The 551,534-nt window shown below is 49.6% G+C and overlaps 14 protein-coding genes, 5 long non-coding RNA genes and 1 other non-coding gene across 60 annotated transcripts; 10 read left to right on the top strand and 10 right to left on the bottom strand.

Annotated features, from left to right (window-relative positions):
* Positions 1–31,281: 31,281 nt before the first annotated feature.
* LOC132648494 (uncharacterized) lies at positions 31,282–47,819 on the bottom strand. Of its 3 annotated transcripts, XR_009586875.1 has the most exons (4): positions 47,625–47,819; positions 44,893–45,138; positions 37,119–39,106; positions 31,282–32,323 (listed from the first exon to the last, which is right to left on the bottom strand). It is a non-coding gene; the product is annotated as an uncharacterized LOC132648494 (long non-coding RNA). The 3 variants fall into 3 exon arrangements; XR_009586874.1 differs by lacking the exon at positions 31,282–32,323 and having other exon boundaries at positions 34,207–39,106; XR_009586876.1 differs by lacking the exon at positions 31,282–32,323 and having other exon boundaries at positions 34,207–39,106; positions 44,893–44,982.
* Positions 47,820–94,144: 46,325 nt separating this feature from the next.
* On the bottom strand, positions 94,145–102,344 carry LOC132648644 (uncharacterized). The gene is made up of 3 exons (XR_009587076.1): positions 102,237–102,344; positions 98,188–98,278; positions 94,145–94,404 (listed from the first exon to the last, which is right to left on the bottom strand). It is a non-coding gene; the product is annotated as an uncharacterized LOC132648644 (long non-coding RNA).
* A 33,657-nt stretch (positions 102,345–136,001) lies between these two features.
* On the top strand, positions 136,002–143,957 carry Septin5 (septin 5). 5 transcript variants are annotated; one of them, XM_021645201.2, is made up of 12 exons: positions 136,002–136,144; positions 136,293–136,303; positions 140,384–140,480; positions 140,563–140,649; positions 140,863–140,986; positions 141,071–141,205; positions 141,294–141,411; positions 141,502–141,603; positions 142,288–142,384; positions 142,481–142,616; positions 142,810–142,912; positions 143,030–143,957. In XM_021645201.2, exons 1-12 carry the CDS (start codon positions 136,102–136,104, stop codon positions 143,084–143,086), a joined length of 1,110 nt encoding a protein of 369 aa, XP_021500876.1. In that variant the 5' UTR covers positions 136,002–136,101; the 3' UTR covers positions 143,087–143,957. The 5 variants fall into 5 exon arrangements, with proteins under 5 accessions (XP_021500876.1, XP_060226029.1, XP_060226026.1 ...); XM_060370046.1 differs by having other exon boundaries at positions 136,067–136,144; positions 136,293–136,331; XM_060370043.1 differs by lacking the exon at positions 136,002–136,144 and having other exon boundaries at positions 136,272–136,331.
* A 91-nt stretch (positions 143,958–144,048) lies between these two features.
* Positions 144,049–145,325, top strand: Gp1bb (glycoprotein Ib platelet subunit beta). The gene is made up of 2 exons (XM_060370047.1): positions 144,049–144,183; positions 144,427–145,325. Exons 1-2 carry the CDS (start codon positions 144,174–144,176, stop codon positions 145,035–145,037), a joined length of 621 nt encoding a protein of 206 aa, XP_060226030.1. The 5' UTR covers positions 144,049–144,173; the 3' UTR covers positions 145,038–145,325.
* Positions 145,326–177,600: 32,275 nt separating this feature from the next.
* On the top strand, positions 177,601–186,592 carry Tbx1 (T-box transcription factor 1). Of its 2 annotated transcripts, XM_060370042.1 has the most exons (9): positions 177,616–177,838; positions 178,398–178,517; positions 179,628–179,976; positions 181,354–181,455; positions 182,249–182,420; positions 182,980–183,135; positions 183,591–183,658; positions 183,747–183,847; positions 184,110–186,592. In XM_060370042.1, the coding sequence occupies exons 2-9, from the start codon at positions 178,484–178,486 to the stop codon at positions 184,583–184,585; spliced, it is 1,458 nt and encodes a 485-aa protein (XP_060226025.1). In that variant the 5' UTR covers positions 177,616–177,838; positions 178,398–178,483; the 3' UTR covers positions 184,586–186,592. The 2 variants fall into 2 exon arrangements, with proteins under 2 accessions (XP_021500900.2, XP_060226025.1); XM_021645225.2 differs by having other exon boundaries at positions 177,601–178,517.
* LOC132648492 (uncharacterized) lies at positions 180,842–182,454 on the bottom strand. Its single transcript, XR_009586872.1, has 3 exons — positions 182,335–182,454; positions 181,369–181,433; positions 180,842–181,094 (listed from the first exon to the last, which is right to left on the bottom strand). It is a non-coding gene; the product is annotated as an uncharacterized LOC132648492 (long non-coding RNA).
* An 11,203-nt stretch (positions 186,593–197,795) lies between the features above and the next one.
* Gnb1l (G protein subunit beta 1 like) lies at positions 197,796–262,446 on the bottom strand. Of its 4 annotated transcripts, XM_060370038.1 has the most exons (9): positions 262,403–262,446; positions 262,203–262,297; positions 227,996–228,136; positions 227,512–227,637; positions 223,304–223,466; positions 222,338–222,457; positions 219,122–219,220; positions 214,762–214,977; positions 197,796–201,264 (listed from the first exon to the last, which is right to left on the bottom strand). In XM_060370038.1, the coding sequence occupies exons 3-9, from the start codon at positions 228,118–228,120 to the stop codon at positions 201,013–201,015; spliced, it is 1,101 nt and encodes a 366-aa protein (XP_060226021.1). In that variant the 5' UTR covers positions 228,121–228,136; positions 262,203–262,297; positions 262,403–262,446; the 3' UTR covers positions 197,796–201,012. The 4 variants fall into 4 exon arrangements, with proteins under 4 accessions (XP_060226021.1, XP_021500856.1, XP_060226022.1 ...); XM_021645181.2 differs by lacking the exon at positions 222,338–222,457; XM_060370039.1 differs by lacking the exons at positions 262,203–262,297; positions 262,403–262,446 and adding an exon at positions 243,885–244,162.
* Positions 254,963–262,447, bottom strand: Rtl10 (retrotransposon Gag like 10). Its single transcript, XM_021645182.2, is given in 5 exon segments — positions 254,963–259,908; positions 259,911–260,053; positions 260,055–260,367; positions 262,203–262,297; positions 262,403–262,447. Coding segments are annotated over 3 exon segments (876 nt in total). The 5' UTR covers positions 260,177–260,367; positions 262,203–262,297; positions 262,403–262,447; the 3' UTR covers positions 254,963–259,297.
* A 603-nt stretch (positions 262,448–263,050) lies between these two features.
* On the top strand, positions 263,051–263,567 carry LOC110553348 (uncharacterized). Its single transcript, XR_002476703.2, has 2 exons — positions 263,051–263,186; positions 263,291–263,567. It is a non-coding gene; the product is annotated as an uncharacterized LOC110553348 (long non-coding RNA).
* A 15,946-nt stretch (positions 263,568–279,513) lies between these two features.
* Txnrd2 (thioredoxin reductase 2) lies at positions 279,514–326,213 on the bottom strand. Of its 7 annotated transcripts, none has more exons than XM_060370033.1 (19): positions 326,085–326,193; positions 323,855–324,015; positions 322,659–322,727; positions 319,598–319,654; positions 318,801–318,945; positions 318,230–318,304; positions 316,480–316,558; positions 315,713–315,775; positions 314,162–314,232; positions 305,304–305,323; positions 304,452–304,543; positions 302,812–302,986; positions 288,930–289,066; positions 285,899–285,994; positions 285,241–285,333; positions 283,447–283,518; positions 282,987–283,084; positions 280,785–280,991; positions 279,514–279,744 (listed from the first exon to the last, which is right to left on the bottom strand). In XM_060370033.1, exons 5-18 carry the CDS (start codon positions 318,884–318,886, stop codon positions 280,868–280,870), a joined length of 1,281 nt encoding a protein of 426 aa, XP_060226016.1. In that variant the 5' UTR covers positions 318,887–318,945; positions 319,598–319,654; positions 322,659–322,727; positions 323,855–324,015; positions 326,085–326,193; the 3' UTR covers positions 279,514–279,744; positions 280,785–280,867. The 7 variants fall into 7 exon arrangements, with proteins under 7 accessions (XP_060226016.1, XP_021500892.1, XP_060226015.1 ...); XM_021645217.2 differs by lacking the exon at positions 326,085–326,193 and adding an exon at positions 325,769–325,942; XM_060370032.1 differs by lacking the exon at positions 326,085–326,193 and adding an exon at positions 325,769–325,942 and having other exon boundaries at positions 322,659–322,724.
* Positions 326,214–326,232: 19 nt separating this feature from the next.
* Comt (catechol-O-methyltransferase) lies at positions 326,233–347,095 on the top strand. Of its 3 annotated transcripts, XM_060370037.1 has the most exons (6): positions 326,234–326,372; positions 340,322–340,401; positions 341,521–341,785; positions 342,197–342,390; positions 342,708–342,839; positions 346,030–347,095. In XM_060370037.1, the coding sequence occupies exons 3-6, from the start codon at positions 341,521–341,523 to the stop codon at positions 346,228–346,230; spliced, it is 792 nt and encodes a 263-aa protein (XP_060226020.1). In that variant the 5' UTR covers positions 326,234–326,372; positions 340,322–340,401; the 3' UTR covers positions 346,231–347,095. The 3 variants fall into 3 exon arrangements, with proteins under 3 accessions (XP_021500896.1, XP_060226020.1, XP_021500894.1); XM_021645221.2 differs by lacking the exon at positions 340,322–340,401 and having other exon boundaries at positions 326,233–326,372; XM_021645219.2 differs by lacking the exons at positions 326,234–326,372; positions 340,322–340,401 and having other exon boundaries at positions 341,421–341,785.
* Positions 347,096–347,716: 621 nt separating this feature from the next.
* On the bottom strand, positions 347,717–402,089 carry Arvcf (ARVCF delta catenin family member). Of its 9 annotated transcripts, XM_021645184.2 has the most exons (20): positions 401,828–402,088; positions 397,237–397,288; positions 366,085–366,315; positions 358,312–358,470; positions 357,612–358,138; positions 356,200–356,699; positions 355,371–355,554; positions 354,758–354,875; positions 354,301–354,472; positions 353,736–353,753; positions 352,798–352,869; positions 351,476–351,603; positions 351,081–351,231; positions 350,627–350,825; positions 350,413–350,524; positions 350,206–350,293; positions 349,947–350,000; positions 349,615–349,700; positions 348,925–349,044; positions 347,717–348,511 (listed from the first exon to the last, which is right to left on the bottom strand). In XM_021645184.2, exons 3-19 carry the CDS (start codon positions 366,295–366,297, stop codon positions 348,937–348,939), a joined length of 2,889 nt encoding a protein of 962 aa, XP_021500859.1. In that variant the 5' UTR covers positions 366,298–366,315; positions 397,237–397,288; positions 401,828–402,088; the 3' UTR covers positions 347,717–348,511; positions 348,925–348,936. The 9 variants fall into 9 exon arrangements, with proteins under 9 accessions (XP_021500859.1, XP_021500861.1, XP_021500860.1 ...); XM_021645186.2 differs by lacking the exon at positions 348,925–349,044 and having other exon boundaries at positions 401,828–402,089; XM_021645185.2 differs by lacking the exon at positions 353,736–353,753 and having other exon boundaries at positions 401,828–402,087.
* A 114-nt stretch (positions 402,090–402,203) lies between these two features.
* Positions 402,204–443,918, top strand: Tango2 (transport and golgi organization 2 homolog). 8 transcript variants are annotated; one of them, XM_060370034.1, is made up of 10 exons: positions 405,860–405,952; positions 419,522–419,681; positions 422,998–423,091; positions 429,519–429,607; positions 433,066–433,185; positions 434,166–434,280; positions 436,550–436,620; positions 440,283–440,436; positions 441,659–441,763; positions 443,020–443,918. In XM_060370034.1, exons 3-10 carry the CDS (start codon positions 423,036–423,038, stop codon positions 443,138–443,140), a joined length of 831 nt encoding a protein of 276 aa, XP_060226017.1. In that variant the 5' UTR covers positions 405,860–405,952; positions 419,522–419,681; positions 422,998–423,035; the 3' UTR covers positions 443,141–443,918. The 8 variants fall into 8 exon arrangements, 7 of the variants coding, with proteins under 7 accessions (XP_021500882.1, XP_021500881.1, XP_021500880.1 ...); XM_021645207.2 differs by lacking the exons at positions 405,860–405,952; positions 419,522–419,681 and adding an exon at positions 402,204–402,423; XM_021645206.2 differs by lacking the exons at positions 405,860–405,952; positions 419,522–419,681 and adding an exon at positions 405,737–405,855.
* A 2,288-nt stretch (positions 443,919–446,206) lies between these two features.
* LOC132648491 (uncharacterized) lies at positions 446,207–451,219 on the bottom strand. The gene is made up of 3 exons (XR_009586870.1): positions 450,927–451,219; positions 448,628–448,724; positions 446,207–446,761 (listed from the first exon to the last, which is right to left on the bottom strand). It is a non-coding gene; the product is annotated as an uncharacterized LOC132648491 (long non-coding RNA).
* A 133-nt stretch (positions 451,220–451,352) lies between these two features.
* On the top strand, positions 451,353–487,405 carry Dgcr8 (DGCR8 microprocessor complex subunit). 3 transcript variants are annotated; one of them, XM_021645192.2, is made up of 15 exons: positions 451,353–451,440; positions 455,895–456,894; positions 457,319–457,478; positions 465,452–465,594; positions 465,902–466,184; positions 469,088–469,285; positions 469,504–469,605; positions 470,370–470,468; positions 473,825–473,907; positions 482,239–482,339; positions 482,873–482,979; positions 483,961–484,088; positions 485,533–485,646; positions 486,358–486,463; positions 486,572–486,704. In XM_021645192.2, exons 2-14 carry the CDS (start codon positions 456,175–456,177, stop codon positions 486,457–486,459), a joined length of 2,340 nt encoding a protein of 779 aa, XP_021500867.1. In that variant the 5' UTR covers positions 451,353–451,440; positions 455,895–456,174; the 3' UTR covers positions 486,460–486,463; positions 486,572–486,704. The 3 variants fall into 3 exon arrangements, with proteins under 3 accessions (XP_021500867.1, XP_021500870.1, XP_021500869.1); XM_021645195.2 differs by having other exon boundaries at positions 451,360–451,501; XM_021645194.2 differs by lacking the exon at positions 486,358–486,463 and having other exon boundaries at positions 451,372–451,501; positions 486,572–487,405.
* A 1,298-nt stretch (positions 487,406–488,703) lies between these two features.
* On the bottom strand, positions 488,704–493,324 carry Trmt2a (tRNA methyltransferase 2 homolog A). Of its 3 annotated transcripts, XM_021645198.2 has the most exons (12): positions 492,982–493,320; positions 492,202–492,746; positions 491,666–491,774; positions 491,200–491,381; positions 490,933–491,047; positions 490,733–490,848; positions 490,545–490,656; positions 489,940–490,062; positions 489,710–489,785; positions 489,413–489,529; positions 489,220–489,316; positions 488,704–489,117 (listed from the first exon to the last, which is right to left on the bottom strand). In XM_021645198.2, the coding sequence occupies exons 1-12, from the start codon at positions 493,003–493,005 to the stop codon at positions 488,892–488,894; spliced, it is 1,842 nt and encodes a 613-aa protein (XP_021500873.1). In that variant the 5' UTR covers positions 493,006–493,320; the 3' UTR covers positions 488,704–488,891. The 3 variants fall into 3 exon arrangements, with proteins under 3 accessions (XP_021500873.1, XP_021500872.1, XP_021500871.1); XM_021645197.2 differs by having other exon boundaries at positions 490,733–491,047; positions 492,972–493,324; XM_021645196.2 differs by having other exon boundaries at positions 490,733–491,047; positions 492,982–493,323.
* A 211-nt stretch (positions 493,325–493,535) lies between these two features.
* Positions 493,536–502,433, top strand: Ranbp1 (RAN binding protein 1). Its single transcript, XM_021645228.2, has 6 exons — positions 493,536–493,706; positions 494,850–494,986; positions 498,031–498,188; positions 500,491–500,619; positions 501,445–501,510; positions 502,011–502,433. The coding sequence occupies exons 1-6, from the start codon at positions 493,692–493,694 to the stop codon at positions 502,115–502,117; spliced, it is 612 nt and encodes a 203-aa protein (XP_021500903.2). The 5' UTR covers positions 493,536–493,691; the 3' UTR covers positions 502,118–502,433.
* On the top strand, positions 501,559–501,684 carry LOC132648868 (small nucleolar RNA SNORA77). Its single transcript, XR_009587254.1, has one exon. It is a non-coding gene; the product is annotated as a small nucleolar RNA SNORA77 (small nucleolar RNA).
* Positions 502,434–506,367: 3,934 nt separating the features above from the next.
* Zdhhc8 (zinc finger DHHC-type palmitoyltransferase 8) lies at positions 506,368–521,263 on the top strand. Of its 4 annotated transcripts, none has more exons than XM_060370026.1 (11): positions 506,368–506,500; positions 513,085–513,206; positions 513,369–513,526; positions 513,611–513,783; positions 513,976–514,078; positions 514,406–514,497; positions 514,661–514,796; positions 515,127–515,247; positions 515,330–515,439; positions 516,685–517,682; positions 520,311–521,263. In XM_060370026.1, the coding sequence occupies exons 2-11, from the start codon at positions 513,170–513,172 to the stop codon at positions 520,519–520,521; spliced, it is 2,139 nt and encodes a 712-aa protein (XP_060226009.1). In that variant the 5' UTR covers positions 506,368–506,500; positions 513,085–513,169; the 3' UTR covers positions 520,522–521,263. The 4 variants fall into 4 exon arrangements, with proteins under 4 accessions (XP_060226009.1, XP_021500885.1, XP_021500886.1 ...); XM_021645210.2 differs by lacking the exon at positions 506,368–506,500 and adding an exon at positions 506,841–507,090; XM_021645211.2 differs by lacking the exon at positions 506,368–506,500 and adding an exon at positions 506,844–507,090 and having other exon boundaries at positions 518,611–521,263.
* Positions 521,264–521,856: 593 nt separating this feature from the next.
* Ccdc188 (coiled-coil domain containing 188) lies at positions 521,857–523,948 on the bottom strand. The gene is made up of 9 exons (XM_021645191.2): positions 523,436–523,948; positions 523,215–523,322; positions 523,038–523,127; positions 522,904–522,960; positions 522,759–522,818; positions 522,593–522,657; positions 522,426–522,480; positions 522,132–522,181; positions 521,857–522,043 (listed from the first exon to the last, which is right to left on the bottom strand). The coding sequence occupies exons 1-9, from the start codon at positions 523,946–523,948 to the stop codon at positions 521,857–521,859; spliced, it is 1,185 nt and encodes a 394-aa protein (XP_021500866.2).
* Positions 523,949–551,534: the final 27,586 nt, after the last annotated feature.

Here is a 551,534-nt window from a genome sequence, read left to right as displayed (position 1 = left end):
TGAAGTCTCTTTCTTTATCTCTCCTGATTACTTTCAGTTTAAAGTCTAGCTTGTCAGATAATTAGGATAATGACACCTGCTTGTTTCCTGGTTCTGTCTGGTTGGGGTACTTTTGTCTATCTTTTTACTCTAAGGAGATGTCTATCTTTAAAATGAAAATGTGTTTCTTTATCCAGTTTCTTTTTATTGGGGATTGAAGTGTATGTGTTAATTGTGGTTATCATGTTGATTTTGGTGTTCTTAGCTGTGTTCTCTGGTAGTATTTTGTGTTTTAATAATTATGGCTTTGTGTTTCCAGTCTCTCACCTACTTCATTCCTCTCTTCACCCAGAAGTATTGCTTCCTGTGTTTTCCTTAGCTTTAGTTTGTTGGATATACATTTTTTCTATTTTTTAAACTTTATTGATTCTTTGTGAATTTCACATCATACACCCCAACCCCACTCATCTCCCTGTCACTTCATATCCGCCCTCCACCCTTACAACTTTCCCAGAAAAGAAAAAGAACACAAACAAACAAATACAAACAAAAAACATCTCATCACGGAAGCTGTGATGTGTCATGGTCTGTCACACGGTGAACCCTTTTGCCCAGGTTTACTTGCAAATGCTCATTGCAATGAGTAATTGGTCTGATTCCTCTGGCTTCTGCTACACTATCAATACTGGGTCCTCACCAGGACTTCTCTCAGATATCCTGTTGTTGCCCTTTGTCATAGAGATTCTACAGCTTTGAATCTGTAGGGCCAGCCCATTCAAGAACCCCAGCAGTTTATAAATGGGGTGGATGTTGTGGTGGGCCAACTCAGAGCCCTGGACCTGGATGGAGACTGAGTTGGTTAGCCCACCAGCTCTCCTGCACCCATGCCACCAGGGCCAGCTCTCCCACTTTGCCCTGGAAAGTGGCAGGCCAGTTCAGCACAGTGTTTGGACATCAACATAGCCTCAAGCTGCAGCCCAGACCAGGGACATCTGCATGGCCTTTGGTGGTAACATGGGCCTCAGACATCAACACAGACCCTGGCTGCAATAGGACCGCTGACACAGATAAAGCATCTGGCAGCAGCATGGACCTGGATGTCACCATGGCCATAGATGCAGCACAGGCCACTCAAGTCAGTATGTTCCCTACTGGCAGCACGGCCCTCAGACATTCACATGGTTTCAGGTAGTAGCCCATATTATAGACATCGCCTGGCCTTTGGTGGTAACTTGGACCAGAGACATTGACACAGATACCAGCTGCAGCAGGTCCACAAACCCAGACATGATCCTCATCGGTAGCCTGGGCCAGAATGTCACCATGGCCTCAGGTGGCAGCATAGACCACCTAGATCAGTTTGGCCCTCTGGTGTCTAGCCATCAGCATGGTCTCAGGCAACAGCCGAGACCACCAACATCCAGAAAGTTTTCCACGGCAACACCAGCCCCAGACATCAGAACATGGCCCCTGGTGACAGCCTGGGCCTAGACATCACCATGGCCTCAGGTGCCTGCTCAGGCTCCTCATAGCCACCTGTTCCTCACTGCTGTTGGGTCTCTAGTCTCCAGTTCTACCTCTCTCCATAGAGGATGAATAAATTGCTCGGCTTCACTTTCTCTGCAATCTCTCCATCACATATTCATTCATGGTAGTGGTGCCCCGCCCCCATAGAGTCTTAGGGAAGGGCCAAATAGACTTTGTTTTGTTTTGGCTTTTGGTTTTTCAAGACAGGGTTTCTCTGTATATAGCCCTGGCTGTCCTGAAACTCAATTTGTAGACCAGGCTGGCCTTGAACTCACAGTGATTCACCTGCCTCTGCTTCCCAAGTGCTGGGATTAAAGTCATGCACCACCACACCCAGCCAGATATATATATATATTTTTAAGGCTGTTTAAATCATGGAAAGTTTTTCTTTCTCCTTCAATCATGGCAGATAGTTTTGTTGGGTATATTACTTTAGGTTGACTGTCCTCATCTTTTAGGACTCAGAATGTATTGCTCCGGGGTCTTCTGGATTTCAAAGTTTTTATTGAGAAATCAGTTGTTATTCTGACAGGTTTTCCTTTATATTTGTCTTGGACTTGTTTTTCTTGCAGTCGTCAATACATTCTTTGTTGTGTACATGTAGTGTTTGCTGTGATGGGGATTTTCTCTTTTAGCCTTGTCTACTTACTTTTCTTGTATATATATGGGTGTCTTTCTTTAATTTGGGGAAGTTTCTTCTATGATATTGTTGAAGATCTGGTCTATGTCATTGATCTGGACTTCTCCCTCATCTATACCTATAATTTGAAAGTTTTGTTTTTTTCATGATGTTCCACTTTTCTTCCGTGTACTTTTACTGTGTTTTTCTTTCTTTCTTTCATGTTTATCTATTTATTTTGCTTATTTGGTCTAGATCTTCTGTTTTATCTTCAAGACCCAATATTCTATCTTCTACTTGATAAAGTCTACTTTCAGGATTTCCTTTGAATTTTCTAGTTGTGATATTAGGTTTTCAATTCTATCTTCATTTCAGCTTGAGTTTTTTGTTTGTTTGTTTGTTTTGTTTTTTACGCTTCTGTCTTCTGACTGAATTCCATTCTCACATCCTGGATTATCCTCATCATTTCTATCATTTTGTTTTCTTGGGTACCACTCAGGCATTCCTCCTTAAGTTCTTTCTTCTTGACTTCATTGAGCTGTTTCTTTGTGGCTTATTAAACACTTCAAAATCTTTGAGTGGGTTCTTTTAACCTCTGTGTCCTAGAGTTCATCTAGGTAATTCCCTTTGGCAATCTTTTCTTTTTTTTTTTTTTTAGTGACTGTATAGATCAATTTTATTTGACCAATTTATCTTGTTTTATGTATGGCAATCTTTTCTATAGGTTTTGAATGGGGTTTGAGGTACTGACTTGATCTTTCATGAAGTTGTCATTTCTATGATGGGATTTGGGCATGTGGACTTCCTTTGTTAGTTTGAAGTTTTTTTTTTTCTTATGGATAGAGCAGGGTGGGGGAGAAAAAGAGGATGTGGATGCCGGTTAGGCCTGGAAGTTAGAAGCAGCTTGGGTAGAATGCAGGCAAAGTGAGCAGAGGTGACTGAGCTGGTCTACAGGATGTGCTTCCTGTCCAAGCTGCATGTGTGGGATATACAGATCTGAGCAGAAAGATTGGGGTCCTGCAGTATGGCAAAAAGGTGTGGGGGGGGTCGTGGCCCAAACCTAGCGTTCCTCTGCTTTGAAGGTAGGGAAGATCAGAGTAGGCTAGACCATGGAGGACACGGAATTCTGGGTGCTAAGTGGCGTGGTGGAAGCAACAGCTCTACCTTGTTTTGAATCCGGTCTTTGCTGTTTTCTGATGTTTACGCCAGTATCACCAGCCCCTGAGATTCCAGGAGTCCTCCTGCCTCTACATCTCCCTCATTTTCTTGTAGTAACCCTGGGATCACAGATGTTCATACTGTGTGTCTGGTTTGTTTGTTTATTGTTTTTCAAGACAGGATTTCTCTGTGTAGCCCTAGCCCTCCTGGAACTCATTCTGTAGACTAGCCTGGTCTCGAACTTAGAGAGCCTTCTGCCTCTGCCTCTAGAATGTTGGGACTAAAGGCTTGCACCACCATGCGTGGCATGTCTGGCTTTTTAAAAACCATATACATCACTCTTCATGATAGCTTTGGTTTTCAATTTTTAAAACTCTTCCCTTAGGATGCATGCATGTGTGTGCACACATCTATGCACCTATGCATGCATGTGTATCTGGAGAGCAATGGCTAATAGTGGTTTTCATTCTCTCTTACTCTTCATCATACTAGCTAGGGGTCCCTCACTGAATCTCATCATTTTAGCTAGACTGCCTGGCCAGTGAGCCAGAGAGACACCCTGCTCCCCAGAGCTGGGGTTAGGGACGCATGCTGTCGTGCTCAGATTTTATGTGGGTTCTTGGACTCTGAGTTGGTCCTCATGCTTAGGCAGCAAGCACGTTAACAGCACCGAGTCTTCCCCACAGCTCACATAGTGCATGCGATATTTGTAATAGGCCCAAATTGGAAATGCCATAACTGTCCCTAAGGAGTTCGTGATTAAGTGCCATCTATACTCACACACAAAATACAACTCAGTACTAAAAGTGACCAGATGGAGCACAAGCCGTCAATCCCAGCCCTCAGAAGGCAGAGGCAGGCAGATCTCTGTGCGTTTCAGGCCAGCCAGAGATCTATAGTGAGACTATACCTTAAAAACAAACAAAAAACTGACCAATCTGTCTATGCAATGCAGATAGATTCCAAAGACACTCCAGTGAGATAAGCCAGTCTCCTCTGCTTGACGCTTTGCAGTTCCATTTCTGAAATATCGATTGAAACCTTTAAATGCACAAGCTGCAATAAACCCAGCCTTTTTTACACTGCTTCTGAGGTGAGTTTTTGGGGTGTGCATTTTGGTGATGGCATTTACACTGGATTTCTGATCTCCTGAGTACTGTTCGTTCTTTCTTAGTAGATTCCTCTTCTCATTGTTCATTTACTCAGTATGAATGACTATTGGATATCCCTGGGTGGTTTTCAGCATCTACTGAAATATTCGTGTAGTTTTCTCTTTTGTTCTGTTGATGCAGAAATTCAAACACACATAAAAACATACATAACATACACACATACATACATGACACAGACACACACATATACTTTCTTATTCATTTTAATTTATATGCAGTGGTTTGCATGCATGTATGTATGTATGTATATATGTATATGTATCATGCATGCACTTGGTGTCAGACATCAGAAGAGGGAGTTAGAGCCTCTGGAAGTAGAGGTATGGTTGTAAACCAGTGTGTGGCTGCTGGGAATCAAACCCAGGTTCTCTGCAAGAGCAATAGGTGCTCTTAATTCCCGAGCCATTTCTCCCGCTACCCTGAACCATTCCCCCAGCTATCTAGACATGATAGTCCTATGTAGCCCTGGCTGTCCTGGAACTCACTATGTAGACCAGGCTGGTCTCTAACTCAGAGATCTGTCTCCCAAGGGTCAAGATCAAAGGTGTGCACCACCATGCCTGGACCAGTCTCACATTTTTAATAAACTCTGACTGACTGTGAAGGTTTGCCTTTACACAGATTGGATTCATCTTGCATCTTTGTGAGCTGAATTTAGCATCTTTTTGTCTTTTGTCTTATTCTATAGTTGCATACTAAGCCTGCATTAGCTTTTCAAAAACAAAACAAAACAAAACTGTTTCTTACTTTCTAGTCTCTGAAATAAATTTGTGCATAGTGGAATTACTAGTTTCTTGAAAGTCAGAATTTGCTTGTGAAGCTATTTAAACAGATTGAAGAGCTGTAATATAAGGATTTTAAATCGTTTGTGATTACAGATGATTTTGAATTTATTTACAATATCCTGTGCTCCAGCTGACGTGCTATTTTCCATCTCCTTTTTTTGAGATAGGATCTCACTATGTAATCCTGGCTGGCCTAGGACTCCTTATATAGACCAGGCTAGCCTCAGACTCACAAAGATTACCTGACTTTCTTTCCTGAGTGCTGGGATTAAAGATAGGCCAACTCCATCTTTTTTTAGTTAATTGGTGTGTTTGTGTGTAGTGTTGTGTTTCTCATTCCCCATTGTCCTGCCTGTCTTCTTGTCTGTCACACATCCTGTATCTGTCTCAGCTGTCACTCTAAGCACATTGTCCCCTTCCTAGCCAGCACCAGAAACTTAGGGTTTTTTTTTTAAACCCCTCTACACACTGCTCTGTGCCTGATGTGAAGGGTCCGTGAGGGCAGCTGAGAGAGGATGCCCCTCCCCAACCTCCCTACCCCCAGATGGTGGCCGCACCCAGCTTGCCAGACAGAGATCCCAGGAGCAGGAAGCCAGTGTAAGCACAGGGCGGGCACCCGCACAGTTCCCAGGAATTGGGCCTCAGATCCTATCTGCCCTCCCTGCCTTTGTCCAGCTTTCAGGACTTGGCACCCAGGCTTGGCCTGGGTCAGCATTGCCCAAACAAAGCAGAAGCTGGGCATCCAGGGCCAGGCCATACTGTGCCAGGAACATAAGGACATTCTCTCATGCTTGCAGCCCTCCCCAGGATCTGATCTTGGAAGCCAAGGGGCCCTGAAAGGATGTGGTGTGCCTCTCTTTCACCTTCAGCAAGGCCTAAATGTGCACACCTACATGTTCCTCCATTCCATTGCTCTTCATATTTCACCAAGATACCCAAGATGGAGACTCTGTAGCTGGCCTGGCCAGGCTGACCTGCAGCACGTTCTGTGGAACAAACCTCATGTTGCCCAGCAGGCTGCAACTGCTCCCATGCTTGGCTCACTTGTCCTCATTCCAGTTTCAGGTACACCACACCAGGGATAAAGAAAACCATAGATCCTAAAATGATAGGGAACAGGGCCATACACCTAGAAAGTGGGGGAATCACCAAGAGGAATGAGTAGGAGTTTACCACAGATGTGAAGACAGGCATCCAGGACAGGAAGAGCCTTTGGGCGTGAACAGCATCGAAAACGGCATGGGAGCAAATGTAGTAGAGAAAAAAAAAAAAAAAAAAGCCATGTGGAAGCCTAGAAGGCAGTTCACAGGGCCAAAACCAGAGACCACCACAGTTATGTGGCCACACAGGGTTGTAAGGAAAGGTGAAATGAAGTCACTTGGAAGCTTGTGTACTATGAGATGCTGGAACTCTGTCCCCAGTGGCAATGGGCAGAATTAAGACATAGTGGGACCATTAAAACTCTGGGCCTGCTGGCAAGGTAGAACACGCCTGTAATCCCAGCATCTTGGAGGCAGAGGCAGGCGGATCTCTGTGAGTTTGAGGCCAGCCTGGTCTACAAAGCAAGCCCAGAACAGCCAAGGCTACACAGAGAAACCCTGTCTCAAAAAACAAAAAACAAAAAACAAAAACACTCTGTGCCTGGCGAGAGTTGGTCAGAACACTGAGGACTCTTGCCTTTGGGAGGATTAAGGTGGTTACTATGAGAACCTGAGAGCAATAGAAATGAGAGCCTAACTCCTAAATTTCTTTGTGGCATATAGATTCATCTATATCCTCTCATTTCTTCTTCACTATAGGATCTGCATGTGCTCTCACCCTGATCTATCTACAATCATGTGATTCCAAAGGTGCCCTACGAAGAGGCTCTGCCAAATTTTCAGCCTTTTTGATTATGAAAAAAAAAAATGAAGCTTTGTTTTTAAGTGCCCCACCTTAAGTATGCTGTTACAGCATTAGAAAATAGACTAATATAGAACAGGGTAAGCAAAGGAAAAAAAGAGGCGTCTAAGCTGAGCGTGGTGTTACACGCCTTTAGTTTCAGTACTCTGGAGGGAGGGGCAGGCAGATCTCTGAGTTTCAGGCCAGCCTGGTGGTCTACGAGCAAGCTCCAGGACAGCAGCGCTACACAAAGAAATCGTCTCTCAAAAAACCAAAAGAAGGAAGAAGAAGAAGGAGGTAAAGGAGGAGGAGGAAGGGAAGGAAGAAGAGAAGGAGGGAAGACCAACCATGGATACAGGGATATGGGTGGTACTCATGGTACCAACCCATGGACTGGGGTCCCAGATAGAATGAAAAAGGAAACAGGGTCTGGAAAAATGGGTCCTGTTTCCAGAACACGGTTCCATTGTGACCAGCTCTCAAACATTCCTGCTACTTTGCCTTTCCACCGTGATGTAGTTCCTTAGACTATGACAGGAAATGCATGCTCCTTTCTTAGGTTGCCTTTGTCACAGAGAGGAGGGTAAATACAGTTACAAATCGAGGCATAAGGATGAACAAGCTGGAACTTCAGGGTGTGTGAGAATCAGCTAGAGACTAGGCCAGCAAACAGCTCAGCGGTACGCATGTTCAATCCACAGGGCTGACAAGAAAATGAGCTAGAGTAACGGTCACAAATGCTACTTGTAGGTCCCACCACAAAGGCAGTCTGCACCTCAGGAAGGTGGTTAGTAGACCCTCCTTGTAAAACACTGGGTAACAGTAAATTAAATCAGTTGTTTGGGACATTGAAGCAAGATGGCATTAAAGTGCTCATTTTATATTTTCCCAGTTCTGTACTGTTGGCAAAAGTCAAGAGGCAAGACGTACTCTTTACAGTTACAGAATGAACCACAGTATCAATCAGAAACAAAAATAATTTAACGAGACCATTGTCAGGGAGCAGGGCTGCATGGGTACAAGGTATCTTTTATTCTTTATTAATTAAAAATGTTTATTTATTATTTTATTTATTATTTATTTTATTTAATTAATTAACTTATTTATTTATAACAAAATCTCATGACCAGGTTGGTCTTTACTTGTTCCTCTCCTGCCTCTGCCTTTTTTTTTTTTTTTTCAATTTTCTGAAATGGTTTCTCTGTGTAGCCCTGGCTGTCCTAGAACTCACTCTGTAAACCAGGCTGGCCTCAAACTCACAGAGATCCACCTGCCTCTGCATTCTCAGTGCTAGGATTAAAGGCATGTGCCACCATGCCCAGTCACTATTATCTTTACAACAAAACAAATATAAACAGTTTTGTTTTGTTTTGTTTTGTTCCAAGACAGGGTTTGGTTTTTTGTTTGTTTTTTTGTTTGTTTGTTTGTTTGTTTGTGTGTGTGTGTGTGTGTGTGTAGCCTTGGCTGTCCTGGGCTTGCTTTGTAGGCCAGGCTGGCCTCAAACTCACAGTGGTCTGCCTGCCTCTGTCTCCCTGAGTGCTGGGATTAAAGGCCTGTGCCACCATGCCTGGCAGCAAATATAAATGTAAGTGATGGAGAAGTCACTAAATAGTGCATATAGCAGATATCTCTGCTCTCCTTCTCATGTCTCAGCCAGCTCTGCTACCAATGATCCTATAGCACATGAAACCTAGAAATTGAGGGCTACTGTGCAGACAACATGATGTAAGAGCTGTTAGCTGTCACCTACAGTGATAGAATCCTGAAAGTCAGGGCTGAGAATGACCTTCCCAAGGTCAAACAGTAGCACTATGTTTCTAGAACCAACATCCCGGGGGGGGGGGGGGGCTGAAAAACAGCAACAGGGCCAGGTATGGTGGCCCACACCTTTAATTCCAGCACTCAGGAGCTACTCTGTGAGTTCAAGGGCAGCCTGGTCTATATAGAAAGTTCCAGGACAGCCAGAACTATACAAAGAGACTCTATTTCAAACTAACAAACACCTGTTCCCCAATATGGCAACAAGATCAAAGCCAAACTTTACTTGGAAGATGGTCACGGTGGTTGGGTGAAGTTCATACTGTAGATTCACTAGCTAGTTTTCTTGGAGGTCTAGGCGGAGGAGCTGCCCAGGAGGACATGCTAGAGGCACAAGGATTTGGAACACACAGGGAGCCGCTGCTTTGAGGGATGGGGAGGGGAGTTTGCAGCTGTGCTCTCTGAGCTGCTTCCCTGCTCAGCAAGACTGTTCTCTCTCATGTCTAGACCATGTGGCTGAAAACGCCCCTATTCCAGGCCAGGCCAGAGACTCTGCATCCTTTCCATTACAGAGGTGTTTTTCCTTCTAGAACATCCTGTGCTTTCCTCAAAGAACCTCAGAACAAAAGGAACTGAAAAATCTCTTTCTCCATGGTTCCAGGGTGAAAAGAAGCAGCCATTGGCAGAAGGCACAGCTGTGTGGGGAGCTGAGTGAAAAGGCTGGGGAGTGTAGGGAGGTGGGGGTTCCTCCCAGTATTGTTAACATGAAAGCACACTTGGGCTTGAGCATGGCAGGAGCCACAGACTTCAACCTTTGAATAACACAAGGAGAGAGGGGAAAATGAACAACAATATCAATGCTTCTAATATTGGAATCACCAGGGAGTGTCACAGTGTGAAAGATGCTTGTCATAGGAACCATGGGCCTACCTGAAGGGGATGGGGTACAGGGACACCATTAAAAAAAGAAGAAGCTGAACATGGTGGCTTACATCTGTAATGCCAACATCTGAGGCTGGAGGATTGTCATGAGTTCAAGGGCAGACTAGAGCACCTTGTGAGCTCCAGGATAGACTGCGCTACAGAGTGAAACTCTGTCTCCAGGAAAAGAGTAAAATAAAAATGAAAATTACATAAGATATTTCAAAACCCATGGCTACAAGGGTCACTCACAGGTGACAGCAGCAGGTGCAGGGAAGACAGGTAGTTCTGGGGTCCCCTTCGGAGACCGTGGGCTTTCTGGCCCAGTATCTTGAACAGCTTTGTATTTTAAAGCAAGTGCACGTAAGATCCCCTCCTGGAAGCTGAGCACACCTGTGATCCCAGCACTCAGGGAGGCAGAGGGAGGCAGATTTCTGTGAGTTCGAGGACAGCCTGGTCTACAAAGTGAGTCCAGGACAGCCAGGGCCACACAGGGAAATCCTGTCTCAAAAAACCCAAAAGACCCCCCCCACACACACACACACTTCCTGGTTTGATTTGTCTTTTGTCATTGTTGTTAGGCTTTGGCAAAGTGATTTTGTTTCTTCCAGTTTCAGGGTCAACTTCTTCCCTGAGTGCTGGAATTGGAAGAGTGCACTGCCATGCCCCTCAGGACCACAGGATTTGAGGTCCGTAAGAAAAACTGAAGGTAGAAAAGCATTTTCTTTCATCAGATGCATGTTGGTCTCCTCTTTCTCCTTCTCTCTCTCCTCCTCCTCTTCTTGTTCCTCCATTTATTTTCCTCCTGCTGTTACTGCTCTTCCTGTTCTTTCCCTCCCTCCTGCCGCAGCTTCCTTTATTCTGGGATTACGGGTAAGTGCACTGCATCCTGCATAAAGAGGGCTTTGCTGGAGAAAAAGAAAAATTAGAGCTCTTCTGTGGTAACTGGCAAAGAGAGAAGATAGGGTGGTTTCATGCCATAGACTTGACATCTGCTAACCGTGTGACATCAGAGGCCTGTGTTCTCTGCCTGCTGATGCTCTGATAGTTGGGGACTTGGAAAGCCCAAGGAAAGCACCATTCTGAATCAGTTCCAAAGAGAAAACAACATGCCTGCTCTCACCTTGGAATGAAAACCAACAGATCTATGCTCACCCCACAGCCGCCTCCTTCACTCGGCTCCTTCGCTAGCTTTTCTGTCCAGAGCCAGCACAGGCTCAGCTACAGAGAGCTAGAGTTCAGCCTGTGCCTCAAAGCCCTGTGGCATTGTCCAACCAGCTGGTCAGATCTTATTTGCCCAGGCCAGCTCTACCTGGTGCCTAGCTCCTGTTTCTCATCCTCATCCTGGACTTTCTGTACCCCACCCTCCGTGGCCCCAGGTAGCCAGGCATGTCTTCCTCTCTTTCGTGACGTCAAATAAACTTTTCTTTCAGTGGCATTGGCCTTGTTATATCACCTCTCAGCCACATCTCCAACAATTAAATCCTGAGGAAAAGACCTTCCAGTTAAGGATTGAGATGCAAGGTTGGGGGCAAAGTTGAGGTGCAAAAGGTGTTGCCTTTCTGAGGAAGGTTCGGGACACCTCTAAAAGGCCATTTCCCCAGGGAGGAGTAGGACTCTGGGGAAATGACAGCAAATAAAGCGATTAACCACCATGGCCTCTCCAGCTCAGGGTCGTGTGAGGGTGTTTGTTTCCAATGACGCCCCCTTCACACCCTCTGCTTCCTCTGTGAACTGAAAGATGGGCAAGACTCACATCTGGGCAAGGAGGGGTTCCCAATTTCAGGGCTAGTGAAGTGCTTGCACCTCTCACATGAAGGTCTGGACCACTGCCCACACAGCAGCTGGGCCTAAAGCGGGAGTGATTCTCACCACGCTGACCAGGCCGTGCCTCAGTGAAACCTGTGTAGGCTGCAGAAGGCTAGAAGCAGAGTCTTTCTTGACTCACACACTTCCCTTAATGCTGCAGGTAGAAGGGATTTGGTCCAGCACTCCACGCACCTGCACTGCCCCACTGATCCTGAGTCCAGGCTCTGCCATATTTCCTCCTTTGACTGAGCCACAGGCAGCCCATGCTGCCTCACACTCATGGTCAGTTTCTGGGAATACAGGTACGTACCACCATGCCCACATTCTGAGGGCTGTGACCCCTTGTCTTAGTGTTTCTATTGCTGTGAAGAGACATTATGACCATGGCAACTCTTTTTTTTTTTTTTCTTTTTTTTTTTTTTTAATGCAGTTTATTCAGGAACCTTGAACAATCCTCGGACCCTGGGGAAAGCCAGCCCACAGCTTAAATAGCCTCTGGGTAGCCAACCCAGGCGTGCCACATGGGCAATGCAGATAGGTCCACATACATGGAAGCAAGCCAGATCCTCGGCCTTAGCCAAATGTGGAGTTGTTCGTGACAGAGAGCACTCACCATCGGGAAGGTGGAAGGCGGAAACCAGCTCCATCTTTAAGGCATAGCATTCCGCAGCTCTCTACAGTTCCCCCTTTTTGTTTTAGACGCATCAGGCAAGAGTAGAGGTCTGATCTCTGATATTAGAAATAAATTGGGACTTTGTACCGATGTTCATTTAGGTGTCATCCACCCAAAGAGCATCAGACCCGACCGATACCTTTTTCTCAGAGGCAGGACCTGGGGCATCAACCCGCATGCAATCAGACATGCTCTTCTCTGGGTCGAAAGCGGCTGACCCTGAGTGCAGTGCTTAGCCATGGCAACTCTTATAAAGAAAAACATTTCATTGAGGGCTGGCTTACGGTTCAGAAGTTTAGTTTATTGTCATCATGGCCCACCCCAGTGACACACTTCGTCCAACAAAGCTACACCTCTAATAATGCACTCCCTATGAGGACCATTTTCTTTCAAACCACGACACACCCAGCCCCAGAAACTCCAACATCTTCCATCTCATACTGTATGACAAAGCGGCAGGTGACTGACTACCTGAGTCCTCACACCTGTGGCTTTAAGTTACCAAGCGGTTTGGGAGGGAACACAAGATGTTCATACCTGCAGGGTCACCTGGAAGTCTGCAGCCTTAGGCATGGTCCAGCACGTTCAGCTACTCACAGTGTAGACACTCAGAGCGGAGCCAGCTGAGGACGGCTGGCTGAAACTGACCCCACCATTCTGGTTCTGGCTGCCCAACTGTCTGCCCAGCGACAAGCTGCTCAACCCATTGGAGGCTCATAATAGGATAGCAGATTGGGCTGTGCTTGGAATGGGAGCGAGACTTCCCAGTTTGTTATTTCTGAAGACCAGTCCCTCTCCTGGTTCTTCTACCCTGCTTGATGGTTCCCAGTCTCCAGTGGTGCTCGTGAACTCTGTTTCTTTCATTTGGTTTGTTTCCTTTTGGAACATGTGGGCCTCCAATTCACAACCCTCCTGCCTCCATCTCCCAAGTGCTGAGATTACAGGTACACACACCAAGTCTGTCTTCTATTACCATTCTTATTTCTAACACTGTAGTACTTCCTGTTATAGAAGGAGCACACTCTCAAACTCCAACAACTCATTTTAATAGGTTAAAAACCTGGCAGAGGCTGGACACAGTGGCTCATGACTGTAATCCCAGCACTCAGGGAGGCAGTGGCAGGCAGATCTGTTAGTTCAAGGCCAGCCAGGTGTACAAAGCAAGTCCAGGAGAGCCAAGGCTACATGGAAAAAACCCTGTCTCTGAAAAAAAAAAAAAAAAAAAACTGACAGAGTATAGGACTGACAAGATGGCTCAGTGGGTACTTATCACCAAGTCTGAGGACCTAAGTTCAGTCCCTAGGAGAAAACTGACTTTTGAAAGTTGCCCACTGACTTACACATATGCACCATGGCAAACACACACACACAAAGTATGTACGTGTAATAAAAATTAAAAAGTTGGTGGGCTTCCACAGTTACGCTAATCAAGACAATACAAAACAGAAGTATATTATAATTCTGGAATGTTCTAAGTATTCCTGTATCTATTAACTGTGATGACTTCCATATACCCTTGAAAACTGTAATGTCACTTGAGAGTGACGCACGACAGTTAGATTTCTGCACGAGTCACCTCAGAATACGTGAAGAGCCGGGGTATAGACAGCTCAGTGGTAGCGTTTGCCCAGCATATCTGAGACTCTGGCTCCTAGGTGACATGGTGGGCTCTGCTGTGACTACTCGCATCGATGGCGGTGCGAGTTCCATGGAACGTTACAGGACTTTAATGAGGAACATCACTGAGTTCACAAGCGGGCTTCCGAGCATGCATGCCAGCATGAGTGTGTACGGATGTACTAGGGAAGAGGCCTTGAGGAGTTCAACAATGGCTGCTCAACACCAGAGAGGCTGAGAACCCAAAAGCTGCACACCTCAGCAGTCCCAGTCTGGTGCTGAAGGCCTAAGGATTCCAAAAGGGTCTCTGGTCTTCAGTTCACACTGGATAGCCAAAGAAGGTGAAATCTGATGTCAGCACCATTTGGCAACAGCGGCCGCTGCCTCAGGAATAGGCACACTTACCAGCAAGAAGTGCAGCCCTGATATTTCCTCAGATCTTTGTTTAATTACATGTATGTATGTATATATGTATGTGTGCATGTGCCACAGCACCCATGTTGAAGCCAGAGGACAACTTGCAAGAGCTGGTTTTCTCCTTCCACCACGTGTGTGTGTGTGTGTGTGTGTGTGTGTGTGTGTGTGTGTGTGTATGTATGTGTGTATGTATGTGTGTGTGTGGTGTGTGGTGTCTGTGTGTCTGTGTATGTGTATGAGGTATGGTTTGTGCTGGTTAGGTGTTTTTCATAGTTATTAGGGTTTTTATTGTTTCTGTTTTGTTTTTGTCAACTTGACACAAACTAAGATCATCTAAGAAGAAGGGAACTACAATTGAGAAAATGCCACCATTAGACTGGCCTGTAGGCAAGCCTATGGGATATCTTTTTGATTAATAATTGATGTGGGAGAACCCAGCTCACTTTGGCCGTGCCACTCCTGAGCAGGTGGTTCTGAGCTGTAGAAAAAGGCAGGCTGATAGCTGGGCGGTAGTGCTGCCTGCATTCTGGGAGGCAGAGGCAGGTAAATCTCTGAGTTTCAAGGCCAGCCTGGTCTACAGAGCTGGTTTCAGGACAGCCAGGGCTACACAGAGAAACTCTGTCTCAAAAAAAAAAAAAACCACAATGAAAAAAAGAAAGAAAGAAAAAGAGAGAAAAAAAGAAAAAAGAAAGAAAGGGAAAGAAAGAACAACAACAACAACAACAACAACAACACACACACACACACACACACACACAAAGCAAGCAGGGTGAGCAAGACTTGGAGCAAGCCAGGAAATCTCAAGCATCTTTCCTCTGTGGTCTCTGCTTCAGCTCCTGCCTCCAGTTTCCTCCCTTGGCTGCCCTCATTGATGGCTGTAATGTGTAAACCAAGTAAGCCCTTTCCTCTCGAAGTTGTCTTTGGACACAGTGTTTATCATAGCAATAGAAAGCAAACCAGGACAGGCTCACAGCTGCTAGGCACACATGTGTAGGTCAGAGGACAACGCTGTGAAATCCATGCTTTCCTTCTACCATCCTGTGGGTACTAGGTATCAAACATAGATCTTTACACTTGTGTGGCAAAGCACCTTTTATCCCCCAAGGTATTTTTAGTAATGCTTATGTCCATGATCTATTTCACCTTAGTTTTTCAATGTAGTCTACAGTAAAATTTGAGCCTTATTTTTATTGCTGTGGTTGTTTGAATAGGAATACTCCCTGCCCCAGGCTCATATATTTGAGTGCCTGGTCTTTAGGGAATGGAACTAGTTGAGAAGGATTAGGAAGTATGGCCTTGTTAGAGGAACTGTGTTATGGCAGGCCAGCTTTGAGGTTTCAAGGAGCCAAGCCAGGTTCAGTGTCTCTCTCTTCTTGCTCTCACCTCCCATATCTGCCTGCTTGCTGCCTTGCTTCCTGCCATGATAACAATGGACTAAACCTCTGAAACTGTTAGCAAGCCCTAACTAAATGCTTTCCTTTATAAGGGTTTCTGTGGCCATGGTGTGTCTTCACAGCAATAGAACACTGACTAGGATAATTGCATGTGAATTTCTGTGATTGTTTCAACCCCATTCATTTAAAAGACTTTCCTTGGCATCATTATCATCAGTGGGCCATATAAGTATGGCTGCATTTCTGAACATTATTCTTTCCCACTGATCTGTGTCTATATTGCTGCAACTTTATACTAAGTCACAAAGCCAGTGTAAGTCTTCTTAAGGATTCCAAGCACCAACTTTTGGTCTCTGTGAAATGAGTCCGATGCTGGCCTTTCTTTCTTTCTTTCTTTCTTTCTTTCTTTCTTTCTTTCTTTCTTTCTTTCTTTCTTTCTTTCTTTCTTTCTCTCTTTCTTTCCTGGGGAAGAGGTAGTTAAGTTCTTCCATAGGCCCTCAGCCTGTTGCCAGTGCATAAAACTACTGATGTGGGGAACTGGGCTCTAGCTCAACCACTTACTCCTAATACCAACTAGCTTCAGCCATCATCAGTAGCACCTTTCATGTGCCCTTTCTCCTGAACCCCTGGCCTATCAGGTGGGTCTTGGAGTTGGAGAGCATAAGCAGCAAAAGGATGTTGACCTAGTTTTTCAAGTCTCAGTCAGTCATAGGATGCCTGCCTTCCCGGTCTCTCAAGTTTCCTAGCTTCCTTCCAAACCAAGATTAGTAGCATGCTAGCAAATTCACATAGTGAAAGCACAGGCATCTACCAAGTAATAAGATGCCAGCACATTCTTTATGCATCTAAGATCACACCCTAATGGAGACTATGTCTTGCTGACCTTTCCGGCCAAAAACCCTCTTCCCAGCCCTGTTCCCACAGGCTGCTGAGAGAAACCTGTACAGCTCCTCTTGCCACATCTGTCCTAGGAGTCCCGCTTGCGAGAGTCTGAAGTCAGTGCAGTGCTGGCTGGGAACACAGGGCTGACTTTGAAAAGCAATACTAGCTGTTACTACATTAGGGTTCTCTTTACAGAATGGGATACAAAAGACCTCTGGGTCTTTACCCTTGTGCCCTGAGTACGTTCCCAGGGTAACAGGAAAAGGCCCATTAAACACTCCAGTGACACAAAATTCTTTTCTTGTTTGTTTTGTAAGACAAGGCCATGCTTTAATACATAGCCCAGGATGGCCTTCAAGCTGGTCTTCCTGCCTCAGGTTCTGAGTGCTGGGATCATAGGTGTGAGTTATCACCCAGCTTGTGACATGCTGTTCCAGCGAACAGTAATAACCACACAAAACCACTCACGGCACTCTCCAGGCACTACACTGTCTCCTTTTCATCCTGGCATGCACAGTGGTACTCTGACTTTCCATCCACAGGAACCACTAAAGAAAAAGCAGCTGCTTATGCTCTCAGGCTAAGAAGCCAGGAGACTTTCGTTTGATTCTGCAAACCCAGGCTGGAGCCCACGCTGCTGGACACATGGTGGGTCTTCCAGCAGGAGAGGCAGCGGAAGACTGCACCACAGCCATGGTCTTGCTGCGTGTTTGAAACCAAACAGGAACAAGTCAAACATCAAGAGTAAAAAGCTACAAATGTCAGCTCATCCCTGTGCCTCTCAGTGTGACAATCCAGCACACTGACACACATACCCCCATCTTACCCTCAGTGGGCACATCTCCTCTATCTGGCCCCCCACCCCTGACCTACCTAGCACTGCCTTCCGTGGGCTAAGGTGGGCGACACAGACAGTGGAAGGGGGCTCAGCCTCACATCTTCCACCTCAGATCCTGCATGGGACCCCTATCCCACCCCACCCCCACTCCACATAGAACAAGTTCTCCTGAGGCCGAATGGCTAAACCAAAACCTAAGGCTTTGATGTAGCAAGGTTGTCAGGGAGTCAGGCTGTGGGCTAGAGCTGAGGCTATGGCTATAGTGAAGCTGGTGCCTGCATTCCACCACTACTCAGCCAGCCATACGGCTGCCATCAAGATAGCAACCAGGCTTGCCTCAGCTGTAGAAAGAGAATGGTTGCAGTCCACCGAGTATGGAGGGGACCAAACACTCCGGAGCTGGACGGACTGAGGTCCACTTGGGAAACCACTCCCTGCCTTTAAGCCCCGCTTTCCCCTGCCAAGTGCTAAGTGCCACGAAGAAATAAGACTTCTAATTGGCAAGTCGAGAACCAGAGTGGCGTGGAGCCAGGCACAGCATATCCCTAGAGTTCTCTATTTCCATTGTTAAGATGAGGAGGGCGCACAGCGAGCGTGTTGAACTCTGGAAATTAAATTGAAGGAAACGGATGGCCACTCGAGTGACCGGTTGCACACACTTGCCTTAGGTGCTGCAGTGAGGATCCAGGAGGGCCAGGGTAGAGGTGTGGCAGACAACAGTGCTTAAAGAACCGAGGGGGACAGCGTGGAGGTGAGGGGCAGAGCTGTGTGGGAGAAGGAGCAGTGACCCGAACTTCCTCAAGAAGAGATTTCTCATCTTAATCTGTGTGGTGTGGGAGGGACTCTGAGGTGTGTGTTGTGTGTGTAATATGTGTGTGATGCGTGTGCCGTGTATATGATGTGTGTATAATGCTTGTGATACATATGATGTGTGTATAATATGTATATAGTGTGTGTAATGTGTGTGGTGTGTACTGTGTATGATATGTGTGAGGTGTGTTATGTATGCATAATCTGTGTGTTGTGTACATATGTGTGAAATGTGTGTGTTGTGCATGTAATGTGGGTATGTGAGAGAGAGAGATAAGTGGGTGCCGAAATGAACATTCCACGGCACGTGTGGTGGTCAGAAGACAATTGTTGGAGTCTGTCTTTTTTTTCCCCCTTCCTGATGGATTCTGGGTCTTAAACGTGGGCTACAGGCTTGTCTGGCAAGACAAGTGATTTCGTCAGTGAACCATCTCCCTGGCATTGGACTTGAGCTTGAAGGATGAGATGGCCGTGGGGTGCTCCTTGGTTCGTGTGTGTGCCGGAAGAGTGTGGGAGCAGCTGCTGGGACAGTTCAGGGGCTGTGAGAAGGCAAGTGGTGGGCAAGACAAGAAAAGTGCGTGAGCAGATGGTGTGCAGGCACGGAACTAATGGGAGATGTGTGCGTCAGTGAAGTCACTGGGTCAGGAGCCGGACAGGAACTGGAATGTGCTCAGTGAATGGAAGGAGGTCAAAGTCAGACTTCCAGGAATAATCAGGGCCCGCACGAACCTGGAGTGTATCGGGGACAGAGAAGGAAGCAGAGTTTCAGAGAGGTTTCAGAGACCGTCATTTCCAGGCTGGTGGCTCCAGGTGAAAGTGGAGTCTGGATGAACACCTGCTGCGATCATCAAGGGAGCTGGGAGCCTATCCGGAGCAGACCTGGCACCAGGCGCACGCATCAAAGATACAGAAACGAAGGTCCAGCCTCTGCCCGTAAGGCGTTCGTAGTTGAGTAGGACAGGCAGGTACACACCTGGATAACTTCATCTTTAGTGCATAGAATTCTAGATCTCTTCTGTCTTTGCTTAAGACAGAGTAGAGTTGAGGGTAGAGAGACTTCCTGAAGGAGGGAGCCCTGAGCATCAGGGAAATGGGAGCCCCAGGCACAGAAGGTACATGAACTGGACACCGAAAGGTGGTGAATGGCTCCAGGGACAACACCCCCCTTCCTCCCTCTCTCTCTTCCTCCCTCTCTCTCTTTCTCCATCCCTCTCTCTCCCATCCTCTTCCCCCTCCTCTCTCCTGAGACAGGCTCCCACTGTGTAGCTCTGAGGTTGGTCTAGAGATCTTCCTGACTTTGCCTCCTGATTACTGGGATCAAAGGTGAGTACCACCACAACAGCACACCTGGAGCACGCCCCCTCTCTCCCTGTGTGTGTGTGTGTGTGTGTGTGTGTGTGTGTGTGTGTGTGTTTTGTCTGCATATATGTCTGTACCATGTGTATGCAATGCCCCTGAAAGCCAGAAAAGGGCATAAGATCTCCAGGCACTGGAGTTGCAGACTGTTGTAACCCACCTCGTTGGAGAATTGAACCTGGGTCCTCGGGAAGAGCAGCCAGTGCTCCTACCCACTGAGCCATCTCTCCAGCCCTCACAAGTTAAGTTTTTAAAGGAACAACGAAGTAACGATGAAGGTTCATCCTGATTTAATTTATAAATTATGCTGAAGCTTTTGATGAAATTTTTAAATTTTTCAGTCAAAATGTTTAAAAAGTTACTATTTATCAAGTACTTTATATGCATTTAGGTTTAGTTTTTAGTTTAGTTTAGTTTTTTGAGGCAGGTTTTTTTCTGCGTAGCCCTGGCTGTCGGAGAACTTGCTCTGTAGACCAGGCTGGCCTCAAACTCAGAGTTCTGTCTTCCTCTGCTTCCTCAGCGCTGAGCTCAAAGGTGTGTGCCACCTCCACCCAGCTCCACATAACTTCCTGTCAGGAAACCCTGCGGCTAAGGTTGAAGTTTGGCAATACCAGGAAGCTCTGAGTCCAGTGCAAAATGACAGATTCCCTTTGTTACTGGGACAACCTCTTCTCTGCCTGACCTGGGGAACCCAAATCCCCACACCCTCTACCTGAGTAATATCCCACTCCCTTTCTCCTGGTAGAACCCATTCAGCAAGCACCTGAGATTCCTGAAATGCCTTCCCATGTAAATAAGGCATCTCAGTACCTTAGACTCCCAGCCAATGACATTTGCCCACCCTGGATTTCCCCACCCCCTCCTCAAAGTTCTATTTAACCCTCCTGCATCCCTCCCCCAATAAAATGAATCTGCCTCCCAGAAGCTGATCTAGGGAGTTAACTCATTTCCATTGTGCTCAGCCCCTTTCATCCCCGTCTTTGGAGAATGATGGCCATGGTGGAGGGTGGGAGGACAGGGAGAGCCATAACTTCCCATGTATTCAGTGTGAGCATTACAAATTTTCACAAATAATCAGAGTGAATCTGAAGCAAGGTATATAGAGCAGGAGCAAGGTGGACTGGGTAGATGGAGGTGGAGTAGGCTGGTGACAGTTTAGACAAGATTTTTCACTGTGACACAGTCTTCAACATAACTAATTTCAGTTGATGCAGTACGGTGGAAAGGTGGAACATTGTGGTGAAGGTAGGAAAAGCCGCTCTCCTCGAGGCAGCCTGGAAACGGAGGAAGATGTGTCTGAATGAAAATGGCCCCACAGGCTCATGTTTGAATGCTTGCTCCCCAGTTGGTGGAACTACTTGAGAAGGATGAGGAAGTGTGGACCGACTAGGGGATGTCTGTCACTGGAAGTGGACTGTGAGGTTTCAAAGACTCACGCCATTTCCAGGCTCTGCCTCAGGGCTGTGTCTCAAGATATACGCCTTCAGCTACTGCTACAGGGCCCGGATCCCCACCATGGTGGCCATGGATGCTAACACCCAGAACCTGGGGTCCCAAATTAAACACTTTCTTTTGTAAGTTGCCTTGGTCATTGTGTCTTATCGAAGCAATGGAAAAGTCACTAAGACAGATAGGAAACAGTCAAAGAATTCTTAAAGGCAAGTTCCCACCACCTTCTTCCAACCAAGAAAGACTCAGACCACCATAATAATTAAGCCAACTGAGGATTAAGAATATAAGAGCCAGCCAGATGTTGTGGTACCCACCTTTAATCCCAGCACTCTGGAGGTAGAGCAGGCAGATCACTGAATATGAGGCCAGCCTCGTCTACAGAGTGCGTTCCCACAAACCCCCACATTACATCAGTGTTATGTGAGGTTCAAAACAGCCTTGCAACATTTGGGTTTTGTTTGTTTGTTTCTTTTTGTTTGTTTTTGAGACTGGGTTTCTTTGTGCAGCCTCGGTGGTCCTCGACTTTGTAGAACAGGCGGGGCTTGAACTCACAGTGATACACCTGCCTCCGCCTCTGCCTCCCTAAGTGCTGGGATTGCAGGCATGTGCCACCGCACCCATTCGGGCAACATTCGCTTTTGTCAGAGCATAGTACAGATACAATATGACAATTAATTTTGATTTAAACCTCTCTCAGTTACTTTATACTTGGCTTGCACAAACGTTAATTAGTCTGATTAATATATCTAGACCAGGGTCAGGGTCACGGAAATCACAAATGTTCCCAGACAGACATGACCACTGAGGGAGTAGAGGGCTGCGAAGTATCTAAGCAGACACAAAATGGAGTCAGGGCAAGATGGTGTTAGCTTTGCCATTTCAAGAGTAAGGGAAAGCTTCCAGTCAAGAGAAGAGAATCTCTGCCTTGAGGCGGGTCAAGTGGTAGGGCTGAAGGACCCCTCCTAGGAAGGCAGACTTGCCTTAAACGGTGCTAAGAAGATGGTGGGATAATTAGTCCTTTAACGAAATATGGTAATTTTCCTTCCCAGAACTCTCACCCCTACTGCAGTAGCTTAGCCAGCTGCAGCATACAGCTCCACACTCATCCAGCTCTTCTAAGTTATCCAGAAAACTGTATCTTTTCCTCCCCACCCCCCGACATCTGCATTCTAAGGGTGTTTTCCATAACCCTTTGGCCCTCCTTACTATCTCCAGAGCAACCCCCCTCCCACCCCAGCAGACTTGCAGCTGCCCGCTGCCATGTGTCCGACGTGTGGCATTCCTTCTCTCCTCCAGACGCTGCTGAGACTTACAGCTGGCGTCACTTGAGGGCTCTTCTCTTAAACGATAATGAAATTGTCCTTGAGTTCTCGTTAACCTCGAGAGGGAACCCCAGATTTCCCCAGTATCTCCTGGCACTCAGAAGAAAGTCTTCCAAAATGCAGCAACGTGTCTTCACACACCTTCTCATTCACTTCTTGCTCGTGTGCAGGTAGGAGTTCCTTTTCTCCTCCACTTAACCGAAGCGCTGTTTGCGCGGGGACGTGACGGAACACACACACTGTGCTACCTGGAGCCGCTCATGCTGACAGAGGTTTGGCTGGCCTCTGCCCTCAGGAGGACAGCACACATGCCTAGAGGAGGCGGCATTGCAACACGGGCTACAGAGGCTTGTGCAGAGGGTGGCAGCTGGAGCCCCCGGCACTGCTGGAGGTCAGCCCAGGATGTGCAAAAGTGATGATGACTCTACACTTGATCTTAGCCAAAAGTCCAAGAAGTGACGGTTTTTCTAAGTTAACATCTCCTTTATTTGTTAAAAAGGAAAAAACGTTTCTGTAGCATTTGGGCTTTCAGATTTCGAAGCCTCCCGTCCCCTACCTCCCCCAGCTTCCTCTCCGCACAACTGTCGCTTGGTTCTCCAGCCTCTAGGACTCTTGGATCCCACATGGTTTAGCCACAACACAGGTGACCGGTGTGGGGGAATCTGTGGCGCCTGTTGCAGGAGAGAGACAAACACGAGGGCCTCAGAGGTAACTGGTTTGGTGTGGGTGGAGGAGCCTAGGGCCACAGAGGCAGGCTTCAGTCTTCTCTGTAGTGTATTTCGTAAGATTCCTGATAGGTTCATCCGGCTTTTGTGCAGTGTTTTTGGTTTTATTGAGACAAAGTCTTGCTATGTAGCCCCGACCGGCCTGGAAGTGACTGGTAGCCCAGGCTGGACTCAGACTTGCAGCAGTCCTCTGGCTTCTGGGATCACAGTGTGCACTTCCATGCTCAGCTTGACCAGTTAATTTGGCTGGACGAAACCATTCGTGATGTTGTGTGACTGGACTGACAAACGGACAAGACGCTGACTGTAAGAAACACCTGGCTTCATCGTTCTGTTTGTTTCCTTGGGGTGCTGGGACTCAAAAGCCAGGGTGTCGCACAACCAGTCAAGTGTTCTGTGTTGGCTCTGCCCGAGTGTCTGGATATATTACTATGCTTTTTGTAAACCTTACAGACACTTAAAACGTTCATGTATTTGTTTAGCGTGTCTGTGTATGTATACCACAGCGCTCATGTGGAGGCCAGAAGATAACTTATGGAAATCCATCTTTTCCTGCCATCCCTGGCTCCCAGTGACAAACTCAGGTCCCCAGGCCTAGCAGCAAGCACCCCTACCCACTAAGCCATCACACCAGCCCTCGAATGCTCTTAAGTATTGACTATTAAGAAGTTCTGCTCCCAGCCCCAGACAGAGCTCAGCTATTACATGCTTGCTTAGCATGTGCAAGGCCCTGGGCTCAACCCCAGAACTAATAAACGGTGTGCTGGCACACATCTGTAATCCCAGCACTTAGAAGTCAAAGGTAGGACAATCAGAAGTTCCAGGTCACCCTCAGCCTCATAATGACTTAAGGTTAGCCTTGGCTACACGGGGCTTGGTCTCAAAAAAATAAAAACCTTCTCCCTTAAATCTATCTTCCCTGAGATGACAATGAACTTTGGCCTGTGGTCGTGTTGCTTGAGGTGACGATAATGTACCACAAAGCCCTCCGTAACAGCGACTGCCAAAAATAACAGCTGTAAAACGATTTACAACAGCAATCAGGATAAACACCTTTGTCCCCTCTCATTTTATGACCAGCAAGTGTAGAAGTTGTTGGCGTAAGTGTGCTTTTTCTCCTCACTACCCTTCTCAGCACGGGGTGGACGGAGTGACGTCCTTCGCCTAAGATCTGGGTCGCGCCAGCCTTTACTGTTAGCTCTCATAAGAAGGGACTTTCCTGTTTTTGTCATTCTCCAGTGATGGCGTAGGCACTTTGTATAGGAGGGAAAAATACCTCAGAAGGAAGCTCCCAAGGAGGTTACCAGTTGGTTGCATAGTTCAGCCAAGTAGGTGACTCGGTGGGACGCATCTCTTTGTGTTTGTTTGGCTGGGAAGGGGGGACTGGGATCAAGGCCAAATCACTTTAGCACCTGAACCTGAGGCAGTCCCTTCACTGTGGCCTGCTGCATCCAGGACAACCAGACAGATGAAGTGTGGGGAAGTGAACGGCTCTGCAAAGGCCACGCATACCCTGCGGGGCGACTTTGATTTGATTTGTGATTCAGGGGGCCAGTTGGCCTCTGATACACACAGAGTTTCTCCTATAAGTAGCATTCAAAGCCTTATATACTGAGGGTCTATGGGTGAAAGAAGAGAAAGAAAGAAGAGGATAAAGGTTATGTAGTCATTGCTTTGCACATTGCTGGTACAAAATACCTCATGGAGCCACTTAAACAGGAAGGGTTTGGCCATCATGGCAGAGAGGCCGCGGTGGAGCAGATGGAGGTGGCAGTCTGGTCACATCCTTAGTCAGGAGCAGAGCACTTTCTCATTTCTCCTTTCTATTTAGGCTGGGACCCCAGGCCGTGAATGGTGCTGTCCACACTGAAGGTGGGTCTCCCACTTCCTTCACTCACAGGCCAGAAGCCAACTAACTTAACTGATGGACCTGGTGGTTCTAGATCTTGTCAAGTTGACAATCTGTATTAACCACGACATGGGAGCCTATTACAATGTCTGCTTTTCTGGGCTTTAGAATATTTCTAAAATAAAACATTTTTTAAAAACATGTATAGTGGTTGCCTTATTGCCTTTGTGTTACTATAATAAAATACCTGAGTCTTGGCAGTTATGATAGATATCACAAACACTTCAGCTGAAGCCAAGCATGGCAGCATGTACCTGTGGCTCCAGCGTTTGGGAATCAGGAGTTGATGACACAATGAATTTGAAGTCTGATTGAGCTACATTCAACCATGTCACAACAGCTCACAGCTGTCTGGACCTGATGCTTTTTTCCTGACCTCCTCAGGCACCACACACACATGTGACTTACACACATGCAGGCAAAACACATAAAGTAAAAAAATACTAAATCTTTAAAAAATACTCATAAAGAGAAGAGGTCTCCTCTGGCCCACAGTTTGAGAGGTTGTAGTTTGCAGTCTGTACCCACACTTTGAAGCCTATGATGAGGCACAACAAAGCTGACCACCGTGTGACTGAGAGGTGAAGAGAGGAAGGACTTGGACTCTCTTGTTTCCTCTCAAGATCCTACCTCCAATGACCTCAGACCCCCTAGGCTCTGTCTCCCCAAACCTCTGCCTCCCCCCAATATCACTGCCCCTTGAAGCAAACTGTTACCACATGTACCTTGGGGGACACTTCAAATCCAAATGATGGGAGTCATTTATACACAGCAGACATGAACCTCCACTCTTCTAGAGGCTGAGAAGTTCAGATGCAAGCACCAACATTTGGGGTCTGGTGTGGACCCTCTGGCTCCTTCTTCAGCTGCCGTAAGGGGGAGTGTGTCCGCAAGTGGCAGAAGGAAGAGGGGCTGGGTGACCCTGGAGAGACAGAGAACCGGGTTCCCAGTTGAGGAGTGGAACACCCTAGCATTTAACCCAGCACTAGAAGCCAAGAAGACCTCTGGAGAGTTGCTGCTGTTGAGTCCACAATGAGAGGCTGAAGAAACTGGAGTCTTTGTCAGCAAATGGCAGTAGGGACAGATACACTTACTCAGGAAAGGGGGGGCAGTGACACATGCTGCCTTCAGCCAATTTCTCTTAATATCCGGGGTATCAGCCTGCTGAAAGGTGCCACTCACATCTAAAATGTGTCTCTCCTCCCAGTCACTGTCACACATGCCAATCTTCCTGGAAATGCCCCAACAGACACAGATGAATCTCATCTGTCTGAGGCAACTCTTACTCCAGTCAAGTTACAGTCAAGGCCACTGGTCATGGACCGTGAGGACAGTAGGCAGAGGAAGCCTGTGGGGGAGGGGCGAGCTGAGATCTGAAGAATGACTAAGATTAACTGGGCACTATGGGATGTCAGGAGATGGAGTCCCAGGCAATGAGATTTGCCTGCACAGTGGTCCTTTAGTCTGGGAGATACCAAAGTGATGGGGCCCAGAGGGAAGAAAGAGTGGCTGAGGAGGGGGTGTTTGTGACAAACGTTTGAGAAAATAAACTGGAGGGAGGCCATGTTTCTTTTAGATCGTGGTTTCAGGAGTCTTGTGGGTGCTCGGTTGGCTCCATCACTTTTAGGTTAGCATAGGCACCGAATCGTTGTGGTGGGAAGGTGTACCAGATGAAAGCTGAGGGCAGCCAGGAAGCAGAGAGGCGGAGGGTGGAAAACCCCAGTGGTGATGCACTCTTCAAGGATGCTCCTCTAGCAACCAGCTTCCTCTAACCTTCGACAGTGCTGGGGGAACAGAGCCTGGCAGAACCAATTAGCAGCCAGTCTAGCCAAACCTGGGAGCTCCAGGTTCAGTGAAATCCATCTCAAAAATAAGATGGAGTTAAGGAAGACAACTTTTATTGACCTCTGACCTCCAAATGCTTGCACTTGACCTCTGACCTCCACATGGCTGTGTGTGCACACAAACATGCACACGGCCCATATGCACAAAAGCAGACATGAACAGGTCATGTACATACAGCACACACACACAGAGAGAGACACACACACACATCAAGAGAGGCTGGAGAGATGACTCACAGCCCAGATACATACTCAGAAACACATACACATAATTAAAAATGAAAGAAATTGGCCAGGTATGGTAGCAACACACTCACAAACACACACAGGGTGGGGGTCGGGGGCAGAGCTGTGAGGCTAGCTCAGTCAATAAAGCACTTCCCTTGCAAGTGAGGACCTGACTGATCCCCACTCACGTGTAAAAGTTCTGGGTGTGGCTGCACATCCTTGTAAGTCCAGTACTGGGGAGGTGGAGACAAGAGGATGGGGATCTCTGGACAGCTGGTCCAGCCAGCCTAAGTAATGAGTTCCAGACCAGCGAGGGACCCCCGACCCCACCTCTAAGGAGGTGGACAGCATTCCTGAGGGAGAACTATGCAGCCACACCATACACGTGCATAAAAGAAAAGGGACAATTTGGGAAGAAGTGAGGCAGCATAAAGGGGGAGGGGCCAAGAGTGGATAATACAGGTGGAATGTAAAGCAAGTATAAGATTCACAGGTATAAAGATGTCTCAGGGGCTGGAGAGATGGCTCGGAGGTTAAGAACACTGGCTGTTCTTCCAAAGGTACTGAGATCAGTTCCCAGCAACCACACGTTGGCTCACAACCATCTATAATGAGATCTGGCGCCCTCTTCTGGCCTGCAGGCACATGTGCAGGCAGTATAGTGTATAAATAATACATCTAAAACAAAACAAAACAGAAACATGTCTCAGGAAGCCCATCTTACCGTTTATACGTGAAATGTTCCCCACAGGCTTGACCGCTTGAGTGGTACTTGACCTCACCAATTCAGGAGGTTAGGGAACCTCTGACAGGTGAGGCACTGAAGGAGGAAGTGGGTTGTTGGTTTGGAGGTGTCCACCGGGGCTTCTGGAGCTCTCTCAGCTGCCTAACCTGCTTGCCATGTAAGGAAGCAGGCGGGGCTCCCGCTGCCACAGACAGGAGCCAAACCACCACACCTTCCCACGGGGAGCCAGGTAAAACCTCCTTCTCTTAAGCTGTTTCTGCAGGGTGTGACAGCAGTCAGAGTAGCTAACGTCACTTTGTACAAATTTACGCTAACAAGACAAATGAGTGGACTGTTAAACAAATAGAAGAGCACTGTAAATCTGTGGCAGGAGAACTGTGACGTGTCCAAGGCTAGCCTAGGCCACACAGTGAGACTCTGTCTCAAAAGATGTAGCGCTTTAATGAGCGTCTTTGAGAGTGTTCAGTTCTGTGAATTTTTGTGGCCTGGGTTTCTCCAGGCCAGTTGCTGGGTCAAAGGAAACACATCTTTACAGTTTTCACAGATAGCCTGCCCTACTGAGAACAGCCATTTCCCCACACGCTAGCATAGCCTTAGAGTGCACTCTTAGTGAAAAGGCTTTAATTTAGATTCCATCGATAACTTGTGGTTTTTGGCATCTTGATGAGCTATAGGCAATCTTTGAGAAGAAATTCAATCTTGGCTTATCTTTCTTTTGAGTACCGTCTCTTGATTGAGTTATCATCCTTCGAGATACGTGTATGTTAGCATTCTATTGCCATGGTAAAGAGCCATGAGCAAGGCAACATGAAGAAGGGAGTGTTTATTTTGTCTTACAGTTCCAGGGGATGAGGGTCCATTTCCACCCTGACTTAGAAGTGTGGCGGCAGGTAGGCGTGGCGACTGGAGCGGCAACTGAGAGCGCACACCCAGATCCATAACCAGGAAGCAGAGGAAGCTAAATCGAAACACTGGAGTCTTTTGAAACCTCAAAGTCAGTGGCACACTTTCTCCAGCAAGGTCATACCTCCTAACACTCCTCAAATAGCCCTCAACTGGGAACCAAGTATTCAAATACCCAGAACTTAGGGGTACATGTCATTCAACCTACCACAATGTGGCTGTTAAGTACTAACACCTGGGAGCTGGAGAGATGGCTCAGGGGTTAAGAGTGCCATCTGTTCTTCCACTAAACCCGGGTTCAACTCCCAGCAACCACATGGCAGCTCACAATTGTCCATAAGCAGTCCAGGTGGTCTGATACCCTAACACCAAAGCACATAAAATTAAATAATTTTTTTTTTTAAAAAAGTACTAACACCTGTTTGATTAATGTGTTTCAAGTTAGGAATCAACTAAATTGGCTGGGGCCTTTAATCCCAGGACCCAGGAGGCAGAGGCAGGCAGATCTCTGTGAGTTTGAGGCCAGCCTGATCTACAGAGCTGTTTCAGAAACCTTGTCTTGAAAACACAAAAAAGAAGGGGGTTGGAGGGGATTAAATTATAAAGGCACTTTCCTTCAAGCCTGATGACCTGAGTTCAGTCCTGGAACCTACATGACAGAGGGAGAGAGATGAATCTCATAGGTTGTCTGCTGACTTCCATAGGGTAATGAACATTTGCAAAGTATGCACACACACACACACACACACACACACAGTAAAACAAGTTTTACAAAGAATCAACTAAATTGATTCCTTTTATTCTAACGTGTGTGAGATGCCTTGAATTGACTCTTTGTCTAAAACTCCCCCAAGTTTCAGGAGCATCATGACAAAGTGACCTGCTTGGGGTCTCCAACCCAGCCAGAGCCACACTTACCTCTGGTTCTAAGGCAGTGCAGTGTCTGGGCTCCCCAAGCCATCACCAGGAACATCTCAGGACAAGGCCATATTAATATCAAAAGACTTGCCTCTGTTCAGCTTTCCAGATGACCAGTCCTCCTTTCCAGAGAGGACAGAGGGTCTGTCAATGTCAGGAAGATGCTGTCTGAATATGCAGAGTACAAAGTGCTGTGCCTGCAACCTAGCTTTGGATCCCCAAACCTCCCATTTTTGGTAGCTTGTATGAAATTCAAAATGGAGTCACTTCTGTCAAACTTGGCAAAATGGAGTTGAGGAAGCCATGAATGTGGAGGTGAGGCTCTTGTGGACACTTTACTTGATATCAAGGGCCTTCCAGTCCTCCAGGCATTGAAACCCCCAGGGAAGTCATTTTTGTCGGAAGAAGGCCGTGAGACCTGGTATTTCAGGGAGTAGTGAGACACTGTGAGAAGGCTCTTAGTTTGAGCTGTGGTTCCACAGTGGGGTGAGGCAGGAGAGTGGACTACCTGATGGGATCTTATCTCCCATTCTCATCTGCCTGGTTTTATTAGATGACCCCTCTTGGGTCTCTGCCCAACGCCTCTACCAAACACCCTAGAATCTTCCACAGGGCTCTGACCACAAAGATGTCCACTGTATTAGTCACTTTGGTTGCTGTGATACAACACTGTGACCAAAAGTAACTTATGAAGTAAAGATATTTTGGTTTATAGTTCTGGAGGGAGAGTCTGTGATGGAGGGAGGTATGGCAGAAGGAGGGTGGCATCTTCAGCCACAATTATGCAGCACAGAGTGAACTTGAAGTGGGGCCAAGCTACAAACTTTCAAAGCCCACCCCAAAAGATGTACTTAGGAAGCAGGGCTCCACCTCCTAAGGGTTCTGTAACACCCCAAACAGTGCCACCAACTGAGCATCAAGGTGTTCAAATACCTGAGCCTATGGGGGACACTTCCCACTGAAGCCACCACATCCCCTGTGCCCCTCGGTCTTGCTTTGGTCCCCTGCAGCAAAAGCCAGGCAGCCGCTACTTGGCTTTATGGTTTTCAGGGCTATGTTTGTGTCCTCCCTCACCTGGGCTTCATTTAAAACGTGGACTGAGAAGCGGGGACTATATTCATGACTGTGAGACTAGCATGCACACCAGCACATACAGTTCACTGTCACTTCCCCGAGGTGGCTTAGTCAGAGCCTGGGTGGGGTTCCTTGCATTCTTGCCTGGGTGGTGCACAGGAGTTGGAATTTCCCAGGATTATGTCCCCGAGCCAAGCAGCTGGAGCAGGTCAGGGACCCTCCTGGACCCCGATGAGTCACAGCTAGCCCTGGAGCTCTGAGGTCTGAGCACCGTGGCTTTGAGTGGATGGGGACGAGGGCATCAGTAGTGATCAGGGCAACAGCCTCTCTACCCTGAAGTCTGGGGTGACCTCCAAGTGACTTGGACCCACAAATGAACAGTGTAAGAACCCCCAACTTCTAGCCCTCATCATGTTGCAGTCTGACTAGGGAAGCCACATGGAACACTGAAGTAAGGTCACACAGCTGTCATTCGGGTTTTTTCTCACTGGTGACTTCTAAGGTAAGGCATGACTGAAATGATGATGCGCACAACAGATCTTATATGAAAGAGGTTTATTGGATGGAGATGGAGAGAGAGGGAGAGAGACATGATGGGGGAGGGGAGGGGACACCTGAGAGAGAAAGGTGAGAGAGAAAAAGAGGAAGAACAAGTGCGTGAGAGAAAGAGAGTGAGAGGAAAGAGGCAGGGGTCAGTTTATAGCTTCTGCGCAGCTGAACCACGCCTGCCAGGTGCGGCTACCTGGCAGGTGACACATGATGACATCACAGGTTACTAGGCAACCCAGAAGCAGGCTGCCAAAATACTAACAGTGACCCCTGTGGATTGCACCCCTCTCATCTCCACACCGGCTGTGGCTCCCACTTACTCAGAGCAACGGTAAACGACCCCGTGTGGCTGTGCCTGTACTACCTCTCCTGCTCCTCCCCACTGACACTGGCCTCACCACATAGCCCCCACCCTCTGTAGAACAGGCACACCTGACCTAGTCTGGGAAATCTTGAGCTGGCTAATCCCCTGGAATGGGTTTTTTGGCTCATTCATTCTCCAAGTCCACTGAGATGCCACTTCCATGGGAGTGGACATCCATGGACATACCTCCCAGAAGAAGCACGAGTGACTCTGGCATGAATTCAGACAGTCACGCCCATGAAAGACTTGATGCTCCTACCCCACCTCCACTCTCTTGTTTCCAGGACGGCTGTAGGCCCTGTTATGCCCACAACAGTTCAGACCCACTAGGGTTTGGATGACAGGGGACCTGGGAAAGGATCTCTACTCTAGGGCTAGAGGCTGAATCCAGCCTTCAGGCTAGATACCTACAAGCTTGTAAAAAGGGCACACCAAACACACACACACACACACACACACACACACACACACACACACACCTGATAGTGGTCTCTCTAACCCTGTAAAGGAGTTGGGACACAATGAGCAAGCCCTGAGTGAGGGCAAAGCTCAGGTTCCCTAAATACAGTTCTTACAGCAGTGTCCCGTCCCCAGCCTGGGTCACACTCTGCTGTGGTCTGCTTCCTTCCGCCACTGCCAGTCTTTCCCTCCCTGGGATGAGCGCTTCTTAGCTCCTGGGAAGTGGAGAGTTGGGCTGGAGAACAGGAAACAGTGGAAAGTTCCAGAGATTAGCACAGGAAAAGTGGCGGAGGAGGTAAGCCCTTCCTTACCGGGGTTTCACTCAACCCAAAGCCTGCTCAGAAAAGTCTTCCTCACCTCCCTCACCCTGTTATAGGAACGGAGTGAGGTACACGCTATGTTAATGACTCACAGAAGGTCTTTTTGGACCTTGGCTCATCCTTTCCCCATTTTTGTCCTCTAAAAGCCAGGCCCCAGGTGGGGCAGGCTCACCCCAAGCTCTTCTGCATCTCTCCCTTAATAAGCTAGCTCCTCTCCCATAACTATCCACGCCTCTCTGTAGAGACAGGAACCTGGAAGCTCCGGCAGCCACTCAGGGGGGCACCTGTAACAACGATACCCCTTGACTCCGACCACATGGGTGCAGTTTGCCAAGCGGAAGGAGAGAACTAACTCTGGCAAGTTGTCTTCTGACCTCCACACATGTGTTGTGACATACATACACAATAAATAAATGTAAAATGTTTTTTTTTTTTAAAGTTCACCCGTGTTAGAAACAGTCTCAGTATTTCAGTGTTGCACCAAGAAACATATGAACAAAGTAAGAGTTACTCACCAAGGCAATTCTGTTTGTATAAAGGCGTACACTGTTATGAAATACAAAGCAGTGAAGGTGAGTATCTTTGGGGCCCAAGCCAAAATGTACCCCGAGAAATTAGGCCATGCAACAGATCTGGTGCTTGCAACAGATGTGACAGCAGGTGGTAGGGTAAGCAGTGGCTAGGTCCCTGAAAGCAGGCCACTGGAATTGCCTGTACACCAAGAGCCGAACATGGCTGGCAAGAGCACCAGGACAGGAAGTTCATTTGGTTTTCATTCTAACCCAGGTGATAATTGTGCTTTTTCCCCATTGGCTAGGGTCCGACCAGTCCTGATTGGCAAACTTTAAATGAAATGAAGGAAAACAGGGAAGAAGTTCGCCATTATGAGCTACCAAGTTCCAGTAATACAACAGAGATTTTTGTTGCGCACTATGTTTTACCATTTAGGGAGTGAGTAAAGCTCTGAGTGAATGTATGTCATTCACCTGGGCACACCCATGTCAAGTAATCGTCTTAGTTACTTTTCTATTGATGTGATAAAACACTGACCAAGGCAACTTATGATGCCAAAGTGTTTATTTGGGGCTTATAGTTTCAGAGGGTTAAAGTCCATGATTGTCATGGTAGGGATCATTGCAGCAGGTAGGCATGGCCCTGGAGCAGCAACTGGGAACTCACATCTTGAGATATAACCTCAAGGGGGAGAGAGGGAGAGACTAGGAATAGTGTGACTCTTTTGAAACCTTAAAGCCTATCCCCAGTGACACTTCTCCAAGGCCACATCTCTCCAAATAATTCTACTGACTGGGGACCAAGCATTTAAATACTTAAGCCTTAGGGGGTGGAGGGAGGTCATTTTCATCAAAACTACCACATACCCTAATGCCTTTGTCCCATGGGAATGGCAAAGCCTTCCCCAGGTAAGGCTCACAGGGATAGAAAGTCTTCCTCAGGTTTGAGAGTGGATGTTGTGCCGAAAATGTCCCCATCATAGCTCTCTCCCTTGGATAGTTACATCCCAAAGAGTGCTTCCCTACAGAGACTGCTCCTATGAGGATTAGGTACTCCTGCCTCCTTGTTCATCTGTATAAAATAAACAGGCTGAGCTTCCCAGGTGCTCCAGCTCCTGCATCCCGGAGCCCACCCACCCGATCCCACTGGAGTCCATGATTTTGTTTCTTCTTCACCCTTTTGCTACCCAGTCAGGTCAGTCCCTGGAGCTGGGCAAAGACACAGCACTACCAGGCGGGGCATTATTAAACTATTTAAATTTCTTGGCATGAAAAAGCGGGGGGGGGGGGGGGGGCGGAGAGTAGGTGATTTATGGAATATTTGCCTTTGGCAGGCAACATACTTTTAATAGTAAAATAGCAAAAACCAGTTCTCACACCCAAAGTAGGGAGAGACAGAGAATGGTCTGTTGATGTATTCTGTGAAGAGGCAGCAGTGCTCCGGAGGGGCTTGTGCTTTGAGGCAGTGGGACACTCCAAAAGAGCTCAGGCTGTTCAGAGGGAGGGGACTCCCAGAGATTTTATTTTATTTTTTTTAAGTGGCTGAGGCGCCTATTTAACATTCCAAAGCCAACCTGGCCTCCAGGTTTTCCCAGCCATACAGGGCATGGCTGGCATACCTTGCCCTCTATGCTGAACTTTCCAGCCCAGGGGTGGGGCTTCCTCTCCCCCAGAGGCTCAAACAAACAAACAGACTTGGGGGTCACTTGTCCCCTTTCTTTGTTCTTCCCCAGGAGCAGTGATTAGTCCTTCCCTCTACCTTTTGCCATCCCATGTCTCTCTAATCACCATCCTGGAATGGCAGCCACGCCTATTCTGGTGAGGCTTCAGGAGCTTCCTTAGTCGAAAATGTTTTGTTTTTTCAAGGGTAGCTTGTACCCAAAGGGTACAATATTCTCCAGAAAGTTCTAGAAATGAAGTCTGGGCTTTGCATAAGTCAAAGTTTTCTGGGTTGGAGAGATTACAGGTTTGGGAGATTTATATCCTAGAACTTTCTGGCCTGGGGCAGCCCAGTCCTCCCCTTTGCTTCACCTTTGTGAAGGGGTTTAAAAAAGAAAAAGAAAAAGAAAAGCATGACTGCTCCTAGGCATGGTGGAGGAGAAGCTTATTATAGACTTAGGGAGAGCTCAGCCAGAGGCAGGGTCACCTGGGAGAGCCCAGAGTGGACACGGCCAGACTGAGCTGTGCCATGTGAGGACAGGGGAAGGGGAAGGTGAGAGGGGACCAGGTGCAGCAGCCAGGAGGCCAAAAGTACAAAGAGAGCAGGTAACCAAAGTGGTTGGATTAAATAGGAGAGAGCGGCCCAGGCCCCTAGGCTAGAGTTTAGAGTAGGCACTGGGGTACGCCAGCCAGGAGGGCCCTTGCAGCAGATAGAGACTGGAGGATGCTTCACACACAGATGCATGGACTTGGTGCACACATGCACGAACGTGACGTGCAGACAGTCATGCAGGCAAAATACCCACACACATAAAGTGAAAGCAATAAATAGAAAGAAAACAAAAGAGAGAGAGAGAGATACGAGCCTTCTTTTTTATTTTACTTTTTTGGTGAGTGTGTATAAGTGTTCATGTGTTTACGTGTGTGCATGTCTGAGTGTGAGAGAGCACAAGTATGCATGTGTGGAGGCCAGACAGCAGGATTGGGTTTCTTCCTCTGGCAAGCTCCACTTTCTTTTTCCAATCTTAAAAAAGACTTATTAATTTCATTTTATGTTGTATTTTGTACCATGTGTGTGTTATGGTGCCAAGGCGGTCAGAACAGAGCATCAGACCCGGAACTGTGGATGACCCTGGACTGCCAAATGAGCGCTGGGAATCAAACTCAGGTCCACCTCCCCTACCCGCACCCCCAAGAGCAACAAGAGCTCTTAACCACTGAGCATTCTCTGCAGCCCTTCACCTTAGTATTTGAGACGGCCTCTCCCTGAACCCAGAGTGAGCCTCAGGGATCCTCCTGTCTCTACCTCCACATTGCTCGGGCTTCAGGTTCTCACCTCTAAAATGGGCACAGTAAGGAAACCAAAATAGCTTCCCTGTGTCTTCAAAAGGAAAAGTTTATTCCAAACTGCCAAGGCTGTCTCTCAGTAAAGTGTGTGTGTGTGTGTGTGTGTGTATTTCCAGGGGAAGGATTTTCAGGGTTTTAAGGGAACAGGTCCCTGGGAGGAGGGGAACCAGAAAGGAGGGCTTTGAAGTGTGTAAAATGTAGTGTGACCGGGGACTGACGGAGCCTGGAAGCTAGGCCTTGTTACGCTAACAGACACCACAGACGTTTGTTACTGGAAGAGCCAGAAGTAAGAAGAATGATTCAGCAGGTAGAAATTATTTTCTCAAGTCCCTGAGGGGATGCTGGCTTTTGTCTAAATGCCAGACTTTGGGAAAAGGGATTTTGGGGACCAGAGAACCACTGAACCAGATTTTCTTATTGTTATTTTCTTGTTGTTGTTACATTTACTTCATTTTTATGTGTATAAATGTTTTGCTTGTATGTTTGTCTGGTGCCCTGGTGTCCACCAAGGCCATAATCGGACACTGAATGCCCTGCTGCTGGAGTTACCCTCCAGTGAGTGCTGGGAATTGAACCCTGGCCCCCTAAAAGAACGAGTGCCTTTAACTATTGAGCATCTCTCTAGTTTCAAATCTCATTTTTTTTTCAAGTTTTAATTACTGTGCCTAAGAGATCCATAAAACAAAAAAAACGCTTCTAACCTGTAAGCCGAATGCTCAAGGACAGATACTTCCTGAGATGCTGGAGGCTATTGTTTATGTAAGATAACAAGCCACGAGTTTTCTCTCCCCCGAACAAGCTTGTTTGACCCGATTGCACCAGATGTGCTTGATCACAGATGTAGGCAGGAAGTACGTCAGGATGTTTGCTTGCCCCTGACTGCACCTAGCAGGAAATACATAGCCTTATGGGTTTGCCTTCATAAGCCTCTGCAGAATGTGACTTGTCACCATTTTCTGGAAACCCAGAAATGGGCCTGGCCAGAAACCATCATCCTGGCAAGTGTTTAATTAAAGCTTGCTTCAGATTTGTCTCAAAAGTGTGTGATTAACAGGTGCTAGAGATTGGAAATATGCATATCCTAGTGCATGCGCTTTACTGAGACACACCCACCTTTGTGTGTGTGTGTGTGTGTGTGTGTGTGTGTGCGTGTGTGTGTGAGTGTGACTATTCTGCATGCATATATGCATACCTAGTGTCTTTGGAGGCCAGCAGAGGCCGTTAGATTCCCTGGAACTGGAGTTGCCTTTGGTTTCAAGTTACCACGTGGGTACTGGGAGCTGAACCTCAGTCCTCCGGAAGAGTGGTAACAAGTGGTCTTCACCGCTGGGCAATCTCTCCAGGCCTCTAGTCTTCCTTTAAAAACAAAACAAGTTTATTATTTGGGCATGGTGGTACACACCTTAAATCCCAGCACTTGGGAGAAAAAGGCCTATCAGGAGCTACTTCCAGATTATCCTTGTCTACATACTAAGCTTGAGGCTACAAGAGACCTTGTCTCAAACCCCCAAAACCAGGGCTGAAGATGTGGCTCATGGGTTAAGAGCACTTGTTGCACTTGCAGAGGACCTGGGTTTGACCCCCAGCACCCACATGATGGCTCACACACATCTGTAACTCCAGTTCCAGGAGAACAAATGCCCTCTCTTGGTCTCTGCGGGTACTGTATGTGCACACTGCACAGACATACATGCAAGCAAAACACTCATACACAAGAAATAAATCTCAAAAAAAAATTTTGAGAACTCAGCTGGGCAGTGGTTGTGAATCCCAGCACTAGGGAGGCAGGTGGATCTCAAGTTCGAGGCCAGCCTGGTCTACAGAGTGAGTTTCAGGAGAGCCAGGGCTACACAGGGAAACCCTATCTTGAAAAAGTAATTTAAGAACTCAAAACTAAAATAAAAACAAGATTAAAAACAAATTTGTTATAGAAAAACACAAGTGCAGTCACAAGCAGACTCAGTTCTCCTTGGCCATGATCTAGCCGGAAAAGATCCCAAATAATTTAACAGCATCTTGTTTTGATTTGTCCATGATTTGACCACTGGCTTAATTAATTAGAAGCAAACCCTGAGCATCAGTCTCTGATTTAGTGTTTCAGCTTCTGTAGGGTGAAGGAATTTCCTCCAGGTGTGACATGACCATCAGCCATCATGGCGTAAAGGTTACTCTTGTCGCCCCACAAATGCATGGCCCACAGCCATACAATGAAATTAAGCAGAAAATCACAGAGACTGCAAGGGCTCAGGCAATGGTACTGACAGCACTTCCTAATAGGAGAAGGGGCGGCTCAGTATATCTCATCCGGGATCCCAACCATTACTCCTTCCTGCCTCCCAGCTGCTCATGGTTTGATAGTGCTGGATTCTATGGGAGATGGAGAGTTAGGGAATCAGAGCTCCCGGGAGGTAGCTCTCATGAGTCCTAACCCATGTCGGGATGGGACTTCCCAGTGATGTGGCTGCCTTTGAATAACTCCCACCCAAGCTGTTGTAAGTCCAGCAAACTCACTGCTTCACAGGCTGGACAAGGGTGGAACTATTCCCTGGTCTGTCGCTGATGTCCCATTTGTTCATGACTCCCAGGGATAAGGCAAGCACTTGTGTCCTAAGAGAATCTTCTGGAAGGAGGAGAGGGTGTGCGGATGGGAACTTCTAGGAGCCACGTTACTAGCCTGAGTGGGTGGGGACATTGCTCAGTCTGAGATCACAGTGCAGCCCCTGTTTACATGACATCCGAGTGGGGCCAGCCTGGCTCCTGCTGCTGCACAGGTGTCCTGTGTCATTTCCTTCCTGTGCGGCTAGAGGCTTAGCGGCTGGCTTCAGGCTCCCACGTGTTTTCCCCTTTTCCATTTCCTGTCACTGTTTTGAAGCTGAGAGGAAGAGAGGGTCTTCGATCTGATAACAGGGTTTATGATGAGGTTGATGTCACTGCTTAAGAGGAAGCACAACCTGCCATCGTGATCGTCAGTGGCTGAGGTCAGCTGGTGTCCTGGCAGGATAGAAGGGATTGGGAAGTTTCATTCCGAGGCTGTGCATACACGGCATTCTGAGCATTGTTCAGGGCTGGGAGGGTTCCTGTGGTGCATTAGATACGGTGACAAGTGTGTACCTCGTCCCTTTCTGTACTGGATCCCTCATATAGAATCCAAGTCTTGCTTGTTAGAAATGACGGCGCCAGCTTGAAAAACAGAACACCATTAAATATGACTTATTAATTCCCTTTTTCCTACTTCTGAAGTTCAAAATAAAACAGGTCTCAGTCATTAAAACAAAACAACCAAACATGAAACACGTTTTTTTAAAACTCAGAAACAGGTTGGCAAAATGACTCGGCAGGTAAGTACTTATCACCAAGTCTGCTGACCTGAGCTTAGTCCCCACGACCCACATGGTGAAAAGAGGACACTGACTTCAACAAGCTGTCCTTTAGAGTCCGACAAGTTGTTCATCCTTTTCAACATCCAAGTCATGTCACAGCCATGCCTCAACACACACATACAGAAAGAGAGAGAATCAAATAAATGTAGTTTTTAAAAAAAGATCTATAAGGGGGACATTGCGATACATATCTGTATTCTGAGCACACGATAGAATGCTAGGGAATAGAAAAACAAAAAAACAAAAAAACCTGAGTTCAAGGTCACTTTCAGCTCCATAATGTATTCAAGGAAGGCCTAGGCTATGTAAGACTCTATCAAAGGGAGAAAAAGAGAAAGAAAGGAAAGAAAGAAAGAGAAAGAGAGAGAGAAAGAAAGAGGGCAAAAGGGACTGGGAAGAGAGGAGGAAGGGGGCTAGATTGGGATGTAAAGTAAATATACAAATTAAAAATTAGAAAAAATAAAATCTCTTTCAATTAAAAAATAAGCAGGTTAAAAAGGAAAAAAGAAAGAAAAGAGGGAAGGAAGGAGAAAGGGAAGGAAGGGACTGAACACCCCCCACACACACACACTCTCCCCTTCCCCCCCCCCCTTTGTATTTCAGACAGGGTTTCTCTGTGTAGCAGAGAATCTGACTGTCCTGGAATTCAATTTGTAGACCAGGCTGGCCTTGAATCACAGAAAGCCACGTGCCTCTGCCTCCCAAGTGCTGGGCTTAAAGACATACACCACTATGGCCATATTAAAAACATTTTTTCAGGGGCTGGAGAGAAGGCTTAAACAGTGGCTGTTCTTCCAAAGAACTGGGGTTCAGTTCCCAGCACCCACATGGCAGCTCACAACTGTCTACAATTCCAGTTCCAGGCGATCTGACACCTCACAGAGACATACATGCAGGCAGAACACCAATGTATGTAAAATAAAAATAAATTAATTATTAAAAAATTTTTTTCCGATCAGAACTTGGAGCCAGACTATATTGAAACACCAGGAGTTGGGAAGGGAAGAGGGAGAAGGAGTGAGACTATGTGACGTGTCCCCACAAACTAGGTGTTCCTTGCACCCTGGATTTTCAAGTTCACTCAAATTTAGATTTTCATTTTAAAATCTGCACAAACTGGACTCTTGGAAGAGCATGGGCTTGAGGCCTTACGCAAGCCTTTTTCCTCAGCCAGCCCTGGGCTGCCTGAGCTTTGCTGCCCACTGGTAGGGCTTCAGAAAACTTGCCAAGTAGACTTTGCTTTTATGGAAACTGGTAGGCTACTTCCTAATCCGTGTTATTGGTGTGTGTTGATTTTGAAGCTTGCAATCTGATGGTGTGACTCAGTTTCTCTTAAACTTGACTGTTAGTTGTAAAAGGTTTCCAGTGGCCACTTACAGGCATAAGGGCCTGAGTAGAGAACCCTGACTCTCCTTTTCCCTCTGTCCTACGCCATTGCTTTTGCTTTTCAATTTCTTCACACCGCTTATGTTCTGTTCGGTGTGTTTGGATGAGTTAGGATCCTTGTGCTCCTGTCCTCTTTGTGTTACTGATAGAAACATCTACAAGCTCCCCACAGGTAGCACTGTGCTCACCGCTGACACACTGCTTTTCCTCTGAGGTTGGGAAGAAGCGGGGATGTCTGCCTTCTGCTTACCATTGTACTGGAGCATTAGCCAGGTCACAAGGAAGGCACACCAACCCAAGCATACACATGGATGAAAGGAAATCTAGCCATATTTTTTATTGTTGTTGTGTTTTGCCTACATATATGTTTATGCACCATGGACATGCCTGGTGCTAGTGGAGGTTAGAAATGGGCATTGGATCCCCTGGAAATGGAGTTACGAATGGTTGTGGGCCACCATGTGAGTACTGGAAATTGAACCCAGATCCTCTGCATGAGCAACAAGTGCCCAACGGCTGTGCTGTCTCTCCAACCCCAAAATCTAACCATCTTTAATTTGCAGGTAATAGATGTTTTTAAGTAGAAAAATCAATGAATTCTTAACAACAGCTAATAAAATGCACAGGCAAATTCAACTATTGGCTAGCAAGAAACAGATGTTAAAGTAAAAATACTTCCAAGCTGGGTGTGGTGATGCACACCTTTGATGCCAGCACTTGGGAGGCAGAAGTAGATGGATCTGTGATTTAAGAAGAGGAAAAAAAAAAAAGATTCCCCCAAAATGAAGACAGGACCAAGTGTGGTAGCGCCATCTGAAAGCTTTACACCATAGGGGCTAAGGCAAGTTCCAGGCCAGCCGGGGGTCTACAGTGAGACTGGCTCAGGCAGAACAAAGGTCCCACACAAACTCACGTTTTGAACACCCGATCCCACCTGCTGGATGTTGGGGGTTAGGCTGGTGCTCTGTGTATTCAAATGCTGAACTCTGGGCCCTGAGATCTGGTTGCAGTCTCGATGAGGGCATTGTCACCTGCACTATTCAGTGTTGTATAAACTTTGCTCCCCAATTAACTCTGATTGCTTAATTAAAAAAAAAAAAAAGGTGGACAGCCTATAGCTGGGCAGAAGAGAGGTAGGTGGAGTTTCTGTTCCAGGGCTTGAGGTCTCAGGTAGGGATAGAAAAAGAGAGAGAGAGAGAGAAAGAGATGGGGGGGAGGAGGAAGAACAAGAGCAAAAACAAAAAGGAGGAAGAGGAAGAGGAGGAGGAAGAAGAGGAGAAGAGAGAAAAGGTACTTGGCCTGATGGAACAGAAAGAGCCCAGATAGGACAAATATGGCAAGTAAATCAGGGCATGTGCCTGGGAAGTAGCCAGATTAGTTTAGAGGATTAGTATAAATGGAGATCTACCCAGTTATTGAGCCTAAAGTTTATTAATAAATCTAATAAGTCTCTGTGCCTTTTATTTGAAAGCAGGAGTGAGTGATTAGAAAAGCATCCCCTCTCAAAAATATATAAGATATCTTCTTCAGCAGGTGCTGTTTCTGGGGGCTGTGGAGTCATTAGGATGTGAGGCCAGGTTGGAGAAAGCAGGTCACTGGGAACAGGCCCTTGGGCCACTTCCTGTCTTGCTCTCTGCTTCCTGATCCGACAAGATAGGAACTGAGATGTTGTACCAAATCTTCCTTCTGTGACGGATGATCTCTCAGAAACTATGAGGTGAAATAAATCTTTCTTCCTGTAAGTTGCCTGCTTCAAGTAAGTTGGTCTTGGAAATGAGGAAAGTAACATATTTTCTACTGGGACAACAATGCTTGAGGTAAGCAGCCTACAAAACAGAAAAGGGTTGTCTCTGCTCATAAGAGTTGCAGCCCTTGATCAGTGGTCCCATTGCTTCTGGACGTGGGATTAGGTGATACTCCTCAGCAGGTGCATGTGGCTAAGAAGCAAGGGAGAGAGAGGAAGGAGGTGGTCTTGGAATTCTTGCAAAGCTCCCAGTGACCTGAACTCCACCAATTGGCCACACCTCCTCTGAGCATCATGGTGGAGATCAAGCCCTTACCATTTAGAGCTTTACCAGTGCTCAGAATCTAAATTATAGTAGACTGGCTGTGCCCAGAGATTAAACCTGGTGCAGCAAAATCCCAGCAGCCTTTACTATAGAAATTAACAAGCAATGCTAAAATATACAAGGAAAGATAAGACAGTCCACAGACAGTACAGCTTTGAGGGAGAATGATTGCAAGACTTTACTTCAGCTAAACATGGTGGCCCGACTGTAATCCCAGCACTTAGGCTCTAGAGTCAGGAGGCTTGGGAGTTCAAGGCTAGCCTCAGATACACAGAGGATTCAAGACCAGTCTGGGCTATAGGAGATCTTTCTTCAGTACAACAAAACAACAACAAAACTACTACAAAGTTAGTCATTAAGAGAGGGTGGAGGATACTAATATCTGTGTGGAGATCTTTATCTATCTAAAGAGATTCCTAAGTGACCCTGTGTAAATGTGGTCAATTGTTTAGTGGGGGGGAGGTAGATTTGATTTGGAATTTGATTCTTGCAAGATATTTCTAGGTAGTTGGGATAATGGAGGGTTGGAGACTCAAGGAAGGAATCTGGACCCCCAAGGTGAAGTTCCCAGAGTTACTGGCTTGAAGGTGAAAATCTCAAGAGGTGGGAATGAATGTTGTGGGAAGGCATAGGCCTCTCTGGGGAGATAAAGACGAGGAGAATGCCGAGGGGTAAGTTCTGAGGCCAACTGGAGAGAGACCAGAACAAGGTGAGATGCTGGTGTTTCTTCACTGGTGAATAGGCCTGTGGCTAGAGCTAGCTGAAGTACCAAGTGGTTGTTTCCCTACACGAGGAGAGCCAGGCTGGGGAAGAGCTCAGTGGTTATGGAGAGAGAGGAACTGGAAGAGAATGGGTCAGTGTATCAGTTTTGCAGTGTGTCTTAGTTATTGCTGTGAAGAGTCACCCTAGGAAACTCTTAAAAATAGTTTAATTTGGGGCTTGCTTATGGTTTCAGAGGGTTTGTCAGTTATCATCATGGTGGCTGCTACACAGGCAAGCATGCGCTAGAGCAGTAGCTAAGAACTTTACATCCTGGTTTATGAGGGGTGGGGAGAGAGAGACACTGAGCCTGGCATGTGCTTTTGACACGTCAAAGCCCATCCTCAAAACACCTCCTCCACTGGGGACTAAGCATGTACATATATGAGCCTATAGGGGCGTTTGCATTCAAACCACTACACATGTCCACAATACTCCACAAAGAGCTCATGAGACGTTGGCTCCTGGTTTCAGATCACTGTTGTGGGGTATGAGGCTGAGCAGCTCCACCCATGGCAGGAGGCTCCTGGAGAGGCTGTTTACACAATGGTGAGCCAGGGAGCAGATAGCGCAGCAGGAAGCAGTGTCTGCTTCATAATCATAAAGGCTCCACGTGTTCCCCAAACAGTGCCTCCGGCTGGATGACCAGCAATCAAAATGTCAGCCTGTGCCACCAGGGGCCAGGGCTGTAGCCACACGTTGTCCCTTCCAAGAGGTCACTTGTCACACACCACCACCCTGGCTTTCCAATATCTGGAAGCAACTTAACCTGAGTATGTTCAGATTTGTTTGTTTGTTGTTAAGGGATCTTTAGCCCAGACTAGCCTCGAATTCTCAAAGTCTCTGTATAGCTAAGGATAACTTTGAACTCCTGAGCCTCCTGCTTCTACTTGCCACATGCTGGAACTACCATCATCCCTGGTCAAGGTAGTTCTAGTCAGTTCTAGTCTAGTTCTAGGTTGACATGGCAGACAGCTGGGAAGGAAACAGATAATGCTCAAAATCAGGGCAAGCTGCAGTGTCAAGCCAAGGGCATCCCTGAGGGGCTCAGCCAAACGGTGGGCATGAGATCCTGTATGGCAGGAGGTGGACTCCATCCTTACTGTGCTGCCATACAGGGTCCCATGCATGCTAAGCAAGCATCCTACCAACTGATCTACAGCTCATCCCCTACGTGTGCTCTCTGATCCAATGACAAGCCAAGGGAGGCAAACAGTCGCTGAAGAGACAGTTGGTTGCAATGAGCACAGAAGCGGAGTCAACAGAAATAGGCGGAGGTATTATGAAAAATAGGCTTCAGAGAGCTAAGATAATCCAAATACCGTAGACTCTTAGAAGAAATCGCACAAGTGGTCTTAAAGGAGGCACTCACCTGGTCTGGAATGCCAGCGATATCTCAGCAGGGCTCAAAGGGCGATTGGAATGGCTAGAGTCCCAACAGGTGTGCTGCCTCAGATGCCAGCTTGGGAGGAAAGAGTCTCTCATTTGCTGCCCCAGACTTTCAAGTGCTCAGACACAAGGACTCAAGGATGCCAGAAGCATCGATCCCTTGGAGCTGGCATTATAGGTGATGTGAGGAGTCCATAGTGGGTTCTGGACTGGGAACCGAACTCAGATCCTATGTGAGGACAGCAAGTGCTTTCAACCACTGAGTCGTCTCTCCAGCCCACTGTTTTTATTTTACTCTGTCCAGAATCCCTCCTCAGTTACACTTCTTTACCGATGCCTAGAGCATTCTTTCCATGGTAATTTTGAATCTACTCAGGTTGAGTGGTTATTGTTAGATCTCCTGTCCCTGGTTTCCCCTCTGTGAGAGGCCAACACTATTGAAGACCTGAAATCTTCAGTATTAGTACATCTTTCTACCAAGCCCAGCAAGAATCTTTAGTCTTTAAAACACAGGTGCTAAGCCTTGGAACTTGAGAGGAATGTTGACATGAATTTCTCTGGGGGGCCACTCAGCAGCCTTCATGCTCCTTGCTGGGCCTTTGGCCTACTGTGGGGCTCTGGTGCCCCCTCCTCACTGAGCCCTTTTACCTACTCCTGGGTTCTAGCTGCTTTTTCCTGGGCTCTTGCCTCAATAGCAGTTTGGAAACCAATGACCAAAAGCTGAGGGCTGGTGAAGGAAATCCAGGGTACATCTTTGTATTCCTAATTACAGCTATGTTGGTATAATATTCTTGTGGAATGTATACAATTGCCCTTGTTCATTCAAATGCTGATTTCTCTACTCCACTATCTGGTTTCAACCCACACATTGCACTGTGATGTTTATTTTAAGCATCACCTGTCTCAAGTTTGTGTAAGCATGCTACCATTTGTTCTCTGTATTATCAATAAGACAACCAGTCAATGCTGATCAATGGAGAGAATAGGGTGGGACATCCTGTTCCAGAGGGGAGTAGAGGAGAGAGTGGCAGGCAGGACAGGACTTGGAAGTATGAGGAGAGATGAACCTAAGATATGACTAAAAGCAAGTATAATATGGGAAATCTGAATTGGAGGAAGCTATGTGGCCTTGGAGATTTAGAATGAAGTAATCATTGCCCAGCATTATGCTCTAGGTTAACTAAAAACATCCTAGTCTCTGTGTGGTGATTTAGGTATACAGCTGGTTTAGGAATAACCACTGTTTAACTAAAAGATAAACCAGTAATAAATACTAATCATCAACAACACAGCTGGAGTCCTTTCATCTCATTCTATTTACCAGAAGACTGTGTTAATTTAAAAACCCTAAACCTTAAACCCCTTCAAATTATGTAATCTGGACCCCACCCCTAACCCTACCTCAGCCTCCTCACCACTCCTACTTCTGCTTCAGGCTTCAGTTCGTTGTTTTTTTTTTTCCCCCAGGATAAAACTGGCTATCAGAGTGTAAGGATAGCACACCCCACACTTAAATCAGACATGAGTTGATTCCCTTCTCCCCCAACAAAGTTGTACTATGTAGCCCTGGCTGGCTGGCTGGCCTAGAGCTCACTGTGTAGACCAGGATGGCCTTGAATGCCCAGAGATCTGCCTGGCTCTGCCTCCCAAGTGCTGGGATTACAGGGTACGGGAGTGTAAGGCCCAGGGAAGTTCAACTCCTGATTCCATTCTAAAGGAGCACCCTTGGGGCCACCCTTTGGCTGACTGCACCTGTTCCTGTGGCTGTCTGGGGGCCTCAAACCCCTATTCAAAACCAATCAGCGCCTGTCTAGTCTATTAACTCATTTACCCACAGAGCTATTCACCATGCCGCACAGACCCACATGAGTAACATTCTCGCGGTGTACAAATACAGATAGCATCGCCAAGTGGCATGGAATGAAGGGGAGGGGGTTCACTGATGCTCCAAAGACCCACGGGCCTCACCTCCCTTTAATCCCTGCTCCATGCAGACATTTCTCCTTCTACATTAAAGGTATCAGCCACACCCTAGATCCTATCTAGAGCCTCCCTAAACTGCTAAATTCTCAAGGTAGGGTGGAAATGGCAGTCACACCCTAAATGGCTAGTTATTGTCCTATCTAAACCTTCACCAGCCTGCTAAGATCAGAGCTCCCCACCCTCTGGAGTCTATAGATGTTGGCGCTCCTTCCTTCTGCAGTAGCTATCGGTCTCCTGTGCCAGCTTCCCCGGCTGTGGGATGCCAGAGTTAAAGGACCTAGGGGAAAACTGGTCAAGCTGACAGCTGGAACTAACTATCATACCTAGAAAGTGGTTAGGCGAAGAGCTCATGCCCAGAAAACTACAACAGAACCCTCACCGGTTTCCCCCCACACCTTCATACTAGGTGGTCCCAAAGTGTGGTTTTACTGCCTGAAATTCTTCCCAAGCCTCTTCCGCATTTCCCAGACAGGAGAACTGAGGCACTGTTCCCAGATTCAAGCCCCACGCTCCACCACTCTGTGATTCTAGGCTCAAGTGTGCTGCTGAGGTGGCAACCGAGTCCCAACTGACTTGAGGACGTGCACCCGTTCCTGAGCCCCTGTGGCCTGGGCAGGGAAGCTGGGTGTTTTAGGCTCAGCACCCGACACCGGCAGCGTGCAAGCTGCTCCACTGTCTACCTGAACCCCATGTGGACTGACCGGGGAGATAGGTTTAGGAAAGTCAACGTACCTAGGTCTTAGGTTTGTGCCCCTCATTTCAAGTCTGTGTCTCTCGACCGATCAGAAACAAACAGCGCGTGGCATTCCCTGCAAAATGGGCCTTGGAGCCCCCTGGCCCTGTGAGCTGTCAAGGTATCCCTTGAGAAGGTTTGAAAGGAGCCAAATACAGTGCTGAGCTTGCAGCTGGGTAAGTTAAGTAGAGATGTAGATTTGAAAGAGGAAAAAAAGTTCGATTCTACATTCATTTGAACAACTTGCCCTCTGACTTAAAGGAAGCACATATTTCCGAATGATTTTGAACAGGGCTGTGCTCTCCGAGGCTCACTCACAGGAGACCTTCAAGTGGGTGGGGAGGCCAGTATTTGTTTGCTTTGGGCTTGTAAAAAGACAGTCTCATCACTTCCAAGTCACCTGGTATTTTTGGTCCTCTGTTCCTTTTGTAATGTTCCCTGAATAAGAGGAAACATGGCCTCCAGTTATGTTTAATTTCATTTAAACAAATCAAAGCAGAGCCTTCTACTTCCGGCCCTGCAATGGGGGACGGCAGGCAGCTTCAAAGGGTTGAACTGTTGTGTTCGTGAGCGATCTGGCCTCTGTTGTATTAGATTATAAACAGTTCAAAGTGGTGCATTGTGCGGAAGAAAATGGAATGTTCGAGATCTTTCTCTGGAGAAGCGGCAGCGAGGTTTGCATTTGCTCTCTGCCAATTTGTCAAGTTTTAATGTGCACAGAGCTTATGTTTCATGTTCTCTATAGCATGTTGAATTGCTCTCGGACATGTTTATCACGGATGTCGGGTGGTGCTTAGAGGAGGGTTCCAACTTTGTTCTTTGGCCTGAACTGACAGGTATTTTTATACTGGGTTTTGTTTTGTGTTTTGACACAGAGTTTCACATAACCAGGGCTGGCCTCAAAGTCACTACAAATCCAAGTCTGACTTTGAATTCTTAATGATCTTGCCCCCACCTCCTAAATCATGACTGGCTAGCAAGATTGTTGTGTAAGACAGGGAAAAGAAAAAAAAACGTCAGTCAAGCTGTTTCCTCTTTTACTGACAACAGCCAACATGGGCCACGTTGGCACCAAGACTGAAGAAGGCAGGCTGGCTCATCATGGAGAAGTTCCACACAAGCCTGGGCAATGACTTGCACGCCAGTAAGTGTGTGTATGAGGAGATCACCACTATCCCCAGCAAGAAACTCCGCAACAAGATTACTGGACAAGATCATGGATCTGATGAATATGAAAAAGGAATAGCTACTCATAATGACGTACATCTTTAATCCCAGCCCTTTGGACACAGAGGCAGGGGGGGTTTCTGGGAGTTTAAGCCAATCTGGACTACATAGTGAGTTCTAGGAGAGAAAGAGCTACACAGGGAGACACTGTCTGAAAAAAAAAACGGCAATAAATAAAAAAAGAATAAATGAAAATCAACTACAGTCTAATACCGAAAGTTTTTAGCACTTTGGAGTGAGTACTTTTTAGCATCATTTCTTCATGTATGGATATATGTCCATAGCCACATATCTACATACAATTAAAAAAAAATGTTCACACCTTTCAGATCCTACCTCCCTACACATCCAACTCTCTATCTTCTCTTTCAAGAAACACAAAAACAAAAATCAAAGTGAATAAGTAAGAAACAAGACAAAAAAATGGCAAAACAAAATAAAAAGTTCACACACACACACACACACACACACACACACCATAAAGTTTACAGTGTGTTGGCCAACTACTCCTGGGCATGAAGCTTATACTCAATTTAGAAAACAGATTTTCCCTTTTTCAGCAGGTATCAACTACAAATAGCTTCTTGGTTAGGGGTGGGACCCTATGTCTACTTCCCCCAAGCCTGGGCTCTTTTCAGAGACCTACATTCAACTGAAGCCAGGAATCTTGATTTTGACAAAGAAAAGAATCTCAGGACATGTCGGTATGAGAGTGAGTTGGAATTTTTTGAGAAGAGACCTTAACATAGATTTCAGCACAGAGGTTGATAGAGACACTCCGGGCAAGGTTCAAACACTCCAGGAGTGAGAATGTGGGCTTCTCAGAGAGTCATGTTTCAGTGTCTTTGCAGTAGGCATATATATATGGATCTGCCTTCTGAAGAAGCCAAAAAACGTGGATGATAAAAGGTAGTCTGTACATTAGCTAGGATCACAGCTGGAGTAAGCCCGAGGTCACAGGCTTCAGGGGAAGCTAAGGTGCTCTTTTTCTGAAAATGAAGAGATCAGAGTATTCATAAAGTTCAGAAAAATTCAGGTCCATATCTGGGAGAAGAGTAAGGCTACATGCAAGGTCCTTTATGTTTAGCGCTGAAGCATGTTCATTATCATAACATTCTTATTTGAAGTTTCTCTGTATGAATGAGTCCAGCGGGGTAGCAATTTGGCATAAGGGTGGGTGTCCGGTGTCATGGTGCTATAAGCTCAGACTCAACTGAGCTCTTCCAGGAGCACAGTTTGGGAGGACTCACGGGGTGCTCTCTGACCTGACATGAGAGAAAGAGGGACCATAGTCACCTGGGGCTTCGACTTCCATACATTATTGGGTCACTTCTCTGGCCCAAGCCAGGACGGCCTGTGTCCTGCCTCATGATGGCAAAGCAGGAGCCTCCCTGTTTGCCCTGCTCCACACCCCTGCTGACAGGAACTGCGCTGGAGGCCAACCTCCAGCCCTTATCGTCTGTCCATCTTTGCCTGGTTGCTGTGAGAGTTACAATCGCCTGTTTTTGCTTCTTTGGAAGTGCTGATAAGATGGAACAAAATAAATCAAATGCAAAATTGCATATTTCCTGGCTTGGAAAGCAAAAACCAAGTATGACCTTGGAAGTGCTCCCAGATTTTTATTTTTCTTTTTCTCCAGATTTTTTTTTCCCCTAGGTAATTTTTCCTTTGTTAAAAAAAAAAAATATGGTAAAATATCTGCAGTATCAACTTTTATATTGTTACTAAGGTGTTAGAAATGGAAGCTAGGGTCCCATAGACGCTAGGCAAAAGCTCTTTGACCTATGCTTCTGCCCCACCATTTTTAAGCAGACCTTTCTATGGCATGGCTGAGCTACCATAAGTCTGTCGCCTTTCCACTGAAACACCACACTATTAAATGCTAAAGCTCTTGGTGACAAGGCTTGCTCTCTCTTTACTTTCCTTCCTTCCTTCTTTCCTTCCTCCCTCCCTTCTTCTTTCCTTCCCTCCCTCCCTCCTTCCTTCCTTCCCTCCCTGCCTTCTTCCTTCCTTTCTTCCTTCTCTTTGGTTTTCTGAGACAGAGTCCAGGTTGGCGGCAAACTCACTAGTAACTGTGGATAGCCTTGAACTTCCAATCTTCTTGCCTTCACTTCCTGGCTGCTGGTGTCCCATGTGCAGACCACAAAGTGTTGTCCATGCACTCACTCAGTTCTGTACACACTAGGCAAGCGATCGATCAGTGAGCTACCTCCATGACTGCTTACCTTGATGGTCCTACCTGAGCAACTGCATCTCAGGAACCACCCACTGATCTCACTTGCTGAGATGGGGTGGGGTCGCAGTGCTCGTCCGGTAAAAGTACCTGCCATTGAGCCTGGAGACTAGAGTTCAGTCTCCACATGGAAGATGGATAAAACCAACTGCTGCAAGTTGACCTTTGACCTCCGAAGACCTGTGATGTAAGAGGGCCACCAAAAATATAATTATATAATTACATATATAATTATATATGTAATTACACATATATTTTACATGCATACACATATAATTACATATATAAATACATATGTTGTAATTATATATAAATAATTATATATGTAATATATAATATATAAATAAATATATACATATAATTGTAAAAAAACATTTAAACCTCTCTTTCACCTTTAAGTCTGCACTTTAATCTATGTCTTCTTGTGAGGCTGTATATGCATGGTGTGTGTTTGTGTATGTGTGTGTATCTGTGTGTCTGTGTGCAGGCCAGAGAAGGTCTTCCAACATGTCTCATGCTCCACCTCACTCTCTTGAGACAGTCTCTCTCATTGAACCTGTTGCTAGGCTGGGCAGCCAGCAAGCCCCAGCCATCCTCCTGTCTCCACACCCAACAGCCAGGTTACCCCTACGAAACCATGTGCTTTTTATACCTGTGCTGGAGATTCACACTCGGGTCCTCACGCACGTGCAACAGGCACTCTGTCCACTCAGCCGTCTCCCCAGCCCCTGAAACGTTTTCTTGATGTACCCTCTCTTACTGTCCCATCCTGACATCTTTTCTGCTGCAAAATAGAGAACCCTGCCTAAGTGTCTCTGAAAAAACCTTGGACTGCTGCAAATGGCAGTGTGGACTAGTGTCTCCACCCAGTGTCCCACAGCTGCCAACACCAGAGCCCACCACTGCGGTGTTCCATCCCCTTTGTCTGGGGCTTACAGTGCAGAACCCATAGATCCAGTAGGAAACTGGTTTAGTTGACCCCTGACCTAGGTGGGGTCAGACCTGGAGCCAGACTCAGCCTCTGTTCTATTCTATGTTGTCTCCCATCCCCACAAGCATCACAAGATGCATAGATACTTCATCCCGACCTGGAAGCAAGAAAACAGGGACAGAAACCAATTCAACAGCATGGGTCTCAGACCCTGATTCCCTGGAAAGTGAGACTAGAGACGCTATCACGTTGGCTACACCTGGCACTATCGACAGACTGAAGCAGTGAGGGGTAGAGCAAGAGGATGGAGCTGTGATCGGAGAAGCTGCTAAAACCCATGCTGGCACCCATCAGCCAGAGGCTCTCAGGCTAGGGATTCAGGCTGTCCTGATGGGTGGGTAACAATATAGCACAGCTGAAATTCTGAATGTAAGTGTACCTTATTTCATCGAAGCCCAGTGTAGGCCTGGGTGTGTCGTCCCTCTGCTGGGGGGGGGGGGGGAGGCAGCTGCCTTCTATACTTTTGGGTTCATTTTCTGGTGAACTGGATCCACTATGTTTTGAGAGTTTGAGCTGTGTGAGTGACCTCAGAGGTAGACACAGGGCTGGGAAGGGTGTCGAGGTCAGAGCTGTTCTGAGGAGCATGTCAGCCAGGCACAAGGCAGCCTGGGACACTCACCCTCACAGCCCATTTATGCACTCTCCTCCCTCTACAGTTTATGCCAGCATGGCTCCTTGGGATGATCCTCATGGAAGGGGCAGTGAAGAACAAGTAGGGGGAAGGGAGGAGTGCATAAATGCCACCATCACCTGACCCTGGAGCTTAGTTCAGTGGGAGCAGGGAGGGGCAGAGCAAGAGTGGATGCCACCAAAAGCCCATGGTTCAGTTCAAAGTGGCCATTGTCTAGTGAAAACTAATCAAACGCTTTCAAAGCATGTGAAAAGGCTCTGGAACTCCAACTTCAGGGTTGTAATAAAGCTTTGTCGGGAAACAAGTCACCCTCCTTGTTTCCCCACTGCACTTGTTGCTCTTTCCACTGCTGTGAAGTTGAACTGTGAGACCACAGAACCAGCAAGGCTGAAAGTACTTATCAAGCAGCAAGCAGACATGGTGCTGGAGGAGCTGAGAGTTTTACATGCGGATTTGCACACGCTAGGCTTGGAATAGGCTTTGTGAAACTTCAAAGCCCACCAGCACTAACACCCTTTCTCCAAAAGCCCACACCTCTTAATCCTTTCAAATAGTGTCCCTCCCTGGTGACTAAGTATTCAAATTTATGAGCCTATGGGGGCCATTCTTATTCAAACCACTACACTGCGAAACAATGGTGTCTGAGGTTTGCACAGTGCTGTCTTCTTGATGTGGCTGTCTGCATTTCTCTGAGAAGCGAGCCCTCCAACCAAGACTAGAAGAGAAACATGAGCTCCTCCAGACAACTCCAAAACAGTTGAATAAAAAGCATGCTTGGTATTAACCCCGGGCTTCTCATTAGTCTACCCTGACTGTCTGTCTGGCTACTTTTGTCAACTTCACACAAAGTAGAGCCATCTGATAGGAGGGAGCCTCCACTGAAAAAAGTGCCTCCGTAGGCTGGAGAGATAGCTCAGTGGTTAAGAGCACTGTGTGCTCTTCCAGAGGTCCTGAGTTCAATTGCCAGCACCCACATGGTGGCTCACAACCATCTATAATGTGATCTGATGCCCTCTGGTGGCATGTAGATGTACGTTCAGAAAGAGCACTCATTCGCAAAATAAATAAATCTTTAAAAAAAGAATAAAAAAAATGTCTCCGTAAGGTTGGGCTGCCGGCAAGCCTGTATTTTCTTAATTAGTGATTGATGGGGGAGGGCCCAGCCCATTGTGAGTGGGGACACTCCTGAGCTGGCAGTTTCTGGGTTCTAGAAGAGAGAAGGCTGAGCAAGCCGTGAGAGCAAGACAGTAAGCAGCACTCCTCCATGGCCTCTGTATCAGCTCCTGCCTCCAGGTTCCTGCCCTGCTTGTGTTCCTGTCCTGACTTCCTTCAATGATGAATAGTGATGCAGAAGTGTAAGCCTAATGAACCTTTTCCTCCCACATGGCTTTGGTCATGGTGTTCCACCAAAACAACAGTAACCCTAAGACACTAACTCTTCCCAAAGAAGCCAGGTTGCAGGGGAGGGTACAGCTCATTACTGCCAGACCTTGGCTGCCTTGAAAAGCAAGAGTCAGAACACTAAGAGGAGTAGAAGGACTTGTAAAGATCATTAGTACTTTACATTTGACTCTAGCCAAATGCTGAGCTACAGTGATGATTACATTTTTATTTAGTTATAGGAAGATATGCAGATTGTCAATTTTAGCCCTGATTAAGTCTAAGTGCACGGCTCACAGGCACTGAGACTGTCCACACAGTGCCATTAATGCCACATCCATCTCAGAATGCCTCACCAAACTATATCCAATAAGTAATGTCTCCTGTCCACACTCAGCCCAGCCATGGCAACACTGTTCTTTCAGCTTCTCTGATGTGAGCCCTATAGGTGGGTCCCAAAATGAACTCAGGGCATTTGGTCTTAGCCAGTCACTCATTTTCCTTCCCAGGATGTCCTCTAAGCTCATCCATGTTGTAACAGGTGTCAGAACGTTTGTTTTGTTTGTTTGTTTGTTTGTTTTGAAATACTATCTCATTTCGTAGCTCTGGCTAGCCTGGAACTTGCTTTGTAGACCAGACTGGCTTCAAACTCAGAATGATCTGCCTAGTTCCCAAGTTTTTGGATTTAAAGCATATACCACCTGCCTTGGACTAGAAATTTACTCTTTTTCAAGACCGAATGATATTTCCATAAAAGCACAGTGCCCTTTCTTATCCAATTACCCATTATAAAACACTGGTTGGCCCCCACCTTTGGGTGCTGTAAATAATTCGCTGTGCATTTATATCTTTATGCCCCTGCTTTTAGTTTATTTGTCTTTCTATTTACAGTTGGGGACATGGAACAGGTGTCCTTACGCACTTTACCACTGAACAACATCCCTAGCACCCGCTTTTAATTCTTTTGAATATATGCCCAAAAGTGGGGTTTGGGTCATAGTCATTCTATTTCTAAAAAAAAAAAAAAAGAAAAGAAAAGAAAAAGAAAAGACAGGTCCTCTAGCCCAAGCTAACCCCCAACTCAATACATAGCTGAGAATAACCTTGAACTTTTGATCCTTCTGTCTCTACCCCCAAGTGCTGAGTTACAGACAAGGACCAACCTGGCTTATGTGGTGCTGGGATGGAATCCAGGGCCGCGTGCGTTGCCAGGCAAGCCCAGCCTGCTTTGCTTTTTGGAGAGCCACCAACAGCGGTGGTACCAGTTTCCAACTCCAGTGCGCAAGGTCCCAACCCCTCTGCACGTCCTGGCCTGGCCTGGCACTTGCCGTTTTCTGTTTTGCTGACCCTGCCCTCGCCAGTGGGTGAGAGGTGGTTTTGTTCCGTTTTTCTTTTCCATTCAAACACACAGCTGCCTCCGCCTTGAAGGGCGCCTGACAGATGAGCACACTCAGGTTTTGGTGCCCTGGAAAAATTTTTTCTCACCCTTTCCCATCAGCCTAGCCCCACCCACCTTCAGATTTCTGTCATGTCAAACGGAGATGCCTGTCCTTGCCTTCAATGCTCCACAAAATGAGGACAGAAAGGGGTTTGGTGAACTAGCACCCTCCTCCCCCAACACTGGCTTCCAAAAAGTGCCTGGGGTCCAGATCTGCGAACATGTTTCTAACATGGCGTTTCTCTGTACTGCATCTCCCTCTCCACACGCCCAGGCCTGCTGTGTTGCTTTTGGGAGACCTAGCACAGGATGCAGTATCCTCTGCTCCATGACAGTTGGATGGTATCAGACCAGGTGCTTCCGGGAGGTTGATCCAGCCATGCTGGGGGAGGGTTCCCAAACCCAGGCCTGGGCCACAGCAGCTGGAGCCTTAATTGCTATGCTGGCCTGTTCCCAGACTCCTGCCCCAACCCCCAGCTGCTACAGGGTGGTCTAACTTCAGAATCCACTTCAGAAACATGTCACCCACTATTGAAGAACTTAAAAAGAAAGCCGTGTCCCCCACACCCGGGCTGGGGCCATTTGGTGAGAGAAGGGCAGTACCCCGAATTGATTCCCACCTCCCTTGGGCTGGATACTGAGTAGCAACAATCTGTGCCAGCAACAAAGTTTTGTGTTTTCATGTAACTCCCAGCAGTGCTTTCTGGCTGTCACGTGACACTGAGTGCTGAGCAGACCAGACAGTGGGGAAAGACTCAAGCGATGACAACACAGTGCACAAGCATTTGCAGAAAGGCAAGGGCAGAGAAAGCCCTCTCTAGGGTGTGTGTGGGCTTCTCTCTTAGGAAAGCACACCCAAGAGTGAGTGGGATCTAATCAGCGGCCTGGGTCAGCGAGGAGGCTGCCAGGGCAGAGCGTCCAGCAGCCAGCTGCAGGAGGCTGCTCCAGCCCAGCCGCCATCCTCCTCTGGGTCAGAAGAGAGCGCTGGAGACAGTGGCCCCTGTCACAGCCTCAGGACAAGAGTGTCCACTGCAGGCAGCCACCTCCTTAAACCTCTGGCTTCAATGTCTTAGGGAAGCAAAAACTGGTTTCTATTTCACTTCTTCTCTGCACTGGGGTGGCTGCTTCACTTGATTCCTTTTCTCCCGAGACTTGGAATCAGATTGAGTCTGACCCTGAGGGGACACGGACACCCATCTTGTTACCGGGCTGCAAGGTTTCCACAGGTCTTGCTGCTGAACTTGGTCCCCACTCTGTGGGCTGAGTTTTCGAACCTGCTCCACCCTGCTCCACAGTGTCAATTAGGAGCCCAGCAGCTCCATCAGGGCCCTGGGTCTGCAGAGGACTGCTCATGACCTCCTTGGAGATGGGGTTTTCAGACCCAGGGATAGTTCATGTAAGAGGGCCACCAAGAGAAAATGGGTTGTACTGCTAGGGCAGTGAGCTCATAGGGCTCTGCTTTGACCTTGGTGGTGGTGGTGGCATTGTTGTTGCATGCCTGAGTATTTACACATGAGAGCACAGTGATCACAGATGCCAGGAGAGGCATCCACTTCCCTGGAGCTGGAGTTACATGCAGTTGTGAGCCACCCAGTGGGAGCTTTGGTCCTCTGTAAGAGCAGGAAGTACTCTTAATGCTGAGCATTCTGTCCAACTCCAGAGGTGGAGGCAGAAGGGTCAGGAGTTCAAGACCCAACTGGGCCTTGTAGATAAGACCTCATTTCAAAAGAATGAAGAAGAACAACAGAAACCAATGCAACAAACTTTTTGATGTGGTTGTTTTGGTTTTTGTTTTCCAAAACAGAGTTTCTCAGTATAGCCTTGGATGTCCTGGACTCGCTTTGTAGACCAGGCTGGCCTCGAACTCAGAGATCCACCTGCCTCTGCCTGCCTGAGTGCTGGGATTACAGGCATGCACTGCCATACCTGGCTCAAAGAACTTTTTTTTTTAATTGTGGTAAAATAATCGTAAACAGAAAGGTCTTAACTAGCTCCATCCCTTCCTCCTCTCTCTCACTTCCTTCCTTTTGACAGGTCTTATTCTGTAGCCCAAGCTGGCCTTAAACTTGAACTCATGATTTTCCTGCTGGCATGTAGGTTTTGGGTACTGAGCCAGCACTCTTAATTTTGTTTTTTTGTTTGTTTGGTTGGTTTTAGTTTGGTTGTGTGTGTGTGTGTGTGTGTGCGTGTGTGTTTGTTTTTGTTTTGATAATATAGAGCCATGGCTAACCTCAAACTCAAATATAGACCAGGCTGGCCTGGAACTCACAGAGATCTGGCTGCCTCTGCCTCCTGAATTCTGGGGTTACAGGTGTGCAACATTGCGCCTGGCAAGTCTGAAGCATTCTGAAGTGAGTATGTTTATCAGTAAGGCAGCAGTCCCCAGAGCTCTCCCTCATGCTGACAGTAGTCATCTCTCAGAGAATGGGACAGACAACCCAACGGTGCTCCCTTTAAAAGCCAGTTGTTGGAAGTTTTGTCCTGGTCACTTGTGTCATTTCTCTCAGCAGTCACCACCAGCCTCCACACAAGTACCATAGCAGCTTCCCTGAGCCAGGGAGAATGGGCAATGGCCATCCAGGCATAGACTGTTCCAGAGCTGGTTCCTCTGCTGTGAGCAGAGTCAGGACATAGGCGCCCCTAGAATAGTGCTCAGGCCCTGCTTCAGAACAGCAGCCACGCTGAGGGCTGCCCTCTTCCCACCTTTGTCAGCTGTGACCCCCTCCCCCACTGCCTGCTCCAGAGCATGCCCTTCGCACTCTCACTTCTGATCCTTACCATGTGTGAGCTCTTACTTCTGCATCACTGTGGGCCATATGCTCTGTTTAGATTCCTGGGTGTGAAGGATTTCGAGACCTGTATTAAAAGGTTGTATCAAGCCAGACAATGTGGCACACACTTTTAATCACAGCACTTGGGAAGCAGAGACTCTGAGTTTGAGGCCAGCCTGGGTTACATAGTGAGATCCTGTCTCAAAAGGGGGTAAGGGGAGAAGCCTGGAGCCTGAGAGATTGCTCAGAGGTTGCAGAGGACCTGGGTTTGAGTCTTAGCACCCACATCTGACAGATCACAACTCTAGCTCCAGGGGTTCTGACACCTCTGGCCTCCATAGGTACCATATTCATCTGCACACACTCACATTCAAACACCTACATATAATTTAAAATGCTACACAGACAGATGATAGATACGTAGATACACAGATAGAGATAGATACATAAAGATAGCTAAATACATAGATGAATAGATACAGAGATACAGAGATAGACACAGACCGACAGATAGACAGACAGATTAAGCTAGTATTAACACTTTCATTCTGCAGTTTTCCACTAATTTCCAGGAAACAGGAAGGAACACTGCAACACAACAGCGGTTTCTGGGTTTCTGTCTGTCTTGGTATCATAGCAGCAATGCTCTTCCTTAACTGAGATCTTTTCCACAGGGGAAGCAAGCAAATGTTCCCTGGTGGCTTCCAGGCAGGAGGACAGCCCTCACAGCCCTCACAGCCCTCATAGCCCTCACAGCCCTGAACCCAGAGTTCACCCCCAACCCAGGAGACCCAAAATACAAACCCTAACCTCAGGTGCTCTCTACATCATGACTCTGAGACATGATTCTGAGACTTCTAGGTGTGGCCACTCCCAGAGGCCCACGTGTCGTCCCCAGCACCTCATAAACCTGGAGTGGTAATCCCAGAACGCAGGGAGCAGGAGCACAGAGATCAGGAATTCAAGGTCTTTTTTGACAGCACAGCAAGTTCCAGACAGGCCAGGCCTCAGGAGTGAGGATGTAACATCTAGTGGGTCTTTTTTTAATTTTTAATTTGTTTGTATATTTTATGTATATGTGTATGTACATGTTTTGTATATGCATATGTGTGTGCATGAATTTGTGTGCACATGTAGGCAGCTGAGGAAGCCAGAAGAGAGTGTCAGATTCCCTGGAACTGGTGTTACAGGCGGTGGTGAACCTCCGAATGTGGGTGCTGGGAACCAAGCCTGGGTCCTCTGAAAGAACAGTAAGTGCTCATAACCATTGAGTCATCTCTCAAGCTCTGAATCTGTGCAGTCATTTGAGATCTACAATTGCTGAGCTGCAGAGGAACGGGCTTGAGGCAGTCCTGGGGAATGTTGGCGGGAGGCATCTTGGCTAGGAGAGCTAATGGGACCTCTGAGCCTGCTCTGAATGCCCCTCTTCATGCTTCCCTTTGCCACTGTCACCCATTCCACGCATCCATTCACTTATCTGTTCATCCTTTCGCCAACACATCTACTCAGCCCACTCACCCATCCACACATACAGGCATCCTTCTGCCTACATGGCTGCATGTATGTCTACTTGTCCGCCTCCCTATCTCTCCGTGTACAAACGTATATCTAAGATGCTCTGCTCTTCTACGTACCTCCCACCTCTGTGTGCGTGTCCATATCTATTTGCTTCTCTCTGTAGTGCCTGCTCATCCATGAGACTGCACATTCACCGTCTACGCAGGTTGCTCTAGTTCATGTGCATGTGGTGTTCATTGCCAGCTGCACTGCCCCCAGGGTGGGGAGAACTTGGGGAAAGGTCAGCCCTGGCCTGGGCCACTGTCCAACCTGTTGATGGACAGAGAAGAGGTACTTGGGAGAGAAGCACAGAACACTACCCAACACTCCAAAGGAGTCTACAGTTGTCCCTTGGTGTGACTGTGTTCAATAGTCATCTTGCTTTCATTCAGGCTGTGCCAGGTCACCTCCCACCAGCAGACAGAGAGCTGCTTTCACATCCATTGTCCATTCTGCTTCCAATCTGCAATCTACCAATTCCTTTAAATGGGGTGTTGGTCTTCTTCTTGTTGTCTTGCAAAAATCCCTTGAATATTCTAGGTTCCAAGGCTCTGTTTGCTCCACCCCTGGAAGTGTTTTCAGGCTGTGGCTCCTCTTTGCTCTAACTTAGAGTGTGATTTTCTTTCTTTTTCCATCCTAGGGAGTGAAGCCTTGAAATTGGAGGCAGGTGTCTAGCATGAGCTGTCTTGGTCACTAGTGCCGGACTAAAGTGATTACTGTGTCTTCCTCTTTCTAATGCCACTGGGGTCTTTATGTCCTGGTATGGGTTTTTTGTTTTGTTTTGTTTTGCTTTGCTTTGCTTTGCTTTTTGTTTGGCTTAGTTTTTTTTGTTGTTGTTGTTGTTGTTTTTTGAGACAGGGTTTCTTTGTGTAACCTTGGCTGTCCTGGACTTTATAGACAAGGTTGGTCTTGAACTCACAGTGAGCTGCTTCCCTCTGCCTCCCTGAGTGCCTGGCTCCTGATAGTTTGCTTTGCTTTGTTTTACTTTCACGAGAAAGGCCTTACATACCAGTTGTGGTTTTGTGGTTTTCTTATGTTTTGTTTTGATTTGATTTGGTTTGGTTTGGTTGGTTGTAGTATTTTGGTTTTGTTTGTTTGTTTAGCTGTTTTTTTTTCTTATGTACTTTGATTTCCATTTTGTTTTTGCAGAGTTTTTTGTGTTTCTTATTTGGTTTTGGTTTTGCTCGTTTTTTAAAGAGAAAGATAAAGGGTATGGAATTGGGTGGGTGGGGAGGTAGGGAGGAAGTGGGTAGGAGAAAAAGAAGCATGATCAGAATATGTTGTATAAAAATAATTTTTCAAATAAAAAATAATTAAAATAAAAAAGGTCCTGACAGCCCTCAACGTGTATAGTTTCTGTGTCTGTAGGTTCAGCTCAGGGTGGAATCCAAGACTGAAAAGCACTTGGATCAGTGTCGAGCTAGCTCAGCCTCTTCCACAACGCCAGAGCCTCAGCCACACAAGCTGGCATCACTCCTTAGTTTTCAAAGCTTTGTCCTCTTCCCCTTGGGAGGTGCCATTTAGAAGGTCTGAGCACATGGGAGAAAGTCAGATCCCTGAGGCCTGCCTCTGTCGAGGCATTGCCTCTCCTTCCCTGATACCATGAGCAGTTTCCTCACCACCAGCCCCAGCAACGACATCTGTGCCACGCCAAGTTCAAAGCAACATAGCCATGTGACCACTGTCTGACACTGTGAGCCCAAACAAACCTTCCTTCTTCGTGCATTGTTTATCGAAGGTGTTTTCTTAACAGTAACAGAAAGCCGACCAGCCCAGATGTAATTCCTCGTCACACTGTGTCTTCTTGTTCCATATACGTAAAGAAAGGCAGGTGCTTAGTGCGCTTGTCCCCAGGACCATTCTTCCATGTGATGACACCAGCAGCATCTTCATAGTGGCTGGCATGTGTCTGGACAAAGAGCCCAGGGTGGTCATTGAGTGTCTGGTGTGGGCACTTCCCAGTCTCAGCATGAGCAGCCATTAGAAGGAAATGGCTTCCAGCTGCTGGCAGCTGTGGCTTGGTTTCTCTGCATTGCTGCAGGGGTGTGATAGTATTTCCAAGAAGCTGCTAACGTTGTTTCGCCTGAAAGCCGGAAGACAGGGGGACACACACTTGTTACCCTAGATACTGCTCAAATGTGTTGTGTCCTTCTGGGATAGGCGCAGCCCCTAACAGGGTCTGGTTTTTCTTATTGTGCTTAAAAAGTAGGATATCATACAAATGACCATCCTGAGCATTTTGGGCACAGGTTCTGCGGAGCTGAGCATATTTGCACCCTGTGAGCTAGGGCCATGGGGCCTCTCCATCTCTTTGGGTTTGGCACGCATGCCCTTCTACCAGCACCCTTGGCAGCCTGAGACCCTTGCCTGAACATACTGCACACACATATCCTATTCCCAACAATGCATCTAGCGATCTGCTAGCAAGCTGGGCCCCTCACCTGCCCTGAGCTGCGTGCACACCAGACTCCAAAAATGGAATGTCTAACCCAGGCAGTGTGACCCGAGGCCCTTATTTGTTCAGCGTGCTACCAGTCTCAATCGTGTCCCTCATCTGTGCTATTGCTCTGCCTTGGATAAAGTTTTCTTGCTACTTTGCAACCTGCATGCATCTTAATTTTTTTTCTTAACTAAGAGGCCAAGATCCTGGGAACACCAGGCCCAGGGAAGTCTGTTTTGCTCTTCTCCTTTCCACCCAGATCCACACAAACCTCCACTCTGTGCCAAGAAGACCTATTGCTGGGCTGTCCCTGAAGATGGCACTGCAATGAGCTAAGCACCCAGGGACACCGAGGATTCAAGCATTGGTACATGGGAGGAAGAGAGTAAGGCCCTGAACCAAAGCCCTGCTTAGCTGCAGGGGAACAGCTGTGTTGTTTACCCAGCATTCCACTGTCCCCCTACCCCAGACCTCTTCTCCGCCAGAAGGAAGTTTCCTACCTCAAATACAGTCCTCCACCAGCTCAACCTCATGCCACTCACCACTCGAATTTATAGGCTAAAGTGCCAGATTCCCAAGAGTTCAGCTTTTACCCAAGAGACCCAGCTAAAACGAATCATTTGTTAGCCAAGGATGGTGGCTCATGCCTGTCACCCCAGAACTCAGGGGGTTGAGGCAAAAAAGATTTACTTGCATCCAAAGCCAGCAGGGCTACACAGTGAGACTCATTCCATAAGAGGATACAAAGAAAAGAGAAACAGAAATAAAGGCTTTTAAGGCCAGCCTAGAGAGTTAGAGCCTGTCTCAACACAATAAAATAAAGCCATCCACGGTGGCATGTGCCTATGTTCCCGGAACTCAGGAAGCTGAGGCATGAGGATCAAGGCCAGCCTGAGCTACAAGACAGACCCTGTCTCAACTAAGTCCTGAGGGTAGGCCCTCAGCTGGTTGTAACAATGTGAGTAATTCAACCGATGTGATTATAAGAGAGGAAGATAGGCTCATACAGAGGGAAGACCCATGAACACAGAATGATGGCCATCAGCTGGCCTCAGGGGCAGCCAGTCTTGCCCACACCTGACCTCATGCTTCCAGCCTGCAGAACTGGAAGAAAATAAATGTGCGCCACTCACAGCAGCATCCTGCCACACTTGCGCTTCGGTTGTCGTGATCCTAGAAGCTTACACCGGCCCCAGCCTGCCTTCCTTCTCCAGATATGAGCAATGAGTCACTTACTAACCCCATTAGCACTATGTCACTGTCATGTGAATGTGAAACTCTGTTGGCAAGTGAAGTGGTCCCGACAACCGAGCCCTGCATCCGGTAGTAAATGGGTGCGTTCCTTGTTGGAATGGCACTTGTAGCCCTCTGTTTCCCAGAGTCCTTGGCAACAGCCCAAATTGTATTCACAATAGGAAAAGGCAGCTTGGTTTAAAGACTCAGTCTTTTCAGGCGTCACCTTGATTTATGAGAAACTGGCATTAAACAGTTGAATAACAGGGGCCTGCCATTCACCTGTGTGTGGCTGGGAGGCTAATAAACTACACATTCATCTCTATTGTGATGACATGAGTCGGCCCCACCCTTCTTCGAAGCAAAGACGTGTCATGTTGTTCCAAATGTCCTTTTGCTAAGTGTGTTAAGTGGGTCCAAAAAGTGAGCGTGTGTGTTTTCTTTTCTAAGGAAATTCTTGTATATTATTTTAACTCAAAACATTTTTTATACACAATGACTGATTAGAGATTTAAAGAATCAAGGCTCTGTCCTGCCGGCACAGCTGGCAGATTGCTGCCTTCAGATGTGGCCCCTCCCTAGCTGCCAGTCGGAGCAGGTGGGGTACACTGTTCCCCTGAATTCAGGCCAGGCAGAAGTAGCTCTTCCCCAGGCTTCAGAAGGAATCCCTGCTTGAGGCCATTCCTGTTCTGTCTCCCCAGGATTCAAAGGTAATTTCTGAGCCTTTTCCCGACTTCATTTTGAGAAGGTCTGCATAAGCCAAGCAGTGCAAAACCCATGAGGAAGCCTCCTGCAAGGAATGAGCTCATGAGAGGAGAACTAATATTTGCTTCCTAATTTCCCAGGGGAACGCTAATCTTTGGAAGCACAGAGCCTCTGGAGGCCAATAAACTTGAGAGCAGAAGAAGCAAGATTGGTCTATTGTTGCCCCTGTGAAATGGAGTTTGTTTTTCTTGCTATTCTTTTTCCCTTCAGGAAAGCTCTGCCTTGGGAGTGCTTACAGATTATCCTCGCACCCCTGGTTCTGGCTTTCCCCCCATTGTTCCCACTGCCTTCTTAATCGCCGCCATCTCTGTCAAGTTCAATGCCAGCCTTGTTTCATGTGCTCCTTCCTGCTCTACTCTGCAGTGGCTTGCCGCACTTGCCACGGCCCCAAGTTCCCATAGAATTTATCACCGGCCACACTGGTGAGACGGACACCAGCGTCGGGGTGCTAGTGGGACAGCAGGCAGCTGGCATCCTAGGAATTGCACTTGCCACCTGTCTGACTGCAAGCGAAATGCTTGCTACAGGGCCTGACCTAATAACAATCACAGAAACTGGAGGCAGGAATGACAGAGAGGGCAACTCAGCTGTAAGCTACTGTTGAGTCGGGGATGCAAAGAGCACCCCACTAGATCAGAAGTGCTAAACCTGTAGGAAAGGTCTGACAAATTTCCAGCAGAGAGGGTGTTTAGGCTCCATAAGATGAAGGGATAGCTCCTGTGGTGTCTGTTCTCGTGGCAGAAAGCCAGCCCTGCAGCAGGTAGAGGCTGCAAGTTCCTGGAGGAGGTGAGACCAGCCTTCCCTAAGCTCCCCCCTCCCCCCGGCCTGTCCCTGCAAGATTCACAGAGGTAACCTCCCTTCCTGCTCACCAAGGCCAGAGAGAATTTACTTTTGAAGCAGAGGATAATGGCTGAGATTGTGCCCAGTTCCAAAGCTTAATCCCAGAAACAGGGTAGAGCAGGTGGCCAGGCCCTCCAAGGACAGGAAACCCAGACCCACACTAAGCCTTCAACCTGTCTCTGTCCAAGCTCAGTGTGCCTCTGACCGGCAGACACCCCTCTCCCACACACACAGAGCTGAGGAAAGCGAATTCTCAGTCACATTTTCACACAGAAACTTTTCCTTGTTTCTAGCAATTATGGCTGTAAACCATCTTCCTTCCTTCCTTTTTGTTGTTGACAAAAGAAAAAAAAGTCATCTCTTGAAATAAAATATATACCCCAGAGAGCTAAGGGTCTGGAGCAGTAGGGAAATGTAGAAGTGCCAAGCGATGGGGAAAACTTCCTCTGATCCATTCCCTGTCCGTTGGCAAAGGAGGGAAGGTCCCATAAGCCTGGATCAGCCCTCTTTCTCTCTTTCTTTCCTTTTGTGTGTGTGTTTTTTGTGTTTTTTTTTTTTTTTTTTTTTTTTTTTTTTTTTTTTTTTGAGGCAGACTCTCATGTGGAGCTCCCTGACTATCATAGACCAGGCTGGCCTGAAACTCACAGAGCTCCACCTGCCTCTGCCTGTGTGCTGGGACTAAAGGCGTGCGCCACCACACCCGGCTTGACTCACCACAGAGTTCCACCCGAGGACCTTTGTGAAATGTGGGTGTGTGCTTCTGATACATCTAGGAGCTCTGAAGATCCAGAAGGTGGGAAAAGTTGGAAAGTCAAGCAAAGTCTATTCAAGGAGGACAATTTTATTAGAATTAAAAAAAAAAAATCCCTATGCAGAAAAGCTGTGCCAGCTGTGGCTCCCAGGAGGGGAATGGAGGTGAGGAGAAAATCCATGCCATTTGAGATAAGCTGGCATGGCGCTCAGCCACACGTCAACTGGTAGGGAAGAGAGCTTTAGAAAAAGAAAGGCAGCTGCAGAGAGGCAGGCTTAGGCTTCAAAGAGACAAAAAAGGAAAAAGGAAGAGTTGTACCCTTGACTCAGAAATGTGGACAAACTCAACAGGAGGTCAAGGTGGTTTAAAAAGACTGAACCAGTCAGGCAGCGATGTCATACTCTAATCCTAGCACTCAGGAGGCAGAGGCAGGCGAATCTCTGTGAGTTCAAGGCCAGCCTGGTCGACAGTTAGTTCCAGGATAGCCAGAGCTAAAACAGAAAAATTTTCTAAAAAAAAAAGACTAAGCTGGAGATAGGGGTGGGGGATAGAAAACAGTACAATACTATTTTATATAAAGAAATAATTATCTTGCTCAGCTTTTTAAACATCTCTTAAGTAAACCCACCTTCCTAGGTGTAGTCTCTGAACCAGGTGCCTGACAGCCTGACAGTCTTTTCAGCTTTGTTGGTGGCTCTTCTATTTGTTTTGTTATTTTGGTTTGATTTTTTTGAGACAGGGTTTTTCTGTTTTAAAGAGCCCTGTGTGTGTGGAACTAGCTTTGTAGACCAGGCTGGCCTAGAACAAAGAGATCTGCCTGCCTCTGTCTCCCAAGTGCTGGGATTAAAGGGGTGTACCACCACGCCTGGCTCTGTTGTTTGTGTTTTGATTTTAATATCTTGGAACATTAGGGTCCCACCCTGACCTTCACTGAGGCCACATCCCTGTTCCCACACCTTGACACAGGGCTGTCCCTTATCAGCATCATCCTGCTTATTAGGGTCTCAGTTCCAGGCAGACTGAAAATATGAAGTGGAAACTTCCAGAAACAGTCATCTGTTTTGTTGATGCTGTTCTGAACATGGTGAGGAACTCTCAAATGGTCCTCTCCGGTCAGCCTACACTGTGCAGCCACAAGTTAACCAAGCTGCTGTTGGTTAGGCCCAAAGTGGGCTCCCCAAAAGGGTGGTGCTGGTGACAATGCCCTAAAGAGAAGGACTTTGAGTGGGTAAACAGGAGCCTAAACTCAGCATTCCCCAGTAGTCATATAAGGTGAGTTTCTGTTTGCCAGGAAAACCACTGCTTCCTTTATGCACAAAAAAATGGTAAACTACTACAGGCAAGGGTATCCAGTTGCCAATTACTCCAAACAGCCTTCATCTCTCAGATATCCTTGCTCTGCTGTCTATCATATGAAATCTGTGTAATGGTCCAAGAATCGCTAAAGGAAGAGCCCAGACCCAAACAGTATGTAAAAGCAAAGAGCATTTACTCTGCAGAGACAACCAGCGTGCGGGGGTCCACCATTCATAGAAAATGGCAACCCTGAAGTGAGCTCACAGGCTCTTTTAAAGGCTTTAGAGGAATTTCTACTGTGGCTACAAGACTTCAGTTGAAATTGGCTGGAGCCCACGGAAGCTGTATGACTTCAACTGGGATTGGCTCTCACTTTGGAGAGAGAGGATTACCTCATAGTAGGTTTGGTCCTCTCATTTTCCCCTGTCTTTATGAACCTGAATCAAATCTTTGATGTTGTTTTTTGTCTATTCTATTTTGGTATATCAGTTGGCATTATAGAAACCCATTTGTCTCTTATGCCAGGGAGCCCCTAATGATTTAGCATTTTAGCTTGTTAGGTGGAATAATGGATGGATGTATTGTCTTCTGTAACTTTTCTGTCTGGCATTAAGGTGTTATCAGGGCACAGGAAGGCACAAAGGCTAGTCAAAAGCTAAGCAATGGGCCATTTATCAGAAGCATCTGATTAGCATTCAGTTGATGAGACAAGGAGCCATCACATAGGCTGGACTGGTTTACATCAGCTTTCAGCAAGTCCACATCTCAGCAGCTTGCAATCCGCAGGTGATCCCTGAATGGAGTCTGTCAGCCAGGTGAAAAATCTGCTGAGACAAATATAGACTAGGGACAGAAGTTAATGTGGGGCTCTGCTGGATAACATTGAAGTCAGTCGTCTCTGGATAGCCAGTTATTTGTGCTCAGACTATTATGATAGACTCCCTTTTCTCAGTGGAGTTTTAAAAGTCTCCCCTGATCTGGGTGACCCCAGGTCTTGTAAGGTGAGTCACATATCTCTCAGGGAAGATAATAGGCCAGCCCCTTCCCTGATAAGGAAGCTGCTCTAGCAAGCAAGCATCTTGGAATTCCTAGACACTCAAACCCTGCTAAGGATCTTAGTCCAGCAGTGACCTTCAACTGTTCTTGGAGATTGCCCCACACATAGGATAATCAAGTACTGTATGTTCCTTCTTGTGATAGGACCATTAAGTGTGCCTGACGCCCTGACTCCAGCAAAGCAAACACATTCACCCTTGAAACACCTCCCTCTGCCCAGGGTTCATATTGCCCTTGATTTCACGTGAATAAAGGTACAGGTTTTCTCACTTCAAGACTGTGTGAGATTCGTCATTTATCCTCTGCCGGGCCTGGGACACACCAGGTCTGTGTATTGGCTGCAAGCCGACCAGGCAGCGGCTTTGGCCCACACCTTCTCCATGCTTAGCACAGCAGCTTGACCAAGAGCTGCAACACTTTCGTATTGCCGTAACGCTTAGGAACACTCAAGCTTCCACTGCCACTGGCAATCTCACGCTAAAAGACCTAAACTGTAACATTCTATGGAAAACCTTTTCCGTACTCTTAGCTTTGCCCACTCAGGCCTTACCCTAAAGTGCTCTGGCTGCCCCTGAGAGAAACGGGATTCCTGTTCTCTGTCTGGAAGCTGCGCTTCAGGACCCCAGCTGAAATCCAGGCTCCTGCTGACCTGAGAATGGTAGTTAAAATTTATCTAGTAATTGGAGGAAGGTGAGGAATCCCATGGTCAAAGGAAAAATCACATTTTCAAGAACAGGTGGGTATACGCATCTGGGTTTGAGCTGTGGCAGACAGATCCAGGTCTTCTGACTTTTTGATTTCCTAAAGCACATATGAATTTTAGCTTATAAAAGAAAGTATATTAGTATAACCATTGTACTGAGATTCATATCTTGGTGTTTATAAGACTGTAGGAGTAGACTCATGCTTTTGAGAACTAGTAAAAGCTATAGCTTTGAGTTAAAAAGCATGAATATTTTCTTCTCCAGAGGGATGGATACATATACATTTTTTATTCATATATATATATATGAAAAAGATGTTTTAGCATAATGAGATGCACAAGTCTAGAGAAGACAAAGAGAAATTAAAGTCTTGGCCTTGTAAGAACAGTAAGCAGCTAGTGCACCACGAGCTTATCAGATTTTCATTGGTCAATGTTAAAATTCTGAATTTCTGAGATCTTATAACATAACTTATAATAACTTATAAGTATAATAATAGTGTAGAGGGGGAGAGAAAGCTGAAACACTTCCCGTTTTTAATATGCCTTAAATCATCTTCTTATAGCTCTACAACTAGCATTTATATACCTTTAAACATTTTCTTACACCCTCCAATTTTTATAACTTGTATTTACCAACCTAAAAACACCTTTTTAGACCTTCAAACACTTTCTTAGATCCTCATAGCTAAAACTTCTGTATCCTTAGGCCTTTTCCTAATTATCATGGGGCACAGGTGAGAGTGCTGTGAGCATTCCCCATCCTTTAGCTAAAGAATGGTAAAAGTTATATCTGAGACCTATTTACATTTTTAAATGAAGTCTGTGGGTAAGGCAAATCTGTTCACCTTCTTAAGTAAGATATCTAGTATCTAATAGTTTTAATTAGCTAAGGAATTGTCTAAGAGATTAACATGGTGGATTACCTTAGAGTAAGGAGCTAATTACCTGTTCTCTAGCTGTCAAGCTAACATTAGCTTAGCCGTCAATGTAATCAGAGACCTGAGAAGGATAAAGTGTAACCTAAATGAATCTATGTATTAATCAAAATGACAGAGATGACTAGTCAGTCATAGTCCTAGACAGTCGTCACAGACTCCTGTGGTTCTCATGGCAATGTGGACAGAGACAGTCTAGCCTTCAGGCACAGAAGAAAGAGGCTCTTCCTGTGGAAGAAGATCAAGGGAGATTTTGACCTCACCTCGTTTTCAGTAACACTTCAGGTGTGCAGTTGGTACACAGTTCAGGCTGGGCCCCAGTGAGAGCAAAATACTGGGAAGTCTTGCCCAGTGGTTAGCATGCCACAATCCAGAGTTGAAGTTGTCTGTCATTGTGCTCATATCTTCTCGGAAAACTTGGGGAGCAACTATTAGGATTTGGGAGTCTCTGTCGATTATAATAAGCTTACACATGCTAAATGCCATAATCAGAAGATCTCTGACAAGCTTGAGGGCCAGTATATCTGAGTTAATCTTTGTCTGTCTTTAGTTATCTGCTCTAAACTACATCTTGTCAACATAAAACAATGTTATAATCTACAATTATGGCATATTCTGCAGATAAGTATTTGGGGACCACTTCTCATGTAGATCTAAATAGGCAAACTTTGTAGTTATCCAACCTATCCAACCTTGAAAACATAAAATAAGAAACTAGGTAAATCTCAATCTTGTAATCAACTGCATCGGTTATTAGCATAACTTTAAATATATTTCTGAACTAGTATCAAAGCAAAATTTTCAATCACAGATACAGTTCACAGAGGGACTGGCAAATCTTGCTGACCCTACCACATTGCATTATTATGACTGAACAAGCAAAAAGCTTAAAAGACAGATGCTTCACTTGGTGCTAAGCAGTGTCCTGAACACAGGAGGCAGCCCTCAACACAGATGGCAGCAAACCATGACTCTCCCACAACCAAGAGAGCTGCCAGTCACGTCATCTGACTGCCCTTAGTTAAGATGGCGTTGAAGCCATGGCTCCACCTTCACTATCCCAGAATCAACATTGTGGCCAGCCAACATGTTGTTAGAGGCCATGGCAGGCAATTTAAAAGCATACCCATAGGGCTGAAGAGATGGCTCAGAGGTTAAGAGCACTGGCTGCCCTTCCAAAGCTCCTGAGCTCAATTCCCAGCAACCACATGGTGGCTCACAACCATCTATAGTGAGATCTGGTACCCTCTTCTGGGGCAGGCACACATGTGGGCAGAAGACTGCATAAAAGCATACCCATTAGGTGTCCTTTCTGGTGCTGCTGCCTTTAACGGTATAGCATCATTTCTACTGTGGCTATGTGACTTTGACTGGGATTGGCTGTAGCCCACGGAGGCTATGTGACTTCAACTGGGAGCAGCCCTCACTTTGGAGAGAAAGTAGGAGTAGGTTTGGTCCTCTCATCTGCTTGCCTTTCTCTACCTCAGAGACAGTCTTGGCAGCTTGATCCTCAATAAACCTGCCTTTCTACCCATAAAGTGGTCTAGTTCAGTGGTTTCACTGTGCCTTTACTTACACTGTTGTGTTAAAGGACTGAAATTTAACTTTATTTTGCTTGACAATGACCCCCAAAGCGCAAAAGTCAGGACCCTGCACTGCAATGGCCAGTGATGCCTCAGAGGGTTTCACTTAAATGAAAAGGAGAAGGCTCCCAATGAAGCCTGGCATGGGGCTAATATAGTACAGTTGCTAAGATCTATGGAAAGAATTGATCTCTCAGGTCTGGGGAGATGGCTCAGTGAGCTCAGTCAAACACAGGAGCCTTAATTAAGATCCCCAGGTCCCTCTCAAAGGGCAAACACATTGCCACATATCTATAATCACAGCACTGGGGAAACAGCAACAAAGGGATCCCTGGTGATCAATGGGCAGCCAATCTAGTGTTGAGGGCTAAAGGAATGTTTTTAAGTTTAAGTTAGTCACTGTGCTTAGATCTATAAAAAAAAAAAAAAAAAAAAATATATATATATATATATATATATATATATATATATATATATATAACCTGTAAGCCACACTTGCCCAAAGACAGATAAGTTCCTGGAATGCTGGGGCTGTTGTTCATGTAAGATAACAAGCCATGTGTTCTCACTTCTGTAAACAAGGTTGGTTGCCCCAACTATGCAGGATGCACTTAATCACACATAGCCGGGAGGTATGTAGGCAGAAAGCATTCAGGATGTATTGCCACCAATTGGATGAAGGCAGGTAGTACATATGAGTTATGCCTTTAAAGCACCTGATTAATGTAGTTTGTGGCCATCCTCTGGGAATCCCGGGTATGGACCTGGCCAGTGTCCATCATCCTGGCTAGTGTTTAATAAAGCTTGCTTCAAATTTGGCTCAAAAATTGTGGCAGTGGAATTAACACCAGCCATCTGATTGTTAAGTCTCAGAACCTCAAGACTGTTGGAGGAAAGTCCTAACTGTCCTTTTCAAACGCGGATTCCAATGCCTTAAGATCTAGTTACTGCCCTGCCATGGGCATTGTTCTTAATGTTGAACTTCGGCCTATACCCATGTGAAGAGAAGGAAAGCTTTCCCGGTTATCCCTGATTGGCTGATTCCCTGTACCTGGGAAGAGCAGAAGGAGGTGGGCGTGGCTAAGGTTTGAGGGCTTTGGGGACAGAAGAATCTTGGGTAGGAGGAGGTGGGTTCAGGAGAGGAAGGAAGCAGAAAGCTGGCCCTGTGCTTCTCTCCCCACTAAGCCATGGTAGCTCTCTGCTTCTTTCCTTCCCTGGTACCTCCTCCTTGTAGGCAGTTAAAGAGGAGGAAGGAGCGAGAGGCTGCTATGTGTGGAGAGAGAAGCACACGACCCACAGGCATGGAGGAAGTGGCCCCAGATGAGAGGGTTTATGGTATTATGGATGGGAGGTAGCCCAGATAGAGATTATTAGTACAATTGGCCTGGGATGGGGGATGGGAGGTAAAGGTAGCTTAGAGGGTTAATACCTGCTTTGCACCAGGTAAGATAAGACTATTCTAAAATCTATCAGGTGTCTTTTATTGGTTGTGATAGCAGGTTAGATATGTCACCATTAAAATTATAGGGCTAATAATAAACATTAATAGACCATACTATTAAATCAACAACAACACAAGACAAATGGTTGCGGTGCCAATTAACATATCAAAGCAGATGCTGGTCAGCTCTCCCAGCATCCCTCAGTCCCTGTGGCTCCTCCCAGCTCCTCCTCGCCTACTTCCCTTCCCCCAGCCTGGTCCCGGCACAAGTCAGCCATTTTGGCTATGATGGTCAGCAGCTCCTCTTATTCTCCCTCCCACTCTCCTCTGGTGGTCTGGTTTAGCCTGCCAGCCATGTTCAGCCTGGACTCTTCCCACTGCCTGCTTTCTCCCTTATAATCTACTGTAAAAAAATCTCCCTACTTTAGAATTAGTCATGTCCTCCTTTTGTTTATTTATTTTGTTCATTCAATGATGAGCTCCAGTTTCTGTGAAAAAGTGACAGAAGATACTGGACGTCAACTCCGGCCTCCATGCATGCATGCATGGGAGTGTGTACACACACACACATGTGTACACACATACACACGTATACACATGGGTATACCACACACCAAAAAATGATAAAATAAATATAACCTTAAAAATAAAAATGAGGGTCTTATGGACTTTGAAGGAAAACAAGTTCATCTTACTGGCACACCACGAGTGAAAGTGAGGGCCATGTGTAAGGTAAATGCCCAGCTGTTGTGGATATAAACACGTTTTTGTTTTGGCCCCCAGTAGGATGTGAGACTGATTCAGATGGTCCACAGCAGCAGACTATTTGCTTTGTGCAGGCTCTGAGAGGAGCTCTTTGACAGCTGCAGATAGTTTAAATCTGAGGGGCTGGAGAGATGGCTCAGCCATTAAAGGCTAGGCTCACAACCATAAATATAAGAGTTCAGTTCCCAGCACCCACAACTGTCTCTCCAGCCACCAAAATTTGTTGGTGTTAGTTTTTAAAAATTCTTTTATTTATGTTTCTTATATATTTTCTCCCTTCTCCACCCCAATCTCTTCCAACACCCCAACACCTGGTAGGAGAGAGAAAGGGTTAGTGGGAGAGGGGGCGTAGTTCTTCCTTAGCTGCTTCCTGCTGATTAGGGTCGTTGGGTTCCTTGGAGCCAGTCCAGTCCTTGTTTCAGGAGATCTCCAACTTCTTGTCTCACAACAGCAACCAGGAGCAACAAGGCAGAAGCAGGAGCAGCTTTATTCTTTCTCTGAGCTCCACACTCTCTAGGCTCTGGCATTTATTCTCTCTCCAGAGTCCTCAGATTTAAACTATCTGCAGCTGGCAAAGAGCTCCTCTCAGAGCCACACAAGGCAAATAGTTGCTGCTATGGACCATCTGAATCAGTCCCACATCCCACACCTGGGACCAAAACAAAAAGATGTTTATATCCATAACACCAAGCTTAGCCAGAAAAGACACCAGATGATGTGTCAGAACAGACCACCAGTACACAGCAGTCACAATGCCACAGTTTCGGGCATCCTCTGGAGGTCTTAGGATAAATCCTCTGCAGATAAGGGAGCTACTGTGGACACTGGTACCTGACGTTAAACTCACAGCCAACTGTACTGTGCACAAAGCTCACCCTAGACACATTCTGTGTGTGTGTGTTTCTTTTCCACTTGTTTTAATAGCAAAAAGGGTTCAAAAAAGTGAACCCTTGGAAGTTCTTGGAAAGAACTTCCAAGAGTTGGGAAGACACTCCCCCCCACCCCCTTTTGAGACAAGGTTTTATGTAGCTCAGGCTGGCCTCAAACTCCTCGAGTAGCCAAGGATGACATTGAACTCCTGGTCTTCCCGTGTCTGGCTCCTGAGTGTTAAGAATGCAGGCATGTGCCACCTCCCTGGTATCAAGTTTCAACATACAGCACCCACCACAAGGGAGCAGCACACAGTGCTGGTGTTCTGCCTCCGCCTCTCCTTTTAGTCAGGCCCCAGGGCCCAGCCTATGGATCCCAGGTGCGGCTTAAGTTCAGGGTGGATCTTCCCTCCTCAGGTAAACCTTTCTTGAAATGCCCTCCTGGACATACTAGGCATGTTTCCATGGCGATTCTAAACACAGTCAAGTAGACATGGAAGAGCCTGACGGTGGAGACAATGACTCAACTGTAGTTTTGTCCCTTCCAAAATTCACATTGAAATTTGATAACTGACTTCCTCAACACCCAGGAGATTGAGGCAGGAGGATCACAAGGAATTTGAGGCCAGCCTGGATTATAGTCAGGCTCTTTAAAAAGGGTAAATGGGGTCTGGGTTGGTGAGCAGGTGCTCTCACTGGGAGCTTGCTCTGCCAGCTTGGATGCCTCTCTGCTTCTGTAGCGATGAAGGCAGAGGTCTCCCTGCTCACCCTCTGAGCTGAAGCTCCTGAGGCCCTCACAAGCATCCACACAGATGTGGGAATCACAGGCTTAGACTCAAGCCTAGAATTTTTTGTTTGTTTGTTTTATTGGTGGTAGTTGGTAGGGTGTTGTTTTGCTTTATTTTCATTTGTTTGTTTTTAGTTTTGTTTGGTTTGAGTTTGTTTGTTTGTTTGTTTTGAGACAGTCTCTCTCTCTCTCTCTCTCTCTCTCTCTCTCTCTCTCTATCCTTGGCTGTCACGGAACTTGCTCTGTAGACCAGGCTGGCCTCGAACTCAGAGATCAATCTGCCTCTGCCCGCCAAGTGTTGGGATTAATGGCGTGCTCCACCACCACCTGGTGGTGTTTTGTTTTGTTTTTTAAATTTTTTAAAATACTGTATTTTCCATGTATGGGCATTTTTGCCTGCGTGAATGTCTGTCTGTGTACCTCATGTGTTTCTGGTGCCCACGGAAGCCAGAGGAGGACATCAGATTTCTTGAGACTGGAGTTACAGACAGCTGTAAGCCCAAAACATATTCTTTAAAATAATAATCCATTCTCAGCCATTCTGTTGTGTAAATAGAAAGTGGACTAGTGACTGGGCCTTCTCTTCTGGCCAGGAACAGAGCTGAGAGCAGCTGTAAGACTTTGACCAGGGAAGCCAGGGAGTGCGGACCAGGAAGGAGGCAGATAGCTGCAAAGCAAACACTGTGAGTGGGAAGGCAGCATAAAGGACGCAGGCAAAGCCCACTCCTCTGCGGGAGGAAGGAGTCTGGGGGCTTCCTAGACAAGCAGAAGTTCTCTGAGGTCAGGTCTCTATGCCATATATAATGTCACATCTGGGTCCCTAAAGCAGCAGAGGCTAGATTAGTCCCTTCCACGTGTACTGCCTAACTAAGGAGGCTCCTCTGTGTTTTCAAACATGAAAGTGATAATGCATGTGAAGTAAAATATGCAGAGCCCAGAAGTCATCATTTTTCCTATTTAAGTGCACAGTTCAGTGATACTGAGAGCACCCACTGTGTGCAGCAGTCTCGGCCAGCCATCTTCAGAGCTCATCCCAAACCGCTCTGTTCGCACGGAGCCCCGACTCTCCACCCACCCGCTCCCTGTGACCCTCCATCCACGTCTGTCTATTCTGACTACTAATTCAACTACGGATTCCAAGCTTGCCTATTCCCATCAAAGCGATCATATAATTCTTGTATCCTGGGGCGGCAATACGGTGTGCTCACGAGTACGGGTGCCCTCAGACACCAAAGGTGATGGGTCCCTGGAAGCTGGAATTACGGGTTAACCACGTAGCATGGGTGTCAGGAAGCAAACTTGGGATCCCTGCAGGAACAGGCTTAGCTCTTAACTGCTAAGCCATCTCTCCAGCTGAGTAATATTACATTGGAAATTTACACATTATATTTCAGAGAGGGTCTCGCTATGGGATTAATCTGAAACTTGCTTTTTAGACCAGGCTGGCCCAGAGATCTGCCTGCATCTGCCCCTGGAGGCTGAGGTCGAAGGTGAGTGCCACCACACCTGGCTCTGTGGCACATTTGTTTGACCCACTCACCAGGCAGCTTCTGCCTTTGGCTGTTGTGAGGAATGAAAATGGGGGAAAATGGGCACCTGAGCAGTGCCTCTCACATCAGCTTTGTGCATTCAAGATCACAGTCTTCTTCGGGGAGCTACAAGTTGCCTGTGGAGACTACTTGGCCACCGACTGTGAAGCCCCCCGGGGCTCCTTCCTTGGCGCCATCTACGGCATACAGTTCTGCACACCCAGAAGACCCGGGGCTTTTGGATCGTTATCCCACAGAGGCCCCTAATGTTCAGGATTCTAAAACTGCAAAACTCTCTTGTGTTTGCAGTTGTGAGCGCCCCTCCATGCAGGCACATGGTCTTTTCCTTTGAGGGCCAGTGAGTACCACTGCCCTAGCCTGATGCCCTTGGGCTCCTAGTACCTGGAGTCCCTTGGCTTAGAAATAGATGAAAGGCACTGCAGAGCCTGCCCCGCCCCTGCCGCCTGGCCGGTCCTAGCCCTATGGTGAGCGGGCGCCGCCCTCTAGTGGACGGGAGAGGAGCTGCAGGGGCTGCCGGCCTCTCCTGAAACCGCGGCGCCTCTACCCAGGGGCTGAGCCTGGGAAATGATTTTCAAAAAAAAAAAAAAAGAGAGTTGAACCGTGTCGCTTTCAAAAGTCGTAAACTTTGGTAGCACTAAATGTGATAGTATCCTTTAGGAGGTAGTCTATTCAAACGATGCCTTAAAAGTAGGCACTCAATATGACTGGGGAGAAGAAGATAAAGAAGACGGCCTCCGGCCTGTGACCTATGGAGGAGCCAGCCAGAGGTCTGTCCCTGCTTCCAAGCACAGGACCGGCGCGGGTCTTATCTGCGCAGCTTCTTTCATTGTGTGTAGCAGCTCCAAATGAGTGTCACACAAATAAAATTAAAAAAAAAAAAAAAATGGCATCACACAACCAGAATTTAATTATAAGTACTTTACCAAGTGTTTCCGGCACGCTCATCCGTGTGGCCTGGTGAGACTTCGCTGCAGACTTGGTTCTGGGCGCACAGCTCCGCTTGTGGCGGTCCATGCGTCCACTCACACCAGAAGCGGTGCCCCAGTGCTTGGGGGTTTGAGGCAGCACCCTCGCGGCTGTTTGCACTCACAGAAACATAACGGTTTTATTAAGGAAGACAAGACTAAATATTTCTCTGTCGTCACCCCTCATGTATCTTTGGATTGTATTGTGTTCAGCCCGGTGTGCTAATGGCACAGGACTGGAGCTCAACGTGTAGAACAGGCTGGCCGTTTGGGGATAAAGGCTTGGGCCACCATACCCTACCTGCTGCAGGACAAGGCTGGCATACCCTGCTGTCTGCCTTGGGGCGGGGCTTCCCCTCTTCCCGAGGCCCTTCTCTATATAATTCAGACATTTTAGTTCCTCCCTGCCTTTTCCCACTTCCTGATCTCTCCCCTTCCCTTTTGCCCTTCCTCTCCCCTCCTCTGCTCTCCTCTCTCTCTATTTCTGTATCTCTACTCCTCTTGTCTCTCCTCTCTCTGCAGCACATCTTTCTCTCTTTCCCTCCCTCTACTGCTCTGCTCCCAATAAACCTGCATTTATATAATTTAACCTCATCTTGCTGTTAGCTCATTCCAGTAATCAATAAATATGCACTTCACCTTCTATTAAAATGAATTTCTTTACTAGTAACTGATCCGTTACTATAGTTTAACTAATTGTAACTATACTATATAAAATACTAACTGTTACATTAAAAAGCCACTCAACAGATCTGGCATGAACAATTTATTGTGAAAAAGGTTCAATATAAAGAAAAGAGACTAGGGCAGATATTATAGGCACACTTCAAGTGCTGGCCTGAGATCATCCTTACCACTGACAAAAGACCTAATAAAAAGTGTGGCCAAAACACGTCCAGACAAACAGAAAGAGGCTGGCAGACTGACAGATGTAAATAAGACTGAAATAACTGCCGGGCCTGGTGGTGCATCCTGTAATCTCAGCACTCAGGGAGGGAAAGGCAGGTGGATTGCTGGGAGTTTGAGGCCAGCCTGGTCTACAAAGTGAGTACAGGACAGCCAAGGCTACACAAAGAAACCCTGTCTCAAAAAAAAAAGAAAAGGAAAGAAAGGAAAGAAAGGAAGGAAGGAAGGAAGGAAGGAAGGAAGGAAGGAAGGAAAGAAAGAAAGAAAGAAAGAAAGAAAGAAAGAAAGAAAGAAAGAAAGGAAGGAAGGAAGGAAGGAAGGAAGGAAGGAAGTTTTAACACTCTAGTCGGCAGTGTGAACCTGGGAGAGGGGTCTTGGGGAGCTCTTTTTGTGCACTGTGTAATGGTTGTCTTTGTATTATTCCAATGTTGATTTCTGTACCAGCAGAGAACTGAGTACTGTTTAGACTTTGGTATTGTTAGGTTGATGGATCACCACCTGTGGAATTCTGCTAAAGGCTATGATGACACCTCTCCTTTGTAAAATAAAACAGTGGTTCTGCTGGATAAGACTGAAGTCTGACATTTCCAAATAGCCTTGAGCGCCATCTAAGGTGCTAGACTCCCTTTTCTTAGTGGGGTTCTCCCTTCACCCGATCTGGTAACCCCAGATCTTGTAAGGAGTGTCACATGATCCTCAGTAAAGATTACCACCCAGACCCTTTACTGATAAGAAAAGGTGTTTGGCAGGCACCTGGGGATTCCTGGAGATGCCCACGCTAAGCTAGTAGGGATGTCTTGGTATCTTGACCTTCCAAGTGACCTTTGGCTTTATCTGGAGCTCTTCCCCCACCCCTAGAATAATTAAGTTCTGTGCCTCCTTCTTGTGATAGGCCCATGCTACTGCATCTAAATGAGACACTGTACTGCTACAAGTAAATCAACTATCCCTAACACCCCTGACCCCAGCAAATCAAACACCTTCACCCTGAAATCCCCTCCCATTGCCCAAGGTTTATAAATCCCTGATTTCAAATAAAGGTGCTGGACGCATGCTGCATGGTGTGTGCTGGGTGCTTCGTGATACCATCAGCCTTCCACAATGGCTGCCTGAGATCCCTCATTTATTCTGGGGGAGGGAGGGCTCCCCTCCTCCCCAGAAATTTGCCAACGAACTCCCAGCAGCAGCACCAGGAAGCCCCGACAGGCCTGTGCCTCACCTGACCTGACTTCCACACCTTGGGCCTGGGCCTCACCGGGCCTGTGTTTCAGCTGCAAGCCAACCAGGCATGGGTTTTTGCCCACATCCTCTGCCATGCTTAATACAGCAGCTTAACCAAGAACTAACGCTTTGGAACCATCACAGGCTTCGGGAACTCCCAGTTTCCCACTGCCTCCAATACCAGCAATCCCATTTAAAAGAGCTAAATCGTGACACTCTGTGGAAAACTCTTTCCACATCCCGGCCCAGCGTATGGGCCTCGCCGTAAAGTGCTCTAGCTGTTCCTGAGATCAAGGACCTTTGATTTTGTTCTCCCTCCAGAAGTCGCATTCCAGGCCCCTGATGAATCATCTGCCTCAGCATTTTAAAGCGGGACTTCCAGGCAGTGAGAGGGTCTCTGGGGAAGAATCAGGCATTCACACAGAATTAATAGAAACTTAAATAAATTTTTTTAAAAGGCTATGCTGGGTAGTGGTGGTGCACGCCTTTAATCCCAGCACTCCGGAGGCAGAGGCAGGCAGATCTCTGAGTTCGTAGGCCAACCTGGTCCACAAAGTGAGTTCCAGGGCAGCCTGGGCTACATAGAGAAAATAAAACAAAACAAAAAAGCCAAAACATGGAAACTGGGCCAGGCAGAGCACACTGCAAGCCTAGCACTCAGGAGGCAGAGGCAAGACCAGCAGTCCAAGACCCACCTGGGCTATATAACAAATGCCAGGCCAGCCAGCCCGTGGGTAAAGTGCATTTACTGCATGAGCATGAGGATCTGGGCTTGAACCCCCAGCTCTCACTCAGAACCAGATGTGGCAGCACGCGTCAAAGCCAGTGCTGGGAGAAGGACAACGCTAGGATCCCAGGCCTCATGGCAGGCCAAAACAAGGACCTCAGGATGAAAGACCCTGCCTCAAAAAGTAAGAGAGAGAGAGAGAGAGAGGAAGAAGGAGGAAGAGAGGGGAAGGAGGAGGAGGAGGGGGAGAGGAGGAGAAGGACAATGAGGAGGAGAAGGAGGAGGGCGAGGGGGAGGAAAGGAATTGGGACACCTGCTGTAGCACAGATGTATCTTGAGGACACTGTGTGTAATGAAATGATCCAGCACAGGTGATAAGCACTGTGTGATGCCACTTGTCTGAGCTCTCTGAAGTGGGCGAATGGCAAGCATGGAGGGGAGAGTGGGCAAAGTCTGCGCTTCCCACAGGACAAAGGCCTAGAGGTTGATGAGTCACCACTTACACTGGGGTAAAGACTACAGACATGTTGCTTATTTTGCACAGGGTGGCTCACAACCATCTACAGTGAGATCTGGTGCCCTCATTCTCCTGCAGGCACACATGGAGGCAGAACACTGTATACATAATAAAGAAATAGTTTTTTTAAAAGAAGAAATTAATTGAGTTGGGCATGGCAGTGCACATCTTTAATCCTCCCACTTGGGAGACAGAGGCAGTTGGATCTCTGTGAGTTCGAGGCCACCCTGGTCTACAACGTGAGTTCCAGGACAGCCAGGACTACACAGAGAACCTCTGTCTCAAAAACAAACAAAAACCAATTGAAGACAATTCTGTTCTGTAGGTATGCTGGTACCAGCGTTCTGGATCACAAGTTCAAGGCCAGCCTGGGCTACATAGCAAGACCCCCGTCTGCAAGCAAGCCTTGTGAGAACTGGCTTTTCATCTTGTCATCTATGCAGTTACCCGGGCCCTTCATGAGCCTTCCTGCGGTCTAAGAACTTCCCGTCCAGCCCACAGAGAAAATGGCCCCAAACCTTCAGAAGTGGGCGCTTCGAGCGCACAGTGGCTCGGTGTCTCTAACCCCTGAGCCATCTCTCCATGGCGCTTTATATATACTCATTACTGTGTGTGGCTGTGCTCGTATCCACATCATGACAGGCATATGGGGTTAGAAGGTAAGCTCTGGGAGCCCGTACTCTCCTTCCACTGTGGGTTCATGTCCAGCTCACGTGGTCAGGCTCGGCAGTGAGCCCACTTGCTGCCCCCAAGCTCGGCCCCTTACACTGTGGGTTGCAACTACCCATGGGGGCCCATCGCTGAATGTGGAGAGTCATGAAGGAGTTGGCACCAGCAAAAAGACTGATGCTAGACCTACAAAACTCACCTCAAGATCAAGCCCATAATGGATCCAAGGTGGCTCTACCAGCGCGCACCCTGACCGCTGCGGCGCGCATGCTCCAAGCCTCCCAGCGCCTCACGGCAGGCTGGGCTCTCAGCGCTGCAGTGCGCATGTGCCAAACCTCACCGGGCTTCACCGAACACCTCAACCGGCTCAGCTCAGATTGAACGTGACTGCAGGTTGGGAACTGCCCTGGTTTGGTTGCATACACGCAGCCCTCTTCTCTCACACGGGGTTAATTACACACACGAAGAAAGACTTTCAGTATCTCCTCAGGATGCAGCAAATTATTCACCCTATAGGATTGAACTATACTAGAATATTTTGTTTTAGAAATATGCCACTGGACTCAGGGAGGCAGAGGCAGGTAAATCGCTATGAGTTCGAGGCCAGCCTGTTCCACAAAGCAAATCCAGGGCAGCTAAGGCTACCCAGAGAAATACTGTCTTGAAAAACCAAAAAAGAAAAAAAAAATCGCCACTTGAGTTGCTGACTGGGTTTCATTTTTAAAAGAAAATTCAATGGATTTGGGGAAGAGATTAGGACAGAATTTCCAGCAGCTTCTGAAATGGCCAGAGACATCTTTCTGCCAGTTTTCACTACTGTGTTTATATGAAGTGACGTTTTCAGTGTGAGCAATTAGTAAATCAAAATATCAGCCAAGTGGCTGGAGAGGCGCCTGGTGTTAAGGGAGCCTGTTGCTTTGCCACAGGATCTTGTTCTAGTCCCAGCACCCACATGGGCACGCGCATACTCCAGTTCCTGAGAATCTGATGCCCTCTTCTGGCCTCTACAGGTATTCACATACAGTGCAAGACACACACAGGGACACAGATACGCACATCACATACCCACACCCACATACACACACACACACACACCAAGATACTTCTAAAAAAAAGTCAGTTCACCCTGTAAAAAGATATGTTTTGTTTTGTTTTTGAGACAGGGTCTCACTATGTAGTCCTGGCTGCCCCGGAACTTGCTATATAGACCAGGCTATCCTCAAATCCACAGAGGTCCACCTGCCTCTGCCTCCCCAGTGCTGAGGTAAGAGTGTGAGGCATAAGCCCAGCTCAAATTTTAATTCTACTTGTTTATTGTTTGTTTCTATTTCATGCACATTGGTGTTTTGCCTGCATGCATGTCTGTGTGAGGGTATCAGGTCCCCTGGACCTGGAGTTACAGACGTTTCTGAGCCACCATGTGGGTGCTGGGGATTGAACCTGGGTCCTCTAGAAGAGCAACCAGTGCTCTTAACCAGTGAGCCATCTCTCCAGCTCCCAAATCTTAATTTAAAAAAAAATATGTTTATTTATAAATACATAAATGTTTATTTATGTGTATATAAATGTACAATAAATATTTATTGATTATAAATATTTATCTATTTGCCTGCATGTACACCTGCACGCCAGAAGAGGGCACCAGATCTCATTATAGATGGTTGTGAGCCAGCATGTAGTTTCTGGGAATTGAACTCAGGACCTTTGGAAGAACAGCCAGTCCTCTTAACCACGGAGCCATCTATTTCTCCAACTCCCAAATCTTAATTCTTAATGTAAAAATAATTAAGTACATTTACCTCATTAGCATGCAAATTTGGGGGTGTTTTTTAATAAATGGTAAAATTACAGGTACACCAAGCACATTTTAATATATATATATATATATATATATATATATTTTTTTTTTTTTTTGCCACACAAACACTTGATTTTATAGGTCTAGCTCATATGCCTGTGTACCCAGGATTGTGCAAAAACTCCTTAGGGGGGAAGGATTATGAGTGGACGTTTGAGGAGTTTTGGTTTTAAGCACCAGGGAACCCCCGGTCAGTCGCTGAAGACACCTGGTTGCTTAGGTCAGAGCTTAATGCCTATGGATGCTCTGTAAGCAAGCCCACTGGGGCACTCATAACCGTGTGTGTGTGTCTGTGTGTCTGTGTGTATGTGTTTGTGTGTATCTGTGTGTATGTGTCTGTGTGTGTCTCTGTGTGTGTGTATGTGTGTCTCTGTGTGTGTCTGTGTCTGTGTGTATGTGTCTGTGTGGGTCTGTGTCCGCGTGTCTGTGTTTGTGTGTGTCTGTAAGTCTGTGTGTCTGTGTGTGTCTGTGTCCGTGTGTCTGTGTTTGTGTGTGTCTGTGTGTCTTTGTGAATGCGTCTGTCAGTGTTTGAGTGTTCGTGTATTTACGTGCATGTCCGTGTGTCCATGTCTGTGTGTCTAGGAGTGTTTCTCTGTGTGTGTTTATATGTGTGTCTGTGTGTCTGTCTGCGGTGTGTGTTTCCTTTGTCCTTGTTGGTGGAAGAACACGATCACAGAGGTTTTTCTCCAGCTTCCTCATTCCCTTCTCTACATGCACACTCTTTGCTAGAAAGAGTCAAGAGTCAGAGCCGTGAGACAACCCCCGCTCCCCCGCCTTCTGAGTGACTAGGATCAGCTGCAGCTAAGAGCACACCAAAACAAAAAACCACAAGCAGTTTCTGTCCCGCAGATGCCCACAGAGGCACAGCGATGGCGGTCACTGCCCATCTGCCCGAGAGCTGGACTCTGAGGCCACCTGCCGGTGAGAACTGACTAAATCACTCCGTTTGTCCTGCCACAGCTTAAGGTCCCCTGACTGCGGGGGGGGTGGGAGGGGAGCTCAGACGGTTGGGCCGACTAGGAGCTCTGGAGTGAAGTCTGTACGTGGGTGTAAGCACACCCTTTTCTCCCTGCGTGCTTCCTTCTCTCTCGGTCTCGCTCTCTGTGTTTCTCTCTCCCGCTCTCCCTCCCATCCTTCTTCCCACCCCTCCTTTCTTCTTTCCCACTCTCTATTCTTGTCCATCCTCCAGCCTTCTTTCAGTCTTGTTAAGACATTCTCCAGGCCCAGATCGCAGGGTTCTTGTTCTTCGGGGGCGGGTTCAGGGCAGCGCCGGGAAGCGTGAGGTCCCCGCGGTTGACCCCAGCATTGTGGACTGAGGCCTGGGGCCCAGCCATCAGCCGACCTCGCTGCAAACCGCACTGCCCGGGAGACTGGAGTGCTTGCGGTAGCCTGGTCCTGCCCTCCCCCGCCCCTCCTGGCGCCGCCCGCCCGGGTCCCACGCTCCGCCCAGGCTGAAGCAATGACTTATTTGCGTATTGAGGTCAGGCTGGGCCCTGGGGACTAGGTTGTCAGCCAGTGCAGCGGCCACAGGGTAGTCACTGGCAAAGTCAATAATGGGTCTGTGGACTAGCGGCTGGCCTTTTTTATTCCTTAGGTCTTACTTGGAGTTTTAAATCTTTCCATAAAGAAGGCAGTTCATGCTAAAATTATAATAATAAACGTTTCTTTGAAATGAGAATATGCCTCAGGATTTGAGAGGCCAAGGAATGGGGAATGGGGAATGGGGAGTGGGGAATCGGGAATGAGGAATGGGGAATGGGGAGAGCCAAAGCAAGCTCCACTGGAGGCAGGAGAATCAAGAATTCAAGTCCAGCCTCAGCTACATAGCCCATTTGAGGCCAACCTGGGAAACAAAAAAACCCTGTCCCCAAAACTAATGAACCCTATCTGACTGAATGAACGAATGCATGAAATAGAAAATCCCAGGCTCAGAGGGACAAGCCTGGTCTGTCAAGCTGGGGAGGGCACCCAGCAGAGGAAAGTCACAGCTTGGTCTCCTCTGCCTGTGGCCATGGAGTGTGAGTGAGCAATCCTGATCATCCAAGGCATGAGGAAGTACTGAGGTCTCTGAGCACGGTGGACACACCCTGAGGGCACCCAGCCTGCCACGGGGATCAGTTCCTGCTCCCCCATGGGAGCTGAACACCTGACCAGTTGACAAGGATGGGTTCCCTGAGCGTCCACATTGCTATACGGAGGATGTGCTCACGGGCCTCCTCAGAGACCTGACAGTCTCTATGGAAGAGAAAAAAGCAAGCTACATATATTATTCTCGTCAGCCTGACTTTTTTTATTTGACATGGTGCTCTCCAGTTGATTCTTTTTTTTTTTTTTCTGCAAACGATGTCATTTCATTCTTTGTAGATGGATAAAACTCCATCGAAGATATCCCACGGGTCTTCTTTACCCATTGATCTGGTGCTTAGCCACCAAAGCTGATTCACTACCTTGGCTGTAATGAATGGTGCCACAGAGTTGCATCTATAGGACGGGAAGGTGAAAGTGCTACTGGGGGCAGGAGAGGGGGAGGGTCGAGAAGTTGGTAGAAGCCAAGTACAGTGGCGTAAGAATGCAGGGTTCCACAAGCGGCAACACAGGCCCACACTTCCGGGGCCTCCCCTTCCCCTCTGTGCTGACTAGCCAGTTGCATCAGATAAGTTGCCAGAGCCTGAGATGCAGGCAACACCTGTGTTAGGATAAAAGACAGATGCCATTTCTGCCACGCGTGCTTGCTGCTCACTAACCTGGCTTTCATTTGACACAGCCCTTTTTGAAACAAAACAAAACAAAACAAAACAAAACAAAAGACCACAACTTTCCATTTGTTCATGTGTTCCTTTGCTCAACACCAAAATTATTTTTCAACATGAGACTCATTATTTTGTACTTAGCCAAAAAATTAACTTGTTCTTATTTATATATTTTATCTTATGTGTATGGATGTTTTGTCTGCGTGTATTCATGTGCACCACATGTGTGCCTGGTGCCTGAGAGGCCAGAAGAAGGCATCAAACCCCCTGGAACTGGAGTTACAGATGTTTATGAACTGCCGTGTGGGTGCTGGGAACTGAACTCAGGTCCTCTGCAAGAGCAGCAAGTGCTCTTAACCACTGAGCCATCTCTTTACCTCCCATTCATTTATTTTTTTAAATTGTTTCATGTCTTATTTGTCCATTAGCAACCTTTCTGGATTTGTTGAGATGTCACTCTGTAGCCCAGGCTAGCCTGGAAGCTGGGGAAACTTGCTCTGTTCTCTCTGCTACTCCTTCCAAGGCTGGAAGTAGAGACCTGCCCTGCCACACGGGGCCATCATTAGCACGCTGAATGACTTAGTGTTAACTAAAAAACAAGGAGAAGGCTCACCCAGCTGGCGGGTGCCCTTGCCTGCTGGCACCCTAGGCTTCCCTGTCTGTGGCAGAGAGCACCGGGCCTCTCCCCAGAGAAGCTGGGTATTCCTGAATATATTTGCCTTTTTCCCTGGGTACAGGCTCAAGAGGCATAAGCCTGGGTGTTGGTGGCCATTCCAGCCGCAGCCAGGGTTCAGATAAGAATAGAAACAAGCAGTATGAATTTGAGTTCAGGAGCTGCTGGGGTTGGAGCAACCCAAACCGAGGAGGTGGTGAGGATGGGACAGCCAGGCATGGGGCAGCTCAGCCTGCTTTCCACAAAAGAAGAGAGGAACAGGCCAGCTGCCTGGTGCAGGGCAGAGCCTGACAGAGGGCACCGGGCCTGACTGGGGCCATGTCTCCCCTTCCCTGGGACTCCCTCGCTGGTGGCCATACATCGTTTGACTGGAGTTTGTTTTTCTTGGCTCTAGGTGGCAAGATTAGTTACACACTTTGTAATTTTTGGTATTGACGGTATTTTTAACCAGTACAGTTAGCATCGTGGGAACATCCTGGAGTTCCCGGCATGTCTGTAAGTCTAAGAACCAAGCCTGTCCCCACCCCCAAGCCTTCCTCTCTCCCCACAGAATGGCTCAGCGGGATGTCTAACTTGTTCACTTAGCATTTCAGTCTAAACATGGGTAGACGTGAGGAATTCAGAACCCCCACATCGTGGCGGTTCTTCACTGTCAGCTCAACCGAACAGTTACCATGGGAACACTTCTCTGGGAATGTCTGTGACTGTGTTTCCAGAAAGGTGAAGACTCACCTTGCCCATGGGCAGCACAGCCCCTTGAGCAGGAGCCCTGGGGTGAATAAGGAGAAAGTGAGTACCAGCATCGCCTCTCTCTGCCTCCTCATGGTAGGTGGCCTGACCAGCTGCCTGGCACTCTGCTACCATGCCTTCCATGCGGTGATGGACTGAGCCCTCGCACTGTGACTGAAACCAAACCCTTCCTCCCTAAAGTTGCTCTTGCTGGGCATTTTTGTCATAGCAACAGGGAAATTAGCTGATACAGCTCTCACCTACGACTGATTGATTCTTCGTTCTCCAGGCCCTGATAGAGGATGACAGAAGGAGCATAAAATAATGAGGATGAAGCTGGGCACAGTGACACACACCTGTAATCCTAGCACTCAGGGAGGCAGGGGGAGGCAGTTGTCCATGAGTTCAAGGCCAGCCTGTGCTACAAAGTGAGTCCAGGAGAGCCAAGGCTACACAGAGAAATCTTGTCTTGAAAAAAACAACAAAACAAACAAACAGACAGACATTTAAAAAGGATTAGGATGCATAGTGTGCTCCAGGCAGGAAGAACCAGGGGCCAGAGACCTTGCCCCTCCCAACGAGAGGAAGAACCCTGTCTGTTGACCAAATTCTCCAGCGGATGCCAAGAAAAGCAAAAGTGAAAGGCATCTGTGATCACTCATTTAGAGCGTCTTGGTTATCCACCCCTGCGTAACAAATAGCTTGAGGCTTAGGACACCTGCACTACAGCCTGAATGCAGAGTGTTCTTCAGAGGCCTGCTGCTGAGGACAAGGAGATGGTGGGACCTTTTGGAGGTAGGGCCTAGCTGGAGGAACTTAGAGCCCTGGGGCACGCCCTTCCAGGGGATGTCAACTGGGAGGCTGGCCTCTCTGTCTTTGCTTCTGGACCATAAGGTGAACGGCTCCCTTCTCCACACATCGACTATCTGCTCTGACACAGGCACAGAGCAACAGGACCAAACGAACATGGCGAGGACCTCAGAAACTATGACTCAAAATAAACCTTTAAACTGGTCATCTCAAGTCTTTTGTCAAAGCAATTTAAAAAAAAAAAAAAAGCTAACTCATCATAATGATCTCATGGTTTCAATAGCTCAAGAGTTCATGAATAAATAACTTCTGTGGTTCTATATGGCACAGAAGGGAAACTAGGGTTGACAACAATAAATCATTTGACTAGTACAGTAGAAAGGATTCTTGAGTGTTCCCCACTCTAAGAGATGATAAACGTTTGAAGTGATGGATGTGCTGGTTACTCTTGTGGGGTAATTGTCCTGCGTGTGGAAGTATCACCCTGTATCCCAAACACATACAGTTGTTAAATATTTATTAAAGCAGGGCTGGAGAGGTGACTCCATGGGTTTCCCAGGGCTTGCTGTAAAAGCAAGAGAACTTGAGTTCAGATCCTCGATACCCATATGAAAGCAGGGCATGACCCCATGAGATTTTCTTGGATCTCGGGAGCTCCGTGATCAGCCAGCCTAGTCGAAACTGCAAGCTTCAGGCTCAGTGAGAGACATCTCAAAAAGCAAAGTGAGCGTGCGTACCCCACACAAATGCAGGCACACAAGCACGCATACCCCACACAAATGCAGGTGCATGAGCATGCTTAACCCACACAAATGCAGGCACACGGGCATGCATACCCCCCTCCACAAAACACTTCTGAGCCAGGCATGTTAGTACACATGTGTCATCTCAACACGTGGAAGGCCAAAGAAGGATGATTGTCATGAATTTAAGGTATGCTTGGACCACATGATGACACTTGTCTAAAAACAGAGCAAAAACAAAATTATAAAAAACAAATTTTAATTGGATGACGGCTGAGTTGGATCCCATAGGCAAGTGCTCTCTACCCCCCAGCCATCCCTTGTAACCCAAAAATCTACAAAATATGGCCAGGCCTGTGATCTCATCAGCAGGCTCATCCGGCTGAGAATACACCCTCAAGCTCTCTTTTCGGCTCCTGGCAGGGTGCACTTCCATGGGAAGTGGTTTGAGGCCCCCTGTCCCAGCTGCGTGGGCCACATAAGACCTTGTCTAAACAAACAAACAAACAAACAACAGAGAAGAAGGAAAGGAAGAAAGAGTTCTCAGCCATCTGGAATCCTACTGAGGGGCTTGGAGCTGGAAAGCTCCCTGACAGGCTGACAGACAGCTAGATAACAAACACAGCAAGCTTCTGGCATCTCCCTCACCCGCCTGACCTGGTAGAAAGGTCACGGTGTTTGAGATTTTCCTCCTGCCTTTTAGTGCTTTAATCAGTGGAGAAAACTAACCTACTCGAGACCCCAACAGCGACACTGCCACCTGGACAGACATCTCTATGACTGAGTGAGGGTCCCCGGCACGTCCTCCTCAGGGAGATTTGATAGGAAATACAGGCACCTGGCCCTCAACTACACAGGACATGCTCCAAGGCTTTCTGTGGTGTCTGAAACTGGCTCCAAGTTATCCGCTTACCATTATTCTTAAGTGTTTATATCTGTGACAGAACTGAGGTTTAAAAAAATAATTTACTTCTGGACATGGTGGCGCACAGCTTTAATCCCAGCGCTCTGTGAGGTCAAAGCCAGCCTGGTTTACATAGAGAATTTCAGGACATCCAGACCTCCATAGTGAAACCCTGTGTCAAAAGTCAAAAGAATAAATAAATAAATAGGGAGACAAATCAATATTTTCTTATTTTATATCATGTATATGAGTATTTACCTGCATATATGTACTTATGTGTGCCACATACATGCAGTGCCAGCAGAGTCCAAAAGAGGGCTTTAGATCTCCCAGAATGCGAAGGTTGTCAGCTGCCTGATGTGGGTGCTGGGAACTGAACTCAGGTCCTTTGAACGGCCGATCGTGCTCTTGCCCAGGGGGCCACCCCTCCAGCCCCACGACGCAGTGCAATTTTTGAAAACTTACAAATTGTTAATAATAGGATTTTTCAGGCCATGGGTGCCTGAAACTGCAGATCTTGCTCTGCACCCTTCTCCACCCTTCTCTCAAATTAGCCCCAGGGGCTGCTCCACAAGACTGCACCCAAGCCTGTCTTGCAACTGGGCTCTGCCACCAGGGGGCACTGTGGCTTGCAAGAGCTTGCTACAGACCACAGGCAAAAAATAGCCAAGAAACACCTATTATGTCAAACCAAAGGACCACAAGGACTTAACACAGAAGACTGCTGAACAATACCCCTCTGTTTCAGGTAACACCATGAACCCCCCTCCATTTGTCTGACGAACACCCCGGGGCCCTTGTGGAGATGCTGCTGGCGTCTCTCACTCAAGCATGGCCTGGTGATATGAAGTCCTGGAAAGCTCATGGGGAGAATGGACTCACGCTCTTCTGTGGCTTGGGTGAATCCGTCCTCTAAGGAGGCACATGTTGACAACTTGGTTCCCAATGACAAAATGTAACCTCTGAGTGCAGAAAAGAAACCCCCAGAAACAATTAATGCAGTTCTAGAGAGATGCAGTCAGCTTTCATGAGAGAAGGCTTCCTGTCTTGTCATGTGGCTTCTCCTTACATGCGATGGCACTGGGATGTCACGAGGAGGCCAAGGAGGTTTTTACCAGAGCCAGGGTCCTGGTGTTCGGACTTTCGGTTTCCAATGGTCAGCTGAAATAACCTCTTTTAAATTTTTTATCTTATTTATAATAACTGTGTTTGTGTGATGTGAATATGAGAACGGGCATGAGTGTGCTACGAAGTAGAAGCCAACTTTTTTTTTTCTAAGACAGGGTTTCTCTGTGTAGCCTTGGCTGTCCTGGACTCCCTATGTAGACCAGGCTGACCTTGAACTCACAGCGATCCATCTGCCTCTGTCTCCCTGAGTGCTGGGGTTAAAGGTGTGTGCCAACTTTTAAGAGCTGGTTTTCTCTTTACACTGTGGGTTACAGGTTACACTGTGGGTTACCTCAAACTCAGGTCTCCAGGCTTGCACAGAAAGTGCTTTTACCCACGGAGCGAGCCATCTTACCAACCCTTGGGTTTCTTCTCTTTATAAAGTTAACCTGCTTTGGGTGTTTCATTAGGCTGGGAAAGCAGATTGGTACATAATGTGTTTGCCTAATGAGCATGACAACTGGAGTTTGAATGCCCAGAACCTGTAAAGAGCCCGGGGTGGGCACACCCATCTGGAACCTAGCATCAGGGTAGGGACAGAAATAGAATCGCTGAAACTTACTGGCCAGGCAGTCTAGCCTGATAGGTGAGCTCTAGACTGCCTAAGGATAACACCCAGAGTTGATCCCCGAGGCCCCCACTTGCACTTGCATGTACACAGGCATGTGGACTCACACACGTACTCACATACAGGCACACACACACACATGTTATCTTTGTAGCTGGAATTATACCCCCCAGTAATGATGCCCTCCCTGTTTGGAGGAGTCCAAGTGAGACCTGTAGGGAGAGGCCACTCCCCTGTGGAAGGAGTCATCAGAAACCACGGGGGCGTGAACCCTGCCCCAGGAAAGTGGGAGCGGGATCTCCCACGGGATACAAATGGAGACTGTGAGGGAACCTGGGCTTTACTTCCAAGTTGCAGTACCCAAAACACAGACACATACACACACTCTGTCACACACACACATACTCTTTCTCTCACACCCACATCAGGTCCCTCACACTCATACTCACACATACACTCACACGCTCTCACACACACAATTCTTTAATGGAGCAGGAAGAAGCTTTCTGAAGTGGAAAATGTGTTTTTGACCTTGCCTGTGATACTAGCTCATGGGTACATACAGTCACTCCTCAGAGGATTGGTGTGAGAAAGGATTTTTTTTCCTATCAAAGTTAGTTAGCCCAACAAGGGCCCCTATTTCCTGACTCTGTGCTCCTTTTCCTTTGTGCCAAGTATCCAATCTTACTAGAGTAGGTAGACAAGCTCCCAGGAATAGAATGAGAGACAGTCACCATATGTCAGGGATAAAAGACAGAGGTTATTTGACAAGTATGTTCACTAACCTGGTTTGGACCTCGGGACACCTTTCTGTAAAAGAGAAATTGCCTTCCCAAATTACTTTTGCTTGGTTTGTGTGTTCCTTTGTGTCATCAAGATTATTCTCTTCCCGACGGTTGAGTCAGGACCTCTTGAGAATACGCAACCCCACAGAGGCTGCACTTTCTTTGAAATGTCAGTGTTTGCAGGGAAACCACCACGCTCTCCCTCTGGTGTCTTCGGAGCCTCTTCCCACTACTTAGGACAGCTGACACTGTGTGTCTACCGAGGCTGGACTGTTGATGGAGCAGCAGAAAGAGTCTGCAAGGTTCGGCATAAAAGCAACCTTTAAATCTGATACAGAACTGTGCATGTGAGGGCCGACTACACTTACACAGGTTGAAACTCATGCAAGCCTGGGAACACAAGTTCGATTCCCAGGAGGGAAGAGAACAAACTTCCGAAAGTTGTCCTCTGACCGCTGTACATGCACGTAGAGAGTGCACACCTTTCTCTCTCTCTCTCTCTCTCTCTCTCTCTCTCTCTCTCAATAATTCAACAAGCAAACAAACAAACAAGAAGTTGAGATAAGAACCAGAGTTTCAGGACATTACATTTTCTGAGTGTTGCCCAGTGAAGTGACACATGCTTGTAATCCCGGAATTTAGGATGAGAGCCAGAGGCAGGGTTACATGGGAGTTACACAGTGAGACCCTGTCTCAACAGTAAGTAAGTAAAGAATAAATAAATAAATAGATAGATAGATAGATAGATAGATAGATAAATAAATAAGATTTCTAGGACTCAGTGGAAATCATCACCAGGAAGATGGTTCTTGCTATGATGAAACTCGAGTTTCTGTTGAGTGAAGCTAAGAGGAAGAGGGCTGTCACCAAGCCAGCAGTGAGGAGTGGAGTTTGTGGCATGGTCCCACAAAGATTAAAGCAGACATCATTAAAATGCTGCAGCCAGTGACTGCAAGCATGTTTGCAGGAGATGAAAAGGCAGCACCACAGAGAGAGCACGCAACAGCAGAGTGGCGGGATGAAGGACTTCCAGGAGGAAGATCTAGAGGAGAAATAGAAACCCACTGGGTAGGCTCAAGAACAGAAGGAAGTGGGGAGGAGCTAGGCAATCAATGAACACTAGAGCAAGAGAAGTTAGCCAGCGAGGCGGCGTGAGAAAGAGAGAGAGAAGGAAGCAGAAGAGGGAGATGAAGTAGAGGAGCAAGAACAGGGGCAGGCTCAGGATGTTTGTGTTCTTAGTCACTTGGAAGGGAAGACCTGGCTTAGAAAGTCCAAACAGAAATGATGATTTCGAAGCTCTTTAATGTGACAACAGGCACAAGTCTATGGAAGAAACCCACAGACCGAAAGGACCTCAAACAAAATGAAGAGAAATCTGCTCAGTGGTTAGGAGCACTTGATGCTCCTGCAGAGGACCACTGTTCCACTTCCACACGGAGGCTCACATCCACTTCTGACTCCAGTTCCAGGGACTCCAATGACCTCTTCTGATCTTCAGAGATACCAGGCACACACATGGTGTACAGACAAGCAGGCAAAATACTCATATCCATAAAATTAAAAAAAAATAATTAAAGTAAAATAACTAAAGACAAAGAAAAAATCCTTTAAAACACACAGAGAGGACAACCAATTTTCATCACAGTGGCTTCCAGGGGAAGGAAGGTCACAACAACTTTCAAGGAGAGAACCATCAAAACCCGAGACCCGGGTTTCATACCCAGGGGAAACATCCTTCAGGAATAGGGCATCCAGGACATTCTCAAAGGAAAGAACTAAGATAATATGTTACCAGAAGATGATGTCAAAGAAGGCTGAAAGAAGGAAACAGTAAAATAAGGAGAACAAGAAGACATCATACCCTCTTAGTCTGCAGTGTCTAATGACATCATACCCTCCTCCAGTGGTTTGAATAGGTTTGGCCCCCTATAGGCTCATGTGTTTCAATGCTTGTCCATAAGGAGTGGCACTATTAGGAAGTGTGGCCTTGTTGGAGTAGGTGTGACCTTGTTGGAGGAACCGTGTCACTGCGGGGCAGGCTTTGAGGTCTCCTATGCTGTGGGCAGTGTGACACACACTCTCCTTCTGCCGGCTGCTGCAGATCAAGCGTAAAACCCACCTCCTTCTCCAGCACCATGCCTGCCTGCACGCTGCATGCTTCCCACGGACTAAACCTCTGAACTGTAAGCCAGCCCCAGTTAAATGCTCTCTTTATAAAAGGTGCCTGGTGACATCTGACCTCCCAATGCTGCAGTGTCTCATGGCATCACACCTCTCCTAAGGCTATGGGAAAAGTCATTCTACTGTCATTTGGGTCTTTGTCCCCTACGATGGCATTACTGAAAGCTGGCAGAAACTTTGAGAAGTGTGATTTAGTCAGAGGTGGTTAGGCCACTAGAGGTGTGTCCTTGAAGGGGAAATTGAGACCCCTACTCCTTCCTGGCTTTTTTCACTTCCCAGATACCAGCCATAAGGTAAGTGGTTTTGGTTTATCATACACTTTGACCATGATGTGTGGTCACCATGGATTCAAAGCAATGGGACAACCAACTATGGACTGAAAGCTATGAAACCAGGAGCCAAAACAAACCTCTACTTCTGAGAAGTTGACTGTCTTGTATTTTGTCATGGTAACAGAGAGCCATCTAACACAATTCTTTACGTATTTGTGATGATGCTGGTGAAAATAAACCTAGCACACCATCAATAAGCCTGCAGCCCGTAAAATCATGTGTGACACACAGTACTGATCTGATAAGAACAACTGTCACTGCTTTATGTTGTTACTGGGCTGTGTGTTTTGTCATTTGAAAATACATTTCTTTTATTCATTAAAAAAGAAAAGCCTGTTGTAGCAGGACACGGTGGCACATGCCTTAAATCTCAAAGGTAAATAGATCTCTGTAAGTTCCAGGACAGCTGTGTTCCATACCGACCAGGGCTACACAGTGATCACCTATCTCAATAAACAAAACAAAACAACCAAAGCTGAGCGTACAGTGGTGTGTCCTGCTGTATTAGCAGCAGACAATTCTCGTATTTTCCAAGTCTCGAGATACAAGTGACACAGGCATGTAATCCCCACACTGGAAGACAGACAGGCATGACACAGGTGACACAAGCCTGTGATCCGCACACCCTCAAAGCAGGGGCAGAATGCAAGTGATAGAGGCCTGTAATCCACATGCCTGAAATTCCCTCATCAGGAGGCAGAGGCAAGAGGGGAGCAAATTCAAAACCAGCCTGAGACTTGCAGTTAAAAAAAAAAAAAAAAAGCAGCAACTTCAAAGTGTTTAGTCTTGACTGTCTAGGTTTATTTAAGTGTACTCTGTAATGTTAACACAACAACAAAACCATTCAGCAAAACATTCTCAAAATTGCCTGTGTTGTTGAGTGATCTATGAATACACAGCTGTATTGTAGGAAGAGTAATGGTATGTACAAAAAGCAAGACTTTACACATCACTCAAATTGACAAAGTAATAAACCAACAGCTTGTGGTAACTTGTGCTAAAAAAATAGTATAAGGTTCTACACTTAAAAGCACCATTGGTAAATCAAAAGGGAATAGTTTTTTTTGTTTTGTTTTATTTTGTTTTTTTGACAGGGGAAAGAATGCATAACGAAAAAGAAAACAAACAGAAGACCAAACAACAAAGTAGCAGGGTTCTATCATAACATATCAACACTTTACAATAAATGTAAACTGTCCAGATTAATTAATTTAAAAAACAGAGATCGTCAGAATGGATTTTAAAAGATGACTCAACTATACAATGTTTATAAGAAATTTACTTAAGATGTTTTATGCAAATACTCAGAAGGCAGGGTATCTATAGCCTCAAGTAGAGCCGTCAGAAGGTTAACTTACTAAGGGTACACAAGAACCCTAATTGGTGCACACAAAACAACCAAGCTACAAAATATGGAAAGCAGAGAAGTGGTGGAGCTGCCACCTATGGTGTCACATGCGTGGAATATAAGCACTTAAGAGTTCAAGGCAGTAGGACCATGAGTTCAGCCTGAGCCACCCAGTGAGGCTCTGTCTCAAAAAAGGAACATCTGGGCTGTGTCTCATCCAAAGAATATTTGCTTTGGATGCATATGAACGTGCATTTGATTTCTAGCACTACCAAAAAAAAAAAAAAAAAAAAAAAGAAAAGAAAAGGTAGGGGTGGTGCAGCAAAATCTAATTGGCATTTCTGGAACCCTTCTCCCCAGTAACAGCAGAGCACACATTCTTTTCAAGCACCTACAACATCTACCAATATAGACACATTCTGGGCCATGAAACGAACCTCAACAAACCTCTTCCAAAAATTGAAATCACAGTGTTTCCTCTAACCACAATGGATTCAAAAGTTGAAATCAGCAATGGAGATGAGAGACACCTCCTGGAGAACTTTTTAAAGGCTCTGAATGGAATGAAAACAGCACAACAACAACAACAAAAAGAAGTTCTAAGAGAATATATATATATATATATATATATATATATATTTAAACAATACATCACAAAAGAGAAAATTTATTTTTAAAGGTGGGTGTTGTGGTGAGTGTCTGCAATCCCACCATTCAAGAGGTAAAAGCAGGAAGATCAGGAATTCAAGGTCAAACTGAACTACACGAGACCCTCTAGCAAAAGGAAGGAAGAAAGGGAGATATAGAGTAAGAGGGAGGAGGGAGAGAGGAAGAAGGGGGTGAGAAAAGAGAGAGGGTGAGAGGGAGAGAGGAAGGGAAATCTGTAATCTAAACGAGAGTCTCAAGATGCTTGAAAAAATATGACAAACTTGATGCAATGGAAGGGAGAAAATCATTTTAAAAAGACCAAATATCAATGAAATTGACACGAAAAAAAATCAATAAAAAGTAAAAGCTTGCTCTTTTAAAAGATAAACTGTATGGACAACATTTAATATCCTGGTAGGAAGAGAAGAAGGAGACAATTTGCTGTTATCAAGAATAAAATGGGATATTACTCTGACCTTACACTATACCAATAGTATGTGTGTGTGTGTGTGTGTGTACACACATGCACGTACTCAGCCACATGTGTGCTAATGCATGCAGAAGCCAGATATTGATTTTATATATCTTCCTTTACTGTTCTTTACCTTACTTTTTTTTTAAGATTTTATTTATTATTTATACAATATTCTGCCTGCACACCAGATCTTACTATAAATGGTTATGAGCCACCATGTGGTTGCTGGGAATTGAACTCAGGACCTTTGGAAGAACAGAGAGTGTTCCTAACCTCTGAGCCATCTCTCCAGCCCTTTACCTTACGTTTTTAAGCATAATTTTAATTTTCTTCTATATTACCCAGAAGGTGCTTTTTCTTCTGTTCTGGCAAACCAGCTTGTTCACAGGCTTTGATGGGTACCATGGGTGTTGGAAAAGAACATTCTGGGTGCTGTACAAAGAAACACACAGGCAAGGGGAAAGTGACTTGGAATGGCAATTTAAGGGTATACCATGACCCAAACGCAGCTAATGGGAACACACGGGGGCAGACCGCTCAGTCCTAATTCTAATGCGGTGACTGTGTTGGTTGAAACTAGACCTCATAGTCTTAGAACTATTGGCTAATTCATAATCTGAATGGGGGCACATGTGTGATAGAGTCAGGTCTCAGAAATGCCCAGGGATTGGGCAAACAGGCAGAGACAGTAGAGCTTCAAGTTGGGAGGGGTTTATGGAATATTAGCTGTTAGTGAGCTAGCCATCTTTGATAGAAAAAAAAAATTCTCACAATTCCTGCCTCCTCTTCTTCCTCTTTTCTCCTCCCCTCCCCTTCCACGTCTCTCACCTTTTCCTCTTCTTCCTCCTCTTCTTCTTTATTCTTATTATTTGTTCTTATTCTTCAAACTTGTCCATGTATGCTGACTTTTGTCTCTAGCAGCAGTAAATTGTGACTGGGATTGTTTGGCAAGAGCAGAGGAATGGGTTTTCTATCAATCTCTGTAGCATAGCTCAAGGTGGCCTCTTTTCCTAGGGTGCTGTGTTGGCCAGGAGAATGACCTCCACCCAGTCAGAGATTCTGTTCTCTCTCCTATCAGACCTTTACAGGTTCTCTAATACCCCTCCTTTACAGAGGCAACCCACCTCAGGAACCATATCAAAGATGAGAGCCCCCAAAATACTTCTGACATTTCTGGCCTCTGGAGAGATGGGGCTACCAAGAGGCCTGACTTACATTTCTGGCTCTTGACTAAGAAATAAACTGTTTGCTTTTCTTTGGTGTCTTTTTTAGACTACCTTGGCAATTTTTACTTCCTGTTGTCATCAGCCCTTCTTCCTTTGAAGAGGTATCTGGAGAGGAATTTTAATTCAGAACATGGCTGTTCTGGCAAGAGATCACATTCAAAGACCTTCTAGGTCTGTGTGATTCAGCTGGGATAGAGATATGCCTTTAATTTTAGGATGTAGAGGCAGGCAGATCTAAGTTCAAAGCCTGCCTAGTATGGAGCAAGTTTCAGATAAAGATAATTTTCAGGTAAAGGTACATACCTTTAATCCTAGCACTCAGGAGACAGAGACATGCAGATCACTGAGTTCTAGATGTGCTGTTCAGGCAGAACTCCCTCCCCTCCCTTGGGAGGGTCCCCTACTCTCTGCCTGACTTCTTCTGGAGAGTGCCTTTAGATAGAGATTCTCCTAGCCACACTTGCTGTGTGGCCTCTGACAGAGCTCCCTGCTAGCTCTCCCCTACCTGCGCTTATCTATATGCTAATCAAGCACTGACACTCTGCCCTTATGATTGGAGCGTGCTGTATAATGCAAATCAAGCATCCTGGACATGCCCAGTTTCAACCAATTATGTACACCTATTCTTAGAGACCCCCCCCCAACACACACTCCCCTAGGAGTATATATTCTTTGTTCTCTGGAAGTAAAGTTGAACTAGCCATCAGCTGTTTCCCGGATGTGTGATCCCTGTATGGCCATTCCAAGCAAGCTTCTCATCTCCTGCTCCTTCTGACTTCATGGGCTGCTGGGAGGCAGGCCCCAGGCAGGAGAGCAGCAATCTTTGATTGCAGGCACTCCTCTTTCTCCCCCTCTCTGCCCCCTCTCTGCCTTTACAGCTCTCTCTCTCTCTCTCTCTCTCTCTCTCTCTCTCTCTCTCTCCTTCCTGTCTATCTGCCTGTCTACATACATGCCCAGTTGTCTGCCTCTATCCCTTCCCCAGGTCGTCACTCCTCTCCCCTCCCCAAATAAACCTCTTTTACACCAGGTCTTTTGCATGGCATAATTTTCACCTTGGCTTGGGCTCACCAAAGATTTACCCTCACTGCTTTATATTTCTTAACCCTAACCCTCTGAAACGGTAAGCAAGTCCTCATTTAAATGCTTTCTTCTATAAACTGCCTTTGTCCTTAATAAGTATTCTTCCGCCAACGAAATGAGCCAATGTGAGCCAAATTAGAGTATACAAATACAGGTTTATTGGGGGCAGCTCTCAGGCAGGTTCACTGGTCTCACAGGAGGAGATCAGGGAAGTCTACATGGGCTAAGAGAGAAAGTGCCCACAGAGAGAGAGAGAGGAGAGAGGAATAACAGAGAGAGGTGGGGAGGGGAGGAGGAAAGGGAAGGGAGAAAAAGGAGGTAACCAAAATGTCTAGATTATATAGTGAAGGGCCTGTGGGGGAGAGGAAGCCCAGCCCCTGGGCTGGAAAGTTTAGTGTAGATGGCGGGGTATGCCAGCCATGCCCTGTAACAGGTAGAGACTGGGAGATGCTGGAAGCACTTGGAGGCCAGCTCTGCTTTAGTTACACCTCAGCCCCTTGTCCTGGGTTTGAACCCCAGCATGATTTCTCTTCACAGCACTAGAACAGTAACTAAGATAGAAGTTGGTTCCATGGACTAGGGTATTGCTGTTACAGGCTGGACCATGCTGGGTTTGAAGAAATGTGGAACACTTTAGACTAAGAAAATGGTTGAGTGGGGCTTAATGGACCATCCCAGCGGGAGCATGGAAGACAGTGGTTCTGAGAGCAACATGAACTATGGAAGTCCAGAGGTTTTGGATTCAGAGGGGACTAACAAACGCTGGTATAGGATACCTGCCAAGGAGAGCTGCAGGCAGGGAGTGGAGCCAGTCCAGAAGAGAGCCATGAGTTGCAGTCAGCAAAGCTGGAAGGAGATGGAGATCTGAAAAGCTACCTAAGCCCTCTGACGTCAGACATGGACCTTCAGAATTTGGAGTTTGCCCTGCTGGGTTTCAGGTCTTGTCTTGGTCCAGTATTTCTTCACTATACCCTATTCCTCCCTTTTGGAATGGTAAGGTATATTCTGCCCCACTGTATGTAGAAAGTATGTAATTTGCTTTCTATTTTCCAGTGGGATATAGTTAAAAGATTGCCTTGAGTCTCCAAAGAGACTTTGGACTTCTAAACAGTGATGAGATTGTGATAGACTGTAGGGAGTTTTGAAGTTGGACTGAATACATTTTGCATTATGATATGGCTACAAGCCTGTGGGGGCCAGGGAGGGTAATTTGTTGTATTCAATGTTTGGTTCCCAGTTAGTGAACTGTTTGGGAAGGATTGGGAGGTGTGGCCTTGTTGGAGATGCACCCCTGAGGATAGGCTTTGAGGATTCAAAAGCCTAGGACAGACCCAGTCTTGCTCTCGTCCTCTCTGCTTGCTGCCTGCAGATCAGGATGCAGCTCTCAGCTCCCTCTCCAGCACCATCTCTGCTTGTGTGCCGCCATGCTTTCTGCCATGATGATAATGCACTAGTCCTCTGAAACTATAAGCAAGGCCCTAATTAAATGCCTTGATTCATAAACTGCCTTGGTCATGGTGTCTCTTTACAGAAACAGAGCAATAGCTAAGACAGTTGCCTGAACAGCATTCATATGGATTTAAGCCTAATGTCTGGGGAGTATGATTCCTTGGACTATCAAGGAAGCATGTCAGTCGTTTTAGTTTTCAGTGGTTATCTCTTCCTGTTTAAGACCATAAGGACGCTAAAAGTAATCATGATCTTTTTGTACTGTCAAGGCCAGTTGAGGGTCTGGTCCTCGGGAGCCACATGGCTGTGGAAAAAATTTGGCTCCTCTGGCCTTCCGTTTACCAGTTGTTCCCTCTGTATGACTACACAGGCCTTGTTTGACCATGGTGCTGCTTGGATAGTCAATGAGGGAGTGTCTACTGATACTTCTTACCTTCTCTTCCATGAGGAAACATCAATAACCCATGGGGGCTTAGATTTTTCACTAAACCTACTTTATTTGGGGTTCTAAAGCACCTTTATCTTTCTTCCAACCTCCTGAACTCTTAGGTAGGAGATTAATAGGGAAAAGGACTGTAGACCTTTTTTTTACCTACTTCCTGCTGATTAGGGTCGAGGGGTTGTTAGGGGATTACCAGACTCAGTCTTCAGGATACCAGCAGTCCAGTCCAAATGCAGAAGCTGAAAGACTCAGTGGGATTGTCTGGAGAAGCCCTCTGGAATGTTTCTCTCTGTCAAAAATCAGCACAACGATGTCAATCCAAAAAAGTGACATCTCACTCTGCCTGGGCCTCAATATGTGTCCTCTCCTCAAAGTCCACCCACAGATGTTCTCAGCTGGCTAAGACACACCCCTCAAATGAGGGAGTAAAACATCACATGCCCTCTCACAAGCCAACCTGGGCAAATTATCACATGCCCAGCTTGCAGCAAAACATCACATGACCAAACTGAGTCCAGAAACTTCCACTTCAAACCAACAAGCCCAGCTGCCACGGTCTTTCTTAAGCAGCTACAGTTGGTCTTACAAAGATGGTAGTTGTGTAGCTTAGAGGATAGTGTCATGTAATGCCACCTTAAAGAAACACTAAGTTCCCAGACAAACCTTACAGAAAACACGAGAGAGTCTGTTATAATATATAAAGATATGTTACCATGAAACATGTATAACATAGGGAGATTTATTTGAGGGAAGGGAAGGAGAGGGGATTTAGAGCTTGAGTGAGCCATGAGGGCAGACAGACAGAGAGACAGTAAGAAAGAAGTAAGAGGAGTGTAAGGATGAAGTAAGAAAGAGGTAAAAGAAAGAAGTAAGAGGGGTGTAAGGATGAAGTAAGAGATAGGTAACAGGGCTCTGGAGGGTCTTTTATCCTGGGCCCCTGGTGGCGGCAGGCGATAACATCAGAGGTTGCTAAGCAACCTAGAGGCAACTAATGGGGCTGCCTGTATGCTAATATAGTAAAATCCTTTTTTGTGTTTTGTACAATCCACAGAATGTGCCATAGCCATGGTTTGGTTGATTGAATGTAAGTAGCAGACAAAGAGAAGCAGAAACACACAGTAAAGCACCACAAGATTGATGTTACAAGATGCAGCAGTGCTCAGCAAAGGACACCCAGGTAAAACCATGTCACAGATAAAATTAGACAGTCATGCCTCACTGATGGGTGGGAAATAGACTTCACAATCTGACCAGTACTGGCTAATCCAAAATCTGCACAGAAACGTACATGATAGAATCAGGTCGCAGGAATGCCCAGTGGTTAGGCAAGCAGGCACAAAGATTGGAAGACAGAGGCTATGTAGCTTAACAACAATTGAGTTAGAGTACAATGGATAGAATAGAATAAATTACCCTGAGGAAATAGAAGCCCAAAGCAGCAGACTTTGGTCTCAGTGCAAGAAAGATAGCACAGTCAGGTGTGGTGGTGCGCACCTTTAATTCCAGCATTCAGGAAGCAGAAACAGGGGAAACTCTGGGAGTTCAAGACCAGCCTGGTCTACTATCATAGTCACTGTTCTATTGCTGTAAAGAGACACCATGACCAGGGAAACTCCTACGAAAGAAAGCATTTAACATGAGTCTGGCTTACAGTTTCAGAGGCTTAGTCTATTATCATCATAGCAGGGAGCATGGGGCATGCAAAGTGCTTGAACAGTAGCTGAGAGCTGCATCCTGGTCCACAGCCAAGACAGAGCATGTCCCTGGGCCAGGCACCTCCAGTGAAACCCTTACTCTAATAAAGCCACACCTTCTAATCCTTTTAATCCTCTCAAACAGTGCCACTCCTTGGTGACTAAGCATTCAAATATATGGGCCTATTGGAGCCATTCTCATTCAAACCACTCTATCTACACAGTCCCAGAAAAGCCAGGGCTTTGCGGAGAGACTCTATATAGTCTTCCAGGTTCTCTGAGGGAACTGGGTAGAAAGGGAGAACCCCACCCACTGAGAAAGAAAAGAAGATAGGGAGCTAAAAAAAAAAAAAGAAAAAGAAAAAAAAGAAAGCAAGAAAAAAATATCTATGTATGTATGTATATATAACTGAAGCTTGGAACTTGATATGTAGACCAGACCAGACTGGACTAAAACTCTCAGAAAATCTTCCTGCTTCTGAATTCCACGTGCTATGATTAAAGGCATGGGCTGCGACACCTGTTGTGAGAGGGTTGTCTTGAGCAAGATACCTCTTTGAACTGGCCTTTCAGCCAGCCGTAGGAGTTGATTTCCTCATGTCTGGAGGAATCCATTTCCTTATTTTTCTTGGAGCTTGGTTTGGTCAGACTGAATCACTTGGATCTCAAGTCCACATCCCTCAGAAGGTTTCCTGTACACCAAGTTGTTCACTCTCAAACAACTTACAGAATATCCTGACCGCCAAGCGCTACTTTTTAGAGTTTCTTACCCTGTTCTGTGCAGTTTTCTGGTTGCCATGGTATTTTCCTGGGCTCTTTTCCTACATTACCAAAAAAACTTTCTGTCTTGGGATTCTTACCAATTCAAAGCAGTATTATTTGCCTGAGACCCTGGAGGCCACCACAGTGGGACCACAGGATGTATCTCCTCAAAGGGAGGGGATTCTAACATTCTTCTGAATGAATTTGAAATTCTGACGAGCCCCCAAAATAATGGAAAATAATTTTCTCAGTGCTTCACGAAGAAACACATGAACAAAATGAAAAATTCCTGGAAAGGCAGTTCCTTTTTGCAAAGGAATATGCCGTGACCTAAACCAAACTGGCCAGCATAGGCCACCTGGTGAACTTTGCAGTATCTATATGGCTGATGCCACGCGAAGTCCTCCCCCAGACCCTTAGTGAACTCATTAATGTATAGAACTCATCTTTATCGAAGATGTCATATGGTCTTCACACAGAGTTTGGAGGTAGTCACGTCTTAAGCTTTGCTGTATACATGGGATTGACTTAATCATCACCAGGAAATTTTTCATCGAATTTTGGTGTGCTTAAATATGCCTAAAGTAAACTACTCGGGGCCAGACTCGCAAAGTTTGGACAAACACTGGCTGCTGAGCTGTGCTGAACGGGGTGACCTTCTTGCCTCCTGCAGATCATCACTCCCCTGCCACAGTGGTTGCAGACTCCCACATCCTTCTACCATGTGGAGCTTGGGGGATTGAAGTCGAGTTTGGCAGCCAGTACTTTTAACTTCTGAACCATCTTACTAACAAAGAATTTCTTCATGGCTCTGTCCCTTGGACCAGAGTCAGGTACAGTTTGTGTAGTAAATTGGCTATGCATAGTTGTAGCCTTTGTTATAACTGTTGAGTGTTTTTCTTTTCTATTTTTTTTGTTTGTTTTAAAGATGTATTTATTATGTATACATGCCAGAAGAGGAAATCAGATTCCATTACAGATGGTCATGAGCCACCATGCGGTTGTTGGGAATTGAACTCAGGACCTCTGGAAGAGCAGCCAGTGCTCTTAACCTCTGAGTCATCTCTCCAGCCCCGAGTGCTTTTCTTTTCGTGGTTTTGGTTGGGTTTGGTTGATGTGTGTGTGTGTGTGTGTGTGAGAGAGAGAGAGAGAGAGAGAGAGATCTTGGAAGATAGAACCTGAAAGACTCCACCTTATTTGCTTATTCATTTATTTTATTGCATGAGTGCAGATGTACTCATACCATGGCCCGCATGAGGAGGTCAGAAGACAACTCTTGGTTTTCTCCTGCCACTTTGTGGGTCTGTGAGAAAAATAAAAAATAAAACCAAAGCCCAGCAAGAACACTTCTTGAAACTTCCCTTTCCCCTCTGTGCCTAATAACCATTCACATCAAATTGTGAGATTCAGATTCCACCAATGGGATAAAAAGTAATCACCAGTGATAAAAGATAGGTGCTATCTTGACTCTATATGCTTAGCAGCCCAGTCTGGGTCTTGTGCGTTTTTTATTACAGACAGAATCGCCTTGCTTGGCTACTTTCACCTTGTTCACGTTGGGTTGACATTGAGATTATTCTTTGTTTTTAACAAATTGTTAAATCCCTCTGGGATTTGTGCCCCAGTGGGGGATGGTTTCATTTTATCTTGGAGCCGAGCTCACCATAAGCAAAAAATGACCACGTTACTTTGCCATCATCTTGGCTAGTGACATCACCTGGCTTCTGTCTCATGTTCCATCCAGACCAATCTATACAGGGTTATAAGAAAGACAGGGACTTTGGCTCTAGTCAAGTGGCTGGACTCGACAGCAAGTCTCCTGTCCTCTGTAAATCAATGGGCTCAGTTTTATAGAGGAACAATAACTTTTCTGTGTACTGTTACTTGTCTCACGAGGAGATAAAGATGTCCATGGTTAAACAGCTAACGGGTGCTCATCCTTGGAGAGGATAGAGAGGACTCTGTCTAAAACTCTCTCAATGGTAAATCCAGCATCATAGTTTTGACAGGGATTTTTTAGTTGAGTTTTGCTGGAGGCCATCAACATCCAATTGCTAATGCTTTGCTATGTGTCTGCTCCCTCTCTGTATTTGCTACACATTCAAGAGCGCAGCTACAGCAGTGACTGACTCCATGTGCTGTATAAAGACTGCCTTGTGCTTCCCATGATGTTAATCTGGGAACTTACAAGGCCTCATAGTTCAATAGTCCGTACACAGGCAATGTTAATTGATTGCATTAATCTATGTTCAGCTTTCTTTCCATTTATTTGTTTGTTCATTCGTTCATTTGTTTGTTTGTTTTGAGGCAACGTTTCTCTGTGTAGCCCTGGCTGTCCTGGAGCTTACTCTGTAAACCAGGCTGGCCTCAAACTCAGAGGGCCACCTGCACCTGCCTCCCAAGTGCTGATTAAAGGTGTGTGCCCAGATTCAGCATTGAGCATTAAGGTGAATTAAGGTGCTCAGTGGGTACCCAGCCTCTCCTCTCAGCCTGCTGTATGGAATTCTGCCCTAGTTGTACATGGCCTTATGGGAAGGACTAGAGAGTACAGGCCGGGGGAAGACTAAACGAAGAATGCACCTATTTGGGTGTGGGGGGATCCCTCAGAGCTACTGGATGAAGCCTTTGTCTTGAGGCTTCATGAATGCCACCCCCCACTCCTGTCAGGAACCCCTGCTCCGGATAAGTAAGCCCAATTTGATGCCCTTCTCTAGCCTCCATGGGTATCAGGCACATACGAAGTGCATATGCATACTCACAGGCAAACACTCATATGTAGAAAAGAAACTACATTTTTTGTTCCATGAAGTTCTGAAGGGGAAGTCCCAGACTGGTATAACCTATGGGTGTACAGAGACTACACTTGGGGGCTGTCTTAGCCACGGTTTCTATCACCGTGAAGAGACAGGACCAGAGCAACCCTTACAAAGGAGAACATTTCTTTGGGGCTGGCTTACAGTGTCAGAGGTTTAGTCCATTAGCATGGCAGGAAGCATGGCAGTGTGCAGGCAGACGTGGTGCTGGAGAAGTTGCTGAGAGTTCTACATCTTGATCCGCAGGCAGCAGAAGGACTCTATAAGCCGCCACGCTGGGTGTAGCTTGAGCATAAGACCTCAAAGCCCACCCCATAATGACACGCTTCCTCCAAAAAGGCCACACCTATGGCCAGCACCCTACTCCATGTGGCTTGGGTCCTGGAAACCTGACTGGGGTGGTGAGAGAATGAAGACAGACACACAGACACATGTACAGAAAAGCTGGCATCAAGTGGGCTGTGCGGGCTCTGATGAAGCCACACCAACCACCCAATGATCCAGAAGCTAGGCTCATTTACTATGTGCAGTACAGAATTAGAAGTTGGCTAGTCCGGGTAGGAGTCTCTGTAGGTGGGCAGTTTCCAGCTGTAAACATCCAGGAGGAGGTAGCTACAGTTGCCGATTTTTGCACACACCAGTTAATAAACACTCATATTTCAGACTCTCAACATTGCACCCAGACCAAAGGAAGTCTTTGCTACCCCTCTGAGCTCACTTGGCATGCCCATGCGAAGAACCAGCTTCTTCCACTTAAAGCTAACGCCATCTAATAGTAAAGACAAAGTAGGTCCATTCCTGTCTATGATTAAACCTCTGTTTCCCAAGGCTTGGACTATGCCTCACCTGTGAATTTAACTACAAATGGTCCTCCACTGCCTGTTCCAGGAATGGCAACCACATCTTTGTTTCAAAAAGTTATTTAAAACCACCTTGAAACTCTACCTTTGTTTCAAAAGGTTATAGAACTGCCTTATTATCACTGTGACAACCTTTATTGTGCTGCCTTGCAACCATGTCTTTATTTCAAGAAGTCGTTAGAACTAACTTGTTTGTCCTGCTCCTATAACCCTGTTTATTTTGCCCACTGAATCCCCCTACCCCTGAGCTATAAAAGCCTCGTCTTCCTCACATCCAATGCTGACTTCCTAAACCCTGCCTTAGCCAGAGGCATCCCATGTACACAAATAAATAGCTTTAATTAATTTGGCTATGGCTATTTGGGTCAGTGGTCATTCTCCTCCCATCTTCGGGGTTAGGGTGTACCCCTATCGACACTACACATTCACTCAGACCTTCTTTGGCTCTCCACAGTTCAATGTACACAGAGAAGGAATGACACAGAGGGAAGTTCTCAGTGCTTCCAAGCAGAGCCACAGTTAAGCAAGACCTATGACTAATCCTCACACACATGGAACAGTTGGTAAAAGGAAGGCCAGAGGACAGATAGGGAGGGGGACAATGGCTATAATGAAGATGGTGAACCTCCAAGATGACCAGCTTTTCCTCACCCTAATGACAAAAGCCAGCAGCTTAAAACAAAGGCTTTGTAGACTTTATCTCCCCCTGGGAGGTCTCCTGCTCACAGACTGGCTCAAGAAGTTCAAAGCGAGATCAGGACATGTCACCCAACAGTTCTGGGCAAATCAACCATCCTAGCTTTCTTTAAACTGACCAATCCTAAATTAGCCGAGGAAAACTCTTCAGAGACTTTAAAACCTCAGCCTCCAAAAGAAAAGCCTGGATCTTCTGCTTTCTGAGTCCCCCTCCCCTTCTGCTTTGCAGAGGGTCTTTTTCCTCTGACTGACTGATTCACATGTTTCTTCTCCAATAAAAGTCTTTCTTCAACTGCTGATTCCGTCTGCCTTGATCAACTTTTAAAATAACTCATCATTTCTCTTCTAGAAATAGTTTTGTTTGATGTAGCTAAAATGACTCTGGTATAAAACCCAGGGAGGGGAAAAGACAGTAAAAAAAAAAAAAAAAGTCAAAAGTCTAAACCGCTCATTAATATACATACAAAAATCTTTAGCCAGATACTAGCAAGCAGAATTCAATATCACATAAAAACAATTCTATATCTGATCAGGAAGTGCTCATTTCCAGTGAGACATTCTGAAAGCCATCAGTGTGACCACCACACTGTTATAAATAAGTTACAGGTCAAAAAGATAAAGACTAGTACCCTAACTGAAGTGTTAGACTGGTACCGGGCAAGGTAAAACTTCACTCTTTCAAGAGGATGTGCTTGGAAGCCGGGCGTGGTGACACACGTCTTTATTCCCAGCACTCAGGAGGCAGAGGCAAGTGGAGCTCTCTCTGTGAGTTCGAGGCCAGCCTGGTCTACAAAGCAAGTCCAGGACAGCAAAAACCACACAGAGAATCCCTGTCTTGAAAAACAAAACAAAACAAACAAACAAACAAAAAAAAAAGAAGCTGTGAGCTTGACTTTTATTCTAGCTAAAGTGGTGACTGTCTTTTCCACATTGGCTGGGGTCCAAAGTCAAAACAGGTCAGCCACACTTAAAAGTCTTACAAGAGGAGGAGATTAAAAAATGTAAATTCAACTGGTCGTGGTGACACAAGCCTTTAATCCAGCACTCCAGAGGCAGAGGTGGGTGGATCTCTATAAGTTTGAGGTCAATCTGGTCTACAGAGCAAGTTCCAGGACAACCATAGCTACATAGGGAGACTCTGTCCAAAAGAAAACTATATGGATTCCTTATAGCAAACACAGGTTTTAGTATTTGGTAGAAAAGACTAATATTTAATGTTTCTTACAACATTAACCGGTGAAAGAAGAAAACTTACATCACCAACTGAGGTGAATTTTTTTTCCATAAAATTCAGTACCCAATCATGATAGAAAGATTTGTAAACTTAATAGAAAGCATTTACAAAGCACCTCTATCCAAGACAACACTACATCAAAGATGAGATACTTTTTCCTCTATTGCCGAGACAAGACAAAGGTCTTGCTGTTACCATTCTTATTCAACCTAGTGCTAGACATCCCCACCTTTGCAATATGACAAGAAAAGGAAATAAAAGGCACAGTGACAGAAAAGGGAAAGAAACAAGCCCCTGTGAGTGAAACACAATCAGCGCAGCTTAGACTCAGTTTCCCAGCTACACACTCAGGACACAGGCATTCTGAACTCCCAAGGCTTTATTCCCACCAGCACACATGCCACCAACTCAGCAGCAGACACAGGTTGAGTGTCCTCTTATCCAGTTCAAGGCTGACGCCATCTGCCTGGAGATAGCATCAGATCCCACAGGCTGAAGTCTCAGTCCCACACATGCATACTTCAGATGCCACTCACCAGCCTGGGGTTGACGTCTCTCTGCCTGTGCTGATCGGCTGAGTGGGCTTCTGACAAGCTGTACTTTGGGGTCAGTTTGTTTGCTGACAAAACTCACAGATTACTATTTTTGTTTCCTTGTTTGCAGTTGTTCGTTCGGCTTGGTTTGGAGGGGTTTGACACAGGATCTCAAACACCCAAAGCCAGCCTCAAACTCTGCAGCCCAGGAGCCTTCTGCATGCTGGGATCGCAGGCGTGTGCCTCCACATATGGCTCGCCTGTAGGAGATTACAAGGAACTCAAATGAAGACGTGCTGGGGAGAAAGAGGGAGCTTCTACTCCTTCTGCACACCACCTTCCAGGTCCTACCAGAGTTAGCTAGCTACCTGGAAGCTCTCTGAACCTTGACCTCTAAGATTTTCCCGGAACTGTAGTATTAACAGACTGGGTGGGGAAAGCCAGCAAGGCCTGTCCGTCCAGATTCTTCTTGCCTTCTTTGTGCAACATTTCTTCCTCCCAAGCTGGAACGGGGACTCCTTCCGAAATGAGGTCTTACATAACATCCAGAAGCACTCTGTGACTATGGAGGGAAGAAGCTCAAACACTTAGGTTTTAAAGGGCTTGATTCTGACCCCTAAGTCACCTCAACACCATTCTAGTCACTTAGGACATAAGAACAGCTGTGGAAACCTTGGGCCTGATGAGTGGATGAAACCTAAACATCTATCGTAGCGTCACACCCTGTTTGTCGGTGACATGACAAATACATTGTATGCATCTACAAAAACTCCGAGGACTAATTGAATTTGGCAGAGTTATAGGATACAAAGTCAACACTTAATAAACAATTGTAAGCCAGCTCTGGTGACCCAGTCCTGGAACCCTAGTTGAGTTGAGTTGAGGCGAAAGGATTGCAAGTTCAAGGCCAGTCTATACAACTTAATGAAACCCTGAAAAATCTCGTCCCCAAATGTAATCACAAAAAATTGCCCAGAATACAGTCAGCGACAGACTGCTTGCCTAACATGTATGAGATCCTGGCTTTGATCTCTGAAAAAAAAAAAAAAAATTGGATTTCTTCCAGGCACAGTGGGGCATACCTTAAATCGCAGCAGGTAGGTCTCTGTGAGCTCCAGGCCAGACAGAGCTACACAGTGAGAACCTATCTCAAAAAGAAAATAAGATGTATTTCTATATGCCAGCAACACACCAAGGACACTGTCAATTTTTCTACAGATTATTTCTTTTTACTTTATGTGTATGGGTGTTTTGATGGTTCGCCTGCATATGTGTGTAGTGCCCTTAAAGGCTAGCAGAGGGCATTGGGTCCCCTGGAACTGTAGTTACAGACAGTCATGAGCCACCAGTGGGTGCTGGGAACAGAACCTAGGTCCTTTGGAAGAGCAGCAAATACAAGTGCTCTTAGCAGTGAGCCAGTTCTCCAGCCCAGGACACTGAAATTTAAAGTGTAATACCACTTAAAATTATTTGAAAAATGAAATACTTAAGTATGAATCATTTTCAAGAATTTGTGGGGGGGGGGGTTGTGTGACTGTGTGTATGTGTGTGTTTCTGTATGAGTATGAGTGTGTGTGAATTTTTGTGTGAGTGAATGTATGCTCGTGTGTGTGTGTGTGTGTCTGTATGAGTGTGTGTGTGTGTCTGTATGTATGCGTGAGTGTGTGTATATATATATATGTGTGTGTATGTGTTTGTGTGAGTGTGTAGGTATGTATGTATGTGTATGTATGTGTGTGAGTGTGTATATGTGTGTATCTGTGTGTGAGTGTGTATGTGTATGTGTGTGAGTGTTTATGTGTGTGTTTGAGGTGGGTGTATCAGTGGAGCTCAGAGGACAACTTTAAGGACTCAGTTCTCTCCTTCTACCTTGTGTGTTCAGGGGTAGAACCCAAGTCCTCAGGCTTGGTGGCTGTCACCTTTACCCACTGAGCCATCTGGACAGCCCTAGCCTCAATCTCTCATGTTTGTATCTCATGTTTGTAGCCAAGGACAAACATGAGCTCCTGATTCCCCTGTTTTCATTTCCTGAGGGCTGGAATTACAGGTGTGTGCTGTCTTGCCCGGCTTATACACATAGAAATTTTAAATGTTGAAAACTGTGAAGAGCAGGAAGACTGGATGAGTGTTTTGATGACATATCAACCTGGACAGACATCCAGAAAAATCTACTCCCAAAGATTCCGTGTGGTCACCATGTCTATTCATATAATTGTTGAAATGACAAAATTAAGGACCTAGACCTTATTGCTAGAGGCTAGAGAGAACGGCAGGAGGGGGTGGATACGACCATCAAAGTGGAACAGAGGGGCTGTGGTGAAGCCGCCCTGGGCCTTGATGGCACGAAGGCGAGGGTGAGGAAATGCAGTTGTGCAGGACTTTAGGAGGAACTGGGCACAGGGCACAGGGGCCTCTCTGTTACTTCCCACAACTGCGTGTGAATCTACCATTATCCCAAAGTAAAAAGTGGAATTTAAAATCTTTCAAGTGCACAACAGGCAGCAATGTGTAATTCGGTCCTGCAGAGCAAATCTGAGTCACGCAGCTGTCCCTTCGCTGGGAGACTGTCTAGCAATAAATCAGCATCTGTATTTTTTTTTTCCTTTTAATTACAAAGCGCAGGGCCACCCTCAGAGAGGAGGGCATTCAGGAGCAGAGCACAGTGCTGTGTTTTCAAAGCCTTTAAGCTTGGAAACCATACTGGGGAACAAGCTTCGGGTTGTAGTCTTTTGTGCTCAGTCTTGCTCGCCTAGCTCATCTTGAGGCCAAAGCCACCACAGCATCCTCGGGCTCTTCAAGGGGCCCCAGAGGCCCAAACCCCACAGCCTGGCTGAACTCACCTCCCTTTCCCATCCCCCTCCTGGGGCCTGCCTGTGCTCTCAGCGTGTGCCTGATGAATTCTCCCCCACAGGTACCTTGTCCCTCATAAGGGGCTACTGACAGGGCCACCTGCTGCCACTGCCCTTCCTCGTGACAAGGGCAAGTCATTCTTCTTCTGCCCTCCATCCTTGATATGCTCTGTCTGGTTGTTGTTGCCAAAGAAATGACTTGCAATAGGGTTCTGAGTGTTTGCCACACCTGGGGCGTGGACTGGCCCTCAGCCTGCAGGAGCCTGTTGGGGAAGCTTGGTGGCCTTCTGCATAAAAGGCTGAATGCCGGCAACCTGTCTTTCCTGCTCAGAGTCAGCCCTGACAGCTCCACCTAGAGCTGCAAGGATGAGGTGTGCATGGACAGGGCCCCATAGCTAGGCAGGGGCAGTGTGCAGCCTTGGTGCCAATGACCTGCTCTTTCATTTGTGGTCACGACCAGTGAGTGTGAAAACAGCAGTTTAAAGGGAGCCAGTGGCTAGCGTTGCTTCATGGCTGACCCTTCAGTTCTGAACCTCTTGCCCTTCCTGCTTGCTCCTCTTCCTCCCTCCTTTCCTTCCTCTTTTTTGGGTTCACTAGCACCTCAAAATCTCTTTGATCAGACCGTAAGATCTTCAGCCTCTTGGGTGATGGACACCCCTGCCCTTCTGGGGATCTGCTGTCCCAGAATCTCTTCCCTAAATTACAGAGGCAATCACAGCCCTTCAAAATTGCCTGGGGCCTCTCTCTGCATGGAGAGAGGTACACATGGATGGGGGGGGGAGGGGGAAGGGGGGAGAGGTTGGCAAAGGCCTGTAATCCCAGAACTTGAGGTGATAAGAGGATTGCTAATACATAGAGGCTAGTCTGGGTTACATAGCGACACCCTGCCTCAATAAACAACAAAGAGACTACAGCTCAGTGGTTAAAAGCATATACTGCTCCTACCATCTACATCAGCTCACAGCCACCCATAGCTCTAGCTTTGGGGGCTCTGACACCTTCTTCTGGCCTTCTGGGGCACCCACACAAATGTGCACTACAGACAACTAGGCACACACACATACATACCAATGAACCCCTCAGCAAGATGAAACCAACGGAGGACGTTGCTTACAAGGCATGGAGAAAAAGTGCTCTGGCAGGCTGAGCTAAGTCCTGGGGAACCCTGGATGATCTGTTTTCAGGTTCGGAGGTGAAGCCCAGGACTTCACACATGCCAGGTACATGCTCTAACACTGAGCGGCACCCCAGCCCTCCTCCTGTGTGTGTGTTTTCTGACCACATCTGTATGCAGAGAGCTGGTGTCTGAAGGTGTCAGGCATGCTTTGTCTGCTCCCCACAGGCCCACAGTCTCCCTTCCTGGAAGCCAGAAACCTTTGGTGCCATGGATCCACTGGTCGGACATCCAGCACATCCCCTCCCCACTCCCACCCCTGGCAAGTCAGGTCACTCCTTAAACTTTGCTCCATTTCTTTCCTCAGGTGCTCAGTTCACACACTGCTCTGCTGAGATCCTTGACAGGCAGCAGCATGCTCCGGCAGCGTTGACCCTATCAGGGCGCCTGAAGCGGCACTGGCTGCTCAAGAATGAAAGTCAGGATGCTGTTGCTGACACAACATTGTTTTGTTTTGTTTGTGTGTGTGCGCTGAGTAGACGGGGCTCAGGCCAGAAGAGGGAGGTGATCCCCTGGAGCTGGAGTTCCAGGCAGATGTGAGCCACCTGACTTAGGTTCTGGGAACTGAACTGAGTGTTCTAGAAAAACAGCAAGCACTCTTAACTGTTGACCCATCTCTCCAGTCCCTTATCAAACCCATAGTTCAGTCAGTACTGCCCCCTTCCCTCTAGGGCATTCTAAGACACACCCCTTTGGATGCTGAAACTTCAGTCTTCCCACGTATACTGTTTTTTTTTCCATATACACATTCCTGCAAAAATATATTAATTCATAAGTTTGGAGCAGGAGATAAACAATAATGACCAAAAAATTGGAAGTTATAAAAATATGCTACAATGTAAATAAATTAATTAAAAATTTTAATGCTGCGATAAGTTATTAAAATATATGGATGATTTATTTCTGAATGTTTCCATTTCATATCTTCAGACCACATTGTCAAAAAATCTTAAAAAAGTAGAGGCCTTAGGCTAGAGAGATGGCTCAGTGGTTATGAACACTGGCTGTCCTTCCAGAGGACCTGGGTTCAATTCCCAGCACCCACACGGCAGCTCACAATTGTCTGTAACTCCAGCTCTAGGGAATCCCACACCCTCACACAGACACACATGCAGATAAAACAACAATAAAAACAAAATTTTTTAAAGAAAGAAAGAAAATCAGAGGACTACCCTATCACCCTGTGCAAATTTCAACAACTGTGTCAGAACTCATGCTTCCCCAGACCAGGACCATAGTCACAATCTGTCTCCAGGTGTACAAATACTGCCCTGAGCTCTTCCTGTCTCTTCTCATTCTGGCACCTGGACGCAGAGGCCATCTGTTCTGCACTTGTCCCCCACCTAACACACCTGGCCGTTTATCCCCATGTGACACAGCATGACTGCGCGTTAGGACGGACACTAAGTCCCTCTCAAGGTTAACAACACTCCTGGGCTCAAACAGTACCTGCCAGGTGCGTACACGTACGCTAATCAATATCACCTCCGCACACGTCACCCACAGACTTCGTGGCACTTGGGTCTTGCTGAAGGGATTCTGACGACGGAGGTTGCAAGGCAAAGGTTTCCCAGCTCTGTCCTCCCATAGTCCCACAGCTCACAGGCTCCTTGTCCTGCTGCTTTACTGAAGAGTGGGCTCACAGGTCGAGTTTGGACCCACCGTCTGTTGGGATCGTGGCTCCTCATGCAGCAGGCGGCTCTTACGTCCTTGGCTTGAGTCTTTGTTGGGCTTGAGCACTTCCTGGCTTCCTGGTGCTACAGGGATGCTTTCAGCTTAGCCTGCGCTTTTCAGTCCTTGGCTCTGGACTAGGAAAAAAAGACTTTTATATTCTCTCTATATATTATTTTACAATGCTGCATACAAATAAAATTATGCATTAATAATTATATATTGAATATTGAGCTATATTAGCATATAATATAATATATAAATAACATATAATTATGAATTATTTGCAATCCTATGGACTGGCGTATTATTAATGATGTCACCGTTACAGGGTCTGCTCCCTCACAGGAGTCCTCTTTACTGTGCTGTCCACACTTACACCTGCTTCTTCCACAACGAGGCTGAATCTTTTATTTATTTATTTTTTTTCCTAGCCAGAGTCTCCCTGTCTCCCTTTGTAGCCCAGGCTGGCCTCAGCAACTACCCACCTACCTCAGACCACCCTCCTACCTCAGCTTCCCAAGTGAAGGGATTACAGACATGCACCACCTCACTGTCTGTGTAAGCTTATCTGTTCTCAATGCCCTCCCCGAGTCATTCACTCTCACATAGCCCATCTTTCCCCCAGTGATCTGACCTCACACTTTTGTCATATAGCAAGTCTCCAGATAAACTTGGACCCATTTCCAAATTGTCTGTGCTTCTCAGATGACCATCAATGGCACTGTGAGAAAGGAGTGGGCTGGAGAGATGGCTCTGTGGCTAAGAGCACTGACTGCTCTTGCGAGGACCTGGGTTTGGTTTCCATCACCCACTTTGTGGCTCACAGCTCGGGGGATCTAATGCCTTCTTCTGGCCCCTGTGAACACTGCATGAATATGGTGTACATATGTGCAGGCAAAATGCCTGCACACATAAATATATATAAATATATATAAATATATAAATATATAAATATATATATGAGTTAACAGGGTGGTAGCCCACTCCTTTAATCCCAGCACTCAGGAAGCAAAGGCAGGCAGATCTCTGTGAGTTCAAAGCCAGACTGGCTTACATAGTCAGGGTTACACAGTGAAACCCTGCATTTAAAAAGGAGGAGGAGGACGAGGAGGAAAAAGAGGAAGAAGAAAAGAAAAAAGAGATGAAGCAAGACTTGCAGCGCCATACTGCTCTGCCTCACCACCAAATGTATTCCGCCATGTCAGCATGCAGAAAAGACCCTTGTCTGGGCCAGCAACACATTCTTGGAATCATGTCGTGTGAGTTTTCCCAAGGGAACATCTATTCACAGATGACACAGATGATAGACCAAGAAATGATTCCACCCAAGTCTAGCTTTGTGGACTAGTGAGTTTGTTGGGGTTATTTCCAGGAGTATGGATCTTGGGGTGACTTATAGGAGCATGGGTGACCCCGAGGCAGCTGTCTCAAGGAAAACTCACCCCAGCATGGGGACAGCATAAAAACTCATGCCTATGGCTCCTGGTGGGAGTTCATTCAGGCAGCTCCAGGAAGAGTTTTTTCTCCCCCAGCAATGTTCTTTGCTCACTAGACCGTGGGAAGGGGCTGTGAGGATCTTAAACTGGGTCTTTTGAGCTTCCAGCATCCTGTATTCCTTATTGTCTGAAGTCTCGTTAGTCTCCATCTTCCGCTAGGACAGGCTGCTTCAGAGTGAATAGCCACAGGCTCCCCAGAGCCACAAGGTAAATGAACCTTCATGGTTTACAAGTTGTATATTAATCACCTCAGTCATTTTGTGATAGCCTCCAAGGAGGGAGGTCCAAGGAGGAGAAGTCTTCTCTCTTTAGGGCTGCCTTGAGTTAATCTATTTCAGCAAGACAAAGACAGAGATTAAGCATGATTATTTTGGCTCATAGTTTCAAGGATTCCACAGGCTGTGGATATGGGACTGAAGCAAGGCCACACCACGGAAGGAAGCATGGTGAGGTAAAACTGTTTCTTGGCCAAGAGCAAAAGAGAGAGAAGTGGGCTTCAGTGTGGCTCAGTTGGTAAGGACAGTGTTTGCTGAGCATGCGTGAAACCGGAGTTCCTCCCCAGCCCCGCCTCACAACTGGTCATGGTGGCACATGCCTGTAATCCTAACACTTAGGAGACACTAGCAGGAAGACCAGATATTCAAGGTCTCCTCGGATATTCAGGTGATTTCAACCTTGTCTCAGAGTGTTGTGGCATGGAGGAAAGGAGAGGAAGGGCCAGGGCCTACTATCCCTTTGAAAGACACCCCTCTTGACTTAAGATCCTCCCACTAGGCCCCATATCTTAAAGGTTTTCCTACCTCTTGACAGCACCTCACAGGGAGAGACCAAACCTTTAACACATGAGCATTGAAGATCCAAACCACTGTAAAAAAAGGTAGATAATTCTCATACTTAATATTCAATATGATCACCTAAGCATATAATCAGTGAACACAGGTGAGCAACAAAGCAGGACACACACTTGTTCCCAGTTGAACATGTGTTATACACATGGGCCAGTGACTTCCAGGCGCCCGGCAGGTACTGATTCTCCACAGACAAAATGAGCCAGTTCAAGCCAAACTAAAGTATAAAGGCAGGATTATAGACAGAAAAGGAGAGAGAGAGAGAGAGAGAGAGAGAGAGAGAGAGAGAGAGAGAGAGAGAATGCACAGAGAGAGAAGAGACCGAGGGAGAGAACCACAATGTTTGAATTATACAGTTAAAGAGCCTCTAGGGGAGAGGAAGTCCAGCCCCTAGGCTGGAAGGTTCAGGTAGGGACTGAGGGATCCTGGGAGAACCTGGAGGCCAGGTATGTTAAATAGGCACCTCCGTGGCTTGTCCTGGATCTAAATCCCAAAAACACGATTTGTGGCCACCATGTTAGATGTAGGCTGAGCCTTCCTTCCGTCATTCTGGCGCAGTATTTGGGCTCCCTCACCTCGAGGCCCGCAGAAGGTGATCATGTATCCAAAGGGGCCTTGTGCTTCCTGTTGAAGGCCAGCACCTCCCTCCCCAGAGAAGTCTTGTTCTGCAGAAGAAAGCCTTCGCGGTGAGGCACTGGCAGTGGCTGGCGCCCTTTGGAGAAAGCACAGGAAGTTTCCATGGCTTTGGCAATCTGATCTAGGAAAATTGGTCTCTCCCATTTGGCTGACAGGAATCTGTTTATTCTTCAGACAGTAAAATGCCTTTTTCTTTTCAATGGTGAACTTCCCTCTGCTTCTCAAACCTCCAGCTTAGAAATGTTCCTAGGGGACACACATTGCATTTAATAAGGGCAGAGGAAGCAAGTGGGGCCTGGATGCTAATCAAAGGCCCTCTTGTCCTGAAGTTCTCCCATAGGTTAGCATTCCGGGCTCAAGCTGACTTTAATGGCCCCGACATGGACCCTTGCCTGTCTCTTTCCTCATCCCTCTTCATCTTTTGCACAGAGGGTTCCTGGCTGGGTGAAGTATGTCCACGAGGGATGCCACTGTTCCTGAGGAATCCTACTTGACACAGCACTGCAGTCCTGAACATAGCCGTGACAGCACAGGGGAAACTGGCAGAGTCATGGCTACCTGTTGGCAGTAAGTCTGCACTCACAGAACAGGAGAGTCAAGTGTGCAGGGGGAGGCTCCTGCATCTATGGACAGCTTGGGTTGCTTGGCTGTCTCCTGCTGAGCCCCTGCCCCAAGGCAAGGTAACCTCTTCCCCAGAGCTTTGGCTCCTTTTCCTGGCTTGGCCTACTCTGGCAATTTTCTTTTCTTTTTTTTTTTTTTTTTTTTTTAACTTTCCCCTCTATGTAATAGAATCCCTGTTTTCAAAATTCCAGAAACATAGTTTGTGCATGGAGAAATCTGCCTGTCCCACTTGCCCACCCACTTTCCACAGGGTAACCCTGTGGACAGTTCCCTTGTGTGCTTTGTACGGTGTAAGTAGATTTGTGTGCATGCAGAGGGCCGAACCTTTGTCTCCTTCTTAATCCATACAGCGGCATTCATTGTTTGCAGCCTTCTTCCTGGCTTTCCGTACTCTAGAAAACTGCATTCAGACATGCTTTTCTAACTTTAAGCACTGTGCAGCACCCTGCTCTGTGGCGTTGAGCACATTTATACCGTGGTGAAATCATCACCACCTTCCCTCTCCAGGGCTCTTTCTGATTATCTTCAAACAGAAATTCAGCCCCTGCCAGGTGGGGTTGACTCACGCCTTTAATCCCAGCGTTTGGGAGGCAGAGAGGCAGGCAGATTTCTGAGTTTGAGGCCAGCAAGGTCTGCAAAGTGAATCTGGGACAACTGGGGATACCCTGTCTCAAAAAACAAAAACAAACAAACAAAAAAAAAAGACAGAGAGAGAGAGAGAATTTGCTGTCCTCCTCATCTGTGCAGGCAGTTCCAGGCCAGGCTGGATCACATGAGATCCTACCTCAAAAAAAAAAAAAAAAAAAAAAAGACAAATATTGGTCTTGCTGGTGCCTACCTGCAACTCCAGCAAGAGCTTGGGTGCTCTCAAAAAGTTGAAGGCCAACCTGGTTTGGGGGAATCTAGGCAAGGCATGGTACTTGCCTAGAATGTGCAAGACTCTAAAGCTCCATCCCCAGCATGAAAACAAAAACCTACCAGTGCGCAGCCTGTGCTGTAAAAGGAAAGGGCTGGTGTGTTGTAGGTGTATGCATTTGAAGGCAGATGAAGCGGCCTGAGCTCAGCGATGAAGGTAGCAGCTGAGGCAGGGGACAGAGAGTGGGGGCTCTCACTTGGGCCTTGCACATAATGCCATGATAAAACACCACAGGCCAGACAGCTCAGCCACTGCCAGACAGGTCGTCAAACAGGTAAAAGGAGATGGCCTGCCCAAAGGGACCAGGGTCCTTGTGAGAAGAGGATGCTTGAAGCAGGCCTGGAGGGAAGCGCCTGCAGACACAGCAGAGCACCATCTCCCAGCCAGGCAGAGAGCCTACAGGGCTCTGCCTGTGGCGCTTCGTCACGGTAGGCCCAGGACACTAGTGCAGATGGTGCCTCCCAGGAGTGAGGTGAGAAAAAATTTCATTTTTGAAGACTGAAATCAGCAGACCTCACTGATGTGCCAACACAGAGGGTGACCGGGCAGTAGACCTCAAGACATTCTATAAGCCAATGGTGAGTAAGCTTCCTCTAGGGGACAGGAAGACCTGAGGCAGGCCTGTCCCTGAGGGTGCTGGGTTTTCTGGACGTTCACAACTTGCTATCAGATGGGCAGCTTACAGAGGTGTCCGGTGTTTGGGGATGAGGGCTCAGCCCTCAGGGCCTGCAGCTGCTTTTGCAAGTTTTCCCAGATGTTGGTGCTTGTTGGATTCTGCAGTACTGGGAATGGAACCCTGGGCCTGGAGCCACTAAGGAAGTATTCTACCACTCGGCCATGCCTCAGCAGGGCTGCAGACTCCTCAGTCCATAGTACTTCACAGACAGGTTCTAACATACCCCCTATACTCAAGCAAATGAAAAACAGAAATCAGGAGATAGTCTCGCACCTGCTTCTGTAGAGAGGCTGCATCACTGCCCCGTGCCTGGCACACACAGGAAGCAGAGTGAAGCAGACAGCTGAGGGTCCTGCTCTCCAAGATGCGATTCACTTCCAAAGCAAGACAGGCACACAGGTGGGAATACGAGATATGCAGAAGATATGGGGTGGGAGAACACCAGCCACGCTAGGCCAGCTACAGGACGAGCCAGCATCTACAAGTCAAGAACAAGCTTAAACAAATACCATGGGGACAGAGCTTGGTCCTTCTAGACCAAGCCACGCAAAGGCTTGTGACTGAGAGGAAGGAAAGGGTCCCGGTAAGAGAGCCCCAGGCTGAGTTCAGACTATTCCTTACGAGAGGGTCGTCCCTCCTCTAGGCCGGACCAGGCTACTGTGCCATTGGTCAAAGGCAAGGCAGTGCTGTGGTTGAGGATCCAGCAGCTTGTCCCCATACCCACTGACATCTTAGGGATTTCATCAGCTACTGTGTTGTGGAGAGGAGGATCAGTCTGTACAGGAAAAGTGCTAATGTCATTAAAAACTCTGAGAGCTTCTGGAGTGCTGATGACTTGGAGACAACTGGCCAAACACAGCATAGGGGCCTCATTCTTTGGCTGGGCAGAAGGACAGGATCAGGCCTCACTGCCACCCACGGCAGTGCCTTTTTCTGGAGCCTCAGACAGCTCCATCCAGCTTGGAATCATGTCCTGGAGCCCCAGCCAACCCAAACACCCTTGTTTGTGTGGGTGGGCCTTTCTCATCCAGGAGCAGAGCTGCAGCAAGCTGGTAGGGATTCAGCAGCCCCTTGACGGAAAACCCACGTGCCAAGCTTTTCTCCTCTGTCTCCTCACCACCTGTCCTGTGAGTACTGGTGCCATGGACCCCAGACTCCTCAGTACTCCCAGACCTGTGTGTACACACACACACACACACACACTCTCTCTCTCTCTCTCTCTCTCTCTCTCTCTCACCACATACCAAGGGATAAGTGATTGCCCTCCTCATCCACCAGGTGGCCTGTCACCTCAGACACCACACACACACTTTTGATGGTTACTGCCCTGACCCTGGCCTGGATCTGGGAGTCCAGACACACACCTACCACAATTTATGACCTACTGCCACTAGAGAGAGACTGAACAAGATCAACATCTGGGCTGCAGAAACAGACATTAAAGGTCAGCCCTCCTCTTTTCAAGGACAGCCATGATACCCTCTTCCAGAACATGGTTGTCCTCTGGAAGATGGGTGGTCGTAATCGACTCCCTGAGGAACGCTTGGGAATCAGTGCTGCTGTTGAGGCCGGGTCAGACAGTACAGTGCTTCCTTGTGCACTGAGTCCAGAAGCCATCAGGATTTCAGGAGGCCAGGCTAGGCTACCTCCAGATAGGAGATGAAGAAGGCCTGAGACCTTGGAAGGATGGCCAGCTGGCTACTCCAGCAGTGGGAGTCAAACACCTTTAAATTTCTGACCCACACAAAAGATGACGTATCGAAATGTGGGGGAGTGGGAGATACAGTTTGTCATTTGAAAGCACGTGCTGCTCTTGCCTCAGAGGGCTAAAATCCTGTTCCCAACACCCATGTCTGATGACTCACAGCCCCTATAACTCCAGGTCCAAGGGTTCTTCTGGCCTATAGGGGTACTCTAACACACACATCACATACGCACACAGAAAGAGACACATGCATAAATTAAAAACTAAAAAGTGAGTATTTTTAAATACATGATGTATAATACCATATGTTTTTGTTTGTGTGTTCTTTGTTTATTTTAGGTGAGAGATTACTACATAGCCCAGCTTTGCATGGAATTCACAATTCCCCTGCTTCCTCCTCCAAGAGCTGGGATCATAGGAACACATCATTAGTCTCAGATTACAGTGTCCAATTGATGTTTGAAGTCACTGTATTTGAGTTAGTATGCAGCCATAGGTAACCATTTCACAGCAGAGTAGAGTGTCAGGAATACACAGCCATGAAGATGCTCAGTAGAGACAGCCAAGTTCACTTAACAAATAATGCTAAAGCTGCTAGATAAACTGAAGGAGGAGGAGGAGGACCCTGGCTCTCCGCATAGCATTGCACACACACAGTCATTCAGAGCTGGGCACAGCAGTATACATGTAAACCCAGCACTGGGCAATCAGAGACCGGAGAACTTGGCTTGAGACCAGCCTGGGCCGCATGGCTAGATTCATGGGAGCTGGGGTAGAGTACCCATTTAGCCCGTGTGGGACCACAAGCTCTAGGCTCAGGCTTATCTCCAGAACATTACAATAAATCCTAATCCTAAAAATACCAAAACTATAAAGCTTCTTGAAGACACAGAAAATATATTCATGACTTTGGCATACAAGTAGTCAAAGGACACAAAAAGCATAAAATTTAGAAATTGAGCCTGGTGGTGGTGCACGCCTTTAATCCTAGCACTTGGAGGGCAGAGGCAGTTGGATCTCTATGACTTCTGGGCCAGCCTGCTCTACAGAGTGAGTTCTAGGACAGCCAAGGCTACACAGAGAAACTTTGTCTAAAAAATATATAGTTTACCAAAATTTTGAGTATCTATTTCTCAAAAGACATCATTTTTAGATTGAAAACCAACACCCTGGAAATAAATCTGACACTGAACTTCTTTTTTTTTTTTTTAAGTTACTTGTTTTTATTTTATGTGCATGTGTTGTCTGCATACATGTTTGTATATCATGTGTGTACCTGGTGCCTGCAGAGGCGAGAAGAGGGTGCCGCGTCCTCTGGAACCAGAGCTACAAGTGGTGGTAAGCCACAATGTAAGTGCCGGGAATGGAATGCAGGTACTCTGCCAGAGCAGCCAGTGCTCTTAAACACTGAACCGTCTCTCTCTAATTTGGGGGGTTTTGTTGTTTGTTTGTTTGTTCGTTGAGACAGGATTTCTCTGTGTGGTCTTGGCTATCCTAGACTCGCTTTGTAGACCTGGCTGGCCTCGAACTCACAGAGATCCACCTGCCTCTGCCTCCCGGATTGCAGGCGTGTGCCACCACGCCCAACTCTCTTTAATTTATAAATTACATTTATTTCTTCATTGTGCGTGTGCACGTGCACATGAGTGCCACGGGACATGTGGACATAAGCAGCTTTCAAGCCTGGGTCCCCTCCTTCCATCGTGTGAATCCCAGGGGTCAAACTCGAGTCATCTGACTTGGTATCTAGCAGGTTTACCCAATGATCCATCATGAGATGGATGATGCCCATTCCTGAATGGGCAGGTTTGAACAGACATTTCACAGAAGAAGACTCACAAATGAGAATGCGTCCTTCACAAGGAGTGGAGAGGGATCCAGCATCTTGGTCGTCAGGCAAACACAAATGAAGACTGTGACAATATACCTCTATATGTGTTAGAGTGGCTAACGCTGACCCTAACAAGGGTTGGTGAGAACACAGAACAGGTTGGACTCTCATGACTGCTGGTGTGAATGCCACACATTAAAACCGCTTTGGAAGCAACTTTCCAGTTTCTTTTTTTAATTTTAATTTTTATTAATTACACTTTATTCACTTTGTATCCCCCCTTTAGCTCCTTCCTTCCTCCCCTCCCAATCCCAGCCTCTCTCCCTTTTCTCCACACATGTCCCTCCCCAAGTCCACTGATAGGGGAGGTCTTCCTCTCCTTCCTTCTGATCCTAGTCTATCAGGTCTCATCAGGAGTGGTTGCATTGTCTTCCTCTGTGGCCTGGTAAGGCTGCTCCCCACTCCGGGGGAGGTGATCAGAGAGCAGACCAATCAACTTTCCAGTTTCTTATAAAGTTTTATATATATATATATATATATATATATATATATATATATATATACCATTGAGATAGCTGAGCCATTTTACTCGCAACTGTATGCCAGAGAAAAGAAATACAGGTCCTCATAGAGATCCATCTGTACTCGTATACGTATAGCAGTTGTATTTGTCGTAGCTAAAGCCAGGAAATGATTTACCAGTTAGGCCCTAGCTGCTAGGGCAATTGGATATCCATATCATATTTGTTGAAAGAGTTCAGATGAGACACAGAGAGTGAAGTGTAAGTGATATGTGGAGTTTAGTGCAGAGCAGGCCAGCATACACATTCAAGGCGTGAGAGTTGAAAATGGCCAGAGACACCTATGCCTCCTCTACATTATAAGTAGAATTTAAACTAAGTTCTCTGAATCAAGCAGATCTCCTGAGGGCTTTCCTTTTTTCCTGTCAAGGTGACTGATAGCCTGTTGTATATGACCCTTATAGAAGGAAACAATAGCATGCCTTTGTTCTTTATCAGAAAGCTTCCTCTAGACAGTAACATTTTATGAGGTTCAGGGAACCTGGAACCAGGTGTAGATAGTTACGCATTAACGACCTTCTAAGCAGTTCAGGATGTCGCATCTCCTCCCAGAGCCAGCGATATGACTCAGGTCCCGTCCCTCTGAGCAGTAATTAGAGTCCTGCAGTCTTGGTTTCACAAGCTGGTGATTATAAGAGAGGGGTCCAGTTCCAATGTCCTCTAATCTCAGTAATAGCTAACCAGCCACCTAAAATATAAGCAAACAAAACCTCAGCTTCAATCTTGTTCCTTCTACAAAAGCTAAATCAAAATGGAATTGTGTGTGTAGTGTGTGTGTTTGTGTGTGTGTGTGTTGTGTCAGGTGCATAAAGAAATTATGGGTATAGTTCTTATGTGTGTATTCACAGAGGCCCTTTGTGGGGGTACTTTTTTGCTTTTGTATTTTGTTTGTTTCGTTTTTGAGACAGGGTATTACTATATAGCCTTGACTGTCCCAGAACCCTTTATGTAGAACATATTGGACTCAAACTCAAAGAGCTCTGACTACCTCTGCCTCTGCAGTACTGGCATTCGGTTTTAGATACAGGATAAAATTGGCTGGCTCAGCCTCCTGGTTCAGGGAGAGCAGATACCAGACCTTGCCTGGCTAAAGCCTTGATTTTTAAATTATACAGCCTATGATGACTGGCTTCACAAAGAATCATACAGCCATGCCGGGAGACAGATAAGACCAGAAGTCAGAGCTCAGATGCCGGAGTACTGTGGGATGACGGGATAATACGTGATGGTAAAACCATTTGCCACCAAACGGCCAGCCCCCTGAGAGTACGCCCGCCCCTCTTGATGTCACAGGCCACAGCACAGCTTTGAGCAGTTGGCTGACAAACAACAACATGCATCTAACTGTAGACAGAAAACAGGAACATCAATAGGCTAAAACCCCAGCGATGGCTGATGCTGGCAGTGCTCTTTCCGTGTGACACCAGGCTAAGCTTGTTAGCTGTTATCCCTTACCGGCCTTGCTGCCTCCAGAGAGCCAGGTCAGCTGCTGTCCCACATCACAGTTGAAGAGCCTGTGTTCAGGGCGTGTGATGCAAGAAGGTTGGACCATTTCCTCACACTTACATGAGCCTTGGCAGATGAGAGTTGTCGGATAGCATCAGACCTGGTGATTATCACCAGGGGATGGGATGAGAGGACGGTGAAGGGAGTCATTAAAGAGGTCTAGTGTCTAGTGCATGGCCTGCACCGCCTCTAGCATAGACTGGCACTTTCCTTGGCTGCTAACACTCTTGGGAGCTTCTTAGGGGTGGGCTAAGAAATTTGTAAAGTGGTTTGGTTGTTTTGTTTGGTTTTTTATTGTACATATATGATACTTTGCCTATATGTATGTCTGGAGCCTGAGGAGGGCATAAGAGTATGTCCTAGAACCAGTAGTAAGCCAGCATGGAGGTGCTAGGAACTAAACTCGGGTCCTCTGGAAGAGCAGCCGGTGCTCTTAGACCCTGAGCCACTTCTCCCGTCCCTGTACTTCAGGTTTTATTCAGAGCATTTGAACCAAAATGTCATAGCAATGAAGTTCCAGCGGAAGCTGTTGTAGGGAGAGAAACATGGCAGAGAACATGGCAGGTTGTCCTTCTGGCTTCACACAGCTGCCAGGTTTAGGTCCGGTAGGGACCTTAAGTCTCCTCACTGAGCACAGTTGTCTGGCTGTGTCTTTAGACTTCTGGAGAGCATCTGGGATGCCACCACGCACCTCCTTGAGACTGGAACTTCAGTGTACCTCTGAAGAGTTTAGACTCTACTTGCCCAGACCAAAGATGCTGATACACAGTAGATTTTTAAGTTGCCTCCCTCTAAGTTGTCAAGAATGAGTTTCTGTCCTGTTCCTGCTATGGTAATCAAGACGTGTCCCCATCCAGGGAGCTGTGTGTTCTGCTGGGGAACACTTAAAGAAATGACTTGGTTGGTCCCTGTCACCCACCTACCTGGTAGGTATGGGGCTACCCTGGTAGCCCTTGGGAAACAACTGTGACTCAGTAGAGGTGTTCTGGAGGATAAGGAAGATGTCACTACCCCAATCCCTGTCTGAAAAGATAGACTCTGAGCTCAGTTGAGGCTCATCTTGCAGCAGCTCCATGCATGGATTTTTCTATCCTCCATCTTGAGGTCCCTGGTCTCTCTCTCAGAGTGCTTGTATGGAGGCTCTTTGCAATCTGTTGCCTCAGAAGCATAGTAGCCATGAAAGCTGAAGAGTCCTAGGGTAATTCCAGCACTGGACAAACAAGATGCAGCCAGGCCCTACACTGGTCAGCCCTGGAGAGTGCACACTTTTCTTGGTCACTGCTTCCCTTCCATGGGCAGACTGGCTCTGCATGGTAGACAGCCTGTCTCCATTGCCTGGGGACTTCCTTTCTCCCTTAAGAATCCTCAGCCTAATCCCCCCCCTATACAGCTCTCCCAGAATACTCCCAGTAACCATTTTGAGGTTCAGGGTTGAGTTTCCCAAGACACCAAGTTCAAGGGATCCCACGGGTACGTGCGGAGCCAGTCTTTCACCCTGAAAGAAACGTGGGATCCACACAGGCTTGTTTGTCCTTTCTGAGATGGACTCCCCTGTGTGAGAGCTGAGGATGGTGAAGAGTCTTGTGATGGTGGACAAAGGACAGAGGAGAGTAGGAGTGTCTAGGAACAGCTCTCACATCCTGCATCTTCACGGTCTAGTCTGAATGTCTCTCAAATGCACATGTGGGAGGCAAGCAAAGTGGCTTGCTCCTTTAATCCCAACGCTTGACAAACATAGGCAGGTGGATCTCAGTGAGTTCAAGGCCAGTGTGGTCTACAAAGAGATTCCAGACCGGCCAGGGCTACTCAGTGAGACCCTGTCTCAAAAAACAAATGGAAGGAAGGAAGGAAGGAAGGAAGGAAGGAAGGAAGGAAGGAAGGAAGGAAGGAAGGAAGGAAGGAAAGAAGAGAGGGAGGGAGGGAAGGAGGGAGGAAAGGAAGGAAGAAAGGATGGATGGATGGATGGATGGATGGATGGATGGATGGATGGAAGAAAGGACAAACAGCACACAGGTTGGGACCCTCCCCGTAAGGTGACAGCGTTGTGAAGTGGGTCAGTGTCTCTGTCACTGTACTGAAGATTCTGTGACAAAAACACTGTCTGTGACTTGCATGTCAATGTTCTTGCTCCTAACTGCCTCCCCACAGCAAGCCATGGGATCTGGAATTTCCTCCCTGAGGGAGTTCTTAGCAAGTCTCCTCACCCAAGAGGGTCTTGCCCCATACCCTGGAGGAAGGAGGTTCAACAGAGGCCTCAAAGAATGCCCAGTAGACTGGCCCTGCTGAGTTTCCCCGCCCAGGCTATTTTAGCATTAGACAGGCAATGAGCTCCTTACAAAACAACAAAAGGACAGGCTTTGGGGAGCATCCAAATCACTGTGCACATGGGGTGCCTGAGGGTGGTGCCCGGAAAAGGCACAGAGCAGCACTCCCTCCTCCCATGCCTCCTCGCATCCCTGTAATCTTTGCCGTGTTCTTTAAAAGAAATAGTAAACATAATAGTTTCCTGGGTCTTGTGTTCCCTCAAACAAATTAACCAATCCTAAGGAGGGGGCTGCAGAATTCTCAGTTGTGGAGAGTAGGTCTAACACTGCCCAGAAATCAGAGCCTGTAGGATCTGAGACTCCTTCCCAAGTTGAAACTGAAGTTGAGGACACTCAATTGAATTTGTGGGTCCCTGCAGAACCGCCTGCCTGCTTGTTGGTGGAGAAAATACCTCTTAGGGCCTTAACCCCCGTGTGGATTGTGGTATGGGGCACAGGGAAAGCAGGCAGCTTGTCTTCCCAACACAACGCCTGTGTCAGTGAGCTTTCATTCCTATAGCAAAATAACTGGGGCAGGCCACCAAAGAAAAACAACTAGGTTTAGGCTGGTGAGATGGCTCATGGCGGGGGGTGGGGGGTGGGGGGGAATGCACTTGTCACACAAACCTGACAACCTGAGTTCAGTTCCCAGAACCTGCCTGAGTGTGGAAGGAAATGACTCCACAAGGTTGTCCTCTGACCACCACCCATCTCCCCTCCACTGATAATGATACATTTTAAAAATACAAATTAAAGATGCTTGTTTAGTTGACAGGGTTGGAGATTTAAGGACCAGTTGCCCATATCTTTGCAGGCCTGTTGACCACTATGCTTTAGCATGGCACATGACAAAGGTACCAGTGTGGGCAGCACTGAGTGACCACATCTTGAACAGGAAGGACAGAAAGAGACCTGAGTGTAATCAGACTCTGGCTGCTATAAACCCTCCTTTGAGAAGTCCAGGGCCCATGAGGACATTAATCTCTTCTGAGAACTGTGCATCCAGTGAACCTCCAACCTTGACCTTCTAAAGGGCAAAGGGCACACCACCACCTTTCGTACCATCATGCTAGGAACCAAGTTTTCTTTCATTTTTCTTTTTCTTTCTTACTTTTTTCCTTTGTGGTTTGTTTGTTGGAGATGGGGTTTCTCTGTGTAGCCCTGGCTGTCCCGGAACTCACTTGGTAGACCAGGCTAGCCTCAAACTCACAGAGATCTGTCTGCCTCTACCTCTGCCTCCTCCCAGGTGCAGGTATTAAAGGCATACACCACTCCACCTAGTTTACATGGGACCACTTAGAGACTGCCTTTAGAACAAGGTAGGGTGATGGCTCAACTTCAGCCTAGGGAATGGGCTGGGTAGCAGGCACATGTGAGGGCTGGCCCTGGCTAGCCATCAACTTTACATGTCCACCTCACCATTTTCCCCCAGCCAAGCAGTGTCCAGGCACCCAGGGTATGTCTCTCTCCTACTCAATGGTACATGGCTCTGCCCTGCCAGACAGCAAATAGTTGATAGGAATAAATGGGTAATGAGCAGAGACCATATTGCACCCTTAAAAGTGTGAGCAGAAGGTCTCTATCCAGGCCAGCCCCACTGCTGGTGGCATCTGCTCAGTGTCCCCTGTGTCTGCCTATGACTCCCTTCCACAAGCCAAGGTGTCCCTGAGCACAGTCAGCCAAAGGCAAGAGAGAGGCAATGGTCGGCTGAGCTGAGACCTTCAAGCTCCTGTCCTTACCAAGATATGGCCAGTCACCGAAGCTTTGAGACTCACAACAGTGGATACCTGCAGTGAGGGCCCTGGCGGACGCTTCCCAGTGCTGTTCTGCACGGACTGCCCCAGCTGCCACACCAGTCCTGAGCAGTGCCAGAACTCAGCCAGAGCCTGGGAGGGAGTGTTGGGTTACAGTGTCACGAGGCCAGAGCCCTGCTTTGAGGCCTGCTTATTCCAGAAAGATTTCCAGGTCTGCGGCGGCCTAACACTTGCAGGCAAGGTCTGGTGGGATGCAGTGGGGAGCTGGAGAGCCCTGGGAGCCCCAGTGGCAATGGCACAGATGAAGCTGGCTCATGGTCATTGTCACCGGTGCTCTGGCCTCTGCACCATCTCACATTTCCAAAACACATATTCTTGTGAAATTCATTTGAAAAGACTTATGGCAGGTGGTGGTAGAACAAGCCTTTAATCCAATCCCAGCACCTGGGAGGCAGAGGCAGGCAGATCTCTGGGTTTGAGGCCAGCCTGGTCTACATAGTGAGTTTCAGGACAGCTACACAGAGAAACACTGTCTAAAAAAAAAAAAAGGAAGACTTTATATGTGTGTGCCTACATGGATGGATGGATGGATGCATGCATGCATGCTATATTCATGAAGGTGCCTGCAGTGGACAGAAGAAGGGACTGGACTACTGTAAGGCGGTCAGTTGTACGCCACTCAGTGTGAGTGCTGGGGACTTCGTCCTCTGCATGAGCATCAAGTGCTCTTAACTGCTCAGCCTTCTTTGCAGCCAATGAGAGATTTTTTTTAAAGCCCCTCTGCTTCTGGGAGAACCTTGATGTTGCCCCACTTCCAAAGTCACTTATCTTTTTCTTCCATCTTTTGCTTTCCATAAAGCCCTAGAAGCGCAATGAGGTCAGACAACCTGAGGTGTGGGGTACAGGAGCAGAGAAGTGTCCAGTCCTGTGCATGCACCTGGGTAGCTCAGGGACAAGTAACCATGTCTGTTACAGTCCTCACGCTCAAGGGTCCCGGACTGAACTGCACACTATCTCTCCCCCAAGACACTGCCCCAGAGTAGCACAGGGGACTCTCCAGCTTGTCAGATGCCTTGAAGGCTCCTTCCACCTCCTTAAAGACCCAGGCTGTTCTGGGTCCCCGGCTGGCTCCCTCTCTGGAAGCACAGACACCCTTTGTAGCACCTCTCCAGCTGCCCAGTGTAGTGTTCAGTGTGGACCAGGGCTCAGCCTGCCGAGAACCTTGCAATGCACACAGGCAGCTTTAAACAGACTAAGTCAGTACCTCCCTGGCAGGGGCAGCTGCTGCAATTCTGTGTCCTTCCATCACTTGTCTTTGGTCATGTGGACTTGTGCATGATCCCCTTATATTCTTCCAGCAAGGAAACCAAGAAAAGTACTCTCTCGTACATTTTAACGTCCTCACATCGCTCCTGTGTTTTGAGACAACCACTGCCTTTTGGGGCAGAGAGGACAACCCTGAGCCTTGAGTTCCTGTAGATCCCCTTTGCAAGATGCTGTGTGTATCCACTGCACAAGGGGAAAGGTTCTGGACTTGAGACTGCAGTCTCCTATATCTGACTCTCTTCGCTGGCCTTTCCCGCCCGCTCCACTTGCCATCATGCTGGGCAAGCATGAGCCAAGGCTTTCCTGGGTGCTGGACTGGGCTCATCACTGTGAGCCCAACAGAGCTCACATGAGCCAGCTGTCTGATTCTGCAGAACTGGGTATCACCGAGTCTGACTGGACAGTAGGAGCTGGGAACAGCACTGTGGCTCTGTGGGGACAGCACCACACCTGGGGCAGTGCAGACCCCAAGGCACACTCGCAGGAAGCTGAAGGGAGCACCTCCTGGTGCAAAGCCCTCAAGTGCAAGAGGACAAGTCCAGGTTGGTCTGGCTCAGCGAGGGCAGCAAGAGCAGCAAGGACTGTGTGAGAACAATAACCCCAGAAAGACAAAGGAAGGGTCCAGGGTGAGACGGGTCTTTCTACCGGAGGTGAAGGGAGAGGGGACAGAAACACAAGCATAGGTTGTGGGTAGGCCAAGCCCCTGGCTGGGCGGGGCCAGGTCACACCCTCTCAGAAGTGAGGCTGATTTTGATCTCATGCGGGTCCCCAGCTCATTCTGACCTGCACTTGCTGTCCTGTGCTTAGACACAGAAACTGGGGATCTCGGCTTGAGACCGGCCTCTTCTGAGGTGCTTATGGAGACAGCCCCATAGAAGGTCTTCAAGTTGGGGGGGTCTCACCTGCTGCACACACTTTGACCTTCGCCCTCAACCTCAGACGTGAACGGCGATAGCAGAGTAAACATTCTAGAATTTTGTCCCTGTTGGCCCCAGTTGCTCTCATTTTCGTTACCTGCCTCGTTGGGTCACGCGTGGTCACTATGGCTTGCACCGATGCGCTCTCTCCAAGAGATCCTTGCTTACCCCAGCTGGCCTTCAAGTGCCAGGGAAAAGCCAGCTCCCTCTGCAGTTCGTGCTGAGGGGGAGACTCAGAATAATTTCACAAAAAGAGAAGGGTTGTTTTTTTTTTCTTTTTTCTGAAAAGTAAGCTATTTGTAGCCCAAGTTGCTTGAACAGATTTTTCTGGATGTAGCTTATTTTTTCACTCATTAACTTCTTTTCCTTATGAATTAAAAAAAAATAGCATTTTCCCCACGCAAGAGCCTTTTGTTTACATCTCTCTGTACTACAGCCAGCACTTGTGACAGCAGGGCGAAGAGGGTGCCCGCTGGGAAGGTGGTTTTCCCTAAAGCCATCGCACCCTGAGCGGGAAAGCGCAGGTGTCTGAGTCCCCCACTCCTCCACTTCCGTGGCCTCCCCAACACCCGCTGGAGCCCACCAGAGGATGCTGGCTCTGCTTTCAGATCAACAAGAGCCGTACAGTAGTTGAGTTCAGACCTCGGCCCCGGCTATTCCAGCCAGAGTCTGTGGCCTTTGTGACGCTCCCACTGTCCACATGGCAGAACTGGGGACAGGTCTACAAATCTGATGGCTCAAAACGCCTTCGTGGCCTGTTTTCCTGACCTCAGACATGTCCCCTGTACACACAGTATCTGTTGAGTCACAGGAGTTGTCCCTTCTGAGCACACAGGGCAACCTCGGTCCTCTGTGGGTGACTTGAGGCTGCCCCCGGGACTTGCTTACAGCCATAGGTGACCTGAGTCCCAGGACCAGGGGGCAGGTCCCACCTCTCCACCAGACTGAGCATCTCAAGCCAGGATGCCCCTAACTGCGTCCTTTAAAGTGTGGCTCCCAGGCCTCAATGACACCAGTCATTCATTTCCCATCAAGCACTGGTCTCCAGCCCAGCTGCATGTCTTTGAAATATAACCTTTGAAGTACACTTACCTTTTTAAAAACCATGCTTGCACGACGAAGCTCCCTTGCTTGTCTCCCAGCTCCGCAAGCGTTTCACTAGTATTTCTTTTCCTTAATCTTTTTTTTTTTTTTTTTTTTTAGTCAAACCCTTGTGTCAAGGCTCTTCAGAAGTGTTGTCTATTCCTCTTCTACACACAAGCCTCTCTCCCTCTAGCCCAAGTGCTACCCCCTAACTAGAGGCCACTGGAAGTGACCCTCCTACCAGAGCCCCAAGGAAGATTCTTTGTTTCTGCCATCAGAGGGACAGTGACAGCCACGAGTGCTAACTGTCCTACTATTCCTTCACGGGTTTCTCCAGACTCAGAATGGATAAGTGCCATGCTCACAAGTTCTCACATTTTGAGTGTGTCTGCCCCTGCCCCAAGCTGCCCATATTCCTTTATCAGACTGCCAAATTCCCCAAAACTCCATAAAAAGGGCAATGGTGAAGCCAGACCTGAAGGATGTGTAGACACTTGCTGGAGTCATTAGCCCAGTGTTTCACTACAAAACTGTTTGATCGTGGGTGCCCTCCGAATTCCAAAGAAGCGCCGCACTGTGTCACGTACTCACCGCACCTGGTCCTGGGGCTGTGGATGAAAGGTTGGGACCACGGAACATACCTACGCCGGTCAAGACTCTCTGCCGGCGTTCAGGCCAAAGGCACCTGGGCATGTGACAGTGACACAGAAGGGGGGAGGCGTTCACACTGTGGATCACTTAGTCCCGTCTACTTACTGAAGATCCTCCTGGTGCCCCTCAGCCCCCTTCAACTCCTCTCCAGGGAGGTAGCTGGATAGAGCACACCTCACAGAAAACCGGCCCCAGAGCTGGAGCAAGGAGGGGCTTGTGATTGTGCTTCAGATTGTGCCTTTCTGGTCCCACGCCTCCAGTACTCTCATTTTACTGTCCAGGAAAAGAGGCCATGCAGTCACACCCTGCCATGTGCTTTGCATCTTGCCCAGGTGTGTGTGTGCCCAGCGTAGGGCCCCTAGTAGCCAGCAAACTGCAGGAGAGCTCAGATTCTGGACTTCTGCCCAAGAAGTATCAAGAGCAGGGCTCCCAGGTGCATCTCGGTGGGGTGAAGAAGGGTACCTATATCCCCTGAACTCATGCATCGGCTGCATGAAGCCAGTCCGGGGACAGGTTTTATAGAAAGGCTACAATGATGGAAGCTCAGAGGCCCAGGAACAGAACGAACGGGTTCCAGCGACAGCCAAGGGAGAGCGGAGTCCAGGCCTGGGCTAGATAACAGGAAGGGGAGGGGTCGTTCCGGACAAGGCCGTGGGAATAGCCCTGCTGCTCTTCAAGCAGCGTAGAGAACCCGAGGCCTGGGGGGGACCACAGCGGGACGCCTCAGTCCCCGCCCCCACCGGCCTCTCCGGGTCGCGCGTGGGCGCGGCGGGCGCCGATTGGCTGGCGGGCGCGCGGGCGGGGCGGGTGGTGGCGGCGCGGAGGGGCGGGTCACCCCACAGCCAGCCTCGGCCTCCACCGCTGGTCGCCGAGCCCCGCCCGCGCGCCCGCCGCCACACGTCCCCCGCCGGCGGCCACCATGAGCACAGGACTGCGGTACAAGAGCAAGCTGGCGACCCCAGGTGAGCCCGGCGCCTGTCCGCGTGCCCTCGCGCGCCTTTGTTCCCGCCGCCCGCCCGCCTCTCACCGTCTGTCTCCGTCTCTCCCCTGCCCGCCGGCCCGGACCCTCCCGTACCCGCCCTGCCCCGGACCACGACCTGGACCATGCAGAGGACAAACAGGTACCGGAGCCGCGCCGCTCAGTCAGTGGTGAGACCCGAACGGCTGTCACCCATTGTGGCACCGATGCTGGTGGCGCCCAGGCGTGACCCCGCCCCCGCCAGCCGTCACCCAGCCCTGTGGCGTTAATCGATTGTCTGCCGCCGCTCCTGGGGCTACGGAGGGGAAGAGTGGGCACCGCGTCTGGCTCCCTGACCCGCACAGCGGGGGCCTAGGAACCTCCCCAGAAAGGGAGGCTGGGTTGAGGGCCTCTCTCCTCTGGTCCAGAGCCAGCATCCCCTCCTTAACCTGACCGGAAGGTCACGTGCTGGGGGTCCTGGGTGAAGCTGTAGTTTTGACAGGCCAGGAATGGAGTGGGGGATGGGGAAAAGGGCGGTGGTCTACCAGTCTCCTGAGCAACATCATGGGGAGCCTCGGCTTACCCCACTTCATGCCCATGCACCTTTGTGCTCTTCTCTCCCACACATAAATTCATGCTCACTAGTCTTTGGCAGAGCCTCTTCCAAGACCTGGAACTTCCAAGGCTCCCTATCTGAGTCATCCCAGTGCCCAGCACTGGTCCTCCAAACCTTGAGTACAGCCAAGCTTGTGGCCTTCCAAAGGGCTAGCCTGATCCCCACCCTGATGAGAGTGCCAGGCTACTGGGTAACCTGTGAAAACCCCAAGGAGCTGAGGGTTATGAAACCGGAGCGGTGTGGAAGTGGGTGACCCAAGGGGCTGTCCGCTGTGGCTTAAGCTAGGCCATGTTTGAAGAAAGAAAAAAAGGCCCCGTTCTGTCATCAGAAGGCCTTGGCAAGCCTCGCCGGGGATGGAGGCTCACCCCAGACTACTAGACCAGAGTGCAGCCGGCACAGCAAAAGCAGCTAGCAGATGGGATGGGCCGGAGAGTCACTAGTCTCCTGGCAGGGACATGCCCCGCCCAAGACTGAGGAGGCTCATGGGGATGGGGCTCCCCCAGGAGCCTTCCTAGGGAACTGCCTCCCATTCTCATCTTCAGCAGGCCAGACAAAGCCTGATGGGGACTTATGCCACCTGGCTATTGTGTAAGGGAGGGGGAGGGGGCCAGAAGCTAGGGAGGCAGGGACCTGGGTTTCTCCTAGGCCTCTGGAAGGTCCTCCAAGTCACCTGGCTTGGGTACCTGCTGCTCAGCACCCTCCATGTTCTCCTGCCCGGTTGTGCCAGGATGGAGACCCCTCCCCTTCCTGCTGAAGTATGAGCTCTTCAGGCCTGCATCTGGCATCCTCTGAGGTCAGTTAGGAGCCAGCCTTACCCCATTCCTTATCCCCAGACCCAAAGGAAGAGAGCACTAGGTCAAAGACTGAGTGAGCCCCAGAAAAGAGCCTGCGGGCCTGGGGAGGCAGCACACAATACCTCAGTGCCCTCGATGGTCATACGGAGATGGGGCTTAACCAAGCTTCTCTCTGACTCTAAATGGGGGAGGGGGTTAGGGCAGCAGTCTGTGTGGAAGGAGGTTGTCTGTCTGCCCTTTGCACCCACACCTCTTCTTGGGCAGTGATGGAACTGTTGGTTGTGTCTGCAGAGCCTACTCAGAATTCTGAGGCTGGAAAGCCTCATGGCTCTCACTCTCATGAAGAGGTGGGCACAGCTGTGTCATGTGGCTTTATACCCCTGGGGAATATCTATTGAGCCTCTGGGGCTAGAAAAAGGGGAGTGCACAGCCCCTCCCTTAGGGCTTCTCCAGGGAATACACAGGCTGTGATGGCCTGACTGGATGATATTCAGATAAGCTGTGAATGGGGAGTATGACCTTTGCTGTTTAACTGGGACTTCTCCAAAGGAGGCCCCTTCCCAATGGACAAGTTGAGCCCAGGCCAAGGCTGTCTGTGTGGATGCTGAGAGCTGTGTCTGCAGTGGTTGGAGCATGGAAGGTGGGTGGGACTCACACAAGAACCAGTAGCCATTTTTTGGGAAGCCGGAGCTGGGAGGCTGCTCCTCAGGCCTGGGATGAATGGCTCTCCTGTTCAGCTTCGGGCCCACACTCCTCCCCAGGTGCCAGTCACGGTCAGGCCGCATAGCCAGACCCAGGGTGGAGGCCCTCCAAGAAACCAAGAGGGAGAGGCTTCTTGGAGGAGGGGTGGTGCCGCATGGGGGAGGGAGGTGGCCCTTCTTGCCTCCTGGGGCTGGTGCTCTGGTTCTGGTGGGGTTGGAAGTGAGGAGTAAGGAACGTTTGGTGGCTCAAAGAACATGGCTTACCAATTCATCAGAACCTTGTGGTTCCTGGAACATCTGGTACCTAACCGGATGGCATGTTGTGGGCAGTTTTGCCTAGCTGCGGGCTGGCCAAAGCTTCCAAGCTTGGAAGGAAGTGGGCCATCTGAACTCTGGCCACTACATCTCTCGCACCCTTTTGTTTGTTTTTTGAGACAGGGTTTCTCTGTGTAGGCCTGGCTGTCCTGAAACTCACTAGGTAGACCAGGCTGGCCTCGAACTCATAGGGATCTGCCTGCCCCTGCCTCCCAAGTGCTGGGATTAAAAACGTGTGCCACTCTGCCTGGGCCCCTGGCCCAAGGCAAGACTTAATAAGGAAGATGTACTCTGACCTCAGCGCGTATGAAGACGTCACGCAGGGAAAGAATTCCCCCAACCATGGCATTTGCACACGCTGGGTAGAGGGGGGTGTAAAGAAGCGTGAACCCCAAGGAGCGGGGAGGGGGGTGTGTAGGGGTAGTTTGTTCGCCATGGCACGGTTGGGGGTGAGGGTTCGGGTGAGGTGCGAGAAGAGTAAGGTGTTGGCTGGGGCCCGGTTCCTTCGCGGTTGCGGGTGGGTCCGGAGCGGTCTGCAGCGCCCTCTGGTGGGCGCCAGCCGCGCGGCGCCCTGGAGGTAGATCGGCGACCGCGGACACCTCGCCGCCCGCCTGCGGACGGTCAGGACCGGGCCTCGGGTGCCACCGCTGCGCTCCGGGTACACGCGGCGCCCCCGCCCGCGCGCCTCTGCTGGGCCCTGCCCATCGCAGCTGTTTCCTCGAGGCTCCACCCGCGGCCCAATTTCCAGGCGACCGTTTCCCGGCTACGGCGGTCGGGGCGGTCCCCGCCGCCACTGCCGGGGGGTGGAGGGGCGAAGCCCCGCCCCGAGTTCCAGTGCGCGAGCCGCTGCTGAGGCTCCACGCGGCCACAGCTCGCGGCCCCCGCGCAGAGGCAAGGGAATGGCTCGCACGGTTTCCGAGGTCAGGGGCCTACCAGGTGGGCGACGCTCCTTCTCTGGGCCCCAGTTCTCGGGGTTTCAAAACCCGAGCCAGAAGAGGGCTTAAGAGCAAATTTACCCAGCTCGAGATCGCTGGCCCCGACTGGCCTGCCCCCGGTGTAGGGTCCGAACGAGGCGGGCAGGGTCGCCGCGATGGACACACTGGCAGCACCCCAGGACCGCCTGGTGGAGCAGCTGCTGTCTCCGCGCACTCAGGCCCAGAGGCGGCTCAAGGTGTGTGTGTGTCTGTGTGTGTGTGCGCGCGCGTGTAGATAGGGTGGAATGTGGGTCATGTGTGCATGCTTGTTTGGCCAGGGCCCTCCAGCTACCAGGGAAGGCGGCAGGGGCTCTCGGGGCAGATGTCCACTAGGGGATGGGTGCAGGCCGCGCAGACCCTTCGGCGGGGGAGGCTCGGTACAGCAGCCTATAAATAGCCCTTGCTCGGATGCTGCTTCTGGAATCACCACCCCCAAGCTTGGATCTGGGCCAGACAAGCCACCCACCCCTGGATACTCTGAGGATGAGTTTGTGCTGAGGTCTGCCGGGTCCTTGAATGTGTCTGAGGGGTCTTGGTACTGATTCCCACCACCCACCCTCGGGGACTCCTGTGGGGCTGGTGTAACTCATTTCCCACCCCCATCTTGGGTCTCCGCTGAGGCTGGGGCAGGGTGCCTTTTCCGGCCACCCCCTCACCTACCTTCCTCCTGCTGGCGTTTGCCCTCCAGCACTCACCCCGTCTTTGTCTTTGTCGATGACATGCCCCTTCCTAGGGGCTGCGCTATGTGCTCGCCCGAGCCACATGAGAGGTAGGGCCTTGGGCTGTCACTGGAGAGAGAGCAAGGCTGTGCTCCTGACCTGCCGCAAACACCCCTGCCCTTAGGACATCGACAAGCAGTACGTTGGCTTCGCCACACTACCCAACCAGGTGCACCGCAAGTCAGTGAAGAAGGGCTTCGACTTCACCCTCATGGTGGCAGGTGAGGGGCCGAACTTCTGAGGCCACAGGTCAGACCATCTCAGTCCAAATCTAACCCAGCTCTTCTCTGTTCCCGTGGCCAGGTGAGTCCGGCCTGGGGAAGTCTACCCTCGTTCATAGCCTCTTTCTCACTGACCTGTATAAGGACCGGAAGCTGCTGAGTGCTGAGGGTGAGTAGCTTCCATACAGTCCTCACCCTTGCCCTGATAAACCTCAGAGGGCACGCTTACACTCTGCTTGAGGCAGGGGTCCCTGTTTGGGGGTGGGAAGGAGTGACCCAGAATATATAGTGAGACAGCCAAGGTGCCGGGGTGGGTAAGGACAAGGCTTCTCGCTGGCTTCTTGCTGGCCTGCAAACACTGCCTCCCTCCCTCCTTCTGCAGAACGCATCAACCAGACCGTAGAGATCCTGAAGCACACAGTGGACATTGAGGAGAAGGGAGTCAAGCTGAAGCTCACCATTGTGGACACACCGGGCTTCGGGGATGCCGTGAACAACTCTGAGTGGTGAGGAGCGGGTCCCCTGCCCCCCAGCCAGCACGACCTAGCAGGCAGCTCTCAGAGCGGGCCTCATTCTTCCCCCGCCTGTAGCTGGAAGCCCATCACTGACTACGTGGACCAGCAGTTTGAGCAGTATTTCCGTGACGAGAGTGGCCTCAACCGCAAGAACATCCAAGACAACCGGGTGCACTGCTGCCTGTACTTCATCTCTCCCTTTGGACACGGGTGTGTAGCCATGCCCGGCTCTGGTGGGTGTTCCCGTCATTGCACCACTGCCCCCCAACAGTGCCTATCCTACCCCTGTGTCTGGCAGGTTGAGGCCAGTGGATGTGGGTTTCATGAAGGCTCTGCACGAGAAGGTAAACATCGTCCCACTCATCGCCAAAGCTGACTGCCTGGTCCCCAGTGAGATCCGGAAGCTGAAGGACAGGGTGCGTCTTCTGTCGCTAAGAGGGGGCCTGGCCAAAACCTCCAGGGTTGCTGGCCAGTGCCGGAGTCAAGCTCTTGCCCCGTTGCTGCAGATACGGGAAGAGATTGACAAGTTTGGGATCCATGTGTACCAGTTTCCAGAATGCGACTCCGACGAAGACGAAGACTTCAAGCAGCAGGACCGGGAACTGAAGGTGAGCGCGTAGCCAGGAGGGGTGAGGGCAAGGAGGCGCTGGGGCAGAGCGCTCTGCGGGAGAGGCCTGAGCACCCAGGTCCAACCTAACGAGGGCAGGAGTCGTTTGTTCACAGAGTAGAGGCACTGTGCCCTACTGTGTCACAAGGGCTGTAAGGGTCACTTGTATCCACGTCTAGTCTGCGGTGGCTCATTCGAACCTCCCCTGGGCGCTCACTAGAGTCTTTACTGGTACCGTTCTGACCTGCATTCTGATCAGCCCAGCGGCCCAGAGATGTGCCAAGCCCTAGTTCCCAAGATTCAGAGCTCCGGAGCGTGGTGGCTTTGAACACCCCAGAGGCTGGAGAGGTGGTGACAGAGAGCTAAGCCAGGAACTAGGGGCCACTGCACCAGAAGCAGATGGGCAGGGCCAGTCGGCACCAGTAAGCGTGCTCTTGGCTGACTTGAAACGTGGAGGAAGTTCTGGGAAGCATCCAGAGCCAGAGAAGTGCACAGCCTGGCGGAAGCCCCAGGGCTTTAAGCTATGCAGTCTTTGTGGCTTTAGTGGGTTGCAAAGGCACCTAAAGAGGGGCCACGCCAGAGGACGGGGATGGTGGCCCTGCTGGAGGGACCACGCCCCCTCAGCCTCTGCGCCTGCGCGCTCTTACAGACTGGGCTGGGCTGGGTCCTTGTTCTCCTTCCCCAGGAAAGTGCTCCCTTCGCTGTTATCGGCAGCAACACTGTTGTGGAGGCCAAGGGGCAGCGGGTCCGGGGACGGCTATATCCTTGGGGGATCGTCGAAGGTGAGATGCGGCGGGGGTCGGGGGGGGGGGGGTCCTGGTGCCGGTGGGAGGCTCCCCTCGGCTGAGGCCTACTGCTTGTCGGCTCCTGCCCCACAGTGGAGAATCAGGCGCACTGCGATTTTGTGAAGCTTCGCAACATGCTCATCCGCACTCACATGCACGACCTCAAGGACGTGACGTGTGACGTGCATTACGAGAACTACCGCGCCCACTGCATCCAGCAGATGACCAGGTAGGCCTCTCCCGCCGGAGCTGGCACTCCCACCCTGCTCCTGGCGCCGCGGAACCCAACGTACACTTGACCTCTGTCCCTGTCCCTAAATCATCCGAGCGGGGGGAGGGGGTTGATATTAGCAGAAGCCGGCCAGGCCTCCCCCATCTTCCTAAACGGAACCCCGCAACAGCGCAGCCTTCCCATTCCACAGCAAACTCACACAGGACAGCCGCATGGAGAGCCCCATCCCTATACTCCCCCTCCCCACCCCTGACGCGGAGACGGAGAAGCTCATCAGGATGAAGGATGAAGAGGTAAGCCGAGAGTGGGGCCAAGATTACGCACTGGAAGGGTAGGGAGGAGAGGCGGAGGGCGGGGCCAGACCTCCCCTACCTTCTCTTACTCTGATTTGGGTCGTCTCCACCCACCAGCTAAGGCGCATGCAAGAGATGTTGCAGAAGATGAAGCAGCAAATGCAAGACCAGTGACACCCCGCCCCAGCCCCACAGTCGCCAAGGATAGATGGCCAGTTTCCGCGCTGGCCCCTCCTACCCCTGGATCCCAGACGGCCTGGACCTAACCCTAATCCAAAGTGGCTTTGACCAGACCGTTCAGGCCTGGAGCCACAGAGCCACCACCCCCAGATGACCCTAATTTATTCTCAGCATCCACCCCTCCCGGTCATTTGTATCTGCTTCCGAGTGGTCTGATCCACAGCCCCTCCCCAACCTCCTGGCCCTAGCCCACCCCCGCACCGCCTGTCTAAAGGAAACAAGTTGTGCACAACCTCCAAGGTCTCCCCTCCTAGAAGATCACTGACCCCAACGGCCAACAAGCCGGGGCAGGGGAGGGACAAGGATGCAGGATCTCGGGCCCATTTCCCAAGCTGGTGCTGCGGGAGCCGAGTTGGGAGGCCCCCTCTGCCGGTTCCAGCCGGCTAAGAAGCAGATGCTAATGTCCTGTGTGCGGAAGTAGGCCGGATCCTCCCTTACTCCCTAACCACGCTCTGTTCAGGACCAGAGCCCATGGGGTTTGGAGGCTGAGGCCTTTAAGAAGACCCAGACCTAGAGGCTTCTGGGAGGAAGGTGTCCTGCAAGGCACCTCTTGTGCCCCTTCCTGGTCGACCTGAAGGACTCCAGGGCAGCAGGACGGGTTGTCCCCGGTGCCTAGACTACTTTCATCCACCCATAGGTCAAGGTCTCCTCTTCCTAGCGGCTCTGTTGCGCTGCGGTCCCAGCCCTTGGCCTCCTCCATCTCGCCGCCCGCATGATCCCTCCCCACACATGTTCCGTTTTGTTCGGTTGTGAATGCCGCGTCCTGTCCTGGTGACAGGAGAACAAAGTTGGTGAACGTCGCAAAGTTGGTGTCCGAGTGTTCCATGAGCCCTTGTGAACGGGCGGGGGCGGAAACCCGGGCTGCCTGCGGGCCCCCGCGATAGTACCCTATCTGCCGCCCGCAACGCCCTTGCGCGCCGGCTCGGAGTTATTTCTAGCCAGGCGGCAGAACTGCGGTCTGCTGCTGCAGGCTCTCGGGCCAACGCCACTCCAAAACGAACTGGGCCGCCATCCTCTCGCCATGGGCTCCTGTGAGTTCTGGGGTCGGGTCTGCAGCTTTCTGGACAGAGAGCCACGTCAAGTGTTCTAGTTTGGGCGGCAATAGGCAAAGGCTTGGCTCAGACTTGGAGGGAAACCCCAGACAGCGTGGAGGGTGGCCGGGGTGGAGGGACGTGCGGACTCGCGAGATGCCGGCGGTGCGCGGGGGGGGGGGGGGAGAGCTGCTCCGGCGCTCCCGGTGATGCTCCCGGCTCACCCTAGCGCTTCTCTTCCAGGGCCGCGCGGGGCGCTGAGCCTGCTGCTTCTGCTGCTAGCGCCACCCAGCCGCCCAACCGCTGGCTGCCCCGCGCCCTGCAGCTGCTCGGGGACGCTCGTGGACTGTGGGCGCCGTGGGCTGACCTGGGCCTCGCTGCCGGCCGCCTTCCCCTCCGACACCACCGAACTGGTGCTGACCGGCAACAACCTGACGGCGCTGCCTCCCGGGCTTCTGGATGCTCTGCCGGCGCTGCACACGGCGCACCTGGGCGCCAACCCCTGGCGCTGCGACTGCCGCTTGTTGCCGCTGCGCGCCTGGCTGGCCGGCCGCCCGGAGCGCGCGCCCTACCGCGACCTGCGCTGCGTCGCGCCCCCGGCGCTGAGCGGCCGCTTGCTCCCCTACGTGGCGGAGGAAGAGCTGCGGGCCGCCTGCGCGCCCGGCCTGCTCTGCTGGGGAGCTCTGGTGGCGCAGCTCGCGCTGCTGGTCCTCGGGCTCCTCCACGCGCTGCTGCTGGCGCTCCTGCTGGGTCGCCTGCGGAGGCTGCGCACGCACGCGCGCGCGCGCGCCATCCGCGAGTTGTCGCTCACAGCCCCGCTGGTGGCCGAGCGGGTCGGAAGCGGTGCCTCCTAAGAAAGGACAGGCGCTGGACGACAACGGCCTGCAAACTTCCCAGGTCCCTGTAGGCGTACCCTCGCCTTCACCTGGATTGACCTTGGCCTCTGCCCTTTCCCAGTCTCCCAGACCCGAGCTCAGCAGGTGGTGAATCCACCGTGGGGTTGGCTATGTGCTGCCAGCACTTCCAGAGTGAAGACTACCTGAGTCTTCAGAGCCTAGGGAGGCAGAGCGGTCCAACTCGACATTCTGCAGTCTCCACCTGCCAGACTCCCGCACTGAATAAACCTTTCTCCTCATCTGGCAGTTTCTGTAACCACCTGACCTTGCCAACTCCCAGAAAGGGCCTGGGGGATGTTGTTCCAAAGGGATATAACCACTTCTTCCTGCACTGCCAAGCTGGCCCAGGGCAAACAGGAGTCACTGGATTGAATTCCCTGTACCCGGCTGTCCTCGAGGCCATTCGCAGTGAGGATGCTGTGAACAGAGAGGTCCCTCTGGCACTTAGGAAGCTTGAAACTTCGTGCCTCATGTCAGAGGGGTCGCTCTTGTGAACAGCCTGGGCCATGAGGGGACAGCTCAGGAGTCGGGGTGTGACCCTGCTGAATGGTCCGCTTTCAGAGCACCCAAAGACAGGTGGAGGTTGGGGTAACTCGAAGACAGGTGGCTGCGGTCTGTGGTCCAGTGGGTCCAACGACTCCGTGGGTCATTTCAGCAAGGCCAGGTGACGGAGACATGAAATAAGAGCCTCCTGGTATAAGTTTAGCCAGAGTCTGACATAGGACCTGAAGTGAGCCCCACTTCCTGCCACAACCCTGAACCCTGCAAGCGTCCCCAGATCCTCCAGTACCATTCACCAGCCCACAGCAGCAGCAGCATTCTCAGCCCTCCTCACAGGAGCCCTTCCCGACAGCACAGCCACCACGCATTACCCCCACCCCCACCCCCACCCCCACCCCGGTCTCTGCAGCTGCCTTTGCAGAGGCTGTCCTTGCCCTGGCTCACTTTCTGCCTCCCCAGCAGGGACTGGCTGCTCAGGACAGGGAGTCTCCAGTTCCCAGTTTCCTATTGTCTGCCTCCCACGCTGGAGCTGCGAAACTAGGCACTCTGGTTGCTCTCTGGGTGCCCAGGTGAGCAGAATGGCACCTTCCCCGCCGTTGAAGCCGCCTGTGGGCACCAGGCTCCTGCATTCGGTACAGGTCTCACCCGATTGCCTCTATAAATAATGGAAGCTTTTGTCCCTGGAGATCCTGATGAAGAGCCTTGAGCCTCCTCTGACCACCACTGACCAGGTCGGGGAGGCTGTGGCTGACATGGCTTTTGTCCTGGCCTTTGTGGGACAAGACAGATGACCCTCCAGTAGGCTGATGCTATCTAGAGGCTGCCAGTCAGACGTGAGGCACAAGTCACCCCCTCCTTTGTGGGCAGGTGCAGGGCATCCGGCCCATTGTGGGCTGCACAAACTGTGCGTTTGTCCATCCGGCCTTGTCAGTGCATCAGGGACAGTGGTCCTCTTTGTTCACCCTCCCCAGGGGTGGCCTGTCACCCCAAGAACCCCCGCTTGAGGCACACAGATAACACCTTCAAGTCAGCTGAACGCAACGTGGGGAGGGGCTTTCCCTCTGCTTTTCAGAAAAGCAAACCAGATCTTCAGGGAGGACCTCGTGTGCTTCCGTCCCTCTCTGTGGTGGTAACGGAGCAGACCTGAGACAAGCTTCCTGAGGCCCACACTCTCCTCCTCACTGAGGACTTTCAAGGGGTAGTTTTGGAACCTAGGAAAAAGTGACCAGAGGTCCCAAAGTGCTCCCAAGCTAAGAGCAGGGCGTAACCCTGGGCTGTGGAAAGAGCCCTAGCAGGAGCTGTAGGGAGGAGCCCAGGCTCAGTGAGCAGTGCTCGCAGGGCTTGCTGGCTCCAGGACCAGTGTCTCACTAAGAGGATGGGTTTGGGAACCCTGAAGGACATGGCCACAAAAGCAAGGGCTCTGCTGATGAAGAAATAAGCCTGGCATCACAGTGTGTCCAGACGGAAGGGTGGACTTCTTGCTTCACTGGTTAATGGGGCAACTGTACCCATAGTTCCTCCAGGAGACCAATCTTGCTAGACCCTCATGGCCTCGACTGTCTGGTGCCAAGACACCGGTCTGGCTTCGATGGCTGGCCCTCCTGATGGGCAGGGAATCTCTCCAACTCTAACTCCTGACCCTAAGCTGACCTGCCACGTGCTTAGCCTGGGGCCTCAGCCTCCCAGAGTGTGGGGAAGTGGATGGTCCCAGCTCAGTGCTCCTGAATGCACACTACTCCTCCTCAACCCAGCCTCCAGCATTGTCATCCACTTCAGAGACAACACACCTGCCCTGGAGTCTCCTCCCCGGCCACCAACTTGTCCCCTCTGTTGTCTGGGACTCCTCCCAGATAAGCATAAGCCACAGGACTTCTCTCAAAAGCCTATATAGTACAGCTACATGCCCATGAGCCCAGGGGCTGGCTGGTTCCGGGCAACTCCCTCTAGAACGCAGAAGTCAGGGGTGACCACACACTGCCCATCCACCCCTTGGGCTTCCAAGACTTCAGCCCCGCCACACCTTTGCCCATCACAGTGGGTCTGCCCTCTCTCCTGTGACCTTCATTCTTATCCAAGGCCTCCTTCAAACTGAGATTCCCAGCCTCAGCTCATCTAACACAGGGCACAAAGGTGAATTTAGAGAGGTTAAGCCATGTGTGCAGCCCGGGTCCTGCCGTCCAGCCAGAGACAACCAAGGAGTCCCAGTAAGGCCACACAAGGCCACCAGCCTAGGCAGAGACAGAGTGCCCACCTCCCCCAGAGAGCCTCTGTTCCATTGTGAAATAGAAACGTGCTGTGGGAGGTGGGGGCTGTGGCCCACTTTATTTAACTAACTGTTGCTGAGCCCTGGCTTCCCCTCAAGCACCACGACCCCAGACTGGCACCAGAGGGCGCTAGCGATCCGTAAAAGACGCAAAGCTCAGCGAGCAGAATGCAGGCCTAGGCGAACGCGAGGGATGCCCTGGCAGTGGAGAAAGAGTCGAGACTGCAGGGAGAGAGGATGGCAGGTCATTCCCTCTGGCGATGGAGAGGAGGGTGTTGCGAGGCCGCTGACAGACGCGAAGAAGATGAGTGTGGGCCCCCTTCCTCCTATCCTTTGGCGCACTGACAACCGGTCAACCGCAAAGATAAGGGACCTCTTCCGCCTGGCGGGAAGGACGTGGGCCTGTCCAGGTGCGCCCCCCTCCCCATGTTTGCTCCGTAAACATTCATTGGCCCTCGCTGTGTGCATTTCGAGGTTTGTAGGGCTGACGAAAACCGGTCCTGGACTCCCACCATTTCTACACTGGGAGTCTTTGGGGAAGGACTCAGAAAAAGAAGCTCAGACGTCTCTGGCCACTCTACCCACATGACCCGGGGTAGCATCAGGGTTCTTCATGAGTTTTTTTTTTTTACAGCCTGGAGAAGCCTGGAAACTGGGCTGACCTGCTTGAAGCCACCACAAGCAAGAGGCCCTAGGAGTGGTGTTGGGGCCCTCTAGGCTAGCCATGTAGGAGGGGGAGGCCTGCACCCGCTGCCCAGACGGAGCAACAACACTGGGGTGGGTGGCCCATAGCTCACCACAGTGTCTGCGCCCACCCCCAGCGTTTCCGATGGAAGACAGGCGGCGAGTGATAAATCACCAGCTCCCACTCCCACCCACCCCTGGCTAACCGGTGGGCAAGAAGTGCCGCAAGGGCCGTGTGTCACTGAGACAAGGGCTGGAACAGAAGGCAGGCTAGAGCCAGGGGCCTTCAGACACCAGCCAGTTCCTTGCTGGGGTGTCTGAGCTCCCAGGTACCCTTCCCATAAAGCCCATCTGGAAACCAGCTGAGACCGTCTCCACCATACTGACCCCAACTGGAGGTATGAGCAAGGCCTCTGAAGCAAGCTCCAGTTCCCCTGGGGAGACCATAAATCAGCAGGGGGCACTTGGAGTAGTGCCCCCAGGAGAGTGAGGGTCTTCGGGGGTCACTGATCCGAATGACTAGGCCTGGCCTTGGCTGTGTCTCTCCCTTCTTAAACAGTTCTAGTGGGACCTCCCAGCCCCCAACCCTTCCTGGCCAGTACAGTCTGGCCTGGAGCCTCCCCCCCCCCCCCGCCCTCCGCCAATACCCTGTGCTGTCTCTAATGGCTGCACATGCTTTCTGCCCTCTTTTCTCAAAGACAAGAAAAGTCATAAGGAGTAATGTGCCCTCTTAGGAAAATCCTGTGGGATCGGCAGGTCCTCTCCTGTAAAGCTGTCTCTAGGGGTCTGCTCTGTCCAAGGAAATGCCATCCATGCCTCCGTCCATTCTGTCTTTCTGTCACCTCCCCTACGCAGAGTGCTGAGGGCTTGCTGGACAAAGAGTGCTGAGAGATGAGCCCAGTCGAGCCCTCTCTCTCTCTCTCTCTCTGCGTGTGTGTGTGTGTGTGTGTGTGTGTGTGTGTGTGTGTCTTCAGGTGTGAAGTCAGTTGCAGTACAAGAGCCCAGGCTAGGCCCTGAGCCCTGCAGGGCATATGCCACAGACCCATCACCCATTTCCCCTGCCCCCACAGAGCTCCCCTCACAAGCCATTCATGGAATCAAGGCCATTTGTGCACCAAGAAACCCAGATTTCCCCTGTGACTTGTCTCTGGAATGGAGTTGGGGATGTCGAGGGGCTTCTCCTCTGGAAAAACCTTGGGAACACTTAGCATTGTGCCTGAGAGATGCAGAATGGTTGTGGCTGGCCTGGGCCTTGACCCTCAGAGCAAACCCTCAAGTCAGGTACAAGAGACATCTCAGAAGAGGGACAGCGAGGGTAGAAGCTGGAAGTTAGGGCTAGGGCTTAGGTTTTTTGGCCTCAAACTCAGAGAATGCCCATGCTCTGTCCCCCGTGGGACAGCTCTCCCTTCTCCTGCTGGGACTGCTCTCACTGCAGTGACGCTGGGGGGGGGGGGCTCATCTAGCTGTGATTGACTAAGTATGAAAAAACCAGGAGCTCTGGTCTGGGCCTGGCAGATCCATGCATGGCAGGAGAAGAATACAAGAGCACCTTCCACAGAAGCCAGCCTGTCCTGTGTCCACTCAGGATGTGTCCCTGCCTCCTGTATCACACAGGACCCTGGGGCCAGCTCCACAAGGTCACTGAGCCCCCAGTGGGTAAAGGGCTAAAAGGGGACCATGGCAGCTTGGTCCATCGACTCCCCAGAAGTGTGAGCAGAACCCCAGAGAAATGAAGCCCCATAGCAGCTGATTCTCCTGTCTGGATTGTGTCGGTAAACCTTGGGAGCCCATTTCTTGAAGGAAGACCGCAGTGGGGGCTGAGGAAATGCAGGACCCCAGGCAGCATTGGCCAGGTGGAGCTGTCCAGGGCCTTTGCTGTCTAGGGCATCTGTGTCCCTGGTGAGGAGCTTAGAGCTTCTCCTTTGAGAAGGCACCTTCAGGCAGGCCAAAGGCGAGCTCTGGCTGGTGTCGGAATCTATTGTGAGTCGATGGGGTTTAATGCGATGGGGTTTGCTCTGCTCTGAGCTTTGTTTATTTAAAGATGCTCTTGAAGAATGCTCGCCCCGTCTTCACAGACACAGGGAAGAGGCTTCTGTCTGAGTAGGGCTGGGGGCGGAGCATTGACAGCACCTGTCTCAGCCTGCCTGCCTTGACTGTGCTAAGCATCACACTCACTTAGGCGCTCTCACACGCAGACTGTCACCTTCATGCAGGAGTGCAGACCACACTTGGGTGTGTTGGGGGGTGGGCAGGCTAGGAGAGCATGGGCCAGCTCCCTGTGGCAGGCTGGGGGAACACAGGATACCACGGACTTCCCCTGTGGGAGATGTGATGCAAGATCTTCGAGGGAGCCTGAGTTCTCTTCTTAAGGGTGCCTATTTTGTGGGCCTCTGCTCTGTGACCTGGTTAGAGGCCCCTAGTCTGTGGATCCCAGTGTCTGTGTCTGGTCTCAGAAATTCCTACCAAGCGAACCTATCTTTGGCAGGTACCTATGTAAAAGTAACTTTTATTCTCCTGTAACAATTGTTATCTCAGAGGCTTCCGTCTGCTAACCAAGGCCTAGTCCAGGAAGCTTCTGGCCTCCGTACAATCTAACCTAGGCCTGGAATGTTTTCAGCCTCTGAGATTAACTACTTAATAAACTCACCTTTTCTTGTTCTTTCTCAGCTCTGGGCTGGTTCAACTCAGCTGTTCTGGCTCAAACTCCTCTCCTAGCTGACTTATTCAATCTGGCTTCTCTCTGGGCCTCTGAAGTGCTCTGTTTGGCCTCCAAATAACTCCAGCGATCTGCTCTAATCTCTTGGCTTCTTCTTATTCTCGGGCTCATTAGGTATTCACCTGAGTTCTCTCTCTCTCTCTCTCTCTCTCTCTCTCTCTCTCTCTCTCTCTCTGCAACCAATCTCTCTATTACTGTCCTGGTAAAAACTGTCTCTTTTCTTCCTGAATGCTCCTTAAGTAGCTTCTCTTTCCTCTCTCTTCTCTTAAGAGTTGAGCATATCCGATTCTGTCAGCTCTTTCTCTGATTTGTCACCTTTTCTTCCACTCAATTAGGCATCACTTTCAAACATGGGTCCTTCCTTCCTTCTACAAACTAGTTTTACTTCCATTGCTTGGGATTAAAGATGTATCATAATACCTGGGTCTAAGCTTTTCTTTACCTGAAACTTGCTCTATACCAGGTTGGCCTTGAACTCAGATCTGCTTCCCTCTGTCTCCTGGATTAAAGATGTGTTTGTATTCCAACGGGATCACACAGACCTGGAAGAACTTTGGATGTGATCTCTTGTCAGAGCAGCCATGTTCTGAATCAAAATTCCTCTGTATACCTGTTCCAGAGTTCCAACTCTGGAGGTCAGGGGCCCTTGTCTCTTTATTTGGGGATGCTCTGATTGTGTTATGCCAGCTCCTGGACATCAGCCAACCCTTCCACCAAGATGGCCTCAGAATACTCCACTCCCAAGCCTCTTGGGGCAAAATCAGAACGAGTGGCCAAATTATGAGCATGATGAGCCCCTGATCCTCAGCACACACGAAGAGGAAGAGCCTTAACCTACACTCACCCACATCCCAGGCCTAGGCCAGACCTTATTACTGAGACTGTAAATTCCCTAAGCCCTCCCCCAGTCCTACTGGAGTGTTCTCGGAGGATCCACGGAGTCTTCCGCAAGTCCTCAGGACTGGGCCACCACACTTGGCTCGGCAACAGCAGGTGTCAAGGAACAGAGATCTGCTGGTGCCAGCAGAAGTGCAAGCCTGGAGCTACACCACGTCCTGGCATGCAGTGGTCCTGGATGCTAAGTACAAAGGGACCAGACTGAATGACAGCCCTGATCTCTTGCTGTTACTGTCTGCCTCTGTGGCCAACTGACAGGGCTGGCTTGCCTGCTTTCCCCACCTCCAGGGCTGGTCAAGCCTCAGGGATGAGAGTCCCCAAACAGGTCTAAGGCATCAGCTGCCCTTGTCTTGCCTGTCATGGCCTCCTGACACTCCCATGTCCTCTTTACCCCTGTTTCTGTCTCTCGTGCAGCACGCGCTGCGCTCTCATCTCCCGCCGACTGGGGCCTGCCTTGGTAGGCAGCGAACCTGAGCACACGCATGTGCACACAATGCCTCTAGAGAATCCCCCTCCCTGCTTTTTCTCCCCTGGGAAAGATCACGTCTCCAAGGGTGGGTCATGGCCGTGCAGTCAGCCACACATGCGTCTAACAGTGTGTAAGCACAGCTTCCACTGTACGTCAGGATGGGGGTGAATGCATTTGGACCCCAACACCATGGTGAGTATGTGTCACCCCCCCCAAGCCTCATCCTGTGATCTGCATCCATGTCCACTGCCCCCAGCAGGCCCTACCTTACCACCGCCGCACTCCTCAGGCAGCAGCCTGTCCCCACCCAACACACCATGCATATGTACGCTCTTGTTTTCTCTGCCTTGTGGGCCAGGGGTGTGATCGTAAATCCTGCAGCTGACGACACATTTATCCCTCCAGCGGCTGGTGGTGTGAATTTATGGCTGTACCTCCAGGCTGGGACACCTCCAGGCCATACTATTGGGCTTTCTTGGTGTTATAGGAGTGGGCCAGAGGAGGCTCTGGAACTCACCCAAGGTCAGGCCCCACTCAGAAACAGAAATCTTGGGGTGTTCAGAGTCAATGAGAGGCCAGGGTAGAGCTAAAGACTGACGCAGCCCACCGGCCAGGAACCTTGTCTGCTGGGGAGGGCCAGTTCGCCCTTCCCATCTCTACTCAGTCTTCCCGCCCAGGAGATGGGGAGCACAGCCGGGGCTCCAGGTGTACCTCGAGATGTAGTAGACTGTGTTCCCTGGGCATTTGAGTCAGCCCACTGCACACTGCAGGGCGCGCTGGGTAAGCGCCATTTGGGTAAGAACTGGGGAAGAGGTGGAGGGTATTGGAGGCAGCTGAGACTGAACATAAAGAAGAGGAGAGTTGCTGGTACAGTCAGCAAAGGGAGGGCATCCTGCCTGTCTGCCTTTGCCTTGGAAGTATGGGTAGACTGAGGCCTAGAGGCAGCAGGTTCAAGGCCATGCAGGCCTAGAATCCAGGATTCCTGCTCCTCGGAATTTAATGTGGGGCCTGTGAGTTTGGATACCCTCTTTGTCTTGCCAGATCTGGGGGTAGAGTGGCTGCTGGGTTTAAGGAATGGACAGGGAGATGATGGAGCTAGCCAGGTCCTGAGGGGCCACAGCTGGGGGCAGGAGCCTGGCTGCTTCCCCTCTGCCTGTCTGTCCGCCTGTGTGTCCATCCATCTGTGAGTAGGGCTGGGTCTCCAGGGGATCCTTTGTCAGCTCTCAGGCTCCCCATCTCTGGTCCTAGCACAACCCTCCCGCCCCCACCACCCCCTGCACCGCCTGCTGTCAGGATGAGCGATGGCCAGGGCCCCTCCCCAGGCCCTCGGCCCCAGGCCTGGTTCCCGCTCATTAGCTGCTGACACTGTTTGCTTTCCTGGGGACGCCCACCCCGTCACAGGCCATTTCTCCTGGTACCCCTTGCCCCAGGGGCCTGCCCAGGGATCCAGGGTGCTGAGCTGCACAGGATACCAGCATGGGCAGGACTGGTCTCCAGCCTCTGAGGCAATGGCCAGATGAAAGGGGAGCCTTACCTTTACCTACCGGCCTGAGGAGTGGTGTCACATGAGGCCCACAGTCCTGCCCATGCCACACAACCAGGCCCAGCAAAGACTAGGCCAGCTGATGCAACTTAGGGGCCTGTTGGCTTGGTGGGACACACAGTTTGTCTGTGTGAGGGCCCCAATAGGTGGGGAGGGTCTAGAGAGGTGGTAGTCTCTGTCTCCAGCTACCATTTCCTCTAAATTTGTCTTTGTCTCTTGGTCTCTCCCCAAACCTTGACCATGAGATGGTCACTGGGACCACCAGCCTTCCAAGAAGGCACCCCACATCCTACCTAGGGTCCCCCCATCCCTCCTTCTAAGCAACAGAGCACGGCTTGGAGATGTAGGTCCCAGGACTGGGCACTCTTCCCTTGGGCTCTCAGCCCAGAGTGGCCACAGCTGGGCGGCATCAGGCCCCGCAGGCCAGTGGCAGCCGGTCCTTCACTAAAAAATGTGTTTGTGATTTTGGCGGCGGGGCAGATAACGGTGACGAATGGCTCGACTGCCCCGCGGGGCCCCTGGCCCATCTGGTTTGACTTTGGTCTGTCGGCGAGTACCCTTGGACCCCCATTCATTCCCTCAAGCAGTACCCGCAGAGCAAAACCAGGGGCTGGTGTGGGCATACCCAGAGAGCCCCAATATCCTTCTAATCGTTGCCCTCTCTGTCCCTCAGTCACGTCTGTCCCCTCATTATGGGCCTCCCTCAGATGTTCCCACCTGCTGATACTGGGCACCGGCTTCGTTTTGATGAGATGGCACAGCCTGGCCGAGGCCGAGGGCCGGTCTGCTGTGGAAAGGCATCACCCAGGCCATGGAAGCTGGGTAAGACAGAGAATAAGAGGGACCTGACTAGAGGGAAGCAATCGGGGGTGGGGAGGGAGGCTGGACCTGGTCCCTCACGGCACTCACGTGGTCATTGTCAGCGGGAATTTCTGACAGGGCTCCAGACACTCCTTTAGTGCATGGCTTCCAAGATCATTTATTTTCAGGCTTCAGGAAAAGCTTTCTGGTCAGACCTGTGCTCAGGCAGGGTCAGTGGGATAGAGGGTGAGGCACATTTCCCTCATACACAGCTTCTCCCTTCCTCTGCTCTTTGGGGTCTCCATGGTGGCTAGACGGGTCTGGAGAGGCCATCTCTGGACGTGATCTGTTACCATGACACACAGACTCTGAATCCTGACCGCACCACAGCAACCAATCCTCTCAGGCTGGTCACTGCATCCCAGGAAGTAGTAAGACCCCTGTGGGCATGACCAGGGGTCCTCAGAAGACCCTCCTGAGCCCTGCCTGCTCGGGTCACAGAGGGGAGCTGGACCAGCCTTTGTCAGGAAGAGGGAAGGAGGGATGCTCAGAGGGCTATAGGCCTATCTAGGCCCCTGCTGGCTTGCCTCAACTGTTCCTGCTCTGCCTGGGGACAGCTGGAGGGAAAAGAGTGGGGAGAGGCAGTGTCCTGTTGGGACCCCCGTCCCCCTCAGCAGGTTAATCCCTCTGCCTCTGTGTCACATTGTTGAGAATTAACTTTGTTGAAATAAAAATTGGTCTTGGTATTAACTCGGCCTCTAGGATTTTCTCTGGGATCCAGAAGGCTGCTGAAAGTCAGACGCCCATTCCCAGAGCTGGCAGCAGCTCAGGTTGCAGGGGCACCAATGACCTCCTAATCCTCTGCAAGGCTCTGGCCCGCCCCCCAAGACACTGAGCCTGGTTCCTCGGGACTGAGAAAGCCCTTTAGCCTTGTCTTCCTCAGGCCCTAGCCAGGGAGGTCCAGTATGGGTGTAGAATTAGTCTCCAGGGCCAGTCTCTGACCCCTACCTTATCTTTGATCCCTTCTTCATGTCTCTGGGTCTACTTCTCCAGGTTTGGCCACAGCTTCATCTTTACAACCTCTCTAGGCCTCAGTTTCTCTGCCTGTGAAAGAGGAGGCTTATTCCAACTGGGGAGGTTGGACAGAGCAGCCAGCCAGATCCTAGGCAGCAGTTAAAGCTGTCTGCCCAATATCAGAGAGATGGAAGCTGAGAGAAAACCACAAGACTGAAGGGAGGCAGACATCCCAGCATGCTGCTGTGGCTGGGCTCTTCCGAGGCATGGAGCATCAGGAGTATACAGGCCCCTGGTGTCTCAGCACAGTCTGTTGGCTCAGCGGAAGTTAAGATCCCTGGTTGCCAGACAGTCAGGTTAGGCATCTAAAGCCTAGATCATGCCATTGGAGTGCCTCCAAATGAGTGGCTCCTCAAAGCTCCTCGGAGTGGCTCCAAATGAGACCTGTCAGTGCTCCTGAAAGGACAGCAGCTATCAAAATCAGACGCAGCTGTCCCTCAGGATTCAGCATCCAAGGCATTTTGGATCCAGACTATCCAAGGATGCTGAGCCCAGAAGATGCTCATCCATTCACCTATCATCCACACACCTGAAACCAGGTCCGTCGCTTCTAACACCCCATACAGTGTCATTACTCTATAGAGAGTTGCAGCTGCTTGTGGAATAATGAAAACAAACAATCTCTTGTGTTTAGGGCTTTTTTTTTTTTTCTATTTACAGATAGATACCGTTTTTTTACTGTTCTTTGGCGAGGGGGAGGGGGAGGGCTGAGGCTCAAACCCGGGACCCTGCTGTTTTTCTACATAGGGCCTCAGTGCATGTACAGGCTGGCCTGGAATGTATGATCCTCCTGCCTCAGCCTCCGGAATGCTGGGATTACAGGCCTGTAATACCACGATATTTTTTTTTTAATATTTTTATTCTATAGTGGGTGGAACCTGCCGGCTGGAAGCGGGACTGTCTGTTTCAGTACATGCATGAATCTGTGGACAGCCACACCCATAACGCGCTGCCAAAGGATTGCACACCTTGAGCGAGATATTCTCTCGTCTCCCTCTCCTTCTTCCTCCCTCTTTCTCCTTCTTTTTCCCCCACCCTCCACTCATCCCTGGGGTATCCGTTGGGTCCCCTAGGGGCTTTCTGCTCTCTGTAGCCTATGCTGCAGACACAAGCCTGAGAACCTGGAAGTGATGCCAGCCTACGGACAGCTGGCCCTGCATCCTGGTAGCCAAGGGCAGGCAACACCCTCCGACTGGTGGTCTTCTAGAAGCCTTGTGGGACCACATCGCAAGCAGTGTGTTTGGGGGTGGGTACAGCCTGGGAATGGGTTGGGCTGGGGGCCCGGGAATGAAAGTGGTAGTCTGGGGGGGGATGGAGGGGATGCAGGAGGAGACCCAGCTGTTGCAGCCTGGCTCCAATTCCCGCCCCGCATCCATGTGAATCCCTAGGGCCAAAGCTGGTGGTCTGTCTGAGAGGGAGGGGGGACTGTGGGGGCTGTGCCTTTCTCCCGTCAGCGGTCCCTGGGGCATTAGGGGAAGGAGGAAGCTGCTTTTACGTGGAGGGGCAGAACAAGCTATGGGGAGACTCTTCTGCCCCCCCCGGCCGTGTGCAGCGAGCGGGTCTCCCTGCTTTTAGCACCTGAATCTCTAAGTGCTCCCAACCACATTCTCAGCTGCCACCTGTGACAGGCTCCCACATGAACTTGTGTTCCAGGAGGCCGTGCAACCATCCCTCTGTCCCTTGTCTGTGCCCCTGAGCCTCTCTTCTAGACCACGAAACAGGTAACAGCTAGCACCAGCCAGATCTTTGGGCCAATGAGCCTCTCTTCCAGAACCATCTGAAAACTCCTACTCACCCTTCAAGACCCTGTGCAATTGAGCCCTAGATTAACCTGGTATCATTTCTTCCTGGTGCCTCTTGCCTGATAGAAAGCCTCAAGCTTAGGGTACACGGTGCCTCGTCTAAATCATCTCTAGCTGAAGATGTTCTTGGATGCTGTGGAATCAAGGTTGAACTATGAGGCTCAGTATTGAGGCTGTCAGGGCCTGGCCTCCCCTGGGCTAAACATTCTGAAGAGGATGGAGGGCATCAAACAAGCTGGGATGAACTGGGAAGCGGGAGGCTCCCCTCAGCAGGGAAATGGGAGCCCAGTTGGCTTACCCACAACATTTGCCTGGCTTCAGTGGAAGCCAAAGGGGTGGAGCCAGAAGGGGAATCTTACTCTCAAAATCCCTTCTGCCTGCTGCCAGCCCCCAGGGAAGTCCTGCCATGCGGGAACCTGATATTTTAAGACTTAAAGCAAATGTTTCTGGGGCCCTGAGCTGCACCAAGGCGCCCATTCAGCCTCATGGGGGCAGGGCCAACACATCAGAGCAGACGCCCACCTGCCCCTCTGTTCCCTGGGTGGCAGTTTCTGAAGGCGGGGAGTGTGGAGTGCAGGGAACTCCTTGAGCACAGAAAAGAAAGGCCTGGTGGGGCTTGCAGCCTGGTGGTTCCTCTCCCAGGTTCCAAGCCCAGGTAATGCCATCAGAAGTCTGGAGCCCGCTCTGAGACTGGCCCAGAACCAGGTATACAACCAAACGCCTCACCCAGGCACCGTCCCGGTGGGCACGTCCATGTCCAGGGCCTGGTTCTGAGGTCAGCACTGAGAAATGTGAACCTTTCCATCCAGTAAGGAAAGAGATTTGATCCACTGGTGATGCCTGTCTGGGTTACAGGCATGAAAGTGGTGATCTATGGGCTACACCCTGATCCACAGTGGCAGCCAAACAGGACACGATTCTTCCCTGCATGGGCAGAAAGATTTGCTCACGGCCTGGGTAAGAGAGGGGCATGAAGCTTTGCTTCGACTCCAGGCTTCTCTCCCGGGGTTTACTGAGTTCACCTTCTTTCCTGTCAGCCTTGAAGGTTGGAACATAACATACTGGCGGAAGGACAGTGCATGGCAAGGCAGCTGGGGCTGCATCGAGGCAGTCAAAAGATGAGGGTCTAATCTTTGGTCTGTTTTTCTTGAGAAAGGGTCTCGCTGTGCAGGCCAGGCTGGCGTGGAATTCACAGAGCTCTGCCTGCCTCTGCCTCTGGAGTGCTGGGGTTAAAGGCATGTACCACCAAGGCCAGTAAGGGTCTAATTTTTTTTTTTTTTTTTTTAATGTGCACTGGTCTTTTGACTGTATGTACGTCTGGGGGTGGGTGTCAGATACCTTTGGACAGGAGTTACAGACAGTTATAAGCTGTCACGTGGGTGCTGGGAATTGAAGCCAGATCCCCTGGAAGAACAGCCAGTGCTCTTAACCACTGAGCTATCTCTCCAGCCCAAGGGTTTAAAGTATGCTTCAGGACTGATCCAGCCAGGAATGTGAGGGCATGCCAAGAGAGAAAGGCTACTCTGGGGGTTCTTCTAAGGTGGACCACACTAGCAGGCCCAACTACCCTGGACCTTGGCCCTCAGAGTGTATGTGTTTCTCATCGAGCTTAATTGGAAGAGCTGCCTCACACTCTTACTCTCAAGTCATGAGGCTGTCGCAACCCTTCTTGGGCTATTTTCACCATTTTACAAATGGGAAAATTGAGGCCAGCCTCTCCGGGGGCCCTAAGCTAACCTAGTTGTATGTTCACCTTAACTCTCTATCCTGATCCCATGGCCTACAGACAGGACAGAGCTCTGGATGTCTGGGGCAGAGAGAATCCTCCTATTCATGCCTGCCTATGGGGCTCTCAGTCAGTCTGAGCTCAGCTTCCCCATAAGCCTGGTGGGCGTCACCACTCACCCGGGACTATAGCTTGCTGGCTCTACTGCCCTCTTCTGACAATCTCCACAACTTGCCAGGCCTGACCATCACTACACAATCTTCCTGTGCCAAGGGAAGCCCCCACCTCTGTGTCCCTAAGAGAGTCCCCCACCTTAGACAGGACAGGCCTGCCACCATCATTGCCAGGCCCCAGCTCTTGCTGTGAGGACACATAGGATGTGATGTGCCTGGGCTTTGGTTCTCTCACTTCTGAAGCTGGCCTGGCAGTTCTGAGTTATCTAACGGAAGGCTCTCTGGCAGGAAAGTAGAGGCAAACACCCACATCAGCCTCGAGGGCCCTGTTCTCTACCCTGGGGACAGATGCTATTCACAGACCCTGGTCCAGCCAATTGCTGGAGACCTTGACCTCTTCACAGGCCAGAACCTCCTGGTGTCTGTGGCCACACCCTCCTATCTGGGGCCAGGAAAGTGCCCCTGGGCCTATGCCTAGAGAGTCCCCAGACTGGAGGCAAAGTGACCCACAGCCAGAGTGCCTCCGGCAGCCACAGCTGTCCTTGCCACCTCCTCCCTCCGCATCTTCCAGACTTGGTCTCTCCACATATATTTCAGCAAAAGGCAGGGTGTCATTGGAAGGCAGAGAGCGTACTTAAGAAGTTGCTGTTAGGGTGAGGAGAAGACACAGAAAGTAGGAATTGCGGAGTCCCAGAGGAGAAAGTTGGCCAGACCCCTCAAGGTCTGAACACAGAACTTCAGAAGAACACAGAGGCCAAGAGTCCCAAAGAGACCAAGCAGAGCTCCTGAGGTTACTAGATGAGAGGACTCCTACACCTGAAACCAGGGTACCACCTGGGCGATAGCTCAGAGAGGTAGGTGAGGGCGGCAGGCAGCGGCAGCACCTGGCCCCACCCCTTCCCTCATCCACACCCTGTCAGAGCCCCTTCCCTTGTGTCTAGGCCCCTGGCCCCGCTTGCACACCCAGGCTCCAAACTGGAAAGACGGGCCGAAGAACAAACAAGCTCATACCACAGCCCCTACCCAGGCCTGTATGGGCAGGGCCAGGAGCTGGGGTTCCCCCTTTCGGGGTCCCGAGAGCCTAGTGGGAGGGACAGCCTCACCATGATACACCCTACCTCCCAGGCTCTCTCTAGCCACACAAGCCCCCCCCCCCGTTCGCTCTTCTTCGGAGCAGCAGCCTAGAAAGCAAGCACAGCTGGGCCGTCGTTTCTGCTCTTCACCTCTTGGGAAGGAGCTGCCCATCACGGGGCCGTCCAAGAGATGTCAGAAAGTCACTGCAGCTAGACAAATAGGGTTCTTTTCAGAGCATAGACCCTGGACACAAGACTCTTTCCTAAGGCTCAGATCTGGCATTGAGGTGAGTTATAGGGCTAGGCACATTACAGTGGCTGGACAAATAGGGCTAGGCACATTACAGAGGCTGGACAAACACTCGCTTATTCAATTAACCAACCCCTCAGTCTAGGGCACGCTGAATGACTCTTTCCCTCCCTGCTCTTGCCATACCCATTTGCTCCTGAAAAGGCAATTGAGACCTGTAGATCCTTGCTGTGCCCAGGCTGCCTCTATCTCTGCCTCCCCAGGGGCTGCATTCACTGCCCCAAGGTCTTCACACGCTTAATCAGGAAGGCTCCGTGTCTTCCAGGTCTGAGTGGTGATTTTCAGTGTATTTGACAATTCCAGCTACAGAAAAGAGGAGAGAAGACCTGTATTGGGGAGACTTGAAGCTGGAGAGAGCCGTGGGTGGGCATGGCGCTGGGCTTGGGAGACAAGCCCTGGCAGGACCCAGTACCCAGGATGCTGACCAAGAGGGGACCGGTCAGACCAAGCTGCACCACTTTAGAGTCCTAATCCAAATTCAGTGACACAGGGGTCAGAGGTCCTTACTGTCAGGTGTAAACTGGAGGCTGGAACACAGGGTCAATGACACAGGCCGAGCAGTGGAAGTGGCCAAGGGATTCAGGGTGCCCACGAGGAGCGGGGTTTGTGGGGTGCTGCTATGGAAGAGGGTGAGGATGAGCACAGGACAAGATGGGGCCTGAGGGTAGAGGGGACAGAAAACTCTGGGGTAGAGGACAGAGGAACACTGGGCAGGGCTACAGACAGGACTTCAGATCTGCTCAGTGGCAGTGCTTGACTGGTTGGCCAGGTCTGTCCCCATGAGACCAGAGTGTGGCCAGGCCAGACTGGTGCTCTGGGTGTCCATCCTTCCTGGGAGCCCGTCAGCAGCCTAAACATGGGGCATGGGTGAGTAGGCAAGATGGGCACCCAGCTGTCCTGGAAGGACACAGAGCTCCACCCTCAGCCTTGCCACCGGACACTCACATGACCTGGGCCTGGCTGCCTGCCCGCCCACCCACCCTGCTGCCAATCAGGATGACTATCCTCCTACCACACCTGCTCATGGCTGACAGAGGTCTCTATTCCCGGCCAGCCGCCTGCTCGGGTTATATTTAGGCCACGGGGGGGGGAGGGGTGCTGAGCCGCTGACCCCCTCTGGGGGCCCAGGGCAGGGGCAGCTGGGCTGGGCTGACTGCCCGAGCTCAGCCTGGTGGCTCAGGCCGTGTGCTGCGGCCTGGTTACTGTTTGGATGGCTGGTGCCCCATTGCCTCATACTCTGTCACTTAGCTGGTGTATAGAGAGAGGCCTAGGCTCTGGCTGGACTACTTGAGGGAAAGGGAGACTGGAGCAGGGACTGGGCTTTTTCTTCACTCAGAGAGGTTGGGCATGATGGCCAAGAAAGGTTCAGGGGGCCCAGCAAGACTGGGGAGCTTGGAGGTCCAGACTAGGGGCTTGGGCAGACAGTATGGCTGTTACCTCCTGGAGTTCCCTGTACCTTTCCAGGGGTACCCTGAACCCAGACCCTTCCCCCAGGCTGTCTAATGGGATGCTGCTAGGTAAAAACTGTCCCTCCACAAGCCACACTGCCTTTGCTGGAGCACAGGCACTTCTTGCTGCTTGAGCCTTAGTTCTGACCCCATTTGGCTAGCCTGAGCTAGACTCCAGGTTTCCTGGCCCCATAAAGGAGCAGGGGCCCCATCGCACCCCAGACTCACAGATCTGGTCCCGCAGACTCCAGATGTGGAAGGGTGGCTTCTGTGAGACCTCCTTGTCTTGATGCACAGCCCAGGCAGAGAGGATACAACTGTGCCGGCTTCCTAGCCATCTGGCATGCCCCTGAGCACATGTCCTGCTCTGGAATCACGTGCCACTGTGTTACTCAGGGCCCTGTGGAGGAACAGAACTGACAGAATGAATACACATACACACATATGTTTATATAGTTCAACAAAAAATGCTATTTATTAAATCAGCTTACTTCAAAAGAGTAACAATAGTGACACGTGAGGTCTAGGTGCCCCAGCAGGGGGAGCAGTGGCTGTCACAACACCGGAGAGGATGACAACCCGGTAGAGACCTCAGTCTATGGGAGGAGCCTGGAAACGCTGCCATCAGTATAGGACTCAGCAACAGAACTAATGAACTCTGGGAGACGGAGACCACGGCGCCAAAGGTGGGGAGTCTTGTCAGGCAGCCAGAAGGTGTTACCCACACTTGGGGATGGCTCTTCTCATGCCAATTAAAACAGTCAGGACAGTTCTTCAGGTGGGGCTTCCTATTCAAGGGTTTTTGTTTGTTTGTTTGCTTGTTTGTTTGTTTGTTTGAGACAGGGCTTCTCTGTGTAGCCCTGGCTGGCCTGGAACTCACAGAGATCTGCCTGCCTCTGCCTCGGAAGTACTTGCATTAAAGGCGTGTGCCACCGCACCCTGCTCAAATGACTCTAATCCGTGGCAAACTGACATTAAAGCAACTATCACAGGCTCCTGTCACAGGCTCCCCGTCTGTCTCCTAGGGAGCTGGGGTGCCCTCCTGAGTCTGGCCACCTATGAAAGCAACCCCTGCACAGACAGTCCCCTGCTCTGCCTTGAACTCATGAGTATGGACAGTTTCAGCTCTGGGGGAGGCTGCTCAAACCACCCCCTACCCCCAACTTCCTGTCTTGTTGACCTAGGATCTGAATGAATGTCTGGGTCCCAAGCCTAAACTCCCCCCTCATCACAGGAAATACATCACTAGGGGACTATGGGACCACAGGCCATGCAAAAGGCATTGAGGGCAGGGCCAAGGGCTCTTGCCGGAAGTGGCCTCCCTACCCTCTGAGGTTCAGGAAGTAGGGGTCTCAGAAGCTTCCTCTGGGCCAGACGTGCCTCGGTGGAGCTGGGCAGTGGAGGGTCAGAGGCCTGGCTACAGCTGCCCCTTCCTCTCCAGCCAGTCGCCAGCTGGGTGGCCTGCATGTATGGGCTGGGAAGTGGGGGAGGGGCGGGGTCCCTTGGGCTCCCACAGGTGACCAGCAGTCAGAACATGCAGATCCTGAGCCCAGCGGCATCAGAAGGTGGGGGAAGGGCTACTTGAGACAGGGACTCTGAAGCACTTGTGCCCACCTCAGCCTGGGCTTGTGAGCTTTCTGCCAGATTGGTCTCAGCCTCAGTTTGCCCACCTGTATAGCAAGATGTCCATCATTGGGCTGAGGGCCAGAGGGGCTGACATGGAACTAGAAACTGTATAGATGGCTAGGTCCGTGAAACGTGTCAGCCGGGGCCCTACCCTGTTGTGCTCACACCAACACCTTCCTCACCGCACCCCTTCCCCAGGACTGAGCTCCTCTCTTCCCTTCCTGATGCCAAGTCCACCGCAGAATCACAGCACTAAGGAGCCTGCGCTGTGTGCCTGCTCGCACGTGTAGCTGTGAGCACAGGCAAAGACTTGTGGGGGGAACCTCAGCCCACAGGGTCAGGAGTGCCCTGGGGCAACAGTGGGAGATAGGTCTTAAAGGACCACACTTTACCTTGTCCCTCATTTGCAGAAGGGGCCTGGACTAGAACTCTTATACACCACTGGGCACGGACACTCCCTCCGGTTGTCTACCCTGGAAGTCTCGGAATAGGCGGAGCCGGCACCTCAGCTCATGCTCACTCCTGTGTGTCTGGGCTGGCCTGGCCCACACATGACGGGTGGCTGTCCATCAGCACAGCCAGCCGCTTTGGCCATCCATCAGCAGCCAGCAGTCACAGGAGCGGACTGTTTGTTTTGCCAGGTCTGTGCCGCTCCCTGGGGCGGGGCCAAAGGAAATGCCATTTTCTGCCTGGGGTGCAGGGTGGACAGCAGGAGGGGTGGGGGCCAGGCAGATAGCAGAGGCCAGATTAAAATATGGAAGGACCTCCGGCTAGTCCAAGCTCCATGCAGATGCCCACAGTCTTACCCTGTTCTGTCCCTTCTGGAACCAGGATGAGTGACGCTGAGGTCTCTTGTTTCCCATGGTGGCTGTCTTCAGCCAGGTCACTCACCCCTGTTCCTGGCCACTGGGTAGGGCGGATTCAGGTGTCAGCTGCCACCAGTTTGGAAGGGGCGGGAGATGTTGCTGCATCTGAAACCCAAGATGCTTGATTCTGGCTATCCACACGGGCATGGGGATTGAGACAAAGACTAAATGTTTTGGAAAGGTGGGGGCTGGCGGGAAATTTGGAAGGGCCCAGGCACTGACTTGGAGGCCTCCAGCCTTAAAGTCAGAGCCAGGAATGCATGAGGCTACATTAGAAGAGGTAACATATGCGGAGTGGAAGAGGTGGCTTCCGGGATCCAGGAAGCTAGGATCCAGTCCCTGGGACAGTGTCCTTAGCATCCACATTTGATAATTCATGCAACTATCATTTGATAGAATGGAGATTCAGCCGTGCCTGTGTCTGCCTATGAGGCCTATGAAACAAGTGTTATTTACCCTGCTGAAGTTCAATTCTCATTTTAGCTTCTTTTTTGAGATTTATTTTTATTCTATGCGTGTTATTCTTTTGCCTGCATATATGTATATTGCACAAGGTATGTGCAGCGCCCAAAGTAGGCCAGAAAAGGATGCTGGATCCCCTGGAACCTGGGTTACAGACAGTTATGAGCTGCCACATGGGTGCTGAGAACCCAACTCTGATCCTTTGCAAGAACAAGTGATCTTACCTGCTGGGCAACTCTCTAGCCTTGTTTGTTTTTGAAATGATTGTTGAACCATAAGGTGTGTGTGCTCACACCATACACTGACACATGTGGAGTCTGAGGTTGTTTGTTTGTTTGTTTTAGAGATGGGATCTCATTGTGTTGGCTTGTCTGCTGGTCTGATGTTGAGCTTCTGGGCTCAAGGGACTTCTCAACTCAGTGCCTTGGAAAGCCAGGGCTACAGGCTCCCATTTCTGCATCCATCCTGGGATGTGTAGTTCTCTCTCTCTCTCTCTCTCTCTCTCTCTCTCTCTCTCTCTCTTCCTTTTTTTAAAAATTTATTTATTTATTATGTATACAGCATTCTGCCTGCATGTGTACCTGCATACCAGAAGAGGGCACCAGATCTCACCATAGATGGTAATGATCCACCATGTGGTTGCTGGGAATTGAACTCGGGATCTTTGGAAGAACAGCCAGTGCTCTGATCTAAGCCATCTCTCCAGCCCCCCTCTTTCTTTTTTCTTTCTTTCTTTCTTTCTTTCTTTCTTTCTTTCTTTCTTTCTTTCTTTCTTTCTTCCTTCCTTCCTTCCTTCCTTCCTTCCTTCCTTTCTTCCTCTTTTCCACTGCAGTGTTGCAAATTGCTCTCAGTCCTTTGTCCACCATGTGATCATACTCTACACCACCAGTCTTGGGCTACCAAGGATTGTCTATGTACAAAGTGAGACCCAGAGTCCATGGCATCTTGGCAGGCATTAGTGGGTCTCTGCTTCTGGGGTAGATGCTGAAACTGGGACCAGACTGAACCAATGTTGTTGAGCTGGCTCGGTTGCTAGGTTGCAAAGCCAGGAAGTGCTGGAGTGAGGATAATGCCGGTTGCCGTAGCCCCTATGACTCTGTGTCCTCCTGCCTCCAGAGAAGGAGGGCTTTCAGGAAGCACACCTCTTCATGCAAATCTTTCAGAACCTGCTTCTCTTCGACACGGACCACTTCGCCATGAATGCAGCCTTACGTCAGCTCTCCCCAGACTAAAAGCTACGGTCCAAGGCACAGGCAGCAGAAGTAGACAAGAGAGATGTCATCAAGTAGAGGCTTCTGCCCCAGTAAGAGCTGCGAGCAGAGCGCAGGGTACCTGCAGTTCTGCATGAAGAGAGCAGAGCCCAAAGAGCTCCACAGCGAAACCGAACAGCCACCTGCACCTTCCACAACCCCCTGAAAGCCCCGGGGTAGACTGAAGAGGGGTGGGAATGTGGTCCAGTGGGTAGAGCATTTTCTCAACATGCATGAAGCCCAGATACTATGTCAAGAACTTCAGTGAAACCAGGCACAGTGGGCTCACCTAAAACCCAGCACATGGGACGTGGAGACGAAGGGAATCAGAAGTTCCAAGTCATCATCCTTCCTACAGAGTTAGTTTCAAGTCCATCTGGTACACATGAGATACTGTCCCCCCCAAAAAAATTTTTTTAATGGCACTTTTCAAAAAAGACAAACATGTGGCCAGTATCTCTAGCACCAAATGCTCACAGTAAAGGGGATGGAGAAAGGAGACCCTTACACACTACTCAGGGTCTTTTCACTGTAGTGAAAAGTAGTCTAGTCCGCTGTGATGGCATATGTCTTTAATTCCAGCATTTGGGAGTGAGAGGCAGGCAGATCTTTGTGAGTTCAAGGCTAGCCTGGCATACAGAATGAGTTCCAGGACATCCAGGGTTACACAGAGAAACCCTATCTCAAAAGAGAGGGGGAGAGAAGGAAATCTTACCAGATGGTGGTGGCACATGCCTTTAATCCCAGCACTCAGGGAGGCAGAGACAGGTGGATCTCTGTGAGTTCGTGACCAGCGTGGTGTACAAAGAGAGTTCCAGGATACTCAGGGCTGTTACATAGCAAAACTCTCTCTCAAAAAAAAAAAAAAAAAAAAAAAAAAAAAAAAAAAAAAAAAGAAAAAAATTAAACTCCCATTTGGTCCATCAGTCTACAACCAAAGGAAATGAAAGTGGTGACATCTGCATGCTTGTGTGTACAACAGCACTGTCCATGATGGCCCAAACTTGGCAACAACCTGAGTATCTAACAAATGATGACTAGGAAAAAAAAATGCAGCTATTCAGTGATATTCAACCATTAAGAAAATTGAGATCCCAGCTGGGCTTGGTGGTACTCACCAGAAGGTACTTGCCAGCACTTAATATATGGAGACAAAGAAATTAACAGTTCATGGTCATTCCCAGCTACACAGGGAGTTCAAGGACAGCTTGCAGTACTTGAGACCCTATCTCTTAACAAACTGGGCTGGCTGAAAAGAGAGCTCAGTCAGGTAAGTGTGGTGCAGACATGAAGACCTGAGTTCGGTCCTAACAAATGAAAAAAAAGTGGGTGCTGGAGAAATGGAGACAGGAGAGTCCTTGGATAGAACAGTTTGACAGGCCAAACTATTCCAACCAGCAAGCACCTGTGAGAGACCCTGTCTCAACAAATGATGGCTCTTGAGGAACATGCCTGAGGGTGACATGCACACACATGCACACATGGGTATGCACCCGTAAACATATGCAAACATACGCACTCATCTGTATACATACGCACAAACAAACCCAAAATTAAACTAACAAACAAGATCTCCGTTTGCCGTGGAGTATGTTAGAGACTGCTATATCAAGGAGACAAGCCAGCACAGGCAGACAGACTCCGTGTGTTCTCACTCACAGGCTAACACGTTGATCTCCTAGAGAGTAGCACACGGGTTGTCAGGGCTCGGGGGGCTTAGACCTTTGGGGTAACTCTACCTCATAAATAATATTCTTGAAGAATGCCAGAAAAGCAAATGTTTAAATGTCCTAGCAGGCATTGTAACTCTTCAAGGTCATGCATTTCCTGGCTGCGTCTAACACTTCCACACTGTACATATACACACCTCAGTGAGCTTATTGCGGATGAGAAACACATACAGTCTTACCTGTGGATTTAAAAAGTAAATAAAGCTGACCACTCTAAAAGTAAATATATACATATAAAAGAAAAAAATATATATATATATTAAACTCCAGCTGCTCAGAGCAAATGTTTGGAAAGTTTGCAATTGCAAAAGGCCTCTGTGAGGTGGGGGTGACCGCCACCCAATTTGCAGGTGAAGAGCTGCAGTGGAAGTGACATGAGTTACATACGGGGGAACCTTCCTGAGCTAACTTGAGAGTTAGCTGGTCCTGCCTCTACTCAAGCATGACTTTCCTGCATCCACAGGTCACACAGCCCCAGCTCCACCTCATAAAAATCTCCTTATGGGGGACTGGAGAGATGGCTCAGAGGTTAAGAGCACTGGCCGCTCTTCCAAAGGTCCTGAGTTCAATTCCCAGCACCCACATGGTGGTTCACGACTATCTGTAATGAGGTCTGGTGTGCAGGTGTACATGCAGGCAGAATACTCTATATTAATCGGTAAATAAATTAAAAAAAAAAAAAAGAATCTCCTTATGAGCCACCCCTGATGGTTTTTGAGGCCAGTCACCAAGAAATGCAGTTCCTTTTGCACACTTCTCAGATGTCAGCCAGGTCCCTAGTCTTGGGGACCTTGAGCTAGCCTGGAAGTGACACACTGGCAACTGCTGTGAGTTAAGAGCTATCCTGAGGGTCCCAGAGAGCAAAGAAGCATGAGAACGGAGCCCAGGCCCCTGAGCCTCAGACTGTAATCCCCAAATCTGCTCATCTGACCGTGGAAACAGCCCAGAGAACCCAGAAGGGACGCAGGGCCAGGGGCTTAGTCCACATGAGATCCAGGACCCAGGCAAACAGGTGACACAAAAAGCCCACACACTGCCATCAAGGAACTCCTGCTCCCTGCTGGCATGGTCAGGGAGTGCTACCTCAGTTTCTCCAGGTATGCCTTGACCTCCGCCTGTACCAGGCACTGTGGCTGCTCCCAAAAGCCTCAGGGCCTGCTTGTTCCCAGTGAAGCATGAGACAGCCTGGCGCCCGCCCGCCCACACACTGTGGGGTGGCTTCTGGTCACTGGGTCCTGGCAGACACCATGGAGGGAGGGGCTGGACTGTCTTCAGGGCACCAATAAAGGTTCTTGTCCATCTGTCTGTCTTCCTAGGACAGCTGGTACAAACCGCACACAGAACAGTGCCTCCACGCCCTTCCCTACCACCTGGCCAGCCCTATTCACCTCCTTTCAGCCTCAGTTTTCCCATCTTTGGGAGGATCCCTTGGGGAAAAAAAGACAATGGACTAAGGGGGATGGACCCTCCCCTCTACCCCAGTCCCAGTGTCTGGCTCTGGTGTCTAAGGGGTCCATGCCTAATCAGAGCCCCCCCATCCCTTCGTGTATCACCCTCATATCACTCAGAGCCTTTAGTGGGGACCCACAAGGGGTAGTGGCTTCTACCGAAGCAGAATGGACCCAGTCTCTAGCTTGCATGCTAGGTCCCTCCCAGTTGAGAAAAATCTTTGCAGCAAAGTGTGTGGTAGAGGAGATGCCAAACCAGCTTAGCCCAGGGATGATCCAGGGTATTGGTACTGACTCGGGAGAAGGCACTCAAGACTCTGGCCCAGGGGCCCTGGGCTGTCAGGTCAGTTCCCTGTCCCACAGCTGTCTCAGCTCCCATCTCCCCCACCCGCCTAGGATTCCTATTTCACTGAAGAGATTAAGACCACCTGGCAAGAGCCCCCTCCAGATAGCCTGCCCTGGTCCCAGCCCTTCAGCTCCCTAGCCCCTCCCCCGACCTCTCTCGCCCACCCCCACATTCCCACAAAGTCTCCACACCCTGTTCTGTTGTGGGCCCAACACCACTGCCACCTGATGGCTGCTTTGGGTCACCTCCACATGAAGTGAGGCCATTCCGGACCGTCCCACCCACCCGGTGCTGCTTACAGTGACACTTTAGCCCAGGTGGCCGCTAGTAGCTGTCCCTGTAGTGAATCCAGATCCCCGACAGCCCAGGTTCCTGCCGTCCTCAGCTGCCGTGAGAGGTGCAGGACTGGCTAGTGACTAACTTGAGGTTCTGAGCTTGGATCCAGCCCAGCAGGCCTGGAACCTTAGCCAACTCAGACTCACACAGACCCAGGAAGAACCTTACTTAGCTCTGGGAACCACAGCTCTGGGATCCCCCATTTGTTTGTTTTTGAGAAATTCCAAACTGGCTCAGCAAAGCCTCCAAGAAGAAGGGATTTGCCAGGGCCTGGGCTGGGCTGCGCCATGCTCTTGGACCTGGGAAATCCAAGCTGCATTATGACTTAGAGACCAATGGAATTTTAGCAGAGGGTGCTTAATTGGACATGTCTGGAGGGCACCTCCGGGATTTTCTCTCTCCCAATCCCAGGCCAGCAGTTCAGTGCAGGCAATGGTCACCTCACAGTGCTCAGGGACCACTGGGAAGCTGAACAGCCACAATGGTGACATCAGCAGAGTGACAGCCAGAATGAGCTTGCTCTGTCTATTTCCTGGGGCCTCTGGCATTCTTCCCATTGTTTTCAGGTGACAACCCAGAGGCCTGGGTCCCAGCACAGTTCCCGCCATGGTGAGCAACACTCCGGTCCCATATCACCTTCAGGGCTCCTTCCTGCTCTAAAAGATCAAGAAGACAGAGCCACTGTCTCCAGGAGTCCTCCTTTTCTTTGGGACAGCATTCCATGCTCTCTGTGTAGGATGGCACTCGCAGGGCTGGCAGAACCTGGCCGGCACACCAGGGAGTCTCAGTATCTGGCATGCTGTGTCCAGGCCTCTGTTCCCAGCAGTCCATGGTGGCATTGGCTCACCTCAGGCCTCTGACAAAGGGACTCCATGCATCTTGCCAATAGACTCCTCCGCTCTTTTATCCACCCTGCTGTGTGACAGCAGCATCCTGGCCTCCTGTGATAGGCTGGACAGGTTCAGCTCCAGGCTAGTGGGAGCTTCCTGAGAAAGCAGAGCCAGGGAGACAGAGGGTGGAGATTTGCCTGCATTGGCTCTGGGCACATGGGCTCAAAACATCAGACCAAATTTCTGACCACAGCCCATGCCAGTGGGGAAGTCAGAGCCCTGGAGGCACAGCAAAGGGCAGAGTAGGCAGAGAAAGGCAAGAATCTTTGTGGGACAAGGCCGCACACTGGCTGGATTTCTCTAAGCACTTCAGCTCTATTGTTGCAATGAATATGAGGGCAAGAATGAACTGTCAACTTCACAAAAATCCGTTTAGTTGGGCACATACATATACCTACAGTTCCAGCATCTAGGCGGTGGAGGCAGGAGTACCGAGAGTTCAAGGTCATCATGTCTTCATGGTGAGTCCCTATCTCAAACAAAACCCAAATGTTCTCTGTTTGGGGGCTAGAAAGTTGGCTCAGTATTTAAGAAGACTTGCTGCTTTTGCAGAGGTCCTGAGCTCAAATCCCAAAAACCACATGGTGGCTCACTACAACTTGGAACTATAGCTGCTGCGGGAGCCCTGACTCACCCTTCCGACTTTCACAGGTACTGTGTATGTGGTTCACTTAAACACACAAGCATATACATAAACAAACTAAATCTACTGAAGCATATTCTCAGCGAGATGTGTTTATTTTACTCTAAGCACCTGCATGAAAAACAATGTACGGAATGATAGCCAGGACCCTAAGCCTGCAGGACTGACTAATTTACCAACGACAGAGTCAGGGCTAGCAGCTTAGCATGGAAAGTGCCTTCCAGGTGGAGCCATTCAAAAGGCTCATCCCTGTGGGACTCTCTTCTAGTACATAGCGTTCAGGACACCGGCCTGGACAGTAAGTCCCTCCCCCACAGCCCGTCACCTGACTGCTTTACATTCAGCAAACAGCAGGCATGAAGGGACTAACGTATTAAATCCTTCCCTACTGCACAGCAGCAGGTTCCACAGGGGCCTTCTCAATCAAAGGTCCACTCGAGTTTCCAAAATGTGTGTCAACATCAGTGAAGGCCAGTTACAGCAACCTATGCGGGTGGTAAGCCTCCACGTGTGACCAGGTCTGCATGTGTGCGCTCTAGGGACATACAGTACTGCACACGTACTGTGTGAATGTGGCTACGTAGCCGCGCTCATGTGTCTCTGTCTCTGTCCAGTCTGTGCATGAAGACAGTTATGCCAATGGTGATATATGGTATGCTCGCATGCGTGAGCGTGCATGCAAATCTATAGTCTGTTCAAACAGGTGCTCCCAAGTGCCCATGCGTGTACGGCAGTATGTATGCTGTTGGGGTGCCCTGCAGACCAGAAGAACCTTGAAGGATTTTTTTGGCAAGGCCTTCTGGCCACTCACCCTGAGTCAGTGCACCTCCTCAGAGCTACCTGGCTCCTTCCTTGGGCAGTGCGGTACCTCCTGCTGTGGCCAAAGAGGGGAAGGCTGTTTTCTTCAGCTGCCTGCTCCACAGGCCGCCTCCGCCATCCCTCTAGCTCTGCACCACACCTCTGCCTGACAGTACCTGGGGTAAGGGGCTCTTAGGGCTAGAAGATGGACAGCTGACTCCCCGTGTGGCTGGCTTCTTCCGCCAAGTGGGCAGCTAAGTCAACAGGCTCAGAAATCGGAGAGGGGTCCAGGCCCTGGCTGTCCATCAGTCTGTCTGTTTGTTTGTTTGTTCTAGAGTTGTGGGGACTTCTAGCCTGCAGGGGGCCCTGGTGACCTGGGAAGATAGTATTGCTCGTCCACCCTTCTCACCAGCTCCCTTCTGGACATATTGGATACTTGGCCCAGAACACAGCAGCCCTACTGTTTATACGGGAGGAAGGAGGCCAGCAGTTTGTGGCTGTCCTCTTAGCTGAGGTGAGGGCCCTGTCTTTTCCACCCATCTCGCTACCTTTCCTATGACTCTATCTTCTGTCTCCGTTTGTCTATGTTCTTCCTGCAGTCATCAGGGCCGCAGGACCTAGATGGTTCAGGGTCTGAAATGGGTCAGCATTTGCCTTGAGACAGGAGCCCAGGTGGCTCTGAGGTGCTGGAAGAGTCTCAGCTGAAGAAGGAACTGTGAGGCTGCACAGAGGAAGCTGTTGCTCTCTCTAGCCCGCTCAGGGGCACTAACCAGGCCACCAAGATGGCCCTCTGAGTCCCCCATCCTCCTCTGGGAAACCCCACTGTAGATCTGGGGTGCTATCCCCCCATTTCCACGGGTCCTCCTTGCTGCAGTCTGCCATACTCCACAGTGCTGAGCCTTGAGTTCCAATAAAAGGCCCCACGCTAGGGGTGGGGCACCTGGGGTGGGCTTGATGGGTCATTGGGTTTCAGCAGTGGGGTTTCAGAGAGGGACGGCATCAAGACAGGAAAGGGGAACTTGAGTTAAGAAAAGGGGGGTCTCAGGGTCCCTCCAGGAAGGGAAGGAGTGCTGATCTCTATACTCTGTCAGGGCAGTGTCCCTGTTGCTCATAAGACTCATGGGCACAAGGACGCAAGAGACACAAGGACGCCTCTTCTGCTCCCAGCCCTTCCCTTGCCCTGGGCCTGGAGCCACCGCAGCGCCTACTTCTGGCGGGATACAGCGTTTGCACACGCGGAGCTTGTGCTAGTGGTTGCACGTACAGGCGATGGCTGGCGGGGTGAATGGCCCAGATTTTGATGGGACCCAGAGCCTCCAATGCGCTCCTCAGTACAACTTACCCCACAAAATTTCCCAAGGTTTGGCGGCAGGGCGGCAGGGCGGGAGGCCACAGCCACTTGGGCCCCAGCTTACTGCGAGGCACGGTTCTCACCTGCGGGCCTCCAGAACTGGGGTCTCCCGATCTGCCCTTGCTCCCCAGGGTCACCCGGAATGGCTCCGTCACAGCCTCGGGCCAACCACCTACGTGGACGGACGGCGGAGAGCGCCGGAGGACCTGGGCTCCTGCGGAGGCAGCCGCCAGGGGGCCGGGAGCGGGAGGGAGCGCAGAGCCTCCCGCGGGCCGGCGGCTCCCGGCTCCCGGCTCCCGCGAAGGTCGAACTCCCACCCCCGGGCCGCTGAGACTCCCGCGCGTCCTCGTCCGGGGCGCCGAGGCAGAGCCACCGACGTCAGCGGAGAAGCCGGAGAAGCCGCTCCTGGCGTGTCCACCAGCTTCTTTGGAGTCCTGGAGGCCCCGTCTAGGCAGGAGCAGGAGGCAATTCCCAGCTACCAATCCTGAATGAATTAACCAAGTCACGAAGAGCCCAGCCTCTCTCCGAGCCTCCCTCAGTGCCTTTAGGACGTAGCCTGGGTCTGCCCTCCGTGTTCTGATTTCTGGAGCAGGGGACCCCAGCCCACGACCTCTGCGCGGGTCCGCCTGGATGCATTTTTTTTTCTTTTTTCTTTCTTTCTTTCTTTTTTTTTTTTTCTTCCTCCAAGGAGCCAGGAGTCAACTCTAGGAGCCCTCTGGGCACTTTGTTCGGGGAGCGGGTATACCCTAAGACCCCATAGGCTGTCGGGGCCGGAGACGAAGGTGCGCGGGAACCCCTGCGGCTGGCAGCCAGGCTCCGAGAGGCCCCTCTGTACTACGGGCAGGGAGTGAGGAGTGGGGCTCGTGGGTGTGAGGAGCTGGTCTGCCGGCTCCCCCGGGGCAGCCACGTGTGCCCAAGGGAGGCGGAGCCGAGCCGCAGCAAAGCAGGCGGGCAGGATTTCTCCGAGGGTCTGCTTCCTGCGCACGGGGGACTTCAGGAATCCCACCAGCTTCGCCGTCAGACCCTGCAGATGGCCGACCAAAGGGTGTGTGAGTGATGGCAGAGTCCAGAGACTACGCTCGGGTGCAGCCAGGCGCCCATGCCGCCAGCCTCCCGGGCTCAGGGTTCAAGGCAGAAACAGCTGCCGGGTTCTGCTCGCTCGTCCAGTCTTCAGCCTCTGCTTCCTGCTCATTTCGTCCCAGCCGTCAGCTTTAGGGCCTATAAAGTGGTCCAGGGAGGGAATGTCAGTCCCCTGCCTCAAGCCTCCGAGAAATGCAGGTTCAGGCCCCAGCTTTGCACTGTGCCCGTAGGACTGAGACGTGCAGCTTGCACGGCCCGTACGCGCAGCCCTGCTCTGTGGCGCTGCAAACTACGGGCTCGCAGCCAGGCCTCCTACCGCCACGGTGGAAGCGCCGCCGGCGGGGAGGGGGGAGCGAGGCGGAAGGGAGCAGCGGCCGGTGCAGGTGAGGGAGGAGCACTTCCCAGGGAAGGGGGGAAGACTCCGCGTTCCTTCTGAACCCGCGTGCAGGGTGCAGGGCTACCGAGTAGGTTCGTTCCTCAGTGCTGTGGGCAAGAACTGGGGGTGAGGCAGGCTCGGGAGGAGAGGAGCGCGGGCCAGTTACTGGGTGACGAGGGACAGACCTCACAGTTTCCGAGCAGCTCCCGGGGAAGGGGCAGTCCGAAGAGCCCGAGGCAGGAGACCGAAGAGGCGGCTCCTCTAGGCAGGCTAGAGGCTACGACGGACTTGCACTTGCAGGGTTTCGGGTTTCTTAAGCCAGTCTTCCCAAGGGTTCCAATTTTCTACTGTGTTGGCTAGTGTGGGCAGCTTTGGGGAGGAAGCATGCCGGTGATCAGGGTGGTGCGTATCCGCTGCGAGTAGAGCTGGTTGGCCACACACAGGACTGGCTAAGCGCCCCCCCCCCCCATTCCCAGCCTCTGCGCAAAGGGGATTGTTTGCTGTGAAGTGTTTGCTGACCCAGCTGTGGGCTGCAAGCGCAACCACAGCAGGAAGGGGTTAACGGAGACTAGGGAGACGTCCCTCATCAACGCAGGTGTGGGCTGGAGACTAGGTACAGACCACAGGGCTAACCTAGAGCAACCAGGAGCTCCGGAGGTTTTTCACTTTCACTTCTCAGCGTTGGCCTTACCGAGGCCCAGGGTCTGGCTGCAGCCCTGGGAAGAGGTCCTGGAGAAAACCCCAGGCACTCCACCCTGGGACCATGTGTATCCCAATAAGGCACAATCACCTGCCAGGGCCCCATCCCTACATCCCCGCATGAGGCTCCGCTTAGAGGGCCTCACCGGACGAAGATCTTTGATGCCACTACCTCTCTGCATCACTGTGTGACCTTTACGCACCTGCCCGCTGCCCACGGCGGGGCTCTTCTTCTATGGAGGCTATCCCTTCTGGGGTTTTGGAGGCGATGGGCTAGCCCTGCTCAGGGAAGAGGGAAAGAGCCCCGTGACCCACCCAGTCCCCACACAACACTCCTTAGACCTGTCCCCCAGGCCAGCGACACAGGCCACTGACATCACCCCCTGAATGGATGGCCCACTCCTGCACCATGACCTGGAGACAGCTTCCCTTAAGCCTTCAGTGTGTCCTTAAGCTTTCAGCTGCAGGCTGGGGCAGGCCGAGGGCATCCGTCCAGTCACACACTCCTCCCACACCACCGCCATCCATCAGGCAGCTCCCAGATACCCACTCCCTGCACGACTGGCCTTGATCCTTCCAACTAGTAGGCTTTACAGCCCAAGGAGTGGAGGCCTTGAGACTGTACAAAGCCCAGGAGAGGCTGCTCGCATCCCACCGCATCTGGACCAGCTCAGCAGAAGGCCTGTAAAGTCCTGGGCAGAAAGGCCTTGCAAACTGGGCCTTGTGTCTGCTAGTCTTTAGGAGAATGGGGGGGGGGGGGGTTCTGGGCTTCATATCCTGTGCGCAAAGGTCACGGGCATACTGAACGGGTCAGACGGGGCCCTGAGACAGTAGGTGAAGGGAAGGTGCAGGAGAAGTGGAGATTGGTGCAGTGAAGATGCCTTGGTGTCATGATGCCTTGAGGCCCAAAGGCTGAGGGCCTGGTCCCGCACCTTAGCAGCTAGGCCTTGCCTGTGGGCAGGCTGGCCTCAGGGTGGAGAGGGGACAGCACCCCACCATGCGGTCTGAATTTCTCCGACGTGTCCTCAGCTCCCTCGGCCGGCCAGGCCCCGCCCCCGGCCCTCCCTGCGCCCCGCTGGTGCGCAGGGAGGTCGGAGGCGCGGGCACTGCCCACCCTCCGGATGTAAAAACGTCCTGGCCAGAGGCGGGCGGTGCGCGCAGGGTGCGCGTGACGCTGGGGCTCCCGGGCTGTGCGGCCTGGGCGGCGTCCCACGGCTCGCTTCCCCACCACGAAAGCAAGCTGACCCAAGGGGCCTGTAGGGGCATTTGCTGGGGACGTCCAGCTCTGCGGCGCGGAGGGAAGAAGGACTCCGCAGCCCCGGGGCTATCTGCCCGTGGCCTGTGCGAGAGCCAGAGCCGGAGCCGCTCTGTCACCCAGGTGCAGGGGCCGCCGGGGAGGAGGTGGAGGCAGGTGGGGCCAAGGGCAGGGCTAGACTCAGGCAGCCCCTCAGCGCCTCTCCAGTGCCCTGACAGCTCCAACTTGGGCTGAGTGCTTGAGACACCGCAGCTTCTCCTTTGGGGCTGTAGACTCTGGTGGTGGCTTTGCCCACTAGAGGGGACGTCCAGCCTCCGCAGAAGCAGCGGGATGTCTAAGGGGCGTTGGTCACACGGGGCCCTGGGAGCAGAGACCAGGGACAGAGAGCTTGGAAGGCGGGAGGGCCCTGAATTTGCAGGGCGCTCCAACTGTCCGGACTCCCGGGCCAATACTGGCTGAAAATGGGGGGGTCTCATGACGCCATAATCCCCTGGGCCTGGGACCGGAGGCTGTGAGTGGCACTACAGGCCCCCGCCCCCGGGGCCCCCTGCGCTGGGCTGGGCGCGGTGCGGCTGGGCGTACGCAGTCGGAGGCGGCGCCGGTCAGGCCGGGGCGCCTATGGACGCGCGGAGCCCGCTGTCTGCCCGGGCCAGCGCGTTCAGCATCGCCTCTCTCGTTGCAGCCGAGGCCTCGGAGGGCGCCGCCCACCGGGGCCCCGGGCCCTTGGACCGGGCGAAACCTCGCCGGCCACCGGGATCCCCAGCCGGGATGCACTTCAGCACGGTCACCAGAGACATGGAAGGTGAGCCTTCCGTCTGCGTCCACACCCGCCGGGCGTCCGCCGGCCCCCTGCTGCGAGGCCCTGCGGCCCAGCGGCTAGAGAGGCGCTCTAGGCCGGGTGGGCGCCAACCTTGAAGCTGGGACTCTGGGACAGGGGGAAAGGGCGGCATTCCCCCCCAGAATCATTCCGCCTACCATCCCGGGACAGAAGCATCAGGGGCTGAGCACGGCAGCTACGTCTTCAAGAGAGAGGACAGCGGGGGAGGAGGCTTTGAGCTGGAAGAAGGAGAGATGATTAGATAAGAGTCGGGGGACGCAGTGAAGGGGAGGTACAAACAAACAAACAAACAAAAACACAGAGCCAGGAGGGCAGCCAGGGGAAAGGAAAGCGAGAGAGCGGAAAAATGCCACAGAGGTGAGAGACGAAGGTGCACACAAAGGAAATACGGTAACCGAAAAGAAAATGAAGGAAAAAACTCGAAACAGAGACGTGACTTCACGAAAGAACACGGGAAAGGCCGCAGAGTTTTTATTCGCTTTTAAAAGGGCAAAGAGTCGAATGATAGAGAATCTAGTGAGAAGGAATATCCAGAACTAAGAGGAAGAGGTTAGACGGAAGGGGAGACTAGAACTCTGGAGAGTGGAGAGACCGACACCGGGAAAGGAGCGAGAGGCAGGGGGCTGAGGAGAAGCTGCGGCGAGGGAGAGGAGACAGAACCGCGATGGGAAGTCGAAAGCGGGGACACAAAGGTAGAGGAGCGAGGCCCGGGGCGCGGCTGACGCAGGGCAGGAGCCGACGCGCGCTGGCGGCGGCGGGGGGCCCCGCGCACCGGGCCCGCCGTCCCCGGAGCCGGTCGGAGCGGTCGGGGGGCCCCGGGCCCGCGGCGGGGGAGGGGCGGGGGGGAGGGGCGCGGGCCATTGTCTCGGCGGGGCGGGGCGGGGCGGGGCCGCTCGGCGGGGCCGGCCCGCGGGGTGGGGCGGCGCGGCCCGGGGCGCGTGCGGCGCGGCGCCCGCCACTCGGCCCGCCGCGCGGGACGGCGCTCCGGTCGGCGGCGGGGCGGCCTTCGGGTCATGATCTCCGCCGTGTCCAGCCCGTGGCTCACGCAGCTCTCGCACTTCTGCGACGTTGCAGCCTTCGCGGCCAGCAGCCTGAGCGGCCTGGGAGCCCCGTCGCCGGGCGCCGACCCGTTCGGGCCGCGCGAGCCGCCGCCGCCGCCGCGCTACGACCCGTGCGCCGCCGCCCCCGGCGCCCCGGGCCCGCCGCCGCCGCCGCGCGCCTACCCGTTCGCGCCCGCCCCCGGGGCGGCCAGCAGCTCGGCGGCGGAGCCCGAGGGGCCCGGGGCCAGCCGCGCCGCCGCGGCCAAGGCTCCGGTGAAGAAGAACCCGAAGGTGGCCAGCGTGAGCGTGCAGCTCGAGATGAAGGCGCTGTGGGACGAGTTCAACCAGCTGGGCACCGAGATGATCGTCACCAAGGCGGGCAGGTCAGGCGCCCCCTCCCCGCGCCCCTACCCACGTGCGTGCCGCGCTCCTGGCTGCGTGTCCGAGGGATGCGCAAGAGCAGGGCCGAGAAGCGGGGGGGACGTGCGGCCCTGCCACCTGCGGGTCCCTCTGGCCTCTCTGCTGACCCGGCTCCGGCGACAGTCCGCGGAGCACCAACCGCGAGTCCCTGGAGTCCGCGAGGGAAATCTGTGAGCCGAGAGTGCGCCCGGCTGCGGTTAGGCGGCCGCCGGCTAGGGAACCCCCGCGTTGGTTCAGTCTGTATGGCTAGCTCAAGAGCAAACTTCTCTTAGTTTGTATGGATAATTTTAGGAGAGCTTTAAGGCCATTAAAAGCCAGTCCGCTCGGTTTCCGGGAACTCGAGACCCGGTTTTCTTGGGCCTCAATGTTGGCCGTTGTGGGCCCAGTTCTCCACAAGCCTGGCAGGGTATCCGTGCCAGTGGCCTTGTTGTTTGTTTTAAGAGCCGAGAGGGAAAGGGAACAATTGCAGATGCTCCCGATTTGACCAGGAGACAAAGGCGGGTGCTGGGTTGTGTCTAATGTACACATCAGCTCCTTGGCCAAGGAGGCTCAGGGCCTGTTTGCAAAGCCTTGCCGAGGTTTCTGTTTCCCTGCTGTGCAGTCCTCCCCGGGGAACGGAGGGCCTGTCCCTCGCTGCCGCTCTGCGGGTTTTCTCCAGGCTCTTTAGCTGTCCATACCAACACTGAAGACAGCCTGGGGCAGACCAACAAGGGCCTTGAATGGAGGGGTTTAGAGGCGAGGGAGGAAACCGGGAAAGTATAATCCGGAGTCAATTGCAAGCAGGTTCTTAGGGGAAAGCGGGAACTTGCCTGTGCCCAGGTGGGAGACTCTGGCCGGGTCTTGAGAGTTGGAGACTGGAGTACTGGGGTGCCGGTGTTCCTGGGGGGCTGGACCACACTGGCAGTAGAGACTTTTGGAATCACTGCAGTGTTCGGTTTCACTTTGTTGGAGCCGGGAAGTCTTCGCTTTGTTGGACCAAGCAGGGGAGGCTCTGAGAAGGGCAGAGAGGCCCCAGGATCTGGATCTGAGGTACCCTGCTGCTGGTTGAGGCTGTGTCCAGGAATTCCTGGGGCAAGGTTGTCTGTGTAGGCAAAGAAGACAGAACCGGCTTTGGGATTCTGGTTAGGCATTTCTGTGTTTCAGAGAGGGGCCTGGGGCCTGGCCTGCCGCTGCCTTGCCCAAGGTTGGATAAGGGCCTACTTGAGGACAGAGAGTCTAGACAGCAGCTAAAGAGGGAGCAGAAGGAAGGGCTGAGCTAGGGGCTGGCCGGCCAGAGAAGCTAAGAGTAGAGAGCCGTCCTGCGCTCCCCCACCTGAGGTGACCTGACCTGCTCCCCTCAGACGAATGTTCCCCACCTTCCAAGTGAAGCTCTTTGGAATGGATCCCATGGCTGACTACATGCTGCTCATGGACTTTGTGCCTGTGGATGACAAACGCTACCGGTGAGCAAGCCTTGGGGACCGCTGGGACAAGCTCCGTGTTCAGGGAACAGGGAGGGTGTGCTAGAAAAAAACAAACAAACAACAACAACAACAAAAACCCTGCCTGCTGACAGACCTCAAATGCCAAGTAAGTCTCTCATGACCGGGTCCTCCTGTACCGGCTGCCCGGGGCTGCTCCTTCCCTGCCTGATACCGCCCCGCTCAGAGCTCAGATCCCACCCTATGTCTCCTGAGCCCCCTCGGAGGTCGCTCACGCTGTAGTGGCCTCTTGAGCTTCTAGCCACAGACAGCTCAGATATCGTCGCCTGTGTGGCCTGCCGTGTTGCTCGGGTCCCCTTCCCCCTCTCCAGAGAACCTTTGGTTGCCGAGCGGGGCCGGAAAGGTGGGGTGGCCGGTAAAGATTGTGCAGGGCGGGCCTGGGCTGCCTGCACAATTAACAGTAATTAATAAAGGGAACATGGGCCGCCCTGTGCCCAAAGCCACTGGCCAGTGACGCCAAATCCAGTCTCTGACCTCCTGGGCCCCGGGGCAGGCAGACCCGCTTGCAGCGAAATGGAAGGAGGGGAGTGGCTTCCTCTCTCTCTGCCGCAGCAGGACCCAGGCTCTCCGCACATTTTCTGTGTCGGGGCCTTGGGAAGGTTTCTAGTTTCTCCAAGGTCCTCTCTGGAGCCGCCGTGAAGTATGGGTCTTGACTTAGCCGTGGGCAGAAACAACTCGAAAGCAGAGTTCACGGCAGGCCGGGAGCTTCTTGTTTACCCCTGTAGATCATGACCCTCCCACTATGTTGCCCTAGGTACGCTTTCCATAGCTCCTCCTGGCTAGTGGCCGGCAAGGCAGACCCCGCCACACCTGGCCGAGTGCACTACCACCCTGACTCACCGGCTAAGGGCGCGCAGTGGATGAAGCAAATCGTGTCTTTTGACAAGCTGAAGCTGACCAATAACCTGCTGGATGACAATGGCCACGTAGGCGACCCTTCTCCGGCTTCTGGGCTGTCCCCGGTTGCAGGCCTTCCAAGGTCCCCACCTTGGAAGGGGCTAGAGACAGGGGCGGTTCTGAGGCAGCACGGGGTGGCAGGCTTCTGTCAGGATGGCCTCAGTCTGAGGGGTCACGGTCCTTCCCTTCCCCGCTCTGAACTCAGGTGGGGGGACTCTTTTTAATTGGAAAGGGGATCCCTTCGTGAGAAGAGAGCAGGAGTCTTGTGGAATCGCAGCGGGGGGGGGGGGAGGGAGGGAGAGTGTGGGGGTCTTTCCTGCTGGAGAGCTTTGTCTCACACCCACCACCCCCTTCAGGCCTGGGGCAATCCTTGGGGTCCTAAGTAAAGCCGATCTACAGCCCCATCATTTGCCAGCTGAAGAAGCGTCTTTCCCTGGAAACCCTAAACGGGCTGCAAGGCCCTGTGTAGTCTTTAGAATTGAGGGGTTTGCCCAGATTGGGGGGTGGGGGGTTTCACTGCTCACTTCATCCTCTCCAGGCTCACGGCCGGGAGGGGGAGGGGGGCTGACTCCCATCCTTGTCTTCCAGATTATTCTCAACTCCATGCACAGATACCAGCCCCGCTTCCATGTCGTCTACGTAGACCCTCGAAAAGACAGTGAGAAATATGCGGAGGAGAACTTCAAAACTTTTGTGTTTGAGGAGACACGCTTCACTGCAGTCACAGCCTACCAGAACCACCGGGTGAGGGCCTGCTGGGGGGTCCTGGGGACGGGCACACCGCTGCCCTCTCCCTCCGCAGGCCAGCCCAGCCTCCTAGAGCGGCTTGACCTCTGTAGCAGCAACTGTCACTGTAGCCTGAAAGTTTGTTTTCCAAACTATTCCGGAAACTCCCCATCAGTGGCCTGATCCGAGGTTTACCCAGATTCCTAGGGCGCCAGCTAAGTTGCCCTGTTTGTGCTGGGGGGGGGGGCGAGGAGGGCGGAGGTGACCACATTCCCATCCCAGCCAGGGACACGAGTCTTCCTCGTCATTTATTTGGGGAGGCCAAGATAGGTCTAGTGAGAGAGAGGGCGCCTCGTGCTGGGGCCGGGATGGCTGTGGGTTCCTCTCTTCTCCGTAACTCTCCCGTGTCCGTCCGCGGCTGGCTGTGGAGGTCGGGCTGCGAGCGCGGCCAGCTCACGTCGGCTTCCCCACAGATCACGCAGCTCAAGATCGCCAGCAACCCCTTCGCCAAGGGCTTCCGGGACTGCGACCCCGAGGACTGGTGAGTGCCCTCCGGGGGGTGGGGGGGGGAAGACGAGGGCCTGGGCGCCGGGCCGGGGAGCCCGCGGTGACCCACTCCCCCTCCGCAGGCCCCGAAACCACCGCCCCGGAGCGCTGCCGCTCGTGAGTGCCTTCGCCCGCTCTCGGAACCCCGTGGCTTCCCCCACGCAGCCCAACGGGGCAGAGAAAGGTAGGACCCGGGGCCGCGCGGTCGCGGCCGGCCGCAGCCTGCGCGCGCTCGGCCCGGCTCAGCCGCCGCAGCCCGCCTCGCCCGCCCGCGCCCCCGGGGCGTCGCAGCTTCCACGGTCGCGCGGGGGTGGCGGCGGGGCGGGAGGGCGGGCAAGCGGGCACCCGTCCTCCTGCCGTCCGCCGGGGGTGGCGGCTCGGCAGGTGCGCTCCGACGCCTCCTCTACCCCCCTCCCCCGCGTGCTCATCCCCGGCTCTCCCCGCAGACGCCGCCGAAGCCAGGCGAGAGTTCGACCGCGACCCGGGCCCCGCCGCGCTCGGCGACGCCGCGCACCCGCAGCAGCTGCTGGCGCGCGTGCTGAGCCCCGCGCTGCCCGGGCCCGGAGGCCTCGTCCCGCTCCCCGGCGCGTCGGGGGGCCGCCACAGCCCCCCTCACCCCGACCTGCGCCTGGAGGCGCCCGGCGCGTCCGAGCCGCTGCACCACCATCCCTACAAGTACCCCTCCGCCGCCGCCGCCGCCGCCTACGACCACTACCTTGGCGCCAAGAGCCGGCCGGCGCCCTACCCGCTGCCGGGCCTGCGCGGCCACGGCTACCACGCGCACCCGCACGCGCACCCGCACCACCACCACCACCACCCGGCGGTGAACCCGGCCGCCGCCGCCGCCGCCGCCGCCGCCGCGGCCAACGTGTACTCGTCGGCGGCGGCGCCCCCCGGCGCCTACGACTACTGCCCCAGATAGTGCGCCCGCGCGCGCGGGTCCCCAGGGTCCCCCCAAGGACGCGCTCCCCAGCTGGGGAGCCACGCGGGCCCCCCGCCCGCCCGCCAGTGCCAAAGCTCCCGTCCGAGGCGGAAGGAAGTGGTATTTATTGTTCTCCGCGAGACCGCGTCGCCTCCGGCCCGGCCGGCATTTGCAGTGTAGACGACCCGAGTGAGCCCCGCCTGCGGGCGGTGTAGATACGTGTAGATATGTGTAGATACTGTAGATACTGCCCCGGCGCCGATTTCATAAACGGTTTCGCCTCTTTTGGAAACTGCCGATGTATTTATTCATTTGTAGCCGATTCGATGGGGCCGGGGGCGTCTTTGGGAGAGAGGGACTCAGTGTTCCCAGCCCTGGTCACTGGGGTGGGCGTGGGCGCGGAGCAAAGGTCTCCTCCGCTAACCCTCCCCTCCCTCCCCGTGGGCTCTCCGCCTCTCTTCCCGCCGCTCCCGGGGTCCTCTCCGGGCTGTCTGCGCGGTCTCCCCGGGATAGGCACTGCACTTCAGCTCTCCACACCTGCAGCTGCTGGTGCAGGACGCGGGCCTCGGTGTTGACCTGTTTGGAGGACTAGACTTTACAAGTTTTTCCGTGGAAGCCGGGAAGGATGCTCCAGACAGGACACTGTCCATCCGGCCTCGGATGGCATGTGGAAAGACAAACACAGGCGGGTTTGACCCTCCCAGCATTGCCCTGGCCTGGCACCAGCCCAGAATTGTGTTTCCCCCTGTTTATTGACTTTATTCACTGAATGTCCCCACAGAGCCATTGGGGGTGGGGGGACGCACAATGACAGTGGTCATGAGTCATCTTGAAACTCCCGTGTGAAGCAGTTTTTCCTAGGCCAGGTGGCTGGGTGACCAGTCTCCCTTAACTCAACACCATCGAAGTGGCCAAAGGAACCCTTTGATCCCTCCCTTCCTGAGCCCCAGCAGGAAGGGCCACCCGAAGGCCAGCCAGAGGCAAGGCTGCCTTATGCCTCAAATAAACGGGAAATGCCAGGTTCCATCCCTGGCTTTCTGTTTCAGTGTGTTCATGGCACTTGCTGCCGGTAGAGACGCTCCTTTCTCAGGCACTTCCAGATGTCAACTCCTACCAACTTTGTCTCAAGGCTCACCTGTCCCAGGTTGGATGGCCAGCTCCTTCTCTCCAAGGGCATCTAGCACCAGGGCATGAGGACTGCGGCAGCATCAGTTCACAGGACCGGAGGGGATAGAACTGTAGGGACACTCTCCTGAGCGCCGCTATGGGCATGCATTCTCAAGTCCTGCCCCTACCCTACCTTCAAGTGCAAGCTCTTTTCTATACAGTGGCTCTGCCAAGGCCACCTGTTGTGCATTGGCCTCATACTTTTGTCCCTGGGAAGCCAGGGACTCCATGTCTACCGGAGTGGTAGGCTGGGGTTTGTCCTGCAGAGGGCAATGGTCAGCTTCTGGCAGCCCCTCTCCCTGGTGGAATGCAGCCATTTCACATTCCTTCAACACGCAGGGAATCTGGGGAAGCGCTGTTTCCTTAGAGACCTCCACTTCTGTGTTGGTTGAAGCTGAAGTGAGCAGTCCCAGCACCTGGTTTTTGAAAATGGGGAACATACCAAAGAGCAGAGACCCTAAGTGTGCAACTCACTGACCCTGAAAATATCTCTGCTCCCACAAAGCTGGCTTGTTTGTAAGGAGAACTGGGTCACTGCTGGCCACATGAAAGTACATTTTATGGCTCAGGTCCTCGCTGGTGTGATTCCTAGTGCTACGTGCTCACGCACTTCATGCTGATCAGAGGCAAATGACTCTCCAAGACCCAGGGCTTCTTTCTTGTCTCAGGGTTGAGCCTAAGAACCTCTTGGAAACAGGAGGCTGTGCAGGGACACACTGCTGTCATGGTCTCCTTCCTCCTTGTTTGTTTGCTATGTGCTTGGCACTGCCCTGACTGCCGACTCCATGGAGCTGACCTCTCTATGGGAAGCTGCCTCTGAACAGCCCTTGACTGCCTTAGGAGAAGTGGCTTTCCAGAAGTTTCTTTTTCTGTGATGGCCAATCTGTTTTTGTTTTTGTTTGTTTGTTTCATTGTTTTTTTTTTTTTTTTTTAAACAGAGTTCACTATGTAGTTCTGGCTGTCCTGGAACTTACTATGTGGATCAGACTGGCCTCAAACTCACGGAGATCTATCTACCTGGCCCTGCCAAGGAGCTAGGATTCACAGTGCTCCACTGTGCCCTGCTTTGTTTTCTGAATGTGTGCCCTCCCCCGTTCAGACTCTGCACTCCCAGTGTGATGGTGTTACGAGGTAGAGCCTTTAGAATGATACTCGGTCATGGGTGGGAGTGATGTAGAGGTGGGTGGGAAGGGTGGACAAGGACCCCCGGAGAAGGGTTAGGACCCATACAAAGGACACAGATGCCGAAGAAACAGCGCAGTGGTTAAGAACACTGGCTGTTCTTCCAGAGGGTCGCAGTCTAGTTCTCAGCACCGCATGGTGGCTCAGTGTGGTTTACAACCACCTGTAATTCCAATTTCAGGAGGTACAACAGATGCCCTTCTCTGGCCTCCACAGGCACTGCATACGCACGGTGCACAGGCAAAACACTCATACTCATAAAAATAAATTTAAAAAGGGAGCACACCATACCATCTCCCCGATCTTGCATTTCCAGCTCTGGAGGAGAAGGAGAAATGAGCACACCTTTAATCCCAGCTCTCAGGGGGCAGAGGCAATGGGGTTTTTGTAAGCTCTCCATCAGCCTGATCTACACAGAGTCCCAGGACAGTCAGAGCTACAAAAACCCTCCTCCTCAAAAGGAGTAAAGTCCCCTGCTGTAAGCTGACTGGCTTTTGGTAACCACTGGTTACAGTTGACTTGAATGACTAGAGAGCCAGAGTCTTTTCCATTCACTTTAGCTTCCTCAGTGGCCACACTGCCTGCCCTGCCCTAGGCTGCTGTCCTGTCCTGTGTGCACTCTTATTTGTACCTGCATCTCCTTCATCACCCAAACCCTAGTTGGTCTTTCCCCTGTGCTGTCCCAGGCATCCCCGGATGGTGCAGATAGCCTGGGCTCCTATTCATGCTTCAAAATTCTTCAGAAATAGAATAAACACCCAACTGAAGAACCAAACCAACTAGAGGAAGATGAGACAAGGCCCAGAGCCTCATGCAGCCTGCTAGGGACCCCAGGGGTGTCTGCCCCGAAATGGTACTTTTGTGTAAAGGGAAGTAGGAGTGCCGTGGTGCCTTGGGTCTTCTTCCTCCAGGGAAACATTTGGGATGCAGAGGACAAGGGGCACTGCTGAGGGCTGCTAGAGCGGTGCTGACAGAAAGAGACCCTCGCTGTTCTGCAGCTCCAGCCCGCAGGCCAGCTGGGGAAGCCAGGAGTGTGTGGGATTCCGGCGATGACAGTGTGGAGGCTGAGACACTCAGCTCCAGGTGAACTACAGATCAAAGTGGCAGCCAGAGGGAGCAGGGCCAGCCGGGCACTGGCAGACATGGAGAGACGGCCAAGCGGGCATGAGGTCTGTGGTGGCAGGACAGGCTGCTTGGATTGGTCCGTGTGCCTCAGTTTTCTCTTTGTGCTTTGGTGATGTTTGGTCTGTGTAAATGGTGGGGTCCATGTGGACTCTAAGCACTGGGACATTCATGTCTTATGTTTCCTCTTCTCTGTGTGTGTTTCTTGGGGTTCCAGCTGGACTTGGCCAAGGAGTTTGCTCCACACTCCCCCCTGTCCCCCTCCCCCCCAATCTCTCTAGCCACCTTCACATCCTGCTGTGGGTCTATCTGGCCCAGGGCAAGTAGAGACTGGGCCCCTGGCCCTGCAAGACTGACAGGACCTTCTTCCTGGCAATGAGTCTTGCGTTCTTTGCGTTTCCCTAACCACACATCAAGCCTTTGATTCAGTTCCCTTTCCTGCTTGTTGTATTACTTCAAACCAGATGGGCTCCTCAGATGAAGTCTGGAGACTCCGAGTCTGTGTAACGCTGCCAGGTCTGTGTGTGGGAAACAGCAGAGGCAAAGGTATTCTGCTAACAGCAACCCAGGGAGGGAGAGGGCTGAGGGCTGTTAAGCTCGCAGCAGAAATTAAGCTGTCCTCTTAATTGTGAGGGCTAGCAGGGCAGCATCCTTGATCAGTTCTCATTTGCCAGTTTCATTCTCATTCCACCATCCCCTGCTCCATTTCTGGAGTTTGGGTCAGCCCACAACCTGCCCTGCAGACCCCATCAGGCTTTAGCCCCACAATGTGCCCACCTGTGTGAGGCATGCTTGTGTCTTTTATTGATCTCTCTCTGCACATACCCACTATCCTTCTATTCTTCCAGCCCTGGTTCACGGCAGCCCCCTGCCTTCACACCTACCTTTTAGAATAGACAGTTTTCTTAGATCTCCCCTACCCCCGCTGCCAAGACGGTTTCTCTCCTTCCACAGCGAGGCTGCCAATGGCAGCACCCCAGGCTCCTGAAATGGCCGTGTTGTCCAGGCTATGCATTAGACCCTCACCTGGAGGTCCTGATTCTATTCCAAGGTAAGTGGAATAGAATCCTTTCCTGTACAGCTTGTTCTGGCAGATAGAGGCAGCCTGGTAGACTTGGGGACATACACCCCCTATCCTGCTATTCCTGTCCCTTTGGCTTCTAGTCCTCCTGGACTCCTGTGGTGAAGGCCCCTCCCTTGGGGTGGGGAGGAGGGCTGGCTTTCCTGAGGTGGGAGTATTCGAAGAAGGAGTCAAGCCCACACTCAGAGCCCATCTCACAGGAACTGGCTACACCTCTCCCAAGAAGCTAACAAAGGGCTTCTGCCCGGAGGCCAAGCATAGAGCCACTCTGCAGGCTGCTACCCAGCAGCTCCAGAAGGGTGTGGCCTCCAGCCCACCAGGATGGTCTCTGGGCTGATGTGCTGTTCAGTCTCAGGCTGGCCCCTGGCTCTTGGTGCCCGGGTTTCCCTCCAGCTCAGACAATTCCCAGTCTATTGTCTTGCCTCCATCCAGACTAATTGTCTTGAAAGCAGGCTTACATTACAGTTGTCACTGGAAGCTAGCTTTCTTTAAGAGAAAGCCTCAGTTAAGATACAATTCGACACATATCTCACACAAAGATGGCTGTTCTGTTTTGGTTTTGTTTTCTTTTTGAGACAGGATTTCTCTGGGTAACCATTGGGTGTACTGGAACTCCCTTTGTAGGCCAGGTTGGCTTCAAACTCAAGAGATCTTCCTGCCTCCCGAGTGCTGGGGTTAAAGGTGTGTGCCACCACTGCCCAGTTTAAGATGTATATTCTTAAAAAACAAACAAAATAGCAACCTTGTCTGAGAGTGTAGCTCAGTGGTAGGCATGTGCCTAACACCTGACAAAATTCACCTGAGGTGAATTCAATGCCCAGCTCTGAAAACAAAAACAAAAACAAAGCCCAAAAGCCAACTGGTGTCTCATACTGTAATTCAACTCTTGGGAGGCTGAGACAGAAGGATTGACAGAAATCTGAGGCTATCCTGGGCTACATAGTGAGACCCTGTCTCAAAAAAAAATTTTTTTAATACATTAAAATAAAGAATTAAGTGAGATGAAGGAGGCCAGCAATTGCAGTTATCCTGTGCTTCAGGCACAGGTGTGTAACAGAGCAACTGGGGGGAAGGGCAGAGATTCAACATGCTTTTATCCATGATATAGCAGTTCCACTCCTTGAGACACCCTCAAAACTAGTGAAGGAGGAGCTCCCCAAGTATGTGCACACCAATGTTTACAGCCGCATCACTCAGAACAGCCAAGAGGCAGGGCAAGCCTCATGGCCTTGGGAGATGGATAAGAAAGCTAAATGTGGTTCATCCATGCAATGGGATAGTTCCCAGCCTTCAAGATGAAGGGATCGCCGACACCTGCTACAGCACAGATAGTTTGTTCAGCAAATAGGCCAGTGATCAGACAAGTACTGTATGATGTTACGGATATGAGGCGACCCGAGGTCTGGAGAGATGGCTCAGTGCTTAGGAGCACTGGGCACTTCCCCAGAGGTCAATTTCCGACTCCCACGTGATGCCTCACAACCATCTGTAATTCCAGTCCAGGGATCTGAGGTCCTCTTCTGACCTCTGTGAGTACCATGTACACTAGGGGTGCACATACATACATGTAAGCAAAACTCTCCTACACACCTCAGCTCTTGGCTGCTTGTGGCCTGCTAGTGTCTCTGCTCTCATTTCCCTTGTGCAGCATTGAGTATCGTAGCTAGTAGAGGACCCTGGCCCTAGAGGATCAGTGCCACTCCTTGCTCTGGATGGGCCCAGTCTGCCCTAGCAGGCAGAAGTGTAGAGCATGGGGCCTTTCACACCAGTGACAGTGTAAGGAGTCTCAGCTTCTGCTCTGAGGAGCCACATGTGTCCACGAGGAGAGAGGTAATGGTCACAGGTAGCCAGGCACTGTGGGTTGGGAGGATGGAGGAGTGGGTAGGGGTGGGTGCGGGGAGCTCCCACATCCGAGGTCTACATCAGGCCCAGATCAGGCGGTGGAGTCTAGGGACAGATGGCATGCTGCATGGCAGGTGACCCAGTGGGCTGGGGGAGGCTTGGAGCAAGCATGTTTACAAAGAGGAAGGACAGAGATACAGAGATGTATGCCCAACAGCCACGGCAGCTCCTGTCCGACCCAGGATGAATCCCAGGTGTGCCATGGCAACAGGGTGGTGACTGTGCCAGGGAACAACCCAGAAATAAAAAGAAAGTGCTGACACAGGCGATTCCTGGAGGCTCCAGCCGTGGTGTTGAGTAAAGGCAGCCAGGCCTGGGTGGCACGACGCTGCAGGACTCCACTTCCATGCCATGCAGAAAGGCAAAGCCATGGTGAGAATCACCTCATGCCAAGGGCTGCAGGCGTGGGACAGGCCAGTCAGCACAGGGCAGGAGGGAGGATCTTATTGGGTAATGGAAATTTTGTTAAAACCTTGTCAAAACTGGGGCAACGGCTCAACCAATAAAGTGTTCACTCACAGATATGAGTTTGATCTCCAGAACTCAAGTGGAAAGCTGGGTACAGTGGCACGTGCCTGGACCCCAGTACCAGCAAAATGGAGAAAGGATGAGCCCTGGGACACTGGCTGGCTGGTGTGGCTGAATCCATGAGCTCAGGGTTCAGTGAAAGAGCCTGCTCAAAACTTAAGATGGGAAGTGGCCAAGGAAGACACCTGATGTGATTTCTGCTCTTTCCCCATGTGAGTGTACCTCTCTCTCTCTCTCTCTCTCTCTCTCACACACACACACACACACACACACACACAGCGCTGGTCAAAACTCACTAAACTGAATGGTAGGGAGGGGAAGTGCAATTTCTCTTGTGCAAAGTGCACAACTTTCTGGGGACTTTTCCTCTTATTTCTGCCTCTTGCACTCCTTCTCCTGCTTTGTCTCCCCCAAACTGACCGACATTCTGCTGGTGTTGGGCGGCCCCATGCCGACAAAGATTGGTGCTCTCTGCAGGAGTGGGCTGCTGGGAATGGAGGTTGCAGTGCTCTGCCTCTGGCACATTCCTACATCCTTCTACCCTGTGCCATGACTTGAAGTAGCCCAGGATCAACGAGAGGTAGCTATTGGATCTTGGACTTGTCAGCTTCTATTCTGGATGACCTATTTTTGTCTCTGCTGTTTTGTTACAGCAACATCTGAGAACGAGTCCCTGAAGCTTCTAAGAATTTATGTTGTTTCCACCTGCTCTCAATAGGGTGTTAACTAGGAAGGATGGTTAGCTTCAAAGTTGAGATTCCCCTGCCTCAGCTTCACTCCCAGAAAACATTACAAATATGACTTGTGTTCTGTGTTTTTTGGTTTGTTTGTTTGTTTGTTTTGAGATGGGGTCTTTCTTTGTAAACCAGGTCAGTCTGGAGGTCTGGAGACCAACCAGGCTAGCCTTGAACTTATTAGAGATCTGCCTGCCTCTGCCTCCTGAGTGCTGGGCATAAAGGCGAGCACCATCATGCCTGGTCAACTTGTACTTTTGTTTAGTTTTTTTTTTTTTTTTATGGTGTGATGGAAATTGGGATCTTGGGTACACTAGGCAAACTTTCTTTGCCAATGAACTGTATCTACAAGCTAAAGTTCTTCTGTTATGTTTTTTTATTTTGCTTTGTTTTTATTTTGTTTTGTTTTTGAGACAAGGTTTCACAGTGTAGCCCTGGCTGGTCTGAAACTTGCTAAGAAGATCAAGTTGGCCTTGAGTTTAAAGGCAATCTTTCTGCCTCACTACCCATTATGCTGGGATTATAGGCACATGCTACCACACCCAGCCCAAACCTTGTTTGTTTGGTTGATTGATTGATTTTTGAGACAGTATTGGCCCCATAGGCTTATATATTAGAATGCTTGGTCATCAAGGAGTGGAACTGTTTGAAAGTTTAGAAGGATTAGGAGGTGTGGCCTTGTTGGAGGAACTGTGCCCCTGGGGTTGGGCTTTGAAGTTTCAAAAGCCCAGTCTCTGTTTCTCTTTCTCTCTGCCTTCGGGTCAGGATGTAGCTTTCAGCCACTGCTCCAGCACCGTGCTTCTTACCATGCTGGTAATGGACTAAGCCTCTAAAACTGTAGGGAAGCCCTCAACTAATACTTTCTTTTGTAAGAGTTGCCCTGGGCATAGTGTCTCTTCAGCAATAGAACAATGACTAAAACAGAAGTTGGTAGCAGGGAGCAGGGTGTTGCTGTGACAGACATGGCCATGATGCTTGTTGGCAGAATGTGGACTTTGGGACTCTGGATTAGGAAAGCAGTCGAACACTTTTAAGTTGGGTTGAAGGGACCATCTAGTAGGAGCATGAAAGCTAGCACCTAGTAGGTGCTGAGAGCAATGTAGATTATGAGGGCCCAGCTCAAGAAATTTCAGGAGGGAAGAATATTAGTAAGTGGCCTAGAGACCATTGTGATGTTTTGGCCAAGAATGTGGCTGTTTTTTGCCTTTGCCCTACAAATCTGCCTGAGGCTAAATGAGAGCTTTGGATTCAAGGCTTTGACGGAGGAGATTTCAAGACAGTCTAGTGCTGACTCCGTTGTGTGGTTACTAGTAATCACTCTTACACAGATCTATGATGAAAAGGAGCAAGCTGGACCAGAAACATGCAAAACGTACAGTTTGAGGAGAAAAGGAGAACCAGGAAATGTTTTGTTGGAGCTGAGTGTTGTGCTCAAGAAGATAAAAAAGTTTAAAGAAAAGCCTGATGCTAAGTAGAATAAAGGGAGTGGTGACCTCAGGGCATGACACCATCCAGCCAAGTTTCCAACTTGTGGAAAGGAAATAAAGAAAAGCTTGAACAGTGAAGGTTTCAAAAGGCCATGCTCAAGCCAGTCTCTGTCTCTTGTCTCTCTCTCTCTGTCTCTCTGCCTTTGGATCAGGATTTAGGAGGTAGCTCTCAATGACTGCTCCAGCTCCAGGCTCCCTGTCATGAAAATAATGAACTAATAAGCCATTCAAACTGTAAGCAAAGCTCCAGTTAAACGCTTTGTTTTTGTAAGAGTTACCGTGATCGTGGTGTCTCCTCACAGCAACAGAACTGTGAGTAACAGCCTAGGCGTTCCTCAAACAGCCTGTCTGCGTTACTCCTGGCATGTAGGATGTGCTCTTGGAGACTCCACGTAAGAAGTTTAACTCCCCTGAGACCACTCCACCGAGAAAGAAAGGGGTTTATGCAATTGTCCTGTCACCAGCCTCTAGTGGGCCCCGCCAATGGGCCAGATACTTAAATGAAGAAGCTGGAGGTTAAGGAGGAAGAGTTAAGGCCATGTGACTGCTGTGTGACAGAGATAAACCCTGTGGCCAAGCTCCTCTCAGACACCACCGCCACACACACACACAAAGTCTACAGGTGAAGAGACAGCTGTTACACCCATCAGTTTATTATCCAGCAACAGTGACAGGGTGAAGACAAGTGAGCCAATTCCACAACAGTGTTTTACAATAGAATGTAAACACTGCAGCCAGTGTTTCCTGACCGCGGCACTTCTAGCCCGTGCCTGGCTGTCCCTCCTACAGGTTAGATTTTCCTGTTTGAGTGAAAAAGAGTTCCTAGTGCGTCCATCCCGTCTGGATAGTCTACGCTGGTCCCTCAGAGATGCCCTGGCACCGTGGGGAGCAGCGTGCTTGGTAGCAGCGGCCAGGCCCCTTCATCTGCACATGGTGAAGGTGGGCATCTCTTAACGTGAAGGCTGACAGATTTTCTCTGTAAATACCGGCTGTGGCTCTGACATCCTGGTTAGACATCACGAGGCAGCTGTGGGCAGCGCACGGGGGCAGCGGAGTGCGGGCATGCCTCTTCTCCCAGGCTTCCTCCCTGGCACGATTGGACTGTGAAAGCAGCCTGCTTGTTCTAGTCTTTTGATTTTTTTTTTTTTTTTGAGATGGTTTCATTCTGTTGGAGTACAGGGAAACTCGGGACCACATATGTGTAGGACAGCACCTGGCGAAAGCAGCCCATTTAGTTCCCATTTTTAATTTTATTTTTTGGGGGAACAGGGTCTTACTATACAACCCTGGCTGGCCAGAAACTCACTATTCCACTTGCCTCTAGAGAGCTAGGATTAAAGGCATGTGCCACGATCCCCTCCCCCCTTTCTTTGGTGACAGAATTATCTTGCTGCATAGTCCAGGCTCACTTCAAACTTGTGATCCTCCTGCCTTCACTTCCCAGTGGCTCACTGGAAATGAGTGCCTGCTACTAATCTTGGCTTGATACCATTGGCCACACCCTGTTCGCTTATGGTCCATAGTGTCACCGCATAAACCTTGATGGTACATGTTCCGTGAGCAGAGCTGCGGAATCTTTGCTGTGGAGTCCACCAGTCACTTCCCATCTGGCTACCCTTTCGGGATTCTGTCTTCCTGTCTGCCTCACTGAGGGCTAGAGAGTGGCTTGCTGCCCCTAGGGAGCCAACAAAATGTTAAGAGAGTGAGCACTAAGGCCAAGCTGCTGAGACTTCCTGAGTCCTCAGGCAACAGCAGAACACCTCCGGGAGAGGGGGTGTGTCGGGGTGGTGCGCAGGCCAAGGCCTCACAGCAGAGGCAGGCCTAGCAGGCCCTGCAGCAACATGCCTTTCCTAAAGCTGGTGGGGTTGGTGGTTCCTTGTCTGTCTGAGGCACAGGCGTACAGCAGGTTCGGCTTTGATGGTGCACCGATGCCAGCTTGCTTGTCTGCCACCCTGGGGTTCCGCATAAAGTTATACCTAGTTGAGAATCAAGCATTTCTAAAGAGCCCCGAAGGGATATTTTGTCTTTGTGCAAACAGTCCTTTTCTGTAGAGGAAGTTCTGTGGCTTCTTGGCAGACACAGGTGGGAAACACCTCAGTGAACGTTATTTACTCCTTCGAAGTAGAGACGTGCAGCACACGTCACCATAGCCAGCCCTGGGCAGCAGCAGCGGCTTCTCTGCATGCTGTGCTCTGAGTCCTTGGATAATCTCATGGTATCTGATAACCCCTCAGCGTCCAGGGCTGAATCCCAGCGCAGCCTGTCCAGCTTATCCTCAGACTATCCCCAGACTATCTGTGATCCCAACTCTCTTACTCAGAGTTTGCATTGCTCCGATAAAACACCATGACCAAAAGCAACTTGGGGAGGAAATGTTTGATTTCATCTTACAACTCTCATGTCCCAGTCCATCACTGAAGGAAGCTGGGGCAGGAACTGGACGCAAGAACCTGGAGGCAACAAGTGAGGCAGAGGCATGGCTTGCCCAGCCTGCTTCTTCCTACGACTCAGAACCAGCCCAGGGGTGGCACCACCTGACTCAAGCATTGATCAAGAACATGCCAGGCAGACTTGCCATATGCTGACATTTTCTCAGTTTAAGAACCCTTCTTCCCAAAAGACCCTGGCCGTGTCAAGTTGACCAACAAACAACTAGCCTGCAGCTTTGTAAGTTATTCTGGGATCAGAGCCAGGTGCCCACAGGGTCACCTGTCCTAGAGAGGCCCAGCTAGCAGCACGGGCTAAGAAGGTGCTGGCAGTCGCTGCTGCCTCACAGAATAGCCCTGAGTCAGGAACAGAGCGGGCATGTAGAGGTCCAAGGCAACATCTATTCCGGAGGTCACCCATGATGCCACGGTTTGAGTCCCATGAGTCTTCCAGGTCTGAAGCCAGAGCTGCTGGGCCTCTCTGGTGGCGCTCACTGGCCCTACAGCTGCACCCAAGCCTTAGACTGAGCTACCAAAGTTACCAAGTAGACACTCTTAAGGCTACCCTGTTTACCACACAGAGGAACATGGGCAGGGGCTTGAGGCAGCCCCTCCAGGTCGAGCCCTGCTTAGCAGCCACAGGGTCTCTCAGGAACGGGAGGGAATCCTCCTACCACCTGACTGCAGCCCTTTGAAGTGGCAAGTTGAGGAATGAGCTCATGCTTGTGCTCCTGACTCAAGGGAACCTCCACTGAGGACATCGAGGCAGTTGGGTATGGAGGCAGACACAGATAATTCCACACACTCAGGAGGTAGAGAGTTCCAGAGCAGTCTGGGTTACACAGAGAAACAAAATGGAAAATGATGTTCTGGATGAATACACCAACCCAGAATCAGCACTGAGCACAAGTAATGCCTGGCACTGTTTCCAGTACTCGTTTTCTTTGGCTGTGAGTGGCCTCCTGTGATGTAAAAGGCTGTGTGGATGTGTAGACAGCCAACAGAGAGGCAGTGAATGGGACCTGTGTCTCTCAGGTGACTGGCTGGCCCGCTGGTCTGGGTAATGTCTAAGGGGAGAGTGCCCTTGACTACTGTTCTAGGGCTATGCTGCTGCTGCCAGGAGCTGCAGTCCCCCAGGCTTGTTCCGGGAACATGCGCAGTATGTGCACGGAACTTCGGTGCTGCTTCTGGGCGGCACCTCCTTTCTCTGTGACTCCTTTGCTCCAGCTGACAAGGGCAACTTTCATGGAGGCCTTATGGTTTAGCCAATGTGGCTGGTGCAACTTAAATGACTCCCAAAGGAAAGAGAAGAAAGAAAACAGCTCAGGTTGCTAGGACAGCCATCTGGGCCCTGGGAAGAAACCATCGGGTTGGATCCGCACAGCCCCCATCATGCAAAGCATGTACTATGTACAAGGGGGCCACCCAGAGCATCACACATGCAGACACAGGTGCTGTGCTTCTTCCATGTCTCGTACCCTATGTTGTATGTCTTCCTGGGGACACATGAACAAGCATCTAGCCACCCCTGATAAGCCACAGATGACAGACCAAAAAAAAAAAAAAAAAAAAATCCACTAATTCTAGCTTAGTGAATGATTTTATTGGGGTTACCTGCAGGACCATAGGTGGCTCAAAGGCAGCCGGGGTGACTCATGCCAGTACTGGGGATCTCTCACGAAAGCTGCGCCCCTGGAGCTCGCTGTCCAACATGTGGGCAGTCCACTGGACAGTGTTCTCTTCCACGTAACTGTTACTGCCTTTTGTTAAGTTTGGGGAGGGGCCTTGAGAATCCCAGAGCTGAGTCCTAGGAGCCTCCTTCCTTGGCAGCAGGAGAGAAGACAGCTTTGTGACCACCAGCCCTTGGACATAGAGGCCCTAAAAGTCTATAGGCGGTGTCACACTGGCTGCCACCTCCATCTGGGCGACAAGGAAGGGGCGGGAGAGGCTTGGCAGAGCTTGTGTGAGATGAGGCTTCCTGAGAACAGCCGTACTGAGTCACACAGGCTTGATAGCATCTCCAACAGCGCTGGTAAAAGGTACCCACAGGACAGCACTGCCCTGGGTATCACAACAGCGGTCGGGCACAGACAAGAACGGGACTATCGTCTCCATTCATAGATGGGCTCACCGATTTTCCTACAACCAACCTGGCCCTCCTCTCACTTTCTTTGACAAGATCTCTCCTCATCACCCTAGCTGGGCTGGAATTTGGATATCTACCTGCCTCTGCCTCTGCCTCCTGAGTGCTTGGATTAAAGTTTCAGTTCTACTGCCACTTCTCTTAAGGGAGCCACTGAGGCACTGGCCTGTGACCCACACCTACATCCCCTGTAATGGAACGGCTGTGATTTTCTGTCTGATTCTTTACTCCTGCCTTGGGTTGCCTGGGGATGGAGGGCTGCTGTATTAGTTATTTTTCTCATCTCTGAGCCCAAATAGCTGAAGAGAAGCAACTTAAGTTAGAAAATGTTTATTGTGGCTTACAGTTTGAGATCGCACAGTTCACTATGGCAGACTCAACCCTGGGAGGTGGCTGCTCCCACTGCATGGAGTCAGGAAGGACAGTGGGGAGGATAGAAACCTCAAGCCCCACCCTCCCAGTGACCCATTACTTCCAGAGACTCTCCCTCTGCAAGGTTCCACAATCTTCCAAACTAGCGCCATCTGGGGACCAAGTGTTTAAACACATGAGCCAATGTGTTTCACATTCCAACTGTAACAGGTACCTCCTGTTTATACTGGCCTAAGACAGAAGCTTTGCTGTCTCCTCCCCATGCCTCCTTAGTTGTTTCTTTCTTCTTTTTTCTCTCTCTCCTTTAGAAATTCTGGAAGAGGATACAGCGGGAGGCCCCGGCACCCCCAACCTTTACCCTGAGAAACTTGGGGCCTTGTCCTGACTTCAGAGGCTCCAAGCTACGGGGCCTAATTCTTAAGGACTTGGTTTTAGAACTTATATAGGGTGATACAACAGGATAATTGGTGGCAGATCCCCCGGGGATTCTTGAAGGATGAGCAGTGTCTGGCTGGTACTCTAGCAGAGACTTCCTTCAAAGGGAGTGAAGAAGCCTGTGCCTGTGACCAAGGTCTGCTCTGGTGACCTGTGCCTAGGTCTGCATGCCTATGTGCACCAAGCTGGCCCATCTGTAGGGACTCCAGGAAAGCCAGCCTGTCACAGAGCTCTACCAGTCAGATTCTGCTAAGCGCAGCTTCCAAGTTACAGCCTATAACGAGAAGTGTTCCCACCTGTCTTTGGAGACTAAGTGCCACCTTTTATCCATGCAGCAGCGAGTAATCCCCACTCCATTTAGGGATTCCAAGCTGGAGCTCTGGTTGCTATGGTAACCTCCCAGGGCTTCAGTTGGAGCCAGGCCTGTGTGTGTGCGCGCCAGCCATACCTTTCACAGGCATACAGAGAGGAGCAACCATAAAGCCCTCTGGGGATGCTGCCTCCCCTGGCAACTGTCTCCCTCTTCATGGGGCAAGAGGCATGCCCTCCTGGCTCACCTGCAGCATATACCTCACCTGGACCACACACTCCTTTCCTGGCCTCCTACACGTGTTCCCCAGCTTGGGGACACCAGGCTATACTGCGGTGGTAGGATACATTCAGCACAGACACATTCAGCCTGCTGTGTGTAGTGTTTAGTTACAGACTAGAGGTCCTGAGGGGCAGCACTTGGGGGCGCTCCAGTTCTTTGGGCACAGGGATCTTTCTGGCAATGACTGAAGAGGAGAGGTCTGAGGTCTGCACCCTCACCTCCACAGCCTGGTCCCCCCAGGTCAACACCGCCTCAGAGGCTACTCACCGGTCAGCCACGTGCTAAGAGAGGCTTTGCGTGCTCACTGCTAGTCCACATACCATAAGGCTGTGATTGTGCCCTGGGCATTAAGGAGGGCCCTGGCTCCTGTCCTATCTCAGCCGCTTCTCTTTGCCTCCTGCAGGTTCACTTAGAGACAGCCTGTCCTTCTTTCCCCATCGGAGGTCAGGGCTTCCTTTTCTGGTCTTCTATCTGGCCTTGTACTACATTTTACACGCTCCCTGTCCCTTGACCACCTTGGTCACCCTAATAACCCTCTCCTGCCTCCCTCTTTAGAAAGCCAGGTTCCATCCTTTCGTCATCCTGACCCCAGCCCTGGAGGTCAGGAGTCCCTGAACATTTCTGGGGCAAAAAGCCAGCAGGATGTGGCAGGCAGCCACTGTGGCACTGACAGCCTCCCGAGGCCAAGCCCTGAGTACCTTCACCAAGAACTTCCTGCTTAAAAGTACGACTGATGCTGGAGAGATGGCTCAGAGGTTAAGAGCACTGCTTGCTCTACCAGAGGTCCTGAGTTCAATTCCCAGCAACCACATGGTGGCTCACAACCATCTGTAATGAGATCTGGTGCCCTCTTCTGGCCTGCAGGCAGAACACTGTATACATAATAAAATAAATAAATCTTTAAAAAAAAAAAAAGTACGACTGATGATGAGCCTGCAAAGCATCTGAATGCTCTGACCCTAAGGGGAGAATATGGGACATCTTCGTGGAAAGTTCCCACCCTGACCCTTCAGGCTGGCAATGGGAAATTTATTGTCAAATATGTTTAGGCTGGCCACACGACCGTGTCTTGGAGCTTGTAAATTGTGCCTCTTACAAGCTCCAAGTGTCAGGTGTCTATCATCTGAATGACAAGTCACAAAAGGTGCAGGGAACCTCATGAACAAAGTGGATTCACAGACCTTTGGCCACAATTTGCAGTCCTCAGAGAGCCTTGGGTCGAGACTGGAGTAAGACACCAGTGTCCTACAGCTGAGTCACGGGCAGGGGTAGAGTGACCAGATGCTGATGCGTTGGTCCTTGGACCCTGCAGCGAGCAAGCCATCAGCGGCAAAGGCCACACAGTACACAGAAGCACTGTGGAAATCCAGAACAGCCAGTGGCTTCATTGTCCTCCAATGAAACACACGGATGCGATGGTCCCAGCCTGCTGTGGCTAAGATCTTATGGTCTGGCCGCAGAGTAACTTCAGAAATTCCAGGATTTGTGAGTTCATGAGTTTTACACACCTATAAATAAGCAGAGCAAGAATAATTAGGGTGCTCTTGGGTCTGCTGCAACCCTTGGCCACAAATACCCTCGCCCTGTCCCCACTCTGCCAGAGGCCCTGTGCTAGCTACACATTCTTGTCCATCCAGCCTCCTCCTCAACCCCATGGTCATAGCAGGGGCTTGCCTGAGCACAAACAAGGCCACAAGGCTGTGCTGTGCTCCTCCTCAGGCTGCTTGGACAACTCCAGCCCTGAAGGAGCCTCTCCCAGGCTCCTGGGTTCTCAGTGTGGATGAAATAAAATAGTCAATGTTTCTCCTGAAGAAACCTCCACTGAAGCTTGCAGCAAGTGGGAGATGTAAATTCCATCAAAAATAACACCAAGAGGCAAATAAGACCTGGAGTCATGGGAGGGGTTCTGGGGCAGCCAAGAGAAGGAGAGGGGGCTATGGTTTGAATGTATCCCTCAAGAGTTCACAGCCAGAAGCTTAATTCTCAGATTCACCTATTAATGCTATCTAAGGTGGGGTATTTGGCAGGGAACTAGGGATATGTGAAATCACCAGGCCTATTAGTGGCTTTCTTGAGGTGGAGACCTGAGCTGGCAGCCTGTTCTGTCTTGTCTGGGGATAGTTTCCATGCTGAGACTGGCACGCAGCGGATGCCACTGAGCCTCCTGGATTTCAGCACCACTAGCCAAATAAACCTCTATTTTTACATAAAAATGTATTCATTTACTTTTTGTGTTGGGTGTTTTGTCTGCTTGTGTATCTGTGCACTATGTGTAGGGAAGAGGGCAGAAGAGGGCACTGGATGCCCTAGGACTAGAGGTACAGACAGTTGGGAGCTGTCATGTGGGTGCTGGGAACTGAACCCAGGTCCTCTGCAAGAACTGCCAGTGTTCTTAACCACTGAGCCATCTCTCTGGCCCTAAACTTCTACTCTGTATACACTAACCAGTCTTAGCAGTCTTAGGCATTCTGTCATAGTAGAAAGTGGAGTGAGGTACAGAGTAAGGGAGACAACATTGGAGAAGGCAGGAGAAATCACTGATGTGCTCCTCGCTGACTATGGGACCTCATTTCTCTGGCTCTCTGTCACTGTGGTCTATTCCTCCGTATGCCAAATCCAAGACTGATACGGCCACCCAAACTTTAAAACTCTAGAACTTCAAGCTAAATGAAATGTCTTTATAAAGGTAACCTGCCTCGGGTTCTTTGTTCTAGTAGTGAAGACAGCTCTCTAGGTTAGACAGATCCACCCTGTACATTGTAGGTTCCTATGAGTGGCCTGCCCCTGAGCCACAAGCTTTCTGTTAGTCCCCTTTGTCTTCAGTGCCTTCTAGTAGGGCTGCATTACCCTTTGCAGACAATCATGTGCCTCCACAAAGGTGACAAGGAGGTTGGTTGGGCATGGTGGCCCCTGCTTTTAATCCTAGCACTCTGGAGGAAGAGGGACAGGTGGTGTCCATGAGTTTGAAGCCAGGCTGGTCTACACAGAGACTTCTAGGCCAGACAGGACTACATGATGAGATTCTGCTTTAAAAAGAAAAAGAAAGAAAGAAAAAAAAGAAAAAGAGAGAGAGAGAGAAAGAGGAAGGAAGGAAGGAAGGAAGGAAGGAAGGAAGGAAGGAAGGAAGGAAACAGAGAAAGATGATACAAAGAAAAATAAGGGAAGACGCAGGAAAAAGGAATGGTAACATCCATGGAAGCCAGTAGAAATGGACACAGAGCAACTTAGCCAAAGCACAATTTGCTGAAGTAGGTTATTCTGAAACCAAGTCACTGTAGGACTTGGCAGGGCTCAGGAAGGAGGAAGAAAATTATGAAGGGAATGAACACCAATATAGATTTTGAATGACTTAGGATAGGGTGTGGGAGGGCAGGAAGATTAGAAAATAAACTAAGTGAGAACAAAACAGTTAAAATGAACCAGAGAAAACATGGAGGGCAACAGAAGAGCAACTTTAATTTATTGAAATGAAAGTTTCAGAATATAAGTCCAAGGAAAGGCTGTAAGAACATTTAACAGTAAAAGATGCTCTAATATTATTAAGGCTGAGAGTAAAGAAAGACCTTCTGGTAGCTAGTGTCCCTCCCCCCCCCCCCAAATCACATGGAAGATGAGGGCACAGTAAAAGCTGTCCCCAGAAAGCTCCAGAGCTACATGTGTGCCAGCAGACGGTGCCGCAATGCTCACACAGGCAGAAGGGGGTATAGCCCAAGAGTTTTATATCTAGCCAAACTGTCACTCAACTGTGAAAACAGTAGACAGACATTCTTGAACATGTAAGAGCTGAAAAAATATTGCTCCTGTACATTCTCCTGGAAGAACAAGAAGATTAACTCCAGTCTTGCAGGAGATGGCTAGAGAACGACAGTGAATGGTCTGGCAGACGGCACTGAGTCTACTTACCGATAGGATTAGGCACAAGACATGGGGATTATGGCCAGAAAACCAGTTATGTAACTAACAGAAGCATGGGCGGGTAATGAGAAAGATGGGTGCTGCTAAGGACTTGTGCATTGTTTGACCTCCCATCTGAGATGATCTGACCTCCCACATAAATGATAGCAACACATTTCCTTCTCTCTTACCTGAGGGGAGATGCCCTGGTTTCCAGATATTTGGCTTTACATTATCTGTATATGCTAATACCAAAGCAATAGAAATATATTCTAGTCTATTGTTTTATAATTAAATTCCACCCAATGTTAAATTTAAATGTGAGCTATGTAAAAAGTAGACTCCACAGGGTCAAACAGCAGATAAGCCAGAACACGAGGGAAGGAAGCAGGAGATCATCATAAGTAGGATAAAACTTGGTGCTACACTGATAGGTGTGACGGTGTTCAGCAAATAGGGTCATACTTCATAAAGTGGTCACCACAAAGTGTCGGATGCCTAACTAGTCTCCTTGCTGGAAACATCCATGAAGTCAAACAACACATGCAAGATAATTGTTGACAGGCCGTGGAAAGCAGGCAGAGGCGGGGTCCTGGCATTCTTTGCCTGGGGTCAAAATCAAGCCAGACTATAATAGTTACATTAAGCTGAGGAAACTGATCAAAATCTGGAGCAACTAACTAGAAGGCCAGGATCTGTGAGGATAAGGTGGTGGAATGGCGGGAGCTGTGACTTTGGGGGGTTCTCTAGGACACCGTGTCTGAGGGCCAGGCTATGTATGTTCACAGCAGAAGGTGACAGGCTGCTGCAGGGCTTTGAAATGGAACAGGTATGAGCGGTCACCACTGAGAGCTACAGATGGGCTGGCTGACCCACTAGGCCTCACAGGAATAATGAGCCCATCCAGGAGTGAGGCCTGCTTTAGACATCTACCAAAGCGAGAAGCCAAGCCTGGCAAGGTCTTGGGGGAGGGGGTGTTGCACTGCCTCCACAATGAAGGTGGCTGACATAGTTTTTCCACAAACCTGCATGAAGCCATGCCCACACAAGTCCAAAGTGAACAGCCAGTCACTAAACCCACCACTAGAGGAGGCAGATAGATGTTCATCAGCTCACAAGCTGTTCACAATGTGCAGCACATTAACAGAAATTACTAGACACACAGGAAGGAAGGATGGTGTGCTCCGCAATCAAAGGAAATCCAGTCAGTAGAGACTGGCCCCCAGTGGTACAGGTACCAAACATATCAAATGAAGACATCTATGAAAAGGAAAGGGCTGTGCAGATGGCACCGAATGTGGAGACCTGGGTTTGGATCGTCAGGACCCATGGAGAAAGCCAGGAAGGCACAGTGGCCATCAGGAAGGCAGACAGCCAACCGAAACGTCAGCATTTGAGAGGCAGAGACACTGGATCCTGGGCAAGCTGGCTAGAAGCTCTGGGCACAGCAATAGACCTTGTCTTGATAACACAGTGGAGAATTATCAAGGAAGACACTTGATGTCCATTTCAGGGCTCCATACACATGTGCATGCTCATATATGAACACACACAGTCATACACATGTGAACATGCATATGCAAACACACACACACAAAACTAAAGAAAAATATATGCAAATATTTACAAGATTATTGTTAGAGTAGGGACCTAGGAATTATTAGTATAGAGTAAACGTTACAAAAAGATCAGAAAACAGAGCTGAAATACCAACGAGCATAAAATGTTTAGGACAGGGATAACAGCAGACTAGAACTGGGCCAGTGAGCTGCTTTGGAGGGCAAAAGTGCTTGTTGCCAAGCCTGACAAGCTGAGAATGATCCTTGAAACCCACAGAGTAGGACAAAACCTCCTGCAAGCTGTCCTCGGGTCTCTGCAAGTTCACAGTGCACACACACAGTACACAAACACACAAAGTAACTCAATAATGTCTTCTTCCAGATATAGGGGTTGAACTCTGGATAAGACTTGGGCCTACAGGGCAAGTGCCAGAGCTGGCAATTGCTGATAAATAGTCAACACTCTGTCTGCGTGGTTGTGGTGAGGCAGGGAATGCTTACCAGGAAGAGCACACTGGCTGTCCCTCCTGAACACCCACATGGTGGCTCACAACTACCTGTTAATTCCAGTGCCAGGGGATCCAATGCCTTCTGGCTTCCGTGGCCACTTGTGTACATGACATACATTCATAAACAACATATAAACAATAATTAAAAAAATAAATCTTTAAAAAATATTGCACTGTTTAAGAGGCCAAGCATGATCATGAATGATTAAAGGGCAAGCCTTTAATCCCAGCAGAGGCAGCCTGGTCCACAAAGTGAGTTCCAGGACAGTCAGAGATACATAGAAAAACCCTGTCTTGAAAAACAAACAAACAAACAAACAAACAAAAACTCAAACCCCAAAAACAAACAATCAAAAAAATTGTTAAAAGCAAAATTAATGCAGGAGGGTGAAGTATGCAGAAGCCCAGGAGGCAGCGGTGAGAATGCCTCATGGTGTATGTCTCAGAACACACACACCATTTCACAGGCACAGACACACTGGATCAATATGGAGAAACAGAAAATGAGCAACAGAGGGTCAGAGACAGGAGCAGCCAGAGGACTGCAGATGCTAAGCGTATGGACTTAATCCCATTCCTGATCAGAACACTGAGTACGAACAGATCAAAGCTCCAATTAGAACACAGTGATTGTCTGAAGGCATTGAAAAAGCAACATACAGCTAGGCTTAATAGCACACACCTTTAATCCTAGCATCCAGGAGGCAGAGGCAGGTTCCGTGAGTTCACTGCCAGCATAATCTACACAGCAGCACATTCCAAGAAAGTCAGATCCACACAGTGAAACCCTGCCCCAACCCCTCAAAACCAAGAAATAACATGTCATCCAAAATGTGATTTTTTCAAATATACACAAAGGTAGGCTAAAGGTAAAAGCATAGAAAAGATGTACTGTGCCAAGGGCAAAGCTAAGTAAGCTGAGGCAGCTATTCAGTATCTCTCAGGCCAACTTCAAGACAAAGAGCACCATGAGACAAAGGAGGACACTCTAGGCTGGGGACAGTTCAGGAGTAGTGCTTGCCTAGCACATGGGAAGTCCTGGGGTCCATCCAAATGTTCTCTTTCTCTCTCCTTCCCCTCCCTACTCCCCTGCTCTGATACACTTACATACATACAAGCACACACACATGCACATACAAGCAAGCATACACACAAATACACACAAGCACAAACACACACACAGGCATACACACATAAGTAAGCACACATACACACAAGCAAGCACACTCAAGCATATACACATACATTCAAGCACACATACAAGCAAATACACACACACAAACACACATACAAACATACACACACATACAAGCATGCATGTACGCACAGACACACACGTATATACAAGCAAGCACACACACACATACACATACTTGAGGGCACACACACACCTATATATAACCTAAGGAAGAATAGGCCATTTGCAAGGAGGAAGCAAGCATCTGAAATGCTTTTAAACCTCATGGCACTTCAAAGATCATGAAGCAAAACTAGCAGAAATAAAGGGTGGACGAGGTGCCATAGGCCAGGGTCCTCAGGAAGTGGTAGAAAGCTAAACTGTGGCCAGAATCAGTAAGGACTTGAACTGGGTCATGTGACCTACGTCAAGCTGACATAAGACTGCCCAACAGCTGCACTGAACGTGTCTTTACCAAGTGTAGGAGGTCTGCTCTCACAGACAATGCCACGCATAGGGCCAAAATCGGGCTATGTGTTCATCAACCCTGGGACTAACTATAGGGTTAACTAGATTAAGATACCTACAAAATCAACAAGTATTTTGAGATTAGCTAATAGATTGCTAAAGAATTCACAGGTCAAAAAAATTATACATACACATGGTCTTGGTGGGTCTTGAACTCACTACATAGCTATGGCTGGCTTTGAACAGACAGTCTTCCCTCCACATTGTAGGCATGAGGCCCCAGGCTTGGTTGTGAAGGTGTTGTAAAACAGACACAGGCCTAAGGAACCCGTGCGGCAGATCCACTGCAGGAGACGTCTAGGCTGGGGATCGACCTGCCAATACCCTGCGCAGATGGATCCAGGACTATGGGCCCCCACGGAGGCCTTTCCAGAGCATAGGTACATCAGAACACTCACACATACTCAGAGGCCACGACACTAGCCAGCTTGAGATCCCACCAAAGGATTAAAAAATGGCCTTGATTTATGGGAGAAGTGCTACCATTCAAGGACTAGACAGATATGATGGCGCATCACTTTTAATCTCAGCACTCTGGAGGCAGAGGCAGGTAGATCTCTGTGAGTTTGAGTCCAGCCTGGTCCACAGAGCGAGTTTCAAGACAGCCAGGACTATATAGAGAAACCCTATATCTCAAAAAGCAAAACGACAAAAAATCGTTCACTGTACAAAATGCAACTCTCTGGGCTTGTGCACATCATTCTAGGACTTAGGAGATAAGAGTCAGGATCAGGAGTTCAAAGTCATCCTTGGCTACACAGTAAGACTGAGGGCAATTTGGGCTGCATGAAAGTGTCTCAAAAATTAAAATAAGGGGGGGGGGTGGAGAGATGGCGCAGCCATTAAGAGGACTCACTATTCTTCTAGAGGACCTAGGTTTGATTCCCATCAGCCATATGTTAGCTAACAGCTATCTGTACCTGTAGTTTCAGGGAATCTGATGCCTTTTGCTGGCACTGCACACAAAGGGTAAACAGAAATATACAAGCGCACATACATAAAACAAAAATATTTTTAAAAATGTACAATAAAAGAAAATTTATAAAAGAATTAAGAAAAAGGAAAAGGAAGAAAAGCAGCAGTAGGACAAGATCTAGCTCTACAAGAGAAATAGCTACATCTTGAAGGCCCAGGAAGGATTAAGGAAACCTAAAATGTAGTCTAAGCCACACTAACAGCTGGTAAATACAATTATTTTCCAGAAGGTGACTGGAGAAAGCGCGAAAGAAAATTACTTTATTGGCTGTTCTTGAGCTAGCTTTAAAAGCATAAAGCAAGAAACAATGAGGGTGGGAAGAGTTGGAGGGAAGGGCTGAGGGTCCCGTACCTCAGGGCCTTGGCCATACGTGTGCCTATGTGTACAGTCATCCATGGTACAGCTGTGTATCCAGAAAGACAGACACTTTGTTCTCACGCACACGTGGTCCACTGATGCAAATGGGACCAGCTCTCTGCATTTCAGAGAACTGAAATCATTCAGACCTTGTTCTCTGACCACAATGTAATTAAGTTAGAATTTGAAAACTAAAAGATAACTGGGGTGTGGGGTGGGGAATCAAACATTTGGAACCATAAAAAAAAAAAAAAAAAAAAAAAAAAAGAAAGAAAGAAAGAAAGAAAAAAAGCAATTCCAATCAGCTCAGCTCAGAGGCCAGTGAACAAATAAGGACAGGGTCCACCTAAAAGTGAGATGTGATACCTGGGAGGGTGGGAACCAGCTACAGGTCACCTCATGGGAACACAGGCAGAGGGACTGTCAGGTGCCATGTCCGACGTGAGTCGCAATGACTGAGTGTGCCCAAGGACAGTGGGAAGAGAAAGAAATGACAGGCAAAGGACTGAAGAAGGATGTGCTGACACTCACATACCAGTTACCAACTGCTACAAAATGTAAAGATTTTCACACTTAGAGTTAAAAGTCTAGAAGAACACGATCCCCCACCCCCAACTCAAGTCCAGCATGCGGAGTCCAGACTGAAAGTGGCGGAGGCCAAGAGTGTGCACAGCAGCAAACGCTCAGGTCTCCCCACTGGATCCCCAGCCCTGCAGTGAAACAGCAATGGAGAGGTTAATTTGTGCCCAGACTTAGCCACTGGGCAGGACAGCAGGGGTTGTTCGGCAGCTCCTGGGCCTTCAACACCATCAGCAGAGCTGTGCGGTAGAGTGAGCAGGTATCAGTCAACCTCAGCCCAACCCTGACCCCGCCAAGCAATGGGGAAACAGCATGTGGTGCGGTGAATTATCTCTGAGCTGTTGTTTTTTGGAGGTGGAGTCTTACTATGCAGCCAGAATGGTCTTGAATTCCTAGGCTCAAGTGATCTCGCCTCAGTTTTCTGAAGAGCTAGGACTTCAGCTACACACTGCCACAGGAGCCTTTATTTTGTTGCTCTGATACTACAGGGAAAAACAATTGCATTTACTAAATTAAGAGTCAGGAACAAAAGCCAAGGCTGTGGAGTCGGCTCTGACGGTAAGGCAAGCACAGGGACCTGAGTTTGGACTGTCAGCATCCACATCAAAAGCCCAGCGCAATGCTGCTTGCCTGTAATCCTAGCACTGGGGAGGCGGAGACAGGAGGGGCTTCCTCGTGGCCAGTCTAGGTGAACTGGTGAGCTCCAGGTTCAGTAAGACACTGTCTCAAAAACTGAGCATGGATGTGGCTCAGCAGAATAAACACTGCTCTTGCTCCCATGTCAGGCAGCTTGCCTGCAACTCCAGTTCCACGGGATCTGATACCCTCTTCTGGCTTCTGCTCACATGCGCACACATTTGTACATACATAGAAGAAAAACAAAACCTGTGCTAGTCAGAGAGGGGCGAGAATCACATCTGTCAAAACCTAGCATGCACTCACAATCCAGTTCTTCCCCCACAGACACAGACGGAACTTTACCCAGTGAGAGCCTGTCACAGCACAAGACGAAACAGCCTCCTGGCCCGGTTCCATCCAAGGTGACCTGCTTACATTGACAGGTTTGGGTCCCATCCAGTGCCACCAGCAACTCAGCCCTCCAGCCCAATTGCTGCCATGACCTTCCTTGCCCTTCCAGCTGCCTCGATTTATGGACCTGCTGACACTCTTCACTGGCCTTGACCACCTCTTCCTGCCCCTCTGCTCTCTCCTGGCCAGGCTGCCTGTGTGTGTCCTGGCAATTCTGTCCACCTTCTATGCTCTCACTGGGCAGAGGCCCAGCTCTGATTCTAAGTGCTTCCCACCGGTGTGCGGGCACAAGCAGTTAGAAGGGCTGCAGAGTTCAGCTTCCCATGAGCTCAGGTGTGTCCTCTGTGTGCAAAGCATCTGACTGCTGCTGTGTACCTCCAACATCCCCTCTACATGGTGCCCTGTCCTCCACACACAGGCTGCATTCAAAGCCTGTACTGGGGCAGGATATGGGGCAGATGCTGTGGAGAGGTACGCCTGAGCATGCACGTGGGGCCCGCCCATGCCTGCAGACAGACCCAGTTGCTCCTCCTAAGACTGGAGTGCTATGGTCCGGAGAAACGTGGGGCTGGGAACCTGTGCAGCAGACTACATCAAAACTGTTTTATCCTTGTCTCCCTAGGAATGGTGGCTTGGACAAGGCAGAGAAGGGGACTGTTGGGCACAGAGGAGGCCCCACTGGAACCCACTCAGGGCCCTGTCTCAGGGACATTTTCTTGCTATCTCCTTGTCCTAGGAACTTATCAACACTGATTCCCAGAGAGAAGAGAGCAGGTTTTAACCTTATATCCATGTACTCTGTGTGCTGGCGAGATCCAACAGAGCCCTGACTGTGATCCTCAGAGGCAAAGAGGTATTCAGAGACACAGGAAAGCCCTCATACTCTTTCTCCTGCTTCCCTGCTAGTTCTTCATGAGACAGGGGCCAAACTGCCAACTCTGACCAACCTTGGCCCTCTGGGATAGGAGTAAGTCCATATCTACCTCATCCATAACTGGAAACAGATATGGCATGGAGGACTTGTCTCCAGGGAGATGAGAAACTGGGAGACTGGTAGGACCCTCAACTGAGAAAGGACCAGTGCCCACCCTGGGGGCCATGTTCCTGAGTATGAGAAAGCTCTGCAAGGACATGGAAGAATGTCAGGGCCCCGTGCTTCTATATTCCTCATATACAAATAGCAGTGTGCACTGGGCACACGATCCCATTGCAAACCCCATGTTCTGCTTTAGGATGCCCAGATACTCTTGGTGCACAGGGAAATAACCCTGCAGTTTTCTGACTTGCTGCCCCCAGTGGCTCTGCCGAGGCCATGACTGTGGCTCAGCCAGGACTGCAGATGGACACAAGGCTGGGACTTTCTGCCGAGCACACTGAGCTTGCTCTGGCCCAGGGCTCAGTGGAGGGGGGTGGGGTGGGGAAGAGCCTTGTTATTACTTAAAGACCTAAAACACTATTGGCTGTAAATCAGTCCCTGCTTCAAGGCTATGGACCCTACTCCATGTGGAGGAAGGAGCGGGGCCTGGGTGCCACCTGTACCTGACAGCGCCTGAGGCTCAGACTTGATGGCTCGCAGCAGAGACACCTCAGGGAGGCAGGCTTGAGGTTCTTCCGGCCCTCTCCAGTAAATTGTCCTCTGCAGGCATCATACCGGTCATAGTGGCCCCTCCCTGACTGAGCTCTGGCCTGGGCTCAGGACCCTCCAGAAGGATCTGTGGCCACCAGTGGCTCTTACAACTCATGACCTCAGGTGCCAGGAATGCTCGGCGCGGCGCCATCTGGTTCTGATTACCCATGCTAGGCTGCGGGCGCCTCAGCCAGGGATCTGTGTCCCGAGTGGCTGGGAGATTGATTTGGGCTCCTCAGAGGCTTTAGCAGGAGGATGTGAAGAAGGCACGTCTGAACCACCATCGGGCTTGGGCCAAGGCAGGCAGCCATATTTTGGTGCCATGGCACTGCAAGGATGCTGGGGACTGGTGGCCATCTCGCTGGCTCTCAGGTGTTAAGAATGATTTCAAATAGCTTGTCTCGGCAAATTACCAGATGCTTCCTTCCCAGAGGCCTGGGCTTTACAGAACCAGGATCTCTGGGGCCTCTAGGGCCAGCACCAGACCTGACTCTGGACCTTCACCAGAGTCATGAGTCATTCCCACCCTCCCAAGCAGAAAGGCAAGCTCAGCAGGGGGGCTGGGGCTCCCCACCTCCTTTGATGTGTACTGCTGAGTCAGGCCCTGCCCACCTCACCCCAACTACTTCCATGCTACAGTTCCTAGCTCCCCTTCTGCTTTAACTTTTCAATTCATTAGTAGAGTAAAAGTTCATCTCTGGACTGGAACAGGCCCATAAATTAAGTCTTAAGTTCCAGCAGCTGTTTCCCAAACATGTTGGGACAGTCCAAGAAGACATGGGCTGGAAGGGTTTCTTCCCCGGTGTGGGGGGTAAGAGGCTAGAGTAGGAGCTGTACAGAGCTGGCGGGAGCTGCCTAGGTGTCAGCCCTCCGCCTGCAGACTGAAGAGAGTGAAGCCACAAGGGGCAATGGATGCTGGACCCATGGGGATGCTGCCATTTTCCAGGCTTCAGAGGCTGCAGGGAGTGTGTGAAAGAGACCCCAAAGCCTAATTACTGGGCTCAGCACCTACTGAGGGGGCACAAGACACACAAGCTCAATGGTAGAGTAGTGACTTCCCCACATGCTCACACACAGGCCACGGTTCTGAGGGCTTAGAGACTCTTCTGCATGTTGGAGGTCCTTTCCTTTACAGCAGGGGTGCTAAGTAAAAGACGATGGGTGGACGTACAGGACAGTTTTACTCTGAATTCACCATGCACCCAAGCACAATAGGACCCATGGGGATGGTCAAGGCTAAGAGCTACTGATCAGAGCCTGCCTTTCCAGCGGGTCTCACTGCCCACCTTCCTTTTCCTATTAGGCAGTGCTGGTGAGAAGGCCAGGTTGTCTATGCTGTCTCTGCCCCTCAGTGGGGCACTCCTGGATGTGCTCCTGCTTAGCCATAGTCACCGTCCCCAACCCATGGTACATCATCTTTTTGGGCACCTCTTACAGTTCTAGTCCACATCAGCTTCCTTCTGCTCTAGGACGTCCCTTGACTCCCATCCACTGTCCACAATCAGACCCTTTCTCAGAATGGCCTCATGATAAGGTCCTAATCTGTACCTTGGGTTTAGTGATGCTCTCAAGACCCTGGTGCCACCCAGCATCAGCTGAACCCTGACTTTCCCAAAGCACTCACATACCTCAGGAACTGGTAGAGGCACTTAGACCTGGCCCTCACGTGCTCTAAGCAAACCTGATCCTCAGTCACAAGGCCTGAGCTGGGCAGAGTGAGGGTCCTGAGTAAGGTTTCCTTCCCACTTTGGGAAGGCTGCAGTAATGTACTCTGAAGTAATGAACTATTGGTGGGTGGAGGCAACCTGGGCCATCATGTCCCCACAGAAGGGTTGACCTGGCCCCAGCTCTGTCCTAAATGCTCTGGCTAAGTCCAGTGAAGCTGGGAGATGGGCTATGGCCACATAATGCTATACAGGGCATGGAGCTCTCCCATCAGGGCTGCTTCCAAGGCTAAGCATGTCCTCCGAGACTCTGGGGAACAGGTTCCTTTCTTACCCTGAGACTGTGTACCCAGGCCACCTCTGGGGGCCTGGCAGCCTGTCATCTCCCAGGTCTGCAAAAATCCAAGTCGGATACACATTCCACAACCTCAGCCATAACCCCTCTATCCCAAATGGGGAACCAGTCATCTGGGCCCCTTATACTGTACTCTGGGGGACAGAGGCAATCCTGGGGCATACAAACTAAGAGAGTCCACAAGACACTGTGGGATCATCTCTAGCAAGCCCTGCTCAGCCAAGGACTTACTGCCTGGTGGGTTCTCCTGTTACCTGTGACCAACAGTCTCCCTAGGACCAGCTTATAGCTCCTACCAGGTCATGGCTTTGCAGCGCTTTCCACCACTTTTCCTTTCTTCTTTCTTTTCTTTCTTTTCTTTCTTTTCTTTCTTTTCTTTCTTTTCTTTCTTTCTTTCTTTCTTTCTTTCTTTCTTTCTTTCTTTCTTTCTTTCTTTCTTTTTTCCTTTGATTAATCAGTTCCTTACTGACCACATTCCTCTGAGTTTTCACAAAGGAGTTTGGTCTGCCTGGACACTACATGCCTTTTTTCTAGATGGACAAGACTTGATGGCTGTTAACCCAAGGTCCAGGAGAAACCCAAACCATGTGAACGGTGAGCCCACACCCACTGGCCCTTGCTCCCCTACTGCCTCCAAGTGATTAATTAGCTAGGGAACTGCAGCCGCTCCTCTTCATGCCTAAATATTGTTTCGGCCTATCAGACTGTTAGTGCAGAGCAGGATAAATGAGGCCCGGGCCTGTGCACTGACCTGCAGGGACTGCTGGGCGTCCAGACTCCAGACAGCCAGTACCTTCCCGGCAGAGCCTGAGACGCCCTTGGCCTTCTGAGAATCGAAGTCAAGGCCCATGACAGGTTCTTCATGGCAGGCGATTCGGCTGCACACCTTCCGCTCTGAGATGTCCCACAGGGTTACCGATCCATCCTCATAGCCAGCCAGAAGGAGGGGGCGGAGACTGGAGTTGCTCTGTGGGGAATGGCACAGTGGTTGGCTCTCAAAGGGTCTTGTCTTCAATGAGCTTGAGGGCTGTGGGAACAGCTATTTCTCTGGCCATGCCCAGAAGTGGGTTGGCCCAGCCAGAGAATAGTTCCTTTTGCTTTCCACACAGCCAGCAGCCTCCCACATGCCTCTCACGGAGCTGGCAGGGCCATTGCTGAGTACCTGAGGAGCTGGGGGTGGAGTGCAGAGCGGTTGAGCTGAGCCCCCAGGCCTCACATGATCATGCATTTCCACTTACACTGGATCCCATCCAAAGCAGGGATGGCGTGATACCCACTGGCACCCATTGACACCCTGGGGTGGCTAGGGACAGACTCATCCTTCATCATCACCCCCAGGTGTAAGACTCGAAGCCAGTCCTTATTGAGGCTAGTCATCTAGAACCACCAGGCAGGAAAACTGAAAGCTCAGTGAAAAGGCTTTTCTGGGCTTTGTTAACGTGGCTGCAGAAGCCCCCACCCTTGGAAGTTTGGTGTGAGAGGCCCTCACTACCGTGATGGATGAGGGCGAGGGTCAGAGGGCTCTTCGCCCTGGGCTGATGCTCGTTTATTTAGCCCCTGAAACAACTACAAAAGAAGAGTACTGCAGGATTCCAAGTCACCCTCAAGGACATACCATCAGTCCCTGAACTGCACAGCAGCCCAAGAGAAACTGCACAGGGCTGAGCACGGAGGCCCAGGCTAGCTGGAGGCCTATGGCATGCATCTAACAAACAGTGCAAGGGCCAGGGCTCTCTGGGTCAGCACAAGTGGTGGTATGGTGGTAGGGCACCTTTGGGGGACGGTAGGACAGGGCCCACTGTAGACCAGCATCTGGAAGGATGGCTATAACAAAGAGGGACACAATTGCCAGACTTTCTGCAAGTGCAGTGAACTTACCAAGGCCAGAGCTGCCATAGATGTGGCCTCTATATGTCCCCAGAAATGGATGGTAAATTGATTGTGTCCTGCTGGTGATTCAAGTTCACACATATAAAACAGGAAGGAGTGAGGCTCCTGAGAGGAGGCATGACACTTTCTGTGTTTTCCTGGGTGATTTATTTTTAGCATCATCTTCAGTCCCTCTCCCCTAGGGCCAGAGCCCACACTGTGTGCTTTGACCATAACCCCAAGAGGCAGGGTTGTCCCAGGTCTCTGTACATGTCCAGTACCTGGTGCAATAGTTCTGCCTGGCTCTGCAGAGGCCCTGTCTGCACTGCTGCACTGTTCCTAAGCTTTGTCACAGGGATCAGCAGTGTGCTGGTGTTTCTAAGGTCATCTACTTGGAAGTGATTTGTGCAGACCATACTCTCTGCCCTACTGGCAGCCAAGCCCCTTCACACAGGCTGCTTAGACAAGTAGCTGTGAGCTGGGTCATGGCACAGGTGGTGCCAGGTGCAAGAATTCTAGAACCCTTTGCATCCCAATGAGGAGTACATGCCAACTCTTGTCACTCTTAATCACCAGCCACAGTATGGCCACCTGGTAGATGCTACCCTGAAGTTCACTTGAGAGAACTGTGTCAGGCTACAGCCCTAGCAGTGGTCTGTGGTGACATCTATCGCATTCCCACAGCTCTGGCTATGCTGCCTCTCTTCACCAGGCTGCTTTCCTTGTTTTCTGAGTCAGGGCAGTCCAGAGCTCCCCTCATCACTGGTATGAGTTCTAGCTGGTATGCACAAAGATTCTGACTATGAGTCCTGAGCAATATACATTATTCAGGGGCTACTAGAAAGACCCTTCTGCCATGGAGCAGGAGCCAGACTGGCCCAGAAGGTAAGCCTGGGATTTCAGCCCCTGCCAGTTACCACCACAGCCCAGCACCTGGCCACATCATTCTACTAGTTCTACCCTGGTCCCTGTAGCCTTCTAGTGACAGGCAGCACAGGCTTGACAAGTATTCTCGTAGCCAGGAGGCCTCTGGTGGCCACAGCTCTGACGCTGCAAGGCCGAGCATCTGAAGTCATCCTGCCCTGCCCTCTTTAGCAGCTCCTTGTCCACAGCTGGGACCGAGAGACAAAGACTGACTCTGAAGCCTCTTCCACCCTTTGAAGTAGGGCCTGAGTGATGGTAGCAGGACAGGGGCCTACAGGAACCCCAATGCTGTGTACTTCAACTCAGCTAGAGAGGCCCCAAGACTCAGACTGGAAGCCTTCTCTGAGGGTGGGTATGGTGATGTTAGCCCAATTTACGGCCTGGAGTTATGTAGCAACACAGAAGAGCTACTTTGAGGCACAAGCTAAAAATGGCTCTGAGTATTTCAGAAAAATTTATCAAGTCAGGATACTTTGCTACACTCAGATTAGTGAGTTCCTATCTTAGGATTTCTGGATTTAGGAGAAAACAAAGAGCATTCCTATAACCAGAGGGCTTTTGCAGCTACAGGCTTCATGTTGGATCTGTATCACCAACAGAACCATGATTTGTCCTTCTGTCAACTCTATTAATTGCCTTAACAAGTTTGTACATCCCTTTCTACACATTTTTTTTTTTCTGATGGAATTTTTACATGATTGTGCAATGACCTATGTTTCCCAGGGTACAGAATAGGATCGGTGTGGCCACAGATGCCTGTGCCAGAACCTGTATGTACTGTGGTCACCCCCTAGATACTAGAGTGTAAGTAAGCGAAGGCAGAATGAGGGTACATTTATTTCCTCAGGGATGTGGCCAGAAGCTCTTGGGGAGCCCCATCGGGACACACTGTAGCAAGAACTAGGCTCCGCCTCTAACAGGTTGCAGACTTGTAGGTCCCAGGAGCTTTGTTAGATAGGGTCTCAGAAGCCCTGCCGTGGCCACCCCCAACAAGGCTTTCCCCCAGGAAGCTGCATAGCAAAGGCGGCACGCTAGGACCAGCTTACTGAAGACTCCAGATCTAACCCAGCTCTCTCACTTAAGAAGCTGTAGGGAGCCGGAGGGGATGGCACAGTGGTTAAAAGCACTGGCTGCTCTTGCAGAGGACCCAGGTTAGATTTCCAGCACCTACATGGTGCTTGTCTGTAACTGCAGTTCCAGGGATCCAAAGCTATCTTTTGACTTCCATAGGTACCAGGCACACAAGTGGTACACACACATTCATGTAGACAAAATACCCACATATAAAGATAAAAATTAAAAAAGAAACTGCAAGGAAAGCCACACGAAAGCAGGCCAGACATCTTCCTGCCATCCATCCAGACAGAATCCCTGGGGCAGGCACAGAGGTGCCTTTCCCATGCCTCCTGAGGGTCATGCAGGCAATTCCAAACTGAGCAAGCCCATCATCTCATCTCACTTTTTAGAAGAGTTCAAGGAGGCAGCAAGTATAAGACAGAAATCACCAATGAGAACTAAAAAGATGGCCAAAGGGTTACAAATCCCTCCCCATATGGGCGCTAACCTCTGACTCGCCCACTGTTGTCTGTACCAGTTAAGAGGCTGAGGCTTCCAGGTCTCTTTGCAGATAAATACAGTAAATAGAGGTGACCCAGAAGGGAAGGATGCTGACTTTGATGTGGCCCTGGAAGGCCTCACCTTGTAAAGGTCTGGGGCTTTGGAAGGCGGAGGTGGGGAACTCCAGACCTTAGGCTGTGATGTCTACCTGGGTCCTAGTTTCTGCAACAGCCCCAGGAGATGGTGCCTGACCCCCCAACAGAAACAGCAGTCAAGAACAAAGAAAAATGGCCACAGGTTGGATATCTATGGAATGGCCATGGGGAAATCATCATGCTAATGTTCCTCTATAAGGTCAAGTCAAGGAATGACAAAAATGAATGCCTAGCACAGTGAGGTCCACAGGCTTGTTGACATCAGCTAGCCTTTTCCCCAGCCTCAGCAGAGCCAAGGACCAAGGTGCTGAGGAAAAGGGTACATTCTTCTGGGAGCGGGCCCAGCAGCTGACCCAACTGTGCCCACCTCACAGCCACATCTGGGGCATCCATGCGGCACACTGTCCAGGGCACCTGGTTTCTCTGTGATGTTTCTCTTGGGGTACCTTCCAAGCAACAGCCAAGAGAAGCCAACGTCCAGTCAGCCTTGGGCCCCGGAGGACAGCAGGTACATGTTCTCTAAGGGATAGTAGATTTGATGACAAATCCAATCCCGAGTGGGCATGACTCAAGGTTGTCGGGTGTGGCTGGCGCACGCTGTCTTACCTGCCACAGCCCCAGGCACATGGGCATGCCTGGCTTGGCATCCGCCTCCGGCTTCAGGGTGCACACTGACGTCTTGGATGGCATCTCCAGAATCTGAACCTGACAGTGAGAAAACAAGCTGATTTGGGCTGATGCCAAGCCAAGTCTCTGCTATGCAAACAAGAGACGTTTAAGGCGATTAGCCAAGGCTGCTTCGAGTTTCTGTCTGTTCCTCTCCCTGTAGGGGCCTGAGCGCAGAGCCTCCTAATTAGTCTGTAAAGGCTAGAGGGCTTAGATGCTCCTGTGGTCCTTGCAAAACAAATGCTCACATCATTCCTGAATGACCAACCTTTCACCAGCAAGTAGCTACCACATGCCTTTCCCCATTCTGTCATTTGGACAAAGCAGGTCTGGCCTACTTGGACCTACTTACTTGGGCCATTCTCCCTCCTTTGCTTGTCTGTCTCTCCTGGGTTACGGTTTCCAAGGTCCCTCTCTGAATAATGATGTAAAACTCTTGTGTAGCAGGCCTGGGACCCTTCCACTACCCTATAAGCATGCTACCCAGGGCCAAGGCCAGCACCACTGGATCCTAGCTTTCCAGTACCCAAGTACCTGACTTGCCAACCCAGACTGAGATGCCAGGCCTTTCTGTGCCTAGGCTGAGATAGGCCTTGTGGTCCACATAGCCCGTGTGGATGTGCAAAACCAAGTGGACTGCTCATATGCGGGCCAGCACCATCCTTAGTGTATGGCCAAGGCCACGAGGCCCAGATGGGATTGAGTTCCCAGACACCCTGTATCTAAGGTGCTAAAACAGGACCCTCATTCATTTGGGGGGATGTGAGACCTCTCACATGAGCTCAAAGAACAGAAGGGCCCCACACAACACGCTGCAGCCCAGGACCCAACCAGATGTTTCCTATGCCTTTATATGCCTGGGGTTCTACTGCACTGTGATGTATACTTTCTGGTGTCACGTGAGCTGGGTGGGTTCTGGAATCTCTGAGCTTCTCTAGGTATCAGCAAGAACAACGGTCCATGGTAAGTAGCAAGAGCATGAACACAAGCCCGCTTAGCATGCCCTGGTTTCACACAACAGAGCTCCCAATAGATGGGGAGTTATCAACTGGACAGCACGTATGTGGTGTGGGCAGGCTGGGAACGATGTCCGAGAGGCCAGAGCCTGGGCAAGTGAGAGCTGCATTGCCCTTGCCAACCTATGCCACATAGAACCTTATCTGCCACAGCCACAGAGATGATTCTCTATCAGTCACCTGAATCCTATGGTGCTGGGTCCAGGGCAGTTTCCAGGCAGGAAAGAATCCCAAGCACATCAGTTAAGAGCCCTGCCGATGTGTCCATTTCTGATAGATGGGGCGGGGGGGGGGGGTAGGGTGCTCTCTGGCAGGGTAATCTCATCAGGGTTTTTACAGTGATTGGAATTCCAATATTCAAATTGAGCTGTAGAAATGGCTCACAGCTATCTGTCCCATCTACTGCAGATGAGTCTTATGGCCCCTGCCTTTGTAGCGGCAGGGAAACTTGTTCAGGTCTTCGTCCGAAGAACACTTGGCTGCCTGTGGGAGGTGGTAAGGGAGAGTCCTAGGCCCTGGTGATGTTGTGGGGCAAGACATCAGGATGGCTGTCACAGCTCTAGAGATGGGCTGGCAGGATAGTGCCCAGATGAAGGGGTTTCAAGGAGGCAGGAAGGTAACTGCGAAGTAGTATCAAGTGACCAGAGTGGTTGCTGACTAGTCAGACTACACAGCAGTACCCACGACCCAAGGGCAGAGGAAGCAGAATCCATGATGGGAAGGGGTGCCCAAAACATGGAGGAAGCCAGGACAGAGGATAATGTAGAGTAGAAGGGTGGAACAGTACCAGGGGAAGTAGAGAGGGACAGTGTGGCTTTACAGTTGCTCCCAGGACAGAAGGTAGAAGAAGAGGAAGGGGTTCCTAGCCACAGCCCTGTCTCCTCAGGCCCATGGGCCTCCTCAGCCAGCAGCACTGAGTAGGCAGCTCCTACTGGTGCTGGCAGATCAGGCCTGTGCACTGGGTTAGGCTTGGCTCCTGCCCAAGAAAAGTCATTTTGTCTCCAAGCAGATCTAGTTCATAAATAATGAGATAGTAACAGGCATTTATTTGTTCATGATTGCATTTAAATCACCAATTAGGAGCTACATACACTTTTCTTGCCAGTTTGCCAAAAACCTGTTAAAAGTTTTATTAATGTGAGGGGTAGGGGAGTAGCTTCCTCCTGTACAGCAAGGCAGGCGGTACCAGGTCATTCTAAGCCACAGAGCTGTAAGATGCTACTATGAGGGTTAAAGAGACCTTAGAAACCCTCAGGCCAAGAATCAGTATAGTCTTCCTCCGTGCAGGTCACAGGCCCTGTGCAGCTTTCACCAGCTTCCTGGCTCTAGCCCCCAGTGCAGGTGGCATTGTATTTTCAAAACAAATTTATTACATTTATTTATGTGTGTGTGTGAGTGTGTGCGCGCACGAGTTTGTGTCTGTTTGAGTGTGTGCACAAGTCTTGTGAGTCAGTTCTCTCCTTTCACTATGTGGGGTCTGGAAATTGAACTCGGGTTGTCAGGCTAGGCAGCAAGCACCTTGACCCACTGAGCCATCTCAACAGCTGGATGCCGCATTTCCAGAAGCAGCCAGCACATCCTGGGCAAATGGTTGTTTTCTAGTCGGCCTGGAATCTGCCTAAACTGGGCCCTGAAGAAGCATAGCTGGCTTAGGCCCAAACAATGCCCGGGAGCATGCTCCCACCCCTCGCGGCTGTCTGGGTGGCCACACTTGCCCAAACCTAGCATTTTTCCTTCTGGAAACAAAAGCTAGAGTTGGGTGCCAGATGGAACGCTCCAGCATCTGTAGGAGGCTCTCTGCTCAGGGGGGCCTGGGGAACCAGGGTAGGCAAGGCAGCTGCCCTGGGTTTGACCTTGGGATCCTGCTCTCCTGATATAGGATGGGTGCCTCCTACACTCACAACACATACCCCAGATCAGGCTCCTAGACGGTCCTGGGCTCACTGTCCCTCTTCTTAGCCCGAGCAAATTTAAACAGCTCCTACCTAAGGGCCTTTCCCATCCAGCCTCTCTATGCTACCATAATGGGGTCTTCCTGAGTTCCTGGGCAGGGACAGTTCCTGCCATGGCCTGTGGACTATATTGTGTATCTGTGACTTCCGTATCCTTAGACTGCTGCACTAACCTCCCGAGAATGTACCTGTGTGGAGTGTAGTCCCCACCCTTCACGTTGGGGTTTGAACATGGTCCTGGCCCTTTGGTTCCTCATCTCTGGCCATATGTTGTACCCAGAGCTCTGCAAACAGGGCGGCAGCTGATTCTATGGAAAGAAACCTTGAGATAAGCTTAGTTTACTCTTATAGAAAGCAGAGGGTCCTGGTGCTGCAGCCTGGCTCCATCTCCTGTTACTTTGGCCTCATTGCTGTTGGGTTGTGGTTTTCAGATGTCTTTTTCTCCTGTTCCTTTTCTTTTTACTAGCATTTGTAGAACAGCCGGTTTCAGAGGAGGTCTGGATGCCCGGAAGTTCCTCTTTACTTCTTCTTGCCCCCAGACTTGCTCCCATTCTGGCTTTTGAGTTCAGGTTTTATCCTCCCTTCCTAAAGCCCTTGGCCACACCTACCCTCACACAGCTCCAGAATCTTCTGCATTTTCACCGTGTCACAGTTCTGGCCCTGACTGTGGGCTCCTGTTGCTTCAGTTTTCTTCAGTGTGTCACTATATTGGCATCTCTGTTGCCTTTTCCATCAGGCTGACAGTGTACCAAGGCCCCCAGTTTCTGGAGGTTCCTCTCTGAATATATATTTGCATGTATATGAATATGTGAACAGACATGTACTGTGTGTGTTTGTGTGCACATACACGCAGGACTGGACACAGTCCTAAGTGGCCCTCCTCCAGGAACAGTGTTATGCAGGGCACCAAGGTCTGCCTGAGCCCTCCCTGGTTTTCACTGTTCTCTTGGAAGGATAAGACCTCACATTTGACCAGGCTGTGCCTCAGCCTGAGGCTCCTAGAGATACAGTGAATTAGGCAGGCTGTAGCCCTGCAGCTCACAGAGTACTGCACCATCACTGGACCCTCCTTACTGGGGGAGGACACGTATGTCTGGTTAAGACAAACCCAGTGTCATTAGTGTATGGAAGGAGCTCCAAGGGCTGGTCCTTACCTCATCACTGCCCTTCCCCGGCACAGCAAGCATCCAGCTTAGCTGTCCCCTGGTCAGAACAGAGCTCCTGCAGAAGCCCACACTGTCCAGCTGAACTGAGTCCATGATAGCGTTCCTGCCCTCTGCCAAGTCCCACACACACAGCCGCAGGTCCCGGCCCTGGCTGAGGAAGCAAGGGGAGAGGTCTGTGAGACGTTGTAAGCATATATGTACCCACCTGGACCAGCATCTGACCCTTAGCCCTTCAATGCTGGAAAGCTTCACACCATCCAAGCTGGAGGCCTCCGTGAGGAGGGTTTCTCTCCTAGTGTTCAGCTGAGTTGGCGTCCAAGGTGCTGAGGCCAGGACATTCAGTAGACTAAAGATGCGGACACTGAGGCATGCACCTATGGCTGGCCTCCTGTCGTTCCAGTGCCACTAATGCACCCCTTGTACCCCCTTTCTTTCTGTAGATGGTCTTTAAGGACTCAGAAGTCTCATTCAGGTCTCTTCCAAAGTGTATTTAAGACCTAAATTCACTCTACATGCCATGCAAGCATGTTGACAGCAGCTCTATGCATCATCACCCGGGCTGGAAACAACCCAGCTGCTCTGCAACGAAGAATGGCCAAGTATGCTGTGCCACGGAGTGCCCCTCAGCAAGGGACGGCGCCGGCTGCTGACACATGCCGCAGCTGGAAGGAAGCTGAGCCGTGACTTGTGAAGTGAAAGAAGCCAGATCTGAAGGCTCTGCAACATGTAACTACCCTCCTGTGACATTCAAGAAAAGGAATGGGCACAGGGATGGAGAACCGTGAGAGAACTGACCACAGTGGCGGCTCTGGGCTTTGTGGGATGGCAGGCTGCTTTGGGTGGCCTTTCGGAAATGGATGCATGACGGCACTATGCCAAACCCGCAGACCCACAGACAGTGTGACTGTCATTGTGCACAGTGAGAACAGCCCCAGCCAGCTATGCAAGAGCCCAGGAACCTCTGAGGGACTGCACTATGACCGTGTGGATGACAGTGCACTGGGGCAGGAAGCACAGATGGAAGCTGACCCGAGGCACATGGACAAGCGTTGACTGAAGACTGTAGAAACTGTGGCTCTGAGCAGGCCTGGCTCTTTACAGGCGTCAGTTCTGCCTGCTCTGGAAGAGCAAATATAGGAGGCCGTAGTAGATATAAGGATGTGGTTCCTTTCCAAATAGCTGTGACCGTGCTGGTGAACATACAGAACTGTGGGTCAGGTCAGAAGCGAGAGGTCAGTGTGAACATGTGTGTGGCCAGACACAGGCAGATAGGAGACATGGCTGAACACAGGTGAATGTGACAGTATGGGCAATGTAGGCCCAGGTGTCCCCCTGTGCCACCCCTGGACAGCCCAGGGGCTCACTGTTTTTCTAAACACAACAACCAGTTTTCTGAAGAGATGTTGATGCCTGACCAGAGGTAAGGAAAAACCAACCTGGGTTCAAGTATCTTGCAACATTGGGGAGTAACGAAACATTAACAAAGCAAATGAAACAAAAGATGCTATTGGCACTGAACCCTTTAAAAATCCGGGGTTCACCGGGCGGGGCGGGGCGGGGCGGGGCACAATGGTGCTTGTCTACAAGGGAGAGACACACAGATCTCTGTGAGTTTGAAGCTAGCCTGGTCTACAAATCGAGTCCAGGACAAGGCTACCCAGAGAAACCCTGTCTTGAGAAAACAACAACAACAACAACAACAACAACAACAACAAAAGAAAAAAGAAAAAAAGAAAAAGAAAGAACAAAAGAGGGAAGGGGAACCAGGGACAGTTCTTCCTCCCAGATTCGTCAGTTTTGATTAAAGCAAGACTCTACCAACAGGAGCGGGGGTGGTACGAGGAAAACAGAGCCCCGCAAGAGTACACAAGCCAGAACCATTTCAGACAGAAGCCACTGCTGAAAGCTGCCATTAGTCGCAGAAGCCAGGCTCGAAGCGGCCCCAGAATTTTCTAGGACCTATGCTGGCTTTACCGGGCCTATGTGTCCTTGGACACCCTCCCTTCTATATGACCTGCTTCTCAGGAACCCAGGAAGTGCTATGGAGATCACAGAGACCCTTGGGCCTCTGCCTCCCCAGTGCTGGGATAAAAGTCCTTGCATTTTAAAGGGCTCACTGCCAACAGCATCTTTTATTTCATTTGTCCTGTTAAGGGATGTCAAGGCCCAGCATGAGGGCTCTTTTCTAAACCACGTGGGGCTGCAATTGCTCAGAGATTTTTCAGAGTTTGGAATGTTTGCATCAACTTCACCAGTTAAACTTCCCTGTTTGGAAAATGGGAAATATGAAAAGCTCTAAAATCTGAAATGTTATAAATGCTGATACACAACACTCTAAAACTTTCAGGTTTTTATGCAGGGAGTGGTGGCACTTGCCTTTAATCCCAGCACTCAGGAGGCAGAGACAGGCCAATCTCTCTGAGTTCAGGTCCAGCCTGGTCTACAACATAAGGAATTCAGGTTGGTCAGAGATACATAGTGAGACCCTGTCTCAAAAATCAACAAAACCAACAAGAAACGAGCTTTCAGATTTTCAGACTGGGGAAATTCAAGTTCTTTGATGTGGGTCCAGCAGATACCAGCTACCTATGTAACCAAGGCCAGCCTCACTTGCGAAGGAGCCCCAGGGACCCATGTACTTCTAGCATCACAAGGTTGGCAGTTACTGCACTGGGCTCCCTCCCTAAACCCAGGGCCTCAGTTTCTAAATCTGGGGCATTCTGCAGAGCACTTGAGGAGCACTGAGATCATAGGAAATGAGGACCAGGGAACCACCCCCCAAAGCCCACATGCAGCTGCTAGCATTTCCTTCCTGTCTGTGACCTTGGATACTGATGTCAACAGGGCTGAATGTGGAGGGAAAGAACGGAAGGGATGATGGGACAACAGGTTTTACTTGTATCCCACATCAGCAGCACATTCCAGAGGAACTGTGAACCTAAAAGAGGCAACAGTGAGCTCTGGAGACAGGTAAGGATGTCTGTGTCTTAGCATAGGCTTCTCCTTGATTCAGGAGTCTGACCACATGGGGAAGGCCTGGCCAGTGTGACTCCATTACCAGGAAGACACCCCTAGGAGAGTGAAAATACATGCAAATCCTGTTGCAGAGATAATCTGCAATAGAAGAATACTGGTGCTATCTAAAATATCAAAAGGACTTCATGTATCAACTAGAAAAAAAAAATGCAGTCAGTCCAATAGAAAAATGGGCAGAAATCAGTGGTATGCCAAACTCACAGTAATCCTCCTGTCTGACTTCCTGAGCACTGGGACCAAAGGTGTGCATTAAATACCTGGTAGTCTTTTGTTTGTTTGTTTGTTTGTTTTCCTAACTTAGGGGAAACTGATAAAGCCGTTCTGCTCTTTTTCAAGACACACAGAGGGACAGTACAGCAGTCCTGGGCTCTGCCACGACTCCACAGTGGGCGGTGCTACAGTGCTGTCCTTGACTGGGCAGTGGTTACTCAGGTGCCCTACTCAAGCGCTGCATACCCCTGTGCTGGCCTGTAAATATGTGCTTTCATAATGACAGAGTAAAGAAATGCTGGCTAGTGCAGCTCTTGTGGCCCAGGTGCAACTAGAGCTGGGGGTTCTCCAGCCCTGCTGAAGAGGAAAGCACACAGCCCCTTCCAGGGCCTCTTGGGAGAAACCCAGACCCAAACACAGCTGAGGCCAGGCAGCCTTGGTGGGCTGTGGTCTCAGCACAGTGCAAATGCACCTGGGCATTCCATACCCGCAGCCCCCGCCCTGGCTGGGAGATAGGGTGCTTATGTAAGTGCCCACCCCAGGCTACCATTCAGGCCTTTCAAGTCAGTTGGCTTGGCCCTGCTTTGTTCATCCCTGTCCCTTTAGCACATGGCGCTGTGACCCCTGACCACTTCTAAGCCACAACCCCAAGCCTTTCTATCAGCTGCCTGCTGGGCTGGTACCAGCTACCTCAGATGGCACCCAGACCTGCCTCATAGCACCAAAGGGCCCTAGGGAAGAAGATAATTCCATCTGACAGGGGCCAGAGCTGTCTGCTTCCCAAAGGCTGGAGATGGCCCTACACTCTCCACGAGCTACAGCCAAGCTGGCCAGATGGCCCCGCCCCTTCGGTTCATTGCCATTCTGCTCTGGCTAAAAGGACAAACAGAGGCCTGTCAGACTTCCCAGCATAAATCCCCTGGGACCTCCCTTGTGCCGCTGTAACCCACCTGAGGAGCTGGTGTCCCTCGGACAGTGTCTTCAACCAGGTTACACCCTGTCCACTGTGGCCATTTAGGGTGGCAACCATTCTTCTTGTCTGCAGGCTCCAGATGTGCACCAGGCCACCCTGAGACCTGTTGGAGAGAAGTCAGGCATAGGCAGGGCCAGGGGCTGCAGTCAGTAGGCATCCTGAACTCTCTCCAGGCCAACAGCACACACAACCAGTGAATGAAGACCTGAGCTGGAAAAGACTTGACCTGAACCAAAGGTCAGACAGGCCTCCCTTCCAGCAGAGGTGGTCAGAAGGGTCCAGGGGTGGGGGCAGTGGTGTGGGACAGAGAGACATGACTCTGCTCCTACCAGGAGTTCCAGTCAGGTTCTGAAAGTGAGGCAAGCACAGTCCCCCACCAGCACCTTAGACAGCACCCATGCCCCCATGCAGCCTAGAGCTGAACAATGCCCTGGGCTTGGGGCAGGACAGCAGTTACTCACCCCGAGAAAAGAAGCGGGCTTTCTGGAGCTTGGGATGGTAGGCAGAAATGCAGCGTGTTCACAGCTGACTGTGTGCCTCGGAGGACAAATCTGGGACTAGGCGGTGGTGGGAGTTGGGCTGCCATGTGGGTAAATGCAGTCCTGGGGGTACAAGGGAGGACATGAGTGACAGAGAGCTCTATAACCCTTCAGAAGGCAGCTGGAGAGAACATTTAGAAAGCTGTTGGCTCAGCCCCTAACTTTTGTCCCTTCTGGAAAAACAATACTGTTAAAGGATACTGCTTTAGCAAAAACCCTAAGCCAGTTTAATATCATCCCCATATCCACTATTTGCATCTTTCCGAATGATTAGGGCCTCAGTCTTTACTGTCCATCAGGTAACATATGCTTACCCTGTTCTACCTTCAGCCGGAGTCACCATACCTGATATCTCCTCTCACCTATTTTCCATGCACATCCTCTACCTGCCAATAACTATAAACTCCTACTTGTCACACTTTGCAGAGTTAGGCCTAATCTCTTTCTCTCATAAGAACCTTGTCCCTATGATGGTCCATGAGTCAGGTACTCAGACTGTCCCCTCCCACAGTGACCCTGCACATTCACAACACTCGTCCTGACATGTACTGGACTGAGTCCTTCCCCAGCAGGCTTCACTCTTGTGCCTCCCTTGGACGCCCTACCCTCTGGAGTCCCTGTTCTTCCCTCCCTAAGTACAGTAATGACATGCCTGGATGATGAATTCCACTCCTGCCCCATGGCCAGTGTGAGGAGTCTGGGCTGTGCTGCCCTTGCCTTGCATTCAGTTCCAGCACCTACTCCACAGACATGGGCTTGTAAATGAGAGCTGCATGGAGTCCTGAGAGGGCTACAAACAGCCTTACTGATCCTGGCCTGAAGCACCAAAAGTTCTAATTATAACCACTCTGCATAGAATACTCTTTGCTTTTGAAGAACTGAAGCAGGACTCTGGGTGAGTTGCCCCACATTCCTCAAGGCATGTGCCACCAAGGGGCAGAGCAGCCAATAAGGGTACATGAGGAAAAGGGCAGGACCAAGTCATCTGGCCATACCCACAGAGAGGCTGTCCCAGCAAAGAGACCACACCTCAAACCACAGGGCTTGTATTTAAGACCTTGCAAAGGAGAAGTTTCCAGTGCCCTAGAACACACATTCAATCTTGTCTGCAGTCCACCCTCTCATACCACCCCAGCCCCACAGTTGGCTGTTCTTCACAAGCAGGAGTGGCCCCAAAACCACATCTGGATGAAGGTACAGGGGAAGAAGTCAGAGAGACGGCAGGGGGAGGCAGCTCACCCAACCTGGGGGGGGGCAGTTGCAGCCATCAAAAGAACATGGCAAGGAAAGAATGGGGTAAAAGAGCTAGATAGGATTCTTCCAGAGGGGAGACTTAAGGCTGGTGTGGAATGTGGGAAGAGGGACTACAGGCTGAGGCCACATACAACTGTGAGCAGTGTAGAGGCCAGAGGCAAAGGCTTCTGTAATGAGGGGTCTCCCCAGAGCAATCCCATCAGGGACGCCTTCCACCAGCGTGCCACAGTGCCATTCCTCCACACTATCCTTTCTTCTTTGTTATGAGGTATGGGCTCTGAGCCACACCCCAGTGACATTCAGCAGCCAGATCCAGGCTCACCAGAGAGCACCAGGGCCTATGGAGGGTAGACTAGGAGGATGGGGGAGGGATCAGGGCTGTGCCAGGCCAGTTTGGTCTGTACCCATGCCAACTGATGCCATGAAATCAGTCATAGACATGAATACTGACCTGATGCAGGTCCCACCAGGCCAAGCCCTTCCTAACTAACTCCACCCTTGGACCCTGCCTCCCTCAAGGGCTTTCAGAGAAAACATGGTCTCAGGAGTGGATGTACAAACTGCCAAATCCCTTCTTTTCTGTTTTTTTTTCTTTCAGGGTGAGGAGAGGCAGGGAAGGAGCTTCACCGTCTTCTAAACTTAGAAACTCATCATTTGGTAAAGGCTGACTAACTCTCTGCAAGTGTGAGGGTGACTTCTGCTAGAGAGAAACATGACCTCACACTGTTCACAGAAACATGCCGCAGATCACAAACGCTGGAAGAACTGCCCCAACCGGCCCAGAGATTCAGAAGGCAACTGTTGGTCTCCCAAAGCCCAGCTGTGTTCTCACCAGACACAGGTCCACAGGCCCGATCTCCACCACTCGCAGGAAAGTTCCAAGGCCAGGATAGGGAATCCTGCCACACGGGTCCAGGCCATGAAGTCTGACAGGCTACCTCTGTAGGCACATGGGTGCAATCCAGATACCACACATACTGCAGCCACGCATGTATACACAAACACATAAATGCTCACACTTATACATGCATACATAACCCCCCCATACACAGATGTACCCCCTTCTGATGCATTCCACATACGAGGGCATATACAGACCCTCAGGCATACACTAAAACACATGTGTTCACTTGTGTTCACATGCACACTCATGAACATATGTGCATAAGAGTCTTCACACACATAACCCTGGGCAGTGCCAGCTGAAGCTCAGCCCACACTTGCCACCTGCCTGCGGCATGGTGGGAGTTTCCAGAACCTTACAGCAGAAGGCTCATTGTGAGGTGATGAAATCAAGGTCTCCTCTATTGTCTCCCCAGAAATGCAGGGAACAAACCCGTCACGTCACGCTGTTACAACAGCTGAAAAGCTCAGGCCAAAATGATGCATCAACAATTAAGGGCTCCATCATTTCAGGCAATTAAAATAAATGCTTTATTTGAAAACTAATTAATTCTACCTACATATTTTTCCTATGACAATATCCTATGATTACTTGATTTATGACATCTAATTATTCTTTATTAATCTAATTGAGAATAATTGTATTATCCTATCTCTCCTGGCCCCTGGCCACTGGCCTCCCGGGGTGGAGGCCGCAGCCCTTGTGCGTGGCCCATGCACAGTGCTGCTGTGTGGCTCTACCCCTTCTCTCTTACTCCATGAGTGGGAGGACAAAAAATCAGAAAAAAAAAAAAAAAAAAAAAAAAACCCAGAGCACACTTTGGTTCTGCCTGTTCTTCAAGATGTCAAAGTGAGACAGATTATTTTAAAAATTTACAGGAGAGACAACCTGGCAATTTGGAAAATGGGTGACCTTTCCTCTGAATGTTACAAATGCCCTGAAAGTGCCGAATGCCCTTGGCCCACACACGGTGGAAAATGACAGCGTACCCCTGGGCAAATCACAGCAGCCTTTGAATAGAGGCCTCAGAGTTATCCTTACTGAGAAGTCCCCTCTCTGTGACTCTACTGGACTGATGGTTTTATGTCAACTTTACATAAGCTAGAATCATCCAGGAAGAGAGAACCTCAGTTGAGAAAATGCCTCCTTCAGATTGGCCTGTAGGAAAATATGTGGGGGGCATTTTCTTGATTAATGACTGATGCAGGAAGACTCAGTCCGGTGGCTGTGGTACCAGACCTGTGCAGGTGGTCCTGGGTTGCATAATAAAGCAAGCTGAGTAAGCCATGGGGTTATGATAAGCCAGGAAACAGTGTCCCTCTATGGTCTCTTGAGTTCCTGCCTCCAAGTTCCTGCCTTGCTTGAGTTCCTGCCCTGAATCCCCTCTATGACTATCTGAGCTCAGGACAAGTAAGCCAAATGAACTCTTTTCTCCCCTGGTTGCTTTGGTCATGATGTTTTATCACAGCAATGGGAAACAAACTGGGATGGGATATATCCCAAATCAGATCTAAAAAAGATCCAAGCTAGCAAAAGGTCACTGGGAAATAGGTTGCCCTGTGGTTACTAGTCACAAAAGGAAAGTGTGCCTTTACAATGGAGACATCTAGCTGTCATCACTTTTCCCAAATGATAGAAGCTGGCGCCGCCAACGATAAATAACAGACATTGCTTATCTCCTGATGATATGCGATAAGATATCATGGCACCATCTGCATGAACCCATGCTGACAATGTTTAAACATGAACCTGGCCATGAGGAAACAGACATATCCATTCATAGAACACAGCACAAGACAATTAGTATAGGCTTGTGAATATGGCCAAGGTCAAGAGAAACTACAGAAGCAAAAGGACTTTTCTATATTAAAGTAGAATGAAGAGCTATCAAAGGCATCTGGGCAGCTCTCTGAGGCAGAGGCCGGAAGATCTCTGAGTTTGAGCCTGGTCTACAAAGTGAGTTCTAGAAGAGTGAGGGTTACACAGAGAAGCCCTGTCTCACTCCCTACCCCAAGAGAGACTGAGAGAAAGGGTGGAGGGTGGGGTGGAGAGAAACTTTAGATACCGGATATTAAATTACAAACTGGATCAAAACAGAGAAGGCTAGGCTAGGCATGATGGCGGACTCCTTTAATCCCATCATGTAGGAGACAAAAGCATGTGGATCTCTGTCAGTGTGAGGTCAGCCTGGTCTACATAGAGCTCCAGGCTAGATAGATGGGGTTCTAGAGATATCTTCTCTCAAAAAGGATGGGGTGGGGAAAGAGGTGGGGAGAAAAAAAAAAGAAGGCTAGGATCAGCAGGATGGGTCAGTGGATAAAGGTACTCTCTCCATACAAGCCTGGAAACCTGAGTTGAGACCCAGAACCCACACAGTGGAAAGAGAGAACTCCAGACTTATTCTCCAACCCCTACATAGACTTATTCTCCAATCCCTACATGCATGCTACGACAACTCCCCCCCCATATCATTCATATACACACAAATAAAGAAACAAATAAATAATATCAAAAGGAGAGCCATGACTGATATTTGGGGACATCTGATTTTGGAGGTACTGGAGAAAATCTGGGTATGTACAACAGTTCATATGGATTTATTATTATTATTGTGGTATATTTGTTTTAGATTAAAAACTTTTTTTTTTTTTAAGCTGGGCAGTGGTGGCACACACCCTTAATCCCAGCACCTGGAAGGCAAAGGCAGGTAGATCGATGATTTTGAAGCCAGCCTGGTCTATAGAGCAAGTTCCAGGACAGCCAGGGCTACATTGAGAAACCCTGTCTTAAAAAAACAAAACAATATTTTTATGTTTGTGGATATTTTGTCTGCATATATGTCTATGTACCAAATGCATGTCTGGCACCTGCAGAGGTCAGAGAGGGCATTCAAGTCCTGGAACTTGAGTTATGAATGATTGTGAGACACCATGTAGGTACTGGGGACTGAACCTGGATCTTCGGCAAGAATAAGCAATTTTAACCACTAAGCCATTTTTCCATGTCTTAGTCGTTTTTTGTTTTTGTACTTGCTGCTGGGTTTTTCGTTTGTTTTGTTGTTGGTGGTGGTTTTTCAAGATAGGATTTTTCTGTGGCCTAGACTTGTAGGCCCAGCTGACCTTGAACTCAGAGATCCACCAGCCTCTGTCTCCCTAAGTGCCACCACACCTGACCTGTTTTGTTTTGTAATTTGGTAACAAACTAACAGGGAACATTAAAACTGATCAATAGAAACGCAACATAAAATCAGGAAAAAACCTGAAATAAACCATTAGAAAAGCAGAGACATTCAGGACATAAAGTCCTAGAAATAAGTGAGAGAAGAGATCAGAGAAAAAAAAAATACTTATACACAATGACTGAAAATTTGGGAAAGACAAGCATTTAGTGAGAACACAGAAAACTCAAGCCATTGACAAATGGATCATGATTAAACTCATGTTAGGAACACAGCAATGGCAGTCAGGGACAGCTAACTGATGTGGTCTCTCTACCGAGAGTGTATGTTTTAAACCAAGTCCCCCGGTAGTGCTGAACCCTTTCTGTGGAGGTACCCACTTATAATAACCCACACTCGCTGTTCAGGGAGCTCTCCCCTTAGGCGGGAATGCCAGTCTCCAGGTCTCCTGTAAACGGCAGGAGAGAATCTGGTTCCTGAGCGGGTCTCTGGATCCCTGTCTGGTGATGGGCTCCTTCCTACGGTACACACACACGCCATGATCTCGCCCCCCTACACACACACACCCTGCTCTTCACCAGAGCCCACCACTGGGGCTGCCCACTCCCCAAACTGTTGGCAAAGCAGCCCTGTTGTTCTAGGTTAGCCTCCTTCAGGTGCTTCTTCACTGGAGTAACAGAAACAGAGAACAAATACCCTTGTTAAGCTAGACCTTACTGCACGTCTACTCACAAACCTTTACACCTGAGAAAAATTTACACAAAATGGATTTCCTGACAGTAAGTCATAAACTTATTCTAAAACAATTCTTGGGTACACACAAAACACATTTATTAAAGATGAATGCAAGACTGCATGCTAATGAACGTGTTTTATATAAAAATTAAATCTTGCTAGAACATCTGATATTGCAGGGTATATGGAAGCTTCAATGTTTTCAATGTTTTATCACTGTCGATTCTGAGGACATAGCTTTGCATTAATATGGAACAAATTAAAAAAAATAGAACAAATTGGTAGAAGTATGTTTAGGGTTATTTTAAAAATTGTTGGAAATTCTCTCCCAATACCAAGCTAAATTTTATTAAACAAATTTTATAAGACTCAAATCAACAACTCAAACAAAAATTTTAAAAATTAAGCAAATACAATCCAAAATATAATAAACTAATTTGATACTTTCCTGACCAGTAATAATGGTGGGAAAATATTAAATTTTTTTCTTTTCTCTAGCCACCTCTAGGAAGGCTGAGGGGAAATGACCTGGGTGGATCTAAAAGTTTCTCCTTGTCCCTTCAGTGAGCATGAATGGCCTTATTATTTTATATGTATGGATGCTTTGCCTATACATCTGTGTACCACGTGTGTACCTGGAGTCCACAGAGACTGGAGGTCAGATTCCCTGGAACTAGAGTTATAGATGGTGGAGCTGCCATTTGGGAACCAAACCCAGGTCTCCTTGAAGGGCAGCCAATGTTCTTAATCACTGAGCCATCTCTCCAGCCCCTACTAATTATCTTTAAAACCATACGGCCAGGGCTGGGGGGGCTGTTCTTCCAAAGGTCCTGAGTTCAGTTCCCAGCAACCACATGGTGGCTCACGACCACCAATAATGAGATCTGGTGCCCTCTTCTGGTGTGCAGATGTACTTGCAGACGGAACATTGTATACATAATAAATAAATAAAATCTTAAAAAACAAAAACCATATAGCCACTTGTAGTGGCACACACCTTTAATCCCAGCACTCAAGATGTAGAAGTGGGGCTGATTTCATGAGTTCAAAGCCAGCAAAGACTACATAGTGAGTATAGAACAGCCAGGTAGTGAGTATAGAACAGCCAGTATGTAGAGAGACCCTGTCTCAAAAAAACAAAACAAAACAAAACGACACTAGGGCTGAAGCTAGGTTCAGCAATTTGGAGCACTGGCTGCTTTTGCAGAGGCTCCAGGGTTCAGTTTCTAGCACAGACACACAGGCTCACAAGCAGCTGTAACTCTAATTCAAGGGGATCTGATACCCTCTACTGTCTTCTGTGGGCACTGCATGCGTGTGGTGTGTAGACTATTTCAGGCAAAAGACCTCAACAGACGAAGTAAAATTTAAAAATCTTTAATCTTAAGAAGAAAACAAAAGTATGACATCGTCAGGCTGGGAGGACGGCTCATGGGGTAAGAGCTCTTGTAGCAGAAGTATGCAGACCTGAATTCAAGTTTCCAGCAAAGCTGGGTACAGCCACTGCACGCCTACACCCCAGTACAGTGGAAAGCAGATAAAATCCCTGGGCAGGCTGGCGGACAGCTTAGTTCCGAATTTGATAGAGATTATGATTTGATAGGGAATAAGGTTGAGCAGGCTACAACGGGATACCCAGAATCAACCTGGCTCCCATCTGCACAGGAGCGATGAGGTTGTAAGGCTTTATTTGCAATGAGAAAGACGACTGACCCTGAGTTTATAAAATCCAAAAACACCAGGTGACACTCAGGCACCGTCCACCAGAATCTCTAGGGAACGTCTGAGAGCTAGAAACAGCTACTGGAAGAGTCACAGATGCTACAGCAAACGCCACACCCAGGTCAGGAGCAGCATTACCGGGACCCAGAGAAAGATCTCTGTCCCCCCTTCACCAGATGCTCAGCACTGGCACCTGCCAGAGCAGAAGCCTGGCAGCCTGACCACCCTGAAACCTGACAAGCCTGAGCACTGCACGACTGGAGAAGAAGCGTCAAATCAGATCCACGCAGTGTCCAAAGTCTAAGGAGAAGGCTACACGGGGGCTGGGATCCTGAAGGAGCATGCTAGGTGAGACTAGAATCGGAGACTCTGCTGCAGCACATCATCCAGACTGGGACAGCGTCATTAACCCAGCCATCTGTGGGAGGACTGGGAGGAGAGTGCCCAGCAGACTGCCCACCGCAGAGCAGTGGTCGGTAGGAAGGAATGGAGAGAGTAAGTACAGAATCCAGTATCAGACAAGTGAGTTTTTATACCCCACATCTATTCCTTGTTTATATGATATTAAAAGTCAAGTTAGCAGCCAATGTGGCCCTGTTCTTCTTCCCTATTTTGACTTCATTTCCTCAGCTTTCTCCTTCCTTTTTTTTCTGTGTCTCGCAAAGAACACCATGGGACTGGTCTGCAGGGTCTCTGTGGCTCAGCTCCCTGACACGCTGCAGCTTTGTTCCCTGAGAGAACCTTTATCTCTTTATTCTCAGTCCAGAACATCGTCAGCTTCCCTACAGTTCCTCCTACTTACAACCCCCTACATCCCTCAGTCAAGTTCCCATCATGAGCATTCCTTCCTTCCTTCCTTCCTTCCTTCCTTCCTTCCTTCCTTCCTTCCTTCCTTCTTTCCTTCCTTCTGAACAAGGATAGGGTCTCTCTACATGGCCCTGGCTGTTCTGGACCCGCCTCTGCCTCTGAAGTAATGGGTTTAAAGACATATGCCACCACACCTGGCTTTTCTTTTCTGCTCCACTCATACACACATGGTAACTAATACATTAGTACATACACACAGTACTTTGATGTATGTACTTTGCTCCCTGAAGTGGTTAATGAATATTTTATAGAGGGTCTATGTTGACTCTTCCCCCCACCCCCCGGTTTTGGTTTTTTGAGACAGGGTTTCTCTGTATAGCCTTGGTTATCCTAGAACTCTCTGTAGACCAGGCTGGCCTGGAACTCAAGAGTTCCACCTGCCTCTGCCTCCTGAGTGCTGGGTTTAAATGCCACCGTACCGAACTGTTTTCATTAAGGTTCTACTCCTGGATAATGACTGTTGTTGCATGTAGTGTTCTTCTCTTGGGGAGGACTGGGGATAGAGCCAGGTGCTCAAAACACCAGTAATAACAAATGGCACCTTAACCCTACTCTAATCTAGTCCTAGTGAATACTACAAACACTTTACTGAGAGAAGAAAGGTGACTTTTACTTTTAAAAAATCAGTAGTCTAAGTCCAGATTTGCAACTCCCAAAGCAAAAGCACATAAAACATGAAAAGGCAACAGAGCATGTCTTATTCAAAAATTACTAATCCCATAGTAATGGTTCTCAATGAGAATGACTTAGACAAAATTCCAGACAAAGAACAATTATAAATATCTTCAAAGAAATCAAAGCACATAGATGAAATTCTGAGTGTAACAGCACTTGAAAATAGAATTCAACAAAAAGAATACTTGAGAAAATTCTCCTTGGGGGACTAGAAAGATGGTTCAGTCAGTCAGAGGACTTGCTGCCTTTGCAGCGCCTCGCCACATAGTGTCTCACAGCTGTCTGTAACTCTACTTTCAGGGGGTCCAGCTCTCTTGTCTGGCCTCAGTAGGCATGAGGCATGCATGTGGTGCTTGTATGTAAATGCAAGCAAACACTCATACACTAACATAAAAATAAGACCTGAAAGAAAGAGAGAGAGGGAGAAGGAGAGGGAGGGGAAGAGGGAGTTGGAGATGAAGAGGGGAGGGAGGAGAGGGAGGGAAAAGGAATGGGAGCCTCTGCAGACATTGGTTCTCAACAGGTTTGCAGCTTGCTCGGTAGATCTGATGCAAACTTCTTTCCACAGTTCCCAGCATTCAATCAGTCAACTCTGAGCCCATGAGCTTCCTCAGAGTGTGGTTTACAGAACAATCAAATTGAAAAATAGAAAACAAAAACCTCCGTAGTCAAATAAAAGCCTCACCAGCATCAGGACATGAAGACAAGGAAGAGGAACTGCAACATTCAGGGCAAGGACATTGAGATGTATGAGTGTAACAAGGTGGCTCTTTGCGACACTGTTAAGAGACAAAGCCTATGAATTATAAGCAGAGAAGAAAAAGACCACCACACTAAAAGCATAAAGAAAATATTTTCAATACAATCACACCAAATAGGGCCAAAAAAAGAAATTCCTCGTGTCATGTTATAGTCACAACAGTAAATACACAGAACAAAGAAGGTGCATCAAAGCTACAGGAGAGAAGGGCCAAGTCTTCAGGGCTACAGCTGACTTTTCCACAAAAATTTAAAACAAAGGACTTATAATGATGTAATTCAAATTCTACAAGACCACAGCTGCCAAACCAGACTACCATATCTAGTAAAACTATCTGTCTGTCACAATGGAAAAAATTAAAATAAAAGGTTTTTGTTGTTTATTTGTTTTACTGTGTACCTCTGGCTGGGCCTGTGACTTGCTATTGAGTTCAGGCTGGCCTTGAACTCAGATACACCTGCCTCTTGACTCCCCAGTACTGGGTCTAAAGATATGCACCACCATGACCCTTTAAGAAAGAAAAACTTTCCATGACAAAAGCAGTCTAAAGCATTCATGATCATTAAGCCAGCTCTAAAGAGGATACTGTAAGGAACTCTTCAGACTGAAGAGAATGATGAACAGACCCAAGAGTCTACAGAATAAAAATAAATGATGTTAGAACAATGATCAAGCAAATAAAAGATTTGGAAAACTTCGAATAGCACAAAACCAGACAAAAGAACAGGAATTAAACACTCCTTTCAATAATAACTGAATATTAATGGTCTCGATTTCCAAAAGACACAGACTAACAAACTGGATTTAAAAACAGGATCCATCTATTTGCTGTCTCCAAGAAACATACCTCACCTTGAGTGACACAAACTACCTTAGGGTAAAAGGTGGGAAAAGAGCGAAGCTAGGAAACAAGCAGTGGTGCTAGTTTATTTTCTCTTTTGCTTTTTACATTTTACATTAAAATAATCTTTTACAAAAAAAAAAAATCTTTTACAATTTATTTTAGTCATATATTTTCCCAACCGCAACTCCTCTAAGATTTTCCCCAATTAATTTTCTTTCTCTCTCTCTCCTTTTTTTTTTATTTTTTTTTTAAAGACAGAATTTCTGTGCATTCCTGGCTGTCTTTGAACTCACTCTGTAGACCAGGCTGGCCTTGAACTCAGATGTGCCTCCCTCTGCCTCCCAAGTGCTGGGATTAAAGTGGAAAGCAACCACTACCCAGCACAATTTAATATTCTTTTTCTTACAAAAACAAAAAGCCCAAAGTGCAAACAAATAAAATTCAAAAGAAACTACACACAAACAAGACACATGGAGTCTGCTTTGTGCTGGCCAACCATTCCAAGGGATTTGACGCTTCTTCTGGCCTCTGAAGGCACCACATGGTACGCAGACATACAAGGAGGCAAAACACCCATTCACATTATAAACATAATAATGAGCAAATAAATAAATAAATAAACAAAGGTAGGAAAGGAAGAGAAGACCAAAACCTAAAGGAGGAAAGAGTTAAAAAAAAAAAAAAAACAGATCTAAATAAGGCCAATTATATATTATTATAATAAACATATTATTAATTATCATAATAAACATACACACTCTTCACATTTTTTTTTCTTTCTGAGAGAGGCTCTTGTTATGACACTCAGGCTGGCCTCCAATTCATAATCCTCCTGCCTCAGTCTCCTGAGTGTTTAACATGTTAACTTTAAAACCCAAACTCTTCCCAGACAAAGGCTCAGTTAGGAGTCAGTGACCTGGCTCAGTGGTAAAGGTGCAGCCACCAAAACAGACTGTCTTAGTTTGCTACCACATGATAGAAGAAGCTAAGCAACCCCACAAAGTTGCCCTCTGACATCCATACATGCATTTGTGGCATGTGCACACACACAAAATAACTAATAAAAAAACACTAAAAATTCTATTGCAAGTACATGGAAGGCTGAGCTAGCTTATCCATCCATATGACAAGGCCCATATGCCTAGATCTATCCAACAGCGTAAGTGCATGTGGACATAGTCCTTATCCTGGCTCATACAATAAACCTTAACAAATTTCAGACAGTCAAAATTATAAAAAGGCTCTTCTTTGGACACTGAACGAAACTTGAAATCAGCAACAGAAAGGCAAATCTCTAAATACTTGAAAATTAAACACTCTTACGGTTGGAGGGGGGATATCTTGAGAGAAATGAGAAAATATTCAAAACTGAATAAAAATGAAAATGCAACATATGAATATTTGTAGTTGCAGTTAAAACGGTGCTTAGAGGGAGCATTTTGCAGACTAGGGTACGGCTCAGTGGTAGAGCACCTGTCTCATGAGCAAGACCCTGGGTTCGACCCCAACACCACACTCACACAGCTTCTCACAGACATTTGCCAGTATCAGTGGGTACAGCATGACATTTCAACACATGCCCACACAATGCTACGATCAGACCAAGGTAATCCGAACATCCACCAGCTCAGTCATTGTTTCTTTGCACTGGACAGCATTCTAGCTATTCTGAAACAGACCTTTGTCAACTAGTTATCCTGCTGTGCTGGATACTCAGCTGCATGACAATTCACCAGGTGCCACCCCTTCAACATTCACTCTCTTCCTGGGCTATGAGTGTCCAATCAGTTCCCAGCACTCACACAGTGGCTCACAAGCATCTGGAACTCCAATTTCAGGGGATCCGATGCCCCAGGAAATGTTCTGGCCTCCTACTACACAGGCAAACATGAAGGCAAAACATCCATATACATGAAATATATTTTTTTTAAAAATCAACAAAAACTTTATAGAGCTCACATGCATTAAAGGCTTGGTCTTCGGGGCGCTGCTACTCGATGGTATTAAAACTTTTAGGGGGTGGGACCTCGTGGAGACCCTTAGGTGTGTGCCCTTAAGCAGGACTACAGGACTCCAGACTTCCTTTCTCTTCTGCTTCCTGGCCATGAGGTTGGCAGTGTGCTTTGTTGCATAGTCTCCATCCCTGCCATAAGGCACCCCTAAAGCCCCCAGCAATGGTGCCTGCCCTAGGACTAGCACCTCTAGACTCGTGAGCTAATACATCTTTCCTAAACCAATTTTTAGATTTTTGCTGTGTTTAAGCAGAACTGACTAATACGTGATAGGAGACACAGTATTTGGTTTTATTCTCTGTACAGGGATGTCCACTTTTCCCAATCCCCTTTACTGAAAAGACTGTTATTTCTCCAGTGCACTCTTGGTGCTTCCAGTAAAAACCGGCTGGCTAGGGGCTTCCATAGAGCTCAGTTGGTGGGGCCTGCTGCACAAGCCTGAGGACCTGAGGCCTGAGACAAGCTCCAGAGACCATGTAAAACAGCCAGACATGGTAGTGGCACACTTTCAATCCCGATGTTAGGCAAGCAGAGACAGGCAGATCCGTAGGACTCACTGGCCAGCCGTCCTTACTCAGCGAGTTCCAGGGCAGTGAGAGACCCATCTCAGAAAACAAGGTAGGGGCTAGAGAGATGGCTCAGTGGTAAAGAGTGCTCACTGCGCCTTCCCTGGGGTGGCTCAAAAAGACCTGTGACTCTAGCACAAAGGATCCAGTGTTCACCTGCTGACCTCTGTGGATGTGCACACCCACACATACACAGATAAAGTAAAACAGAACAACAAAACAAAACAAAACCTCTTAGCTGGTTTGACTTGACAACATTTGCATACGCGCATTCACGTGTAACTAATTCTGTGGTTTGTTGTGAATTCTGGTCCCACATGAGTTTGGAAGAATCCCTTCCTTTGACTCTATGGAAGATTTGAGATTCTTCTTACTGGTTTGCTTAGGTTTCCTATTCCTGTTTCACTTTTGTAAAGTGCTCTGCTTCTAGAAATTTATCCCTTTTCTGATTTGTTAGCATATGGCTATTCATGTTACTTTTGTGGTATTAATTAGTTATAATGTCTCTTTTTTTTTTCCTCACTGATTTCATCTTTCTGGTTTGTTTGGTTTTTTTTTTTTCATAGTGCTAATTATGTTTCCCTGTAAAACCAACCTTTGTTTCAGTGATACTTTGCATCATGTTTTTCTCAGTTCATTGATATCTACCAGATCTATAGTCTACTATAATGTGGGGCTTGTTAGTTCTTTCTGTATTGTTGTGAGACTGGACCTTACTACTGGCTGGCTAGAACTTGCTTTGTAGACCAGGCTGACCTTGAAACCAGAGATCCACCTGCTTCTGCCTCCCAGCCGGCTCGTTAGTTCTTTTAAGATATATTGATTGGTTGATTATGTGTGTGTGTGCCACAGTTCAGTACAGGGAGCAGAGGACAGCATTTGTTTGCATCTTTTGTCTTGTTCAGACAAGCTGTCTCTTGTTCCTGTTGCTTCGATGAATACCCCAGACCTGCAGGCCTACAATCTTCTAAGTGATTTTCCTGTCTCCACCTCCCATCTTACCAGAGGAATGCTGGTGTTACAAACACCACCACATCTGTGTTTATCGTTTGTTTGTTTTTGATTTTTTTGAGACAGGGTTTCTCGGTGTAGTCTTAGCTGTCCTGGACTTGCTTTACAGACTAGGCTGGCCTAGACTCACAGAGATCCACCTGCCTCTGCCTCCCTGGTGCTGGCTTTGTTACTGTGTTTTAACGTGGGTTCTGGGCTTTCAGTTAGATCATCAGTTGAGCCCCCACCCCTTGGTAGTTCCTACTTTCCTAGTTCCTGAGCCAGGCTGTTATGCAATGTTTATTTGAAACCTTTCTGCTTTGTGGATGTAGGCATTTGTGATGGCAAACATCTTAAAACTACTTTTGCTGTACCCCACATTTTTTTAGTATACTGGTTTTTTTTGTTTGTTTGTTTGTTTGTTTTGTTTTGTTTTGTTTTCTGAGAGAGGATTTCTCTGTGTGGTCCTGGAACTCACTCTGCAGACCAGGCTGGCCTCAAACTCATAGAAATCTACCTGCCTCTGCCTCCCAAGCACTGGGGTTAAAGATGTGCATCACCACTGCCTGACAGTGTACTCTATTTCCAGTTTTATATGTCTCAAGACATTTTCAATATTTCCCTTTTTATTTCCTCATTAATCCACTAGTTGTTCAGGGGCATTCTAATTTTCATTCACTTCTACAATTTTCACAGTTCAACTTTTGTCAGTTTCCAGTTTTGTGATCAGAAAAGAGATAGTTTTGATTTTTGAAAATTCATTGAGACTTGTTTTGTGGTCTACTACACAGTTTTCACTGGTGAGTTGCATGTGCCGAGGAGAGAATGCATCTGTGGCTGCTGTGGGAAATGTTCCATGTATACCATCTATCTGGCCTATACTGCAGTTTAACTCTGCTCTTTCACTATTTGCTCCTGGAAAATCTGTCCCCTGGGAAGCGGACATCCCAGCTCTTACTGTGCGAAATCCTATCTCTCCCTTTAGACACAGTAACATTTGTTTTATGTATTTGGGCAGTACTGTGTCAGATACACGCATTATTGATGGATGAACTGAACCTTTTTATCATTATATAATGATCTCCATTTTCTTACAGGCTTTTCTTCCTACTTGCATGAAGTATCTTTTCTTATTCCCTCACTTTCAACCTGTGACTTTACACAAGAAGCAAGTAGATAGACTACGTTTATAGAGGGTTCCTTTCCCCCCACAGACTTTTCCTGTGGATGGGAGGTACCATGTCAGTCTGGCATATGTCTAGCTTAGATTCCAGGTGGACATAGTTAGTAGTTGTGATACTCACCGGTAATATACTTGGTTGTATCGATGGTCTGACTCGTGGACGTCTGAGATGCAGTTGTGTGCTATGGCTCTGTCAGGGATAAGGCTGTTGCCTGGCAGACTGCTGAGCCACAGACTGGTGGCAGGCTGTGTGGCAGGCTCTCCAGTGGGTGGGGCTGTCAGACTGGGTTTGTGTACTTGGGGGCATAGCTGGGCTGGCCAACTATGGAGCTGGCTCCCAGAACGGAGCAAGGCTGCCACCTGGTTGGCTACCACGTCATGCACAAGTGTTCCCAGGCACTTCAGGCTTGTGGTTAGATGTTAGTTACCACTGTTCCCTGGGGCATGGGGCCCATATTAGTTTAGAAGCCAGAGTCTTGACACTTCTGCTAGGCCTATATTTTCAGAAACTGGGACCATGGCGCTGCAGCTGATCCTAAGTGTGATGGAAGGATGGCAGAAGCTCAAGAACGAAGACAAAGAACATTTGCTGGTCTCTAGGGTGAGGTGCACTGCAGAAGTAGATTTGGGCTCTAGATGGCCTAGATACTTAGGCCATAGTGCATGGGGGATGTAAAAATTTGAGCATGACAACCTATGGGCCCCAGAGCATTCTCTGAATAGTTCAGGTTCTGTGAGTGCTGCCTACAGAGACAGTGGGGACTCAGGTCCTTTTTTAAGCAGAAGGTTGTTTTGTTGAGTTGAGAGAAGCAGGACGCAGCACTCTCCTCTGTGTGGGTTTGGGTTTGTGTCCCCTCCCCCGAAATCCTGTTGTTTCTACCCCTTTCTAGAGGTTCTTAGTCAGTCACTGTAGTAAGAAGATAGTCGCTTCTCTACTATGTTCTCTTCAGGGGGAGAATGAGCAAAAGGCAACTCCATCTGGCCACCTTGCTAACAACTCTCTTCCACAAGAAAATTTAAAGCATTAAAAGATGACATTAGAAGAGGAAAAGGGACCAGAATGATGGCTCTGCAATTAAGGGTCCTTGCCACCAAACCTGAAGACCTGAGTTCCATCCCTGGGACCCACATGGTGGAAGGAGAGAACTAACTACCACAGGCTGTCCTCTGACTTCCACACGGTCACCATGGCATGCACAGGCCTAAACATACACACAAGAGGTAAGAATAATAATAAAACACTTAAGAATCTAAGAAAGGTCTCCAAGCTAGGCATGGTAAGACATGCCTATAACCCCAGCACATGGGAGGCTGAGGAAGGAGGATTAAGAAAGTTGGAGGACAGCCTGAACTATAAAGTGAATTCCGATCTACCCCCAACTACATAAGACTTTGCCTCAGAGATATACAGGTGACAGAGCAAGCCATAGTCTTTCAATTCCAAATCAGTAACTTAGCTTCCCCTTTAGAAAACCGGAAAAAGTCATAGCACAAAACCAAAACAACCAGGGGGTAAAGAAGTAGTAGGATTAGAGAGAAAATAAATGAAATAAAGAACAGCTCCGGTAGAGAAGATCGACAGAACCGAATGTGGAGACTTAAAAACGCAAGTAAGATGGGTAAATTCCTCCTGATCAACAGTGTTAAAAAGAAAGAAGGGAATAAATCAAACAGTGACAGAAATAGGCTATGATTCAGACAGCAGGACACTGAAAAGATGACACCATAAATCACAGCCCTGGCCTGTAAGAAGCGCAGGTTAGGGGAGGGCAACCTAAGAGCCACACCGACGGAAGGGAGCAACTGCTCTTTGAGCTTTGTTTTGCTTTGCAGCCGAGGGGAGGACTTAGGGCCTGCTGCAAGCAAGGCAAACAAACACTCTCACTGATAACCCACATGCTACATGTTCTGCTTAAATCCTTGCAAAATAAAACCTACACACTAATCCAGCTCACTGTGACGATCTGACACATCTTACCAAACATAAGAAGACATGACACTAGTTCTGTACAATGTCTGCCAGAAAACCAAAACTAACAATAGATGATGATAATAGTTATTATTAATAATCATAGCAATTCTAAGCTAACTTTATGACGTGAGAGTTATTTCCCCAATACACAATCCAATATCCCTTATGAAGATAAAATATAAAAACCCTGAAAAAAAAAAAAAAAAAAAGGCAGGTGTGGTAGCCTATGCCTTTAATCTCAGCCCTCAAGAGGCAGAGGCAGGTAAACCTCTATGATTTCAAGAACAGCCTGGTCTACACAGCAAGTTCCAGGCCAGCCAAACTTACCTAGTCAGATCCTATCTCAAAAAAACAAAAACAATGACAAGAAAAAGTCCTATAAAAAAGACAATACAGACAGTCCTGATGAGACCTGATAAGCTAGGGTCAGAGAGAAGGGGAATAGGACCTCTCCTATCAGTGGACTAGGGGAGGGGCATGGGAGGAGAAGAGGGAGGGAGGGCGGGATTGGGAGGAGATGAAGGAGGGGGCCACAGATAAAGAGTGAATAAATTGTAATAAATTAATTTTTTTTTAAAAAACAAATAAATGCAATATAAATAGCAAAGAACCCAATGTTACAAAAGATTATAGGCTACCCACCTACGGTTTCTCTCAGGAGTAGGAAGCTGATTCAATGTTCAAAAGCAAATTGATAAAAACACAAAACACTGAGGAAAACTGCCAAATCATCCCAGCTAACAGAGATCACACTGCAAAACATCAACAATCACTCATGGTTTTTAAGAAACTTTTAGGGCTGGCAAGATAGCTCAGCAGGTAAAGGCTCTGGAGCTCTAAGTTTGGTCCTAGAACTCATGTAAAGGTAGGAGAGACCCAACTCTAAAACAGTCCTCTGAGACTCCACATGCATGCTGTGACATATATGTGTACACACACACACACGCACACACACACACACACACATTATGCACTCATACTACACACAATAATAAATTTAAAATTTTTTCAGGAGGCCTAATCATCACAGAAAAATAATAAATTTGACTTAAACAGAACCAGAAATGTTTGTTCTTTAAAGCTGGGCATGGGGGTGCACAGCTATAATCCCAGGATGTGGGAGGCAGAGGCAGGCGCATCTCTGTGAACTGGAGGCCAATCTTGTCTACACAATGGGTTCCAGGACAACCAGGGACCCTGTCTCAAAATAAAACCAACCAAACAAACAAAATAAACAACCTAACAAAAATATTAAGAGGGCCGGAGCTAACCTAGCAGTTAAACAGCACTCACTGCTCTTCTAGAGGTCCCACGTCTGGTTCCCAGCACCTCTCTTAGACAGCTCAACTGCCTACACCTCGCCCAACCACCTGCAACTCCAGCTTCACAGATTCTACCATCCTCTTCTAGTCTCTACAGGCACATGTGATACACGCACACACACACACAAGTGAAATAAATTATCTTGAAAGAGTTTGTGTGTGTGTGTGTTCCCTTGGAGCTGGAGTTCCTGGCAGTTGTGACATGGTGCTAGGAAGGGAACCCAGGTCCTCCACAAGAGCAGTAATAACTCTTCATCACTGAAATTAAATACTACAGGGAAATAAAAAGATAATCATATGGGGAAAATACCTGCAAATTATATATCTGTATAGCTGGTAAATAATCTATAAGAAGAAGAATAATGTAGTTCAGTGGTAGAGTGCATGTAAGTTTGACCCTGGGGTAGAAAGATATAATTTATATACTGAATATTTAAAAGAGGGGGCTGGCCGAACACACATGCATACAAATTCGTGCACGCGTGCACGCGCGCGCGCGCACACACACACACACACACACACACACTAACACGTCCTTTTAAATACGTACCAGACAGGGTGACACATGTCTATAATCCTAATACTCAGGAGGATAATACAGAAGGATTGCTGAGAGTTCAAGGTCAGCTGAACTATGTAGTAAGTTGAAAGCCAGCCTAGGATTCATGATGAAACCTTGTCTCCAAAAACAGGGTAACTAATAAATTCAACTCTGCTGCTACTGCTGCTTGGCGGCACAGCTCCTGCCTACCACGCAGGTGACCCTGGGTTTGATCACCAGCACAAATCAAAAAGTGTTATTATTAGCTGAACAGGGTGGGACAATTGTAATCCCAACAGTCTGGAGGCTGATCCTGAGTTTTAGGCTAGCCTGTACTACATACAGAAACCCTGTGAAAAAAAACAGTAAAACAACAACAAAATGGATTTTAATTGTTCCAAATAAGACAATAACAAAACACATTTAAACAAAATTAAAAATAGGTTTTAAAACATTTAAACAGACACTTTACCATAAAACAAGTGACTGGCAAATGAAAGCATACAAACATAGTATCTTTGGTCATTTGTCATTAAGGAAGCACAAAATAAGACTGTAAAAAAATGCCACTGTGTACTTACCAGAATGGCTAACATGGAAGAAGCTGACACTAATTCCTGGAAAATATGTGAAGCAGCAGAAACAGCCACTCTCTGTAATGGGATTATAAAGTGGTACAACCACTTTGAAATAAAGTTTGGTCATTTCTTCAAAAACAGTCCCAAACTGGAAACAACCCAAACATCCATCAACAGCTGAACAAACAACCATATGCATCCACACAATGCAGTGCATGCACACTGCTCTGTGAAAGGTAGGAAGGACTGACACACTTCCACGTGAATGAGTCTCAAAATACTCAGAAAGAGTAAACACTCCGAGGCTATTTATACACGATTCTAGGAAACACTAACTGACCTACTGGGAAACCAGGGAAGGGAAGTGCAGAAAAGCAGGGGAGGGGACGCACACAGAGGGGCAGGAGGAAGCTTTGAGGACAATACACACTCTGTGCTTAAGACAGTGTAGTTAAAAACTATCAGGCTGTTAAATTACATTAAATGTGTACATTTATTATATGTAGATATATTTCATTTTCCTAAAATTTAACAACTAAAACAATATTAAAACCAATTTAAAAATTTATAAAGGGGGGGTTAGAAGAGATGGCCCATTGTTAAGAGAGCCTGTGGCTCTTGCAGAAAGCCTGAGTTGTGTTCCCAGCACCCACATGGTGGCTCCTCTAAGTCCAGTTCTAGGGTACCTGATACTTTCTGACTTCTACAAGCACCAGGCACACATGTGGTGCACACACACACATTACAGTGTGGGTTAATTTCCAGAGTAAAATGCTCTGTTTATAATAGAGTAAAACAAAGTAAAGTGCTCTGTTTATAGAACATTCTGAAAAAGGCAAAAGTGGAGCTAGCGGGGAGAGATCAGTGGCTACTCGGGTCAGAGGAAAGGAAGGGCCTCACTATCAAAACGCTGTTGAGGGAATGAGCCTTCTGCAGCCTCAAGCATGTTAAGCCTCACTGCAACAAATACTGCTACTGCTACTAAAGTATCCGTGAATCCATGCTGAGGTAAAAAAAATTGATGGAAGTCAAGCATGGAGGTACACACTCAAACTCCTAGCATTTGGGCGACTGAGGCAAGAAGGTTACAAAATTCAGGCCAGCCTGCAGCACTGTCAGACCCTGGGGGTGAGAGGAAGAGGGAGCAAGAACTGTGTAAAGAAAGAAAGAATTGGAGAGCTCTCCCACACAGAATCCCCCTTGATGTCGCGGCTTCAACCCCACGCTGTATGTTCTATGCCTGACTCCCTTCCTTAGAGCACAGGATGAAAGGCCAACTGCCATGGAGAAGCCTGAGGGGCGCCGCCTCTACCAGCTGGCCAAGGTCAGCATTGGCAGTGAGAAACACATGGAGACACACACCAATGATTTTATGTGACTAGATGGGCCCTTTATCTTGTATTCTTCCTCCCTAAACCCACGGGCTCAGTGTGATCATGAGGCAGACAAATGATAAATCAACTGAGGAACATTCTCCAAAGTGCCAGACTACAGTGCCTCACAACTGCCAAGGTTAGCAACAATAAGAAGTGTTAAATGGGCTGGAAAAATGGCTCCACAGTTAAGAGTTCTGGCTGCTGCTCTTCCAGGAATCCTGAGTTCAATTCCCAGGAACCGCATGATGGCTCACAACCATTTGTAATGAGATTGATTCCCTCTTCTGTGTGTGTGAAGACAGATCACTCATAAACATTAAGAAAAAAAAAAGTATAAGAGACTGTCAGAGCCAGCAGGCTAAGGAGCCAAGAAAGGAAGTACAATGAGAGGTCCTGGGACAGAAAAGGACCTTAGGTTTAATTGGGGAATCTACATTCAGCCTGTATTTCAGTCCTCAGTGGTGCTCAACTTACGATCTCAGTGACAAAGAGCTCCCTCTTTTGTGTACACTAACATGCGTGGCTCTGCTCACCTGGCTATACTCTGGAAGGCTACATTCAAATGAAACATACTAGGCAACATATGTGGGGTGATTTTCTTGTACTGTGGCTAATGGCATTTGATTTGCCAGTTCTGTATGATGAAAACCTAATTCTTATCTAGACATTTCTGGTCTTTGAGCAATCCCTAATTCTACTCAATGTTACTATAACAGACTTAACACACCTCACTTTGTTTACTTTGTTTTGTTTTTGAGACACAGTCTATGTTCTTGTTGTTTCTAAGACAAGATCTTTCTATGTAGCCCTGGCTGTCCTGGAACTATGTAGACCAAGCTGGCCTCCAACTCATAGAGCTTATCCTACCTTTTCCTCCCAAATGCTGGGATTAAGGATGTGGGCCACCATGCCTGGTTATTTGTTTTATTTTATGTATATGGGTGTTTTGCCTCCACATATGTGTGTATGTATTTATGCATGTGTACCAAATGTGTGCAGTACCCATGGAGGTCAAAAGAGGGTATTAGAACCCCTGAAACTAGAACCATAAAGGTGCCAAGAACTGAACCCAGGTGGTCTGCAAGTTCAGCAAGTACTCTTAGCCACCAAGCCATCTCCTAGCCCCAGAAGACACTTTCTTTGGATACAAAGCAGTATGCATACTGGGAAAGAAAGGTCACCTTGTCCATTCAGCCCAGAGCACTTGTCACAGATCTGAAAGACTCAGGATCCCTCAATGTGGCAGGATCAAAGAAATACAGCCATAAGCAGACACACTGGGGACACACATGAGGGTGTGAACGGGCTTTCTCCCACCTCCTGCTTGCCTAGCACATTCCAGGCTCTGTCAAGAGCAGGGGAGGCAAGAGCTCCCTGAGAAGTTCTGGTGTGAGCAAAGGACTCTCTGATGAAAGAAATCAGTGGCATCAAAACTTAGAAGTTCAGAACTGGGCCCCTGCCACAGCTCTGGCCAGTGTCCTGGCTGTCCCAGCTCTCCTCCATGGAGCTGCACTGAGCTACAGCTGCAGCCCTGAGCTGTCAAGCCAGACACCTTGCTCAGTACTTCTCTGGCTTAAAACCCACACACCCGGAATTGAACACAGCCCGCTGTACTTGTGAAGTGCAGGGTGATCAGCACAGCGTGGATTCCATATAGCCCAGAGACCAGCCTCCCGTACCTTCTGAGTCACTGAGATTGACAGCCCACCGAGAGATATCACTTCTGTGGCCTTGGCTCTGAGCCCAAGACAAGGGTGGAAACTGCCTACAGAGCAACCTCAAGTGAGAGACCTTCTGATGAGAGGTCCTGCCTTAAAAAACACTAAGAATGTAACCCTTTCCAGGGAGGCAAGGCCTGCCTTCATGTGCTGTAGAAAAGCTGTGCTCCCTGTTCCACAAAGAGCTGGACATGCTCCCAGGCTGGGCTCATGTGCTGCCAGCTCTGCCACCCAGAGCCATGGTTCTCTATTACATCAGATGCTGCAGCTCAGCCCAGAAAGGACCTCAAGAGGCTGGACCTGCCCCAGCCACATCCCTTGCCCATGCCATGCAGCCCCTCCTTGCCCCAAGTGCTCGGGAAGCAAGTCTACAGAGGTAACCCAAGCTGCACAAAAAAGCCATTCCTGGAATGGGGCTCCATTTGGAGACTCAGAGTCAAAGGCGCACTTCATTGCTGCTTTCCAAATCCCAAGCATTGTCAGGGCCTTTCCCCTTTGAAGCCTCGCTGAGTGATTGAAGCGTCTACTTTCTGAGGGACAGATAGCACTGGGCCAGTAATCTGACTCTAAGCCACGGGATAAAGGTAGTTTGTTTCCTCTCAGCCTGTCTGTCAACACCTCCTCAGTAATTAGCCCTAATTATTACAAAGGGCCAGCCTCCCATTCGGTTATTAAATCAGAAATGGTATCATGGCTGGGCATCTGTCAACGCCCCAACTGGCGACCTTCGATTCATTGAATCTTCTGTCAGTCTCCGCCTTGGGAAGTACCCAGGCAGGCAGAGAGGCAGCAGCTTCAAAGATACAGAACCCAGGAAGCATTCTGGGGCAACAGGGAGGCAAGAAGAATGGCAGGAAGATTAGGAAAACAGCAAAGAAAGTGGGTGCCTGCAGCCCAGTGCTAACATGAGTATTGGAACCTTCCCCCAGGATCTGGAGGGCACACTCCAATCATTAGTTCACCTCATGTACTCTAAGGTTGACCACTATCAATCTGTGAATGTGTAGATAGTGGTTCTTTCCCCTGAAGGACAAGATACCCCAGGCCTGCACTGCGACATTTTTCCATGAGAAAAACAGGCAGGCTGCAGCCTTGGCAGAGAGCTCAGCCTGAGAGCCAGGGAAGCCCTTAACTAGCTCTGTAAGGTTGCACAGGGATGATCTCCGTGCTGAGCTGACAGCATATTCCTGAAAGCCCTGAGCAGGCATGACTACACCTGCAGCCTGGGCCAGAGCCTTGAATTCTCTCCAGGAGAAATATGTTGCTGCTCATTCTACAACAGAGGCCTAGCACCTTGAGCATTGCTCTAGCTCTGATGTGTTGCTGCCCAGCACGATTCATGGCTTTCCTTCCCTGGGGGCAGTGACCAAACCCAGTCCTCTACCCCAAATGGCCACTCATCCTACCAGGTCTCACAGACCCCTCCCAACAGACCCAAATGACTTAGAGAGTGACAGAGACCAGCTACAGCCCCAGCTTCCCAGTAGGCCTGCCATGACAGCCAATGTAACAGACCAGGGCAATAAGCACAGACCATCACACAGCACCAGTTCCTGAGCTACAGGGATGATGGGGGTTCTCCAAGAACAGGCACCCCAAGCTATACCCAAGGAGAGCCACTGCTTAGGAGTGGTCTAAGGAGCCTATGAGCGGTCAGGAAGCTAAGCCTGCTCTGGGGCACTTTTGGGCGGAGGTGGTAACCCAGCCAGCACCAGCACTATGTCTGAACACATGGAAAGTCTTGCTTACAGGAAGTGTGACCATTCTTTGTGATACAACTGTAGGGCTCAGTAAACAAGTCCCATTGGAAATGATATCTTTAGCCATAGTGGTAGGGACACTGTCCATCAGCCCAAATATCCGGGCCCTTGCACTGAACAGTCACAAGGGACAGACTGTGGAGAGGGGAGAAGTCATATGTCCCTTTGCATATGCCTGGTAGCTCGGCCATACAGCCGTACATGTGACAAATATACAAGCATTCAAGAGCCACCTACATGCCACGGCCTCAACCATGCACAGGGTCCTCCAGGGCTCATGGAACACTAAGGTAGCTCAGGACTCCTGCTGTCCTGGAAAGCAGACTCATGCAGGTTGCTCACAGGCACGGTGATCCTAGGATGTCAGACACAAGAACTGGAAGGGCTGGGTGAGGGGCACACCAGAACCCACTCTAATTGCCTCTCTCCCTGGGATCAAATGTGGTTTAAAAATTAGCCAACCTGAAGAAGAAGGTGCAGGTAGGCATTTCTCTACCCCAAAGTCAAGTCTCCTACTAAAACCAGCCAACTAAGACTAGACCAGACCAGAATGTATCCAGGGAGCAGTGAGCGGCTGAGGCCAGACCTGGTCTGTGCTGCATGGAGAAGGGAGAAACAGGATCCTCTGTTAGTCAGGATACAAGAGGCTACACTCCGGCATGAGCATGCATACACATACACCCCTACCTCAGTGGCCTCACACATGAAAAATGTATTGCTTGCTCAGATTACACAGCCATTATGGTTGTCAAGAGTCTCTGCCCATCACAGGCCTTGACAGCAGAGGCCCCCTTATCCCAGTCACACTAACAAGGAGACTCCAGGCTTAATGTCAAAGGCAACACATGAGACTTTAGGAAAACAGGACAATGCCTTTGAACCCTCATGTAGGGAAAAGTTTCTTAAATAATGAATGCAACAAGCCCGTGTGCAGAACAGCTAGGAACAGCCTATTCAGGGTAGAGACTAGCAATTCCACACCTCAGCACTGGCCCCAAGACCAAGGCCCCAAGGGCCCTGCACACGGTAAAGAGAGCTGCCCACAGCACTATTGAAAACTAGAAAATGAAAATAAAAACCCATTGTTCTAGGCAGGAGTCCCCCAAATTCTTCAGCTGAAGTCCTAATCCACACTATATGACGGAACATGGTTATATTTCGATAGGGTACTTAAAGAGGTAATTCAGGTAAAATACTTTTAGGGTAAGCCTGATCCAACATGCTTGGTGTCCGAGCAGATTAGGACATGAAAAATACATTGAGCGAGATGATTGGGCAAGAACACAGGAAAGATGGCCACCCACAAACCAAGGGTAGGCCTTAGGAAAAACCACTCTGCCTACAATTTGACCTTGTATTTCTCCACTCCAGAACTGTGGTAAGAAACATTTCTGAACATGCACGCTGTACATTACAGGCCCACCGTTTTTCCACAGCGGCTGCCTCCGATGTGAACGGCTGCTTCCTCAGCTCAGTACTGAGCAACTCACCTGTGATGGTTTGAATAAGAACGGCCCCCCCACAGGCTCAAAGATTAGAGTTCTTAGTCACCAGAGTGGTACTATTTGGAAGGATTAAAAAGCATGGCCTTGTTATGAGAGGTGTGCCACTATCAGCCCACGCCAAGCCCCGAGTCTCCTCCTCTGCCTACAGAACAGGATGCAGTCCTCACCTATTAGCAACTGCTTCAGAGCCGTGTGTGCCACCGTTCGCCCCAGCACGATGAAAATGGACTAGACCTCTGAAACTACAAGCAAGGCCCCAGTTGAATGTTCTTTTGGAAGAGCCGCCTTGGCCAGTGTCTCTCCCCGGCAACAGGGCAGGGACTAAGACACACCCCTCATGAGGAGGACCGTGTAACTTAGGTGCAGCTGTGGCCTCCTTTGGTCACAGTAGTGCAGGTGACACCTATGACCCATCATGGTTCCCCAGAGCATCATTTCGCTGTGTAGCAGTATGTGCAGATGGGAGAGCTGTAAGTGTTTCTGAGACACAGCAGTAAGCAGAGCATATCCAGACTATTCCAACACACACAGGATGGACAGCCAATGCCAGCTGTCCACTCAGGTCACTGAGATTTTAAGTTCTAGCTAATGCTGACAGAAGCTCTAAGAATGACATCCTTACTTGCCCTGCCCCTATGGCTGGCTCTTTATAACTCTTTTAGTTTTGCTGTTCATAGTGTTATGATAGACACTCACAGGCCTCAGCTAGCTCACAATGGATATCATCCTCATTCAACCCTCCTGACTACCCAGTAAGGATTAAACTACTTCATACCTAACAGGAGTCAGGGGAAGAAACAAGATGTGACCAAATTCAAGCCCACTCTGATCTCTCACATACCATAATTACATACCACAGCTACCCACGGCATGAGCTTGTGGGCAAGTGGTCAGACATTTACATGCCTAGAACTATTAATGTGGTCAAACCTAAGCATTTTATATTCCCACCGATAGCAAGAGGGAGCCCACCTGCCATACCCGTGGCAATTCTGGACATGCAAAACTTAAAATCTTAGAACTACTTGTGTTTTTCTGTAGAACTGCTCCATTGGGACCTCAAATGCTCTGCACATGTGTTAAAAGCCTGGTCCCCATCTTGGTTCTGCTGGGAGGTAGGTTTCACGTCACAGGTGTGCCCTTGAAGGGGATACTGGGCCCTCTGTCCCTTTTCTCATCTTCTCATCCTGGACATGGGGTGAATGGTTTTGCCACGTGTTGCCTCCATGACGAACTACCAACAAACAGTGAACTAAAACCTCCAAAAGTGTGACCCCAAACCTTTCCTTTCCTCTCCACAAATTGATTATTTAGCACTTGTTACAACAGGAAGCTAACAAGCATTTTTACGACCTTAAAAAATGTCATCTTTAATCCATCTGGAGTGTGTGCTGGCACAACAGATGCAGGCACTCTGCTTTACTATGTTCCAGAAAGCCAGCCAGTTACCAAGTGGTTTTACTGACGTTCATTTGGAACGCCGCTAATAATGTACTAAATTTTTCAACTTACACCATTCCAAATGGTTTGTCTCACTACTATTTCTCTATCCAATGTCCAACTGCTTCAAATGTTGCAATTTTACAGAGTACTCTAATGTCTCAGAGGACTTTATTACCAGTACTTCCTGATTTAAGGTCTTCCTTGGAGATAGGTCTTTTAAAAACCATTCGACAGAGCCCATGGCTTATTGTCTAGAGATGAGATGTCAGGATATTTCCCAGGTAAGTGAACAGGACACACTAGTCAGAGGCATGCCTGTCATTGTGTCCAGCTCCGGGGGAGTCCTCTCCTAGGTCATCTTTCCTAGTACCAGGACAGACCCTACACACAGGTCTAATCTGATAGTGCTTTCTCTCCCAAAGAATAGATCACCTGGGTCACTGCCTCTGGTGAAGGTGGATACTGTTGTCACTGTTGCTGATGTCACTGGAGACAAGCTACATTGTAATGGAAGACCATTACAGTCCAAGCTCTGTTCCACCTATAGACAGCCAGGAGCAAACAACCTGGTCACTGCAGCTATAAGGCCTCCTCTCCTCGATATCAAGAACCCATCACAGGGAGTGGCTTTCTCTTCTAAATAGGGCCAAGACTAATTTTCTAGGTCACCTAGACTCTGCTGAGTGCTCTCAAGCCTACCAACCACAGACGCCAAGCTGCAGGCCTTCAGATACATGGCAGACCACTACCCAAGCCTTCAGGAGATGCCCCAGGAAGATCAGGGTCAGGAGGGACCATAGCCATTTCAAGCAGAAGGGATTCACTTCAGGTCCACCAGAGGCAGGGAGGCAGGTGCATAAGGGGACAGCAGCATGGCAAGAGCAAGGGAGTAAGTAGACCATCATCCCTGAGAGACATTCCAGGATCCACCACCAGAGCTATGGGCAGGCCCAGCCACAGACAACTAAAGAATGAGAGAGAGCAGTCCATTCTAGCCATGAGCAATCATGGGAGCAGCTGAGCAGCCTGTAACAGAAACCTAGTGCACTGCAAAATCTTTTCTGTTAGCAACATTCACAGCTGTTTTGTGTACACAGAGTCTGTGCTTTGAAATAATTCACAAAGAAACCACCTGGACCCAAAGCATCTCTTAGTAGGTTAGCAAACAACCAAACAACCAAACAACCTATTCCAAGTCTCACCAGATGTTTGCTCATCACGGCCAGCTGTATTTCCAAGCTATGGTCCTATTAACTACCTAGGAAAGTTTGCTCGTGTTGCTTTCACAACTGTAAAACTGAAAGACTGATGCTTTTCTTGTCTAAACACTTCTAAGTAGGCACTTGCTGTGTATTGGGTGGCTATGTCCCCATCCTCAGATCAATTTGCCTCAAAAGAGCTTGCACGCTTAGCTCTCACTAAAAATGCTTCCTTGTGCAGAACTGGTCTGTCCTCATTCCGATCCCAGGCCTCACATTCCCATCTGCTACCTGCTCTTCTCTTTACCTAGAGCTCTCAGAAGTCAGATACCACAGCCACCGAACACTGGCCCCCCTCCCCCACCTGGCTCCAGCTCCTCCTAGCAGATCCTTTCACCTTCATGGCTACATTGAGCACTGCCGCACACCTGTGACACCTGGCTGGGCTCTGCTGACAGAATGGGAACAGCACTTCTGTTCACAAACAAGGGCTCTGTCAGCAGCCACCGTACACTCAGCAGTTAGATCACCTCATGCTTACTGGGCAATGCTTCCTGGGATGCGTATGTATGCTAACGTCTCACCATGGAGGCTCAGTCTGCCAGCAGAGCCAGGTTATTTCCATCATGGAGGCCGAAAGTGTTGAATTGTGTCTGCGTACAGTGTGAGGGGAGGGGATGGAAAGCTTTTGAAAGCATGACCAGGTATAACGAGAATGCTGCCGTGTAAAAAGGGGAATGACTAAGGTTGAACCGAGCAGGAGATCCCACCCTCCTGCATTCAAACCTCCCAGCTGGCCACGGCTTTCAGTAAGCCCACAGGAAGTATGGTTCTCAGCCAAGATGTCATCTTATCCCTTACAAGGATGAATACGGCTGCTTCTGCACTGCTCACAAAAAATGGACTCCACCAAAGTGTACAATGGCAGATGAGTGGCTTTTAAAAGATTATATATATATATATATATACACACACACACACATATACTATGTTATTAACGATAAAAAACAAATAAACAAAAAACTATTAAGTAAAAGAAGGCAGGTACCGAGAGATAAGTGCTACAGGTACCTGTATGTAAAAGCTATCAGAATTAACCTGGCAGAAGCAGATGGCAGATAATGGAAACAAGACAGAAAACACCAGGAAGAGACCCAAAGGTTAGATAACTTCCACAGCACAATGTGCACTTATAGTTGCCAATAATGTATTTCATGTTTTATATGGAACCATGAGAGGAGTGTAAATTACAATCCCATACAAAGAAATGATCAACATTTAGGAAACATAAATAGTAATCACCAAACTGGATCATTATACAGCTATATATCCAATTACACTATACTTCATTGGTATATCATTAAAAAAAAAAAAAAAAAAAAAAAACCACAACAAAAATCATTGAGTCCCACCACTCAGAAGGCCAGCCCGGTACATAACAAGTTCCAAACTAGCCAAAGCTACATAGCACAACATTGTCTCAAAAACAACCAAACCAACCAACCAACCAACCAAAATATTTAAAAAAGAGCAGTAGCTCCCTTCAAGCAGCCTTCTTTCCATTATAGCCTAGCGTCAGAGGTCAGAGAGCAGGGCAGAGGCGAAAACAGCAACAGGGTTCTTTGTGGGGTCACCTTCTGGCCCCAGCGCTACAAACAATCTGGTGGGCTCATCTCCAGAGCCTTTCCTGTAGAACTGGCCATGTGGACCAGCACTTCCAGGTGTGGGGTAGGAACTCAGATAGGGCCCAACACAGGTCCACATTCCAGTAGGAGCAGGGAGAGCTGCTCACATGCCTTTCTGTGTTGCTATCCAGCCATGGGGGTCAGTGGAGTCGTCTGTTGACAACACTGTCCTGCCTGGGTGCTGTGGAACTCCCGCCCTGTGCACACCACTGCATCAAGAGGGACACTGCTGCATGTCTAGACCGTGCTCAGAACACAGGGATAAGGAGTAGGGATTGGAAGAAAAGGGTGGCTCTTGTGGGATCTCTGGGACACTGTTCAACCACCATGGAGTGCCCAAACACACTTCTTGGTCTCATGTTTTAGAACTCTTCTCTGTTTTCTGGGGTTCTAAGCTCCCCCAGATGAGCTGATTCTAGCTTCTAAGAAGAGGAGTTAACAGATTTTAAAGGTACTGAGACAAATTTGGGGGCTGCCTCCTTTGGCTAGGAAGCAGCTGGCCTCATAGCAGTTACAATAAGGGCTAAATCCAAAACTAGACTGGGTCAGGGGATCTTGGGGTCCAGGGGAACCTTCCTTGGCCAGCTGCTGTTCAGGCCAGGCACTTCTGGATATAGGGTTAGACCTGCACCAAACAGGGGTCAGAGGGAGCAGCTAAGGCAGGCCTCAGGGGAGTATCCACACTGGGCATTAGGGCCACTGAGAACCTAAGTCCTGCCTTAGTGTGGGCAACTGTGGGGTCACTGGTGGCTGGCTTGATGTGGAAGGCAGAGGACAGGAGACAGTGGCATGGTGCTCAACAAAACTGTGTGGGCCTTGAATAACTTCTTTGAGATCCCGGCCGAAGAGTTTACCATCATCAGGCAAGGGCAGGTCCCTATTGAGGCAGTGGGCTGCCCAGGCCTAAGCTGGGCCTGTCAGTCAACTGAGGTTCTCATAGACACAGCTGCAATTGCCCCGATAGTGCTCAAAGTGGAAGACGTATAATTGCCCATCGGGGCCAGAAAAGTCTAGAAGTCATGGAGCGCCATCGAAGGTACCAGGTTGGAGCCAGGAACCCAGTGGAAGTCTGTCCTGAGTGGCCAGGGTTCCGGTATGCATCCAGCTGGAGGGCCCCTTTCTGTAGGCTTACTGCCAGAAGAATCATTAGCTGTACTGTTTCGTTCCATGGTGGTGCACACACATGCAGTTCCCACAGCAGAGCCTCTTAATCCAAGAATCCGCCATCTGCTGCCAAGGGTGTGCATTGGTGAAACTGGCTGCGATCTGGACAGGATTACCGGGGTTCTGCCAACAGCGCCTGCCATGAGGCATGCCAGGAATAGAGGGAAGAAGTGCCCACTGAAGGCCTGGTGTGGCCAGAAGAGTCAGGCACAACACAAGAGGGCCAAGAAGCGGCTGGGCAGGGTGTGGCAGACTGCCATTCCAGGTAAACGCTGAGGACCGGGGAGCTGAGCCGGTAAGAGTTGAGGGACTGTCAGACGCAGGCCATCATCCAAGGCAATCTGTCCAAAAACAAGGTGGGGAAGAGCAGAAACCAGGCTCAACCATCACCACTGACTGGCAGGAGGAGGCAGCAGGCAGAAAACCCTCAGGGATGTGATTAGCTATTCTGAATGAAGGGAGGGGCCCAGTGGCTGACCTAGGAGGGTAAAGGAAACAGACAAATGCTGCCAGTGACTTTCAAGATTAATGACAGAAGCTGTCAATCCCAGAGGGGGCCAGATCAGAACATCAGGGAACTTTAGGGCAATGATAGTAGCAACTGTCATTTGTACCATTTGTGTGTGTCACAGTACCATTTGTACTGAATGCTGACCAGACATTACCCACAAATTGGGTACCACTATTATTGCCAAGGAAGAGTGGCAACCTGATTTGTGTGCAGCTACACACCAATTAGTAAATGACAGCAGAGGAGCAGAACCTGCTGTAGAGACAAGCTTAGCCACAAATCACTTCACAGGTTACAGAGTGGAGGAGTGCGCTCCTGGCTGTAAACTGCTAAGAACAGAGCATACAAAAACATCCTTGCACATACAGCACCAGGAACACCTGACAGAAACAGGTTGCCTTGCTTGATCTGTTTCCTGCCACTCCCAGGATTTCCAGGAGACCACCTACAGGCAAAGGTACCCAACCCTCAGCACCCCACCCTCATCTTCATCCCAGTCAATAACCTAGCACCCTTATCTCCCAAAGTGAAATTCGGAAATTGCACTGTGAGGTCTCTTCCTATTACCACCAGCACATGGGCTGAGCATGGAAAGCTCCCTCTAACTATTGGATCCATCCTCATTCCAAGCTGTGGTCACCAGAGGCCAGACAAGGAAGGAAGACAAGGAGTTCCCCTCTGGGGTTCTCACACTCTGCACCAGCCTCTCTAGGGAGGGAAGCCCACCACTTGAGACCTCCCTCCTCTCAACTCTCTGCTTCATCCTGTACACACAACCCAGTTCTCCACAATCTCTCTCCTAGGAGCACCATGCCCTGCACATATCTTCACTCCTGGTTTTCCATGTGTTTACCCCCCACCCAGAGTCAGTTTCTCCAAGAAAGGTACAACAAAGTTGATCTTCTGGCTTACAACACTCAGCTTGCCAGTACCTCCAGCACCCACCTCTACCACCCAAGCATTCTGGAACATCTCAGGTAGATCGCTGACTCACACCAGAAAGCCCAGCCTTTGGCCTAGGATTCCCACCATAATTATGAGCCAGATCCAGTCTCTCAGTGAATTCTCAAAAAGTAGTGTCCACAAGCCCAGGCCCCAGAGCTAGGCGTCAGGCTGCCCACAAACACCACGTTGCATGCCCAGAAGCCAGGGTGCCACCAAGACCCCCGCCCCAACTGCGAATCTTAGCTGTTAAGTGCCTACTCACCTAAGTGCCTGAGTGCACCTGGCAACTCAGGAGAGAAGCGCCCCCGCCCCCGCACGAGAAGCCAATCTGTTTCTTCCTAAGCCTGAGCCAGTCACTCACTTTTTGAGCCTCATGATCACCCCACGCCGCCCTTTGCATATCAGTCTGTGGAACTTGCTCGCTTCTCTCTAGCAGCTCTGCCTGGCACCAAGTAATTTCGTTCCTTTTCTAATAGACTGGACAGCAATCTACTAGAAGACGGGGGGGGGGGGGCGCCGCGACGCATGATACTCTTCCTCCGCGGGCCCGGTAATACCTGACACGCTGACTGACTTCTCTGCTCCGAGACCCAGGAGACTCGGGAACAGAACTTGTACAAGCCAAAACGGGAGTGGAGGCCAGACTCCCTGCACCGCCCGCCAGCAGCCGCCACGCAGGACAGCCAGCTCCTAAGCTCCGGGACAACTAAGCCCACCTACCCGAGAATGCGCAAGAAGGGGCCGCCAGGTCAGAGGATCTGCTCTCGCACACCAGGCACAACAGCGTACTTCCGAGGGCAGGATCCCACAGCCACCTGCAAAGTGAAGAGCGAGATAAGGTGAGCGGGGACGTGACTCCTCACCCCGCGCAGACCCGGGGATATGCCACTCGCCGTCCCCCCTGGCGCCGCCACACTGACCCGGCCGCCGAGCTCCTAGCCTGACGCTGTGGGATCCTAGGATCTTGGCCAGAGTCTCGCCAGGCACGCCCCCTCGGCGTGCGCGCGGCCGCCCCGGACGTGCCCGTCCTGGCACCTCCGCACTCCTCACGTTAGCCTTCCCGAGGGGCTGAGTGCGCATGCTCGGCCCGCCGCGCCTGCGCTGTAGATCGCGAGGCCTCTCCCTAGCAGCCGCCCGTCCTGTGCCAGCGCGAAGGCGCCGCGCAGAGCGTGATGGGAGCGCGCGCTGGGTACCGTTCCCGGAGGCCACGTGCGCAGGCGCCCGCTGGTTCAGTGGTCCGCGGGAGCAGAAGTAGGTCCCATGCGTTCCCAGTCCTCGCTGTCACCCGAAATATTGCCGAGGGCCGGCGTGAGTTTAAGGGCTGAGGGCGTCACGAGGGCTCCGGTACTTAGTGGCTGCTGAGCCTTCAGGCCTGGGGAGCGCATTTCCCTCCCGGTCCGGTGCCCTTGCTCAGCGCCAGACAAGGCCCAGTGTCTGCATATCTCCACCCCTGCTGCGAGAGGCAGGACAAGCTGGCATCATGTCCCTCCACTTGGGATATCTAGCACCTGAAGGCAAGTAAGCAAGGCCTGTGGCTTTCCTTGTCTCGTGGTGTGTGTCTGTACGTACGTGTACGTACGTACCCAGGCAGAACGCCTCTTGGACTGAACACTGTGTTACACGTACCCGGACAGACGGCCTCTTGGACTGAGCAGTGCATAGCCCAGCGTAGGAAGCCCAGTCGGCACCCGACGCTTCAGAGAGGTCAGGAGATGACCTTATGTGTCCCTCATGCATATGCATGGTTTGCCCCACGAGTTCCTCCGAGTCCTCGTGGTGTCACCCACCCCACCCTTTTATTTATTTAGATGGGCCTTGGACCAGGAACAGAAGGCTTTGCTGCACGGTAATACTTCTGAAAGGAAGCACATGCCTAACACACCAGCCCCCATCTGCCCTGCTCCGTTGACTCCTTTCATGAAAGATCTCTGAAATGTTATCTGCATTTACACCCAAACTCAATCGCTTTGATCCTTGAAAGGGGAATCAAAGATCACATTGTACCTTCCAAGGGTCTGTGGGGCTTTCAGTAGCCCGGGCCAAAAACAATAAAAGTGGCATCCAGCCAGGAAACACCTCCTTGAAGTGTGAATGAAACTTGGCTTTTTTTTTTTTTTTTTTTTAGTTGTATCTTTCCTAATTGACCTGATAATTTAAACTTCCTCCCTTAAGGGAGGGGTTGTTTCTGTGAATTCCGATCACCCTGTATCCCCAAAGCAGCTGGAGCCAACAGCAGAGAATGAGCCGCAGGCTTGTGCAAAAGACCACCCAATAAGCCCCTCCCACATAGGCCTTTTTCCAAATTGCCTTTTGGGTTTGTTTTAGGGCCTCACCTCAAATGTGCATGACAAAGTTTATCATAGTAACCATTGTAAAGCATCCAATGCAGTATTAATAAATATATTCCTCCATTCCCAGAGCCGCTTCGCCACACTGGAAACTATCCATTCAACACTGACTCCTTATCTCCAAGCCCTGAACACCCCCCATTTTGAGTCTGAACTTGACTGTATACCCCATGTACCTGGTGCTTACATACTGTTGTCCATTTGTGAATGAATTTCATTTAGCATGTTTTCAAGTTTCATCTAATGCTGTGACATGTGCCTGAATTGCCTTCCTTTTAGGTGTTGACTGAGAGCTGGAGAGATGGTTCAGAGTTTAAGAGCACAGACTGCTTTTGTATAGGACCTCACTTTGTTTACCACTACCCACATTGTGGTTCACAACAGTCCTTTGTTGAATGATTATTAATGATTAATATTGATTCACACTGTTGTTAATACATTGTTGTTGTTACTCTTTAACCAGCTGTTTACCCAAATAACCACACAGAAAAAATAGGATGTATTTAATTACCCCAGAGCACAATTTTGAGCAGGAATTACTCTATCCTAAACCTTCAAGGTAGTGTAGCTTCCTCTCGTTCAGATTTCCCACATTATACTTGCCTTTTAATCTTCTAGATCCGCATCATTTCTCCTGATGGTTCCCAGCCCCCTCCTCATGGCTGCATCTCCTAATTCCTTTCTCTTTCTCCTCCCCTCACTGGACCGAGACGTCCCACCCTATTCTCATTTACTCAGCAATGGCTGCTTGGCGTTTTTATTGGCGCAAATGGTGGACATGTTTACACAAACTTGAGACAGGAGATACTTAAAATAAACATCACAATGTAATGTTAGGATTGAAGCCAAATAGTGGGTAGAGAAATCAGCATTTGAATGAGCAAGGATAAACTGTACACAGTCCACAAAAACATTATGCCAACAATCCTTAACTCCAGTTCCAGGGTATCTGATGACCTTTTCTAGCCTCTTGGGCACTGGGCACATACGTATATACATGCAGGCAAAAGTACTCATACATATAAAAATAAAAACATTCTTAAAAGAGCCAGCCTTTAATCCAGAACTCAGGAAGCAGAGGCAGGTGAATCTTTGTGAGTTCTAGACCAGCCTGGTCTATATAGTCAGACATCTATATAAAAAACACCCAAAAATAAAAGTTCATTGATCCCTCCTTTGAGTGCCCACAGTTTGTTTACCCTTCATCCTTCATGACACTGAATTGTTTGTACCTTTGGCTGTTGTGGGTAATAGTGCTGTGGAATCATTGTGTCTTTGGGTTTCTATTGCTCTGATGACACATCATGACCTAAAAAGCAAGTTGGGGAGGAAAGGGTTGATTTGATTTACACCTCCAGACTATCACTGGAGGAAGTCAGGACTGGAACTGTCAGTTCCAAACAAAGTAGGAACCTGGAAGAAGGAGCTGAAACAGGCTGTGGGTGCTGTTTACTGGCTTGTGGCTTGCTCAGCCTTGATTTCTTATAGAACCCAGGACCACCAGCCAAAGGATGACACCATCCATAATGGGCTGGGTTCTCCCCCATCAATCACATTAGGAAAATGCCCTACAGGTTTGCCTATAGCCTGATCTTATGAAAGTATTTTCTCATTTGAGATTCCCTCCTCTCAAATGATTTTAGCCTTGTGTCAAGTTGACATAAAACTAGCCAAGAGACACTGTAAAAGATGGTTTTAGTAAAAAAAAATGTGTCATGCATGTTTTATGTGCACATATATCTGCACCATGTGCAGGCCAGAAGAGGCGTTGGATCCCCTGGAACTGGATTTACATATGGTTGTGAGCTGCCATGTGGGTGCTGGGAACTGAATCCATGTCCTTTAGAACAGCAAGTGCTCCAAAATGCAGCCCCTTTAGCTATATCCCCCAAAATTGTGGAACTGCTAAGTCTTACTCTGATTTTGTTTTGTGAGAGCTGCCCGTGTTCCAAGATTGTAACATCATTTTCTGTTACCACCAGTAAAGCACAAGTGTTCCGACTCCCCCACACCCTGCCAACAAGTAGTTACGCTCTGGACTTGTCATGCCGATGTCCAGTTTCCCAGAACCATCCATTAAAGATATTGTCTAAAGAGATTGTTCTATCTCTGTCTTGGCACCTTTGTCAAAAGTCACTTGGTAAGGCTGGAGAGATGGCTCAGTGGTTAAGAGCACTTGCTTTCACTGAGGACACAGGTTCAGTTCCCAGCACCCACATGGTAGCTCATAACTGTCTGCAACTCCAATTCCACAGGAATCAAAACTTTCTGGCCTCTGAAGCCACTGCATACATGTGTTATACATATATGCAGGCAAAACAGTCATATTCATAAAACTTAAAAATGTATCTTTTAAAAGTCATTTGATACGGCGTGCACAAGCTCACACATCACGCATATACTAATAATCATACACCTGTGTGTGTTTCTTTATCTAGAGGGCTTTCTGTTATTTTCCATTGGTTTATATATCTGATTTAATGCCAGTACCACACTGTTTTGATTACTGTAGCTTAGTAATTAAGTTTGGAATTAGGAAGTGTAAGGCCTTCAAGTTCGCCATTTCCTTTATTTATTTATTTATTTATTTATTTATTTATTTTGCTAAGGGTCTCTTTAGACTCTATGTGAGTTTTAGGGTCCCTCCACCTCTTCCCCTTCCACCTCTCCCCTTATTCTCTTCTTTCTGAGAAAGAAAGGATACTAAAATACAGTTTTCCAATATATGAGCATAGTATGCCTTTTCCTTTTTTTGTTCTTTGTTTTTTGTTTTTTGAGACAGGGTTTTTCTGTGTAGCACTGGCTGTCCTGAATTCGCTTTGTAGCCCAGGCTAGTCTTGAACTCGCACAGATCTGCCTGCCTCTGCTTCCTGCATGCTGGAATTACAGGCATGCACCACCATGCCTGGCAGCCGCAGCAGCAGCAGCAGCAACTTCTCCTCCTCTTCCTCCTCCTCCTATATTTTCAACAGAACTAGGCATAGTATGAGAACCCTGTAATCTCAAAACTCAGGAAGAGAAGGCAGAAGAATCATGAGTTTGAGGCCAGCCTGATCTATATAGCAACAGCATATCTAATAATTATTTTAAATGTTTATTATTGTGTGTGTGCATATGCCATAGTGCATATGTGGAGATCAGAGAACAACAACTGGGGGTAATTCTTTTCTTCCACTGGACATCAGATTTGCAATAAGCACATTTACCTGCTGAACTATCTTGTCCCCTCACTGACTGTTTTCTATCACAGCTATTGAATGTGTGGATTCAGAATCCAGACACAGAAGACTGTGTGTTGGGCATCTGTATGTCATCTTATACTATGTGTATCACACATACATTGTTGTCATCATTATTACTATTGCCCATGGAAGTGTTCAGGAACTTCAGTAGCACAAGAAAAGTAATAGCAATGGGCACCTTTGACTTATTCCTAGTCTTCAAGGAAAATCTTGGTTTTCAGTACGTGTGACATCAGCTGCTGACACTCATCCCACTTTTTTGCTAGTTTGAAGTTTTGTTTCTTTAGTTTTGAACATTTATTATTTAAATGTCATATGCATGGTGTTTTACCTTGCACACATTTCTGTGTTCCACATGTGACCTGGTGCTCTCAGAGGCCAGAAAAAGGCATGGGATCCTTTTGGAAATTTCCACTCTGGAAAACTAGAATTACAGACATTTGCTCATGTTGGGAACTGAGCGTGGGTCCTCAGGAAGAGCAGCCAGTGCTCTTAGCTGCTGAGCCATCTCCGCAGTGCCAGACTTATTTTTCTGAGAGTTGTTTTCATAAAGTGTATGACAAACTTAGCCCAGTGAACTTTCTCTAACGGCGTGGTCCTTTACCATTTGGTCAGGGTACTACATTTTATAAATAAAATGTTTGAAAGGAGACTATCTTACATTCCTGGCTTACCAAATGCTAAAGCCCATTTGGCCAGAATAAATTCCTTGTATGTGTTGGTAACTTCAATATGTTCATACTTTAGAAGGAATTTAGCATGTACATCTGAAAGAGGTACCGGAGTGTGACTTTCTCTGTGATGTTACAGTCAATATTTTAAAGATGAGCTGCAGTAACATGCTTTCCGGGCTCTGGCCCCATACTCTGGCCTCCAGGAGCTCCTGCAGTCACTTGGTGCACACGAATTGACACAGGCACACACATACATACAAAATAATAATTTAAAAACCTTTTAGATTTACTTACTTTGTCTGAGTGTTTTGCTTGCACGTATGTATGTGCACCCTGTATGTGCTGAGTGCCCTCAGAGAGGGTGTCAGATCCCCTGTCCTGGAGTTCAGATGGCTGTGACCACCAGATGAGTGAGAGAATGCAACATGGGTCCTCTGCAAGGCCAACAAGCATTCTTAACCACTGAGCATCACTCCATCTGTAATGCTTTATCTTTTTTTTTTTTTTTTTTTTTTTAAGCTCAGTCTCACTATATAGTCCTAGCTGTCCTGAAACTCCGTTGACCAGGCTGGGATTAACTCTATCTGTTTTTGAAAAGTACTTACTTTATATTTATATAGACTGTCTGATTTTTTAAATTATTTTTTATATATGGTTCTGTGTGCACACAGGTGCCCACGGAGGTTCTCTTAATCACTGAGCCCTCTCTCCGGCCCCTTTTGTTTTTTGAGCAAAGTCTCAACTCTATAGTGTAGGATAGCCTAGAACTTGCAATACTCCCTTCTCAGCCTCCAGACTGCAGGGATTCTGGATGGGAACCACTAGGCTGGGATGTGCCATCCATATTAGGGTAATATCAGACTCAAAGTTGGAAAGCATTTCTCTCTCCTGTATTTTCTGTAATAATTACTGTGGCTGACATTACATTTCCCTTGAAATTTTTGACAAAATTTGATTAAACAATCAGGGCTGGAAGTTTTATATATATTTTCTCTGTGTGTGCCCCTGTGTGTGTGTGTGTGCCCCTGTGTGTGTGTGTGTGTGTGTGGCCTTGGCTGGCTTTGAACTCAACCCTTCTGCCTCAGTCTGAGTGTTAAAGAATTCCAGATCACCACATCTGGCTTCAAGGATTTAATTGTGTTGGCTGGGCATGGTAGTACATGCCCTTGATCCCACACTTGGGAAGCAGAGGAAGGCAGATGGATGTGAGTTTCAGACCAGCCAGGGCTACACAGTGAGACCCTTTCTCTAAATAAATAAATTTTTAAAAAATTTAAAAAGGAATTTAATTGTGGGACTGAGTCTGGTTTCAAGAACCTATGACCATCCCTAACTTCAGTTCCAAAGGCCCAACTGTTGTCTGAGGACCCCAGGTTCACATGATGCATGTACATAACGTGCAGGTAAACACACCTGTAAAAGAAAAATAAAACTTAAAAGGAATATCACCGTTATATAACGAAGCTCATTAGTATGTATACTACAAAATTAAAAATAATTTAGTTTTAATACATATGGGGCTCCTTATATTTTCTACTTCTGTAAGTTAAGGGACCTGTCCACTTCATCTGAATTGTCAAATTTGTTCGATTAAACTTGTCCATTTTATTACGTCATTGCTGTGAGTGTACATGTGTGTGCGTGTGTCACTGGGGATGAGCCCAGGGTTCACATGTGCTAGGTGAGTGCTCTTTAAAGCCTTTTACCAGCTTTCCAGTGCTCAAAACCTGGGGCAGAAGGCTGAGGTGCTATGTAACATATCAAAATGGACCTGGCTGCCAAGTTCTCCTGGCATGCCTCAGTGCCTGTTTCAGGGTATGGCCTGCATATCCCCTTCCTCTACCAGAATGCTCCAGCTCAGGGGCTGAGCTGCCCTTCCCCAAGAGGCTTTTCCCTATATAATCCAGCCATTTTGTTTACCCCACCCCCCTTTTTTACCTTTTGGGCCTCTTGGCTAGCTGGCCTTCAACTTCCGTGTCTCTAGGGATGAACTTCTTATCCTCCTGTCTCCGCCTCTGGGAGGCTGTGTGTCTTCATGCTCAGTAATACAGGGTGCTGGGGGTCAAGCCCAGGGTTTCATGGCTGGTAGGCAAGCTTTCTACCAACCGAGCTACACGGCCAGCTTTGCTTCCTCTACTATTGACACCCACTTTCGTTTTCTCTCTTTTAGACTGCATTTCTGCCATCTTCTGGAAGTGCTTAGGTAACAGCATGTAGACCATGCTTCTCAACAGAGGCATTTATTATGGTAGTCACTCCTCCTGTATGTCTCCTCTCTTATCCTGAGATGGGATCTTGCTGTTGCTTTCTCAGTCAGTGTCTGTTGCTGCAAAGAGACACCATGACCAGGGCAACTCTTACAAAGGAAAACATCTCATTGGGGCAGCCTTGCAGTTTTAGAGGTTTAGTCCATTTTCATCATGGCATGAAGCTTGGCAGCAGGCACACAGGCAGACACAGTGCTGTAGCTGTAGTTAAGAGTCCTCTATCTAGATCCGAAGGCAGGAGGAGGAAACACTAGTCCTGGCTTAAGCTTCTGAAACCTCAACGTTCAACCCTAGGGACACCCTTCCTCCCACAAGGCCACACCTCCTAATCTTTCTCAAGTAGTGCCACCCCCTGATGACTAAACATTCAGTTATAGGACTATATTCTTTTTTTAATATTAATTACAGTTTATTGACTTTGTTGCCCAGCTGTAGCCCCCTCCCTCACTCCCTCCCAAACCCACCCTCCCTCCCTCATCTAGGACTATATTCTTATTCCTACCACAACAGCTGCCCAAACTGATCCCAAACTTCTGGCTTCAAGGGATGCTCTCACTTCACTTCCTGAGTACCTGGGACCCTGAGCACGTGCTGCCAAACCTGCCCGTGGACCGTCTTTAAGGCTGTATGTTTCCTCTAACAGCTGTTAAGCTGCACCCCAGAAACACCAACAGCCTGGTTCTAAGTCTATAACATTTCCTTTTGATTTACCCTAAAGAATTCTTGCTTCTTTGTTGTTGTTGTTGTTGTTGTTGTTGTTGTTGTTTTGTTTCTGAGACAAGATATCATGTAACCCAGGCTGTCCTCAAGTTTGCTGTGTAGCCAAGGATGGCCTGGAACTCTTTCCCTCATGCTTTTACCTCACGAGTACTGGGATCACAGGCACGGATCTCCATGACTGGCTATAATAGCTGCTTTAAAATTTAACTCCAGGGGCTACAGAGACAGCTCTGATTAAGGTCCTGAATTCAATTCCTAGCAACTGCGTGACGGTTTTTCTTTTTCTTTTTTCTCTAAATATGAAAAAAAAAGCCTCTTGGGACAAGAGAAAAACACGCTTTTGGACAACAGGATGAAAGCGCTATAGGTGAACCTGAATAGGTGCCTCACCTTAGCATGTAATGGGGAAAACATCCAGGAGAGAGACCCTGTACCAATACTACCCAATCAGAGGAGGGAAGAGTCAACCAAAGCAGAGGGCTAAGGCACATCTGTGGGCTGTGACAACCACACAGAACATGGCAGAAAGACCAAGCAAACCTGACTATGGTGGCTCAGTACTGAAGGCAGAGGCAGGCATACCTCTGTAAATTTGATAACCTAGAAAGTCCTAGACTGGCCAACAGGCTACATTGATACTGTTTAAAAAATAAAAAAGGAAATCTAGCTAGAATAAGCTGTGTGCTAAGGAGAATGTCCACCACAGAGGAACTTCAATCCGTTTGGCCTCCTGTGGCATCAGGCATCTGGCCCTCAAAGCAGCCTTTGGTGAAGTGGGTGGGGTAGAATGAGAGCCTGTCTGAGCTGGTGACGGCAAGGCTCACTCTCATTGTGTCTGGGTCTCCTAGTAGAGTTTCCCGCCCTGGCATGCCTGGGCGCTGGGGAGCTGACAGGTACAACACCTGAGAGAATGAAGCATGGGATAGGAGACTTGGCTTTGCAAAGAATGGGCCGACGGGAACAACAAACTCCATTTACACACAGCTTCCCTCCCAGAGACTTTGAAAATTAAATACTCCCCAAGCTATGGAAACCCAGCCACTGGCTGAGTGCTAGAACTTTATTATTATAATGGGCCGGCCCAATTCCAGCCACCACAGGCAGAACAATGAGCCATTGAAGCCTTCTGCAGGTCTGGCTTCCCATCTACCGTCTCCCTCAGGCTTGGACCTGGTACTGAGGCCTCAGAGGGGAGGGTAGTAGGGCAGGCATGCCTAAGTTTTGGCTTTGCCATCTCAGCTCACAGGGACTCCTCGGGGGATCTCAGCGGTGCTTTCCTCATTCATCAAGCAGGGCCCCATAAAAACTACAAACCCATACACAGCTTTTTAAAATCCTTTTAAGATTTATTTATTGTTATCTATACTCTGCCTGCATGTCAGAAGAGGACACCAGATCTCACTAGAGATGACTATGAGCCACCATATGGTTGTTGGGAACTGAACTCAGAACCTTTGGAAGAACAGCCAGTGCTCTTAACCTCTGAGCCATCTCTCCAGCCCCCTCAGACACAGCTTTATGTGGACACTCAACCATCTAGTTTGACCCTGTGGGTTAGGAACTAATTGTATCTGCTCTCAGGGAAGTTATATGAAGATGCTGGAAACTAAAGGTGTTCTGGCCTGGCCAGTGTGCCTTTCTAACGTAAGTGGAACAAAGGAGACAGCAAGGTACATCCTACCCCATGCCAGGGTGGTCATACTCAGGCCTATGCCCAGGGCAAGGCCCTGGGGTCAGTGGCTGGCAACTGGGGCAGGGAACTATGCTCATCTGGCTACCAGCCCCTAGTTGCTATGTAACAAGGTCACACTATATCTTGTTTATGGTCCCACTTTATTCCCAAGCATTTGGTGTTATTTGATCATCAGTTTTAAGCCCAAAATATCCAATTTTATTGGGAGAGAAAAAATTTAATTTTATGGAAGTACAAGGTCCAACTGCTGTCCCATGAAATCCTAGAGGGGCTTGGGCTGGGTCTGCCTTGCCTGTCCCTTTTGCTTTTGCCCCTGGCTTTGAGTTTCTTCCCAAGATGAGGCTTTACCCTGCCCAGTGAGGCAGCCAAGAATCTGGTGTCTTAAGAGACTCCTTGGGTCTATCTGGATTGGATTTCCAGCCAATGAGCGCCCAGCACCCTGCTCTGTTGCTGGTGAAGAAAGTCCAGTCTGAACACAGAAGGCTTACGGCCTGCTGGGAAGGCCTTGTGTGCGCCTCAGACGACACTAGGCTGGCTCCTGGGACTCCAGCTTGGGTTTCAGGATTAGGGTAACCTGAGTATCATAAACCGCAGCAGGGCTGAGATTAGGCAGGCTCAGGTCTAAGATGCTTTGTTAGGCCCCTGGGAGATGGGAAGGTCTCCTCACTGGCCTTATAGCCACAGGTGCTTGGCTGTGGACCAGAACATGCAGGGCTCCATAAAGCCTCTGGTGGCAGCACCTGAAACATGAGAGCTTTTTGAGAATGTAGGGGGGCTTGGGACAGCAAAAGGAGATAGCAGAAGAAAGGTCCCAATAGCAGGGATGCTCAGGACAGTTCTACAGGAAAGTGAGGGCCAGCAGCCATGGCCTTGGCAGACTCACTATCAAGATCACAAGATCACCATCAGATGGGCCTTCTGCCCCTCCTCCAAGGACAGGTCCAGTTCAGGGTGGACAGTATCAATCTTGGACCATTGGCAGACCTGGGCCACACTAGGTGGGCAATGGCAAGCATGAATGTGACATAAAAGTGCATGAGGAGGTACAGGGGACCACCCTCAGGTCCAGGAAGTACAGGCAAGTGTGACTGCAAGGCACCAATGGACAATCAGTCAGTCTTCAGCCACTGGCCCGGTTCTGGAGACAGGAGCCAGGACTCCAGCCACATGTCCTGGGCTCAAGGTGATAGCCAGATTCCTCATGGCTCAAGCCCTCTATCCATCAGCATGTGGTCTCGGTGCTATCTACCAGTTCTCTAGAGACCTCTTAGCACCTGAAGAATCTTCTGTCCAGTTATTTAACATCCTGAATATTTTGGGTCATAGTTGGGCAAGCCCTCACCAGCCTCTTTGGGATTTTTTTTTTCTCTACCCTGTCTGGAAGGGTTGCTGAGCAAATGGGCCATGAAGCATGGCTATGGCAGGATAGAGGTGTCAGCCGGAGGAAGCCAATCACAGCACCAGCAAGACCTCACCCGGCTATGAGGGACAAGCAGGGTCTGGGCCTGGCAGCCCTCCTGTTGCCTTCTGCTGTGAGAGCACAAGTGTGTGGCTCCATTTATTTATTTGCACTTCGACCTAGTTAAGGAAGCACATAAGGAGCTGCCCATAGCACTGCAGCCTGAGCCTGCAAAGCCCTGTGGATTCTGCTGACTCTAGGCTCCCACTAGAACTAGCACTTTCTGGGTTCACGGAGAGGAGGGAGAATGAGGCCAGCTCAAAGGGTGCAAAGGTTCATACTTAGCTCAACTGGGAGACATCTTTTGTACTGAATGCCCATAAAGGCAGGTTTGGGGATTGCGGTGGTATGAATAATAATAATAATAAAAAAAAAAAAAAAAAAAAAAAAAGGTCCCCAGAGGCTGGGCTGTGGTGGTGCATGCCTTTAATCTCAGCACTTGGAAGGCAGAGGCAGGTAGATCGCTGAGTTTGAGGTCAGCCTGGTCTACAGAGTTAATTCCAGTGTAGCCAGGGCTACAAAGAGAAACCCTGTCTTGAAAAACAAACAAATAAAAATGGTCCCAGGGGATTATATATTTGAACGCTTAGTCATCAGGCCATGGTTCTCTGTGGCAGGGATTAGGAGGGGTGGCCTTATTGGAGGAAGTGTGTCTCTGCTGGTGAGTTTTGAGGTTTCAGGGGCCCATGCCAGGCCCAGTGGCTCTCTCTTCCTGCTGCTGGTGGCAGCACCTGAAACATGAGAGCTTTTTGAGAATGTAGGGGGGCTTGGGACAGCCAAGGGAGATAGCAGAAGAAAGGTTCCAGTAGCAGGGATGCTTAGGAACTCCAGGTGTGGAACTCCCAGCTACTTCTCCAGCACCACGTCTGCCTGTGTGTTGCCATGCTTCCTGCCAGGACAAGAATGGACTAAATCTTAAGCCAGCCCCAATTAAACGCTCTCTTTTCTAAGAGTTGTCTGGGTCAGGGTATCTCTTCACAGCACTAGGACACTGGCCAAGACGGGGTCTGCTGTTTGACTTCCACAGGTGACCAGGAAACAGTCTGGAAACCCTTGTTCTAGCTCCTACCCGGGTGAGTGTTGGGCTGAGGCTCCTGCACTCAGTAAGTCCACAGCCTGCAAATTTGGGGACAGAAGAGTATACTCTCCTCCTGGGCTGGGGTTGGGGACCCCAGGAGCCAGGCCTGTCTCAGGTCATTTGTATGGAGATTCAATCATAGATGATCCCTAAGGGAGTTAGGCCTGTGTGGTCCACTCCTAAGTACTTGAGCTGCTGGTCTCAAGTATCTTGTTGAGGCCTGGTCCTTTTGGCATAAGTGTAGCCATTTTTGTTTCAAGCCCACCAGCCACATCACCTCAACTAGCTGCTGATGTAAAAGAAAATCTGTACAAGGTCAGGATGACCAAAAACTATGTTTATGTTCAGCATATTCTGAGGCCTTGTTTTTCCTAGAAATTCCCCCAAATAAGCGCAGCTGGCCCTAACCATAAACTTTACTTGGGACCAATCAAATTAAAGGTCAGCTAGAACTAATTTGTCTAGTTAGCAAAAATAACTTGAGTCAGAACTGACCACCCTGTATCACCATCTGCCCCCCTGTATGAGCTCACTGCAGTTTTTGCCTTTATAATCTGTCCCTGGAAAACAGGTTGAGGTGACAGTTAGGCCCCCCAAGTCCTCCTGTGGCCCTGATTGCAATCAGCTTGGAAAAGACGTCCAATGAACCATGCATATCTAGCTGAGAGCGGTGTCTGAGTTCTTTGTGCACCTTCCTCTGGGCCGTAACATCACACCTATGTCGAGTGTGACCTGCACACATCATTCCCACTGTGTATCCCAAGTGGAACTAAGGGTGGACTGGCTAGAGAGGGAGGAGGCCTAACAGCAGAGGCCAGGCTAGGACTGCACAGAGGGGCCCTTGCCTGGATTATTTTTTTTTAAATGATTTATTTATCATGTATACAATGTTCTATCTGCATGTACACCTGCAGGCCAGAAGAAGACACCAGATCTCATTACAGATAGTTGTGAGCCACCATGTGGTTGCTGGGAATTAAACTCAGGACCTCTGGAAGAGCAGCCAGTGCTCTTAACCTTTGAGCCATCTCTCCAGCGCCCCCCCCTTGCCTGGATTATGTACCCAAGGTTACTGGGTGCAGGGAAAGTGGCATCCAGAGGGACAGGTAAGGCAGGGGGAGGGTCAGGCAGGAACAGAGCGCAGACACAGTCATGTGTTTCATGTGGCAGAGATGATCAAAGGACCAGGCACCCTTAGCATGAACAGTGACACGGTCTTGTTTGATTGATAGATCGATTGATATTTGAGACAGGATTTCTTCTCTGTATAGCCCTGGATGTTCCAGAATTCACTCTGTAGACCAGGCTAGCCTCTAACTCAGAAATCTGCCTGCCTCTGCCCGCCAAGTGCTGGAATTAAAGGTGTGCACTGCCACCACCTGGGGTGACAATGGTCTTTTAGTCTTGGGTCTTTTCAAGGACACAGCCTCCCTGACAGGCATGCTGGGCAGCTGTCTCAAAGTGTTCTTAGTGCTGGCTTGCCCATAACTCCAGGAAGCATGAGTATGTGAGTGTGAGGCCTGGGTCTAGTCTGCCTGGTTCTGAATCACAGTGGGACCAGGGCCCCAGAGACTGGTGGTACCATCTGGTTCTGTTTGGTTCTGTCCTGCATTCAATTCCCAGCAACCACATGGTGGCTTACACCATCTACAATGAGATCTGGTGCCCTCTTCTGGCCTGCAGGCATACCTACAGGCAGAATGCTGTATAAATAATAAATAAATAAATCTTAAAAAAACAAAACCAAAAACAAAACAAAAAATCTCCCAGACCCAGAACCCACTACTGGTAAGAAAAATGTGGGTCTCAAGGATCAGCTTATATCTGAGGCCTCAGGCAGAAGTGCAGCCAGGACATAGAGATAATCTCCAGCCCAGTAGAGCACAGTAAGGACGCATGCCCTCTGCTGCCAGCTGAGCAGAGGGAGGGTCCCCAGAGGCTTTGTGATACTCAGAAGGGGGAGGAGGCTTGCAGTCTCAATAACTCCACTACTCTAAGAACTGATGGCTCCTTTTATAGCCTCTGCTGTTTGCCTCAAAAAGCTCTCAGAGGCTCAGAGCATTGCCTGTTCTTCCAAAGGTTCTGAGTTCAATTCCCAGCAACCCACACGGTGGTTCACAACCATCTATAGTGAGATCTGGTGTCCTCTTCTGGCCAGCAGGCACACCTGCAAACAGAATGCTGTATAAATAATAAATAAATAAATAAATCTTTTAAAAAAAGAAAGAAAAGCAAAGCCTCCCAGAGCCTTGCTGGGCTCTGTCCCTGAACCCTCAAAACCACTGTCACATTTCTCTGTGTGCCTGCTGCACATAGATCTCAGACAGCACGAAGTATGGGAAAGGACAAGGTGCTAGAAAATGGGCACTTCCCAAGACACTGAGGCAGGGAGGGAGCTCCTACCCACTCCTTTCCTTCCCATATCCTTGCGCAATCTATAGCTACAAGCAGAGGTGTGTAAAACATTGCCGGGGGTAATTGCAGGTTACATGGAGCAATCTGAGGAATTAAAAACATATTTTCATTGCATCATAAAAACATGCAAAGGCAGAGAAGAGGCGGCCCAGGGGAGCACCTGGCCCCGGGGCATTCTAGTCCTTCTTGCATTTTCTGGTCCAGAGATGGGATGAGCCATGCAGTAATCTGTAGTTATGAAAGGTTGACACTGAGGACAGATGCCACAGATGTAGCTCATCCATGGGTCCTGCTCCTGGCACCAGCCCTGCCTTCAGCAGAGGGCACGACTGTGGTCCAGGGTAGTTACTGGTTTGTGCTCACTGGCCTCTTGGGGTCCTCCTGCTTCTGTTTTAGCTCCACAGATGACTGAGTGAGGGCTCTGGGCTCAGGTCTCACCTGAGCATGGGGCTGCCTTTGTGGCCTCCTGAACCTGCTCCCTGGGCCCTATAGTCAGGCCAGTGTGTGGGGCTGCACTGACGGCCCCAGAGATGGCTTGGGTGGTGGCTCATCCCTGTGGCAGTTTTTTCTTTGCAATATTAATTTTTTTGTGAACTGGCCAGACCCCCACTCACCACTTTCTAGGAGTGCAGAGGAAGCCTGGACCAGAAGCCACTAGACCATGGATCTGTGGATCTTTGGACCCTTCTAGAGCTGGCACAGGCTGAGACAAAGATTCCAGAGGCAAATACTCTGATGCAAAGTCCATTCCGGGAAGAAGGTATAAAGGTAGGTCCCACCTTTTGGGCTAGGCAGTGCAGTCCCATACACTGGCTTGGCTATGCAGTCCAGGGACAGGTTCAGGAAATCACAAAGGCAGCCCACTGCTCTGGTGACACCGGGGCCCAGAGCCTTCACTCTGTTGTCTGTGAAGCCAGACCAGGACTAGGAGGACACCAATAGGGCAGTGTTCACAAACCAGTAACTATCCTAAAGGGGCTTTGGGGACATGAATGTATGGATGGCACTGGCTGGCTGGGTAAGCAAGAAGTTACAGGCCAGTGTGTGCAAAGGGCAATGACAAGTTGCCTCTATTCAATCATCACCAAGTATCAAGGCTGCCTTCAGTGCTTGCTTGCCCCCATGGAAGAGACTTCCCTCAGGGCTGTGGTACCAATGGGATGCACCTGGCCAGGCCCCAGAGCGCCCCCACTCCACTGGCCTGAAGCAGGTGTTAGCTGACCTCTTCTGCCTCTGAGGCAGACAAAACCTCAAGCTAGAGGAGCACGGCCCCCCACAACCACACCCCAGGATCCTGGCAGGCTGGGGCGTGCCACCACTGATGCATTAAATAGGGCATGGCTGATCTGGCTCTGCACTTGTCAGGAGGGCCAGGCCCAGCCCAGCACTTGGCGTCTTAATTGGGCGTCTGAGAGCACCCTGCACACTTCCACTTCCAGCCAGGCTCCCGTAGGCCCATTAAGGTGCAAACATTCCTTTGTTGGCTGACAAGCAGCGTCCCATCCAAGGCTCCTGGGGCCAGGCTAAGTGATGTTTTCTTAAGGAAGACACGAGATTAGCCTCTGCTAAAGCCTCAGCATAATGCAAGGCCCTGCCCCTCACTGTCAGGGCTGTCTCCCCCTGCAGTGACTGACAGGAGCTCCCCACCCATCAAGCTTCAATGTGGAGGATTAGCCAAAACCAGTCCACAAGCTGAGGGCCACAGTGGAAACTTAAGGAGGTGAGTGACATTCAGTTCAGAGACAGAAAACCTCCAACAACCCTGCCAAACCCCACCTTCCTATTCTTGACCCTTGCTGGAGTTAGGCCACTCTTGCTTCAGGATGTACATAGAGACCTCAGGAAGAAAGCCCACACCTTGGCAGAAGGTCCAGGAGGGATCCCTAGAAAGAGGTCTTCAGACCTGAGCGAGCAGCTAAAGGGATGATAAGGATGATGGAGAGATGCTGTGTCCTACTAGGGACCAGAATGGTCAGATCAGGGTAAGGTCAGGTCAGGGTTGTTCTTTTCAATGGCTGCTGGGAACTCTAAACACTGAGGTGCCATGTATTAAGGTGCTGGTGGTAGCAGATCCTGATTGGAAGCTACTATCAAGTGACATTGGGCAATCCTGGGGACACCACAAGCAGACATGCTTTAGCAAAACACCCTCTTTATTGTCACTCCAGAAATGCCAGGAGCTCAAACCTGGGCAGCCCACACTGGGGTTTCTGCCCAGGCTGTCATCATCTGACGCTGGGAGTATGAGAAGGGTGGCCAGAGGATGGAGGTGCGGAGTCATCCCTGCAGGGCACACGCCAGCTATGCAGCCACAGGTGTTCAGCCATATCTTCTGGAATCCCTGAGGAGGCAGCAGGCTTCCAGTCCTGCCAATAACAGGTGGGGATCAGCACAGGCCAACCCTCACACTAGCCTAGCCATGTCACCGAAAACCACACGAGATCATTGAGAGACTGGAAATAAGCACTTGAAGAGAGTTCTGCCCACCCACCCAAACTGGGCAGAGAGACCACTGCTGCTGTGATAAAAAATGTATACTGAGCTCTTAATTTAAAACCTGGAAGGTATAATATTTTGGTAAGAGCTTCCTAGCTTCCTGAGAGGGGTCCTCGTTGTCAAATGCATCATCCCTGGCCTGTGAAGCTGTGATGGAGCAGGTGTGAGAATGCCCAGACAAGGCCCCTGCCAGCTTCTCTACCCACTGGATGTGGGAGAGCCACTGCTGGTGCTCAGAGCAAACAGGGCATCTTGAGGGGGAAAGGACGCTATAGCCACCTCAATTCCTGTGAGTAGAGTGGCTACCAAGGGCCCCAGACCAAAAAGGGTGACAGCCAAGAGATATCCAGGATGGGCTGTGGCTTGTAGATCAAGGACTGGGTTTTCTTGAGAACACTGTCAGACTAAGAGGTGATACTGCAGAGGCAGGAGGCCCTCGGCAACTTCTTCCTCAGAAGAGGACTACAATGACTGGTATGCTCTGTGACTTCTGACCACCCACTCGCCAGCCTGGCTCTACGCAGCTAGAGCAGAGCCATGTGTGTGTGGCGTCCAGTCGGCCGTGCACAAGGCAGCATCTCCACCTTCTGGGCAAGAAGGAAATGCAGCAACACTTGGGCTTGCTGTGGGGACAAACGGCACACAGGGAGCAGCCCCTGACACTGCCAGAACACATGCTGTGTGAGCCCAGCCTCTTGACACCCCTGCATGTGGGGAACAGCAATGACCAGGCAGGCAGGGATCTTACAATGTCCTTCAGGGGCTGGATCCTTGGTGGCTGCCCCTCAGCCCTGTTTCTAGGCTACCATGGCCTGACCAAGGGGCGGAACTTAACTGTTCTAGATAGCCTCAACATGTACCTGGCATCATTCCCAACATGGTGGCTCCCTCTCTTCTCAAACCTGCTCACCTGGATCCAGGTGTCTGAGGAGCCTTGTACCAGGCACGTGGCATGGCATGTGCCCTCAGCTTGGCAGGGATGGTGACTTAACCTCAGCAACCAGTCACAACAGGCTCCAGGCCCGAGCGCTTGGAGATGTGCAGCTTGACCACCTCCTCAGAGCAGGTGGGGTGGATCCCTACGGTCTGCATCACCTGGGCATACGAAGCTCCACATCTGCACACATCAAGAGGAGAATGGTTAAGTGGTGAGCGTGTGGGGAGGGCTGTCCTTGGAAGGCCTCAGAAGGCAGGAGATTTACTTATGGAGCCAGCACTAAGACTATCAGCCTCTGCTGGATTGTCCGCTGCCTCCAGCAAACACCCACCATCCACCACTGCCAAGTTGCTACCCACCACAGGCCCTCCCTCTCCAACCTTTCCTTGGCTGCTATCCTGGCCACCTTGCTCTCCAGTCCTAAATGCCCCTTCCTCAAGGCCTGCTCTATCACTGTCAAGGTATGGCAGGAATCGGCCTCTCCAGTCACTTCTGACTGTGGCCCACACCCACCCATCCACCCAGCTCTTCTGCTCAGAAATCTACATGTGGACACATGGCACCCAAGCACAAGGCTGGGGATTGGCTGTTCTGTGGATGGCATTTTGTCTACTCAAAGGGCAGGAAGGGAGGTCATCTAGCCCAGCGTAGCCACTGATTCTGTGAGAACAGCCTTCACCGCCAGCCTATCTCTTGGCCTCTGAGGTCTAGCCTCTGCCCAGATGCCCCGGCCCAGTTGCCAAAGGTCTACAGATAAGGTGCACCTGCACCGATGCGCACCCTCAGTGAGTACACTCTTATCTCCTTGACGTGCACATGGACGCTTATGGGTGCCCCGCAGGGCACAGGTGGCACAGAGTTGGAACCAGCAGCTTTCCTAATGTGCAGGCCCTGTGCAATGAGGGGTTTGGCAGGTACATGACCCATGTGAACAACAGGTGCCTGCTCTTCAGATACAGTCAGGAGCTCCCAGGGGTCACTCCAAGGCCTCCTGACTGTGTCTGAGCACTCCAGCAGCATGTCCAAACCTTCAGTGTCTCTGTCTACAGACACCTGAGAACCACCATGCTATACATATACAATCACAACCAAAATCTGGAATTTTAATAACATGGCCAAATGAGTGAGGCTGACTCCAAGCCTTGAGTGTATGGCTGAGTCCTGGGCCAAGGCTACAGGAGGATTTTTGTTTAGTGTGTATACATGGGTGTATGTATGTGGCATGTACATATATTCATGGTACTGGGGGATAGAACCCTGGAGGAAACAGGTGAGAAGGCATACAGTAAGGGGGACAGGAGGAGAGAGTGTTGACATCCAGGTCCCCAGTGGGCTGGGAGCATATGAGTGTGGCCAAGCGCTGGGCCTTGGGGCCTCAGGCCTACCTGACCTACAGGTGTGTTAGGGCAATGACTGGTGATAAAGTTCTCCCAGGCATGGGCCATAGGTCCCGTGTGAGCCCATGTGTGGGAGCCCATATCTGTAGTTGTTAGGAGATTACAGTGGAGCAGTCAACATGGAAGTCAGTAGAGTACCAGCATAATCACTAGGTAGGACCTGTGGGCCAGTGTGGTCCTCTCCTGAACATTCTGCTGAAGCTGATGGATGCAAGGTGGGGATGATGCTAAGCAGGGCATCCGCAACACCAGCTTATCGTGGGGGTCCTGGGACTAAGAACACAGGATTGTCCAAAGTACATTCCTATTCACTGTTTTGCATGCAAATTCATTGCCCAGACAATTCTGCAAGAATTTCTGAAAGTCTTTTAAATCGCGGCAGCCTCTTTTTATAATACTGATTTTCTTAATATACAAAGAGCTCTTTTAATCCAATAATTGTAGTACAAACACTAAAATACAGACAGTTCACAGGAAATGCAAACAAAAATGAACAGTAGAAGGCTGGAGGAATGAGGCCTCAACCTCACTCATCTGGCCATGTCCCAGGGCTGCAGCCATCCCTGCTGAGGACCCTGCTTTGGCTAGAGAAAGTCCCTCTCCGTTATGTCTCTCATGTCTGAGGTAGGCTCAGGGATGCCTGCTGCAGACAGGTGCAGACCCCCTTCCCACCGAAGTGTGCACCCAGCAGCTTCCAGGACCGTCAAAACTAACACCAACTGCCGTCAAAGCACAGACAGAAGCAGATACAGTTCAAAGTGGCCAAGATTATACTCACTTGATCCCCAGAGCAAATCCCTGAGTGACTTCTCCAGCGTTGGGGCCAAGGAAGTGCAGGCCCAGCACCTGCTGTGGGGGCTCCCGCATGCACACCATCTGAAAGCCACAGTGGTGTTTTACTCTCACTTAGTCACAGGAGACCCACCCAACCATAGGGACCTGCTATGTCCCATCTCTGCAGCCCTCAGAGGTTTCCATCTGTGGTAGCCAGTGCCGACTGTCAATTTGATAGAACCTAGAATCACCCAGAAGACAAACTCCGTCAGGAAGTCTCACAATAAGCCCTTCCTGCCTGCCTGCCTTCCTTCTGTAAGTCTCTTTTGCAGGTGCTTTGCCACATGGGGAAAGTGGCTAATATTCGCTGCTCTGCCTGTGGATATCAGAGCACTCCCCATAGTCGCTGGCTTTTTCCAACCTAGTCTCAGTGCACCCTACACCTGGCTCCTAAGCCCACTCACCTTTATGTAGCACTGTGAAGCATCCCGATCCGCCACTGTGAACTCCAGGGGCTTATAATATGCATGGTAAACCTGAGTGACAAGACACCAGCACTGAATCAGTGGCTATGTCCGAGAAAGTCCTACAGTCTTGGATCCAACCAAAAAAGCACTGGGAAGGCAGGATTCTCAGGGACCCAAAGCCACCCATGTGACTTAAGTGTACGTAGAAACAGCTCAGCTGTTTGTAGGGAGTGTGTCCTCTCTGTTCAGGCAGCCCGTAGTCATAGCCAGGTAGTCCGCAGACAGACCCTCTCCCACCAGTCTGAGAACTCCCACTGAACAACAACAGGACAGTATGTACTAGGCTGCCACTAGTCATGGTGCAACCCAGAGCCCTTGGTGCGAGCCAAGTGGGCATCCCCAAGAGGTAGACGCTGGGTACATAGATGCAGGCCTCCCGACGATTAGTGCAGACTGGACAGGGAGGCCTCAGGCAGGGTGCCGGTGTGGGGGTGCCCACTCCACCCACACGAACAGGAATGGCTCTCAGATGGCTGCCTGGCCTCCCCAAGACGCCCTGTTGCTAGCTTGGTCTGAACCTCGGCTAAGAGGAGGGGCTGGGGCAGGGTTGTGGAGGGGCAGGGCAGGCCCCAGCCTCCCCGGAGCGCTGGGACAAGGCCTTTCAGCACCCATGAAGGGCTTGACAGTACGTTCAGGGCTGAAGTCATATAAAAAATGAGCAGGGCCCCACATGTGCTACACAGCCATTATTAATTAATAGGGCTTCAGAGAATATTGTTCTAAGCAAGACAGAACTGAAGAAAAAACAAACAAGAATGTTTGGCCATTCGACATCATGAAACATAAAACATTATAAAATGCTATGAACACATGTCCCAGTGTACTTATGATGAATCTAACAAAAATAGCAAATAAAGTGCTGGGAAGGCAGACCTGTCAGGCCTCTCCGTGATGGAGGGGCCCGGGTACATGGAGCAGGCAGACTCTACAGCCTAGTGACCTGGGCCTCATGGCCTGCAAGCTGCAGCTACAGGAAGTCCCACAGTAAAATCCTCTGGCTTCCACTGTCTGGCAGCTTTCAAGGTTCCCAGGCACCTCAGCCACTTCCAAAGGTACCCCAGGGCATAGTCAGCCTTCCGCTGCAGACTGCCCAAATCGGCCTGCAAGCCCTGGAAGAGCTTGGGAAGAGGACAGAATTTAAGCTGGGGGTGTGGGTGTCTTGCTCATTGGCAATCCCAGGATAGTCGCAGGAAGGTGGAGATTCCGGTAGCTAGGAGTGGGCCAGCCGAGGCAAGAGGGTGGAGTAGCCACTCAGGTTAAGGGAGACTCCTACCATAAGAATTACGAAGAGCCCTACAGAGCAGCAGCAGACCCCGAGACCTTCTGTTATAAGCTCTCTGCATGCTGAAGCAGAATGGGCACCAGATGCCCGAGGCTCTGGCGGTAATGTGAGGGACCTCAGCAGTGCTTCTAGAGGATACACAGTTGTGGGTGGTTGGAGGCTGCCAGATCATAAGACCTCAGAGGAAGGCAGCAGTCAGGGGCCCTGCCAGGGCAGCAGGTGGACATGAATGGGACCAGAGAAATGAAGCTTGGCCACACACTGAAGCTGCCAGAGGCTTCTGACTCCCCTTGTTTCTGTTGCTGCTCTTCAATACTCCTGTGAAGGCCCCACACTATGCCCTGCCAAAAGCAGCCCCTAAGAAGTAGCCCCTGTTGACCAGACCTCCAATCCATGGAGGAGCACTTTGGAGAGTGGCTATCCAGGTCCTCTTGTTGGCAGTTTCCTACCTCTATGTGCTCCTGGCCATGGAGAGCCACAGCCGCCTCCTCAGACAACCCCACGCAGCCATACTCCAGTGGTGTAAAGACAGTTGTGGGAACCTGGAAAGCAGGTCTGGAATCAGATATGCCTTTTGCTCGACCCTTTTGCAATTTCTCAGGAAATTGCATCTCCTGAGTGACAACTGAGCAGTAATCCAAGGCCAGACCCAGCCACACAGCACAGCACCCAGCAGAGCAGATGGTCACTTACTGTTCCTGGGCTGGACCAGGAGCCACAATACATACATCTGCCAGGCATAGCCCCACTACCCACACTGGCACAGGCTTTTCTCTGTAAAAGTGGGTTCATCAGTGTGAACCAATCACACTGATGTGCTGGTCTTATGACAGAGCTCAAAAGATCCTGTTCATAGTTCCCAGTGACTAAGGATCTGGCTCATGGCCCCAAGGACTGTACTCGCCTGCTCACGTACAAGCATGAACTCACATACTCATATGTATGTGCACATACACCCATGCACATACATCCGTGTACATGCATGGATGTGTATGTGTGCGTATATACACCATACACATACAGGCACATAGCTGCAAATGCCCCTTCACCCAGGAGAACAAGCCAAGCCTCTCCTAGGCTGGATTTGGGTCCCTTAAAGGAGCTCACGTTGCTGTAATCCATTAAGGCTGAGGATTTCCCGAAGAGCCGCTGAGCCAGAAGTTTTCCTGCCTTGATAGCTGTGGGTGTCAGCTCAGGCCGTCCCTGAGGGAAGAACACAACAGCGCTGTACTCAGGAGCCTGTGCAGACGCCTCACCTCCACCCGTCACCTTCCTGGTGGGTGGCTCCCTGCTGAAGATTCGCAACAACACAGTGAAGCTGTGAAGACCTCCAGGCATGCAGCATGCAAGGCTGCATTTCCCATTGTGACAATCCCAGGATCCCTATGGATTTGCTTGGTGCCACTGTCTTCTCTCCATCCCACTTCAGGGACATGGCCAAGTTACCATCGTTTTCTCCAAACAGGAAATGAGCGGCTGGGTATAGCCCCACCACCCTCACTTACACAGGCTTCTCTCTGGACCCGTCACACTGATGATCTCAGAGTGCTGATCCCATGACAGAGCTCAAAAGAAATCCCACCCATGTTCCCAGTGACTCAGGGTCTGGTTCATATGGCCCCAAGCATGTCACGTGCTCCTGACATGTACGTCAGTGTCACTCCACAGGAGACCCTTCTGTCTCAGGGTGCATCTTGCCTGGGGTGTTCCTGCTTGCAGCAGCCCAGGCCCCCATCACCTCTGCAGCAGGAAATGAAGATGCTATTTGGCATTCCAGAAATGAGTAGAGATCTACAGAGATAAACTCGGCTTCCCGCCTGGGCATTCCATTGGGCCTGAGTAACCCAGGAAACATCCCCACACAGCACACTGTTCCCCATTAAACAACATCAGTACTTCACCCTGGGGCTCTCTGTAGGCACTGGCCTGACCTGACTGCAGGAGTATTTACTGCATTGCTTGCAATCATCTTTTAAACTGTGTACTGACTTTGTAAAATAAAGAAGGCTTTCATGCTGGTGGTAACACAACACTGGACCCTAGGGTGCACAGAGACACACTTGATGCTCTTCTGAGGGACACAGATGTAGTGCTCACAAGATTGAGTTGACCTACAGTCAGAGCCTCCAAATCAACCATGAGCAGAGCAACTGCACCGGCCAGGTCCATGGCCTGGACCACAATTAGATAGTGCCATGAGGGGTGAGAGAGATGGCTCAGAGCACTGGTTGCTCTTCCAGAGACCTGGGTTCCAGCATCCACATGACAGCTAAGAACTGTTTGTAACTTCGTTTCCAGGGGATCTGATGCCCTCTTTTGGGTTCCCTGTGCACCAGGCACACGTGGTACACAGACATGACACCCATATGTTGAAAAAAAAAGTTTAGAGGGTGAAATGACCAAGAAGGTGTAGGGCTGGACAGCAAGCCCCATGGAGTTCTTCCTGCAGTCCTCCTTGGAACTGCCCTCTGTGTGGCTTTGTGACTGTGGGAATCTGGCACCTGTGGGAATCTGGCACCTCTTAGGGAGTCGTGTGTTCCTGAACTTCAGTCACAGGGCCTGATGGGCCCTTGTACAGTGGCTACCTGCCTCATATCTGAGCATGGTCACTATGGTAGGGGACCCCTCCGGTGCATCAAAGACCCCAGGAGGAGTTCTACTGGGGACCTACTAGGCTCAAACCCTGGCTCCAGCTGATTCCATGTTCCTCTCTCCAAAGGGAGCTGAGGTGGGGCAGCCATCTTCACACTCCGGAAGGCATGGGTGCCAGGTGCCCTTGCCTAGGTGCTATGCTCCCAACCAGAACCTTCAGTCACCCACCCCACAATCTCTCTACAGCAATGGCAATGACCTGAACACCTGAAGTAGTTCACCAGCTTGTCTCCTCCACAGGGTATGACCCTGAAGGGTCCCTAATGCCCCTGGTGACTGGTGATGTACAACACTCGTGGCAGGAACACACTGGGGTGAGCTGAACAGTATCCCCCCACCAAAAACAAAACAAAACAAAACAAAAAACCTGCTTAGAACTCGGAACTTGGGTTTATTTGGACATGGGGTTATGTATAACATTGGATTTACACAGGCCTTAAGTCTGACCAAGGACAATCTGTAAGGGACAAAGTAGGGCATAAAGCACCTGGAGGAGACTGTCAGTGATGATAGCACAGAGCTGGGATCCAAGGAACACTCAGGCCCAGCCTGGAGGAGGCAGGAAGTAACCTCCTAGAAGGTACCGAGGAGTACAGCCCTGCCCGTACTCAGATTTGGCTTCAGGCCTCCAAGAGTGAGTGCTCTATGCTCCTGAATTTGTGGTGGCACAAACCATTTACAAACCACTTGTTATAGCAGCTCCAGGACAGAAACATACTCGTGGAAGATAGAGAAGGTCTCAGCATAGAGACAAGAGGACCTGGGGACTCTGGGAGCATCTATCAGCATGTCTAAGCGAAGGCCTCCTCAGCAACTTCCCTGTGAGGCATCAGGATAGTTCAGTGTGCGCTACTTCTGAGGCTGAGGAAACATGGACAGGACTGATTGTGGAGGAGAGGAATGGTGGCTGGATGTTTCTCAAGCCAGGCCTTCACCACGGAGGTGCTGTGGGCCATGATCTCCACGGAAGAGCAGGAACAGGTAACTCTGCGTAGAGCTAGGATTTTTTTTTCTTTTTTTTCCAAGTTTTAAGAATTATTTTGTGTATGGTGTTTTGCCTGAATGTATGTCTGTGTACTCCAGATGTGTGCTTGGTACCCAAGGAGGCCAGAAAAGGGTGTCAGATACCCTGGAGCTGAAGTTACAGATGGTTATAAGCCACCGTGTGGGTGCTGGGGATCCAGGTGCCCTGGAAGAGCAGCCAGTGCTCTAAACCGCTCAGCCATCTCTCCAGCACCCTGTTTTAAACTGCCTCATCCTGAGCCTCCCAGAGAGGCAAAGCATTAGAAGGAGCAGAGGCCGGTGCTCAATCCTTCCCAGGATGCACCTGACCAGGATCCTGTGATTGGTGCTCTGGGTTTAGAGAAAGAGACACGTGTCTTTCCTACATCACGCTCATCTCTAGGCCCAGCTGAAACAGGTAAGTGAGAGCACAGAACTAGGAGTTTCCAGTGGCTCAGGTTGGCCAGACAGATGTGGAGCATACCTCAGCAACATCTCCAATGGCATAGATGTGGGGGACAGAGGTGGCCTCCTGGGCATCCACAATAATCTTCTGACTCTCAGGGTTGGTATTCACACCAGCCTTTTCTAGATTTAGATTTCTGGTTTCTGGAACTCTCCCTTGAGGAAAGATAGAGAAAGTTGAAAGATTTAGGTTAGCAGTTTTGACATGGGTTCCTTCTATTTAAAATATTTCAACCAGATGTAGTAGAAGGCACAAGGAATCCTAGCTCTTGGAAGGCTGAGGCAGGAGGATAACAAGTTCAAGGCCAGCCTGGGCTACATAGACACTCTACCTAAAAAAACAGGGCTGGCTGGGGATGGTGACAAAGGCCTTTGATCCCAGCACTAGGGAGGCAGACGCAGATGAATCTCTGAGCTTGAGGCTGGCATTGTCTACACAGAGAGCTCCAGGATGGCTGGTCTACATAGTGAGCTCCAGGACAGCCAGGGCTAAGTAGCAAGCTCTGGGACAACCAAGGCTACACAGAGAAACCATGTTTCCCAAACAAGGGTGAGGCTATAGATCAGCATCAGACCAAGTATAAACAAGGTTCTGGTTTGAGTCCCTATACAATAAATACATCAATCTATCAATAAATCATCTAACACCGGGTGGTGGCGGCACACGCCTTTAATCCCAGCACTTAGGAGACAGAGGCAGTACAGAACTGGCCAAGACAACATAACAAAACTATTCCCAAGAGACAAAAACAAACCAACAAACCAAAGAATTTCTCAGAATAGCCACTTAGAAACTGACAAGGCGACCAAACCTTTGGCAGAGTACAGGGAATCATAAGAAAGAAGGGGAGTTAGTCTGATACGGAAAGGATAGGAGCTCCACAAGGACCAAATATATCTGGGCACAGGGTCTTTTCTGAGACTGACATTCAACCAAGGACCATGTATGGATATAACCTAGAACCTCCTCTCAGATGTAGCCTGTGGTAGCTCAGTAACCAATTGGTTTCCCAAAGTGAGGGGAACAAGGACTATTTCTAACAGGAACTCAATGACTGGCTCTTTGGCCTCCCTACCCCCAAAGGGAGGAGCAGTCCTGTTAGGCCACAGAGGAGGGCTTTGCAGCTAGTCCTGAAGATACCTGATAAAACAGGATCAGATGAATGGGGAGGAGGTCCCCCCCATCAGTGGACTTGGAAAGGGGCACGGTGGAGATGAGGGAGGGAGGGAGGGCCTGGGAGGGAATGAGGGATCGGACACGGCTGGGATACAGAGTTAATAAAATGTAACTGATAAGAAAAAAATAAAATTAAAAAAAAAAGAAACTAACAAGGCTGATTGCAGAGGGGCAGGGTGATGACAGCTCAGTCACCAAGAGAAATGCAACACCCTCTGGCTCAAAGATGGAATGTCTATCAATGCTCCTTGTGGTAACCATGACAACTACTAACCTTGTAGGTACCATCCACTGAGGGTGGTGTCCCTGTCAGGTTATGCTTTCTGAAAATGGGTAGGAATCAGGTGCCTGCTGACACAATTGTAGCCTGACATCAGTTTGTGGGGCCAGACTCTAGAACCTTCCATGTACCACCCAGAACCAATATTAGTGGTTTCTGAGAGAGGAGAGGCCAGACCTCCCTTGGAGGTAGAACGGTGCTATAGGCATTTGTCTATCTGTCTTTGCTGTGTTGGCCCTCATACCAAGCCTAACTTGCTTGACTCCACAACATTAGAACCACAGCTCCTTTCTAGGCCTCTTCTAATGGACATCTGATGGCTTACTGGACAGACTGAGGTAGAGTTAGACCTCAGAGCTGTGTCTCCAGCCCATGCTCAGGACCAGGTAGGGCCTGTACATATCTTTATTTTGTAATGCCAGGATCATGGGACCTCAGAGACCACCAGGAGATGACTCGATACAATAGCAAGAGAGCTTTATTACAAGAGCAATCGAACTCAGGACCCAAGTCTCACTGTCGCAGCAGTAGAGAAGACCCTGAGCTCTGAGAGAGCAGGGTTTTTAAAGGGAAAGTCTGTGATCAGGGGGTTTCTATGACAGCAAGCAGGGGGGCACATGTTTCCACGTCAGCAAACAGGAGGGCACATGCCTTGACATTACAGGATTAGGTAAAAGTTAGAGGGGTGAGGTGACCTTCTCTGAGGCACATTGCCTAAGACATATGATCACAATGGCTATTCTTTTAAACTATATCTGAAACATTGGGAAGAATTTTTCCACCCGATTCTCAACTGATTCTCATTGATTATTGCCAGGGAGATTGTCTCTATTTTCTATGAAGCATTTATTCTGTGATATTTCCTGAAAGCTGTTATTAGGAGAGTTAACTTTGTTTTCTGCCAAGTATACATTCTGTGATATTTCCTGGTACCTGAGTTCAGCTCCCAGCCAAGAGGGCTCTTTATTTTAAAATGGAGTTGTACCCAGGCTAACTATACCCAGGCTAACTTAAACTCTTCAATATGAAGGCTGCATGCAGGGTCACAGAGGCCTAGGTGGCAGGGCCTAGAGTGGCCACCAACAGGCCCCAAGCAACCTTGGCCACCTGTCCTCTTCTGTTTGCCCTTTGTCTGTTTTCACAGGCTCATCTTTCCATAGCGACACCTAACCTTTCATACCTTTGCTCGCTGGTCTTGTTTTGTCTGTTCTGCAGTGCTGGATGGGACCCAGGGCCTCACACCTTAGGCAAGCTCTCTACCACTGAGCTTCGCCCCTTGCCCTCACTCCTCTGGATTTAATGAGATAAAGCTGCATAGTATTTTATGTTTAACAATGCAGAGGAAGGCTTGCTTCCATATTGGAGAGTGAGACAATTTAGGATCCAGAGGTGACCCAAAAGACAGAGCCCCTCATGGGTGAAGAGCAAAGGCCACCAGTGTGGGTGAAGCACTGAAGACTCAGGGGCTAGCCTAGCTGCTAGTCCCTTCCCCGGCCACAGCTTCTGACCCCCTCAGCGCCAGGTCCTGACCACCTTAACTTTCTCACTCCCCTCAAAAGCTTCTTAGGTGTAATAGCACCCCCTGGCCCTTGGGAGAGCACCCTATGGCCCTTTCAAGCTTTGATTCTTCAGAGCTGCCCATACAGCTTCTTCCAAAGATAGCTGCCTGGGTCAGTTTTTCTGTGCAGAGGGACCTGTCTTTTTTCTGTATCTCAGTGTTTCCATTTATAAAAGGGACCAATGTGGGCCCCAGACAAGATGAGGCATAAGGTTCACAAGAAGACCAACCACTACATTGTTGCCCTTGCCACAAGCCCTGACTGCTATGTATGAACTTGAATTTCAACACAAGCATCCCTGACGTTGATACTAACAGAAGGGGTCCTTAAGGATGGAGCAGGGCATGTACGTCTCCAGTGCAGAGTATGTTCCCCGTATGAAGACAGGGTGCACCCATATACAAGTGTACCTGCACACATACATAAACGTGTTTGCCAATGAAGTCAATGGAAAGATTAAAAGCAGCGCCCTAGAGAAAGGGGAGAGGTCACCCATGGTGACACATGCCTGCCACCACAGTACTCAGGCAGATGACACAAGAGGGTCACTGAAAGTTCAAGGACAGAGTGGGTTTCAACCAACACTACTATGCAAGACTCTGTCTCAAAGGAGAAAAAAAGCAAACAAAAGAAAAAGAGGAAGATAGTATGAAACAGAGGTGAAAATACTTGTCTAAACACATCCTTTGACACTTGGGTTTTTTTTTTTAATGCTTATACATAGTTTATATATTCAAAAGAGACATTAACATGGAAAAATTCTAAAAACTACAAACAATTTCAAACAAATGAACCAACAGGCTGTGAGAGAGCAGATGACAGATCGCTGTAGTTCTCCCGGTATCCACAGGGGATAGTGCCAGGGCCCCCTTCCCAATAGGAATCCCCATTCAGATGCTGTGTCATACAGAACTCCCTCTGTGCACCGGGCCCATCTCTAGATGACACCCAGACCTGCTTCAAATTGGTGCTAGGTAAGGAGCTGCCACGCTGTCACTTGGGGAACAAGAAAATAAGTGTGCGTGTGCTCAGTACAATGCAGCAGCACGGTACAACAAAAGATTTTGGGTTGGCTATTTTGCTCAGTTGATAGTATGGCTATCCAGCACACATGAAGTCCTAGGTTCAGTCCGAGCACTGGGATGGCAGTGGTGGAAGCAGAAGGACCAGAAGGTCAAGGTCATCCTTGTTTGGGGCCATCCTAGACAACATGAGACCCTGTCTCAAAAACAGCAATACACAAACTGTGGCAGAACACTGGCTTCACACCACAAGGCCACTAAAAACATATCTACCCGCAGTGAGTCCTGAGCTGTGAAAACCCTCAGATTCACAGGCCAACAGTTCTGCAGAGACCGGGAATGCCCGTGTTCTCATGGTATGGCTCTCATCTTTACAACGTCACAAAGACATCTATGTACCAAAGAGGGCTGTTAACATCCTCTAATGTCAAATTTTTACAGGAAAGTCATGATTTCTTCACTTTTCTAAAATATGTAGTTCTTGACCACAAAAATGGCCCTGGAGCACAAAGAGTCCTGATTTCAGTGGCTCTGATTTCAGCCTGAGCTCTCTACGGCCTTCCAGCCATCCAGGGAGCCAGGCTCTACCAAGCTGCAAGAAAGCAGCAGAGCCTGATCAAAGCATCCCACGGGTTTTGCAGTGCAGAAATATGGCGTGTCTCAAAGGGAAGATACCACTGTTTGGGGTGACCCCAGGGAGGTGGCTGTCCTACCTGTGTAAAGTGTGTTATGTCTTGGTCCATGTGGGCCCCATGTGAGCTAACTGGCTGGCACTTCCTCACATGGTTCTTTACTGGGCGGGCACTTGTCTACTTCCCCAAATGCCCCTGACTCCTGTGAAGTACTTGCTCTTCCCTGTCCACCCTGTATGCTCCTGCAGACAGCCTCCAAGTGTCACCTCCCACCAACAGACTATTTGCAAGGACAGAGCAAGTCCTGCATCACCAGAATCTGCCAGGATAGCCTGAACATGTGCTGTGCAAGGAGCACACTGACTGGAGCCAACAGTGAGAGCAAGCAAATTCATGCCCTGCCCAGACCCTCAGAACAGGCCTGGAGCCACCTCACCAGGAGCCAGTACTGGTGCTGAATAAGGAGGCTGGCAGCCAGGTTTGCAGAGCGCAGGCCTCAGCTTGCCCTCTTCTGCACACCCCTGTAGCTGTCCAGCACATTGCTCACAGCTGAAAGCAGATGGCCCTTCAGACAGTGCGTGAGTCGCACCATCCTCGCCCTCAGCTTCAGCTCATCCTCAGCCCAGGATGGGGAAGAAACAGGCTCCTCTCTCTTGGTGTCAGTATGTCTGTCCCCTCTTGCTCCACACAGGTCTGGGCCTTCAGGGAGGGGTAGCATGTGAGCTTCATGGCTCAGCTGTCAGGGGAGGTCCCTTTGCCTTGAATTCAGATAACTGTGGTCCCTGAGCAGGTCAGACTGTTTATTCCTTTCAGGAGCTCAAGACAATTCCCCACTGACAGAGGTGACTTGGCATCAAAGTTCCCACAGTTCTTGGTATCTGGGACAAGCCAGACTTCAGTGTGCAATGTCCAGGAAGTGGGTGGCGCCCATGTAAACATCTGGCAGATGAAGCTTTAAGTCTCCAGCTGTTATGCTGGATGGGGAAGTCAAAACACAGAGACTCAGCTAAGCCTGGCTGCTACAGTTGGCTTGGGCCTGGCTCCAGTCTCTTGGCACTACTCAGCCACAGGAACCGGGTGTGGGCATGCAGGCACCATGGGGATCAGCCTAGACTCAGGCAGTGGGAGGCCACATCAGAGGTAGGAGCTGGGCCCTATGGGTAGGGCTTGAGCACAGAAGAGGAGGCAAAGGCTCTAAGGGTCAGGCGCCCAAGGTTCAATCCTTGAGTCCCTTCTCTAGCTGCTGAGTCCAGCTTGCAGCACTCACTGCCTCCTGGTAACTGTGCTAGAGCTGGAGGGGCCGAGGGAATAACTGATAGGCTGCGTTTGATGCTGGCCACACCGTGTTCCTGAACTCTCCTACACGTAGGCCCATCTGGTCCTGGGAGGCCAGGAGCATCTTTATGCTCCTCATGGTAACTATGGTAACAAGGAAGTCCCATATCAAGGTCCTTATGGAAATAAAAGTACAATAAAAGATGCTTCATGATAGAGATACATTCTGATAAATGTGTCACTGAGTATCTTGTCATTATATGAAGACCAAGTATTCTTTCATAAACCTAGATGCTCTCACCTACCACACAGGTATTGTGTGGTACACATATGTAGCCTTTTGTTCCTAGGCTACAACCCCATACAGCACTTACTGTACTGAATGCTACAGGCAACTGTAGCACAGCGGGTTTATTTCCATACACACTGCCACATCATTACAACAGCCCTGGAGCCACTGTGTCACACTGTGTCACTGTGAAATGTTTTTAGCACTGGGATAATCTTCCAGGGAAGGCTGGCCCAGGAGAGAAGGCAGGGGAGGAATTAAGTGCCCTTCATGGTCTGCTGCAAAGCCAAGATTTCTTAGGACATGTGTGTATACATTCGGGAAGTACACGGGCACGTGAGCCAAGTCTGTAGCGTGAGGAACAAATGCCTGGCTGGCTGAGTAGAGGAGGAACACAGAGTGGCAAAGAACGTGGCTAATGTGTGATGTGTGCCAAGTGATTTGTTACTGCTTCTGGAATGGATGGTAGGAGGGAAGGGCCAACACAGGTAGCCATGGCTACACTGGACCTAGAAAGCTGTTATCCACATGGTGTGGCCCCCAAGGTCAGAGAGGCCATCTCTCCCCAGGTATCCTGTGGGCCCATTCCCTGAAACTGAGACTGAAGCCAGGGTGCTGACCACAGGGAGCAGGGTGTCCCTAAACCTCACACAGAGCCTCACAGCTCCCTCGAGCTCTGCTCCCTCCCTGGTGATCAGAGCTGGGTCCAATCTACCTGCTGGCACTGTGTCCACTGGAGAACTAGGCACATCTTCAGCTCAGGTCTGGAATCCAAGGAAAAGAGAAAAGAGGTGCCAGGTGGCAACCAAGCAGCCATCCCCCTAAGCAGGTGGCTCTAGGCGCTCTAGACCCAGTGACACATTCACAAAGTGAGATGCAAGGTGCAAGCCGGCACACTGAGCAGTGTCCCAGCACACGAGAGCTATGCTTGTGGCAGTTGTCAGTCGGTTGCCTGTGCTCGGCACCTCTCCAGCCAGCTAGCTGAGCTAGTTTCCGTGGTTTCGTTCCACAGCCTCAGCTCCAGCACACGTGTGTGGTGGCAACGCGCTCCTGAACAAGGAGATGTCTGGTGGCTCTTGGCACTCTCTTGCCCAGGCTCTAGCAGGAGGGAGACCTGGGGCACTAATGACACATGTCTATTCTCTCAGGGCTGATACTAAGAGGAAGAGAAGCTTGACTGGAGGACAGGGGCTTCCCAGCTCGCAGCAAATGTTTTTTGTTTGTTTGTTTGGTTGGTTGGTTTTGATTTTTTAACACTCTGGCCTTGGCATAGCACCTCTCTTGCTGTTTTAATTTGTACTTTTCTGATGACTAATAAAACTATTTTCTGCCTATTTATCAATGGCATTTCTTTTCCAAACTGCCAAGCCCTGCCTTTGCCTGTTTGTTGTCTTTCTTGCCTTATAAGAGCTTCATATGTAACCAATACATGATGCTCTGCAATTTCTTCTATGAGGGCATTCCAATACAGGTTCAAATGCAGCTTCCCCTTTCTCTGAGTAAAGACCTAGGCCCACAGTGTCTTCTCCTGGAGTACTGCGCTGAGCCTGTGCTCTCTTCCACAGCACTCCCCCAACATACACACACCCCTCCTGAAGCCTGCTGCCAGCCCTCCTGAATAGCTGATCCTACCTCAAGAAGTGGCTAGAGAGGGCTGCAGGCCAAAATGCCCAATAAGGCAGCCGTCAGCCATTCCCACCTCCTCTGATGGACACGAGGCTGTGCAGGTGGAGGGCCACAGGCAGCAGCCTGCGCCGCTCTGACCCACGCTACTTAAACGAGCATGCCCTCCAATTTCATGGCTGCCTATAGCACATGTTCCCACCAGGGAAGGGCAATCCGTGAAATGAGGTGAGATTTAAGTGCTGGCAGGATAGGGAGGGTGAGTGAGGGGCTGTGATCCACACTGATATGGCCACAGCAGGTGGCACAGAGCTAGATACAGAGTGCACACTGTGGCCTGGAGACAGTCTGACGTCCATAAAGGCCTGTGTGGAGAGCCCCATGAGGGCCCCAGTGCTATTCCAATGTGCTGAGCCTGGCCTATTGCTTGCCTGCTCCATTGAGGCTGTTTATTTTAAAAGTGCTCCTCCCTTCTTATCTGTGTTCATAGGTTCTTTTTGTAGGCAGGGTCTCATGTAAGCCATGCTAGTCTCCACCTTCGTATGTAGCTGAGGATGATCTTGAACTGATCTTCGGACCTGCCTTCCCAGGCTGGAATTACAGGTATGCACCTGTTTACGCCAGTTTCTATGAAGCTGAGGACAGAACCCAGGGCTTTATGCTTGATAGGCTTAGTAACCACTAAGTCACATCCCAAGCCTTTTCTTTTACTTTTTTGGGGGGAGGGGTGATAAGCGGGGTAGGGTCTTACTTTGTAGCTCAGGCTGGTCCCAAACTCCCTAACTAGCCCATGTTCCCCTTGGACTCATGGCAATCCTTCTGCCTCCAAAAGCAGGATTTACAGGTAAGAACCATATGTCAGCTCCTTCATTTGTTTAATCACTTACCTAATACTGGGTATTGAACCCAGGACCTCCAGCCTATTAAATCTGTCTACCCCTGAACCCCAGCCTCCTCCTTTTCCTCTCCTCATATTTCTCCTTTTCTATTATGGCCCTGACCCAGTACAGTGTAGGCCCACCTACAGCTGTGAGATCCCCAGGAACATTCTAGCACCTTCAAGACCTACAGTGGGGAGATTCCAGGTGGGGCTGTGTCCATGCTCAGCTTCTCTTCAGTCTTAGCTTAGCAGCCAGTTCTGGGACCAAACTGCCCCTCAAAACCTCCAGGTAGCCTCACACTACCCCTGTCCTTTTCCTGAGCTCGGATCATTCCTGGTGATCAATGTCCAGCCTGGTGGAGTGGGTTCTGTTTATTGTCCTATCCCCTTTCCGGCTGCCTGACACTCAGTGCTGGGGAGGGCTTACACATCTGTGTCTTTAGTATGGGCACGCCATCTGCATATATACAAATAGGTTGTCCTAGGTGGGGAAGGAGAGCCGACTATACAGCCCACCCTGGGCTGATGATGTAAGGCCTCCAAGCACTGGGTATCCCCACTTCCCTGGGACCCTGCCTCCCTGGTTATGGGCCAGGTGCATAAGCAGTGTGGATAAACCCCACTTGGGGTCAGATGGAAGCTAGAAAGTCCAGCTCCAATGCCTAATAGCCAGGCCTGACTGGCTGCCCTCATACTATTTCTGAGGCTCAGACATGAATTCAGTCACACAGATGATGATGACAACGAAGACAAAATACTAGGTTGTCTAAAACAAAGCCCGAAGAGGAAGAAATGGCTTAGTGACCTGCGGTGAGAACAGGCAAGCTCCTCCCCCAGTGCCACTACCACTCAGACAGGCACATTGCTGTCCCCAACTGTTAAGATAATAGGGACCTGCCAGGCCCAGAGGCATTCATAGAGATCTTTGTGAGTTTGACGCCAGCCTGGTCTACAAAGTGACTCCAGGACAGCCAGGGCTACACAGAGAAACCCTGTCTCAAAAAACAAAAAAAACAAAAAAAAAAAAAAGAAAGGAAGAAGAAAAGATAATAGGGACCATGTAGGCGCAGCAAGGCCCCTGTTCCACACACAGGGAAGGAATCCTGTGACCCAGAAATCGATGTGCCACAACCTTGTCATCTCTCCAGAGACAGAATACTGGATGTCCTCTGGCAGCCTAGAGGCACAGGTCAGTCTCAGCTCATTTGCCAAGGCTGTTCCCCAGAGCTCCACATGCCTTTCTTAAAACCAAATCTCAGCTCCACTGAAGTACAGCCAGGCCTCAGAGAAGGCATCTGCTGGCGGCTGTCCTGGGCCAGCTCCCCAGACAGCACCAGTTCAGGCCACAACTGGTTAACTCCTGGCTAGGCAAAGCAGATCCCGCCTGCCTGGACTGTGCAGGCTGACTGTCTTCACTCAGCGCTGTAATCGGCACATCTGCAGACAGGAAATCCTCCTCGCTGAGGTTCCCAGTCTATTATCTGAGACACCTGGTGTGGGCGGGTGATTCAGAGACAAACAATGAGGGGCCCCTGCACAGCAATTAACTGCTTTAACTGCTAATGTGTTTAATCCACCGCTGGAGATCAAGGCTGTGTAGAGGAAAAGGCTGTCTGTCCTTCTCCGCTTCCAGAGTGCAGCACCACTTTGCCAGGGCTGCAGCCTCACATTCTTACCAACTACAGAACACTAGCCTGATCAAGTGTGAGGTGCTGGGTCATCTTCTGTCCATGATGCCATGGGAGGCTGGAAGGGCATCCATCCTTTTTATAAATGTCCCTCAAAGTCCAGCTTGTTGGGGCACAGTACCAGCTGCTTGCTTGAATGGAAAGCACAAGCCATAGAGATGTCTGAGGTACCAACGATGGCTTCCCCCCACCCCATTTTATTTGAACCTCCCAGAGTGCATCATCTTATAGCAAGCAGAAATAATGCTTTGTTAAAGGCTTATCAGTGGAAGCAGCAGAAAACATTCCCAGTTCTTCAAATGGGAAGTGGCTCCTGAATGTTTACAAAACCTGGCTCAGATGGGGGTGGTGAAGTCAGCACATGCCCGAGCGCCAGCCCCACCACCCAGAAGGCGTGCCAGAAACCGCTGCCGCCACTGCCACAGCCCTGGGGAAGCAGGGTCAGAGGCCAAGGACTTCGAAAAGCTTCCACCCCCAGCATCAATCACTCCTGTAGCCTGTCTGGGGAATACTCTTTTTGAAAATACAAAAAGTAGAACAGACTCCCAGCAGGGGAGGGACAGAAGTTCTGCCTGATGGGAACCCCCCTGGATGCCAGAAGACCCAGGCTCTGCAAAGGCACAGACCCTACCCCACAAGCCACAGCTGTCCAGCAGCACCTGGCCACAGGGTCCAATGACAAGACAGGGGTGGAGATGGTCTTAGGAGACTGAAGCAGGAAGACTGCAAGCTTGAGGTTAGCTTGGGCTATATTGTAAGTTCAAATCAGCCCTGTCTCAAAAACCAAATCAAACAAGCAAAAACAACAAAGACAAGACAGGGTTCTGTGTGCCCTCTGTGAGGTACAGAGAATTGGGGTTGGGAAAGAAAAAAAGTTGAATCCTCACCACTTGAAAAAGTTTAAGACAGCCAGGCAGTGGTGACACATGCCTTTAATCCCAGTACTCGGGAGGCAAGCAGATCTCTGTGAGTTGAGTTCAAGGCCATCCTGGTCTACAGAGCAAATTCCAGGACAGCCAAAGCTACACAGAGAAACCCTGTCTCAAAAAACAAAAATTTAAGGTAAACCAGACACTTCAGGGCCTAAGATGTCCCCTAATCTTTAGTACTGTTCATAATAAACTTACTTAAAAATAAATCTTTACAATGTGGGCAGGAGCATCCTCTTTGGTGACCTGTCAGCTTTGGCTAGGGAGATGCTGGATTTGTGCTGGGGTACTCAGACCCACACTAACACCTGTCTCCTGTGTCTTGGTATGAGCCACTGGTCTCATTTCTGTTTTTTTGTTTTGGTTTGGTTTTTGTTTTTGGTTTTTCAAGACGGGGTTTCTCTCTGTAGCCATGACTGTCGTAGAACTCGCTCTGTACCAGGCTGGCCTCAAACTCACAGAGATCTGCCTGCTTCTGCCTCTGCCTCTCTAGTGCTGGAATTAAAGGTGTGTGCCACCACCACCCAGCCTCATTTCTGATTTCTAGGCATTTGAACAACACAGGAAAAGTTTGTCTAGAAGCATATTGCTCTGTGATACAGCCCTTTTCCACAGGAAGCCCCTTCTGGGGACTATTGTGCCCTGAACAACCCCTCTGCACACTTGGAAACCACCTGCCTCATTGAGATGGAGCCAAAAGAGGCATCAGAGAGTAATCTGGTTCTGAGTTCTGGCTCCAACCAAGCAGACCCCAGACCCAGATATTCTGGGACACAGCTGTAAGATCAGTTTCTATTGTTCTAGGCATTCTCTGTGTCAATGTGAAGGTTTATAAGGAAGCTAGAAAACTAGCGAGAAGGTCCTAAAAAAGAACTAGAAGGTGCTCATAGTGAGGCACGCAGGGATGTTCTCGGGGATATGGTATGTATATGTTACCTTCACCAATAAGGATCATGGTGCTCCATGGGGACCCCATGGCTTCGGTGGAACCTGGGCCAGAACACGCTAGGCCAGCCTCTGTTAAGGAACCATATCCTCTGGCCTGTATAACACAGCTAGACTGTGGACATTTGTGCTCATCGCAATAATACTGACAATAACCAAAAGGTGAAAACAGTCCGTCAACACATGGGTGGATAAACAAAACTGTTCAGCCTTGAAGAGGAAGGAAATGATGACACATGCTAGCACATGGATAAACCTTGAGGACATTATGATAAGTGACTCCGGCCAGGAACAAAAAGATAAATGCTGTATGAGTCCATTTATGAGTTCCTGGAGTCATCAAATTAAGATAAAAGTGGAGTGGTGGATGCTGCAGCAGAAGGAAGCTAGTGTGTAGTGAGTAAGTGGCTTCAGAGTAGGGTGATGCTCTGCAAACAGATGGCTGCAGTGGTGTGAATGCCCTCAATGCCACTGAGCTGCACACCAAATAATTTAAAGAGAACATTTTATGTTATATGTATGAAAACAAATTTTAAACGAATTTTCATGAATATGTGTGATGGCCATATGTCAACCTCAGGCCTGTTTCGTGGTAGAAGCCACTGGTCTCATTTCTGTTTTTTTGTTTTGTTTTGGTTTGGTTTTTGTTTTTGGTGTTTCAAAATGGGGTTTCTCTCTGTAGCCATGACTGTCGTAGAACTCGCTCTGTACCAGGCTGGCCTCAAACTCACAGAGATCTGCCCGCTTCTGCCTCTGCCTCTCTGGCCTCTCTCTCAGGCCTCATTCCTCAGGGGCTGCCCTCCTTGTTTTATTGAGGCTCTGAATAGGCTAAGCTGCCTAGCTAGTAAGCTCCAGGGATCTACCTGCTTTTGCCTCTCCAGCTCTGGAATTGCAAGTAGGTTCCACCAACCCAGCTTTTAACCTGGGTGCTAGGGAGCAAGCTCCTGCTTAAGCAGCAAGCACTTTACTGACTAATAGTCTCCACAGCTCTCTATATTTTTATGAAAAAAGTAACTGGTTTAAATCAGATGTGATGGGGCATGCCTATAATCCCAGGCAGAGGCAGGAAGGTCAGGAGTTCAAGCTCATCCGTGGCTGCATGTGGACTGTGAAGTTATCTTGGGCTATGTGAGACACTACCTCAAAGCAAACAAACAGAAAACTAGCTTGAATTTACAACAATATAAAGCAAACATCTAATTAATTAAAGAGAAATCTATTAACGTTTAATCCCTACAGGAAATCTCTAGGATTTACACTGAGGCCTTATAAACAATCTATGAAGGGTAGGTGAAGGCCTCACACACCTTGCCTGAATGATGACACCACCAAATCTCTTCTTTGGTTTGCATTTTCAGAATATCACATCTCAATGAAAAAAGAAATAGAGGAACACTGTGTTTGGGACAGCAGGTGTGGGCACTGTGCCCATAGGCTTTCACAGTGACCTGCAAGGTATACCAGGCAGTGGCTAACCTGCTTGGGAGCCAGCAGAATGAGGGGCACAGGAGGTGAAGAGAAGGAAGGTGAAGACCCCTCCTCCAAGGGAATATGGTTTCCTTGAGCTAGAGACAGTGTATGTGTGGTTCGCCACATTCTTACCTACGGCCCACAGGACAGTGTCAAAGGTGCCTGTGCCCTCCTTGCCAGAAGCACAGTCCTCCCAGGTGACCTGCAGTTGGTTAGTTGGGAGTTTTTTGATGAGGGAGGGGACACAGCCTTTCAGGAATCGGGTGCCATGAGACTCCATGTGCTCTGTGACCAAAGATGACATTTGCTGCAAGGCACAAAAAGACACCATGAGGACTCAGCAGGCATTGAGAGAGGCCCTAGCCCTCTACCTTGCTCTCAGTGCCTTGGTAGAGCCCCAAAAAGGTTGCACCCAGAGAAGAGGGTGGGGCACCCACCACCCCCACCTCTAGGTCCCTTCCTCTGTGATGCTGAAGGCCAAGTTAGAAAGTGTGCTCAGCTACCTCCTGGCTCCCAACTCTCAGATCCTGAGAGCACTGGTCAGGATGTATTTGTTCTTCAACCTCCTCTCTACATCACAGGATTCAGATCCCACGGGATCATGCCCCAACTCATCTAGCCGGCCTTCCACTCCCTACTTAGTCCCTACTGCGTGCCCCCAACATCCCCTCTGTGCCATCAGGAAGCTGAAGGAGCTGACAGAAGACTCCGACTCCCAAGCAATGCAGGGACAACAGTGCAGGCCCAGGCTGAGGGTGGCGAGGTATCGTAACCATCTCCTTGCCCAGGGGCCCATTTTTCCCCAGACTAGCTGCAGCCCAGGCCAGATCCGTGGTGCTCTGCAGTCAACCCAGGCCAACAGCAGAAACTAGACACAGCTGCTTGAAGAGCACGAACGATGACCATTTAGATCCTGCAACTTCTGCCCAGGTGAGGTGCTTTATCCTGGACCACATGGAGGAGGAGCCCCTTACAGCAGGGCCCATATCTCAATTTGCGGAAAACAAAGGAACTGGCTCATTAGCTGCTTAGCGCTCTGCATGCCAGCGGACACCTGGTAGACTTGGATATGCAGGTCTCTAAGGGGAACTACGAGCTGTTCAGTGCCCAGCAGCTCTACTACCACCTGGCCTGAGACTCCAGCCCTCCTTCCTGCAGGCCCTTCACCTCTTCCTCCTACATCTGCAGCCTGTCTGCCGCCAACACATCTCCTAGCAGCAGGAAACTCATAGGCTCTCCAGATGTTGTGGCCCTGTAGAGGGGGCTTGCTATGTACACCCTTGGCTGTGGTATGAAGCCTCACACACACAGCTGCAGGGGATGGAATGACATTTGTGGGGTGGGGTGATGAGGTCAGGGGTCATGAAACCATGGGCCCAGTTCATCCCTTCAGCTGACTTTGCTAGGCTTCTGTAATCAGAGTTTAACATGACTGTGGACTGAACTCTCTTTGGTAGAGGACATAGAATATTTGACAACTCATTGATAACTTTAAACTTAGATTTTAATGGGGGACTTATTTTGGGGGACTGGGCTTAAAATGCTGCATAGGCAGGCCTCCACTCTTAGATTCACATGTTCCTCCTGCCTCAGCCTGTCAAATGACAAGAGTACAGGCTGCTGCCAGGAACCTGGCTTTTGAGGGACTGTTTCTAAAGATTCAGGCCTCTCCCCCAAGATACCTGCTTGGGGCAGGGTAAGGTAGCCAAAAAAGAGTGTGGCCTCATGGGAGGAGCAGAGCTCCGGTGGGAGCAGGGGCTCCTGGGCACTACCTGGTCAAAGCCTCGGAGAGGGATGCTGCGCATCATGACAGTGGTATCCAGTCCAATCCCAGTGAGGAAGCCAGCACACTCTAGGGCCACGTCTTCAGCAGCAGGCTAAGGAACACTAACTGATTGTGAGTCAGGAAGCAGAGGGGCTAAGACCCTGGACCCTGCTCTAACAGCCCAGGGTCACCTGTGCCTGCTCAGCTCCAGGGGAGACTGCTGCTGAAAGCTTCAGAGATTCCCTAATCCCAGGTCTCAAGTACATAAAGCTGCCAGACCCAGCTTCAAGCTCTCTCAACAGCACCCACAGGCCAGATAGGCTTATGTCTTCCTGGGGCTTCCATCTGGGTCTGGTGTTTCGTCACAGCCTCCAGGAGAGAGTGTGGAGAGCTTCTGGCCAAACCCCAGGGCCTTGTGGATAGAGAGCCACAGAAAACTGAGAACTGCCTGTGGCCTGTGCTCCTACGCTCAGCCTGGGACTCTAGTTGGGGCTTTCATCTTCCCTCCCACATCCTGTCCTGACCCCAGGCCCCTTAGGGCTCCCCTCTTGACCCTTCCTGATCTGACTGCTTCTCCCACAAGAATGAGGTCAGGTCGGGGCTGTTCTCAAGGGAGATGCTCATCATAGCCATCCTGACTGACTGCAGGCCTCTCCAGCTGCCCCAGCTGGCTAAGCGTGAGGCTCAGGAAGCATAGCCTTCAAAGGTCAGCCTCAAACAGTTCTCTGGGCCAGACCCCTCCGTAACAGACCCAGTTGAGTTTCCACCCAAGGAAACAAAGTATCTTCTGGCAGCCAGACTGGTCAAGGGGCCAAGCATCATTCTTAAAGACGGCCATCTGAACTTTGGCAAAGGATACAACTGGCTCCAACCACCAACCTGCAGAGGAAACCAACAGAGAGCACAGTGAGTGAGTGCCAGCAAGGCCACACACGGCTGTTCCAAGGCTGGGACAAAGGTGGACCCTGTAGCCCTTTTTTGTCAGGTACTCATAAGCCAATTAGAGTTGAGGCTGACTGTCCAACAGGTGGTGCCAAGGTACAGAACTCACTTCCCAACAGCCATAGCTATGAAACACTATGAAATACAACACGACAAACAGTGCTATTGAGCCAGCAAATTGCCTGGTGGTGAAGGGTGCATGGTCGGTGACAGATAACACCTGGCTTGTGAAAAGCACAGGCAGCCCCAGGCTCTGGTAGACATGTTGAGAGATGTCCCTCAGAAGCACAAGGGTTTCTTTCTGCCCACGGGTGAGTCTTGTCTTGGTTCCTCAGAACCTCTTGAGCCAGGATGGAAGCAGGGATGACCCAGGACACCAAGAGGACCAGAATGGGGACAGTAGCTTATGGGAACAGCTTCTGTGAGCTCTCTCAGGCCTGTCTGCTAACCTCACAAGACCTGGCCCAGGGCCAACAGATCGCCCCTCCCTGCCTCCCGTTCTGACCCACCAGAAATGGCCACTTTAATCTCTTTTTGTGGCCAGCTCCACATTCTGTATACATATCCATGCATTCACATACATATGCACATATGTACACGTATTCAGGGACATGCAAACATGAGAAGTCCTTTGTGTGCACATGCACACTATGAACGTACTGGCCCACACACACCTGTCTACATCCTCTTATATGCACACCCATGCACAAACACACAGGCACATAGGTGCACACTCATGAAAGAGACTGAGGAAACAAGGATTCCCAGCCAGGGTGGCTGCACGTGGGTGGGCTCGTGAGATCACCCCTTCTGTCTTTGAACAAGAGCAGGTGATGTAAGGATGGATAAACCTGATGTCAGTACTAATCCTGGCAAGTACTAATGATATAATTCCATTTCAAAAAGCAGCGGATCCCTCAGAATACTTGTGCAGGTGCCCTGCGGGAACCATCTGGCATGCGGCTCCTGCACAGGAGCTGGGGACACAACCACAGACTGGCTGAGTACAAGGTGGCGCCAGCTGGTCATATAACCCCACTTGGCATGTGATGAATACGGACAGGGGATCCTGGGATGCCCAGCAGACCAGGAGAACAGAGATGCTTTCCAGGCCCCTGGAAACACCTCCACAGACACCCACACAGGGGCAACATGTCTCTGCTAGAGACAATTTCTGAAGTATAAAGGCTAACCCTTTTTGAATTTGATATCTTTAGTGAGAGGTCTGAGCCATTTAAGATATGAAACTACGAGTTACTTAAGCCACAAACAGAACTGCGCTGCTTTGCTCACCCTGTCTCACCTGCAGGATGGATGATAAGAAAGTCTGTGGGCATCTAACAAGCAGTGCCTTTGCTCTCAGCGCCTCGAAAAGCGGTACCCAAGCCACACCTTCCCGCAAACTGTGGAGACCACAGCCCAGTGCGGCCACTCCAGTGTGGTCCTGTGGGCCTCTCTATCTCAAGCTCCCTGCAGACTCTTCCCAGCCCCATTTTTAGGCCCTCCTACCACATCACTGAGCATGAAGCAAGCAGTCTCCTGGATCTGTTTCTTCTGTCTCTGCAGTCCACGTGTGCCTCCCAGCCTCCCACGGAGTGGGCTGGGTGAAGGAGATGGGCGGGCGGGCAGCCAGGGATCACCATCTGCTCCGGCAGAGCGCCCATGAGCACTGTGGACCTCCTTCTGAGGTGGCCCCATAACAGAAGGTGGGGAACCATTTCCCAGGTGCCCCCAGCCCTCAGGCCACCAACTCCAAATTGCCAACTCCAGAGCACACACAGGAAAGACAGACACCCACAGGCAGGCACATTCCTGGGGGTGGGGGAGTCGTGAGTGCGTGCACTGACAATCTCTACAAAAGCTCACATCTTGCTGGAATGGACAGAGACCTTGGGCCATTTGTTTTCTGAGCTACGATGACAGCATTGGCTTTTTACTCCACCTCTTCCTCTAATTAACCAATTAATGGGAATGTTTATTCTTTGAAAGATGAACACAAGAACTCAGAGGACTGAAGTTCTAGGAATGGCCACACACGCCAGTAATCCCAGCACTTTGGAAGTGGAGGTAGAAGGATCATGAATTCAAGGGCAACTTGAGCTACACAGAGAGTCTGAAACCAACCAGGACCTTGTCTTGGAAGAAGACGACGAAAAAGAGGAGAAGGAGAAGGAGGAGGAGGAAGAGAAAAATGGCACTAGAACAAAAACATGGAGACAAAACATGAAGTTTCCTGATTTTGACCCTCTGACCATCAATTCCCAGAGGCTGGTAGCTTTGGTTGGTTTCTACTGGCCACATTCATCCAGGACCAGCTACAAAGGCACAATGACAGTCCAGCCACAGCCTGGGAAACAGCAGTGCTGGCAATCTGAAAGCAGGTTTGGAAGCCTGGGACTTAACTTTGCATTTAAACACCAGATCTTTTTCTGTTCAACCAGAAGTCACCATCCTACACCTGGTAGCCTTGAGCCCAGTCTGTGTGTGTGTTGGGGGAGAAGCAGGGAGGGTGTCTCTTTTAGTGTGCCAACATTCTCCATGGATGCATGACTACCATGAGATTAGGCTAATCACAGGTTGGCTTGCTTGTCAGAATTGAACTGAGGAGGAAGCAGAAACAAGGGCATTAACACAAACCTGCGAAGCTGGGCTTACTGAGTGTTCAGTCTGCCCCTCAGCCTGCAGGACCCTAATCCTCTCTCCGGGTGGCACACCCACACAAGTGACAGTCTCACAGGAGCACTGGCTCCTTGGTAGCACTACCAGCCCAAGAAGGGCCAGTCAAAGCCGCGGCCCTACAGACACTCCGGGAAAGCAACACCGGGGAGGAGACACCACGAATGCTTCATCCCAGTGGAGATGGCTCCAGATTTGCCTGGACCTCACAGCACCACCCTTCGGGGTCTGCCCCCAGGCCAAGCTGTGAGCACTGGAAGCCACCCAAGGTCCTGGCCCCACACAGGCAAAACAAGCAGAAAAGCTGAGAGCCCAGGCCCAGGCTGACAGCTGCTCCCTCTTCTGCTGCACTAAAAAAATATCACGTGAAAAAGAAAGAGAAGCTGAGCAGAAAGTGAGACTATTACACAGCCATGACTCTAACTAAGTGGCTCTTCTAAGGTAAGATGTACTTTTCCTATCCCCCATGCTTAGCATGGGAGAAAAATGGCCACAGTACCTTGGCTGGCTTTATGAGGGTCAGACCAAAGCTTCTTCCACACCAACTCTGATGACAGCACTAAATCAACGGGCTATAAAAACCCTCTCGAGACGGGCATGCTGACTCACACTTGTAGTCAATAGCACTCAGGACAGTGAGAGACAGGGTGGGGAGTAGCGGTTGTCATGAAATCGAGGCTGGCTTGGGTTACATCGTAGGTTCTAGACTAGCTTGCACTAGAGATCCTGTGTCAAAACACAAAACACTCTCTTCGCTTCACAGTGCCCGAGACAGAGAGCTTCAGGTTGGCCTGGGCACATGGGAGTGAACAGTCATGGGTTGGCTTCAGCTACCACCGTTTCCAGGACCAGGGAGCATGGCGTGTAGCCAGGAGGTTTTGAATGGGACCAACAGCGGTGCGAGACATTGGCTCTGAGCTCTATATGCCTTTTGGGGACCAGACGCAGTGTGAAAGGACTTCAGGAACAAGCACCTAGAAACAGCAACTCAGCCCCAGGGTCTTGGGCCCAGCGTGGGAGGAGCTGCTAAGCCAAGTGCTCACTCACTGTGGCTTCCTCACTATCCCAAGTGTGCCAGCTCCAGACCCAGAAACAGCCCCCTGATCGGCCTGCTAGGGTAAAACGATGAGGAAGAGGATGACAGTGGGCCCCTGTTTCCTGGTTTGGGTATCTAGAAGCACAGAAAGAGAGGTCAGGAATGCTGGGAAAGGCAGCTGGGAGTCAGGCTTGAAAATCTGTGGACCATAAAGGCTTCCTGGAGGAATAGGGGTACAGGGAGACAGCCTGAACTTCAGGGCAAGAGAGAGAGCTAGCAAGAGCCCTACATACCAGGTTCTGTAAGTGAATCCCAGTGCCAAGTCCAACCTCCCTAAAGGTTAAAGATCCTAACCTCCCAGGGTTAAGGATCAAGCCCATGTTTCTCACCCTTCCATTGCCAGGGACCTTGCTATATCCACGGGGGACTGGTCACCTTCCTCAGTGCTCACAGTGCCCTTTATCTCATGACCCAGTCTTCCCAAAGAGGCCCTGCATTCTGTCCTCTCTAGCTCCCTCCTCCAAACTGTTTTGGATTTTGGCAGTCAAAGAGCAATCGAAAAGGCAACCAGGCCCAGCATACACTCATGGCTGGGTGTGCAAGACTGGGCAGGTGCCAACTTGCAGTCCTATCCTGGGCCCCATACTGCCCAGCCTCGGCCCCTCTAGGACAGGATGAGGAGTCTGAAGCCACTTCCGTGAGCTCAGAGCTTCTCTCTAAGGTGCTAGCACCCTGGGTTCCAGCCAGGTGCGCCATCCGTTGAAAGGTATGGTCTTCTTGGCCAGCACTCAGCTGCAGGGTAAAGGGTATTGCTTAACCATGTCTCCCACAGACAGGAGTGCCCCATCTCCACCATCTGGCCAGCCCAGGGCTCTCTGAGACCCAGATGCCACCCAAGGAAAAGAAGGGGCTCCTCACTTGTTGCCCAGGGGCAAAGGCAATGGGCAGTAACCCTGGAAGGCCAGACAGCTCTAGTCACGTGCTGAGCTCAACTTACTTCACGGGTGACTAGCAGGTGTTAGTCACCACTCCCCACACGCATGCACGAGAAAATAAGCCCTGGCTGCTGCCTGTGCCGCTCTGAACATCCTGCCGATCCCACCAAGAGACTAGGGCTAGGGTCATATATGTGGTCCTTTCTCCGCAAATGCCAGCCAGCAGCCAGTGCCCATTGCGGCTCCAGGCCCAGAGGTGTCATGCACCCTTGACTGCTGACCTGGCCTCCTGGATGAGCCATGTTAAAGTGTCACCCGGCTCTGGGAGGCACCCTGGGGCCATAGGGACAGCCCTGGGATCCATATTAATTTCAGCTCCATTTTAAAGGCGAGTTAAAATAAACACAGGGGATATTTATAAGGCAAATAAATCTAGCAGAAACAGCCCCTCCAAGTGTGAGCAGGGCCTCCCCCTCTGCCCCAGCCCAAGCTGATAAAATACAGAAATGCTACTGTAGACCCTCCAGGCTTATTTTGACTGCACAGAGGAATGTAACATGTAAACACTGCCTCCCCTGCCGCACTGTTACAACTTGCATTAACAGCCTGGACAAAGCCGCATTTTCACAGAAGCATCGTACAGGGATATATCTCCAGCTTAATTTTTTTTTAAAAAAAACCATTTCCTCACATAAATCATGTTGAGAACTAAACGGGTGACTGATGCACCACAAACACTTTTTTTCTTAAACAATAACATACCTAGATTCCATCTACACGAAGGAGCTTAAAAAAAAAAAACCTCTAAATGTTTTTTTTCTGAAGAAAATAAACACTGCAGTTTTGTTCCTGACTAAAATATCGGCGGCCGTATCTTCCCAGCTGAGCCAGCTGCCCCAGCACACAGTCACAGGGGAGAGGTCTCACCTCTAGGCTACTGGGGTTGGGGGTGGAAGCTGGGGTGGGAGGGAGGGTGCTGGGCTGTGCTACAGCTCCCCTGAAATGGGCCTGACCAGAATTCAGAAAGTTCTGGCCTTTGGAAACAAGCCAGAACAATGGCTTGTGCCCAGGAAGGGGCCCAGACTAGACAAGAGATGAGACAGGGTTGTCTTCCAGGGCCACTGCAGCTCCAGTTGCTCACGTAGGGTCCAGAACAGAGCATTACGGAAAGGCAGGAGAGTAAGTGCCAACGTGAAGGAAACAGAGTAAAGCAGGCTTAGCGACAATGGCCAGCAGTTTGCAGACAGGCGGCAGGGCCACAGGCAGCCAGCAGGCACTGCAGCAGTCCAATCCCACAGCCAAGGCCCATCAGGCCCAAAACATAAAAGAACATCCAGCCAGAGGTGACTAAAAACTAAACGGAACCAAAAACCATGCTGGAGGTGGGACAGGCCCTTCTGAACATGTAATAAATCTAAAAGCCATTAAGAGCAAAGAGAGATTTAGGTTACATCTAAAGGGGAAAGAAACCATTTGTACATCTCTAAGTTACAAAGAATCCTTATGTTGTGCAACACAGGGCCATCCTGATATTTGAACCAGCTGGAAGATAAAGAAGAGATGAGGGGAGGGGGACCCAGCCAGAAACAAGGCCAAGGACCACAAGTGTGATCCACACAGAAACACTCTGAATTTCAGAGGAGGCCAGGAAATATATGAGAAGGTGACCCATGGGACTAGCATGTGCTCAACCTAGCAGACAGACAGGGGCTGGGCTGGAGCTCAGTAGGAGACTGCCTGTTTCCGGGTGCAAAGCCCCAGGGCAAGTCCAGAACTCCCCATACCTAGAAATTATTATGGCATAAAAGGCAATGATGGTTGCTGACATAAAAATTAAAACTCTGGGTGGGAATGCCGCTCAGTGGTAGAGCATTTTGCTAGGATGTGTAAGGGTCTGGGTTTGATCTCCAGAACTGCAAAAGATATTTAAAAAACACACAAACAAACAACAACAACAAAAAAGAAAAAATTGAAGGGTTGGGGATTTAGCTCAGTGGTAGAGTGCTTGCTTAGCAAGCGCAAGGCCCTGGGTTTGGTCCTCAGCTCTAAAAAAAAAAAAAAGAAAGAAAGAAAACAGAAACAGTAAGAATTTGACAGATAGGGGTAGTGGCACTATACACTTGACAAGCTGAGGCAGGAGAATTACAAGTTTGAGGTCCCCCAGAACTGTATAGTGAATTCCAAACCAGCTGGACTCCACAGAGAGGCTGTCAAAGAACAAACCCCTAACTAAATGCATTACTATTTTTAAAAATCAGAAGACATAAGGCAGGACTGGAGAGATGGGTCAGTGGCTTGCAGCACTTGTTGCTCTCGCAGAGGGCTCAGGTTGGATTCCCAGCACCCACAGGGGGGCTTACAGACACCCATAACTCCAGTTCCAGGGGATCGACTGCCTTCTTCTAACCTCCATGAGACCAGGCATGTATGTGGACTACATACACAAAAGCAGACAAGACACTCGCACACATGACTTAGAAATTTCTTTACAACAGGCAAACCACATTGGGAGTCATCATGAGTCAGTACAAATTCAGCCTTGGTGTGAGAGAGGGACCACAGGAGCAACAACGCAAACTCAGCATCACTGTGAGGAGGGCTGCAGGCAACAGTTACAGTCACACACGGGATGGGAGGATGGGCATTCCATTCCGTCTTATGGAAAAAAAAAAAAAAGCTGTCAATGCCCATGTTTTGGGATGAGAGGGAAGCAGGCAGCAGAACATGAGGGACAGGGTATAGTCAGCCTGTCAGCAAAGGCCTCAGCTGTTGTGCTTCTGGGAAGTACTATCTTACAGGTGTACATACATTGTCTAAGATCCCTGTTCCACAAATGTGAGGGTGAAGCAACCCTGGACCCTGTGTGCCACCAGCGGGAACACCACCACTGGGAAAACCACCAGCGGGAACACAGTATTGCGCTACTGAAGGCAGTCTGAGAAGCAAAGTTCCCTTCCAGTCCAACAATTCCACTGTCAGGTACATGCCCAGGAGAGTGGAAAGCAGAACTTGGCGAGACCTTCCTGTACTGCCTTCACAGCCACGCACTTCACACTGCCCATCCACAGCTGAGCAGACAAACTAAACGTGAGCTGCTGGGGCTTTAGGAGGCAGCCGTGAAAAAGAAGGAAGGCTCAACCACACAGCTCCACAAGAAAAGTCACACACTGCCAAGCCTGACGACCCAAGTTCTAGCCTCGGAACCTGCACGGTAGAAGCAGAGAAACAATTTTCAAAGGTTGTCCTCTGACTTGGACACACACAAATAAAGCAATAAAAGCCCAGTGGCTTACATACTGAGCTCCAGGACAGCCAGGACTACACAGAGACCCTCTCTTAACAACAACAAAAAAATGAACATGAAACTGGGAATATAGCTTCCAAGATATAGAGTGCTTGTCCGGCTTAGTGAGGCCCTAGGATCAGTATTAAGTACCATGGGTATAAGGGGTGGTGTCTTTCATTTGCTCCAACACATAGAAATTGAGGGTTTGCACTCACTGAAATAATTTCAGTGCATACATGCATGTTATGTTCTCACACCTGTATACACACTTCAACATGCACACCATATACACTTGCATATATACACATATTTATATGCATACACATGTGTATGTGGGCACACTTGAGCGCACAAACACTCGAGTGCCTGCTGGACACTGGGGTACTGTTTTCCACTAGTATTTGCTTGAGAAGGTACAAGGCAATAGTTATCAACCAAGCCTCTACTGCCCTCTGGTGGCCACTCTAGTTCTTGCAAGAAAAAAGCCTGCACCCCCATGGCTGGAGCTGTGGGCAGGCTGGTGCATTTAGCACTTGTGCCTTGCACACGCTGCTGTTCTTACCTCCACACCTGGCCATAGCAGGTGTGCACAAAGCAGAGAGGAGAGGAGATGATCAAGTGGGACCCAGTGGTGATCTGCTATACCAGGGGCCCAGGGGACACTGCTGAAGGCCACGGCCCTGGATCATGAACAGTTGACTCTCTGTGACAGGAACACGGGGTACCCAGTACCCTGCATAGGGGTCTACAAAGGGCTGCCTTTCCCTCTTTTAAAGAATGAGCTTGTGGCTCCAGCAGGAGCAGAAAGCAGATACACCAGCACAACAAACCCCAGGCCTTACGTTTTCCCAGGGGACTCCTTCAGCCAGAAGATGTCGTCGCTTGTGATTCCATACTCCAGGGCTCCTTTGACCTACGTGGGAAGAGAGGACTCATGGGACAAGACTGCCATTGGCATGTCCCTGTCTGAAAAAGCAACCCCCATTCTGCACAACAACTCAGTCCCATGAGGAGAGTGCTTCCTTGTCTTATGTCCATGTCCTGGGGTTGTGGCTCTCCGGGGATGGGAGGTGACTGTGCACACTGCGGCTGGAAGCCCTGGGCTCTTGCCCAAGCATGCAGCCCTGCCCAGGAAGGCAGGAGTGGCAGCTCCAACCTCTTGATGCAGAGTGCAGTGTGGACTGAAGGCTCTCACAGGCATGCACAGATTTCATGGTTCCTGGCTTTAAAGGAAATCTCTACAGTCCTTAGCTGACACTAAGCTCGTTAAGAAGGTTCCAGTGGCCACACATGACAAAAAAAGAAATGCTTCACGAAAGCAGCTCAGAGAAGTCACTGCAGCAATGACGAAATCCCCATTGGGAGTCACTATAAGTTACTTGAAATATTCTGTTTTCACAAAAAACAAACAAACAAAAACCTGAGCCATGTGAGGAAATCAGAAACTGGCTTCCAGGTACAGCTGCAGGGAGCAAATATGGTGTAGCCTCTTTGGAAAACAAGCCAGTGAACTTATGATCTAACTTCCACTCTTAATAGCCAAGAGAAGTTGAAACAAACTCCACAAAAAAAAAGAAACCTCTCACATGAATGCTCACAGCACATGATGATTCCTAATAGCCACACAGAGGAAGCAACAGAGATGTTCACTAATGGACAGGTGGATAAGCAAAAGGCAGTATTTGCATAACATGGAGTATTAGTCAGCCTGAAAAAAGGAGACTGTGATACATGTAATGATTAAACACTAAGCACATTATGCTGGTGAAATAAGCCACCAAAAAGCACCATGTATCACATGCATTTGTATGAAGCACCTGGAATCTGGAAACCAGGGAGCTGCAGCAAAGAAAAGAATCAGCGGGATTTTTGAAAAGGATCTAGAGATGGAGGGAATGCAAGCGGCACGCTGAGTGTACTGAAACCCATTGTGCCCAGGAACTGCTAGTGAGTTTTACTTCAAATTTCAAGAGGTGGGTGGGAGGAAGGAGGTGAAAAATAAGACTGAAGTCCTAGAGGCCCTGGCATTTTGAAGTTAAAGAGAAAAGCCATTGCCAATGGAGGCCTGGAAGGAGGAACACAGGGTTTGGTGTGATGCCACAAATGTCAGTCACAGCTAACTTGGGAGGCTGAGGTGGAGGGACATCAGAACTCAAGTGCTTAGAACCAGCCTGGACGGCACAGCTAACCACTAAGGGATGAGGGAGGACACTGGAGTGAAGGGTCATGGGCTGCAGGAGCCTGCAGTGTGGAGTGTCCTGAGGCACTGCTATGTGGGAAGCCTGAAGACCCATGTCAGCAGAGTAGACTCGGGGAGGCCTGGAAACTGGAAAGAAAAAGCACAGAGGAATGAGGGTAGAGGACCCAGGCAATGGATACAGCAAGCCACTCACCTGTGTGGGGTACCTCGGCCGCCCTCCTGTAGCGATGACTATGTGGTCGGCTGAAATCAGAGTCTGAGGATAAACAGAACCGTAGGTCAAACAGTGCCTGGTCAGCTGCCAAAGGACTCAACAGCCTACGGTGACCGGGGTTCCTGTGTCCCCTGCTGTACAGTGTGGATGCTCGGCCCAAATCTCACAATGTCCACTGGACAGAAGGGCCAGGCAGAAGGGCTGTCGGTGTTCCAGCTCCAAGCACTTTACAGTGTACAGGGCCTTTGCAGACACTATGCCTCCTCAGAGCCCCACAAACACTGCAGGGAGGGTGTGCCTCTCACCTCTGTCATCACCTCAAACTGTAGGACAGTCAGCTGTGGCTCCTGGGCTGCTTAACAAGGGGCGTGTGTAGCTGAAGACCGATCTAGCTCAGCCAAGGCCAGCCTTCTGCCACTGAGTTACACCCCAGCTCTGTTCAATCTGTGTGTTGTATGCATGTGTGTATGCATGCGTGCGTGTGTTTATGCATATGTATGTGCATGCATCTGTGTGTTGGGGAGACATGGTCCCACTATATAGCTCAGGGCTGTTCTGGGACTCAAGATCCTGCCTCTGCCTCCCTAGTGCAGGGACCTCAGGTGTGGCCACTGAACCCAGCTAGTGAATCACTTTGCAGAAGTGTGACCTCAAGGGGAGCTGTTAGCACCAGAACAACACCCAGGTCAAACAAACTGGGATCAGATGCCAGAGGAGCCATGAGAGACAGGCTGGTGGACACTTACCGCCTTCCCACCTTTGTCGACACCATGAACTGTGTGCTCATCGACAAAGCTGGCTTTGACGTTGAAGTACTTGACCTTCCTGCAACATAAGATAAGATTTTCTTTTCTATTTTACTTTTTGAGACGGAGTCTCATGTATTCTAGGCTAGCATCAAACCCATTATCTAAATTAGGGTTTCTAATGCTGTGGAAATACCATGACCAAAACCAACTCTGAGAGGGAAAGATTTCTTTTTCTTCTGCTTTCACGTCACCATTCATCAGTGAAGGAAGCCAGAGCAAAAACCTGGAGGCAAGAACCTGCAGCACTGACCACAGACAGGTGCTGATTACTGGCTCGCTCCTATGGTTTGCTCTTGCTCAGATTACTCTTTTTTTTTTTTTTTTGGTTTGTTTGTTTTAAATATTTATTTATTTATTTATTTATTTGTACATATGAGCCTCTGCATGTATGCCTGTGTGACAGAAGAGAGCATCAGATCCCATTATAGACGATTGGGAGCCACCATGTGGTTGCTGTGAATTGAACTCAGGACTTTTATAAGAGCAAACAGTGCTCTTCACTGCTGAGCTGTCTCTCCAGCCCTTTGTTTTTGTTTTTGGAGTCAGGGTTTCTCTGTATAGTCCTTGCTGTCTTACAACTCACTATGTAGACCAGGCTGACCTTGAACTCACAGACAAGCCTGCCTCTGTCTCCAGAGTCCTTGGATTAAAGGTATGTTGTTGCTTTCTTACAGGACCCTGGGCCACCAGCCCAGAAATGATACTCCCCACAATGGGCTGGGCCCTCCCCAACAATCACTAATTAAGAAAATGCCTTGGTGTCTTGCTTACATCCCAATCTTAGGGAGGCATTTTCTCAGGTGAGGTTCCCTTCTCTCAGCCTGTGTCTCTAGCTTGTGTCAAGTTGGCACAAAACTAACCAGTGCACTCACTATGTAGCCAAGGACACCCTGAACTCTTGATCTCCCTACCTCCACCCTCAGAGCCCATAAACCAGGATTACAGGTGTGTTCAGCCACAGCCGTCTCTGTTTAAGGTTCTTTAAACATTTCCTCTGAAGCCTCAGCCTCCAGAGCTAGTTAGAGAAGTAGGGCCACGCAGACTGCTAGGAGGTGGGCTTGGGGCTGGGCAGCACGCACACATGAAATAAATAAACACATGTAAAGCCTTTTTAATGAAAGAGAAAAAAGAAACACAGCCTCAGCCCAGGGCCAGCTGCCCTGGGACAAGTTAAGTGGGAACCTACACTAGAAAGCAAGAGCACCATGCCTGTCACCCTGGCTTCCCTGAGACATGGCAACCATGGATGTCAAGACGGGGACAGAGCCATGCTTGGCACATCCCGAGAGCCCCAAACTGTGACTGGCGGGGGAGGGACCCAGGCCTCCCCGAGGGAAGTTCCACGGGGAACTGAAGTGTCTACCGTATATGTGTCTTCTCTTAGGAGGGGCACAGTGTCCTACCTAATGGTGACCAGCCTGTCAGTGCTCATCAGCCCAGTCACATTTACAGCCTCAGGCCTGAGGCCCCTGCCTGTCTCACGTCCCTCTTTAGCTGTCATTTCGTCAGTTCCAGGCCTCTGGGGCATCCCCCCACACCCCATGCCACTGACCAATCTCTTTTCACTGCCAGGAGTTGCACTGCAGTGAACAGTTTCACAGGTACAAAATGAGTCCAAGGATGCCAGGAGGGTGGTCCTCCCAAGGCCACATCACATATGGTCACTAAGTCCTGGGAGTTCCAGTACCTGTCCTGAAGTTGGACGCGGTGACCCCAGTTCAAGGACTTCACGTGGTTTTGCACGGCTTCTGCCATTTTCTTCCTGTTGACATATACATACAAAACAAACAAACAAATAAAACACAAAATCCATAGCAGCAGAGCTGGCTGCCGACTTTGTCAGGCAGTGAGAGAAGGCTGTGTACCCCCAGGGATTTTAGGAAATAGAGATGTGGTTATTTTACTTTCCTTTATCTTTTTGGAGGCGGCAGGGCTTTTCTAAGTAGCCCAGGCTGGCCTCAAACTGTCTCAGCCTTCTGAGACTGGGCTGCAGGCATGCAACACCATTCCCAGTTGCAAATGGCTTAAAGGGACCCTGACCCTTGTCCTCCAGGGCTGGGCTGCCCATCTCTGTGGTCAGACCAGGGTTTGAGCTCTAGAATCCTGGGCTCTCTCTACCCAGGAAATTTAGCATGCTCCACCTCCAGTGACTTCCAGAAGTGTGTGGGGCAGCCCTCACCGCTGCCGGGCCAGGACTAGAGATGAGTGGCAAAGAGCAAATCTCCCCACTGAACGACACCCCAGCAAGGGTTCCTCACCAGCTGTGTTGGATGGGCTGGGCCACTTCCCAGCCATAGTACTGAGCATCTCTGATCATGCCCCCCAGCAGTGCAGCCTGATGCATTAGCTTCTTGGGTATACAACCCACATTGACACAAGTGCCACCAAGGCCCCACCTGGTACCTGGAATATCAGAAAAAAAAATAAATAAATAAAAAAACATGTGTGTGTTTGCATACCTGTGTGTACATGTGTGTATATTTGTATATAGGTGTGGGTATTCATGTGTGTGTGCCTCTACAGACATGTGTATGTGTGTTGCGGGGAATAGAGCCCAAGTCTTCACACATGCCAGGGAGGTCTTCTGCCACCTTGGCCCTGGTAGGAGCGGATTTGACTTCCCATGTAGGGAAGAGGCTTCCACTCCGCAGGCTCAGAATGCCTTCAGGGAGCTTCTATTTTGTGACTTGAACTATTTGTTCCTTATGTCTATACTGAGTCATTAAAATTTTTTGGAACATTTTATTTATTATTTGTCTGCAGTGCTCACAGTGGCCAGAAGAGGGTGTCAGATCCCTTGGGACTGGAGTTAGAGCTAGTTGTGAGCCACCAGGCATGTGCTGGGAATTGAACCTTAGTCCTCTGGAAGAGCAGCCAGTGCTCTTGACCACTGAGCCATCAACAAAGACATGTTTGTAGGCTGAGCACGACATTCTAGGGAGACTGTGCAGAAGGGAATGAATGACTTTAGTGTAAACTGAACATGAGCCACATCCCACGTCCCTAGTCCCTAGCCCTTTCCTCAGGACTCAATGAGTCTGTCCAGGCTGCCTACCTCGAGGAGAGGGCTCCACATAGTCAGCCACAGCCACCTTCCTTCCCAGCTGAGCAGCTGAAATGATAAGGACATCTGCAGGTGAGCACAGCAGGAAGCTGCCATGGAGCTTCCCAGGAGCCCATCAGGCCCAGGAGGCGGGGGGGTCCAGGCCAACACCTGAGCACAAAGGCTAGGTGGCCCTCCCCTTGCCCATGCAGCTGCGTGCGCAGCAGCTTTGCACCAGCCCTTCCCAGTATGCAGCCAGCTTGCTGCCTGAAGGCAGGAGCCTCCCAGCCTCTTTGCAGATTCCAACCATCACACGCCACACTGATGTGGTGCTAGGATGCCAGTCTCCTCCCAGAGTCCCTGCTCTGGGTTTAGGCTTGGGTGTTCAGGGTGAGCCAAGCCTAAACCCAGAGCACTCGATGTCAGCCTCACTAGCTACCTACACAGTGGTCATGACAGTCAAGCAACACGTGTCAGTCAGAGGTGGGAATGACGTTACCCAGTCATAAAGAGGGAAGTCTTGAGACACTGCATTACTGTGGAGGTGGGCTTTGAGGTCTCATATATGTATGCTCAAGCTACACCCAGTGTCCTTGCTGCCTGTTGATCAAGATGTAGAGCTCTCGGCTCCTCTATCACCATATCTGCCTGCACGCTGCCATGCTCCCCACCACGATGAAAATGAACTAAACCTCTGAAACTGTAAGAACCAGACCCAATTAAATGCTTTCCTTTATAAAAGCTGCTGTGGTCATGGTGTCTCTTCCAGGAAGTATTTCCCATGAATCACCAGTCAGAAAAGAATTATGGTCCAGAAAGTTCAAGGCTGCATCTCAAGCTGGCAGCCAAACTTGGTAATGTATAGTGCTGGTTTGGGACTGCAAGCTGTAGGACTGAAGGAGTTATGGGGCGAAGTTGAGGCTTGTCACCATGTGACAGGGTTAGAGTCTCACCAGGAGGCCACTGGTGAGGGGAGAGGGAAAACCCCCGAAAGAAATACACCATATGACTCAGTGGCTCCACACTGCCAAGAGAATTTCACGAATGTATCCAAAGCTGGGCATGAAGGCTCACATCTGTGATCCAAGCACTTGGGAAGTTGAGGCAGAAGAATCAGGAGTTCAAGGTCAGACTCAGCTATACAGTAAGTTCCAGACCATCCGGGACCACATTAAAACCTGTCTCACACAAAACAAAACAAGGGGAAAGGAAGCTGGGAAGAGTAATCCCAGCTGAACTGTATTCTCAGTGCTAAAAATTCCTAAGTCAGTCACAACCCTCAGTACCAAGGAATATGACTATATTTGGAGATAAAGCCACACAGCACACACGCACACACTCTCGAGTTCATAGCATCAGGGCTGACAACAATAAACATCTAAGAACAGAGAAGGAAAAGATGTCTCGGCAGCTGAGAGCACGTGTTGCTCTTGCAGAGGACCTGGTTTGGTTCCAGCACTCACACGGCAGCTCACAACAATCTGTAACTCCAATTCAGGGGAGCCAACACCCTCTTCTGGCCTATATGGACACAAGCACCAGGCACACAATGCACGCACGCACACACACACATATACACAAACACATATGCTGGCAAGACAATCACACACATTAAAAAGAAAGAGAGAGAAAAAGAAAAAAAGAAAGAAAGAAAGAAGGAAGGAAGGAAGGAAGGAAGGAAGGAAGGAAGGAAGGAAGGAAGGAAGGGTTGGGTGGTGGTGGTGCACGCCTTTAATCCCAGCACTCAGGAGGCAGAGGCAAGAAGATCCCTGTGAGTTCGAAGCCAGCTTGGTCTACAGAGAGAGTTCCAGGATTTAGGGAGAGAAAGGCAGGAAGAGAATTACCAAGGTCTGTAGAAGCTGGACATTGTAACAGCCTGAACTGTGCCTCCACCCCCACACAACCAAATCCATGCTAGAGTCTTAACCCTTAGCACCAAGGACTATGACTATATTTGGAGATAAAGTTAAAAGAGGTTATAGATTGGTCCCTTGGCCGACTGACTGATGTAAGGACAGATTAGGATACACATACACGGAAGTCCTCATGAAAACATGAGAGACACCACCTATAAGCCAAGGAAAGAAGCCAGGAACCAATCCTGCTGACACTTTGATCTTAGACTGCCAGCATCCAGAACCTCAGTCAAAGCCTGGCAGTGGTGGCACATGCCTTTAATCCTAGCACTGAGAAGGCAGAGGCAGGTGGATCTCTGAGTTCGAGGCCAGCCTGGGCTAAAGAGCAAGTTCCAGGACAGCCAGGGCTACACGGAGAAACCCTATCTCAAAAAAACAAACAAGAACAAAAAAGAGAACCTCAGTCAATACAAGGCTGTAGTCATGCAGCCCACACAGACTGGTGAGTGGCATCAGGGACACACTTATTGTTCTCACTGTGGTACAGAGTTCACAGATATACCCGCCCATCAGGCTTCTCGGTTGATTTTTATTGCTTTATTTATTTACTTTGAGACAGGATCTCACTATGTTATCCAGGCTGGTCTCAAGCTCCTAGACTCACGTGATCCTACTGCCTCAGCTTCCTGATATTCATGACAAGGCCCAGCCTCAAGTTATCCACTTTAAATATGTACTGGTTTAATGTCTGTCAATTAAAGTAAGAGTCCATCTCAGAAACAAATACATGGGGCTAGAGGACTAGCTCAGTGATTACGAGAGAAGACCTACTCTTATAGGACCTGATTTCAGTTCCTGGCATTCATGCCAGATGGCTCATAGCTAGGCTAACTCCAGTTCTAGGGGATCTGGTGCCCTCTTCTGAACCCTACAAGAACCTGCACTCACAATCATATATTCTAACACAGAAATGCACATATAGTTTAAAAACAATAAAAATAAATTTAGGACAAACAGATTGGGATGGTACTATGCCACTTTCAGGAGAGACCAGATTCAGGATCTATGTAAATTCCTGATTAAAGGAGGCATCTGTTCCTGGAGCTTTCTGCTCCTGGACACGATGACCCATACCCACCGTGCCACACTCTCCTAGAAGACCCAAATGCTTCAAAGCCCCAACACACCAGAAGCAACACAAAATACAAGCTACATACCTTCCTTGGCACAAGCTAGGCCACCGGATCCCCCACCAATCACCAAAAGATCAAAGCTCTGCTGCCCTGCTAAAGAAGAAAAGGATGTAAGAAGGTGCCAGACCCACACCCTGACTTGCTCTCGCTCCGTCAGTTCTGTGTGGTACAAAGTTTATCAGGATGGGAACCTTATCCTGGGGCCGTCAGGGGTCACCACACACTCTGTCTGCACAAGTCAGAAACCAGAGCATGGTGAAGCTGGCTGCCAGAGTGTGTGACCATCCTTGCAGAGAAACTCCCTAACTCCCAAAAGGAGTCTCAGAACCCAAGACTTCACTCAGCGTCCTGAGCCAGACAGAACAAAAACATTTTCATTCAGTCTACACGCCTTTTAGTGGTAAAGGTGAGTCTTCATTACAGCAACCAAGAACATACATGTAGTCCCTCCCACACAGAAAAGAGTCTCAGAGTGGTTCACATGTGTACCTGGAACATGTGTGTACCCACACCCATGAACACTCTAAACACATAAAGCAAATGTAAAAGTCATACTTTTAAATGGCCACACCTCTCTGTATCCACCATAAGGAGGCGAAGGTGAGGCTGCAGAGAAAACTCTGGGGTTCCCATATGCCTCAAGGTCACTGGCCTGCACCCCACTACAGGAACAGAGGAAGTTCAGAAGTGGCCCATTGTCTGCAGCCCCACAGTGGAATCCACTCCAGGTTCAAGTCCTAAAAAGGCCTGGACAGTTCCACATTATTTGACAGCTTTGATGTGATCCTAGAGAAGAAAGGAGATAAGCAGTGGTGGGAAGCTAGCTGCCACTCAGCCCTGGGGAAGACCCGCCTGACAGGCAGAGCCAATTTGTCTCCTGCCTTGCTTTTGGGTGCCGGAGGAAGGAGATCCCATATCTTTACCTGTAGGACTTGTACCTTCCATTGCTGACACCTGTGGGGCTTCTATTGGGCCATCCCTTTCTGAGGCCCTACACTGTGCCCTCTGCCTGTACTGCTATCAAGCAATTGGTAGGCCTGGTTATCGTGGGCCACCTGCTTTTCCCTGTGCACACCCAGGGCCTCCTCTGATAAACACTTGGAGGAATCCTCAGTGACCATTTACAGGGGTCATTGCAGGAAAGGATGGGAGAAGCCTACTGAAGGTGGGGATGCTGTTCTACAGAACAAAGCCTGGATAGCAGATATCACACAGCTCACCTAGGTGATGAGAGATTCCTGGAGGGAACCCTCACGTCCTGGCCTTTGCTCACTGTGGTTAGGCCACTCCTCCTGCCCACAGTCTCATCTCCAGAACCTGTCCCTGCTTCATTTCTGCCTCCTGACCAAGTGTTCTTCCACTTTTGGTTCCTTTGTATTGTCTGGAACAGGGGGAGCAGAAAACAGTAATCTAACAGACATGACAAGGACCAAGGGCACACTGCTCTGATAAAGCAAGGAAGTTCCCTAATGTGTACCCTTAGATGGGCTGGCCAAACCCAGAGGGGTCACCTTTGGGGGGGGGTGGGGAGGTCCCATTTTAGCTGTTCAGAGATGACAACAGTCTTGTTAGTCTAGCTTCCGTTTGGGTGATGCACCCACCCACCCCTATCCCAGCTGGAAAACATGGGTCGACTCCTGCTCCAAAAGGACAGACTGCCAGGCTGAACTGGAAGGGGCTCAAGAGTGGACTCCCCTGCCTGCAGGCCATCAAGCAACTGGTAGGGCTGGCCTATCATGGGCCACCACGTTCCCCTGTGCCATCCAGGTGAACGGCACCTCCCTAGGCCCCACAGGATCTTTACCCAAGCAAAGCTCTCAATTCCCTAGGGTGTGAGATGGGACCCTGAAGGCAGCAGTGCCTTCTGCCCAGAGGAAAACAAACCCCAAAGCCACAGGGTGCTTCTGAGCAGCTTGAAGGGCCTAGGCTTGTGAGCTCAGTGAGCCTGTCTACAGGCTTTTTCCTTCGGATTTCCTTTGTTTTTACTTTATGTGCATGAGTGTTTGCCTGCATGTATGTCTAAGCATCACGGGCATGCAGGGCCGGAGGCCAGGCGATGGCATTACTCCCCTCGGAATGGAGTCACCATATGGGTGCTGGGAACTGAACTTGGGTCCTCTGGAAGAGCAGTCAGTGCTGTGTGCGCCATGTCTTTTGCCCCTCCTTTACAGATATTTTATTGTCACTATGCTGGGTGATGGTGCCAATGGCACAGGTACATTGACTATTTTTGGTTTTGACCTCCACAAAAATCATTGTAAATGTCCCCACAGCACAGCAAGGAGACTCCAAAGAGACAGAGACCTGAGACATAGCAAATCTGCAGAAAGAGCAACCTTGGATCCCTAAGATCTGTGCCCTAGGTTCCCACCTCACACAGTAGTGACTGCTTCCTAGGACTCTCCCAGGCTAGTAGCTTCTGCCACTGAGTCACAAAACCTCTGCCGCGTATACATGCAGTCAGCCAGCCTGCCTTCCCCCAGCCATTGACTCTCCCATGCCACTGCCTCTGTGAAGACTCCTAGCCTGTCCTTGCTCCTGTCCCTCGACGCTGACATCCTGTGGGCGTAACTGAGTTCTGTCACCCACACCCAGAGGATAGGATTAAGGATGCTCACCATGCAGCTGCACAGTGGAGACCACTCACGACACCTATCATACCGCTGCACATGGGAAGCTGGAGGAACCTGGCCTGTTTCAGGTAGTGTGAACCATGCCGAGGCGCCCAGCTTCCCCCGGAGCCTTTGAAGCTGCTCACCCTCCTGATTTCATCACGAACTCTCCCTGGTGCAAACAAGTTGTTCCTTCTCCATCCCAAGGATATACACAGAGCCTGACAAACAGTGGGGCTTTGTCCCACAGGCTCTCTAGCGTCTTCTCATTTACTCCCTGCACGCGCTTGTAAAAAAAAATTACTTGCTAGGCAACACGAGCAAGCAGTTCATGGTCAGCTAGGGCTGCACTCCAGACAGACCATGACTCAAAAAACCAAAACAACAAACCATGACTGTAACTCCAAAAGGCAAAGATCGGTGACAACTAACTACGCAGTCTGAGGCCAGCTTGGGCTACGTGGGGGGTGGGATCAGGGGCAAAAACAAAAAACAAAAGATTGTAATAACAACAAAGAGTACCTGCAACTAGGGAGTTGTGTGCCAATGGGGTACCTGATGACCACCAGAGCCTTTGACATCATCCCAGTCAAAGCTACGATTACTGGGGACACAAACTCCAGGAGACCGTGCTGCAAGACCACCAGCATTGTAGCCGCGTGAGGAAGGCGCAACCCGAAAGACGGTCCCCTCCTACCCAGGACGCCGATCTTGTGCTACCCCGAATGCGCCTGCACAGCCACGCAGAGACACTTCAGCAGAGCCCCGCCACCGCGACCCCGTGTGGACGCTCACACAGACAGCGTCTCCGCGTGCACCGCCCGCGACCCCGCCCTACCTCCCGCTGCGTTCGCCGCGCCCCGTGTCCCGCGTGTCAAACACTCTATCCGTGACCGGAAGCGCGCGCCGGGTCCGCGCAGCGCCACAACCATCGCCGCCATGGTCCGGGGACCTCAGGCGCTCCGGGCTGCCCTAAGCGCTGCCTGAGCCGTTCTCGTCTCGGGCTTCGGGGCCAGACTTATGCGCGACCTTCACGAGGCGAGTGCTCCTACAAGCGTTCTGCGCTGCAGGAAGCTCAGACCCAGCATCCGAGTCTGCACCCGCGCCACCGGGACCCAGCTGAAGGGTATTGCCTCCCCCTACCCCCTCCCGCCCCCCCCCCATGTCCCCCGGTAAGGTTCCCCGAATCTGGGCCTGTCCTAGGGGAGCGCGGGCTGGGGAATGTGGACACCTGTGAAGGGATCTGATCTTGGCTGGGGTTCGCTGAAGTGGGGCAGGTCTCCACACTTCTCAGAGGAGCTTGACGACCAGTGCTGGGGTGTGAGATACATCTTTCGGTGGGCCTGACCCTGGGCTTAACCAGGACAGAATGTGGCACATCCAGGGCCTGGCCCATCATGAGAGGGTCTTAGTGCTTGGATTGGGGTCTGAACCCTAAGGTCAGAGTTGCAGGGCCAGGGATTGGTCAGTGGAGATGGAAGTGGTTGCGCAATCTCCTCAACAGGTGTTCTTTGAGAGTGCTTAGTAAAGGTCTCTCCTTGCAAGAGAATGTGTTACCCCGCGGAGAAGCAGTGTTTGGAACTCAGGAGCAGGGTTTGGGTGTATGCTTGAGCCTAATGGGGCAATGTGAGAAAAGGAGGAAGTCTTCCAGCCTGGGACTTTGGGGTTCTTGTTGGTCCCTGAAGCCTTAGCAGTACAGTGGCAGCTGTTACAAGCACATGCAACCTATTTTAGGGGCTTGTTGGGGCGGGGTGTAGGGGACAAGCTTGTCCCAGAGAAACAGCACTACTATAATTAATGGAGGAGCAGATTTTACCTAGGAATTGCTGACAAGTAGGGGACAGGCTGAGTCATCCCCACAGTAGAGTTGACAAGCAGGTTTGGTTTGAAGGGGAACAAAGGAGTGCGGAAGTCAGTGCAGGGAGCAATTTAAAAAATCCGGGAAGGGAAGGGTGGTCTATGCAGGACCCTCAGGTTTTGGCTGCTGGGCTTATGGAACCTATTTCCCATCCTCCCACAGAAGCTGGGCCTAGCAGAAAATGAGTTCAACCATCTTGAATTTTCTCAAGCAGACACTCTAGGGGTCTAAAGTTGACCTAGAGATGCAGCCTTGAGCTCTAGATGAGGTTAACGATTAAGTGTTTAAAGGGAGCTTGGCCTTTTTTGTTCAAGGACAGGACCCTTTTCCCAGGAGGGAGACATCCTTGCTGCTGAACAGAAGTCCATTTTTTTCTTCCATGACCTTTCACCTCACAAGGACTAGATTTGCTAGTTGTACTAAGACAAAGGTATTTGCTAACTGGCAGGAGCAAGGGTTTTGTGAGGACCATCCTTGAGAACAAAAAGGTTGGTGTCAGCTGTAAATCGCTGTTTGAGTGTGGGCGTGTGTTGAGCACATTTCTAGGTGCCAAGTGCCTTGGATGCAGTTGAGGAGCAGTCTGAAGGGCTCCCCAGGTTGTCTTCTGAGTGCAGGAGGTGAAGGGTTTCTGGCATGATCATTTCCTGGAACCCAGTAGAGGACGTCCTTCCTGGCCCATGTAACCTCTGCTCCAGGCAGAAAGTTGTCTCCAGGGTATTTGGTGTGTTGAAATCTGAATTTCTTTCAGGTTGTTCTCAGGCTTCATCCTTTGGGGCTTTTCCAGATCCTGGTGGGACAAGACAGCCGCTTCAAGCATGGGTCCCACCGAGGACCCACACTATCAGGCTTTTGTTCCAAGTGATCAGAAATTAGGAAGGAGAAGATCTGAGAACAGTTTGGAGAGTTGTAGCCAGATACTGAGGCCAGACGTAGGGTGTGGATGTATTCCTGAGCACATTTAATGATTAAGCAGAGTGTCGGCACAACACCTGTGGTCCCGACACTCAGGAGGCGAAAGCAGAAGAGCCATCATGGATTTGATGTCAGTCTATGCTACATAGTGATTTTTAGGCCAGCCTGGGTTCTAGAATGGGACCCTGTCTTTGGGGGGGGGGAGAGGGCACAATTTTCTTTTTGCAAATGAAGCTGTAAATTGGTCTTGTGATGTAATTTTTTGTTTTGTTTTGTGTTTCTGCTTTTTGAGGCAGGATTTCTCTGTGTAGCCTTGGCTGTCCTTGTTCTTGAACTCTCTTTGTAGACCAGACTGGCCTCGAACTCAGAACTCAGAGATCCACCTGCCTTTGCCTCCTAAGTGCCACCATGCCAGGATTGTGATGTAAAATTTTTATTAGGGGATGAGAGAGTGCTAACACAGTGAAACTCAGCTAAGGTGTGCTGTATCAGCCTCTCCTGTGTTGGCATGATATCTGTGAGCTACCATGTCTGGCTCTGTGCGTGTTAGTGTGTGTGAGTATGGGCAAATACCTACCATGATGATCATGGAGAGGTCAGAGAAAATGTGGTGCCCTTCTCGCTTTCCATTTTGTGTGAGGCAGGGTCTTTTGTCTTGTTTACTGCTACTTAGGCTGTAGCAGCTGGGCCACAAGCCTCTGGGGAGTCTTCTTTCTCTGCTGCTCATCTCTCAGCACTGGGATTATAGACTATTACCATGTTTGGCCTTAAGTGGGTTTAGGGATTGGGACTGAGTGACCTTCCAACCCCAGTTGTTTTAACATCTTTTGCCATACCTTCAGGAAAACACTACTATTTCTGTAGGCAAGTTTGGCTTTATCAGATGTATTAAAGTTTCTTGACGTTCAGCCAACATGAATTAGACCCCAAAATAAAGGGCTTAAGATTTTTTTACTTTAGAAGTGAAGAACAAAGTGTGGGGAGTGTAGCTCAGTCAGTATACTGCTCGCCTGGCACACACAAGGCCCTGGGTTCAATCCCTAGCACTTCATAAAACTAGGCATATTGGGATATGACTATATTTCCAGCACCCCAAAAGTAAAACAGGAGGGTCAGAAATTCAATGTCACCTTCATCTCCATAGCAAGTTTGAGGCTAATCTGGGCTACATAAAACTCTATTCCCTCCCTAGCCAAAATCCTCAAAGCCAGTGAACAAGATCAGAATCTGAAATCTGGGTATGAGGAGCGCAGTTGCCATGTTTGAACTTACAGCATCTGGGAGGTAGAGGCAGAAGGATCAGGAATTCAAGGCCAGTCTTGGCTGTGTGGCAAGCCTAACCTGGGGTCCATGAGACCCTGTCGTAATAGGAGTCGAAGAAAAGGAAATTAAGACTCTGATAAGCTGCCAAGGTGTGCTGTGCTTCTCTGTTGACTTTCAGCCAACCCTGTTTCCAAAAAAAGAAAGAAAGAAAAGAAAAGAAAGTAAGTAAATTAGGTACTAGAGAGATGGATCAGAGGTTAAGAGCAAATACTGCTCTTCTAGAGGACCTGGGTTTGTTTTCTGGAACCCACATCAGATGACGTATTACCACCTGTAACTCCAGCAGCAGGAGATCCAACAATGACATTCACACAGACACATAAATACGTAAAATCACCTCCCATTTTGATCAACGATAGAGTAGCATTTTGACTTTTTGCAGTGCAGGGATTGCACCCTGGGCTTTGGTGTATGCTAACCCTCTCTATACCACTGAGCTAGCTATACTGCAGCCCAAGATTATTCTTGTTTAAAAAAGAATTCTAATTCTGGTGGTGTTGGCACACGCCTATGGTCCTAGCACTCAGGAGGCAGAGGCAGGTGGATCTCCTAAGGCCAGCCTGGTCTATAGAGAGACTTCCAGAACAGCCAGGGCTACATAGAGAAACCCTGTGTCAAAGCCAAAACAAATCTAAATAAATAAATAAAAATTAAAAAGAATTGCAGTTGGGCAGACTTTTAATTTCAGCATTCGGAAAGCAGAAGCAGTCAGATCTTTGTGAGTTGAAGGCAGGCCCAGGAACCTCAGGGTACTTTGATAACCTCAATAAGAGCAATGTACACCCACATTTATATACACCGTGTGGCGGTCTGACAGCAGATTCTTGGATGCTTCTGATCCTTCAGAGGCCTTTTAGAATTATGGCCCTCTGAAGCCAACAGTTATAAAACTTCACTGGTGTGAATAAACAGGCCAATTCTAATAAGATCAGATGCTTTTCTTTTCGTTTATTTATTTGTTGTTGTTGGCTTTTAAAGACAGGATTTTTCTGTATAACCCTGGCTGTCCTAGAACTCACTCTGTAGTTCAAGATGGCCTAAAACTCAGGATCCACCTGTCTCCTAATGTACCACCATACCCTGTAGTTTGGTTTGTTTGTTTCAAGGCACAACTTGGAGTAGTTGTTTTGTTTGGTTTTGTTCTGAGACAGGGTCTCTCCACGTACCTTGCTAATTTAGTGCTTGCTGTGTAGACCAGGCTTGTGAACTTGCAGCAATCCTCCTGCCTCTGCCTCCAGAATGGTAGGATAACAGATGCTACCATACCTAGCCAGCAAGGTTTTGCAAGAGGTCTTTGTAAACATTGGCTCAATAAACTCAAACTTAGTTCCTGGAAGCTCTCTGGGGCTACCTGATTCCGAGGAATTGCTCTCCAATGTGGACACTCCAGTTAACAGATACTATCTGAAGTTTCCAATTTTGTGCTGCTGGGGTGGGGGTGGGGGGAACAGAGTCTAATCGCAGCTCTGCAAATAAGTGTTACCATGAAAGGATGTATTTGGTAAGTTCGATATTTGGAGGGATTAGACAGTGCAAAAAGATAAGTATTTCAATTTAGTTTAACAAAGTATAATTTAACGAATAGTTATGAGTCATGGATAGCTAAAAAGAAGCCAGTTTCTTTTTATAACCCACAATTAAAAAATAGAACCCTAGAGAGAAGCAGTGTGCTGAACAACAGCAGGCAAAGCTTAAGCCATCCTTTCTTTTTACTCAGTCTCATAGCCTTAATCTTTTATTCATTTTAAATTTTTGATTTTGGGTTTTTTTGTTGTTTTTTTTTTTTTTGGAGACATTTTTATTTTTTATTTTCAGAGGTTTTGGTCACTATGAAGATCCAACAAGCCTTGAACTCACCTACCCCTCCTCCTTTAATGCTGGGATTAAAGGCATGCACCACCGCCACTGAGCTATTCTCTAGGCTTTGTTCCTATCGTCTTATTGTCGGGTGTTGACTTTTTATCTAAATCAGCAGGTTGTTCTTCAAACAGGGTCCAGGAAGGACCAGGGGATCAGAGATAAAGAAGACAGAACAGATGGCTTAGGAGAGATGTATAAGCTATGTATTAAGAAGTACAGCATCTTGTGTACTGTTTTCAGTGGAAAGCTAGCAATCATACAATGGGACAAAGTCAGCAGGCCCCTGATCAAACAGTTGCTAATCAAGGGAACACAGGATTCTCAACGATATCAGAGACCTGACCACCAGCAGCCTTGATTACACCAGTCTCTTCAGTGGGGTCGGGTGGGGAAAGCTGGTTTAAAGGTCAAGGTCCCAGAAAATAAAACCTTAACTCCTTTGAGTCCCTGGCCCCAGCCCAAGTTTAGGCCTTGCCACCCTGTCCCTGGAAAAGAATACAAGCTGGATGTGGTGGTGCACATCGGTAGGATTTGCTGAAGGAGGTAGAGGCAGGAGAAGAACACAAAACTAGGTTCCTTTGTCCTTTTATCACAGCCTCTAAGAAAGCCTTGCATTGGCCTGTCTTCCAAACTGTGTCCTCAAGTCATATTATTTAGACATTATTAACATGGATCTTACAAAAACAAACTAGGAAGTAAACTATTACAAGTTTATCACATACCAGGATATGTAGCAGATTATACAGTACTTGAGTTCATCATCTCATAATCTCTAAAGTTATATGTATGGTGATCTATGTATGTGTACATATATGTGTGTTCATGTGGCCAGAGGATAGCCTTGGGTGTCATTCCTTAAGAACCAGATACCTTGATGTTTGAAATAAGGTCTCACTTCCTTGAAGCTCACCAAATAGGTCAGACTGACTGCCCAGTGAGTCTAGGATCCTCCCCAGACTGCAAGCTACTCCACCATGCCTAGTTTTTACATGGATTCTGGGAATTAACCTCAGGTCCTCATGCCTACACAGAAAGCATTTTACTGACTGAGCCATCTCCCCAGCTCCTGGTACCTTTGTTGTTTGTTTGTTTGTTGAGGCAGGGTCTCTTTATGTAGCCCTGGCTGTCCTGGAACTTGTTATGGAGACCAGGATGATCTTGAACTCAAAGAGATCTGCCTGCCTCTGCCTCCTAAGTGCTGGGATTAAAGGTGTGCATCAATATGCCCAGCCTTGGTACATTTTTTTTAATGTGGACAGAATATGTTTATTAACTTATTAATTAGGTACAAACTTTTTAGTCATTCTGTATATGTAAAAATATCTAACTCAAAGATATCAGGTTTCTATTACCTAGCAGACAGTACGGATCTGACCCAGTGTAGAGAGAGAAAAGGGAGGTATCGCACATCTGAAACTCCAACACTGAGGAGGTGGTGGCAGGAGGATCAGAAGGTCATCATTAGCTACTAGGAAGTTTAAGAACAGCCTAGACTACTTGAGGCCCTGTCTCCAAAAGGGAAGAAAGCCAGGGAAGATGGCCTGACGGGCATTGTGCTTATCGTGCCTTTGTGAGGACCTGAGTGCAGCGTGTCAGAACCCATGTAGAACATGGGCAGAATGGCCAGACATGGTGGCACACTCAGGAAGCAGAAGCAGGTGGAAGATCTCTGTGAGTTCAAAGCCAGCCTAGTCTATATAGAGGGTTCCAGGACAGCCACATAGAGAAACCCTGTCTCAAATAACCAAACCAGCCAAAGAAACAAACAAACAATCAAACAAACAAACAAAACATGGGCAAATGGTGTATACAAAACATGGTATACACCTGCATTTCCAGTGATGGGGTAATGATAGGCTTATCCCCAGAGTGCACTGGACAGACAGTCCAGTTGTTTAGAAACTCTACGTTCAGTAAGAGACCCTGCTTTAAAACAAAACAAAACCAAAAAAAGTCCGGTCATGATGGCACAAGCCTTTAGCCCCAGCACTTGGGAGGCAGGGGCAGACAAATTGCTGTGAGGTGGTCCAGGACAGCCAAAGCTACACAGAAACACTGTCTTGAAAAAACAACAAATAAATAAGTGTAGAAAGCAATCAAGGAAACACAGTATCTGCCTTGCATGCATGTAGTTTAGGCACTGGGGATGGAGTCCAGGGTCCCAGACAGGCTGTGTACATGGTACATGTGAATTGCATCCCAGCCCTCCAGCTTGTTTGTCTTATTCAGCTTCAGGTGGTTGCTCTGGTGGATCCTTGAATCCTTAGAACCCCTGTGAGGGTGAGGGGTTTCAAGTCTTAGAGCAGCTGGAGTGCTGAGGGCCAGCCCTGTCTGGTGGCATGGATAGGAGTCAAGCTCGGACTTGAAAGGGAACCTATGAGATGATGCTAGGGTGCCCAGGGAAAGGCCGGAGCAGTGGAAGTGTGAGGCAAAGGCTGGGACATGGCTCAGTGTCTGTGCCTGCTCATGTGTGCAGGGCTCTCGGTTCCATTCTAGCATCCTCCCCACAAATGAAGGAAACTGGAGTGAGGTTAATGGTAGGGGAGGCACCATCTAGAAGACAGTTGTGGGGAAGGGTGAAATCTTACCTTTCCCCAGGCCACTGGAGCTTCACGTAGTACCTGACAGTAACATCAGTAGAAAAGGGGGCTGGATGGTGGTTACATCGTGTTGGTTTCTGTGTTGACTTAGTGGTGACAGTGTAGACTTGAGATAGGCATGTCCCAGCCTGCTGAGAAGCACCCATGGAGGGATAGGAGCAAACAGTGACAGCAGAAGGAACTTACAAGTAGGGAGGAAGACAAGCTTCCGACCTCAAAACCAAGAATTAAGTTGCCACTTGGAACCTTTAGCCAGAGAGGAAGGAAGGCCAGGAGCTCCCAGTGAGTGAGGGGGAACAGTCTGTCCTCATCATGGGTGGGTGTTTGAAGCCTTGGACCCGGAGGTCTCTCAGGTCTAGTGAGCAGGCCAGTAATGGGACTAGCCAGTGTGAGTCCTGGCTCTATAGGCGCAGCTCCGCTGGATGCTGCATAAGGCTAGGCAGGGCAGTGCATGGTGACATGCCTGGAATCCCAGAGGCAAGAGGATGAGTTTTAAAGTAGCTTGTTTGAAGCCAGCCTGGTCTATATGAAACCTGCACAGAGGAAAATGTAGTAAGGTAGAACTCGGGCTTGAGCAGAGTTGGGAAATGGAAATGCTCTGGAAGCAGGAAGAAGAGTTGGTTCATGGGAACCTGTTTGGGGCTTATGACATTTCTGCTCCTAGGTGGCGTGGCTCAATGGCAGAACTTACAAAGTCCTGGGTTCTGTCCCTGCCCAGCACTGTAAAGAGGAGGGGGCAGGGGGAGATGAAAAGTCTGGCTAGGCCCTGCACAAGTCACCAAGGCTGGGAGACGAAAGTCTTGTCTTCAGGTGTTGGCTGCAGCACATGGAACATTTGTCTGCCAGCCTGGGTTTTCTCAAGAAGATGCTACATGGGACTCGGGCCATCCTAAGGGTATCACTTTGAGCCATCTAGGAACTAAGTTTAGGTTTGTTCCTAGTCTGTTCAGCCAAGGTGGTCTGGTCCTGAAAGACTCAAAGGAACCTGGCAACTCAAAGAAAGAGACAGATCAGATATGAAGAGGACAGGTGGCAGAAACTAGCACTAGCAATGAAACAAAGGAGCCCAACTACGCACACAGCTCCCCCAGAAGGCTGGGAGGGGCACTACCTGGAACCTTCTGATCAGGGCACCAAGACAGGACTCCTTCATCCTGGAGAGACTGGAGAGGTTCTCAGGGATGGACTTTAGCAGTCAGCATCGGGCATGATGAAGGACACTTAGTTAGGGCTCATATCCAGGCTAGGGCATGATGATACAGGGAAGCCAGGAGCAGAGACACCATACCCTAGATTCTGGCTCTTCTTGTATCTTGTATACCCTACTAAGCTTCTGAAAACCTGGAAAGCTAACAAAAGTACAAAAGCTTTGACACTGTGGCCTTCAGCCCTCCACAGCAGGGAGCCTGACACTGTCAGCAATGTCTCTCTCCCTGCCACCCCATCTGTCTCAGACCCACCACACAGAATCTATCATTTCTCCAGTCTGCAGAGGAAGATGGGGGTACCCTATGACACCTGAGAAAATCAGATACGGCCTATTGAGTTTTGTAAACAAAGCCTTGTATGAATGAAAGACAGGCCACAGGATTGCCTGTTGCTAGCTACTCTTGCCTGCAGAGCAAAGGGTGCAGACAGCTGTAGATCTGCATGGCAACTGGAGTGGATAGGAAGAGCCATGTCTGTGGGCAGGCTGCCCTCCTGCTGGCTTTCGCAAGCATCAGAAAATATAACAACAACAACAACAAAAAAAGGCTTATGAAGTCTGGCAGTGTACCTCAGGGCAGCAACAGAGTTTGGCTAAAGGTTTTCACAAGGGCTATGTACTAGTTTGGCTAGCGATTGCGGAGGCTGTAATCATATTCATGCCCAGGTGCGGCTCTTCAAAGCCTACAGCAGATTCTTCCCAGCCTCTGCAGAGCCCAGGGCAGGGCACCGCCGCCTTCTACTTTCTTCTCAAAGCCAGACCCTGTGTGAGCTAATGGCCCTTTGTTCTCTGTACAGCTCTGTACAGCTGTATAGGCCCTCTGTACAGTTCATCCTGCCCCAGCAGTCATAGCACTGGCACCTGCTGGCCACAGTCATGCCCAAGAAGCACAGAGCACCCATCCAAGATATAGGTAATCAGGCCTAATGAGCCACCCCAGGACGGTAATGATAAAGCCAGCTTAGATGATTCTAGGTTGGGGTAGAGGTGGTGCCTAGAGGCTACCATGGGGGCAAGTGGCCTCTACCTGGTTTTTTGCTTTTTGTTGTTGTTTTTGTTTTTAAGCCAAACAAAGTTCTGTGTCGTCCTGGGGCTTTTGAGACAGGTCTCACTGGGCAACCCAAGCTGGCCTCGCTGACTCTCAGCCTCCTTACTGTGTGCTGGCACCACAGTTGTGCACCCCAAGCTCAGTCTTCTCTCCCTCCCTTTCTTCCCCTCCTTTCCTGTTTTTTTGTTTTGTTTTGTTTTGTTTTGTTTTTTTCTTTCTCTCCCCACCTTCTCCCTCTCAGCCAGAGTAATTCAAAAGCCCTGCTGGGGCCTTGCAGCCCTGGTTCAGTGGAGCCTGGAATCACAGAAGCTAAGGTAGACTGACTCCTCTCCACCCCCTGAAAAGCTGTAAAAGTCAGAGATGTCTCTCCCCAACCCCTATCCCATGCTGTAGGGGATGGCTTTTTCCTCTTCCACTTGAAGCCATCTCCCATTGTTCTCAAAATGCTCCCGTTTCACACACACCCCCCCCCAGGCTCTCTCTTAATAAAGCTCATTCTGAAGGGTAACTGTCTCACTCAGCTTCCTTCTCCCTGAACTACCCCAAAGTCAGTGGTCAATCGTTTCTAAAAGTGAGGGTTCTAACCCAGACCTGTGTGTGTATGCCCGTGTGCACACTCAGGTTGTGTGGCCTCGGGTTCCAGCAGTTTAGCACCTAGATCGAAGTTCTCACATCCAGGAACTTGTGTGTTTCAGACGTGCTGGGAATATGTGCCAAACACCCACTGTTTGAGCTACACCCAGCTCAGGATTCAGAGTAAACAGCCTCTATGCTTGTGCAATTAGCAGATGATTAACGTCCTCTCAGTCCACCTTCCGGCACGTTTGTAAATAACTTTAGGATGAAACCATCAGGCTTGGCCATTTCTCAGATACAACGGGCGTTCACAATATTGCGTAAGTTTTGCCAGAACTTTCTAACCATTCCCACTGTAACTGTGTACCCATTGAATTCCCTCTCCCTCTCCCTCCAGCCCCAGAGGCAATCAGCTTGCAGTCCTGTGCTGTTCCGTGCCTGGATGATTTTGCACATGGGGCCCATTGTGCTGCAGCATGCATTGGTGCCTCCTTCACCCCAGCAGCACACACTCACTGCAGAGTGCCCTGGCTGCCCAAGATCTTCAGCATGGAGAACCTTGGGGTTGCTTCCACGTGTGGGCTACTGTGAGTCACGCTGCCAGGAACAAGAGTAGACAAGTGTCTGAGGCCTGCTCTCAGGTCTGGCTACACAGCTCTGACACATGGTGATTCTTTGGATAGCCTCTGTAGGACCATAAAACTTTCCAGCAGTTCTCACCTCAGCAGGATACAAGGGTTTCAGGGTTTTTTTTTCATATTTTTACCAACTTTATTGTCTTACTTTAAAATAGAAAAAAAATCAGGCCTGGTGGTACAGGGAGCTGGAGGCAGGAAGATTGTAAGTTCAAGGCCAGCTGGACAACTTAATGACAGCTTGTCTCAAAATAAGTGGCTGGCAATGTAGCTCAGTGAAGCCTTGTGTGCAATCCCCGGTGTTTCACCCCAGAAATAAGCCATTTCAGTGATGGTGAAATACTCTTTCCCACATGGCTTTGATAGGCATTTCCTCAGTAACTAACTAACCACGTTCAGACTCTTTAGTGAAAGGCTTTCAAGACAGGATCTTCTGTTTCCAGGCTGTCCTTGAACTCCCAAGGATGATCTTGAACTTCTGACCTACCAGTCTTCATCTCCTGGATGTTGGGATCATAGCAGTGTGCCAGCATGCTAAACTGGTGTGGGGCTGGAACCCAGAGCTAGGCCAGGCAAGCACTCTGCCAACTGACCTGCATCCCAGCCTCTTCCTGTGCCCTAGTTTTTTAACACTGTGCATGCTATGTTGGACAAGCATTCTACCACAGAGCTACACCCAAGCCCTGAAGCCTCTTTTACTTTTTTTAAATTTTTATTGATTTGATTGATTGATTTGAGACAATCTAGTATGGCCCAGGCTGGCCTTAAACTCATGCTCTTCTTCAAACTCTTGAGTACTGGGATTACAGATATTCATAGTACCAAACTGGCTTACCACAATGTTTTAATTACTGTAGCTTTGTAGTTAGTTTTAAATAAGAAATTAAGTCTTTCGCCTTTGTACTTCTTTCTCAAGATTAATTTGGTTGCTTATACTTCTTGGAGATTCAGTAAAGCTTAGCATAGACTTCTCTACTGAAAAAAAAAATGCCCTTGAGATTTTGGTAAAGGTTATATTAAATCGGTAGACTGATCTGGGCGGCTCTGAGAGTCTTAACAGCTTTAGTATTGACAGTGTCACCGCCAGCAAGTCTTCCATTCCATCTCAGTTGCTGACGTTCCACTGCAGTTTTCTGCTCTCCCGATCAGCTAAGTGTGTGATCTACAGAGCCTGGCCCTTGCCCAGAACTCCTGAACAGTTGATTCTGGGAGTCTGCAGAGTAGGGCTCAGGGCTGTGGTCCACACAGACTCCAGATGACAGGGGCCGTTTCGTCTTTCAATGGAGTTGTGAGACCCTGGAGCTACCCCAGTTCTTACTGCTTCCATTTCCTCACTTCAGATTTTCTGGGTTTTGAGAAACAGGCTGCACTGTAGCCCACCCACCTCTGAGTGCTGGGAGTACAGGCATGCACTTCCACAAATGCTTTCTCACTTGCAAGTTCTTTTGTTCTGCAAAAACCCTAGGAAGACTGCTTGAGTCTGGCAGTTGCCCTCCGTGGCCAAGGAAGTATGGATCTGTCCCCTTTTCCCATGGCCAGGTAGGCATGTCTCCACCTGCTCCTCACAGCTGCACAAAGCAGAGGAGGCTTGCACTCTAGGGAACACCCCCACCACCACCACCACCAAACAGGGGGCAAGACTTTTGAGAGGAAGTGGGGGCTGTATTAGTTAGGGGTTTCTAGAAGAACAAAACTGATAGAATTTCTATATATTAAATGTTTATCTACCCATCTATTTATTGGTTTTTCAAGACAGGGTTTCTCTGTGAAGCCCTGGCTATCCTGGAACTCACTCTGAAGACCAGGCTGGCCTTGTACTCAGATGTCTACCTGCCTCTGCCTCCCAAGAGCTGGGATTAAAGGCATGCACCAACATTGCCTGGCTTAACTATATATTAATGTGTATATATAATTTATACATATATGTGTAACGTACCAATATCAAGAGTTTGTTGACCTCAAACTCTTGATTGTACTGCCCCAGCCTGTCATGTTAGGTAATCTTCTGAGCTACCTCCCTAACTGGATTTTTAGATGGATGGGTGAATGGATTGATGGATGAGGGAGAGAGAGATTGATGGATTGATGGATGAGGGAGAAAGAGAGAGAGAAGGAGAGAAACAGATGAACAATATAGCTCATTGTCTCACCACTGCAATGCTACTTCTAGTGATGATAATGGATAGCATAAACTAAGACACCCAAGCACATTAGGAAATCTAAGCCATAAGAAAGGGGTAAAATAAAGCCGGAGTCAGGTATATGCCAGCACTCTTGGCACTCAGCCTTTCAGCCGGGTTCTGGCACCTTTCCCACTTTGCTGCGCCCACTCTTGGCCTTTACTGGTAAGCCGCATAATGGTCACAAGGGCCATTGTTCCCCTGGGTAGTGTCCTGTGGGCTTACATGTGCTCTGTAACTAGCTGTTGGTGTGTGGGGGTGGGAGCTATGGCCTGATCAAAACTCTTTCTTCAGCTTCTCCCAAGGAACATGTGACAACAGGGTCCCTGGCTGGGGTGTCTTCTGAGTGATACCCACACTCTCTGACTGGGAAAGTGCTAAAATAACTGGACCTTGGTCATTTATAGGCCAGTTTCTGTCAAAAAAAATTGGCCAAAGGCCAAACTGAGTTCCTTAGAATTTCATATAATTTTTATGTCTTCTCAGCTCAATAAAAGGAGTCCAGGCCTTCCCACAGATTATAAGGGCAAGTGCTTGGATATGAGGTCACATGACTGAGGGAAGCCTGTGGGTGAACATGCGTTCAGGCCCAGCATACATGCAGACCTGAAACCATGTGAGCACTTGTGGAAATAAGCTCCATGAACATGTGTGCTACAAAGCCTCGGTTTTCAGGTCTCTTCGTTCTCTCCTGAGACTGTCGTGAAGCAGCCATCACACCTAGGGCTTGGACCTGCCTCCTCTTGAGATTCTTTCACAGACTTTCCAGCCTAGATCAAGTTCTGTGTGGTCACCAGCACACTGCCCTGAAAGGAACTGTAAATGGCCACAGTCTTTGGTGGAAGGTTCCCTAGTTCCTTTCTTATGTATTTTCAGTCTTAGGGTCGCTGGTGTGAAATCACAAGCGTTTGCCATGAATCTACTGATCTCGCCCAGTGTCGGCTGTGGGGACTCTGGTGAGCTTTGCCAGTTAGATCCTGGGCTTCTTGCTTATTCACTCACACCGTGTGCTGCAGACGGAACTCGGGCTCTTATGTGTGCTAGGTAAACACTATAGCATTCAGCTCACCCAACCCTTGTGTGTTTCTGGAGGATCTGGAATCTGCAGCTGTTCCTTACTGTAATCGGAAGAGGTCCCAGTATCTCACTTAGCTCCTTTGTGGGTCCTCAGCCAAGTAAGTCAGTCGCTACAAGGCTTCTGAGCAAGAGCAGAGCTCATATATCTTACTAATTTTGCATAGCCCCAGAGATTTCCACAAGATGTGGCCCAGAGAAATGAACAAAAAACATTGGACATGGTGCTTACCTTAATCCCAACCCTCAGGAAGATTATGAGTTCAAGACCAGCCTGGGCTATATAGTCTGGCTCAAGAAAACAGGGGCTGATAATGGAGGTTAGCTTACACCACACACCCAGAGTTCCCTCCATAACCAAATGAAAATAAAGAACAAGGGCCACAGCTGTCCTACTGTCTGAGGCAAAGAATGATAGTTTTGTACGGAAACGTAGGAAATTTTCTGGCTTGTGAATTCTAGGAATATCATTTGGTGATCTGTGGAGGCTGTGAAGCCATTTGGAAGATGAGGGTCACCCCAACAAGATCACTCATTCAGGTCCCAGCCCCATTAACAGTCTCTGCTTAATAAAGGCTATTTTTCCGTCTTGGTGTTAGAGGAGCCCCTCCCAGGAAATCTTCACATTCTGCCAAACCACATAGGAACAAACAGGTGCACATCCTACGCACACACACACTTCCTCTTTCAGCCTGAAACAATCAGAATGCTAGTTTAGTGTAAGATGAGACCTTTCTTCATGGAAAAAGCACTGTGGCTTGGGGACCATGCCTCAGTCCTCTACACAGGACTCCAAGAGGCACACATGCACCTCCTCTGGCCAGCAACAGGCTGCAGTCTCACGTGGCTATGACTCAGGTAGGCACCAAGTCATGTGAGTTTAGTCTCTGAACCTTGGACCTCCTTTAGTACAAGGGACCAATGGTGCATGGAGCTAAGTACAGGGTGGGTGAAGTAGGAAGGGCATGGGACACAAAGTCTGTCTACCCTGCTCCCTGCAGATGCTATTGGCTGTCATCTCACTGGGTCTCCTGTTGGCCCTCTTCCTGCTACTGCATCGCCTGGGCTGGGGCTTTGTAGCTATCTTCTGGTTTGAGAACGTGCAGCAGCCAGTCTACAACCTGCTCATGGGTGACACAAAGGAGCAGCGCATCCTGCGCCACGTGAAGCAGCACGCAAAGCCTGGAGACCCCCAGAGCGTCCTGGAGGCCATCGATGCCTACTGCTCACAGAAGGAGTGGGCCATGAATGTGGGTGCCACGAAAGGTAGGTGGCCCAGCCTGCAGGCAATGGCCTAGAAATGGGGACCCTGAGTATGGCAGTTGTCGCAGAAAAGCCTGTTAAAGAGGGTGGGAATTGTGGGCCTTGCTCCTGTCTAGCCCCCTTGGAGACCATAACATTTACACTTGAAGGAGCCAGGTAGGTGGATGAGAAGGGTCTCTATGTATGCAAAGGCCCGGAGGACCCTGCAAGGGTGTATACAGTGGATCTTCTGGGGTATCAGGAGGCAGAGGCCCTGTCTCAGCAGGTCAGAAGCAACAGGGGGATAAAAACGTTTCAGGTTAGAAACATGAGAAGAATGGGAATGTTACCAGTCTGGAGAGGGGTGAGGCCCAGAATTGGGGATGGGGTTCCCCTCTTTCTACCTGCACTTATATCCTCCTCACCACCCTCCAGGCCAAATTATGGATGCAGTGATTCGGGAGTACAGCCCCTCGCTGGTGCTGGAGCTAGGAGCTTATTGTGGCTACTCGGCCGTGCGAATGGCCCGCCTGCTGCCACCTGGAGCCAGGCTTCTCACCATGGAGATGAACCCTGACTATGCTGCCATCACCCAGCAAATGCTGGACTTTGCAGGCATGCAGGACAAGGTATGGCCCTGTAACCAGTGTGGCAGCCATTGTGGGGAGAGCTGGGCAGGCAGTAGGGGAGGATGAGGTAGGTCCTGGGTCAGTCACTAAGCACCTGCCATGTCTGGGCCCTTAGAGTCAAGGGAGGAACCCCAGCAGGTAAGAGACACAGTTTTACTGACCTATCCCTACAAAGCATCAACTTCCAGGGCTGAACTTGGAGAGACTACATGGTGCAGATTCCTCTCTAGAGCCTCAAAGAGATGTATACACAGGTGGAGGGCCAGGCAGGCTCCTGCACATCCTGTGGGAACAGCACTGACGTAACATTGTTCCAGGTCACCATCCTCCTTGGGGCATCCCAGGACCTCATCCCCCAGCTGAAGAAGAAGTACAATGTGGACACGTTAGATATGGTCTTTCTTGACCACTGGAAAGACCGCTACCTACCAGACACACATCTCCTGCAGGTAAGCCGAACTGTCCCTGCTCAGTGGGATGGCTTCTGTGCTGTCACTCCTTAGGTCACTGGGCCTTGGCCTCCCTGAAGAGCCCTGCTGAGGGAGGCCCAGGAACAGTCTGCGAGTCCAGTGGGCTATAAGGCCCTGTGGCAAGTAGAGATGGAAGGGAAGGGGTTCTCGGTAGGATGCCAGGCACTGAAAGCAGGGTGCTGCTAGGGAGTGGGGCAGGCATCAGAGATCAGAACACGTGGGCCCGAAGAACACAGAGCAGAGTACCTAAGGGGGCGGAACTGCTGCCGTACGGTGTGACTGGGGTCAACTGGCGCTGGCCGCAGGAATGCAGGCATGTTCTGGATCTTTCTCATGAAGCTGCTGCTACACAACACTCCACTCTCCCTAGGCCCTTTCAGCCCTTGGCACTGCTGCTCAGCCAGCTTCACCTAGTAGGAACCCCCTGCTCTGACTGAAGAAGCCATTCTCACTCACAAGTGACTAGAGCTTAAGGGTATATTACCTTGTCCTGCTTTGATGGCCAGCAGAGGGACATGGAGTGGCTCCTTGGTCTTTATTTACTGGGTCTCCTCACAGATTTCCACAGCCAACATGGGGCTGTCCATGTGGTGTTGACCAGCCACAGCTGTCTCAAGAGTTGGACACCCTGCCATGTACAGTCGGGTCCAGAATGTGAGAGAATCTGCCAGCAAGGCCAGGGGCAGGACAGGGCCACTGTGTCTTAGGCATGATTCGACAGCTCTGGTGAACATAAGGGCACAAAGGCCAAGTCAGGCACGACCTCTGGGCACGTGATAGGAGGTGAGTCCTAGCATCTAATAGGATTTTTGTTGACCTTGTGGAGGCATGGACAGGGTGAGTGGGGAGGTTATTTTAGAGGTTCCTCAAATTATTTTCGAAGTAGTGAGCACAGCGTGGGAGGCAAGAATATTCCTGGGCCAAGAAGTTGTACCAGAGATTCTGGTTCTACCAGGAGGGCAGGCAGTCAGGGGATAGAAAGGAGACCAGCAGGCCAGGCCAACCATGCGAAGCTGGCTTGGACAAGGGCCCATCCCTGGCGGACTTTGTGAACATGAGGTTCCCTACTGAGGGCAGAGGACAGCTGAGCAGTCAGGCTCCACCTGGGCAGGAGAGCCGACCACAGCACAGGGAATGGGGCTCTGCAGCTTTCTGTGTGTGGTAATTACAGGCCTCCTTTTAGAAAAGAAGCAAATATTGCTGTTCAATAACTAGGAAACTAACAGTTTTTAGCTCTGCTGCTCAAAGCTGGCAATTAGCTCCAAAAGAAAAGAATACATCGGGAATGGGTGCACTTTTTTTTTTTTTCAATGTATGGTTGCAGGAAATTGAACCCTGAGGAAGCACCGTTAAGATTGGTGTTCACAGGCTAGAGAGACGGCTCAGAGGTTAAGAGCACTGTCTGTTCTTCCCAAGGTCCTGAGTTCAATTCCCAGCAACCATAGTGGCTCACAACCATCTATAGTGAGATCTGGTACCATCTTTTGGCCTGCAGGGACACATGGAGGCAGAATATATATATATATATATATATATATATATATATATATATATATGTATGTATGTATAATAAATCTTTAAAAAAAAAAGATTGGCGTTCACAACTAAAACTACTTCACCACCAGGCTTAGAGGTACACATGGACAGTCTCAGTACTTGGAGGCAGGAGGATCATCTGTTCGAGGCAGACATCTTACCCACAGCATTCCGTACTCCGCTGTCCCCTTAGCACAGCTGCTCAGGCACCAGTGCACGCTCACCTGTAACCCCCTGGATGGTCAGAGAGGTCTTTCAGGAGGCTCACGGTATCTGAATACAGGTAGGGCAGGCGCTGTCCTCCGGCAAGGCATGCTTCCCGAAGGGCAGCGGCTCCCCAGCACCTCCAGAAGTGCATGCCTTGCTGTCGGGATGCAATCAGGAAGTTTCATGTCTCATGTCACTAGTCTTACAGTCATCATGTGGCTCTCCATGTCTCCAGGCCCCTCCCTGCTCATCTTGTTCCTTTCCTACCCTGAATTGCAGGGCCCTCTCTGGACTGGGCAGATGTCTTCCTCCAGAGCAGTTCTTCATTGAGGTCTTTCCAACCAGTGCTGACATGACATTCTTAGTTCTCCTAAGCCAGAGTATGTCATGATCATAGTGAGACTCATTCACATTGCAGTGTGAGAGACGATGATCCCCTGGATGTGCCAGCCAGCCTGAGAGTTCCTCAGCTCATGAGAGCCCACAGGCTGGAGATCACCATCCACCTCCACAGCCACTAGGACTAGCCGGAGCCCTGAACGACCGTCGAGACCACAGCACTGCTGTGCAAGGACAGGACCCCCACCTTCAGTGTGGGACATTAGGATGATGGGGCGTTTTTATGCTTGTGTGTGTGTGGTGCTGGAAATAGACCCTTGGATCACACCTGCTAGGCTCCTCCCACTGAGGTACACTTCAGCCCAGGCTACTTACTGGGTTTTACTTTTCATTTTTAGGTTGCTTTCTATATGCGTTTGAAGACAAGCGTCTTTTGTAGGCCAGGGTAGCCGGGAGCCTCAGCCTCCTGGCCGCTGAGGCCGCAGATGTGGCCCCACCAGACACAACTGCTTTGTTTCATGATTACATTAAAAACAACCCCCTGAGCCTCCTGGGCAACTTTCAAATGAGATGTTCAGGTGTCTCGCTTCCTGGCTCTCCCCTTTCTTCTTCCCCCTTCTCCCCTCCCCCGCAAGACACCGTCTCCTGTCAGTCACTTCAGTTATTAATACGTAATCAGCAGACACACTTCCCAGAGGGGATAGACAGGCACCCTACATGTGGGGTTTCTCTCAACCACAAGTTCTGCCTCAGGGGCCCAGGGGCCCTGCTCAGAGCCCAGCACCTACTGTCTTCCCTGCCCTAGGTGGACCTTCAAGGGCAGGGGTGTTGGTGAAGATCCCGTATTCTTGGCATAGAGTGTTGGAGGGGATCTGGCCTTCTGGCCCCATCTCTTCTACCCAGCCAACCTCCAAACGTTCACTGTGTAGCCCCCATGGCCCCCTCGGGCTGGGAATGGATACAAGGGAGAATGGATAGCAGCTTGAAGTGGCTCCAGTGGAGGAGCAGTGCCCCGCGCTCCCTGCCCTCCCCTCCTATTGCACTGTGTTTGTCAAACATTCCTGACCCTGACTGTGTGTCCCTGCAGGAATGTGGCCTGTTGCGCAAGGGGACAGTGCTCCTGGCTGATAATGTCATCGTCCCGGGCGCCCCTAACTTCCTGGCGTATGTGAGGGGGAGCAGCAGCTTCGAGTGCACACACTACAGCTCACACCTGGAGTACTTGAACGTAGTAGACGGCATGGAGAAGGCAATCTACAAGGGTCCAAGCAGCCCTACGAAGTCTTAACCGCCCAGCTTCCCTTCCAAGCTTCCGTCTGCAAGATGACTCACACTGACCCCTTCTATGCTTCTGGAACCTGCCCTCCAGTGCTGTGGCTCCAGATTGCTGCACACACACACATTTTAAAGGTAGTGAGCTCACTGCAGAACCACCACAGTAAACCTGGAAGGCGCCTGTGGATAAAAGGCTACATTGAGGCTAGAGGCGCAGTTGCTCACAGAGGCTGCCCAGCGTGCAGAGGCCTCAAGGTTAATCCTCAGCACCAAACAACAGAAATTGAGATTTCAAAACAATCAGAGCAGGTGTCACCCTGATGGTGTGACCAGCTGGAAGAGGAGTCTCGTAAGGTTTTGGTGCCAGATCCCTAGGCACTGCCATCACCTTTAGGCCAGCAAGAAGTCAGGAAATTGAAAACACCCAGATACCGTTTGGTTGTCACCAAATGGCAGCACCTCAGAGACAGTACTGTCACCAGCAACTCATACCACATTTCATCTTAAGAAAGAGTCATGGGGCTTAGTGGTTAAGAGCAATGGGTGGTTCCTCCAGAGGACCTGCGTTCAATTCCTAGCATCCACATGGCAGCTCACAACTGTAACTTCAGTTTCGGGGGGTCTAACACCCACACGCCAACACACATAAAATTAAATAGATTAAAAATAACAATAATAATGAGTCATTAACTTTCCAGCTGTAGTGGTGCATGCCTTTAATCCTAGCATCCAGGAGGCAGAGGCAGCCAGATCTGGGCTCAAGGCTAGCCTGGTCTACATGCTGAGTTCTAAGACAGCCAGGGCTACACAGACTCTTGCCTTAAAAAGTGTTGTAACCTCTTTTATATTATTAAAAAGAAAAAAATTCAAGATCTAAATATTTGGATACAAGAGATGCCCTGAGTTATTCTTCTCAACTACCACACTGCACAACACTGGACAGGCACACAGCCTTTTTTGCACCTGTCTTGGACTAAGCAGGCAGGTTGGGATTAGGGGGTGTGGCCCATGACACAGGGAGCTGTTGCTCTCTACCCTTTGTGACACTCAGGAGAAACAGTCTCTCGGTCCTACTTCCTGGCCTACAGAGGAGGAAGTGGGCTCAGGCCACAGGCACATGACTGCCAGGCACCCACTGCTGAGGAAGCATCAGCCCATTATTACAGTTACCCTAACCCCGCACCCCCACCTCTTCAGGGCCTCAGTAGGGGCCCATCTCCTTGGCCAAACACAACGATCAACTCCATCTGGGCTGGTTCCCCCATCCCCCCCCCGTGCCCAGATCGGTCATCCAGCATACCCCTCCTAGACTGAGTGTGTCAACAAGAGCCAGTAGACAAGTAGGAAGCGTGCACAGGGCAGTGGGGAAGCCTCCCTTTCCTCCCTCCTCCCTATCACCACAAGGGGACTTGAGGAACAGTGTCGCCACCAGGTGGCAGCAGTGGTCTGGGTAACTCAGCGGGCCAACCTCCTCTTCCGGTGAGTCAGAACACAGGCAGTTCCTTTGCTGCTTTTTTAATCTTTAAATTTTCTTACAAAATTTTCAATGTTTGTGGATACAGTCTTATTTTGGTTTCATTTTTAATGGTTTTTTGTTTTGTTTTGTTTTTTTCAGTTTTCTTCATTTTAAAGTCACAAACAGCAGGCACTGAACAGCAGTTCCCCGCTGCTGCGGGCAGTCAGGCCCCGAGGTTACTTGAGGTTCTAGGCAGATGCAACAGTCAGGGTAGTCCCGGCCACAGGCAGCTTAGGAGGAGTATGCTGCAGAGGGAAGGTGTCCCAGAAATCCAAGGACGGGATGCTGGGGACAAGCACAGCTTGCCCCTCAGCTGGCTGCCTCCTAAACCTCCCTGCCTGGACCCCTGTAGCAGCCCTCATTGTGGTCAGCCTGCATGCAAGGTAGTACTCCAGCCACCCTTGGGAGCTCAAATTCTCTTCCACAGCCCCTTACTTGTCCCATTGCCTGCTCCAGGACCTCCACTCCAGGCTTGTATTTGCTCCTCTGTGACACTGTGCATGGGGACCTTGCCCTCCACCTCGACCACCACACAGCACCATGTCAGTAAACAGTTAACTCAGGCCTGGAGAGTTAGATCAGGAGAGTGGAGAAGAGAGTAAGGTAGGACAAGAGGGATATCCATAAAGTTGGGCCCTGGCTTGGGACAGGAGGCTCAGCCAAGCCCAGCCCGCCACAAAGGGGTGGGGCTCCTGGCTCCGTGACTGGGTCTGCTCAAGACGGCCCTCTCCCGGCTACTTCGATGTGATCCCTAAGAACAGACAGCTGAGCCAGGGCCCTGCAAAGAGAGACAATGACATGTTTTAGCTAGGAGCCCAGACAGGCCACAGAGCCAGCAAAATGTAGCAGGATGACTTGGAGCCTCCACACAGGGCAGCTGACTCCAGGGGCACATAGAAGCAGTGGCTGTGGAACGAAGGATGGGCCATGCCAAAAGCCTTGACACCAGGACTAGACCTTTCTTGCTGGTCCTCACAAAGCCATGTGCTGCAGGTATTTGAGGGAGTAGGGGGCCTGTCTCCTCAGGACCCTGATCTCCGGAGGCTGGAACAGGACTGTGAGCTCTGGGAGGACCCTCCTGTTGCCTGGGTCCTGCCAGGCATCACACAGGGAGCCCAGCATGCAGCAAGCAGAGATGAACAAGAAGCCCCAGTCCAAGGGTGGGCAAACCAACCAGATGAAGGAACGTACCAGGCATGCAAGCTAGACCCAGGAGTCAACTGGCTGAGGTTTAGTGTCCCCCACGGCGTCCACAAGCCTGACCGAGGGCCTGCTGGGCCCAGGCGGAGGGGCCTTCCTGCCAGGGTCGGGCTGCAGTGCATGATGGGTGGGCAGATAGGAGTTAGAAGCAGAAAAAATAAAGCAGGTTAACTGCAGCTAAGGGGAGCTTAGGCTGGTCGATATGGACAAGAAAGGGATGAAATGAGGGCCTGCCAAGGCAGTACAGGGAAATCAAGCTCTGGAACTGCTTATGGCTCACACTAGTATGGAATGTTTCATGGATATGCCCAGAGGCTGGTACATGAAGCCAGGATACTGGCACAGTAGACGGCAGGTGCTGGCCTTTCCAGGGGACCACAGTGGACACCTTGCACACACACACACACACACACACACACACACACACACACACAAAAGAAGGGTATAAATCCACTTGCTCAGACTCTCTGGTCCTATGCAGCTTGTGGCTGGGCAGAGCTGCTCCTGTCCACTCCTTTGCACACTTGACCCCTCAGCGCCATGGGATACTTCCTGGGCCATGCACGTGAGTGCCACTCCAGCCATGTCCCTGAGCCCTGATCACACACAGCACTGCCTAGCTGTTCTCTTGACAAGCCCAATACATGAAGCCTTCCTGGGTACTTGGTAATTTTCACTTACTTTCAACAGCTCCTTCTCAGAGGCCTCCCCTGTGGAGTCACTGCCCAGTGTCCTCCGTTCCCTCCGGTCAACTGTGGCATACCCATCTGTAGGGTGGAACCAAGGAGGGAATGAGGGAAGTCAGCATGGGGAAGGGTAATCTTCAGCCCAGATACAGAAAACCCTGGGACAGGGACTTCTGGTCCCAGTGACAGCTCCAACCAGCCCTGACCCCAAACTACCTATCTTTTTCTCCAACTGACATTTTATCATAGCAAGAGGCCTCCCCAGCACCAGCCAGGATCACTCCATGAAACCGGGTGTCCCCCTGCAGTCGTCTTCCCTGCACTCACCAGGCCCAAGTGTATCCATGGGGATCACATCTCGGGTGGCCGGCTTCTCCCCATCTGCAAGGCACAAGCAGGTTTCTGTGAGCAGTGGGCAGGCACTGGGAGGGGAAGGCGGACAGGCTCGCCCAGGACAGTGCTCAGCGTCCTGTGTCAGGGGTCGGTCCTGTCTCCCTGACCCCACCTACCTTGTGCATTAGCAGGTAGGAGCTACTCTTAAGCCTCAGGGGTAAGTGTCATGGCCCTCTCCCCAGCTTGTGCTCACCAAGGTTCTTGTCTACCAGTGGCAGTGTGCTGTCATCAAAGCCCCCAGAACTTGGTGTTCCTTTGGGTCCTTTGGCAGTGTTAGCAGACTAAAGAGGCAAACAAACAAACAAACAAACAAAAAAACCCACAAATAAGACGTAAGGCAGAAGACACTTCTGCTTGGGGACAGACTTGGCAAAGTGAGAGCGAAGGCGGGCAGCTGCACCTGGAACCGCGCCTTGGTCCAGCCGTCCCTCTGCAGGGCTCCACGCAGCTCCTTGTAGCTCCACACGGTCTGCAGCACGTGCGACGCTGCCTTGGCCTCCCGCACCGACTGGCTGCAGCGGTGGAGCCAGGGTTGGGGTCAGTGACCTACTGCTTCCCAGTCTCCCTCCATCCCCAAACCCACCCAGCCCTCAGCAGGCCGTGCCCTCACGCACCTGGAGGCCACCAGTGCCACCAGCGCAGGCACACCGCGGGCCTGCAGGAGGGAGCGAGCATTGTCCAAACTGTCAGACACAATCTCATGGATGGTGTTGAGCACAGCTACCACCGTATCCTCCTCCAGGAGGGCACTAGGGTGGGCAGGAGCCTGTGCATTGCGGACATTCCGAACCAGCTCCGTCATGGCATAGCTCCCTAAGAGGCAGGGTCAGATGTTAGGGCACATCTCCGCCCTACCCCTGTGGGAAGGAGCAGCATCCAGACAGAAGGTATCACCAGGACAGCCACAACCTCGACTAGCAGGCTCAGCCTTAGGGAGAGGAAGACCTAAGCTCCTACAGCTCAGCACAGGACCAGCCCAAGCACGTGGGAGGAATCTGGTCCCCTGCATTCCATCCTCCAGCATTGTGTCCCCAACACCTGCCCCACTTATGACAACAGCATCCTCACCAATGAGGTCTTTGTTACGCTGGTCTAGTGAAAGGTTGCGCAGCGCGATGGCAACAGCACGAACCACCTTGTCCGTCTCAGACTGAAGCAGTTCCACCAGCACCGGCAGCCCACGCTCCTTGCGCACCGTGGCACGGATGTACGTGGCCCACTGTGAGGGTAGCACCGGAGGTGACTGCTCAGAGGGGAGTGGCCTTGCACAACACCTACGCCAACAGCTCCACAGCAGCCACACTGGCCAGGGCATTGTTCACAGCCTCCTGATCCTGAGGGGGTGCTGTGTCCCCTCTTCTCCCACTGGCCCAGAAGGAGGCAAGGGCTCGAGGCAGAACCAGTGGGGTGTCTGGAATTCCCTCTGTCTGGGTCTCGCCCTCCCTGCCAACCTGACTCCTCACCGTCCAGTTGCCAGCGCTGAGGTTTTGGAGGGCACCAGCTGCAGCTTCCAGGGTGTTGAAGTTCCGGCTCTCCGTAAGGAGCGAGAGGTAGAGACGTACCACCTCGGGCTGGTACAGCAGCTCAAAGCCTAGATACAGGGCGGTGGCAGCCGAGAGTGAAACGCCTCTCCTCACCTCCAGCCCCTTCTTACTCACTGTTCAGCTAGGGTGAGCTGCCTGGGATGGATACTGAACAGTCATGTTTAGCATCAATTAATGTTCCCATTCAGACAGGGACAAACCAATGGTCAGCCAGGAGACAAAGCAGGCAGACCAGGCCTTAACCCTGCTTGCAAAGAAATGGGACTGGGCCCACCTGGGCGCACACCCAGGAGGTAGGGAGCGGGACATGGACACTAGGCTACTGTAGCAACAGAACTGGCCTTCCCTGGATGTGACCAGGGCAGCACCCTAAAAAAAAGGCTCCCCTACCCTCCCTGACAGCAGGGACCAGCTTCACCAGTAAGTAGCAGACTGCATAGGTAAGGCCCCACGTCTAGCAACAGGCACCCCCAGGTGACTATTCCTGGCTCCCCAGTGACTGAGACCCAGCCTAGCAGCAAGGATGGTACCCAGCAGAAGGCCTCAAGCAGAAGAGCTAAGGTGCCTTCCAGTCAGCATGTGTTAGAGCCCGAGTTTCTGCGTAGCTCAGGACACTACTCCACACCCCATATTTCATCACTCTCCCCTTACCCTCATGGCCAGGCTCCCTCCACTCCTGGGTCTCCTTCTCCCCAGGTTCTCCAGACAGTATCCTCTCAGGGCATCTACACTGGCTGACTACTGTATCTGGGCCCGTCCACCTCAGTTAGGGGCATCTGGGTTCTGTTATCCTGGGCTTGGCTGGGCCCCACCAGGGCAGTCTGTCCCTGAGGCCAGTCCCCACTGCATTCACTGCAACAGTATCAGTGCAGCCTGGAGATCCAGCACACATAACAGACAGCAGGGGTGAGCCACCCTGGACTCCCGAGGTCCACTCTCACGCTGTGGCCCCTGGGTCACACCCTTTGAAGTAACACAGCTTAGTCACTGTCAGTATCCCTCCAACCCACGCACCTCTCACTTGCTGATGACTATGAAAAAGTTTATCTGAAACAGCCTGTGCACACTGAACTGACCCCTCAGAAGGTGCCAAGCCTGGACCATTCTCTAGGAAACCCCACTCCAACGGTTGTGTCTGTTTGCATATCTGACCCTTCAACCCCACACCTTCCTAGCACAAAGCTTTGACCCCTAGCCAGCACAGGGCCAGGCTTCCTAGCTCCTCCTCTTCGCCCATTCACCTTTGGCAGCCTCAGTTCGTTTAGGAAGGTCCAGTGTGTCAAAGTTTCGGTCCATCTCTCCATCCTTCTTCCCTGGAACAGAAGGGTGGTAGGCATTGAGGAGAATCCATGAGGACCAAGTGTGTGCCAGGAGTTAAGCACAGCCCTCTCCTGCTCAGAGCCCAAAGGGGAATGAGAACTAAGTTACCCTGGCAGAGATGTACTGTTCTCAGGGTAAGGAGGAAGGCTGGCCCAGGACAATAGTGGCAGTGGAGCTTAGGAACAGCCTACCCATGTCCTGAGTACCTAGGCCTCACCTCTCATCACAGACAGTGATGAAACAGCTGGACCACAGCACAAGGCTAGGCCTGAAAGTTCCACCTGGAGGAAAATTTCCCCCAGCTGGGGGCCAGCCACAGGCCAATCTTCACTGTACAGAAGGATGGCCATATACAGGTTGAGCCCCTCGCATAGCCAGTTTGTACTTTCAGCCTCTTCTCCTTCAGCTGAGCTCCTTTCTGCTAGGTCCTCTAGCAGGTAGCCAGTCACTGCAGATGACCTGACGCCCCTGCCCCGCTTACCCGTAGAGTACTGCTGCCACACATCAACCACTTCATCAGAGGGCAGATGGTGCCCTGGAGCTAGCCACTCCCTGGGCCCTGGCCACTGTTTGCTCTGTCCCAGTGCTGGCTTGGTAGCTTGTTCTTATTTTGTAAGCAGCAGGCCCTGGGCCTCCTCACCAGCCCAGGGCCAGCATTCCAGCCTCTGCCATGTCTATGCAGTTGTCATGGAGATGGCTGCCCTTTCAGTAGACTGGGGGTGGGGCAGGGCCTGAAGGCTGGAAGGCATCCCAGCTGCCCTAGAGTTGTCATGGAAATAACTGCCTGAGTGTAGGTAACATGACTGTCAGTCTGTTGCTCACTGCGCTTGCCAGACCTGGACAGCAGAACTGGACTCACCTTGATGGAACCACTCCTCTGGGCGGCCGGAGGAAGCACAGGAAAGAGGAGATGAGCCTGAGCAGCAGTACCCTCCCATGACTCATACTCCCACCCATCCCAGGCCAAGGAGGCCAAGCAAGCAGACTGTGCAACCTTGCTCCAGGAACTCTGGGGGCTCAGTACCCATAAGGCCCAGGGAAGACCTGTGGTCGGGCAGGTGAATGAAGTGCTTCTGTCCCACTGCCACTGTTGGAGGACATAGGAATCTGAAACCTGTACCCTGCAAGTGCTGAGGGTGCCTGGCCAAGTGAAGGAAAGGTGTGCTTTGCAGGTGCTCTGCGAATAGCCAGGTGGGGTCGTTTGTGGGCCCTCAGAATCCTTCCCCAGAGTAGTGGGACAAAGGTGGAGAGCACCCCACAGCCCACAGGAAAGGATTAAGGCTGGGCCTTGCACCCGCACCTTTCCAGTTGCTACACGCCCGTGGGGGCAGACTACATATCTTCCAGCATCCAGAATCGCCTGCCAAGGACACGGAAAGCCCTGAGCTCTGGGAAGGGGACACATCCCAGCCTCACCCACCCACCTTTGGCTTTCTTGCCACCAAAGCAGCTGGCGTCATCCTTCCTCCGACGCTGGGAGGCTGTAGCACTGCCCGGGATCCCAGGCTCGGCCTCCTGGTACCTGTCAGCCCCTGGCACCTCCTTGTGCACGTGGTAGGACAGGTTCCGCATGATGCACACGCAGTTCTCTACTGACTGTGGGAAGAGGCGGCCTGGTTGGGCAGGAGCACGGACAAGGAAGGGGGGCTGCCAATCTTCTCAGACTGTACGTGTGAGGCCATGGCCAGTGAACACTAATGGCACTGTCAACCCAAGGCAGGAGGAACGGCAGGGAGGGACCCTTGCTCTGGGTCGTTACTACCTGCTCTGGTCTGTGCCGTTCTGGGGAGTTCCCAGCCCCTGGGCCCCCGCTACTGTGACCATTTGGCTCTGAGAACTTGGAGGGAAGGCTGTGAACTGGTCCCCATCTGCCCCACCCACCTTATTGTCTGTGTCCTTCCTTCCCACAGCTGACTGCAGGGCGTGTAGGAGCGCATCCACCAACCCTTCGCACTCACGGAGTCGCCTCCGGGCCTCGGCACCATCTGAGCTCACATTCCTGGGTGGAAGGGAGCAGGACCACCAGTGACCCCTGTTCTTGCCCCTCTAACTCCCCAGCCCACTAGGCCTCAGCGGCTTTCATCTGCACAATGGGCCCTGCTGGATCACGGCAAGCAGAGTGATCTGACTACCCCAGGCAATGGGCTTCAGCCTTGTATCTGTGGTGGAAGAAGCCCCAGCTCCCAGCTGAATTGGAATAGGATAGAGATGAGTCCCAAGAGGCCAGAATCCATGATCTGCAGGAAGTTCTGCCCTTCGTCCCAACAGCAGATCCCAACATCAGGACCCTGTAGGGTCATGAGGGTATAGAACTGATGGACAGGCAGGACCCCAGGGGCTTAGCATTGCATCTGTGGGTGTGAGGAAAGCTCCAATGAAAATCCGAGACTTAGGACGTGGCTCAGGAGCTCCTAAGATCTGGATGAGCTGGGATATGAACATGGCCACTCCTGCCACCCTGCAGATCCGGTCTATGCCCCACCCCAGCCCACACCTCAGGCAGCCTGATGTGTTCTTGAAGACTGTTGTCCACTCGGCATCCCGGGGCTTCGAGTCTTCATTAGGCTCTCGCTCCCAGCCTGAGTGGGGCACGATGACTTCATGGGTCAGGGTCTGTAAGCCGTGGTCAATGATGACCATCTTCAGGGGCTCGTAGGATGACAGGTTCCAGAGTGTGCCTGTAATGTGCCACTAGTCAATACTGTTGACCATGGCCATACTGTCTTGGCCTCCCCGGGATGATCCTCAAGATCTGCTTCTGATTTTCCTCCTTGTCCTGTAGTTGCTACATGAAGCTAGCATGGCTGTTACTAGGTTTCAGGGGGTTTTGTTGTTGTTGTCGTCCTAGGGATGGTACCTAGGGCCTTTTCACATTAGTCAAGCACTCCCACTGAGTTGACACCCAGTTCACATAAGTTAGGGGCAGTGAAAACTATAACAGTTTCTGGGGCCCGATAGAGCAAGATGTATTGGCAGCACTTAGTGGTGGCTTTCAGCCAACAAGGAAAAGAAGGCAGTTATTTTGAGAGGCATAACCAGTGACCCATCCATTCCCTGCTACATGAATGGGTGAACTGGCAAATGCTCCCGAGACCGCAGGACCATCTCCGGAGAGATGGTCCTAAGACCCCTAAGCTCTACAAGGTACAAGCCCTACTCCTGCACTTGCACAGGTTAGGAACCAGGGAGGTAGGGTCTGGCACCAGCAACCCCATGGCTGAGAGAGGTGGGGACCCATCCCAGCACCTGGGCCCGCTTCACTCCTGCTTCCCCACTTTCGGGCTGAGCCACGCTCACGTCAGCCCTGGCCAAGGCCCACTCACCAGTGACCAGCTCACGGACCTCATTGTCCCGGGCAGCCCGCAGCAGGCGCACCAGGGCTGGCACACCCCCACAGTCTCGGATGGCAGCCTTGTTGTCGGCATCGCGGCCGTAGGAGAGGTTGCGCAGCGCCCCACAGGCCCGGCGGCGCACCTCAGCCCGAGGGTGATCTAATAACGCCACGAGCAGGGGCAGCCCGCGCAGCTGCCGCACTCGCCGCTTGATGCCCTCGTTCTCAAAGCAGAGGTGCTGCAGGTAGGCCGCCGCGTTGGCCTTCACGGGGTCCACTGGGTGCCGCAGCATGGCCAGCACCTCTGGCAGCTCGGGATCCCGCCAGCGTGGCTCCTTTCGGGTGCTATCCAACGAAGGCGAGCGTCGCACTACTCGGTCCAAGCTGCCCAGGCTGCCTCTCTCAGGCTGGGCCAGAGGGGCTGTTGCTGCTGGGAACGGAGGCCGCTCATCTATCAGCTCCCCGGCGTCGTCTGCTGTGTCCTCAAAGGCCCTGTGTGGATGAGCAGATCCTGTCAACACCTTCACAGTAGCTGCCAGCCCTGCCCCCACACTCTGTCCAAGGGTTTGGGAATTCCCTGCCAGCGGGGACTAATGGCATCCTGTATCTCAGCCCCAAACAGTGTAGACACCAAGTGTTCCTCCCGAGCCCAGCCAGTGCTGTTGCAAGGTCAATGTTAAGAGTAAAACCCAGCATCCTTCCAATGTCTGGAAGTTTGCTCTTTTAACAGTTTTACTTAATCATGACTTAATATGCTTTGATGTGCATCTGTCAGTGACAGAGGGCAGGAATCCCATCTCTTCTTTGTAATATCAGCTAACACTACCAGCATATAGGGTCAAATATCCTCCCTGTACAAGGCCACTCCATTCAGACCATCTGACAAGGACATGTCTTTCTTTGGCTCTCAGTTGCCCTATGAACTCTCAAACCCACTTCCCAGGGAAGGGATCGAGGCTAGGAAGGTCAGGTCATTTGCCCAGAGTCACATAACAAACTCTAGATTCGGACTGTGGTCATGTTTTCATGCTACAGCTATAAATGGAAACAGCATAAAGGACAGGATCAAGGGCCACCATGACAATGACCTGGACCTCTAGGTTCCAGTGAGGGTGTACGGTGAAGATTAGGCACAGACACTTCAAAGGCCTTTAAGCAGGGTCACATCTTAAGCATCCGATGCCTGGGCCTTCATGGCCATCTTGCTGGTTATTAGAGCACAGCCAGCTTCAGGCTATGTCACAGATTCACGCCTACCATACCAGGGCTGTTGTCCTTGAGAAGAGATGAAACCAATTCAAACTGAAATGTAGCCTCATGACCTATGGGATACTCTGTAACTGGGGAATGAAAGATGGAATTCCCAGAAGAGGAACAACAACAGGAACAACAACAGGAGCTCACCTGGCACGGAGGCTCTGCCCATACTCAGGTCTCCTCCGTGCTGCTGTGCTATAGTCGGGCTCCAGGTCAGGGCCTCCCTCGTCATCAGCAGCCAAGCTCCGAGTATCATCCTCCAGGCCATATGGTTCAGCTTGGAAGTGCTCAGGCAGGGAGCGGCCACTCGGTGGTCCAGACTCAGAGCCCATGGGGAAGGCTTCTCGGCGGCTAGGCAGTGTGAAACAGCCATCACCAGGTCCTGGGCCCAGGAGGCCAGTACGTGGGGGCCGTACCCCAAACCCTCGGGACAGGCTGCCATAGCTTGGAATATCACGGGGCTCAGAGCCATCAGGAAAGCCACCTCCGCTGCTGAGGTAGGCTCGGGAGAGTGTGGCTGCTGGGCCACCCCCACGTAGCAGGAAATGCCGGTCCAGGGGCCCATCGGCAAAAGAGCCAAGTGGGGGGCCACCATCCAGCAGGGGGAGTCCATCTGGGCCCAGCGGCACCTGGCGAACTGTCCTTGTGGTCACAGTCTTGACCGTCTTGGTAACCTAATGAATGAGAAGGTAGCATATGGGCTTGGTGGCTCTATGAGACCTGGGCAGTGTCAGGGTGGCCTCAGTTCTTGTCCACACAAGGGGTTCTCAGTTGCCAGCTCACGTGTCTGTTCTAGAGGATGGCTGTGTACCTAACCTGCTCTTTTCCTGCCTAGGTCAAGCCTTACCTTAGTCTCAGTGCGCCGGGTTGTACCATCTTCTGATGTGACAATGGACACATGAGAGGTGGGTGTGCCAGGGTCTTCCTCTACTGTCACCGTCTCCTCCAGCACCTCAGGTGCCTCTGGCATCGTGGCCAGCGATGCCTGGCTACCCGGGCTCTGCTCCTAGAGAGAGAAGGGTGTCAGAGGTCAAGGATCCACACACAGCTGACTCTGCCTCGGATTCCTGCTGACCACACAGGGGTTAGCACCTCCACCTGGGGCTGAGGTGCGATGCAGCAGGTCCATCTGGACCCGAAGGCACTCAGCACACTGTCCTTGTGGTCATGGCCTTGACTTTCTTGGTGATGGATAAGAAGTGGTATGTGGGCTTGTTGGCTCTAGAGAGCTGGACAGCGGCCTAAGCCAGGGTGGCCTCAATTCTCCTGGATGCAAGGTGACCTCTCCTGAGCTGCTCCTACAAGATGTTCTTCTGACATCACCTGCTTCCTCAAGCTGATCTTCCTCCCCATCCTAATCCATATACTCTGAATGGCCACGCCTTGGAGTCAGTTTTAGCACAGTTCACACAATCCTGTACTGAGATCAGCCGGAGTCCTACAGGTCGGAGACATCCACCTCCGAGAGCACACAGGCACCCACAGTGCTATGATATCCTTGCTCCTTCTGGCCCAGAGGCTCTTGGGACGCGGAGTCCATGCATCGTATCAGACACTAGATATATGGATTCCTACTTGCAGCCATCTTGCTACTACCCTGCAGAGAGGCACGATGGGGGACTTCTGAGCAAGATAGCTATGGAATGAGGCCCACTTGTGTATTAGTCAGACTAGCCAGTATGGAAACCAACTCCCAAAAGACAGGCCAATCCCTACTGTGCAGAGCGGCACAGGGATCTGAGAACCACAGTCTGCCCTGGGCTCAGGGCCTCACCCTGTCAGTATCTCAGGGCTGGCATCTGGCCTGGACAGGGGTTGGAACTCAAGCTCCAGTGGGTAGGTTGGAGGGACGCATTCCTTTGTAACCATGACTAGGTCAGCAGAAGGCGGTGCTTCCCTACCTAAAGCCCAGGGAGGCTTATCAGTGCATCTTTCATCTCCCCAGCGCTGGGGCCTTAGAATTCTTCCCTGGCCTGGGTGCTGTGCTAAAGAGTAGGGGGCCAGGCTGTCCTCTCGACAGGCCTTCTTGCAGAGATCACTAGGACAGTAAGGCCTTCTCAGGCCGCTCCTGAACTGGGGAAGCACCTGGCCCTTGATGGAGATAGTGTGTGCACGTGTATTATTAGCAAGATAAGACATCTCCTGGGCTCTGGCAACACAGGAGAGGGGTGGCACAGAACATACCTCTCCCTCCCTCAGGGGCAGGGCTTTGGAGATTTAAGAGGTGACTTCACAAAGGAGAGACCCAAGACCTGGGCAGAGAGGGGGTTTGCCCAGGACTGTTCAAGTCCTGGCGAGGGATCTCAGGAATTTGTCTAACAGGGAGACCTTTGAGCTGTGTCTCACCTCTCCAGGACAGGGCTTTAGCTGCCCCTTTCCCAGCCTACGGATGAGATGGACCGTCTGCTGGGACCTGGCCAGGAAGAGGAGACCCTGTTCCCTGGGAAAGAGAAATAGATGAGGCCCTATGTGGGGACAGCTGGAAAGATGCCAGACTGGGTGACCTGGGCACTTCTCCAAGGACACTGACCGAGCGGAGGCCTGCACTGTTCCAGCTCTATCTGGTGACTGAGTGTCAAGCCCTAGCTCTCAGCTGCCCTGGACTCTCTGGAGCTAGTCAAAGGGGCTTTGGGTGGGGGTGGGGGTATCCAGGAGCTGCATTCCTAGAGGAGGGGAGGAGCAAGGCTGAGGGAACAAGGCTCCTGACATTCTGCCATGGGACAGGGCCCCTTTGTAGATTTGCATGCATCTGCATACATTAAACATTCAGAGAAGAACCCTGCCCTACTCCCTACCTAGGTGGTAAAGCACAGAAGGCTGGAGGACACTGGGAATCCCAGACCCTGGGCTGTGCTGAAGATATGGCACACAGACACTGTGTGTGATCCTGTGATCCGGGTGACCAGGATCTTCAGCAAAGCTTGGCAACCTGCAGTAGTCACCCTCGAAGCACTAATGAATGGGCTGTGAGGGATCCTGAGCTCCGAGAGTCTGCTAGCAAATGACCTCAGGAAGCTAAAAGCAGTCAATGACCTCACCCACAGGCAGGAGTGTAAGTCAGTCATGTTCCTGGGAAAGTCACACGCAGACAGGGAGACATGTCTCTAACCCCTCCAACAGGAGCATGTGCACATACATGAGGCCCCAGTCAGAAACACAGGCACAAGTGCATTGATTTATGGACTCTGACAGTTCCCCGAGTGCATTATGTCCCGTGTTCTCAAGTGTACCCCATCTTCCATACACCTGTCTGAACTTTTATTGGCACTGGCCTCTTTACATGTGCTTCCAACACGCAGAGAAGGAACCACTGACACCCAGTCACCCACCCACTATTGGGTTTTCAGCGGTCGCACTGATGGGAAAACCGAGGCCTTTGATAGTAAGAAGCCCAAGGCCATCCTGGGACTCAGTCTGACAACCAGCAATCAATGCAACAGTGAGAGCTGGTGGGGTGTCTCCGTGCATTACAACCTACCCACCAGCCTGTCCATTCCCCACACTTCTAGCCTACAGCCTGACCGCTGGTTCTGGGCTGTTCCACTCTGTATCAGACACAGGCACATTTCTGAATATGTCACAGTCCTGTGCACACAAACCCTGTGTGCCAACTATATATTGTCACTCCCTTCTTGGCTCCAGCCTCATCCTTTCTCCTCCAAAGGGACCATATCCACCCTCCAAACTTCGAAGCTACTAGGTCCGGACAGGAGAGGAGTTGCTGCACAGGCCTGGGATTTGCTCGGACCTACCCAGTCACCCTGCTCCCAAGAGGGGGCCCACAGGCATAGTGATGTTCATGAGCCCCGTAGGGGCTCAGCTTCCTCATGCAGAGAAGGGAAGGACACAGAACCCATCTCACCCTATATGTCCAATGCCAAGACCACAGAGAGAAAACCAAAATGTGTCAGAATACAACAGCTTGTGCACCTCATGGACGAGCATCTACAGCCCATATCGTGCAAAACAAACCACAGGTCTTTGTGCACTGCCCTGTGCAGTTCCTGCTGGCATACATCAACTACAAAGTGAGGTGAGATGCATACCCAGAGCCTACACCTCTGGCGGCCAGGTTCCAAGAGGGCACAAGGTGGCTACTGCTGGATGCAGTTCTGAACTCCAAGCATGGCCCTCCTAGGCAGAGTGTAGGACAAGTTAGGTTGACATCTCTCTCCCAGGCAGGCCCTTAGTCCCCACAAAACACTACCCCCTTTATGCCCATTCTCTGCATAACCCTTCCACAACCCACAGGAGCAGTAAGCCTGCCAGGGTGTGGCCCCAGACAGTGGCTAAAAGGCCAAGGGACATGTGGTGGGCTGAACAAACTGGGGAAGAGGACCAAGCGTCACCATTCCCAGCTTCTCTTAAGCCTGGTCCCTAGTCACACTAACCACAGACTGACGACTGAATGGGCAGTCAGCGTCCAGAAGCTGTGGACCACCTTAGGTGTGTGCCAGACCTCCCTCCTACCACCAGGCGTCTTTTAGGAAGTCCCTGCTGCTCGCAGCCTCACTTTCCCTGTCTATTAACGAGCCCCACTCCCTCTGAACACACCTGCCCCTCACCAATACCAGCCCTCAAACAGCCAGGCTGCCGGCAGACCCCTCCCGCCACCACATGTGGGCAGTACCGGGCTCTGCTCCTCCCTTACCCTCCCCTCACGTGCAATGCCGCGGCAGAGAGGGTTTCCATTAAATCTACAGAAGCTGCTCCACCGGTCCCCAGAGTGCAGTCGGAATCGAGCGGAAGGGGAATGGAGGGGAGCCGGGAGAGCCCCCAGAGAGCAAGAGGCCTAGGCCAGTTTCCTCCGGCAATCGGGCCTCGCTCTGCTGGAAGAGGGACCACTGGGAAGGCCCTGTACCCCGCCGCCCCCTTCCACCCCCACCCCGACACCTGTCCCACGGCCGGAGAGGTGCATCCTTCCTGGGTCACGCTCAATTCTAGTGCAGGGTTCGCCCGGCTTGCACCCCAACGTGGGGCTCCAGTCCCTGAGGTACCGCTGCGCAAGGTGCTCGCACACACCCACCCCGCGCGGGGCAGCAGGCTCACTCCCGCCACCGCTCCCGCCCCGGGGTCAGCGCAGCCGGCTGGAGAGCAGACAATAGCTACCTAGGACCGGCGGCTCTCAGAAACAAAAGCGGGTCTTCCTGAGTAGGCCAGGGCCTCAGGGCACCGCCCCCGCCCCCCAGCTCGCGAGGACCGAGTTCTTTCCAACCTGTCTGAGTTCGGCCGGCATTGGACAGAGGCTGGGAGGCTGTAAGCCAGCGGGGGCGGCAGCCGGACCGCGCTCCGCTCCGCGGGCGCCCCAGCCGCTCCAGCTCTACTGACTCCCTCCCTCCCGTGAAGGCGGACCTGGCAGCGGCCAAGACCAGCAGCCAATCGGGCGGGGCGCACCCAGGCGGGGCGGGCGAGGCTCCGCCCCCACAGGCCAGGGCGGGACTCTGCAGCTAGGCCTGCCGGGTTGCCAACCCCAAGTCTTGCCTAAACATCATGTCCTAGGGGTCGGCACCCCAACCCTACCTACACACCAAGAGACTCTGACAAAGTCTTTCTCCCGAAGTCTCAATCTACCCTCCAGTGAATGTGTATACGCCTACCTACCCCTATAGTTGCGTAAACTGAGATCCCACAGAGTAGACCGGGGGCCAAGGGTACCATCGTGGCACAAGCTACTTATCCTAACTGTGAATCACTTCCCTCTTAAGTCATAGTTCTGGTATGGTCAAGCTGCAAGGTCTCCCGTACTCATTCTACATGGCCTCCAAGTAAAGGTCACCACAGAGCTTAGTGGGAACTTTAGTGCGGAGCCCCACAGGACACACAGCTTATGTCATGACACAAGTCCTCTTACCTTAAAGGCCCTTAAGGTGTATCAAACAGTGGGTCAAAAGGCCAAGTCTGGAGTTGTCCTGGGCAAGAAAGTCTCTGGATTGGGGCTCTTGTCAGAAGCCCTGAAAACAGACCTGGCTTTAAACCCTGTCCTCTATGCATTGAGTCTATTGGGAAATGACAGATGGGCTGTGGTGACCTGAGCCAGCAGACTTATCTTACTCCACCCTAAGCCTTCCAGCAGCCACACCTGGGGAGTTTGACTGCTGGAGGAAAACAAGTACAGGAAGGGGAGACACATGCTAGTTGACTCCTTCATCACATGTAAGAAAATGGGGTTTGAAACTGTAGAGCTGAGGCCTGCACTAGGGAAGCTCAGTGGTGGTACCCCAAGGAAGGGGCCCAAGCTTGGCACCCTGCCTCCTGTCTGTTTCTCCCCACCCCAATCTGAAAAGTCAAACCTTGCCTCCATGATATGCTACCAAGCAGAGGCTGCACTGTTAGCATGCTCAAGAATGCTAGGTGCCCACTGGCCTCAGTTTCCCTAGTCACACCAGAATGCTCTGACTTCTGACCTTCTTCATCCTCCCTTCATAACCACCCTGGCCAATAATAGAACACACTTTTTTGAGGGAATGAAGCCCGGATCTTAAGTTGAAGCTGTTTCTGTTTTCTGTACATTTTCCAACTGCTAGTGCACAACCATTGGCTAAGCCTGAGGCAAGTCCAATAACCCAGCTGACCCTGTCACAGTGGTATGCTCCCCATGCTCCAAGATGACGGTCAGTCAGCTCTATTCCTGCTGAGTGTCTTCATCCTGTTAGAAGATGAAGGAGAGGCAGCCAGAGCCGTGGACCAGTCCCAGGGAACAAGGCTGCAGAAACCCTTGGCCCTGACTCCCAGGCTGCAGGCTCCGGCTATCTGCCTTGCCACTACCCCAAGACCTCAACCACCAGTGCTCAGCCTGTGCCTCAGAGGTAGTTCCTGGGGTCACCTCTTGTTGAGATTAATACACAAAGAGTCAACCTTGAGGCCTGGCCAGCCAAAGCCTCCTCATGTCCCCATAAGCCCATCAGACCTGGCTAGAGCCAAGAAGGCCAAGAGTGGGATGGGATGGTGGGAAGGAAGACATGGCCTGAGGTCAGCAGCTCCAGACTGTGGGAACATCTTCCTTCCAGGGCACTGACCCTGAGGGTGCCCTCTTGTCCTCCCATACTGCTTGTCAACCAGATGGAGAACAGAGCCTGCTCTATCCTTGGAAGGGCTGTACTGGGTGCCTGGGAGCCTGAGGAACAGTCTCGGGGTCAGTGGCTGTCACTGACCCAGTGTGTGCAGTAGCCGAGCTGTTTTTCTCCCTTAGGGAAGGTTAGTAATACAGAACTCACTATCTGCTTGCGTTTGGTTTTACCTGCTAGGGCCCCCTGTGTGCTAGACACCCACGTAATCAGTGTTACAATCCTCAGGGCTTATAGGGAAGACCTAGGGTCTGAAGTTGGACTCAGCAAACTCCTCATGGATGTGGCCTACTCCTCCAGGCCCACTCCCCTCAGTCCTAATTCCCTGTTCTGCCTTTCCAAAACCGCTCAGCACCATGTAGCTGAAAAAGGGCCTCTCCAACTAGATGTGGTGAGGCACACCTTTAATCCCAATAGTTATGAAGCAGAACCAGAGAGACCTCTTATGAGTTTGAGGCTAGTAAGACTTTGTCTCAAGGGGGTATAGAAATAGGGGCCAAGGAGAAGGAAGGTGAAGAAGAGGAGAGGAGAAAAAAAAAAAGGGTCCCTACTGGGCTTGGGGATTTCTGGAAATCTGGAGATCTTTGGCTCTGACTGCTCTGCATTTTAGGTGTGTAGAAGTGAATGGGTGTAGACACCCTTATCTATGAACCATCAGACAAGGGCAACTCAGGGACCAGTCCCAACTTGTCCTGAGCCTCACACAGGCCGCTTGTCTATAAGTCTCACATGCCCAGCGCCTCCCTCCCTCCCTGGCTAAAATGGGCCAGGGTTCCTCCAGTCTTTACCAAGTGCATGCTAGGCATAGTTCCCTCAGACGAAGGTCCAGGAGAACCAGAGAAGGGCTGGAATTGCAGATGCTGGGGGCTGCTGCCAAGTTTAAGAGTGCAGGAGTTGCGCATGGGAAACTGAGGACCCAGTCATTCCCTGGGCAGCTCAGAGGACAAGCAGGACAAGCACCTGCTCTGGGTACTGAGCCGCGGCCTCCTCTTCCACTTGGTAGCTGGGTGAGCCGCCATCACAATGGAAGCCTTGATAGTCACAGCAGACTTGAGACCTTTGCATTTCCTCCTTCTGGGACCTCCCTGGGTCACGGGTGTGCAGGAAAGGGCCAAGAAACTCTGATGCCTGGCTGTGCATTCCCACGTTAGCACTCTCAGGTCCTGGCTGTGGAACAGAGCTCCTACCTAGGGCCTGCATACAGTCTGAGGGTAATAGCCAGTGGAGAGGCTGATACTTGCTTCTAGGTCACTGAGGTGTGGGTACATGGCGGGATCCTGCTTCATTAGGCAAAACTTTTAAAGAACCGCCCAAAACAGACCCAATCCAGCTACCTGGGCCCCGAGGGTTCACTCAATAGAGGGCAAGATTATGAGGGTCGGGCATGTCCTGCTCTCTTCTTCTTCACACGGTGCCTGGCATAGACAAATGGGGCTTCTGGCCCCTTACCCTTTCCTCTCCACAGGCCCCAGCAGACCTACAAGTCACTGCATGCTAGCTGTGATCCACCAAGACCTCAACTCTTTCCCCACTTGGTTGTCTCCCCCAACTATTACCTGCAGAACCAGCTGTTGCCAGGCCATTGGCAGAGGCTGCCCACTGCCCACCATGCCACCACTGCTCACACCAGGCTGCTGGGCACGCTCCAGCTGCAGGGCAACGTGACGCCGTTCTTGCTCTAGAGCTCGTGTCAGCCGCTCGAAGCGGGCCTCCTGCTCCTTCACAGAGGCCAGGATGCTGGCAGCCGAGTGCACGTTGCAGTCCTCCATGACCAGGGTGCCAGCCGCCTGCAGGCAAAGCAGAACAAGCTCAGGGTGGGGCAGACAGAGCATCAATCTGATGAGGCCATCCTGGGCCCCTGCCACCCTACTCACATCGCAGGGCGCCCTCCCAGGCCAGAGCATCCAGCTCTCTGGAGGCAAGCTGCATTGATTAAATTCTAAATTAAAAGCCATTAATCTGAAGCTGGCCGGAAGCGGCAACTCCCTCCCTGTGAGGCTGGGCCTCTGACCCAGGTTCTTCAGTTTCCTGCCAAGCCCAGCTGAGCCAGGGACTTTCTCAGAGCCCAGTGGGAAGGGTAAGGAGAGCAGATGTGATAAGTACTCTCTATCTTCCAGGCTTCCGGCTGCCCCTGATTCTGCCACCTGGTTCTAATCTCACGGGACCACCTGAGTCCTGTTTCACAGGGACCTACAGAAGTTGAGGGCCCATCAGCAGCCACATGGCCAGTACATCGGCTAAGTCAGAACAGCCAGCAGGCAGGGCATGATGGGGTATCCCACTACAAGCACAGGGCACCAAGGCTGGTGGTGCACTACCTTGGAACTCCTAGAAATATTGACTGTGGACTAGGAGTCCAGCCTCCACTCACAGCCACTCCATCCAGGGCAGGTTTTCTCTGCTTCTGATGGCTGAATAAAACCTGGGTGAGGTCCTGGCAGAGCTATGCCAAGTTTAGACTCTGCTTGCTTAAACCTGGCCCGTGTATGAGGGGCCTGCTCCAGAGTGAGTTCCCAAGCCTCTGAGGCCCAGCCTTTAGAGGCTCAAGTTTGCCCACACATCAGCTGAGTACTATTCCTTGAGCCACAGGGCTCCAGGGCTCCAGGGCTCCAGGGCCCGGGGGAATTAGAGGGAGGGAGGGGGCCTGGTGTTTGTGGTGATAAACCAGCATTTTTCCTTGCCACTCATTCTCTGGCTGACAAGTGTGTTTGTTTTTCATGGACAAGAAAAAAAAAATAGGCCAAGTATGCAGAGCCCAGATCCAGGTTCTTGGCAGCAGGAGGGGTCCAACCATTGTCATTCTCAGTGTGTGGCCTGAAGCCTGGTGCTGCTTGGGACCTCCTCCCAAGCTGGTTCCACACCAGCTGGCTGAAACAGACTGCTGGAACACTCACTCCTGCACCAATACAGTGTCTGAGCTTATAGGAGGAAGGCCCCCTGCTTGGCAATGTCATGCATGTACTGGGTGATACCCACAGAAGGCCAGTTCTGCGGCAGCCCACCAGTAACACTTGTACCTCAGAGGTAAAAAGTACAGTCCCCTCAGCAAGATAGCTGGGGAATATGAGGCCCTGTGGAGGCAAGGAGGGAGTGTTGGCCTCCACAGCTGTTCATTTCCTTTGCACCTGTCACACAGATAAAACGGCCAATGTGACCCCGCAGAAGCACTGGTGTGGGCAGAGGAACTGTCCTCAGTCAACCATAGCCTGTAAAATTAGCCAAACTTCTGCTGGGAAAGGTAGTAGCCACTACCAGGGAAAGAGATAGGAACTGAGTTACAAATTGGACTCTGAACACCACAGCAACACAGAAACAAAGGGCATATAGTCACAGCAGAGTTCTCAGCCCACACCACACAGCAGCCTAGGTGTTGACAGGAAGCTTGGTGAGCCTATGGGTTGAGCCTTGAAGAGGGCCCCACCCTCGAGCAGAAGCTTAGCCCAAGGAGGGCTGGGATGGGTAAGGGGGCCTGACCACTTGAACTACCTGAAGCATCTGCCCACCTAAGATCAACTTTAGAACCACAAGGCAGGGTGACAGACAGCTGTGGATCTTGTGGACAAGAGTCAGCTTCCTTCCCTCTTGTGTAAAGATGGAGAATCCTGCCTTACCCCTGACTGCATTCCTGTGCCCTCCAACCCCCATCTGGCATAACTAAGCCTGGGCTGTAGCCTAGAGATAGTTTCCTAGACCCAAGGCACCATAAGCATGCCACAGCTTGAGAGCCAAAAAGATTCACTCTGAAAGGTATCCACTGGCTCTAGATGGGGCTGACTCAGGGCCCAGAACTCTGAGGCTAAGATGACAAAGTGGCCAAACCTCACACTAGCCTCTCCATTGCCCGTTTCAGCTAACTCAGAGCAAAATGATCAAGTTTCCCAGGAACATCCCCAAACACTAGCTAGATTGTGGGGAGGTCGAGTCTTGGCAACTCCCATAAGAGAGTGGAGAGATGGGTACTGAGTCCCCACCATCTTCCCAGCCTGTCTGCTCTTGGATGGGGTACTGACCCCAAAGACTATGGTTACACATCCAGGCTGGCCAAAGGAGGCCCACACATGAGACATGGGTGACACAGGCCCAGAACCCCAAAGAACAGGGGTTCTTTTGCTTGTTTTTGGATTTTTGATAGTCTCACTTTATACCTCTAGCTAGCCTGGTAGACCAAGCTGACCTCAAACTCCCAGAGATCTTCCTGCTTCTGCCTTCTGAGTGCTGAGATTAAAGGTGTGTGCCAAAATGCCCAGCTCAGAGAAGCTTTTTAAAGACAGAATCTCAAAATGCTATTTTTAAATTTAAAAAACAACTATAAAACTGGGCATAGTCACACACACTTTTAATCCTAGCACTTGGGAGGCAGAGGCGGGCAGATCTTTAGGAGTTCAAGGCCAGCATGGCCTACATACCGAGTGAGTTCTAGAACAACCAGAACTACACAAAGTGAGACCATGACTTGAAAGAAAAAAATAAAAAGCAGAACTAGAAATAGTACATATATGATGTACTAAAAGCAAAATGCATGGTTTTTTAAACGATTGGCTATAGAGACTTCAAACATGCTTCTCCCAGCTAGGGCTTGGGACATAGAGCTATAGATCTAGGGTAGGGGTGGGCGCCAAATATGTATCTGCTGGGTCCCAGGTATTACCTCATGGACAGTCGGGGGAGTGTGATACTTCGGACTTCGGCTGGTGGCCTTTCCTAATGGCCTCTGTCCACCTAGGAAGACCTAGCACCACTGCTCCAAACAGCAACCAGCTGTTTCCTGTTAAATGTGCAAAACACAATAAACAGAATAATGAAGGGGACCCTCAGTGTGACCAAGTACCAGAACTAGACCAGAGAAAGCCAGGAACCTGGGAGAGAGGGTTGGAAAAGCCAGGACTGAGATTAAACTTGAAAAACTCAACTATGAAAGAACAGTGATTTCAGGGCATGATGGTGCACGCGTGCAACCTCGGTACTTAAGAGGCAGAGGCAGGAGTAGTATCACAAGTCTGAGGCCAGCCTGGTCCACACAGTTCAAAGACAGTCAGCACTGCACAGGGAAACCCTGTCTCAAAACAAATAGACAAACACGGAAGGTAGCTCAGTGGGTGAAGTGCTGGCTGCACATAACAGATGACCTAAATTCTGGTCCCAAGAATCCATGTGAAAACCAGCCATGTTGCCCGGAGTGTCTGTAATCCCAGCATGCCCCTACCTGGAGGTTGGAGGCAGAGCCAGGAGCATCTATGGAGGCTACAAGGCTGGCTCTCCCGGTATATACAGGAGAACTCTTGTTTCCAACAAGATGGAATTAAGGACTGACATCCAAAATTGTCCTCTGACCTCCACATGTGAACGGCGGCACATGGGTGCCTGCACTTACACAACACACACACACACACACACACACACACACACACAGAGAGAGAGATTTAAAAATGAAGGAAAAGAAAAAAATAAGAGTGACAGCCTAGTCACAGAGTCATGGACACAGCAGCAGTAGTGACCAGCATCAGGTTTAGAGTCCCTATACCTGTGCTCTCATAACCCACACAGGCAGGGGGAGGCACAGAGCAGGAAACCTTGGGCAGAAGTAAGCCGATCCAGGCAGCTGAGCACAAACAGGGCACAAGCGGGAGACAAGGCAGACAGAAGGATGGCTGGGGGCCAGACAGCTGAGAGAAAAATGAATGAAAATGAAGAGCTGGATGGAACATGGTTCCAGCATTAACAGGCAGACCTGTTAGTTCAAGACTAAGTCGGTCTAAGTACAAAGTTCAAGGCCGGCCAGAACCACACAGTGAGATACGGTCTCAAAGAGACAGATGAAAAGATGGGAGTATAAATGATGGGCATAAGAACACAAGTCTCACAACCACAGAAAGACATGCCTGGTGGTGTGTCCCCTGCAGCAAATGGAACCCCAACTCACTCTATCGTGAGAGCAACAGGCACTGCCAGAAGGGACGGGGGTGGAGGCTGATTCTTTCCCCTGAAACTTAAAGCAGCATTTGCTGTCTTGTTGCTGACCCAGACATTCCTCTTGTGAAGGAGCACAGCCAAAGGCCTGGCCCGGAAAAGCAAATTACAGGGCTGAGGTCAACTAGGGTCGAGGAATTAAAGGAATTTCTTAAGGGTCAGTAAGGGGCAGGAGGGGGCCTGGCTCCAGGCCTAAGACCCTGCTAGCCACCTATCAGAGCCCAGAAAGACACTGGGAACAGTTGAACCTCCTCTCAATCCACACTCTACACTCTGCCCATCCCAGGCAGGAAAAGGACACGGCACCACCAGCAAGTAGCCTGGCAGGAACTGAATGCAGGCCCAGGAGTGCCAAAGCCTATCCCCTCTGCCGGGGAGGACATCCTGGAGCAGCCCTGGTCTCCCTTCTGGCAGCACAGGAAACATGTTCCCTATATATGGATGACCAAACCTTGGGAGAACTCCATCTTTATCTTGAAACCCTCACTGAGGTCAGGTGGAACCCAGAACTTTGGGAATGGCTCAAAAACAAAACAAAACAAAAAACAGGCACTGTGCCCAGACTGGGGACAAATCAGAGGAGGTCTGGAGCAGGAGGTTCACAAAGCATGTCTGTACTAAGGCCGGGACCACAAAGTCTCTGGCAGGGGTGCAGGGTAGGGGCTGCTGGGCTAGGAAACGATTGTTCTCAGCCTCTCCGTAGAAGCATAAAGATGCACCAGCAGAGTTTTGTGAGAATGAAACATTCCTGTACATTAAAACAACAACAAAAATACTATACAGTGTGGTCCTTAAAAAAAAAAAAAAAAAAAAGTGACACGCCGAGCAACACACGCAGCAAGCATTTCAGGTGTAATGACAGCAATGGCTTCACAGCTATACAATGCCTTCAGCACAATAGAGGCGGGGTAGGGTTTGGGGCCTGCCAGCACTCCCCTCTCCTCTCTCCTCTCCACTTTGTGCCTTAATAATTTCCAAAAGACAGTGGAAGGAAGTCGCATGGAGTGGCATATGCCTATTATCCCAGCTACCCAAGAAACTGAGGTAGGGAATCTTTTAAGCCTAGGACAGTGGTTCTCAGCCCTCCTAGTGTTGCAAACCGTTAATATTCTTCCTTATATTGTAGTGACCCCAGCCACAAAGGTATTTCTGCTGCTACTTCCTAACTGTAATTTTGCTACTGTTATGAATTATAGTGTAAGTATCTGATATACAGATATACAGATATACAGAGTATCTGCTATGGGACCCCTGGGAAAGCATCACTCAACCCCCAAAGAGGTCACAGGTTGAGAACTGCTGGCTTAGGAGCTCAACACCAGGTTTGGCAACACAGTGAGACACCCATTTCAAAAAGATGAGGGGGTGGGGGAAGGGCGGGGGAAGAGAAGGATAGACATGCAGAACTTCAAAAGAAAACTGTCCTTTCGGAATTAAAGTACTATGAAACATTCAACAGTAATGTAATGTCAATATTCATTAAGATACTCTTTTATATTTTTTGTTTTTTCAAGATAGGATTTCTCTTTATTTCTGGCTGCCCTGGAACTCTCTCTACTGACCAGGCTGGCCTGCTGAGATCTCCACCTGCTGAGTGCTGGGATTAAAGGTGTGCACCACCACACTCATAAGGTGTTTTTATACAAATAGGTTTAAAAAAAAAATACACAACAAAATAAACAGGGGGCTGGAGAGATGGCTCAGTGGTTAAGAGCGCTGTCTGCTCTTCCAGGGGCCCCAGGTTCAATTCCCAGCACCCACATGGCAGCTCACAACTAATCTCTCCTGCCAATTCCAAGGGATCTGACACCTTCACACTAATGCACATAAAATAAAATTAAATAAGTAATTTTAAAAACAGCTGAAAGTGGATAAAATGGCATACACAGGTGAATGGCTGGAGACCTCAAGAAAGAAGCATGGGAATGACGGGGTATACATGTAGCCACAAAAAACTAGAAGGACCTGAGTCCTGGGGTCACAGTTGTAGCTGGGGTGTCCTGGTACTAGGGCTCCAGGTTCCAGTTTTGCACATCTAAGAAGCAGAGTTACGGGTACAAACAATTCTAAGAAAGGGGGAGAGACAGCCATCTTTTCAACCAGGCACTGGAGACTCCAAGTCTGCTGGGGGAGGGGGAGGGGAAGGGAGAGGGGGAGGGGAAGGGAGAGACGAGGGCGAGGGATGTGTCTGCTGCCTAGGGAAGCAGCTGGTTTTCAGGCAGCCTGGAATCAGATACAGCCTGGAAATTAGATTTCCCACAAAAGAGTTAGACCATTCTGGCAAAGACTTGGGGTGGGGGTGGGGAGACACATTCTTCAGGGACTTCTGTCTCCTAGAGCGTACCCATGGTGCCCCAACAGCGCTGTCTCAGGGAATGGATCTCATCTGTAGGGGAATGCTTAGTGGGTTCTTGCCTCACAGTTATGGGGCACCTTGGGTCAAGGGCAGCCAAGGTCAAGGAAAACTGGTCAGCCCCAGAGCAGAGAGCCAGAGAGATCCAGGGAGACCGGGGTAACATCATGGCTGACCTGAGAGCCTTGGGCTCTGATCAAGGACAGGAAGCTGCTGTGGCCAAGGAGCCAGGTGACTCAAGGTTTCTGGGGCCTGAAGTCTGATGACTGGGTGACTCTGAGGACGGCCAGTCAGTGGGAAGATCATATTCCTTCTGTAGGAGGCCTATCCTCTTCTGTAGGAGGCCTGGGCCACAGGAAGCTACTGCTAGATCCTGGGCTCAAGATTTCCCTGGGGGCAGACACCTGTCAACCATTTGGTTCCCTTTAAGCCTCTGTGTTCCATGAGACTCATCTCTCCATAAGGACCTAGGGGAAGATAAGCTGTCCCTAACTCAGGGCAGTCCCTGCTGCCCCATCTGTGTCTGATGTAGACATTAGCTGCAGCCAACAGTCAAGTGTCTCTTAAGGCAACAAGGACCTGTTCCCCAGAACTACAGGAGCTGGCTGGTGATGACCATGAGGGCCAAAGGCTAAGAAAAGGGAGCTCCCCCAACCTGTGTCCTCTCACAGATGTCTAATGCACCCTTATGGGAATGGAGCCATTCCCCATTTGGTTGGAGGCTCTACTAGGCTACAATGGGCCTACCATGGGAGGCAGAAGTCCCTCCAGGACATTTCCTATCTCCACTCAAAGATGCCCAGTACACTCCGCCCTTACAAAGCCCACACAGGTCACTCAGACAGCGGAGGTGGCCAGCCTATGGCTTCTACTCCTCCTCTGACTGCAGCATGCCAATGGCTTCAAATCCTGAGACAGAAAGCATGGTGCTGAGGTCCCAGGCACAGAGCCAAACTTGACTGCTGCATTGTAGGGTGGGCACAAGGATCAAAGTACCTTAAAGCGGGGACTGTGGTTCCTGGCAGGTTTGGGAGACCCATTCTTATTCCTACCAATACTTATGGCCCCATAGGGGTCCTGTCAAGGACAGTGCCCTGCAGGATAAGGGCCTCAGCTGGGCACCTCAGCTGGCAGGTGCAGCAGTCACTGTGCTGGCTGCCAGCCCCGCATACTGTGCTGTTGGCCTGAAATGTCCTCCCCCACCTCAGATGGTGGGACCCCTTCTGCCAGGCCCCTGCATTACCATGGCAACACTCAGGCTTCTCTAGAGGGACAGAGCGTCTTTGTAGTGACACAAAGCCCCTTTGAGGTGCGCCCCCCTGCTGTAGTCACAGAGCCTCTGAGGGACAAAGGTGGCCCCCAATCCAGCCTCCCAGGATACAAAGCTGATGAGATGGGAAAGCCTAGTGGTTAGGTACTAGGATCAGCCTACCCACAGAACAACCCCTGGTCAGGGGAAGCTAGTTAAGGGTTATCAGAGAGACCGCAGCACAAGCAGCAGCTGTCATCAGAGCTTAAGAGTCTTACTCTATCTCCTTGTAACAAAAGGAGACACTTTGCTAGGTGGTAGAAACTTTTGCAACATGGGACTCTTGTGGGACAGGAAACACCTGAACTGGCCCATTCGGACAGTACTAGGCTAAAGGCCCCATGGGAACTGGGATACTGGAAGTCCTGGGCAGACAGGCGGGTAGGGGAGATTCAGCTTCCGGGCTGGAAGGAGAGTTCAGAACCAAGTCTGGTATGGGGCCTGGCGATGTCATCTGGTCTTGCTCCAGATCTCTTTCGTTTCTCTGGCACCAGTTGCCCCTGCCATAAAGAATCTCAATGTCCCTGCTTGCTCTAGGAAAAAAAAAAAAATGGGGCCAGGAACAGCTTTGCTATGCCCACAACCCAAGGTGAGGCCTAGTCAGGAGGGTCTCTCACTGTGGACTGGCTCGTTCTAAGGTTAGGGAGATGGAACCCTGAGGACGGTGTAGGTCCCACACATGGTGACAGTACCCTGTGTATACCTTCCATAGTGCAATAGCTGTACATCTACTCCAACATCACAGTCTAGGAAGTCATCACATGATCACCCTACAGCAGGCCTCAACCCAGAGGTGGCCCAGAAATAGACCCCCTCCCAGCTATCCCAGCCTGAGGGTCATGCCCACCCTGACCACTGCTGATCAGGCACTTGGCAATGCCCTGGCATGCTGGGCGCTCTGCCCAGAGGCCCTCACCAAGTGACCTCAGTCTGACCCACAATAGCTTTGCTAACTAAGCCCCTAGTGGGGTAATGAATCCTAGTGGAAGTATGAGGTAGCATGGGCTTGAGGTCAGGGGGAGGGGATAGCCATCCTTTTGTGGTAAGTGTACCCAAGCCCTAGGGAGACCAGCCTAGAGACCATTCCCAACTCAGCAGGGCCTCTGAATCAGCAAGCACAACAAGTGGCTCTGACACAGGCCCATATTGCCCTCCCCAGCCCGCTTCCCCACTGGCATTCAAGCTATCTGCTGACGCTGTGGACATGAGGATGCTAAGCAAGGACCTGCAAATCCCCTCAGTCAGCTCACACACAACGTGCAGGGGCTCCTCCACCCGGGAAGAGAGAGGTTCCACAGAACTGTCCACAACTTCTGAAAGAAAGCAGCTTAGAAAAATGTTGGTGACATTTCCCACTCATGTCTCCATCAAAGAATCAATACTGAGGACTCAGGCAGGGAAACTGTCCTCCCTGTCATGCCCTGGCCTGCCCTAACCTGTGTGTAGTGCATAAGTGATTGTCCAATCGGTGCAATCGAGAAACATGAGGGTGAGTGCAGAAGGCGACCTATGGCTGGGCTGTCGGGATGTCATGGCTATGGTAGTACTGTGGCCACCTGGTTCTAGAGGGATGGAAGGTGGGAGTAGGCAAGAGGATGCAGAGATCCTGGCCAGCTCAAGGAGCTCAGGCTTCCCCTCCTGGAGGCAGGTAGGAGTCTGGTCAGGTTGGGGATGCTGAAGGCCCCTTGTATCCAAGAAATTCTAGGTGAGGCATTCATGATGGGAGCAGAGGAATCAGCAGCTTTAGCCCTTGGAGCCAAGACATAGGAGTTGGTGCAAACACCAGCACCACTCTTCAGAGTCCTCCCTGAGCTCTAGGACAAGAAACTGGCAGTGCTCTCCCCACTGTCAGCCACCATGGCTATAGGTAGGGCAAAGCCAGGCCACAGAATTCAGGGGTGAACCCTCGGAGGATGCAGGGTCGCCATTCCTTGGTAATGGCGGCCTGTCTGCACAGAGGTGACCCTTAAGGGAAAGACTGTCTCTGGCATAACCCTCCTGTAAACAATTCAGAGAAGAATCAAGTGGTACTGGGGTCCTGACCTGTCTCAGCAGCACTCAAGTTTTATGAAGGGAAAACGAGTTCATGCTGGCTAAGAGAATGAACTCTCTAGCCTAGTGGAGACTTGACATCCTAAGCTGTCTAAACCATAAAAGAATTAATCCAGTCCAAACAGTCAATTACTTGGCCTAGGGACCAGCCCTAGAAAGGTGGGTTCACCTTTAGTTACACTAAGAAGATAGGCGGAGTAATTATTCCTTTAATGAGATACTGTACTCTTCCTTCTTAGAATCCCTGCCTCCCAGTGAACTATCCTGAGGTTCCGTGGGAACCTTCTACCTTTCTGAACTCCGACTTAAAAACACTCTTTCTTTTTTCTTCTACTTTTGTCTCTTTTAGATACTGGCCTGATCCTGAGTTTTGCTTTGTTTTGTTCTCCTTGTACTTTGGGTTTCCTTACTCTTTCTCTAAAGGTCCCCTCTCCGCTATGTGTCTGCTTGTCTGCGATGCGCAGGCCTCTGTGCCTTCTAAACTAACACAGCATAGCTTTTCTCCTTCTCTCCCCATCTCCCCTCCTACAGGTGACAGCTGAGGATTACAGCTTTCCTGCCCTGGGTTTCCTCCTTACCCCACCAACCCCCACCCCAGACAGAGTTTCTCTGTGTAATAGTCCTGGCTGTCCTGGACTCTCCCACCTCAGACCAGGCAGACCTCAAACTCACAGAGATCCAATTGCCTCTGCCTTCTGAGTGCTAGGATTAAAAGTATGCATCAACATGTCCTGCTTTTTTTTTTTTAACTCTAATAAAAATGTTCTCTTTGAATAAACCTTGGCTTTGTTTGAGTTTTAAACTTTTCCTGCCTTTTAATTCTTTAATCTGCAGTGAAAACAAACCCATTCCGCATCCAGCCATGAATCAAGCCACCAGCTCTAAAGCAGAGAAGAAGGTTCTAGGTACCACAGGTCTTTGCCCTCTCTGGTTTGTCCTCGCTGTAGGCCACCATGTGGCTTCTGGCCAGCTCTCTGGGCTCAGAGGGGAAACAACTACTACGTGAGATAACTACCTTTCCTCTCAGACTTAGGCTGCTTGGTCAGCACCCAATCTGTTGTCCTTGATGCGATCTGGGAGTCAGCTCAACCAGGAGAACCACCAACTGCCAGCAAGAGAGAATGTTTTGCCTTCACATGTGTAAACAGAACAATGGGGATGGACAAGGGGCTACTCCACCCTCACCCAGTGCAGACTGGGCCCTTCAATTGCGGTCTGCCTTCCCAAGCCAAAAGCCTCAGAACCCCCTGTGAAGTGAACTTGCTTCTTCCAAACGCTGTCACCAAGAGCAGGAAGCACTGATGATTTGGAGATCCTTTTGTGGAGGGGGTGATGTTTTTCAAGACAGGATCCTCCTACATTCCCACCTCCATAAACATTCTCCTCCCAAAAGGGCCCCTAAATCGTCAGCCTTTCCTGCTCTTGTTGATACCCTTGAGGACAGCGTTTGAGACAGGATCCTTCGATGCGACAGGATCCTTCGATGCATCCCTGGCTCAATATGTAGCCAAGGTTGACTGTGAACTTCTGTACCTCCTGACAATGCTGGGGATCACAGACATGCAGTGCCATGCAGTCCTGATGACTGTACCCTGGGGACTGTGTATGCAGGTACTCTGCCACTGAACTACCACCCCCACCCCGGCTAGGTTCGGGGATCTTCTGCTGTGAGAAGCCTGGGAAGCTGCCTCCAGCTAAGTCACATGAGCGTATTTACCAGCACAGCAGTGAAGAACTGTAGCTATGACACCCCTTAAGCCCCCAGAAAGGGTAAAGATGGAGCTCAAGAAATTGGGAACAGGCCACAAAGAAGAGGAACCATCACAAATGACTTTTTAAAAAACCGCAGCAAAATCAGTCGGTTGCAGAGAGGAATAGGAGCCGCAGAAAATCATGCCTGGTGGGGTGGAAAGCAAACTCAAGCTGCAAACAGGCTGAAAATGACAAAGATGACCAAAGGGTCAGGCAAGCAAAATGGCAGAGAGAAGCTCCCACAGCAGAAGAAAGAATTTCAACCATAGAGACACAGGAACTACTGGGAACAAGCCTCAAATGGGCTTGCCAGGGCTAGGGTGGGAAACTGGGCTGGAGTGAGCTTCCTGTCCAGAAAGAGGTTGTCTTCAGCTATAGAGGAAAGATGTTGATTTGAATTTATGATTCTGGTCTAAGGTCGAGAAGCTGTGTCCAAGTATGGCCTCATTGGGGGTATTGCAAGGCGTCTGCATGCAAGGGATTGCATGCTAGAAAAACAGCGCACAGAAAACAGACAACTGGGCTGTACAACAGACCCACTGTTAGATAACCATCAGCACATTAAACAAATAGGTTTATCTGTTCAGGAGGGCAGAGCCCTAATCACTTCCTCAAGCCTCCTTCTGGCCCCAGGTCTTATTATGTTATAAAGTGAAATTAAATTCCAGCCTGAGGTCTGGAGGAAACAAGCCATATTCAAACCACAGCAGAGGCTGCGGCAATCATGGGCACGCCTCCTAGCATTTCAGAAGTTTTGTCAACAGCCCTATTTCTCCTGGTCTCCTAAATGGGCTGTGTCCACTGCATGGCTTAGGAAACAGTCTCCCTGAACCCAACCTACAGGGCTTGGTGGTTCTGGATCACTTTTTCTGCCAGACCGTGCCAAGCCCTGCGGGAGACACTGCTCATCAACAAATCTTAACTGCCTGGCGGCTGCCTCTTAAATCTTAAAAGCTTTTATGGTGAGGAAGAGCTAATGGACTCTAAAAAGCACACTACTATTCCCTTCTTATCTGGAGAGCGTTTTTTTGTTTGTTTGTTTGTTTGTTTGTTTTGTTTTGTTTGTTAAGAGTCAGAGTTTTGCTATATTGCACAAGCTGGTCTTGAACACCTGATCTCAAGTGATTTTCCTGCTTTGGTTCCTGAATAACTGGGACTACAGGTGTGGACCATATGCCTTGGGTCTTCAGAATTATGAAATCAGCTCTGAAATGCTTCAGAAGCAGCAGGTGTAGCTTTCTCATTTTCAGCCTTGTGACTCCTCCATTCCCTGTCACACTCTTCCTCAGAGCAAACACATATCATCCAGAGCCCTGGACTCTAAGTACCAAAGTAAGGCCAGCCTGGTCTATAGAGTGAATCCAGGATAGCCCAGTACATGGAGAAACGCTGTCTTGAAAAACAAAAGCAAAAAAGAAACCATATATATAAGTTCAGAAAAAATTAGCAAAGCAAAGTTCACTGGACACCACAGACTACGGCATCAATTTATCCTGAAAATTGAAAACTGGTAGAACTTTTAAAAAAAGCATTTGTCTTGCCTTTCCAGTAAAAATTATATTCCAGGAAACTTAATTTTTTTTTCTTTTCTTTAAACACTTGTTTCTCTGTGTAGCCCTGGCTATCCTGGACTCACTTTGTAGACCAGGCTGGCCTCAAACTCACAGAGATCCACCTGCCTCTGCCTCCCTGAGTGCTGAGATTATGAGCATGTGCCACCTCACCCGTTATTTTAAAACCTGTTATTTTAAACACGTTTATTGGTATCAAGGATACTTTCCTACACATATATTGTATGTTTTGGTCATATTTACCCTGCTTTAACCTTTCATTTTCTTCCTGATTCCCCTCACTTTTCTCGGTCAGTCTCCCTCCTACTTCTTTTTTGTCTGACCATCCTTGAGGAAGGATGGTGGCCTCCTAAGGTCGGCCCACTCTCTGAGAGGGTGATGGCAGGGCCAATCTTGTGCAATCTTGTATAGATAATTACAGCTGATTGGGCTTTAAGAACTAACAGCCCTGCCCTGCTCAGGAATGAGCATTCTTCACCATTCCCCTTCTTTCCTCCAATTGTTTTTTTGTAAACGGTTTCTCTGTTTCCTTGTACTTGCTTTGTAGACCAGGCTGGTCTCAAACTCAGATAGCTACCTGCTTCTCCCTCCCAAGTTCAGGGATTAAAGACATGAGCCACAACATCTAGTGCCAGTTATTACATTTTTTTCCATTTCTTCTCCTATGATATTCCCTAAGCCTTGAAGGATGCCCCACTTATGGCTGAGCACTTATGACCAGCTATCACTGTCTACTGCAAAAATAAGGTTCACTGACCAAAGTTGATTGTAATGGAAGTTTTGGTTTCTTTAGAGACTCAGTTATGTTATGTTATATATTTTTTGTTTTAATCCCAAGTGTGGGATTTTAGTTTGGGCTTTAGTTTGTCCACAGCTGATAATTGCATACTGCAGAACATGGTCTTTATCACCTGGTAACGGCCTGCCTCATGCAGCACAGAGAGGGGCATGGTCTAGGACTCTGAGGGATATAAATACAAGAGCCCAGAGAGAGAAGGAATGGCAGTTTGGAGAGACTAGGGACATACGGTGTGGTGGTGTGGTGGCTTGGAGGAGACAGGTGGAGGAGACTGCTTGCTGCGCTTGCTGTTGATGGAAGGAGATTGGTATGGCACCAAAAGAACCCATCCACCCTAAACAGCCAGGAGAAGTAAAGGGGTCTGTGCCCCCTCTCCCCATTAACCTTCTCCCTCTTACCTGGGGTTAAAGGTTTGATGGAAGGGAGGCAGAGGCTTAAATACCCCAAATAAATTAGAGTTTAAAAATGAGTGTTACAAAGCCTGGCTTGGTGGCGTACACCTGTAATTCCAGCACTCAGGGAGGCAAAGGCAGGTGGATCTCTGTGAGCTATAGACCAACCTGGTCTACAAAGCGTGTCTAGGACAGCCAAGGCTACAGGGCGAAACTCTGTCTCAAAAAAACAAACAAAAAAATACAAGCACTACAGTTGATAGCAACACTAATCTATGGGCATAAATATAGTCATTTAGAAGGAATTTGATGGACAAATTATGTCCACCTACCAAAGCAACATCTGTATCTTGCTTGCACTCTAGGGTCTATGACCTCCCAAAAGCCATGGGCCTTTGACATTTATAGTACCAGGTATGAATCCCCTTGTGAACAGACCTCTATTCAAATCAGAAAATGATTAGCTACCCTCATAATAGACTGCCACTATGGTTCCAGGGGGATATCTTGTCAGGACAGTCTGGACACTACTGCATGCAGGGTCCACAGCTCTTCTCATGAGGGGTCTATAAAAGAACAGAACTGAATTAAAATAGTACATGGGGTTTATAAGAATGGCTTACAAGCTGTGGTCAAGGTAATACAACAATGACTGTCTCTCAAAAGGCCAAGAATCCAGTAGTTGTTTAGTCCATAAGACTAGAAGTCTTAGATGTTTCAGTCTAGTGCTGGAGTCCTGGGAATTCCTAGAGGGCTACTGGTCTTCAGTCTGTGTTGGAATCCGGAAGAAGTATGCTCTAATACCAGCAACAGGACAGGTAAACTTGCCAGCAAGAGTAAAGGCAAGCAGGCAAAAAAAGCAAAAGCTTTCTTCCTCCATGTCCTTTATATAGGCTTCTACCAGAAGGTGCGATCCAGATTTAGGATGGGTCTTCCACCTCAAACGATCCTATCAGGCTGCTTGGGTTTCAATTGATTCCAGATGTGGTCAAGCTGACAACCAAGATTAGCCATCACAACAGCTAAGACTGCTGATGACGATTCTTCCCCAAATAACCTGCACAGAGGCTTAAAGGGAAATACGCTCCTATCTTAGTTCAAACCTCCCACCCTCCCTTCTGCGTCCTCAAGTCGAAGTGCGTGCTGTTTTCAGCAACAGTGTCTACCGTCTAGCTGTGGCAACCGCCTCAGGGACTGCCTTGGCCAACAAGGAGGTAATAAGGTAACTCAATTCCGGCTCTAAGATTTTTCCTTAACAGCCTATGGCTTCTGAGAGTAACATTATTCATCCACGCAAGGTACCTCCATTCAAATCTTTTATTTTTCCATTAGCTTGCCAGCAATCAGATCTCCTTACGGCTGTTTCACTTAGTTTCCGATGACTCTCCCCCACCTCTGTAACAAACTTACTTGCTTAAACCTTTCTGTCCCCAAGAGTGCCTCTTCCATTTTCCTATCACATCTCCTATCACTCCCCACTGTCTTCTTCCCTGTGTCATGGGCCCATTTCTAGTTTCCTGGGCTCTATGAACACTACTGTTTACACATTATGTCTATTCACAAGAGTTTTCTTCTTCCATGTCAGCAGAAGATGTGACCCACATTAAAAGTGGATTTTCCTACTTCAAATGACTCAAAAAAACAAAACAAACAAAAAGCCCACCTTCCCAGGTGTACCCAGCCACTTGGGTTTTAGTTAATTCCAGATGTAGCCAAGTTGACCACTAAGACAGCCATCACAGTTTTGTTCACTTTTTGGGAGTTCTTTGTATGCTCTGGATTGTAATTCTCTGTCCCATGTACAGCTGGAAAACATCCCACATGCATAGCTGCCTCCTTTGCTGTACAGAGTTACTTCAACTTCACAGCGTCCCCATCTCTTGACAGTTGGCCTCACATGGGAACAATTTAGCAAGGCCGGCCAATGCCCACACCTTCAGTGCTTCCCTGTTCTAAAGTTTTTGTTGTATAAGTCTTTCTTTCTTTCTTTCTTTCTTTCTTTCTTTCTTTCTTTCTTTCTTTCTTTCTTTTTTTGTTTTGTTTTGAGACAAGGCTTCTCTGTGTAGCCTTGGTTGTCTTGTAGTTACTTTGTAGAACACGCTGGCCTCGAACTCACAAAGATCCACCTGCCTCAGCCTCCCAGAGTGCTGGGATTACAGGCCTGTGCCACCACACCTAGCTAAGACTTTCAATTCTTGGTTGGGTTTTTCCTAAGTATTTTTGGTTTTTGAGACTATTGTGAATGGGGCTGTTTCCCTGATTTCCTCCTTCTCAGTATGATTCCAGGGTTCAAGGCTGCCTTTGAACTCAAAGATCTGCCTGTCCCTCCCTCCCAGGTGCTGGGATTCAAGGTGTGTTCCACCACTACCTGGCTTTAACGTGTTATTTTAAACTTAAAAATTCTTTGTTATTTTATGTGTATGGGCGTTTTGCCTGAATCCGTCTGTGTACCATGTGATATGCCTGGTGCCTGCAGAGGCCAGAAAATAGACACTGGCTCTGCTGGAACTGAAGTTACTGAAGAGCAGCCAAGCGGGTGCTGACAGCAGAAGTCGGGCCCATGGAAGAGCAGTGGATGGATGATGACCATCTCTCCAGCCCTCTCTTCCTATTTTTATGGAATAATTTGACAAGGACTGGTGTTGATTCTTTAAAAGTCTGATGGAATTCTGCACTGAATCTGTCCAGGCCTGGGCTTTTTAAGTTGTGAGAATTTTTACGACTGTTTCAATCTTGTTGTATTATAGAAAGAACTGTTTGTCTCATCTTGCTTTGGCATTGATAGATTATATGTTTCCAGAAATTCATGTTTTTTTTTTTACGTTTCTTTTTATTAGTGAAATACGTACATTCTAAAGCACATCCATACGATTTTCTGAATTTCACCAGTATCTGTTGTAGTTTAACCCCCCCCTTCTAATTTTATTGAAATGGATTGTTTCTCTCCTTCTTCTGGTTAGTTAAGCGCTTATCAACTTTGCTTATCTTCTTAAAGAACCAGTTCTGCACACTTTGTGTTTTGTCTCTATTCTTTCGCTTATGTTTCTAAGGCCCTGGGTGTCGCCTCTCTCTCTTGGTGTATTGGCTATTTCTCTGCTGCCTGGATAAAACAACATGATGAAGGCAACATAAGAAAGTTTATTTTGGCTATGGTTCCAGAGGGATAAGAGTCCATCATGGCGGGATACGAGCATGGCAACAGCTGGCAGGCATGGTGGCAGGATCAGGGAGCCAAGACATCACATCTTTAACTTCACAAAGCAGAGCGTGAACTGCAAGTAGGGTAAAACTATATAATCTATAGTTTATATAGATTTCATATTATATTTAGTTTATATATATATAATCTATATTATAAACTATAATCTTAGAGCCTGAACCGCCCAAATGCCTACAACAACTGAAAATAATGTATTCAAATACCTGGGACTATGGGGGAACAGTTCTCATTCAAACCACTACATAAGGTGAGGTATGTTTCTTAGAGACAGCAAGGGCATGGCTCTTGTTTTCAATCTAATCTGAAAATATAACTTTTGACTGGAAAACTGAGATCACTGATGTTTAGAGCTATTATGAAAGGTTTGCATTAAATCCTGTCATTCTGTAGTGTTTAATGTTTTCCTAATCCACTATAGCTTAAGTTCTGTTCTGGCAGCATTTTTCCCTGTAGCCTCCTGCGTGTCTGTCATTCTCTTCAGTCCTAATTCTGTCCAGCATCTTCTAGAGACCTGACTTTAGCCTGATTAAAAAAAAAAAAAAAAAAATCTTGTAGTGTTTTTCTTTGTCATTCTATTCTAGAAGACAGTTCTGCTGGGTACAGTAGTGTCAGGTGGCAGATAGCGTCTCTCAAAACCTGAAATGGATCACCAGAGCCTTTCTGGGTTAAAGTCCCTACTGAGAAATCAGCTGTTATTCTGACAGGCTGCCTTTATACTGGCTTTGTGTTTCAAGCTTTTAATACATTTTCTTTGTTGTATATATTTGCTGTGTTAACTATATGGGGAATTTCCTTCCTGGTCTTTGTCTATTTGATATTCCATACATCTTTTACCTGTACGAACCTCTCTTTCCCTAGATTTGGAAAACTGCTTTCATTGTATTGAACATATTTCCTATGCCTTTGTATGGAATCCATCTCCACATAATTTGTAGATTTGTTCTTTTCATGGTATCCCAAAGATCTCAAATGTTCTAGTTGCATGTTTTTGTTACTTTATTTTGACCTTCACTGAATGCTCCAATTCCTTTACCTCATCATGATCCGCTATTCTGAGCCTGTGGTGGTGGTGGCACATGCCTGTAATTCTAGCACTCGGGGAGGCAGAGGCAGGAGGATTGCTGTGAGTCTGAGGCCACCAGCCTAGTCTACTAAGCGAGTCCAGGACAGCCAAGGCTACACAGCAAAATCCTGTCAAAAAAAAAAAAAAAAAGATCTGATCTTCTGTGCTTTCATTTAACTGAGTTTTTCAATTCAATTACCTCAGTTTGGTTTTCTTTCAACTGTCTGTGTTTTCTTGGAATTCATTCAGGTTTATTCGTGCCCTTTTTCATTCTTTTCTTTTTCTTTTGAGTCAGGATTTCACTGTATAGCCCTGGTTTTCCTGGAACTCACAGAGAATCACCTGCCTCTGCCTCCTGAATGCTTGGGTTAGAGGCGTGTGCCACCACCACCCAGCTCTCTTTCATTTCTTTGAATATAATTTTGTTGGCTGGCTGGTTGGCTTGAGACAGAGTGTCACAACAGCCATGTAACTCTGGTTGTTCTTGAACCTGCTATGTAGACCAGGATGGTCTCATCTGCCTGTCTCTGATTCCCAAGTGCTGGGACTAAAAATGTGCACAACCATGCCCAGCTCTGTGCACATATTTATAATCATTGATTATAATCAATAATCAAGACTTAATGACTTCATTTAAGTCATTCTCATTGGGGCTATTACTGTGGGATTGGTCATTTTTGAGGAGACACTCTGTCTTGGCTTTTCATGTCAACTGTGAGATGTGTTAGGAACCTGCACATAAAGAGATATATTGACAGCTGATTTTTGTTGTTATTATTCAGGTCACCTTTGCAATATTCCAGATAGATAAGATAAAGCACTGCAGGGCAAGAACAGAACGACAGAGCAACGCTGAGCTGGTAAAACGGCCACAGGTATAAGTTCAGAGGGAATAGATGCAGAGGGAGAGAGCAGAAGTCTCAGGACATGAAAACTAACTTGCCTGATTTTGGGGTTCAACCTGACATTTCTTGCATCACTTCTCCTGTTTCTGGAAGCCTCTTCACCAGTGGGAGTTCCTCCATGATGGGATCTTTCCTGTCTCCCTTTTGCTAAGGATTCAGAATTTTTTTTCTCTCTAGAAGGGGATGGAATGTACTATAGCACATCAGAGGTCAGAGGATAACTTGTAAGACTGAACCATATTCATATTCCTTGTGATAATATGTCACACAATGGCTATAAATGGGATGAATTATTTCTAGAATTTTCCATTTAATATTTCTGAATCAAGGCCAACCACGGGTTGCAAAGACAGGGGATAAGAGGGAAATACTGTAACCAGGAAGGAGCCAATCATGATCAAAGACCTGGTAAAAAAAAAAAAAACAAAAAACAACTCCAGGCTTCAGTGGTTAATTCTACCTAACATTTAGACACTCAGAAACTAACACTTACCTTCTTCCAATTTTTCCCGAAAAATAAAAAGAAGAGCATACAGACAACTCATTATTCCACAATGTGGTGCTGTCCTGAGAGCAAACTCAGACAAAAATACTAGGTGAGAAGAAAACTTTGGGTCCACATAACCAGTGAATCCTGGAGCAAAAGCTCTCAATTTAGCAACACATAAGAAGGATTATAACCTCTTAACCAGGCAGCATCTATTCCTGGAGGTCAGGGATGGTTCAACATACAAAGTCAACCTTTCATGCTAAAATAACAATAGTCAATATACAACATTAATACATTAAGGGAATAAAACCATGTAAATTAATACAGAAAAATTAATGAAACAGCATCCTTTGGTGATAACACAGAATTTAAACTAGGCAGAGTAGTAAACTTTTGAACATGAAGAAAGCTATATATATGGAAGACACACAGTAAACATACTCAAGGGGGAAAAAGAGAGAAAGCTTTTCCCAAAAAGTCAAATGCTACATGCTTGTAATCCCAGTATGAGGAAAGCTGAGGCAGGGAGATTGCTGCAAGTCTGAGACTAGCCTGAGCTACTCAGAGAGAGGACAGTAGACGCTACTTAGCAAAACAAAGCGAAAAGAATTCCTATTCTCATCAGTCCATTCAACACAGTAGTAGAGGTCCTACACAAAGCAATTAGCCAAGAAATGGAAGTGAGGCCTGGCATGGTGGAACATACCTTAACTTCCAACAGAGGAAGGCATATCTATGTGAGTTTGAGGTCAGCTTGGTCTAAAGTGTGAGTTCCAGCACAGTAGCCTGGCATACAGATGAAGTTCCAGAACAGTCAGGGCTACACAAGAGAAACCCTGTCAAAAAAAAAAAAAAAAAAGCAAAAACAAAACAAAAAACCCACAATACCCTGTTCTGGTCTCTACAGGCACCTGGGACACACATGGTAAACAAATACACATGCAAAACAAAACAGCCATAAAATAAAAATAAATCAATCTTTAAAAACAATTAAAGTAAAAATCTTTTAAAAACAAAACAAAACAAAAAACCCCAAGAAACAAGAGAAAATCTGTTTGCCAAAAGACAGGCCCAAATCATATATCTGATATTTGGATAATACATAATATAAAAATAACTAAAACTCATAAATAAAAACTTCAAAACAATCTAATTTTAAAAAATTAGCCAAAGAGTTGAATATGAAAATTTGTAAATACATCTTCAGAGAAGACACACAGATAATCAACACACACATGAAAAAATATTAAACATTTGCAATCATTCGGGACATACTAGTGAAAAATACAATATAAGCTATCAGTTTACACCCCTAGGGACGTCTACTCCCAAAAGGACACAGGAAAATAAAAATTTTTTAATTAAAAAAAAAAAAGTGTTGGGAAGATGTGGACAAATTAGAACCCTGTGCACTGTTAATGCTGCAGCCACTCGGTACAGTTTCTAATAAAAAAAAAAAAAGTTGCACAAATAATCGTATGTTCCAGCAATTCTAAAACTCTGGGGCTCTGTGGTGGTTTGAATGGCACCCAGAGGCCCCCATGTCTGAATGCGTGGCCCACGGCTGGTGGGATTGTTTGGGGAGGCTATGAGGGGGTGTGGCCTTGTTGGGGGAAGTTCATCACTGGGTGTGGGCTTCGGCATGTGGATGGAGATGTGATTTCTCAGCTTCCTGCTCCTGCTACCATGCCTCCTGGCCATCACGGACTCTCCCCCTAGACCCCTAAGGCGAAACATGCTCTTCCACCTGGAAGTACCTAGTCACGGTGACAGGAAAGTGACCAGCTTACACAGATCTGAGAGCAGCTTTAAGACACATCTGGACACTTGTTCACATTTACAGTTTTACTTGTAACTGCCAAGAGAAGGAAGCAATCCAAATATAAAGTGGTGGAGGAATAAATGTATTATAGTATATACATTTAGTATTATTTAATATATTATTTAATATATTTAATATTATTTAATATAGTATTATTTGGCCTTTTAAAGAAGAAAGCCAGCATGGTGGCACAGGCCTTCAGTGTCAGTACATAGGAGGTTTGGGCAAATACGCCATGTATCTGAAAAAACCTGTCTACAAAATAAAGCAAAAGGAAGGAAACCCTAATACACAAGATTTTGTTCCCATTTCTGAGAAGGATTATTAGGGGTTAGTCTGGTACTACGTATTCTAATGGAAATTATTTTGCCCCCCCCCCCCCAGGTCTCCTTGCTGTCTTTTAAGAGCAGATACTCACACACCCAAAATGACACTGTGTAACCTTGCCTCTAAAATTATCCCTGATTGTCTAAAAAAAAAAATTGCCTATATACCTGGGCAGGGCAGAAGTGAGGATGGCAGAGCTCAGGTTTGTAGGCTTCGAGGGACAGAAGGACCACAGGAAGAAGAGAGACAGGTAAGAGAGAGAAGAGGCAGAGCTGCCATTTGCATGAACAAATACATGGCCTGCTCTGAGGATGGGTGATGGAGGAAAGCAGCCCATATGAGAAACACATGCAAGTATTTCTTGGGAAGCGGCCCAGCTAGAAATTATTAGAGCAGTTGGCATGGGCTGTGGGGCAGGGAGGTAAAGATAGCTTATGAAGTAGTTTCTGTCCAGCCCCAGTGTAAAAGCATATTAAAAATCTAACCTTGAGCCAGGCATGGTGGCACTCGCCTTTGATCCCAGCACTCAAGGAAGCAGAGGCAGGTGGATCTCTCTGAGTTCGAGGCCAGCCTGGTCTATAAAGCATGTCTAGGACAGCCACTGCTATACAGAGAAAACCTGTCTCGGAAAAAAAAAAGCCCTCCTCCAATCTAACAGGTGTCTGTGTCTTTTATTGATATGAGAGTGGGTTAAGTAATTAACCACTGAAATAATTATGATAACCATTAATAGACAATATTTTCTACAACAAAGGGGCTTACTCTGTAGCCCAGGCTAGCCTGGAACTTGCAGCAACCTCTTGCCTCTGCCTCCTAAATGCTGGGATTGCAAGTATGAACCATCATGCCTGACCATGGGCATTTTTTAAAAGGTTTATTTTAACATGTGTATTGTTTGTGGTATGTGCACATTTGAGTGCGGGTGTTTTCGGAGTCCAGGAGAGGCATCAGGAGCTGGGGGTATATGTGGCTGTTAGCCACCTGACATGGGTGCTGGGAACTGAAATCGGGTCCTCTGCAACTCATAATGTCAGTCTGTGAGCAGCCTCTACAGCTACTACAGATGAGTCCTGAAGATGTCACAAGAACTTAACGTTACAGAGACAAACACTAAGTACTCCACTTGGACGAAGCACCGAGAGTATTCAAGAGCCTAGAAAGGACAGCGCTCAGGGTCAGGAGGGAGGAAGTGGAACGCCACTGCTCAGAGCTTCCGCCTGGAGATGACTGCAGAGCAAGGTAAATAAACTTGCCACTGCTGACGTGTATCCTTGAAGGTTAAGTGTATTTTACCACGTAATGTTAGAAACCACAGAGCTGGGCTTGGGAGATGGTGCCAGGAAGAGTGCATGCCATGCAAGCCGAGGCCCTGAACAGAATCCTCAGAGTTACAAACACTCTCTTAAGCAGATCAAAAATAAAAATCTGAAATATAGTGTTGGCTACTTAGAAAGAGTGGGGAGGGCTGGAGAGATGGCTCCGAGGTTAAGAGCACTGGCTGCTCCTCCAGAGGACCCAGGTTCGATTATCAGCAGCCACATGGTTCACAGCCATCTGTAACTCCATTCCCAAGGGATCCAATCTTCTGGCCTCCTTGGACACTGAATACAAACGGTACACAGACTGGCTGGTTTTGTGTCAACTCGACACAAGCTAGAGTCACTTCACGGAGGAAGGAGCCTCAGCTGAGGAAATGCCTCCGTGAGATCCAGCTGTAAGACATTTTCTCAATTAGTGATCAATAGGGGAGGGCCCAGCCCATTGTGGGTGGTGCCATCCCTGGGCTGGTGGTCCTGGGTTCTATCAGAAAGCAGGTTAAGCAAGCCATGTGAAGCAAGCCAGTAGGTAGCAATCCCCCATGGCCTCTGCCTCCACTCCTGCCTCCAGGTTCCAGCCCTGCTTGGGTTCCCGTCCTGATTTCCTCCAGTGACAGACTATGATCTGGAAGTGTAAGCCGAATAAACTCTTTCCTCCCCAATTTGCTTTTTTGGTTGTGGTGTTTTTATTGCAGCAATAGAAACCCTAACTAAGACACAATACACACAAAAATAAAATAAATCTGCCACGCGGTGGTGGTGCACGTTTTTAATTCCAGCACTCGGGAGGCAGAGACAGGTGGATCTCTGTGAGTTCAAGGTCAGACTGGTCTACAAAGTGAGTTAAGGACAGCCAGGGCTACAGAGAAAAACCCTGTCTCAAAAGAAAAACTATAGATAGACAGACAGATAGATAGATAACAAACAAACAGTGAGAGGGAAAAGGTCCACATCATTCATTAAAAACAGATTAAGCTAGAGGCTGGGTAGCCCAGACACCCACCACCCACCGAACACAAATGTGAAAGAAAGAAAAAAAAGCCAGTGAAATGATTCCTAATGATATTCTGCTATACTCATAGACTGGCATTTAGCCCAATTGTCATCAGAGAGGCTTCACCCAGCAACTGACGGAAACAGATGCAGAAACCCACAGCCAAACATTAGGTGGAGCTTGGGGAATCCCGAGGGAAAGGGGGAGGAAGGACTGTAGGAGCCAGAGAGGTCAAGGACACCACAAGCAAACCTCCTGGGGCCACAGGGGCTCACAGAGACTGATCTACCTAGCAGGGGGCATGCACGGGCCTGACCTAGGCCCTCCGCACATATGTTACAGTTGTGTAGCCTGGTGTTCCTGTGAGACTTCCAACAATGGGAGCAGAAGCTGCCTCTGACTCTGTTGCCTGCCTTTGGGACCCTTTCCCCTAACTGGGCTGCCTCATCTAGCCTCAACAGGAGAAGATGCTCCTAGTCTTACTGCAACTTGATATGACACTGTGGGTGATAACCATTGAGGCCTGCCCTGTTTTTTTCAAGAGAAACAGAGGAGGAGTAGATTGCCTGGGGAGGGACCAGAAGAAAAGGAAAGAAGAAAGGAGGGACAACTGCAGTTGGGATGTAAAAAAAAATAAAGTAAAAAATAAAAGAATAGATTAATGCCAGACTTGGTAGAGCATGTTTAATTCCCATACTCAAAGGGTGAGGCAAGTGGATCTCGGTGAATATGAGGCTAGCCTGGTCTATATAGGAAGTTCCAGGACAGCCAGGGCTACACAGAAAAACCCTGGCCCCAAACACTACCAGTAAAAAATACATACACATATCATTGACTGTCTTTCATGTTCCAGAGTGAAGACATCTAATAGACGTAGTTCAGAGAGGACAGAATTAACTGAAGAAAGACCTAGAAATTCTTCTTGTGAGGCTAACTTACTGTGACTCTGCCACTTCTGCTTGGGTGAGGAAGATTTAAAAAACCCTAAACCTTCCTCCCCTTCCCTTCCCACCTCATCTAGAAAGAAAGCTCAAACTGGGGGAGACAGGAGCCCTCTGGCCTTCGCTGGATTATAAGCCAAAGCTGAGCTGCAGTCCATAGCCAGGGCTCAGGTGTGTCTGCCACATGAAGCAAGGACACACAGCTGGAGAACCGTGCCCAGGCAGCATAACAGCACAGCAACGTAGCCTGGCTGTGCCCAAGAGATAGAGGAAGGGCAGTGGGGGGGGGGGAGGCAGACTGCCCTGGGACCTACCCACGCAGTTACAGTGCTTAGGAGAGACAGGGCTATGCCACCCAGGCAGGCGCTGAGAAGGCTGGGTGTAGATGAGAAGAGCTGACATAGAGAGTTGGCGTGTGGAGGGGAGCCTGATCCTGAAGGTAATGGGGAGTCTTGTGGTGGGGTAGGGGATGAAGAGCAAATACTGGCTAATGCAGTGGTGAGTCAGGCCCCCATGCAGAACCTTCCCGGGCCTGAGAGCAGGCCCGCATGCCCTACCCCAAGCTACAGGTAATAATAAAGACGCTACCAGAGCATGGATGGTTCTGGGAAATAACACCGTCAGTGGGGGCTGGGGAACTCTGAGAGAACAGAACTAGAAAGGTGAGGTCGAGGGTCATGGGCCTCTCCCACAGGCTGGTCTTCCAGGCCTCAAGGTGTGTTGATCTTCCTCACTAAAGTCTGTAACCAGCGCACACATACATCCTGTTCTGCTAGGAGGTTGAGTCCAAGCTGTTCTAATACAGAAAAGTGACTGGGTGCATGAGACATTTCCCATAGTAGCACTGATTTGGCAGGGATCTGCAAACAGTTTGCACTACCGAAAAAAGGCAAAGTTCCCAAGCATCTGGGGAAAGGATAAGGCTATAAGGGGAAGAGCCAAGCTCTCAGGAGGTAGATGAGATGGGCAATGAATAGGAGACGCCTACAAAAGGACATGGGAGAGTGGACCACAATCCGCAGCGCACCTGTCGGGCAAACGGGGGGAGAGCAGGGCTCTGGGTTCCACCCTCAGCAGAGCAACAAAACAGTATGTGAAGGCTCACAAGGTGGAGTCAGTCAGGCAATGGCGTGAGTCTGTGGGACTCAAAAGGTAGAAGACAGCAGTGCTAGCTGCGGAGGGACAAGCATGATTTCTTTTCTATGCTTTCTAGGCAGATACTGGCCTATTTATTTATTTATTTATTTATTTATTTATTTTTAATTTCGGGCACAAAGGGAGATGCTGGTATCTCCCTGGCCTCTGTTGTCTCATGCCCTGCCAGATTTGGGAGGCATGTCCCATTTGTGCCACCATGAGGCCGTAGCCTTGACTCCAGGCCTGGTGTAGGTGGTGATCCTCCAAGAAAGGAAACTGCTTTGGCAATGCAGGCCCTGCTGGGCTGACACCTTCTCCCTGTGCCATCCCAGAATCCACAGGACCTAGGTCTCGGTTTCCGCATCGGTATATTCAGAGCCCTCGAGGAGCCCAGCACCGTCCTCTGGGGCACAAATTTCTGCAGCCCTGGGCCGGAGCACGTCTGCAGCCTTCATTCTGCTGCTGCTGTTTGATGTTTGGCTAGAGTGCTAGAATCCTGATGACGAAGAATGGAATCTCCCCAAGGAACTAAGTCTAAAGGCATGCCCTAGGCCCACCTAATGTAGAGAGACTCATTAACAATCTCTTCTCGTGTGACTCTAGGTGGTGTCAAGGCAATAATTAGAGCAAACCAGCATACCAGTGTATTAAGAGTTCTCTAGAGTAACAGAACTTAGAGAATGAATCAATACCCTCTCCCTCTTTATTTGTATCTACCTATAGACATACAGATAGATAGGTTTGTATAGATTTATTTATTTATTATATTTGGGATTCATGCATACGACATATATATGATATAACTATGGGAGGATTTATTAGAATGGCTTTCAGGCTGGCTCTAACTAGTCCAACAATGGATGACTACAAACAGAAGGCCCCAAAATCCAGTAGCTGTTTAGTCCACAAGGCTGGATGTCTTCTGTATACACTGGAATCCCGAGGAAGTAGTTTCAAATGCCAGTGAAGGAATGGACTTGCTATCTAGGGGGTGAGGAAGCGGGCGAAAACAGAGCTTCCCTCTTCCCTGTCCTTACACAGGCTTCCAGGAGAAGGAGAGGCCCAGAGTAGAGATGGGCCTCTCACCTCAAAAGACCTGGATTAAAGGTTCATCTTCCCACTTCAAATGATCGAATTAGGAGAAAAGATTCTCTCAGAGGTGTGCTCAGCCATTTTTGGGTGTTAGTTAATTCCAGATGTAGTCAAATTGACAACCAACAACAGCAAAAGCAGATGGCCAGCTTGAACTGGCCTCTCCAGTCATATAGGCAAAGTTCCTGTGAGGCAGCCAGGCCAACTGAGCACACTCAGCCCTGAGGCTGGGATACAATCTGGAACTATCTCAGAGGCCAGCCTAGAAGTGCCTCTAGCCGGAGATTAACAGGATTGCAGAGCCCATTAACCCCTCCCCACCCTGCATCCCAGGATGAGGCAAGTGATCCCCCACTGGGCAAGGGATCTCCACCTGAAGAGCCACACAGACTGACACTAGGACCACTCATAAACTCACTACTGGGTTGTTTAGACCCCGAAGCTCTGGAATGTCACCAGTCAACACCAGCACATGTCATTTTAGGGGCACACACCTGTAAGGAGAACCAGGGTACTTTGGGAGCAGGGACCAGGTCCAGTGCTCAGTGAATAGTCTCCACTCTACCACGTGTACCACAGCTTGCTCAAGTGGCACCGGCTTGAGGATCAGTGGTTCTCTATAAAAACACAAGCCACACAAGCTGCTGCATGTCTTTAATGCCAGCACTCAGGAGGCAGACACAGGTGGATCCCTATGAACTTGAGGCCAGTCTGATACACACAAGTTCTAGGCCAGCTAAGGCTACATAGTGAGACCCTGTTTCAAAAACCAAAAACAATATATGTGTGTGCATCCATATATGTATACAGAAAGACTAGAGGACATTGTGTGGCTTGTTCTATTGCTCTCTACCTTACTCTCTTGAGACAGGTCCTCTTGTCTCTGTCCTCCACAGTACTGGAGTTACAGGCTCAGGCATGTGAATAGGCCCAGATTTTTTAAACTATGATGAGGACTTGAACCTGGGTCCTCAGGCTTAAGCAGCAAGCACTCTTACCTGTTGAGCCATCTCCCCAGCCCATATACTTGGTCCTTTCAGTGAGAGCAATGAGCACCAGCTAGGGACTGACACATCACTAGTGACAGCAAACCTAAGAACTTGAAGACACAGCAACATCCCCCCCAACACACACACACACACATACACACACACACACACACACACAGAAGCAAGCACGCACGCACACACACCTTTTTAATGTGAACAGTCTCCCACTCTTACACCTCAGGCAGCTGATTTCATGAACTAGGAAAATAACAGGGGTCAGCCCCTCCCAAATACAAGGGAGGAGCCTTATCCTGAGAAACTACCTTCCTGATTGTGTCTCCTCTGCCAGCTAAGTATAACATCTCCCATGTTTACCAACAGAGACACTAGAAAGGAAACAGTTCATGAGCAACAGGAAAAAAAAAGTTAAACCTTCACTTTGCATTTATGTCAAAATAAATTCAAGGTGGGTTACATCTTGAATGCAAAAGCCCAAAGTAGTAGCATCTAGTGGAAATCAGACAGACACTATTTATCTAGCTACGTGCCAGAAAGGACAACACAGAGTGCTAAAGTAACTTTAGAAAGGGAAAACATTCAATGTTTTGCTAGAATGAAAAAAAAAAAAAATTGAACATCAAAAACTGCCACAAACGAAAAATGTAAAAGCTGAGAAAAAAAAAAAATGTGAGAGAGGCAGAGGGAGGAGCAGAGAATTGGTCTCATTAATATTTAATGACTTGAACTATGGGCTGAAAAACCCATCAAGCCCTCAGGGGAAGCCTGCATGGGGCACACCAGGCTGGTTTAGCTGTGTAAAGGGTGTATTATTATCCAGGCTTTGCATCGAGGCATGTGCCTCACAGCGCCTTTAGGCCCTTCCTCTCGAGGGAGCCCCATTTAATCCCTTCTCACAACCCCAAATTTGTGACTGTCCTCGTTCATCTCCTCAGAAAGCTGGGAGCTCCTCAGCTGCAATGCCCAGTGCCTGGCATGGTCCCAGTGAGTCCAGATTCCTCTCCCTCCTGCTCCATGATGTTGGGTGCCAGACAATGGTAGATGTTGGTCATAGGTGCCGCAGGCGAGAGAGAAGCTCACCAAGATGCTGAGCCTTTATTTTCCGAAAGGAGCAGAGGGGTCAGTCTTTTTTCCAAGAAAGCTGAAACCCTTGGTCACAGGTGAAGAGGACTCAGGCCATCCACTGTGCCAATGCCTCTTCACAGAGGACCCTCAGGCCTCCGGAAGCCTGATCTTCTTGGGTCTGTGGCTACCTTCTTCCCAGCACAACATTATGGGGCCAGATTTCCCCTCTGGGCTGAACTGAGTTCCCAGCAGAACTCAGTGAGAGAACGGACTAGTTGGAAACAAGACAGCTGTCCTGGATGAAGAACAGTGTCCAGAGGGGAGTCCTTGTAAATATCACCCATTCTGCCCCAAAGCAACTCCTGTAGGGTGTCAAATGCTCTCAAAGTGTCTTTTCTAGTCATAAAGTACCAGGAGACACAGAAACGACCATGCCACCTAACCTGCCCCACTTCCTGAGCATCACACCTCAGGGCCTCTGAAACTGGCAGCCATAATTCACAGATGAACCCAAAATAGGTAACCACCTGAGCTAAGCCAGTGCACACAGCAGGACTATGATCACAGCAGAGTGTCACTGGCTCTGTCACCCTACAGTGGCAGAGTGACAAGGCTGTATAAGAACAACAGGCATGCAAAACTGCAAGATTCATTTACTTTGCAGGTGAGGCCCATGGCACCAGGCCTTGGGACTTATCAGCAGTGGCCAGTCCGAGGCTCCATTCTCCCCTGGGCAGTCAGAAGCATCTCTGAGCTGAGCTCTAGGCCAAGCAGGCTATGCCGACACCAGATACCTCCATGGCTGGCATCCAAGCAGAAATGGACAGAGATCAGACCCAGCTAATGTCCTCATTAACAATGCCCAGCATCCTGGTAGGTCAGCTCCACTGTGGGCTCATCCTCAAGACAGACATCAATCAGGTGGCTGCTATGCACACTAGAGCCACTGTGAAATGTAAGTTGGCATGGCAGGCCTCCATATCTGGTCCCATTCAGCTTTGACACTGAACCCAACCAGGATGAAGCTGACCAAACAAGAGCACACACTGCCTGGACCCAGACCATTCTGCAACAGACCACACCCACTAACCCCACCAGGATACTCTGCTATCCCGAGCAGCGCAGGCTACTTACCTATTTCAAGGGATCTCAGCATGTCCTAATACCCATCCTGTGGACTCTGTTCCTGTAGAGAAACCAGAGGAGACTGTGTGAAGCCATCCTTGACTCTGTTTCTTCTGGACGCAGGCATACTCGCTTAGACTGTCCTCCAGGCAGGACACTGGCATCCCTGTTCCTAAGGTTGCCTTGTGATGCTCCTGACTCAACCACATGGCATATGCACTTTCCTGTCTCCACACACAATTGGGACTGCAGTTTGTATCAGGTCAACTTCCCTCCTGATGAGGTTGAGAGGTCAGAGATATGGACACTTAGCAACCTCTTTCTCCTCCCAGAAGGCTGCATCATTAGAGTCTTGCTACTCCACGTAGCATCTTGTGTCTCCCTGACCTTCAGTCCACACCTTGTGGGATGACATTTGCCTTTCCCAAGGCTCCCCAAAGCTAGCTCCAACCGTGGCTCCCAGTTCCGGGCAAGTTGTAGGACTTGGCCCTGGAGTGTGAAGTACACACGGTGTGTAAGCTGGAGCATTGGTGAGACAGCAGAGGTGCCTGCTCAGCACACAACTCCACCATGGGTTGATGGAACCATCACTTCCTGTCTAGATTGTCTAGCTAGTCAAGGGACACATTCCCTCTTGGCATATCTGAGCCTAGGGACACTGCCAGAGTGTCTATGTCATAAAAATGAAAACATGTATGGCACGGACAGTCAGAGAGGGATGGACAAAGAAGGAGGCATCTCTGGGGTCCTATGAAGCAGGTAATAGTCTTCTCTGCTCTGTTGTTTCCAGGTTGTTCTGCGCCTCTGCCCAATCTTCCTGTGTGGACTCCATCTGCTTGGTCTCAGAGGTGGATCTGTCTCTGTCTTAGCCTATCAAGCTTCTGAATATGAATTTCAACTAACCCTGTTGGGGGGGTTGCAGAAGGGGTATGTACAGCAGAGAATGAAGGGAGTACTCGGAGCCTGGCTTGCTCCTCTGGCAGTCCCTGAGGCCCTCTGGTGGCCATATTCAGGCCAGGCTGTGTTGCTAGAAGCTGCCAGGCCATTCCGCAGACAGGCTTCAAGCAGAAAGGAGAAAGCTGGTTAAATGTTAAAGTGGGATCATGCACTTAATGTTAATGTGTGGGTGAGCGTCAACACTCAACAGCAGAGGCAGAAGGGAGTCAGGCACATGCTAAGGCAGGAGGACCTGCCGATACTGGAGGAACGGCTGGAGAGAGTTGCCCACTAACCCCCCAAGCAGAGGCAAAGCCTGTGGCTGGGGAATGAGCCCTGCTCTAGGCATGACATTTCTGGGACAACTTTGCTTTTAACTTAAATGTTAACCTAGATTTTTGTATCACAGAGAACCATGTGACTTTGTTATCAGCCCTGATCTTTGAAAAGTCTCTCACCAGGGCTCACTACATGCCACAGCCTTGGCCACATGATCTGTGAGCCAACATCTGGCTCCCATTGACAGTCCTGAGTAGGTATAATTCCCCATTTCACAAATGTGAAAAAACAGAACTGGACCAAGCAGGATATGAACTCAAGTCTTCCTATCCCCAGGGTTTCATACCCCTCACCCAGCAGGGAATGGCATGGCTACAAAAATAGGACCCCTGCCATATGAGACTCCTAGAGAGATGGTAGGAAAAAGGTGCAGAGGTAGAGGAACTTTGGGATGCAGGGTGATGGGGGTCAACAGAGGGCTGGGTCTCTTTCTAGGAGTGCTCTCATCACAGGGGCATGGTACAGGTATGGTCAGGGTAGAGTAACTATGGCTAGCTACCTTGCTGAGGATCCTGAATCAGAGGGCAAATGGGAAATAACAAAAGAGACTGGATAGGGCAGTTAAAAAGAGGCAGATCTAGTGATGGGACTCATGACAGGGGATCCCCATCTTGAAACCCTTTGAACATGCTGCTGATGTTCTACAGGCTCCAGGGGCACTGGCCCGCCCAAGGACCACTGGGTGCTTTGCCATGCTCCATTTCTCCACTGAGGACAGATAGTCTGAGCCTGCCCTAGTCATAACCCGCCTCCCAGGCACACACATTAGGTTACTCCACCAAACCATGTAAATCTCGAGACACTGCCACCACCTGCCTAAACCCCACAGACCTACTCAGACTCTGGGGAGGGTCTGCAGCTGTGTCACAGTGCCACTGACTCAACCACATGGCTTTAGACTGGGGTACAAGCCTGGTTCAAGCTTAAAGGACAGACCAGGAGGCTACATGCCAGCAAGGGCTGACTATGTGGAGACTTCCACAGGTACGAGATGAGTCAGGCCAGCTGAGGCTGAGAAGCAGGTGACTTAGAGTCACACATGCGCACCATGGATCAGGATGACCTGCCTAAGAGCTTTCTCGGTACCGAGTGTACTGAGAAAGTGGCCTCCTCAGGCTGCAGTCTTACATGGGCCTCCTTAGGCTCTGCTCTGTGAGCAAGGGTAGGATTGAAAATGCAAGTAGCTAGGAACACGCCCTTCCAGCAGTCAACACGGGCACAGATAGAGAGTCTTCCAGCCACCCGGCAGGGAAAATTCATTCTGCTCAATGACTGGTACCCACCACAGCGGAACCACTCCTCCTGACCCATCACAACAACACACCAACTGCTACAATGGACACTGATGCACAGCCCATGTCTGGACACCCCCTCCCCCCCCCCCCGCAAATCCATTTCCATCTACCATGTCCTTCTGGGTCTAGGTTTCACCATCCCACCACTACATGACCCTCAGAGTGCAAGAAGCACTCCAGGATGCCAAGGGGCCTTGTCCAAGGATCTCTGACTCCTCCCCAACTCCTGACAATCGGCCCAGAAGAAGCAGAGCTCTAGCTTTCCAGCTAGGCATCTGTTGAAGAGCTCCAGGCTGGTCTGGGGTCGAGAGGAACTCAGTCTGAATCCATGTGTTGCGCAAACAAGGACAGGGTATAGCCCTACTCTTACAGAGGCTAAGAAGTGCAAAGGGTGCTTGAGACTAGGAAGAGGCGACCTGGAGGGGTGTGTGAGAGAAAGAGAGAGAGAGAGAGAGAGGGAGAGAGAGAGGGAGAGAGAGAGAGAGAGAGAGAGAGAGAGAGAGAGAGAGAGAGAGAGACACTGAAAGGAGCCAAAGCACACAGACTGAGAGTGGTATAGCAGCTGGGCCCTGGTGAGACTAAGGGCTGGGCCCAATTCATGCAAGAGAGTGTTGGTCACAAGCATCTGTGCATAAAAGTCATGAGGATGGCACAGCTAAAGGGACCCAGGTGGGCACTGGCTTGGCTGTGCTCAGAAGTATCTCTGTCATCCGAGCCAAGTGCTTTGTGCCCACTTACTTATGTGACAGACCCTAATATTAGGACCTCAAATGGAAGGTGGTTGCAGGCAGCAGAAAGCATCAGATACCTCAGACGATACAATACCTGTCTGGACATAGCCTCAGAGCACAGGGACGAGCTCCAGCAGTACTGACATGTCACCATCCCACGCTCACAGATCCTGAGACATCACCCCCCCACACCCACCCCCGGAGCAGGCAGCACTTGCTCTGAATGGACCATATACAGCCTGGATACTGGACCAGAGGAGAGGTGGAGGGGCTGGGATCCTTGTGGAGTTGCAGACTCTCTGTGCATAGCTGGTCTTACTTAGGGAGAGATGGTTCTAAAGACAGCTTGGCCATGGCGCCATCCCCCGGCTTTATAAAAGTAGGCATGTGTTCTGTATCTCAGATTGTTAGCCCACATTATGAGTCTAGCCTAGAAGTTAACACAAATGGAAGCATTTTCTTTCTTTTCTGTCATTTCTAAATGTCTGAATCTACAGGGAAGTGAGAGTTCCCTAGTACCCTGGATAATCTGATAGCTGACACTGAAACAAATACAGTAAAATGTTGCATGTATGCAGCATTTAATTATTTAAAAATTAAAAAGGGAAGGCCAGGGTACCCAGGCCTCTTGCCCAAAGCAACTTCCAGGCTTGCAGACTGTCCAAGGCCGGAGTCCCACTGAGGAATGTAGGGATATCTAGGGACGAGATCCAAGCGGAGACACCAGACAAGGGATTCCCAGTAGCGCCTCCTCTTTCATTTCTGAGGCCTTAGGAGTAGCGAGGTGCGTTGGGGAGCACCCCCTTGGCGGAGCCAAGACCCTTCCCTCACCAACGACCGTGACACCCTAGGAAGTTCCCCAGCTTCGCCGCCCCTGGGTCCCTGTAAAGTTTCTGTAGCTGCCGCGTGCCTGCTTCCAGGCGCTCCTGTGGCTCTCTCAGGCTGCGGGAGCCGGGTCTTGTTCAGCCCGACGGCGGCATGAAGCTGGCGCTGTAACCAAGTCGGACAGGGCCCTGAGGTCACGCACAAAGAGACCCACCCCCAAGCGACCCCGGGTCTCTAGGGGGTCCCAGTGTAGGCGAGGGCTCGGAAGGGCAGAAGAACTGGCTTCCGAACCCCACCCAGACCTTGAGTCCGAGCCCAGGACCCTGTCTCTACCCTAGTCCGCGTTGCAACCTAGACGCTATGCCCAGCCCGACCCCCAGCACCCAATCCCCCAGCACCCACCCAGTCCCGGCGCAGACGCGAGTGTCCAGACCTAGGCCCACAGCCGGACCCCGCCCACCCGGCCGAGCTCACCTGGCGCGCGGCGTGGGCGGCTCCGCAGCGAGGCCTCCGCCCCCAAGACACGCGTCCCCGGGTCCCCCGTCGCGGGGGGGAGCGGCCTCTCCAGCGCTCTGCACCCAACACTGCTCCAGGGCCACAGCTCGGGCGGGTTCCGGTGCGGGTGCGGGGCTTAGGGAACCCTCCTCCTCCTCCTCCTCCTCATCTATCCGGAGCAGTCATCAGGCCAGCCCTCCCACCCCTCCCGCGGCCCGTGCGCAAAGCGGACCTGGCCGGAGAAGAGGCCTCCGCCCCGCCCCATCCAACCGAGAATTTCCCCATTGGTAGAGAGACGCGCCCCGCAGCCCGTACGGATTGGATGGATGTGCACAGATTGCGGCTTGCTGTTGGGCTCCTGGTATTGTCAGTCTTAGCCAAGATCGGCCCCCTGGCAGAGCAGGCCCAGGCTTTGACACCTGCCCGGAATGTTGCGGTTGCAACGGAGGCAGAAGGCAGAGTTGCCCCCTCCCAGCCACCTTCCGAGGACTTCCCCCTGAGCCGGACCTTGTAGGACCCGGCTATCACTCCCGGATTCCAGCAGCGTTGTCTCCAACATCACTCCCAGTTCGCAGGTATCCTCCAGCGCCTGCTGTTTGCCGGGACACTGAGCGTCGATCCTTTTTTATTGTCATAGAATGGTATTTCTCCTACGCCCTGCAAAGGAGGGTTGGGCTGCTACCCGCCCCCCCCATTTTACAGATGGAAAACTGAGGTCTGGCTAGGTTACTGTTTGCTTTAAGTCGTGAATTCAGTCTTCGGACGTCCAGGCCTGGGGGGCTTGTCTCACTGTCCCAGAATATCTGCAAGCGAGGACCAACAAGGTTAGGTAGGCTGGCAAGGGGTGAGGACGACCGCAGCGATATCAAGAGCAAAACCAGACGCTGGTAAAACTAAGGTCTGTTTCTTCTGTGAAGCCTGTATTTACAGAGCCCCTGGGCACACCCCCGCCCCCTACTCCCCGCTGCATAATGCTATGCTTTCCCGCGGCAATGACAAGAGTTCTCAGTCTGGGAAAAGGCAATTATATGTTTTTCTCTCCCCACTCCACCCTGGTGCCCCGATTTCCTCTGCCTTGCTCCGAGTCTCGGAGAAGCATCAAGGAGCTTCATCCACTTCCTGAAAAGATTAACACACATTTCCCGGCCAGGTAGAGAGCACACCAGTCACATCTCTGCAGTGACAGTGACAGTGGAGGAGATGCTGTAAAACAGGAGATGGGAGTGCAGAGAGGCAGGGGAAATGGATCTGGCCTGTGCTTGCTTACAAGCCTTCCACACTCTGGACGCACCTGGAAATGAGCAACTTAAGGCCCCTCCAGAGAGTGTTAATGGAGGCGGGGGGCGGGGGGGGCGCTACCCTGACAGTCATATTTCACCCATCTGTGCTGAGTCCAGTGTGCTCACACAATAATGGTTGCTTGGCAAGAACAAAGAAAGTTAAATGCCTGGAGCTAGACTACATTTCTGGGTCCACCTGGGTTTAGCTGTGCTCTAGCAATAAAAATTGATGCCAGGAGCTTTTCAGAGTCAAGACAGTTGCTACTAATCCTTTGGTACTGGTACTGAAAATGAACCCATTTGGCATCCTGGCACTGTTGCAGCTCTGGGAAGGCAGAGCGAGCACCCCCAAGAGAACAGAGTCCTCCCAGGAGGTAGCTCTCACTATGTAGAGCAACACTGCAGATGCCATTCTGGCTAGGTTGCTGTGTGGTGGAGGATTCTCTTTCCTCTATTAGAAATGGATTGAGTACATCCAGCTGTCCCCTGGCCTGTCTCCAAAGGCATTGGCCCCCTGGCCATCCTGGAGCCCTTCTCTTGAAGACCTTGTAGTTCTGTGTCTACTTCCCCATACTTACTGATGGTACCAAAGAGGCTGAACAGTCTCTTCTGCTGGAAGAGGGCAAAAGGGAGACATAGCCTCCCAAATTAGCCCAAGCTAGTATTGCCCCTCCCAGAGACCTGTCTGCTTTAGAGCCCGATCACCAGCTGCGCAGAGAAGATCAGGGTGGGTAGAGCCAACTCAGCCAGGTATCAGGGCTGCTGTCTTACAGTTTCCCTACAAGGCAGGGGTCAGAAACAGAGCAGAAGCCCACAGGGACCAATAGTCCAGTGTCGTCTCCTCCTCCTCTTCCTCCTCTTCTTATTCTCCTTCTCTTCCTCTTCTTCCTCTTCCTCCTCTTTCTCTCTCTCTTTCTCCCTCCCCCTCTCTCTCTTTCCTCTGGAAATCTCTGTAGGGACAGTGCTGGAGAAGGCCACAGAGAGAAGGTGTATTGGTTAGGAAGAACTTCCTGACTAGTCAGTACTTAAAGACTAAAAAGGGTGGTTACAAAAAAAAATATATATATATATATATATATATATATATATAGTGAGCTCCTGTTCTGAGGACTGTGCAATTGAAGGTGGAATGGCAATAAGCCAGACTCAATTGGGGGAGAATGTCAGAGTGTATAACTAACAAAAATAGGAGCTGGGGTTCAGATCCCGTCACACAGCCACCTGCCCCCGTGACAGGATTTGAACCGCCATCCAAAATGGTGTTACATCTCTATTAGTGATATCCCACTCTGAGGTGCATGGCTTGGTGCTTTGGAGACACGCTACTGTGTATCTGCTAGCCCATAACCAGCCCATGCTCATTTATTCCCAAGCCTACTTGTCTTTAGCCTACTATAGACCAGGTGGTCTGGCTGCTCTTTTGGAGACTTCTGGCAGAAGCACAGGGTGATCGGGCTAAACCTGGAGGGCCTAGCTAGGTCTGCCACCTGCTGGCCACTGGTCATGGTGCACAAGTCCTCTCCTGTCTCAGGAGAAACACAGGTGGGTGAGGCTGTGAGAGAGCAGACACCTGCGGCTGGGTCTGACTGCGCCTTTGTCTTTGTCTCTCCGGAGTTAAAGCTTTCTGCGAAGCGTCAGCATTTCGGTTTGGGACCATGGCACCTAGGTCTTCAGTCCAGCTACTGCCACTTGACATCTTTACAATTTTTTTAATTACATTTTATTTAGTGTGTATGTACCACGATGTACATGTGGCGACCAGAGGACAATTTAAAGGACTCAGTTTTCTCCTTTCACCATGTGGGTCACAGAGCTGGAACTCAGGTGCCCAGGTTTGACAGCAATCACATAACGATCTTGTTTGCTCTTTAATTTACTTCAACTGAATAGCTTGTGGGCTGGGCAATTATATTTGCATCTATAAAATGGAGTGAATGAGAACTGAGTATCAAGACACTGGGCTGAGAGCCTGCAGTACATTATCATTGTCCTTGGGGAGTACTCGCCTTGGGGAGGGCCTCTGGTGCTCCACCTGAGTGATGCTCAGGCTCCTGACACAACCTGATGCTAAAGAGAAGCCCCTGTGAATGCCTCGACCCTCTTCTCAGGGCTTCAGTCATTGCCCAAACAGCTCAAGCATGGTCAACTCCTCATCCTTGGGGTCTGGATCTGCAGGACAGCCTCCATGTCTACTCAAAGACTACGGAAGGCAAGGTAGAGCAGAAGTCCAAGTTCTGTGGTACTTCCTGATTCAGGGACTGCAATAGATAAAGCGTCAGTCAGAGGCCAGGGACAGTCTGGGTTGAATTGGGGGCGACAAAGGAAGGGAAGGCTGTCCAGGAGAGATTAGAGTATGGTCTAAAGGTTACGATCAGGACCCAGTCTAACGGGTGGGGCTTCGGCGCCAAAACCCGGCGGGGTTCAAAGTCTGTCTTCATTCTCGCAGAGGTAACGCGCAGGCTGAGATGCTGTGGCAGCATAAAGGGAATAGATGCCCGCACAACTCCAGCCTTGGTGCAGTTCCAGGCTTGGCGCAGCTGCGGGGGCGGAGCTCCGAGTCTCTGAACGAAGGCAAGTTCAGCCAACAAGGCCGCGGCTGTGGGCTCTCCGCTCCGCCCTTCGCCGCTCCGCCCAATGGCGAGCGCACTGACAGCGGGCCGGGCGGGTCCTGGGCTGGCGGCTATGGCGCGCGGGTGCGGCACCCGGAAGTCGGCGGCGGCGGAGGCGGTGAGTGTGCGGCGGGAGGCTGGGGCTGGCTGGCTGCGCTCCTGGCGGGCTCACCCCACGGTCGGGCACCGTGCTCCTGGAACGCGGTCTGGACCAGGTTGGTCGAGGGCGAGACGGCCCGCACCTTCTCGTCCTAACTCACTTTTCCTCTTTTCGAGGCGTAAAATGGAAACTAACAGGTCTGTCTTGGCACAGTAGTCCGACAGACTAGACCCTCTCTGACAATTAAAAGCAGCCCCGCGGTACTGGAAGACGTTTCTGATTATCCCTGTCAGGACTGGGTACGGGGAGGGGTTCATGGCAGGCAGGAGCAGACTTGCTGTGTAAGAGTCTAGATTGGAGGGACAGGGTGCTGCATGGTTGTTTGCTGGGTGGAGGGCTGCAGTATCCAGCATTAGGGACTACTCTGGAGCCTAGTCTTGTCGCCTCTCTCACCCTGAAGCCTGCTCTGAGGCCTCAGACCTCACAATATGTCAGAGTAGGCAGCAAGTGCTGGGTCATTCCTATGCCTGGTATGGGCTTTACTGGGTTGGCTTGGTAAACCCTCGTTCCGAATGGGAGGGCATTGCGTCTAGTCTGCATCCAGGCCACTCTAGGCACTTTTGCAGCCCAGGTTTTGCTTGCTTTCCTCTCTTAGACAGTGGACAAAAAGGACCCGAGGTTGAGACCCACCTGTCTACCCTCAGCGTCTTCCCTGTGCTTTTCTCTGCCCGATAGGCCACCTCTTTAGAATGAACCTTATGCCCTTGCACAAAGTCCCTGATCCCCAGCTCCTCTCCCCTCTCCCGTGAAGTGTGTCTTGCTGCCTGGGCCTCCTGACTACTGTTTTGCCACAACTGGGCTGAGAGCCATCTTCTATGAGGTAGATGTGACAGCTATAAAGGGACAGCTGAATGACGCTTATGAAAGACTTCCTCTAGGCGCTTTAACGTCAGTATTCATTGGTCCAGTCTTGTTCTCAGTGAAGAAAACTCTAGGTAAGGAGTCAGATGCTTCCAAGGCTGCTCTAGGCCAAGGTGGTTGGTGGCCAGGCTTGTGCTCCTCTCCTTCTCCCCAGGACCTCCTGAATCATGTGATCTGCTGCAGAGGCTGACTGTTGCCAGATAGACAGAGCAGAGACTCTGTCCCTCCTTCAGATTCCTAGTGTCCCTCCAGGAATGTAGGATGCAGTGGTGCTCCCATCTCTTCAGGTTCCCTTACCATGGTCCCCAGCCCCACATTTTCATTTTACTTTTGTGTCTTTATTTCACTTAAGTGTTTTGGGGGACACACAGCAAAGAGGCACAGCTCCCAGCTGTCACTCTCAGTAGCCTGAGAATTTCCCCTTGTTTTAAGGGCCTAAATTCAGGTCACACCAGGCTTTGATGCTGAAAAGAATTTCAGGCTAGCCAGTTTATGAGGTAGAGTTGGAGACTGTATTAAAGATATTTCAGTAGAGGCTTAAGCATGAAGACTAGGCAAAAGAGATGCCCAAAAGAAAGTAAAACATACTCCAGGGCTTGGGCTTGGGTCTTCTCCAAAGCAACTCATTGGGTGAGGTTTAAAAGTTCTGTCTTATCACTTGATGGCACTGCCAAGGTTATAAGGTAAAAGTTCAGCCCTCAAGGCATTAGGTAGGTATCTTACTGTGAACATTGAAGATCTCTGACCTGCCTGGGTAAAGAGATAAGGCCATTTCAAGGTCATATACATTTTTTCATGCCTTAAGCCTGGGTTATTGCTATTTTAACATAAAATACCTGTAGATGAGGCTGGACATGGTAATTCCAGCACTTGGGATTCAAAGGCAGGCAGAACTCTGTGAGCTTAGTCAGGGATAAACAGGGAGATCCTCTCTCAAAAAAAAAAAAAATCTGTGTATGAAAAGAAAAGAATGCTAACTCTCAACAGCCATTGCATTGGACTGCTTGCTTCTCAGCTGACAGAAGGCTTTACTCCCATGGCAGGATGAAGCCCTGTTCTTGCTTTTCATGTCCTCATCATTTCCCTGTTTCCATCCTGCCTCATGTGGACTGCAGTTCCTTAGTCTGATCACCTACGTGCTTGGATGTAATCGCAGCCCTTCCCCAGATGTAGGTGACCACCTGTCTGCTGCCTGGTGCTGAGGACAGGGAGGCTTGGAGGAGTCCCAGAAGCAGAGCCAAGCTTGCTGTAACCCTCTCTGTGGGGAAGAGCCAGAGCCCATCTTTTGGTGATGTGTCAGCTTACAACAACAGTGGCTGCAAGCCTGGCATTTGTTGGTTCAGACTTGGTAAAGGGCTCCTAACAAGGTCACCTCAAACCAAGTTGATCTTTGAGAGATTATCTGTACAATTTCTACCTTTGTTTGTTTGTTTGTTTGTTTGTTTTTCAAGACAGGGTTGTTTTTTTTTTTACTAGCCTTGGTTGTCCTTGTGTCCTTGACTGGCTTTGTATATCAGGCTGGTCTCCAACTCAAAGAGATTTGCCTACTTCTGCCTCCCTTCTGGGAATACAGGCATACCAAACCAAGCCCAGCTCTTCCACCTCTCCTTATCTCAACTATTCATTGTTTGTTCTTTGAGGTGGGGTTTCTAATATAGTCTTGACTTGCTTAACTTGCTCTGTAGTCCAGGCTGGCCTTGAACTCATCAGCCTCCAGGGTGCTGTCAACTTTTTTATTGTGTTTTTCTTAAGTAAGTGCATATGTGTTTGAGAAGTTCGATTAGAGTCTTGCTGTGTTGCCTAGGCTGACAATGGATTTGCTGTCCTCCTGTCTCTGCCTCCCACGTGCTAGGACTGTGTGTGTGTGTGTCACACCCAGCTTTGTTTTGAGATTGCAAAAATCAAGTATACAAACTTTAAAGATACCAGTGTGCATCCATGTTCCAGCAACTGCTCCCATGATACTCTGTGGCAGCTTATGTCATACCGGCCATGTGTCTCAGTGCTTGCTTCTGTCCTCTCTTTGGGGAAATTGGGAGCTAGAGGTGGCTCAGTAGTTAAGAGCATTTGTTCTTGCAGAGGATCTGGGTTTGGTTCCTAGCATCCATATGTTGGTTTACAATTCCAGTTCCAGGAAACCTGAGACCCTCTTTTCCTTGAACTCTGCTGGCACTAGGAATACACATGGTACACAGACATGCATGTAAGCAAAACACTCATATACTGAAATAAGTCTTTCTTAAAGAAATTCCACATTTTATCTGGGTGTGGTGGCACACACCTTTAATCCCAGTACTTGGTGGGCAGATCTCTAAGAGTTTGAGGGCAGCCTGGTCTATGTAAAGAGTTCTAGACTAGCCAGGGCTCTTGTTTCAAAAAAAAAAAAAAACTAAACAGAAAATGCCCTATTTATGTATTTAATTTTCAATACAGAATGAGGTGATGGCCAGGCCTGTCCCTGTTGTGGGGGGGTTGGGGAACAGGCTGGCCTTCTTACTGAGGGGAGGCTGAAATCCACAGCTTTCTGTCATACCCATAGTATATTTGGTTGGTGCTGTTCCTTTGAACTGTGAAGAGACAGTGACACCCTGGTGTGAGGCTGAATTAATGTCTTCAGAACATTGGGAGATCTGAGGAGAAGGCATCGCGGGAGACAGTTTGTCATGGTGAACTGCTGTTTAATAGCGGGCTTGAGCAGCATCGCCTTACAGAGCTCTGGCTGCCAAGATGGGAGGAGAAGAGGGTGCCACATCCGATTGGTTGCCGGGAGATCTCTCAAGCCAAGGTCTCAGGAATGCCGACACTGTGTTCCATGTGTGTTTACCTCTTCTGCTGCCAGCTCCCTGAAGCCCAGATCACGGCCCATCACATCAGAAGTTTCTTGGGTTTTGCCCTGCCCAAAAAGAATAGCTTCGCTACCCGCTGCCAGGCGCTACCACAGCCAGCAGTGATTTGACTGCTTCAGGTGGACCGAAAGCCCAAGAGACTTTTCCAGACTCACAGACTAGGTAGCCCTAAAAGTACATTTTCACTCCCGGTCATTAAAGTGTCAGCTGATTCTAGAGTCACACAGCCTCTGTCCGTAGCCTTGACCCACACAACCCTGGTAGATTGTCTCAGGCTGTTAGATCTCCAGTGGGAAGTCAGAAAAAAAAATGCCTGTCCTTTGTGTCCTGCATTTCCGCCTTTCTGCCCACACGTCTGCTTGCCTTTTCCTCCAGGCCTCAAGTGTATCTTGCACACTGCTCAGGTGAGTGAGGCCATCGTCAAGTAGTCCACCTACGCTCTGCCCTGTGCCCCTGTGCTCTGTTCCACGATGCATCTGCTCGTTCTTACTGTCTGCCTCGTCTCCTGCCCATCGTAGGGAGAGAGCAGGGTGTCAAGCTTTCTTCTGAAGAGCTTTGGAATTAGACAGCTCTCTTTGTCTTGAAACATGCCAGCTGCAGGAGCGCAGGTTTTCAGCACCCCACTTGATGGATTCTACCAAGGAGCCCAGCCATTCACAGGCAGAGGCAGAAGCCATTGCTGGTCCCCAGGCATCTGCTTCCTGTAGTCTGACTGTCCTGAGATCAGTTGGTTCTGTCTGCCTTCTGACCCCATGGACAGGTCTTGCTCATCTCCAGTCACTGGACAAGACAATGATGCTCGCTGTCCTGGCTGCCGCCTCAGGAGCAGGGGCTTGCTGCTATTTGTCATTGTGTGCTGCTCTAGGAAAGGACTAAGCGTTGGAAGGATGCAAGCTGGCCTGGAGCTGTGAGGCCTTCAGGTGTGATGTGTTTGAGCTAAGGCATGTATGAGGCTGTGGGTTCCATCCCCAGGACCACATGCACATAAAGTGCTAAAGGCTGTGGACCTTGTCACTGTGTCGCTTTGGAGTCTCTGGTACTGGCACAAGGCCTGACATAGCTAACAGGGAAGTACTGTTACTAGACTTAGAATCACAACCTCTGTCCCAACAAGCTCCATCACTGTCCTCAATAAACCAATACCCAAATTAAGGGGCTGGAGAGATGGCTTAGCTGTTAAAAGCACTTTCTGTTTTTGTCAGAGGACTCAGGTTCAGTTCCCAGCACCTGCATGATAGCTTACAACTATCCATAGGCACACATATGTATACTGACATGCATGCGGACAGAACACTCATAAACTAAATAAATCTAAAAAATATTGAAGACCCAAATTAATAGTGAAAAGCAGAAAAAGATTCTTCAGTGCGGGTCCATTGGGAAGGACAAGGAGATTCAGGAACATGCTGGCCCCGTGCTTACCTCCAAGGCCTGTTCAGCCAGGTGCTCCAATTTCAGGTGATCATATCCTTTAACAGTGCTGGCTGGGGAAGCTGCTGTCCTTGTGTTTATAGTCCTTAGAGAAGGACTTCTGAATGTAGCAGATTAGTAAAGGTACTAAATAGGGCATAAGGTCATTAATTTAAGGAACTAATAGTACTGTTCAGCCTTACCTCAAGGCTGGTACATCCCAATGGCTTAAAAGTTTAGGGAAGGTACTAAAGAGCCTGTAAATCCTGGCTGATCCTCTCCACTGGGGCACCCCCTGAGATCTAACATCATCGAAGGGTCCTTATCAGTGAGGGCACAGTTTATGTAGGACGGCAAGTCTCTCTTGCCAGGCTAGCCTAACCTGTGAGGCCATCTGACAAGGTGTATATTTCCTGGAAACCATTCCCGGGACTGTCCCTGACTTCAGCCTGTTCCCCCAGCTGGAGATCCATGGAGAATTCAGTTCCTGGGATACCTTGTTTTAACCATTTGGATTGTCAGAAAAGGGTTTATTTAGTGTGTTCCCACTTTGTCCAGACATGCCAGTTACAGTGCAGCATTGATCCAGCTAGGCTGCTAGAAGATGATTTTTTTTTTTTTTTTTTGCTAAAGCCTCCTGTATTTCAGGCTGGCCTTGAACTTGCAGAGTGGCTGAAGATGACCTTGAATTGATTTTCTTGTCTATCTCCTAAGTGGTAGAAATTTATGTATGTACTTACCATGGCCAGGATGTAAAGATTCTGTTATTTTAGTTTTCCATTGCCACAGCAGAATAGCCAAAGCAGGCTGACTTGATAAAGAAAAGTTTTGGATATTGAGAGTACAAAAGGTATGATCCAGACTCTCGCAAGCCCACGACTTCCACTGGCTGCATCACCAGGTAGATGGCAGTGACAGGAGCATGTGTGGAAAGGCTCTTGTAACGACTTCTTGCTTTTCCAAAAGCCCCATAAGCCTCCCTTAGTATTTTCCAAGGCCAGTATCCTCATTGACCTAAGACCTCCCTCTAGGCCTAAATTTTTTCTTTTAATGCATTTTAATGTGTATGGGTGTTTTGTCTACATGTATGAATGTGCACCACATGCATGTAGTACTCTTAAAGGCCCTTGATGACCAGAAGAGGGCACTGGAGTCCCTGTTACATAAAGTTTGAGACTCAAGTCCTTTGGAAGAGTAACCAGTGCTTTTAACCCCTGAGCCATCTCTCCAGCCCCCAAGTCCCAAACTCTTAGAGGCCCCATCAGCTCTCAGCACCACGGGGCTGATAAAGCTGAGTTTGAGATGTATCCAAATGTAATGAAAGTTCTGATTTAAAAAACAAAACAAACAAACAAACAAACAAAAAACAACACAGAAATATTATGGGAATATGTTTTTGTTTTAATCCCAGTATGGGATATGGGGCTGCTTCAAACTGTCCACTTAAGGATTGACTATGATTTGACTCATACTCTAGCAGGGGCCAGCTGCAGAAAGTTTCTGCGGTTGTGTGAGGTTTGGAATTCTGGGGCCTTTTCAAAGGTTTGGAATGCTGGGGCCCCAAGAGGCATCAGGGATTGTTGGTCAACTGCGGTTTATTAAGCAGTCATGTGTGAAGAAAAAATAAAACAAAAAGAAGAAATTAGATATCCTGACAGTGAAGATCTAACTTGCTCCAAGGAACTAATCAGCAGGAAGTACACTAATGATAACATTGCCCCTTTCCCTTTATTCTTTTTTTTTTTTTTTCTCCTATCTAGTGTTAGGGGGTTGAAAGGGTGGAAGAAAAGGGATGGAGAAGCGAGGAAGAAAAAAGCGCCCACAAGTAGCAAAAAGGCAAGCTACAGCCAAACCATAGCATCTATGAATAGCCAGGAAAGAAAGGAGCTCTTCAGACATTAGAGCACAAACTGGGGTGAAGGTTAACTTCTGCACCACTGAAGCCTGGTGATGCTGCCAGGCCTGAGGGGGTGGGAGTCTGATGTGATGGCATGGGACAGGCTGGATGGCTCAGCCAGACACCTGGGGATTGGCTAAGCATTTGGGAAGCCAAGTTGTGCCCCTGCCTTGCACTACCCAAACAAGGCTGATCCAAGAGCCTGGAAAGGGGGGATCTCACTCTGGGCTAGGAAAGGGAGTTAAAGACAGGAGATACAAACCTTGTACAGTAAAGCCTGTGATCTCAGGACTCAAGAAGTAAAGGCAGAAGGAAAAGGAGTTCAAAGTCAGCCTTGGGCTATATAGTGAATTCAAAGCTATTGTAACTTAAACTTCAGTCTCATGGGAAGGAGCTGACATGAGGTCAGTCTTCAAATGAGCTTTGCTAGGAGACAGGGTCCTGAAGCAGGGGAGCAGGCCCTCAGGTCCAAAGGAGAGTTCCATTTTGAAGTGCCGCTATGTGTATCATGATGGGATCTGAAGGAAAGATACAGCCCTAAATTCTGGGATAGAGATATATCATGGCCATAGACAGCAGTGATGGGACATTAAAGGAGAAGAGAATCTTCTTTTCAAAATGTGGCAAACAAAGGAGTTTTGTGACTCTTGGGTTTTTCACGGAGGGGTAGGCAAACTCCACGGGGGGGTCATGCTCTGCCTACTTCCAGAAGCAGAGGCTGTACTGGGTAGGGTCAGGGCTCAAACTGCCTTAAATTTGGGATTGGAGATAAGGCTTGCTTTTTCAAGAAAGAAATTTTGCTGTGATTTAAGACTTTGCTCCACAAAGCTGAAGGAAGGGCATGGTGGATCATGAGGCAGGCATGTAGATACCCACATCTCACCATAAAAGGAAGGGACCTTAACTGGAGAATAGGGTTCCAGAAGGCTACAGGGATCTCTGAGGCAGTCTGAATGGACAGAGCATACTGGAGCAGTTCTTGAAAGCATTCCCAAATGGGCCAGGAATGCCTGGAAAAAGTGTCCTTCTCAATCAGCTCTCTGTACCAAGAGGAGCCCTGTGATTGGACAACTCTTTTGAGACAGGTGTAGTGAAAAGCCACCGCTATCGCTCTTGTTTTAAACTCTGTTTGGGGTGTTTAGGCCTCTACCTCCTTTCCACCAACCCCCCAGCCTTAATTAAGAAAGAGAAAAAGGTTAGTGGGGAGAGGGGTCTCAGACACCTTTACTTCTCCTGACTAGTTAGGGTCACAAGGTTCTTTTAGGGTTCTACACCAATCTCTATCAACCACAGGCACAGCTAGCAGGCTCTTCCATACCACTGTGCCCTGAAGCATTTCTGTCTGTCAACTCCAAACCGCCACACCATCTCTGGTCTCTGGTCTCTCCAAACTGCTACACACCACATGCCAACACTGAACTCCACACCAAACTTCACTGAACACCACACAGTCTCTTTCTCGGCCTCATATTTATACTCAGAGTCCTAGAGCACGACCCTCTGCGTGGCACATGGAAGGTCATTACCAGCTGGAAAAGATCATGCCCAGCACGAGACAATTAACAGGTGTGGACAAACTATAAGCCAACTAAAACCCCACACTTGGGATTAAAACAATAGCATTTTTACATGACATACAAAGAAACCAAAACTTTCATTACATAATCTCCATATAACAGCCCTGGCTCTCCTGGACTGTCTTTGTAGACCAGGCTGGCCTCAAACTCACAGAGAGATCTGCCTGCCTCTGCCTCTCCAGTATTGGGATCAAAGGCATGCACCACCATTCCCTGTGTGGACCATTGGCAACTCTTAAAGAGAAACATTTAATTGGGGCTGGCCTACAGTTTTAGAGATTTAGTCCATTATAGTCCATTATAGGCAGGAAGCATGGCCACAGACAGACAGATATGGTACTCGTGAAGAAGCTGAGAGTTCTACGTTTTGATCCTGATCCCTGAGCAGCAGGAGACTGTGTACCACAGTGGGCCTAGTTTAAGCATATCAGCCCTCAAAGCCTGTCCCCCACAGTGACATACTTCCTCCAATGAGGCCACACCTCCTAATAGTGCCCCTCCCAATGGCCAAGCATTCAAACACACGAATCTATGGGGGCCAAACCTATTCAAACCATCACACAGGGTTTCGTTGTATAGACCTGGCTGGTGTTAAACTCACAGAGATCTGCCTGCCCCTGAGGCCTCAGTGTTGGGATTAAATGTGTGCATCAGCTTGGTACATGCCTTTTAATCCCAGTGTTTGGGAGGCCAAGGCAGGCAGATCTCTGTAGGCTTAAGACCAGGCTGGTCTACATAGGAAATTCTAGGACAGCCAGGGCTATGTAGAGAGAGCCTGTCTCAAAAAACAAACAGCAAAAACAAGCCACATTCTTACTACTGTAACAAGAAAGGTGCCTTGGGGGGACTTCAGGAGGTGACAGGGAAGATCACACCTGAGTGTGGATCCTGTTTGGAGGAGATGTCAAGAGGGTAGATTGGGATCTCTGTCTCCCTGTTAATTTGGTAGATGGGCTTCCCTCTGGCCCAGGTATCTCAGCTAGCTCAGGCCTGGAATCCTCACCTGGTGATACTTAGAGGAGGAGCTTGTGCCTCCTTTCAGGTGACAGAGAATGTGGGGCTCTTGGAATCACTACAGTGTTGCTATATGGATTTTTTAAATGTAGCACCTACATGCAGACGTTTGCATTCAGCGAGTTGTAAATCTTCCCTGACCTGGATGTTTCAGGGTTACTGTAGCTGGAAAGCAAGCTGGGGAGGAAAGGGTTTGTTTGGCTTACACTTCCATATCCATAGTCTACCACTGAAGGAAGTCAGGATGGGAACTCAAACAGGGCAGGAACCTGGAAGCAGGAGCTGATGCAGGGCCGTGGAGGGGTGCTGCTAAGACTGGCTTGCTCCCTATGGCTTGCTCAGCCTACTTTCTTACAGAACCCAGGCCGCCTAGCCCACAGACAGCCCCACCCACAAGGGACTTCCCCCCCCCCCCGTCAATCACTAATTAAGAAAATGTAGGCTTGCCTACATCCGGATCTTATGGAGGCATTTCATCAATTGGGGTTCCCTCCTCTCAGATGACTCCAGCTTGTAACAAATGGGCAGAAAATTAGCCAGCACAAATGGGTGTACTCGTCAATTCTGTGCGCTTGTCGGCTTTTTTGTTGTGTTTTATTTTCTCTATTTTCAGAGGGTCTATTTTCAATTAAAATTTGTTATGCCATTGCCAAAAATAAGTTTGCTTTGGAAAATACACACACACACACACACACACACACACACACTCGGAAAGTGTTGCCAGGGAGCCCTGCTGGAAAGGGACCGCTTAGGGAAGGTCGGGTTTCTCAAGGCTCAACTTCTATTTTATGCATGAGTGTTTTTCTGGCGCATATGAATGTGCACCGTGTGCACTGCCTGATGTCTACAGAAGATACAATACAGGTGTCAGATCCCATAAGCCATAAAGTGGTTCCTGGGAACTGGATCCAGGTCCCCTGCAAGAGCTGTCCATGCCCGGAAGCACTGAGCCAGCTTTTCAGCCCTTGCTCTTTGCTTTGCTTTTTGCTTACAGCATTTACAGCCAAGGTCCAAGGGGACTCGGTGGCTGTGTTTTTCAGGCTAGTTGTCATTGGCCACATGGTGCTGGTTTTGCAGGCAGGCTTTCAGGATGCAAGAATTACAGGGACATAAAGGCTGGCTCCAGAGCAGTGGTTCTCAACCTTCCTAATGCTGCGTGTGACCCTTTAATATAGTTCCTCATGTGTTGACCCCCAACCAAAAAATTAGTTTGTTGCTACTTCATGACTGTGATTTTGCTACTATCATGAATCATAATGTAAATATCTGATATGCGAATAAAAAATAAAAAGGAAATGAAACATGACTGGTACTTGGTTTCAGGTTTTGGCACCAGATGAATGAAAAAAAAAAAGGAAGTAAAAGGAAAAGAACATGACTACTTCTAGGTATGGTGAAGGAGGAGGTTTATTACAGATGTGGGAGAGTATAGCCCGAGGCAGGGACATCTTGGAGAGTCTGGAGTGAACATGAACTTGAGCTGGCCCATGTGGGGAGAGGAGGAAGGGAAGGGAGAGAGGGGTACAACAGCCAGGAGGCCCAAAGGTCAAAAGAGTGTGGGTAACCAAAATGGTTGGATTATAAAGGGAAGGGTCGGGCTAGAGAGTTCAGAGTCGAGGGTGGGTTATGCCATCCTGGAGGGCCCTTGCAACAGGTAGTGACCGAAGGATGCTGGGAGAACCTGGTGGCCAGCATCCACTTCAATATGTTAAACAAGCACCTCAGCCACTTGTCCCAGGCTCGAAACCTAACAATAGGAAGGATATCTGACAAGTGTGTGGAAGGGACCCGCAGAGGTTTCCACCTACAGGTTGAAGACCACTGTCCTAGATTTTTTTTTTTTTTTTAAGGAAAACCTTGTAGGCCAGGCAGTGTGTAGCAGGGTTAGATTTCCTGAGGAGATTGCTCAAGTGCTTGCTGCATAAAGCAATAAGGATGAAGCGTGGGTTGTGATAGACCCCAGAATGTTGGGTATGTCAGCAATGTAAAACGTCCTCTGTGGGCAGAACCCGGAGGCAATGAGTGGAGCCCACGTCACACCACATGCCCTAGATGTCAGACTTGAAGCTGCCAGAATTTAGTATTTTCCCTACTGTATTTGATTTGATCTTTCCGCATTATGTCTGGCGGCTGTCTTGAGTCTGGGTTTGACCACTTAGACAGCCCGTGATCGGGTATCAGCTCTAACAGCAGAGTTCTCTGGCCCTGTGGGATGTGTCTCCATCTAGCTAAGAGGCAGGTGTGCTTGGCCTCAGTGGACGGGGCTGTGGAAGTGGCCTGGGGTGGACCCTGTTGATGGTGCTTAGGTAAGAGGCAGGTGTGCTTGGCCTCAGTGGACGGGGCTGTGGAAGTGGCCTGGGGTGGACCCTGTTGATGGGGCTTAGGATCCAGCCCCTCCTGAGGAGTGTGGTGAATCTAGCAGCTCATGGATGGGGAAGGGGGTAACACGGTTAGAAACAGGGCCTCTGCATGGCCTTCCTTGAGCCAGGGTGCTCCCTTTCTGAGCCACTGTGCAGTGACTTCTTACAGAGCCACAGTTTAGATGTTGGTAAAGAAACCCCGAGACCACCTTCACTCAAGTGATTCGATGGGAGAATTCAGAGCACTCAACAAGGCTCTTGTGTTCGTGTTTATAGTTTATTACAAGGGAAGGGTACAGATTAAAATCAACAATAGAAAAGGGACAGTGCACAGAATCCAGGCAAGACCAGGCACAGGTCAGTTCTGGGTGGAGCTGCGTGTCCCTGCTCCGTTCTCTCAGCAGTGATGTGGAAACAACCCACATGGAATTTGCCAGCCAGAAAACCTATTAACCTGCGTATCCTAGGTTTCGTTGGGGCATGATTATGTGGTATGGGCAGATTTCTGGCCTATGTGGCTGCCTGACTTAGTATCCAGCCGATAACTACGTGGAGGCCACCATCACAAGTCACGGTGACATAACCTATCTGGCATTTCCCAAGGTCTCATGTCAGTAAGGACACTTTTCCCAAAAAGGACATTCCAGAGAGACTGTTGGAGGGCCCAGGCTGTAGCTAGCCCAGGCCCGATGCACTAAGCCTGCACTGCACACACCTCTGGCTGCCAGTGAGGGCACTGAGCAGAGGGGGTTGCCCTTGTGTTGGTGGAGATCACCCCTAGGACACGGGGTGCTAGATGTTGCTAGGCAGGTCAAGGGCCCAATGTGAGATGGGCCCTTCTTCTCTCCAGTGACAAGTGGGTGTGAGATGAGGGTGCTGTGGACTCCTTCTGCATTTGCAGCTTCGAGAACCTTTCGGCACGGGGGCTAGAGACAGTTGTCCCAGTGTCAGCACTTGTTGAGTGCTTTCAAAGACAGACACCTCTATAGCAGCCCGCGGTGCTCCACAGGCACCGCCCTCTCCTCACCCATTTCCACAAATGTCCAGAGTTTTTTTTGGTTTTGTTTGGTTTTCCATTTTATTGTATGTGTATGGGTGTATTCCTGCATTATGTCTGTGTATCACCTACAAGCAGTGGCCATGGAGCCCAGAAAAGGCACTGGATACCCAGAAACTGGAGTCATGGATGGTTGTGAGCCACCATGTTCCTGTGGGCAAATGAACCCAGGTCCTCTGAACCCAGGTGCTTTTAAGTGCCAGGCTATTTTTCCAGCCCTTCCAGGGAGTTTTATTTTATTTATTTTTAATTTTTTTAAAAAAAATCTCCATTGCGACTGACTTATCTGGCCTCAAGCAATTCCAGAATCCTATATGACCCTGGTCACTCTAGCTCTCTTGGGTAGCCAAGAACAGAAATTCCACTGAACCTACTAGCTAATAAGCCCAGGAAAGTCAGGCTCATCTCCCCCCAGATATGGGCCTCATGCGTAGCCTTATGGCCGTTAAGGACCTTGTGGTACGTGTAGTCTGCTGTGGCCCCATGGGCTCTGCTGGTCCAGAGAGCATGAGAAGTCTCTGGTGTTGACTATCTACACACTGACCTTCCCTGCACAGTGTGTGATCGGAAGTCTGTGGGATGGACTCAGGGTTTGCTCTCAGCCTGCAGGTCAACAGGAGCGAGGAGGGGCTAAAGAAGCAGCATGTCAGAGAGGACCTCACCAGGCCCCGAAGGAGCATTAGAGCTCCATTGGCGCTGGGTTGGAGACACCTGGCACTCACAGATCTTGCCAGCAGCTTCCTGGGGGAACATCTGGCTCAGGTGAGGGAGGGGTCTGTTCGGGGAGAGGTGCTGTGGGAAAGGTATGAGGGGTAGTTCGCTGGCCAGAGAGGACGGAGGGGCTGTTGGCCAGCGGGCCTGGCTTGAGTGGGGGGTGAGGGATTGGAGAGAAAGGCAGTTCCTGACGGTCCCCTCCCAGGGGCTGGCTTTCCTCTGGTCCTTCTCTCCCAATGACTGCGGACTGCGTCTTCATCGAGGCTGCAGCCCTGAGCTCTGCCAGCACCTCCAACTCCAGGCTGCCTGGAGACACATCGATGGCCTTCCTGTGGGCTGGTTTGCTGCCCTCCTGGGCCAGCTAGGATAGCAGGTCCTGCAGCTGAACTGGAGAAACGCCCTTGCTCTGGCTTTGTCTTTTGACAGTGGCCACAACTGCCTCTGCCAGTAGTCCTTCCCAGTAGTTAGGTACACAGCCTAGAGAGGATCAAAGGAGCCTAAGGTCTAGGGTGCTAGCCTCTTTTCTGACACCAGCAGCTGGCTTTTTCATATGTCATTAGTCCAGAAGCCCCCATCCACAAGAGCTGGCAGCAGAGACATGTAGGCCCCTCCTGAGGGCCAGGATGAAGTCAGTTCCTTGCACTGCCTCTGGATAACTGCTGGGCTGTCTCATTAGCTGTGTCCAGTCTGCTCTATGCCTCATCCTCCCCGCCCCCCACCCCCACCCCATATGCTGGGCTTTGTAGTCCCTATCTATAGCCATCATTTTTCAAGGAACTTTGTAGACGTTCCTTTTTGTACTCTGGTTTTCCCCCTTACTTTTTCTATCCTGCAGCTGTTTTCCTGGCTGCTTGGTTTTTCTAGAATCAGAGCATGGCTAGTCTATGATATGCATGACAAGCTGTCTTAAATGCCAAGGTCACCAAATTTCAGGGTCCTTCACCCAGGGTAGATCTGTCTCTTTCATGGAATGTTAAGTATGGCACAATTTTCTTTTCTTTTCTTTTCTTTTCTTTTCTTTTCTTTTCTTTTCTTTTCTTTTCTTTTCTTTTCTTTTCTTTTCTTTTCTTTTCATGTGAATGAATATTTTGCCTGCATGTATTTGTGTGCTCTATGTGTGTGCCTGGTACCCCTGGAGGCCAGAATAGATCCTCTGAGACTGGAGTTACAGATGATTATGAGCTACTACTTGGGTGCTGGAAATTGAACTGGGGTGAGTTGTCTGGAAGAGCAGCCAGTTTTCCTAATCACTGAGCCCCAGCCTCCTCCTTTTATTTTTGAGATTTTCTGTATGATTGTTGGTATATGTGGCTGTGGGCATATATGTCACAGCACACACGGGGAGGTCAGACAGCAACTTTGCAGAGTCAGTTCTTTTCTCCCACCTTTATTGTGAAGTTCTGGGATGAACTTAAGCCACCTGGTCAGCCCTGTTTTTTTGAGACTGGTTCTAGAATTCTGTGTGTGTAATTCAGGCTGGCCTTGAACTTATGATCCTCTTGCCTTAACCTCATAAGTGCTGGGTTCACAGGCATGCCCACCACACTCTGCTTTCCTCTTTTATTTTCACATATCCCCCAGGCTCCTGAAGATAACTGTGGATGTAGCTCTCTCTTCCATGTGAGCGTTTGTCTCCTTCTAATGCTAGGGTAGGGCCTTTTACTGGGCCTTGTTTTTATACTTCCCTTGAGGTTACTAAAGTGTGAGCCCCAGTTAGCCATAAACTCTGGGACCGACATTATGGCCTTGTCAGGGAAAGCTGAGCCTGCCTGCTTGCTTGGGGCTCTAAGGCAAACTAAAGCTATGGCAGGCCATGGTGCAGGTGCTGCTTTGACAGCAGGCTTCATGTGGTGGGGATAAGCTGTCTGTGAGCACCAAGGCACAGTCTGCAAAAGCTTCATTTCATAGAGCCAAGAATTGGAATTGCCAGTGTCTTTCACAGGGGTATCCCTGATGTCCCTGGAGCTGAGGCTTCTCCTAAGGCTGTAGTTAGGATTTCTGAAAAAGTGAGTTATGGCTATCTCCAGGTTTCCATCCTGTGGTTTCTGCTAATGTGCCCCCAGAGAGGCTGTGAAGGCCCTCAGCTAGGATGATGCCCTGTGTAGCTACATGGAGACTGGGGACATAGTAACCTAAACTACAGACACTGGGCTGGGGCTGGGTATCTTGTACTGGCCTCCTACAGGGAGGGTCATCAAGGCCCTTACCCACACACCCACACACCCATCTTAGGAGGCAGTGTGCTGCCTCCTAGGAAGGCACTCAAACTCAACTGGTCATGACATGCTTAGTACCTAAGACCAAGGCCACTACACAGACCCTCCCCAAACCTGAGAGTAACCACAATCTGACCTGACCTCCAGGGCCTCCAAAGATAGGACACCAGCTACCCTGGCCTGTGAGGCATCTTCTGTCTGTGCCTTGGTGATATAGTATCTCCTCTGGACATACATGTGCTCGTGAAGACAGAGTCACATTGTGTACATATACCATGCACAGGTGCACATGAACATAAATATGTGAGTATCTGCAAAGCGACACACAAATATTCCTGCACTTAGGCACCTCAGCAGACTCACATCTGTGTGTACACACTGCCCCTCCACTCACTGCTTGGCTCCCTCACTACTGGGAACAGTTTTTTTTTTTTTTGGGATGTCCCAGGTTTTAGTTGCAGGCATCAGCTGTGCCCTAGGACTATGGTACTAAATCATTGCCCTTGTGTACATTTCTGGATCTCCCTCCCAGAGTTGATGCATTTAGAGCGGATCTAATCTCAGAATTAGAAAGCATAAGGAAATGCCTCCTGGTGCCCTCCCCTCCACCCCTGAGGCTCTGGGGCTTGGGGTCCATGTGGCAAAGGACTGTGTGCACACGCCTAGCACTGGTTTCTGCCTTCTGGTTCCAGTATGCAGAACCGTTAGGTCCTTGGGATGGTGTGTGTGTGCTAGACAAAGGCCTACAGGGACATGCATCACAGATCATCCCAGGTGAGTGGGCCCTGATGCCTGGCCTTGGGGGTACTGAAATGTAGGTGTCTCCCTCTGTGGCTCATGGGCAGTACTTGGTGCCTTTGCTAGAGAGAGGATTTGCTGCCCCTTCACTCCAGTTTCATATGTGTTCCTATTGCTGCTGCTGCTGCTGCCCAGTCCAACACCTACTTACCACCCCCATGTGGTGTGTCTAGGGTGAAGGAATGCCATGGTGAATGCTCCCAGGTGAAGGGAGAAGTCTGTGATGTCACCGGGCACCTGGTTCTCACTAGTCCAGCCCCACTCACTGATGATGTGCTCTGGGCCCCTGAGGCACCTGAAAGACCCTCCGACCCTGCTGTTCACAGCTCATTGTTCTCCTTTCCCCGCAGACTTTGTGACCGTGTGAGCAAAGCCACCCTTGAAACTCATGTGCATCATCTTCTTTAAGTTTGATCCTCGTCCTGTTTCCAAAAATGCATACAGGTAATGAATGCCCTTGTTCTGCCTCTGCTGTGCTGCACTCGGCCTAGGGTACATGGCCCCTCCTCACCCCTGGGGTACCGTGTGTGCAAGAGACAAGGGCAGGCTGCTGGGTGTGTGGGCCTGTCTAATGAAATCCTGGTCTCTGGAGGCATCCTGCATCGGCCTGGGCCTGCTGTCTTGGACCGTGGCATGGGTGCTGGGAGGAATACTATCCTAGAGCAGGGAATGAAGAGCAGGTGTGGCAAGACAGGGATGAGATGCAATTCTATGAGTCATGATTAGGGTCCCAGCTGTAGAACTGGGGTAGTGATAACAGTGAATGAGACTCTGCTCGGGTGGGCAGATGAGGTGTCTGGGTGGTAGCAAACTGAGGAAAGCATCCGTAGGTTTTTGGCTCTCAATCTGAGGAGTGAGGAAACTGGAATAACTGGAGTACTGGACACTGGACACTGGGAAAAGTGGGCAGGGAAGGGTGACCTGGAGACCAGCCCTCCCTACTCTGTCCCTACGTGTTAACTCAGGACAGTAGCCCCTTCGTTCTCCTGGACATGTCAGCATTCATTTGTCCATGTAGAGAATAAGGCACAGATTTGTGTTTTCTTTTGTTTTTGGAGACAGGGTATCTCTGTGTGGCCTTGGCTGCCCTGTACTCACTTTGTAGACCAGGCTGGTCTTAAACTCACAGAGATCCATGTGCCTCTGCCTCCTGAGTGCTGGGATTACAGATGTGCACCACCACGCCCAGCTTTTTTTTTTTTTTAAGATTTATTTTATTTATAACGTATGCAGTATTCTGTCTGTATATACATCTGCTCAACAGAAGAGGGCACTAGATCTCACTATAGATGGTTGTGAGCCACCATGTGGTTTCTGGGAATTGAACTCAGGATCTTGGGAAGAACAGCCAGTGCACTTAATCTTTGAGAATAAGGCAGAGAGTTAGCCCACAGCCAGAAATAGACTCCTCTCTCGTGCATTTGCCTGGAGTGTTTTCAAACTCTGAAGATGTGGTTCAGAAATGACACAAGTTGTTTGAGTGAGGTTTTCATGTTGAGTCCCAATGCAGAAGGCAGAGGCACCATGTCTGGCATAGTGGCTGGGTTCCCTCATTTCAGTCTAGGGGATAGGAATGCAGGGACTTCATGTGTCCTCTTCCTACAGAGGACAGGCAACAGGTGGACCAGGCTAAAGGAGGTGATTCTGGTGGCACCTGGCAAAAAAGTAAAGGGAGTCAGGGTCCTTCCTGCAGGTGGAAGTTTGCAAGGAAAGTGATAAAGGGGCTGTCTGGTGAGAAGTGAACTGACTAACAGGTGTACAAATAATAGATATGAGAAGCAGTCGCTATTCCAGTGCCCAGAGAAGAGCCCTGTCAGACCCATATTAAGACCTACAGTTGGGGTGCTGGAGAGAGGGTTTTCTGCTCTTCTAGAGTACTGGGGTTATTCCCAGTACTCATGTGGTAGTTCACAACTGTCTGTAACTTGAACTTTAGGGAATCCAATGCCCTCTTCTGGCTTCCATATACTCAAGGCACTCCAGTGAGGCACAGATACATATGTTGTTGACAAAACACCCATATTCATACAAGATGGGGGTGGGGTGTGTGGATGGTACAGCTGTAACTAAGAAGTCCCTCGGGTGTCATCCTGCCAGATCTTGCTGGGATCTGCCTTCTAAAGCATCAGAAGTTAGGCCATCTGTCACAGGAAAAGTGCTAGGTGAAGGTACTGGCCCGTTGCCAGGTGCCTCCTGCCCATGAAAGCATCATGTGTCTCTCAGGCACCTTCTGGTAAAACCTAACTGCAGCAGGAACAAAGTTCAGCTTCGTTTCTACAGCGGAGGAGTTTATTCCTATAAAGCCAAATTACCAAAGGCACAGACTCTTGACCAGGGCTACTGTGGTGATATGAATGAGAATGGCCCCCATAGACTAATATATTTGAATACCTGGTCCAGGTGGTGGAACTGTTTGGGAAGGATTAGGAGGGGCCTTGTTGGGGGAGGTGTGTCATAGAGGATGATATTTGAAGTTTCAAAAGACCTGGGCCATTCCAAGTGATTACCTCTCTGCCTTCAGCTTGTGGACCAAGGTGTAAGCTCTTGCTGTTCCAGCCAGCATGCCTTTGCTTGGCCATCATGGAATGTAGCCCTCTGAATCTGTAAGCCCCAAATTAAACACTGTCTTTTATAAGTTGCTTTGGTCATGGTGTTTTATCACAGCCTTAAAAAAGTAACTAGACAAGATGTTATGGGGTATGCTGTGTCCAGGTTCCTATATTTAAATTCTAAGTGCAGATAGGTGTAGTAGTTCAGCTAACTGCCAGTATATCCAGATACAACTCTCTTTAGAGACAGAACTTTAGAGAAGTGATTAAAATGAGGCCACAGGGGTGGGCCTTGATTTAATGTGCTGAGTGTCCTGAGAAGAGATCAGAATACAGACATACAGAAGAAGGCTACTATGAACAGTGAAGTAGAAGACAGGGACCCTTGGAGGAAACTGTCCCTGCCAATGTCTTGATCTGGGACTTTAGCCTCCAAGCCACAAAATGGTCAACTGTTAATGTTGAAGCTGCCAGCCGTGGTGATCCTTTATGGCAGGGGGAAGCCAGTGCACCAATGAGACCAGTCAGCATGATGGCTTTCCATGGGGACTTTCCCTACACTTGGATATCTCTATCTGTCTGTCTGTCTGTCTGTCTGTCTGTCTGTCTGTCTATCTATCTATCTATCTATCTATAAATATACTTTCCCTACACTTGGATATCTCTCTATATATACAGTCATATATCTATAGAGGAAACTCAGCTGCCAGCCTACAGGACACTGATCTGTGCTTTGGATGGAGATGAAGCTAAATCAGCCCTGGACAACTAAATGAATACAAGCATATTTTTCCAACTGTGTGGATGAAGTTCACTTAGGTAGCTGCTTCTGTTCCAGTTCCAGGGATGTCCAGTAACAGTGGCAGGCTGCAGCCCCCCCCCCCAGTGTTACTCCAATTGCCCCCAAGTAGCCTGACTTGTTCACTGGGAGGACAAGTGAGGAGTGCTTTATATTTGGGCCATGATCCCCAAAACCACAATCTCCAAAGATGAATGTAAACATCCTTAAGGTCTAAAATCTCCTAGATCATAAAACAGTATTGAAAAAGATGCTTGAAATTCTTGGGGCTTGAGGTATATACAGCTCAGTGGTAGAGAGTTGGCTTCAATCCTCAGCACTGCAAAAATAAAATACAACAGAGCAATCATTGGATTCAACCTAGCAAAATGCCTTCTAAAGGAATAGATCAAAAGTGGATAAATATCTATCACTGTGGTTGGTAACTGTGTGTACCTCTTCTGGCTATATGGAATACTCTTACAGACAACCTAACAGATTGACAAGATTGATCAACAACCACAGTAAGTCAGTGTAGCCTGTCCAGTCACCCAAAGAGCTTGATCTGAAGAAACTTGCATTCTTTATAAATGTAAATGCAAGCATTCTCCTCCATCTACCAGGGAAGCTGAAAATGATGCATTCTAATTAAAAATGCTTTTCAAGAGCATGTGGTGTGCATGCATGTGTGTGGGTGTTTGTGTGTGTTCAGGTATGCATGTGCACGTGTGTGCATTCATTTGTGCACATGCATGTGGGGGCCTGAGGTTCCTGTTGCAAGGCTTCGATCATTGCCTGCTTTAATCAGAGTCTCTCAGTTGAACCCAGAGCTTGCCAGGATGGGTAGCCTTGCTCCAGGGACTGGAATTACAGGCAGGCCACCATGTACACCCAGCATCTACATGGGTGCTAGGAACTTGAACTCAGAGCATAGACAGACAGACCTTCCTGGTGCTGAAGTCCCTCCAACTGTTACCTGAGGGAGTTGTTTTCTGCTCTCACCTGGGATTGATATGGGTGCTCATCTGCCCAGCACATTCCTAAATTACAAAACCCCTGCAAGCCATCAGCAGTTCAACCGGTGATAACAGTAACCCAGCTGTCAGTGTTCTTGAGTAATTGGGCAAACACATTTCTTGCTTAAAAATAGGCGTTTGAGGGACTGGAGAGATGGCTCAGCAGTTAAGTGCAGTGGCTGCTCTTCCAGAGGACCCAGGTTTGATTCCCAGCACCTGCATGGTAGCTTACAACCGCCTGTAACTCCAGTTCCAGGGATCCAGTTCTTTGGCTTCCATGGGCTGCAGGTAGGTGATGTATAGACATACAGCCCCCATACACAAAAAATAATAAAAAGTTCAAGAAAATCTATTTTTAAAATAGAAGTAGTTGGGGTGCTGGAGAAATGGCTCAGAGGATAAGAGCACTGATTGCTCTTCCCAAAGGTCCTGAGTTCAATTCCCAGCAACCACATGGTGGCTCACAACCATCTAAACATGAAATCTGGTTCCCTCTTCTGGCGTGCAGGTGTACATGCTAACACACATTGCATAAGTAATAAATAAATCTTTAAAAAAAAATAGAAGTAGTTGGACATCTAAGGATAGAAGATTCTGCTTAGTCAGCTTTTTTCTTTTCTTTCCCCTTTTATTTATTTGTTTCATGTTTCATTTATTAAAGTTATATAAGAATCAGTTCCTGGGGCCAACGGTCCCAGCCTGGCTCCGGGTGCAGAGCTTGCTGACAGCACAGGGACTTCCTGGTTCTGCCATCAGGAGTCCAAGAATAGATGAAACCCTATTTGAGCAAGGAACTTGCGCAGGACCAGGTAGAAGCTGGAAGAATGGGGGCTCCCAGCCCCTCCCCCCCCCCGTGTCCTCACTGCAGCTCATGCCTTGGAGGCTATGGTTTCTTTCTCCTGGCCGCTGCAGGCTGGCCTCAATGAAAAATATGGCCATGGGCATGCTAGCGTTGCCACCAAGGTAGGGGACAATTCTACCCTCAAAAAGAGGCAGAACAGAGAAGGGAAGACAAGGGCTTGTTGGAACTTGGATGTTGAAGATGCAGAGAACTGTTCCTACAGTGTCTGTAGGAAGGACAGTGAATGACCTCTCCCTACCCTAGGTAACTCTGCTGAAGTGAGAGTTGGGGGCAAGAGAATAGGCCTGTCTGGAAGTGGTGAGGCTTCCATGGGAGACCCAGAGCACTCAAGAGCCAGTTCCTGGACCGTTCCCATTCCTCTTCTGAAAGCAAGATGGAGCAGTCTCCCAGAGGGTCCCCCTACCCCCAAGGGCTTTGGATGTCCAGTGTGTCCTCTCAAGCTCCATTTTTTTTTCTTTTTTTGAGACAGGGTTTCTCTGTGTACCCTCAGCTGTCCTGGACTTGCTTTTTGACCAGGATGGCCTTGAACTCACAGAGATCCTCCTGCCTCTGCCTCCCTGAGAGGTGAGATTACAGCTTCTCAAGCTCTTTTTGATGGTCTGCCTGGGCATTTGCCCTGGATGGAGCAGATAGGCAGTAGGACATGCCCTACTCTCTAGCCTGTTGCCTGCGTGCTTGGTAATGCCATGAAGAATCCTTATTGGTCTGACCCTTTTGGGTGTGGCATGGAATGAGGCTAGCCCACAAGACCTGGTAGGTCTGTCTCCTCAAGCTGAGCCACAAAAATCTGTCAGTGGCCATCAGGCAGAGACCAGAGGTACAACTCCATGCTTTCCCACCGCCTCGCATAGCAGCCTGAGAGGTTTCTGCTCAGGTAAGGTAGTAAAGTGTGGCAGTGTGATTCTTTTTATTTATTTTTTAAGATGGAGGTCCTATTGTGTGGCCCTGGCTGGCCTGAAACGCTGAGATCTGCCTGCCTGAGTACTGGTATTACAGGCCCCCACACCCGGGTTATTTTAATGTTCTTATTTGAAAAAAAAAAAAAAAATATATATATATATATATATATATATATATATAAATACTTTCTCTATGTAAGCAATCTTTTAAAAAAAGATTTATTTTATTTTGAATTATTTATGTTTTTATGACTATGTGCACCTAAATACAGGTGTCCACAGATACCAGATGTGTGGGATCTGTGAGCTGGGGTTACAGGTGATTGTGAGCTGCCTAATGTGGGTTCTGGGAATTGAACTGCAGTCCTCTGGAAAAACATCCCATGCTCTTAACTGCTGAACCTGCTCTATGAAGGCAACCTTGCCAGTGAATATTAATTATACTAGAATTTGCAGCTCTGAGTTTGTGAGACACATCAACCCTTCCCATTCCCACAGCTCCTTAATTTTCTTTCTATCCTACCTCATACTTGCATCTTTTCTCAGCACCTGCCTGTCTCCTGAGCAGGGCCTCTGAGTGTGGGTTCTCAGGAGCTGCTAGAGCGTCTGTGGACCTGTGGCACATGGAGAGGACTTGTGGGCGAGGTTCTGGTTTACGTTGCCGCTGCTGCAGAGTTAACGCTAAGCAAGAGAAGCTGCAGCTCCATGGCAGAGCACATGCAGGTCAGCCCCCCCACACATGGGTTCCTTGAACTTTCTTCTCCCAGGCTCATCTTGGCAGCTAACAGAGATGAATTCTACCACAGACCGTCCAAGTTGGCAGACTTCTGGGGAAACAACAATGAGATCCTCAGTGGTAAGTGTTTCTTCACACCTGGTGAGCAGCAGCTCTTCACTGTGTTCCTCTAGTTTGGTGAGGCGGTATCCTCTAAACAGGCCTCCACACACGAGTGCTCAGTTCTTAAGTAGGCATGAGTGGCTTTGAGGACCATCCAGTGCCAGAATTAAGTACCTCTTAGAACTGGCTAACCAGTATACCCATGTTTCCTTACGTGCTATGGAGTCCTGGAAGAATGGTCAGCCGATGAGAAGGGACCACATTGCTTTGTTTGGGGCATCCTCGTTGTGTGTCTATCTACGTATGTTTTTGTATCTGTGTTCATGTTTCCACCTAAGCCGCTGTTTCTCCCTTGACTCCCAGCAAAGGCTCATATTGGGTGCATTTTATGTTCCTAAAAATATTGCCATCATCATTAAATCTTTTCTAGATGCAGACCAGTTGTTAAGAGAGTTTGATATTTGCTTTAAGGCCTGTTAGGCAGGTGAGGAGCCAGCTCCATTAGAACTTAGTATTTTTGACTCCTGAGGCATGGGTGGCCTTCCTGGTGGGTAGTTACTCAGAGCCCCAGAGTTAATGGGTTTTCCAGTCTGGCTTCTGAGAGCAGGCAGCCCTCCCTGTCCTGAGTCAGTGCTGTCCACTGTAGTCCTTCTGTGTGGTTCTTTTGCTCCTGTCACAATCACTTACTCTCTGGAAACAGTTCTGGCCCCTTTGTTCTACTATCCCATGAACCCTGACCTTAGCCTGCCTGAACCTCCAGTTCTGTTCTCAAAGTCTGCTAGGTCCTGAGGACTCTAATCATGGGGCTCATGGTCTCATCTCATTTGTTCCTTGTCTCTCAAACTCTTTATCTTTTTGAAATTACATTTATTTATCTGTTTATTTGTGAGTGAGTGAGTATGTGTGCGTGCGTGTGCACGTGCCACCTTCACATGCATGTGCTGCCTTCCTGTATGGGGGTCAGGACTACTTTTTATCTTACCAGTTCCCTTTTTGTTTGTCCATTTGTCCTTCCTTCCTTCCTTCCTTCCTTCCTTCCTTCCTTCCTTCCTTCCTTCCTTCCTTCCTTCCTTCTTTCCTTCCTTCCTTCCATGAAAGGACCTCCCTATGTAGCTCTGGCTGACCTCAAAGTTGGAGAGCCACCTTCTTGTGCCACCACACCCAGCTTTGCTTTCACTTTATTTATGTGTTGTGGGGCTCTTGTGTGCACGCCCAAATGTGTGTGTGTGCGTGCTCTCACTTCGGCCTTGGGGGTTATCGGGGTCAAACATTAGGCATGGCAGCAAATGCCTTTATCCGCTGATGCGTGTTGCCAGTCCACCTTGTTTTGTCTCTCACTTTGTTTCTGACTGGCCTGCAGCTTGCTGCCTCTGCCTTCTGACTGTTGGAACTGTAGGCGTTCACTACTGTGCGCTAGGGCTGGAGAGATGGCTCAGAGGCTAAGAGCAATGACTGCTCTTCCAGAGGTCCTGAGTTCAATTCCCAGCACCCACATGGTGGCTCACTACTGTGCGCTGTTCAAATCCTCCTCTGAAAGCCCATGTCTTTATTTATTTATTTATTTTGTGGTGGTTTTATGTGGGAGAGGAAATCTGTTGCTTGGCTAGACAGTGAGAGCTCATTCATTTTTCAATTGTTGATTTTTAGGGTTTCTTTATGCATTCTGTATATGCATCTTTTGTTGGATAAATGGGCTGTCCACTAATTTCCTTAGGATCTTATGGTGAGCAGAACACTATTTTTAACAAATAATGTTAAAATTTTTAACTGTTAAATAGTTAACACTGTTAAATAGTTTTATGGTTTGTTCTTCTTTGTCTTTTTGAGGAAGCCTGTTCCTCCTCCAGGCCATAACGTTTTTCTATAAAAGCCTCTAGTTGACAGTCTGACTTTTGTTTTAAATTTTTATTGTGTGTATGTGTGTGCATGGGCCCAAATAACAGCTTCAGGAACACTAGCCACCACCTTTCAGACAAGTCTCATTGGCCTGAAGCTCACTCCATGATCTGCCAGCACCCCCACACCCTAAATCTTGCAGGGTTCTGGAACTCAAACAGGTCGTCATGCTTGCAAGGCAAGCAAGTAACTAACTCTTCCCCCAGCTGTAAAATCAGTTTTTGTGCCTGATATGGGCTAAGGGCTGAGACCTACTCCTCTAGTCATTGTAGTGCTGTTTATTGAAATCGGTTGAGGATACATAGGTGGGTCTGCTCTGGACCCTTGTGTCACACTGATCTGGCTGTGTCACACCGATTTGTGTAGATCCCGTGCCAATACCACCGTCTCTGTTACAGTCCCGTGAGCTGAGCACGCTCATCATACCTGATATTTTGAGCCCAAGAGTTCAAATTTTAAATGGTATATTTAAAATTTCATTTTCTAAGCCAAGTGTGGTGGTGTAGCACTAAAACTGCAAAACTTTTGAGTCTGAGACAGGAATATCACCATGAGGTCCAGGTCACAGCCTTCCAGACTTACGGAAACAAAGACCCTGACTACAAAAACAAAGTAGGGATAAGGGTTTGGCTCAGTTAGTGGAGTGCTTGCCTAGCATGCACTGCATACACCAGCCATGGGTGGCACACACCAGTGACGCCAGCACTTAGGCTGAGGCAGAGGAATCACATGTTCAAGGTCAGTGTTAAGTGCATAGTAAATTGAAGACCAGCCTGAGCTACGTTAGGTCTTGACTCAAAGAGCAGCACTAAATAAGTGAACAAGCAAGTGTGTGTCTCCTAGTTCTTGAGCCCACTTGTTGCTAGTTCTAGTGGGTTGTCGGGTTTATTTGGGCTTTCTGTGGCTATGAATCTGCTCCCTACCTTTCAGTTGTATTTTCTTTCCTGCGTTTACATTTTATATTTTTGTTGTTGTTGTTGTTGTTAATATTGATTCTGAGAAATGACATTTTAGGGTCAGGGAGATGCCTCAGCAGGTAAGCACCAGGATCTGAGTTCAAATCCTAGCACCCACCATCATGGCCATGAGTGTACCTATAACCCAGTACGGTCAGGGCAGAGACAGGATCAGTGATGCATGCTGACCCAGGCCTGGTTCTAGATTTAGAGAGAGATGCTGCTATAAGGGATGAGGTGGAAAGTGATAGAGCAAGACACTTCTCTTCCTGTAGCTCTCACTTGTGCACAAGTACCTATACTAGCACACAGTGTACAAATAACACATTCATATCACACATATACACACTCACATAAACAAGTACTTTCTTACATGATGTCTTAATAACTCCTCAGACTGAGTGCAGTGACCTAATAGTCTGAGTGTGACCCCTCCTGTTGTCTAGGGTCTCTCTCACATAAACACCCCTGGGCCTGGAGAACCTAGTGTAGGACCTCGTGGCAGCAGCATTGACCCTATGAGAAGCTGTATGTCCTGGCATGCTCCATGAGGGCTGGGCAAGAGGGTGCCAGTGAGGCCCATCACAGGAACATGGCTGGTGGTAATGTTGTCGTCTGCCATAGGGCTCGACATGGAGGAAGGCAGGGCAGGAGGAACATGGCTGGGCATCAGCACGCGTGGGAAGCTGGGGGCGCTCACCAACTACCTGCAGCCCCGGCAAGAGCCAGACGCCCGTGGGAGAGGTATGGGGTCTGTGGGCTCGGGTGGGACCTGGGGAGGGCAAGGCACATTGGGGTGGAGCTAGGTAAGACTGGCAGGGCAATGGAAGTGGACAGGTCCTGGTACAGTGGGGAAGGAGTAAAGAAGGGAGGCACCTTGCTAGGGCTTCTGTTCGTGAGCCCCACATCCTCCATGTGCCTGTCACAGCAGTGACAGGAAGAAGAGCTGGAGGGAAGAGCTGGCCAAATGTTGCCAATATGATTATACCAGGCAGTGTCCTTCAGGCTTATGACTCCCTGACCCTGGCCATTGAGTTTCATCTTTTATTTATTTCTTTTATTTTTATTTGTTATTATTATTGTTATTTTATTTGTTTGTTTGTCTATTTATTTATTTATTTATCTATTTGTTTTTCTAGTCAGGGTTTTTCTGTGTGTAGCCTTGGCTTTCCTGGAACTCACTTTATAGACCAAGCTGGCCTTGAATTCAAAGAGCTCCACCTGTCTCTGCCTCCCAAGTGCTAGGATAAAAAGCATGCATCCCCATGCTCAGCATTTCTTTTATTTTCTAAAGAGATTGATTTATTTATGTTTATGAGTACATGTATTCCTGCACGCCAGAAGAGGGCAGTGGATCTCATTATAGATGATTGTGAGATGCTATGTGGGTGCTTGGAGTTGAACTTAGGACCTCTGGAAAAGCAGCTAGTGCTCTTAAGCACTAAACCATCTCTCTAGCCCCGAGTTTCATCTTTCCTTTTTTATTTTATTATTTTTTATTTTTGTTTTTTTTTTTTTTTTCAAGACAGGGTTGCTCTGTGTAGCCTTGGCTGTCTTGGACTCACTTTGTAGATCAGGCTGGCTTTGAACTCACAGAAATCCAGGTGCTGGAGTCTCAGTGGAACCCCTCTTCCTACGTCCTCCCCGAAGACCCTATTTCAGTCTTTCCCGGGGCAGCAATTCATGTCTGCTGCCTTGGCTGCTGATGTTTTCCCTGCCCACAGGTGAACTAGTGTCTCACTTTCTGACCAGTGACATGGACAGCCTGTCCTACCTGAAGAAGGTCTCTACAGAGGGCCACCTGTACAATGGCTTCAACCTCATAGCAGCTGACCTGAGGTGAGTTTGCCTTGGAGACTCGGGCTTTAGCACTTCTCTATACAGGCCCCACCCCAGTCAGCTTGGTACCTTCCCCAGGACTTTCCTGGGTGGGTGTTTGGCAAGCATCTGACGGTTGGGCCTGTCCCAGATCCGCTACCTGAGAACAGGAAGTAAAGCTCAGGGATTCTTGAGATGGCATGAAGGTCGCAGGCTCCCTACAGTGAGTTAACTGGGAGCTGGCAGCGCTCAGACTGAAGAGCCTTTGTCTTGGGGCAACTCCAGCTGGGCATCTGTCTCCTCCTCTGGGACACTTCATAACAGCTGGTGTCAGTCTGTCTTGACCAGGTACTTGAGCTTCCAGGTGGTTCTCATCTTGGCAATTGCTTGGCCTTTCAGGGAGTTAAGTATCTTTTACCTCTCTTTTCTCCCTGATGTCAGTGAATGCTGTTAGCTGGGGTCTTCCTCCTGAGGTATGCTGCTGTCAGCCTATGTCCAGATGCCTGTTCTGAGCTGCCTCCTTCCACAGGAGCAGGTCTGTAGATGAGCCCTAGGCCCAGCATGTCTTGAACATCCATTGTGTAGGATGTGCCCTGTGTCATTTCTGAACTACAGTGAGCACACTGACTTAATTTGGAAGCTGAGTGAGGTGCAGTAGTCGCAGGAAGAAGGCCCAGAGTAGAAGGGCATGCTTCCATCCTCCCTTCTCCCTTCGGGGGCTCCTGAGGCCATAAGCCTGTGCTCCCTGTCCTCTTCAAACATGCAGCTGTGTGTGCATTTTCAGTAGTAGTTCCATGTGTGTTTGATCCAGCCCCAGGAGACTGGAGCCATGGCTACGGTGCATGAAGGAATGGTTATTCAGTGGCTATGTCAAATGCTAGAAGCAAGGCTGTTGTTCTCCAAGCAGATACACAGTGGCTCCTGCAGTTGGGCGTCTGGAAATCTGAGTAGCCTTCCTTTCTATAGACCCTGCAGGGTCAGAGGACAGCTAAAGAGCCATCCCACAAGTCAGACTCCTGATGCCACAGCTGATGCTGCAGGGCAACAGTTGGTGTGTACTGATAAACCAAGCTAGGTGTGACAATGCACACCTTCAAGTGCTGGGGCACTTGAGAGGCAGAGACTGGCAGATCTCAATGGGTTCAAGGCCAGTTGGTCTACATAAAGAGTTGTAGAGCAGCTAGGACTATATAGTGAGACCCTGTCTCAAAACAAGCAACCAAGGCTGGAGACTGAGGCTGGACAGATGGTGTATCAGCTAAGAGTGCATACAGCTTTTGCAGAAGACTGGAGTTCAGTTCTTGGCATCCATGTCAAATGGCTCCAGAAATTCTAGCTTCAGGGGATCCTATGTCTCTGGCCTCTATAGGCACCCATACACACACAATCAGAAGTAACACAAATCTTTAAAAACAACAAAAAGAAACCAAGGCCTACAATGGAGAAAGATTTGTCCTGGACACAGCTGCCCTTTCCTTTGTCTGGTCCATGGCAATGGTGACAGAGACCCTGACATAGGTACTCGGTTCCATGGGTCCTTAGACATGTGCACACACATCTTACACAAAACAGCCTGCACCACCCCACCTCCAACCAACAAAATCTTCAACATTTATTATCTAAAAATCTTAAGAAAGTTGCAAGGGCTGGGGTGAGGAAGAATGTGAAAGGGATATGAACCCAGACTAGGGCTGGGGGCAAGTCATGCGTGATGCCCGTGTGGAACCAGAGGAGTTGTCTCAGTAGCCAAAGCCACCCCTGTTTGTTTGTCCATTTGGAACGTATTTCAGAATCAATTCTGAGGTCCAACTTAAAGGCTCACTATGGCATGGAGGAGCGGGGGCATTTTCAGCAGGTAGAGCCTTGTAAATAGTTGTAAAATGTTAAAGTAGTAGAATATAGTCTTTGCTACTTTGCTCAAGGGCCTATTCTAAGGCTACGTGTCACAGCACTTAAAGATTAGCCATATGGGTGGCAGCCGTGACCCTCCGTATAGGCTGAGGTGGGGTGCAGCTATCACAGCATGCCCATGCCGTGGGACATTTAGAGAAGTATGAGGAACTTCCCATTCTGCTGGCTCCAGTAGTGAGCCAGGAATGTACCTGTAAGGCTGGACAGGGCCTTGTGTCTCTGGACCAGCTTTCCAGGCCCCTAGTGGGCTGAATGGTCCATTGTCTTTGTCGCCAGGCCAGGCTAGAGACAGGGCCATGAGATCACTAGGCAGTGCTGGGAACTGGGGGCGCTGGTGTCTGCTATCTGACGTTCTCTGGCTTTTGGCTTCCATTCACAGCACAGCAAAAGGAGACGTCGTCTGCTACTATGGGAACCGGGGGGAGCCTGAGCCTATTGTCTTGGCACCAGGTGAGCCTGCTTTGGTGTCCAGACAGACAGGGTGGGGGCTGCCTCCTGTGTTGGGAATACTGTGTGCCAAGACTAAGCAGGACCCCCAGGCAACAGCATGAATGGGGTCCCACACAGCACAGGGTGACCCAACCTGGGGTCAGCTGCTTTCTCCTTCATTCACAGCCTGAGGGTAATCCTTGCTGGTGACATCTTGGGTCTGTGGGCCTTGGACACTGACTTTGGTCCCATATCAAGCATTCCTTCCCCTAGGGTAAGAGTCAGTGTCCTCAACAACAGCTATATCACACCTCTGTGTGATAGTTTTCATTCATACTACAGTTTCTGCATCCCCAAGTTATGAAGTCTTTCCTAGGCAGTTGGCACAGGCCACTAAGTCATGTTGAGGGCACATGTCACTGCCTCCTACTGGGGATCAGTAGTAGGCCCAAGATGTGTACCAGGTGGAGCTCAAGGGAAGTGGGAGGAGCCCCCAGGATAGCTGAATAGCTCTATCCTGCCTGTGCTATTGGCTCCAGGGGGTAATAGTGCTAATAGTCTTGGGTTGCTTCACACCAGAATTTCTAATACTGGGTTTGAACCCCAGAATAGGTAGCCCACACCAAAGCATGGTTTCTAGTCCATTCTACTGGCTCTCTTACACATTCCTCACATAGGGCTCTCTGCAAGCTCTGGGCACCCTAGCCATGGCACCCTCACTGCCCTTGGTGGTGTATATCCTGTCCTTCCTGTGCAAGCTCCAGGACAGGCCCAAGAAGCCCCAGGAGCACTCCCAAGCAGCAGTCAATGCCTGACTTGGGTTCATTTGGGTTCACCTTCAGCCAGGTCTTGCCTCTCTGTTTCTCTCAGAGCCCCTTTGTTTCAGCTTCTTGGGGTCTGCAGATCCATTGAATGGGGCTTTGTATCCCAGGAGCTCTTCTCATACCAGCCCAATCTCAAGTGGCCCAGAGGCCTCTGGGAGAGCAGCTGGAAGCCAAGGGATGAGGCCTACTGTTCTCAGAGCTGAAGACTCCCTGATTGGAGCTTATTTTCTCTCAGTCTTTTATAGTAGAATTTCTTTCCATCTATCTCATGATTTAGTCCCAAGCTTGCCCCTACTTGAGCTATATCCACTTCCCTTCTTTCTGGTGTTGGGAACTGAACCGAGGCAGTCACACCTACTAAACACCCTCTTAGCAAACACTCAGCCCCCTGCCTTTAAGCAAGCAAATTGTCCTGAGTTTAAATCCAGCAATGACTACATAGTGAATGTCAATCTACCCTGGACTACAGAACTATAGAATGGGCCCCTGTCTCAAAAAACAAACAAACAAAAAACAAAAACAAAAACAAAAAAACTTCCATTGAAATGTGACTCTCACATTGCTGTGCACATAAAATCTGTCACACAGCCAGCTCTGGTGGCACAAGCCTAAAATCCCAGCACTAGTGAGGCAAAGGCAAAAAGACAATCATAATTTCGTGTCCAGCTGATCTAGAATAAGTTCAAAGCCAGCCAAGGCTCCATGACAAGCTGACAAGCTTTTGGAAGGAAGGAAGGAAGGAAGGAAGGAAGGAAGGAAGGAAGGAAGGAAGGAAGGAAGGAAGGAAGGAAGGAAGGAAGGAAGGAAGGAAGTTCTATACAAGTTGGCAGTGGTGGCACATCTGTATCCCAGTACTCAGGAGGATGAGGCAGAGGAATTATCCTTTGAGGTCAGTCTGGGCTCCATTTACAATCAAATGTGAAGCTGGATGTAGCGGTGCACACCTTTCAATCTCAGCACTCAGGAGGCAGAGGCTGGTGATTCTCTGAGTTCAAGGCCAACCTGGTTTATACAGTGAGTTTCAGGCCAGCCAAGGTTATGTACTAAGACCCTATCTCAATAAACCAAAAAATCAATAAAGTAAAAAAACAAACGGTGACTTGGGCTGGGTGTGCACACCTTTAATCCCAGCATTCAGGAGGCAGAGGCAGGTGATTTCTGTGAGTTTAAGGCCAGCCTGGCTTATGTAGGGAGCTCCAGGTAATTTCAGAATTTGTCACCCACCAAGAACAAAACAAAACAAAACACCGACAACTAAAATCTAGAACCATCTGCCCTTGCTCCTATTCATCCACTGTCTCTCAGGATTATACATTCTGGACATTTTGTTCAGATGAACCAGCCTTGTAGTGAAGGAAGCTGACTTCTAGTTTGGCTCACTTATCTGGATGTTTTTAAGTGCCTTTTCTCCTGAGCCGTCTCACGGGCCCAGAACATCTCCCTCCACTTAAGCCTTTTGAGGAACTTCCATATGGTTTGCCAAAGCACCTGCACCATTTTACGTTTCTGCCAGTGGTTTATAAAGGTTCCTCTTTTCCAAAGTCTCTCCAGGACTTAGTGTTCTCTGTCTTTAGAGGGAGAGGGTTCTAGAGATGGAACCCAGGCCCTGAAACATGATGATCACATACTGTACCACAGAGACACACCCCAGCCTGTCTCCCCATGCCCAGCCTGAGGTGCTGGTGAATCAGACCCAAGGCCTCTGGCATAGTAGGCAAAGCTCTTTACCTTTGACATCATTACCCCCACCTCTTTCTTTTTTGGGGAGAGTGGGGTGGGCAGGGGGCTTATGTATCCCAGGCTAGCCAGACTCAAACTCAGTGTATATCCAAAGATATATACTGCTGCCTTCTGAGTGCTGAATTACAGGTGTGGTCTGCTCATTTGAAAATTTTGTTCTTTTTGTCTTGTAGAAGTTCTTTCTGAAATCTACAAATATCATCAGATATCTAACTTGCAAAAATCCTTTCCCACATTTTGTGTTTTATTTAACTTCTCTGACACTTTTTTTTAAAATGCATAAATTTAAATTTACATGAGGTCCCATTTATCTCGTTGCTATGATTTTGTTGTCTTACCTAATAAATCATTGCTTGATATAAGGTTATGAAGCTTTGTCTTTTAAAAATGTGTTTACTCTCTCTGGTGTGTGTGTATATGTGTGGGCGTGCGCGCTGCTTGAGCTTTGGGACAAACTCTTACTCTAGCCCAGGCCGACCTGACCTGAATCTTGCTGTGTAGGCTAGCCTCAAACCTGCCACAATCCTGCTTCAGTCTCCTGAGATCTGGGACTGTAGATACATGCGGCCACACTTGATCCTAAAGCTGTTCCTTTTTGTTTTGGTTTGGTTTCAGGAGACAGCGTTTCATGTAAACAAACTTGCCTCAGACATTGTGCATATGTGTATGTGTACCTGCGTGCTCATGCCTCAGCTTGCATGTAGAGGTCAGAGGACAACTTGCAGGTGTCAGTTCTCTCCTTCCACCGTGTAGACCCAGAGCTTGAACTCAGGTCGTCAGGCTTGGTGGCAGGTGCCTTTACCCACTGAGCTATCTTGCTGGCCTTGACTTAATTTTTGTATTGGGTGTGAGATCAGGTCCAATTCCATTCTTTGTGAATCACCCAGCTCTATTACAGAATGATCTTCCACGCTACTTCAACAAGAAAGAAAACAGTGACATTTGGGGTGACAGCTTGGCCTCGGGGGCTCCAGCAAAGCCAGAGTGGTGTTCCAGGGATTCAGCTGGACCCACATCAGATTAGGCTTCCCCTGGTGTCTTGTTTGGATGCTTGGCTGTAAGCCATCTGCCCCAGCTACCTGGGGCCTCTGCCTGGCCAGGCTGACCTTCTTCCTACAGGAACCTATGGGCTAAGCAATGCCCTGCTGGAGACACCCTGGAAGAAGCTGTGCTTTGGCAAGCAACTCTTCATGGAAGTGGTGGAGCAGAGCGAGGCGCTCCCTAAGGACACCCTCATCACCCATCTCCTAGATGTACTCAACAATGAGGAGGCGTAAGTGAGCGCGTCCTGTGGGCCAGCCACACAGGTCTAGTGCAGGGAGGAAGGCAGGCTCTACTACATTTAAGGTTTGCGAAGATGAGCAGGTTGGCTCCCAGCTACTGGACAGCCTGCCTGACATGTTCCTCTGTCTCCTTAAGACTCAGGCTTATTCCTCTTGGGGATGCAGTCAGGGTTTCCAGTAGGGCCCTGGAAAATGAGAGATGGTGCAGACAGTGTTCTATGCTCTGAGAAACTTGGTGTTTTCTGAAGTCTGGCCTCCTTCTACAAGGAGAGCTAGTGTGATATTCTAGAAGGTTCTAGCTGTTCAACAAATCTTAGGGAGAAGAGCCAGAAAAATACAGAAGCCAATGAGAGCAGGTCTAGGGTTTGACATTGTTTGCTATCCCCTGTCTCCAGAAACCTTGGAGCTAAGCATTAGGCATAGATACACCCATCCCTGGAAGGAACAGACCCCTCCCCCACATACATACGCACCCTCTTTCATGCCCATGGACCTCTTCATGGGGTACCCTTAGACTCTGGGCCCTTGGCTTCAGCCATCACAGCCAAGAATCCTGGTGTCCACCAAGCTGGCATATATTCTTTCATGATCCCATGCATCTTCCCATTCTCATCTAAGCTTGGCCACTTTCTGCACAGATGACCCAGTGTCCTTCCACATTTCTCACCTTGCAGTCTCTTAGAGGAGCCTCTTCCCCACCCCATTCTGTCATCCTTCACAGGGTGAGTTGCCCTGATCCCTGCCTAGTCTCTTCTGTTGGCCTTGAGCCATAGCATCATTCTCTAGCCTTAGCATCAGCTGCTCTCTTGGGGGTGTTGTGCTGGGCTTTGCTCAGCAAGTGATAGTCCTCAGTCACTTGGACAGGCCAATTGCAGCCCTGGCTGTTCTTACTGATAACCCTAGTCATGGTACAAGTTGCGCTAGTTGGTGAGTCTCAGGGTTTAAAGGGGCTCTCGTATATGAACTGATGCCCACAGGGTACCACTAAGACAAGAGAGAGTGCATATGCCATTTGGATGCCTAGGCTTAGTGATGGTGTCATAAGTGATGGAGTGGAAGGATGACAAAGTAGAAGGAGCCAAGTAGAACACTTATAAGTAAGCCTCCTTGGGAATCTCAGGCTGCTAGCATTACGAACGGGGTTCCCTGTGTACACAGGCTACAGGCAGGCAATAAGGAACTAACAGCTTCTCTGACCTTCTATCCTTCTAGACAGCTGCCAGACCCAGCCATTGAGGACCAGGGCCGGGAGTATGTACAGCCAATACTGAGCAAGTATGCAGCTGTGTTTGTCCGCTGCGCCACCTATGGCACCAGGTGATCGGAGTTGGAACTACTGGGCACATTCACTTTGGGTGTCCCTGACCACGGCTAGGTACCTCCCCTGACTCAGTGTATTCCAGAGTCTGTCTTTAGATTTACCTGCAGGTTGAGTAGATTCCGTAGGTAATGTGTCCATGCATACACAGGACCAAGTGGTCAGAACTCCTGAAGTGCCACTGTGTCCTAGGTGGGGCTCCTGGCTGCCTTGCCTGTTTAAAGATGAGCCAGGCACAGTGGTACGTGTCTGTAATCCTAGCACTCAGTTGGCAGAGGCAGGCGGATCTCTGTGAGTTGGAGGCCAGGCTGGTCTACAAAGCAAGTCCAGGACAGCCAAGGCTACACAGAGAAACCCTGTCTCGAATAAAACCAAAGGAAGGAAGGAAGAGAAAGAAAGAAAGAAGCCAGAGATGACATTTGGAATGTTCCTACTGTCAAATGTTGGTTATGCTCTGGTACAGATTCTCTAAAGCCTGTGATTTACATGCTGGATGGCAGCTATGAGCTGGTCTTTCCTATGTGTGCCCACCCTTCTGAAAGGCAGGAGCTCACACATGAGAACCTACCATAGGGTGGGCTAGAAAAAAAAAAATTAGCCAGCTGACTTAGCCTGGGCCAGTGGAGGAAGAAGAAGATAAGAAACGAGTTTTCTAGCTAAGCAGATCATGTGCCCAAGTGGTTAGAACTTAACTTCTTGTTCTTGAGTGCAAAACATGGCCAGGTGTCTGGGGGCCTAGTGTACTGCCAGTGGGTCAGCGCTGGGGCCACCCTGTGAGGAATGTGATGGTATATATATATATATATATATATATATATATATATATATATATTTGTTTTTGTTTGAGACAGGGTTTCTCTGTGTAGCCCTGGCAGTCCTGCTTGATCTGTAGACTAAGCTGGCTTCCAACGTAGAGATTCACTTGCCTCTGCTTCCTGAGTGCTGGGATTAAAGCTTCCACCACCTGGCCTGTGAATTGGTTCTTGCTATAGAAAAAGGTCAGACCAAGCTGGGTTGTTTTAAGCAATGGTAATAGGACTCACTGAATGTGAGTCTGGCCAGAGAGCCCAGATGCCTCTGGTGAGCTCCCTCATGTCTTCGAAGTTGAGGCTATTATTTCAATAACCCACCTGAAGGCAGATCTGAGTAGCCAGCTCAGGCCCTGGATGGTGATGGTTATGCCTTCGAGCCTCAAGACTGGTCCCAGCTGTGGATCTGAAAGGTGGGGCTGGGACTAAAGGATGCTTTCTTTCAGAACCAACACCATCATCCTCGTGGATGCAGATGGCCACGTGACCTTCACAGAACGAAGCATGCTGGACAAAGATACCTCCCGCTGGGAGACCAACACCTATGAGTTCACTCTACAGAGTTAGCCACTGCTAACTCTGCTGGATTCCTAGGATGCTGTGCCTCAAGGGGCAAGTATGCAGCTTCTATAGGAACCTTCTATGGCCACACTTGCACGTCTGGGACTCGGCCAGCATCCCTAAGACCAGGACCTTCTGATCTGTTTTACCCATACTCAGCTCAGGGTTTGTCTTTGTGCTAGTGAGGATTGACAAAGTTGAACACTAGCTCTGAGGCCTAGGTGTATCATACATATGTGAATGCACGGCCACTACCACCATGCACACACGTGTGTCTGACTGACTAGTGGGGCTGTGCCTCTCACTTCTCATCTTTGGCCAGTGGGTCTCTTCCCTGGATTGGTAACAAAAGTAGGCTTTTTATAGAAACCAGCCTTTCCTCTCCTGACTGCAGAGCACAACTGTGTCTCAGTTCTTCATAGTCAGACATCCCCCTGCAGGAGCACTGGCCGTGTTAGAAACTGAGTGAATCAGGCACAAGAAAAGCCCACTCTGATAGAAATGGAGTCTCACTGGAGATCCTGTAGTTCTGTATGTGTTAGGGGATTCCATGTGTGTTCACTGGTTCTGCATGAACAAGAACCCTGTGTGCATTGGTCAGTCCTGTTGTGTGGATCCTGGGATCTCTTAAACTCCTGCTTGCCCAGGAGCTGAGGACTGTCTCAACAAGTGGCTCAGCCAGCCCCTGCCATCTCCCATCGCCCTCATCACAAGCCGGACTCCATAGGAATGTGAGCGTGAATGTCCACTGTTGAGAATAAAACTTGGAGGCTGTGATGAATAAGGCTGTTTCAGAGTTCTTCCTTTGTTTGGTGGCAACAGTCAGAACTGGAACGGTCATGGTGGGTCAGATGCCCACTGGAGGATCTTTCTTTTTTACATACCCTCTGGAGCACTGATGGACACTTGCAGGTCTATCTGTATGCCTGTCTGTCCTTAGGCAGTAGCCAGGGTATGAGAGAACATTATTTGTGACTACAGGTTGTGGTGCCACCAGGGATTCACCAGATAGAGTCCCTATGATCCTTTGTGGTTCATATCCCACAAGAAAGGATAGCTAGAGAATGGTGGGGATGGGTGAGTAGGGGGTGTTCTTAGCCCTGGGCCTTGGGAACCATGCTCCTCCACCCTGCCAGCTAGAAGCCCCATAGCTCAGGCTCCCTTGTAGCTCAGCAGACACCTTTGATGTGGCATTTCAGAGTAGTGAGCCCAGGGTGGACGTGAACGGAGCGTCCTAGGCTGAATGATGAGTTGCTGGTTCCTCTAGGGAAGAACACGAGCCTGTCTTTACCCTTCCTGTCTCTGCCACTTGTTCTTTGGGTCAAGAGAAATACTAAGGTGCAAACTAAGGTTGAAGTGGGTAACAAAGCACATCACCCCGCCCTGAAAAGAAGCAGGTCCTGAGTGTCACACTGCCTTGACCCCCTCAGACTGTAGCTCCTACACCCTTGCTCTATAATAGTGTCCACTCTCAGGAGAACCCCTCGGATGTCTACTCTGCCTCTGTGCTGCTGGGCAGCCGGTGAAAGCCTTCCAAATCCTGATCATAGAGCCCTCTGACCAAGTCTGCCTGGGGCTTCTCAGTGGCCTCCTGTGGAAGGAGTTGCCCAAAAATATAGCTTGTATTATGGTCTAAGTTACATTTTCCCCCAAAGGAAATCCTTACCCCAGTCTCTCAGAGACCTTCTGGAGACTGTCTTTGCAGAGACAATGACAATAGCATGGAGTCGTTCTTCCACATCCCAAGCGAGTGTGACGTTTGTTTTTTTTTTTTTTTTTTTTTTTTCTTTTTCAGACCAGGTTTCTTTGTATAGCCCTGGTTGTCCTGGAACTCACTGTGTAGACCAGGCTGGCCTTTGAACTCAGAGACCTGCCTGCCTCTGCCTCCTGAGTGCTGAGATTAAAGGCGTGTGCCAGCACTGTCCAGCTGTGACTCATATAAAAGGGACAGCGATACAGACACATGCACAGTGCATGCATGCTGGAGTTCTGCGCCAGCCAAGTTGCACCTGGAACTTGCACGGGGAGCGCAGCCTTGCTGCTGCCCCCATCCAGACATCCAGCCTCCAAAGCTCTAAAGGAAGATACCAATACCAATGGGCAATACCAATGGGCATCTAGCTCAGTGCTTGTCTAGCAGCCCTGACACTCCAAATTCAGTCCTCAGCCATCCCCCCAAGTAAACAAGCCAAATGTAGTGATGTATGCCTGTGATCCCAGCACTCCAGAGACTGAGGCAGGGAGGATACACATCTTTAATCCCACAACTGGGAAAGCAGAGTTTGAGTCCAGCTTTGTCTATAGAATAAGTTCCAGGACAGCCAAGACTACACATTGAAACCCTGTCTTGAAAAACCAAAAAAAAAAAAAAAAAAAAAAGAGAGACCAGCCTGGACTACTTAGTGAGAGCCTGTCTCATAAAACAAACGAAAACCCTACTCAAAACCAAACCTCGAATAAATATTCTTCTGAATAAGGTGTTCATTACCACTGTGTTTGCTATGAGAGCAAACAGCTTTGCCTGTAAAGAACTTGGCTTGGAAAGCGCTTTATGGTTCCTTAGTTGCCACTCAGGTGAGGAAGCAGGGACATGAGGCCAGGAGAGAGGCAAGGTAGTGCCTCCAAGGGTACTCAAGGCTGCAAGCCTCACCTTTCCATGCAGGTTTCACGTGCCCGGCACCCTGCCTTCAGCTCAGGCCCCAGGTTCCTCCCACAGACATAGTTCATGAACTGGGACTTTTATATCCACTGTCCCTGCCTGAAGCACTCTTCCCACAGGTACCCAAAACATACCCTTCCTCTCTCCCTGCACTCCTATCTTCGATGCTAGTGTGTATATGCATACAGAAGTCAGGCATTCTCCAAATGCCCTCTTCCCCCACTGGCCTGGAAATTGACAAGTAAGCTAGGTTTGCTGGCCAGTGAAACTCCAGGGATTCAGCCCTCTGCCCAAGGACTGGAATTACAAACACATGCCACTCTCCACCCGTTTTTTTTTTTTTTTCCCCACAAGGGTTCTGAGAACTAAGCTCAGGTCCCCATGCCTGCAAGCTAAGCAAAGCCCCCTTTTACTAATCATGTCTTGGGCAGACACCTGCTTAAAGTTGAAATCTCTGATAAGTGAGAGGGCTCGGGGATAGAAGTCCTTGTTGACAACTCTAATTCAGTCCCTGAAATCCACAGGAGAGAATCAACTCCTAAGCTGTTTCCTGTCCTATGCATGCCGTGGCACACATACCTTGCAGTCACAGAGATCTTACACACAAACACACACAGAGAGACAGAGAGTTGGCCTGGTGTGGTGGCACAGGACTTTAACAACAGCACTCAGAAGGCAGAAACATTAGAATGTCTTGAGTTCGAGGCCAGCCTGGTCTACATAGCAAGTTCCAGGACAACCAAAGCTACACAGAAAGACCCTGTCTCAAAAGCAAAAAGACCAAAACAAAACACCCAAAAAACAAAACCCTGAACCCTCTAACTAGGAATGCAGTTCTGTGGTATAGTGCTCCTTGTCTTCACCTTTCATTTCCTGTTTTGGAAAAATCCTTTACTTTAGTACAGAATCTTGTTTTACCAATGGAAAGTCTTTCTGTAATATCAGCAGCCAAAGCCAAGTGGTGTCACCTTCATAAAAGAAAAACAAAAATCATGAGACAAAGCAACATATAAACAGATGTATCAACTTAGAGTAGAATCCAATTTATATTTATGACAAGTAACACTTTCAAATGACCTCTGTACACAGTGTTAAACTACAAGGCTGTTGTAGGCAGACTTGACATCTGCTGGGATTGTTTTTTGTTTTTTTTTTTAACGGGGTCTCATTATTCAGCCTGGCTGGCCTGGAACTCATAGAGGCCCACCTGTTTCTGCCTTCTAAAATGTTGGGTAAGTGTGCACCACCATGCCTGGCTGCTGCTTGGATTTTTTTTTTAAGGTCTCATCTTTGGGGTTTAGGGCGAATCCCTGAGATGGCTTGGTTGTTATGGGATCATTTAGAGATTCACCAGTTTGACAATTAATAAATTTTAACAAAGAAGCTTTTATTCAGATACTGGCACTAGGTCTACTACACCCAGGACTCAGGACTCCTGAATGCAGCACACAGCCACCTCAGTCAGGGGCTTATAAAGGCAAAAAACACAAAGGGACTTCCTCTGCTTGCAAACAGCTTGTTTACAGAAGCTGGAATGGCAGAAAACAAACAAACAAACAAAAATCCCTAGCAGCACTTAACATTTGGAGGCCCAGTTTTGCTCTTCAGTTCTCTTAAGCGCAGAGATTTAAAACTTTTAAATGTAAACTTAACCACCAACATGGTGGGCAAGGTACCCGTTGCCAAGCCTGATAACCTAAGTTCAGGCTCTGGGACCCACACGGTGGAAAAGAGAACCAAACTCAATAAAGTTGTCTTCTGACTTGAATTACTCACATACACCACCACCACCACTAACAGCAATGACAACAAGACTTTTTTTGGGCTGACTAGATGGTTCAGCAGGTAAAGGCACCTGCTGCCAAGTGTAACTACTTGAGATGAATTCCAGAACCCACATGGCAGAAACAGGGAGCGGATTTCATAAAATTCTCTTCTGGCCTCCACATGTATACCAAGGGACATACCGCAAACATACATAAGCATACAAAAATAAATGTAAAAAAAAGCCCTTTTCAGAATATTATATTTTAATAAGAGCTGGCTAAGATAGCAAATGGCCTTGGGCAATTTTCTATCTTAGTAGAAAAAAGCAGGAAAGAAAACACACATGTGTTGAACCTGTAACTGTAGTCTTTTTTTTTTTTAAGATTTATTTATTTATTATTTATACAGCAGTCTGCCTGCATGTATACCTGCTCACCAGAAGAGGGCACCAGACCTCCCTATTGATTGTTGTGAGTCACCATGTGGTTGCTGGGAATAGAACTCTGGACCTTTGGAAGAGAAGCCAGTGCTCTTAACCTCTAAGCCATTTCTCCAGCCCTGTAACTGTAGTTTTGTAGTCCCCTAAAGAACTGGGAAAGCTATTAAATAGTTACTTTTTCTGGAGGTCCTACAGAAGACTTATCCAGCAGTGCATGCTGTACATGAGTCCCAGGACCAATGATGGTAAGCTCCAGCCAGAACATTTATTTATTTTTAAAATAGCATCGTGTGGGGCAGCGGCACTGGAGAGATGGCTCAGCAGCTAAGAGAACTACTCTTCCAGGGCACCTGGGTTCAATTCCCAACATCTACACGGTGGCTCACAGCCGTCTATAACTCCAATTATAAATGGTTCCAACACCCTCTTCTGGCCTCTATCATAGGCACCACGCATACACATAGTACACAGACATACACACAAGCAAAACATTCATATGCATAACAATAAAAAATGAAAAAACAACCCATAATGAACTAGAGAGAGATGGCTCAGCAATTAAGAATACTTGTTGCTTTTGCAGAGGATCCAGGTTTGGTCTCCAACACCTATATGGTGGTTCACTCACTGTCATGACTCCAGTTTCAGGAACTCCACTGCCCTCTACTCATCCTCGCAGGTACTAGGCAAGCACCTGGTGCTCGTAGATACATGTAGGTGAAATGCTGAAACATAAAAACAAAAACAAAACAAAACAAAACAAAAACACTTTAAAAACTTAAACTCCAAGCCCCTGGTGGCCTTTCTTCCATGGTTTTTTCTAAGTAAAACTACTGTTTGTCATTTGCAATTACTAAGAATTTTGGGGAGAAACTTTCCTACTGTGTTAAAATACACTTCCAGTCTCCCAAACAGTAGGGATAAAGCTCAGTGCTTTTAGCATAACTCAAGTCTGAGTGAGACCTTGGGTTCCAGCTTGTCACTTTTTAGCCCTGTTTCTTTTTTTGCTCTTAATTTTATATTAGTTTATTTACTTTACATTTTGAAGGTGCTCCCTTCCCCTCTGCCAGAGCCCACTGGCAGACTCAAACAGTCCCTGAGTGGGGAGTGAGGATTAAGATAATTAAAGCAAGTCACACTATAAAGGGGGTCGGCTCGGGAGGGCTGCCAGTAAAACTGCAGCGTGGGTTTATTCCACAATTCCTTTTTTATAGGCAAAGCAAAAAACAAGTCATATCAGTACAAAAAGTTTGTGGAACTGCCAAACTTGTTTTCTAAAACTACTTCCCTATAGTAGATATGGTCCAGGGTCACACAAACAAGTTTTAAGGAACTTGGAAAAACTTCCTTTTTTCTCTGTCTCAAGGTGGAGGCCAGGGTGAAAAAAAAATTTTTTAAGATTTATTTATTCTTTATACAGTATACTGTCTGCATATGTGCCTGCAGGCCAGAAGGAGGCACAGATCTCATTATAGATGGTTATAAGCCACCATGTGATTGCTGGGAATTGAATCAGGACCTTTGGAAGAACAGTCAGTGCTCTTAACCTCTGAGCCATCTTTCTAGTCCGAAAACATGTTTTTCAATAAATAACAAAGCAGCTTGACAAACAAGCAGCTCTCCATACCCCTCCTCCTATCCTCCCCATTTCCTCTTCCCTTCCCCTCTCCCTTTTCCCCCAGAAAAGGGGACTCCCCACCCCATATTAACCTTCCCCAGCATATCAAGACACATCAGGACTGCAAATCTTCATCTCTTGAGGCCAGGAAAAGCAGCCCTGCCTTGTGCAAGTGAGCCAAAAGCAGGCAATAAAGTCCATGTTAGAAACAGCGACCCCCTCCACCCGGCAGTGGACTGTAGGTAAATGTAGGGATAATGAGGGAGCAAAGATAGAGGGCAAGTCTAAACAATAATTGGTTCAACCTGGGACCCACCCCTCAGTAGAGTCAGCCCCTTACACAAATAATGATACTCTGCTCTGCTTTCAGACGGGAGCCTAACTTGGCTGCCGTCTGGGAGACTCCAGCCAACAGCAGATCGACACGATGCTGCCACTTGCAGCCACGCATGGGGCGGAAATTTGGGGGTCCTGTGGAAGTGTTGGGGGAAAGATGGAAAGACCTGAAAGGGACAGGAACTTCATAAGACGAACAGAGCCAACTAACTCAGTCACAAGGGGTCTTTCAGAAACTGAGACATCAGCCAAGGAGCATGCATGATCTGGACCTAGCCCCCTGCACACATGTAGCAGACAGGAAGCTTGCTTGGTCTTCAAATGGGGCGCCTGGCGAGTGGAGGGGAGGGTGTCTGTTTTTAAGCACCCATAATTTTTCATGTTCAAAAGCAATCACTGAAGTGTTTGGTCAACAGAAGGCAATCTTCTAACACTGTTTTTACATTTATTGACTGAAATGAGAACCGAAAGCGGAATCGTACTGTCCTTTTCTTCATTTATACTCGTTTCGAGGTTCTGGATAGTATTAATATAACTTGGCCCCACCTTAGTCCCTGACCCATAGCAATGGCTTGACAGTAGGGATTTGGAGGGCTGAGGGACAGACCTGGCTAACTCCACAACATACTTCTTCCTTGAGTGTTAGAACAGACTTGATAAACAGCTTAAGTCCCTTAATGGTCTTTGGCAATGAATGACACAGCTCTGCAAGGCTGGTCTAAGGTCCTTGCCAAACCAAAAGGATTAGGACCTTTTGTTTTTTTGAGACGAGGTTTCTCTGTCCCAGACTCGCTTTGTAGACCAGGCTGGTCTCGAACTCACAAAAATTACTCCTGTCTCTGCCTCCCTGAGTGCTGGGATTACAGGCGTGCGCCCGGCTACAATTAGGCCGGTCCTTAACGGAATCCTCAAACTGGCCTGTGTTTCCCTTCCGTTTTTGACACGAAGGACGCTGTAAGCACAGCGAACATACTTTCAGTCATTAGACTTTTATCCTTCCCGGCATGGTGACGCTGCGAGTAAAACTCCTTTCCTGTCGTTCTGGGATGGGTGATCCTCCAAGTCCCTGGGACAATCCAGAGTCGGAGCAAACGCAAGTCACTATGGAGCTCCACAGAGGCCGTTCTCCCTCGCTCCCGCGCTCCCGGGGTCCCGGCAGCCTCAGCGCGCCTCTCTCCCGGCGTGCCTTGCGGCCGCAGGCCTCAGCGCGCCCAGCCCCTCCCGGGGCGACGGCCGTTAGCTCTGCGAGGCTTGCGCTCGGTCCCGCCCACGCGGCCGCTACAGCGACTCGCCATTGGGCCGCGCGCGCCTCGCGCCGCGGATTGGCGGCTTCCTCAGCCCGCTCCCGGCTCCCCCAATGCGCGGCGGCCGTACGCCGGGATTGGCCGCTCTCCGCCAAGGCCCGCCCTCCGCTCGCCCGCGCGGCAGCGAGTCTCCGGAGCCGAGAGCTTGCGAGGGCCTTCGCGGGTTTCGGCGGCGCTGGGGCGGTGAGGGTCGGCCGGCTGTGGTCGGGCTGCGGGCGGCTCGGGCAGGTCGCGGGCGCCACAGGTAGGTGCGGGGCGCAAGGGGCGCCCCGCGGGCGGCGGGCGCTGCGGCCTGGAGAGGCTGCGCCCTTCCCTTTCTCCACCCCCCATCCCGGGCGAGGCCGCAGGCTGGGGCTCGGGGCGGGGCGCGGCGCGCGAGGCGGGCTGGGCCACGCGGAGTCGCGGCCTTTGTGCAGCGGCGGCCGGGCCCGGAGCCCAGGCGTCGTGGACGTAGGGTGCTGTCGGCCTGGTAACGAAGCCTCTTGGTCGGTGGTCCCTAAGCCATCGCCTCGCCTTCTGGCGGGAGAGGTGTGGGCAGGGACACCTCTCGCCCCGAACTCTGCCTGTTTTTAGCGTTTGGAAAAGCCGAGTAACCGCCCAAGTCTCCACCAAATTACCCATGGATGAAGTGTCATGTAGTTTAGTCAGGATGTGGTTTTACTGTAACAATGAACGTGGTAGAAATAAATGGGAAGTGGTAACCTGTTGACAGCGATACCTGTCAAGTAGTATCATCCAGTGGACTTGGGTTGCTCGTGGTAGGAATTTGATTTGCCGTCTTGCATGTTTGCATGTACCTCGTTGCCGGATGCAGAGATGCCCTTTCTGTGGTTGACTCTTGTAAGCCAGTCACTAGGAGGGGACTCACTCTCTGCTGGCTCAAACTGGACTCCCAGTCTTGAAAGTGGCTCAGTCCCCGCTGTAAGCCATCCCTAACCAAAGGGAGTGAATAACTGGTCAAGTGAGTGTGGCCTGCAAGTTCAGGATGGGAGGATTTGCAGGGTGACAAAGGAATCGATATGGTCATACTGCCTTTGGGTTGAGCAGGAGGCTATAGTACTGTTCACCACAGCGACATCTCCGTGTCAGTCCAGCAAGTAGAAATTGTCCAGATGTGTTGATAAGCCATGTGCCAGGGTCCAGGGTAGCTGGCTGTGGGTCTTACTTGCTCACAGTCCAATTGGCAAAGCAAAAATCTGCATCCACAGGTTCAAAAAGCTGAATAGTGAGACTAAAGGCTTACCCTTTGAGCTCTGCATGGCCAGACATGTGGAGCAGTCACTTCACACTTTTACCTGTGAGAAACATGATTTTGACTGGTTTGCCCAGTTTTGGCCTTCTGTTGTCATCACCTTCCTCCCATGTGATCTGATATAGTTTTCACATCAACTTTCCTTGACATCTTCCATGATCATCTTCAACCCTCTGATCTCCAGCTCCCTGATTCTAGTTGTCCTTTTCACTTTGCATAGATTACTTTGATACCAAATAGTTTGATCCAAGCCAAACTGCAGTCGCAGGCCATGCCAGAACAGCCCTTACGCTTGTCTGAAGTCACCTTGGTGCCTCTCTCAGGCGGCCTTCATGCATCTCTCAGGAAACGTTGCCACCTGTTTCCAACAGCAGACCATTTCTCAGAAACTGCAACTTATAAAAGTCCTGGCTCAAGCTACTCGGTGAACTTTTTAATCCTTCCCTCAAATTGGAACCCCGCTCTTACCCTCTGAGTAGTTTCTTTGGACACAGTGATTTGTTAAATTGCAAGATGGTATAAAATTGAGGTCGTACAGAGTCAGGCCTGCTTGTTTGGGTGGCAGAGCAGCTGTACCATTTCCTGGCTTTGTGACCTTGAGCACGTTGTTTAACCTTTCTGTCACAGTGCTGAGTGAGTTGCATAAAATCCTTAGAGTAGGGCCTAGGTGAGGGTTGGCAGCCACTGTTAGCCATGGATCAATGAGACCACTATTTTGACCCCATCTGTGCAGTATCCTGTTTCTCAAGATAAAAAAGGTTAAAAAAAAAAAAGACTCCATGATCTGGTCTGCTCTCACTTTCCCTCAGCATACTACCCCACTTTGGCCACAACCATGTCTCTGAGCTGTCTTTGTTTTCTTCACAATGACCCTTTTACCCTTACTGCCCACTTGGCTCCATTTGGTTCATCTTCAGGTAGGCACTGGCTGTAGAACCTTTTGAAAGCTTCCTATTTCCTAGCCTTTTTCCTTTGTTTTAGCTAGACTATTTCTCAGCGTGTGGCATCATTGATACTTCTATTGTAATTATCCCTTTTCCCCACTAATATGTAAGCTCTGTGGGGCAAGTGTTTTGTCGCCCCTGTGTTTTAACACATAAATGTGTGTGCCTTATGGAAGGCATTCGGGAAATAGTTGATTAATGAATTCAGTAAGCTTTCAGAGAAGAAGTACAAAACTTACCTAGGACTCCCTAGTGCTGAGCCAAGAGCTAGATAGTTTTCCTGCTCCCGCAAGGTGTCCACTTGACTTTCCCAGGGCCTCGGGGTCCCACCTGTGCTGTGTATCTCTTTAAAGCCCCCCCCCAACACTTAATAAGGTCTTCATTTATTGTCTTCATTTTGTAGTTCTACACTGGCCCACAGCTTTTAACATGCAGTGTGCTTCCCTTTCCTCTCACACTGTTGTCTTACTTAGCATAGTTTATCTCAGAAATCACAGATTTGACTTCCTGTGGTCTCTGCACAAGCTAACAGGCCCTGTCCTCTCATTGGAGGTCTGTTAGAACTAAGAATGCCGACTTGTCTGTCCTCTGCATTGGTCCTTGGTTGCCAGGAAACTGGCTTTTTTGCCCCTCTGAGTCTCTCCTTGGCTCCTTAGTGATTACTGCTCTTATCAGTCATTCCTAAGCACCTTTGATGGGAACACCTTGGAGAGGTATTTTGTTAAAATTCCCATTGAATTAAAAACTGTTATGTTATCTTAGGTTATAGGAAATAAAGTGATAGTATAGTTTGACCTTCCAGTTATGTCCAGGCTCTAGGGTCATTGTCTCTTGTTTGTGGTAGCACATCTCAGAGTAGACTGTGAGTATTTAAATGGTTTAATTTAAGCTAAACAAGCCTCTGGCTTTTATGTTGTACCTTCAGCAAGGCATAGCCACCTTACTCAATCTTTCACTGCAAGCTGCTTATATAGTTGATGGTTGCTGTTTCTTGTCCTCCCCAGGGGTCTTAGGGGTTGTGTAGGTACAACCAAGCTGTCACCCTTGGGCATGGTTGTATGTGTATATCTGCACCTATACCAGTGTACATAGCATGTGCATGTTTATATGCATGAGGAAGTATGCATGCATGTGCGTGTGTGCGTGTATGCGTGTATGTATTTCTGTTTGTCTGTATGCATGTGTTTCTACCAATAGCCTTTCTGTGGATCTCGGTTTTGTGGCAAGCCTTCTGATCTGCCTTCTCTGTTATGTCATCCCTCTTTGCAAGCATCCTCTGTAACAAAGCTTCCTAGGATTATATCCTTCCCTCTGCTATTTCCCTCTTGTGGTTTTGGTGCTTTACTCCCAGTTCATGTGGTTTCCTTCACCAGACGTAGACCTCTTCAGGGCTCCAGAGTTGTGTGGCCTGAGTACTTGTGAGACAGGGCTGCCTGCAGCATCCCTCTGTTCCCTCCAGACTTCTGCCTAGGTACTAGAGTGTACAGAGAAGCTTTTTTTCTTCACCTCCTTTTTTCTGCTTTCCACCCCCATAGGGTCTGCAAGCATAGACAATTCCGTGACAATTTCTTATTGTTTCCAGAGCTGCTTCCACATCTTTGTTTTGGAGAACTGTCCTAACACCTGGTGCAGTCATCTATATCTGGTATAGCTGTGAGTCTTCTTTATAAGGAGAGTCACTTTCCTCTTGGTAGCTCCCTATCCTCAACCTGGAGGTAGGCTCCAGGTGACACCCAGGACCCTTTCTGCCTTGGCTCTAGCTTTCTCCAGTGTTGTCCCACCTACACTCCCCACCCCCAATACTAGCAGGCTCCCTTCCCAACAGACACCCTCTCTCTACTGGGAATGGATCTGTGCTGCCACTCCTGGTGACCTCAGCACGCTGCATCACTGTCCTGTCCACGTGCCACGTTGTGGGCCCAGGAGAGGGGGTCCCTGGGTAGCAGAGTGCCTGGCTATATCTCTGAGGTCTCTAGTGCCACAGAGTTGAGCTGAGGGTCTCGCTCCCCCTCTGACTGACCCAGACCTTGCAGGTGAGTGGATTGATGGCCGTAAGGAGGCCATGGATTCTATGTGTGCTCCTGAAATGGTGACCTCTCACTGCATGCTTGCTTATCCACTAGGCTGAATTATGGGAGTGCTGTGGGAAAGTTTAGCTTTTTATTTTAGTCTTAATCCTTTCTGAGCTCTAAGACTATTTTTGTGCCTCTGAAATAGGGATTAAAATGAATAGTTGATAAAATACTTCATTTAGGACTTAAAATTTATATTATAAAACTAGTAAAGTTAGGTTTTTTTTTCTGATGTCTAAAAGGCTTCCTTAAAGGCAGTGTTATCTTAGGCCTTTACTATACCATTGATCACATTTGATTTTTAACTTATTACCAGAGAAGTAAAAGGTTTCTGTCATTTTGTGATGATATTTTTAAATTTCTTTGCAGGTGGAAGAAGAAAGGTGTCACTTTGGCATGAAGATAGACTCACTTAGACGTCAATCTTTTAAGCTGAGTGCATTGTGATTTCCAATAATTGAGGCAGTGGTTCTAAAAGCTGTCTACATTAATGAAAAGAGCAATGTGGCCAGCTTGACTAAGCCGCCAGTGTGTGCAGCGCGGGCAGGACGGCACCGGGTCTCCACGGACTTGTGCATGTTAGCAGTATAGATTTATGTAAGGTGGTTTAAAACTCTGGTGTTTTAAAGTAGTCTTAACTGCTCATAATATGGAGACATATGAGAGTCCCTCTCCTCTCCCGCGTGAGCCCGCAGGAGAAGCGATGATGGAGAACCGAGCTTGTCCCTTCCAAGTGCTGCCCCATGAACAGTCTCCACCACCTCCCCTGCAAACGTCCAGTGATGCAGAGGTAATGGACGTTGGCTCTGGTGGTGATGGACAGTCCGAACCTCCTGCCGAGGACCCATTCAACTTCTACGGAGCTTCTCTTCTCTCCAAAGGATCCTTCTCTAAGGGCCGTCTCCTCATAGACCCGAACTGTAGTGGCCACAGCCCGCGCACTGCCCGGCACGCACCTGCGGTCCGGAAGTTCTCCCCTGACCTTAAGTTGCTTAAGGATGTAAAGATTAGCGTGAGCTTTACTGAGAGCTGCAGGAGTAAGGATAGGAAGGTGCTGTACACAGGAGTAGAACGCAGCACTCGGGCCGAATGTAGCCTGCTCCTTAGTCCTGTCAGCGGGGACTTGCATGCTTGTCCCTTTGGCGGGAGTGTTGGTAATGGGGTAGGTCTAGGGGGTGAGAGTGCAGATAAGAAGGATGAGGAAAATGAGCTGGATCAGGAAAAGAGAGTGGAGTATGCAGTGCTCGATGAGTTAGAAGATTTTACTGACAATTTGGAGCTAGATGAAGAAGGAACAGGCGGGTTCACGGCTAAAGCAATCGTTCAAAGAGACAGAGTGGATGAAGAGGCCTTGAATTTCTCCTATGAGGTATGTTGGTGACCTGTTCTCTGGAGGGCTCTGAGCAAAAACGAAAGAGAGGTTTGGAAGTGGCTTTATTTTTTGAAAGCAGGGGAGTCAAAGCAAAACCCTGTGTGAGGTCAAAAACCATTAATGTGAAGGATGTAAGGAGTTTATATTTCTATAGTTTCTTAGTGGAAAGTTTGGGTAACACTGAGCCTTATCTCTTTCCAACCTGAGTCAGCAGGTACTGAAAAGACTGGCTGGGTGTGCTCCTGGAGTGGGCATGTTTGTTTCAGTTGTCATTTCATCTTGTTTTTCAGATGATCAAATGCCATCAGGGCATACCCAGTCCCCATTGAGGGTTTCCTCTGTGTATTTTCTCACACATGTGAGACTTGTCCTTGGTACAGAAACAAAGAGGGCTGTAGGATCTAAACACCTTATTTTGCAGGATGACTTTGACAATGATGTGGATGCTTTACTAGAAGAAGGTCTTTGTGCTCCCAAGAAGAGGCGAATGGATGAAAAATATGGCGGAGACAGTGATCATCCATCTGATGGAGAGACGAGTGTGCAGCCCATGATGACCAAGATTAAAACAGTGCTCAAAAGTAAGTGAGTCCTTCACAAATCCTGAGTGCTTCAAGGTTCAGAAGAGTTTTATTCCCAAGAATATTTTGCGAGTTCTCTGCCAGTCACGAGTCTAGGTAGAGACACAGGTTGAAGTATATAATAGTCATGGGAGATGAGAAGAAAACAAATTGGACACAAGTACTCACTCAGACATACAGCTCAGGTACAGATCTTGACAAATTGCATGGAAGCCACAGAGAGGCTATAGAAGATCCCTTAATGGTGTGCATGGATGTGTGTGTGCCAGGATAAAAGATCAATAGCCTGCAGACATGGAGGCCAAGGCCAGAGGTAGGTTTTTGGTGTGTTGGCAGGTGATAGTCACCACCTCAGTTTTGGATCTGTTGCAAGTGAATCAGGAAAGCACTAGAAGCAGGCTAATGGTAGATTCTGGGCTACAGCATGGCACATGCAATGTGGGGCAGGGTGGAAGCTCTGCATGAATAGACATGTTTGGGAGATGTGCAGAGTGGCACTTACACCTGCATTTGGTGACAGTGGGAGAGCAGCTGGTGAGCACCCCCTGCTGTATTATCATGCTCTGTTCCCAGTGCAGGGAAAGTGTAGGACAAGTAACAGGGGTTTCTGTGTGGACCTGGCTTAGTGGCACCGATTATTCTGATAGATAAGGATGCCAGGATCAGTGGGGGGTGGGGGGTAGGAGACAGTAAAAGGCACTTGGCGCTTAGGCACATAAGAGATGCTAAGCTAGGCTAAGGGTGAAGAGGTTACCCTCCTTGAGCTGCTATGAAAAAGGGTCTGCAGGGCTGGATACCAGATATTACTATAGTGCTAGCTGAGCAGTGGAGATGTCATGATAGGCCATTTCAGACCAGGTGAACCTTAGCCTACAGGTTCTCGGAAGGATGTTTTTTTCAATCTTTCAATTTTTGCCAATGAGGACTTGGGAGCCAGATGCTGGGGTGAAAGCCTGCCAGCTTGGAGAAGCAGAGAAAGCACCCAGCTGACCTTTCACAGCTGACTTCCCAGAAGGAATGACTCCTCTTCCATACTGTCTCAACCCCTCAAAATGAGTATCCCTCTCTTCTATTTCCTGTGCATCTCTCTGTATTCCTGATGTACTCTTGCGCTCTCCTTTTTTTTTAAGATTTATTTTATTTATTACATATACAGTGTTCTGTCTATACACCAGCAGAGGGCACCGGATCCCATTATAGATGATTGTGAGCCATCGTGTGGTTGTTGGGAATTGAACTCGGGACCTTTGGAAGAATAGCCAGTGCTCTTAACCTCCAAGCCATCTCTCCAGCCCCCTCTTTTTTTTTAAATTAACTTATTCACTTTACATCCTGATCATAGCCCCCTGCATCCTCTCCTGATCCCACACCCCTTCATTCCCCCTTCCCTATTCCTCAGAAAAGGGGAGCTCCCCCTAACCAACCCTAGTTCATCAGATAGCATCAGGACTGAGCTCATCCCATTCCCCTGTGGTCTGGCAAGGCAGTCACACTGGGGGTTGAGGGGTGATCAAAAAGTAGGCAATGGAGTCGGAGACAGCCCCTGTTCCACTTTCTAGGGAACTCACATGAAGCCCAGGCTGCCCATTGGCTACATCTAGGTCCAGTCCATGCATGGTCCTTGTGTGCTTCAGTCTCCACAAGCCCCCCTGGGCCCTGGTTAGTAGTCTTTTGGTCTTGTGGGAGTGCTTGTCCCCTCCAGGTCCTTTATCCTTCCCCCTACTTTTCCACAAGACTCCCTATGCTTTACCCAATGTTCTATCTGCTGCTGAATGGAGCCTCTCAGAGAACAGTTATCTTAGGCTCCTGCCTGTGAGCATAGCAAAGTATTGTTAATGGTGTTAGGGCTTGGCTCTTCCATGAAGTTGGACATTTCCCTCAATTTCTGCTCTATCTTTACCCATGCACATCTTGTTAGCAGGGTAAATTTTGGGTTGAAGTTTTTGTGGGTGGGTTGGTGTTCCCCTTTCTCCACTAGGAGTCCAGTCTAGCTGAGACTCCTAGTAGCACAGGGGTCATGGAGACTGAAGAGTACACCCTCTAACTAGACAGGATTCTATTCTTAAGATGCTTCACTTCTTCAGTAGTCTCTGGATTCCTTAATTGTCCCTGAATGGTGGGATTAGAGGTGTGTACTACCACTACCTTGTTGACTGTAACTCTAGAATGCAGAAAACTTAATTTATAGAGATGGTCCTGCCTTGCTGGGATTAAAGGCCTGTGCTACCACCGCCCTGCTCAAACTCAGAGATTTATAAAACAAGTTTGAACTGTAGTAATCCTTTGGATTTAGTTAAAACATTTTAAGTCTTTTAGCTGTATTTTTTTTTTTATTCAAAAAACCAAAAATATCCTTTTTATTTAAGAAAACTTAAAAACTGATGTCCAGGATGGTGTGTGCTACATGGCAATCCATTTGCATGGCAAGTTAGTTTGGGCTGAACAACCAAGCTGTTTCCCAATTCAGGAGGTCTTTCCTGTTGAAATCTAATCTTTATCAGTCTTGGTAGTATCCACAGCTTTTCTTCTTCTGTGGAAATGAAGGCAAAACCTCTTCCCCAACATAACACATATTCTGGTTTCCATTCTGAGATAAACACATCTTTAAAATATACAGGCTGATTTAATTCAGCAGTTTTTTTCTACTCTCCAGTGTCTCTCCACAGCTGTTATTCCTTTCTCATTAGCATTAAAAATTTTTGAAGTTCTAAAGCACTGTGTAATCTATCTCCGAGGGTCTTTATTACACTTTTCTGTTTATTAAGCTTATCTTTTAAAATGTGATTAGATCTTTCTATAACTGCTTGTCCTATAGGATTGTGTGGTATAGCTGTAATATACTTTATGCTGTATAATGCAAAAACCTGTTTTATTTTACTAGAGACATATGTTGGAGCATTGTCAGTCTTAATTTGTACAGGTGTCCCCTAATAACCATAACTTCTAATAAATGTGTAATTAGAAAATCAGTCTTATCAGAACTTAAAGCAGTTGCCAATTGAAATCTTGAATGTGTAGGGTGCACATACTTTAATTTTCCAAATTCTTCAAAATGAAACATACCTATTTACCAAAATTCATTTCATTTAGTATCTTTTGGGTTACCTCCTGGAGGTAATGGAGTGTGGGTGTAGAAAGAACTAGTAGGATATTGCCTTATAATTTCATTGGCTTGTTCCCAAGTGATAGAAAAATATTTTTTCATATCTTTGCCCATGGTGTTTCTTCTGACATTCTGAGGCTTCTAGCATATTTCCTATTAACAGCTGATCAGTTTCATCTTTTCCTTGTGCTAGAGGGCCTGCCTGGTAACCCTATGTGAGACCTGATACATGTTATAAACAGTAGTTGACTTCTGTTTCTAATTGCTTATTGTAGTTGAATAAATGAAGTTAATTCTGAATCGTCTGGAATGAAGTTTCTATATGTAAAACAATGCCTTTTGCATATTGAGAATCAGTACGTATGTTAAAAGATTCAGAAAAATGAAATAATACCATAAGAATGCCATACAGCTCTGATTTAACTGAATTAATTATAAGGGCTCAGCCATTTTACTTAACGTTTCCCGACTATAATCGGCCTTTCCTGATTTATTTGCATTGGTATAGAATGCAGAGGCTCTAGAAATTGGTGTCCCTTTTGCTGTATGAGGAAGAATCCAGTTGTTTTTACAAACTGAAGTCTCTTGCTTTTGGGATATTCGTTGTTAATAGCTCGTAAAAAATTATTGCAAGCTCTTTGCCAGTGTTTATTTTCTACTCATCATGAGACAATTTCAGCATTAGTAAAAGGTACCACAATTTCTGCTGGGTCTATTCTAGCTAATTGATGAAGTTTCATTTTTCTTTTCATAATCAATTCAGAAACCTTTTTAAAATAGATCTTTAATTTTTTTATTCTGTTAGTGTGCTAAAAATATACATTCTAAGACATCTTCTGTCTGCATAAGATTTCCTGTGGGAGAAGGCAGAATAACTAAAATGCAATCAAGCTTTGCATCCAAGCAATCTAAATATGCATTCTGTAATTTCTAGCAGAGCCAGTTCTTAACCTGAGCTGAGAATTTTCTTGGACTGTTTAAGTCCTTATCACCTTTTAAAGTTTGAAATAACTTTAATAGGAATAACAACTTTAACTGGAATAACTTGAAAAGTTAATCCAGTTGTGGGCTGTAGCCAGTTAGTATCTCTTAGCAATTTTTGAAAATCATTAAGAGTTTGTAATTGATCTCTCCTGATTTGTACTTTCTGTGGTCGAATTTTCTGTAAACCTACCTTATATTCTAGATAATTGATAGAATCTTTTTTTTTTTTTAATTTTTCCAGGAGCAATTTGTAATCGCCAGCAAGACAAAATTTTCTTTACAGCATTAAACATTTTTTTCTAAGGTCTCTTTGACAAAATCAGCCAGTAAGATATCATTCATATAATGATAAGTTTTAGATTGAGGAAACTGTTTACAAATTATTTCTAAAGGCTATTGTGCAAAATATTGACACAAGGTGGGGGTGTTTAACAGTCCTTGTGGAATAACTTTCCACTGATACGTTTTAACATGGTGAGCATTATTATAAGTAGGCACTGTGAAGGCAATTTTTTTCTTTATCTCTTTTTTTGTAAAGGTATAGTAAAAAAGCAGACTTCCAAATCAATCACTATAGTAGACCATTTCTTACATATTAAAGAAGGCTAGGGAATTATAGGCTATAAAGAGCCCTTTGGCTGAATCATTTTAAAAGGCTTGCAAATCTGTTAATATTCTACATTTTTCAAATTTCTTTTTTAAAGATTTATTTATTATTTATGTAGTACTCTGCCTCCCAAGTGCTGGGATTAAAGGTATGTACCAGCATACCTGGCCCATTTGTATTTCCAATTCATTCATCTGTTGGTGCTGATCTTACCTTTTAAGGCCTAATCACCCTTTTGCATTCTGAATTAGCATTTTTCAAAAGTCAAAAATTTGGTTAATATTTTCCTGACTTTTGACTCTGATACTGTTCTATTGACAGTTGAAATCAATCTTCGCAAAAAATCAGTGAAGGCTTTTGAGCCTTATATAATTTTGATAAATGACTTCAGACCTTTTACCTGTTTCTTTAACCTTGTCCCAAGCAAGGTTAAAAGTTTAAAGCTGCTAAATGACAGTGCCAAGGTGTGGTCATCAAATTTAAGCTCCCTTTGTAAATCAGCATATTGATCTTCACCTAGCAACTGATCTTGGGAAATATTAATACCTATTTTGTAATATGGTCCTAGCTTCCTCTTTTCAACATGTTTGCTATTGTAACTGAGGATCAGTTTCCAATATTGCTGTTGCCAATTCTTTCCAATTTGGGGGGATAATTTTGCTCTGAGTTTTTCATGAATTTAATGTCTGTTTCACATAAGGTGAACATACACCATATGAAATGACAGATTCCTTAAACCTCACCTCTAGTGTGTCTATAGCATTCAATTTAACTTCTTCATAACTTTAGGGGTACTTATCATCTGTTGGTAGTTCTTGTGTAGTAACCAGATAAACTAAGGTTAATTTTCTTCAAATATTGGGCCTCCCCTTTTTAGTTTCATCATATGGTATCTCCATAAGGTTTTTGTCTAAATTCCTCTGTGTCTGAGTATTTTTATTTTCATTTATAAATCTTTCTAACGGCTTGTATGTTATCGACCTACTTTTTATATTTGGCACAAAAACCCATTATGGCTATTAAGGATAAAATATGAATTATCAGGCTGATCGTAATTATAATTGGTATTATGTCAATCTCAGTTAAGTCATTTATCTTTTCATTTTTTGCTTCTATTTTCAAGTCATCAAAAGTACCACTCTACAGGGTCCTAATGCCCTGTATTATGATATTTCTCATTCCTAACTTGGGAAAGAGTTTTCCTTTTAATATTACTTAATTCCCTCCTGGAGGACTTCCCAGGTGTCTTACCAAATATGATGGTTTCTCAGTTTGCTTGCACCTGGCATGTGTGATCGTGCCATGAGTTTGAGCGCCAAAATTTTTTTTAACAAAATCTCAATCATTCAGTTTTATTAATAAATAACAACTCGGGAGCCAGGTGCTGGGGTGAAAGGTCTGCTAGCTCAGAGGCAGAGAAATCACCTAGCTGGCCTTCCTCATTAGCCAACATCGATGTCCCAGGGGGAATGCCCCATCTCTGATGCTGTCTCAAACAACCCTTCAAACTGAATGTCCCTCCCTTCTACTTCCTGTGAGTCTACCCATCTTTCTAATTTCTTCTTATTCTGTGTGTGTGTGTGTGTGTTTTTGTTTTTGTTTTTTTTCTTTTCTTAACAATCCAATGTTTATTTCCTGTCAACTGGTTGCTTGCTCTGCCTTTTCGCCTATGATTATTTAATCCTGTTTACGATATTCAAGCAGAAAGCCCTTGGATTAAAGGTGCACACTATGGCTGAGCCACACCACAACTAAAACCAGTTTTGTTTTGTTTTGTTTTGTTTTGTTTTGTTTTTTCTAGTAAATAACACAAATCTCGGGGTGGTGGTGGGCCACAGTGAGATCAAATATCCTGTAACAGATGGGTCAGGTGTTCTTCACCTTAGTGTTCCTGGAAGGAGTCTTTTAGCTTCCCACACAGCAGCAGTAGCCCTGTTTACATACCTAGGAGGAGTTGAGGCAGGAACATGATACTTGAAGCCCTTCACACAGCTTGGTGGGCTTTGCCTGCCTGCTGTCACAGATACGTGGCTGGCGTAAACCTGTGTTATAGTGTGTGGTGGCCTGCATTCTGTTTGCTGCTTCTCCTGAATTAGCCCAGGGTTTGTGTGAAGCAGCTCCCCTTTGGTCAAGTTCCTGGCAGTTGGACCTATGGGTGTACTTCTCACTTGCAGGATACCCTTTGGGTCCTTACTCTAATGGTGGCTGGTGTTGAGCCCAGTGGTTCTCAGATAGTCAATAGCTCCCTTTGAAAATCATGTCTAGTGTTTAGGTTTCATTTCTATGTATATTCTTTAGTTTCTAGATAATCATATTGCTCCTAGTACCTGTAAGAACATTTGTTTTAGTTAATTCTTTGATTTTTTTTCCCCTGGTATTTTATCATTAAAGAGAGGCAAGTTGAAAATAAGTCTGGTACCTAAAACTGCCGGTAAAGCAAAGAAAGCGTTAGAAGCAGTGTCTTAAAGGCACTGTAGAATACCAGGTGGTGGCATTGGCGCATGCCTTTTGGAGATAGTATTTAACTACTTAGTTCAAACTGGACTTGAACTTGTGATCATATTGCCTTAACTTTTTTTTTTCCAGAGCTGAGAACCGAACCCAGGCAAGCATTCTACCACTGAGCTAAATCCCCAACCCTGGCGCATGCCTTTTAATTCCAGCACTCAGGAGGCAGAGGCAGGGCGATCTCTGAGTTTGAAGCTGGCCTGTTCTTACAGAGTGAATTCCAGGATAGCCAGAGCTACACGGAGAAACTCTGTCTTGAAAAATTAAACAAACAAACAAAGAGCAGCAAGTGCTCTTAACTGCTGAGTCATCTCTCTAGCTTGTTTTGTTTTTTAAAGACAGTGCTATGGAATCAAGCCCAGGCTTGGCATATGGTAGTTCTGTAGTGTTATTAGTAACATGCACCTGGTCACCAGGAACAATAGCTGATATATTTGCAGTTTATTAGCAAAGTTTACTCATTCCTCAGGTGCCTGTTACCATGGCTGAGCAGGTAGGGGAAATCTAGTGTCCTGTGTTCGCCAACTGTGGAGGCAAAAGCTAGAGTGGGGACTTGTCTTGAGCAACACTATTTGGGGCTTCTTGGACATTGGTTCTTCATGTAGAAGTCCTCACCTCACTCCACATACTATTCTAGAGTTGCAATTTGGGGCTCATCGGGCAGATAGAATCTTGGCAAAACCCACACAAATACAAAAACATGTTTAGGAGGCATTGTCTACAATTTTGTGTTTGTAAAGGGATTGCAGGATGTTTTTGTGTTCTGTGCAGGTCGTGGCCGTCCACCTACAGAGCCATTGCCTGATGGATGGATCATGACTTTTCATAACTCTGGAGTCCCTGTATACCTGCACAGAGAGTCTCGAGTGGTCACCTGGTCCAGGCCCTATTTCTTGGGAACAGGAAGCATACGGGTAAGGAAGTAATCTGTCATGTATTTAGGTTTGTCAGTCTTCTTTCTTTCTTTTAAAATATTATGTATACAATGTTCTGACTGCATGCACACCTACATGCCATAAGGGGCCAACAGATCTCATTATAGATGGTTGTGATCTACCATGTGGTTGCTGGGAATTGAACTCAAGACCTCTGGAAGAGCAGCCAGTGCTCTTAACCTCAGAGCCATCTCTCTAGTCTGGCCTGTCAATTTTCAGTGTTTGTCTGCATGTGTTGAAGACTCAAAGGTGTCCTGATAATCCATTTTAATTTCACTGTCTACAGAAACACGATCCTCCTCTAAGTAGTATCCCCTGTCTACATTATAAGAAAATGAAGGACAATGAGGAACGGGAGCAAAGCTGTGATCTCACCCCTAGTGGAGAGGTGTCACCTCTCAAGCCCCTGGGTCGATCTGCAGAATTGGATTTCCCTCTGGAAGAGCCTGACTCCATGGGTGGAGACTCAGGCTCCCTGGATGAGAAGGACCCACTGGGGGCTGAGGCAGCCCCTGGAGCCCTGGGACAAGTGAAGGCTAAAGTTGAGGTGTGCAAAGATGAATCAGTTGGTAAGTGTTCTCAATGGCTTTCTTCCCTCCTTGCTATCTGAATTTTCACTTCTACCATATGCTGTGCATCCAGTTCCTATTTGTAACTGAGAGAGGACCTTTGTCTGTACAGCTCACATGCCAGCCAGACAGGTCCATTCCCTGCTTTCAGGAGAAGGCTTGAGTGCAACAGCCTCTGTCCCTACTCCCTGAACTCTGCAGGACCTACCTCACTGCCCAGAGCTTCAGTAGACATGATATGGCAACCTTTTAGGTTTTTATATGACCTCTGAAGTCCTCCTCTTCAGTACAGTGTGCTTCTGTAACACTTCTGTAAAAGGAACTTTTATTCTCATGTTTCAGTTGTCTCAGAGACTTACTGTCTCTTGCTAACCTAGGCCTAGTCCTGGAAGCTTCTAGCCTCCCATACAATCTAACCTAAACCTAGAAAGTTTTCAGCCTCTGAGACTCACTGCTTAATAAACTCACCCTTTTTTGTTCTTTCTGAGCTCTGGGCTGGCTGGTTCAACTCCACTGTTCTAGCTCAGATTCCTCTTCAGCTGAATATTTCAGTCAGGCTTCTCTTTCCACCCCTGAATTGCTCTGCTTGGCCTCAGACTAACTCCAACCACCTGCTCTAATCTCTTGGCTCCTTCTCATTCCCTGGCTCATTCAGTCTTTACCCAAGTTCTCTCTCTGCAACCTGTCTCCATCCTGGTAAAACTGCTTTCTCTTTTCATTCTGTGTTGCTCCCTTAAGTAGCTTCCCTTTCCTCTCTCTTCTAATGAGAATTGGGCATATGTTAATCTGTCAACTCTTAATCTGATTCATCACCTTTTTGTTACTTAATTAGATATCACCTTTTTTCTTTCTGGTTTTTCGACACAGAGTTATTCTGTGTAGTAGCCCTGCTGCCCTGGAGTTGGCTTGTAGACCAGGCTGGCCTGGAACTCACAGAGGTCTACCTGCCTCTGTCTCTCAAGTGTGGGATTAAAGGTGTATGCCACCATCTCCCAGCTAAACATCACTTTCAAACATGGGTGCTTCCTTCTACAAACTAATTTACCTTCATTGTTTGGCAGTAAAGGTGTGTACCACCATGACTGGATCTAAGCTTTTCTTTACATGAAACTTGCTCTATACAGACTGGCCTTGAACTCAGATCTGCTTCCCTCTGTCTCCTGGATTAAAGGCTTGTTTGTATTCCAGCCGGATCACACTGACCTAGGTTGTTTTTGGATGTGATCTCATGCCAGAACAGCTGTGTTCTGAGTTAACATTTTGCTACACCTTTCTTCCCCTTTGTGTTTAAGCTAAAAATTGTACACAGTTTAATTATCACAATAGAAACATTTATCAATCGCACAGATTTAACAGTCCAAATGTCCTTCTGAAAATCCACTCAGCCATTGATGCATTGATCCTCTATAATTGCAGTTTTGATCATCTGTCCTCCAGCAATAGTCCATTTCAGCATCAAAATTTTCCAGTTTGCCAGTCTGATGAACTGTCTTGTCTCTCCTCAGCTGGTTAGTTAAGCTGTCTCCATGCAGGGGGATCTGCTTTCTGTGTCATCAGCACTGCTGTCTTTCTGAGTTGGGAATTGAACTCAGGACCTCAGGAAGAGCAACCCATGCTCTTTATCACTGATCTATCTCTCCAGCCTGAGTCTGCTTTTCATTTGAAAGCTGCTCTTACTTGGATTGGATCTTTATCAATTTTGATGCAATCGATAGTCTTTCATAATCTATGCAAATGTAGGTAAAACCTCTTCCCCAGCATAGCATATATTCTGTATACAGGTTGATATAGTTTTTTTTTGTTTTTCACAATCTAGTGTGTTTTGTTTTGTTTTTCCTGAGACAGGGTCTCTCTGTGTATTCTGGGCTGTCCTAGATTCACTTTGTAGACCAGGCTGGCCTACAACTCTCAGTGAATCCCCCACCTCTGGCCGGAGTGCTGGTATTACAGGTGTTCACCACCACACCTGGCTTACATAATCCAGTGTTTTTTAGCTAATCTTACATTGTTTAAATTTGTCTGATGAGTTTAGAATGAGCCTGCAGTCATAAACTCACCACTGTTCTTGTATGGCTGGTTCCCTCCTCATCTTGCTTTTGATACAAGGGTCTGCTTTTTGCCTCTCACATTCTGGTTATACTGCATTTGTCTTACTATATGCTTGTATTTCTCACTCTATCTTGTGCCTTTAGCTTAGTTCTGTCTCTTAGATCCCTGGTAGTATCAGAGTTCTATCAACCCACCTGCTGTGTCACTTCCATAGAGGTCATGCAGCTTTCAGGATTAGGCTTGTCTGTAGGTATACTGTTGCATTGCCTGGGTGTGAGATGCTGGGAGAAGAAGCTACTATTGAGGGGATGAAGTGGTCTAGGAAGAGCTGCCTCAGTACAGAGTCCCTGAGGAGGTAGAGAGCCACCTGGATATGGTTTGTTACTGAGTTTGAAGCACCAGAGGTAAAAGTCAGATGGTCAGAGAAGGTGGTAGACACCTGCTCTTGGCAGTCAGGAATTTGGTATTTATATTGTTTATATATAGTGTCTTTTAGCTCTAATACTCATTTTGTATTAAGGAGAACAGTCTGAAGACTGGTGGGTTTTTTGTTGTTGTCTGTTTTGTTTATTTTAATCCCTCCCTTATCATTCTTTTATCTATTTTTTAGTCCAGATAAAGTAATGGCATGCCCAGGATTCTGTCCATAAGGGACTTGCCAGAATGATTTGAAATAACTGTGAAAGGACCTAAGTTTTTTTCTTCCCTTGCTTTTGAAAGGGATAGGGAAAGGGAATTGGGTATCTTGTGTCCTAGACTTGTTTAATGGTATTGCCATTATATACAGGGCTGAGGAAAACATGATCCTTGACTTTGGAAATCTGATATTGTAGTTCTCTGCTATATCTTGACAGATCTGGAGGAATTTCGTAATTACCTGGAGAAGCGTTTTGACTTTGAACAAGTAACTGTGAAAAAATTCAGGACTTGGGCTGAGCGGCGTCAATTCAACCGTGAGATGAAGCGGAAGCAGGCGGAGTCAGAGAGGCCCATCCTGCCAGCCAACCAGAAGCTCATCACTTTATCTGTGCAGGATGCACCCACAAAGAAAGGTGAACCGGGCTTATACTGTTAGCATCAGCAGATGGAACATGTTATTGTCACTTTAATGCTGCTTAGTCTGTTTTCGAGTTTCGCTTAACCCAAAGCTGTGTATTTTCTATAATGCAGAGACTGCCATGTTCATAGTGGTAAGCCCCTAATTAATGACTCACTAATGTGCATGGGCCAAGTTCCTGAGTGTTACCTGAGATAGTTCTTTTTGTCACAGAGTTTGTCATCAATCCTAATGGGAAGTCTGAGGTCTGCATCCTGCACGAATACATGCAGCGTGTCCTCAAGGTCCGCCCTGTTTATAATTTCTTTGAATGTGGTAAGTTCAAATCCATTTCAGTCTTGAGTCTTTTACATCATTTTGGTTGTGGCTGGAGGTGGGAGTGAGTACATTGGACCTGATGGGTTGGATAGCCATGCAAGGCAAGTACGAAGAGAAGTGCAGTACAGATGGGGGTCTTACTTTCATGCTGATGACCCTTGTCTGAGAAGGGATGGCTCAGCTTTCCCCTTTGAGTTTTACCACACACACCTCCCCCTCCATTTTTCTTCTCTTCTGGTGCCTGACTGTTAAGAACAGTCTGCAATAAAGACCTTCTGTTGTGCATTGAGTTACTTCCTGGTCTTCTGTCCTGTGTCCACCACTCCCCACCCTCCAATGATGAAGGAGCCTTGATCTCACCACACTTCTTGCCAGCTTTGTCTTCTCTGCAGTTTGTGAATGCCAGTGTGGTTGCCCTTGGGCACTGAGACCTGGGATCACTCTTTTTTGGGAGGTGCTGTTTCTTCAGATGCCTTGATCCTATGCTTTGCTACTGACAGTCTATTTGTCTTTCAGAGGCCTTGTCCCTGCCTTGTCTCTGTACTGGGCAGTTCTGCCTCCAGCTGCTGTTTCCCCTTTGGATAATTTCCTGTAGTACCCTATACTATTCAGTTTTTCCATCTGTACCTTTTGCTGTCTGTGGTCTCCAGCCTTGTCTCCATATCTCAGACACTTGATTTATTCAGGGGTATCTTGTCAGGGCTGGCATGCTTTTAATGTTTCAGCAAGTGTGTTTTAAAACCAGTAATTTTAATTTTAAGAGAATCCAAGTGAACCTTTTGGTGCCTCCGTGACCATTGATGGCGTGACTTATGGATCTGGAACTGCAAGCAGCAAAAAACTTGCGAAGAATAAAGCTGGTAATGTGGTTTACTTGGTATATCAGCTACTTTTCCTGTTGCTATGATAAAATGCCCTCACAAAAGCAACTTAGAAAGGAAAGGCTTGTCATAGTGGGAAAGGAGCTGGGCCTGGTGGTGCATGCCTGTAATCCCAGCACTCAGGATGCTGAGGCAGGTGAATCTCTGTAAGTTTGAGGCCAGCCTAGTCTACAAAGTGAGCCCAGGACAGCCAGGACTACACAGAGAAACCCTGTCTTGAAAAACCAAAAAAGAAAGACAAAAAGAAAGAAAGAAATCATGGTGGGAAAGGCATGGTGCGGGAGCTTGGGAGTGCTAATAACATAGCCTCTGCACTCAGAAGCTGACACTGCCAATGCTCAGCTTTCTTTGTTTCCCTTTTTCCAATGTGGGACCTCGGCCCATGGGATGGTGGCACTTACAGTTGGGGTGGGCTTTCCCACCTCAGTTAACCATATCTAGATATTCTTATACATGTGTGCCTCAGAGGCTAACTTAATTTAGATATTCATCACAGGCATGCCTAGAAATTGATAATCAATATTAAACATCACATTTGGTGTCCCAGAGACATGCTGATTGCTGAGTCAGTCTCTGGTTAGCAAGGGGCTGAGGAATGCTTGTAGGTTTGTAGAGGTATGGATAAGACATTTGTTCATGTAATTTATTTTTAAATAGGATTTTAAAAAATTTAATTTTGGTTAGTCTGTGTCTGCATGTATGTACATATGTATGTATGTATGTGTACTTCTTGTGTGCTGGTGCCCTCAAAGGACAGAAAAGGGCATTGGATCCTCTGGAATTGGAATTAAGGGAAATTGTGAATCACTTGATAATGGGTGCTGAGACTCAAACCCAGAGCCACAAGAGCCATCTCTTCTGTCCTCTGCTTTGACTTCTAAAACATGAGAGTAGAGGTAAATGACTGTACTCCATCCTAAAACTAAGGGTTGGGGTGTAACTCAGCTTAAGAGTAGGTCTGATCTCTAGCACCATCAAAGATAAAATACAATAATTATATGGTTATTGTAAATGGTTTAAACTAAGAAAAGACTTGAGTTAGAAACATGCCTCAGTAGTTAAGAGCATATATTGTTCTTTTAGTGGAACCAAATTTGGCTCCTGTCTTAGTTACTTTTTCTACTGCTGTGACAAAGCATCTTGACCAAGGCAAATTTAGAATAAAGCATTTAATTAGGGCTTATGGTTTCAGAGAGTGAGTCCACGAACATATGGCAGAGAACATAGCAGCAGGCAGGCATGACATCGGAGCAGTAGCTGAGAAATTATATTTGATTCATAAGCATGAGGCAGAGAGAGAAAGAGAGCTAAGTGGAAATCGTGTGGGCTTTTGAAGCCTCAAACTCCACCTCCATGATAAACATTCTTCAGTAAGGCTATGTCTCCTAATCCTTTTCAAAATGTTCTACCACTTAGGGCCTAAGCATTCGAAATCAGGAGACTATGGGATCCATTCTCACTCAAATTACCATAATTCCCAGAACCCATATGGGGCAGTTTACAAATACTTGTAACTCCAGCTCCAGGGTGCTCTAATACCTCTGGATTCTGCATGCATTTATACACACACACACACACATAATTAAAATAAGATTCTAGCTAGGTGTGGTAACATACATTTAATCGCAGTATTCGGGAGGCAGAGACAGGCAGATCTCTGTAGACTTCGAGGTCTACAGAGTAAGTTCCAGGACAGCCAGGGCTCTGTCTCAAAAACATAGGATTATTATTTTTTAAAGTAAGTCTTTACCATAGAGGCTCTCTTGCTATTAAATGACAGAAGTGCCACCTTTTTATGTTCTTGTTCCAACCAAATGCAGATTTCGGCATGCTTAGAGCTAATTGGGTCATGTGAGGCACATGCAAATTTGTTTTTGTTATTTTTTATTTGTTTGTTTTTGGTTTTTTGAGACCGGATTTCTCTGAGTGCTGGGATTAAAGCATGCATTACCACACCTGGCATGCAAGTTCATTTTTAAACACAAAATGTGGGCATGTTAAGAAGGAAAAGGCAGATTGTCATTCTATCACCATCTTGAGGGTTTTTGATATTTATATAAACTATTTTCTAAGTCCTTCAGACTTGAAATTGGGGATTATGTAGTCATTGCACACAATGCTCATCCTAAGAAAACTCGTTTTTTCTTTTATCATGTCTTTGCTGTCTGCCTCCATGCAGAGATAACATTTTTGCACCAAGCTGTTTATCCAGCATAGGGATCATTTGGGTTCTTCTGAGCAATTGAGTGCATTGTTAGATTAGTGCTAGGCCGTTCATGAACTTCAGGCTATTGGGTTATTGTCTTTCAGCACCCTTTCCTGTACAGAATAGGAGGCATGCCAGTTTTCTCAGTCACTGAGTCTTGGGAACTGGTAGAGGATTTTCTACTTATAAGAATCAGTTCCTGTGTGCTATTTTCTTTAGTGACCAATGCTGGAGGACAGTAAGAAGTCTTTTTGCATCGTGTTGCTGCCTGTTCTCTTTTCAGCTGCCCTTTAGCTTATACATTCTGCCTTGGTCTCCAGGATGTCCTCATATCTATTTTGCTAACTTAATCATTATATAGAGCTAGGGATTGATCCAGGTCTTCACACAGAAAGTGCTCCACCACTGAGCTAATGTCGAGCTTCAGCTGTCCATTGTTGACATTTTGAGCAGGTAACTTTTGAGGTAGAACCTGGTAGACAAGTGGAAACGTCCTCCGGCTTGTCCTAAGCTATTCTTTCCCAGGTTACCTGTTTATTTTCTGGGCTTTTTTTTTTTTTTTTTTTTTCCTGCCTATATTTCAGCTACTTGGTCTGCACTGCTTGGTCTTTATCATGAACTTGTTTTGGGGGGATGTCTTTCCAACAGTTCTGTGCTGGACTAGACAGCCATTAGTCCATGGGCTATTGTGTATGTTCTTCCCTCATTGTGACGGGCCTGTTCATGTGGGTGCCATCTACCTGCTTCTTCCAGAGTTCCTCAGATATGCCCATATATCTACCTGTTCATAGAAACTATGTGTTGCAATCTATAGCAGCCTGCTGTCAGGCCTCCTTGGGTCCAGGTTTTGCCCAGCCATTTTTTTTTTCATGCACTATAACTTGATTCCTCTAAAAATATAGATGTAGATGTGAGTTCCTCCCTTTGTAAAATTGGCATGCAAACCTCTCATTTCACCGTCCCTTCAGGATTCACTTGTTCTTATCACCTCACAATTCTACCTTTTAAAGTGTTGTTGCTGCTTTTGGCTACAAGTGTGGGAGCCAGCATGTAGCTCACTGCTGGCTGGGCAGCATGCCTGGTTTTCTTTTGGGCCCAAGCCTTCACCTCAGACTTTTTCTTTTTATAGCCCGAGCCACACTGGAAATTCTCATCCCTGACTTTGTTAAACAGACCTCTGAGGAGAAGCCCAAAGACAGTGAGGAGCTGGAGGTGAGTGTGGTAATCTTTGTGATCTTGTTCCACTGGGAGCTGCAACTGCTATACAGCCACTGGCCCCAATGCCTCAACCAGTGCTGTGCACCAGGCCAAGGGTATAGTCATTTGCCTGTAAGAGCAACTTGCTTATCTTTGTGAAGGCAGAGGGAAAAGTCTTGAAGAATTTTACCCTTTAGTTGAGTGTGTATTGAACACATAGATCTATGATGGTAATTAATCTGGCAGAGTATATAAGATTGAGATTGTTGTTTACGTTAGAACTGTCTAAAACCCTGTTCTGTGTAAAAACCTTTTAGGATAAATATTGTTCTGCATCTGTTCATAGCAAAGTTATGTCTTAGTTTTAAATTGATTTCTTTGCTTGTCTTGTAGTCACTGGTCATGTTAAAAACCAGACTTTTGAGTTCTTTGGCCTTTGATCACTTTTGTTATTTTTGGATTCAGGTACGGAGGAGTCCTGAATATTTCTAGAAATTGTGTACTTGGCTTTTCAGGTTCTTGTGTTTCTACATTGTGTCATGTATATTTGTTGGGCTAGATAACACTTCAGGTTTTTAAATTCTTAAATGGGAGGCAGAGGTAGACCTCTATCACTTTGAGGCCGGCCTGGTCTGTACAGGTGGTTCTAGGTCAGCCAGTGACTACCTGGAGAGACCGCTCCTGTTTCAAAAAAACAAAAACTTTTATTTAAATAGATTTTTGAATTTTATGGTGATCTTGTTAGTAGACTCTTATTAGGCTTCTTGGAGTCATGTTTCCCATTTGTGCTAGGAGAGAAAGCCGTTATATTGCATTTATTAATTTATTTATTTTGGGTGTTGTGTATGTGTATGGATGCATGCATGCTTTGGTGTAAGTGTAGAGGTGGAATAAAAACCTGAAGGAGTGGATTGTTTCCACCATATTCATTCTGAGACTGAAACTCAGGCCCTCAAGCTTATGTGACAGATGCTTTTGCTATTGACCCACCCTGTGACCCTTAACTTCGTTTAACTATGGGGAGAGGAGAAAGGTAGTAAGGCAAGAGTGAGTCGTGGCTTGGTGTGTTATAGTAGTGCATGCCCATAGTCCTAATACTTGGAAAGTAGAGGCAGGAGGATCAGAACATGAACAGTTTCAGTTATGTGGGTGTTTAAAGCCTGCTTGAGCTATGTGCAACCCTGTCTCAAAAACCCAAAAATTTAAAGAGAGAGAGAGAGAGAGAGAAGGGATCACAGAGGAGCACATACAAAAGTTAGAAGGACATTACAATCAAAAGGAAAAGGGGGGGATAAATAAAGCATCCTCATTTGTATCTTCTTGCTGAAGACACGAGAAAGGATGCATCATTTTTCTCCAGGCTTGTTTTTAATAGCTGAGTGACATCCAAAACAAGTCAGAGAAGAAGGCCTTTTCTTAAGCTGCATTGTTTGGTTGAAGTCCTGTACTTAGGCCTGGTTATGCTAGAAGTGCAAGAGAGTCTCTCTCATACTGCTACTAGTCCAGCTAAAGGTGCCTCTGTGCACAAGAGGGTGTCTGCCTGGTGGGTTTGTGCCAGGCAGTTCTTTTGTGTGTGTGCCCATACGAATACAGAGAGACTAACCCCAGATGTTGCACCTCAGGTGTCATCCACATTTTTGAGAGTATTTTTCTGCCCAATAGAGTAGGCTGCTTGGCAAGCTCTAGGAATAAGTCAGTCTTTTCTTGCCTAGTTCACTACCATGCTTAGAGATTGAACCCAGGTCTTCATGCTTATGCAGAGAGCATTTGCCAAATACTTGAGCTGTCTTCCCAGCCTCATATGGCCTGCCCATATGGTTTGCATGCCTAATAGCAGTTGATTTTCTCTGTCCTCTAAAGTAATCAGGCCAAAGCAGTCTGCACTATCTAGCTAAGGAGTTCATCTCGTCTGTCCTGGCCTTAGTTCTTTCCTGTACTTCACTTGTATCCACACAGCTAGCTTTCTCTTAAAAGCATTTGGTTTACAGTGTCCTTATCTGCTTGCCCAGTATTTCAATCTGACAATTGCCATGACTGCCCAAGTATATCTCTCTAACCGTGAGTCACATCCAGTTTCCCAGGTTTACACTCATTCATTTTCCTTCCTTTAATTAAAATATTACTACATCGTTACTCCTCCCTCAAAACTTTTTAGTGCCTTCCCTAACACATTCTTACGTTAGTCATTTGCTTAGCCAGTGGAGAGAAGCAGGCCTTTGGAATTTGGAGATATGAAAATACAGGGATCTCTGCCCAGCTTAGTGGTATATAAGACCTTTCCTGAGATGATTTCCCTCCATGATACCAGTAAGCAAGCTAGAAATACCTGAATACAGTGTCTGTCCGCGCCTCCCCCCCTACTTTCTGTCATGCTCATCCCTTAGAGTTCCTGCCCCCTTTCTGCCCCTGCTCTCTTTGTCATTGGGGACAGATGGCTATGATTTCAGGGGGCCCATGGAGACCCACACCAGGCAGTAAAACTTGTTTCAAAAAACAAATCACCAAAGACTGGAGTGTATTTCACTGATGTGTTTAAGGCCCCTGGGTTTGCTTTCTAATACCAGGAGGGGTGCAACAAAACAAAGATGGCCTTCAGAGTACTGGGATTAAAACTGTGAGCCCCCACATGGCTAGGATAATTCCCCTTACCACCAACTCATTCCCACCAGGTTTCAATGTGTAACCCTGGCTTTCCTGGAACTCTCTCTGTAGACTAGGCTTCCTCAGACTTGGCTCCAAACACAGGGATTAAAGGCAGGTGACACTACCACCTGGCTACAAATTTTTAAACTTAGTGGTACTTTTAATTTGTTGTAAAGGTTTTTGTATTTTTGTTTTTGTTCCTCAGGCAGATAATGTCGATAGATCTACCTTCATGTTTGCTGATACTTCTTTTCCCTGTTTGAATCTACTAGAAAACACCTCTAGTGATGAGTTCATAAGCCCCACTCTGCTCTTCCTCTTTGTTAGGAATGGGATCTAGGGCCTTAGACATGCTAGTCAAGAACTCTGTCCCTGAGCCATATCTGCAGCCTTTATCCCCATTTCCACCTCTGTGTGTATGTCTGTCTTTTTTGAGACAGTGTCTTACTATGTAGCTTTGCTGGTCTGGAATTCTCCATGTAGACGAGGCTAACCTCAACCTCCCAGAGATTTGCCGCCTTCTGCCTCCCAGTGGGATTAAAGGCAGGTGCTATCAGCAGTTAAGAATACTTATTTTTTTGCAAAGGAAGAACCTAACTTTGGGTGGCTCACAACCAATTGCAGGGGATTCAGGACTTTTGGCTTTATTGGGCACATTCATCCACATACACATACAAGCGTAATTAAAAATGATTAAAATAAATAATTAAAAATTAAATGAAAATAAGAATAGAAGCTGGAGAGATTGTTGAATGCTTGCTACCCTTGCAGAGAACCCGAATTTGCTTCTCTGTCTCTTTTCCTAGCATCCTCAGACCCCGAGTTCTAGATCTGATGTTCTTTTCTGGCCTCCATGGTCTGTACTTACGTGGTACACAGACATGCATGCAGTCAAAATGTGCACATATAAGTAATTTTTTTTTTTAAATAAAGAAAGAATAAAGACACTCAAAAGGTAACTCAAGGACAATTTACTGGCATTACAGAAAAAAAGAGTGGAGCAGGCAAGCTAGAGATCTCATCAGTTACCAATAGGAGGGAGATGGATAATGAATAGAGAAAATGAGAACAAGGGAAGACAAGGAATACCAGGAGAAAAGAAAAAAGAATCTGGTGCTGTGGGCCTTTGTTCTTTGTAGGGTGTATGTGTGTGTCTGTGTCTGCCTGTCTGTCAGTAAGTGTCAGAGCTGATGACTGGTGTCTACTCAGCTGCTCTTCTACCTTCTTTTGGAGACAGGTTCTCACTGTATAGCTGTCTTGGTTGTTCTAGAACTCATTGTTAATTCAGTATGTATCAAAGAGGATAATGAATGAATAATTGTACTTGTGGCTGTTTACTTTCTAGTTCTTCTAATTTGTTTCTTGTGTGTGGCTGCATGCATGTGTGTGCAGGCTTATCCTCCTATTGTGTGTGTGGATGTGGAGGCCAGAGGAAAATTTCATGAAGTTGGTTCTGTCCTAACTTTATTTTGATTCCAGGGATCAAACTCAGATCGCTAGGTTTATGTGACAAGCACATTTACTACTGAGCTGTCATTTCCTTTGGGCCAGTTTAAAATTCCGTTACTGGTTCATCTTTAACCTTGCAGTTTGTTATAAATACCTGTGGATCGTTGTCACTGAAACACCTGTTGTGCTACATTTATAATCTAACAATAGAAGGCCAGTTCTTAAAAATGATTTAGTTGCAGGTTGGAGATAGTCCATTCTAGCTCTTAAAACTGGTCTCATTTCAAGTTCAAAACAAAATACCACATCTTTTACATTCATTTATTTTTTTAAGATGGATTATATTTGTATGTGTGTCTGCCCTGTGAATGCAGGTGCCCAGGGAGGCCAGAAGAGGGTATCAGATCCCCTGGAGCTAGAGCCACAGGCAGCTCTGAGCTGTCCAACATGGATGCTGGGAAATAAATTTGGGTCCTCTAGAAGAGCTATAAGCACTCTTAACTGCTGAGCCATCTCTCCAGCCCTGTGTCGGTCGGTCTGTGTCTATCTGTTTGCGCATGTGTATCTTGTGTGTATGTGTATGTATTGTGTGGATACATGCATGCCACTGCAGTAAGTGGAGTTCAGAGGACCACCATATGGATCCCAGGGACTGAACTCAGGTTGTCAAACTTGGCGATAAGTACCTTTACCCTCTGAGCTATCTCAACACCCTCCTCCTATTACTGACCATGATCATTATCATATTTGCCTCAGAGGAAGTTGACATGTTACCTGCAAAGGAGATAGTTGTAGAGTTACCCTTTACTCCTTTCTTCCTGTGTAGTATCCTCCTATTACCTTTAAACTAGCTGATTGATTGATTGATTGAGTTTATTTTGTGCTGCCAGGGATTGAAGCCGTGGCCTTGTACAAGCTAGGCATGTGCTTAGCTACTGCTGAGCTGTCCCTCTCTAATCCCTATTTTTATTATATTTACTTATGCATATGTATCTGTGTGAGTGTATACTGTGTGTTTTGGGGTGAGAGTGGGGGGGTTGCCTACAAAGGCCAGAGGAGGGTGTTGGAACCCCTTGGAGCTTTAATTATAGGCTGCTCGGCATGGATGCTGGGAGCCAAATTTGGGTCCCATGGAAGCAATAAGTGCTTTTAACTGTTAAGCCATCTCTCCAGCCTCTAGGCATGATTTCTTTAATTTTCTGCTGTGTGTTTGTATAGATCATAGGTCATCCTTAAGTGTCATTTCTTAGATGCTGTCCATCTTGTGTTTTGTTTTGTTTTTTAAGTATTTATACTTATGAGTGCTCTATTTGAATGTATGCCTGAATGACAGAAGAGAGAATCAGATCCCATTATAGATGGTTACGAGCCACTGTGGTTGCTGGGAATTGAACTTAGGACCTCTGGAAGAGCAGCGGGTGATCTTAACCTCAGAGCCATCTCTTCAGCACCCATCTTGTTTTTTGAGATAGGATCTCTTGGCTGGCCTGGAACTTACCAGTTAAAGTAGGATGGCCAACCAGTAAGTCTTAGAGATATGCTTGTCTTCATCTCTCTGATGCTCAGATTACAGGCAAATGCCAGAGTGCCTGGCTGTTTTTATGACAGTTACAGGGATCAAATTTAGGTCTTCATGGTTGTGTGGTTAGTATTTTACCAACTAAGCAATCTCTAACAACCCCAAGTCTGTGGGGGTTTTTGTTTGTTTTGTTGTTTTGAGACAGTGTTTCTCCGTGTTATCCCTGGCTGCTTGTAACTTTGTAGACCAGGTTGGCCTGAAACTCAGATTGTTTACTTCGGCATCCCTAGAGTAGTTAAAGGTGTGCTGCAGCCCCCCTCCTCCCATTAAAGGCATATGCCACCACAAAGCCTAGCAGTCTGCCAGAAGAGGGCATCAGATCCCAGTGTAGGTGATTGTAAGCCACCATGTGGGTGCTGGGAATTGAATTCTGGAAGAGCAGACAGTGCTCTTAACTTCTGAGCCATCGCTCCAGCTCCAGTCTGTGCTCTTTATAATGGGTAATTTGAAGTCTCAAGTCTACCACCCTTAGGAATAGGTTGCATTTCTTGCTCTTTCTCCATATGGGACCATCTATACTTAATGGTTTGAATATCTCGTTTTTTGTTGACAAGTAGACATTTAAAATATTTGGCAACTGTGGAAATAGAACACACACACAGCCCCCTGTACACACACAGCACTACAACCAAAGTTAGTTATTGCTGTTAGTACTTGTGTACTGGTACTAACAAAAGAATGAATCAAACACTGGGCAGCTTAAACCACAGAAATTTAGCTGTTTGAAGGAGGTTAGAAGTCAAATAGTGTAAGCCTTTTTCTTCTAGACATTGAGCAGAGGCCTTCTGGGTTCTGGGATGTCTATCTTTGTGTTTAGGCTTTTCCTTGAAGGTATCTTTTCCTCTGAATTTCCTGTTTATACAGAATGAGTCCTAGGGATAGGGCTGTGTCCTCAAATAGGGCATTTACCCCATGTACTCAAATTCTGAGATACTAAGGTTAAGGCTTCAATTTGGACATCTGGAGCAGTTTCTAGTTCAACTTATAATAATATTCTTCCAGATACTTAATCACAAAAATATTATCTATATTCTTGATTCTTATCTATCTGTATTATTTGTAACATGTCTGCTAAGTCAGTTCATTTAGATTAGCTGATGATTGGACAGTGATTTTCCTGTATTTGGAGCTCTTGTTGCCTTTGTTTTTGTTAGTAGTTGATGGTTTTTATAACACAGATCCTGCTTACATTTTATTGATTCTTAGATTGTCCCACTGTGGGTTTAGTTCATTGCTAGCATGTAAATACAACGTATTGTTTGTGAATTGACTTTTTATCTTTTCATTTTGCTGAATTTGTGTATTATAGTTTTTCTGTAAGTTTGTTGGGCCATCTTGTGTGGTTAGTTAATAAGAAATGTCCTCCATAGTCTCATTCTAGAGAGATCTTGACTTAGCTTTTTCATGTGACCCAAGGTCTAGGCTCTGGAGCTCAGCAGATCCTCTGGCTGGTGGGCAGCATTGTTTTAAGCTCACTGATCCTATTTGCTTGTCACCTGAAAGGCCAATAATCTTGGCTTTCATCTCTTCTGGTATATTGTGGTCTGGGTTGTATTATGTCCCTAAAAAGGATCCATTGAGGGTTAATCTTTAGTACCTCAGAATATGGCTTTACTTTGAAGACCAGGTTGTTACAGGTAAAATTTATTGACATATGATTGAGTAATTGTGAACGGTTTTCCAGAAGGGAGAAACAAAGTAAGAGACTGAGTAAAGATTGGCTTGGTGCTGCCATAAGCACAGGAGCTGCCAGGGGATTAGAGCTTTCTTGATTACCTTAAATTTTTGCTTTTTGTCTTTAGAGTTGTGAAAGGACATACTATGGTTGCTTAAAGTAAACCAGTTTGTGGTATAGATGTGTATTGCTCTACACCACACTCTAATTTTCTGTAGAGTGTACCTACATGAACTAGAATGATTCTAATGTTGCTAGGCTATAAAATCCTGTGGTAATATTCTTGTGTATATGATCTACCATTAACAGCTAGGTTTATCAGTGCATGAATGTACTCCGTTTCTGCAGCCCATTCCAGAGGTTGTTTGTGTTACAGAGTGAGCTGAGCTGTCTGGCAGTCTTCTATTTCCTGAATGCAGGCTCAGTCAGAGATCCGGGCAGGGATCTGAGCCTCTATCATTTGTCCCATGTATTTCATGGCTGTTCCTCCTACTCCAAGCCTACCTGAGCCTTGTTGTGCAAAATTTCTCTCCCTATAATGTCTTCATTTCTTTCTATTGCTCTATCAAAGCACAATGACCAAGGCCACTTACAGAAGAGATTATTGGGGCTTATAGTTTCAGAGTGTTAGTCCATGATCATTCTGATGAGAAGCATGGTGGCAGACAGGCAGGTTTGGTGCTCAAGAAGTATCTAAGAGCTCAAATATCATCCACAAGCAAGAGGTGGGGTGTGGGGGGGTGCTGGGGGTGCTAATCTAACTAGAATGGTATGGGCTTTTGAAACCTTTAAAGCCCACCCCCAGTGATATACCTTCTTCAACATGGCCACACTAATCTTTTTCAAACAGTTCCTCAGCTAACAGGGATATCTGGAGTATGACGTGTTCTAATGAGTTAACAAGAAAAGATGTTCAGCATGTGAGAGAAACACACAGTGCGGCACAACTCTAAAGGTGTGGGCCTGCTCAAAATTCACCATCATGTGCTTTGTGTTTTAGTATTTTAACCACATCAGTATTGAGGATTCACGAGTCTACGAGCTGACGAGCAAGGCCGGGCTGTTGTCTCCATATCAGATCCTCCATGAGTGCCTTAAAAGGTAGGGTAGGTTGGGGTTGGAGAGATGGTGGTTAAGAGCACTGATAGCTCTTTCAGAGGACCCTGCTGCTCTTTCTCAGCACCCACATGGCAGTTCACAACTCTGTAACTCCTGTTCCAGGGGTTCTGACACCCTTACACAGACATATGCAACCAAAACACCAATGTACATATAAAAATAAATAAAATAAAAAGAAAAGGTAGGATAGGCAGCGCTTCTCTTAAAAAATCAGGTCACGGAGGCTCCTCTGGAGCATCTCAGAACTTCACTTAGCTGTTTGTCCTAAGGTAGGGCCATTATCTGTTTGCCTGGATATACAGGAGCCCCTTGGCTCTGGCTGATAGATGAGCCCTGGGTAACTAAAATGAATATGCAGAGAATCTTCCATGGTCAGCTTAACATCTAGGGAGGGGTTTGGGTTTTCCTTAGAAAGCTATTAATAACCTCGGTTATATATAGTAGCCTTCCCCAGAAGACGCCATGTATAAGCATAATCCACTGATGTGTTTGTCATCTTTGTTTTCTCCTAAAAGAAACCATGGAATGGGTGACACATCTATCAAGTTTGAGGTAGTTCCTGGGAAGAACCAGAAGAGTGAATATGTCATGGCATGCGGCAAACACACAGTGCGCGGGTGGTGTAAGAACCTGTCTCCTCCCCTGCTTCCCTCATAGATGGGCATGTTTCAGAGGACTGCTGGGGTGTGGCAAGCAGTTTCTGATAGGAGGATGTGTGACTTGGTCTTCTACTGCAGTTCTGATAGTCATCTCAACTACCAACTTTGTGTTGGCCACCACACCTTCATCAGAAGCTAGATTGATGGCCATCCTGCCTGCTTTATTCTATTTGTCCCACTCGTTTCTTTTACTTCTAACCAGCCCATCTGTTGGGATGAGGGGCTGGTTTCCCTTGGACCCCACTGAGGTGCCTCCTGATGGCTATCCATCCGTCTGTACACTTAATATTCTGGCCGCTGGTTACCATCTTATTCTGCTTTTACATCTAACATAGCTACTTAGTAAAAGCCCATGTAAAGCAAGCGTGATGGAGAATGCCAGTGGTTCCACTTTCTTAGGAAGGAGACTGGGTAGAAGAAACGTGAGGATGTGAGTTAAATACTAGCTCTAACAACATAGTGAGACCTTGTTTCTTAAAAAAAAAACAACAAAACATAAAATAAAACACTGGAACCACTAGAGGTAGGCTGCTGAGAAAGCTGAGCGAATATGAGCAGTCTAGTGATCTGTCAGCTTGAAGAGCTCTCCTGGCTCAGGGCATCCTGTAGAGGTTCTACCTGGACACCTACCCTTGGGAGCTATATAGATTATAGGAGGCTTTGCTGTTGGTGCTTTGTAGGAAAGTGAGGAGGAGTAGGTCAGTGGAGAGGAGGAAGCGTCATTGTCTTAGCTAATAGCTTTCCCACAAGTACTTATCTGTATTTCTCGAAAGCTGTTCAACAGAGTAGTACCTGGGTCTAGGTCTCAGGACTGAGGACTGAGTCATGGTGTCCAGCACAGTGACAAAGCACTGTCTACTTTCCTGTGTAATGCCCTGCATGGCTCCCTTGGTACCCAGGAAAGGTTCTCGTCTTCTTTTCACCTTTGCTTTTTCCTCTCACAGGTAAGAATAAACGAGTTGGGAAACAATTAGCCTCTCAGAAAATCCTTCAACTGCTACACCCACATGTCAAGAACTGGGGCTCCTTACTGCGCATGTATGGCCGTGAGAGCAGCAAAATGGTCAAGCAGGTAACCACCAGACTTCGAGGTCTCCTGGCAGTTGCTCTGCTTCTCTATTCTTGCTTGGAGCTCATGTTTTGGGGCTTGTTGTCAAGGTCAAGCTTGGGAGCACTGCTTTTGATTATGACTGTCTCTGCGGTGCTGTGCCAGTGATTGTATAGGCTGAGGATAGGAGCACCTAAGCCTCATCTTCCTCTTGAATGTACCAGGCAGTTAAGTATGAGCCATTGGAAGACATTCTTAAACAACCAGGCCTGCCACACACCAGATGATAGATGCAGGCAATGAACAAACATCACCTGATGCAGAATTCTGTGAAGGCTCAGAGGGCCAGTCCTTTGGAAGTCCCCAAGACTATATCCTTGTTCAGTTGAATATTCTCAGTGGCTTAAAGAATATGAGTATTGCCTGTTTTGTTTCTGTGGGTTTTGCCCAGATCTCAACTTTTAAATCAGTCCCCAACCTGTTGGTTATTAGGAAGTACTAGGAAGTGGGTGTTGGCTGTTTCTTTTTTTGAAGTGCTAATGGGAACCCTGTACATGCTAGACAAATGCTCTGTCATTGAGCTATATCACCAGCATTTTTATATTTTTCCTCCTAATATGTAGAAACTACTTGGGTCATCAGGATCTCATCATTTAGAGGAGTATATGTGGAGACCCTGAAGACTGTGCTGTGGACCCTTGAGCCAACCTGCCTTGAGCTGAGCCAATGAGCAGTACAGTACCACTTCAGGTTCCCCCAAACTCAGGTCTACCTAGCCCTGACCTTCCTGTAGGTAGGCAATGCAGGGATCCAAGAGCCACATGGAGAATAAACAATATAAGCCTCCTTTTCCTGATTGCTTTTCCTCCCTACTGCTGGGGATGATACCTGGAGCTTTGTACAGATTAAGCCAGGACTGTACCACTGAGCTGCATCCCCAGCCTGAAGCATTTTCTAGGAGTTGAAATGTAGGTGCGATATTTGCTATAGTCTGGGGCTGAGACAGAAAGAACATGGCTGCAACCATGGGCAGAGGCTTCCTTCAACTGGAGAGTGAATGGTCCTTGTCTGGCACAGGAACTATGGTATTCCAAGACACAGTGAACATCCTTGGCTGTGGCCTCCAAGGCAAGAAAGGAAGAAAACCAAAGAGAATGGCTGGGCAGGCTGTTTGGCTATGTTATGTTCACCTGGCTTCAGCTATGTCCTTGCCACTATCTGATGGTTGCCAGCATAGTGAGTGCTTGATTTCATACAGCTGGTAAACACACAGAAGGGACAGTGTCTGGGCCAGGCCAGGGAGTCCAGGGCTGTTCTTGTGCCCTCGATCTGTCAGCAGCCAATGCTTTATCACAGACGGGCCACTGTTGTGCACTTCTGTGCTCCACCAGGCCCTTATGCTCCTGCTTTGGGTGATCATGAGCATACTGCTGCTTGGCAGTTCTGAGAACAAGCTTTGGGTCCCTAGGAGACCTCTGACAAGAGTGTGATAGAGCTACAGCAGTATGCTAAGAAGAACAGGCCAAACCTTCACATCCTGAGCAAGCTGCAAGAGGAGATGAAGAGGCTGGCTGCAGAACGGGTGATTATCTCCCCTCCTCATCCCTTCCCCAGGCTACCTGCCCTCCCTACCCCCTAAACTCACCACTGACCCATGCAGTCCCCTATACTGTTTCTACCCACACCACAGTTACTGGGTCATTAGGATTGCTGGGTCAGCTCCCTTCTTATAGTTAGGAGTCCTTACTCTCCTAATCCTCATTCCAAATGAGGTTGGCTTTCTTTAAGCTTTAGCATGGATGGTGCTTTCCTAAAATGACTTTGTTAGTTGGATTAGAAAGCAGACATGGTAGCCTTTTAGTGGCTAAAGGTTCCAATTTGGAGTCAGGTATTTGAGGGCAGGATTGTGCACTACTGTGGCTGTTATTGTTTCCTGGCCTCAGGAAATAATCTTGTAGTCATTCATACTCCTAGGACTTCTGGGTTGGTAGCCTCTGATTCTGGTGGTATGGCCAGGGTATAAACACAAACTCCAAGGACCTGTCTATTACTAGTTGCCTGTCTACTGTTCTCGGGTTGGGATTGGGCCTTTCTTGCTGGAGTAAGCAGTACTTCCTAGCTTAACTCTTGTTGGGAGATTAGTTATGGGGATCAAGGCAACAAGCCCAAGACACAGTTCTCTTTGTGGGGAAATTCATTGGGCTTCCGGGCAAGAAAGTGAGGCTAGGATGACACTCACCATAGAGGATGGATCCCAGCTTGTTGCAAATTCTTCCGTTCTGGGTATCTCTAGATTGCCAGGGAAGCTGCAGCACATGGGAATCTACCCTGGCATTCTGAGGAGACCCTCCTGGCTTGGCCCAACCCAGCCCGCTCCCTCTACCTTCCCTCCTAGCCAGGTATCACAAGCATTTGTGCTCTCGAAATTCAGGGGCTTTCATCTTTTCACTCTTTTGTGAACCTCTTTGCTGGTCCCACCTCTACCATCATTCACCTCTGTTCTTTAGGAGGAGACGCGGAAGAAGCCCAAGATGTCAATTGTAGCATCTGCCCAGCCTGGTGGTGAGCCCTTGTGCACAGTGGATGTATGAGGTAGGCAGCATCTGCCAAACAGTGCTACCCAGGAGACCATCAGCCACACATCATCACTCTGCAGCACCAGGCCTCCAACTTAAGTTTCTTCCCTGTGGCAGTGTCTAGGCTCTGGCACATGGGGACAGCTGTGACCACACAGTACACATGCAAAGAAGCAGTTCTGGAAAAGCTACTCTCAGTGTGACTGGATATATTTAAGGATCAACTCTGAGTAACTGCACAAGTGGAAGCTGATAGACAGCTGTAGATCCTGCTTGTATGTATCTGCTGCGGACTGTTTTTATGAAGGTTTTCACTAATTTTAGTACACTATATGCACTGACAAGAAGTAATACTTCGTTACTAGATGAGATGACCAGGTTTTATAGCTTTGGCTGGCCTATGATGCCAGGTAGTCCCTTTGTTCTTGGCTCCTTCTGGTGGAGCACCGAGACCTGGGGAGAAAAGGTGCAGGTATCCTGTCCTGTAGTATTACCTGCTTTTGTGTTTTCCATTTTCCTCTGAAAACGTTATAACAGAATGGAATATTTTAGGCTATTTTGGCTTAAAATAAAACAAAATTTTAGTACCAGAACTACTCTTCAGAGATTGTAGTAAAGATACTGAACTGTCAAGATACTGAATGTTAATCTGGTTGACCCTTGGGGTTGCAGTCTACCTTTTGATGAAGTCTTAATGCCCTAACTGTTGTCTTCTGGATACTGAGGTTCTACCTTCAATAAACTCTAGCAAGTTTTTTACAAAAATTTTTGTATAATTGAGCCCATCTGTTCATAAATTTTTAAAGTTTTTGTGATGTTTTAGATTTTGGAAAGTAACTTAAAAAAGAACATTTAGAATCACGCATTTCAACAGATGAACTTATATAAATAAGAAGCAAAGGCCAGGGTAGCCCATCATTAACCAAGAGCTGGCATTGTACATGACATGTGGTTATGGCTTCTCTGGATCTCAAGGGTAGCTGCTTAGTCTAGGCAGGCCTGATGTCTACTCATGCTCATTGGATAGCCCTGTAGTTGAGTAAAGGTGTCCTCAATGCCTTGTTCAAGTGTTGGCTCAGCCCCAGTGCCTGTTCAGAGGGCCTTTACTCTTATGTTAGTACGTTTACCTGAAGATAAATGGATGGCATTTGTTGTCAGAAAGACAGCATGGTAGCTGAGGGCTTCTCAACACCATAGTCCTCCTCCCTGTGTGATAGTTAACTTCTGTGTTAGTCTTGGCAAAAAGAACCCTCAATTAAGTTGCTAGAACTGGACACTTGATTTTTTTTTTTTTTTTTTTGCTTCCCATTCACAGTTGTCTTTAATCTGAGTGACCATCGCCCTTAAAACAGATTTGCCCAAGAGAAAGCCTTGAGCACATGGTTATGGTGATCCCATATGTAGCTTCACTGACCCAGGCTATCATCAGGTGCTGCTGCCACATACTCCTAGTCTGCAGTGCTCACCCTGTCATGCTACAAGGTGGGGAGCCTGTGTTGATGCTGCTTCTAGGTCTATGTGCAGGCCATGGCTGTAAGAGTACCTCCTGATAATCTGAACACATGAAACTGTCCAGGGGGAATGGCTGGTTTCTTTCTTCTGATGCGAGTGCCAGGAACTTTCCTGGAGTCAGCGATGTTAAGTGTTTTGGTGGACATGCCTAACCCTATGTGAACTCAGCTATCCTCAGTGCTTACCTGGAATACTTGGTTGGTGCTTGGTCCTAAATCCTGGCTGTCTGTGGCTAAATTTAATCATCTTTCACCCTGGCATTCACCCTGGCACATGGTGCATAGGCATAGTAGCACAGATTTTAATCCCAGCACTCAGAAGATCTAGTCTGATCTGCATAGAGATGCACTATACATTACAGGGGGTGTTGAATATGAACAGAGACTCAAATCTCTAGTCTAGGCTTTCCTGCCTTCCAGAAAGGATTGGCCAAGTCTACACCTGATGACCTGACTGACTACCGAGATATTCTGATGCCCTACTCTTACCTCTCATGTAACTTAATGGGTGGCAAATAAGGAGTAAGTCAAGGCTCTAGCTATCACCAGACATCAGTAAGTCAGCAATTGTTTATTCTAGAGACTGGTTAGCTTATTATGGAACACAAGTGTTTATACTCCTTGAACTGTAGTACCAGTTAGGTAAACCTCATGTCCCACCACTGTTTGCTTGGTCATCCTCCACTTACTAGGGAGTTGTAAAAGAACTCCCAGATTTTGTCCTGCACACATCCCAGGACCTAGGATGAGAGGGGGTGTTCTGTTTCCTGTGGAGTGGTGTCAGGATTTCTTGGGGCTTGAAGGTCTTGATTCCCCAGGGCTCCTATGCCATTAGGGTGTTGTTCCATCCTCTCAAACAGTATAAGCATCTCACAGTGTGGAGTCTGTGGGAACAAGTCCACAGCCACAGCCTTGACAGGATGGAATGGGATGCCTTTCACTCGGTTAGATGGAGCCCTGCAGAGGCTGTTGTGGGAAGGAGGTACCGATATTAGTACCACAAAAGTTCCGGTAGGTAACAGATGGTGCCCATCTGTCAGTCTTTACCCTGCCCACACCAGCACTTACTCCACAAAGTTGCCCATGGCTGCCCGGGGGTTACAGGAAACATAGAGGACCCGCTTGATGTTCTCAGCTCTCCGGATGGCCAGAATCACCTTGGAATCTAACAAGGCACAGAGGGGCTAGTTTCTCCTGGTGGTTGACTACACAGCATAGCTTTTCCCCCCTAGTACTACCTCCCCAAAAGGAAGCCACTCACGTAGGCCAGCCCGTGGTGGGTCTAGAACAGCTACCAGTCGCTGTGAAGACAGTCTGCTCACCAAGCCTGGCACCAGATCCTCAGCCCTGCCGCAATGGAACTCAACGTTGCTGAGCTCTAGAGACAGTGTTGTAGTTGTCAGTGAACTCTGGCCTGGCACTGGGAAGGCCTGTCAGGCCTTTAACGCCATCCTTCTCAAGCCAGCCAGAAGTCTGCTTAGCGTGCCCATTCCTTGGGTCCTCAGAACCTCAAGACATAATAGGTGCAGTAATTCAAGCACACAGCAGAGGTTCTCACCATTGGTGAGGGCGTTCACACGAGCATCCTCCACAGCCTCCTGGCACAGCTCAATCCCCACTACTCTCTTCACCTTCTGAAATGTAGAGATAGATAAGCCCCACTGTTGCTTGGGAAAGGAAGAAACAACACACAACTGGGCTATATCTGGGACAGGGTAGCAGCCAGCCTCAGCCTTCAGGCTCATGATAGCAGATAGAGTAGGGAGGTGTTAGGACTAGGAGGCTTACCGGGGCCAGGGCGAGGCCTATGGTGCCGGTACCACAGCACACATCCATCACTGTACTGCCCCCATCCAGCTGGGCCCATTCCCCGATGATTGTGTAGAGCACCTCAGCTGCAGGTGTGTTTACCTGGAGGTTAGTTAGCCACAGTGTACTCTAGCATAGGCTAGCACCCCACATTGCTTGGATCCCTACTTCATCTAGACACCAGTGATCCTTTTAAATAACAAATTTCTTAAAACAGAGAACCCTCACCAACAGGGAGCTTTTCCCCTGGCTTTGCAACTTCCCCCAGGCCAACTGAGAGTGACTTCCTACCTTATTCTAGAAGACCTTGGAATCTTTCTCCCCCTCCATCTCCATAGGGTTTTCCATAAGAGTGGCTCAAATGCCAAGGAGATTGCTATCATAATGTTCTGGGTTTGGCAGGAGGCAACAAGGCCACATATCACTGGGTTAACTGCAAAGGCCTATCAGTGGCAAATATCCCTTTCTTATCCTATATCTTTATTCCTGAACTCCCATTACTTGGATCTTCTCCAGGCTAGTAACTTGCTGCCTTCCCTTTTTCCTCCCTCTGTGTGTCTTTGTGTTCACAAGGGGTATGTTACCTGGAAGAAGGCATGAGGGGAGATGCGGAAGGTCAGCCCTAGCAGGTCCTCCTGGATGCACTGATCACCAGCCATATGCTCCAGGGGGAGGTCTTTCTGGCTGGGAGTTTTTCTACAAGAGAGGAAGCAGATCTGTCAGGGTCAAAGGCCTGTCTGGCTCCTTACCAGCCTCCACCTGGGCTCCTTACCTCTGTCCCTCCTCCACAAAGTAGAGGGAGGTCACCCCACTGGCCTTGCCTGGCCCCTCCATGAAGTGGTACACCAAGGATGCCTTCAGTCCTGCCACATCCTCAGCGCTCAGTTTCTGTAGTAAAAGATACAAAAAGTCCATCAGGCTATGCAAAAGCCAGCCTACACCAGACACCCCAACAGAACTACCACCTGTGACCTGGGGATGGAAGTAGGCAATGGCCATGGCCTGGCCTCGGCAGCTGGTACGGACAGTCAGTTGCTTCCAGTGGCCTGTATATGTCTCAGGGTCATATGCAGAGTATGGCGTAGACCTGAAGAAAGCACAAATGTCTGTGTACTCAGTCTGTGCCAGTCTGTCCTGGCACGCTGTCTCCTTCCCCCACAAAGACTCCCAGGGCAGGGCCCACACCCTCTAATCCCAGATGGATTGGGGACTTCCCAGGAGCCCGAGCCAGGTCCCCACCGGATGAATTCCTGGAAGGCCTTCACCACCTGCTTAGTGGCCTCTGGGATGTGCACAGTGTCAAAGGGGGCTGCCACGGCACATGTTCCACCCTTGTACTTGCCAAGCCGGCAGCCAACAGTGTTGTCCTCTCCATCTACCCCAACTCCGACCAGAAACTCACACTTATTACGATATTCAGTCTGCAGGAGAGAAGGTGGCAAAAAGGCAGCCAGATCTCAAATGACAATGCCAGGCTCTGAAAGAAACACCACAATGAACAAGAGACCCAGACATACCCAAGGGGTGGCAGGCAAAACAAGGCAAGAAAAATGTCAAAGAGCAAAAGGAAAGTTTCTAGAAATCAAGATGATGGACTGGACCAGTGCCAGGACCTGGGCTTTACGGCAGCACTGTATGACAAAACCAAACAAGGCCAGCCTCCCCCTCCTCACCCATAGAATGTGATTTTTTTAGCCAGCCTGACCTGCTGGGGTGATGGCTTGACTCCCTCCAGTGGGCAACAAGCCTTATTGTGCTGTTGTCTTTGTGTGAGCAGCCAGGGTAGCAGGGCACGGTTAGTGTTCCCAATTTCCCTGTAGAATGAAGCACATTTGGTTGGACTTAACACTGTTCTTTACCTACACTGGAGAATTCCCTTGCAGCCTCACTATCCCACTAATATCAAAGGGGCCTTAATTACCAGTTCCTTGGTTGCCCACTTTAGACCAGTGATTCCCAATCTAATACTGCCTATGACTCTAATAGTTCATGTTGTGGTGACCCCCAACCATAAAGTTACTTTTATTGTTACTTTGTAACTGTCACTTTGCTAAGTGTTATAAAGTATATCTGTTTTCGGCTGGCCTTAGGTGACCCTTGGGAAGAGTTGGTGACTGGCAGGTTGAAAACTACTGACTAAAACCTAAATAGCCTGTGCGTGTCCTGAATAGCCTACAGGGTTGGTGGAGCAGACCAAGAGCAGAACCCGGCTCTGCCCTGGAATGTCACTGTAGCACTCACTTGGCCAGTTTCTGTAGCACCCGCTCACATTCCAGTCGCTTCTGCTCCAGCTGCTCAGTGTAGGGCACTGTCCAAAGGGGGGTCACCACGTCGGCAATTTGTGTTGCCGGAGGCTCACTATCACCTTCCTGACGCCTCTTCCTAGCCATGGGGTCAGCTTTCGGTCGGGCCAGGCGAACGCTGAGTGGGTGGCCTTTCCAGAGAGCTCCGTGCAGCACTCGCAAGGCCTTGTCTCGTTCAGCAGCACTGCGAAATGTTACAAAGGCACATGGTGGTTGTCCAAAGAGTTTGATTTTGTGGGATTGTAAGCCAAAACGGCCTAAAAAACGCCGGACATCACTGAAGCTAGCATGGCGAGGCACATTTTGTAGCTCCAGTTTAAAGATCTCTGAAGTGAACAAATCATCCCTTATGTAGCTGTAGAGCCCAGGCTGAGTTCCAGGTCCTGCAGCTGGTCCAGGCCCCTGCTTTTCTTCTTGACATTCTAGGGCTTCAGGGCTGTGTACTGCACTGGCATCCGGGCCGCAGTCCATGTGCTCTGGAACCTGTGTGGGGACCGACGGGCCAGGCTGAAGGCTGCACCTAGCATGACTACTGCCTCAGGCTTGCTCCCTAACACACTGCCACATTTCCACGAGTGTACACTGTACCCAGCCCTGCCCAAACCCACTTTTTACTCTTAAAACCCAATTCTGCCCGATCCTGTCTTGGATCCAGGAGTAATAACTGCTTCCCAACCCCACCTCCGCCCACCCCGTCCACATCTGCACTTTGCTTTACTTCCGTGTCCAGCTTCTCACTCATCGCCTGGCTCGTCTGTTTTCTGGACCAGGGCGTTCACGAGGACCACCACCTAGGCCTCACACACGAAGTGCTAAGAAATTAGGGGCCACGCCGTGAGAGTAATGTCGCGGCTCCACCTCACGCAGGAGGGATTCAAAACTCAGAGCTGGCGCTGAGGATCGCGGATGCACCATCCACTCCTCGCAAGCCAGCGAGGGCCACACGCCTCGCCCGCCTCTACCCGGCCGGCGCACACTAGCCGCGCAGCATTCCTCCAAGGGCCCGGCTTCCGATGACGTCACCGCCACGCGCCGAGTCCTGACTGATCCTTCCACCAGCCCCTCACCGGAGCGTCAGAGGCGCTTAGGGCTTGCAGACGGAAGTGCGCGCGGAGGTCGCCGGGAGAGCGCGTTCCCCAGGCTGAGGCGCGGCCGGGCATGCGCCGCGGGCGTTTTGGCGGGAAGAGCGGGGCGGGTCGGACAATGAATGTCCGCCGTCAGAGCCAATAAAGCTGCACTGGTTTTGAATCACGGCTCGTTTCCCGCCGCTAGGGTCAGGGGTCAGGGTTCGGGTCGGGGGGCGGAGGGAAGAGCGGACGGGCGGGAGACGCCGGCGCCAGACGCGGAGGAAAGGAGCAGCGACTAGCCGCCCAGAGGCCGCCGAGCCAGCGACGCCTGAGCCAGTCGAGCCGCCGTCGCCGCGCCCCCATGGCGGCCGCCAAGGTACGGCGAGGTCCGGGTGGGGCCGGGAAGGCCGGGAGGCAAGGGCCGATATGGGCGGCCACGTGGGCGGCCCGCGCCTCGGCCGCCAACCCTCGCTGGCCTGCGTGTTCCGGGCCTGTCGAGGCGCCCGGGCCTGGGGGCCTCGAGGTGTTTGGGGTCTAGGAGTGGGAGATGCTGGCCAAGACTCGGGTCTCGGGGGCTGCGGGGCGGCGCGTGACCTTGTGGTGTGCGGAAGAGAAGCCGTCGCCACGCCGGGCTCCCGGCTTCACCTGGGGACCTGGCAGGCGGCCGGTCTCCTTCGTCCTGGCCCCCTTGTGATCCTTCCAGAAGCATTGGGCCACCCCTCCTCCAAATGCCCCTAGACCCCTTCATTCATTCGGTCATTACGTCTGGAACTGTCGCCGCCTTAGGTGGCGGAAGCTCGGGTTCCAACGCGGGGCATTGATGTTAGACGCGCGGACTCAGGGCGGGGGCGGCTTTGTTGGTGGCTCGCGTGTCGGCCGCAGGTTAGCCGCAGTGCTGAGAAACCGAACGTAGGGCTTCTGTTGAGTTAGGTAGTGAGTCTGGGGTTTTTCTGTGTTAGGAAAGCACGTGATCTTGTCAGATTTTTAAACCCGGATGCTTTTGTAATCCTCCAAGGTGGTTCAGAATCTTAAGAGTTTATTTGTCAAACTCAGCTTCTTTCAGCTTAAATGTTCAAACTTGGGTAAAATTGCCGGAGGGAGTGTAAATGCTAGTAGCTCCGTAGCAGTTTGGCTTCCTAGTAAATAACAAATGGATAATCCTCAACAAAAACTTACGTTTGCTTTTCTTTTTGAGTTTATTATGTTATTTACTGGTATCATCTCATTTTACAGAGAAGAGAGTTTCTCCCAAGCTACTTTGCCAAGGGCTTTGTTTGTGTGTATAACTGATTGGTATTTGGATGTGTAGAAGAGGTGTCAAAATCCATTGTCCTGTTGGCATGCTATCCTGTGATTTTTGTGATGCTGGTTGTAAATGCACTCTGGTGATGTGAAAGACTTAATTTCCAATTTAGGGGGAGGCCTGTCTTCGTTTTCCAGGTGCCATTTGAGATTGGTGATGCCCACTGTGGGCCAAATCCACCAGTCAACAGCATCACTTCTCCCCTTCTCTGCACAGGACAGTCATGAGGACCATGATACCTCCACAGAGAATGCAGATGAGGCCAACCATGACCCCCAGTTCGAGCCAATAGTTTCTCTTCCTGAGCAAGAAATTAAAACACTGGAGGAAGATGAAGAGGAGCTTTTTAAGATGTAAGTCTGCTAAGGTATCCATTGAAGTATCTTTAGATAGGCTGATCGAGGCAGAAAGAGAGAAAAGACTGTTAAGAAACAAGTCTCTGATGGGCATTTCTTTGAAAACTTGTAATACCCAACTATCACAGTTGGACCACTTATGCTCTCCTCTCTGTTTTCTGGAGGAGCCAGCCAAACTAGGAGCTCTGTCCCCTGTGCTGGTTTTTTGTGCTCAGGTATAAGCTCTAGTGATATCTTATAGCATAACCTCTTTGTGATTTCTATCTGGAACTGCACAGAATTCTCCTGATTTAATTGCTGTCTCTGAGGTTTGCAGCCTCTCTGCTAATCTAGGCCTCAAGTATTTTCAGCCTCTGAGACTTACTGCTGAATAAGCTCACCCTTTCTATTTTCTGGGCTCTTGATGGCTGGTTGAACTCAGGTATTCTACCTCAAACTCCTTTCCTAGTTGACTGATTGAATCTGTCTTCTCTCTCTCTCTCAGCCTCTGACTAAATTGCTTTGCTTGGCCTCAAACTAACTCTAGCAATCTGTTCTAATCTTCTGGCTCCATTCTCTGGCTCGTACTGTCTTCACCTGTGCCTAGCTTGTTCTCTCTCTTCAACCTCTCTCTGTAAAACTCTCCTGGTAAAAACTGCCTCTGAATTCAGAAACTGAACTACTGCAAACTCAGCTCCACTGCACTGCCTGAGCTCTAAACCAAACTGCCTGAACAGTACTGACTAGAACTGAGATCTGTATCCTTAGTGCTGGGATTAAATGCATGTACCACCAAGCCTGGACCTAAGATTTTCTTTACCTGAAATTTCCTCTATACCAGGCCGGCCTTGAACTCAAGAGATCTACTTGTCTCTTATATCTGGGATTAAAGGCATGTCTGTATTCCAGCCAGAGTAGCCATATTGCTGGATTAAAATTCCTCTAGATTTGGCCCCAGCTTGATAAAGCCTGTTTTAAGAAAGGGCCTGCAATTGTATGATGACTAGTCTTACACTGGAAATTCAATCATTTGAATTTTGGTCTGTCAAACTTTGCCTGGTGTCCCTGCTGTCGTGTGGCTAGTTGTGTGAAGGGTGTCCCCATCACTATTCTGTCACCTTGGTGTCTCCCCAGCTGACTTTCTGCACCTTGCCTCCAAAAATCCACAATTCTAGCAGGCTGTGGAGCTCTCGCACCTTTACTCTCAGAAACAGGCAGATTTCTGTGGGTTCTAGATTGGCCTGGTCTACATAACCAAGGTCCAGGACAGCCAGGACTACATAGTAAGACCCTTTCTTGGGGTCTTCCCTTCCTTTGTTGAGCAGGTAGTCTTCTTTGCTTTTTGTTCTTTCTGCTTTGTTTTCTGTTATCTTCGCTGGGTATCCTTAAAAATTGAAGTTTGTTTAGCTCGTTTGTTTATGTATGGGTGTTCTGCCTACATGGATGTCTCTATGCAATGTGTAGCCTGATGCCCCAGGAGGCCAGAAGAATACAGTGGATCCCTGGGGACTAGAGTTACAGACAGTTGTGAGTTGCCATTTGGTCCTTTGGAAGAACAGCCAGTGCTCTTAACTGCTGAGCCATCACTCTAACTTCCAGCTCATGGTTTTGCAGATTAGGTGGTCTGAGGTCTGAGGGCATTGTGCTAGTCTCTCCTGTGGACCTCAGTCTCATCTTAATGTGCTAGTGTATCGAGTAGCAATCAAGGGACTTCGTAATGCCAACCTTTGCTTTAAATATATGCTGCTGCCATTTTTGGCCCCCCCATCCTCATAGTTTCATCTAACCCTCTAAAGGACACATTTTCAAATACTATTGATGTGAATTTGGAAATTGAGTTAACACATAAACTATAAGGACACAGTCAAACCACAGCAGGCAATTCAGCTGTCTAAAGCCTGTGCATGTCTTGTACAAAATGGCAGTGGAAGTGGCTTAGTTATCAAAGTTGCATTTTTAAAAATTACTGTGTATGTGCCACTTGACGCCCTCAGTGAAGAACTACAGTAGTAGTTGTGTAAATTCTGGATTTGCTGTTGCCTTGTTTTACTGTCCTGCTGATAGAACACATGCTAGGCAGGTACTATACCAATGAACTATATCTCCAACCTCTTTTTTCCCTCTTTAAATTTTACACACCTGGTCTTGAACCTGTACTATCAAGCCAAGACAGCTGAGCACAAGCTATTTTGTATCTGGTTTCACTTCATAGCAGAGAGTAGCATGTTGTTGCCTATGCTCACAATAGCTGGACACTAGATTCAGGTACATTCTAGCAAAGGTTGTATTGCTCTCTGGTATCCCTTCTTTCAGGTATGCCTAAGGTGTCAGATAAAGGTTCATCTGCTCTGAAGTCGGGGAGGGAACTTGCCCAAAGAGAGCCTTTGAACTACCTAGAAGGTGGTGGGCCGGAACTCTATTCTGTAGCTCTGGTGAGGGTGGCATGTCCACCTAATCCTGAAAGTGCTCCTGATTTCCTATGCAGGGTCCTGGGTATAGTTCTGGAGACAGTATCTTCTGTGTTTAAATTAGGGCTTTAGGGCTTTCACTTAAGTGAAGACACAGTCCCCTTGACAAGACTGAGTTTGGAAGAGAGCAAAGGCTTTGTCAGGGAGACACAAATGTGGCCTACAGTGCAAGGGTCCTGCCTGGCCCTGAGTGCCTGATCCCTGGAGTCTGTGAAAGCTTTCTCCTGACAGAAAGCTGCTTGCTGGGCCTGTTGATGATATCCTAAGGCTTTGGGTGGTTATAGGGCACTCATGTAATGTGACGGGGTAGCCCAACCCGCTGGACCTTCTTTATTGCTCTGGGCCATGTGTGTCCTGGGGAATATCATTTGATAGCAGTATCTTTCTGGCTGTGATGTAAAAGCAGCCTGGAATTTGTTGGGTTAGTTATTGTGCTCCCCTGGATTGTATTTTGCCTAGTAATTCATGGCACCCAAAGGCCTTCAACAGTACCCTTACGTTCAGCACACTGAGAACAGGTGTTCTTTTGGGGCAGTTGGTCCAGGTGTGACTTCCCTCTCTGTCTAAATGTTCCCTTACTGGCTTTTCTTACAGGCGAGCAAAGCTGTTCCGGTTTGCGTCAGAGAATGACCTCCCCGAGTGGAAGGAGCGAGGCACCGGAGATGTCAAACTCCTGAAGCATAAGGAGAAAGGGACTATCCGCCTTCTCATGAGGAGGGACAAGACCTTGAAGATATGTGCCAACCACTATAGTAGGTGGTCGTTCAGGTCTTTATACCCTAGAATTTTTAGAGCTGGTTACGGGGGGATGGGGTAGGTTTGTGGTGCTTACTGAATTTAAGAGTATTTTTCAAGCTGGGCATGGTGGCTCACATCCGTAATCCTAGCACTCAGAGAGGCAGAGGCCGGCGGATCTGTGAGTTCAAAGTATTTTCAAACAAGCCTTTGAACTGTACAGAATGCTAGCTGTGGGCAAGATAGGTCTAGGTCAAACATGTAGACCTCCAGGCTAGACTTAGATGGTCTAATGGCAGGTGTGTGTTTGTATGTTATCTGGGAAAGTTGGAGGTGTCCAGTACCAAAGCTGCTGTTCTCTCACTTTCTGATACAGGAAGGGAAAGGGCAGAGAAGAGGATGAAGTCTCAACAAGCCACCCCTCCCCTGTTTGTCTCAGACTGTTTAGATCCCTCTTGGGTTGTTCTTGATCCTGGTAGAGAACCCTGGTGCAAAGCTTAAAGATTTTCTAAACTTGAAACTTTTTGTGTGTGGGGTGAGTTCTGCATGTGGAGGCCAAAGAACAACTTTGTGGAATCTGTTCTTACCTTAACACCTTTACATGAATTCTGAAATAAACTTGTGTAGCTAGTGCTTTTATCTGCTGAGTGCATCGTGGTGGGTGTGTGCACACACACATGCGCAGTCAGTCCCAGTTTGGAGCATTTCCTTGGGCAGCTCAAGCTGCTCCCAAAGCCTGGGTAGGTTCTTGAGTGATCTCTGCAAGCCTCTCCACTTGGACACCTGGGTGGAGCTCCTTGTCTAGTGCACCTCACAGGCCCTAGGGGTTGTGGGTTGTTGGGTATTGTCTTAGTCACTGTTCAGTTGTGTAGAGACACTATGAGCATGCAGCTCTTAGAAAGGCATTTAATTGGGGGCTTACTTAGTTTACTATCATCATATTAGGAAGCAGACAGGCATGGCTCTGCAGCAGTTGCTGATGGGGAGAGATTTACATCCTGGTCTGTAGGCTCTAGACACTGGCCCTAGCATCAGCTTTTGATACCTCAGCGCCTACCCCTAGTCACACACCTCCTTCAACAAAGCCACACTCACTCGAACAAGGTCACACTAACCCTTTCAAGTAGTTAAGCTGAGAGCCAAGCATGCAAATGTATGAGCCTATGTGGGCATTCTCATTCAAACCACCACAGCCATTGAGTGAGGTATTAGGGAAAGTGAGGATGTGAACAGTGTGCAGAGTTCCTGAGACCACATTGGGTTGCTGGGGATCAGATCTCTTAGCTTCAACTTTAGCTGTCATGTGTGGTCAGGTTGGTTCATGAGTCTCCCTGGAATCCTGGAAATATGGCCAAGGGTACAGGGACCAGTTGCTGGAAGTAGACACCAGTGAATGGTATTCTAGCAGGTTTTCAGTGGGGGACAGCTATCTGTCAGTGCTGGAAGCTTTCCCCTCAGCTCCCCTTCGTTTTGTAAGACCTGAGGGATTCAGAATAAACATGTTTGTTTTGAGCCAAGATTTATCTTCCATGACATAATAGCATTTGTCTTGGGATTTTTGTGTCTACAGCTTAAGTTCTTAACCAGGTCTTCCTGGAGTACAGAGGGCCAAGTAGTTACACCATGTGATAGCCTTGCATTCAGGCTTCTTTGCTTCTGTGTTTCCTTCCATCTTTAAGCTGATGTGGTTTGCATCAATGCATAGAGTTGTGTAGGCCTGTATTTTAAAATTCCTTCCCAGGAGCAGACGTAAACAATGTCTATATGTCTCCTACGGTCCCGATGAAAAATCAAGGTTTGATGCCACCAAAGTTTACTCTGGGAACCAGTTTATTGGGCTTTCTTAAAGGGCAAAGGTGAGGAATTGTTTACAGGGTGTGGGTGTTCTTCACCCCATCAGGCTGGACCTGGAAAGTGTTGACCTAGCAGGATGGTGGCTTCTATAGGTGGAGCCCCTCTCCCCTAGTCTTTCCCAGCCTAATATTCTAGTCCCTCCTGGAGGAGGGCACAAGCAATTAGGACAAGAGTTGCCCACGACCAGTGGTAGGAAGTAGCTGGATACTCAGGTAAGGCGCTCTGACCTTCTCCGACCTTGAGGGGATATAAACAGTCAAGCCCAGCTGGGATAATTTGCAAGTGGGCATAGTTGCTTGGTTGGTTGCTTGGCTCAGAGGGTAATCAGGTACAACAGCCTGGATCTCAGATCCTAGGCTCCATGATGGCTGAAGTGGGTTCCTTACTTGTGAGCAGATTGCTCTGGGTGAGGTCTGGGTGGTTTGGCCTAGGGTCCTGCTGTCCTCACAAGCTTCTCTTCCCTAGTCACACCAATGATGGAACTGAAGCCAAATGCTGGCAGTGACCGCGCCTGGGTCTGGAATACCCATGCCGACTTTGCTGATGAGTGCCCCAAGCCTGAGCTGCTCGCCATCCGCTTCCTAAATGCTGAGAGTAAGCAGAACTTGCCCAAATGTGGGTCATCTTGGGGGTAGCTGCTGCTTTGGGGGAATTGACGTTGACCCAAAGCATGCAGAGCCTGCTGTGTGAAATTCTAGGGGTCTGTATAAACAGTTGTTGCATCCAGTTGACTCCCATCAGGTGTGTGGAACCAGAGACACACCCTAGAGTTTCCTCCTGCTGCTGCTTCTTCTTGGTTTCTGGTTCCTCAAGACTGGGACGCTGGTGTCCCCTACGGACGCTTAGGCACCTGTACCAGCAAAGACTGCAGAGATCTGCAAGCCCTGGCTGATCTCTCTTCCATGGGGGAATCTTTCTAGTCTGAATTGCCACAAAGCTGTGCCCTGGGGATCATGGAGAGTCACCAGGTACCATGGCAAATGCCCTAGTGGCTAGTGCTCTTGTGAAAGTGAGCCTTGCCCTTGGTCTGGGAGTATAACATTATCTGGTAGCCCTTCCAATATGAGTAGAGCCTGTAGCAAGAAGGGCCTTGGCCCTTGGTTGTCTGAATGTTTATAGACAGCTAGCTGAACACAGTCACTAGCTTCTAGAGGGACACAGTAACCAGTCACTCAGGTGTAGATGGTCAGAAATTGCTATTGGGGCTGGGCTTATTGGCGCATGCCTTTAATCCCAGCACTTGGGAGGCAGAGGCAGGTGGCTCTCTGAGTTCCAGGACAGCCAGGGGGTTATATAGCAAGATCCTGTCAATAAGAAATAAAAAAGAAATTGCCATTGGGGACCATGAGTTGGCTTTTCAGACTCCAGGATCTAGCTACTCTACTCTGAGAACATTGACAGTCTCTTCTCTTTCTACAGATGCACAAAAGTTCAAAACAAAGTTTGAAGAATGCAGGAAAGAGATTGAAGAGAGAGAAAAGAAAGGTGATATGGTGCTCCTGGGGATGATGAGGATGGGTGGTCCAGCTTCTTGCAGATTCACTCTGCACCTGGCTGCAGCTCCAGTCTGGTGCTTTTGCCATCTGCCAAAGAAATATTCCAGGGTGCTGTGACTGCCTCTGCCTATCAGAGGCAATACAACTGCCTGGGGACACAGCCTGACTCCTTGGAGGCTTTGACCTCATAGTGTTTGTGCTCAGTTTTAGGTAGAGAGCTGAGTCACAGCTCTTTGGAACCCAAGATATTCCTGACTTTCTCAAAGAATTCTGTTTTATGTTCCTCTGGTCAGATGGGGCCTGGGTTAGTAAGTGACATCACTGAGCAACTCAGTGGGTACCACCAGCATCTTGCGGGGTCTTCTTGAGCTCATCTGGGGTGAGCAGTGGGTGATGTGTAGGTTGGTCCTGCACTGGGTGAGTGCTGAGAGTAGTGTGGTCCACAGGCAGACTTTTCTGTTGTCTTACTGCACTTGCCTGTTTTTGCAGGACCAGGCAAAAATGATAATGCTGAAAAGGTGGCTGAGAAGCTGGAAGCCCTTTCTGTGAGGGAGGCCAGAGATGAGGCTGAAGAGAAGTCTGAGGAGAAGCAATGAATCATTCTCTGTCCATTTCCTTTCTTTTTCTTTTTAAAAATTTGCCCCACCTTTTAAGGCTTGTTTTTTTTTTTTTTTTTTTTTTTTCTGTTTTGTTTTTACAAGGGATTTTATAAAGAACTGAATTCCAACCTTCAGGTTGTTTTTTTTTTTTTTTAAATTTTTTTCTTCCCCAGTTTTGACACCATTCAACATGACTTCAGAAATTCATTCCCCAGTCATGAAAATGTACTGTGCTAACTTTCTTTTCCATAGTGGAAACACTTATTTATAGTCATCAAAAATAGTGAATAAAAAATGCCTTTGAAAACCTGGACCAGCTGGCAAGGCTATGTGGGGGGTGGAGAGGGTATCTGGACACTATGGCATGGTCTGTCCAAGCTGGTGCTGGAGGCCAGTAGGTATGTGGGATGGCAGCTGAAGGGCCCAGTGGGGCTGCAGCTGGCATCCAGGGCCAAGGTGTATTGTTTCCTTACTCTTGTGCTGTTGTATGGAGTGGGTGGGTGTGTGGTGAAGGAAGACAAGAGTACTTCTCACCTTCGTGAAGCAGCTAAACAGATCTGGCTATAAGAAACATTGGTTTTGGTTGACTGGTTAATTTAGCAGCCCTCAGTGGAGGGAAAGGCCACCCTGGAGGGGCATATTCATTTTAGTACTGTGCCATAGTGTAGCTGTGGCTAGCCCCCAAAACCCTTATATTGGAAACAATTAGATGCCAATTAGTATCTTCAAATGATACTCTAGGAGTTTGGGCCTTGAAGTCTAAATTCAGGATTGTTTATGTAAATTCAGGATTGATTATGGGACTAGCTAATAAAACCAGCCATGTGTCTGGCTGGAGAAACGGCTCATCAGTTAATGAACATTGCTGCTCTTGCAGCTGATCTGAGTTCAGTTTTAAGTACCCACATCAGAATTAGACAACCTCTTTGCTTAGATAGTGCATAAGTGATATGTACATAGATGCACAAAAGAAAGGCCTGATAAGGTTCATCATGAACTAACAGTATGAACCTCAGGACTGACTTTCACAGGGTAGGAGCCATGGGGACCCTGATTGCAGAATGATAGCAGGAACTGGTTACTAGCAGACTGCCATTAACGCCAGAGGTGCTTTAGAGTATGGATATTTATTTGTTGCTGTTTGATCTCCATCTTTCAGTTTGTCTATTAAACACTGACTCTGTTGTGTCTGACCTTGTCTTTTGCAGGGTGTGCTTACAAGTATAGCTTTTATTTATGGTTACTTTTTTACTTACTTGTTTTTTTAAGACAGGGTTTTTCTGTGTAGCCCTGGCTGGCCTTGAACTCAGATCCACCTGCTGGAATTAAAGGTGCTACTACAGCCCATCTTAAAGCTTTTTAAGTTAGTATTCAAAATAAGCTTTCATTGTGACATTGCCATATAGATGTATTTTATCCATGTCCACACCACCCTCTACCTTGTCCACCCCTTACAAAAGTACCTTTTCATTCCCCCAGCTGGTCTTTAAAAGCCAGGCTGTCTCTTGGCTTTCTCTATCTCAGGAAGAAATTTATACACATGGTGGGTCCTAGTACACTAGAATTGTGTGACATTGACCATATGTGGCCTTCAGTGTACCAAATGGAAGGACTGCCCGTGGGTTTAATCTTCCTCAAGGAAGCCCTGGACTGAGAATTCAGGTACACCTTTCAGTATAGTGCAAAATAACCTTTGGGTTGAGTTGTAGTAACAGGCAAATGAACCTTTTAGGTGGGAGATGCTCTCAGAAGGGTGTTTGTGTTAAAAAGGAGCTCACCAAATTTCTTCCCAGGACCAGCGTTTGGGATTTTTTTTTTGCATGTATCTGACAGTGGAGGAGGATGGCTGTGGTAGCCCCCTTATACGACATAAATCTAGAGTCAGACCCGGAAGGATTCCTTCCATTATGCAAATACAGAATGGCCCCTCCAAATTGGCTAGGGGACGATGCTGTCCTCGGCTCAGATTGTATTCTGGTGTACATTGAACTAAGTGGCTTGTTCACACTTGTAGAATGTGTAGCTGAAAACAACATGCATTGGTCCAAGTCATGAATTCCTCAATGACAAGAGTTTGGAAAACATCAACAGGTTATTGAAGCTACCCAGCCTGTCATTGTATCTTGAGGTGATGGTAGGCAGAGGCTGTGCTAAGTGCGATGAGGTCTTAACAGGTTAGGACTATAAGAAATACAGGAAAAAGCAAAAAACAAACAAACTGGTGTATAGTAGCACTGTGTTATCCATGGGAGGCATTCCAAGACCTCCAGTAGATGCTGTGTATTGTTTGTTACTGTGTTAAGTTATAAGGTAGGCATACTGGGAGATTCACAGTAATGAAGCCAGGCACGGCAATAGAATCAAGTGGCTATGGTCTAAATAGCTTACTGTAGGTCTCAGCACAGATTCTTTTCTAATTAAGTAGAACACTTGTCTTTTGCTTTGCAGGGTCTCTGGCATCACTACTAGTGCACTTTGGGGATACTGAGACACAGAAGGTTACAAAGTGTCAAATGAGTAGGTAAATCTGAGGGAATTCACATCCAAGGCAGAAAAGAACAGGATAGTGCAGTTGGTTGGTTTGAAATAGTCTCACATAACCCAGGCTGGCCTGGACCTGGCTGTGTAGCTGAGGATAAACTTGAATTAAGATTCTCCAGTGGGCTGCCATTCTACCAACTGAGCTACATCCTAACTTTTTTTTTTTTTTTTTTTTTTTTTTGTAGCTTAGCTACCCTGAAACTGTGTAGTCCAGGCTGGTCTCAAATTTGAGATCTACCTACCTCTGCATCCCGGGTGCTGGGATTAAAGGCATCTGCTGTCCCACCCAGCTTGTTTGGTTTTTGAGTTGGGTTTCGCTGGGTAGCCAAGGCTGGCCAGACTTGAACTGTGACTTGAGACTGCCTGCCTCCATGTTCCAATAACCACCCGTTACATGAGTTACCATACCCAGCTAACAGTACCCAAATCTGAATTATTTGTGGAACTATTTAATAATTTTGGGTTGTGGGTAGCTGAAAACATAGCTGTATACCTCATAGCTTTATACCTTCATCTCAGGTCCCTCCGCTGGGCTGACTGCCACTTTCCACATTTTGTTTCATTCCCTTTTTCTCTATCCTGTGCTGTGGGTTCTATGGCTACTCTGGTAAAGATCTGCCTGGGCCTCAAATTGTTCAAGCCCCCTGCTACCTTGCAGGTCCTATTCAGGAAGAAAGTTACCATTATCGAACTGAGCTCCGCCCCACCCAGGACACCTGCCTGGAATTTTGCACTGAACTGAAGGATCTCACAAACTAGGCAAACTGGCTTCCATGGCCAGTGTTTGCTATTTTCCTACATGGCTGTGGCAGTGAAGGAATGTTGCTGTCCTGGTACCCTACATACATGACAGTAAAATCGGACCCAAAGGAACTCTGCAGTGGGGTACAGAACCTGTGAGTGATGGAGCCTTCTGAGAGGGCCCTGGAGGTTCTGAGCTTTCTGTATTATGGGCTGCCAGAAGGACAAGGTCAAAGTTTAGGCTACAGGTGGGGTGAATTCAGCTGAGTCGTGTGCCTGCAGCAGAAGGCCAGCTGGGTATGAACAGCAGAAAGGAGTGTGCATCCACTCTGCTCACCACTGTGCCCTGAGGTCGTATCACTGCGTATCTTCTCAATGCTGGAAGAACTCTTGGTGACTCTGTGCTATGTCTTCTGCCATGGATGACCAACAGAACAGAAATTTGAGAGAAAACCCATCACTGTTTATGCTGTTGAAAAGCTGTTTCTACATCAAGGCATCCAGCCCTGAGCTGTGGAGCTGTGGAAGGGTTTTAGGGAGGAGGTGGTGGCAGGATTCTGGCTGTGCAGAAGCAGATAGCAGCAGCCAAGGGAATAAGGGTCCCCAGTATCTCCATCTAGGGAGAGGTGGGAGACAAAAAGGCTGCTCTGGACTTGGGGTGACACTGGGGAATCTCGGCCCAGGCCCTGAATAGGCTTCAGAGTAGATACTGCTGCCTTGTGTTGGGAGTGGCCAAGGCAAACAGTGAAGTTTGAGTTAAGTCCCTGCTCAAAACACCAAGGCTGAACTGCCAGGGGGAGGCAATGCAGCTGCCTAGCCCGCCTGCCCACAGCGCCAGCATCCTTTGGAGGGCCGCTCCACCTTAAGCAGCAGCGTCCTGGCGCTGGCAGGTGGGATTTCCCGCGGGCAGGGAGCATGCGCACCCTCTCTTTATTAATGGTCTGAGCAGAACACCAGCGCTTTTCCTAGGGCACTAGCCTTCTAAAGGCGTTTCTCGTTCTCTTACTTACACATGCCCTCTATCAAGGCTGCGGCCTGAAGCAGGACGCAGAGGAACTCGGTGGCCCAACTCCTAGTGTGTGGAGGGCTGCGAGTTTGGTAAGGTTTTGATAACCACGATGCCCCTACCTTGTTACAGCAGTGTCCCCCACACCCTACTGACTGCCAGAAGACTTGAGCCTGCTCCGCGACTTTGCTTGGGGAGCATGTAGGCTCAAGAGAGGTCCTGGGCTGGGGCCTGCAGTCGCAAGAAAAACAAACAAAAGCAAAAAAACAACGGGCTTCCCACGGTCGTGCCGGTCCAGAAGGTCGCGGCGGATGCGTGGAGGGCCGTGTTAGCCGGCAGGAAAGGAGTCGGCCGCCGGGCGCTCCGCCCTCGGCCCGCCCCGCCGAGGCCCTGCCGCCGGGTCCACCTTAAGGGGCGCGCTGACATCAGCGCGCCGCCGCCGCCCGTAGGGTGGGATTTCCTCCGCTGCCGCTGCCGCGGATCTTGCGCCGCGTCCAGCCCGCGCGCCCGACCCCGGCCCGACCCGGCCGGCCCCGCCCGCCCGGCTCGGGGAGGGATGCGGCGGCGCGGCGCCCAGGATGCCCCGCAGCCCCGGGACGCGCCTCAAACCCGCCAAGTACATCCCGGTGGCCACGGCCGCCGCGCTGTTGGTTGGCTCCAGCACCCTCTTCTTCGTATTCACGTGAGTCGGCGCCGGGTCCAGTGCCTGCTGGCAGTGGGGGGCCGAGTGGGCGCACGTGCCCCTCGCCCGCGGCGGCGGACTAGGCGGAATAGTAGGGGCTGGCGAGGGCTAAGGGCTGCATCTGGGGCGCGCGGACAGGTGAATGTCTGGCTCCTCGGAGCGTTCTAGCAGGCCCTGGGTGTGGCTGCAGCCCTTCTTTCCCGCGGGGCTTTGGAGGGGGACGCGTGCCACCTGGAGTCACCAACCCTCCTCGAGGCGGAGTGGGAGATGTGAACTCCCTCGTCGCAGCCAGCATGTAAAATCAAGTTATTCCTGCGATTCCCGCGTAGGTGTGGCCTGCCCCAGAGCCGCGGCTGGCCACTACGGCCTGCCTAGGGCCCTCTGCTCTCCCTGAACACAACACTGTGAGAGGCTCCGGGACGTGCTATACCCAGGCTCCAGTACCTACACTTATAGTCCTGGGGGACAAACTGACCTCAGAGGCCAGGCCACCAGTCGTAGGGAGGGAGCACTTTTGCCAGCCTGGCACCCAGTTGCTCCAGCCTCAGTTTTGTTTTTTTTCTTTTTTCTTTCTTTCTTTCTTTCTTTCTTTCTTTCTTTCTTTCTTTCTTTCTTTCTTTCTTCCTTCCTTCCTTCCTTCCTTCCTTCCTTCCTTTCTTTTCTTTCTTTCTCTCTTTTTTATTATACAGGCTGGCTCACAGGTCATGGGGTGCTAGCGGTCAGTTTTGAGGATCTTGGGTCACTCGTTTCTTTTTACAATTCCAAAGTCTTGGCACAGCTCAGGTGACCAAACGGATGGCCTTTTTTTTTTTCCCCCAGGTGGGACAGTCCTAGATGTGAGTGAGCCTGGGATGGAGCCGAGCCACCCATTCCACTCTGTAGAATCGCATAGCAACATTTGTGGGAGTCTGAATGCTGTGCCTGCTTGAGGAAGAGAGTCCTTACCTGGAGGCTGGGGTTGGGTGGGTGCCACCGGCTGCAAAGAGCAGGTTTAAAAAAGGCCTGTGTGGACGGGCTTATTTCTGGCTCTGGAGAGCCTGTGTGTTCTTGTCACTCAGATGTTGTGGACTGTAGGATAAGGGAGGGGCAGCAGTAGATGGACTTGGGGAACCAAGACTGGAGGGGACACATCCTGGACGATCCAGTCCTCCAGAGGTTGAGTGGGGTTCTGTCTCAGTGGGGGGAGGTTCAGATTGATGTGTCCCAGGTGCAGATTAATGACATTTAACGAAGCTTTAAAATTAAGACGTGCAATATGGGAATAAAAGTTTTAAGAGAAATTGAAATCCTCTGCCCCTGCTTTTATTTCCTCGGAGGACATCCGTAGTTTCTGAGGGTCCTTCTGTGGTGTTTCCTGGGAATGACCCAGCCCCAGGCTTTGGTCTCTGAGGTAGCTACTGTTTTCCTGGGCAGCACTACCTCTGCTGTTCTTGAAGCTGAAGTTCTGGGGCCATGCATATTGGTGTTCTTGAGGTGTGGGATTCTCTCTAAGGGACAGCCCACTCTGCCTTCAGCTGGCTTTGCACTTGGGAGAATGTGGCATGACTTAGGCCCTGCTCAGTCTATGTGTAACCTCATTTGGCCTTTGGGTGGATCCCTGAGGTATGGGTATGACCTTACCTGCCCCGCTTTGGCTCTGGGTCACTCCAGGTGGTTCTGTGTCTCAGAAGAGGCTCTGCTGGACAGCTGTGCTGATTTGGGGTATGCCAGGGTCCAAGCACATCTGGTGGACAGACTGGGATAGTATTCAGGATAGTAGTCATACCCTACTCTCAGTGCGTCCCCCCCGTCCTGTTTCTGTCCCAGCCCTTCGTTACCTCGTTACAAGGAAAGGAAGTGGTTCCCCCCATCTACCCTGGAGGCCTGTGTAGGGGCCTGGAACTTTACCTGGAGGCCGATGACCCTCATGTCTCCTCTCTGCCCTGCTGAGCATGAACTGCTCCTCTCAAGGCACACTTTACTTACATGCGAAGGAAAAGTGGGTCAACCAAGAAGGGGAGCCCGAGGACTGAAGGACCAGGGAGTCCCTCTCAAACCAGCTCACCAAGAGGGTAGCAGGCCCAGCAGAAGTGCAGGCTTCTTTCCAGAATGGGCTGGGGATAGGCAGGGACGGGAGAAAGTGGTGGGTTCTAAGGCTCTCTCCTGGGAAGCTTCCTGGGCTCCTGCTGGGGTGTGTCTCTCTATGGTACAGTGCCAAGCTGGGTTTGGTGCTGGGATGGCCCAAAGGCCTTCTCCAGGCCAGACCACCCCTTAGGTCCATTTTAAAAAGGACACGATAATGCATGCCAGAAGGTAGAGACTGCTGTCAGGCAGCCAAGCCTATAATTGTGTTAGACCATTTGAGTACCTCGGGTGGTGGAGCTGAGCTCTCTTCGTTGTTAGAAGCCTGCTCCAGGACAGCAGACAGGCCAGGTCTGGCCCCTGGCAGCCACGGGAGAACCTAGGAAGAAAGCAGTTAACTGGGGCGTCATGGAGGGGGGCCTAGGTTTGGAAACTCTATGAACTTCCCTACCAGGGTGTCCTGCTGGTGATGGAAATTACTGCTCCTCTGAGTCCATCTCTCTGTCTAGCAAATGTCTAGGGATTGGACAGGTTGGGTGTAGCTGCTTCATGCTCCAAAGTGTTTTGGATGTCCAGAGTGAGTGGCTGCTGTTGTGGGCCCCAGGTGCCCCGTAGGCTAGTGATGCCCTCAGACAGTGTTAATGAAGAACTTGATTAAAAGAAAATGTCTGAGTAAAAATTTTCCATTCCACATTTAGCTTTGGCAGAAGTCACCCCCTTACTGGGCGGTGTCTCTCTGCTGGCCTGGGCGGGCCTCTGGATCTTTACCTGGGTGGGGCACATAGTGAGGGCTTATGTTCTTGCCTGAGTTACTGTTGCTCAGGAGGCATCTTAGACCTGGGGTGCTGGGAGCCCCAGAGCTAGGAACGCAGAAATGTGCACACAGACCTAGTCCCTAGCATGGCTTGAGCCAGCCAGGAAAGGGTCTTCAGGACTAGAGCAGGAAGAGCCTTCCTGCTCACTGGAGGCCGGATGTCCCACCTGCAGACTGGGCCTCTTGTCTGCTTGACTTTCTCTGACCATCTTGCAAGCTCAGGGCTCAAAGTGGTACCTGCAGGGGTGTGTGAGCTGGCTCCAGCTGGGCCCTCCTGGAGCTAGGCAGGGTGCCCTGGTGTGTCTGAGGATGGATTCCGCAGGCAAGCACTGTAACTACCTTGGGAAGAGAGCTAAGCAAACAAGTGCTCCTGCCTGCCATATCCTTTGGGAAAGCTGGCATGTCCTCAAGTGTTCCCCTGTGTCCTGTGTGTCCTCACACATCCGTTCAGTCTTCGGTGGTCCTTGTGTTCATGCTTGCCCTGTGCTTGGGGGCAAGCCCAGAAAGGCAGAGAGTTTGCCTGAGTCCCAGGATAGTGGGCAGCTGACCTAGGTTAGACAAGCCTGAGGGAGGAGGTGGGAGAGGGGGGTTGTACCCCATGGGGTGTTTTCATGTGCCCGTGTGGTGGCCTCTGGGCATGAGCAGATGTGCGGTTATGTCTATATAATGCGTGTGCCCACAGAAAGTGTCTGTATGTGAGTCTTCTTGCAAGTGCCTGTGTCTGCAGCAGTCTGTTGATCACATATTCGTGAGCTGTAAATTTGTGCTTCCATGTGTGTCTTGGAGCATGCGTGTGAGCACATGTGCTTGTGTCCATGTTCCTGCATGCGCCGGTATGTGCGTTGTTCCCCACACAAACCCTGTCCCTGCTCAGCAAACAGGCTTTCAGAGTCTGGACCCTATCCAGACCCTGGTGGGGAGGCCATGAAGCCTTTTTTCCTTGGATGGGCTACCTAGGCCAGAAGGCCTCCAGCAGCACCTGGAGGACAGATGCTTGGTCCTGGACCTAAGTCAAGCTTTAGGGGCTTAGAGACAGTGCAGGGTCAGTGACTTAGGTTCCAGCTCAGAGTGCATCAGGCCCTCTGACACCTCGCTGAGGCCCCCACTGGCCCTGCTGTACATGTATGCCGATGGTGCTCACGCTGGACAGAGTCTACCCTGTACCTCAGTGCCATGGAGGTGCCCCAATGCGAACTGTCAGACGCGGCCCAGGACTGCCCCCTTGCTCCTCAGCCATCTCACTCAGGGCAACCATCTGGCCCATGTGGTCTGCTAAGGAGCTTGGGAGGCTGCCAGGTGTGTGCGAACACTCCGCCCTGGGAACTCAGCCCTTCCTGCTTCATAGGCAGGGTGCTGCGAGGCCAGTGCACGCGAAAGCCACGAGGCAGCCAGCCCCAGTGCCTGTATTCTTCGGCTTCTTGTTGCCACAGAGGGAAGGTAGCAGTTGTCTCCACTTCCTGGCCAGGAAAACCGAGGGCATGATGCATCGTGTAGTACAAGCTCTCTCCACGTACACTGCCGCCTGCCCTGTGTCTCCCCTTTGCTGCCGCCCTGGGACCCCTCGTGATTTTGCAGGCGGCACTAGGCTTTGATGCTCTGCCTTTGACTTTCTAACGTGGGGTCTGAATTTTCACTTTGTGCCAGTGTGGAACCAGCCCCTCCCATCGGACACCACAGGGAGCTGATATGTTCTACCCAAGTCAGGCTGGAGGGGACCCCGTCCCTAGAAGGCTTGGCTGCTTCTCTCAGGTGCCCCCTCCCCGCCCCCTCCTCCTGAGCTCTTCACTGCTGGGCTGCCTTTGCCGAACAGCATGGATTGGAGGTCACAGACTTCTTTTCAGTGCCATCTGTGTGTCAGTCAGAGAGGGGGAGTGTGGAGTGAGGAATGTGAAGGGTGGACACTCCAGCCAGACCGACAGGTTGGGTGTGATCCGCTGCTGGACCCTTGTGGCTGTGGCCTGTGTTGTCATGCCGTATGTCCATGCTGAGGGAAGAGGATGGGGTATCCTGGCTGGTGGCCCCATAGGGGGTGCTGCCGTGGGAAGCAGGAGCTTTAAATAGCCTCTTGCTTCCCACTAAAAATAGTTCTGCTGCCATGGAGGTGGTTGCCGGGGCGGCGGGCCTGGCTCCTGGCCAAGGCAGGCGTGGGCACACAGCGTGGACTGTGTGCTCGGGTGGCGGGTAGCTGCAGGCCCTGCAGGCAGCCACCATCACTCCATTTTGTGGTCAGGGCAGCTATGAGGGAAACCCCACTGGCCTGGCTCCAGAAAGGACCAAACACAGGCAGGAAAGTAAACCCCTGTGTTACCTCACCACCTGTCTCAGCAACCAGGAACACAGGAAACACTGTTTCCTGAGGCCAGAGAAGCTTCTTGAACCCAGCGGGTAGACTTCAGTAGCCACTGCAAGGTTGGGATTGGGAGTTCAAGGCCTGGCATGTCTCTGCAGGGGATTCTGGACATGACATGTAAGGGCTGAGGCAGGTGTGCAAAGTCCTTACTGAGAGGCTGCAGAGAGACCTTCCTGGGAAGGTGTGAGGAGAAGTCAGCGTTGGCTCCAAGTGCTGTGGGCTGGTGAGAGATCAGAAGAGCAGGGGTGTGTGCTTGCTCAGTGTGTTAGGTCTCCTGTGCTGCCACCTGGCAAACAAAGTGACCAACCCAACATAGGGTCTGCCAGGACTAGGGCTGTGCCCTCCAGAAAAGGAAAGAGGATGTCCCCGGTACTGGCTGAAGCAGGGTTGTGGCTCTCATGCTGCTGGGTAGCTAGCTCGCTGGCCTCTGAGTTCTCCCTCCTGTCTGGGTCCCTCAGGATCGTAGTAGCCTGGACAAGCTGCAGCTGGGCTGGCTTAGCTCTGTGGCCACCCCTAGGCTGACTGGCCCTCCAAGAGGTTTCCTCAGCTGTGAATTGTGTTCCAGGCAGTGGCCCTGGGGTTGCCAGGGTTCGAGCTAGCCCAAGGAGCTTACGCCGGGCATGAGGAACACAGTCAAGGTGTCGTGATGGCTAAGATCTCTGGTGTGCCCGCTGGTGGGTCCAGGTGCATCCCTGTGGCTGTGTCTCAGCATGTTGACCTTGCCTTCTTGGTATCATACCCCCAGCTCTCCGCCTGTTGTCCATTACAGGTGCCCATGGTTGACAAGAGCTGTATCTCCAGCTATTCCTGTCTACAATGGCATCCTCTTCCTCTTTGTCCTGGCCAACTTCAGTATGGCCACCTTCATGGACCCTGGCGTCTTCCCCAGAGGTAGGGCCCTGTACGGGGCAGCTCACCCTCTCTGCACTAGAGTATGAGTGGCTGGCTTGGGCTTCCCGGTAGGCGGGCTGGGCAGAGATTAGAGAGGTCCTCTCCTGCTAGGAAACTCACCTTCCTGTACTCTTGCCACCCTACTGGGCTCCTGATGTTCAGCGGACGAGGACGAGGACAAGGAGGACGACTTCAGAGCCCCACTGTACAAGAATGTGGATGTCCGGGGCATCCAGGTCCGCATGAAGTGGTGTGCCACGTGCCACTTCTACCGCCCACCGCGCTGCTCACACTGCAGCGTCTGTGACAACTGTGTGGAGGTGACCACCCCTGCCCCTTCCCACACCAGGCCCCGTGCCCAGTCACTACCTCCCGTGTGTTCTGACATACTGCCCCCGTGTCAGGACTTTGACCACCACTGCCCCTGGGTCAACAACTGCATTGGACGCCGCAACTACCGCTACTTCTTCCTGTTCCTGCTGTCACTCAGCGCGCACATGGTGGGGGTGGTGGCCTTCGGCCTGCTCTACGTGCTCAACCACTCCGAGGGGCTGGGAGCCGCCCACACCACCATCACGTATCCTTATCCTCACACGGTCCAGCCCAAGGCAGCGTGTTCTGGGGGGTCAGTGGGTACACGAGTCTTCGAGCAAAAGAGTGGCTGTGCTTAGATGAGAGGGGGCGGAGAACTGTTGATGCAGTGTGTGTGTGTGTGTGGGTGGGGGGGTGCCCATTGTTCCTGCCTCGGCTTTTGGCCTTAACGGGCCAGCATGGCTGTCATGTGTGTGGCTGGCCTTTTCTTCATTCCTGTCATCGGCCTCACTGGCTTCCACGTGGTACTGGTCACTCGGGGGCGCACCACCAATGAGCAGGTGCAAACCCTGTGGGCTGGCCTTCAGGAACCCTCCTGTGAGGTTGCTTAAGCGTGTGTGGGAGGAGGGGCTCGGGGCGTGGGGCCACGGCTGCCCATCCCCTACACACTGGCCACCCGTGGACATTGCAGCCACCAACAACTCAAGGCCTTGAAACGCTATAGTTTCCTGCAAGGGCAGGCCAGGATAGCCTGGATATAGGGCACTGCTGGGCCCACTTTGCCCACAGTGCTCCCATGAAGACCACTTCTGAGGACCCCACCTACCTTTGCCTGTCTCCCTGCCTGTCCTGAGTGGCCAGGCTGGCTGAGGGTCCCATGTCCACAGGTGACTGGGAAGTTCCGCGGGGGTGTGAACCCCTTCACGCGAGGCTGCTATGGGAACGTGGAGCACGTGTTATGCAGTCCCCTGTCACCCCGGTGAGGCCCGGCCTGGGCAGGGGGACAAGGAGGCCTGTTCTGGGGGTGGGGTGGGCAGCCTCAGACCCTGAGCCTGGTTCCTTTCTGCTCTGGCCAGTTGGGGCTGGCCCTGCCTTTGTCCGTTCTGGCTTGTCTGGCCACTGACCCTTCTGCCCTGGCACAGGTATGTGGTGGAGCCCCCCAGGATACCACTCTCAGTGAGCCTAAAGCCACCCTTCCTGAGACCTGAGCTCCTGGAGCGAGCTGTGCCCCTCAAGGTCAAACTTAGTGACAATGGGCTGAAAGCTGGCCGCAGCAAGGTGGGGGTCTGGACTGGAACAGTAATGGGGGTTGAGAGTGGGGTTGTGGGGTGTAGGGGTGGGGACAGGAAGAGGAGGTGGAGGGACTGGGGAAGTTTTGTGTATCTGGAGCCACTGGAAGAAAACCCAAACTTCTGCTGGGCACAGTGGTGGCACACACCTTTAATCTCTACCCCTGGGAGGCAGAGGCAGGCGGAGCTCTGAGTCCTAGACCAGCCTGGTCTACAGAGTGAGTTCCAGGACAGCCAGGGCTACACAGAGAAACCCTGTCTCAGAAAAAAGACAACAGAATCACCCAGACTTCACCCACCACTGCTCCCTCTTCCCTAGTCCAAGGGCAGTCTAGACCAGCTGGATGAGAAGCCTCTGGACCTTGGACCTGCACTGCCCCCCAAGATAGAGGCTGCCACCTTTGGGAGAGATCTGAAGACCCCAAGACCTGGCAGTGCTGGTGAAGTGGAGGGGCAGCTGAGGGAAGGGACATGACTGACCTTTGTGTGACTCCTGTGACTGACTATGGTCCCTCTTCCCAGAGAGTGCCCTGTCAGTACAGAGGACCAGCCCTCCAACGCCTGCCATGTATAAGTTCCGGCCAGCCTTTCCCGCTGCTCCCAAGACACCCTTCTGTGGACCTAGTGAGCAGGTAAGGCCAAGCTCTGCCTCTGAGGAGGCCTGCAACTCTGAAGACAGCCCCACCTCTAAGAAGGTCCCATCCCTGGAAGGGACCTGCTCCCCTGGGAAAGGAGAGCCTTGTTTGGTCATGGTATCCTGATCCCATTCTTACATTCCTGACAAGGCTGTAGTGTCAGTAAGTTGTCATGTGCATGTTGGCAGGTCTCCATCCTGTGGGCATGCAGAACTGGGGTCCCTTGGAGGGGAGCAGGTGAGCTGCTCCTAGCCTGACATCTGTTTCTCTACTGGCATTGTCTGTAGACTAGGTGGGCAGCTTCCCCCTCTAGCAGTTAGGATGTCTGGAATTCCACCATTAGTCATTCTGCAAGGCCCACGGGAAGCCCTCAGAAGAATTGAAGGTTTGTTTGAGAAAGCACATTTATTTTCCTGGGTTAAGTACTTCTTTGTCCATCACTGTGGAAGAGCCAGCAGCCTGGAGCAGCCTGTGGAATGATCCAGAGCCCAGAGTATTCCCAAGGCTGCCATCCCTCCCGGAGGCCGAGAAACTAGTTCACACATCTAGACCAACTCTACCCTGGGGGCCTCCTTACCTGTCTGGGACATTGGCTGAGAGTGAGCCTAGGAACCTGTGGGCAGGGGTCCTAGTGGCAGTGTGGTCACCCTGCTGCCCAGCAGGAGAACAGCGTAGGTTGGGAGGATGGGCTTTGGATACCCTCCCTGTGCCACCGTCTTCCTGTGACTGACTGTACCCCACAGAGGATTCCATAAGGCTTCCTGAGTATACCAGGACAACAGTTAATCTTACAGGCTTCGGAATCTGAGGGGCCTGTGGCTCAGTTCTAGTCACAGAGACCAAAGAAGCCCCTCTAGCTGTGGCTGTGGCCGCTCTGGATTGGAGAGACCGAGACTGTAGACCTTGTGCCTGGAGAACTCTGCTCTGGTCTTCCACTACAGAGACCCACCGTTGGTTGCCTTAGGGTCTGTGCAGCTTCTTGGTGACTGTGGATAGAGGCAGGCCCCACACCATCTTTCCTTGGGAGACAAACTCTGGGAACGCAATGCTGGCTCTTCTATTCCAACTTCCAACCATAGTAGACACTAGAGGGTTGGACGTGAGATGGGGATGGGAGCTTCTCTGTACATTAGGTGCTCCTGCCTCCATGGCTGGTGCATTGAACCGCATGCTCAGTTTTTGGTGCTACAGGGTCAAGAGGTGAGGTATGGGCAGTAGTGAGAGTACCCTGTCCTCCTGCAGGTTCCAGGCCCTGACTCCCTTACTCTGGCAGATGACAGCACCCACAGTCTAGACTTTGTGTCCGAGCCCAGCCTGGATCTCCCAGACCACGGGCCTGGTGGTCTGCACCCTACCTATCCCCTTTCCCCACCCCTCAGTGCCACTGATACCCTCTCAGGTGCCTTACGCTCCCTGAGTCTCAAGGCTGCCAGCCGGCGGGGTGGGGACCACATGACCTTACAGCCACTGCGCTCTGAAGGTGGGCCCCCCACTCCCCACCGCGGTCTCTTTGCTTCTCATGCTCTGCCCAACCGAAATGGCAGCTTGTCCTATGACAGCCTACTTAACCCTGGCTCACCCAGTGGCCACGCACGCCCCACACCCCCCTCTGTTGGCATGGCCGGCTACCATTCACCCTACCTGCACCCTGGGCCATCAGATCCGCCTCGGCCCCCATCCCGCAGCTTCAGCCCTGTGCTGGGTCCCAGGCCCAGGGAGCCCTCTCCCGTGCGCTACGACAACCTGTCTCGGACCATCATGGCCTCTATCCAGGAGCGCAAGGACAGAGAAGAGCGTGAGCGGCTGCTGCGCTCCCAGACTGACTCACTCTTCGGCGATTCTGGTGTCTATGACACACCCAGCTCCTACAGCCTGCAGCAGGCCAGTGTGTTAGCGGAAGGGCCCCGTGGCTCTGTGCTGCGGTATGGCTCCAGGGATGACCTTGTGACTGGGCCTGGCTTCGGTGGTGCACGTAACCCTGCCCTGCAGACATCATTGTCCTCACTGTCCAGCTCCGTGAGTCGGGCACCTCGGACGTCCTCCTCCTCCCTACAGGCTGACCAGGCCAACAACAATGCTCCAGGACCCCGGCCTGGCAGTGGTTCACACAGGTCACCTGCCCGTCAGGGCCTGCCTTCCCCACCAGGCACCCCCCGATCGCCCTCCTACACAGGCTCCAAGGCTGTTGCCTTCATCCACACGGACCTCCCAGACCGGCCACCCTCACTGGCTATGCAGAGGTGAGTGCCCAGAAGCGTAGATGGGTTTCTTCATGCGGGACCCCCTGTCACCTGGTTCTCCCAGCTTGTCCTGGAGACCCGTGGTTGTCTCTGGGGACAGTGCAAGGTGGGTAGGCCTTAGCTTGCCTTCAAGGCCCCTAGTGTCCCGTTTGGGAATGTCTGGCCCTGACTGTTTTGTGTGGGGACACACACATTTGCGTGCTGAGCCAACACAGACGTGGCTGTGAGCCCTCCCCGGAACTAGCTTCACGTGGGTCTGTGGCCTCCCACCTTCCCAGGTTTTGACATGTGTTCAGCATGCTGAGGCTGAGGGATAGTGCCTAGGCATAACTGATCTGTAGTGAGCATGCTGCCACAGACAGCTTAAAAATGGGGAAGGGCAGGTGGGACCTAGGCACCTGAGCACTGCTTTCATTGTTTTGGTCTCAGGTGAGGCCTGAGAGGAAACCCCTGTTTAGGCTATGTGGCTAAAAGGGTCCGTGGGCCACGCCCACCTGTGCAGGAGCCTATTCGGTTTTTTCAGGAGTGATTTGTTAGGGAAACCAGCTACAGTTCCCTCAGGGGAAGAATAGTAGCTCTGGACAAGGCCAGAGGATAGAAATTCTACCCCTCATTTTCCTGAAAGGCTGGAGAAAGAGCTGCGTGTCCACTACTGGGCTTTCTAACCTCAAGCCCCGTGGGCAAGGTAGGGCCCAGACACTCAGGATAGCAGCTCTTTGGCCTATCCGACTGGGAGAGAGCAAGGTGCCCATGAGGGTGAAAGCAGTTCTGGCAATATTTGTCTGTCCCGTGACAGCACAATCCTAAGGTCAAGGACTGCCCAGGGCCTAGGACACAGGGCTCCAGTCCATATCTGCATGTGTCCTATCGCCTACTGTCCCGTGTTCACTGTGTGTGCATGTGTGTGTATGTGCTTGTTTTGATGCAGGGATCACCCTCAGCTGAAGACCCCCCCAAGTAAGCTTAACGGGCAGTCCCCGGGCATGGCCCGTCTGGGGCCTGCTGCCAGCCCCATGGGGCCCAACGCCAGTCCTGCCCGGCACACGCTGGTTAAGAAGGTGTCCGGCGTGGGTGGGACTACGTACGAAATCTCGGTGTGAGAACTGGCCACCACTCATCTGCTGTGATTCCACGGGGACCAGGACCCCCACAGTAGCTCCCCAACCCCATCAAGTTCTCTGCCCCAGGGAGAGGAGGCTACCCAAGCCTGGTGTGGACACATCAACAGGAAAGAAAGCCCTGCCTCCACGAGCTTGTGCTCCGGCTTCTGCCTGCTCATCCACTTACCTTCTCACAAGGGCAGCTGGATCCACGGCTGTGGGCTGTGATGGGGACCCGGACTGACTCCATCAGCCAAACTCAGCCCTGCACCCTGTTGCCCTCATTCCTCAAGGCCAGCCCCGACAGTCCCATGGGCCCACCCACTCCTGTCTGGATGAGTTGCTGCAGCCCTGTTCTCCCAGCTGCTCCCGATACATGGCCTTTCACTGACCTAGCTGGTAGCTTGTTGCTTGGCAAGGCCTCTGCTTTGCAGGGAGCAAAACCCTGGCCTGCTGTGGGTTGGGATGGACGGATGGACAGATAATCCAGCTGTAGCAGGGGTCCTAGCTCCCTCTGTCCTGTCTTGCCTGGCTGGTGGGTTTATGTCCCTGTGTCTGTATGCTGTGCTGCCGTGCCACGTCTGATGTGTTAGTGCCCGGCTGCCACTGTTCTTCATCAAAGCCTTAACTTCTGCTTTATGCTCTTGTGGGGGGTGATGGGGGGGTGGGCCAGAGCAGAGAGGGGACCAGATGCTGCCCCAGGGAATAGTGGGGCCGAGAGCCCCCTCCTTCCCTCTCAGGCCTTCCCTGCCAAACTGGAGAGTCCTCACCCCAAAGCATACAGAGTTCCCAGCACTGGCTTGGCCAGTGCCGCTGGAAAGCACATCAGGGAGGGGTCAGTTCTCCCCCTGGCGTCAGGGACCCGAGTAAGCACATGGCAGCGTCCGCTTGCATTGTGTATGTTCTATGTTTTTATATTTACATCTATATATCTATAATTTTATTAAAAAAAAAAGGAAAAACCACTTTGATCCTTTCCTTGGGCAAGGCTATGGCTGTGGGTGCAGGGTGGGTGTCAGGAAAGGGGTTGGCCAGCTGGCGTAACGTGGCACATTTCTATTAGCCATTTCTGCTGGCAGGTCAGGTCAGGGCTAGTTGGTAACAGGCCTCGTGCTGGTAAGTGCAGAGGCCTCTTAGCCCAGTCTGTGTCATGCTGGACAACAGGGTGTTTGGTGAAAGGTTAGGACCACAGCTGCCTCCTGGGACTCCAAGCTACCAGAAGGGCTTGGAGCAGGTGCAGTGGAAAGTGCACACGGGGCCCACATCTGGCTGAGAACCCTATGAAAATGACAGTACTTTCTAGAATATACTCTCTTCTGCCATATGCCAAGTGAGTGCCAGAAATCCATGTTTTTCTGAGCTGGGGTTCAGAGCAGGGCTGGAAAGGCCTGGGGCAAGGTCCAGTGTTTCAGGGAGGGATTTTCAGACTCGGGAGATGTCCAGAGCCTTGGGGAGGAGGGGCTCATAGCTGTATCCCCTGCTGACCTCCACCTTTCTGCTTCTCTCTCACACGGACATCGGCCCACAGGGGGCGAATTGGCACCTGTAGCCGTGGATGGGGGTGGCGTGGTCCTCCTAGGGGGACTCCCGGCCTGCACCTGTGCCACCTCGGTCATCCTGAGGATCACCCGCCGCTGCGGGCCCCCTGGAGCGTGGCCGCCGGGGCGGCCCCCCGTGGGACCATTTGTCGGCTACATTCCGCTGCATCCAGCCTTTTCCCCAGCTTCTCAGGTCCCTAATAGAACACTAGTAGGTGGCTCCAGGGCCATGGACAACCTGCTGGGGACCCAGAAGACCAGGCTGCTACAGAGCTTGGAGTGGGGCTAGATGTAGCCTGGGGATCCCTGTCCATTCCCTGTCAGCCAGCCACATCTTGACTCAACGGTCTGCTAGGGCCCATAACCCCGTGTCCAGGTGACCTCAGGAAGTACCCCCACCTGCTGCAAGGGTCCAGTGCCCTACTGGGGGTGGCCCCAGAGCTACTGGGAACCAGCATGACCTTCACCCCAACCTCCCTACCCCTTCCAAGCACTTTAAACCACTTCCTCCAGGGAGTCCAGGCCTCTGTGGGTTGGGCTGGGGTGGGGGTCTCAGGTCACTGCAGGTTACTGCACCCCTCCACTCCACCCCAAGCACATGAACAGATGCCTTAAAGTCCTGGAGCTGCCAGCCAGCCTGGTGGACCATGGACCCGGTCCATCCGTCTCTGCCTCTTGCCTGCTCTGACCCCACCTGGGTCTTCTGTGTCCCAGGGTGATACCTCTGGAAATACCCAAGCCTGTGGGCCCGGATGCCCATGGGGGGAGAGCAGAACAGAACCCCTGCAGGCCCCCCTTTCACACAGGGGCCCTGTCCTGGGATCACTTCTGGGCAGCAGTTCTGTGTCTCCCACCTGGGGACATAGATCTACAAAGCTGTTGTTTTTCTGTTCTACAGGATTTCCCTCTCTCAACTTCCCTAATAAATTTTTTTCTGTGCTTACCTCCATGGCACTATCCAGTAGTGTGAATTCCCCTTATTTTAGCCTTGGACAGTGCCAGGAGGCTGAGTTAGACAAGGCCCATTGCTTGAGGGTTGATAGCCCCAGTCAGCAGATTCAGGGCTCTGACTTGTAAGGTCCTTGGGAAGGTCTGGTCCAGGAGAGCACTAAGGGTGCTAGTAACTCCCCAGCTGTCAGCTTTTAGGGAAGACCATCCTGCCACGCCCTCAAGTTGCAGGGCCCTTTGTGGAGAAATACCCTTGGGAGCAGACAGGGGCCCAACACTGGAATCTGAGGCAGAGACCCCACCACCAAAACCCTACCACCAGACCAACGAAGTGCCTCAGAAAGGCTCCAAACCTCTGGCCCCCAAAGCCCCGGTTTCCATGGACACAAGCTTACATGCAAAGTGTGTCATGACTGTATATCCAGCTGCAGGACCAGCCCTCAGGACCAGCCCCTCCTCCACCCTTCTCTGCAGCTCCTGGTGGGGACTGTGTGCACGGGTGCTGGAGGCAGGGGCCAGTAAGGCCCCTGGGCCCCTGGGGCAGGACCAGCCACGTGGCCTCCTTGCTGGTGCTGCTGGGCTTCCAGTCTAGAAAGGCAGGAAGTCGTCCACTTCGAGGCTCAAGAAGGGACTCAGTAGGGCCCTGAGCTTCCAGACGGCGGCTCGGCTCAGCAGGGGTGGTACCAGCCCCTCGAAGGGTGCAGGGTCCACCACGTACACGTAGGCCGCTGTGCAGGCCAGCAGAGCGCCCAACAGCAGCCTCAAGGCCAGCAGCCTGCAGGTGGGCGGTGGCAATTAAGGGGTAGGGAATGCCCATGGGGATGATCCTGGGGGGACCGGGTTCTGCCCAGAGTGTGACCTACCAGAGCTGGCCCTTTAGGCCCTCGGAACATCCCAGCTGTTGCCTGCCTTTCTGTCGGGGAGGGGGTGGGTCAGAGCCTGTCCTCAGTACCTTGGGGTCCCTGGGGGAGGGCAGGTCCCTAGCCCTGAGATGCTCACAATGAACAGATTCCATTGTGGGTTAACCCAGCTGTGCCCCTGTTTCCCCTCCCTTCCCAGTGCTAATCTCTTAGAACCATTGGGCTCTAGCTCTGAGACCTGGTCCTTGAAGTCCGTTTCCCAGAATCTCCCTAGCAGGACCCTGAGTGGGGACTTACCTCCGTGCAGGACATCTGCTGCTTTCTGGCCTGAGTGCGGCAATGGGCCCTCTCCCTGTAGGAATCACACTGTCAGGACCGTGCAAGCCCTTGTTCCCAGCCTGGCACCACCCCTGCTATAGGACTGGAGATCAGAGAAGGGGCTCCACCCAGGGTCCCCACATCACCCCAGAATCTCCAGCTGAATGTCCTCCATCTGATCTAACACGCCCCGGATGTCCTTCTTGAGGTTCTAGGAGGCAGAGGAAGTGAAGCCAGCCTTCTGTCCCTCCACTGCCTCTGCCCGATGCCTCTTGTGTCCATCATCTCCACTGTGGCCCTCTGATGACCTACCAGGAGCCCAGTGGCCTGGTTGTTCAGAGCCATGTGCACCTCAGCCACACCATCCCACACCTGGGGGCAGAGAAATGGAGTCTGCACCACACTCAAGAAGCAGGGCGCAGCAGGAGCTCCCTCCCACCACAGGCCAAACAGGCACCTCAGTAATGGCCATCTTCTTCCTCTCAAAGGACAGTCGGATCTGTTGCAGCTCATTCTGGATGAGGAGGAGCAGTGTGGGCACAAGAACCTGCTCCCGGTCCCCAGGCCAAGCCCCCTCTCCCCAGGGCCCACCTGGGACTGTTGCACAAAAGACTCTTCCCCCTGGCAGAGTTGCACAGGTGCCCTGTCTTCCAGGGGCCAGGTGCTGGCTGACTCAGGGGACTGTGGGTGAGCCCCCAGGCCATGCCCAAGGCTGTGGACAGCTGGAGGTGCTGCTGCATGGGTCCGGGGCTGTGTGCATCCACTTACCCAGGCCAGGGCTGTGCAGCTTGAGTGGTCAGCACACAGAGGCAGGAACTGCTCCCCGGGCCCCAGGAGGGCTCCTAGCTGCTCCCGAAGGTCCTGGTTCTGCCTTTTCTAGGGGTTGGGGACAGAGAGATGGGGAGCACCTGTTCTGGTGGCCTGTGGGTGGGCTGGGGCAGGGGTCCTGAGGAGCAGTGTGTGCACGTTGGCCCGTGGGCTGCACTCACCAGGCTGTGGTTCTCCTGTTCCAGCTGCAGAAAGGATTGTTCGGCAGACCCCAGCCTCTGGCCCTGAAGGGGTGTGGGAGCTGTCTTGGGTGAGGCTGTGGCCCCTCCTTCCAGAGGCCAGGCTGGGCATGGGCAGGGCGTTGGGGACCCTGTCTGCCCAAGTGGCTCCTGTTCATGCCCTGGGACCAGCCCCACTCCTACCTCACTCTCCACTTCTTGTCTGGACCCTGCCGGCTCTCGAGCTCTCTGCTGTGACGTCGCTCCTTCTTCACTTGACAGAAACATCCTACGGGCCTCTCCTCCTACTCTGGATTCTCCTCCCCGTGTCCCTGGAGCTAGGAAACTTCTGGAACACTCTACTGACTGGGTGACCTGATGGGGGATCAGACAGGGCCACCTTACAAATCCCTGACAGGGCTGATCCAGGCATCCTCCATGGCTTCTTGAAACTTGGGCTGAGGGACACTGGGGGTGAGAGTGTCCGCAGGGTCCCAGGGGTTTTGGCCCTTCCATTTCTCCCTGTGACCCCTTCCTGACCCCAGGTCCAGGCTCTGGCCTGGCTGACCTGCCACTCTCTTTGAGGGCACTTTAGATGTCACTCTGGTTCACAAGTCTACCCAGGGTTACAGTCACAAAGGCCTGGGTACAGCCAAGGAGGTCACAATGGGCTGGGGCTAGGGCTGGGGCAGAAGGCAGGCTAGCGGGCCACTCCTACCTCAGTCCTGTTCCCACTGTCCCTGAAGCCCCTGAGACTACGTCTTTTCTCTGTGTGTGGAGGAAGGTTCACGGTGCCCAAAACAGTCTCAGAAGGCTGGCTCTGGAGAAAGCTGAACCCTGGGAGAAATCAAGTGTGGCAGAATGGCAGCTGCCCCCACCCCAGGGTCAAGCCTCTCGAGGTGGGGAGGGCAAGGTCATCAACACCCCACCCCACTGATTATGCCGTTGGGGCCAGTCAGGATGCCAGTAACCCTGAGCCCAGGGTTAAATCAGCCATGCTATTGTCTAAGTTTAGAAACAGGAATGGCTAACACGGGTCTAGAGTCCTTTACTCTGACTTGAGGGCTGGAATGCCACTCTGAGGATGCTCTCTGCTTCCATGAGCTTGAACCCAGTCCAGAGCCTTGAGGGCCCTCTCTGACCCGAGAGGCCCTGGCATTCCATGCTGACAGATGTCTTGCTGCTCGTCATGCTTGGTGTTTGGTGGCCAAGTGACATGCTTTATTAGCAGTGTTGGAGACACAAACAAGGCAAGCATTTCATCCCTGAGCTTCTCCTCAGCCTAGATGATTTTTTTCATTCTTAATAGTTAAAATATTTTTATTCATCTCTCTGTCTCTCTCTCTCTGTCTCTGTCTCTGTCTCTCTCTCTCTCTCTCTGCCTCTCTCTCTCTCTCTCTCTCTCTCTCTCTCTCTCTCTCTCTCTCGTGTGTGTGTGTGTGTGTGTGTGTGTGTGCGCACATTCACACAGGGTCCAGAAGAAAGTGCTGGATCCCACGAAACGAGTTACAGGTGACTGAGAGCCCCTGCTGTAAGTGCTGGGAACTGAATTCTAGTCCTCTGCAAGAGCAACAGCTGCTCTTTAACTGCTGAGCCACCTCTGCTACCCCATGGATGTCCCATCTTGGGTGGGACTGATGAAATCTCTTCTGCCTTTTCCAGTTGTTTGGAGCTCCTATATTAATTACAGGCAGATTTTGGGTCTCTTTGTGTCTTTGATATTTGTATGTCAATTCCTTTAAGTCCCAACTCTCCCTTACTTTAAAATTATTTATTTTGTGTGTACGTAACTTACTTATTTGCATTTTATGTGTATGTGTGTTTTGCCTGCTTGCATGTTCGCTGTGTGCATGCCTTGTGTCCACAGAGCCAGAAGAGAGTGTCAGACGTGATGTTCATTGTTTTGTTTGAGACAGAGCCTCCGATTGGGACCTGGAGTGCTCTGATTAAGCCAAGATATCTGGCCAGGCAGCCCTGGCCAGATTGTCAGCCGAACTGCTCTGGGATTACAAGTGTGAGCCATCACACCCAGCTCCTGACAGAGCTTCTGGGGACCAGGCACCAGTGGCAAGCGCTTTGTCACTGACTGAGCTCTCTTAGTCCTCATTTATACACAGCCTTGTGCCACCTAATGATGGGGTACGTTCTGAGGAAATTGCCAGCAGGTAATCTGTCGTTCTAAAGTATACTTATGTAAGCCTAGATGGTGCCGTTTCCTACACACCTGGGCCACGTGGGACCTGGGTGTGAGAACCCACCGCTCCTGCACTGCTGAGCGGAGCAGTGGGAGAAGGCAGAAGTGCAGAATAGGGTGTCCTCGGGAGGCGCACGGCACAAGGTGTCAGAGAACTGTTCTCATGGAACTCAGCCGCATCTTACAATAAATTAACACACACACACAAAGAACACACTAAAACAAGAGTTTCATATAGTAAAAGTGTAAGGGATTAGCATAGCCATTTATTGTCGTTTTGCAGTGTTGGCCTCTGCGCCTTGTATGTCTGCACTTTATTCATCTGTCAGTTCAGTGGGAGTTGTTCCTGCCGTCTCCGCTACAAGGGTGAGGGGTATAACAAAGCAATGCCTACAACAGAAATAGTTGATGTGAGTTTTTCATTACCACCATTTTTTTTTTAGCAGTGATGGGGATGAAACCCAGGGCTTTGCACATGATAAGCAAACATCTACCATTTGCATTTTCAGTCCTTGCTATTAGATATTGTTATGGGGCCACATGTGGCCTGTAGTTGACCAAAGTGTTAGGTGTTAGGTAGCTCATGATGGTCTCTCTCTCTCTCTCTCTCTCTCTCTATATATATATATATATATATATATGTATATATATATATATCTTAAATTTTTTATATTAATTACAGTTTATTTACTTTGTATCCCCAGTTGTAGCCCCCTCCCTCATTCCCTCTCAATCCCACCCTCCCTCCCTCATCTCCTCCCTGTCCCTCTCTAAGTCCACTGATAGAGGAGGTCCTCCTCCCCTTCCATCTAACCCTAGCTTATCAGGTCTCTTCAAGACTGGCTGCAATGTCCTTCTCTGCGGCCTAGCAAGGCTGCTCCTCCCTTGGGGGGGGGGTCAAAGAGCCAGCCACTGGGTTCATGTCAGAGACAGTCCCTCTCTCTTGGATTCTGAGCTGCCATGGGCTAACGTCTCAGCAGGGGTTCTAGGTTATCTCCATGCATGGTCCTTGGTTGGAGAATCAGTCTCAGAAAAGCCCCCTGTGCCCAGATATATTTGGTCCTTGTGGAGCTCCTGTCCTCTCCAGGTTTTACTAACTCCCCCTTCTTTCATATGATTCCCTGCACTCTGCCCAAAGTTTGGTTATGAGTCTCAGCATCTGCTTTGATACATTGCTAGGTGATGGTCTTTTTTTTTACTTTGAATTTCAGTGGTCATATTTTTTAATTGCTGAGGTGTTACTGTGGGCCCCTGGATGCCTCTTTTTTTTTCCAAAGTATCCTTTTCTCTTTTCAGGATACAATGGTTTGGGGGAAAACAGATCTTTTTCCGATTACATTTTCTCTTTCCCCTTATGGTTCTTTGGTTCTGTTTTTCTTTTGGTTTGCTCTTGAGACTTCCCAGCAGACACTATTTTAATAAAAACCTATTTGGTTTTCCTTTGTCTCTATTTATGAAGGAGTTAAGAAAGCGAATAGGTACTTTTTTTTTTTTTTTTTAACTGTAGGTCCAGGTCTGAGAAGGAAGGCCTCTTGCCACACATCTCCCTACTCCAGCTCTGATGTCTGGAATGAAGACTAGACCTAGGGAGTTTGCCAAGATAATTCTGTTGACAGCTGCCATAATCATTACTGGAGTACACACTTGCCCCCAGCTAGTCCCCAGTTCCCAGAAAATTGTATCCCTGAGTTAGCTCTGTGTCCCATCTTCAGTTTACTGAAGTCCCTTTACAGATAGATGGCCTGTCTCCTGTTGTCTTGTAGACCTGGAATGCAGACCCTCAGCAGCCACTGATACCTGTGGCAGAGGAAGCAGGGCATACCACAGTACAGCTCAGTCTGGGCCCAGCTGGCCACACTACCAGCTCTGCATTTTTCCAGGATGGGCACATCTGTACACTCTGTACAGGCAGAGGCTGGCAATCGCACAATAGGAAGAGCCCCGAGTTGCCTCAGCATGTCTGAAACTACCCAGCAGCTGCCTACTCAGGCCCCTGGAGGCTCTTCCAAGCCCCCTGCCTGTTTGTTCCTCTCTGGGGTTTCATGGTTACCAGGATATAATGGCCTCAGAGGTGGGGGCCCTTGGATTGCATTTGGAGTGAGGTGGCTGTGGTTAGGGGTGAAGGGGCCCCAGCAAAGACCCCAAGCAGCGATTGTTGGTGATGGTGTCTTCATCCTGTGTTCTGTGTCTCAAGCCTGACAAATGCCATAGATACTCAGAGACTCCTATCTTGTGTGACTACAGCAGTACTACGCAAAGGCTATAGGCTAGGGTCCTCAGGTCACAATCCAGGCGCCCGAGTTGGGCTACAGTTGCTGAGCAGCTGTGGAAGTACCAAGGGCACCCTAGATGCTCATATGCTGAGACCCTAGGGTGCCTACCTTACCCCGGAACCCCATATTCTCTGATCACCTTACCTTTGTTGGGCTGTGCTCTATCTGGAAGGCTGGTTTCTCTCAGAGCCAGACCTGAAGATATCTCCCCTCTCTCTATGGTCCTTGTATGGTCTTGAGCTCCAGAATGTCCTGGAGGGTGGGGGAGTCTGGAAGGTGAAAAGAACGGTGGGTCTGCAGCATAGCAGCCTCCCGCTTGGGGCATCAGCTGTGCTAACACGTGTTCAACACCCTGCAAATCAGGGTGTTGGGTTGGGGTGAGGGTCTGTGTGGAGCCCCCGCTCCGTGCAGGAGAAGGGGCTACGTCTGAATTGGGTGGGGGCCCCGGACTGATGCGGAGATTCAGCCACACAGAAAGTGTGGGAAACTGGAGTGTGTTGTGAAGCGCTAGAGTGGCCCTAGCCCCTGTTGCTAAGCAGCACACTTCCCTGGACACCAGTTGCCATGGCAGCCGCTTCCTGCCCATGTTGCCATGACATCCAGATGGCCTTGAGGAGCCTGGAGTGGTGGTAAGGGGCTAGCTACCCAGACACACTCATCTCTCCTTGGCTGGTGCTTAGGGGACGCTGAGAAGAGAACAGAGGAGAAAAGGTTGTGCAAGCCAGAGCTTTGCCTACAGCTGGTCTAGGATGAAGACAGGGGCCACATGGGCTGATTTTAACATTCAATGTCCCATGCTCATTTCAGGGCCAGAGTAGAACTCAGAGTCATAGAGCCACCACACCCCTGAAAGTTTCTCACTTCCGTGCTTTTACCCCAGGCTTCTGGCCCAGACTCGCCCAGGCTGTTCTCTCCACTTGCAGCCCCAGAGTACCCTGCGTAGGACTGAAGGGTCCTAGCAGGCCCTGGGTGAATGTGTCTGGGGCTTTGCAGGCATTCCTGGGACAGCCTTGGAATTGCCTTCTTTCACGTGGGAGTCAGGCCACTCCTTTCAGCTTCTTCCCAGGACTTAGGCATGAACTCATCTTTGCTCTGTAAGAAATGCAAGGTGACACTTGGCTCTGAGCCGTGGCCTTAGACCTCCCAGCTGTTCTTAGACTCATAGCCAGAGGGGCAGATAAAAGCTGAGGTGGTCTGGGGCCAAAGGGTAGGGCCTGCTCCTGGCAAGGTAGACACTTGCTTCTGAGAGCTGTGTCAGAAGCCATCCCCAGTCTGCAGGGGTGGGGTAGGGGTGCAGAACAAGAGGAGAGCTGGGTCCTGGGACCATGGTGTGGGCAAAAGAAGGCTTTAGAACTAGGCATGTTGGTTCATGCTTATGTGTGTCAGGATGGCGTAAGGCTAATGCAGGAGGATTGCCATGAGTTTGAGATCAACCTAGAATACACAATGAAATCCTGTCTCCATGCCTTTCTCCCCCAAAAAGGCCACTAGGCGGGCTGGGTTCTCGAGGTCCTTCTGGGGATTCCCAGTTTTGGAGGTTAAAGTTATGGGGGTGTGTGTGGAAGGCACACCTTGGGCTTCTCAGCGCCCAGCGTGCCCTTGGTGCTTCCAGGATGTGTGCAGTGACAGGATATTTGCTCCTGTCTCCAGGCCTCCAGGAGGTTGCTGGGCTAGAGCGAAACATGACAGCTCTGCTAAGCGGAAGAGCTCTCTCCTTCCTGAGGAGTCACATCCCTTCTCTTGTCACTTCCAGGTGGACAGTGGCATCAAGTCAGCGTAAACGACTGTTAGTCAGTACCGAGTTCCCCTTACCGGGAACCAGAATCTGGGTTCTTGTCTCTCCTGTTCTGTCCTACCTGGCCCTACTCACTGGCCTACCTGTCAGTGCAGGCAGCAACGCCAGGATGTAAACTCCCAAGGCCTGTTTCTGCATCCTGACACCAGGGCTCTCCGGTTAAAGCTGACCCTCCCTTACTGGTGCAGGCAGAGCAGCAGGATGCAGTTCTTATACTTGTCACTAGATGGCGCCTCAACCCTGCAGACCAGGCACAGGTCCCAGAGCCCGGGGCAGACAGCGGCCACTAGAAAACAGATGGAGATCCTGGGGTGGAGCGGAGGCAGAGCTTGCACCCCAACTTGGATCTGTGGTTTCCATGAGGGATCTCCATGTGGCCCCAGCTCTCGCTGGTTTGCAGTTATTCTGTTCCCCACTGCTCACTTTGAATCAACATCCTAGATTTTCCCAGCACTGTCCAGGTTTCCCCAGCCCTCCTGTGGGACAGCTCTGGATTGGCTTTCCTCTGTCACAGGCCAATCACAGCTAGGATGAGGAGTCCCCGAGCTGTGCAAGCAGGACAACTCAGGATGGTCCGGGCTAGCGTGTGGGAATGCCGTGAAAGCAGATCATTGACCCCTTGGCGGACAGTGACCCAGGAGTTCCAAGCTGTTCTCTTCTAGGAGGGTGGGGACCACCCGAAACATGATGGGCACCCAAAGCTGTGGCTCTGCCCTTGGTCTCAGGCGGAAGCCCTGGAGGCTGGGCCTAGAGTGAGCACATAGTGCCCGAGGCTGGTGACAGGCCCTCATGGTGTACACATGTTCACTTGGGGGCTGGGGCCAGGCCTTTGGGGAGGAGATTCAGGGGAGAGCCCACAGCCTATCCTGCTATTTGGCTGACCTTTATCAGGACCTTCAGCCTTGGCTCTACCCCAATCCATAGGGCTGGGCCAAAGGTCTGAGTCTTCCCTCCTGGGAAGGAATGGAGCTGTGAGGCGAGCCCAGCTCCGTCTCCAAGTAGGATGTCCCTTTCATCCAAGGACTCTATTATGCTTGTGCCCTATGCTGTGGTGCTGTGGTGGCTCCACATGGTCCCCACGGCAGGAAAGAGACAGGCTGCACGCTGCTGTATGACCACGAGACTCCTTCAGAGCCTCCAGGTGAGCCTTTGGGTGACAGAGCTTTAACAGGACGAGGGAGGCCTGAGTAGGGAAGGGGGATGCCTTTGCTAGTGTGGCACACCCAGCCCCTCAGCCTGTGTGGTAATTCCTCATTGCACTCCACACCTGTTCCACCAGAGGGCGCTGCCAAGAGGCCACCGGCCCATTACCTAGGAGGAAGTCCTGCTTTACTTGCCAGAGTACCAGGCTCCCGGTGAGTCAGTCACGCCTTTGTGTGCCTAGATAGCAAAGATGGGAAACTGTTCTTTGAGCCACCCTCCCTTCCATCTAGAGAGCAGATCATCTGTCCATGTTCGGGCCCTCAGCTCTTCTCTGGCCTCTGGTGGTGGTGGTAGGGGGCTTCTCTGTTGAGCATTGCTGGCAAGTATATAAAGTGGGATATAAACTGCCTGCACCCTGAGCCTGGAGCCTATAGCCTCTCCTCCCTCAGCCATCAAGAGCCATGCAGATTTACCTGCCAGCACCGTGCCTGCCCCCGCTGCAAGTCCCCTCATGAGCCCACAGTGCACCTGGCCACCCCCGAGTGGGAGCACCTGCAGCAGCCTCTCAGCTGCCTGACTTTGAGACGTCATTGGACCAGGTGGGCCCAGGGCTGCCTTTAACCAAAGGGAAAGTATGAAGGGTAAATTCTGGCTTCCTTATGCTGTGTCCCTCTCCTACTGTCTGGGTTTCCCCCTCTCGGGTCTTGGTCCTCACCATTCATGCACACCCTGCTCACTGTCCTCCTCAGTGGATTGCCTTCCTACCTGCTGCTGTCACCTCTGCCTGGGTCTCCAACCTTGCTTTCTTCAGCTCCCTGGGTCAGACTCCCTAGAAAGCTTCTGGGCCAGGGGTTTCAAACTTTTTTTTTTTTTTTTTTTTTGAGGGAGAATGGGCTAAAATGGTCCTTCTGCTACCTCCCACAACCTCATCCAACCAGCCAGCTGAGGATCTAGCTACCCCACCACCCACTCACCCTATGGCTAGTGGCTGCCTTCACACTCAAGCCAGCCAGGGGAAGCCACCAGGCCTCCTGGGAGGCAGCAGCATCTTCTCACTGAACCCTGTATCAGTGATAAGGGGCAGTGTCAGTGCCTCTCTCATGTGCCAGAAGCTGCAATATGAGAGAGATGTTTAATTTATCTCAGGAACTAGGCACGAGTTATAAAAATGGTAATTTCTTCGAGATTCAATTACATGTTTTCATTGTTACCCTGGTAATCAAGGAAAAGATTTTTAATGATAGGCTGGAAGATGGGACCAATCTTGGAGGGAGGATGGGGCAGTCAGGTGATTAGGGACCAGGACAATGTCTGTAGGCAAGTGGGGCCAAGCTACCTCCTGTATCAGTCCCTGCAGCTGCCTGGGTTCCTAGTCTCCCCTCCTGCCAGGGAGCCCACCTCTGCAGAATGTCAACCAGCTATCTCTGCGGCCTCTGCAGGAGCAACCAGGGGCTCCTCAGTAAGGGGCTGGAACCTGATTTTTTTTTTTCCCTAAGTGATGTCTCAGCTCTAAATAACAGCTCCAGGATTAACATTGCTGGCAGCCAATGGTACCAGGTGATTGGAAAAGGGGTTTTATGGCCTCTTGGGTAAAATTGAACTTGCATCCGACGTGTGTTTCCAAGATGGGATTTTCCTCCTTGGCAAATGAGGCACGTTCCCACTAATTACACCAGCACTCCAGGCCACACATCACACGCAGTGGACAGGCACTCATCGAGGCTGTGCCTGTGCCACCTGGAGGTCAACGGTGGCTCAGCGACAGGAGCCCGAATCTCTCCATGACCTTGCGTCTGGCTCTGGAGAAATCGGCAGTGTGGTCAGGAGAGGAGAGAGCAAGGAGTGATAAAATGAGGTAGCCTAACAGGACACGCCAGGGAAAACACATTTGAGGCTCCAAGCTTCTGGGGCTGCTTAATCTCATTGGGAACCCAAGGCCCCTCACCCATTTGAACTCAGGGTAGCGCCCTGGACGCGCTACACTGGGACCTGGAGTCTTAGGCTGATGGTGGACTGGGTACAACTTCTTCTGGGCCCTCCTACGTGGTCTCCAGGCTGTCCTAACTCTAGCTCTCTCAAACCAGTGCCAGGTTGGGCTCTACAGGAGCAGGCTCTATCTCTAGCCTGCTTTCGGGGGCTTTGGGCTTTGGTTGTCATCCTGTCACAGGGCACAGGGATGTGAAGCTACCTCTGAGTAAGCAGGGAGTGGCTCTAGGGCTTGGGTCTGAGTCTGGGGACAGAAGACAGGCCTGCTCTTTACAGAGACACAGCCACTACCACTGCCCCGCCCCAACTACTGTCACCATCAAGGGTTCACCTGGGGTTGCAGATGAGCAAGAGTGGGCTGCTACAGGCAACATTGCTGACATGCACCTTGTCACTGAAGGATGTAAAGCACCCTCTAGGGGTGCTGGGCAAATGGATTTGGGTTTTTTGTTTGCTTGTTTGTTTGTTTTTTTTGAGACAGTGTTTCTCTGTGTAGCACTTGGCTGTCCTGGAGCTCACTCTGCAGACCAGGCTGCCTTCTAACTCAGAGAGCTGACTGCCTCTGCCTCCCAAATGCTGGGATTAAAGGTGAGCACCACCACTGCCTGGCTCCCTGCAAAGTCTGACTACTAGCTTCCAGTGAACCTGACAGGAGGAAGAGGAGGGATGGCTCCCAAGTGTTCTGAAAGGGGACCTTCCCCAGAAAAATTACCTTCCATTTGCTTGCAGTAAATATTAGCCTATTTTTCCCCTTTCCAATAATTCCACTAATTTTTAACCAAGATTAAATATTCTTTCTAAGCTCAAGATACACTAACTGCCCTGTCTTAATCCATCAGAGCTCTGTTCTTCCTATTAGCAGGGAAAGGCCCAGCCATTCTGGGAGGCAGAGAATGAGCTTGTCTGGGATGCTGAGTCTTTGGCAAATCCGTCTTTACCATCGCTGCTGTGGCCATGAACATGATTACTGTACCACCGCGAACCTCCATCACTTCCAGCACTGTCATAATCTCCATCATCATCACCATCATCACTTGCACACAATTTCTACCAGTCTTACCACCAGCATCACCATCACTTTGTTGTTGTTAGATACAGTCTGTCTGTGTAGCTCTGGCTCTCCTGAACTTGAACTCACTCTGTAGACTAGATTGGCCTTGAACTCAGATCATCCTGCCTCTGCTTCCGGAATTCTTGGCTTAAATTCATGCACCACCATACACAATTTACCTCCATCACCACCACCACGACCATCATCACCACCATCATTACCATTATCATAAGCACATCACCATCATCATCACTATCGTCATCACCGCTATGGCCACCATCACCATCGTGATTGGCATCATCGTCACATTCACCCCCATACCACCAGCCATCACCGCCACTGTCATCACACCACAACACTGTCATCACCACAATCACCACCACCACAATACCATTCCTCACAAATCACCACTGCCACCACCATCTCTGTCATCACCACCTTCACCACGTCTCTGTCTAACTACTGTTTCCTCCACCACTACCCACTACCCCCACCCCTGCTTTCTTCACAGCCATCATGGCCACCACTGCCATCTCTCTGCCATCGCCACTGGCTCACAGTTGTGTGACCATCATCATCCTTACTCTCAGCACATCTTCATGTTGCCATTGTTCCTTTGTAGAAACCTCCATGCTGCTGCGGTTGAAGGCTATCTAGCGTAGCTGTTTGTGGGAGCAGATAATGTGAGGAGGGCACAAGGACAAGACAGACCCGATTTTAAGAGACATTCCCATTTTCCTCTGCCTCAGGGTCGGCCTAATAAGTTTCTCCTCCTCCTTCCACCCCTCCTCCTCCTGTTCCTTTTCCTCTTTTCTCTTGAGATAAGTATCACTCTGTAGCCAGGCCTAGGCCTTCACTATATAGCTCTGAGACTCGCCTCAAACTTGTAGCAATCCTGCCTCAGACTGCTGAGGACTGGAACTCCAAGCATGTGCAGCCATACCTGGAAAAGCTGACCCAGCTTCTGGTACTGACCAGCTTATGGAAAGGAGTGGTGGGGTAGAGAAATGGGCAGAAGTGCCCTGATCTCTCTGTGTGCCCTTCACCCCTCAGCAGCCTTTATCACTTCATGGCCTCTCCAGACGGATGTGCTCCTGGGGGAGCCTTCGCTGCATCAAGTTCACACGGGAAGCCCTGGTGCTGGGTTCCTGCCCTTGAGCTTCACTCTTCTGTTACCTAGTGAAACAGTGCTCACAGATGGTAGGCTGTTAGGGCCAGAGGCCAGGACACTCATAGGTGGCCACCAAGCGTGCTTTGAGCCAATGCCATGAGGTCCTTTCTGGGTCATCTCAAGGAGGACAGGGGGAGGTGAGCAGGTGGCTGGGCGCCCTGTAGTGGCAGGCCACTGCTAATATGTACATGTCCCATTGGGATTCCCAGCCTGTCAGCCGCTGGCACAGTGGCACATCCTTTTAGTGATGACCAGAGAGCACAGGGAGGAGCAGCCCTGGAGCCATGGCTTTGCTTTTGGGGACACTGGGATTCCAGGAAGCCCAGGTTGAGCTGGGACAGCAGGGTACGGGTGGCACCTCTCCCGTGGGACCTCAGGCCCAGAGGAAGGGACTGGCACTAGGGTTCAGTTACCCCAGAACCCTGCTGGGGCCAGAGATGTGCTGAAGGGAACTCAGCCAGGTGGACCCCCTGCAGCCAGGTGGCCCTAGCCTGCCTCACCTGAGCTGCACTAAATTTCTCTTGTGTTTGGGGAATATTATTAACAATTAAAAATCTTAAATCTTGGTGACATTCCCGGTGGCCAGATAATTAATACAAAAGCAGGTAATAATTACTCAATGATTAATAACTGCATTTAATAGTTTTCTAAGTCATTCTAATGAAGAGAAAGTTAAATGAATGCCTATGGAAGTTGCCGATGCCCTGAGCACTCCAGGCACTGTGATGCTGTGGAGTAGAGGGTCTGTCTTTTGGCCACATTTGTTTCTAGGCCATGAGCCAGGGGTTGCTGTGATTCTCACTAGAAGGTGAGATAGGGTGCTTGTGCCCAGAAAGTTCGTTTTGAGCTAAGTGGTGAAGCCTGTCTCTTTCCTTGTCTTTCTTGGTCATATGTGGCCCTGGGGTAGGCTCCACCATCCCCCAACCCTACAGGCATCTTGAATCTCGAGGCTAATAGAGTGGTGCATCTTCCGACATTCATGGGCTGCTCCCTGCCCTTCCCACTGCCATAAGCCCTTCTAGCTCCTGCCGTGCTCTGAGGTCTGTCCTAGGGCCATTACACCCACCATTTCTCATGTGTTGGAGGGACCCTATTATTTGAGGTTGCAGTCCTCCAGGGCCTGATTGCCTTTCTGAGCTTGATGTTAGAGAGAGGACTGTCTCTTCCCAGCAGGGCCTCCTAGTCTCTGCCTGACCTCACCTGGAGAGTGTCTTCAGGCACAGATGCCTCTAACCATATCTGCTATATATGACCTTTGGCGCAGTTCCCTGCTGGTATTCCTCTCCCTGGGCCTATAGGATAATTAAGTACTGTGTTCTCATCAGTAAGATAGGACCGTACTGCCAAATGCAAATCAAGCATCCTTGGGGTTCCTAGCTCCAACCAATTATGTACACCCCTCCTGTGACCCTCCCACCCACTCCCCCAGGACTATATAGCCTTTGTTCATCCCGAATAAAGTGGAGCTAACTGGCTGAAGCGGTTCCCAGAGGTCAATCCATCGTGCTTGCAGGCCTTCCAAATCCCCACTGTGTCCCTTCTGCTCCCTTGTTCCTGAGAAGCAGTGGCCAATGACCCCAGGAAAGAGGGAATGCCATGATGTGGAGAGTTGCTCAGTGTTACCCTAGTCCTGTGAGCTTCGTTGCCTGTGTGTTGCTCCACAGGAAGCCTTCAGCTGCTAGGGGAGGGAGAGGGCAATTCCGGTGAGAGGGCTGATACCCTGTTCCTGTGTCCACCTATTCTGCCAGCCCTGGACAACAACTCAGAGTCTCCCAGGAGCTCACATTGGGACAGAATCCAAAGATCTGGAGCCTCTCCTGCCTTGCCTGGTCAGATATCTCTGTGCTGTCCTCCTTCTCACACCTCCTCACCTCCCCTGGATTTTGAACAAGGCCATCCCTAGTCACCACACTTCCAAGAGGGATGACAGCCACTGTCTGTGGCTGGTGTCATTATGAGTCCAGAATAGACTGCCTAGCTCTGGGTGTGGGGAATAAAGGACCAGACTTTATACTCTTGAGATGCTGGGTGCTTACCCATAATGCCTCAGAATGGAGAAGGTGAATGCGTGGAAGGCTTCTGGATCACCATGGGCTCAGCTCCTCAGTCCTCCTAGGATCTAGCCCAAGGTGCCTCCATCAGTTCTAAAGTGTGAGTGGCATGTCCCAGAGACCATGGCATTGCCCCAACCCAGTATTAATGACAATAATGACCATTTGGGCAGAGATGCTATCACAGATGGGATAGCAATCAAAAAAGTAGACCTAGAAGCTCAGTATTCCACAAGATTCCAATTTCAAAGAAGAGATTGCTCCTGGGAAGGGAGACCTCCGAGTCTCCATGAACCAGGAAGGACAAAAGGTCCCAGTTCCAGCCATCACTCCTACTGTAAAGAGTCCTTAGGAAACAGCCCCAATGGCAGAGATGGCCTGTCCTCAACCACCTCCTCTGGTCCAGAGGCCATCATCGCTGTAGCAATGGAAGCTATGTGGTGGTGACCTTGACACCTTGTGGTGGGCACTCAGGGTAGAAAGAAGTGATTTTAGGCTGTCCCACAGGGCGCTTTTTTTTTTAAGGGTTTAAATTTTTTTCAAAGCAGAAAAGACAGCTGGAGAAATAAAGGGCCTGGGGTGGTGACCCCATGGGAAGGGGCCTTCCTGTCATTCAGCATAGACAGTTCCCACAGGCCAGCCTGGTCTACAAAGCGAGTCCAGGGCAGCCAGGCCTCTAGTACACAGAGAAACCCTGCCTCAAAAAAACAAAAACCAAAGAAAGCATGAGCCTAAGCCTGGCAGAGATGTTCTCCTCACAGAGCCCTGACCCTGTGGATGGTACAGTGTCTATACTTCTACCTTCCCATGAGCCTCTGCCACCTGCTGGGGTCCTGGAGGTATCCTGCACCCAGAAGCTGGGAGAGAGCTGGTCCCAGTTCTTGCTCTACGTTGGGGCCATGCGCTTCTACCTCCTGTCTTACTTGCTCTGTTTATAAGGTGGTTTTGAACCAAGGGAAGGCACTGTCTCAGGTACTAAGGCTTTAGTTACCACGGGTCCTTAGAGCTCAGCCAGAGTTCGGCTCTCCCATACCCTCACCACATCACTGCTGTTTGAGGCTTGCGGAGCCTCTTCGCCCAGAACCCCCCTGCATCCTGGAAGTCCCTTCAGAGTCCTGATGCCTCCCCCACACTATTCCCCAGGGGTCTGGGTGAGGGTAAATGATTTAGTGGCCTGTCTGGTTAGACCTCCTCATTAATAACACATTTTGGCTAACAACCTGCTCTCCTCCATGTCATTAACTGAGCCCTCCAGCTGTGGCAGGGGGACACTTGTGCCAGAGGCAGGCTGCCCCCGTATAGAGTCAGAGACAATCAAGGCTCCTGGGAGTGCCATGAGAAGGCGGGAGTAGGTGGCTGGAGTAACAGCCTTCCCCCCAACCTAGACCACAGGGCAGCTGAGGCTTGGGAAGGAGTCCACGGCTCCCTCCTCATCCTGTTGCTGGTGAACTGTGAGAACTCAGCTCAGGATGGTGACAGGGCATGGTGCTGGGAAGGGGAGGCTCAGAAAAGGCTCTCATGCAAGGTTCAGGCAGGAGGGATTTCAGCAAGCTCCTGGTGGTTCCAAAGTGACTGAGTTGGGGGGGTACAAATGTGGAAATGTTCCAGTTGCTTCCAAGGAACCGATGGTGAGGGGGGCTTTGTTCCGGGGGCGGGCTGCTCCCCCAGACCCCAACCCAACCACAGCTGCCTGTAGGTTCCTGTCTCATTGGGCCTGAGGACATGGACACTCCAGGGGACAACAGGGGAGTTCCAGATCTGGTCCCAAGAAGCCTTGGTGGGAAGAATTCAATTCTCACTATCTCTTTGTAGATGGCCAAGAGGAGCCCTCCACAGGGCAAGGCTGCAAAACTCCTAAGACTTAATTAAAATCAATCTCAAATTACTCACACAACATCGATTGGCGCCTCCACTGATGGGGAAAATATCTTCATGGGAAAGGCCCACACTACCGCATCCAGCGTTTGCCCCACTGGATGTGGGGGATCTGCCAAAGGCTGGCTGGTACCCTTGAGCCTCTGTCTCCTAGCCAAGACCCAGGGCTTTGCCGAAAAGGCCAGACCCCTTCCAGGAAGTGCTGGAAGCTTGCTGGTGGTCTTCTTTGTTTTTGACAAGTCTTCATAGCCCCAGGTGGCTTTGAGCTCGCTATGAAGCTGAAGATGGTCTTGAACTTCTGATTTTCCTGCCTCAGCTTCCTCATGCTAGGATGGCAGGAATATCCCACCAGGCCCAGCTGTTGGCAGTGTTCTTGACATCTGTGAGTCTGAGGATGGCCAGTATCAGCTATGCTCCACGGAGACTCCCTGCCCTTTTAGAGGCTGCAGTGGTGATCATGCCCAGCAGCCCAAGTCTCAAGTAAGCTACTGAAGGAGGAGAGGGCTGAGGGTGGTCTTTTGCTCTCCCTCTTTTGCTCCTGTGGGCTTGGGGGACTTGTGAATAACCACTGTTAGCAACCACTGTGTACAAAGTAGCCTTTTGGGTTAACTCCCTCAGATCTAGCTCAGCGGGAGGAGAGAGGTGGCACATCCGAGCAGGAAAATGTTGTACAGTTCAGGAACGGCAGAGCTCCGAGCCTGTCCTGCGCCAACTCACCTGCTTTTAAGGTGACGTAAGGCCTTTCTCCTCAATGCAGCAAAAATTAAAACCTTGGGTGAGCTTTCTTTGCTCCTGATCATGGCAGGGTGCCCACAGCAGGCCTCGCTCCTTCCCCGCTCCCATCTGTCCTCTCTTCCCAATTCTGTGGCATCCTCTGGCTTTGAAGCCTTGTCTTGTCTCCTGTGACCTTTGCCCTTCACTACAGCCTCCAGCTTCCCCCTGCGCCCTTGTGCTTCCTGGTGGCAGCTTTCCCTGGGAAGAATGAAGAGGTGAAGGGAGCAAGGAGGGCTTTGTCCCACCTGAGTATTTCAGGAGCTGTTGGTGGCCTCTGTGGTGATTGCTGACAGGCACACATCAGACAGCCTGGACGACACTGGTGATGACGAGGACCTCCCCTCTGCTCCTGAGCTCAGCTTCCTTTCAGGCAGGTCCGAGTCATGCTGAGTCTTCTGCTATTTTAATTAATGTACTGCTTTCCAGTGCCTAATTAAACTGCAGTTGCTCCGTGTCCAATAGCCAAACGTCCCATTAGATACAGGTTAATGCAGCCATCGCAACAGCAGTAGAATAAGCTTGTCACGTCCCTGAGGAGGACACGAATGCAGCCAGGGATGGCACAGCTCAGGTGTGGCTGCATAAGGACCCTGAGCCCACCTGGGGACCCCTCGGCAGACTACTAGCTGAGAACCGTGAGGCTGCCCGGCCCGTTTCGCTCCAGGGCCACCTGGGGGCTCCCAGTAGTGCTGTTCGTTTTGACTCCATGGGGGCAAAACACAGGCCACTGTCAGGAAAGTTTGAAATCGCAGAAATTAGAGATAAGCAAGTGAGGTCCTCCAGTCCTTAAGTGAGCTGTGCAGTGCCTTGCCTTGGGATACAATGAGGCTTGAAGTAGCTCTCTACTTGCTACAGAGGCTGGGACAAAGTCCTTGGGTAGTAGCAAGCACAGGAGCCAAACGGAAGAACCCCTGGGCTTTCATCGGTCGGCAGCTCCAGGTTGGGGTATGTACAGGGAGCTGGCTGGGGTTGTGGTCAGGGTACCCCACTAGGTACCCCAGGAGTTAGGTTGCCCCTTCTGGCCCTTAGGAGCTCTGCCAAGAGGTTCTTGTTGGCCACCCATAATCCTTCACCCATAGTCCCGAGTCAGTCCTTTGGGGCCGCAAGGAAGGCTTTTCCTTTGTTCAGACAGGTAGGTATTTGACCCCTGCCTCGGCTTCCCTCAGTGGGCTTTCTGGAGGCCATTTCAGGATGGTGTTTGCTGTAGGCCTAGGCTCAGCCTGTCTGTCCTGGAACCTGAAAGCTGGGGTGGACACAGGCCTAGGGGGTAGGAGGGTGGGTAAGCCTCCTTATTAGGCTGCTGGGCCCTGCTTTCCCCTACCTGCTTCTGTCCCTATCTTTGGGACTGGGGCCATGTCCTCCTTGGCCCCGTGTACCCCAATCACAATCAGCTAAGACCTGTCTCAGGACAAGGTATGTGCCCCCAAACCTCCAATTGCTTCGGAATGCAACTTGGCTTGGCATGTTTGAGGCCTAGGGTATGCCGCACTCCTGCCCTGGAGGAGGCCACAGCCCCGAATCCCTGCTTGGACCCACCACACTCTGAGCTGCCGAGGGGCAGCAGTTGCGGGTATAAAGACACACTTTGGGCATCAGACTCTCCAGGGAGACTTCCTGAGCCAAAGAAGCCCCAAAGCCAGATGGCATGGAGGGCTGAGTGCAAGGGAGGGTCCTTTCAGAGTGGCTCCGCCCACAGTTCCAGCCACCGAGGACTTGGCAAGGACCAAGATAACAGATTCCAGCCATGTGTCTGCTTTTCTCTCTCTCTTTTTTTTTTTTTTTCAAGGCAGGGTTTCTCTGTGTAGCCTTGGCTGTCCTGGACTCGTTCTGTAGTGCAGGCTGGCCTCGAACTCGCAGAGATCCACCTGCCTCTGCCTCCCGGAGTGCTGGGATTACAGGTGAGTGCCACCGTGCCCGGCCCCATGTGTCCTCTTGTTGCAGGTGTCTTACACACAGGTGGCACACTGTACTCTCAGCGTACTTCCTGAGTGTTCAGTGCGGAACAGTCCATGGAGGGGCTTATTGGGGGTGGGGGCGGGGGTGGGGCAGCCTCCTTGCCTCCTGGGCCCTTCGCCTGCCTGTGTTCCTTCTCACGGTGGGCCAGTACAGACAGCAGCGTAGACAGCAGTGTGTACGGACTCTGGAAGCATGGCCAGGAACATGACCCCAGAGCTGTGACCCTGGCTTGGGGAGCTTGGTCAGGTGATCTTCCTTTGTAGCAGGGGGATGGGGTGGGGGGGTTGGAGGGAAGCATTGGCCTGCAATGTGAAGGTGAGCAAGGGTTGGCAGGCCCAGTGGTCCCTGGGAAGGTGTCTAGGAATGGTGACAAAGTGCTGTGTCGCAGCCAGCTTGCTTACTAATCTCCAAATCATGTCTGCTTGTCTCCCCTGGGGTCCTCCACATGTCCCTGAGAGTCATTTGTTTGTTTTTATTTTATTTTATTTTTCTCACATTCTGTCCTCTGGGGAGGAGGTAGTGAACCCCTTTGAGTTTTGTTCATCTCCTATCGACATTTAGGTAGGGCAGACCCCAACTAAGATCTCGGAATTGAAGCCCTGCATGGTGGCACACACCTTTAATCCCAGTACTCAGGGAGGCAGAGGCAGGCAGATCTCTATGAGTTTGAGGCCAGTCTACAGAGTGAGTCTAGGACAACCAAGGCTACACAGACAAACCCTGTCTCAGAAAAAAAAAAAAGTCTTGGGATTGTGCTGGGCCACTTGACTAATCATCCCATTTCTCAGGGGGTGTTATCACCCATGGGATTCTGGCCAATACCGAGATAGCCCTGCTTTTCAGCCCCTCACTGGACTGTGGTGAGCCTGCCCTAGATTCCTCAGGGCCACTGAAGGTGGACAAATATTCTGTGAGTCTTTGTCACAAACCTTTGCTCCCCCTGGACCCACAGCCTCAGATGGCACCGATGTTCAGTGTCCCAAACATGATACCTGCCCCTTCTGCTTCTTGCCCTCATCTCCATGTGGCAGAGTGAGGGAGGCTGTGTGGAGAAGGAGAGCTGCCGAGGCCCTGTAGCCGGCAGGCCAAGCTTGTGCAGTCTGTGTGCTCTCCCGGGGGCCCTTGAACCCTGCAGATACTGCAGATAGCAGGACTGCCTCTCCAGTCCTTCCTGGCCTCCAACCCTCTCGCAGTGATTGTCCACTTCATTAGCCTATTTCCCCTCTTCCTAGCTGTGCCCTCCCAGCTTATGAAGAGGCTCCGCAGCTACGAAAAGGGCCCTTGTTGGGGGGTTTTGAGGTACAGTAGAGGCTGGGGCAGGGGTGACTCAAGGCTCTATTTTTGTCCTGAGTCTGACCCCATGCGGTGTTGGTGAGTCACAGAGGGTGGTGACTGGCGTTTCTAAGCCCATCTCCACAAAGCCCCTGAAGTTCTCCTCAGGACACCCCGCAGCATGAGTGGTCTCTGGCATGCTGCACAAGGTTTCACCTGCCTGTCAGCCTGGAGAGATACTGGGCTGCTGAGGGCAGGTATGTGTCTGGCAGCGCTCTGAGTCTCCCTGTGTACCACAGGCCACACAGGCAAGGGTGAGGAGGCAGGACAGGGACTGGGAGGCTGAGGGAGGCTCAGTGCCCACCCTCTGCCTCCCATTGTTTCAACAGCAGCCGAGGAGAAAACAAGGACTTTACGGCTGTCACAAATATTTCATCCCACACATTTTACAGTCCACAACTGCTACGAATGCTGCACTCCTGTCGGAGCTGGAAGATTCATAAAACGCATGTGAATTTTTATGTCCAATTATTCTAGGTCTCCCGCTCAGGGCGCAAGAGCCTCCCTGTCTGCCTCCCGGCCCTCAGCCGCTGCCTATTTAGACCCCCTCTGTGCTCAGTGGAGAAGCCCCCCACTGCACCCTCCTTCCAGGCCCTAAACACCACCCGCTTTTCCTCCTCCCTACCAACCTCATTCTAGGGAAGGAGGCTTCCAGGTCTACAGGCGTTACGAGGGAGACGCTGCTGTCCAGCCCAGAGCACCCCAGATAAGGGCTCCTTTGAGTCTGTATACCCAGCAGGAGCCACCACGGGCTCAGCCTTGCTGTTGCTCTCCCGAAAAATGGGCTTGGGTTGCGAGAGGACCCTCCCGTGAGGCTGAGCTCCAGGTTTCTGTGGCCCGGGGGCTCCAGGTGGCTGGGGCAGGCCCAGGGCAGAAGGCACGGGCTGCCTAGGGTCTGGCTGTGTGGGGGGAGGGTTAGAGGGTGTGGCGGGCACTGTGGGAGCGCCTCATCGGTTGCAGCCTCACGTCCCTTCATTACGGCGCTTGCAGAAGATGTTCTCTGATTAGTGTGCTGAATTATGAATTAGGTTCCGGGTCCCTGTGCAGCTGTTCCTGGCTTGTCATCCCCACCGCTTTATTTCCCCATCTGCTTATAAAACCAGGAGCGCCGTCCTGCAATAAACACTTCAAGCACTTTTTTTAGGGGCTAATTAATTGTGTTGCATTTCTCCAACACAGTGCGCAGGCCGGACCTGCCCTGAATTCCCAATGTGATTCAGCTCCTGTCAGGGTGCCAAGGGAGAGGCCTGAGCCCAGAGGCCGGAACGGGGCACATGGCCTCCACAGGCATACTCTTTCTAAAGTCAGCTCGGACCCAGTGCTGGACACTTCTCTGGAGGTTTTCCTGGATACTGTCTGGCTGGGCCACTCGCCTGTACTGTATCCCCTTGTTGAGTGGCTGTGCTGGGATTCCCACTCAGTGTCTGCCCTTCCTCGGCATCTGTCCCCGCTTCCATGGTCCCTCGCCCAGAGCAGCTTCTACCTGCTTCTTCCCAATGGCCTGCTGTTAGAGACTCCCTGAAGCTGCCCTAGGAGAGAGGTATTGGGGGGCCCTATGTCTACCCCGCACCCCATGGCAGTACTCCTTCCGGGAGGACTCGGAGAACATTCTTCTAGCAATACTGTTGGTAGAGAAGCAAAATCACAGTCACAGTTTCACAACAGAGCTCGGTGCTGATAAAGCTAGGCAGCTGCTGCGCGCTGCTCTCAACCCTGGGACGAGGTGTTTGCAGAGCTGAGCCTCAGCGTGGGTGCCATGCCAAGGCAGCGAGAGCCTGCAGTGTGGCGCCTATGGATCTGAATCCACGCTCCTATAGTGCCAGGGCCCTCTAGGTTGGAGATGGGACCTGGGAGGTTCTGCTATTTATGCTTGATGGGGACAGCAGACACCTGTGTATGTCACTGGAACTGGCCAGCAAGGCTCCTCTAGTTCCCATGCCTTTGTCCTCACAGGCTGAGCTGAGGCAACTGAGGGTAATCTGTTTAAAGATATTACAGGGTCACTGGGAAGGCAGAGCTGTGTGTCCACTGTGATGAGGGACCCTGGTCAGCCTTGGTCCCTTGGCTGCCGGGGTGAGAGTGCTGTGAGGAGAGACAGATATCAACTCACCTGTAGGACCTATGAAGGTCCCAGCTGTCTTTGTCAGACTCAGGGTCGGTCAGGCACACTCCCTCACTTCTAAGAGGCCTTGCTCAACAGCTCAGCTTCCATGCTGGAGGCTCTGTGGGAACCTGGGGGAGCCTTTGTTCTCACTGAGTGTCCGGGCCTGAGACCCCGAGTTTAGCAACCCTGAGGGTAGGAGCAGGTGTCAGAGATGTCAGAGTAGGGGCAGGAGGGGGCTGCACCTCCCCGGAAAGATCCTTGGACCTTGTAGCCCCCATGAGGTCCAGAATAACCCTGGCATGAGGCTGACTGTGGGAGCTCATGGTGACACAGGGCAAAGGGCAGGGTGGGGTGGGAGGTGCTGTGGGAATTGTAGCTCGGTGAGTGGCTGCATGTGCTAACTAGTGACCTCTAGCTGACTGGGGTCAGTGGGCCTGGGGGCTCCTCTCAGTGCCTGCCATACCAGGAACTGAGGAAATGGCAGGGTTAGGGACCTCCATTCAGGGGCCTTGCCTAACTGGAATGTAGGCCTGGGCAGTGCTGAATCCAGGGGTCATTTTATCCTAGGAGAGGGAGGTATAGGTGAGGGGCCATGAGCAGTGCCTCCTTCCTGGACTTAGCCTCTGTGGGAGCCCCACTAGGGGGTGGGGTGGTGGCCGTTGGCGGGGCTCCCTTAGGAACACTTTTATAGGCTGTTAATTGTTATGCTTCCATTTAATTCTGGGTGTCATTGCATGTCAGCCAAGCCCGACAGGCTGGGATTTATGCCTCCAAATTATGGGGCTTGGGCTGTTCAGAGGTAAAACAATTACCCATCAATCAGCCACCAATCCGCCCGAGTTAGGGCTGGCAGCCCTGTTGGCAGGTGTGGGTGTCCTCGGCCCTGAGAAGACCTTCGGGAGGGAGAAGTGACTTTTGGAAACAAGGTAGGCCGGGCAGGGTCCTGCCCCAGCAAACTTGTCCAGCAGGGCTCAACCGTCCAGGAAGGTGGCCCTCCCATATCAGCCTCCCACATGTGTGCTGTGTGACCTCAGACGGTGTGACCCCAGGCATACTGATGGCAACCAGCTCAAAGATGCCGCAGAATCTCGGGGAGGGCAAGGTGAAGTGTCCAGCATGCTGAGGGGCCCTGGCCGGCCTCTGTCAGTCTTCCGCCAGGTTAGGGTTGTCCCAAGGTGCAAACGGAATGCCTCCAATGTCAAAGGGACTGCTGGGGGACCCCCAGCCATGGAGAGTATACCACCAGAGCCCCAAGGTCTTTCTCTGGGTATTGAGGGAGATGAGGCCCTGCTAAGTGGAGGTAACCCACCAGTAGGTCACTGCCAGGAACATCCTTTGATAGGAGCTCGGTGCTTAGTCGGGCCTTACCGAAGGCCCCAGAGTCCCTGAGAGGTGCAGAGGAAGGGTGAACTCTCTCTGAGCAAAGGACCGGGAGGCCTGGTTCTTCCTTGCTGCACTTGACCAGGAACAGGGCCCAGGACCTGCTCTACAGACCCACTTTCCTCTCCACAAGTTCTCAAGTATTATTTTGATGCACCTGCCCCACCATCTATCTACACCTGCCCCAGCTGCCCCTACCCACCTTACCTCCCCACTCCACCCCACCTGCCCCAGCTGCCCCTGCTGGGCCGCTCAGATTTCATCCTGTGATTCCTGAAAACTGCTTCAGCTGTGTGGAAGGGGAAAAGTAGGGACAGCTTGAGTAGACATCCAGGCCCTGACTACAGGGCTTGTCTTGAGAGGAGGGTTTTGGGAGCTTGGTTGGCCGGAGTGTAGATGGTGCCAACTGGACAGGTGGGGTCAGAAAGATGAGCTGGGTGGGAGAAGATGAGGCAGGAGGGGTGGGGTGGGAAGGTAAGGTGGGCAAGGGCAGAGGGGGCAGATTGGGTAGGATGGCAGAGGCCGTCTCTCAGGGACTTCAGGGCCTTCAGTAAGGCCCGACTAACCTTCTGGCTACTCGTGGGGACAGTGGCAGAAAAGTGCTGGTCTATCAGGTCTCATCAGGACTGGCTGCATCATCTTCTTCTGTGGCCTGGTAAGGCTGCACCACCCGGGGGGAGGTGATCAAAGAGCTGGCACTGAGTTCATGACAGAGACAGTCCCTGTACCCCTTACTAGAAAACTGAGCTGCCTATGAGCTACATCTGAGCAAGGGGTCTAGGTCTTCTCCATGCATGGTCCTTGGTTAGAGCATTGGTCTTTGCAGGAACCCCTGGGCCCAGATTTTTGGATCTGTTGGTCTCCTTGGGGAGCTCCCGTCCCCTCCAGATCTTTCTATCTCCCCCTTCTTTCATAAGATTCCCTGCACGCTGCCCAAAGTTTGGCTATGAGCCTCAGCATCTGCTTCAAGACTCCGCTGGGTAGTCTTTCGAGTCCCTCTGTGGTAGGCCCCTGCCCTGTTCCCTGTCCTCTCCCATTTCTGACGTCCATCCTGTGTGCTGGGCACTGCTTTTAACTGGTGCTGAGGGAGGTGCCTATGCTGCTGACCAGCAGCTATCCTGAGAGAGTGTTAGAACTTTTCCTCCCGCACCGTCCCCTACTGCTGACTTAGCTACCCTCTCCCCGGCTAAGTGTCTTCTCACACAGCACAGACAGCTCTCACCATGTGTTGCGCAAGCTCTCAGGACTGGCCCTCTCCTCCATCCCGATTCCTCTCCCGCAGGAAGCTTGCTTCCAGAGGCTGCGCGCGTCCTGGTGCCCACGTTGTGGCCTGCGCAGACCCTGTCCCTCTGAGTGCTCTGGGTGGTGCTGTGGGTCAGCTCTGCCCCAGAGGCCCTGTCTGTTGGTCTATCTCCCCCTAGCTCCAAGATGAACTGGAGCTGCTCAGAGTTGGGTCCTGTCCCCCTGAGCCCTTCCTTTTTCTCGACTGGCTCTAGCTGAGGGTGATGACACAATGAGGGATGACACCACTGGGCACAGTATGGCTGGTGTTCACTGAGCTGGATGGCACGGTGCCCACCCGTCCGTCCATTTGGCCTGGAGTAAAGTGAACTTCCTCCCAGATTTATGTCCTGCCGGTTCGTGTACTACCAGGGTCATGTCCCTGGGATCACGTGTGCTGAGGCGGAAGTGAGTCTCCTGCACAAGTGTCCTCACAGGCAGTCTCCATTTAGCCGCAGAGCCTCCTACATTTTGTGTTGAAGTATTTCAAACAGGAGAAAAAAAAAAAAGTCTTGTTTTCCTTTCCCCAGTCACATGCTAATTGGCCCACACTGCTATGAGCAATTACCACAGTCTAGGACTGACTGCAGTGTATTCTAACTTCCTTGAAAGTCAAGGAGCCGTGTGGCTGTGACACCCATGAGTCATTCACACTTCATCTTCCAGTCAGTGTCTTTGCTTCCCCACCCTGAATGCCAAACGCTGCTGGTGGGCGAGACCCTCCGGGGAACTGTGGAACTGTGGGCGGGGCCTGGCCCCTACCCACAGCCTTATCTTTCAATAGACTTGCCTGGGCCTGAGGGGCTGGCTGTTGCCTGCTGTCCCAGTCCTGGCTGGCTGTCCATGCTGGGCCCAGCAATATGGTAGGAAACGCTCTCTGAAGTCCACCCTGGGACTCTTGGGGTAGCTGTGGCTTTGATTGGTAGGCCAGGCTGCATGCTCCAATGAGAGGTGCTGGCTTACCCAGGGCTGCAGTGGGCGCGGGTCATGGGGGACGGAAGAGGGGACTTGAAGGGGCCTTTGCAGGCTTTTGGCCAAAAAGACCAGAGCTGGCTGGCTGGTTGGCAAAGATCGGCTTCTCCCCAGGGTAGCCCCAGGACTCCCACCATAGCCCTTGCACCCATGCCCAGCCCAGGCCTCATCCTGCCACGCCTGGATAGCTACACTGGCATTTGGTATCTGGGGAGCTGCTGACAGTGCGTGTTTTGCCTGCTGACAAAGCATTGCTAGCCTACTTGGAAATGTCAGGCTGGCGGGTGGCAAACCCGCACTCCACCCCTGAGCATGATGCTGGATGAGCGGCAGCTCCAGCAAAGACGAGAGCTGAGAGGGTTGAGCTCTGGGTGGGCTCTAGGCTCTGGGGTGGCAGCGGTGGGCTGAAGCTGCCTCCGATGGATGAGGGTTCTGTCCTCTTGCAACACAGTTTTGGTGGATGGTTGATGTGGAAGAGTGATGGTTCACTAGAGCTCCTAAGGTATCTGAGGAAGCTCTATTGGCATCAGCTGATTTCCCAGGGGTCCTCGCTGGCAGTGGCCACTGTATTCCAGAGAACTGTGTCTGAGGGGAAGGTGTGATGTGTGGACTGTCTGCAGCCTGCCTGGGCCTGAGTAGAGCTGTGTGACAGGCACACGGTAAAACTAGGAAGGCTGGTGCTGGAAGGTGGCCCAGAGGAGGGGAAACAACCTCTCAGGGTATGGGATGTTGCTGGGAGGGTGACATAAGGCAGGATTCTAGAGGAAACCAGGAAGGCAGGATGACAGACTTAGAACTGGGGGTACCAGGACAGGCTCCTGGCTTGGGGCTTGGCCTGCTTTCTCGTCCTTTGTACAAGGGCTGGCCTTTGCAGCCTAGATTTGGCTCTTCTGTCTTGTCAACCCTCATGACAGTCAATTTCTCTGGCACTGGCAATCCAGACACTTTGGGCCCTGAGTCCTGCCATACTGCTGTGCCTAGGTCGTGACTGTATGTAGGGGGACAGCCACCACCCAACAGGGGAATTTCAGTTGGCTCTTACAGCACCGGTCCAGGAACAAAGCCATGTACACACAGTCTTTCCCACCTCTGTCAGGGTGCCCTAGAGTGCTCACAGGGGGCTGTCACTGCACAGAAGGACTGGACAAACAGCAGGAGCCCCACTGTGACCTTATCTGCCAGGGTGGTGATGGCTTCATGGGACACACAGCAGTTGGAGACAGAGAGGGATGTATGGTACTGTGTGTGGGCCAAGGGCAGTTTGGACTCCTGGAGACATAGTGTCTTCTGTATTACTTTTCCCGTCGCTATGACAAAACACCTGACAAAAGCAAATTAAAGAAAAAAGGTTTTATTTTGGCTCATAGTGTGATGGTGCCATCCCTCATGTCAGGCAAGTGATGGCAGCAGGAACTGGAGAAGGCAGCTGGTTATAGTCAAGAAGCAGAGAGAAATGACGGCTGGGGCTGGCACCCTCTGGCTTCTCCTTCCCTTTGTATCCAGTCAGAGGCTTAAGCCCACGGGAAGGCGCTCTCCACCCTCGGGGTAGGCCTTCCCTCCCCAGTTAAACTCTTTGGAACTGCACTTACAGATACTCCCACAGTGCTGTCTCCTGCATTATTTTATTTTTTAAAATACATTTTGATTTATTCTTTGAGAATTTCATACATGCGTACACTATATTCGATTACATTCACTTCCGTTCCCTGCTCCAACTTTTCCTAAAACCTGCCTCATAGCCCTCTTCCAACTTCGTGTCCTCTTTGTTTTTTTTTAAAGATTTGTTGTTATTTTATGTGCATGTGTGGATGCCGGTACGGATGTGTGTGCTGGTCCCTGGGGAGGCCGTCAGGTTCCCTAGAACTGGACTTTCAGGTGACTGTGAGCTGGTAGTTGAACCTGAGACCACCTCTGCAAGAGCCATCTCTTTGGCCCCCTCTTATAAAAAAAAAAAAAAAAAAACCCACATGGTTATTCTAAATCCAGTGAATTCTAAATCCAGTGATGATGAAGAATGGCTCTGGGATACTGTCAGCCGTGGGGCCCCATCACAGGTGGTATGTCTCCATGATAGGGAGGTGACTGACCCCACCCTGGCCACTTCACCTCAGCCCACTCCCCTTGCCGCGGATGCCACACCCATACAGGGCTCTGTCCTGTGAACCCTGGCCCCATCTTTACTTCAGTTTACCCATCTGGGCCAGTCTTGTTGGTCCTGGACATGCACCCCTAAACTTGGTCTATAAGAGCCCACCTTCTCCAGCTTCCCAAGCTGTCCTTACCAGGCCCAATCCTCACAGTGTCTTCTCATCATTAGGGTCACTGTGACTCTGTTCAGATTCCTACCCAAGAGTCCCTTACATAGTGACTCTGGTCCAAAGTTGGGGTGAGTATGGTCACCGGGTGCCACAGAGGACCAGAGTTGGCCCAGAGTCCACAGCTAGGGCCTGGTTTTCTACATGGGGGACCCTAGAGGCTTCCAGGATGGAGGAGGCAGAGGAGGCCATTTTGAAGTCCCCAGTGGCAAAGCCTGCCAGGATGTTAGGCACACAGAAAGAATGGATGGCTCTTTGTACAACATACGCCTCAACCCTGTGGGGCAGCCCTGAGCTGGATGTAAATGAGGCTTATGCAAACGGCATTCTGGGTTGGTGAGAGCCAAGGCCCGGAATGGCAGAGATTGGCTGCCCCTGTCTGGTCCTCCTTCTCCTGTGACTGCTGAAGGCCCAGGATGCTGGGGACCCTTTTACCCAAGCACCCAACC

This window comes from Meriones unguiculatus, chromosome 17, assembly GCF_030254825.1.
Source record: "Meriones unguiculatus strain TT.TT164.6M chromosome 17, Bangor_MerUng_6.1, whole genome shotgun sequence".
In the NCBI taxonomy this organism is placed as follows: Eukaryota; Metazoa; Chordata; class Mammalia; order Rodentia; family Muridae; genus Meriones; species Meriones unguiculatus.
Note: the sequence above shows the minus strand (reverse complement) of the source record. Positions and strands in the feature narration are given on the sequence as shown.

What these genes read in the sequence shown, in the direction of transcription:
- Septin5 (XM_021645200.2), top strand. Translation starts at nt 139,657, where the DNA reads ATGGACACACTGGCAGCACCCCAGGACCGCCTGGTGGAGCAGCTGCTG. An exon ending in TCCTTGGGGGATCGTCGAAG is followed by an intron (nt 142,385 to 142,480) that starts GTGAGATGCGGC and finishes CCTGCCCCACAG; the next exon opens with TGGAGAATCAGGCGCACTGC. An exon ending in TCAGGATGAAGGATGAAGAG is followed by an intron (nt 142,913 to 143,029) that starts GTAAGCCGAGAG and finishes TCCACCCACCAG; the next exon opens with CTAAGGCGCATGCAAGAGAT.
- Tbx1 (XM_021645225.2), top strand. Translation starts at nt 178,334, where the DNA reads ATGGACGCGCGGAGCCCGCTGTCTGCCCGGGCCAGCGCGTTCAGCATC. An exon ending in GTGGATGACAAACGCTACCG is followed by an intron (nt 181,456 to 182,248) that starts GTGAGCAAGCCT and finishes ATGTTGCCCTAG; the next exon opens with GTACGCTTTCCATAGCTCCT. An exon ending in CAGCCTACCAGAACCACCGG is followed by an intron (nt 183,136 to 183,590) that starts GTGAGGGCCTGC and finishes GCTTCCCCACAG; the next exon opens with ATCACGCAGCTCAAGATCGC.
- Gnb1l (XM_060370038.1), bottom strand. Translation starts at nt 228,120, where the DNA reads ATGGCAGCCCAACTCCCACCACCGCCTAGTCCCAGATTTGTCCTCCGA. An exon ending in AGCCCGCTTCTTTTCTCGGG is followed by an intron (nt 227,638 to 227,995) that starts GTGAGTAACTGC and finishes TCTCTCCAACAG; the next exon opens with GTCTCAGGGTGGCCTGGTGC. An exon ending in CGGGGAAGGGCAGTGATGAG is followed by an intron (nt 222,458 to 223,303) that starts GTAAGGACCAGC and finishes TTCTTTCCATAG; the next exon opens with AATCAGCTGCCGCCCTGTTT.
- Txnrd2 (XM_021645214.2), bottom strand. Translation starts at nt 326,187, where the DNA reads ATGGCGGCGATGGTTGTGGCGCTGCGCGGACCCGGCGCGCGCTTCCGG. An exon ending in CGCGGCGAACGCAGCGGGAG is followed by an intron (nt 322,728 to 326,084) that starts GTAGGGCGGGGT and finishes TTTCTTCTTTAG; the next exon opens with CAGGGCAGCAGAGCTTTGAT. An exon ending in GGATTTGCTCTGGGGATCAA is followed by an intron (nt 280,992 to 282,986) that starts GTGAGTATAATC and finishes TGATGTGTGCAG; the next exon opens with ATGTGGAGCTTCGTATGCCC.
- Comt (XM_021645219.2), top strand. Translation starts at nt 341,485, where the DNA reads ATGGGACACAAAGTCTGTCTACCCTGCTCCCTGCAGATGCTATTGGCT. An exon ending in GAATGTGGGTGCCACGAAAG is followed by an intron (nt 341,786 to 342,196) that starts GTAGGTGGCCCA and finishes ACCACCCTCCAG; the next exon opens with GCCAAATTATGGATGCAGTG. An exon ending in TTGCAGGCATGCAGGACAAG is followed by an intron (nt 342,391 to 342,707) that starts GTATGGCCCTGT and finishes ACATTGTTCCAG; the next exon opens with GTCACCATCCTCCTTGGGGC.
- Arvcf (XM_021645184.2), bottom strand. Translation starts at nt 366,297, where the DNA reads ATGGAGGACTGCAACGTGCACTCGGCTGCCAGCATCCTGGCCTCTGTG. An exon ending in GGGCAGAGCCTCCGTGCCAG is followed by an intron (nt 356,700 to 357,611) that starts GTGAGCTCCTGT and finishes TCATCCACACAG; the next exon opens with GGCCTTTGAGGACACAGCAG. An exon ending in TCAGCGCTGGCAACTGGACG is followed by an intron (nt 351,232 to 351,475) that starts GTGAGGAGTCAG and finishes CTACCCTCACAG; the next exon opens with TGGGCCACGTACATCCGTGC.
- Tango2 (XM_021645207.2), top strand. Translation starts at nt 423,036, where the DNA reads ATGTGCATCATCTTCTTTAAGTTTGATCCTCGTCCTGTTTCCAAAAAT. An exon ending in CAACAATGAGATCCTCAGTG is followed by an intron (nt 429,608 to 433,065) that starts GTAAGTGTTTCT and finishes CGTCTGCCATAG; the next exon opens with GGCTCGACATGGAGGAAGGC. An exon ending in TGCGCCACCTATGGCACCAG is followed by an intron (nt 441,764 to 443,019) that starts GTGATCGGAGTT and finishes GCTTTCTTTCAG; the next exon opens with AACCAACACCATCATCCTCG.
- Dgcr8 (XM_021645192.2), top strand. Translation starts at nt 456,175, where the DNA reads ATGGAGACATATGAGAGTCCCTCTCCTCTCCCGCGTGAGCCCGCAGGA. An exon ending in TGGGAACAGGAAGCATACGG is followed by an intron (nt 465,595 to 465,901) that starts GTAAGGAAGTAA and finishes CACTGTCTACAG; the next exon opens with AAACACGATCCTCCTCTAAG. An exon ending in TTATAATTTCTTTGAATGTG is followed by an intron (nt 469,606 to 470,369) that starts GTAAGTTCAAAT and finishes TTTAATTTTAAG; the next exon opens with AGAATCCAAGTGAACCTTTT.
- Trmt2a (XM_021645196.2), bottom strand. Translation starts at nt 493,005, where the DNA reads ATGAGTGAGAAGCTGGACACGGAA. An exon ending in GTGCTACAGAAACTGGCCAA is followed by an intron (nt 491,775 to 492,201) that starts GTGAGTGCTACA and finishes TTCATTCTACAG; the next exon opens with GGAAATTGGGAACACTAACC. An exon ending in CCCACCACGGGCTGGCCTAC is followed by an intron (nt 489,317 to 489,412) that starts GTGAGTGGCTTC and finishes GTGCCTTGTTAG; the next exon opens with ATTCCAAGGTGATTCTGGCC.
- Ranbp1 (XM_021645228.2), top strand. An exon ending in CCGCTTCCTAAATGCTGAGA is followed by an intron (nt 500,620 to 501,444) that starts GTAAGCAGAACT and finishes CTCTTTCTACAG; the next exon opens with ATGCACAAAAGTTCAAAACA. An exon ending in TGAAGAGAGAGAAAAGAAAG is followed by an intron (nt 501,511 to 502,010) that starts GTGATATGGTGC and finishes CTGTTTTTGCAG; the next exon opens with GACCAGGCAAAAATGATAAT.
- Zdhhc8 (XM_021645210.2), top strand. Translation starts at nt 506,987, where the DNA reads ATGCCCCGCAGCCCCGGGACGCGCCTCAAACCCGCCAAGTACATCCCG. An exon ending in TGAAAGCTGGCCGCAGCAAG is followed by an intron (nt 514,797 to 515,126) that starts GTGGGGGTCTGG and finishes CCTCTTCCCTAG; the next exon opens with TCCAAGGGCAGTCTAGACCA. An exon ending in CCCTCACTGGCTATGCAGAG is followed by an intron (nt 517,683 to 520,310) that starts GTGAGTGCCCAG and finishes ATCGGCCCACAG; the next exon opens with GGGGCGAATTGGCACCTGTA.
- Ccdc188 (XM_021645191.2), bottom strand. Translation starts at nt 523,948, where the DNA reads ATGGAAGGGCCAAAACCCCTGGGACCCTGCGGACACTCTCACCCCCAG. An exon ending in AGAAGATGGCCATTACTGAG is followed by an intron (nt 522,819 to 522,903) that starts GTGCCTGTTTGG and finishes CTCTGCCCCCAG; the next exon opens with GTGTGGGATGGTGTGGCTGA. An exon ending in ATTCAGCTGGAGATTCTGGG is followed by an intron (nt 522,481 to 522,592) that starts GTGATGTGGGGA and finishes TGATTCCTACAG; the next exon opens with GGAGAGGGCCCATTGCCGCA.